The sequence below is a fragment of the Paroedura picta genome, chromosome 7, assembly GCF_049243985.1.
Source record: "Paroedura picta isolate Pp20150507F chromosome 7, Ppicta_v3.0, whole genome shotgun sequence".
NCBI lineage: Eukaryota > Metazoa > Chordata > Lepidosauria > Squamata > Gekkonidae > Paroedura > Paroedura picta.
The window spans coordinates 26,143,280-26,605,884 of record NC_135375.1 but is presented as its reverse complement, the minus strand read 5'-3'; the positions used below and the strand labels follow the sequence as shown (position 1 = coordinate 26,605,884).

At 44.6% G+C, this 462,605-nt stretch overlaps 14 protein-coding genes and 1 long non-coding RNA gene across 32 annotated transcripts; 10 read left to right on the top strand and 5 right to left on the bottom strand.

The window, feature by feature from the left end:
• Positions 1 to 6,708: 6,708 nt before the first annotated feature.
• SLC38A9 (solute carrier family 38 member 9) lies at positions 6,709 to 68,663 on the top strand. Of its 10 annotated transcripts, none has more exons than XM_077347132.1 (18): positions 6,709 to 6,898; positions 13,513 to 13,562; positions 14,997 to 15,075; positions 17,877 to 18,147; positions 18,270 to 18,417; positions 25,620 to 25,752; positions 29,789 to 29,910; positions 30,065 to 30,128; positions 30,224 to 30,317; positions 31,927 to 32,097; positions 34,815 to 34,874; positions 38,411 to 38,608; positions 39,408 to 39,515; positions 48,341 to 48,447; positions 55,625 to 55,738; positions 56,329 to 56,477; positions 63,096 to 63,185; positions 67,126 to 68,663. In XM_077347132.1, the coding sequence occupies exons 5-18, from the start codon at positions 18,314 to 18,316 to the stop codon at positions 67,289 to 67,291; spliced, it is 1,680 nt and encodes a 559-aa protein (XP_077203247.1). In that variant the 5' UTR covers positions 6,709 to 6,898; positions 13,513 to 13,562; positions 14,997 to 15,075; positions 17,877 to 18,147; positions 18,270 to 18,313; the 3' UTR covers positions 67,292 to 68,663. The 10 variants fall into 10 exon arrangements, with proteins under 10 accessions (XP_077203247.1, XP_077203248.1, XP_077203249.1 ...); XM_077347133.1 differs by having other exon boundaries at positions 14,997 to 15,106; XM_077347134.1 differs by having other exon boundaries at positions 6,709 to 6,946.
• Positions 68,664 to 92,962: 24,299 nt separating this feature from the next.
• Positions 92,963 to 193,513, top strand: PLPP1 (phospholipid phosphatase 1). 3 transcript variants are annotated; one of them, XM_077347128.1, is made up of 6 exons: positions 92,963 to 93,354; positions 124,129 to 124,283; positions 142,920 to 143,200; positions 173,090 to 173,147; positions 189,858 to 190,034; positions 190,614 to 193,513. In XM_077347128.1, the coding sequence occupies exons 1-6, from the start codon at positions 93,297 to 93,299 to the stop codon at positions 190,743 to 190,745; spliced, it is 861 nt and encodes a 286-aa protein (XP_077203243.1). In that variant the 5' UTR covers positions 92,963 to 93,296; the 3' UTR covers positions 190,746 to 193,513. The 3 variants fall into 3 exon arrangements, with proteins under 3 accessions (XP_077203243.1, XP_077203245.1, XP_077203246.1); XM_077347130.1 differs by lacking the exon at positions 124,129 to 124,283 and adding an exon at positions 136,756 to 136,907 and having other exon boundaries at positions 92,966 to 93,354; XM_077347131.1 differs by lacking the exons at positions 92,963 to 93,354; positions 124,129 to 124,283 and adding an exon at positions 93,431 to 93,613.
• On the bottom strand, positions 190,985 to 251,177 carry MTREX (Mtr4 exosome RNA helicase). The gene is made up of 27 exons (XM_077347127.1): positions 250,999 to 251,177; positions 249,805 to 249,939; positions 248,079 to 248,145; positions 239,964 to 240,026; positions 237,904 to 238,016; positions 235,268 to 235,442; positions 234,949 to 235,039; positions 234,407 to 234,531; positions 232,826 to 232,924; positions 231,055 to 231,157; positions 230,820 to 230,951; positions 229,183 to 229,262; positions 228,003 to 228,113; positions 226,315 to 226,416; positions 225,048 to 225,173; positions 214,457 to 214,607; positions 212,483 to 212,655; positions 211,816 to 211,884; positions 207,101 to 207,229; positions 202,997 to 203,107; positions 201,438 to 201,626; positions 200,160 to 200,323; positions 198,436 to 198,541; positions 196,399 to 196,455; positions 195,514 to 195,676; positions 191,752 to 191,856; positions 190,985 to 191,303 (listed from the first exon to the last, which is right to left on the bottom strand). Exons 1-27 carry the CDS (start codon positions 251,118 to 251,120, stop codon positions 191,251 to 191,253), a joined length of 3,114 nt encoding a protein of 1,037 aa, XP_077203242.1. The 5' UTR covers positions 251,121 to 251,177; the 3' UTR covers positions 190,985 to 191,250.
• Positions 251,178 to 252,178: 1,001 nt separating this feature from the next.
• On the top strand, positions 252,179 to 286,034 carry DHX29 (DExH-box helicase 29). 2 transcript variants are annotated; one of them, XM_077347126.1, is made up of 27 exons: positions 252,179 to 252,498; positions 253,357 to 253,430; positions 253,699 to 253,812; positions 255,037 to 255,166; positions 256,881 to 257,020; positions 257,580 to 257,705; positions 259,507 to 259,633; positions 261,493 to 261,651; positions 263,159 to 263,324; positions 264,628 to 264,751; positions 265,811 to 266,413; positions 269,399 to 269,542; positions 270,010 to 270,186; positions 270,580 to 270,720; positions 272,521 to 272,665; positions 272,842 to 272,962; positions 274,737 to 274,821; positions 275,530 to 275,618; positions 275,744 to 275,872; positions 276,224 to 276,299; positions 277,103 to 277,327; positions 279,065 to 279,201; positions 280,845 to 280,938; positions 282,175 to 282,462; positions 282,688 to 282,819; positions 283,248 to 283,344; positions 284,876 to 286,034. In XM_077347126.1, the coding sequence occupies exons 1-27, from the start codon at positions 252,306 to 252,308 to the stop codon at positions 284,929 to 284,931; spliced, it is 4,092 nt and encodes a 1,363-aa protein (XP_077203241.1). In that variant the 5' UTR covers positions 252,179 to 252,305; the 3' UTR covers positions 284,932 to 286,034. The 2 variants fall into 2 exon arrangements, with proteins under 2 accessions (XP_077203241.1, XP_077203240.1); XM_077347125.1 differs by having other exon boundaries at positions 257,550 to 257,705.
• Positions 286,035 to 290,945: 4,911 nt separating this feature from the next.
• CCNO (cyclin O) lies at positions 290,946 to 295,759 on the top strand. Its single transcript, XM_077347124.1, has 3 exons — positions 290,946 to 291,368; positions 294,497 to 294,682; positions 294,859 to 295,759. Exons 1-3 carry the CDS (start codon positions 291,084 to 291,086, stop codon positions 295,336 to 295,338), a joined length of 951 nt encoding a protein of 316 aa, XP_077203239.1. The 5' UTR covers positions 290,946 to 291,083; the 3' UTR covers positions 295,339 to 295,759.
• A 4,202-nt stretch (positions 295,760 to 299,961) lies between these two features.
• MCIDAS (multiciliate differentiation and DNA synthesis associated cell cycle protein) lies at positions 299,962 to 310,092 on the top strand. Its single transcript, XM_077346406.1, has 7 exons — positions 299,962 to 300,136; positions 300,796 to 300,871; positions 301,255 to 301,343; positions 303,307 to 303,379; positions 304,607 to 304,824; positions 306,802 to 306,912; positions 308,446 to 310,092. Exons 1-7 carry the CDS (start codon positions 300,023 to 300,025, stop codon positions 308,866 to 308,868), a joined length of 1,104 nt encoding a protein of 367 aa, XP_077202521.1. The 5' UTR covers positions 299,962 to 300,022; the 3' UTR covers positions 308,869 to 310,092.
• Positions 310,093 to 338,774: 28,682 nt separating this feature from the next.
• Positions 338,775 to 346,845, top strand: LOC143842242 (uncharacterized). Its single transcript, XR_013233033.1, has 3 exons — positions 338,775 to 338,932; positions 339,849 to 339,920; positions 346,696 to 346,845. It is a non-coding gene; the product is annotated as an uncharacterized LOC143842242 (long non-coding RNA).
• Positions 343,299 to 350,620, bottom strand: GPX8 (glutathione peroxidase 8 (putative)). Of its 2 annotated transcripts, XM_077347122.1 has the most exons (4): positions 350,355 to 350,620; positions 349,373 to 349,634; positions 346,779 to 346,835; positions 343,299 to 343,609 (listed from the first exon to the last, which is right to left on the bottom strand). In XM_077347122.1, exons 1-4 carry the CDS (start codon positions 350,568 to 350,570, stop codon positions 343,440 to 343,442), a joined length of 705 nt encoding a protein of 234 aa, XP_077203237.1. In that variant the 5' UTR covers positions 350,571 to 350,620; the 3' UTR covers positions 343,299 to 343,439. The 2 variants fall into 2 exon arrangements, with proteins under 2 accessions (XP_077203237.1, XP_077203238.1); XM_077347123.1 differs by lacking the exon at positions 343,299 to 343,609 and having other exon boundaries at positions 345,735 to 346,835; positions 350,355 to 350,618.
• A 1,736-nt stretch (positions 350,621 to 352,356) lies between these two features.
• Positions 352,357 to 370,618, top strand: CDC20B (cell division cycle 20B). Of its 2 annotated transcripts, XM_077346404.1 has the most exons (10): positions 352,357 to 352,552; positions 353,171 to 353,265; positions 353,871 to 353,970; positions 359,084 to 359,203; positions 360,524 to 360,723; positions 362,172 to 362,266; positions 363,418 to 363,646; positions 364,425 to 364,550; positions 366,065 to 366,182; positions 368,648 to 370,618. In XM_077346404.1, exons 1-10 carry the CDS (start codon positions 352,453 to 352,455, stop codon positions 368,794 to 368,796), a joined length of 1,332 nt encoding a protein of 443 aa, XP_077202519.1. In that variant the 5' UTR covers positions 352,357 to 352,452; the 3' UTR covers positions 368,797 to 370,618. The 2 variants fall into 2 exon arrangements, with proteins under 2 accessions (XP_077202519.1, XP_077202520.1); XM_077346405.1 differs by lacking the exon at positions 353,171 to 353,265 and having other exon boundaries at positions 352,478 to 352,552.
• Positions 370,619 to 373,600: 2,982 nt separating this feature from the next.
• On the bottom strand, positions 373,601 to 384,183 carry LOC143842240 (granzyme A-like). The gene is made up of 5 exons (XM_077347121.1): positions 384,065 to 384,183; positions 378,860 to 379,004; positions 377,631 to 377,772; positions 376,203 to 376,469; positions 373,601 to 374,003 (listed from the first exon to the last, which is right to left on the bottom strand). Exons 1-5 carry the CDS (start codon positions 384,120 to 384,122, stop codon positions 373,839 to 373,841), a joined length of 777 nt encoding a protein of 258 aa, XP_077203236.1. The 5' UTR covers positions 384,123 to 384,183; the 3' UTR covers positions 373,601 to 373,838.
• A 2,882-nt stretch (positions 384,184 to 387,065) lies between these two features.
• On the bottom strand, positions 387,066 to 401,702 carry LOC143842239 (granzyme A-like). Of its 4 annotated transcripts, XM_077347116.1 has the most exons (6): positions 401,564 to 401,702; positions 398,866 to 399,090; positions 397,844 to 397,988; positions 390,243 to 390,384; positions 388,500 to 388,772; positions 387,066 to 387,492 (listed from the first exon to the last, which is right to left on the bottom strand). In XM_077347116.1, exons 2-6 carry the CDS (start codon positions 398,924 to 398,926, stop codon positions 387,337 to 387,339), a joined length of 777 nt encoding a protein of 258 aa, XP_077203231.1. In that variant the 5' UTR covers positions 398,927 to 399,090; positions 401,564 to 401,702; the 3' UTR covers positions 387,066 to 387,336. The 4 variants fall into 4 exon arrangements, with proteins under 4 accessions (XP_077203231.1, XP_077203233.1, XP_077203235.1 ...); XM_077347118.1 differs by lacking the exon at positions 401,564 to 401,702 and having other exon boundaries at positions 398,866 to 399,146; XM_077347120.1 differs by lacking the exons at positions 398,866 to 399,090; positions 401,564 to 401,702 and adding an exon at positions 398,416 to 398,470.
• Positions 401,703 to 402,002: 300 nt separating this feature from the next.
• Positions 402,003 to 407,282, top strand: LOC143842238 (uncharacterized). Its single transcript, XM_077347115.1, has 2 exons — positions 402,003 to 402,733; positions 404,975 to 407,282. The coding sequence occupies exons 1-2, from the start codon at positions 402,367 to 402,369 to the stop codon at positions 405,598 to 405,600; spliced, it is 993 nt and encodes a 330-aa protein (XP_077203230.1). The 5' UTR covers positions 402,003 to 402,366; the 3' UTR covers positions 405,601 to 407,282.
• Positions 407,283 to 410,490: 3,208 nt separating this feature from the next.
• Positions 410,491 to 413,266, top strand: LOC143842236 (uncharacterized). The gene is made up of 2 exons (XM_077347113.1): positions 410,491 to 411,193; positions 412,383 to 413,266. Exons 1-2 carry the CDS (start codon positions 410,866 to 410,868, stop codon positions 412,967 to 412,969), a joined length of 915 nt encoding a protein of 304 aa, XP_077203228.1. The 5' UTR covers positions 410,491 to 410,865; the 3' UTR covers positions 412,970 to 413,266.
• A 659-nt stretch (positions 413,267 to 413,925) lies between these two features.
• Positions 413,926 to 421,903, bottom strand: LOC143842237 (granzyme A-like). The gene is made up of 5 exons (XM_077347114.1): positions 421,690 to 421,903; positions 419,574 to 419,712; positions 417,854 to 417,995; positions 416,141 to 416,413; positions 413,926 to 414,084 (listed from the first exon to the last, which is right to left on the bottom strand). Exons 1-5 carry the CDS (start codon positions 421,802 to 421,804, stop codon positions 413,926 to 413,928), a joined length of 828 nt encoding a protein of 275 aa, XP_077203229.1. The 5' UTR covers positions 421,805 to 421,903.
• Positions 421,904 to 439,717: 17,814 nt separating this feature from the next.
• On the top strand, positions 439,718 to 448,161 carry ESM1 (endothelial cell specific molecule 1). The gene is made up of 3 exons (XM_077347112.1): positions 439,718 to 440,367; positions 444,943 to 445,098; positions 447,795 to 448,161. The coding sequence occupies exons 1-3, from the start codon at positions 440,067 to 440,069 to the stop codon at positions 447,893 to 447,895; spliced, it is 558 nt and encodes a 185-aa protein (XP_077203227.1). The 5' UTR covers positions 439,718 to 440,066; the 3' UTR covers positions 447,896 to 448,161.
• The last annotated feature ends 14,444 nt before the right edge of the window (positions 448,162 to 462,605 follow it).

Here is a 462,605-nt window from a genome sequence, read left to right as displayed (position 1 = left end):
GCCTAGGTACTGGCAAAGTCTTGTGTAGGCCTGGAGCAAGCCATTTAAATTAGTATCTTCTCAAGTGGACTTCATTAACTTACAAAATATTAATGGACTTCATACCAGTCCATATGTGGTATGAAGAGATCCTGATACAGGTTGGTGGGAGGATTACCAGGTTCTATACCACCCCCACCAGCAAGTATGGGGGTGGGGAGTAGGGTTGCCTGACATAGATTGGGAAGCTCCTGGAGATTTGGGGATGGAGCCTGGGGGGGGGGCAGGGGGGTACAATGCCATAGAGTCCACCCACCAAAGTATCCATTTTCTTGGTAGTCCCACCTGGATTATTTTCCCAGCCATTACCTCCACTATCTCATTCTTACATTCTCCCAGTTTATTCTCATGGCCACTCTGCTCAGTGTTCATGTTTTGTGGGAAAGTGAACTCAGTTTCAATGGCAGTGCACCAATTGGTGGTAGGATGTGGTCAAAATAGACACCAGCCAGAACCTTGTGCAGCTGAGGGAAGCCATGTGGGACCGGGATCATTGTGATGGCAGCTGTGCCATGCAACCAGGATCATTGTGATGGCAGCTGTGCCATGCAATGGGATCATTGTGATGGCAGCTATGCCATGCAATCACCAAGAATCAGATACGACTGAAAGGCTGACAACAGCCACCACAATTTTAGTGGACAGTTGTAAGCTGCTCTCCCTGAACCTTGGTTTGGCAACCACACACATTGCAGAAATATACAGTTTCCATCTCAGAGCCTCCTCCCCTGAAATACAGAAATAGCACTGGACTTCCCTGCTCCAAATCCTGCAGGCTCCTGACCGCTCCCAAAGTATTTATCAACCTAGAGCTGGGAACCCCCATTCCATTCAGTATACAGGGTTTCACCCAATGTACAAACAAGCAATTAGGGTTTTTAAAGCTCTCTTTCCTGCCAAAATAAAACAAAATACCTTTTGCTTGAAAGATTTTCAAGGAACATAATGTTTTACTTTTTTTCCCCCATAAAGTGACAAAATAATTTTTTGTTCCCAGATTACAACTAAAATAAACATCTCCTGGAGTGCTCCTTTGTTTTCTATAAATGACTCTTATTTAATATTAATCTAACAAGAAAGCAAGATAGTAGGTAGTAGCTTAACCTAAAAAGTTTAAAAAGTGCTTTTAAAATAATAGGTATATAAGTTATAGCACATTAAGTTTTTCCATCTTAAAATAGTATGTGTGTGGGGAGGGAAATCAGGGTCCTGTGCCTTTAATAACTATATAACATCAGATATTCAGTAGCAGATAATTAACCTGTTCAATCAATCAATATTTATTTATGGTCATTCAGACCAAAATTACACCTGTTCAATGTTTCCAGTTATTTACCTGTTAAAGATACAGGAATCACATCAGAAAACCAGGCCTTAATTAGCTTTAAATGCCATGGGCCTTGTTTATGGCTGGGGAAACAGAATTATGATGCATTTTCTCTCTCATTTAGGGCAGTGGTCCCCAACCTTTTTATCACCGGGGACCACTCAATGCTTGACAATTATACTGAGGCCCTGTGGGGGGGGGGTAGTTTACTCCTCTACTCTCAACCACTGCCCTAAGGCTCTCTGATCGCTATGGTAATGTTTAAACATCCCTTCAAAATAAGATACAGACACGCCACAACAATGAACATAAGGAACATTTTATTTTCATGGAAATTTTAACTCATGACAATGACAACTCAATGGGAACCCTGAGCTTGTTTCTCTGCAACGAGATAGTCCCATCTGGGAGTGATGGGAGACAATGACACCCAAAGTGTGTTGTAAAGGGGGGGGGAAGAGGTGTCCTTCACGGCCCACTTCCAATTAGTCAACGGACCACATGTGGTCCGTGGCCCACAGGTTGGGGATTGCTAATTTAGGGGACTTTCTATGCTATAAAACTAGGTAAAGAGAATTAGTAAGGTGTAGCCTACAAACTGAACAAATTATTTTTGTAAATAGTGAAAGAGGCTAATCCTGTAAAATTTAGATTCCGGTGATATTATGTGATGGGTTTTCTTACGCTGGAACAAATTTTGTTAATCTTGAAAGTGCCAGTGGACTTCTGTTTTTGGCTGCCCTTTTGGAATCATTGCTAATGATGATAGTTTCATTAAGGAGCACAGCGGTACTACACAGTGTTGCTAACTTCCTGAATACATAGAAGCTTAATGGCATGTTATTCACCAGATGTTAGCTTCAGTGGCTCTTTTCTACACATTCAGCTTCTATTAAAGGAACATTTTTCTCGAGGCCTGTTGGTAACCCAACCTACAAAGCTCATGCCTTATCCTAATTCAGGGCACACCCAATCCTCTTTGATAAGAACTAGTGGGTGTTACCATAAAATGGCTGCTATGGAAAGCAGAATCAATCACAAAATGGCTGCTGAGGAGATTCAAGGCCAGATGAGACTAGTGGTTTCTGAATGGATGTTTTCTGCAGACCCAAAAGTTATGTCTTTGGAAGGATTTTGTGCTCTACCAGAATCATAGAGTTGGAAGGGGCCTTTTGGGTCATCTAGTCCAACCCCCACGCACTATGCAGGACACTCAGAACCCTAAGGTAGAGGAAAATGAGGAGTTGCTCTTTGCTTTGGAGAAACAGCCGGTGGACAACAGAGAGCACATCAGTAGTTATTATAACACCCACAGTCACCATACTGGGGATTGCTGACTTCTTATGAAGTCATGCTGCACACTCACTATAAATTTCCTAATGAATTTCAGAATCCAGAGCAAATACTGGCTTCTCAAATACCCTGGCCTGAAAATACTTGGTTGAAGTATGGTCCAGGACACAGCGACAAAAGGGAGAGACATATTTCCATCTTACCATATATACTCGTGTATAAGCCAAGTTTTTCAGCACGGTATTCACACTGAAAAAGGGCTACTTGGCTTATACATGGGTATATATGGTAATTGAAATAACAGCCTGCTCCCAGCCAGCCAATGGTTACATTGCTTCTGCAAGCTGAAGCTTGCTTGCTGTGGCTGCTTGTAGGACACCAACGGTTTGGGACTCTGATCTTTTCTTTCCTTTTGCCTTCACTTCTTCCAAACTATTCTTTTGGTTTCTGTGGGTGGGGTGGGTTTTGGGGGTGCTTTGGTATTTACTGTTTCTCCTAATGTTTATTTCTTTTTTTTCTGAGGGGCTGCAGTTTGCCTTTTCTTCTTGGGGTTGTTTCTTTTAAAAGTTGATTTTTACAGTTCTTTATTTCAGTGTTGAGTTTTTTAGTTCTATATTTCTGTGTTTTGTTCTGGGGGGGGTGGACACTGTAGCTGCAGTTAGAGTAGTCCATTTTCCCAGTTTGGTAGCTGTTGTACTTCTTGTAATAGGTTGCCAACTTCGTTTTTTTTCTTTGAAATAAGTATTCAAAAACATTTAACCTACTGGTGCCTCAAGTAATGTACATTTACCAGTAACTGCTGCATTTTCCACCCTCAGCTTATATGAGAGTCAATAAATTTGCCCAGATTTTTGTGGTAAAAATTATATACGGTAATTTCTTTATCTCTAAAGCAGGGCCCAATATACCAAAATCACCTCTACTTCTACCATTAGAACATAGGCCTCTGCTTACTCCTCCCTTCCCAATATTTGGGTAACAGGCTTTTGGACTACTCTATACTCAGCAGTCTAAATGTAAAATGAAGATATTTATTTAAAGGAGGGACTAGGTAGTAGCATAATTTTGTCACCTTTGGGCAGCTTTTTTCTTCTATCACATGTGCTCCTCTCATATATCCTTAAACATGGGCACAAATGCTAGGAGGATGAAGATGCACCATGCCTGAGGCAGACTATGAGATAATCAGACAAAGTCAAGAAGAAGTAATTAAGCTCACCTGGCTGCATAGGCCCTTTTCCCCAGCTGTGCTCAGCTGGCTGGGAGAAGATTTATCTAAAGAAAGGGACACACTGGAAGTGACATCACACACATGCCAGGTAATGCTCTGGTATTTGGGCAAAACCTCTATGGTAGAAGCGGGTTTTACTGGTGTAATGATGTCATTTCCTGTATGATGCTGGTGACAAGGCCTGGGCCTTCTCTTTCTCCAGAGCAGTCTACCTATTCCTGACTCGTTGCCAGGAGGGACCTGCTAAGCTCATAGCTGTTTTAATAGGAATTAGACTTTATGCTCAGAAAGACTTGCAGTTGCTGATGAAACTACATTGGTGTTATGTTTTTACAAACCACTGTGGGGATGGATGCCCCATCAGTGAATCAATCTACTGGCCAAGGTTTGGGCTGCCCCTTATAATAGCATATGAGGAGTCTTAACTTCACCTTCTCCAAAGAAAGGCATTGCTAACTCCTAAAATGGATGCCAAGGTGAATTTAGCCAGGATGGAGTCAAGGCAAAGCACACATCTAGAGAGTCCTTGGTAACATTCTCTGTACCCACAGCTAAAATAAAATAGATTTGGGTCCATTTCTTTGTCTAAGGGAGGGCCCACCAGCACACTATAATATTGCAACTATTATTATCCCATCTGCAAAGGCAAACCATAACTCTCTTACTTTAGAATTTGTGTTGCATGTTATAGGAAATATATTCTTTCATCTCTGTTATTTCTTTATGGACACTGAAGGTTTCTTTGCCCTCTTATCTTTCCTGCATTGTGCAGGAGATTGGACTAGATGACCCTGGGGTCATCTATGATTCTATGAAATAAAACCTATGCCTCCCATGAACTTACTAAGCTACTACAAAATTAAACACGACTGACTGAACTTGACAACCTGATAACTTGAGCAGCTTCATAAGGCTACCATGGGTTGGGGGGATTGCCCCCTGCCAGGAAATACCAGAGGGGGGTTGAGCCATGCTCCCCTCAACATGTTTATGTCCCTGCTGTAATAGTATCACTATTACTATGCCCACATTGACAATTAGAAGTATTTCTGTATAATCATTTTTGCACTTAAGATATGATCTGAGATTGGAAAGATGCTTCCATTTCTCTAATAAAAGCTTTAATATATGTAATATTTTCATTCTTCATTGATGAAATGAAACATAACTGATAAAGAATCCCACTGCAATATTAACAATGTACAAATACATAGAATATATTGGCATTGCAAGCCAAGTAAGAAGAGGTCTGAATTACCTTGAAGATTTAATACATGGCACAGTTTTCTAAACTAAAGATTAGACTCAAAGCTACAAAGATCACAATATTTATTCATTAAATTTACATACTGCCCCTCACTATGACGTCTTGGGGTGGTAAGGGTAGGTTAAAAAACTATTGCAACACAGGCCCAAGTGACAGGGCCACATTGAGACATATGTCAAGCCAGTAATTTCATGTCAGTTTTCCTGTGACAGAGAGGAGGCTGTCCCACCCCTGAAAGGAAAAACATCCATTGAGATGAAAAAGTGTAGTTGTAGGGAAGAGATCTGCTTCAGAGAGGGACTGGTACTAGCTCAGGTCTTGCTCAGCCATTGACAGTTTGAGGGGTAGGTCTGCTTGGCAGTGTGGGAAAGTGGTTTAGAATGCTCTGCCTCTGGGAAGAGAACAAGAGTACCAGATTGTTAGGTATTGAGCAGATCTTGTTCCATTTAGTTTTACTCTATGTATTGTTTATAAGTTTAATGTAAACCGCCCTGAGCCTCCGGGGAGGGCGGTATAGAAATATAATAAATAAATAAATGTAAATACTCTTGGTGAAAGAACAGGATGCTGTGGGTGGAATCCTGCGTGGAGGGGAAAAGAATTCAGCCTAGTGGCTGGTCAGTAAAAGCCTGTTTGAACCTGAAAGCATAAGAATATACACACACACTCATATCAAATCACACTCAGACACCATAACACTTATCGAAACCAGAGATCAGATCAAAATGCACTTCACGCTCCCAAATGCAAAAGTGAGTGGAGGGGGGTGGAGATATTGCGACACAGGCTTGAATGACAGGGTCACATTATGACATGCTATGCCAAAATAAAATTTCCAAAACTAGGAATTTAATTCTGAGCTCCCTCATTATATGATCCCCTAAATTGCGGTTTACTTAGCGTTAGTATAAATCCAATCCTACTTGAAAGACATACAATGTAAAGGGCAGGGGAAAAAATGAGTATCAATAGCGTCCATAGGTCTAAAATAACTAAAACATTTCAACAAAACAAAATCAGTCCAGTGCTTGCACTCAAAAGCTCACACCTTGAATAAGTCTTTGTTGGTCTTAAAGGTGCCACTGGACTCTGATTTTGTTTAGTTGTGCTGCTTCAGACCAACACGGCTACCCACTTGAATAAAACATTTCAGTTATATTTATATACAAGCAAGACACTATTTAATCTCAGGCAGCTTTATTGCAGTGTTTATTGTATGCATTGTACTGTTTACCTTGACCCGTGTTCTTTACAAATGTTCTTACACGCTATTTATGTGTTTGGGGTTTTTTTTTTAACTAATGAGTGCGGAACCCAAACCTTCGCACTTTGTTTTCCTATTATCCCAGTTCCAAATGTCAATCTCGGCATTCTATGTCGAATCAACGCAACTGCAGCCACAAAACACGCACACAAACACTCAGCGGGATTCCTCCAAGTCAGCACTCTCGCGGTGCGAAAATGTGTAAAAAAAAAAAAAAAAATCAAACCGGAAGTCACGGGTGGCTTGAGACGCTCCGCCTCCTGCTCTCTCTATGGTGCCTGTCCTAGTTACTTTCCGTTAAATGCTGGAGTGGAACACCACTTCAATGGCAGACCGGAAGTGCTGAACTGTGAGCTCAGTGCCGCCTCTATGCTTAGAGCGGCAACAATTTTTCCTGTTTATCGGCTGCGGGTCGGAGCTCTTCAGCCGACGGGGCTGCGAATGTGTGTGCACGAGAATCAGCGGAAGGCGTTCCAGGTAGAGAATCTGCCCTTGGTTTCATTGGGCTTGGACATCACTCATTGGGTATGGGTTGTCTTGTGCCTTGGGTTGTCATTCTGTACGCATGTATGTGCAAGTAGGACCCGGTGGGCTCGTGCAATTCCCAGCCAGCGCCTGCGTTAGAAGGAACCGCATTAAGGGTAACCGTTTTTAACTGTAGACCTTCACCGTTCTTTAAAAAATAAACTGAAAATCAGGGTGAGAGTCGAACTTTGGCAGCTGGAGTGTCATCTTTAAGCACTTATACCCTTCAAACTCTGCAGACCCCAGTGGCTTTCGAAGTGAGCGAACGCTTTAGGACACCGCAGAAATTGATTTGGGTTTTTAAATGAAAAGGAATAAAGTACAAATTGGTGGGAACTTGCATTGGTCATTTCATTTTCAGTGGAACAGATGTTCCAATTAATGGTGATCTTGTCATGCTTTTCACGGTGAGACCTACATGGAGAACTTGAAAAGAAATTGAAGGCAGTGGTTGCTCTCTAGCTAAAAGTAAAGCAGTTTTGATCCCAATTAATTTTAGCAGAAGAAAATTAAACTGTTTTTAACTGTCTAACTCAATTTTTTTATGTAAGTGCTTCATTTCTCTTAGGAATTAGTCTATTATTAAGACTTTCTTATTTGTATTGAATAAGAAATTGAAAAAAAATCAAAACTTATGTTTACCAGAAAGTATTTATTTAATACTTATATGTAGTTTAACAGTTAATATGTTGGACTAGGTATAAATGCCACCTCTAACATGGAAGGTTACTGTGGCCAGTCATACACACTCAGTCTAATCTCACTGGGTTATTGTTGAGAGGATAAAATGGAAGAGAGAAGAATGAATCTGTAAAATGCTTTGGGCCCCTGTTGGAGAAGAAATCAGAGTATAAATAAATTGCTTATTGTTTATTTTGTAAAATTACATATTGCCTTTCTAGACATCTGTTTGAAGCAGCTTGAAACTAATATAAAACATTCAAAATAAAACTAAAAGCCATTAAACAAACCACTAAAATGGGCTCATGCTAGCACAATTAACAAATAAATAAGCTGATATTGGTAAAACAAGCCAAGATATATCAGTGGCTTACAATACACATAAAACAGCCTAAAATGATGTAGGTAAAATGTTCCTTAGGCCAAAAATATGCTGTAAAATGTCTACCAAATCCCTTAGTTAAACATGGGTAAAAAGGAATAGTTTCGCCTGGCCCTAAAAGAAAGGTAGGCACAAGGCAAACACACAAAGCAAGGTGTTCCACAGGGGAGGTGTCTCCTGCTGAAAAAAAAAACATCACCAGCTGCCTCAGTTCTCAAGGCAGGGGAACTGAGAGCAGGGCTCCAGAGGAGGCTCTCAGCTGTTGGACTGAACATTATGAATGGAAGTAGTCCTTCAAGGACTTTGACCTCCAGCCAAAGAGCTTGTCCTAAGCGCCTTGAATTGTTCCTGTAAACAAAATCCAGTTCAGGCCTTTCAGTAGATGAGTAATAAGAAAAACAATGATGTTTAATGGAGGGGGAAGTATTGTTTTATAGTGGGGATCTTACTTGTAACCTGACATGAGCCAGCCAACCTGGGAGTAGCAGGTAATAAATCAAATAATAGATAAATAACATTTAAAAATCCATACAAATGTATGTGCCCAAAGCTGTTCATAAAAGTGTTAAATAACACCCACAAAATAACTTAAAAGTGACAGTTAAGCCTGAAAAACAGGGATAAAATAATTGTTCTAAGGGCTCCTGGAATAGATTGAGTGTTCCTTTACAATAGCCACAAGCCCTGGCCTAGCTGATCTCGGGAACATTCAAAACCTCTGTGGTTAATGTATTATTGAAATCTGCGTCTGAGTTATTCGTGGTGTAAATAAAATGCTTTGCAAACTGGTTAAGGCAAGCCACCATTTGGCCCCAGTGCATTTGGTTTATCGTTTGGCCCCTTACTGCTCAGAACTTAACTTGCTTGGACAACACCGTGAATGCACTGGAGGCAGTAAGTTTTTGTGGCTGTGAGAAAGCAGGTGTACCCAGAAGCAGGAAGAGTCTCCTCAGGATGTCATTCTGAAGTAAATTACTGTACAATGAACTGGAACTTTGCTGTCTTAATATGTATGAGGTTCAAGTGAATATTTTTAAAGCTTTTTTAGGATCTATGTAATGGTTACGTACTTAATAGGAAGAAAATAATTCCTTGCACTCAAGATGCATTTGGAATGTTTGTATTCAAGGATCTTCAAATATTTTGTTTTAATGCATGACCTGTGTCCTTCAGAAATGGAAGGAACCATGACTTGTTTATCACAATTGTTCTTTGACTATTCTACAAAACAGTTTAGGATAAGTCCCATTGAAGCCCAGAGAACTTTCCCAAATAGGATGACAACTTTTAGACAATAGTTTGTAGACATAGATGTAAGTAACTGTGATGGACTGGACTGAAATTTCAAAAGCTAGAAATGCTGTGTAAGCAGGTCAAGGACTGTGAGTGGTTAATTTTACACTAAACCTTAAGTGACAGGCTGTTCAGTCACGAAACGAAAAGAAAAACAGAAAATCTTGTCTCTAAGGAAGAGAAGTAACCTACATCATAGTAACCTATATTTTGGCAGCAGAGGTTAGGACCAGCAGTAATGGGTTTAAATCAGTGGTCCCCAACCCGCGGGCCGCGGCCTGGCGCCGGGCCGCGAAGGCCTCGGTGCCAGGCCGCGGCCCCTTCTTCCCTCCCCCCCGAAGCGAGAAGCTCGCCAGGACGCGAGCAAATCGGCCGCCAAAGCGGAGCGGCAAGCTTCTCGCTTCAGGAGGGGAGGGAAGAGAAGCTTGCCCGATCCGCAAGCTAATCGACCACTTTAGCAGCCGATTTGCTCGCGGCCCGGAGGGGTCGGGAGGGGAAGCCACGGCCGCCGGCATGGCGGCGGCGCAAACGAACATGCGCGGACTACTGAGCACGCATGCTTGCACCCCTGCTGGGCACAAATGCGCGTGCGCGGCAGTCCGCGCATGCGCGTTTGGGCTGGGGCTGCCGCGCGTGCACGGGCCCCCGGGCTGCCCTCTCCGCAGCAAGCGGAAGCTTGCGGACTGCTGGTTTAAATTACGTGAAGAACAATATTGGCTAGATATCAGGGGCAGAAATTCAGTCAGAGTAATTCAGCAGTGGAATCTGCTGCCTAAGGTGATGGTGAGCTCCTACTCACTGGTGGACTTTAAGCAGCGGCTGGATAGATACTTATCCTGGATTAGATTAGATGGCCTGTATGGCTCCTTCCAACTCTTTGATGCTATGAGTCTGTTCTAGGATTGTATAGTTTTTAAAAAGTTGACATAAAAACTAGGGGAAAGTTTATTCAGTGATATCACAAATTGCTCTGAATCAGGATTGAACCAAACTGAGTCAGGGTGAAAAATATATGAATTACTTTAAATAATAACATCCCAAGCCTTGAATAATTTGCCTCAATTCAACAAAGAGCTCCAGAATGGGACAAATTATGCTAATGTGATTCGGGGACTACAGGCTTGAATTGTTTAAAAAAACAATAAAATCAGAGTCCAGTAGCACCTTTAAGACCAACAAAGATTTATTCAAGGCATGAGCTTTCAAGTGCAAGTACCCTTCTGACAAGGGTAAATCACTGTTGGTCTTAAAGGTGCTACTGAACTCTGATTTTATTGTGCTACTTCAGACCAACACGGCTACTCATTTGAATCTATCCTTAAAAAAACAAGGTATAGTTCCCCTGAGAAGAGTGTAACTTCACTTAGGATTGCTCTTGAAAACAAGAGGCAGTGTTATAACAATAAAAAACAAGGGAGAAATAGGTTTTTCAAAAAGTACCAATTGGACTCAAATAAAAAATGAGATCCAGCTTTTCACTTGTCTCTATATACCAATATAAATAAAGCTGCCTCGTCAAGAGCTCTGTATTCACATCATAATTTTTGTTACCTGTGGCATGGAAACCATCTGGAACCGCTCAGTGAGTGGTATCATATTTGGTTAAGGGGTAAGTGGGTGGAGAGTGGGCGGGGCCCCTCACCCCGTCAGACAAGAGTTCTAACCAGTCAGCCTTGCCCAATCGCAAGGCACGAAGCCATATCCCCCCCCCCAATCACAGATCCTGGCAAGTCTCCAGCACTACCATCTACCACTCAGCCCACAGCAGCTGCTAACACCTTTGGCTGCTTTGTCCAGGCCCACAGTAGTTCTCAGGATTCTCTGCTTCCATTTGGGTTGGTTGTAGCTGCCAGCAACCACCATGGCCATATCAAGGCCCAGAGTGATGGCCAGCATCCTTCTCTGCAGGGGCTGCAGAGGCTGCCGGGGTCCTCCTTCACACCCATGGTCACAGTGGTTGCCAATGTCTGTGTGCAGCTGAAGTAGTTTCCTAACTGCAACATTCTGTGCATGCACAAACACAATTCCATTTCGAGGAGATTTAAACTCCCCTTTAACATTTTTTAATTTCAGATTTTTCTATAGACTTGGGGATCTGCTTAGTGTCCATGTGGCCATGATTCACAGATTTAGTTATCTGCAGATGGGGGCCATGCATCACTGTGAGCATATAGATACTTGGTGGCTGGTAGATTAAAGGTTAAGAACTGCTTATCTAAGCAGTCTACTTCAGCTCAGGAAGTAAAATTGCAGCCCTAAGCTTGTTTGTTCCGAAGTTCCAGTGAAATCCAAAATAAAAATCCATTATGCAACTGTAGCTTATGAGTGAGACAAAACAGGAACTGTTCGTTTGTTTAAAATATTTCTAGGCCAGCATTTCTTCTGGACTTCAATTTTGTTCTGTTGCTTCAGGCCAGCATGGCTACCTACCTGAATCCTCCTTACTTCTCTCAGGCAGTTTTCCAAAAGAGTGGCTTCCAACACAGATTGTGTTTTTTTTTCAGTGATGACAGTGTTTTTTTTTCCTGGGATGACAGAAGATATGAATGACTCGCAACCCCTGCCTGCTGTATAGGCCTGGCTATATCCAGAATGCAGCAAGACCCTTGAGAGAGCACACATTTGAACTGCGGTGTTCCAGCTGCCCTGGTCCCAGATTGAAGACCGGATCAGATTCAGGGTTCTGGTTATGACCCAGCCCCCCTAAATGGTCTGGGAACGTCATACCTGTGGGACTGCCCGCCACCCTGACATTGCCCAAAGGAGTTTAAAATCGAATAATCGGAACCTGCTCAAGATCCCCAGCCCCAAGAATGTCAAACTAGCCCTAGCCCCAGCCTGGTGAAATACTCTCCCTGGTCCCTTTGGGACAGTTCTGCAGGGCCCATAAAACAGCTATTCTGCCAGGCCTATGATTGAGGCCAGAAGTGACACCAAAATTCTAGCTTCCCACACCCAAAACATCAGCCAAACTTTCACCATAGTTGACATCTGCATTGCCTTCTCCCCACTGGGGAATTAAAGGCAGTTTTAAATCTGGTTGTAGAATGTTTTAATATGACAACTACTTTTATATCTGTTGTTTTTATATCTGTTGTAACCTGCCATAAGCAGGTCACTCTGAAGTACGGGTCTTCTATTTATGTGAGACTCCGTAATACCTGAAAGATGAACAAGATTTCCAGGAGAACAAGGTTTGAGTTCAACGGCACTCTTAAGACCAATAAAGTTTTATTCAGGGAGGAAGTATCTTGAGGAAGTGTGTGTGCACACAAAAGCTTATACCTTAAATAAAACTTTGTTGGTCTTAAAAGTGCCACTGAGCTCAAATTTTGTTCGGCTGCCTCAGACCAAAATGGCTTCCCACTTGAAGATTTCCAGGATAAGCTTTTGAGAGTCAAATCTCCCTTCATCCTGCTCTTCCACTGCAAACCAACACATGTAGCCAATGGAAACTTTAATAAATAAATATGTGGTGGTTGAGATAGAATTCTAGCTAAATTCCATCCCCTTCCCTTGCTATAAAAACCAACCAGAAGAAGAAGGCCTACTAAATCGGGTCGTTGTTCACAGGGATTACAAAAATGTCTTGTTTCTGTAGCAGCAGCAAACAGAGCTGAAATAAATACAAAGTCAAGTAGCTCATTTCTTATGTTCAAAATCCTTACCGCGTTAAGTAAATACAAGAGGAACTTTTAAGCAACTTTACAGTCCTGGTTCAGTGACTTTACAACACTCTGATGACTTCAATCAGCCACCAATATTTGTGCTGTTAATCTTTAACTTTCTAGGGCTGAGTTTTCCTAAATCAATACAGCTGATTGATATGTTTTTTCATCTCCATAAAAAATTATCGTAAATTTGCTGACTTGACAAGTCGCTTCATTCCTCTCATGTAGACATTCCTCCCATGAAAACTTGTGCTGAAATAAATCTGTTAATCTTTAAGGTGTCTCAGGGTTCTCTCAAGGTTCTCTTACGTTTTTGCTGTAGCAAACCAACCGATGGCTAAGCCATTGAAAACTGTGTTTTGTTTATCTTATAAATCAGATATTTAGACATCCACTCTCCTGGCAATGATCATTTTCCAATGGAGTGATAACACTGTTCAGTCTTCTTTCCCTTGCTGTGACTTATTTGCCCTGTGAAAAATTTAATACTGAACATTTGGATTGAAAGAATATCAGCCTTTTAAATTTTTGTTACACAGAGCAGAAGGAACAAGTCATTCTGGAAGCAGCCTGCAGAACATTCTAACTGGTAATTAACTTAATTGTTTCAAATCATTATAATACCAACCATGGATGTAATGAATCTGTATCCATGTGGAACCATAAAATGCATACACAAAGCCAAAAATCTGTTTTACAGGAGAAATTAGGGTTGTCACCATTTTCTTTCCCAGAGAGCCAGTTTGGTGTAGTGCTTAGGAGTGCGGACTTCTAATCTGGCATGCCGGGTTCGATTCTGCGCTCCCCCACATGCATCCAGCTGGGTGACCTTGGGCTTGCCACGGCAGTGATAAAATTGTTCTGACCGAGCAGTGATATCAGCGCTCTCTCAGCCTCACCCACCCCACAGGGTGTCTGTTGTGGGGAGAGGAATGGGAAGGAGACTGTAAGCCGCTTTGAGCCTCCTTCGGGTAGGGAAAAGCGGCATATAAGAACCAACTCTTCTTCTTCTTCAGATTGAGAATGGGTATTTCACAGCCGGATTCCAACAGGCAGGAATTCAATGTGCAGATTTTTCTGGTATTCAGAAACACTGGCTGAAGAAACAGCATAATTTACCTGTCACTTGAAAGTACAGTTGCTTCTGGAGCTCAGTAACCCCTGGAGCTCAGTTGTAATTCTGGGAGACCTCCAAGCATCATATGGAGGCTGACCACCCTACTTTGAATACCGAAGTGCTGTAATGATAATATGCGAAGGAAAAAACCAGGAATATTTATTTATTTATTCTATTTCCATACAACCCTCCCATGAGGTTCCGGGTGGTTTACATAAAACGTGGGGATATAAATCTAATAATAGCAATAATAACAATGACAACCGTTAACAGTGGGTTCCAAGTTGAACAATGGAGTTATAACTATATTAGAACAATAACTTCTATAATTTGTAACATGAACTCATAGGGAGGTCAAATTATGTTCAGATCGTGTAGGGGGTGTTTGGGGGACCAGTGGATGTTATTGGGTCGGTCAGCCCTCAACCAAATGCCTGGTGGAGAAGCTCCTTTTTACAGGCCCTGCAAAATTATGGGGGTCCAGGAATGGCCCTGATCTCTTAAAGGAACTCGTTCCGCCAGGTGGGGGCCAGGAGAAAGCTCTGGCTCTGGTCTGGCATGTTTCTTTGGGGCCAGAGATCATCAGCCAGTTGGTGATGGTGGAGTGTAGGGCTTCCTTGCTTGGACCCTTCTTGCCCAGCCACAGGACCTCCGTCTTGGAAGAGTTGAACTTCAGACTACTCTGCTTGAAGCACCTCATCACCGCCTCCAAGCATATGGCTAAGGATTCAGGGGGAGAATTAGGATGGCCATCAGAAGGAAGTGTTGGTTGTCATCTGCACATAGATGACATCCCCGCCCAAGCAAGAGGGCGCATGAAGATGTTAAATAGGATTGGAGAGAGGTCTGCTCCCTGTGGAACTCCACATGTGAGCTGGTGGCAACTAGATGTTCTCTCTCCTGTAGCTACCCTCTGTCCGCGACCTGGAGAAAAGAGATCAGCTGTCCCCTGTATCCCGACACTAGCGAAGCGGTGAGCTAAATGGTGAGCAGCTGGGATTAAATCTAGCTCTTGGGTATGTGAACTCTTAATTCATGCAAATCTGGAAACTACAGAAAAATATGTCTGGCTTCTAGAATATTCCCCAGTTCCAAAAATTGTCCAAGTCAATGTATAACAGCCTTTCTCTTGGCAAGCTAAGGGATAGTCAAATAGTGCTTACAGTGCATTCTTGAGACCAATGTGGTATATTGGTTAAGAGCAATGGCCTCTAATCTGGAGAACCTGATTTCCCACTCATCTATTGCAGCCAGTCACAGTTTTCCCTGAGCTTTCTCAGCCCACCTACCTAACTGTGTATATATTGTGGGGAAAGGAGTGGTATGCAATTGTAAGCCACTTTGAGATTCTTCAGGCAGTAAAAAGGGGGGTATAAAAACCCCAGGTCTTCTTAAGAATAATCTCCTGGCAGCAATCCCCAGTGAATAGCCCTGATAGGATTGTTCTTTCAAAACAGAAACAGGGGCTTTGATCCTCCCTTGCTTCTAATTTATTTATATGTGTATTTATTCATTTGACCCTCCTTTCCTCCCCAACGGGAATCCAAAGTGATTTACAATATTTTATACTTGAGAGGTAAGTTAGGCTGAGAGTTTTACTGGGTCCAAGGTCACCCAACAAGCTTCCGTGGCAAAGCAGAATTCAAACCTGGCTCTCCCAGGCCCTAGTCTATACACAACAGCAAAGGACTATTCATAATCTGTACCTTCCTCTGTCTGTTTTTCCAGAGTAAAGACCAGTGGGAGTGAACAACTAAGTGAACTTCTGTCCTAAGTACCCGAAATTAAGGTTGCTAGCTGAGTGGAGGAAAACAAAATGTCCTGTCTCCTTAACAGGCTTAGTGGAATGCTATTTACCTCCATGCCACAAAAACTGCACATTTTCATGCATTAGTCCTCTATTAAAGGGACAGAACTTGTTTCTCCAAACTTGTTAGCTCCAAGTAGGGCAACCCAGCAAGTAGGGCAACCCAAAGAATTCAGTAGGATTCCTGCTAAGGGCCAATTGTAATATATAAAAACCTCATCAAACTCTTTAGATGTGCCTGATAGTAAAGTTGAAAAACTACTTTATTTTGTTAAAAAAAAGTGGTGGTGATTTTAATGTGTTTTTTTTAACTTTTGTATTTGACTTAATGATTAAACTAGAGGCAAAGCCCATTGCACCCAAGAATACAATGGGTGCTAGCTAGCACATATACGTGCACTATGACCTTCCTGGGCTCTGGCCCTCCCCCTCCTCCCCCTGCTCCTTGCTAGATCTTGAGATCTAGTGTAGTGAAGTGGTTAAACAGTAGCAAACTCTAATCTCAAGAGCTGGGTTTGATTCCTGACTCCAACTCCATATGCAACCAGCTGGGTAGGCAAATTCCAGGTGGGAGCCTAGAAACCTTCAGGAAGATGAAAGAGCAAGGATGAAAGAGAGGAGGGAAGGAAGGCATCAGTTCTTCTGGAGAAAACAGCTGCTTTGGAGGGGCACTGGCCCTACTACCCCCACCCCCAGACATCGGTGTCTACACAGGTCACCACTGTACCCACATCATACAAAGGCCAGGCTGGGCAGGCCATGGAGTGGGCTACCACCTTCCCATCCCCCACATCTTCCAAAAACTGGGCTGGGAAGGCCATGAGGGGGGCTGCCACCTTCCTGGCCCCCCTATCTCTCAAAGGCCAGGCTGGGTGGGGAAAACCATAGGGCAAGGATGGTCAACTTCCGGTCAGCGGCCCGATACCGGGCCGCTGGCAGCCGTACCTGCCTCTCCCCCCCCCCTGCAGCGAGAAGCTTGCCAGGCCCCGAGTGAAGCAGCCGCTTCACTCACGGCCCGGCTAGCTTCTTGTTGTGAGGGGGGGGGAGAGGCAGGCGCGGCCTCCGGCACGCCAGCGGACGCAAACGCGCATGCGCGTTAGCCCCCCTGCTGGCGAAAACGTGCATGCATGGCGCCCGGGCCAGCAACTCTCCCCCACCCCCGGAGGCGGTCCTCAACCGGAAAAAGGTTGGGGACCGCTACCATAGCGGATTGGCTGCCTCCTTCCCACCCGTCTCCATCTCCCAATGGGCAGGTCGGGCAGGAAAGTCTGTGGGAGGGGGGTGCCTCCTTCCAGCCTCCCCACAGCTCCCAAAGACTGGACTAGGCCAGGTAGGGAAGACTATGGGGGGTGGGCTGCCTCCTTCCCACCTCCCACATCTCCCAAAGGACAGGCTGGGTGGAGAAGATTGCTGGATCCCCCCAGCCCCTCTGAGCCTCAGAAGGATGGGAGAAAGCAAAGAGCACTCCGATGGCCAGCTGCAGGGCCATGTGGAGGTGTTGTGAGCCCAAATCCTGTTAGGGAGGACTTCTTGGAGGAAAAGCCTTGCCAGGAGCTCCCAGCTTCACCTGAGCCTCAGCTGGATGAGAGCTTAGCCCATCCAGAGAGCTCTGACCAGCAAGAGGGAATGGAGCTGCAGACAAACCAGGGCTGTTACAGGAGCTCCTCATTCCTCTGCTCAGCCTCCAGCTGCAGCTCCCTGCCTTGTCAGCTCACCTGACTCACCTGAGCCAATTAAGCAATGCCAGCTATGTGCTTGAAAGAGGGTTCCAGTCTGAAAGGCACTTCATTATGTTAGCAAGAAAGTTGCTGACCACAGAAGACTGAGTCATCATAGAGTGATGCCCCTGGCCTGCCTGAATGAACCCTTGACTCACTGGACTGAGTTAAGACATTCATTGCATTCTGTCTGTCCCTTGGCTTTCTGTTTTTGAAATACTGATTCTCTCTGTCTTCCTTGTCTGTGCTTTCTTCCATCAGACAGCTGAAACCTGAGATCAACAGAGGAAGCAAAGGAAGCAGCTGGCTTCCCTCCCTTGCCTGGGGAGATGGAGGGTGGGAAGAGGCTGAGGATGGGGTAACTTACCAGCAGCTGGGCCTTTCAGAGAGGCCATCACCTCTTCCACTGGGCAAGCAACAGATAAGCCCCACAATTGGACCTCATTGGCAGAGTGCCGTTTGAACTGATTGACCCTCATTGGCAGAGTTTTCTCTCCCTATTGGCAGCACACCCCCAGGGAAGGCCAATCAGGTAGGAAGTTGTCTGCACACAACTTCAAGTGAATAATGTTTAGTGATTAGTGATAGTAATACATAACTTGCATGGTATACCTTATAAATAATTAATTACAGCTCTGGTTTCTCTTGTTTAAGGTTAAAATAATTTTACTGCAATTGAAGAAGAGAGTTCTTCAGAAATGGAGGAGGATATTAAACCTCTCCTGGTCCCTGTTGGAGGTGATGAAGATGATGCTGGAGTCCTCAATATTCAGTTTAGTCCAGAAGACTTTAAGTACAAAAGGTAGGGACATTCATTTAATTTTGTGCATTGACAATAACATGAATGATTTGAATCATAGAGTTGGAAGCGGCCATACAGTCTAACCTCCGGTTCAATGCAGGATCAACCTAAAGCATTCACTGCCAGTACCAGGGAGCTCTCCACCTCCTTAGACAGCTGATTCTACTGCTGAACTGTGAAAAGTTTTACCTTATATCTAGTAGGTACCATTCTCCATGTAGTTTAAAGCCATTACTGGGAGTCCTATCCTTTGTGTCGTGGTTCGGTCCTTGGTGGCTTGGGAACGGGACCGAACCCCGCCATCAGAGGCGCCCGCGATCACGGAGGTAGGGCATGGTGATCATAGGCAAGCCGGCAGCTGGGCGCCCCACCCGATCGTTGAGGTGGCAATGGCCGCTAAAGAACCTCAATGTCCCCCTCCACCTTTTGACAAGGGCCCGGAGATGGCCCTTTGTTCCAGGAAAATGGGCCATCAGGAACCCCGGAAAACCTCGCATATGTGCATGAGTCATGATTGTATCAGCATGTTCCCTCCGCAAGTACTGGGTGGGGCAATACAGCCTAAGGAGGTGGGTTTTGTATAAAAGGGAGCTTCCACCTGGAGTTCGGTGGAAGCTCTTATTCCATACCAGCGGACTCCACGTTGCTGAAATAAAGCTTGTTCCTGTTGTATCGTTCACCAGGCCTGGAGTGACGTTTTCTTCAAAGGGGCACCCTGTTTTTTCAGTTAGCAAGCGGGTCCCCGACATCGTAAGAGCTTCCCACCGAACTCCAGGGTCGGCATCGCATCCGAGCGCTTATCGGGACGGATCCAGAGATGGCGTTTTCAAGCAACGGGGCGGTCTCGACCCCCACGAACCCCGGGAACATGAGTTTAATGTCCCCGGGAGATTTCCTCCGAAAATCGGGGGGCCAGGAGCAGCTGTCCGGGACCCCGAGACCCTCGGCAGCGGCGGCCAAGGGAAGGCGCCGGGCCATGGGGTTCCCAAGCACGGCGGGGAGCGCGCCGAGGTCTGGGGGGTTGGCCCCAACCTGGGACACCCAGCTGAGGCAGGCGCTTCGCCCGGTAGGACCTGAGGAATCCCTAGAGGACCTGCGGCGGGCCATGGCGGACTTGGCCAGGCGCTTGCAGGCAGCTGAAGCCCGTGAGCAAGCTCGGGCCGGGCCCGGAGGGACTGGTAATACAACGGCGGAGGGGATCGCGTCGAGTGAGGACGTCTCCAGCGACGAGGACGAGCCCGGCACTGGTGAGCGGGCCCCGGACCCCGACCCGGAGCAGTTTTCAGTCCCGAGTAGGCGAGACGGCCAGCGGAGAGGCGAGACAGCAGAGGATCTCGGGGGAGCGGGTGAGCCGACGGGGCGGCGAGAGCCGGACCAACGCAGGAGCGACGTGCAAGGCAGGGAGCGGCACGGCGTCGTTGGGCAAGTTGGTAGCCGGTGGAGCGGAGCAGGACGAGACGGCGGACGCCGAGAATCCCGGATCCGGAGGGGGTCGGACTACTCTCCAAAACGTTCCCCCCCAGAGCTTAAGGCGCGTTTCGACGGGACGCCGGACGACCTCCCGCAGTTCCTCCTCCACGCGCTGACGCATGCCCGGAGGTATGGAGACCGGTATGAGGACTCCGAGGACTTGGTCTGGGGGGTGGCCTCGTGTCTCCAGGGCAAGGCGGGTCAGTGGTACCTAGGGTTGGCCGAGCGCGGCGACCCGGCAACTCGGGACCTGCAGGACTTCGTGGTCGCGCTCCGCCGACGATTCCAGGACCCCCAGGCTGAGGACAAGGCAAAGAGTCGGATCAAGGGACTTCGACAGGGTACTAGGGGGGTTATGGACTATATAGACATTTTCCGGAGGGAAGCAGGCAAGGTGTTCTCCTGGAACGAGGAGACCCAAATCGAGTACTTCCGGGAGGGCCTTAACCCGAAGCTCAGGGAATGGGCCGTGATCAAGGGGACGGAAGAAGATCTGTCTACACTGGAGGGGTGGTGTTTTGTGGTCGCCAAGCTGGAAGCCAGCCTGGGTTGGGCCGCCGCACCCCCCCGGGAGGCCAAAGGCGGGTCAGCCGAGGCGCCGAGACCGGGCCCCGACAACTCTCGCCCCAAACGACCCCCGAACCCCGAGCGGGAAAGGAGACGCCGGGAAGGTCTGTGCCTGAAATGCGGGGGGTCAGGACATTTCGCAGCAGCGTGCCAACGGCAAGGGGGGGAGGACCGCGGGCTCTCCCAGGGGGGAGGTGCGACACGCCCCCAGCAGGCACGCCGGGCGGAGGACCTCCGCAACGAACCGGGAAGCGCCCAGGCGACGGGAAACGGCCAGGACCTGCTGTAGACGGCGCCGGGCAGCAGGTCCCGCGGTGCGAGGGAAAACCCCTACAGCATGAGGCGCGACCTCCGAACGTGGTAATTTTAGAGCTCCGGAACCCGGAGAACGGACTAAGTTGGGTGGGGGAGGCTCTTTTGGACTCTGGATGCGACCACAGCATGGTCCACCCCCAGATAGCCCGGGCTTTGGGGCTACCGAAGCGCATTCGGAAGGTTCCCCTGGTTTTCGTCCAGATGGACGGCAGCCCGATTCAGGGGGGACCTTTCGGGGAGGAGGTGGGTCCTATCGCCATCCACATAGGGGACCACCAAGAGCTGCGGTGGCTGATCCAGGTCCCCGTAGCGGGATATCGGGCGGTGTTGGGCCTGGATTGGCTGAAGGAACACAACCCCGTGGTGGACTGGCGGGCGGGGACCCTGAAGTTCGACTTGACGGTGGGTGCACGGCATCGGGTCCCCCACGAGAATTCCAGCCACAAGAGGACGGCGGCGCGTCCCAGGGGAGCGGCGGCGGCGCAGCAGGAGATACCAGAGCCCGAGGTCCCGCCAGAGTACCGAGACCTCGCAGCCGTTTTCAGCGAGCGGGAAGCGGACGAGCTACCCCCACACCGCCGCACGGACTGCGCTATCAACATCCCAGAGGGGGCGGTACTACCCAAAGGGCGCATCTACAAGATGAGTGAGGGTGAGCTCAAGGACCTCCGGGAGTTTTTGGGTAAAAATCTGGCCCGAGGTTTCATCCGGCCCGCTTCCAGTCCCATGGGAGCTCCAGTCTTGTTCGTCCGGAAAAAGGATGGGTCCCGACGGCTGTGCCAGGACTACCGGGGCCTCAACGCCATCGCAGCGGGGAACGCTTACCCCCTCCCGCTGATCCCGGATTTGCTGGCCCGGCTGGGCAAAGGGACTCTGTTCACTAAGCTGGACCTAAGGGAGGCGTACTACCGGGTACGCATCCGGGAGGGGGATGAGTGGAAAACAGCGTTTAACTGTCAATTGGGACAATTCGAATTTAAAGTGATGCCGTTCGGTTTAAGCGGGGCACCCGGGGTTTTCATGAGTCTAATTAATGAGGTGTTGCAGGACCTTCTGTTTCAGGGGGTGGTTGTTTATTTGGATGACGTCCTGATCTACAGCCAAGATCCCCAAGAGCACGTGACCCTGGTGAGGGAGGTGTTAAAGCGCCTGCTGGCAAACCACCTATACGTGAAGCTGGCTAAGTGCGAATTCCACCGTCCCTCCCTGGACTATTTGGGCTACCGCATCTCAGCCCAGGGCATAGCTATGGACCCCGAGAAGGTGCAGGCGGTGCTGGCCTGGGAAAGGCCCCGCACCCGGAAACAGCTACAAAGCTTCCTGGGGTTTGCTAACTTTTTTAGAGGCTTCATCCCCAGATACTCCTCCGTAGTGGCTCCCCTCACGGACTTGCTAGGTACCAAGGGGAGAGGTCCTCGCGCCACGCGGCCCAGCGCAGCGCTCGGCTGGAATGAGAAATCGGAGGCAGCGTTCCTGGCCCTCAAGCAAGCTTTCGCGTCTGAGCCCACGCTACTGCACGTCGACCCAACCCAGCCGATGGTGGTACAAGTCGACGCCAGCGACGCAGCAGCCGGGGCGGTTCTCCTGCAGCGAGACAAGGCGGGACAGCTGAGGCCGGCGGCCTACCTCTCACGAAAATTCGCCGAAACGGAGCGGAACTGGTCTACCTGGGAGAAGGAGGCGTTTGCGATTAAGTTCGCCCTCACCGAATGGCGGCATTGGCTGGAGGAAACAGAGGAGCCGTTCGAGGTCTGGACAGATCACAAGAATCTGGAGGCGCTCCGGCAACCGCGATCCCTGAACGCCAAGCAGATGAGGTGGGCGGAGTTCTTTTCGCGGTACAATTTCAAGCTTGGTCACATCCCCGGCAAAGAGAATTTCCTCGCGGACGCCCTCTCCCGTCTGCCGCATTATGGGGAGGGGTACGCTCCCTGCACCAGGTCCGTGTTTGGTGAGGAGCAGCTGGGACGGGGGGTCGTCACTAGGCGTCGGGCCAGGGAGGAATGGGAGCCCGACCCGGCGACCGCCCCGCTCCGAGACCGCCTAGTGGCAGCCTACGGGACAGACGAGGAGCTGGCTGAGCTCCGGGACTCTTTGATTTTGGACTCCGGTCTCTGGCGGAGGGGGGAGGCTGTCTACGTCCCGGAAGGGCTACGACGGGAAGCCCTCAGCCTCTGCCACGATGCTAAGACCGCCGGGCACTTCGGTTTCGTAAAATCCTGGAAGTTGGCCCGGCGGCGGTTTTGGTGGCCCAGTCTGCGGCGGGACACAAAAGCTTACGTCAGTGGTTGTCCTGTCTGCCTGACCTGCAAGCCGGGGGTTGGCAAGCCGAAAGGTCTGCTGCACCCGCTCGAGGTCCCGACCCGGCCGTGGTCAGTGATCTCCATGGACTTTATAACAGACTTGCCTCCCAGCAAGGGGAAAACGGTGATCTGGGTGGTGGTAGATCTATTTTCCAAACAGGCCCATTTCATTCCTTGCGCCAGTGTCCCCAGTGCTTCACAGTTGGCTCGGATGTTCCTGGATCACGTGTTCCGACTGCACGGGCTGCCGGACAAGGTGATTTCCGATCGGGGCTCACAATTCGTGTCCCGGTTTTGGCAAGCTTTCCTGCGCCTGTTAGACATCGAGCAAGGGCTGAGCTCCGCTTACCACCCCCAGACGGACGGGCAGACCGAGCGGGTTAATCAAGTACTGGAGCAGTACTTGCGGTGTTTCGGTTCCTATCATCAAGACACCTGGGTGCCCCTGCTCCCCCTGGCCGAGTTCGCGTACAACAACGCAGACCACAGCAGCACGGAGATGTCGCCTTTTGCCGTCGTCTACGGGACAGACCTGAGACACTTCCCGGAGCTTGGAGAGGTCCCCGCCCGGGAATCGGCCGACCTTCGCGAGTGGGGGAAGCGTGCCGGGAGCTGCTGGAAGTCGCTGCAGGAGCAGCTCCACAAAGTCAAGGCAGCGCAGAAAGAGGACGCCGACCGGAAGAGACGACCAGCTGAGGAGATCCGACCGGGGGATCGAGTTTACCTTTCCACCCGGAACCTACGGTTGAATTTGCCCAGCAAGAAGCTAGGCCCTCGGTTTTTGGGGCCTTTCGAGGTCTTGGCCCCGATCAACGAAGTTTCGGTCAAGCTCAAGCTCCCCAAGAACCTCCGGCACATCCATCCCGTCTTTCACGTGAGCCTTCTAAAAAAAACTCCGGACGGTGACGTTTGGCACCCCGTGTTTTCCCCGCCAGCGCCCGAGGTCCTGCCGGGGGGGGAGCACCACGAGGTGGCGGATATCCTGGACTCTAGACTCCACAGGGGGAAGTTGCAGTACCTCGTGGAATGGAAGGACTTCGCTTTGGGGGACCGGGAATGGGTCTGGGCAGCGGACGTCCTTGCGCCCCGACTCACTGAACGTTTCCACAAGCGGTATCCTGGCCGTCCCGGGGGGTTGGAGAATGGACCTTTGGGGGGGCAGAATGTCGTGGTTCGGTCCTTGGTGGCTTGGGAACGGGACCGAACCCCGCCATCAGAGGCGCCCGCGATCACGGAGGTAGGGCATGGTGATCATAGGCAAGCCGGCAGCTGGGCGCCCCACCCGATCGTTGAGGTGGCAATGGCCGCTAAAGAACCTCAATGTCCCCCTCCACCTTTTGACAAGGGCCCGGAGATGGCCCTTTGTTCCAGGAAAATGGGCCATCAGGAACCCCGGAAAACCTCGCATATGTGCATGAGTCATGATTGTATCAGCATGTTCCCTCCGCAAGTACTGGGTGGGGCAATACAGCCTAAGGAGGTGGGTTTTGTATAAAAGGGAGCTTCCACCTGGAGTTCGGTGGAAGCTCTTATTCCATACCAGCGGACTCCACGTTGCTGAAATAAAGCTTGTTCCTGTTGTATCGTTCACCAGGCCTGGAGTGACGTTTTCTTCAAAGGGGCACCCTGTTTTTTCAGTTAGCAAGCGGGTCCCCGACACCTTTGGTGCCAACAGGAACCACTCCCTGCCGTCCTCCAAGTGACAACCTTTCAGATACTTAGAGAGCCATCATGTCCCCCTCTCAACCTCCTCTTCTCCAGGCTGGACACTCCCATGTCCCTTAGACTTTCCTCATAGGGCTTGGCCCTCATACCCTGCATGATCCTCCTCACTCTCCACATCTTTTTTGAAATGATGTCTCCAGAACTTCACATAGTGCTCCAGGTGTGGTCTGCCCAATGCGTTACACATTATGGGATTATGACATCTTGTGATTTTGATGTAATGCCTCTGTTGATACAGCCCAAGCCTGCAGTTGCCGTCTTTACCATCAGATCACGTTGTCTCCTCATTTTTAGCTTAAAGTATCCCAAGGTCTCGTTCACACACACTGCTACCAAGAACTGTCTCCCATCCATTATGCCTGCTTCTCATTTTTGTGACCCAGATGTAGAACTCTGCACTTCTCTTTATTGAATTGCATCTTGTTCTCCTTTGCTCACTTTTCCAGCAAGTTCAGATCTCATTGAACTCTATCAGCTGGGGTGTTTGCTATGCCTGCAAATTTAATGAGTAGTCCCTCCACCCCTTCATCCAGATCATTAAAAAATATTGAAAAGTATCTGACCCAGTACCAGGCCCTGTAGCACCTCCCCCCATTCTATTGAAACACCATTGACAACTACTCTTTGGGCATGGTTTCCTAAGGTTTGATTATTCAGCTTTCCTAATTAATAACGATGTTTAGCTTGTCTCTGTTCACTTAATTTTCCCAATTCACAAGACTTCTGAATTGAAATGCTCCAAATAGGAAGAAGAGAAGAGCAGACTTTCCGGGTTAGCTCTTGAACGTTCCTTAGAATAGTCCATTTTTGCTTCCTTTGCAGACCATTCCACGTAGAACCCACGAATATTGTTAGCATGAACGATGACATGCAGAGAGTTTCCGACGGAGCTTCAGCAATGAATAAGCGGATTCACTACTATAGCAGGCTCTCTTCGCCTTCAGACAGAGCCCTGGTAAGACAAAAAAGATGGGCTGATGTAAAACCTCAATACAAAGCCAAAAAAGGGAAACCAAAACCCAACCTAACCGGAAAAGTTAGGAACCCAAAGGTTGAGTGGCAAAAATAATTTAAAAAATTTTGCAAATATTTATTACATAAAGTGCACTAATTTAAAAATTTTAAAACATCTATAAATCAGAGTCATTGTAATTTAAACAAATCACAATTCTAACTACACATGGACATACCGACATAGAATGGCGTTTTTAGTCCTGGCCCCAATCTGTTGGAATGAGCTCCTGGAAGAGCTGAGGGCCCTGCAGGAGTTTTCTGCATTCCGCAGGGCCTATAAAACAGAGCCCTTCCGCCGGGTTTATGGCTGAGGCCATGGCATAGAAGATTATATGTCCCTCCAGGAGAGAGACACCAGGCGAGTATACATTAGGCCAGATCATCGCGGGAACAAACCATCATCTGTGATGCCGCCATGATATGCAACATGAGGGGATTGGTTGTGGGGTGGGAAGATAGCTTTTTTCGCTGCCAGGGTGTGTGTTATATCTTAATGGAGTTATAATAATTGTATTATGTGGAGTTTTATTCTGTAACACACCGCAAGACGGTTCGCCAATAGCAGCAGGTAACAAATCCAATTTAAAATAATAATAATAACAATAAACCAAGAGGTCTTCCTCAGTGGTCAAATTGTTATGAGAAATGCACTCATGCCTAAAATCAAAGGGCTTTCTGGGTGGCAAAGAAAAATCTTGTTTGGTGCTGCTTCAATTAGTCTTTCTAATATAAAAATATCTGATTTGGAGCCCACAATTAAAATATATACTTCCAGAGGCCACCACTCTCTGCTTTTGCCCAGCATCTCAGCCTGAAGGTTCAGATCCCCTGTCAGTTAAAACAGCTTTGGGGGGGGGGGAAGCACGGCCACCGGCGCAAACGTGCATGCGCAGCAGGTCCGCGCATGCGCTTTGCACCATGCGCGGCCGCAAACGCGCATGCGCGGCAGTTTCTGATCGCCCCCCCCCCCCCATCACCGGTCCGCAGCCTTCAAAAGGTTGCGGACCACTGAGTTAGAACACACTGAAATCCTATGATGCCTTATAGCTAGCTGACTCACTCAGCAGCAGTTGCATTCTGATGAATTCTGAAGAGGGTGATGATTTGAGTGCCACTCCATCTGTATTAATTTACAAGCAAGGGGAAATGGAAAGAAAGGTGGCTGAGGTGAATGGAGATAAATGGTGACCATGGAGCAGGGCTTAATTCGAGTTCGTGTTTAAGCCCGAAAGGCTGTGTTTGATATTTGGCCTTTGAATACGCATAGTAAATTTGTTGCTGGGCCCACCCATCAGGCCGGCCACACCCTCGACCTGATCTTTGGGGCAGGGATAGAGGTGGTTCTGGATACAGCTTTGGCCGTACCATGGTCAGACCATTATGCCCTGCGGGCTCGGATCAAGACCCCACCCCCTCCCCAGTTGGGCGGCGGGCGCATTTTTGCCCGCCCAAGGAGACTCATGGATCCAATTGGTTTCCAGAATGCTCTGCGGGACCCGAAACCTCCCGGCATCTCGTTAGCGGCCATGGTGGAGGACTGGCAGTCCCGCCTGTCGGCTGCCATAGACGAGATTGCTCCTAGACGTCTTCTCTGCCCTCGACTCAAACGGGCACCCTGGTATACTGGGGAGCTCCGGGAGAAGAAGAGGGAATTGAGACGACTAGAGCGAGTGTGGCGGAAGGCCCGTGACGAGGCTACAAGAACATCTCATCGCACGTTTATGAGGGCGTATGAGATGGCAGTGAAAGCGGCTAAACGTGAATTCTTTGCCGCGGAAATTGCATCCGCTAGCTCTTGCCCAGCTCAACTATTTAGGGTTGTTAGATCTCTTACCGCCCTGGAAGATGGGCGCCAAAATAGTAGGAATTTGACCATCAGCTGTGAGGCATTTGCGAGCCATTTCGCGGATAAAGTCTTGTCGCTCCGCCACTCCCTTCCAGCTACAGTTAATACAGTTAATGAACTAGAGGCCCGTTGGCCGCCTTTGGAGGTAACGTTTGATGGCTTCAGGCGGCTCTCTTTATCCGAAGTGGACGGGTTGCTGGGGAGGATGAGGGCAACCACCTGCCCCCTTGATCCCTGTCCGTCTTGGCTCCTTAAGGGGAGGGATGGACGGATAGGTGAGCAGCTCAGGGATATTGTTAACTGCTCTCTCCAGTTGGGGGAGTTTCCTGAGGTGCTGAAGGAGGCGATGGTGTGCCCTCTCCTCAAGAAGCCATCCCTGGACCCACATGACCCTGCAAGCTACCGCCCAGTAGCGCATCTAGCGTTCCTGGGTAAGGTGGTGGAAAGGGCTGCGGCGGACCAGCTCCTAGCGTTCCTGGAAGATACTTCGGCACTCGATCCATACCAGTCTGGCTTCCGCCCTGGTCATGGGGTGGAGACTGTGTTGGTCTCCTTGTTGGATGACCTTCGTCGCCAGCTTGACCGAGGTGGCTCTGCTGTGCTAGTTCTTTTAGATCTGTCGGCCGCGTTTGACGTGGTCGATCACGAGCTGCTAGCGAGCCGCCTTGCCGGTACGGGGATAAGGGGTACAGCGTTACGCTGGATACGCTCCTTCCTCCAAAACCGGACACAGAGGGTAGCCGTGGGAGAGGAAGTATCGGGCCCTTACCGGCTCCCTTGTGGGGTCCCACAGGGCTCGGTGCTCTCTCCTACATTATTTAACATCTTTATGCACCCTCTGGCTCAACTGGTACGGAGCTATGGGCTGGGTTGCCACCAGTACGCTGATGACACCCAGCTCTTTCTCCTCATGGATGGCCACCCGGACTCCCCCCCAGATCCATTTGCCAGATGTTTGGAAGCCGTAGCTGGATGGCTCAAGCAGAGTCGCCTGAAACTCAACCCCTCCAAGACGGAGGTTCTGTGGTTGGGCCGTAGGGGGGCAGATCAGGAAGCGCGCTTACCCTTTCTGGCCGGGACGCAACTTAATATCGCATCTCAGGCCAGGAATTTAGGGGTGACCATCGATGCCTCACTAACACTCGAGGCACAGGTTAAACAGGTAGCTAGCCGGGCATTTTTCCATCTTCGCCAGGCTCGGCTACTAGCGCCCTATCTGTCCTCTGAACACCTGGCCACAGTGATCCATGCGACGGTCACCTCTAGACTAGATTTCTGTAACTCGCTCTACACCGGCCTGCCTCTGGGCTTGATCCGGAAACTGCAACTCGTCCAAAATGCGGCTGCTAGAGTCCTCACAGCTACACCATGGAGGGCTCACATCCAGCCAGTTCTGAGGCAGCTGCATTGGTTACCGGTCGCCTTCCGGATCAGGTTCAAGGTTTTGGTTTTGACCTTCAAGGCCATCCGTGGTCTAGGCCCAGCATATATGAGGGACCGCCTTTTGCCCTATATCCCCCGCAGGGCTTTACGCTCTGCGGGGGCTAACCTACTGGTCGTTCCCGGCCCCAAGGAAGCCCGCCTGGCCTCAACTAGGGCCAGGGCCTTTTCGGTCCTGGCCCCAACCTGGTGGAATGAGCTCCCGGAAGAGCTGAGGGCCCTGCGGGAATTACCAGCATTCCGCAGGGCCTGTAAGACGGAGCTCTTCCGCCAGGCTTATAACTGAGGCCGGGTGGAAAGAAGATCAGCCCCCCCCTCACAAACTGGTGGTAGAGAGCGTCACCCCCCACCGTAGATGAGGATGCGGAGAGCAAATGAGTAGGCTACGCCATCGCTGTTACAATTATTGTAAATCATTGGTTTTTATTGTCATTTTATGGTTTTAGGGGACGGGTTTATGTAAGCCGCCTCGAGCCTTCGGGGGGAGGCGGGGTATAAATATAAATATAATAATAATAATAATAATAAAGCTAAAAGAGAGGATGCCTCTGAACTTGGCACCATCTCTTCTGTGACTAAGCCTCCCGCACGCAGTTATGAAGGTCCTCCTAGTAAAAGGTCAGATAACAAGCACAACGTTGGGACGCTTGAAGACTCGTAGCTGATGCTTTGTGGGTTCTCTTTTGTTTAGGTGGCCCCTGATCATGTGGTTCCTGGTCCTGAAGAAATCTATGTGTACAGTCCTTCAGGAACTGCTTTTAAAATAGACAGCTGTACCGACGGTTATGGCAAAAACTCAAGCATGGTAACGATGTATGTGAATAGTTTTGCATGCAGGGGGGGATGTTGTACATTATTTTGCAAATCGGCCCTGTTTGTAAGTTCACAATGCTCAGTATAAAAAAGAAAAAAACCATGGCAGCAATTCATGCAGTTCTCTTAATGACATTTCCTTGTGTCTTACCAGTTTCATGATCTGGAACACAATGATGGGTACATCTATACTAAGTATTCCCTGGGGAATAAAACAGGTGAGGTAACATTCTTATTTTTAGGAAAATAATAATTGTACCATAATGAAGAAGTAGTTGGTGCTGAGTAATGTTCTTCTTTTTTAAAACAACAGGCAGGATTTACAACTGGGATTGTTATTATTTTATTAATGGGCCTCTTGACCCTTTACTGCTGCTACAGAGTTCTGAAATCGAGGACAACGATACGTAAGTATGTGTTTCGGCACTATGTCCTTGTTGATGATTCTTCAAGGAACCCCTATGCATTGTAAAAGATTCATAGGCCTGTTTGAAAATGTGCTGTCAATTCAAGGGGCATAGACCTGTCGAGCTTTACTGTCACTGTCATGTGAACTAACAGTAGGGACTCAGAGACTGGCCAGTGACCCTGCTGTCAAGGGCTATGGTTTAGTGGTAGAGCCCCTATTTGGCATGCAGAAGGTCTCCGGTTCAATCTCCAGTTAAAAGGATCAGGCAGTAAATGATATGAAAGCTTCTTGTCTCTGAAGATCCACTGTCCACCTGAGTAGTTAATACTGACCTTGATGGACCAATGGTGTAATTTTGTATAAGGCAGCTTCATGTGATCGGTCTTTGGGTATTCTTGCATGATCATAATTAACTCCTTCAAAACAGAAACAAACCAATGAGTACAATTTTTGAATAATCCCTCTCTTGCTGTCATGTATATATGAAAGTTAGCTTAAGTTTTATAGGGTGAGTTAACCATAATTAAAGTATTCCGTGGATATCTAAGATTCTTCATTTTCACTGAGTCAACTTTCCAAGTTTTAACCACTTAAATGAGGTTTATGATTGGAACAGTGTCTCTAGCAGTCTTCATGAAACACCGGAAGGCCATTTTATTGAACGAGTCTTTTAATGTGGTGTTGGCTGCTGGCATTTTTAGGGAAGATGATATTTGGGAGCCCTTATTGTATATCTTAAATTTGAGTTTGTATATGGGCTGAGTGACTATGCTTATGTGGTTCCTCAGGAACCGTTCCTAACTACCCTCTTCACAACCCACATCTATCCCCCCCCCCACCTCTATGGAGTTCTGTTCGGGGGGGGGGGGGGCGGTTAGGCTGCCAATCTTTTGTGATTGTAGGAGGCTTTAGAGCCCTGGCTATAATGGGTTTTATATGGGGATTTTATATTGTATGCTGCTGCGAGTCTTCGGAAAGTGGCAGGATATAAGCCTAATAAATATTTTTAAATATATATATGACATCTATTCTATATTCCATCTATGTGTGAGGTCCACTTTAGTGTTGCTCATGGCTGGCCTTTCCTGTTTTAGCACCATGATTGTGGATTTCTATCAATGTTAGCTTTTAAGATACAAGCAAAAGCATTTTTCTGTATCTTCAAGTTTTCTGTTAACTACAAGTGGTAGTTATTTTTTTCATTGGGTGTCAGTCATTTAAAGAAATCATTAGCACAAAGTACACAGGAATCAGTTTTATAAACTACTTAAACTTATCTAATCACACTGATCTAATCACACTGCAGCAAATTGGATTGAACTGACTTAAATTTAATTATTTGCTTCAGGATGTTTGCCATACACACAGGCATTCCAATTTTGATTACATGCAAATCTATTAAGTGTTTGCTGCTTTAATTTGTGCCACTTGCCATACTAAAATATGTTATCTCTTGTGCATTATGGGGAAATGGTTAATCATGCATTGCTATCTTGAGGCTTATACCTACTGAGAAGATGTATTACCCTTTGAAATTAGCATAGGATTAGATTAATTGGGTATTAACTCTCTGCTTGATGGATGCTATTCAAGTATTATTGTTTTAGCTTCAACAGATACTTCAGCGTGGGAGTTTCCAGATGTTTGCCAGTATTATTTTGGATCCTTTGGTCAGTGGTCCAGTCTTTTATTTTCATTGGTGTCTCTTATTGGAGCCATGGTGGTTTACTGGGTGCTCATGTCCAATTTCCTCTTCAACACAGGACAGTTTATTTACAGTAAGTATAATTTTGTAAAATACTTTATTGATAAGGAGCCTTGGCTTTTGTACTTGTCAAAAGACCATCATATGGAGCTTGTTTTATTTCAGGAAGATGTTGCAAAAGGTAGAACTTAGTGGTCACATATATATGATGCAGGTGTGGCAGAGTGTTGAAAATCCCAGCAAACTTAATTGAGTAGAACAGACGTGCCTTAAATTGTATGAATTAATAAAGAGATCACTTTCAGCACGAAGTACTGAAAGCAGAAGATAAAGTTACTGCATATTCTATAGCATTGGGACACACACACACACAGAATTGTCTATTTGGCATTCCAAAAATGTTTAAAAGATGGTGTTAAATTCTCCAACAAAGGATTTTTTTTAATGTGGCATCTGTTCAGTATATTTGGAAGCAAGAAATGAAAAAATGCTGATCCCAGTCCATGGCAAAGCAATCAAGGGGCATATAATTCTTCGTTATTTCTATGTCAGTTTCTATGTCAGAGTCTGTGTTTTATTGCATCATCATTGCTTCCTCTCCTTGGGAAAGAACTCCTGATCATTAGTGTCTGACTATAATGTAGTAATATTTATACTGATATCAAGATTGTCTCCTTCAGCTTGGTGTGGTAGTGTAGAGCCAGCTTGGTGTAGTGGTTAGGAGTGCGGGGTTTGATTCCCTGCTCCTCCTCCACATGCAGCCAGCTGGGTGACATTGGGCTCTCCACAGCACCGATAAAACTATTCTGACAGAGCAGTAATATCAGGGGCTCTCTCAGCCTCACCTCCCTCACAGGGTGTCTATTGTGGGGAGAGGAAAGGGAAGATGAATGTAAGCCGCTTTGAGACTCCTTCTGGTAGAGAAAAGTGGCATATAAGAATCAACTCTTCTTCAGCAAGTCTTTAAACGATGTCAAAGGAACTTTTAAAGTTTTTTCTCATAGTATTAAACTCCGAACAGTTGACTTCACAAACTATTAGTTTCCTGTGTTATTTTGTGCCTTCGAACCTCTGCTTAAACAGTGACTTAAAATGAGTAAGAGTATTTTAGATCAGCATTACTCAGAAGCATTGTAATTAATTCAGGGGATGTGTATTAAAATATGTTGATTTCATATAGAAATAGCAAAGATGATCTCTTACTAAGATTGGTAGTGGGTTATGACCAAGAGGGAAGCTTATTTGGGTAGTTTGCTTACAAATGATCTTTTCCTGACTGTTTTTGCCATGTAGAAGGCCCGTTATAAAACAGGCGCTTTAGTTGTAGCCTCTGCATCTGTTTATTCAATTAACCATCTTTAAAATAAATTAGTAACATATACTAAGGAACAATGACTTGGATACAGACTAGCTGTTTTGCGAGCTCAAGGATTTCTACTCACAGTGTGTGAGTTTTCTGTGTGTCCCCCAACACATACACACATGGCAACATGAAGCACCCCCTGAAACCCATTCCTCGGGGACAAGACATCCTCCCCTTCAAAACAGAGCTGCCGTGGGGGCAGGGAATCATACCCCCTCAGTGAAAACCTTTGCGCTTGCAGAAATGCTAGTGTAGACCTAAGCCATAGATCCTAGGAATACTCCAGAATGTGGTAATGACTTGGAAGTGATTTAAATATTGCAAAAACATATGCCGGTTGCTTACTTATATTCTTAGTAAAAACAGTCCTTAAAGGACAACTGCATATTAGATTCTTTCAGTATTTACCCAATGCAGAAATTACACTGGTTTCTCTTTTTATTATCCTGTATTCAACCATAATTCTGGAAATAATTAATTGTTAGTTTGATTAAACAGGTAATTGCAGGCATTTTAGAATGATTTTCTAAGCTCCATAGACCAGTTTAGTTGGAATGGGTTTTAGAATGATTAAATAAGTCTCATGTGTTTTTGGTAGATATTGCTTCCAGTTAGTTGTAATTAGAACTCTGAAACAGATTACACCATTAGATTGTGGTAGCAATGAGGAAACTTATTTGTTTTAAGCCATTTATCCAGCAGATGGCAATGCAATTCATTGCAAGAAGGAAAGAAAGTTAGAGAGGACTGTTGCCTTTGCTTAAGCCCTGGAGTATTTTTGGAGGGTCCATTGAGCTTTTATTTCTAAATTTATTGAAATATCACAGATCACATTATAGAAAGAGAAGGATTTTGCCTCTTAATAGACACAGATACATCTGATCGTGTAGTGGCAAAACAAATGTATCGTGTAGTGACAAAACAAATGTACCCAGAGACAGGATTAGAAACAAGGGTATGAAAGACTCACTGAACCATTGACAGAATTCCCAGTGAGATGGGTGAGCCAGTGGGGTAGAGCTGCTGGCACTGGGCAAGGACTGTGGAGACTGTGGATCAACTCCCTGTTCACTAGGGTTGCCAAACTCCAGAATTGTCATGGTCATTCTACATGGGCTCCATCCCCAAAATCCTCAGGAATTTCCAACCTGTAGTTGTCAACTGTGTTCTCACCCATGAACCTTCACTGACTATCTCTGCAGTGGCCACCACCTACTATTCCACCCTGGTGCAGTCTATCACTTTTGAGTATAATTTTGCTTTCACTTCCTAAGGTTTGGGAAAGTTATCTCCGATAGTTCCACCCTAGCAGCCGTGGAAACAGTCACCATGTTGTATGTTGGCATGTATTGTGTTTGTTTCAGAAGTTTACATTTGAGGAAGACGGAAGCATCCTGAAGACATTTCTTTTTCTTTCTCTTTTTTAGATTACGTTCATCATATTAATGTTACAGATATTGTTCCTGGGACAAATGGGACAAATAAAGGTAAGGAAAACACAAAAATTATGTTTCTTATCTTTGAAACGTTCTGATACAATTGTCAATAAGTCTTCCTGAGAGCCAGCTTGGTGTAGTGGTTAGGAGTGCGAACTTCTAATCTGGCGAGGCGGGTTTGATTCTGCGATCCCCCACATGCAACCAGCTGGGTGACCTTGGGCTCGCTACAGCACTGACAAAGCTGTTCTGACTGAGCAGTAATATCAGGGCTCTCTCAGCCTCACCTCCCTCACAGAGTGCGTGTTGAGGGGAGAGGAAGGGAAGGCAATTGTGAGCCGCTTTGAGACTCCGGGTAGAGAAAAGCGGCATATAAGAACCAACTCTTCTTCTTCTAAACCTTAAAAAAAATTGGACACCCCTTTTCCATTAATGAGCTTATGTTTAATTAACATTTAAATTAGAATGAAGAAGACAATTTTTTTAAAAATTAATAAGAGTTGGTTTTTATAACCCGCTTTTTGCTATCTAAAGGAATCTCCGTTTACAATCACCTAATTCCTCTTCCTCTCCCCACAACAGACACCCTGTGACAGTGGTTCCCAACCACTGGGCGGGCCGCAGCTCCCTCTCTCCGACCCCTGCAGTAAGAAACTTCCCAGGCTGCAAGCTTGCAGCCCAGCAAGCTTCTTACTGTGGGAGGGGGGGAATGGGAAGCAGGGCCGCGCATCGGCACATGTGCCATGCGTGGCTGAAAACATGCATGCGTATGCACGTTTTCGGCCGCACATCCATGCCTGGGCAATCGCCCTCCCTGCTGCCGCCGGTCCCCAGCCTGAAAAAGGTTGGGGACCACTGCCCTGTGAGATAGGTGGGGGTGAAAGAGCCCTGACAAAACTGCTCTGTGAGAACAGCTCAAACAGGATTGTGAGTAGCCCAAGATTACCCAGCTGGTTGCGTGTGGAGGACTGGGAAATCAAACCTGGCTCCCTAGATTAGAGGCCACCACTCTTAACCACTACACCAAGTTGGAATGGAAGGTTGGCACAAACAGTGGTGGGGAATATAATTAGACACTAGTGGTCCTCCTGTGCCTTCTTTTTGACTCTGTGGCCAGCTGCCTGACCTGGAAGACCAACAAGCAGGGCATAGAGGCGAAGTCCTCCCTCTGAAATTGTATTTAGAGGTTCACTACCTCACATGTGTCGGTTCTTAGAAGTTATAATGGGTAGCAGCCATCAATGGACCTGCCCTCCATAAGTCTGTCTCTTCTCCTTTTAATGCCTTCTATGTTAATGGCCATCACGGCATCCACAGGCAGCAAATTTCACAATTCACTCATTGAGTAAAGAAGTTTTGTTTGTTTTTTCTCTCTCTGGAATCTTTTCCCCAACAAACTGATTGGGTGCCCCTGAGTTTCTAGCATCATGAGAGAAGGTGTGCTTTGAGTGCTTGTCAGAAAAGCAGGTATATAAATATTTTAACTAAACAAAAGGAGAAAAGATTTTCCCTGTCTACTTTCCGCGCATAAGTGGCCGATGGTGAGTGGAGGTGGCTGGGGGCCGCGAGCCCCGTCATGGAGAGGGGTGGTATAGAAACCTAATTGTAAATAAATAATTGCATTCCCCTTCCTTTCACCTCCTAGACCAGGGGTAGTCAAACTGCGGCCCTCCAGATGTCCATGGACTACAATTCCCAGAAGCCCCTGCCAGCAAATGCTAGCAGGGGCTTCTGGGAATTGTAGTCCATGGACATCTGGAGGGCCGCAGTTTGGTTACCCCTGTCCTAGACTGTTGCTGTGTGTGCATAACAACATGGGTCCTACACTTCAGAATAAAGATACAGTTGCCTGCATTGGGAGTCTGATTTCTGTGGGCTCTGGGAAATCGTACTGACTTCCAGTGATGTCACTGTACATCATTTGTATAGTCCTCAATTCAGGTTTGCACCAGACTGCTTTGGGTAGGAGTATAACTGCTCCCCCAATGCGGGAAAGAGTCCCATGTGCCTTTTCAGAAGCATTATCATCTGTCTTTCAAATTACTCCTGTTGTGCAGACAATGGGGAACAAACAGACTGGCAAAACTAATGCTGGTGGCTGAGTCACAGCCATTGACCTTTCAGAGACACAAGCAACTGCTGTGTGAAGCTTTGTATCTCAGGGCATTGTAACTGGGTGGGCACTCCGCCAGCGTGGGATGAAAAGAGTGGCATAGGGCACATTCCATGGGAGACATAGCTAGGCCATGCTCTGCAAATCAATCATGCCTGTTTACTGCAGACAGCTGCTTGAACCAGATTTAAACTGAGAAAGGAAGGGGGAGGGTGACTTTGTAGCACTGAGGTCAATGACTAAGGCTCAGGCTGTGATAGCAGCAGTTCTGAATGCTTCAACTGGGACATAAGAGCATGTGTGGTGTTGGGGGAAGCATCCTATTTAATGAACAAAATTGGTGTGTGGGACCTCGTTCACACCTGCTCCTTAGCTCTGAATCATATAGACTCATAGAGTTGTAAGGTCCCGCCAGGGTCATCTAGTCCAACCCCCTGCAGAATGCAGGGGAGCCTTTAGGAAGCTGGTTCCAAAACCTTCGGGCTGCTGTCTCCTTGGTTCCCTAGGCCACATCCCTAGTGCTTCCACACATACATGCATACAAACACACACCTCTTTCCTGGTGTTAGATCTGCTGCAAATTCAAAATGCACTGTACTTCCTACCCTCATTTTATTATTTATACTTCATTCTCTTGGTGCAGCTGTCTTGGGGCAGTTGACAGTATAGACAATAAACAATGGTAAAAACAGTTAATAACAATGAAAACCGTTAAAATGAACCAATACACTGTGGTTGTCAAATCTGCTGACTGAATAGCTGTATTCCCTTCACAGTCCAGGGTGGGAAAGGGTTACGGAGGAGGGCCCAACTGATGGTATCCTAACTTCTGGTTGTTGTGCAGTGGCCATATTTTAGTCTGGAAAAAAATAGATAAATTCTTTGTAAAAATCATTTGTAAAAGCCATTTTAGGCCCTCTTGGGAAGAGACAGAGAGAGAAAGAGAAGCAAGCCATGAAAAATCCCATGGCCAAGAGCAAGATGAAGAAGGCTTTTCCAGCCTCACAAAGATGGAGACATTTGAGGAAGGGTTGCCAACCCTGAATTTAAAAAATCCCGGAGATCTGGGATGAAGCTTGGGAAAGACAGAGGAGGGGGACAGGAATATGATTCTATCCAGTCTGCCTTCTGAAGCTGTCGTCTTCTTCAAGAAACTAAGCAGGGTTGGCCCTGGTCAGTCGTAGGCTGGGAGACCACCAAGAAAGTTCAGGGTCACCACTATCCAGAGGCCTACAGCCTTAAAATTCCTAACTCCCCCCCCCATCCTTCTACTGCTCCCGGGGGGGGGGGGCATACTGCTCACTTAGGAAACCCTTACTTTAGGAGATAAGTGAAAACTATTCTGTCCAGAATCTCATTGTCAAGGTCTTTTGCCTCTGCCTCTGTACTGCCGCGATTATGTTCCTCTGGTTTCCCCCCTCCCCTTTTCTTGTGTTCCTGGAACTACCTTTCTGCTTTCTTTTTGATTTTACAGTAATCTGTCCAGGTGACCCTGGACATGATGTACCAGGAAACAAAACTTTGATGTTTCTTTCTGCCAGTGAATCGGGATTTGAGGCATTTGAAACGTGGTGGAGCAAGTCAAGAACTGTCCCGCTTTACTTGATTGCCGTTCTTCTGCCTCTATTGAATTTTAAGTCTCCATCTTTCTTTGCAAAGTTTAACATCTTAGGTAGGCAACCTTCTTAAAGATTACCTTACTCTCCAGTGGGAGGGGGGAGTGTAACAGTCACCATGAAAACAAATTTCCTATTGGATTTCTGCAGTTTTGGTTTCATCAAGAACCTAAAAAAGGTCAAAAGAAGGGAAATAATGTTAAGCCTCTGTAGGGTAGAACACAATTTTAAAATTTAGTACTAATATTTCTTAAACGCCCAAGGCTTATAACATAGCCTCAATAAAATCACGGCATACATGCATACCAATGCCTCCACTGACCAGATGCGTTTCAGCATTCCTGCCTTTATCAGGCATAAAATAAAAACAGCATAGATAAAATACAAGAAATACAGTAATTGTTACATACATTTAGCTCCTTTACATTAAATGATATTATATACTCTGGACCAGGAGTAGTCAAACTGTGGCCCTCCAGATGTCCATGGACTACAATTCCCAGAAGCCCCTGCCAGTGAATGCTGGCAGGGGCTTCTGGGAATTGTAGTCCATGGACATCTGGAGGGCCACAGTTTGACTACCCCTGCTCTGGACACTATGGACCTTAGTCAGTTTCGTGGACAAGAAGGCCAGATAAAACAAATTGAGGCATGTTTCAAAAGCAGGCCCTGGTCAAAAGAAACACTTTCAGCGTCCTGTAAGTGTCCTGTAGGAGCCAATTGTCATCCAAAGTATGCTGCAGGTTATATGTGTGTGTTGATATTAGCCCCTGTCTGTTTTTTAGTGGTCAAAGCAATTTTTTGCCACCACTTGCCCTAACTGCATCTTTTAAAATATAATTTTCCTCACTGCAGGTACAATTTCAGTCGTCTATCTTGTTTTCCTTGTTACTCTGAAAGCTGCACGTTTGGGATTTCATTTACAGTTCCACTGGATTGAAGAGAGCACATATTTTGTGCCAGGTAAAATATTTACCATTTTTTAAAAAACAAACAACTGGCTCTTTAAAAGGTGAACTTTTTTGGTCATTCAATAGGAGTTTTGCGTATTACATTAGGAGTGTACGTTATTTTGTTCTCCTATTTTTCATTTTCCTGTTCCTAGAATCTTAGCTTTTGTTACTTCAGGGATGTTACTTTTAAAGTAATGACAATAGATAACCTTTAGCATATGTGACAAGTCAGGTTTCCTTGGAGCAGTGGGGGAAATGTCCATTGAATATGCAGCTATTAGGGCAGGTGACCAGTGAAGCAAATGCTTAATCATGTTGTTCAGCAGGGGCAGGCAAACTGTGGCCCTCCAGATGGCCATGGACTACAATTCCCAAGAGCCCCTGCCTTGTAGTCTATGGACATCTGGAGGGCCATAGTTTGCCTACCCTTGTTGTACAGTCACCTTCCTTGGGCATTTCAAAGGAAGCCATTTAAAATGGAGGTTTATGTCTACAGAAGCAAGCAATATTTCTGTGTTGAGAATATCCTGCTAATTCAAGAATTGAAGCCAGATTACCCCACTGCAAACCTTCCACACTCCAGCCCTATGCCTATTTAAGCGCTCTGATATGAATAGGCTTAGGTTGGTATATGGAAGGTTTGTGGTGGGGTAATCTGCTTTCAATTCTTGAATTAGCTCTGCATAGGAATGCACCATGAGTGAGTGAAGCTAAAGGAAGGTAGAAACTGGCTGCAAATAGAGAGAATGATTCTGCAAAAAAAGAAAAATCACTTGGTTGAAATCTACATAGTATTGTGACTTCTTGCATGGCATATTCCTGACTGTTCCTCTTTTTAACTGCCGTGTCTAGGGTTAGATTGATCAAATTGGCAATTACACAAACTGTTTTACATATCTAGGAAATAGTACAATCATAGAGTTGGAAGGGACCTGCAGACTAGTTAAAGCCAGGGTGGTGTAGAGGTTAAGAGCGATGGCTTCTAATCTTGCAAGCCGGGTTTGATTCCCTGCTCCTCCACATGCAGCTAGCTGGATGACCTTGGGCTTGTCACAGCCCTGACAGTGCTTGTCTCACAGACCAGTCCTGTCAGAGTTCTCTCAGCCTCGCAGGGTGTCTGTTGAGGGAAGAGGAAAGAGAAGCTGATTGTAAGCCACTTTGAGACTCTTTCATGCAGTGAAAAGCAGGGTATAAAAAACAACTCTTCTTAAAGAGCAAACAGTTAACAATATTTCCCTAATATGATCGATTCCAACTAGGAACAGGCTGGTGGGTAGTTCAGATCTCAACTCAGCCATGAGTATGCCAGTTAGCCTTTGATAAGCTGCTGTCTTTCAACCCTGGACCACCTTTTCTTATCTGCTATATATACAGGCTACATTGTGGCGGTCTTACCATTGCAAGAAGATAGTCTGTATGAACATATTGAAAACGTTTACTCCTCCCCCAAAGACCACAAAATTATCATAAATCAACGTAACCATCAGCAGAATTTTAAAATCCAAGTTGAAATGATTCTCACACCAAGCTGCCAAGTTTATAAGAAAAAGCTCTCTTAAAGGAAAGTGCTGCCAAGAGGGAGGGACAAATTTCTCAGGGCCTTGATCACTCTGCAGGTTCATGGAACTGGGAAAGTCACATGAGTTGCTTTACTGTTGTGCCCCAGTGTCATGAGGAGGGCAGAAAGGATCTTTGAAGGCCCATGGAGCCATGCACAGGACATTTCACATATATTGTTCCAGCAGTCCCGACAACAATCTGGTAAGCTGAGCTAGGATAATTTGTGGGGCAGTATTTTGAGGCCATTCAATGACTTCGAAGTTGAGCGAATATTTTTCAGCTTCCCATTGTAGGACTTATGATCTTATCCACTGTGCCCTAAGGCTCTGTGCCATGCACATTGACAAGACCTCCTTGCACCCCGCCCAATCCTTGTACTCCATGCATTGGCAAGTGTGCCTCTGCTGTGTCCCACCTTACATACATGGCCCCCACAACGGAAGAGAGTCTGGTGTTCGATTTATTTACAATATTTGTATCCTGCGTTTCTTCCCCAAAGAGGCTCATAACGACAACAAAAAGTACAATATACATAATCCAACAAAGAAATAAACAACAACTTCTATGGCTAGTCTAGGATTCTATGGCTGGTTTTCTAGCAGAGGTGCCAACTCAAAGCTGTGAGCTATGAGCCAAAGAGCCATGAAATGTTGCCCTCAACCATTGGCCATCGCCAGTTTTATAGGTACTTGCAGCAGGAAGGACAAATGTTATGCAGTCTGTTAGATGTTCCCCCAGCAATTCTTCTTGTGGAAGAATTTCTCCCGATGTGAAGACATTTTCCAGTAGGACAAAGTACCAGGTTTAACAGGCCCCAAATGGCTGCAGGGTTGGGTAGAATTTGGATTCTCTGCCTTGTTTGTGCCTTGTTTGACTGAATGACTCTTCCTCAGGGCTAGCACCGGGGGCTTGCATTGGCACCACCAGAACACTTTTAAGAAGGCTCTTTGTTTTTCTTCCTGAGAGAGCCTCCATAACAAGGCATCAGGGACAGCTTCTTCCACCCCTACCAGGAATGGCATTGTGCTGCTAAAAGGGCTCTGCTGTTTCATCTGAGCCCTGATTAGATTACCCTTTTCGACTTCCTCTGCTTCTTGGGGAATCAGCCACTAATTTTTTTAATATGAAGCTGAGGGACTTGGTACAATTTTCCCCAAGCGGCTTTCGCAATTCCTTCCCAGTAGTACATGTCACATAAGCCAAAACAGTCTTGCAGGTCTCAAAGCCATTAAACTTTGCCATAAATGTGAAGGGGGCTGCCTAGGGCCTAGTTCTGGTCTAATTTTTTCCTCTGTAGAACTATGCAGTGTGGGAAATATTCTGCCGTGAGAAACCCATGTTGGGCGTTCTGTTCTAGAATTGCCACGTAGCCTTGCTAAAAGCTACTCTGGATCACATTTCTGGAGGAATGCTTTAAAAAGCACACCAGTTGAAAACCAGCCTTTGTAGGTAGCTCTGGGATGGATTTTGTCTGCCTCAAAAGACTTAAATCAGAATGATCCCAGCCCAAAGAATATGTTTGGATTCTGCTGACAGATTGGTACAGATGGAAAGGGTTCTTGTTCCCATGCTGCTTGATTCCTTTTCTTAAGCACTCCAGTTATCATTATGGAGAAGGAAATAGTGTTTGGTCTTGCCCTGCTGTGATCAGGTCCTAAGTAGCACAGAGATGGCATCATATGAACCAGGAGTGTCACTCCCACCCCCAAAATGAGACATTGTGAGTAAGAGCAAGAACTCTGTGCTTGTATACCATGGCCATCCCAACTCCTTCCAGTATTCTAGTTAAATTTAGACCCTAACCAGGAAAGGGCAAAGGGAGAGCCAGCTTGGCATAGTAGTTAGGAGCGCGGACTTCTAATCTAGCAAGCTGGGTTTGATTCTGCGCTCCCCCACATGCAACCAGCTGGGTGACCTTGGGCTCACCACGGCACTGATAAAGCTGTTCTGAATGAGCAGTAATATCAGGACTCCCTCAGCCTCACCCACCTCACAGGGTGTCTGTTGTGGGGAGAGGAAAGGGAAGGCGACTGTAAGCCGCTTTGAGACTCCTTCGGGTAGAGAATAAGTGGCATATAAGAACCAACTCTTCTTCTAAATTACTGTACCCACAGCATGTCATAGAGCAGTGGTCCCCAACCTGCGGGCCATGGCACCGGGCCGCGGCTCCCTCTCCCCGCCCCCGCCCCGCAAGCTTGCGGCCCGGGAAGCTTCTTACTGTGGGAGGGCGGGGGGAGGGAATCAAGGCCGGGCCGCACCCGTGCGGGCTGCGCCGCGGGTGTGTGGCCGTGGCCCGCGCGGGTGTGGCTCGATGCCTTGCCGGTCCCCAGCCCCAGAAAGGTTGGGGACCACTGTCATAGAGTACATGCTCTGTTTACTGGAATGGCTGGCTAGGACAGAAGCCATCCTGACCATTTCCTAAAGTGAATTTGGGGCAACTGAAGTGGCAACTGCTGTTAAAGGGAAGAGACATACCCACCGAACCTTCCGACAGGCTTCTTTCATAATACAGCATACACATGTGACCCAGAACTGGACTCTTTCTCTAACCAGTTGTTCTGTATCTTCTGTTTCTTGCAAATTGGGATAGAGTCAAAGGAGGCCCTTTTAATGCATGCAAATTGTGGCATGGCACAGCTGTTTGCATGATGCAGTTCTCAGTGTACGTCTGGCAGCTGCCTCCCCACTCGTACAATGTGGCTTACTGAGATTTGTAAATGATGCTGAATTGTTGTGGGCCAGCCAAAATAGTTTGCGGGTCACAGTAATCTGATGCTGTTTCCTTATAAAAGCTGGAGAGAAGACCTAAAGTAGGTCTCCACCGAATCGTGCTCATGTCTGTTCAGTGAGGCCGAATACCAGGGACACTTTCTTAGGATTGCAATACAGATGAGAGCGTCAAAAATACGTTAATAAGATTTATTTGTATATGGCTAGAGTGTGGTAGGGGCGTATGAGCTGGGAAACTGCAGTTCAAATCACTATGCATTTTCTTGTTGGCTTTTGGCTACTCACTTTCTCAGCCTTGCAGTTTAGAGGGTGAAACCTCCATTTTGTGTAAATACACCTTATGTTACACGGGAGGTGGAAGGAGCTGAGATAATAATTTCTGACCTGTGTGTATTTGTTGCAGAATTGGACTTGTGTTTCCTGTGAAATAATAGATCAGGGATTCCCAACCAGGCGCTCGTGGACCCCCCGGGGTCCCTGGGGGCTCTGGAGAGGGGTCCGCCTTAATGGACTCAGCCACAAGCTAGTGAACCAACCACTTCCATTGCTCCCTCTCCCAAATGTGAGATCTCTTGTGGTTCATGCACTGGCATGCCTCCTCCCTCCTTAAACCGCTTCCTGTCTCTCCCCCACTCAGTCATCTTGACCCTGCCCATTAACACGGGTGGTGATGTCACTTCCGGGGGGGGGGGGAATAGCAGGGAGGCGTGGCCAGCTGACATAACTTCCAGGGCTCTTTGAAACCTGAAAAATTATCTCAGGGGTTCCTCCACAGTAAAAAGGTTGACAAAGGCTGCAGTAGATGGAATGATGATGAGAAACAGGCATGCTCCAAAAACATCCCAGCATCGTTTGCCCATCGTATCACCTAATGATGTGTGCTTGGATCTTAACCGTGTACAGGCAGTAAGGCTTTAGTACTGGTTGCTAGAGGTCGAGGATATTCATAAACAAAGGGCATTTTGATTAAAAGACAGAGGGTTGCTATTTGCAATAATGAAAAACTCATGTAACTTGGAAGAGGTCCGCATCAAGGTTTAGGAGTTGTGGTTTGGAAGAAACATTTTCCCCTCCTTTCCTAACCACTACAACAATGTAATTAACAGCGTGGAAGTAAAAAAAAAAGATTTTAAATCAATGGCTGATTTTTGTGGTAAGCATTGTTTCCCATCTGTACGATGATACAGAACAGTTTAAGCTTGGCATGTCAGGACGGGGGGGGGGGGGGCTCTAGTTCAATGAACGTGAATGGTGCACACTCTCCGTAGCCAAGCAGCAAGGATGGATGGGGTCTGAAACAGACGTGGCATTGTCCCCAGGTGAAGCAATGGCTTGTGCATCCCAGATCGCCAGTAGTTGGCATCCTTACTGTGCACAACTGGAACGGCTCATAGTAAAAGCCTGCTTATTTGTGATGGAGTGCGTGTGGAATGCTTGCAAGGGTTTTTATTCGTGGCAGCTGTAACATCTGTTTCGGATCTCTCTCAGCTGATCTAAGAAGAGAAGAGCTCCATAATGCTGTTGCATGACAGGCCTCCGGATGGCCTTTGTCAGAAAGCACTATTCCTATTTTATTGTTTACTGACACACTTAATCTGTGAGTGTTTATAAGTCTACATGGTTATCCAAAAGAGGGGGAATTATGCAATTTTGATGAATTGTTAGTGAATGTGAAGCCAACAACCGCATCTTGGTGGATTTAGATTTAACTTGTACAAGACCAGAGCTTGGGAAATTCAGCCTTGGCATGCTTTTAATTTATGGGTGGGCAGTTGGCTTCATGTTCTAGAGCCATTGTTGAATGAAGCAGGATACTGCCCCATATTTACCTATTTTTAAAATAATACATTTAGCATAATCTTCATGACCATTATGGGGACCTGAGGGAGAGAGTAGTGGGGGGTGTTTGCGTGTTCTTGATTTCTGAGCTTTGTCAGATACACTTTTTCCACTTAGCCTAAGTCTAGCTCAGTTTTTAAATCTGGCCGGTGTGTGGAGAGTAAACTGCTGTATATAAGTTTCCAGGTATTCTACTGTCAAGGAGTTCCTGGCAGAACCCCATGGGTACCCGGAGTAAGAGTGTGCTAATAACCAGATGTTCTTTAAATATATGAGCAGATGTGAAGCCAACAACTGCAAACATAGGGAAATTCAGCCTTGGCATGCTTTTATATTGTGGGTTGACTGTCTGTTCAAGAGCCATTGTTGGGAGTATTGAGACATCAGAACACGTATTACTCCAATGTGGGTTATACGAGTAAATCGGGAGAGAACTTACTTTGCCATCCCCACAGAATAGGTCCAACTCGGAGGCAATTAAACACATGTTGTCTGATAAACGCCCTGAAATAACTTCTGTTGTCGCCAGATTTCATGGAGGGCAATCAAAACAAGGAAGAGCTGGGTGAATATGGAGCAATTTAGATAGAGATAGAGATAGTCTCAATTGCTTCAGATAATGTTTGTGAATTTTAAAATGTAATGTGATTCTTTTAGCTGGAATGTTTTAAATTTTATACTATTTTAATCACCAATGAATACTTTATGTACATTGTAATTTGATAACTGGTCTAGCACCGTAATAAAGACTATGTATATGCAACTGCCTAGAGCCATTTTGAATTAAACAAGATATTGCCCTGTGTTTACTTATATTACACCTATATATGCATGTGTGTATGTGTTTGTGTATGAATCTTATTAGAAATAATTTAGAAACATTCATTTAACAAATACAGTAAGTACAGCACTCTAAAACCAGCAACTCAAAAAATAATGACAGCTAGCTTATGGCGTAATCAGGTCAGCATAAGGAGGCACATTCTTATGTTCTTGTGGATGCAGGCCACAATTTGAGCATTCTTCCTGTGTAGCTTCTGCAATTCATAGATGCAGGCCTCTAGAAATCCAAACTAGCCTAATTTTCCTCAAGCCAGATATAATGTTTGCTGCACCGGGGTCAGGTGATGACTATGAGCCAGTTAGAACCCATCTTCATTGGAATCCTCTAGAAAATTGCACCATCCCTCTAACTCTCCCCCTCCCATCCTGAGACACCATGTTTCTCACCTAACCAATTATCCCCCTGGCAAGACTCCCTTCTTGAGGGTGATAAGGGAACCAGAGCTAATTAGGAACCAACTAAGCATAACCCATATTAACCCTTGAGAGTGGGGACTAGGGTTACTTTACCTGAAATCTCCATTATAAATTTGCAAGAAATGTGCTAGAGAGGACACAGTCTTTAAAAATCAAACTCTTAACAGTCCCACCATTTTGCGAGTACCTTAAAAACAACAACACCTGAGTTTGCCACTTTATCACGCTGCCTGGTTGAGTGTTCCCTAGGCTTGAATAGAAGAACATGAGTGTGGTCATTTTCCTGTTCATAAGCAGAACATAATAGTCCAAACATAATTAAATGCTTCTCCTCTTTTTGGAAGCAGGGGATAGGGTTGCCAGGTCCCTTCTGGCCACTGGATTGGGCTGAGGGCGGAGGAAATAGCACTGCTAGAACCAGGTTGGGAATCCCCTGGAGATTTAGGGCTGGAGTCTGAGCCACAATAAAACCCTATTAAAATTCCATTCATACAAAAGCCCAAAATTGCGACATGGTGGTATCAATACCAACCTTCCCCATCAAACGCAACTACCAGCAGGGGTGGTGAGAGGATCCCATAACTGATGGCCACCATGATGTTCAAAGGGGGTCATATCTACTTCTTAATTGGGGGGGGGTTCAAATGGCATGTCACACCCACAAAGAAGTTGAAAGAGTAGGAGATGGTCAGTTCACAAGTGCCGGGTGAAACAGATTTACAGAAGCTTTTAAAAATGTTTTTAACAGTTCAGTGTGCATGGGTATATAGGAGTGAGTAAAAATCCTTTGAAGTTCTGTAAGCCTGTTCCATCTTGTATAACAGTTTTGTTTCCCCCTTTTGTAATAAAATGCTTCCGTTATTTGTCACCAGCCCCAGAGATATTCCTCATTACGTCCACCTGGGGATTGGTTACATTTTCCCAATACGCAAAATGATTATGTGAGATAAAGGGAGAGAGCGAATGAATGCTAGATTCTTGCCTTTCCCTTTTATATATATTACCTGCCTTGGGCTTCCCTGCTTGGGGAAGGCGGGAGAAGAAAAATTATGCACACAAAATAAATGTTAAAGGATAACTTATAAAATGTCACTTAAACTTCATTATTCTGATACTTGTGAATACAAAATGTTATTCTGCATTTTTTTAAAAATGTCACAGCACTGTCATTCATTATTCTGCTGTTCTTTTTGAATTCTATTTCCAAGCTGGACCTCAATAATTTCTTAGTACAAACATTTGAATCATAACACAGCTTTGTTTGGTAGGATTGCAGTTGAGGCTGCCCTCCTTCCATCCTGCTCCATTTGGTCCACCAGGTGACTGAGGAAACCTCCCTCAGGATTTAGAACAGGCAGTCACAGAACTGATGGAGTAGGGCAACAATGGAACTGATTGCAGTGGGAGCCATTTTGATTACTTCAATTTGACTTTTTGTTTCCCCAGAATTCAGGATTCTATTTCCTCAGCTTACAGGGGTGCTGACTCTGGCTTTCTTTATTCATAATTGTGTCATTACACTGCTTAAGAACAACAAGAATCAGGAGAACAATGTAAGTAACGGCATAAGAAAGTTGTGACTGCAGATGATAAATGCTTCTTGTCTGCTTTTTGAGACTAAGTATGACGTGTGCTCAGACCTAAGAGGACTCACATTTCTGCCTATCCCGCCTTAAGATTTCTCCCCACATTGTCCTATGTTGGCCGACCAGGCTCATATGTTTAAGGGGTCAAGGTACAATGAAATCCCTCAAGTAAAAACTGTGTACGTGTGCCCTGAGGGAAATGAAATCCTATGTGGTGTAGTGATCAAAAGTAGGACTGGGGAGATCCAAGTTCACATTTTCACTTGACTGTGAAAATCACTGGCTGACCTTGAGCTTAACCGTGCATTTTTCAGCCAAACCTCCCTCAAAGCTGGCTGTGTGGATACAGTGAAGGAGAGAAGAAGCATGTGCTTCCAAGTTCCTTGAAGGAAGAGAGGGATAAAGATGTAGGTAGATATGTTAAAAGGTTTCAGATGTAATCCTTAGAGAAGAAAAATGTTTCACATTTTGCCTCAGCTTGACAGTGTTACAGCCCACCAAAGGAAATATGAGAGACACACACCTAAGAAACAAACACTGGAAAGTTTAGAATTGCAGGGAATTATTTATACAGGCAGCCTTTTAAACATGAACAATACTAGAAACTGATCTAGACAGTTAATTTTATATTTTGCAAATAATTAATCATGTTTGCCACTCCTTTTTAGTGAACATGCCAGATGGCTAATCTCTAGTGATATAATGCATGGAAAATCAACTCATTCTGAAATTATTGTCTTCAAAGACAGTGAAATTTTAATATTGTTATTTAAAAAATCCTTCTAACTGTAGATGCTAAGGACTGATCCTGGCACCTGCTGCATGCAAAGCTTAACTGATCCTCAGTGCTCCCCTTCCTCTGGTGAATTGTATGCCAAAGAAGCAAGTTAATGTGAACAATGTCATTCATATAACTTAGATATTCAAAAACAAAGCACAAAACCTAAACATTCAGCATTCATTATATATGGCTTTTCCAGCCATTTGGCATGTTTGCCATTAAACACCCAGTCTTACCTCCCCGGCCATGGGTTATAAGAGATTCTTGAGGAAAGGGACAGTGAATGTGTTATCCAAGGAAAACCCAGGTTACAAACATTGCCTGTCTGGATTTATATCAACTCCGCCAGGAGCAACAATTGGCACCCTATTTGTTGACATCCAATCTAGCCACCGTGATCCATGCAATGGTCAACTCTAGGCTAGATTATGGCAACTCGCTGTATGCAAGGCTACCTTTGAAGCTGCTCCAGGAATTTCAAGTGGTTCAGAATGCAGCAGCAAGGGTCCTCACTGGGACCCAATGTTTGTTTGTTCGTTTATTCATTTATATTTGTATACCACTCTTCCATACAGCTCTGGCTGGTTTACATAAAATGTTTTGGAACATTTACATAGAACACTACCAATATCAATATAACAATATAACAACATACCAACTAGAACAGTATTTCAACAATAACTTTGACACTCCCTTGGTAGGTTCGGTCTCTCAGTAGGTTCGGCCTCTCAGTCTAGGGGCGGGGACCTGTAGATGTTATGGGTCAGTCGGCCTCAAGCGAATGCCTGGTATAAGAGCTCCCTTTTGCAGGCCCTGCAGAATTGTGGGAGTTCCGACAGGGCCCTGATCTCTTCGGGGAGCATATAAAGAGCATATATATATATGTCAGATAAAGCTGTTCTGACCGAGCAGTGATATCAGGGCTCTCTCAGCCTCATCCACCTCACAGGGTGTCTGTTGTGGGGAGAGGAAAGGGAAAGAAATACTTCCTTTGGCCTGCCCATTGAATGTCCCACCCTTCGGCTTCAGTGGATGATCCCAGGTTTCCCCCTACCCACTCAGTCCATGCCGTGCATAATTGTATAAAAGGTCTCACCATAGATTTGCATAAGGGCAGTATAGCAACAGTTTTATTGTCTGTTCCTATCTTAATTATAGCCAGCATGGACTTTGCCTTTTTTACAGCAGACGCACAATGGGTTGACATTTTTATCAAGCTCTCTGCCACCATCCCAAGTTCCCTATCTTGGACTGTTGCTCCCAGCTCAGTTCCTATCAGTGTATATGTGTCCACATGTAACCAGTTCTAATGAAACTCTGTGCCAGCCCTGTTTTTCATACCTCTACCTCTTCAGACTGCATGTGGAAAATCACCTGATAGAAACCTTGTAATACTCCACATCAAAAACTAACATATTTGGGAGGGGAACTAGTTTATAATCTTCACGCATGATCTGCTACCTTTCTATATGCAAAGCCTTCTCTCTGAAGTAGTATGTTTCAAGAATGGGTGTGTTGCTTCATTTTTTGTTTGTGATATCAAAGCTTTCACATGTTTTCACATGTTTTCTCACTTGGGCTTTAGATTTGAGAAGCAGGTTATCTGTATATATCATGTGTACTAAGTGGAGGAACACACAAAGCTGCCTTATCCTGAATCAGATCCTTGATCCATCCATGTCAGTCCTGTCTACTCAGACTGTCAGCAGTTCTCTGGGATCTCAGGTTGAGGTCTTTCACATCACCAGCTACCTGATCCTTTTAACTGGGTCTTATTCAGCAGGCCTTTTACATTCTTATCTATTTAACTGGACCTTGGACCTCTGCACGCCAAGCAGATGCTCTACCACTGAGCCAAAGCCTCTCCCCCAAAGATTGACATGACATCCTGGTATGTAGTCTTCCTACTGCCTAATCCATTTACTGGAGATGCCAAGGATAGACCCTGGGACCTTCTTCCTGCATTTAAAAGAAGTGTTCTGCCACTGAACCTCAGTTCTTCTTCTCGTGAATTGTGTGCCAAATAGGCAAATCAATGCAGTTGACAACTGAAAGAACATCCCATGTTAACATGTTTGAGATTTATTCACTGATTGCACTGTGCTTGTTTCGAGTTTGTACTTCAGAGTTGCATTGTTCCCAACTATGAATGCATTTTAGTGGATTTTTACAAGGAATAGTTTTCCTGTACACAGGTGACATCTTAATGCCCCTTGAGGGCTGGATCTGAAAAAGGATTGAGCAGAGCAAGTCATCAGGAGTATGAAATGCTTAGAAAAGAAATTTATAAGGCAGCCTTTCTCAACTTTTTTACCGCCGAACCCTCCCTGAAACATTCTTTAGGAAACCCCAGAAGTGGCATGATCATGTAGAATATGGTTGGGTAGCAGAGCTGCGTATGTGCCCACCCGGGACCCTTCCCTTCCCACCCCCTCCAGGCCCATCATCGGCCATTTTGGAAGGTGGGGTGGGTGGGTCGACAAGATCATATATGGTCATATCACCTGATACATTTTTTAACAAATTTTAAAAATAAATTAAAAATTAACTCCTACCCCATTGGTGAAAACCTCTCAGAGCCATCAAGAAATCCCAGGGTTTCATGATATCCTGGTTGAAAAAGCCTGGTCTCAGGGCATAATAGAAGTATGTGATATCACAAATGACTTGGAGCAAATAAATGGAGAGCACTTGCTGTTTCGTGTTGCATCTAATCAATGAAAGGCCTCTAACAAGATTCACATAGGGTGTAAAGGAAAGAACAGAAAATACTTAAACTGAGCCATAGATGGAACACACCACCCCAAGCACTCTCTTTGTATCACTGTTTGCAATTTTGCAAAACATTTTGTTCTCTTCTTTCTCTTGCTGGCCCTGTTGGGTAGGTTTGCTGCTGTGAGAATGACTGGGCTGAAGCCACGCAGTCACTATAGAGAAGCTACGTGTACAGGCAGCTGTTGATCTTGACTGTTTCCAGGGTGGTACCTGTAGAAAGTCCCTGCTCAGATGACCTCAGTTGTCACAGCAGGATATAGGTGGAGAGGCAGTCCTGCCGATACGAGGATCCAAGGACTTTTCATGGGATATTTAATATGTTGAATAGAGCCAATGAGTTGCCTGCAGAAAGGGAGTAATATGAATGTTCCACTTGGAATGCTCCTAGTAATAACCAAACTGCAGCTTTCAGCACCAGCTGGAGTCTGAGCTGACTCTGCGGGGAGGCCTACCTAGATTACATTGCAGTAGTCTAGTCTCTATGTTGCCATGGCATTGATCCAAGAGTAAGTTCAATGAGACTTTTGTATGTGTGGTGAAAGTAGATTGAACAATTTGTATTTGCTTCACCCTCAGCCATTTGGTTTCAGGAGAGAAGCATGTTTAAGCCACTTTTCGGCACACTTTAAAAATGTCTCCCTTCCTCTGTAACTTGTGATTGGTAACTGCAGTGAAGCTCAGTCTTACAGTGCCATAGTTTTCCCATTGTGCTCCCTTTCTCCCCGAGGCCATTGTACAAAATGTTGGAATGGTTTGTGCTTATTTCTTGGCCTATCATTGTGAAGTTTTTTTCCCCTAGTGTCAGGTGAGAGTGCTCTGGGGAATAGCTATGACTCACCCTGCTTCTCTCAGTTATAGCAGCTGAGACTATAAGCAGCTATGCTCAGTCCTTTGAAAGCCACTTACTGTTGCCCTCGACTACAGCTTCTGTGGACTCCGTAGTTATGGGTTTCATAGTTATCACAGAGCTCTTGTGGAGAGTCCTGAGTGTGAGGTTTCTCATCAAATCTCCTCCCCCCCTTCCCTTTTTTCAATGGTTTGATCCTTTAAAAATTCCACTTCCATGTAATGCTTACACAATGTCTTGGACCAGAGCCATTGTTTTATGATGTGTTTGTATAGCTCTTTTGCATGGTGGGCTGCTGATCTGCATCTAGAAGAAGAATAATAAGAAGTTGGTTCTTATATGCCGCTTTTCCCTACCCGAAGGATGCTCAAAGCGGCTTACAGTCGCCTTCCCATTCCTATAACATTCAAGACAGTGACACAATGCGTTTCAATAATGGCCGTCCAAAGTTGGATCGGTCAGCGAGTTGACTCCTGTTCCCCGCATCATGTTTTTCTTCAGAAGGGAGTCCGGAAGCCTGTGATTAACCGGCGACCTGGGGCGAAGGATGACTGGCCTCAGGTGACCAAACAAGGCACTTGCTTCCCTCGCGTCATCCTCCTTTCCTTTCCAACTGCTCCTGCTTCCTCTACTACCTAGCGTGCTAGCCATGTAGGTCTAAAGCAGCAGAAAAAAGTTTGAGTCTACTTACTGTTTGAGTCCACTTACTGTCTATGACCAACAAAGAATAAAATGAAAGTGTGTTGGCCTTAAAGGTGCCATTTAAGACCCCAGAGAAGCACGTCAGTCCTCAACAAGGGCCAGAACCTTCTCGGTCCTGGCCCTCACCTGGTGGAACGAGCTCCCTGAGGAGATCCGAGCCCTGTCCAAACTTCCACAGTTCCACAGGGCCTGCAAGAGGGAGCTCTTCCACCAGGCATTTGCTTGAGGCCGACCGACTTAGAACCCCTGCTGAGCCCCCCAGACTGAAAGAACCAACCCCCCAATGTTACTGTTAATTGTTATTTATATATTACAAATGTGGTTTTGTAATCTTTTGATGCCTTATTTGAAAGTTGTTGATGTTGTTGTTACAGTCTATATGTCGTTCCATGTAAGTTATATAATGTTCAATGTAAACCTCCCAGAGCTGCAAAGAAATGGGTGGTATAGAAATCTTTAAAAATAAATAAATAATAAATTGGACTCAAACTTTGTTCTGCATTAGCACAGATACAGTTTTCCGAGCTGGAAAGCCATGGCAGAAGGGAGGTTACCAGCCCCCACAGCTGCTGTGTGTTGGAGGAGGAGCAGAAGCAGAAAGAATTGATCCCTTCCCCAAATGCTGGGTGGATCAGTGTTCTCTTGGTGCTGTCAAAGGGTAGCGTTGGTAGTCTCCTTTGCAGGGTTTTTTTGTTTTTGTTTTCGGTGATCAAATTCTTATATAGTTTACAGTAGGCTGAATTCCAAGTAAGAATTCTTAGGATCACAGTTCTTTCTTTGCCTAATGCTAAGTCTTTATAAAACTTTGGGGTGAGGGATGAGAACACTATATATAATCTATCTTGATTGTTGAGATTCTAATTGTATTTGTTTAAAAATTTAGCATGTATAGCTATGGAAGGGGGAATCCTGCTCTGTTGCACATGCATAAAGCATTACTTGTAGGTATACTTTCACTTGCAGCTCTCAAGGTTGTCTTGACATTGGCTTAAAGTGGGCTGCCTCATAGGGATAGTTCTCCATGAAGCTTGAGAGACTATCATAATCTTGGAATGATCAATTTTGAGTCCAATGGCACCTTTAAGACCAACACAATTTGGACTCAAAATCTGCTCTGCTACGCACCGACATGTCTACCTACTTGAAATAATTCTGGGAGTTTTTCAATCTGCTGTCCAGAATGATGGACAGTAGAACATAGATGTTGAAGGCCCTTGTTGAGATTGCAGCTGTCAGGATTCTATAAAAGTCTGAGCTGCCTTTTGGTGATGTGGGAAACAACCCATTTGCCCCTCACTACCCCAGCAAGTTTATCCAGTTCTTGTGCTGTTTTGCGTGTATTAAATCAAAAGGGATAGCCATATATATCAGATGCCTCCATATTACTTAAGCATAGCTATTTGCGGAGTAGGTTTGTAAAGGTCTAAAGCTTGAAGATCCTCACCAATAGATATTATTTTAGCAAGAGTTTTCCTAGCAGTTGTGCTTGTCTCAGTGCTGTTTATTCCAAGCGTGGCTAAATTAAAAAGTATTCGTTCAAGAACAATACTTAATGGTATGGTTGCTATAGACTGTTTTTGTAGCAGAAGGAAGTTTGTATTACCACCCCCATCCCCTTTTTTGTGTGTTCTACTCTAAACTAAAAACCATTAACATTTTTGGGGGAGAACTTCAGAGCTTAATTAACTTTTGTCGTGTAATAAACTAAGATTAATGCTTTGTCAAAACTGTCAGAGTAAGTTGCTTTTTTGTGGAGTTACATTAATACTGCACATTACCATAAAATGTGCTTTTTTCCGAGAAATCAACTGTATCCACTTAGTAGATGCACCCTGTCCACAATTTCTTTTTTTACTAGTTAGAGACATTTAGGCCCTTTGACATGTGGCTCTATTTACATGGAGAAGCAGGAACAGCAAATTGAAACAAGGAGAATCGCATAGTCAAGTTCAGAAGAACCGAGTTTTTGTCATGTACTTCATGATTGACATCCTAATTGTGCTGACTTCCTTTTTCCTTTGTTTGTTACTTAACTGTAGATGAGAGACCTTTCCATCGCCTATTTTCTGGTGGGTTTGACATACATCTATGTTGGGGTGTTAATTTTTGCTGCCTTTCCATCTCCACCATTGGCCAAAGAATGCATAGAACAGGTAGGTGAGAAACTTATAGCTCGCTATCTTTCATTATGCTTGTAATTTAATGCTGCCACATTCATTCGTCTTCCATTCTTTTGGAATGGATACTAAGAACATTAGAAGATCCCTGCTGGATCAGATCAGTTATCCAAATCTAGCATCCTGTCACACACGTGAACCAGAGAGCCAGCAACATTGCATACAGGCCGAGGCCTTCCCTTGGTATTGCCTCCTAGCTCTGGGATTCAGAGGTTTAGTATTTCTGAATGTAGAGGTTCTCTTCAGTCACCATGGCTAGCAGCCATTGATAGTCATATTCTCATTTTAATCTACCCTTTAGGAAGATCAAGTGCTAATTTTCTCTTTTTATAGGCACAGATGTATTTTAAAGATGTAAATATTGTGTGCCAGTATAGATAATCTCTCACTGGGTTCCCTGTGCTCATGTGAGAACTGAAACATATACTAGTGTTGACAGTATGCCTGTGGGTTAATGATAACTATAGTGGGGTCAGAACTACTCCTTGGGTATTCTATTTGCAGATAAAAATGCATAGCATAACAATCTGTCATTTTTTTTGTCTCATTAGCCTTTCCTCTGTTAGAATTTTTTAGATAATTTCCCCAGTGATGACATCTTCTCGTTTTTTGGACGAATATTCCTGCTGTTCCAGATGATGACTGTGTACCCTCTGCTTGGTTACTTGGCACGAGTTCAGCTTCTAGGACATGTTTTTGGGAATGTTTACCCAAGGTAAGGGCGACTTGTGTCTCTATACTGTACCACCTAATGCTTACCCACTTCTCCTCGCCCTGAACTCAATACATTGCTTGTTCTCCTTTACCAAGATGGCCCTTTTAATAGTGAGGAATGATGGCTTCCACTACTAGCACTCATTTTTGCAGACCAGGAACTGCACAGTGTTTTGAAGAAGACTTCAGGAGGTGAAGGTTACTATTGTCAAATGGGCTGATAGTATCCAGATTGAAACTTTTCCACAAATGGCATGCTTCATACCAGGCTTCTAACTCTGAGCACTGGCGCCCTAATTCTCGTTTCCAAAAGAAAGAATCCCTTTAGTAGTAAAGAGTCTCATACTTGGCTAGAAAGCCATAGAATCATCGAGCTGGAAGGGCCATCCAGGCCATCTAGTTCAACCCCCTGTGCAATGCAGGATCAGCTGCTGCTTGAATACTGCCAGAGAGGGAAAGCTCACCACCACCTTAGGCAGTCAATTCCACTGCTGAACTACTCTGACTGTGAAAAAGGTTTTCCTGATATCTAGCCGATATAGTTCTCCACATAGTTTAAACTTATTACTGCAGATCCTATCCTCTGTGCCTGCAGGTCCTTATGGGCCACCTGGTGCAACAAAACCTTTGTGTAAGTCTTGTCCATTGACCTAAGAAAGTTTCTTAAGGAGTCATTACCAGTCCTGTTATAGATTCCCTTTAGCCCATTATTTTAGCCCTCAGGTAGGCAAGTAATAGGAAAACATTTCCATGAGAATCCTAAAGTTTTCTCTTTTGATAATGCCTTTAGGAAGGGTTTTTTGACATAGACTGCTAATGTGAAACAACTCCCTATGTTTTTGGTCATCAGACGCAAATAAAATGGTCATGGAGCAGATGGAGAGAAGTAAATATAATTTGAAAACCATATCTCTGTCTAGCAATGCCAGCTACAGCTTTCCAGTTGCCAGCTAGAGTTGTTTGTTAGTTCACATTTTTCTTATTTTTCTTAGTTCACTCATCAATGCATAGCTATGTTGTTCATTTGTACCAATTTGTAACCAGGTATATGTTCTACAAGATCACTCAATAGCCTGTGGGTATATATATAATCCAGTCTTTGTTGGCTAGATCTCTGAATAATAAGTGTGAAGCTTTTTAGTGGACCTTGTTCGGACTGTGTTATTCCCTAAAGAAAGGATAAGTGGGAATCCCACATCTGTAGAACAATAAAGCCTGAAAGCAATAGGTTACGTTTCAATCCTAAACAAATTTTGCATCTTTAAGTCCATTGGTTACAGTGAGGGACTAGGAGTCCAGTGGCACAGCATCAGCTTTGCATGTAGAAAGCCCTAGATTCAATCCTGAGCATCTCCATCTAAAGGGATCTGGTAGTAGTTAATGTGAAAGATCTCTGAGACCCTGGAGAGCTATTATCAGCTAGATACTGACCTTGGCAGACCAATGATCTCACATAGTATAAAATGCAAGATTGTATTGTCACTTTGTTGGATCCCTTCTGTTCAAGGAAAGGCTCCTTAAGATCTAATGCAATGTGTTAGTTCCTGCTATTTGTCTTGAAGACTGACTTTTCTGGTTTGTAGTTCTGAAGAAATGGAGACATGGAAGGGTGGTTCTGAAAATACTTGAAAACAGTCTTATGCCCCTGTCGTCAAACTTGCCTACATTGCTTCACCTGCTGAGATCTATAGAATAATTGACTGTCTTTAAACTCCATTTTGCTTCTTATGGTCTGCCGTGAACCTCATAATTCTGAAAGACCCAAAACATGAAGATGTGAAAATTACTGTCTTATGGTTACTGGCAGTAAAATTTTAAGGAAAAAAATCAGATAAAACTAGATAACTTTATTGGAAGAAAAATGTGGTCTAATCAACACATTTTGGCAGCATGCTGGAACCCATTTCAACATTAAGGAAGGATTAAGGAATTTGTCCCCTGCCAAACACCACTTTTCTGAGCTTGTTTTGCTGACAAATACATTGTTTCTCTTGTTTTTCTAAGTACGTTCCTGTCCAGAAGTTTAAATTAGATGCCAATATTAGAATCTACTTTTTGGTGTAGCAGGACTATGGGAATGTGTTGCACCCATGTTCTTGCACACATATTTGCTGTTGTCTATTTTGAAATCCATTATGTGGATGAAACTGCTCACATCTGCCACGACTTAGATGCCATGTTGGTTCAGTTCACTTGTATAATGTTATTGTAGTACAACTTAGTCCTAGTTGCATGCGTGATTTTCATTTGTTGAAGCCTGATAAAGTCAATGAGTTATTCAGAAGCGTGTGTGCCACCATGGCCCATTATGCACGGCCGCCGAAACGGCGATTTCGGGTCACATGGAAAACGCGGAGGGGGAAGACGCAACGCATACCGGTTATGCACGGGGCGGGGCGCGACGGCGGCAAAACCCAGAGTAACCGATTATGCACGCGCCGATCCGGGCGCCGCTTCTGGTTGCGCCCCGCTCACCCGGAAGCTGCGCTTTCTTCCGCGTTTCACTGACGCGGCTTTTTCGGCGGCATGCACCGAAGCTGCAGCCGGTTGCAGCCGGCTCCGTGCGTTATCTGTGATTTTAGTCGCCGCCATTCCACCCCGAATGTGCGCTAAAACCCCCGTGCATAATGGGTCCATATCTATAATTTAAAGGAATGGGGGGTGCTTACCCAATATTGCTATTAAACCTCCATTTATATTGACGGAGTCTTCCTGCATTATTTCCTTATTTACTGCAAACTCTCCTACTGCCATTCATCAGGTAATTATTTTTCAGAATATAGTTGATTCCCAGCATTCAAACAAGAATATCCTATTGCTAAGAAAATGTGATTCTTCTCCAGATTAGCTCAGCCACTGAGATTTATCATGAATGAATACAATTGTTTTTGTTCCATGAACTCTTATCAAACAGTGTGCCGAGACCTCATGATGAGCAGTGGAGCTCTTCTCCATCCCTAATATCTGGACCACAATATGGCGTTCTACTATAGAAGCTGCAGAGCAGCCACCTGGACTTTGAAGAAGAGACCATATTAGTTTCTTCTGCTTCATACACATATGAGTCTTGGTTAGTTTTCTCTAACCTTGACTGAAATACAGGTTTTGATTTTTAAAGGCTTTTTAAAAGGCAGTAGTACTGCTATCCACGCTGGGGTGGCCAAACTGTGGCTCTCCATATGTCTGTGGACTACAATTCCCATAAGTGCCTGTTAGCATGGTGCTGGCAGGGGCTCATGGGGATTGTAGTCCATAAATGACTAGAGAGCCGTGGTTTGGCCATCTCTGCACTACAGGTTTGGTTCATTCTTGCTATTAGTATGGAAGAACTACAGAGAATTATGGGGTGTTGTGAGGCAAAGCATCCTGTTTCCTCTAAGGTAGCGATCCCCAATCTGTGGGCTGTGGACCACATGTGGTCCTTCGACTAATTGGTGAGCCCCGAAGGATGCCTTCTCCCCCCCCCCCGGCCTTTTACTTCATCCCCCCCAGCCCTTTACAACATGCTTCATTGTTGTGGCGTGTCTGTATCTTATTTTGAAGGGATGTTTAAACATTACCATAGTGATCAGAGAGCATTAGGGCAGTGGTTGAGAGTAGAGGAGTAAACTCCCCCCCCACCAGGCCTCAGTAAAAGGAGTTGAGTGGTCCCCGGTGATAAAAAGGTTGGGGACCACTGCTCTAAGGGCTAATGTGAATATTAGTAGACTTAACTCCATCTTTGCAGGTGCCTGTAATTAGTCCATCTTATCCACAGGCTCTCAAAGAATTTGGCAATTAGTTCTTTCTGAAAGCTGAAGTCTATAAGGTGGGAGAAGGGAGCAGGAGAGATACTGCAGTCATAATTCCCGTGAATGTGGGCCCTGATTTAATTTGGAGCATCACCTGATGCCAGAGAGCCAAAAGGCATAATTGAGCTAGAGCTCAAGGAAAAGGGGCTGCTGACTTGGTGATTTTACATAACAGAGTTGCGGGCTATACTGAACTGTAGAAGGATTAAACCTCCGTTTTGGGTTCTGAAATTCTCTAACTCTGCCATCTAATGTCAGGTATTAATGGGTTAGACAGAAAAGTCAGCCTTTATTGTTTTGTGCTATTTAATTATGTTGTCCAATAGTATTCCTTGTTTCCCTTTTTTGTTGTTGTTGTTATAATAATATTGTTTTATTTTTATATACTGCCCTTCTCTTGTCAGCTCAGGGAAAGTAACATCAGGGTTTAAAAACATTAAGATATCCCCTGTGCAAGCACCGGGTCATGTCTGACCCTTGGGGTGATGCCCTCTAGCGTTTTCATGGCAGCCTCAATACGGGGTGGTTTGCCAGTGCCTTCCCCAGTCATTACCGTTTACCCCCCAGCAAGCTGGGTACTCATTTCACCGACCTCGGAAGGATGGAAGGCTGAGTCAACCTTGAGCCGGCTGCTGGGATTGAACTCCCAGCCTCATGGGCAAAGCTTTCAGACGGCTGCCTTACCACTCTGCGCCACAAGAGGCTCTTTAAAAACATTAAAAAGGTAAAGGTAAAGGTATCCCCTGTGCAAGCACCGAGTCATGTCTGACCCTTGGGGTGACGCCCTCTAGCGTTTTCATGGCAGACTCAATACGGGGTGGTTTGCCAGTGCCTTCCCCAGTCATGACCGTTTACCCCCCAGCAAGCTGGGTACTCATTTTACCGACCTCGGAAGGATGGAAGGCTGAGTCAACCTTGAGCCGGCTGCTGGGATTGAACTCCCAGCCTTATGGGCAAAGCTTTCAGACGGCTGCCTTACCACTCTGCGCCACAAGAGGCTCTTTAAAAACATTAAATTACAAATAAACTACCAGTATAAAATGAAACACTAATCATCTAATAACAGCTTCAGGCACCCACAGGTCTGAACAGTGCTGGCCTGTCAGAGGGGCAGTATGTTTCATTTCTAGACCTTGCCTAAACGGTAATCAACTGGAAAGATGTCAATGAGCAATTGTGGGTGGCTGCCCATCCACCTGAGCAGATGTTCTTGTTATCTGTTGTGTGTCCCCCCTCCCAAAAAAAAATCCTAGCAATCTCTAATCCAGTGCTTGCTTATTTTTGTGGTGCCGTAAAGGTCTTTGTATATTTGCTGCCCTTGTGGTACATTTCTTTTAGTACAGTTGCTGGTATGTCTTTACCATTCATCATTTTTATGTCTTGGAGCAGTTCACTTTCACCAAGCATTAGTGGTGTACCCTTATTTCGCTAATTTCCTTAATTCCATTCCAGCTAACTGTGTCTCATTTCCTAGGCCATAAATAAAAAAGGACGCTAAAAGAGAGCCTCTAAGCAACATGGTTAGGCGCTTAGATTTTCAGCCATTAAATTATGCGTTTTTTTGCCATTGAGAAAGAATCATAGACCCAGAAACAAGCCTTGTATTTTAAGAAGGTGGATACTTCAATGAGTTTTGACATGTTGCTGCCTGGAAAAAAAAATGGAACAAGCCCGGTAGATGAAAAATGCTTATGCTTGTCCTTGAATTTGCTCATCTTCCCTGATAATGGTGCTACATATCCAGACACTTTCTACATATAGTTCTTCCCTTCCGTTTTTTAAAACATTTTATTAATTGCCTTTCATCCTTTTGGATCTCAAGGGAGCTTACAACATAAATAAAATGTATAAAGTCAGATATATATTAAAAGCATACAGGCCAGAATTTTAAATCATGCCTCAGAGTCCTGAGTCCTAGTGAACAAATGCATTACCAAATAAAAAACATCTTCAACTGCCTTCTAAAGACTGAAAGATGCCAGGCACACCTTCCTGGGGAAGTTTATCCATAGTTATGGGGCTACCACTGAAAAGGCCCTCTTTCATGTACCCACCCAATAGTCTTCTTTGATGGGACAGTCATGACGGCCTTTCCCGATCTTAATTCCAGAGCAGGAACATTTTTGATACAAACCTTTTCTAAGCAGATGCCCTCCCAGGTGTCTCAAGCCAGAATTTTATTTTTTTCCCCCATCTGGCACTTGAATTGGTATTTAAACAAACAATGTTTGGTTTGCATCAAGAGATGGGACCTGTTTAGAACTTGAACATTCTCTGAAGTCCTCCCCCCAGTTAGAAAATTCATAGTAATACAATAGTCTTCCTGTTTATATCTCCAGAAATCTAATTTTAATGAGAATGGTTTCTAGGCATGAGTCTTGCAAACCTAAATGTTCCTTTAATCTCTCTGAATGCTTCAGACTTGATTGTGCATGTATTTAGTCTCACGCTTTCCAGTATCTTCAAGAGCTGTCTGCTGGTATTCATTAATCTGTTAGCTCATCTCAGATAATTTCCTGGATTCAACATGCTGCTTTATTCAGTTGGGAAGTGAGCTCTAGAGCTTCGGTGGGGTGGAGAGGTGGTTGGCATGCAGACATCAATCTGGAAAACATGTAGCATGCTTGTACTAGTTCCTACAGACGCCATCTTGATATTAGCCGAGAGTTTTCACTTTCAAGAAAACTTACTGGGAATGGGTGCTTAGAAGGCACATGTAGTAAATACAGAAATGGAAACTTTTTCACTAGCTTTCCGAAGGCAATAAAGAGAGCTGGCCTTGTAGCAATGTACATGGTAGACAACTGACTTTATTTTCTCTTTTGCAGTATTTTCCACGTTTTGGTTTTGAACATGGCAATTGTTGGCGTTGGCGTCGCCATGGCTGTGTTTTTCCCAAACATAGGTGGAATCATAAGGTACTCTTACATATTGAATGCTGCTGGTTCACCATTAAAGAAGTACTTGACCAATACAGTTTGTGTTGTTGAAATGTTTAATAGTTGGAGCAATAGTTGGAGCCAAGGCTGGTCTTCATTTAGAGTAACCATTTTCCCTTATCTTCATAAACAGCGTTTCTCCTTCAGCCTCTGCTACACTGTCTCCCCATCCCACCACCCCCCAGGCCTGCGCTGAAGTTCTTTTTCAGTGCTATACTCTTGACTGAGATGCCCATCCATTAAAGCTTTGAGGAACAGGGTCAACAATTTTTAGCCAAGTTTCCTGACTTGAGTGTCTGGGAGAAGATTTCCTCAGAACTTGATTTAAAATTAGGTCTCCTGTTCAATCCTGAGGAGACAGCATGGGAGAGAAGTTTCCCAGTGGTTTTGTGTGGGGGATATATGATGGTATATAAATAATCGTACTAAGATCCCTCTATTCTCATACTGCAGATCAGTGCCAAAAGAATGGTTTTCCAACATCTTTTTTTCTTCAGAGCAAGTCTGATTTTGGTTAGAGATGTTGAGGGAGTGGGGTTTAATCTCGTTTTCCTTTCTCATCACACTTTATCTCATTCCCAAAGCTGTAGTTCACTGGGGGATGGAGATATATTTCTTTTTCTCTCGTACGGTTAATAGAAGCAGCAAGATGTCATGCAGTTTAGAACTGGGGGGGGGGGGAATTTAAATATTCTTCATTGTGGTGATCAAAATTACAGCACCACCTTCCCATGGTTAGTTTGAAGTGGAGAAAGAGGTTGTACAATTCAGAAGAAAATTTGAGTCCAGCGGCATCTTTAAGACCAACAAAGTTTTATTCAAAGTATGAGGGCCGTTCCGCATTCGTCCAAAATAGCACAATGGTTACAAATTGAAATCGCTACAGTTTTGCCGTTATGCACAACGTCGTTGACAATCTGCAACACTCCTGAAACCGATCCGCAAAAAGCGCTTCGTTGTAGCGCTTTCAGGGAAATCCCAAAAAGTGGATTCACACTCCGGAAAGCGCTACACTCCTGCAACCAATCTGCAACACTAGCAGGAAAGTTCTGTGCGTTACCATTGTTGCGGTTTCTGCAAAGTCCCTCCCCCTGGCTCTCTCCTCTGATCTTCCGGCGAAGCGATCGCCATTTTTTTTTCTCCGAGCGAGCGGAGATCAATGCACCAGCAAGCCTTCGTTTACCCAGTGAGGCTTCCCCGGCTGCAGTCCCTCTGTTTAAAGTCACCAAGCACAAGCATCGCAGAGGCCCGTTTGCTGGTTTATTTTCACTTTATTTTTCACACTGTTTTTGGCTGAAAATCGCACCCGTGGGGGGGGGGGATTTTTTTTTTCACTCGGGGGGAGCGTGGCAACGATGAAACGGCAGCTCAAACATCACCTGCTAGCTGGATGGGTCTCTCCGTTGCAACGGGTGTGTGTGTTTTTCTTAAAAACCTTCCTTAAAGGGAAAGGGGCTGTTTGGGAGCATGATAACGGCCGCCCATTGGCTGGTTGATGGCCAGGGGCGGGACACAGCTCAGCAATAGCGCTTCTTTTCTAGCGATTTTTGCCGAGACCGGAACCCTGTGGGAAACGATAGAAACGCAACTGGATTCCACTACAAAGGCAGGTATGCATAACGACGAATTCCACTATTTAAAATGGCGATTTTTCGTTCAGCAAACAATTTGCTACATGGATCCCGGTGTGGAATGGCCCTGAGTTTTCACATCTGACAGAGTATGCATGTTGGTCTTAAAGGTGCCATTGGACTCAAATTTTGTTCTGAATTGTACAACTTCTTCAGACCAACACGGCTACCCATTTGAATATATGGTGCAGTTCAGTCATAGGTCTTCTGTATGGCATCCATGCTCCACCCCAACCACCCTGGGCCCTAGGAAGCTTGACAGATAGTTCACCTGACCCGAATAGGTCAGAATCAAATTGCTACATTGAACTTAGGACATGGTAAGCCAGACTGTTTGAATGTAGATGAATTCCTTTCTCAGAATTCAGTCCTACCATAATCTGAACTCTATTTGGTGTACTGCTCAACTTGGCTCCAGCTGTTTCTGGGGAATAGTGCTGCCAAAGAGCTCATTAACTAACAGAAGGGAACGATTGCTTGACATTGTTGTAAATTCATGTTTTGTTTCAGCTTTTTGGAAGTGCTTCATGAAGGAGGGAGGCGGGGGGAGTCCATGTTTGTCTCCTTGAGGGGTTAAAATCATGTGGTTGGTTACATGAGTTGCACTGCTCGGTCTGGCCCTCTAATGACAAGCAGGCAGATTTCCAAAGTAAGATTAAAATGCATCAATCATCTGCAGTGGGATTCAGAGGGATGAAATGAAAGGTAGGAAATCTGCTTATGGAAGCATCTGAATATGTAGATCAGGGGTAGTCAAACTGCGGCCCTCGAGATGTCCACGGACTACAATTCCCTATACTTGTGGGAATTGTAGTCCGTGGACATCTCGAGGGCCGCAGTTTGACTATCCCTGATGTAGATGGAATAGCCCAAGCTTCCGGGAATGTCAATAATATTTGTTTACTTTATTTATTTTCCCTTTTGTATGCTGCCCTGCCTCAGGGGTTTCAGGTTGGCTCACAACAATTCTAAATTGCATAAGATCATACAAAATCATCAGTCATAAAAATTATTAATATCAAAAGCAAGTCTCACAACTTCAGACAACGCAGCCTCTTTATCATAACAACAACAATTTTATTTTTACAGCCTCCGTTCCATATCACTGGAGGTCGAGGTTTACCTGTAGGATGGGAACTTTAAGCAGGAAGGCCAGAATTTTAACGTTATTTCTTGGCCTTAGCCATAGGCCTGGTGGAATAGCTCTGTCTTACAGGCCCCGCGGAACTATTTAAGGTCCCGCAGGGCCCTGATCTCATTCAGCAGAGCGTTCCACCAGGTCGAATTATTCTGGAAATAAACACTTCCAGCCTGCCAGGGTGAGTCCATGTTTGCAATAAGTCATGCAGCAATTAGATTTTTTTTTTGTTTCCCTTAACTCCTGCTAACTCTACTTGTAGTAAGTCAGGTAAAACTTTAGGCGTGCAAAGAATTTTAACCTTTTTTTTAAAGGGTGGGTAGCTAGATACTCTCCTATAGGAGAAAAGGGAAGCATGTCATCCTTTTAAAATTTCTTTTTGTAAAAAAAAAAGAGAGAGCTGTTAGTGTGATGGCCAAGAGCTCATGGAGGCCATGGACTTTCAGCTCTCCCATCTGTATTAGAGGCATAATAATACTGCCTACTCTACAGGGGTATTGTAAGGATTGCTGAGGCAATGTATGCAGAATATGCTGAGGCACAAGAGAAATGCTGTCTATTATTTCACTTACTATTGTTCTTTAAAATATCGTTGCATGATTGAACTGCACACCGCTTCACTGGAGAGAATAAATATTGCAATTAGGACTGGGTGGTGGCAGAATTGGTGACCTAATCTGAGCAAAAGTGTTTAGGAATCAGGGATGGTTTTTCCCCAAACTGGACTGGCAACATCCAGAGAGCTGTTTTGGGCACACCTAAGAGCTTGCATGTACACGGGGGCATTTCTGGTTCTGACCTGCTTGGGAATATCTTTGTTTTCTAAAAGCCGCTTCCTTGGGTGGCACAGAGAGCAGCTGTTCAACAAATGCAACTTCAGGCCGAACTAATTTGAGTCTTTGATGCAGTTCAAGTCTCGGCAAATGGCTCTCAGTGTGGCTTGAGTAAGCGCAGCAAGCGTAGAAATCTTCATCATATTCCTGACAGAAGGAAGAGGCAGCTGATAACAGCTGTATTTTGGCATAGCAGCAAGTAAACATTTCGCCAGGCTGCTAAGAGGTGTGAATGTTACTGGGGGATTCTTTTCTGCTATAAAATTTCTGAGGAGCTAAGATTAACGTCTCTCTCTCTCCCCCCCCCCTTCCCCCAGGTATTCTGGAGCAACATGTGGTCTGGCCTTTGTGTTCGTTTACCCATCCCTCATCTACGTTATCTCTTTGCATCGAGAAGGAAAACTGACATGGTTGACACTAGTTGTTCACGTCTTGATCATTCTCCTAGGAGTGGCTAACCTGATTGCACAGTTTCTAATGTGAATGCGGAACAAATTTTGGATCCGTTTTTTTCTATTTGGGGGGTGAACGCGTGAGAAGTTACATTGAGTAACAGGATTGAAGAAGCTGAAGGACTTCCTATCTATGAACTACTTTTTTGTTTACAAAGGAAAACTCTGCTTTCTTTTTTTTTTTTTAAGTGTGTCTACGAAATGAACAATGTATTTTGGGATCTGCTTCAGTGTGGCAAACTGAACCATCCAAGGGAAATAATGATGCAGTTACGCTGATACCCAGGAAAACTTTGTTCCAGAGATATTCTGTTTTTAAATTCTTGTTTCGGTAAATGTGTATCTTTCCCCCACATACAGAAAAGGCCATCCAAGCAGGATTTTTAATTTTTTAAAAAAATAGAACGCTTTCAGATCTGCTGTAGATTACATGACATCCTTGCATAACAGAATAAACAGACCTGACCAATTATTAAAATTCGGTACTCTGGTGACATAGCTATCTAATACTCAGAGAGCCTAAAATTGGTTGGGATATTTATTGGTGAAATGTAGCATGGATCAAATGATAGCACAGTCGTTGCTTTTTAAAAAAGTTTTATCTCTGTTCCGTTGCCTTTTTTAAAAATGTAGAAAATACACCTTATATTTAGGAAAAGTATTTCTGCTATCATGCACCAGTATCTGAGTTGTCTGGAAGTGGCTGAGTAATTAAGGTAGAAGGTAACAATTCTTACTCAAGTGAGGATCCTAGATCTTCCTTACCTGTTGCCTGTCTTTGAAAGGACTCCACTGGCAGAGGCTTTGTTAGTTTGGACCGACCTTGGACAGACAACTAGTGTAATGCTTTGAGTGTGAACATGCCTATCCTTAAAACCGAACATGAATTTCATAATGTCACAAGAACTTGGCTTTAAGTTTTGTGGTATGTGTGCATCTTGGTTGCTTATTGCAACACAGCAACAGAATTCCTGCATATCCCCTGCGTGTTCCTGTCAGATTTCTCAATCTAGAAAAAACCCAAATTGAGAAATAGTACTTGCCACTGTTTATCTAGGCACTATGTTTATACATATCTAGAATCCAGGTTTTCGTAGAAGGACACCAGTGACAGAGTTGTGAAGATTTTAGGTCGTCAGACCTAATTCACCGTCATTGATCTCTTGTTCAAATACCACCTTCTCTGCTGTTCTACTTTCAAGAGGCAGATGAGTATGTGGCTTTGTACAATCCCTGCTCTATTTCACGATTAGGTTGCAGGACCAGCAAAGGGAAACTCTGTCTGCTACTATTAGCCTTTTGGGACCTCTCCTAGTAAATGTCTTGATGTGAATTAGAAATGTGGGAAGCTGAAAGCAGGAGGGAAAAAATAAATTGGTGCTACTTTAAACTTCTTTTTAAAACAGGACTTAATTTTTTTTTGCTTGCAACGATACAGCCATGCATATTCGACTTTCTCAAGTGTAAAAGGACCTGACCTGCCTGTTCATTTGTACAGTACAGTTTTTGGAATGCATTTTTTGCCATGCCTGTTCTCTTAAAACCTGGCTTCCCTGAACTACAGGAAATAATAACGAGGCCCCAATTGCCATGGACTCCACTGAACCAGCAAACCCCGATTAAAGATATGGAGTGTGAAGCAGGCTCTTTCCTTAAGTACATGGCAATCCCTTGAGTGACTTCAGAGGGCAAAAAAAATCTTCCCCTTAATCTTTCTTGTTTCTCTTCCCCTCTCTGATTCCTTCCCCAGTATCGGTAATTAGGTTCTCTCCAGATGCATGATGGTTAGGGATGCCAACGCCAGCTTGGGAAATTCTTGGAGATCTGGAGGTGGAACCTGAGCAGGGTGGGTTTGAGGAAGGATCTTAATATAATGCCATGGATTGGGGTGGCCAAACTGTGACTCTCCACGAGGCTCTGCTGCTGGCAAGGTCTCATGGGAGTTGCAATCCATTAACATCTGGAGAGGCACAGTTTGGCCATCCCTGGCAAAGACTCTACCCTTCAAAGCAGGCTTTTTTCTCCTGGGGACGTGATCTATAAAATCTAGACAGATCTCTCCCATCCCCACTTGGAGGTTAGCAACTTTAATTATGGTCCTCCTGTTGCAGCTTCTTTCTGAGGAAGCTAAAGAAGAAGAGAGCTGGAGTTTTCTACCCCACTTTTTACCACCCAGAGGAGTCTTGAAGTAGCTTACAATTGCCTTCCCTTCTTCTCCCCACAACAGGCGCTCTGTGAGCTAGATGGGGCTGAGAGAGCTCAGAGAGCAAAGACCAGCCCAAGGTCACCCAGCAGGCTTCATGTGGAAGAGGAGTGGGGAATCAAACCTGGTTTTCTAGATTAGAAGCCACTGCTCTTAACCACTATACCACACCAGTTCTTATTCCCCATGATTGTTTAACGTCAAAGAGGAGAACATCAAGCCAGTGCTGCTTCCAGTAGCACATGATATTCAGTTTTCCTCCTCCTCACTTCTGAGTAAATCTAGTCAAGCAACTCCGGACCATTCTGAATTATCTTGCCTGCTCAAAGGCTGGACCGGGACCTTTAATTTCACTGACAAGGTTCTTAATTTAAGCATAATTTTGTTTAAATCTGATCTGAATGCGTTTTTGTATCCTTCAGTCTGGCCATCTGACAGATTGGTTGGTTTGTTCTTCCAGGTGTTTTGCCATCCATCAGTCCTAAGCAGCTGGATTTGAGCCCAGTCGCAGCTTAGAGGCTGACAAGATTTTTAGGGTATGATCTTTCAAGAGTCAGAGCTCCCTTGGTCAGATACGGGCTCTTGAAAGCTCATAGCCACAAAATGTCATTATATCACTACTAGCTGTTCATCTTGGTCACTTCTGTATCTTCCCACATGTGTGCCTATGCAGAAAACCACTCGATGAACAACAGTTACTGGGAAGTGCAGCCCCATATTCTATTGAAGAAGAAGAAGAGTTGGTTCTTATCTGCCACTTTACCAGAAGGAGTCTCAAAGTGGCTTACAGTTGCATTCCTCTCCCCACAACAGACACCCTGTGAGGTAGGTGAGGCTGAGAGGGCCCTGATATCACTGCTCAGTCAGAACAGCTTTATCAGTGCTGTGGCAAGCCCAAGGTCACCCAGTTGGCTGCATGTGGAAGAGGAGTGGGGAATCACACTAGCTCGTCAGAGTAGAAGTCCCCACTCCTAACCACTACACCAAGCTGGCCAAAGTGGCTACCCTCTGAAGCAGGGGTAGTCAACCTGTGGTCCTCCAGATGTCCATGGGCTACAATTCCCATTAGCCCCTACCAGCGTTTGCTACCCCTGTTCTGAAGCATCAATCCCGAGTAGTCATTTGGCTCACCAAAGTTTCTGCTTTGCTAGCTGAAAGTGCCCTCACACAGCGATAAATAGAATCCTACAGCTTTCAGATACTGAGGAATTAAACTGCCCATCTTTTTGTTGCAACATTTAAAGTGGGCAAAAAGGACAATGTGGTGGAAGCAGACCCATTAGTAAGATGCAGATTTGAGCCTGGTTTGGAGTACCAGCTTTGCAGCCATCTTTCTATCACACATGATGCATATTGCACACCTCAGGGTGCCTTATACCGGGTCAGACAATTGGTACATCAAGTTTTGAATCGTCCAATTGGCAGCAGCTGTCCAGGGTCTCCGGCAGTGGTCTTCCACATCACCTATTATCTGATCCTTTGACCCGGAGATGCCAATGATTGAACCTTCTGACTTTCTACATGTCAATCAGATGCTCTACCACTGAACTGCAGCCACCTTCCCCATAATACGTGTGTTCATACTGATAAGTGCTTCAGATCTGTTGTACAGAAATTTGGGGGAGCACCTTATCCTTTGCCCCCCTTTGAAACGTCAGAGTAAGGGAGATGTTTTTAAGCAATGAGCATTTTCTGTGCATATTTTTCTTGACTAAAGCAAGTTGCTTAGGCCTTTAACAAAGGCAGAACAAGAACAGGCCTGCTCAAGACTTGGTGACCTTTCACAACAAGCATTTTTTTCTCTCTCTCTTTTTTTGTGCATAATAAAATGATGGATGCTTTCTTGGCAAAGTTTCTGCCCTTTTAAAAAACAGTTTAAAATTTACTATTCTTCGGTTGTTCAGAATGTTAAAGCATAAAAGCCTAATTTGGTGTAATAAAAATCAATAACAGACCATTCAGCTCAGTTTTAAAAATCCTTGAGGTAGCTGGTGTCACCAGGACATCTCAGGAATATTGGTAAATATCTTCCAGTTCTTCAGCCTAGAAATGTATGGAAATTAAAAATGAAAAAAAATGGGGAAAGCAATTTATTGACTTATCTCCCTTGGTACAAATCTCTGTTCTTTTGTTGTTTGCTATCAGGTCCCCCTTCAAGGATCGCTGCCTTGTTGTGGCAAGGGGGCTTGTGTAGTTCAGTGAAGCTATGAGCTATACCGTGCAGGGCCACCCAAGACGGACAGGTCATAGCTGAGAGCTCTGACAAAAGGTGATCCACTGGAGAAGGAAATGGCAAACCACTCCAGTATCTTTGCCATGAAAACTCTATGGACAGTTCCAATAGGCATAACGATATGACGCTGGAAGATGAGCCCCTCAGGTCGGAAGGTGTCCAATATGCTACTGGGGATGAGCAGACGGCTAGTACGAGTAGTGCAAGAATGAATGAAGCGACTGGGCCAAAGCCGAAAGGACGCTCAGTTGTGGAAGTAACTGGTGGCGAAAAGACAGTCCGATGCTGTAAAGATTTTTATTCCATAGGAACCTGGAACGTCAGATCCATGAATCAAGGTAAGCTGGACGTGGTCAAACAAGAAATGACAAGACTGAACATTGACATTTTAGGAATCAGTGAACTAAAATGGACAGGAATGGGTGAATTTAATTCAGATGACCATCAGGTATACTACTGTGGACAAGAATCTCGCAGAAGAAATGGAGTAGCCTTCATAATCAATAAGAGAGTAGGAAAAGCAGTCTTGGGATACAATCCCCAAAATGACAGAATGATCTCAGTTCGAATCCAAGGCAAACCATTCAACATCACAGTGATCCAGGTCTATGCCCCAACCACTGCTGCTGAAGAGGATGAAGTTGATCAGTTCTATGAAGCCCTACAACACCTTCTAGAAGCAACGCCAAAAAATGATGTGCTTATCATCATGGGGGATTGGAATGCTAAAGTAGGAAGCCAAAAAATAACCGGGATAACAGGCAGGTTTGGCCTTGGAGTACAAAATGAAGCAGGGCACAGGCTGGTAGAATTTTGTCAAGAGAATACAATGGTCATAGCAAACACTCTTTTCCAACAACCCAAGAGACGACTCTACACATGGACATCACCAGACGGTCAACACAGAAATCAGATTGACTATGTGCTCTGCAGCCAAAGATGGAGAAGTTCTATCCAGTCAATAAAAACAAGACCAGGAGCTGATTGTGGTTCAGATCATGAGCTTCTTGTTGCAAAATTTAGGCTTAAATTGAAGAAAGTAGGGAAAAGCACTAGGCCACTCAGGTATGAACTAAATCATATCCCCAATGAATACACAGTAGAGGTGACAAATAGATTTAAGGAATTAGATCTGATAGACAGAGTGCCTGAAGAACTATGGACGGAGGTTTGCAACATTGTACAAGAGGTAGCAACTAAAACCATCCCAAAGAAAAAGAAATGCAAGAAATCAAAATGGCTGTCTGAGGAAGCTTTACAAATAGCTAAGGAGAGAAGGGAAGTGAAAGGCAAGGGAGAAAGAGAAAGATACACCCAACTGAATGCAGAATTCCAGAGAAAAGCTAGAAGAGATAAGAATGCCTTCTTAAATGAACAGTGCAAACAAATAGAAGAAAACAATAGAATGGGGAGGACCAGAGATCTTTTCAAGAAAATTGGAGATATGAAGAGAACATTTCATGCAAAGTTGGGTATGATAAGGGACCAAAATGGTAGGGACCTCACAGAAGCAGAAGAGATTAAACAAAGGTGGCAAAATTATACAGAACAACTATACAAGAGCGAGCTTAACATCCCTGATGACCACAGTGGGGTAGTTACTGACTTGGAGCCAGACATCCTGGAATGTGAAGTCAAATGGGCCTTAGGAAGTCTGAGCAACAATAAAGCTAGTGGTGGTGACAGCATTCCAGTTGAACTATTCAAAATCTTAAAGGACGATGCAGTAAAAGTGCTACACTCAATATGCCAGCAAATTTGGAAAACTCAACAATGGCCACAGGATTGGAAAAGGTCAGTTTACATTCCAATCCCAAAGAAGGGCAATGCCAAAGAATGTTCAAACTATCGCACTATTGCACTAATTTCTCATGCTAGCAAAGTTATGCTCAAAATCCTACAAGCTAGGCTCCAGCAATATGTGGACCGAGAACTTCCAGAAGTACAGGCAGGATTTCGAAGAGGCAGAGGAACTAGAGATCAAATTGCCAACATACGCTGGATCATGGAGAAAGCTAGGGAGTACCAGAAGAACGTCTACTTCTGCTTCATTGACTATGCTAAAGCCTTTGATTGTGTGGAGCACAACAAATTGTGGCAAGTTCTTAAAGAGATGGGAATACCAGAGCATCTTATTTGTCTCTTGAGAAATTTATATGCAGGTCAAGAAGCAACAGTGAGAACTGAACATGGAATCACTGACTGGTTCAAAATTGAGAAAGGAGTTCGGCAAGGCTGTATACTGTCGCCTTGCCTATTTAACTTGTATGCAGAGCACATCATGAGAAATGCGGGATTAGAGGAGTCACAAATTGGGATCAAGATTGCAGGGAGAAATATCAACAACCTCAGATATGCAGATGATACCACTCTAATGGCAGAAAGTGAAGAGGAACTAAAGAGCCTGTTGATGCGGGTGAAGGAGGAGAGTGCAAAAGTTGGCTTGAAACTCAACATCAAGAAAACAAAGATCATGGCATCCGGCCATCTCAATTCCTGGCAAATAGATGGGGAAGAAATGGAGATAGTGACAGATTTTATTTTCCTGGGCTCCAAGATCACTGCAGATGGGGACTGCAGCAAAGAAATTAAAAGACGCTTGCTCCTGGGGAGGAAAGCTATGGCAAATCTAGACAGCATCCTGAAAAGCAGAGACATCACCCTGACAACAAAAGTGCGTTTAGTCAAGGCTATGGTATTCCCAGTTGCAATGTATGGCTGCGAGAGTTGGACCATAAGGAAGGCCGAGCGTCAAAGAATTGAGGCTTTTGAACTCTGGTGCTGGAGAAGACTCTTGCGAGTCCCTTGGACTGCAAGGCGAACAAACCGGTCAGTCCTAGAGGAGATCAACCCTGACTGCTCTTTAGAAGGCCAGATCCTGAAGATGAAACTCAAATACTTTGGCCACCTCATGAGAAGGAAGGACTCCCTGGAAAAGAGCCTAATGCTGGGAGCGATCGAGGGCAAAAGAAGAAGGGGACGACAGAGAATGAGGTGGCTGGATGGAGTCACTGAAGCAGTAGGTGCAAACTTAAATGGACTTCGGGGTATGGTAGAGGACAGGAAGGCCTGGAGGATCATTGTCCATGGGGTCGCGATGGGTCGGACACGACTTCGCACATAACAACAACAAATCAGGTCACAGGTAACCTATGGTAGCCCTGTAGGTTTTCCAACATATGTTCAGAGTTGGTTTCCCAGGGCCTGACTTTATGTCACAGCCCTGTTATTCCTTGAAGGCCTCCCATCCGAATACTAACCAGGATCAACCCTGCTTAACTTCCGAGATCTGATGGAATAGGACTAGCTTGGGCTGTCTCGCTCAAGGCTATGTTTTGTTTTGAGTTCTGCAGAATTCTGTGTCACTGCACTGTTTGCACATTGACCTTCATAGAGTTGTAGAGATGCTATGATAGTCAGGCTTGTTATGACATGGGATTTGCTTTACTATTGCGGATAATTTTGTCAAACCTTTCCAGTCTGTTTCTATCCAGTCTTATCTTTCAAGGAGGCAGGGAAAAAAATCTGCAACTGGAGGCTTAAACTCGCCTTCAATGCCCCCCCTTCAATTCTCGACTATTTTATACTTTGCTCTACATTCTGTTCCTCACGAATCTTAGTTTAACTAAAAATTCCAGAATTAGAACATGTGCTGTTTGTCAATATTTTTTGGTTTGTACCTTTTGCTCTGTAAGCTACTGAGTAGCCTGGATAAATCCCTGTATAACGTGGTGCATCAGTATTCACTTTGGGTGGTGGCTCACCACTGTGCCAACGTGGAGTTGTGTGGTCAACTGTTCTTCTGTTGCAAGAAAGACTTGCCTATCTGGAACAAGACTAGTCTAGAATTCTCCCTGTCTTGCCGGCATTTCACAAGCTTTTAAACTTTTTGATATGAGATGGAAGCCGCGTCAACGACTTGTATGGCCTGTTAAGAAAACAAAGGCACAACATGAAAGCACAGGCAAGAGAAGGAAACAAATGCAAGTTAGCTCAACGGTCCCTTGTCTTAGTATTTATGTAATTAGCAAAGAATGGGGCATAATGCTTAGGTTACCATATTAACAGAGGATGCGATCCTATAATTAGCAAGATGTCGTCGTTCCCCCCCCCTCCCCCAAGCACAGACAAGTCGGTCTCCAGGCTAGCTCCAAGAAGGAAATAAGATCCTATTGGTTAAAGACTTTTTCAAAGAAGAGAGGAAAACATGAGTCAGCTGTTGCTTTTTTAAAGGCATAATTGAGAGACACTTAATGCTACAGTTTCTAATTTCAACTGTACAATGAGCTGACTAGTGTAAATGAAATATCGACTGTCAAGAGATTTAGGCTTGAATCCCAGAACAGTTTACTATGGGACTTGTGAGTGGCACCCACAGAGCATAGCTTTCTCTCCTCCCCTCTCCCTTTGCAAACCAAAACATCCCCTGAAATGAAGATGAAGAGTTGGTTCTTATATGCCGCTTTTTTCTACCTGAAGGAGTCTCAAAGTGGCTTACAATTGCCTCCCCCTTTCTCTCCCACAACAGGCAACCTGTGAGGTAGGTGGGGCTGAGAGAGCCCAGATATTACTGCTCAGTCGGAACAACTCTATCGGTGCTGTGGCAAGCTCAAGCTCACCCAGCTGGCTGCATGTGGAGGAGGAGCAGGGAATCAAACCTGGTTTACCAGATTAGAAGTCAGCACTAGTCCTAATCACTACACCAATCTGGCTTTGGGGGACGGTGGGTCTCCTGAACAGCATGAAGGAGGGCTACTGCAGGATGGGGAAAATTGGTGAAAATAACTTGATTGAATCTGTTCAAGAAGGTCCAACTCAGAAAGTGGAGTAAAATTTACTGTCTATGTAACAGGACACTAGAGTGTCCATCTCTTCAGAGACAGCTTAAGATTAAGGTGACCAGATTGTCCCACTTTTGGAGGGACATCTGGGGGCACCTGGCAAATTGTACTTACGTTGAAATTTTAAAAATGTATATTACAATACTATTTTTGTGTTATGTGCATTCTATGAAACTTTTTGTTGCTTGGTATAGACCAAATTTTAAATCAAGACCCCCCCCCCCCAGTCAATGGTATCCCACTTTACCAATGTTAAAATTTGGTCACCTTAGATAAGATCCAACTGTACATGTACAAAGCAAACAAAAACAAGGTATAGGATCCAAGTTGGATTTTTAAAATTGTCCTAATATAGAAGATTATTTGAAAATGGTCACACAATAAAGAAAAAGTATATTTTTGCACAGAAAGCTGGACATTTCCCCCATCACCTTAACTAAGTAGATTGAACAAACCTAATTTTCTATAATTAGTACAAACATGCATTTTTCACAGAGCAACCCTGGGTCCTGTGTTATTCAACATATTCATTATTGATTTGTATGAAGGAATAGAGGGGGTGCTTATTACATTTGCAGATGATACTAAACTGGGAGGGGTAGCAAACACGTCAGAAGACAGAATCAGGATACAACATAATCTTGATAGGCTGGGGAAATGGGCTAAATGAATTAAATGAATTTTAATAGCAAAAAAAAATTTAGGCTTGAATCCCAGAACAGTTTATGTGAAATTCTGCATTTAGGTAGGAAAAATCAAATTCATCACAATAGGATGGGTGAGATTTGTCTTGGCAGTAGTACGTGTAAAAAGGATCTGGGGGTTTTAGTAAGCCACACACTGACCATGAGTCAGCAGTGTGACTTGGTAGCTAAAAAGGCAAATGGAATATGGGGCTGTATTAAAAGAAGCACAATATTTAGATCATATAAGGTGATATTACCACTTTGCTTTGCTTAGATCTCACTTGGATTACTGTGTTCAGCCTTGGACACCACAAATGAAGAAAGATGTAGAGAAACTAGAGCATGTCCAGAGGAGGGCTACAAAGATGGTGAGGGGTTTGGAGACCAAGACGTATAAGGGATGTTGAGGGAACTTAGTCTGTTTACCCAGGAGACAAGACAACTAAGAGGTAATATGATAACCATCTTCAAATACTTGAAGGGCTGTCATAGAAGATGGAGAAGAGTTGTTTTTTGTTGCCCCAGAGGAATGGATCAGAACCAATGGATTGAAATTAATTCAAAAGAATTTTTGGCTAAACATCCGGAAGAAGTTCCTTACGATTAGAGTGGTTCATCAGTGGAATAGGCTTCCTTGGGAGGTGGTGAGTTCTTCTTTGGAAGTTTTTAAGCAGATACTAGACAGAAATGCTGTTTTTATGAACTTAGGCAAATTGTTAGTGGGTGGACAGGAAGGGATGTAGCAGGGTTTGTCTTTTGTGGCGCTTCCTTGTATACCCAGGGAATTGCTAATTACTGCTGTGGGATGGTAGGCAAATTTCCTCCCAGCCAGGCTGGATGCTGGAGATCATTTGTGCATGAAATTGTGGCCACTGTGGGAAGGCAGGTAGTTGTGGGTTCCTGCATTGTGCAGGAGGTTGGACTAGATGACCTTGGAGGTCCCTTCCAATTCCATGATTCTAACCCTATAAAGTTAATGTACATAGTAAAGGTAAAGGTATCCCCTGTGCAAGCACTGAGTCATGTCTGACCCTTGGGGTGACGCCCTCTAGTGTTTTCATGGCAGACTAAATACGGGGTGGTTTGCCAGTGCCTTCCCCAGTCATTACCGTTTAACCACCAGCAAGCTGGGTACTCATTTTACCAACCTTGGAAGGATGGAAGGCTGAGTCAACCTTGAGCCGGCTGCTGGGATCGAACTCCCAGCCTCATGGTCAGAGTCAGACAGCATGTCACTGCCTTACCACTCTGCGCCACAAGAGGCTCTGTTAATGCACATATTTTAATGCTTTTCAATCATGCTGTTCATCAAATAGGCTTATCCTCTTTTGGAATCCAAATAGCATAATTTCAGAGTTCTAAATCAGGCAAGAAAACAACTGTGTTGTGTTTTACTCAACTTCTGAGGACAGCTAGTTCTTCTTTCATTTGAAGATTAATATATTGCAAAGCCTGCTTAGAAGAATTAAACATTCCTGTTATAAATACAAGTGATGGGCCATCGTCAGCATGTAGCAACTTTGGTTTACAGATATCTGGGAAGTTTATCATAGCTAAAATAATCTGGCTAGTTGGTTCAAGACATTGTGGCTTGAAGACACAAACAATCAGGGAATGAGCAGGAGACCAGTAATATTAGACAAACAAGATCTTAGTCCAACATAAACTTTCCTCAAGTCATAGAGAATGCCCTCACTAGGCGGACATTTAGAGAAAGAATTTCAGGGTATTGTTACAGGCCGACTCATTTGCATCATCTGACCAGGGTATTTACACACATTTCCATGTGACGTAAGGTTTGGCCTAAGAGTGATGAGGATTGGAAACCAAACTGGGCTGAGGTTGCAGTCAGCCAGATCAGTCAAGATTAGGCCTGTCTCCTACAAGGATCAGCAGTGCCCAGTTCAGTAAAAGTAACTGGAGCGTTGTCTTGATTGACAGAATTATCTGTTCTCGTAGAGTAGAAGGAAGCAAGGCCAAGATGGTGATGCAAAGTTTGTGAGGTATTAAGCCAGTAGCATGATTCATTTTCTCTTTGTCAAGGCAGAGGCCTATAAATCAGTCTCAGAGTACAAAGGTACGAGACAGATAAAAAGGTCTTGGAGCAAACCCTATTTCCACACAGTTATGCACTCTTTCTGGTCCAAGCTTTGTTTCCATTACCAGTTCACCATCCTTGAAGGGAGGCACACCAGAAACCAACCACTGGACTATGGAGCCTGTAGTAGTGTGGGCGCAGGTGGAGGTAGCAGGAGTACCTGCCCTAGACAATATATGTATGGAATGCACAATAAACTTCTTTAAACTAAGTCAGATCATTGATTTCTCAGGGTCACCATTGACTTCTCTGGCTGACAGTGACTCTTCAGGGTCTCAGACAGAGCCCTTCCCTATCACCTGCTGTTTGATCCTGTCAGGTGGACATGCCAGCAACTGAACCTGGGATCTTCTGGGTACAACGCAGATGATCTGCCACTGAACTACAGCTCCCACACTTAACAACTGTTCACTTATGCAATTGACTCTGACTCCCAAAAGTTCATACCACAAAAATCTTATTGGCCTCTAAACTGCTATCAAACACAACTCTAGCTCTTCTACCGCCAACCTATATGATACTCTCTGAAATAATGTCCAGGTGAATGTCCTCTTTATTAAATTTATCACATATGCCAACCTCTCTAATAATAATAATGGTGCCCTGCCAAGTCACAACTGACCCATGGAAACCGCTGGGCCATTGGGTTTTTAAAGCAATGGATTTACAGATGTGGTTTGCCATTGGCTTCCTTTGCAAGGCAACCCCAAGTCTTCCTTGGTGGCTCCCCATCCCAAAGGCTATCTGATAGCAAGCTGAAATAGCACCATCGTAATCTCTACGATATGTACCCAATTATATAATATATATATAGGATAGGAAGTCATATTTTTAAACCTTTCTGTAATGTCTATTCTAGCCTGATGAAGAGTTCTGGAGACCTTGAAAGCTTGCATGCTGGGCTGTGTCATTTTGGTTAGTCCTAATAAAAAGGAATTACATGGATTTTGTTCTTGCGTGTGGATTTGAGACAGTCTCCATTTTAAATTTGGACACCAGAGCAAAAGAGAGTGAGATGACTTCAATCAATTTGTCTTGACTGCACTTTTGTCTTGGAATAGAGGCACGGGTTACATTCTCACTGGTTCCTCCCCCAGTTCATCGGCTAGCCCATTTTGCTGTATCAGACGTCAAAAAAGAGGTGGTGTCTGAAACCAGGGACATCCATCTTGCTTTATAGGAGTAGGATGCTGGGGAGAAAACAGACATCTCCACAATGAAGGCTATGAAGCCAATGTAAGCAGAAAGTGATTTATACTGTTGAACTATTGATAATTTCTGCTATGATGTCCCTGAATTCAAAAGGTCATCCCACGGTTACGTTTTTAAAATCACTTTACAGCTTAAAGATGAACAAAGAGTTCTGCGATTCTTGATCGTTACGCCAGTGGATTATCAACACAACTGGCTTGCAAATTAGACGGAAGATGCTACATCCTTTATGATTATCATCAAACCAGTGTAACAGAGTTCAGAGAGAAGCAAATGCTGGCAGGGGCTCATGGGAATTGTAGTCCATGCACATCTGGAGGACCACAGGTTGACTACCCCTGCCGTAGACAATACAAGGAAAAACCCTAAAATACACTCATAAGAGAAACGTAGCAGGGGCTATTTTGCTCTTAGCCCAGGGGTGCATCTTCCTTTGTGCCTGCAACTTCAACTCTGGACTCAATTAATCTTTCTGCCTTGTCATTTAACCACACAGCCTCTGTAGGGAGCCAGGGCTTTTGCAATCGCCTTCATAGCACATTCTAGACACTCTTCCCTCCTGGCCATGATTGCAGGCTGGCATTGGAGAGCCTCTTCAGCCAGAAATTGTACCTTTCATATTAGCCTAGCTGTGATTGCCTTCTGGTGGGCATAAAGATTGGGAGAAGACCAGAAATTGCCAGAAATTGCCAGCCTCCTCTGAAGGCTCAGGGTGAGGAGCTTAGTCAGTCATTTTTCCTGGCACCTTAGACTTTGGCCTCAGGCTGGTCTGATTTTTTACCCTAAGATCTCACCCTGGTGCAAGAATGATTGATGTCAGGTGTTGGTAACCTTAGAGGACTGGCTGGCAGAGACTATGAACTTCAGCATTACTGGATGTCGCTTTTGTATGTGGATGTGACGTTGCAGCATTACACAATGTTGATTTCCCCCTTATTTTGCACCTCTTGCTCGGTTGAACAAAACAGGCAACCTGGCCCCCCAGGCTGGCTCCAAATAGATGGTAATCTTCACTGATTAACTTTTCTTTGTGCATCAGACCCCCCACTCCTCGTGGTGAGAAAAATCCCCTTTTTCACATGAGGTTTCGAAAAGATTCCTCAAGGGCCTGAACAAATTGTATCTACTCAGGGCTCCCCTTGTGCTGCAGTGGGCGCTGTCATTCATTTTGACACACCTAATTAAACCTCCCTTAGAATCACTGGCCACTTGCTCTCTGGAGCATCTCTCTTTCAAAGTTTCCTTCCTGGTAGCCATTACATTTGCAAGGTGAGCAGGAAAAATACAGCAGAGAACAATGGTAACTTTCTGCCAGTGCACGCTATTGGTCAGTTTCACTTTGAACTGATTTGCTCCAGCAGTTGGGATCCAGCTGTGCACTGGCCAACCGCAACTGCAGGATTACAATCCTGCCTCAGGCTTCATGCTCAAGTCCTCGGCAGGTCTACATACATGGCAGGCTGCATAGCATTATACTCCAGTGAGGTCCCTCCCTGCGCCATATTCTGCCCACTCCAAGCTAGCCATCCCAAAGTCTCCAGGTCTTTTCCAACCTAGAACTGGCAACCATAGATGGCTGACTTGTGTGCCTGCACAGTGTTGGCACAGTTTAAATTTGCAAATTTGCAAATAGTTTTACTAAGAAGAAAAACTTTGTCTAGAAGGAGGAGAGAGAAGTCCTAACAGTCTAACTATTTTGTTCCACATTCATTCTGTCTATTCAGGAGGCAAGCAGAGAAGAAGTGTGATCAAAGGATCAGGAAGTATCTATTGAGCCAATCAGGATACAGGAGGAGATTAAATGAAAAATACCCGGACGTTCCTGATCCAACTATGTTAACTACACATCTCCTCTGATGCCCCCTTTAGGCTCTTCTTCATATGTTTCTGAATCATGCGCACTACAGATCTTCCTTGCACACTGACAACTCGATGAGTGACGGGTACAGGTAACTGCAACACTGCGTCTCTCTTTTGCAGGCAGAGAAAATAAAACAGGTGATTTGATTGCTCTGCACACCATGTGGCTTCTGTCCCCTGAAGCCGCATCGTCTTGCAGTTAGCAAAAAGCACTGTGAGCCTTGGAAGGGAGCTTAGGAGGCCAAGGAGCATGTGGACGTTGAGCAGTTTCTGCCTCAAAGAAAGAACCCCAGATGTGCAGCCTGGTAGGCAGATGGATGGGGATGGGTTGTTGAACACTTATCTCCTCACACAAATGTCCTGAGGCAATATACACATTTGGTAATGTTATGAGGATTTGGAAGGAAAATTGCTGGAATAGTTGGATGGCCTGAGGGGACACACACACACACACACACACACACACACACACACACACCAGTTAGTCTGTCAGTGACGCATACAATGCTGCTGCAAACGTTCCAGGACAAACATTTGGCTTCGCAGGGAATCAGCCCTGCTGAGCCAAAATTCCTCCTACATCCACTACTTCAGCGGCTCGCATATACCAATGTGTCAGCACGCTCACATCTTTAATGGTCCCGCGGCATGTGTACTCGCTGTGTACACAATACAACAGAAAAGGAGTATACAGTACTGACATGCACACACAGTGCTTTTGGGAAGCTCTTACTTTGTGAATAACCACATCCTCATGAGTGGCCGTCAGGAACGTGGAACAGGGGTGCGGTTCTTTGCAACGGAACAAGGCCAAATGGCAGAAGGTGGGGCAGGGAAGCCTCTGCAGGGATGCTGGTTTTGGCTGTATCCCTGTGGCAAGCCTAATGTTCACACCACTTCTGTGTCCCAGTGAACTCAGTAAGACTTACTTGCGAGAAAACACATGTTAGATCAGGCTATAATTTCCTAAACTGAAGCTTGCCAAGACCTTTTTATGACTGGGTTCCACCAGATATAAGATTTCTACTTCTCCCTTCCTTGCAATGCGACTCAGTTCTACTCTTTCGCTTTCTCAAATAGTAACACCATCATAACTTTTGCTCGTAGAGGGAGAAAAAGAGTATATCTCGAACAATCAGATATAAGATTTCTACTTCTCCTTTTCTGCCAATGTAACTCAGTTCTACACTTTTGCTTTCTCAAATAGTAGCACGATCGTAACCTTTTCCCATAGAGGGAGGGGGAAGGTTCCTATTGTAGAACTCTCTAGTGTTCCAAGAAAATGGTTCTGCCTTTTTATTTTCTCTGCAAGGTAGTTCCCATCATGTGATCATCAGCTCCTTCAGAACTGTCAGGATGAGAAGACTCTTAGTGGAATTGTCTTTTTGTGGAAATTTACAGGTATTAAGCATCAGAATGTGTGAATACTTTTTCCTGGGGTCCAGATTTTCTCGCCAGAGGATGATGATGATGAAGAAGAAGAAGATGAAGAAGAAGAAGAGTTGGTTCTTATATGCCACTTTTCTCTACCGGAAGAAGTCTCAAAGCGGCTTACAATCGCTTTCCCTTTCCTCTCCCCACAACAGACACCCTGTGAGGTGGGTGAGCCTGAGAGAGCCCTGATATCAGAACAGTTTTATCAGTGCCGTGACAAGCCCAAGGTCTCCCACCTGGCTGCATGTGGGATAGTGCAGAATTGAACCTGGCGTGCTAGATTAGAAGTCCGCACTCCTAAACACTACACCAAACTGGCCACATTTTTCTAAAAGCTATTTATGTGGACAACAGTGCAATAAAATCTGCTATTTTAATAATGAAAACTGAGGTCCACACCACTGACCTTCCCATCAAACATACTTGTAGAATAAGGGTCAGGAATGTATTCAAATCCCCAAGTCAGCTGTGGAATTTATACCTTGGGTGTGTCCTTCTTTCTACTCTCACTTCACAGGGTGATTGTGAGGTTAAAATAGAAGACCACTATGTTTTCTGTCCTGAGTTTCTTGGAGTCAGAAGCATCAGATAGATTCTGGATTGTGTGACCAGTCTGCAAAACTGAAACTCTAGCAAAGAGATTTTATTTAAGCAACAGTGCAAAGCAATGGAAATTTCCAACCTTCTGATACAGCAGCAGAACACCATGGAAAGCAAGGGGGACTCCTTTTGCTCTAGAAAGGTGGCACTTGATTTGGTAGAGCGGAAGTGAGACAAAGAATGCTTTAAAATAGTGTTAGGGTTTCCATCTTTTTCTGGCAAGGTTCCTGTGCTTGAACCGCTAACTGAATGATGAGCAGGAATTCAACAAGCAGAATTTTACTCCCCACCACCATCACCACCAGCTCTGGGCAGACAGTAATGAGTAAAACCTAAATCAATGCATTTGGGTACTGGTGCAAAGAACACAGGAGCCCAGTTGTGCCCTAACTTGTCACTGAACTGCTGCAAGTAGCATTGTCTGCCAACACACAATTTGTGACAATTGTCTACATCTTTCTTCTGAATTTGCAAGAGTCTCCAACACACATACAAGTTTTCCTTACGGTTGTAAAACAGTAGACTGTCCTGAGCTGGTGCACTTACCTGAGCTTGTGAAAGTTTTGGAGACAAGCAGGACCCCAGTTAATATGTGGATGACAGACCACCAAAGAAGAGCAAGGTTGCTATGCAGAGGCTGGCAACGGCAAACCACCATTGCTCCTCTCTTGCCAAGTTGGCTCCAACTTGATGGCACATTATTATTATTTTACATGCGAAACCATCGTACTGTTTATTTAGGGCTATTGTAGGCCACTTTTCTCCCTTCAGTGGCCTACAGTGACTCACAGTAAAATACCAAACTCAGTGTCAAAGTCAAAATATTCAATAATAAATAATAGAAACCAACAAAACAGACATACCCCGGGTTGTTCACAGATGGAGCCTCACAAGAGTTCTTGCCTGCAAGCTTTAAGGCTAAAACCAGAGGCTGAAAGCCCTTTGATTTGAGTCCTTCAGAGCAGGGGTAGTCAACCTGTGGTCCTCCAGATGTCCATGGACTACAATTCTCATGAGCCCCTGCATTTGCTGTCAGGGGCTCATGGGAATTGTAGTCCATGGACATCTGGAGGACCACAGGTTGACTACCCCTGCTTCAGAGCACATCATCTATTGATTCATCTAGCTCTATCAGTTTGGGTGTGTGCCACCACTGTTACTGCTCCTCCTGAATGTGCCCGCCAATTTATATACGATTTATATACAATCATGAACAATGGATCTTTACGCTATTGGTCAGTTTCAGTTTAATTTCTGTGAAAGAACACTTCATTTTATGGTTGGGCGTCACCACAACATGAGGAACTGTATTAAAGGGTTGTGGCATTAGGAAGGTTGAGAACCACTATGTTAACTGGTGATGCCAGGGATTAAATTCTGAGATATTTTGCATATAAAACATGTGCTCTGCCACTAAACTACAGACTCTTTCCTATAGAGATGGGAAATATGCAAGAATTCTGAAAGAACTCCAATGTGAACTTGAGGATAGCCTAACAAAAATATGCAATTTGTCACTAAATCTGCCTTCATTCCTGAAGACTGGAAGATAGCCATTTTAACCACCATCTTCCAAAAATTTTCCAGAGAAGATCTGGAAAATTACAGGCCAGCCAGTCTAACGTCAATACTGGGTAAATTGATGGAATCTATTATTAAAGATAGAATTAATAGGCCTAGGCATATAGATGAATAAAAGCTATTGAGGAAGATTTTCTCCTACTAACTTTTCAGAGTTCTTTGAGGGGTTGAACAAACATTTGGACAAAGGTGACACAGTCACAAATCACCAAGAGTGGAAACATATTAGAAACAAGGCAAAAAAATCCAGCAGCACCTACAGTAGCGTGTTGGCTGAGAGGACAACCTGCTTCACCAATAGCCAGCTAAGGGATAAAATTCCCATGAGCCCTTGCCAGCGTTCCATGGACATCTGGAGAGCCGCAGTTTGACTACCCCTGAGTTAAATGCTCCATGGCATTAAGCAAATTGTTAGCTAACAGGCTAACGGCTAAACCATGTGAACGAGGATTCATAACATGGGGCAACCGAAAATATATTGCAGAACGGAAAAAATTTCCCCCAATTAGTGACTCAGTAAAAATGTGGCAAAACAATGTGGAATGTTTCCTTTCAAAGATGAAACTTCATTTTCATGACATGCACTCATGATTCTGTGTCACAGGGGCCTCTTGAGTCAGAGTGCTCTGTTTCAGAAAAATAAAGACTCCCCTGAGGTGCATATTTTGACGGATGCATGTTGACATATGGAGCAGTGGCTCTTTGCCAGAATATAAACATGGATAATTTAGAACTGTATACTGACATTTTAAGTTTGCTGAGAATATGGCAAAGCCTTGTCTGGCCTTCCCCAGTTCTTCCCTCTAAAAGGCTATTATGAAATACACGCCTATGCTTGCAGACTTCTTGGTTGCAATTCCAGAAAAGCTGGACTCTGCGTTCTCAGACTGCAATCCTAAAGGCACGTTCCTGGAAGTGAACTGTCCATTTCATTGAATAACATTAAACTGAATTACTTCTGTGTACTTGGGAGCCTCGACACCTGCACATATGTACGTATGTACTATTGAGTTGTAACTAACTTATGGCAACTCCAATAAGAGGCTTTAGAAGCAATCAAGAAGCAGAGGTGGCTTGCCATTGACTTCCTCTGCAGAGCCATCCTGGGTGATCTCCCATCCACGTACCTCTACACCTACATATACATAGGAACATTCCATCAATAAGGGAGTCTCTACTGCTACGTATGTATGCTCCATCAAGTTATAACTGACCTATGGCAACAACCCCAGCAAGGGGATTTTAAGGGTGTTTTGACATTGACTTCCTCTGCAGAATCATCCTGGGTGGTCTCCCATCAAAGGACTAACCCAGCTTAGCTACTGAGATTTTACAAGATTAGGCTATACCATGCTGCTTCCTCTGCGCACACTCCGTAGTAAATTGCAACCTCAAACAATAGCTGATGATCTCACTGGAGTGCATGAGACAAAATACCACTTGGAGCCTGGAGAAAGTGAAAGTCTGGCTGAGGAAGGTGGCCAGAAAGACAGAAAAGGGAGTAATGTCTGCCTGAAAGAGGGCAGTGAAGCATTGGAACCCTTGGCAAAGCTACTCTCCAGGCATCTCCTGCATGTTGGAGTACTTATTTGCTTCCAATATTTTCTACTTTATTTGTTATTGGATTTCTTTACCCCCCTCCGCCCATAAGGGCTCAGGGCGGTTTGTACATTTCTAAATGAAGTTCATATTACGAAGTTTTCATCCATTTCTAGTGCTCTTTTATCCAAAGGAAACTAAACCTTATAGCTCTACCCTGTGGCTTTTTCATTACTCCAAGAAGTGCAGAGCATGCAGCAATAAAATTTATCAGTGCCTGTTATGAGACTGTGCATTTAAAATGGATTGGTTCATGTGATTAGGTTCCTTTTCGCTGTTTGCACCAGCAGGTTCTCAGGAACAAAGCTGCTATAATTAAGTAAGCCTGGGATTCCAGATAGTACAGCTCAGCCCTGAGAGGCTCTGGTCACATGTTAATGTGGAAGTTCCCCAAGATCCATATCCATGATAAAAAAAATCAAGGTGGAAAATGCCCTGGGAACCATACCTTACCCCTGTCTCCTATGCCACCAAGAGCAAGGACGTTGCATGAAGATGCTCAAAGAGTAAGCCACATCAGATCACCAAACAAGTGACATGGCTCAATAGAAGACAAAACAATGCCACAGTATCACTGGTTGGGTTGTCATGCAGGATTTTGGATTTTATCCCAAATGTCACAGGACTGTCCAGTGAAACCGTGCTCTGCAGGTTTCAAACTTCACCTGCTTTCAAGAGAACTTCTCTTATGCTCTGCAGCTAAGGAGCACAGAATTCTGTTCACAGTTACAAACAAAATCCAGCCCAGCAGAACAAACTCTATCTGTACCAGAGCTGCATGTCTATGCAAAACATGTGTGTTGCTCCTGTCCAGGCAACATGATAACTGCATGTATCAGGATAATTGGGGGCAGCCTCTGCTCCTATTTTATATGGTTGTTATGATCCCCATAGATGTGGACTGATGGTGTGGTATATTTATAAATAAATAAATAAATAGGTAGGTAGGTAGGTAGGTAGGTAGGTAGGCAGGGATGTAATGGAACAGTCTGTTCCTCACCTAATATCCATATGATTTAGTTTGGTCCTATTGGGTGGAGCTCTTGTGTCAGTTTCCAGATTTGTATGTTAGCTGAAGTTGGGGGTTGTTTGAATTTGTCTTCTTGGAAAAAAAGGGCTGATGTTTTGAACCAGCTGGTCTCTGCTGAGTCTCTGGGAGCCTGAGCTAGTACCATAACCCAGAACCCACAGCCAAAGGGGCTTTACAGATCGTGATGCCGGATGATCTAATGCTTTAATCACCAGCTATATATTTAGATAGCTTTAAAACAGGTAAGCAGCATATCCTGACATACTGCACATTATGACATTCCAAGGAACATTATGACATTCCAAGGAACATGTAGTTACATTTGTCTGATTATTCAGTGGCCCTCTTATTATATAAACAGTTTGGCATGCAAGCCTCCAAGCACAGTTGTCAAAAAAGACACACCAATTCATCCAGCTGGGAAATAATGTCCATGGATCAGTCGCTACCAGGCCATGGCTCCTCCTCGTCCTCCTCCCTGGCTGCTGCCTCAGGGGCTGCCCTGCCACTCTGCCACAAGCTCACCTTTGGTGCTGTCTGGCGGCCGCCATGGCTGGGGCTCCCCCTCAGCAAGGCACTGCACAGCTGCTGCTGGCAGCGCCCCCCCTCCTTCAGGGGTGCCAGCGGGAAAGCAAGTGGAGCAGGGGCTCAGGCCGTGGCGACGTCCCTTGGCAAAAGACTACTCCCCCCCGGCCTCATTAAAATTGTCAAGTGTTCATTGGTCCCCGATGATAAAAAGGTTGGAGACCACTGCTTTAGAGTATGTACTAAATAAATATAAATGAGAGAAAATAAGGGAAGTCTCTTTTAAGAAAATATTGGGCTCCTGTGGATCTATATCTAATGGAATTAATAACTTTTCAAACACCTGGTGTCCAATTAATCCTGGATGTTGAAGGTTAAAAAGGGATAAGTAAGTACCAGAGAAGGTGCAGAAAGGAGCAACCAAGCTGATCAATAGGTTGGAACTCCTTTTGTACAAGGAAAGGCTAAAGGGTTGGGAGATTTTTCATTTCAAGAAAAGCCTAACTGGGGACTACATGATAGAGATGTAGATGATTGTTTAATAAAGTGAAGAAAGTGGGCAGGAATATCATTTTGTGCCTCTGCAATAACGCTATTACTAAGGGCACCCAATGAAGGCAATGAGCAATACTTTCAGCCCAGACAGAAGGAAAATGCTCATTGAGGAATTAATTTGTAGATTTGCTGCCAAAGTGTGTAGTTATTAGTTTAGCTGGCTTTAAAAGATTAGAAAAATGCATTATGGATAGGTCCATTGATAGCTATTAGCCACAGTGACTGAATAGAACCTCCCTGTTCAGATTAAATAGTTCTTTTAACGTGTGTTAGAAGGATGTCAGTGGAATGCTTTCCCCTCCTTGCTTGTTCGACTTCTGGGGAAATCTGTTTGGCCACTGAGTGAATTAGGATGCTGATTCAGTGGACCATTTGGTTGGTCGAGTACAGTTGTTCTTATAGCCTCCTATGCAATCCCAAAGTAATAAAAAATATGGATACATTTGAAAACATGAAACTGCCTTATACTGAATTAATCCACTGATCTACCAGAGGTATTTTTCAGAAAGGGGGGATTACTTAGGGACAAGCTGTGAGGACCGAAATAAATACATAAACACTTGCAATTTTTTTAAAATAACAAAATATATGCATTTAAATGCTCTTGTAATGCTTAGACAGCTATCTATGACACATTCTCATTAGCAGTAACAAAGGCAGGATAACATTTACCTGGTGAGGAAATATTGGTTTTAAGTCCTCGGAAAATGTGATATCCTTGCGAAAGAATCACTTAACTGAGGAAAAACAACTAGATCTCACGATACTGCCATGAAATGGCTCTTTGTTGAGTGACAATGCAATCTATTTGATGTAAAATGTTAGGTAATAGGAGAACAGGGAGCAAATAATTGATTCTCTCTTCCTTGTGACCAACTGGTATAATTGGATTCTACCAAGTCATTTAGAAGCATGAATGTTAAACATTTTAGTAAATAGTTCATTAAAAAAATGCTCAGTGAGTTGAAGACTGACATCTGAAAGATAGTCCTTGGGATTATACTTTCAAAAATCTCAGGAAAACAAAGTCTTTTAAAAACTGTTAGGTAAAGCTGGTTGGGAATTAAGAAAATTGAAGGGTTAGCCCTTAAACTCCAGAACCAAATCTGCATGGGGAATCTTCCTCTGGTTGTTGGCGGGTTTTTGAGCTTTCTCCACATGTTGTTGTCTACCTCCTGAGGCTGTCCAAGGGCTGGCTTCAGTTTTGGTCAGATTTGCCTTGAGATTAGGGAAATCACCAAAATTGGATTTGCCACTTGCTGTCTTGCTTCTCATCAGGGAGCAACCAGGGGCAAGCCTGTGTAGAGGGGAAAATGTGCAACTGTCCCTGCAACATTTTGTCCGCCTTCATACCCGCCTTCCCCTCTCCATTTCCTTCTTGAGATTTTTTTTAATGGTGTGGTCTGTGTTGCACAGGACCGCAAAGCTACTTTGCATAAGTTAACATAAAATGTCCCCTAATGCAGTGATCCCCAATCTTCATCTGGTCTGGGACCGCCTCCGGGGGTGGGGGAGAGCCAGCAGCCCGGCTGCCGCAGTTGCTCATAAACGCGCATGTGCGTTTTGGCCACCAGGTGGTGTTAACACGCATGCACAGAGTTGCCGCGCATGCGCTTTTTGGCCACCAGGGGCGCAAACGTGCATGTGCAGCAGTTCCGCGCGTGCGCGTTAGCGTTGCTGGTGCGCCGGCTGCCGTGCCGGCCTCTTTCCCTCCTCTCGCTGCAGGGGGGGAGGCAGGCGCGGCCGGTGGCGGCCCGGTCCGATGGCCTTTGCGGCCCGGTACCGGGCCGCAGACCGGGGGTTGAGGACCCCTGCCCTAATGTGTCTTTTGGGGATCGGGCAGGCAAATCACAGTCCCATTTGTTTTTTCTGGAGGAGGTGAATGAACGGGGAGTCGGGGGGAGGCATGATGAGGCAGCCCTCTCCCTATCAGCTAGGCACCCATACTCTACTGTTTAGAGTATGTTTAAGCCCCCAAGATAAATGCTGTTCTTTGATTGGTGGCTTGCTGTGTTTGACAAACCGAGAACTGGGGGGGGGGGGGGGAATTCAACTTGTTTTCCCTTGCTGCCTCATTAGGAGGCAAAACGCAGCAACGAGGCAGTGAGAAAATGCAGGAGGGCTGTCCCTTAAGGAGGCTTGCAAACGTGCAACTTACAACAGCGTGTTTGCAAGCAGGAGGCAGCACGAGTATTGCACCTCTGTGCGGAATCAGTCCAGAACAATAAAAGAACTGAAATAAATCTTCCTCCCAGGTGCAGCTTTTGCTGTTCAATATGTGCATAAAGTACATAGCTAACATAAGCAGTTATATTAGGAAAGACTTATATTTTTATTTTTTATTTTCTGAAAACTATGTTTAATTTAGCATTACTTTTGCTTTAAACAGTAACTTTATAAAGCATTGGGGCCTAAAACAGTATCAAAATCCTGTCTCCCTGTTCAATGCACCAGCCAAATTTGCATCAGTATCTGAAATTCTGATCTGGACCAACCTTCCTACCATAAGGAGGAGGTGGTTATGGAATTAATTAAAGGATCTATTGTGGATTTTAAGGTTGTTTTATTGCTTTAAAATATTGCTTCCTGCACTGAGCCGCTGGGCAGGGGCAGGCTGAAAATATATTTTTATTTATTTATTATTTTAGCAGTTTGGAACGCTGCCAAAAGTGACTTGAGTAATGTGTCACACATGTTAATGCTATAAAATCAGAGTCCAGTAGCATCTTAAGACCAACAAAGATTTATTCAAGGCATGAGCTTTCGAGTGCAAGCACTCTTCCTCAGACTTTGAATAAATCTTTGTCGGTCTTAAAGGTGCTACTGGACTCTTGATTTTATTGTGCGACTTCAGACCAACACGGCTACTCATTTCAATCTACGTGTTAATGCTGTGCTTGCGGGGGGAATCACACTGTCTCCTTAAACCACGTGCCCAGCTCCAGCAAATAACGAAGTTTGAGTCCAGGCGCACCTTTAAGACCAGCAACGTTTTATCCAAGCTCGCTACAAGCCTCCGTCCGCGTGCGCATGCGCACCCCTTCAGACACCTGAGGTGGTCCTGCGTACTGGCACGCGCACTAATATTGACACAGTCGGGCTGGGGCGAGAGGCAGGGAAGCGCTCGGGACGCCAAGGCACGCGAGGAGGAGAGAGCCGATTGGCTGCGGGTATCCCACAGAAAAGCCAGAAAGGGAGAGAGTGGGCGGGGCCAGCTGGACGGCGAGCGCGCGCTGACAGAGGGGAATCGACGTTGGGAGGCCGAGGGCGCGCGTACGGCTACCCTCCCTCCCGCGCGAGCGCGCCCTCGCGCGCACGCACGCCGGAGCCGGGAGCCGGGCGGAGCCAATTCATCGCCTCTGGCCCCTCCCCCCTTAAAGAAGCCGCCCGTCCTGCCCGCGGGCCTCACTGGTGGCGGCGCCTCGCGGGTCCGGCGGCGGTGCGGCTTGGTCTCCTCGGCTCCTCCCTCCCTCCCTCGGCCGGCCCTGCCCCTGGATGCGGCCGGGCTCGCAGGCAGCCCTCCTCCGCTTCGCCCTCGCGCCGCCGCCAGCCTAGCCGGAGTCCCCGGGCGGCGCTACGATGTTTGACAAGACGCGGCTGCCCTTTGTGCTGCTGGATGTGATCTGTGTCATGTTGGGTACGTCCCGCCTGGCGGGGAAGGCAGCGCTGGGGAGGAGGAGGAGGAGGGCTGTGGGCTATAGGCTATGCCGCGGATGCTTCCCTCGCTGCGCCGCTTCGCTTCGCTCCCGCTTTCCCCTTGCCATGCGGGCTGCTGCGGACACTTTGCCCAAATCGGATGATGCAGGGAGTGCAGTAATCGCATCAGTGTGTGTGTGTGTGTGAATTACACGGCGTGACTGTGCCTGAGTTATTCTAGCGCAAGGTCCATGCCCGAGGTATGTGCGTGTGCATGCATGTGTCACCCCTTCGTGTCGTGTGCATCCGTGTATATATATATATGTATATATATATATGTTTATATATATGTTTATATATATGCTCACACCTTACACAAATGTTACCTATGGCGATGTGTTGGCCTGTCGCAGTGTCACGGCGTGTGTTGTGCAGCCTGATTAAATCGCTTTCTGTATTTCGGTAAGCCTCGCAGAGCGGGGCCGGCTACAAGTGAAAAGAATCAATAAGGCAAAACACAAGCACGGGGTGATCGTTTTATAGCTAAGATTTGTGCACAGGGTGAGCATAGATAGACATATGCCTATGCAGGTTATGCGCTGTAGGCACACCTCTTTAGTCATAGATCTGTGTGAAATGTTCAAAACATACTCTGTGCATGTGTACCTTCATATGCACAGCCGTATGTGGGAGTAATCCTAAAGGGATAGCTGTATTAGTTAGCTGCTGTCAAAATCAATGTGAAGTTTGTGAAGTGTGTGTGTGTGTGTGTTGCAGCTTTGCCTCTGTAGCCTCTTGATCAGTTAATCTTTGACTCCTCCTATTGCCCAGGCTACTATCACTATCTCCTTTTCTTCTCTCCCCAATTATGATTGCTTTTGTTCTGCCTGTCCTGCCTTCTGTCCCTTCTGACTCTGTTTTTCTTTCTGGACAACTCACGGTTTGTGAGCTCACCTGGTAATTGGCCCCTTCTTCCCAATTGCACCTGGAGAAACTTGGTCACTGTTATTCTTCTGTTTTGCACTACAACAATGTGGGGCTAACAAAACATAGGCATTGACTTGCACCCATCGCCATGCTCCATGCACCAGTACCAGATGGCAAGGTGTTGGAAGGATTTATTGTCATGAAGCTGACATCAAAGGGAAAGGGTTGATGATTCCTGTGATGGAATCCTGTGTTAAGACTTGGAAAGAACAGATGGCCAGGTTGGATTTTGGTGTCCCAAGTGATGGACCCCCCCCCCCAGTTTTCTGTCTGTTGCTTGAGTTTGTTGTCTGTTCAGGCAGTTGAAAAATTGGGTTTTGGATTGCAAGGCATGGCAAGCTTTATTTTCTGAATGCTGTTTTTTTCTGTCTGTTTTGTCTCATGTTCAGGCTAAGTGGATAACAGTATATGTTCTCAGTGTAGCATATGGGTTTGAAGAAGGATTAGATTTGGTTGCCTGTAGCTTTTCGACAAGCTTTGGGAAATCCTTGCTGTGATGCAGCATCTGGCTCTGAGAGTGGCTCGTTCCTGTAGTTAAAACCGTGCATAATGTGGGGCTACGGGGGTGTCACTTCTCTGCACTTAACTGTTTCCAGCTGATGAATGGTGGCTTGTAGAACGTGATCCAGTATGCTGTGATAGGGGACATCTGTCAGTTATAGGAATTAATGGAGATCTGAACTTTTTAACTACACTTTTTAACTACACATGCTCTCGGTTTAATAATTGGGAATGAAGTTTGATACCACTGGTCGATGGTTACTGGCAGTTAATAAATAAGCACGTTAAATTTGGAAATGTTACGTTCTGCAAGGGACCGAGAACACTTTTTCCCATGGCAATTTTGGCACGAATCTCAGGAAGAAGAATGAAGTATGGCATAAGGCGATTGAACATTGAGGTGATAGAACGAATCACACCAATGCAGTCTGCACGTGTAGGGTCATGGAATCCATGTTTTGAAGTGCTCCACTCTTTCTTCTCAAAATAGAAGATCATAGAAGGAAGCTAAGAGAGGGCAGGGGGGCTTCCCCCCTGCTGTGTTAATTTTCTGTTCCTATAAACTTTTTCATTTGAATGAACACTCTAAAGCTGGAATCTATCCCATGCAATCTGAAGTAGTGTATTCCATTCTGTCATTTCAATGTTCATTTTCTGGCATGTGTCAACCATGCCTTAGGGACCTAGTCTGAGATAATTTCCTGTTCAAAGATAACATAAGATCGTAACTGTGCAGTCCTAAACTGAGTTACCCCATACACTGAAAGTGAGTTTAGACTGCAAGGGATTACACTGTAAGCTTCTTTTGGATATTTTTCTTACCTCCTACTGGCATTCTCTGATTTTGGCGCATTGAAAATAGAAAGGAAGTAGGGTAATTTCTTTATAACATTGTTCTTGCATGGTTGAAAGTGTGTGGGGAAAGATTACCTTGGAATGAAAAACCTTTTTTTTTAATGGCTGCTGTCTTGGGAGGAAAAAATAAGCAGTGTGAATCCTATTTGCAGATCACTGTTTTGCTACATGAGCTGCAAGAATTGGTTAATGGCTAAGACTGAGGCATTAATTGGCAAGTCACATGTTAAAATCTTGCCTTTATCTTGCCTACTTTCAATAGATGCTTTTGGACAAGCCACTGTCTCCCAGCATCCCTCCCAGTTGGGAATTATGATCACATAGAAACTTGCTGGGTTGTTGTATAGAATAGTATGTGAAGTACAGTGAATGCATGCAAACTTATACCCAGAATTAAACTTTGTTGGTCTTTAAGGTGCCAGTGGACTCAAAGCTTTGTTCTGCTGCTTCACACCAACATGGCTACCCACGTGAATCTACCCAAAATACTATACAACTTTTTCTGCGTTATTACTGTTATTATGCTTTTTCTTTGAAGAGTTGTTAGAAATGGTTTGGCATTAGCAATAGGGGAGGCTTGGGAGGTAGACAGTTGGTACTCAGAGGAAATGGGGAGGTAGACAGGTTGTGCACAGAGGAAATTGGGAAAGATCTCCTAGGACAGAGACTAAGCAAGTCCTATTCTGTATTTAGACTCTGTTCCCCTACCCCTTTCATTTAGTTTTTAGAATTTTGGGTGCTCCCCTTCAACACTGGGATATAAATAATTAAATAGAAGGAAAAAAAAGTGTTATTTTTTGTACCTCACTTTTCACTACCTGATGGTAGTGAAGCTTCCCTTCCTCTCCCTACATCAGACCCCCTGTGAGACAGATGGGGCTGTGAGAGATCTGAGAACTGTGATTAGCCCAAGATCACCCCGCTGGCTACATGTGGAGGAGGAGTGGGGAATCAAACCCGCTGCTCTTAACCACTACACCACACTGTATAACTTTGAGGACAATCTTACATCCGTTCCAAAAGGTTTATAAAAGAGAGATCAAGAAATAGCTTCCCGAGCATGGGAGTCAAGACTACTGCATGTTGCTTGGCATCTCTATGAATATTTTATCAACCGGTCATTCAGGTTTTAATAGGCACTGTAGTCAGGTGGCGTTATTAAAATGGTACTGCTTCTCTCTCAAACTAAAGTTTTGGACCGATTCCTAAAACAGAAACAGTCAACTGAGTTGTCATAACCACCATAGTCCCATAAATAGATTTTGATCTAATGTCTGACCTGTTCTTATATGTTATTCTTGAATATGAAGTGCATGATGGGTATTTCTGCATACCTCACAATATTATGAAATTGTTTTGTTGCAAATTAGTTTTAGAGGGTAGCCATGCTGGTCTGCACTATAAGAGCTAGATTTGAGTCCAGCATGTTAGAGACCTGGAACAGTTCCAAGGTATAAGCCAGGCTTGCTTAATCAGGGTTTCTTGATGGCCCTGGAAGGGTTTCTTTAATGGGTGGGAGTTAATTACAATTTTAATATATTTTTTAAAAATTGTTAAACACTTATCAGATGATATGATCATATATGGTCATGTTGACCCGCCCTCCCTCCCAAAATAGCCAATTATGGACCTGGAAGTGGTGGTTAAGGGGAGGGGCCCCAAGTGGGGCGTGTACACAGCTATGCTTGCCAACCATATTCTGCACAATCGTGCCACTTCTGGGGTTTTTCGAAGCCTGAAGAACGTTCCAGGGGTTTCTTAATGGTATGAAAGTTGAGAAAGGCTGGGATAAGCTTTGAGAGTCAAAAGCTCTCTAACAAACACCCTGAAACTCTTGTTTGGTCTTTAAGGTGCTAGTGGGCTCAAAGCTAACCAATTTAATGCAAGGGTTTTTCCCAGGTGGAACTCAGTTGTGAGAGGGAGCTCTCCAGGCGTTTACATCTTATTGTGCTAACATAGTACTAGAGCAATTCAGGTGGGTAGGCCTGTTGGTCTGAAGCAGCAGAACAAAGTTTGAGTCCAGTGGCATATTCATGATATTAGCTTTCATGTGCAAGCACACTTTTTCAGGTACAGTACCTTGAATAATACTTGGTTGATCTTAAAAATGCCACTGGATTCATAGTACTAGAGCAGAATTTCCTTCAAAGAACTTCCTTCAGGAATCTAAGCACTTGAACCAATACTTACATGGAGTATATTTTTCCTGAGCTTGCTTGTTTTCTGTAGCATAGTTCTGTACTTTTGTGTGGTTGAATAATGAAATCTAACTTTCTCTGCTAGCTACGCTCTTTTTTTTCCTTCCCCTTTTTGGCCATGCTGTACCGAAACTTGGCCATACACTGTGGATTAGATAGACTTTTGTGTTTGAAAGAACATTTCTCCCCTCTAGAAATTTGGCATCGGCCTGAACACCATATGCTCTTGGGTGTCTAGATTAATGGAAACTTTTAATGCTTCTTTTTCATGTGCTAGATTGAAGCCCAAACTGGTTTGCCCCTGCAGAAGATCTGACTTGTGAATGATTACTCTGCCTTCAGGCCAAGTTTCCTATATTTTGGTTGTTGCTAATGGAACACTCTAATAGGCTGTGTATATGTTATGCATATTGTATAATCTACCTTTCAAAATATGTTCATAGCAGCTTTACTTTGTATATGCCGAAGAGATCTAGGACAAGAATATATAAATGGGAGAATCACAAGGGCATGGTTATATTACTGAACTGTTGCACGGTTCTAAACTATATTGTTGGGATGTGAACTGAGTGCTTCCTGGTGTACTGTTGCCATCCAGCTCATGAAGAAGAATGCTTTGCTTCTTAAGAATCTGTTTACATATCTTTAAGTTGTTCGAGCTCATTGCCATTCACCCTATTTCATGCGATGCTGACTATCCAAATGATCTAATGTTCCCGGTGTTTTATACAGTTGAGAAGCTTCTGTTCTCCTGTTGAGATACTCTCAAGATGGGATAAATAAGCAACTAATATATAAATTGTAGGGGTGCGAGGTCTTAGTATTAAAAAATTGTGTCTGTGAACATGGCTGTACTTTCTCACCTATCTCCTGCCAGCCTGTGGGAGGTCCCTGGCCTTAAGGAAGTATGCCTGGCCACCACATGGGCCAGGGCCTTTTCGGTCTGGGCCCTGACCTGGTGGCATGAGCTCCCGGGAGAGCTGAGGGCCCTGATGGAGCTGTCAAAGTACTGCAAGGCCTGCAAAATGAAGCTCTTCCACCAGGTCTTTGGGTGAGGTCAGGGCTAGGAACAACAGGGGCCCCTCCTTGGGCTATGCTGTAACATCATGCAAACTCCATACCCTGTGGTGGTCAGTTGGATGGGGGTTGGATAGGGGGGATATTATGCCGCCTATCTTATGTTTGTTTTATAAGGGGTTGATTGGTTTTATTGGGGGGGGGTTATGTACATGTGTAGCCCACCACGAGTCTTTGGAGAGTGGTGGGCTAAAACATTTGTTGTTGTTGTTGTTGATGATAATAATAATAAATAATAGCTGTTACCATTGTACCAGCTCAGGATGAGAAAATAGCCACAGCAGCACACTGCTGACATCCTAGCAAGTTCACCTGTACAGGCTTACCTTCTTCCCTTTCACACAAATACATTTGTTCAGGATGTGAGACCATTTGCTTTCTCACCTTGAGCAAGAAAGCAGGTCTAGTGGTGGAGTTGCCTGGGGCAGGCAAGGTTTCTTCTGCCCTCATTAATTGAGCTATGGCTGCTGAGAATGGCCTCAAGATGACAGAACAAAAATTCCTGTACAACTCCATAGGCTTGTGCATCACCATTTTCTATGCTTCCTCCTGGCCTTGTGTTTCCCCATCAGTGTTTATTACTGCCATTACCAGCTCTTGCAGCTGAGGTTTGGGACTGGTCATTTTTGCAGGTTCTGGTTTGTCAGGAGAAGACTCCATTACCATGATTTGGGAAACTGTGGATGAATTCAAAAGTGGCTGAGAAGTTGGGTGGTCCTCAGAGGGTTCCCTTGCCCAGTAAAGCCAGTGTTTGAAGGGAAAATTAGCCCCACATACACGTATTCATTCTTGGGTTCTTTCCTACATAGAATCATAGAATTGGAAGGGGCTGTACAGGCCATCTGCTCCAATCCCTTCCTTAGTGCTAGATCAGCATAAAGTATCCATGCCAAGTATCGGTTCAGCCTCAAGAGAAATATGCAAAGACCTGCACATTTGGATATTAAATCATGAATGAATGCACTTGTTGTGATGGGTACGGCAGTTAACAGAGTGTGCTAGATAAATACTAATGATTAAATTGGTATTGATATAAAACAGTATTTGCTCCTCATACTGATTCACTTAATCATCAGTTTCAATAAAACTAGTACTTCATTTTGATAATTTATGGTATGCCTGGCTTGGCACAATTATGTGTTGCCTTGTATAGGGAACATCATATTAATTTGCATACAAAGTCTGTAACTTGAGTTCCGTATTCATTAAGGAAGATATGAACTGAAGACTTCAAAAGAGACAACTCTAGAAACATCAGGTAAATATGTTTAAAATACCTGGAGAGAATCTCTCACCTAGCTGTTGTGGTCATAGTGCTGTCCTGGGGATCATTCATTTACAGGGACAATAGGTATGGGAATTTAAAAAAAATTATTTTTCCTTCTAAGTCTCTAAATTATTACTTTCCTAATACAGCTGTGGAAACACTTATGACACTGGATTAACATTTGACTTTAATTATGATGCTTGTTTCCAAAGCTGTGAGTAATTTACGGTAAGTTCTGCTACAGTTCAGGTTGATTGCTGCTTCCTGTAGGACTTCTATAGAGTGATTAAAACAGTACAGAGGCCCAAAATATGTACTGTTTGTAAGTGGATATATTGGTAGTCCATTGAGACTATGTAAATGAGGAAGAGACACTTCCGATGGAGGGAAGCTGGTAGGGGAAGGCGTCACAGAATCCTGTTCTTTGTCAAGTGTCCCTTCTCCAGATACTGCCCCCCCCCCGTGACTTTCCTTTCATGGGTCGAAGTGCCTTTGAAAGCCAGATTGGGGCAGTGGTTAGGAGCACGGACTTCTAATCTGGCAAGCTGGGTTTGATTCCATGCTCCCCCACATGCAGCCAGCTGGGTGACCTTGGGCTCGCCACGGCACTGATAAAGCTGTTCTGACCAAGCAGTAATATCAGGGATCTCTCAGCCTCACCTCCTTCACAGGGTGTCTGTTGTGGGGAGAGGAAAGGGAACTGTAAGCCACTTTGAGACTCCTTCTGGTAGAGAAAAGCGGCATATAAGAACCAACTCTTCTTCTTCAGTAATGTCAGGGCTCTTTTAGCCTTACCTACCTCACAAGGGTGTCTGTTATGGAGAGGAAAGGGAGGGCGACTGTAAGCCGCTTTGAGCCTCCTTCGGGTAGGGAAAAGCGGCATATAAGAACCAACTCTTCTTCAGTAATATCAGGGCTTTTTTAGCCTCACCTACCTCACAGGGTGTCTGATGTGGGGAGAGGAAGGGAAGGTGATTGTAAGTCACTTTGAGACTCCTTCTGGTAGAGAAAAGCGGCATATAAGAACCAACTCTTCTTCTTCTGGGTGAAAAGCTTTACGTGGAGCGGGGAATGGTTGGTGGGGAGAGGATTTGGTGCACCCTTTCCCAAGGCTTCTTTGCTTCCTGTTGTCTCCATCAGAAGGCGGCTCGTCTTTAACCAACTAGGCCCATGGGCTCCTGTCACGCTTTTATTTTTAAATCTGTGCTTTGGTTCACATACCAGATAGATGCTCTGGAATGCCAATAAAGGTAGCGAACAAACATACCAGATAGCAGGAGCTATCTCAGATAGTCTCTCTTGGGCAGTGGGGGCTCACCCCCTTGTCTAAGTAGAATGCAAAGGAACAATTAAAACATGTAAAGGATTTACTTGTACGCTTAAACTATAACCTGCGTTGTTAAAAGTCCTTAGACAATCACTCGAAAAACACTGAATGCTGCATCGAGTATTGAATTGTGTTAGGTGTGTGCTCACTTTCCCCATGCTTGGAATGATGCTTTCCTTGTGTTGGCTTTCTTGGTTTGCGATACATGGTGCTCTGTGGTTCCTAGGACTTAAATCGATATCCCATCTGAATCAAATTCCGGAGACTAAAGGCATGCTTCTGTGAAACTAATTTCATCGAAATAAATATGATAGGCATTCTGGATAAAGAGTTGGATCCAGACTGTGTTTTCCAATAGTGGAGTGGAATTTTTTCCCCTTCCTCGTCTTGCAAAATCTTATTGATTTGCATGGAATGTAGCTACTAGGGCATATTGATGACTAGTGCGTTATTTTTGAAATATTGATGACATGCATTATTTTTAGGATCGAGGGGTGATCTTTGGAGAAGCTTGCTACGGTACAGTTAAAAGTTGTAAACGTTACTAAACAAAAGCCGGTTTACATTCTCAAACAGGTTTATAGAATCAGTTATGAAAGGCCTAAATTGCAACCCATCTTCCCTTTGTTGACGGGATGTAATTTCTCACTGCTTGTCTGTGCATGGCAATATGGTCCCTTGGCCAAGAACAGCACTAAGAAGCATGTGCTTGGTGTAGCATGAAAGTGATCTTCCCCGCCCCACCCCGAGGCACTCACCTCCATCATAATGCTCCTTTTGAGACAACAGCAGCAGTGTTCTTTGGTTTTAGTAGGTTGCAGGTTAACCAGTTTAGTTTTAAGTCTGTCTGGTTGGCTTCTCAGTAGCACAAGGCGGGCTTTGGTTATTATCTCATGTTCACCTATTACAACAGTGTTTCAGGAAAAGGCTGCATGTTTTGGCTAATTTTTCCGAGAGTTTGTTGTGGTTCTCATTTTCAGCTCTCACCGGCACATTAAATTTTCAGGACTCGTAACTGGGCTCCTGTTCCTGGCATGCTGTTTAGAGGCAAGGTCAGGCAGTCAAGTTGCTATGTAAATACATGTGCCCCTCTTCTGTACAGATAATTCATAGGGGAGAGGGTGGGAGGGGGGAGGCTGCTAAAACAGGTTCCCAGAGCAATTAATGAGTCCTCTACAGCTGAATAAAGAGCACTTTTCAGCAGGCCGAAGTATGGGTTAGTTTTGTTTCTAGTTCAGTTTTGTGTGCTCTACTGCATTGGTATGTAAAGGTAAAAGTATCTTTGGTGCAAGCACCGGGTCATGTCTGACCCTTGGGGTGACGCCCTCTAGCATTTTCTCAATACAGGATGGTTTGCCAGTGCCTTCCCCAGTCATGACCGTTTACCCCCCAGCAAGCTGGGTACTCATTTTACCGACCTCGGAAGGATGGAAGGCTGAGTCAACCTTGAGTCAGCTGCTGGGGCTGAACTCCCAGCCTCATGGTCAGAGCTTCAGACAGCATGTCGACTGCCTTACCACCCTGAGCCACATTGGTATGTAGGCTGGCGCTTTCCCCTTGCCAGCATATCTTTCAGTTTACTGTCTAAAAAGGCTTATCTACTAAAACAGAGTATAAACTGACAAATTGTTGACAAAAAAAGAGCTAATCTCTCCCTCCTCTTCCTTGTGAATGTCTGCCAAATGTGGTCGATGAATTCTGCCAAAACATATTGATGGAATAAACATTAAATGCGCACTAGAGGACTTCAGATGCTGGCTTATGAATTCTGTATGGGTTTTACGTCAAGCTAACTACATTTTTGGGTTCCTTTTGTTTTGTTTTTTGCCTTGTGGGACAATTGAAGCAATGGTCATCAAGTGGTATCCTGTACTATCTTCCGATAAACTGATGCATATGTTTGACAAGTGGGCTACAATAGCTGTGCTTTGTTACACTGGCAGATTTGATTGTGTGAGTGAGTCTACTTGATACGCTGTTACACGTTATATACTCAGTTTCCTAGCTGGCATTCTTAAATATACCTACAGAATAATGAAACTGGCCTAGTAATTCAGAGCGTAGTGATGTCAATGCAATTGTGAACCCTTCATGAAGCGGCATTAATTGTAACCTTTACTGTCAGTGAGCATTGGGTTTTATGAATGAGGAAAAGGTGGTATCAGTGTGACCAGTGAAACTCCAGAATGTACACGGCAGCAATGAATTGACTTCAATTTTGTGGGTGATAGGCAGAAAAGGTATAATTTACTTGCTGTGTCATAAACCTCATAAATATAATGTGAATTGCTTCCATATTCAGTGTGCTAGATATTTTGATGGCAGAACTGTAACTGTTTTGTATTTAAAAATCCTGTGTATGACAGCATTCTGTGACAAAGGAACAGAAATCCATAAACATTTAAGAATTGCAGAATTGATTGTACTTCTGCGAAAAAAGGAGGAAGGTCAGCGCAGAATGCACATCTATGAAGCAGTCCCCACCCAGAGAAGTGGGATCCTGCTTTAATGTCTATCCTCTTCATCCCCTCAGTCCCCACATATGCTCTAGATCAGGGGCAGTCAATCTGTGGTCCTCCAGATGTCCATGGACGACAATTCCCATGAGCCTCTGCCAGCGAATGCTGGCAGGGGCTCATGGGAATTGTCGTCCATGGACATCTGGAGGACCACAGGTTGACTACCACATGCTCTAGATCATTGTTTTGGTATGGTGACTCAGAGGTCCAGAGTTACTTGGCATAGTGACCCATTCAAGTCTGGCCCAAGGATTTTTAGAGCCCTGGGCATACTATGATCTTGGCACTGATCTAGTTAAGCCTTCTGTTTTCTACAGTGGCTAACCTCATGTTTTTGAGAACACAATACAAACGGTGAAGTGCCCCCATTATGAACCCCAAGCAAGTGGCATTCTGACATATACAGCCTTTGCATATGGTGGTTACATCCCAGCCTTTGACCTCTCTCTCGTGAAGAAGAAGAAGAGCTGGTTTTTATACCCCGCTTTTCTCTACCCGAAGGAGTCTCAAAGCGGCTTACAATCGCCTTCCCATTCCTCTCCCCACAGCAGACACCCTGTGAGGTGGGTGAGGCTGAGAGAGCCCTGATATTACTGCTCGGTCAGAACAGTTTTATCAGTGCTGTGGCAAGCCCAAGGTCACCCAGCTGGCTGCTTGTGGAGGAGCGGGGAATCAAACCCAGCTCGCCAGATTAGAAGCTGCCACTCTGAACCACTACACCATGCTGGCTTGTTTGCTTTTACTGTCCCATAGCCTTCCTAAGATTCTCACTTATTCTAGTGACCCTCAAGACATGCAGTGAAGAAGAAGAAAGAAGAAGAAGACATAGTTTCCGGAATCAGATCTTGGTTTTCAGGATACAAAAGAGCATAATGGAAAGTCGTCAGGGAGGGCTGTCCTGCAACCCACACGCAGAGGTTTTTGCAACACGCTTTTGAGTCCCGAGATACAGGTTGGGAAACATGGCTGTCTTGACTGAAGACTCATGAAGGATTGAAAAGGACATATGTGGGTCTTTCGAAATGATGATAAGGGTGTGGTGTTCTGTGATCTATTCTGCTACTTATGCTTGCAGGGTCTTGACTGATCATATCATAGAGTTGTTGAATGCACACATTCCTGAAATAGCTTTTAGGTGAACATGTGTGTTTGTGTGTTTTGGAGGAGAGAGATTGTGTTCTGACAGACAACCAAGTTTTAGCAGTTCTACAATAAATTTTAAGCCCATCATCCAATGCGATGAAGTGGATTGGGGAAAGGAGCTCCTACTTGCTGGGAGTCCTCAACCTAGTTATTTTCTCAACCTGACATGCCTCACTTTGTTGTGGTAAGGATAAGATGGAAGGGTGAATCATACAGTACCCTGAGTTCTTGTGCAGGAAGGGTACAGGAATCACGATAGATTTCAAATATAGGAGATCCTTTGTTTCTGGGGAAGACTGATCTTCCACCTTCAAAGTGCTTGGCATTTATCTTGGCCGGATGCCCAAGACATTAATTTTACCATTTAATGTCTTAAACAGTGATGGAAAAGGTGAAGCATGATTCTTTTACCCAGTAATGCTCCCCTCCTCCCAAAGGCTTCCTGTCTATTATTTCTAGGATGCCTAATGCTATTAGAACCTCATTTTTTTGTATATAGTAGACAATGTACCTAGGTATTGTCTGTTAAAATACATTACCGCTTAAAGCATGCTCTGCAAATATTCCAAAATGTAATAATGACACACTTTTAAAGACAGAGCTTGCAAGATCTGGAACTGTATCCAGTCCTGCGTGCTATGGAAACTCTACTGTGCCAAATGGAGGGATGGTTCTGATTACATTCTGTACTTTGTTTCATTGCATTATGGATGCTGTACTTTCAGAAAAAAATAGTGTCGGTTCTGGCTGCTTATCTTTTTCCCACTTAGCCTCCTTTGTGTGTGTAATTTAAAGGTGATTCACTCCAAATTGCATCTGTTCATGCAGTGCGTACATATCACCTAATAATGGGGAGAGGTTTTAAATAACTGGGTGAGTTCACAGGCTTTGTTTGTTTGTTTATCACTTTTGTATACTGCCCTCCTCTGAGGCTCAGGATGGTTCACATGACAGGTAAAGGAACTATGCATCAAAGCTAGTTTTTTACATGAAGAGAAACAACGGCAATGGGAATGACAATAACAACAACAGAAGAATGCAAAATGCCTTTTGCATTTGAGAAAGAGTACTGAACGTTTGTTGTCAAGGTAATGTTTGTCTCACGACTGCAGCCAGAGGGTGGCCATCTAGGTTGCCAGTTACCTAGACAAAACCCCTTTCCTTTTCATAGGAGCTTAATGGGATGTTATTTACCTCTATGCTAGGAAAAGCTTCAGCTGTCCATTTCCAGATATTAAGACTCAGTTAAAGGGAGAATGCATTTTTTCCTGTTCTTCTGGCAAGCCTAGGCCCATACTGTGCATTCATGTGGATCTTTGATTTGCCCCAGCTAAGAAAACAGATGCACTTAATTAATGGAAGGAAGATGTTCTAAGTAGATAAAAATTGTAGACTTGACTCTTGATAATTCCGTTTATAAGATGTTGGGGTTAACTGTTTACCAACATTAAAATATGCTCTTGGACTAAGCATTAAAATTCTGTGAGTTATGAGAAAGTTACTGAACAAATTTTGAATCCTGTGGTACCTTTAAGACCAACAGAGCTTTATTCAGGGCATGAGGTTTTATGTGCATGCACACTTCCTCAGATACAATGTCATAGAATGGAAGTAATCAGTCCACATTTATTGGCGAAGTGTAAGAGTAAATCTTTTGGGGGGAAGGCACTGGCAAACCACCCCATATTGAGTCTGCCATGAAAACGCTAGAGGGCGTCACCCCAAGGGTCAGACATGACCCAGTGCTTGCACAGGGGGGATACCTTTACCTTTACTTTTTTAAGAGTAAATTTACATACAGCATAATGAAAATGGCTAACAAATTCCAGAGATAAAAATAGGAAAAACCAGTAATTTGGATTTGTTTGCATTCACTTGACATGGTGCACAATAAAGATATCCACATTAAGAGAATAATGAGCAAATATATAATCAGTTGCTGACAGAAGTTAGCTGAGATCTTGCCCTTATGCCTCCTTCACTGGTCTTCCATTTATTTCTTTGAAGCCTCACTTGAAAGTGTGACCATCCCATTTGTGAAAAAAAAAGCTGATCACGGACCTGAAAGGCATCACAGTTAGCTGTATCGGCAAAGTTTCCAGGCTGAAGAGTAAAATGAAGATGTTTAGCATGAACTGAATTTGTAGTTTTTTAAGCAATTAGAAACTTCAGTTATGATGCACGCAAACAAGAGGAATTCTTGAAATGCATCAGTGAACTCCTCCTTAAAGGGACCTGCCTTTCCTATTGACAGGAAGTAATTTCCTTATGTACATCTTTGATAACTTGTCGTTGATCTTAGATTGCTTTTTTCTGTTGTAGATTCTGCTATGGAGGCCGGAGACATACTCCCGCTTTCAAAAGAGCTGATCTCTCCACTCACAAACTAGGGAAGCAGCCTTTCTAGTTCCTTCTGCAACTTATCAGCACCACCCTTCCCTTTTATCGATATCATTGTTTTATTGCACAGTCAGTAAGGATTAAATAATGGTGAACGCTTAGGTAAACAGTTGAATTGAGGTTTTATTTCAAGTAAACAGACTTGTGACAAGCCTGGAGACCAGGTACTATGTACAAGGCTATGGTTCAGTGGTGGAACCCATGCATGACTTGCGTTGAGTTTCCAGTTTCATTCCCTAGTATCGCTGGTTAAAGGGTCTTAGCAAAAACCTGCCAGTGACTTTGGAGACCACTCCCCTAGGTGGTCTGCTGTTACTGATCTAGATAAACTAATGGCCTGACATACTGTACAGCAGCACTTGATAGCCTCACAGTTTTGAAAGGACAACTTGGTCCCTTGGCATTAGAGCAGAAGTTGGCTGGCAGCTCTTTTTCCATTTTGTAAACATTTCTCCTCCTCTGTGGAAGTGCAGAAGGGACAAACTTTAGAGGGTTACTAATAGCATTGCAGCCCACCCCATAGTCTTTTCCCTGTAGCAAAGCTGGCAGTTGTTCTTGTGTGGTTCAGGTTCTGGAACAGAGGAACACAGCCACAGTACTGCTTAGTATTAAGTTTGTTTAACAGCAAAAGTGACAAGAGTTTGGTATTTTTGGTCTTAGATTACTAGTTAATTTGGCTCCTGCAAATACAAGCTGCAATTTGTCTCTCATCAGATTAAAGCTGATTTATTCATTGTTGAGGGTTGAGGTATTTGGCCCACTGATTTAAAAGTGTTGATGGAACTCAAGAGTAGGCTTGGTACCTGAGATGTCTTTTGTTTGTACTTTAGCTTTGAGCGCTTGGAGAAGATCTGGAAGAACACAGAAACAAAGGGAAGCTGTTTTTCTCCTTGAATTCTAAATTGAATTTCAGGGCCACTTCAAACAAACCTGATTTCCTGAATAGGAAGCAGTTCTGCACAGAAAGAAGTGTGCAGACCATATGTAGGGTGTAGATGTAGAGTCAATATGATGTAGAAGTTATAATTTCAGGAACAAGGAGATTGTGTTTCAGATCTCCACTCAGCTCACTGGGGGTTCAAACCGGATAAGACACCATGAGTTCTGTGATCTGGACATTCTCTTGATCTAAAATGGTGTTGTGTAGATGCCATTTGTCTCATTGGAGTAAACATGTTCCCCAGCTCAACAAACAGTGGCTCTTTGGGGGTCATTTTGGGTCAGAGGAATATGGTATGAAGTGAAAGCTTCAGCCAGCTTGGTGTAGTGGTAAAGAGCGGCAACTTCTAATCTAGTGAACAGGGTTTGATTTCCCGCTCCTCCACATGCAGCCAGCTGGGTGACCTTGGGCTCACAGTCCTGTTAGTACTCATAGAGCAGTAATGTCAGGGCTCTCTCAGCCCCACGTACTTCACAGAGTGCCTGCTATGGGGAGAAGAAGGCAAGATGATTGTAAGCTTCTTTGAGACACCTCCAGGCAGTGAAAAGCAGGGCATAAAAACCAACTCTTCTTCTTATTTATTTATTTATTTAAATTTATATACCGCCCTCCCCGAAGGCTCTATGATCTTGATCCAAATTGGACCATTGCATGAAATATGTCTCTGATTATGGAACTCCCATGTCTTGTCTGTTTTAGCTATGAATGAACTTTGGCTGGTCATTTTCCATTCTCAACCTAATCTTTCTTCACATGATGACAATAAAATGGAGAAGGTTGAGAAACATGAATATTGCCCTGAACTCTTTGCTAGAAAAAAAATTGTAAACAGATGCAAGACTAGATGGCCTTTATGGCCCAATTCTAAGATTCTACTTTAAAAACCTGAGGCGAGAAAGCAGGTCATGAACCAGTACGATGAGCTATTCTGCTGAGCTTGAAAGCTTACACAGTGTTTTGGATCATGGGGGTTCAAAGTGCTGCCTTTAAGTGACTGTAATCTTTCCTGTGGCGCAGAGTGGTAAGGCAGCAGACATGCAGTCTGAAAGCTTTGCTCATGAGGCTGGGAGTTCAATCCCGACAGCCGGCTCAGGGTTGACTCAGCCTTCCATCCTTCTGAGGTCGGTAAAATGAGTACCCAGCTTGCTGGGGGGTAAACGGTCATGACTGGGGAAGGGACTGGCAAACCACCCCGTATTGAGTCTGCCATGAAAATGCTGGAGGGTGTCACCCCAAGGGTCAGACATGACTTGGTGCTTGCACAGGGGATACCTTTACCTTTACTAATCTTTCCTCCAAGGTGGAGGACAGAGGGTGAAGTTAGGAGAGAGAGTCTCCCTGCGACAATATCCTAATACATTGGTTCTCAGCCTTCCTAATGCCGCAACCCTTTAATACAGTTCCTCATGTTGTGGTGACCCCCAACAATAAAATGCAAATGTTCTTTCACAGAAATTAAACCAAAACTGACCAATGGCGTGAAGATCCATTGTTCATGAGTGTATATAAATTGGTAGGCACCTTCAGGAGGAGCGGCAACAGTGGTGGTGCCCTCCCCCCACCGGCCAAGCTGCTCACCCTGCTGTGTTCCCTGTGAAAGGGCTGTTCAACCCCCAAAAGGGTCCCAACCCCCTGGTTGAGATCCACTGCCCTAATATGCGAGGTCCTGCAAGGAGCTATTCTCTCCCCGATATTATTTAACATCTATAAGCATCCCCTTGCCCAACTGATTCACAGCTTTGGGCTGGGTTGCCATCAATATGCTGATACCCAGCTATATCTGCTGATAGGCAGCCATCCACCCATAACCCTGGACTTTCTAGCCAGATGTCTGGAGGCCATGGTGGACTGACTTAAGTGGAGTTGGCTGAAGCTAAATCCAGCTAAGACAGAGGCCCTCTGGCTAGGCCGGCATGCCCCGGACGTACTCTTGACAGAGTCCAATTAATAACTTTGGAAACCATCAAGAGTCTGGTGTAATTCTGGATGCCTCTTTATCTGTGGGGCCCAAATCATAAATATTGCTTGCCAGGCATTTCATTACCTTCTCCAGGCCTGACAATTAGTGCCCTCTTTGTTGCTAATCTGTTGGCACCCGATTTAGCTGCAGTGATACATGCAAGTCACCTCCAGGCTGGATTACTGTAACTTGCTCTATGTAGGGCTGCCCTTGAAACTGTTCTGAGCAACGTCGGTGGGGCTCTATATCGTTCTTGCCACGAATGAGCTCTGTGAAATGGCAAATGATACCAACTCTTTTGCTGTACCTACAAGAAATTCTCTTCGAAGCTCTCCACGCAAATGTTAATAGGGATTTAGTCTCAGTCCTTTGTGTGTTACCCTGGCTAATAGAGGAAATGTAAATTTGTTCCATCCATAAGAAACTGAAATGGTTAATAATGAATGGCCTTTTAAAAACTGTAGCTATCACACAGCAGCCTGGCTTCAGGTTCTACACTGTACTCCCTGCATATGTAAGAAATTACTGAGGAAGAGGGACCACTTGTTTTTCTTAACAAGGAACATTTAGTTATGTATATAGCGTGCCTGATTTTTTGCTTGTTTCAGGGCTTAAGATCTTACTTTTAACTGGAATATTTTCCTAATGTAAACAGGTTCAGATTAATGAGAAACCTAACCAATTTTTGCCAAGGGAAGCACATTTCTCACCTCTGTGGATAACATGTTGGCACTCCTTTTCCTTTCGACTTGACTTTCTAAACTAAGGATTTCCTCTGGATTCCCCCTCCCTGCCTTGTACTTCCTCCTTTTCCTTCCTTGAAGGCTCTTATGCCAATTGGTGTGGTGTGCCTGTAATCTTGGATCAAAACCAAAGCCCTTTTTTGTTTTGGTGAACGACTGTAGTGATTGCCCAGATGGAACGTCTCCTGTGTTCAAGTAATTCTTCTGTTATGCGAGGCACAGGCAGGCTTACTCTGTTCGTGCCTACTCTGAAAGAAGTTGCATTCTCTCAGTCTTTAGGTAGCAGATTCATTGCTGAGGTAATAAATGTGGTGCTCAGATTTTTCCATCAGAGTCTTCAGTTCTGGTTGAGATTGAACTATGTAATTTGGCTGTGTCATCATAAGGGAGTGCCTGTTCAGTTGCTGGCAAGAAAGGTGATCCCTCCCTCCACAACTGTATGTCCACACAATATTTCAAGTTCACTTGGTGATACTTTATTAATAGATTTCCATGGGGAGAGCTTCCTACTGTATGGACATAGTCCTAAAAAAAGGACTGTGAGTGAGCCTGATTGCTCTCGGCAGCAATGACCTTTCATTGGCAAAGCCTCATTTGATCTTTACGGCTTTTATTGGTTCGAAATAGTTGCTCGGCCGCGTTCCCCCCTCATATTGCTGAAACATTTTGAGTGCTAGTATACAGCCTGAGGGAACATGCAGCAGCTGTGCTCAAGACAGTTGTAGCCAATTCTTGCTACTTCCAGTTATGTGTCATGGAAAGTGAACATGATTCAGTTTCTGATGTCTTTCTCTCCAAAGTCTTTTCACATTGCTTGGCTTGTATGGCCCTTCCCTCGTAGTCCGGATTTATGTGTCACTTTAGAATTGTAATTCCTTTCCCTCTCAGGTGCCTTTAGATCAGTGGTCCCGAACCTTTTTATCACCGGGGACCAGTCAGCGCTTGACAATTTTACTGAGGCCCGGGGGGGGGGGGGAGTCTTTTGCCAAGGGAAGTCGCCACCAACTGAGCTCCTGCTCCACTTGCTTTCCAGCTGGTGCCCCTGATTTCCCGCTGCCCATTGGGGGGCACTGCCAGCAGCAGCTGCGCAGTGCTATGCTGAGGGGGAGCCCCAGCCATGGCAGCCGCTGGAGAGCACCAAAGGTGAGTCAGCGGCAGAATGGCAGGGCAGCCCCCGAAGCAGCAGCCCGGGAGGAGAACAAGGAGGAGCGGCGGACCAGTACCGGTCCCTGGACCGGGGGTTGGTGACCACTGCTATAGATCTCCAGCAGCTGAGGTACAGTCTGTTTTCCTGCCTCAGTACCAATAAACGGCTACCAGATCACATTGAACCGTCACTCGTTTAAAAAACATTGTTTTGGTAATAAAGACTGACCAGCCTATTAGCCCTGAAACCATTAATACCTGAAGTGTGGAGGACACATTATTTATAAGGAAATAAACCTTTATGGCACATATAGAATTAAGAATATCCTGCCACTTGTCTCAGCATTTAGACAAAGAAGAGTTGGTTTTTATGCCCTGCTTTTCACTGCCCAAAAGAGTCTCAAAGCAGCTTACAATTGCCTTCCCTTCCTCTACCCACAGTAGACACCCTGTGAGATAGGTGAGGCTGAGAGAGCTCTGAGAGAATTGCGACTGGCCCAAGGTCACCCAGCTGGCTGCATGTGGCGGAGTGGAGAATCAAACCCGGCTTGCCAAGTTAGAAGTCGCCCCTCTTAACCACTACACCAGTCAAGAGAATATTTAAAAAGACACAAGAAGTCTAATCCTTTCTAACCCTTCTTCACAAATTGCTGCTTATCTAGCCTAGCTCTTCCCATGATGATCTTGTTTTCTACAATTCATGCCCTTTTCCCTCAGACTCTCCACTATATTCCCTTTCAGCCACATCCTCTCATCCAGTCAAAACCCTTCACTCATCCTTTGCCAGAAGAGTCCAGTAGCACCTTGAAGACTAAAATATGTGGCAGGGTATGAGCTTTTGGAAATGACTGTATCTCAGAAAGAGAGAGACTCAGAAACCGTTTATTGGCATAAAGGAAGAAGTGAGTAATGCCACAAATTTGGTTAGTATTTAATGAGCCCTTGATGGTTTCTCCTACTGCAAACAGATCCTTTCCCAGCAAAACTACTTGCCACCTGTCAAGAAGTTTGTACACAGTCCACAGCATTCTAGGGCATTATTTACAGACTAGATTTAAAGCCCATTTCACATGCAAATGAAATGGGCGCTAGATGGCCTGGGAGAAGGCCTACTCCCCACCCGTGGCTCTCTGGCAGAATGCTGCCTGGGCCACCTCCCACCTGAGGCTCTCTCGAGCCTTCTCCCGGCCAGCGGAGCGGCCTCGCCGCGTCTCTGACGCGGCGAGGCCGCTCCGCCGGCCGGGAGAAGGCTGCCCGGCCCACCCCCCACCCAAGGCTCTCTCGAGCCTTCTCCCAGAGAAGGCAGCGCAGCCCACCCCTCACCCGTGGCTGTCTGGAGCAGCCGGGCAGATTCCCTGGGCGGGTGAAGCAGCCAATGGGGAGCCGCGCTTTGCGTGGCTCCCCATTGGCTGCTTGGGGCGGGATGGACACTCAGAGGGGCCAATCAGGAGCCGCTTTGCGGCTCCTGATTGGCCCCTCCGAGTTTTTATCCTGGACAGGGCCCGCCCTAACTCCTCCCACACAGCCCTTACTGCTTTATTCAGTCCGTGGTGCTCCGCGCCACGGGGCTGTTTAAAGATTGTATATGCATTGCATCACATTTTCTATCTGGTTTTGGCCTATGACTTACACCAGGTCGGGTAGTGAATTTGTTGATAAACTGCGATTGTCTGTTATTGTCTGCTGGGTTATATTAGTTTTTATGGTACAGATCTCTGAATGAAAACATTTTGCTCCTTTTTTAGATGTTTGTGTAATTCTTTTAATTGTTAAAGGGATGGTTAGAAAAAAATGGATACAGTTATAGAGCAGGAAAGACATTTAAATTATTTCATTGAAGACAGATTTAACATGTGCGGCTTAAACCACTTTTGAGGCTCTTCCTCTTCTGTTGGTAAGCATATTTGAGAAAGAGAAGTTCAGTTTTCCCAGGCACTTGCCTTTGAATATGCCAGATGGTTCATTTTCAATGCAACAAATGCAAAGTCCAGTTGCACCTTTAAGACCAACAAATTTTTATCAAGCTATGAGCCTTCATGTGCATGCATGCTACAGTATGATGAAATGAACGTAATCAGTTCATACATACAGGCAAGCATGTTGGTACATTAACATATAGCATAATGAAAATGGTTAACAGATACCAGACATAAATGGAACAAAACAGCAATTTGGATTTGTTTGTGTTCATTTGAGATTGAATTGCATGAGAAACATCTTGGGTTCAATCGCTATGTCTCCATTAAGCAATTGATTATCTAGATGCCCATTATTTTAAGGGTGACATGTATTTTGTGCATTCTGGTCATGTTTTTGTGTGCATGCACATGAAAGCTTGTACCCAGAATAAAACTTTGTTGGTCTTAAAGGTGCCATTGGATTCAAATTTTGTTCTGTTGCTTCAGGCCAACATGGCTACCCACCTGAATACTACAGTTTTATATATAAAGTTTGAATGTTAAAGCAGTAAAACCAATGTAGACCTGATTGCAAATCTATTTCAGGTTTCCTCCAAATTTAATTTTTTATGACTTCAAGATTGCTGGAAGCTTTTTTCCTCTCTAAGTTGTAGCCCTATATTTGCTATTAGTCTGCAGTGATATTGCCAGTGTTCATAACTGCTTGTTTCAGGACACAGGTGTTCAGATCATGATGTTTGGCTGTTTTACAAATTGAGCATCACTTTCCCCAAGTGTTCTTCTCTAGCTTGGTATGTAAAATGAGGTTTTGTGTACATGCAGTTTAACTGGCTGGTTGCAAAAAGGATGTTGTTTTATAAGTCTGTTTGCAAAAAGTTCTTAATGTCAACTCCTGCCAGACGCAAATGTGCATGCGCGGCAAGTCCGTACATGTGCGTTTGCGCTGGGGCTGCCGCACGTGCACGGAGCCCCGGGCTGCCCTCTCCCCTTATGGCGCAGCAGTGGGCTGTGGCAGCCAGAAGGTTGCCGACCGCTGGAGTAGACCATCTGACCAAACAACCTTTTGTTTGGTGAATATCTCTCAGTTCCTGAATCCTGTTTCTTATCAGTGTGTTATGTAGCTAATGTCTACCATTCAGATTGAAACGCTTCTCTTGTTCCTGGGCTTGTTTGTTTTTGGGGAGTGAGCAGGTGGTTGAATTTTCAATTGTCTGCCATAGCTGGTGATGGGAACTATAATTCCCTATTAATATGAAGAGCTGAAATATGAAGAGCATGAACATGATATCCTTGGCAGAATGCTTTCGACTGCTGAAGTGGTTCTGAAGGAGTTCTCCCATCTTGGTACCTCCAGTTTCCAAGTGCTTCTATTTTATTATTTTCTTTAAAACATGTCATTGCTTGGCTAATAATAACTAAAAACAAAACCTATCAAGATACTAAAGAGGTAGAATTTAGAAGAGCGTTTGGCACTTGAGATGTCCATGGACTGGTGCTGGCAAGGGCTCATGGGAATTGTAGTCCATGGACATCTGGAGAGCCACAGTTTGGTCCCTCCTGTCATAGAGAGTAGGTTTATGGAAAGGACATCTCCTGTAGTAGCTGAAGGATTTTCATTTCAAGCAGGAAAATGTTGTAAATGGTAAGGAGGCTCAGGAATGAAGCAAGTTAAGTTTAAAGCACTTTGTAGTCCAAGACACTCATTCCTCATAGGCATCTGACCTTCCTGCTGTTAAAAAATCTAAAGACATTTCCATATCCACAGGAGTGGCCAAACTATGGCTCTCCAGATGTTCATGGACTACAGTTCCCATGAGCCCCTGCCAGCAGCATGCTAGCTGAGACTCATGGGAATTGTAGTCCAAGGACATTTGGAAAGCGACAATTTGGCCACCCTTGCTCTGTAGGAAGATTATTCTACTGGAGAATTTGAGGGTCCTTCCCCATCTAATGTTTTAATTCTAGTTCCCGGAATGACTGGGAAGCTGGGAAGCAGTCTATAAATACTGTAGTTCTTGGCAGGATCAAATAAAGCCAGAAAGACATGATGAAGTTTCCTCATCTTTCTCAGTATATAAAAGGAAATAGCTACAGATGCACTGGGGATTGGGGCCCCATGAGATGGTTAGAGGGAATTTATATCTTGAAGTCACATTCCATTTCAGTAATCAAAACTGGGCTCCTTATGCTGCCGCCAGCAGCTTTAAAGAGAAATGATACAGCCTTTCAAATCCTGTCTTTAAAAAAAAATGCTGAAAACCCTAAATTAAAATATATGCTTGGAGGGATCTGAGGGTAACTCAGGAAAGAGGTTAGCTCAGTGAAAATGCTGATGAGTGAAAAAAAGACAAATTCAAACTAGGAATGTTTAGGATAGAGATTTAAAACAAAATGGGCAAGAATATAGTTTCCTTGTATGTGTTGGCTGCATTTGTAATACTGCATATTGTTCTGGCTGCCATAACTTGAAAAGGTTAAGAAAATAGTGACCAAAGTATTCTCAAGGGGTTGGAGGACCTTGTGGATGAGGAAAAGCTGAAGAATTTGGGTCTTTGGCATGCAGAGAAAAGATAAGGGACCTGGTATAAGTGTATAAAATTGTTGATAAGGTGGAGAAAGTAGGGTCTTTCTCTGTCTTGCATACTAGATCTTGTGGGCACTCGTCAAACGGTACTAGTACTTTCAGTAAGTGCGCAACTTGTTACATTCCCTGCTACATGGATGACCTTTAGTTCTGTCAGCTTTAAAAGGGGATTAGACAATTACTGGAGAATAGGTCCCCCAGTTAGTCATACTGATGAAATGGGTCATTTTGAATTGGGAGGCAACAACAGCAGAAGACTTTGGTCTTCTTGCCCTGGACGTGGACTCTCCAGGAACAACGGGTTGTGTGAAAAAGGATGATGGACCAAGTGGACCATTGATCTGATCCTCCATAGTTGGTTTATCAGCAGACCCAGCATGGATAAATTGAGCAGTATGAATATATATGAACAGTGGGCACAGTGGAGGAAAAAGACCAGAAGAAAAATCACCTGAAATCCCAACAACATAAGACCCTCTTTCACTTTATGCTTAAAACTCTACAAACTAAGGAATGATTCACATATTACCAAGTCCATGTGGTAGAATGTAGACTATCAGCATGGATGGACCTAGGGCTCCATACTGAGATCTCAGTTCCCAGGCACGCGGGCCCCTTTATTAGGATCAGGATTGCGGTGTTTGAAGTATAGCCCTCAGACTGCTTTCTTAACCTTAAGCTGCCTCTGCGACTTACTTTTTGCCTCAGTGGGGAAACTTGTGTATAGCCATTTACATAGGGCTTCCCAGGGCCCTAATCTGAGTCAGACAGAAACTTGCCTACTTGGCACTTGCGTTGCTGATGTGGAACTCCAGGACACACCTAACCCAAGGTCCTTTTGAATTTGTAACAAGTGAGTCTCCATGGGAGGGAATTTCATCACTGCATGGAAAGATGGACTCCTTATCTCTGAAATGTTGGGTTCATGGAGGAGTGTTTAGTTAATAGACTGGTGTAGTGATTAAGAGCGACGAGATGGGCTTGATTCCCCGCTCCTCCACATGTAGCCAGTTGGTGACCTTGGGCTAGTCCCAGTCCTGATAGTTCTGTTCTCACAGGATGTCTGTTGTGGGGAAAGGAAGGGAAGGTGGTTATAAGCCGCTTTGAGACTCCGTCTGGAAGTGAAAAGCAGGGTATAAAAACCATCCCTTCTTTTACGAATGAATTGTTGATCCTGAAACAGAAGTAGCTAATCAGTGACGTTCTTCGTATTGGTAAAATGTGATTTCTCCCCATGTCCAAGGATGGCCAAACTAGGGCTCTCCAGATGTCCATGGTGGCAGGGGATCATGGTAATTGTAGTCCATGGACATCTGGAGATGTCCTTTTGCTGCCTCTGCATTAGACGGTGGTTATGCTGCCATGCTTCATGCTAGATAAGAAAAAAATAGTACCTGTAGAATTTTGATTTTAAAAATCACATTTTTCTCTTGCTCACTCTCCAGTTATCTCAAGACAGCACACATAATTCTCCTTTCTCTCCCTTTTGTACTCACAGCAGCCCTATGACAGTCTTTGGATCCCCCAGGGCGTTTGATGGAAGAATGGAAATTTTAAACCAGTTTCTCTGATTCTAATCTTACACTATGACCAGATTGGGATTAACATTAATCTAATCTGAAGTGAAAACATAAATTGGAATTTATAAGTATCCCAGAGTACAACCGTTGTTCTGTTTAGACTTGAAAATGTGTGTTGATCTTGTTAGCCATATGCCTTCCCTTTGTTGTTGTGTCATCTTGGCACAGTTTCTCTTTTGAATTGCATTAGAGGATCAACATATCTTCTGTATCTAATTTTATGGACTCCTGTCACGAAACTGTCAGGTCTGGTTAATGGAAAACAGACATCCCATTGCATAGTTCTGTTTCTGCCATCCAAGTGATGTGGGGGAATGGGAGGGGGGAGCTGCCTTTGGGAAAATGTGATAAGTTTGCCTGTGGTGGCATGGCAAGGATTATATAGACTTCATCTAAGAAAACTTTGAATTAGCTGGTAGTTTAAGGGTATTAAGTGGTACTTCAGTGTGTGGCGTGTCAGAGACAACTGGTATAGCGAAGGTTGCATGGAGAGCGACTTCCTTTACCACATCATCTTCTTTGTCTGGATGTGTTTATACTTTGTGTGTGTGATGATTAAGTATCAAATCCAGAGTATTTTACTTTGTTCTGATAAAGACCATTGGCATATTGACAGCCTTATCTGTTACGCATACTAAAGTGAAGTATTTGTGTACAAGTCACCAGCAGTCAGTGGCATGCATGTAGTCTTGGGGCAAATGACAAGAATGTAGTATTCTAGGAATTTAGGGTGCATTCTGATACTCACCTGGGCATGAGGCACATTTAAACAGATCTTACTTTTGGAGACCCCTCTAGGATCAGATTTGAAATTTCATAGAGTGGTTCAATCGAAACAGTGTTTAAATCTTAAGCATTTCAGTTAAACGGCCTTGTGGATCACACTGCTGGTTCCTGTGCTCCCAGGGTGATTATAGTTTGGTTGAGTAGGTCTGAAAAGATTTAAGGGATGTACATGGCCTTTTGAGTTTGGATGATCTATTCTGGAATTGCTATAACCATAAATCAGTGGTTCTCAACCTGGGGGTCGGGACCCCCTTGGGGGTCGAACGACCCTTTCACAGGGGTTGTGGCAAGACGAACAGCTTGGGCGGGTGAGGGGGGTTGCGCTACTGAAGGTGCCCACCAATTTATATACAAATGACAATGGATCTTCATGCCATTGGTCAGTTTCGGTTTAATTTCTGTGAAAGAACACTTGCATAATTTTATGTTTTGGGGTCACCACAACATGAGGAACTGTATTAAAGGGTCGCGGCATTAGGAAGGTCGAGAACCGCTGCCATAAATTGTAGTCAAATCCGTAAAACAAAGTGGAGTGATAGGTACATGTTTGCGCCAAATTATTAAAACTTTTTGGCTTTTTAGATATTCCTAAAGAACCTTGTTAATTGCTTGATGCAAACAGGCTTCAGTGTAAATTAGATTCTAAGACATTCCTTTTGATGCCATCTTCATGTTGCTCTTTTCTTAAAATCCTGGTTTCTTATCTTTATCTGTGTGTTTCATCTAAACTGCTCACATTTTATTATTCCCTGAGTTTTCTTTCTACTTTACAACACTTTGGCATTTACCTCTGTTCTCAGGAATATCTTCCTGTTTATCTTTCCAGTTCTTCTTATACTACAGATTCTCTGGTAATGAGTCTGTGTTTTGATATAAAAGTGCTGGCAATTACTTTATGGAAAATATGTTTATAGTGCCTGAATAAAAATAGTGCAGAAGCCTGGGATACAATAGTTATCACGCTGTGTTTCAGGGAATCCTGCAGTGCCTTCAAAGCTTATCAGGAATTTTCCACTGGAAAGATTTAAAGGTGAATTAGATTCCATTAAAGTCAGCCTGCACACTACTTCCATTCTTTCCCTCCAGTGTGGCACAGGAGGAATGTTGAGCATGCTCTATCATGTTGAGCACATTCTCAGTTCTCACTAAACTGAGGCACAGTATTTCTCTCTAATGTCTTGTGGGAGCTGAGTGTATTTGTTAAAATGTGCATTAGAATTTTCTACAGTGCACCAAGTTCCATGGCCAACATGTTGAGGTTCCTTGGCGCACAAGTCCCTGTACATAGAAACAATTCATTGGAGAGCTTTAAAGACCATTGCTCTAAAGAGTGATTCATTTCCTTTTTTGCTTTGAAGAGCTGAGCAGTCATGTTCATATGCCCATTTGACTCACCAGCCCAAGACTGGCGCTTGTAACACACAGAGTCTTCCAAGGAGCTGATAAACTATCTGTATGGTGTGTGAACAAGGAATCACATTGAGCCAGATAACATAGTTGCGCATGTGAAAAGCCTGTGGAATTCATAGGCCCTTCAATATAACTTTAAGCTAGGAGAACCGCCCCAGCCCCACAGAGCTGCTGTAGAGCCCTCTGCATCTCACTCCGCTGCTGCCGCCTACTCGTGCCCAGTACCCCGCTGCGCAGAGACCTTCTCCTGGCAAGCAGCTGCTGCGGCTGCGCTGCCTGTTGTCCGCCTCCCACCACCACCCACCTCCGCCCACCACAGTCACCCACCGCCACTGCCGTGGTGACCACCAACCTGGCAACCCCAAGAAAAGTGCCATGTGGTCCCAATTTGGGTCCTGACCCCAAGGTTGAGAACCACTGCTCTAAAGGGTTTTCCTTTTTACCGTGGACAGCCTACATCCGGCCTGTGCTCCAATAGCTGCACTGGTTACGGGTTGAATCCCAGATCCGGTTAAATGTCTTGGTAATTACCTTAAAGGCTATACGCAGTCTGGGCCCAGTATACCTGAGGGATCTCCTCTCTGCCTATGCCCCTCAAAGACCACTATGCTCAGTCAACTCCAATTGGCTGGTGATCCCTGGCCCCAAGGAAACATGTCTGACCTCAAGCAAGGCCAGGTCGTTCTCTGTGTTGCCCCTCACTTGATGGAATGAGCGCCCAGAGGAAATCTAGGTCCTGCCAGTGTTTGCTCAGTTCCACAGGGCCTGCAAAGGGGAACTCTTCCACCCAGCATTTGGTTGGCGCCAGTGAGCTAACAACATCTATTGGGCCCTCCAAAACCCTCTTCTATCAGATATGCCCACTGGACACATTGTGGGGTAATTTTGTGGAACCAATCTGCTGTGGTCAAAAAGTGAAATGGTTTAAATAGTCAATGATTAAATGTTTAGTTTTGTTGATGTGGTTACTGACTTTGGTTTGTTTCTGTCATATTGGATTCGTGTTCTCTGAACCACCGAGCTGCAAGGGAGGGCAGTATAAAAATATAATAAATAAATAAAAATAAGTGTTGGTGGATTATTTTTCTTGTCTTTGAATATATCAGCTAAATTGAGATTAATTCACACATTCACCACTTAATTCAGCACTATTGAGACTTGCATTTAGATTAATCCTCACAGATCTAAATGTGAAAGGCAGCACTTTCATTTTCTCAAAAGTGTTTTTTTCTCTCAGTCTAGCAAGTTTGAAAATTTACTTACAAAGGCTAAGGTGTCAAGAAGACATAGAGCAGGAGTAGCCAAACTGTGGCTCTCTGGATGTCCATGGGCTACAATTCCCAGCATAGAGCTCTGCCAGCATAGAGATGTGTAGAAGTATGGTTAGAGGGAAGCACATTCCCAGTGACTTGATGGCACTGAATACACAGAGCAGGGCAGCACCTGCATATGGATGGATTTTGTAGTGGTTATTGGCAACAGGATTAGCCGGTCCCCACAGTAAAGTCCATTTGCAAATTATTGCCATTGTACAATAACCAACAATATGTAGATGTCATCTAGGTAAGGTTTCTCCTGTGCCTTACCACTGCAACAGTACAGAAAGCTACATTTTATGGAACATTTCTCTCTGATAGTCTGAACTCTAAATGGGCAGTGAGGACCAAACACCCTGGTGGTAGGTAGGACCAGTTTCCCAGACTAAGATGAGCAATCTGCCATGGAGGGAAAAGACATAAGGCAAGCACAGGATTTGGAAAGTGGTCTGGGTTGCAATGTGCAGAGCTGCTTTTAAGGTGGTGTTGGGGGCCTGGGCAAAGAATAAAGTGGTACGCCCCACTGCATATGCTTGCTTCAAGAAAATGCTATATATCCTACCCCCCCCCCCCCCCCGGCTTATTCACTGCCCTCTAAGGTCTGGCTGCATTCTCTTCTCCCTGCCTTCAAAACTTTCAGTAGAGATTAGGAAGGGCTCGAACTGCGTGGAAGAAATCTGACAAAGGGTGGAACTCATCTTGGGACAAACTCCCTTTTATACTCCGTTGCAGGAGCTGCTGGTCCTGAGCGTCTGAGCAAGCCAAGCTCAATCTTAGCAGCACAGGAATAGAGTCACTTCTGCTGCCATAGAGTCAGAGCTGACCAAGCAGAAGGAGGAAAGTGGGGACATTATTATAGGTCTCTCAGTGCAGGGGTAGTCAACCTGTGGTCCTCCAGATGTTTGTGGACTACAATTCCCACGAGCCTCTGCGAGCAAACGCTGGCAGGGGCTTGTGGGAATTGTAGTCCATGGACATCTGGAGGGCCACAGGTTGACTGGAAAGCAGTGGTGCTAACACCAGTTGTTGTCTTGTTTTCTACTGTAGCAGTGGCCACTCTACCTTCTGACAGTCAGATGCTGTCACTGCAGAGAAACAGGAGGAAACTGAGAAGGTATCCAGTCACCTTGAAGGCGAACTGATGTTCCCATTGTTCATAATCTGAGGAAGAGTGCTTGCACTGGAAAGCTCACGCCTTGAATAAACCTTTGATGGTCTTAAAGGACTGGACTTTGATTTTATTGTGAGACCTTTGTAACTGTAGGCCTCTTACGCCTCTTGTTGAGTCAGACTTATAGGTCTGGAAATATCCAGAAGATGAATTTACATCTTCCACCTCAAAGACCCGATCTTGTCTGTTTTAAACTTGCCCTACATAATTCGGACTACATCCTGTCAGAATAGCTTTATGGACAAGAAAATATAAAGTCGGTAGAACAGCTTAAAGTAAATGGGGCTAATTGATCCATCCAGCTCAGCATTCTCTGCTCTCAGTGGCTAATCAATAGTCAAATTTGTGGTTAAGAATCTTAATTGCTGGGAAGGAAACAAATCTAATTAGCTTAGGCTCCCACATTTGAATGTCGGGCCTAACTGGGACTTCTTGAAGGCTCCAGTCTGGGGGAGGAGTGGAGGGAAGAGCATGCATCATTTTAAAACCCATCACTGTCAAATTGAGGCTTGGCATCTGAATGCAGTCCATGTTTCAAAGCAGGGGTAGTCAAACTGCGGCCCTCCAGATGTCCATGGACTACAATTCCCACGAGCCCCTGCCAGCGAATGACGGCAGGGGCTCGTGGGAATTGTAGTCCATGGACATCTGGAGGGCCGCAGTTTGACTACCCCTGTTTCAAAGCCTTGCCAGCATCTAAATAATTCAGTCAGATGTTGGGAGCATCATTTGCTATCTGGGAACTCTGCAGTAAAACCTTCCTAATTTCTGCTGTTTGTGGACAGGATTGGCAACAGGTACCTCTGTGATCCCCATGTGCATTGCATGATATTTAACACCCAGCCCTGACTTGGAGAAACCCTTTCAGTTTTGCATGCTGCGCAGCAGTTTTCTCCTTTCTTGGTAAAATATGTATGTAACCGTATTTTTTCCCTTCCCCCAACAGCTGGCTTACCTCTTGCTGTTCTAAACTTGGCAAAAATAAAGCCTTATCAGAGAGGCTTTTTCTGTCGTGATGACAGCATCAAGTATCCGTTCCATGACAGTACCATCACATCCACTGTCCTCTACACAGTGGGGTTCACCTTGCCCATTTGTTCTGTAAGTAGCTTAATGCAAGAAACAACCTCTGTGTAAAATATATATTAAATAATGGGGTCACCTGTCTAAAATAGCTAGTTTGTATCCATGAGTTTATTGAAATTTCCACATTGTAAAATGAAACGACTTCGTTTTACAAAATCTGCAGGTTAGCATGCTCAAGCAATTGATGAAATGGGAAAATTAGGTTGCATTTGTATAAAGTTTCAGAACATGGCTTTGTTTTTATTCCAAGTTAGTAGAAGGTACTGTTAAAATATAAGTGGGAGGAGAAATAAAATTGATGCGGGTAGGGATCAATAATGGGGAAGGGCAGTCTCATTTTACCCCTTTGCTGTCTTTTCTCCACTTTCCTGCGCCCTTCTCTTCTGCCTTCTCTTTTTCCTTCACTGCCCTCACATGGCTGATTTTGCTCCCTTCTTTCTCATACTTCCAGTTGCAATTTTCATTCCCTTCTCCTTCACAGTGGCTCTATTAGATGCTGATCTAGTCTGACTGCCCCCTGTGGTGATGGAGTTGCTAGGCAATTCTCTAATGCTGTGTTATTGTGAGATTTTAGAATCAGAATCATAGAACCATAGAGTTGGGACATGCAGGCCATCTAGTTCAACCCCCTGCTCAACGCAGGATCAGACCAAAGCATCCTAAAGCATTCAAGAAAAGAAAATTTTGTACAATCTTAAAATGCATTTTCTATTACGAAACATTTTTTAAAAAGTTTTTTCCCTTCAAACACTGGGATTCTCCTGGGCCTGCAGAAATATCTCCCCTGTCTGTACCTAGCCCTTTTGTGCAGAGTTTTTGATCCTCATGCCAGAGACGAGGTTCAGCATTAGAAATAAGACACGAGTATGGCAGTGTGGTTCATTATAATGGGAGAATGTTCCTCTTTTCTTTTGGAAGTTAAACCTATTGATTACGACAGCCTTTCTCAGAGCACATCAAAAATTCTCCTGAACTTGCACCGTGGTGAGTCCATGATCAAAAATGTGAAATGGCTGGATGTCAGTAACACATAACTGAACAAATTGTGGCTTGGATAATTTGATCATACTGGGTATTAGCTGGCTTATTTAAACTTTTTCCCCCAGTTAAGTTTGTTTCTAAGATGCCACAATGCCTTTTAACTCATCATTAACAGCTGGCTATTCTTCTTCCTTCAATATTAATTGCCTATTTCAGGTCTGATGCAGTCTTATTTGAATCAGAGTTGATTGGTTAAGCTGATTGGTCTCAGAGTTGTAAACTTTGAATTAGTTTTTAAGACCCTTTTCCTGTACTATCATTATCATTATTTGGATTTATTACTACTCAAAGTACTACTCAAACAAAAGAATTTAAATAGGCACTCATTGTTTAAATATAAAGTCATGGATTTCAGTGGAGATTAGTACCTTTTTATCTGAAATTGGTGAGAATGAAGTCTGTCTTTAAAGTGGTTTGCTTTCACAAAATGGTGTATCTGCAGTTTGGTGGTAAACTGCTCCTAGATAGGTCTGTGTGTCAGGGGTTGAATACTTCAGCACTTTTCCGTATTCAAATTCATGGTAGATATCAGGGAGATGATTTTTTGCCTAACCCCCCACCCTTTTGGCTTGGGTTGTATGTGTGTGGAAAACTTCTTTGAAGACATATTCGACCATGTGACCTAACCACTTGCAGTCCAACCCAGTTAAAATTTGTTTGAATTTTAACCAGCGTGGTGTACTGGTTAATAGTGGGGGCTTCTAAGCTGGCGAGCTGGTTTGATTTCCTGCTCCTCCACATGCAGCCAGCTGGGTGACCTTGGGCTTGCCACAGCACTGATAAAGATGTTCTGACCGAGCAGTGATATCAGGGCTCTCTCAGCCTCACCCACCCCACAGGGTGTCTGTTGTGGGGAGAGGAAAGAGAAGGCAGATGTAATCTGCTTTGAGACTCCTGGTAGAGAAAAGCAGCATATAAAAATCAGCTCTTCTTCTAGAATGAAGCCTTATCCTCCAGCTCATGATACGTTATCTTAGGTGGTCTAGGATGCTAAATTATCTTAGGTGGTCTAGGAGTCATCACCCATAGGATTAAGTTGTCATTTGGTGTGCTGCTTGCAAAAATAAAGTCATGAAGAATCAGTTTACAAGAGATTTTTCCTGTAATTTTCAGAGGTTCATTTGATACTGTTAGATCTCTTATTGTTTTGCCTATGTGGGATACATAAATATGTTTATTTATACCTCACTTTTATGCTCAATGAGAAATAAAATGACATGCAAACATGGTTCTGCCCTTTTCTTTTTTATGCTTATAATAACCTCCCTGAGAGCAGATTAGACTGATGAGTGATTGGCCCAAGGTTATTCAGTGAGCTTCTATGGCAGACAATGCAAAACTGGGTGTAGCAAGTTCTACTGTTTATCGGTTCATCACAGTAATAATTGTTTTCTTTACAGTATTTTTTGTGGGCTGCCATGAAGTTTAATGCTTGCTTTATTTGTCAGATATTGTGACAAACGGGTGCCTTTGAAAGATGTTATGGGATACAGACATTTGAATAAATCTAGACCTTTTTCTGAGCATCATGATCTTCAGAGGAGGCCTTGTTCTGGGTACAGTCCAAAGTTTGGCCAAGAGACAGGGTAGGGGCCTATTTTTGTGGAAGTCCTTGCCCAGTGATGCTTGGCTGGATAACTTCTTCCTCATTGTTGGAGTGATAACGAAGACATCTCTTTAGCTCTGAGTATCGTGTAGCTTCCCACCTATTTGTGTCAGACTTGAATGTTTTACTGTAGTAAGGGGGATTGTTTTGTGTTTTATGCCATTTTAGTTGTGTTGATTTTATAAGGAAGTTCCTTTTTGGGTAGGGAGGTGTTCAGAAACAGGAGAAGTAAATAAACAACGGATGGTTGTTTGCGGGAAATAATGGGCACATGGAATTCCTTAGCCAGATTTCATTTTTGAACTTAATTGGTTATAGTTCTTCCTTCCTTGCCAAACAGTCCCACTCACGTTACGACCAAGAAAATACACAGGGTTTGATACGACGACAAGTAAAGCTTTGTCTTAATTGGTGCATTATGGCAGCCAATTAAAACTACTGTTTATATGTAGGAACAGCTACTGGGTGAGTGAATGTCAGTGGGCTACAACAGTACTGTCATGTAAAGTTGGGAAAATGCATTCAGTGCTGAGATGAGTAAGTAGGCTTTTCTTTGCACCAAAAGACATACGGAATTAAAGTATCATTTGAACAGCCGGTTGTATATTAATGTAAATATAAGATATGCAACTTGGTCTTATCACATTTGTTTGAACACGCTCTACCTAATTCTGTGGTGCTACTTCACAAGTAGAGCGGTTTCTCAATGGAACAGGCTTCCTCGGGAGGTGGTGGGTTCTCCATCTTTGGAGATTCTTAAACAAAGGCCGGACAGCCATCTGACAGAGAGGCTGACTTTGTGAAGGTTCAGGGAGCTGGCAGGTTACAGTGGATGAGCGATAGGTTTGTGAGTGTCCTGCACAGTGCAGGGAGTTGTACTATATGTCTGAGGAGGTCCCTTCCAACTCTATTATTCCATGATTCTAAATGTGCCGGGAACTGCAAGAATTATTAGGGAATGCTTGATCTGAAAAGGTAGCATGTAGATAATATATACATCTAATCTTTTTTTCTTGATTACAACCAGTTATCCTGATATACTGGGCAGCATTTGTAGAGAAGGTCCTTGTGGGATCTTGCAATGCAGTGAAATTCTCTAGCACAGTACTTTTGTGACCTTGTTGTTAAAATAAAACTATGGCTTATCTGTAAACCGCTCCATTGGAGCGGTAAAAATAAAGCAGTAGGGGGTAAGTGGGCGGAGAAAGGGGTGGGATGAGTCTGGGATAAAAACTTGAAGGGGCCAAGGGGCCAATCGGGAGCCATGCAGTGAGTGGCTCCCGATTGGTCCCTTGGCCTGTCCCGGATTTGGGGGGAGGGGGGCAGCCGTGGGAGGTTTCAGCGTGGGGCTCGGAGCAGGCCCGCTGCGGACCTGCTCCAAGCCCCACGCTGAAGCCGGGGACTCGGGGGGGGGGGTGGTGGAGACGGCTGGGCATGGAATGCCGGGGGGGACCTCCCGCACTCACCCACTGCCCGTTAGCGCCTGCTGCATTTTGCCTACAGCGGGCTTAAATTCTAATATTGAAATACTTTTTTTGCATTTGAAAGAAGTCGAATGCCTTCCGTTCCATTATAGTAAACCGCTCCTTGCAGTCATATTTCATTTTCAGTCCGCATTGCCCAAAGTCAATAGTGTTCATATGTTTGCTCTTTACTTCACACACAACATTAGAGTGTGAATACTCCAGATCTTGGTAAGAGCAAACATGAATGTTTACTCTTAAGACGCACATACAAGCCTAACACTTAATGCCCACCTAATTATGTCAGCTACGAAAATGTTTAGGTAGAGAAGAGTCATTTGCTTTTTGGCCTCCTAGGAAGGAAGCAATGGATGCAAAGCACGTGTCACCACCATGGTTACACATACAGTGCTGCTTTGTCATGAGTAAAGTTGGACAATAGAAAACTTGATTGGCAAGGGCATAAATAAGTTATATAGCAGATTGCTGTTTCAGGCAGTTTGTGACATGGATGAAAAAAGACCAGTAGCGGGAGTGGTGGAATCTTCTTTGTTTATATAAAAAGTGAGCGCTTTTTAGGACTTTAAAGCAGCTCACTTCTTGAAAACAGGCTATGAGAGGTTTATATTGACTGTATATACGTGCTCAGAAATGGTGAAAGGAAAAATAGTATAGTCTCCTGGGCTGACTGCTTACCAGGAAAAAAATTCTTTCCAAGGATACACGTATCACTTAAAAAACAACACGTGTGTTAGGATTTTTTGGGAGGGTTAAAAAAAGGGGGGATGACCCAATGTCCTGGATAGGACTAGAAAACAACAGCGGCAAACTAAAAAGCTAAAATTAGACTTTGTTTTAATCCAGGAATTAGCCCTCCGCTGACGAAGCCGGTCGTGGTGACCTGCCTTTTTATTCTGCCAGCTTTGGTGTATCCATGGCCAGGATATGCTCAATGGGGAACATTAAGGAAAGGGCTTAATGATGGTTCTGTCAGTATACTTTGAAGCTCCAGTACATGATTAGTGTGCATTGCATATGGAACCATGCTCAAAGGGAAGGGAATGGATCAGTCAGTTCCCTGGGACTGCCCTTCTGTTCACTCTTGTACGATATAAAACGAACCATTTGGCCATTATTCGTTAAGGGTTTGAGCAGCTGAAAGCATCTGTTTAAAGTTCATGAGCACAAAGTATTGGATTGCATGCTGTGAGCCAGCGTCACTGCTGGTCGGTTTAAGTACAGCAGAGCACGTATCTTCCTCCTGCATGCACTAACTTTTGTAGTCTGAAGTGTACATTGTGAGGAGTAAATAAATAAATGTTAACATTGGTCCTGTATCTGCATCTGAAAGAATAACCCTAGCTGTTTAATTTTCGGTCATGTTTACCCCTTGGTGCGTTCTATGAGCAGCAAATTTTTAAAATAAATTTCTGCTTGCATGCTGCTTTTCGTACGAGTTCTAACCATTTGTTTTTCACCATGTTGACCATTCTGTATTATCAGTCTGAGCCCGCTGTGAAGTCTGCTTTCAGGAACAGCACAATCAAGATGCATTTCTGTCCTAGGACTTGTTTTGCGTTGTGAACTTTTATCGTTGTATATAAAGCTTTTTCGAAAAAGCGAACGTGCATTGCACAGAACTCCGTTGCACAGCGCCTTTTCCTGAGGAATCTGGGCAATGAATTTGAAACCTGTTTCGGGGCTGTGCCAGGGTGTAAACATTACGGCAAGTGGAACTGGGAGCTGGTTTCATGGGAGCAGAAGCAGGTTTCGTGGGAGTGGTAAAAGCAGGATTCATATAGAACACTGGCCTCTCTTCTGTCTGACTTGGTGGCATGCCCATACTCTAAAAATATTTTTACTACTTGTGTTTTCTGTCCCTGCTATTCCATTCTCCTAACAAAATGGGGCTGCAGCAGCCACTAGGTAAAGCAATAGCTTGGAAGAAGCAGGTTCCAGATTCCTACATAGGATTATACTTTTCTGAGTGCATTGAAGTCATCTCTGTTTAGGATGGCACTTCTCATGAGCTGTATCCTTAATGAATTCTCCTGTAGCATCTGTCTTGGATTGTCTCTTTCATTTCACTTTCTCTCTTCTCTCTGCTTCCCCAACTCATGTACACTGGGAATTAAACTGGTAAATTAATTTACAGAATTAAGGTAGATAAGATAAATTTACTGCTACAGTCATTTGTACCAGATTGCACATAGTAAAAAACACAAACCCATATAATAATAATAATAAGTATAATCATCATCATAAGTATAATAATAAAACACAATAAAGTTAAATCAAATTAAAACTGTCTTGCTAAAAAACTATGTATTTAAATGGCAGTGGCACAAAACTTGGCAACTTGTATTGTTACCCGACTGCTGTCCTGTAGTTGTGAATTTCCTGCATTCTGCAGGGGACTTGATGACCCTGAAGATCGATCGTTCAATCTGTCTATCGATCTCAACACTCCCACACAGTAGCTCATGACGGGTAGCATCTGTCCTCACAATAAAATCCCATTAAAAAAGTCTAAGACTCCATTAAAACCATCCTAGAGGGCAGACTCCTAAAAAATGCCTTGGAAGGAAAAACACAGGGTAGCTAGATGGAATGAATGGCTCAACCAAATATCTGGCCTCAACCAAATGTCTGGTTGAAGAGCCCCATCTTGCAAGCACTGTAGAACTGAGCCAGCTTCGTCAGGGCCCTCAGCTCTCCCGGGAGCTCATTCTACCAAGTTGGGGCCAGGATGAAAAAGGCCCAGCCCTGGTCGAGGCCAGGCAAACCTCTTGTGGGCCTGGGACCTCCCACAGATTCGCACCCACAGAATGAAGTGCCCTGCAGGGGGCATAAGGACACAGGCTGACCTGCAGATATGTGGGGCCCAGGCCGCAAATGGCCTTAAAGGTTAACACCAGATCCTTGAACCTGATCCAGGCTACAACTGGTGATCAATGCAGCTGCCTCAGCACAGGCTGGATATGGGTCCTCCAGGCTGTTCCTGTGAGGACCCTAGCAGCTGCATTCTGCCCCAGCTGCAGTTTCCTGGTCAAGAACAAGGGTTGGCCCGCATAACGTGAGTTACACAACTCCCCTTTGGAGGTGACTGTTGCATGGATGACTGGAGTTGGAGATCCCTTCCTACTCTGTGATTCTTTGGTTCATCACTTAATAACCTCATTATCTGATCCGTAGCCAAGCATCCTGGGAACCTTTCAATGGTACAGAATTAAGTATACTTAATATATTATTCTTTTAGCGGTGTGTCTGAACACATACTCATACCCCCCAAAAATGTGAAGAGTGAATGCAATAAATAGGTGCTTGCAAACGTATATATTTACACACGTATATAAATACACACACACACACACATTGTTGCCAGCCATCCAGTTGTGTCCGACTCTTTTGCTGTCCTTGGAAACCACAGAAACCTCCAACACCGGAGTTCAAATGAATGAATATATTCAGAGATCCTGGACTGGCTGTAATTCCAGATTAAGCAACAAGTCTGAAAAGCCTGAAAAACTTAAAAGTAATTGGTTGGTGCGGGAAAAGTAATTGGTGCAGGGGAGCGGGAAATAAAACTTGAAAAGTTTCTTAGATAACCAGTGTGGCTGGAAGAATAGCATGGTGCAACTTTTAATACTTAGGTTTGGATGTGGAACTTTTGGTTTCAGCCTCCTACGCACCTTTTACCTTCAGGCAGCTAGCTCACTGTCTCTCAGCGTAGCCCACGTCATAGGGCTGTTTATGAAGCTAAAACCCTAGGCGGAACCTCTGCTTCTACGAAGGGAAGGATGCAAATACGTTAAATAACATCACTGGTTTTTCCTGTCAAAACATATCTTTACTAGATTTAGAGCCCATTTTATTTCTAAATAAAATGGGTGCTAGATGGCAGTGGCCTCCCCCACCGCGGACTGGCGCAGGCTTCCCCCTACGGCTGGATGGCATGGTGTGGGTGAGGAGGCTGGGGGCGGCATCCGTGGGGCGGCAGAAAGGGAGCGTGGGAGGTCTTACCGCGGCTGCTGGCGGATCCAGGGTAATCGGCGCAGCGTTCGGCAGCGGCGGCGGCTCCTGAGGGTCGGCGAGGCGCAGGCCCGGCGTTTAGCGGGCGTTGGTGAGGCGTGCCTGTGGGGGGGGGGGTCGAAGGCGGCAGGAAGCGTGGAGGCGGCGTGGGTGTCGGCGCGGCGCTTCGGGAGGTAGCGGCGCCATTTGCAATCGCCGTCTTCTCTCTGGGCGGGGGCCGCAAAATGGCGGCACTCCCGAAGATTTTTAAAGGGGAGTCCCTGCCAGCGGCGCGCAGGCCGGCTGGCGGGGGCTCCCTGCCCGGCGGTCTGTCGCAGCGAGAGGCGCTTTCCCGCTGGCAGGGACTCCCTCGGGCGGCGGCTTGATGGGCGGCGGCTTGACGGGCAACGGCTTGACGCGCGGCTTGACGGGCGGCTTGACCTGCGGCGGTTTGATGTGCGGCTTGACGGGCAGGGAGCCCCCGGCAGCCGCGCTCCGCGCGACTGCCGGGGGCTCCCTCGTGGGGCGGCCTGACGCGGCGAGAGGCGCTTTGCGCCTCTCACCGCGTCAGGCCGCCGGGCAGAGAGCCCCTGGCAGTCGCGCTTCGCGCAACTGACAGGGGCTCCCTCGGGCGGCGGACTGACGCGGCGAGAGGCGCTTCGCGCCTCTCACCGCAGGCCGGGAGCAACTGCGAGCCGCGCACAGCGCGGCTCGCAGTTGCTGCGCCTGGGAATCGGAGGGACCAATCGGCAGGCGCTTTGCGCCTGCCGATTGGTCCCTCCGATTGTCTGTCATGAGGAAGGGTCCAATCCGGACCCTTCCTCATCCCGGACACAGCCCGCCCCAGGAGGGCTTACTGTTTTATTTAGTCCGTGGCGCCCGTGGCGCCACGGGCGGTGTACAGATTAAGGAATGGAAACTTATGCAAACAGACATTAGCCTGCGGATGCAACAAAACATTGATGTTTGAATGGGAAATTAGTTTTAAAGAGGCTGGGAAATAAGGCCGCAAAACTGGGTTAAATAGTCTAGTAGTCCCAGGGAATTAGGGGCCTTCAGTCTTTGTTGCATGCCTGGTCATTTCTGAATTAACTAATTTACTTTGATCCGACGTACATTCTCCCCACCTTTAGGGCACTCAGTTCTAAGAACTTCCCCCGTATGTTAAGGCTTTGCCAAGCACAGATTCAGAATCTGACATCCTGATAATCTAACTTAAAAAAATAAAAACAAGTTAAAAATGGGTTTGAAATCTGCAAGCAAATCGGGTGCCAATTTGAGTGGTAGTAAGGAGGCACAACAGAATTCCTGGTGCTCACATGGTGAGACTGTACATTGCGTAACATCTTGTTTCTACCTATGACTACAGGAAGCGGAGTAATTGTTGAGCCGTCTACGCTTGAGCCCCACGCTATGCTTTAAAAAAGCACTGGAAAATAAGGGTTGCAATTATAGTCCAGAAAATCATGCAATTACATCTACACATATAGTAACACCCAAAGGTCCTTGCAACGCCACCTCTCTCTTGCATCGCAAGCTGCTTTAGAGGATGCAAAGGAGTTTGCAGTGTGGAAGGGCTGTAGGTGTTGTGCATTGTTTTTGTCAGGAATGTTTCAGGGCAAAAATAGGCAATATTGAGTGATCCAGGCCTTGTTTGCCACATATTCTTTCTGCCCCATCTTTATACGTGAAATTTAAGGCTACCAATACTGTGATGTGCTTTAGCTGTGTGTTGTTCAGCCCACATAAATCACATTTTTGGCTGTTGCATTCAAGGCTTTGTACATCCATGGAAAAGTCTTGTCATGCATGAGGAAGAGTGAGAAAGGGATAGTGGTGGTGGCTTTCACTGTCTCTTCTGTCACAAAGGCTTCCTGAATCATGGCTGTTGGGAATAATTCAATAAGTTTAAATTCTGGGTGGTTCTTTTGTCTTCCATCTTCCAGTCTTGCTGATAGAGACTTGTGTTATTTGGCCTGAGAGAATCTCATAGAATCATAGAGTTGGAAGGGACCTCCAGAGGCATTTAGCCAAAATCCCTGCAATATACAACAGTTTGTGAAGGATTTTATGCCAAGTTTGGATACTTCAGTAGTAATTTAGAAGTAGTGTTCACTCTTTCCTTAAACCGATTAAAATGGCACTGAGTGTGATGTTGAGAAGCAGAAGTATTTTAAGTGCAAGAGAAGTTTAGGCGGAATTGCTGAAATTATGAGATGAAATCCGGTTGAAAGGTGAACAGCAAAAAGGGCAGCGGATTCTTTGATTGACAGGCCCTATAAAGTCATCAAAATACAGGAAGATGCTTAACATTAAAGAAAATTTCCTATTGCCAGGACTTATAAAAGGGACTTGAGATATGGTTATGCTTGGGCCCCTTCTAACCTCTGCCCCATCTCTCGGGCCAATAGGGTGGAGGCCAAGGTAAAGAACCCACCTCCAACACTGATGCTTTGCAACACCAGGTCAATTAACAACAAAGCCTCCACTCTGCAAGCATACTTTGCAGAACATTCAGTGGACCTGGTGTGTGTGACGGAAACCTGGACCAGGTATGGGGAAACTTGCCTTCAAAGAACTAGCCCCTGCTGGGTTCTCCATCCACCATCAGTCATGAACTGCGGGGCGGGGAGGGGAGGGGCGGGGCGGGGTGAGGGGTAGCAATCCCAATCCATGAGGATTTCTCCTCCAGGGCACTCCCTGCACTGTCAGTTCCAGGAACTGAATGTGTTGGCCTCGGGTGGGTGATCTGAGCCATGTTGACCTCTCACGGGTTCATGTTAAAAGTTGAGAGTTGTTGTCACACTGTGTTCTAGCATTTTGTTATAATTTGTTACGTTCAGTTTTGGAGCCACTGTTATGTTACTGTCACTAGGTTTCTATGTATATTCATGACGTTTTATGTAAATCGCCCTGAGCCTTATGGGAAGGTGGTATAGAAATTAAATGAATGAATGAATAGAATCTGGTTTTCCAACAAGATGCTTTTCTGAGAGGTTCTTTTTTGCTTTGTAAAGTTTTTCTCATTTTCAGTCGGTGGACGGTGTTTACAGAAGCCAGTTATGCTTTGTATTTTATTATTCTGCTAGGCTTTTTTTAGATTCAGGTGTGTCGCCATGTTGCTTTGAAGCAGCTGAACAAAGTTGGAGTCCAATGGCACCTTTAAGGCCAACAAAGTTTTATTCAAGGTGTGTGCACACTTCCTCAGATACAGTGCTAGACTTTGTTGTTTGCCTTTTACAGAATACCTGCTCTTTCTTTTGTAAAGAACAAAACAAAAAAAAAAACTTTACATATACCTACCACTTTTGAAATCTATTTCATCCTTCCTTATGACATCAGTAAGAGCCTCTTGTGGCGCAGAGTGGTAAGGCAGCCGTCTGAAAGCTTTGCCCATGAGGCTGGGAGTTCAATCCCAGCAGCCGGCTCAAGGTTGACTCAGCCTTCCATCCTTCCGAGGTCGGTAAAATGAGTACCCAGCTTGCTGGGGGGTAAACGGTAATGACTGGGGAAGGCACTGGCAAACCACCCCGTATTGAGTCTGCCATGAAAACGCTGGAGGGCGTCACCCCAAGGGTCAGACATGACTAGGTGCTTGCACAGGGAATACCTTTACCTTTACTTATGACATCAGAATTCTTTCCAGAAATAGCTTGGAAATTTAGATGTACACAAATGGCTGTGTGAGTTTACCTTCTGATCTCAACTAGATGTAGTAAAAACGGCAGCTAGTTCAAGCTTTGAAATCTGGGTATGGTGTTCAGCAAACATTTGGAAGTTAAAGTCACAATTTTGATGAAGTTGCTTTCACGTAGGACCTGTGCGTTGGAAGCAGGGGAGTCAGGATTAATATTGGATGCTTTACAGAACAAGCAGTGACCAAGTTTTCCCGTGTTCCTCGGCATGGCTTCTTCTCCTTTTCCTTTCCTGCTTTTGTGGTACGTGTCTGATTGTGTGGAATGAAGTCTGATGTCTCAGGGTAGCAGAAGTTGACTTGTATGGAAAGCACAATGTTGGTTTGGTTGAAGATAATAAGTAGATATTATAGAGGACAACCGGAAATGTCATAAATATGCATTTTTTAAGGAAATGATTTGCGCAAATGGAACATTCAGCATAGTTGAGGGAGTGGAAATAAATCCTGAAAAACTCTTCTTGTTTCCTTTGAATCTTTTTCAACTGAAAACCTCTAAGCTTACCCTGAACAGCATTTTTGGGAAAGAAGCGAAAGTGCTCTAATTTTCTGCTTGCGTCCTTTGTGCTCTTGCTTATTGCTCTGGATGGAAAGTGCTGGGGGGGGGGGTGGGGGTGGTAAAGCTTTTTTAACATGCCCTGTGTAACATAATTATCTTATTCTTTTTGCTAGCTGGCTTGCCTTTCGCAATTCTGACTGCAAGTCATACTCCTGTCAAACGAGGAGTGTTCTGTAGTGATGAATCCATCCAGTACCCTTACAAAGAGGACACCATTTCATATCAATTATTAGCGGGAATAATTGTTCCTCTCGTTATAATCGTTGTAAGTTCACGTCTCATTTTCCTCCATTGCATTGCATTGTAGAAAATGTCATATTTTGTTGGCTGTCAGACAGCAACAGAAAGCATTTTTGCTGTCAGAAGGGGGGAAAACCCACACTCCTTGGAGAATCGTTGCCTTATTGGGAAGGGTTTGTGTGCCTTTTTAAAGCACTATAGCACAGTGTTTCCTGGCTTTAAAAAAGATGGCTCATTTGTACTCCATTCTAAAAGCCCGGAGTACCCAATAACTCATTTTAAGACAGACATTTAAAATCCTGCAGGTTTGGAATCTAGGTAGGGAAAGAACAATATGGAGTCAATTAATGCTACTGTTAGCTTTTATAGTAGCCTTCAGCAACCAGCCTGAATAGAAAGATCTTGCAGTACTTTGCGGGGGGGGGGGGGGGGGGAATTCATTCTTGAATGTCCCAGTTGGGGAGAGAATTCTGAAATCTTGGCCACTCACTAACAAAGCAGTCTCCTGGTGAAGCATATTACAGGAATCCAGCCTTAAGGTTGTAGAAACATGAGATTACTAACAGGTCTGATTGTAAAGAACTATAGCCTCTGAGCAGATATGTTCTTTGACCGGGCTAAAGTCTGGAATACCCCTTTGCAGAGATGAATCCATCCTAAAGTTCTAAACCATGTGGCTATTGCATGTTGGCATTGAAATCTTACATTTTCAACTTGTGCAGATTTTAGCTACGGATTCTTGAGAAAAGGTATTTTTAGTGATGATACAAGGTAGTTGCGATCTGGATAGCTTCTCCTTTTGATCTAACTATTGTTTGTTACCTAACCTTGAATGATGGGGATGGAAAGAGCCATCAAATCACAGGTGACTTATGGTGATCCCATAGGGTTTTCCAGGCAAGAGACAAACAGCTATGGGTGATTTTTCATTGCCTCCCTCCATATGACAACCCCAGACTTCCTTGGTAGTCTCACATCCACGGCCAACCCTGCTTAGCTTCTGAGATCTGACAAGGTTAGGCTACCCTCAGCCATCCTTGAGTAAACGTGAGCTTGAAATCTAGAGCAGTTTCTGCTCTGTACGTATATTGCCTTGCTAGCTTATGCCGTGATTGCAGGATACGCTGCGCAATCCTTCAGTAGACTTCTGCTTTGGATTGCACTGACTGTCAGCAGGTGCTGTCTGAGTTTGCATCGCCTCCAAGAGGATTTCAGGAGGGAGGTGTCAAATATGACCAGGGCCTTTACAATTCGAAGCATACTGTAAGGCACAGTGTAAAAAAAATGCCGGTCAAGTGCAGTTTAATTTTTTATAGACAAAAAAACAACTGTACTGCTGTATTCTGAACAAGATGCAAGCAGTCGAGAAACGCTGCAAGAGGACCATGGAATATAGGGTTGTAGAAACTGAACATAAGGACAGCCATGTTGGATCAGTCCAGTGGTCCATCTAGTTCAATATCCTTTTCCATACAGTAGTCAGCCAACAAACAGGGCATATAGGTCAATTTCTAATGTTGCACACCACTGCTGGTATTCAGAGGTTTATTATGACTGAATGTGGAGGTTCACTTTAGTCATCATGGTTATGTTTGGACCTGTCCTCCTGGAATAAAATCCCCTTTAAAGCCATCTGTGCCCATGACTGTTACTGTGTCCACAGGCACTGAATTCTATAGTTTAATTAATAGTTCAGTAAAGTTGTAAATGTTTTGGTTCTTCAGCTATTGACTATCAATTCAGGTGCCCCCAAGTTCTGATGTGGGAGATGGAAGAAAAAGTATCCCCTTTGTCCATCCTGTACATAATTTTATAAACCTCCATTATTCCCCCTCCCTGGGTCACATTTTTCCGGAACTGGAAAGCCCCTGATTCATAATCACCTTGGTTTTACCTCTTGTGTGCACTTTTTCCAGCTCTGCAATATCTTTTTGAGATACAGCAACCAGCACTGTACACATTATTCCAAAGGAGGCTACATCACACATCTATATAAGGTCATCACAAAGTCCATTTCTTGATAATCTCCGATATTCTTGCTAGAGCTGCTATTAGTGAGCTATGTGTGGGTTACAAATACGCTTCACTTCCGTATAAAGGAGACAGCTGAAATGAACAAATTCACATTGTTGAATACTAAGAGCACATGGTTGCAAACTTTAATGGACTTGGAGGAATGGTAGAGGACAGGAAGGCCTGGAGGATCATTGTCCATGGGGTCGCAATGGGTCAGACATGACTTCGCACCTAACAACAACGACAACAAGAGCACATGGAAAAGGGATATTAAACAGCTCTTTCTTTATTGGTACTGTCTACCACCTCAACCTGTAATCTTTCAATAAATGAAGATATTTTTTGTTGATTACCTTTCTGTATTGACGTTGTTCTCATCTTGCCTAGATTGATTATCAAAAATTTCTGATTCAGTTGTGTGTATTTTTCTGGAAATGATTAGGTCTTATGAGGCAAGAGAGGCATAGTCTGAGTATCATCAGCACACTGATGGTATTGTTTTTCTTGTTTGTTCATATTGAGCAACATTAAGGGACGCAACCTCTTAAGTCTTTCATGGATGAACACTTCATCTCAAGTAAACTCCGATATTGTAGGTCCAGTTGAACCCACTTTTGCATGGTCTGTTGTATCAAGTGCTATATAGCTAGATTGGCCAGCTGTCCTACCTTCTCTTAGTAACTGGGTGAGGATTGAGCCTTCTGCACAGAAAGGCTTGAAGGCCTGAATCCAGACTGCTGTTGGAGATGTTACGTCAGTGATGAGGAATCATCAGCAGAGTATTTCAGCTTTTCAAATCAAAAAATCATCACACACTTCTGTGCTAAATGATTTCTCTAGAAGGGGTGGGTCTTGCTGCATGCTGGGCAACTCTTCCTGTTTAAAGAAGTTGTGCCAATAAACGTATCACTATCCTAGTGCAGGTGTGCAATAAGTACACATATACTAGTGGAACATGAGAATCTCCCTCTAAGCTTAAGCTTTCTTATCTCCACTCAACAGCTGGCTTGGTGTTAAGAGCAGTGGCGGCCTCTAATTTGGACCTGCAGCCAGCTGGTTGACCTCATAGAATCATAGAATCATAGAGTTGGAAGGGGCCATACAGGCCATCTAGTCCAACCCCCTGCTCAACGCAGGATTAGCCCTAAGCATCCTAAAGCATCCAAGAAAAGTGTGTATCCAACCTTTGCTTGAAGACCTCGGGCCAGTCTCATTTCTCAGAGCTCTCTCAGCCTCACCTCCCTCACAGGGTGCCTACTCTGGGGAGAGGAAGGGAAGGGGATTGTAAGCCGCTTTGAGACTCCTCCGTGCAGTAAAAAAGCGGGCTACAAAATCCCAGTTCTTCTTTTCCTTCTTGAGCAGCTGCAGCCCAGTGCTGCTGCCATTTAGTGGTAAAAACTAGCCTTCTGTAAGGAACCAAAATGTCAAAAGCTTCCTATGATCACTGTTTGCAATTGTGTGTGAGAAACACATTCAGGCTTTCAGCATGAGCCTGCTGAACTCCATAAGATTGAGCTGTCATTGTGTGCCGAATAATAGGTTGTTTGTGGTGATGACATCTGAGTAGGTTGGCACCCACCCTGAAACTCACAGTTTGGAAATCAGGTAACGAAACAAGTACAACCAAATGAAACCTTCTTCAGAGGCACAGCCTTATCCTCTTCTCCGTCGTTTGTGAGAAATCCAGTGAGGATATTCTATCTAGGATGCCGTAGGTTAGCTGTGAGGAGCCCTTTCTTGTAAATTCATAGACATTTCCCAGGACAAAGCATTCAAACAAACACTCATGAACTCTATGCTGGATTCCTCATTATCAGAAGGTCTTGCATAGTAATAATGGGACATCTGCTGTATTTGGAAGATCACATCTCCAAATTATTAGACCATTTGTATATTGTATGCAGTACAAAAGAAAGAAGTGTCCTACAACCTACGCCAGGGGTAGTCAAACTGCGTCCCTTCAGATGTCCATGGACTACAATTCCCAGGAGCCCTTGCCAGCATTCGCCAGTGAGTGCTGGCAAGGGCTCCTGGGAATTGTAGTCCATGGACATCTGGAGGGCTGCAGTTTGACTACCCCTGACCTACGCTATTGTGTCATAAATTTCCAGGCCGTCTGATAGTGATACAGTCAAAGCTGGGCTTATCTAACCAGGATTATCTAACCAGGGCCCATTCTGCACACATAGGATAATGCACTTTCAATGTTCTTTGGCAGCTGGATTTTCCTGTGCAGAACAGGAAAATCTACTTCTAAAGTGCATTATCTATTGTATGCAGAATAGGCCCAGGTCTTGGTATTGTAAGCCATATCTTTGCTTATGTAGGACCACCTCTCCCAATTCTCCTCCAGAAGAGCACTCAGGTCATCAAGTGCCAATATGCTGTCAAACCTGGTGCAAAAGAAGTACGGCTAGCTGTGACCTGGTGGAATACACTGCCAGTGGAGATCTGGGCCCCGATGGAAGTATCAAAGTTCTGCAGGGCCTGCAAAACAGCACTGTTCCACCAGGCCAAGGGTTGGGGCCAGAGCAAACAACAAAGTCAGTGGGTCTCCCCCTCCCTGTTGGAACACATCCCTTGGATCACACTAGCATAATTGGTCATTGAACCATTTTATCTATTGATCTATCAATCTATTATATTTATATACCGTCCTCCCCTGAGGCTCAGGGCGGTTTACATGAGAAAAAAAACCCAGTACAGATAACATAATAAATTGAACAGTAATGATACAGGAGAACAATAAAATAATGGAACAAACATGGTAAGAACATCCATTTAACTGTAACATATTGACAGCCCCGTGGGATGAACATGTCGGTGGTGGCTTTCATGGGAGGGGGGGCTCAGGAGCCAATGGGAAGTGATTGAATAGGGAGAATAGTGGGGAATTTAGAATGACAATTTTAAATGCTTTTTATGTATATGATCTTTATTGGAATTGTTTCATGTCAATTTTTAACATGTTCTGCACTGCTCCAAGCCTTTGTAGGGAGGGATGGTTTATAAATCTCAAGTAATGATCACATTTTGAGAAATATATATTTTGTTAAGTATAAGTATGTTCTGCATTTATTTAATGATATTCAGTCTAGAATAAAAACTATGAATAAAAAAAGAATGAAAAAATGCCCACTCTTGCACTTCTGTATCTTTTCTTATGAAATGCCTACTGTTAAAAGTGATGTGTCATTCTCTCCTTCTGACCCCTAGCTTGTATCTTGCATTGTCAAGAATAAGGAATGAAATAAGCGAAGAAAGTAAAATAATTTTCAATTATGAACGTGAAACATCAAAAAGCATTGGTGCATCTTTTATTGGGTTACCAAAATGCAAACAAAACAAGCACCTCCCCATAACACTCCAATTTCTATCCTTCAGCTTCAAAGCTGTATTTCCCCATTGTTACAGCTTTTAACTTCCAGCATTTTTAATTATTATTTCAGCAAAGCTTCACTTTTTGGAGGATGCTTAAAAAAAAAAACAAATTCCATTTTGCTGAAGTATCTCTGGCAACAGCATTCTTGTTTAGCCCTTCTAACCGGGTTCCTGACTTGGCTGATCATCATGTTCTTGGCAAAGAAACATGCAGAATGTTGAGAGTGCATGTAAAGGAAGTAGAACTGAAATGTCCTGCATATTGAGAATGCTACCTCTGGGCCTCCTGTGACTTGATGTGGGAAAGGTTGTGATTTCTGGAGAAAAGGTGAAGGTTTCCGATGCTTGAACTTTGAGTTCATTAAACCTTCACCTTGTCATCAGATGGAAAAAGAACAGAGGTTCCTGTTTACTTCTTCAGTGTGTTTTGGCACAGCCAGTTCAACCGGACATTGAAATGGGTTCCAGAAATTGTTCAGTCTTTATCGTAGCTTAATTATCACATTGTTAATTCAAAGACAGATTTAGAAACCCCAAAGTTGCTTCACCAATACAATATGAGATCCTTCATCTCCTCTGTGGATCCACGTGTGGTTCTTTAACTTGTGCCTTTCTTGTGCTTGTTTTTCTTTCTTCCCAGATCATCGTGGGAGAAGCCCTTTCTGTGTATTACAACCGTTTGCACTCCAACTCCTTTGTCCGAAACAACTATATTGCCACTATTTACAAAGCCATTGGGACATTCATTTTTGGCGCAGCTATTAGCCAGTCTCTGACAGACATTGCCAAATACTCAGTAGGCAGACTGAGACCTCACTTTGTGGATATATGTAAACCAGACTGGGCAAACATCAACTGCACTTCCGGTTACGTTGAGAACTTTCACTGCCTTGGAGACAAAGTCAAGGTTAATGAGGGACGGTGAGTATGCTAACTTAATATCTTTGACTGAAGATTTTAATCTTTTTTTCTGATGACACTTTCTGGAGAAAGTGGAAATACCATCAACTTTATAAGTGGTATTAGGATGCCAGCAACTTGGTGTTTATCCAAGCATGAACTTGAAGTTTTCCTCCATTAGCAAATAGAATGTATTGCATATACTGGAAGGAATGTGATTTGTGAATGCAGCTGTCGCTTTCCAGCATTATGTTGATTAAGATTAAATGATTGTTGAAAAGGTTATTTGCTGCAATTTTGTACTGCTTTCCCTTGTTGCTCAGAACAGTTTCCAATAAAACAGGCAGATGAAAGCAGACCATTGCCTCTCACATTAGAAAAACATCAACTCAATTAAATGCCTTTAAAACAAAATCAGGAAAAGGCCCTTGTAAACTAGGGATGGGCACAAAATGAACGATGAAGTAAAATTTATGATAAATTTTGCCCTTTTCATGGTTCAGGTCTACTGTCACAGACTTCTACGAATTCTTAAGACAGTGTATGGGGATCATGGTGGTTTCTGGCCAGAGCAGAAAGCCACAAAAACAGCTGAGTGGCTGGGGCTCCCTGACATTCAGCTGTTTTGGGCTTGCTGGTGCAGTCCCTTTAAAGTTTAAACTGCTGTGCATGGCTCAGCTGTTTAAAGGGGCTTTCTTTGGTGACCAGCCTCTAACTTGCTACTGAAGAAATCTCCTTTAAACAGCTGAGTGGCATGGAGCAAACTGCACAGGGGCTGGCTGCCAATGAAAACCCCTGTAAACAGCTGAACCACATAGAGGAGATTTGTTCTACATGGCTCGGCTATTCAAAGGGACCCTGGGACTGGCTGCAAAAGAAAGCCCCTTTAAAGACCTGAGAGCCTCTGGAGCTAGCTGCCCAAGAAATTTCCTTGTCTGGGTCCCCGCAGACTTCACTAAGCCACCCCAGGCCACCCCACACTTTCATAGCTCATGCAGGGGGGATAGCCTCCCCAACTCACCCAACAATGGCAGGGACTGCTGCTCAACCTCCCTTCAGCCTGACAAGGGAGAAGACCCTGACTTGGGTGCAGCACCCTGCCACTCCACCCAAGCTACAGCCGAGCAAGACACTATCAGCAGAGCCAGCATCTCATGCCAGCAAAGAAGCTAGGGGTGGGATGGCAAACTCCCCAAGGACCACACATAGCCCCCCACACCTGGAGCAGGCAAGGGGTCATCAAGCCCATGACTGGCCCACCAGCAGCATACCCCCCAGGGAAAGGCTGGCCTGTGCAGGTGGGCAAACCCTGACGCCACACATTTTCTCCCTGCAGCAGATGCCCAGACAGGGCAAGCAAGGCCATGGCCGTGCACCAATCTGGGGGAAGCATAGGCCAGCTGGGCATCAGGGGAGGAGGAACGAGGAAGGATGCAGGTGCAGGTGGACTTAATGAGACCTCAGGCGTGTGAACTTGTGAGGTGGAATTGGGCAGGTAAGAGGATACAAAGGAGGTTGAGGGAAGTGGGGCTGGGTGCAAGAGAGTGAGGAGGGCATACTGGATGAAAGAGAGAGTGGTAGAGAAAGAAGAGAAGGAGCGGAAGGCCAAAGGAGGATCTGAGGAAGGGAAGTACAGACCAGCAGGGGCCCTGGATCCTCAGAGGGCCCTGAGATCCTCCATACTCCCTTAAACATCCCCAACTTAAACCAAAGGTAAAATAATGCCCCCCCCCCCCAGTACTCCCTCTTCTCCCCTTCAAAGATGCCTTCCAATTCAGACCTCCTCCAAAGCCCTGACCAACAGGCAGGCCTTGTAGTGCCTCTTGAGAATCTGCAAGGAGGCAGCACCTTGAATTGAACTCAGAAACCAACTGGCAGCCAATAAAGCTGTTTCAGATGGGGCAAAATATGGTCCCAGCAAATAGATCCCTCAGAATTGGATTCCTTGAACTGCACTCTGTGTGGGGCTGTCTTTGAAGACAACCTGGGAACAGCTCTGGAATGCATTCTGCACCAGTTGTAGTTTTTAGATTATCTTCAGGGGATGCCTCATGTAGAGTGCATTGCAATAATCCAGTTGTGAGGTCAGAGAAGCATGGCTCAGTGTGACTGTCTCCGCATAGGCCTGCAAATGGGGCTTTGAGAGGTGGTTTATATGATTTATTCAGAGTCTTCTGCCATTGACACTCAGTCATCTTCTGGTCTGCCTCAAGGTGCCAACCTAACTGGTTGCTCCCAGTGCATGTTGTTGTTGTTAGGTGCGAAGTCATGTCCGACCCATCACGGCCCCATGGACAATGATCCTCCAGGCCTTCCTGTCCTCTCCCATTCCCCGGAGTCCATTTAGTGCATGTTAAAGGGCCCCCAAGAGCAACTGGTTTTGGTCCCAGCTAGCCTATCTGTCTGTGCAGCTGCAAGGGCCTCCACCAAGTTGCTAGAAAGGTTTTCAGAATCTCCCAGAGCCACCTGAAAACCAGTTGGGTCCTAAAATTCTGAGGGTGGACCATCAAAATCAGTCCACTGCCCCTGCAGAGAAGAGGCAAGCTCAACTGGGCCTTCAGAAGATAGTATTCTGATAATGACATGGGGCTGAACTCCAACTCCCTAATCAGATCACTGGCAAACTGCTCCACACAAAGAAGGTCCAACATATGTTCTTTTTCAGGTGAGATGGACCTGTGATTGTCATAATGGTTATGAATTCTTGAGCCTGACCCGACAAGCAGTCCTGGCACGTGTTGAAATCCCCAAGGACAGGATTCTCACTACCACTGTCAGTTCAGCTAGAGATCCTGCTGGGAAGCTAGGTGGTCAGGATGCCAGCAAGATCCTTGGTGCTCAACACAAGTTGCATGCAGTCAAAGCTGCCTTCTGTCTGCCCTGGGTGCCTAATGATGGAGAAATGTTCATAGGAAATAAATGCTGCCCCACCCACCCTCCCTTTCAAGCTTGGTGTAGGGCTTTATCCTTAGCCAGCCTGAGATGTGTCAAAGTAACCACATCAATATCATCTAGCCACGTTTCAGTCAAGCCAGCCAGGTCAACCTGTTCCTCATGCAAAAGGTCAGACAGCGTTGAGCTCTTGTTTTTCACAGGCCTGGCATTCTGAAACAGCAAAATCAAAGTGGAGTCACGTCACAGAACCTCCCCACCCTCATTTTAGGCTGTGGAATCTCCTCCTAGGAGGCCCAGGCTTTCCAACCAACATAAATCCATCGTATGTGACTTTAACTTCAGCTCATTCATCTTAGCCATTGGACCACTGCCGTAAGACAGTTGCCAAGAATGGAAAGAGCAATTTCTAGAAGCTTAGACAGATATTTCACATATAGTGGGTTTATAGAGAAGCATGGCTATAAAGCATAGGGCAGGATAAGCTATCCTTATCAAGGACAATAAAGAATCGTACAGCTGCCATGAGGGCCTTTTGAGTTACGTTTCTAGAACAGCCAATTTTATTAAGCGGGTTTGCTTTTGAAACGGGGAGGAGACCCTGCTGCAGTTTCAGATATGGCCCAGAGGAACAAAAGTTTATGTGTGCAGTAAAAGGTATCTTTGGATTGCATCTCTTGGAATCCAGTTGGTAGCAGCACTTACTGTGATCTGAATTTTTTCTTTTTTTAAGGCCTGATTAAGTCTGCAAGGAAGTTTTAGATTATATTTTTCAAATGCATGGGAACCTCTTTTGAAAACAGATCTGAATTTCAAAAGCAGGATATTAAATGCTATGGAATATATTGGGGTGGGGGGAGCCTGTCGTTCAAAGGAACCTGTTTGTTCCCCTTGGGTGAGCAGAACAGCAGTTCTGTGAGGGTGGGAAACTGTAGCTGATGTGCACTTCAGCCCTTCACTCAGCATCCATACAAACCTCGTGAGCGACTCTTTGGGGACCCAGTGATCTGCAGACTGAAGTATGAGGTGACAAAGCTCTGATTTGCAACGGGAGTTCAGCTTCTGGTTTTGGTTCCCTTGTGCCCAAAGTTATTCTTTGAGTGCCAGTAGTCAGCTGTGGGGCATCTGATCTTCAGTCTCCACCCTCCATTAATGGGATGCCAAAGATTGTAATAGTTGCCTTGTCATGGAACATCTCAGTTCATTTGTAACTTTAATTACTCACAGAAGACTAGTCTGTCTTCAGTAGAGCCAGCTCAGGGCATCAAGAAACATACTTTATTCGTCTGCTTCAAGTAGTCAACTTTTTAAAAGGAACAGATGATTGCTGAAGAAGGAACCGCTGCATATCCTGTTCCAGTAAGTGGCAAAAAAGCAATAAAACTGCTCTCAAAGGTTTTTTGAACTGTGGCAGCTTTTCATAACGGAAGAGAACTAGTAGCTTCGTTAAATAAAATACCTAATACAAACCAGAGGAATCTTTTTGTAGGACGGCACACTGTGAAATTATGATGGCGAAACATGTTACATTTCGGATATTCTAAAGGGAAAGCAAGGAGTGGGAACCAACATCTTTCTGTGTAAATGGGAAACTTCTTCTCATTCTCCAACTTGTCTGGAGAAAAATGACCTATATCTTTAATAGGGCCTTAACTGCATGTTATTTACCCCCATGTTGTTGTTTACCTTCCTAGGAACCTGAAAGGTTGAGCAGCAGCATAATATATTAAATATCTAAATACAAATATTTATTTTAATTCATGTGCACATATAAAATTTTAACGCATCAACATCCAAAGCATGTTGACACATGGGTGAGTGACAAAAAACCAAACGTGTTTCAGCCCCTCTCTGGGTCTTCTTCAGTGGCCTAATATTTAAATACACTCATGTGATAATGGGGGACAGTAAGGTGGTAAAAAGATATGAATAAAGAGGTTCCCGCACTTATAAAATGTGTCCATATATAGAGCCTCTTGGAGCCCCCCCCCAATTAAGATATTTATTCTTCAGAGTTCTACCCTTATTGAAGCCCTCTCTCAGCCTGTATCTCATAGAATGTAGCATGTTTACCTTCCTACTATGAAAAATATCAACTGCCTTGTCCAATTCCACACATTAAACCTCTATTAAAAGGATTTTTTTTTGTTTTCTCTCTTTCTTTCAAAAAATATACAGAAAAGAAAAAAGGGAAGAAACTTAAAATGCGAGACAAAATTAAAACAGTGGTAGTGAATCTACCCTTATGTTTCTTTAAATTATTTCCAAATATCTACAATTAGGTCCATATACAATTGCTGTCTATATGCCATGAATTCAAATTTTGATAGAGTCCTAAGGTCCCTGATCCATTGATTTACTGCAGGTTGGCTTTTGTCTTTTCAGTGTTGTAATATGAATCTTTTAGTAATAGTAAGGGCATGGTGAGTCGGTTTCCACTGACCATCAGTTAGCCTCTAAGACAGGGGTAGTCAAACTGCGGCCCTCCAGATGTCCATGGACTACAATTCCCAGGAGCCCCTGCCAGCTGGCAGGAGCTCCTGGGAATTGTAGTCCATGGACATCTGGAGGGCCGCAGTTTGACTACCCCTGCTCTAAGAGATTGGCAGATGGTTCATAAGAATCATAAAAAATAATGAACATTCTAATACAGAATAGATATGTTATAATGGATTCCCAGAAAAAAACCTTGATTAAAAGGATAAGAGTATAGTTTTCTCCAAGCCAGCTGGCAACCCAGTGAAGTTTCCCCCTGACTTCTGCCAACGCCCTGCATCTGGCTGCAGTCTCCTATTTCCCTGACTCTCAGGATCAACTATTGATTTAAAGTATTTATATCCCGCCCTTATCACCTCACTCAAGGCTTCACTCACTCTAACAGTGCAGCGACAAATTGCAAGGACCTGCAAACAGCATTGTCCATGTTTCAGGGAGTTAACAGGAGGATGTAGCAAAGCCCAGTTCCGTAGAATTTTGGTTGCAGTTTTTAGAATTCATAGTGCATAGCCCCTAGTTTAATTACTATTTTGGAAATGTTGACAGCAGTGCTTGGAGCATCATCTGCGTCATAGCAGCTTTGGCTCAAACGCAGACACTTACTGTTAGGATGAGTATGCCCTTTGACACTATGAGTCAGCAAAATTTAACAGTGGCGCAGATGTTCAGTTTTTGACCATTTCATGACCGTTTTTTGCTTACAAACCTTTAAAACTGTAGGATGTGAACAACAGCAGTCGACTTTGTAGCCTCAGAAATATCTTGAGACTCCTTGGAGCAGTGAAAAGCGGGGTATAAAAACTGAATTCTTTGTCGGCTGCAGGTTATACGCAGCTTAGCTTGCCATGATGCTAGCGGGAGTATATTTGCATAATTACTGTACAATTATAATTTTTGGTTTCTTCCCCTCTCCCTGCCTCCTAATAGTAAAAGGAATCACAGGAGACTTGAGAAACTGGAATAAAAATCCGAAATTGACATCATATGCATGGGCCAGAATGCCCGCGCTGGCAGTGGTAGAGCATCGGGGAAAATCCCCGATTATGCAAGCCGCCAGTGCAGGCGTGGCCCGGCACAGGGCTACGGAAGGCCTGCGTTATAGAAACGTGGGAACTTCCCCAGCTTCCTGGATGCTGTGGGCACCTGCAGGGTCTGAGGCAGGCTGGCACTGTGGATAATTGCCACTGCGGGCCTTTTGGCCCGCCCAGCCCCGACTTACGGTGTCCCTGTAGGGGGACACCGCATGCCTGTGCGGGCTCCGCGGAGCCGGCTGGGGCATCCCCTTGCCCCCGCCACTCCCCCAGCCCCTCCCCATCTCCCCCCCCCTGGCCGCTGCTGCTTACCCTGCTGGGCCTGGTGCAAAGCACATGTGTGTGTGTGTGTCCTATGCCTGGGCAGCCCCGCACGCCCCGCCCCGTGTGTTCACAGGGAACGGCGGGGCATCTTGCCCCGGTGCAATGGCATGACGGCAGTGTGGAGTAGCTGCCACCGTGCATAAAGGGTCTTCTAGGATTTAATGAAGGCTGAAGAATATTTGGGGGCTTCTCAATAGTATAAATGTTGAGAAAGGGTGATTTAGATAATCTTAAAGGTAAAGGTAAAGGTATCCCCTGTGCAAGCACCGAGTCATGTCTGACCCTTGGGGTGACGCCCTCTAGCGTTTTCATGGCAGACTCAATACGGGGTGGTTTGCCAGTGCCTTCCCCAGTCATTACCGTTTACCCCCCAGCAAGCTGGGTACTCATTTTACCGACCTCGGAAGGATGGAAGGCTGAGTCAACCTTGAGCCGGCTGCTGGGATCGAACTCCCAGCCTCATGGGCAAAGCTTTCAGGCGGCTGCCTTACCACTCTGCGCCACAAGATAATCTTAGCCGTCTATTAATTCTGAAATAGTAATATTCAAATATGCCTGGGCCTACTGTCCAGTTTCAGTCCTGCATAGTTTCAGTTCACCTGATACCATTACCAGGACCTGGGTCACTTCTGACACCCATGGGATGGCATGGCTTAGGCCTCTGATTGGCTAGCTGAGTAGCTATGGGAGCCCTGTGTCACTGCTGACCAACTGTGGGGGCATGAAGGTAGTGGAAGAAACACCAGCTAGCTAGAGGTGAGGGACTAGCTAGAGGTGGGTGAGAGGAATACCAAGCAAACTTGGAAGTTGACCTGTTTAAGTTGAGGAAGTGGCCCGGCACAGGTGAGGCCTGTTGGCTGGAGGAAAATCTTTGGGCCAGCCCATGGGCTAACAGAGATGAAAAGGAAGCCAGAAGTCCTGGCAAGGGAGGAGCAGGTAGAGTGTTGTGAGGCTGAGCCGGTGTTTCTTGGGAGGCGTTCCCCCCTTCCCTCCCAATTTTGAAGTCTTAGTGGGGGAGGGCAGGTAGTTTTACTGCTACTAAAAATCACTGTGGGTGGGCAGGTAGTTGTGAATTTCCTGCAAACTTGTCCACCCACAGATGGAGGTCCTTTCCAACACTATGATACTTTGAATCCAAGTCTCTTTGCTGATGCTCAGCAATCACATTCATAAGAACTCTGTCAGAAAGCACAGACTGATTGGCTGCCCATCAAGAATAGCTGTAGGTAGTATTGGTGTTGGATTTTAAAATAGCACAGTACATAGAGCTTTTCCTGACCTGGTTGGAATGAGCTCCTGGGAGAGCTGAGGACCCTAATGGAGCTATCAGAGTTCCATCGGACCTGTAAAACGGAGCTCTTCTGCCAGGTGGTTGAGGTCAGAGCCACGAACAACAGGGGACCCTCTTTGGGTTACACAATAATATCCAGCGTACCCCACCCTGGGGAGTGGATGGCTGCAGGGATGGGGGGAGGGATTACACCGCCAATCTTGTTTTATCCTCTCTTATCTTTGTTATGGGATGGGGTTTTATCATGTCTTATGGGGGGGGGGGTTTATATTGTACCCTGCCATGAGTCCCCAGAGACTTGTGGGCTAAAAATCTAAGAAACAAACATATTATTAATGCTGATGAAATGATGGAGGACTGGATTGGGTGGAGGTATTTTACATTGGTATATGGAAACAGTTCAATTTTAAGTTACTTTTTAGTTGCAACTGCATATGAAGTATAGTTTCATGAGGCTGGTTATTCACCTTAGACAGGCCTTTGCCTACATTCACAGGGATTTATACCCTTTATAAGTGTGCACTGTCTAGTTTGTTAGATTTTTTTTTCATATTTTGTAATCTGCCTTAAGTTTCAACGAGAAAGGTGAGTTAGAAATGTAGTGGTAGTAAAGTTCTCATTGGAATTGGGAAGTAAAAGTGAGTAGTTTTATTTAGGACTGGGACTGTTTTAGAAGCGGCCTTAGAAGCATGTTGGCGGGCCAGAAAACGTCAGGATGGTTTGGTAAAAACAGAGATGCTTTTTCTATGTCCACAAAGTTTGAACGTTGGTGTCAGCTCCGTTGTACTCAAATCGTGATTGGTCTGTATTTTTTTTTAAGTATATGCTTTAACGTGAGCTGTCCTGCTCCTGTTAGCATACGACTTTAAACCTTGCTGAAAGCACCGTTCCCACAGCTTCTATGTAAATAAATAGACACATCTAATTTTAAAATGGCTTTGTTTGGCCTGCGGAAGGGACATTCGGTATTTTTAAAATGAAAGAACAAAAACAGAAGCTGAAAAGCCAAACAAGGGCATTCTCCTAAAGAAAGGGAATCTACTTTTAAATAAAACAGCCTTACGGTTATGTGACTTTTTTCTAATGTTTGTAGAGCTGCTAACCTCATTTTCGGAGCTAACTGGCAGGATGGATTCATGTGTGTGTGTGCAGGTTCTTGGATATTTATGTATTTAAAACATTCTTCCTTTGGGAGCTCAAGGCAGCTTACAATATAGCCACAAGATATAAAATACCATAAAAAATCAGATTTTAAAATGACAGTGTCGGACTGCTAGTAACTTAATGAAATGCGGCCCTAAATAAAATTATCTTCAACGGAAAGTGAGGGGGCCAGACAGACCTCCCTGGGGGGAGGCTATGCCATAATGATGGAGCTACCATTGAAAGGCCCTCATGGGCCCACCAAATGGGCTCCTTTGATCAATGGGACAGGCAGGAGGGCCTCTCCTTGTAATCTTATTACTCTGGCGGGAACTAGGAGCTGCATATTACTTAAGTGAAAACATGTTCCCAAACCCTTGAATGTGAGGATAGGAGGACACATACAGCATGAGAACAGTGCTAAACTTTTCCATAGCTGTCAGTTCTCATTTTTAAATCCCCACCCATTTCCTGGCCATTTTTCTCTGATAGGCTTGCTTGCTTATTTATTTAGTTGAGTCATTTTGAGCTGTTCTTTCTCTTTTGGAATTGAAGTGGCATTACTCAGAGCCAGCGTTGAGCAGTGGTTCAGAGTGGCGGCTTCTAATCTGGCGAGCTGGGTTTGATTCCCCGCTCCTCCACATGTAGTCAGCTCGGTGACCTTGGGCTTGTCACAGCCCTGATAGTGCTGTTCTGACCGAGCATTCCTGTCAGCCTCACCCACCTCACAGAGTGTCTGTTGTGGGGAGAGGAAAGGAAGGTGATTGTAAGCCGGGCGGTGAAAAACAGGGTATAAAACTCAGCTTTTCTTCTTTAGATACCTGCTGGGTAAAAATTTTGGGAAGGGAGACTTACTGGATAACATTTCACCCCAGGAGGGCATTTTTTAGCATCCCACCATGTCTTCCCCATTCCCTGTATTTGCCTTACAACAGTGGTCCCCAACCTTTTTATCACCGGGGACCAGTCAACGCTTGACAATTTTGCTGAGGCCAGGGGGGGGGGGGTGTAGTCTTTTGCCGAGGGACATTGCTGCCACCGCCTGAGCGGTGCTCCACTTGCTTTCCTGCTGGTGCCCCTGACTTCCCACCACCCGCTGGGGGGCGCTGCCATCAGCAGCTGTGTAGTGCCACGCCGAGGGGAAGCCCTAGCCATGGCAGCTGCTGGACAGCACCAAAGGTGATCCAGCAGCAGAGTGGCAGGGCAACCCCCGAGGCAGCAGCCAGGGAGGAAGACGAGGAGGAGCCGTGGCCTGGTACTGACTGATCCACGGACCAGTCCTCGGACTTCGGACCGGGGGTTGGGGACCACTGCCTTACAAGGTTATTAAGCATTTAGGAGCACCATGTGTCTTTGGCTTTGAGACGGAAGAAACTGAGAAAGAAGAGCCCATGCTGTTAGAAAATCGGAATGGGCTCTGTTTTTGTAAATGAGTTGTAGTGAGAAAGATTGACGATGCAAATGAAGGAAGTGGTAACTTTCAATTGAGCTTGAGAGGAACAAGTAAATGATAAGTAGCTTGCATCTGATCTTCTACCAAGTCTTTTGGGTGAGGCTGTTTTACAGTCTTTTTTATCCCCCAAAGGCTCAGGTTGAGTGCTTAGTTTTAAAACTAGAGAATCCCAATGCTAAAATGGAGGCTGGAAGAAGTGTTGCATGTGATATAAACAAGTGACAATAGTGTTGTGCTGGCAGTTTTATTTATTTTCATGCTGGAAAGGGATTGCCACAGTTCTTCTGTACAAAGGGCAGATATACTGAGACAAGCTCTCCTCTGCTGGCTATTCCAGTTTCTCTGCATGATGAATAAGACACTGAAGACAAGCACAGATGCCACCTGCCTTGCCCTTATTTACTTGCTTTAATCCTGCTTTTAGCCACAAAAGAGCCTCTTGTGGCGCAGAGTGGTAAAGCAGCCAAAATGCTGTTTGAAGCTCTGCCCATGAGGCTGGGAGTTCAATCCCAGCAGCCGGCTCAAGGCTGACTCAGCCTTCCATCCTTCCGAGGTCGGTAAAATGAGTACCCAGCTTGCTGGGGGGTAAACGGTAATGACTGGGGAAGGCACTGGCAAACTACCCCGTATTGAGTCTGCCATGAAAACGCTGGAGGGCGTCACCCCAAGGGTCAGACATGCTTGCACGGGGGATACCTTTACCTTTACCTTTTATCCTGATTTACTTGGTCATTTTGCAGAATCATAGAGTTGGAAGGGCCCATACAGGCCATCTAGTCCAACCCCCTGCTCAACGCAGGATCCGCCCAAAGCATCCAAGAAAAGTGTGTATCCAACCTTTGCTTGAAGACTGCCAGTGAGGGGAGCTCACCACCTCCTTAGGCAGCCTATTCCACTGCTGAACTACTCTGACTGTGAATTTTTTTTTCCTGATATCTAGCCTATATCGTTGTACTTGTAGTTTAAACCCATTACTGCGCGTCCTCTCCTCTGCAGCCAATGGGAACAGCATCCTGCCCTCCTCCAAGTGACAACCTTTCAAATACTTAAAGAGGGCTACCATGTCCCCCTCAACCTCCTTTTCTCCAGATATAGAGTGTATGCATCGGTGCTCGGTGTTATTGCATTGTTCTGCAAATGACTGTTGCTTTTAAATTGGGGAGGGTGTTTGTTTAATTGATAACAACCTCTGAGTAAGCATTTTAACGCTTTCTTGGTGTATCTTTGATCCTTAGTTACAACATAAGTTACAACAATGTTTACTTTATAATCACAACAGTTCAAGGAGTTCTTATTGACCTAGGCTTCAGGTGGTTGGATGCTGGCCAGACAATTTTATTTGACAAGTCTAGTTGGATAAATATATTTATGCTAGTTTGAGAGATTCATTACCCTATCAATAATTAAAGTACATTGCTTTTGGTAGTGTGGCAAACAATTTGTCCGTCCATTTGTAGAGATGTGTACGAAATATTTCTGGAAACTATGAAACAAACGGAGATCTTCATTTAAAATCGCTACGACACCTCAGCCTGTGGTACCAGATGTTTTGGGCAGACATTGGAGGATTGGTGTTGCACTCTTACCTTCTTACCTTCTGAGGGTTCTCTCTGCACCCTGCCCAGGCCCGTGTGTGGAATTAAAGAGCTGGTAAGCGTCTCTCCCTGCCTCCTTCGCCCTTGTGCCACTCCTCAAGGCCGCAGAGCATCTTCTCCCTACACTCTGACAGGACGGCGCGCCGAATATTCAAAAGCTTCCTGGCGAGCAGGGGTTGCTCTGGAGGGTTTCAAACATTCAGCACGTTGTCAGAAGAACCCGATGTTTATTATAAAATAGCTTTTTTTCTGACGCACATGAGATACACTCTCAGCACAGAATTATATTATAGCGAAGAGTGGTGAGCTTAGGCATATGCCATAGGAGGTGGTCTCCAAAAAGTCTAAAATTTACATATATTGGTTGGAGCCATAATTTACAGATCCCATTCAACCACTCAGCTACACTTTATAATGAGTTTAGATACTTTATATAGAGTGTGTTGACACAGTTCCGACCACCGAGGAAGACCCAGTAGGGTCGAAACGCGTTTGTTCTTATGTGCTGTTAGTTCTGTATAGTTTTTATGTAGTTTTTATTCTGTTTTTAATTGTACAGCTCAGCTTCTGAGTTCCTACCTGTAAAGGTTGGGTTGTGTTCCTTTTTTGGTTTTGGTTTTGTATTATAAGATACGATCATTTATAATTTATTCCTTGCTCATTGAGTTGGCACATGGATTCTAACATGTCCAGCAATTACTGATCCCTTGGCCTTAAGATATTCACCGTGTAAAAGTATTTCTGTTCATATGGATAGCTCAGGCTAGCCTGGTATCCTTCTGCCCTGGAAGCTAAGCAGGGTTGCCCCTGGTGGGTCTTTGAATGGGAGGCCACCAAGGAATTCCAGGGGCATCACTCAGAGGCAGGCAATGGCAAAGCATCTCTGAATGACTCTTGCCTTGGAAGCCCCATGGGGTCACCAGAGGTTGGCATCGGCTTGGTTGGATGGCCCTTTCCACCACCACCATTACAATAGTTTGTTTGTTTGTTTGAAACAACAACAAAACAGTATTTTAAAGATTAGGTCTGTGCTGTTGTGGCTCCAAGGCAAAGGGTTAATTGGCAGTGGGATTTTTTCCCCTTCTGACTCCCTTAAGTCTGTGATTTAGAGCTTCCAGAATTGCCACATCTTAAGAAAATGTTCTGGGATTTATTTATTTTGTCACATTTTCCATGGGATCAGATGACATGCCTGGGAAGGGGACCATAGATCATCCTGAGCACCAAAGCTTATGTATGGCCCTTTGACTTCAGGCAAGTTTCCTTCTCCATTTTTCCTACCAACTGTTCCTCAGTGTTTGCTGTTAAGTTCTTAGAAGTAGGTGGAATTCTGACAAGACCCATTTTTGCTGAATCTGTTTATTGTCTAAGGCAGGGTAGTCAACCTGTGGTCCTCCAGATGTCCATAGACTACAATTCCCATAAGCGTTTTCTGGCAGGGGCTCATGGGAATTGAAGTCCATGGACATCTGGAGGACGACAGGTTGACTACCCCTGGTCTAAGGGGAATGGAGGGAGAAGGAATCAGATTCACAGTAATGCAGATATGCTTATTTTATACTGCAAATAAAAAATAAATTCTCACAATAGTTTCAGGGGGTAGTTGTAATGGTCTGTGTAGAAAAGCTAGATTTGAGTCCAGTAACACCTTAACAGACCAACAAGATTTTTGAGTATGAGCTTTCAAGAGTCAAAGTTTTTTCCTTGGAGGAAGGGAGCTTTGACTCACAGAATCTCATACTCTGAAAATCGTGTTGATCATTTTGAGGGAGGAGCTATGGCTCAGATGCAGAGCATCTGCTTAGCATGCAGAAGGTCCCAGATTCAATCCTCAGCATCTCCATTTAAAAGCATCGGGCACTAAGTGATGTGAAAGACCTTGACGTGAGATCCTGAAGAGTTGTTGCCAGTCTGAGTAGGCAGCATTGACCCTGATAGACCAAAGGTCTGATTCCTTATTAGGCAGGTTCAAGGGTTCCAGGTGCTATTGGACTCACACAATTTGAATTCTTCATTGAATGTCATTTGCACTACAAATAGAAGAGGGTAATTAGCATTGGGAAGAACTAAACATAAATGAGCTTTTTTAGAAGAAGAAGAAGAGGAAGAGGAGTACTACTACTACTACTACTACTACTACTACTACTACTACTAGTAGTAGTAGTAGTAGTAGTAGTGTTGGTTCTTATTTGCCGCTTTTCTCTACCCAAAGGAGTCTCAAAGAGGCTTCCAGTCGCCTTCCCTTTCCTCTCCCCACAACAGACACCCCGTGAGGTGGGTGAGGCTGAGAGAGTCAGTCATAACAGCTTTATCAGTGCCATGGCGAGCCCAAGTTCAGCCAGCTGGCTGCATGTGGGGGAGTGCAGAATTGAACCTGGAATGCCAGATTAGAAGTACATACTCCTAATTGCTACACCAAACTGGCTCTTTAGAGGACATTCTGTGGGCAAGAGGAAGAACCGTTCCATGCGGAAAAGAAGAATGAAAGAAAGAATGAAGAGGGGGATTGGGATCCCTCAAGGAGAAAAAATGAGGAAGAATGAAGACATTTCAAAGGGTCATAACTTGAGGAAGAAAGAACTGGGAGCAAGATTAAGAGCGCTGAAATCGCGGATTAGCATTTCCTTAATTCCACACATTTGGGATCTCTGATCATCTGTAATTTCTGAAGCAAACGTGAGAGAGAAAAGCTACTGTGCATGGACAGGACCCTATTAGACTAGGAAGCCAGATGGCCCTTTAGAGCCCAGGACCTGTGTAGGGAAGGCTGGAGGCCAGCGTTTAGCAGGCAGCGGGAGAGTCAGCCAGAAGTTTCATAGCTCAGCTGTGCTCTCTGGCAGTGGGGCAGGGGGAACAGAGCCAGTCTCCACAGTGAGTTTTGCTCATGTTCTATTATTATTCTCCCATGTGCTCCAACGCTGCAGTTTGGTTCCATCTCAGAACCACTTTCAGGGCTTTTTCAGAGCTGCTTTGCTACTGAACTGCACGGTTGGATTGTTCTGATCCAACTCGTCTGCGCAGAGAGAGAGATAAACCGCAATCCTTGTCTAAATGTCATTTCTGAATTTACAGTCGGAGATAATCCAGGGGAAAAAGGGAAGTTGATTTCCTTACTGATCCCTGTTTGGAGTTACCTCCTAAGGAAATCTTTCCAGATGCCTCTTTGTATAGCATGTGGAGGATGATAAACTCAAGGCATCCTTTAAAACTCGTTCTTACTCTTCCCTATTACCATTTCCCCCTTGTTAGATTGCCCTTGAAAGTATTTAGTGCATTCTCACTTTGAATCATTGCACTGGTCAAAAATTAAGAGGCCATCTGGAGAGCTGCAAGTGGAAGCTGAGGTCTGTCAAAGTCCTAATGAGAATGAGCCAGCTGTTTCGTTCTCCAGGATCAAGAATTACTGGTAGAGGGGGCAGACAGATATTTGGTGCTGTTTCGTTCTCCAGGATCAAGAATTACTGGTAGAGGGGGCAGACAGATAATTGGTGTCTGGTCCTTGTTCCCACTCCTGTCTCATCCAGTGAAGCCTTGATAGCCAGGTTCGAATGCCATTGATCGTTGAATGCTGTTTCTGAAAATCAGGTCCCGACTGCACAAGGCTGGATAAGAAGGGTGACCTAATGTGAATCACTGAGACCGTGTCGGGTGGTAAAGGGAATACATCTTTCACAGATAATCTCACCCAGGTTTCTCAGTGCACCAGCAGTTCGATTGGGCTGCTAGTGCTGAATTTAAAAAACCTTCAGGTCCTTTAGGGCAGGGGTAGTCAACCTGTGGTCCTCCAGATGTCCATGGACTACAATTCCCATGAGCCCCTGCCAGCAAATGCTGGCAGGGGCTCATGGGAATTGTAGTCCATGGACATCTGGAGGACCACAGGTTGACAACCCCTGCTTTAGGGCTCTTCTCAGATTCCTGGGCCCACTCATCAAACAAGGATACAATACAACACAGACAGAAAATCATTTATCACGGAACAGCAAGAAAACTCGAACTTTCCGAAGTATCGGAAAAACTTTTTAAAAGACTGTATGAAATTAAATGTCTGTCAGGCTTAATGTGATCCTTGAGCTTGGTGCCTGTGCGGTGAGTCAAGCTAAAAAAGGCCTAATCTAAGATTGAACTGACTAGACATCCCTTGACTTATATATATGTGAGACAGTTTTCTAGAGCATTTGACTAAGAAAAGCATGTGTGTTAATTTTTTTCCCCTTGAATGCATTAGTTCAAGCACACATGAAGGAATGGATTACATGATTTCTTTTTCTTTCCCTCAATGAAGGTCAAACTTTCTAGCAGTTGTTGACATCATATGTCATTGGTTCAGTCCCCATTAACCCTTTCAGCTCCCCTCCTCACATTATTCAGTAGGACCTCCTTCAAGTATTTAAAAGGGTGCCATATGGAGGATGGAATTGTTCTCTCTTGCCCCTGAGGGACAGACCAGAACGAATGGGATGAGATTAATTCAAAAGAGATTCCATCTAAACATCCGGAAGAAGTTCCTGACAGTCAGAGCGGTTTCTCAGTGGAACAGGCTTCCTGGGAGGTGGTGGGTTCTCCATCTTTGGAAATTTTTAAACAGAGGCTAGAGAGCCATCTGACAGAGAGGCTGATTCTGTGAAGGCAAAGGGGTGGCAGGTTGCAGTAGATTAGCAATAGGGTTGTGAGTGTCCTGCATACTATATGACCCATGAGGTACCTTCCAACTCTATGATTCTATGAAATGTGCCAGTTCCTCCCCCCCAGAGGCGGGGGCACGTGGCTCCCATTGAGAATGGTTGCCTTAAGGAATTCCAGCATTCATGCAGAGGTCCCTTAGTAGGACTTAATGGCAGCCATTGGGGCTGTTGCAGAACATTGCATTTCTTTTTTTCGTGAATAAATATCTTCCACAAAATGGCCAGTAAACTGCGAATTGGTTTGCTCATGAGAATGAGAGGCCAGCCCATCAAGGAGAAGGTTGGTTTCCCGTGACAGTGCAGGTTCAAAGCCTTGGGTTCTTGATCTGGGTCTTCAGATGGAGCCCCATCTCTCCTCACTGATCTGAGCTGCCTTAGCACCAGCCACAGCCCTTCCTGATGAAACGTGATCTGGCCATTGTCAATGATGCTCTAATCATACCCTAACTGGATTACTACACTGCCCTTTCTATATAGGGCTACTTTTGAAGAATGTTTGGAACCTTCAGAAGAAGAAGCAGTGTTGTTTTTTATACTCCGCTTTTCATTGCCCAAAGGAATCTCAAAGCAACTTACAATCGCCTTCCCTTCCTCTCCTCACAACAGACGTCCTGTGAGGTAGGTGAGGCTGAGAGAGCTCTTGACAGGACAGCTGGGTCAAAACAGCACTATTAGAGCTGTGATGAGCCCAAGGTCACCCAGCTGGCTGCAGGTGGAGGAGCAAGGAATCAAACCCGGTTTGCCAGATTAGAAGCCGCTGCTCTTAACTACTACACCTCACTGGCACTCGTAGTACCGACTGCTGCTGCAAGGTTTCGTGCTGGTTTGGCCTCCCCCAGTCAAATAAAAGGAAAGCACTATTGGGTGAAGTTAAAACTGACAGTATGGCTTAAGCTGATTTAACTCTTACAACATGGTAGAAAAACGGGTCAGGCTTTGAGTCTTGAAGCGAAATGTGTCAGATGACAGCTGTGGAAATCACCTCTGTTGTATGCATTTGTAGTAGGGTTTTGGTCAAATTAATGGGTGCTTTCTGTCGACTGTAATGTAATGTCAGGCAAAAGGTTATCTCTTAGCTTTAAGTACGGCTTTATCAAAGTAATCCCATCTCAAGATCTCCAGCTGCTCAGTGAATTAGGTGACGTCTTGAATGAGAGAGATCCCATGCCAATTATTTGTCAGAAACTGTATGTGTCATTGCAGAAGAACAAAGGAAAACCTTGACTCTTCAGAAATCAGACTGGGGGGAATGGCTGGAGTACATTTGCATACGCTTAAAGTTCTGTTTGAACCTGTGAAATTTTTCCCACTCCTACCTAATCACTTTGATTTGTGGTAGAATGTTGTGCATAGGAGCCTGAGGTGAGAGATAGATGTGTATATATCATAGATATAGTTTCTGTAGGATATAATTTCACCGTATACAATAGAGGGGAGCTCTGTCTTTCTCATCAAATGAACCCTGCAAGAGCTTTGCTACTGAGGTAATACTCCTCTCTATTCTGGAAACCATTTCTGGCACAAGCCTGAAGTGGGATAAAGTTTCACTTTAGGCCAAAATTGGATCTTCAGATGCTTTCAAATTAAATGTCTTTTAGTAGGTGCGCAGATTTTAGATTTCAAGTTGTGCATGGTCAAAGGCCAAATAATCTTAGGTAGCAAGAGACTTGATTAATTGATTTGAGGTTTCTGTGTTTGATGTGATTGAGTCAACAGCTGGCAGAGGTGCATAAAAATAGAGTTTACAATAATGATCCAGTCTGACAGTCTCTTAATTGCAGGTGTCAAAAAAATGGCTCTAGAGATAGCTCTGCAGAGTTGTTTAACCAGATGTGCCTGTCACTTTTGACTAGGAAGATGAATTGGTGCATAGCTCACGACATTTCTGTGAATATTTCAATTTGATAAAAGGTTTGCTCGTAACCCCAGAAGGATTGCTGCTTAGGAAACAATGCCCCCAGAAGCATAAAAAGGTGGTTTTCTTGTAGCCCTCTTGCCATCAGAAATGGGCAGTTAATCTTTAAAACACACACCTAGACACAAGCTATGGCGTTTAGGAGAGGAAAGGTCAAAGCGGTAGGAACTCGAATGACTGGTGGTTAGTATTTGTTGCCTTGAGTCTCACGTACAGAATATGGAATGGTCCACAGTAACATTACTCCAGATGTTACTGCCAGTGGCAAAAATGGGAATTAATGCTTCACCCTGGTGCAATTCCTTCCACTTATCCCCCCTCCCCTTGATTCCTAGACTGCATATCCGAAGATGGAAGTGGCATTAAAAAGGGATCTAGCATGCTACAGAATGTTGTAATGGTCACTGCTGTCATTCAGGCTTTAAGGCCATATTTGGTTTGGGTCCAGTGTACCTAAGAGATGGTCTCTCTGCCTATAGTCCCCAAAGAGTGCTATGCTCAGCCAATACTAACCGGCTAGTGATCCCTGGCCCCAAGGATGCATACCTGGCCCTCGACCAGGGACAGGCTGTTCTCTATCCTGGCCCCCATTTGGTGGAACAAGCTCCCAGAGGAGATCTAGGCCCTGTCTGAGCTATCACAGTTCTGCAGGACCTGCAAAATAGAGCTCTTCTTCCAGGCATTTGGTCAACATCTACTGGGCCCTCAGAACTCTCTCCTATCTAGATATATACACTATGATATTTCAGATTGTTATTTTAATTGTTGAAGATATTAAGATTGCTGTTACGGTTAACTGAACATACTATATTTATTACATTTATATACCGCCCTCCCCTGAGGCTCAGGGCAGTTCACAGTGGAATTTATGATATAACACAAAGAACGGCACCATTTCATTAGATCGTATAATAATTGAGAACTTGTAAGATTTCTAACAGCAAAGCTCGTAACAACAAAATGTTTAACATTTAACATTTAATGTTTAATTATAGCTTTTTGATTTTGCAGCTTGTTATTTTGTGTTTTCCAGCGCTGTGGTTTGACACCATGTCCGCAAGATGTAGTTGGTGGTGGGAGGGGTCTGTAGGCTCTGCTTGGTGTGTTGCTTCATTGGCCTCAACCGAAAGCCTGGTGGAAGAGCTCTGTTTTGCAGGCCCCATGGAACTGTGTGAGCTCCAGCAGGGCTCTGATCTCTTCTGGGAGCTCATTCCACCAGGTGGGGGCCAGGACAGAGAAGGCCCTGGACCTGGTTGAGGCCAGGTGAGCCTCCCTGGAGTCAGAGATCAGCAGTGCTCTTTGGGGAGGATAGGTGGAGAGGCGGTCCCTCAAGTACTCAGGGGTCAGACCATGTATGGCCTTGAAGATGATAGAACCTTAAGCTCAGTATTCAACTGGTAACCGGTGCAAATGTCGGGGCTGGATGTGGGCCCTTCAAGGTTTTCTTGTAAGAACCCTGGCTGCTGCATTCTGGACCAGTTGTAGTTTCTGGGTCATGAATAAGGTTAGACCCGCATAGAGCAAGTTACAGAAATTCATCCTAGAGGTGACCGCCGCCTGGATCACTGTGGCTAGATGTTCTGGGTCCAGGTATGATGCTAGTAGCTTAGCTTGGTGCATGTGGAAGAATGCCAACCTTGCTTCTCATGTGACCTTCAACTCCATGGAGAAGTTCCTGGCTAAATGTGCAGCTGATAGTTGCACCTCCTCCAGGTACGGCAAGCACGCTTCCTCACCTGGGTCTTTCCTGCCAAATCACAGGACCTCCATCTTTGAGGGATTAAGCTTCAGACAACTCTACTTGAGCCAGTCCATCCCAGCTTCCAAACATCTGGCTAATGAGTCTGGGGGCGAGCCAGGGTGGCCGACTATCATGAGGAAAAGCTGGGTATCATCTGCATATTGGTGACATCCCAGTCTGAACCTCCTTATCAGCTGGGCAAGAGGGCTCACAAAGATAATGAATAGGATTTGGAAGAGGACTGCTTCTTGCAGCACCCTGCATGGGAGTTGCCAACAATGGGATTGGGTCTGTCCAGTTGCCACCCTCTATTTGTGACGACTTTTGTCATGATTGTTGATTATGTTAAAATGTTGACACAGCTACCAAATTTATCCTGTACTGGTATTCACCTAACGTTTCTATAAACCGTTCTGAGCCACGAGAGAGAGCGGTATAGAAATGCAAATAAATAAATAAAGTAAAAGTTAATCTAGTTTTTTTTTTTAAAGCTTCCTCTGCCAGAGATGGTGGCTGGACTACACTTTTAATCTGTGGCCTTACCCACATTACTAATTACGAGGAGTGAGTAGATTTAGAACGATTAGCTCTTTTAACAACAAAAGATTGTTCTCTTAGGGCAGTTTACTGAGCCGGTGCCGTTCTTTCGTTGCCCAGGCTTGCATGGGTTGCCCTTAAGACAATTTGGAAACTCCAGTTAGCGCAAGATGTGATGGTCTGTTGGTCAGCATGAATGCATTGCACCTTTGTTTAAAACAGCATCGCTGGTTGCCAATTTGTTTTGGCGCTCGATCCAAATCACTGGTTCTTACCGTTTAAAGTTGCTCCCTGTCCAGAGCCACGTGCCATCTGTGTTCTGCTAGTCAACTACTTTTTGACATTTCTCATCCCTGACCAGGGCCTGCCCTGTACCTTTTCTGCTATGTGGCCTGTCCTGCAGATCAGTGATAAGAACGTCCACTCCTTTGCAGGGGTTTAGGAAAAGATGCAAGTCTGTTTTGTTTCCTATGACTTTCAGTAATGTAGAGCAGGGGTAGTCAACCTGTGGCCCTCCAGATGTTCATGGATTACAATTCCCACGAGCCCCTGCCAGCGTTTGCTGGCAGGGGCTCATGGGAATTGTAGTCCATGAACATCTGGAGGACCACAGGTTGACTACCCCTGATGTAGAGGTCCTTTTTCAGAGACATGTTACTGGATATATTTTCAGTGGGTTTGTTAGTTTGCGTTGTTGTTTCATTTTGTTCCTAACATTGCTGTGTGAGTACCACAGAGTTTTCTAATTGTAAGCAGATGAGCCCATTTGGGGAAAAGGTTTAATACTTTTAAAGTTTTCATGATTTGGAGTTACATGATAGATCTAAGGTTGGATCTGCATGTCTACTGTGAATTTCATGTATTCTCTCTTAATTTATAAGGCCTATGCTTGTTTCTTTGCATGTTGTATTGCTAAACCCTATGAAAATGGGTTCCATGTGAGTCCTTGCGGAGTGGAAATGTTGTTAGATAAATAAATACAATTAATATAAACCTGGAAAAGAACACATGCTACTGCTCTTATTAATATACATCACTTGATAAGCCAGAGCATTTCCATTTTAGTGTAGCTGCTGATGGCAAAACTGCAGAAACACGTGCATGATACAGACGAATTATAAACCCCTTGGGTTCTTATAAACACCAGTTAATCTTTTGCCGGGAGAAAAAAATCCATGTGAAAATAGCTTTTTGCTATGCTTAGCGGGTTAGCACATTATTGGGAAAATTAGCATGAGCAGACAGACTCCTGGCAACTGTCTGAAAACAGCTTCTGGATGCACTTGATGGAGGAACCCCCCCCGGGACCTCACTGGGGCTTGTATTTGCTAAAAAAATTCCTTAAAAGCAGGTGCTTGCTCACCACCAAAGAGAAATAGGAAATTCTTTTAAGCAGTTGCTGTAACTGCATCTTGCTTTAAAATGAAATCCCTGTTCTGAAATGTTGTGGTTGAAAAACTGACCTTGCTTTTAGTCAGACTGTACATTGCTTATGGTGTTTTACGACACTGATCCAAAACCAGTTCCCCTGCAATTGTGAAATGTTAGTCTGTTTTCTTCTGGATCCCCTTACTTTTATTTGGGAGCTGTAGGGCAGAAGCAGCACCCTGTTAGAAAGCCCATTACAGTCCCTACTGGATTTATATTTGCCCTGTTACGTCCTTGGGCAAGTAACTGAACCTCTTTTTGGTCTCTAAATAGGCAGAGCACATGCAAAAATAAAATAGATGAAGGTTACTTAAAGGTGCATGCCAAGCTGGATTTACTGTCCCTCTCTGCTTGCAGATAGTTTTGTAAAGTTTACTTTGTCTGCAACAAACCTTGTTGGATCACTCAGTTACCTTCCTACGTGAATTCTAATTCTGGCTTGCTTCCAGATTTCTAATTTTTGCATCAACTCACAGCTGATCTATGGCAACTCTGTGCGGGTTTCTAGACAAGAGAGGTGGTTTACCTACATGTCACATCACTAGTATTCCTTGGTGGTCTCCCATCCATATACTAACCAAGGCTGAGCTTGCTTATCTTCTAAGATAGGGGTAGTCAACCCGTGGTCCTCCAGATGTTCATGGACTACAATTCCCAGGAGCCCCTGCCAGCAAACGCTGGCAGGGGGCTCATGGGAATTGTAGTCCATGAACATCTGGAGGACCACAGGTTGACTACCCCTGTTCTAAGACCTGATGAGATCCGCCTAGCCTGGGCTATCCAGGTCAGGTCTTGTGCATAAGAAGCAACATCAAGTCTCCTCCTCTCCCCCTATGCTGCCTTTATTTGGCAGTAGTTTCTCCGAGCATCTTGCTGTTTTGTTTTGTGAAATGTGACTATATTAGGAGATAGAGGGAAGTTGGCTTGTTTGCTCTTCATTTAGTTTAGAATATAAATATTCAGCTACAGAGAAAGGATTTGTTTTTTGTGCACAAGGGGCATTTCCTTGGATCTGAGTGTCCCTAAAACATTACAAGGAGTTCAAGCCCTGGAAAGAGACAGAACATTAATTGAGAATGGATGCTATGGTGTTTCTAAGAGTTCTGGTGTATGACTGTACAAATCATCTTACGATCCGAGCACTAGTGCTCTAGGAAGAGAATATACTGTGCAGTTTGTTCTTGTGCAGAATGCTCAACTTGTTAAGGCATGCTGTGAGCTGTGAAACATGAAGAATAACAAATGCACGGCTGTCTTCTTTATCTTTCATGCTTGGCTTAAAAAAGAATTACCATCTTAACTGTATTAAGCAAAGTTGGCTTCTCTTTGGACTCTCCGGGAGGCAGCATGTTGCAGAACTGGCACCCAATCTTTCCCAGTATAAAGACCTGCTTTATTTCAGAAGACATACAAATAATAAACAGTGTGTAAAACTCTTGTAGTTAGGAACGGACACCGTTTAACCTGTATGGCTCAAGACCCATCTGTACCATAAGGATAAACAGATTCTGTTGTCTGGAAATGGAAATCTCTATTTTGTAAATTCAGTATACAGTTCAAAGGACAGGAGGGAAAGAAGCCTTGAAGGGAGAAGCTGGTCAAGTTTGTAGTGTTGACGTTCCCTAGACCATGAGGAAATCTTTCAAATTTATTATTATTGTTGTTGTTATTATTATTATTACTATTATTACTATTACTATTATTACTATTATTATTATTATTATTATTATTATTATTCAATTTATTTCCTGCCACTCCCTTGCAACTTGTGGGGGGTTATAGTGTCTTAAAACCCCATTAAAAGACATAAAAATACCCCCACGGAAAAATAATAAAAGATCCCAACTCCCACCTCCACTTCTAGCGGGGTGGAGAAGGAGGTCCCGACGATATTCGCTTGAAAACCCCGGGGGGGGGGGGGCGGTAGATCTGTCTTGCCAACCCCAGCCTCAACCATATACTTGGAGGAAGAGCTCCGTTTTACAGGCCCTGCAGAACGTTGAAAGATCCCACAGCTCTCCCGGGAGCTCATTCCACCAGGTTGGGGCCAGGACCGAAAAGGCCCTGGCCCTGGTCAAGGCCAGGCACCCTTCCCTGTATATTTAATCGGTTATTAATGAAGGAAATGTGGCTCAGTAGTATCGCTTTTTTTTGCCTTGAAAATTGCATGCAAGAAAAATTCAAAATTTCAAACCCTGAAGCCTCGAGTCAATGATCTCAGTAGGGATCGGCAGAAACCGGAACTAAAGGAGATGCACTGGTGAAGATATTTTATTTCATTAATTGATTGCCTACTGCAGGCTTTCTCAACCAGGGTTTATAGATAACACTGGAAAGGTTTCCCAAATGGTTGGGAATTAATTAATTTTAATACATTTTTTTATTGGTGATGTGACCATATATGGTCATGTCAACCCCCTCCCAAAATGGCCAGTGATGGGCCTGGAGGGAGTGGGAAGGGGAGGGGCCCTGGGTAGGCGTGTACACAGCTATGTTTCCGAACCATATTCTACATGATCACTTCTCTTCTAGGGTTTCTCAAATCCTGAATAATGTTTCAGGGGTTTCTCAACAGTAAAACAGTTCGGAAAGGCTGCCCTACTGTAATGTCCAGTTTACCTTGAAGATTGGTATTATCTTCATACCATAAGAGATGTATCCATTTTCTATGATTAGACTGGTTTGGATTGTTTCTGCAACAGAAGACAAAAAGAAATGGCCATTGCTGTTGTGGGAGGAAGAAACTGCAGCTGTGACTGTGGGAATGATTCCCTCTTCATTTCCAGAACTTTATCAATATATCCTGTTACTATATCATTGCCTTTTGACACTAGTATTCCTAATAACAAAAAAGTTTTAGTGGGGATGTGACAACCAGCTATGCCCTCCCCCCCCCCCGGATTTTCTTACTTTCTAGCCCCTATAATGTCTTCTCCCATTTATTATTATTATTATTATTATTATTATTATTATTATTATTATTATTATTATTATTATTATTATTATTATTATTATTTAATTTTTAGACCGCCCTTCTCCAAATAGGTCTCAGGGTGGTTTACAACATAAACAGTTAAAACACAATAAAATCCCCATAAAAACCCCAATTAACATTTATGTGTGTATGTCTCTATTTACTACCTTTATATCCCTTCTTTTTCCCCAGTGGGGACACAAAGCAGCTTACATCATTCTCCTCTGTCTTTTATTTACATCTGGGGCAAAGCCCATTTTGAAAACAGGCCAAAGAAAGGAAGAGAGACCAGCTAGCAAGGTGAGCCGGTTGGGTTGGCACAGCAGAGAATGCCCAGCTGGCCCCTCTCGCCTTCCCAGCAGCCAGGAAGGTGGGGAACACCATGTGCTGGGGTGGAGCATACTCAGCCAGCCTCTCTCACCTTCCCAGCAGCCAGGAAGGTGGGGAACACCATGTGTTGGGGTGGAGCACACTCAGCCAGCCTCTCTTGCCTTCCCAGCAGCCAGGGAGTGGTGCACACCATAGCAGAGCATGCCCAGCCAGCTTCCCGCACCTTCTTGGCAGCCAGGAAGATGAGGAAGGGCATGTGGCAGAACGGGGCACAGTGGAGTTACCCAGGCAGTTTCTGTTGCCTTCCTGTAGTGTGTGCATAGCCCGCTTCTTTCACCTTCCTGATAGCCAGGAAGGCGAGAAATGCCACATGCTTCCCCCTATCCAGGACAGTGTGAAGTGTGGCAGGGATGTGGTGGAGGGGGACGGTGGGCTCATAGATGGCTGCCTAGAGCCCTGCAGCTTGATTTCTGCCTGTTCTTCGCCCTCCTGAGAAATGCCAAGAGGAGGAGGAGGAGGAGGAGGACAGGGTCAGGAAGAAGCTGCAATTGGTCCTTCTGATGCCTGGCTCTCACCCTATTGGGGGAATGCTCCCCAGTGAGAGCCAATCAGAGGTGTACATCGTCAGAAGGACCATGTCCCTTTTATGTATAAAGATAGAGGATAGATAGCTCTGTTAGGTAGGTTAAGCTGACTACGTGTAAGAGGCCTATAGACTGTAATCCAACAACTACACTACGCTGGCTCTCATTCTCCCTGCCTTACTAACCCTTCTCCTTTCTCAGTTGTAAGAAATGCAAGGCTTGTAGTAACAAGCTGAAACAACTTAACATAATTGGGTCATGTTATTACTGTCAAAGTCCTGATTCAAGAAACCTGAAGCTTGTGACATTTTGTGGTGCCACCATTTTATGGCTTAGTGAAAACTTAAGCCTTCTTCAGAGAGTATAGCCCTCTTTTGTACCTGTAACCATAGTTCATCTGTATAAAAGTTCATCCATATCTGGCTAACTCGATCAAAAAGCATTAGTGGGCTCGTTTCCCTCTGTCTTGACAGTGCATTCTACATTGAAGAAGAAGAAGAGTTGGTTCTTATATGCCGCTTTTCCTTACCTGAAGGAGGCTCAAAGCGGCTTACAGTCGCCTTCCCATTCCTCTCCCCACAACAGACACCCTGTGGGGTGGGTGAGGCTGAGAGAGCCCTGATATCACTGCCCGGTCAGAACAGTTTTATCAGTGCCGTGGTGAGCCCAAGGTCACCCAGCTGGCTGCATGTGGGGGAGTGCAGAATCGAACCCAGCATGCCAGATTAGAAGTCCCCACTCCTGACCACTACGCCAAACTGGCTCTCAGTTTGGTGATGATGGATGCCATCAATCCAAGCTAGGTGGATTGAGCCTGTTTCCCCCATAAAAAGTCTTGGGTGCTAGGGATTCTTTCACAAATTAAGTGGTTTGTTCTTAAAAAAGAAGAAGTTAGTGCCAACATTCAGCTTGGTAGCCACAGTGAGAAACTGACAACAATCCCAGAAACGCCCATTTATCAGACTTGCTGAAATAAACCTTTCCAAGAGGAAAGAAAATACATGAAGCCGGTATGTAACAATAATATACAGTCAGGGTTCTGCAGCCTGATATATGAACTGCCACCAGATGGAATTGAGATCTTTTGAAAGAATATACAGGGGGCAAAGCAAAACAAAGGGGCTTGATGTTTCCAGAGACAGGGGGCACTTTCACTTTGGCCAAAGCTTATTTGTTTGGGTAGGAAAGGCGGGAAGGAGGAGGGCAAGTTTTCGCATCTGCTGGCGTAGCCCTGGCCTCCGGGAGGCTCACGTCGGTGGCTGGCAGGGGAGACGGAATGTTCCGAAAGAGCTTCCTTCGGAGGAAGGGCCTCGCTGCGGGTGGAGGAATGTTCGGCAGGCCATTGATGCTATTGTCTCTCTTCCTCCGCCTGTATTACTGTTTAAAATATTAAAAGAAAGGCAGGGGAGGGGGAGAGAAGGCACACAGATGCGTGCGTCCGCTGACAGGTTCAACAAAGGGCAGAGCACATTTCCAGGTGGAACTCTTGACACCCTCAGCGACTCTGCTCAAATTAGAAGTTCTGGCTTCTCTTTGCCAGGAGGATTCCGAAGCATAGGGGGAAAAATAGAGGCTGTGAAATACAGTCAGTGGCGTGGAACCTGCTCCTGCCCTGCCGTTCCATGAAGCGAAGGATGAAGGCTTCTTCCGAAGGAAAAGTCACTTCAGCCGGAGGAAGGTTCCTTAAGCTGAAACTTGGTTTTCAGACTCTGACAGGATAGGGATGTGGGATCCACCCCGTGTGTCAATCCCCCCTCCAGCAGGTACACGGTTTCCAAGTTGAAGACCGTCAATATTATCTGTGTCTTGTGGCAAAGCTGTGAAATCTTTCTACCATTGTCGTAAATGTTTCTGGTTCAGATCTGGCCCTGCTGTCATTGTCAGAGGAAGGAGGCATTATCTTGTCGCATCCTGTATAAACTTTACGGGACTGCGATAGCAGCTGATCTGCTGTTATCGAACTACTCTGAGGTTGAGAGGGACTGTGAAGTGCTTTGAACGCACAATACGGCATGAGAAGCAAAGCAAGTCTGGGTTTTGTTAGCGCTGGAATGGGAAATGTAGGAACCCTGTATACCAGGGGTAGTCAAACTGTGGCCCTCCAGATGTCCATGGAACCCTGTATACCAGGGGTAGTCAAACTGTGGCCCTCCAGATGTCCATGGAACCCTGTATACCAGGGGTAGTCAAACTGTGGCCCTCCAGATGTCCATGGACTACAATTCCCACGAGCCCCTGCCAGAGAATGCTGGCAGGGGCTCATGGGAATTGTAGTCCATGGACATCTGGAGGGCCGCAGTTTGACTACCGCTGCTGTATACAATAATGACAACAGAGTAAAAAGTCCAGACTGTGGAAACACTAATAATGAGAAGGCAAGTTATTATGTGGCTCTTTAATGCTGTAGCTTCAGAATTCAATATGATAAGTGTAACTTCAGAATTCGGTATGAGAGTAACTTCAAAATTTAATTCAATCCAATACCCTATATATACCATGGAGGTCCTATTCTGGGCTTCTGCACCATCAGAAGATAGGTGGCAGTCTGAGACAGGGCCTCCTCAGTCATGGCACCAAAACTTTGGAATTCCCTGCAGGTAGGCCTATCTGCCTGTATGTACGGAAGCCATGTCAGACAGTGTTCTGAAGAATCTCCCTATTCCTCAGGTGCATTCCTTGTCAAAAGGACCTCAAAGAGATCAGCTTTATGGATGAACAGGGGTAGCATTTTTTTAAAAACTGGAACAGACTTTTCCCTTGCAGTGTTCAGCAGAACAGGGCCTTTCTCAACTTTTTTACCATGGAGAAACCTCTGAAATATCTTCAGGCTTCAAGAAACCCCAGAAGTGACGCAATCATGAAGAATATGGTTGGGAAGCATAGCTGTGTACATGTCTCCCATGGGCCCCCACTCCTTCACACCCCTTCCAGCCCCATCATTGGCAATTTGGGAGGGGGGTATATATCACCATATCACCCCATATATGTTAAACAAATTTGAAAGATCTATAAAAAATCAATCCTCTTTCATCCTTTTGGGAAACCCTTCCGGAGCCATCAAGAAACCCCAGGGTTTCAGAAACCCCCTGATTGAGTCTGCCGAGGCCTGTGGCCAAGCCAGCAGACCAGTATGAGACATACGGAGAGTCCATGTTGAAAGATTGTACACCAGAGTCCCCTGGAGCACACAAGATACCCTAGCAGAGGCCTTTCTCACTAGATAAGCGATGGAAAAAATTCCTGGCAGACAGACCACTTAGAGATTATTTCTTTGTGAAATACATCCCATAAAGCAGTACTTTTTTCCATAGTTGTCGTCCTAAGTCCACGCTTGGTGACTGAGAATTTTCCTTTGGAGTTAGAATAGGATCGTGCTTTGAGTAGAAACGTATTTTCAACTGTTCTGTTGTTAAAGCTGACCTTGTTTGGATGTAATGTTTGATGTGCAGACCAAAAAGCAATCAACACCTGCCTGCCCTCTTGTTTTACAGACTGTCATTTTACTCTGGACATTCTTCGTTCTCCATGTACTGCATGCTGTTCCTCGCAGTAAGTATATTCTTCAGCTGCCAATTATAGGGGTGTGTGCTTTTAAAAAGTTTTGTTCACATTACTTAAAAATTTCCTTGGAGGGTTTGTTCAAGAGAAGCATGAAAATGAAAAAAACAGTATGGGTATGCATGGACTAAGCATGCTCTGAGACAGGTTAACTCAAGGTTGGTATGTTTTGGCCAGTAGTTCTAGGTGAGCTCATTCAGAATCATGCCAGCTTGCTGGCAGCTGGGCACACGTGGAGTCAAGAGGGAATGGAGATGTCTAGCTAGTATTTTGCCTTTCTATATGTTCCATGTCTGGTAACAAGGTGTTTGGAGGATATGTTGGTAACAAGAAATGGATAACCAAGTTGGTGCCTATGTAGACTGCTACTTCGGTTTCTTGAATGTTGTAACTTGGTGGTCTTAATTCTTGAGCTGGTGTGGAAGAAGTAAGGTGGCCAGCTCAAGGTTCTTCGGGCACCTTGAATGCACTGGAGTGATCTGTAAGGTGTTGGAAGGTGATGGGTCAGTGTGGGGAGATGGCTGTCCCCATAGAAATGGAGCCTGTGCTCAGAAAAGCTTCTGTTTTGGAAAGGCATGTGTTGAATTGCCAAGATAGGCTGCTGCCTTTGTGGCTTGGCCAGACCGGAGAAGAAAAGTATTCATGGTCATGCAGTATAGAATCATAGAGTTGGAAGGAGCCATACAGGCCATTTAGTCCACCACCTGCTCAGTGCAGGAACAGCCTAAAGCATCCAGGATAAGTATTTGTCCAGCTGCTGCTCAAAGACTGCCAGTGAGGGGGAGCTCACCATATTCTTAGGCAGTTGATTCCACTGCTGAACTACTCTGGCTGCGAACCTTCCCTTCCCCTTCCCCTTCCCTTCACTCACCACTCCCCGGTGAGTTACAAAGATCAGCCCCACAATAAAATAATAAAACACACTCCATTAAAACAGTCCTCATCCCCTCTGGTCAACAGCCTCCCCAAAGAGCCTCAGAGAAGATGTCGTGGGGAGCCAGTTGATGTGGCTAAGCTGGGAAGGAGCTTCTGATCTCACTTGTCTGGCCTCAACCAAATGCCTGGTGGAAAAGCTCTGTCTTGCAGGCCCTGTGGAACTTTGAGGGCACTCACAGGTCTCCTGGGAGCTTGTTCCTCCAGGTTGGGGCCAGGACTGAAAAGGGCCTGACTCTGGTCAAGGCTAGTCGTGCCTGTCATGAGCCAGAGACGACCGACAGATGGGACTGTTCTCCGTGTAGTTTAAAGCCCTTGCTGGGGATCCTATCCTCGGCTGCCAACAGGAACTGCCCTCTGCCCTCCTCTAAGTGACAATCTTTCAAATGCCTAAAGAGAGCCATCCTGTCTCCTCTCCACCTCCTCTTCTCCAGGCTGAACAGTCCCAAGTCCCTCAACCTTTCCTCACAGGGCTTGGTCCCCAGGCCCCGGATTATCCTTGTCGCCCTCCTCTGCACCCTCCCAATTTTGTCCATGCGCTTTTTGAAGTGAAGCCCTCAGCACTGCACACTGTATCCCAGGTGCTCTGTGACCAATGCAATGCTATTAGGCTCCTTTCCCCCCCTGACATCACAGCCAAATTTACCAGGAGCCGCAGCACGTCTGAACATTGCAACAGAGCTGATCCAAACGGGTGTGGGCAGACAGAGGGGTCGTCCAGCCCTGAGCCATTTCTGCCTTTACTTGCCCACCTCTAAGTATGAGGGGAAGTGAGGAGCTTTCCCAGCATCCTGCGTCTTCCAGGCTAAACTCGAGGCTGTGGCCAAGTGGCTTAAGAGACCTGCTTCCGCCGTAAGGAAACAATGGGAGGGGACATGCTCCATCGGATGCTGGTAATAAAGTTAACATAAATAACATTTTGTTGTTGTTCTGGCGTCCCAAGGATAAGCTGAGGCATGCTCTGCTGATTCTTCTGCCTGTTTACTTCTTACAAAATACTTTTCTTCTATTATCCTTGTGTTGCTGAGTTCCATTGACTTATGTAGAGAACTATTTTCATAATCAGACAAACGCATCCCTTGATCACTTCAGTGATGGCTTAGTAAATAAGTAGAAGATTAAGATAGTCCACTGTCTTCGGTCTCCCCCTCCCCCAATCCCAATGGCTTTAAACCGGGAAAGCTGGAAAATGCCATAATTTCCATGGGCCTGTGCGTCAAACCTTCAAGGCAAAGTTTTGAGCAGTATCAAAGGGCTTGTTTCTTTCTGCCTGTTGTCGCCACTTGCTGCTTGCGCAGTGGAGGCAGTTGCATCCCCGTGTTGACATTTGAGGACTCCAAACTTTCCCACGTGGCAGACCACTGGCCCCGCTTCACGTCTGGTGCGCCTGATAACCTGTTTCCAATGTACTTTCCGACTGGCTTCATCTCACTGCTTGCACGCTCGGCTCCAGCTGTACTTCTGCACTGCTTGCGGACTCTCCGCTCCTTAACATGTGGCATTACTCACGGCTTCGAGTTAATCAGGGCCAGACTTCTTGAAATGTCAGCCTCCTGAGGGCTGGAGGAATCTGATGCATGATACTATGACTGACTGCATGCACAAACACACACACACACTCACACACAAGCCCTCCTACCCAGCTCCAAAAAAATAACGTAGTTATGAGCCACGCTGACAAGTAAATTAGGGGCTGTGCAGGATTTGGGAAACCAGTGGAGCCTCAGTCTCCCCCTCAGTTCTTTTCGGAGCTTGCTTCAAACTGTTTCCCCCCTTAACTTTCTCCAGATTGTTTGCTTCAGAGGAAGTGTTTGTTCTGGCGTATCAGGCAGATGCCATAGTTCGTCAGCCTCTTTCAAGAAACTTGCTGAACCAGGAACTTGGGATGGTTGTCAGGGTGTTTCCCTCCTCCCCAGTGGCCCTAGGAAAGTGCACCAGTAGACTTATGCTGTGGTTGCAGCAGAAGCGTGTGCGTATTCGCTGATTTTGCTTCACGTTGCTTAGATCTAATTTCAGGGAGGGGGTAACATAAGCTAAGGAGACAGGAATGGTAGTCTGTTCTGCTTCTAGTGTAAGGCTAGGGAAAGAAGAGACCTCCTCTAGTTTAAGGTGGCCAGATTGTCCCACTTTTGGAGGGACTTCTGGGGGTACCTGGCAAATTGTACCTACGTTAAAATTAATATATATATATATATATTACAATAGTATTTTTGCATTCTATGCGTTCTATGAAACTTTTTGTTGCTCCATATAGACCAAATTTTTAATCAAGACCCCCCCACCCCCCGGTCAATTGTGTCCCGCTTTACCAATGTTAAAATCTGGTCACCTTACTCTAGCCGGGACTGGAGTTATCCCTGGTCTCGGGGGCAATCAGATTCTCTGGGGTGAAGAAAAATCTCTTTCTCCTAACCGTGAAACAGGGTAGTATAAATAATGCCTCTAAACCTGTGCTTGGCATTTCAGATTGGTTTGATTATTCACACACGATATATAGGCGGATTACAGCAGTGGTTTCCAGGCTTTTAAATTACGGTCCTCCACATGGGAGTTGTTGCACTGTTAGAATTCGTTGATTGAGAAAATGCATGATGCCAAAAATTTACTATGAATTCAGTTATGCTTTTAAAAGAATTTTTATTTTATTAATCACAATAGCCTCTACATACATTTGAAAAATAATAATGTGTGTGTGTGTGTGATGTATTATTTATTTGGCCTAGGGAAGTTATGTTTGCTTATTTCTTATACTGATACTGAGGCTTTTGGAGACTAGACATTGCATTGATAGTACAGATCAATGACTTTATGCATCATAAGAAAGCTTTATCTGTTTGCACAGTCTGCGGGTAGCTGCCTAGAATGACCCCTTTGCTGACACAGCTAGCACAACGTGTCCTCATGGGAATTCACTTGGGTATCCAGTGAGCTTATTTAGAACTTAGCTCAACTTTTTGGTGGTACGTTGGCTCCCAAAGGATCAGAATCTAACTCATAGTGATTAAAGTACAAAATGTTCCTTGGGAAGGCATTCTCCATTGTGCTGGATCCAGGCATGCTCAAGCCCCTCCTCCCCAGGGTGCCCCTCCTCATGGCCTTAGCAAATGGCACTTCAGTTAGAGGAAGGGGGAACCTCATCTCCAGAATGCACTGTCAGACCTCTGGACATGCGCAGAGTTCCAAGTCTGATAATGTAGCGATTCCTAATCTAGGTGGCAATAAAGGGGAAGTCTAGGAGCTTGATTGAGTCAGGGACTTTATTGAGTCAGAGTTCGCGTCAGATGTCTGAGCTACCTGGGAGATGGCCCCTGGAGATGGAGGTGGGCGGTGGGATCCAGGATGCCCCACCCAAGCCTTTCATGATAAGAGGTCTCCTCTTGAGTAGACTGTGCTGGTGCATGCTTCAGGGCCCTCTAACTAAGGACGGTTTGCCCTCCTGGATAGGGACTCAGAGCAGAGGCACACAGTGGGGGAGACACGGTTGCACTGCTGTGAGGCAGCTGATGGGCAAAACCCAACTGGTAGCCGGACAGGCACAGAGGTGGGAGGGCAAGGCCACGGAGGTGAGCCAGGGTGGGGGAAGGTGCTGGTGAGGGGAGGTGGAAACCTGGCCATGATGGATGGATTTGCAGACTCTTTTCATTAACTACTCAGCATCCCCATCTCTGGTCCCTGTCCCACAGGTTGCCAAAGTGGCCGAAGCACACCGAAGCGCCCAACCCTACTTGGGAGCTACTGGCTTAGAGTACCCCTTACAACTGTGGGGTGATCCTTGTGTCATGTCTGTCATAACCTCTTGCCGGCTAGGGCATTTTCTTGGGGGAATTGACACGATACGGGTGAAGACTGGAGATTCTGGCAGTGTTAGGACAGGAGCCTTCTTGGAGTTTCGAGGTGCACCTGTGCTGTAGGGAAGAAGCTAGCCTGGCTGTGGGGTATTGACTAGAAGGGAAGTTCTTTCCAGGAAGGAGAAGAGTAGCAAACGTTGCTGGGTTGTAATGCTCATTGTTAGCAGTGTGCAGAAGGTGTTTGAACTGGGTGAGGCAACAATAGTTACCTCCGCCCACCTTTTCCCCTTCCCTTCTGACGGCAAGAGGTCTGCATCTGTTTCCTGGTGTTCTGAATAAAGGGAGTGATTCATACTCACGCACTTTCCTTGTGGGCAGTTGAGGGGGCATGTTGTCTATCATTTGGCTGGCATAAAAGGAGCAATGACTTGGCATGGGGGGCGGGAACAGAAAAAGACTTTTGGGAAGACTCCCCCTCCCCCCACATCCAGCTTTTAAAAAATTGCCTAAAGGAAAACTAATTTTAGAAATAAAACCTAAGGTGCGTAAAATATGTTTTCTAAAGATGCTGTTTCTTGGAATCTATATTCTGGTTAGAAGAAGAAGAAGAAGAGTTGGTTCTTATATGCCGCTTTTCCCTACCCAAAGGAGGCTCAAGCGGCTTACAGTTGCCTTCCCTTTCCTCTCCCCACAACAGAGGGAGGGAGGTGAGGCTGAGAGAGTGCTATGAGGGAGGTGAGGCTGAGAGAGCCCTGAGATTACTGCTTGGTCAGAACAGCTTTATCAGTGCCGTGGCGAGCCCAAGGTCATCCAGCTGGTTGCATGTGGGGGAGCGCAGAATCGAACCTGGCATGCCAGATTAGAAGTCCGCACTCCAAACCACTACACCAAACTGGCTATTAGCTGAGAAGCTGTCCTCAGGAATGGAAAGATTTACCTGAACATGGAAACTGGGCATGTCCCTGCTTATTCAGGTGCAGCTGTCCTCTTTTCTTTAGCATTTGCATTCATTGATTGCCATAAGCGTCTCCCACCCTCATCCCGACAAGATGGAAAAATGAAGACGAGTTGGTTTTTATGCCCCGCTATTCTCTGCCCAAAGGAATCTCAAAGTGGCTTGCAATCAGCGCCTTTTGTGCCGCTGTGCCATTTTATAGGTCCTGTTGAGGGATTGCCTTTTTCTTTATCGCTTTACTCAAATGCAGCCATTTGGCTGAAGTCAGCAGTACTGAGACTTGTGTGCTTGACCTCCTGCCCAGGTCCTTTTCTGACACTAAACAGGCTATCAGGGATATTCAGGGAAGTGGAACAACTAAAATTCCATGCAAATCCAGTGCTCTGAAAACAACAGCAGAGAGATCGTCTCCCTCCTCTCACCAGATGGTCACCGGGAGATTAAAATTAATCACATACACCAAAAAGGCAAGGTATACATTTTGTTAATGATTATTAAAGTGATTATTTAAATAGCAGTAGCAAACAAGGGGTTACCAGAGAAGAATAAGGGATACAATTGGGTATTAAAAGTTAATTCAGTTATCTAAATTATCCTGGTTAAGTCTAGAGCAGGGGTAGTCAACCTGTGGTCTTCCAGATGTCCATGGAGTACAATTCCCATGAGCGTTTGCTGGCAGGGGCTCATGGGAATTGTACTCCATGGACATCTGGAGGACCACAGGTTGACTACCCATGGTCTAGAGGGTAAATTCCTGTGGAAACCTGGAGAAGATGTCATACAACCATCTTCTGAAGGTACCATTTTCTCTATGAGGACTGAACTCTGTAGCCTGGAGAGCAATTGTAATTTTGGAAGGTAGAAAGGCAAACAAACATCTTTATTATTGTGTTGTTTTTTTGTAGCCTGTTCCTCCCATAAAGCTCAGGGTAGGTAACCTCTGTCAGTAATAACCTTAAACTTTAAATCATATTTTACTTTACATTTTTGAAAACACATTTCACTACCTCCAAGCCCCGCCTGACAGCTCTCTTATTCAGTGTAGCTCTCCTGGCCTACCTTGCTTGTCTCCCAACAAGGGCTGACCCTGTTTAGTCTCAGATCTGGCCAGACTGGGCTTTGCAGAGTTCCTCCAGTCTAAATCCATTGGTTTCACTGGATTTAGACTGGAGTAAGTGGAGTAAATTGGACTAAAAATATAAAAAGTCAAAAATATACATGAGTTTGTTGTGTAACAGGTACTTTCCTCCTTCCCCTTCACTTGTTGCATGGAGGACTGCAGTTAAAAACTTCCTGAAGAGGTTTACTGTGTGGGAAGAAGGCATGCGAATGACCAGAGTTCTTCTCTCCCCAGAGAGCCAGCGTGGTTTCATGCTTAAGAGCGGCGGCCTCTAATCTGGAGAACTGGATTTTGATTCCCCATCCACGTGCAGCCAGCTGGGTGACCTAGGGCCAGCCACAGTTCTTTCAGAGCTCTTTCAGTGCTACATACCTCACAGGGGTGTCTTGTGGGAAGGGGAAGGGAAGGCAATTTAAGCCGCTTTGAGACTCCTTTGGGCAATGAAATGCGGGGTACAAAAAAAAACAGCTCTTCTCTACCAAAAAGAAAAAAAAGCTCTAAAATGAGAATCTGAAGGTCCAAAGATCCAGACAGCATCCTTCCCCCCTGTTCTTCTCCAGTTTTGTAAACAGATCATATTCAGTAGGGCTTTACCCAGTAGGTTGTTCAGGGAGGCCAGGTTCCAGTTGAGCTCTGTAGCTTGCCTGGAATTACAGCTCATCTCCAGACTGCAGAGATGACTTCCCCTGGAGAAAATGGATGCTTTGGAGGGTGGACCACTGGGGATCCTGCTCTCCCCAGGCTCCAAGCCCTGATGTCTAGCTATTTTTCAGCCTGGAGCTGGCAACCATTGAGGACCTGGCAAGCCCATATTCAGGTTTAGTGGTCTGCTGGGAGAGGGAAGCGTGAGCCATAGAGGCAGAGGTGAAGCGATTGTTGACAGGAGCTATTAGTTTGATTAATGGTAAAAAAAAAAAACGTGGACCAGATTGTGAGATTCCTGGATATGGCAAGCCTGCATTTAATCTTCTCCTCACTGGACTTGGACATATTAACCAGGAAGGGGAGGGGGAGACTCAGACTGGCCCAAGGAAGACTGAAAATCCTCTGGAAAGGATGTTGGGAACTGCCGTGTTCATTAAGGGGGTGGGGCTGATCTCATTTTTATCTCGCCATTCTTGGGAGGGACTGGGTTCTTTCGTCCACATTATCCTCACAATGACCTGAAAAGTAGGCTGCCCTGTAGAGAACTCTGTGAGCTTCATGGAAATTTGAACACAGTCCTGGCTGGTCCTAGCCCGAATTCATACCGTAATATTACCCAGGCTCAGATCTGCCTGTCTGAGTTTATAAAAGCCCAGAAAATATATATTTTTTGAATTGAAAGATTAAAATTTTCTACTAAATGTTCCACTTCTGTGATTCCATCTTGAGTTGGGAGAGAAGATAACCTTTTTCTGCTGGTTGGGGAGACCCTCTCAGACTACCGTCTGTATTGAATTTTAGCTGAATGGGTTGGGCTTCCCCGCTGAGAACGACTGATCAGATTGTCTATTAACACAAAGGAGACAGGCAGCCATTTATTCCCGAACTCTGTAGCAGCCTTTCTCAACCTTTTTAGCTTCGAGAAACCCCAGAAGTGATTTCAGCAGACCACATTTCCCTGTCATGCTCCCGGAAATCACATCACCAGAAGTCACATCACAGAAATATATGGTTACTAGATTTAAAGCATGTTGTACTTTTAAAGGGGGAGAGGGGGGGAAGGAGGCCTTTTGGGCCCGGGGGAAGGCCTCCTTCTGTATTCACACCGTGGCACCGCTTTCCCGTCGCTTTCTGGACTGTCCTGGTGAGGGCCCAATCGGAATGCGCGATCCAGACCTGCCCTGCCCACTCTCCGCCAACTTAGGCCTTAGCCTTTTATTTAACAGCGACCCACTGTTAAAGATATCACCCAATAATTTTTATATTTTAAATATATATATAATTAACTCACACCCAACCCATAACAGCCTTCTGGGGCTTTTGCGAAACCTTGCTCTACAGGTTAAAGAAGGCTATAGCAGCTCTTGGCTTTCCCATTCTCTTTAGGCCCCTGCGATGAACTGAATATTTGTTTTCATATACTGAGTGAAACTCAGATCTGTATCTGTTTCCCCTTCAGCCTTTGTTTTGGGTGATGAATTGTTACCTAGCAAAGACGATAAAACTAAGAGTTCTGAGTTGCATTTGAAGCCCTTGGCGTTGCTTATGCCATAACGGATGTTTTCGGCTGGCTTGTTGGTTCAAGGCCACTGAGGAACCCAAGATCTCGTTGATGTTTTCTTCAGTGTGCGGTAACTGCTCCTGCTGCGTGTTGTGTGGTCCCTGCAAAAGCACTTTGGTATGATACGAAAGCAGCGCATAAATTGCTGTGCATGTAACAGCACGTGTGGACTTCTTGCTTACATGTACAGTTTATCTCAATAGTAGGGGGAAAGGCACTAGTGTGTCTGTTTGGGGCGGTGTCACATGGGACATTTTGCACCACGCTTTCCTTTGTTTCCTAGATGTCTGTGCTTTCCTACCCCAGTATAAAGCTGCCCTACATTGTGTGGAAGGACGTCTCTCGCCACACTTTCCCTTTTGTGAGCATCTCCTGTACTATTTTATTTCTCTGTTGGAATTGCCATATTTGCATGAGGTGGGGCCTCACAAACAGGAAACTGTTGTTCTAGACTGCTAGGCAAGAGTATCAGCTGCTTGTGTGTCTCTGGAAACGCCTGGATGATGGGATGCAACAGTGCACAGTCTATGGAGACAGCAGACTTGAAGACTGCTACTTCTAAATGTTTATCTTGGGCTGTTTGGTAGGGGCTACATAATTGAAGTAGGCAGCACAGGACTTAATACTGGAGTAGATCATGGGGGCGGGAGGGGGAATTTGGATTCACATCTGAATCAAAGCGGTGCCTGTATTCCTTTCACTGTTCCCCCTACCTCAGTATCTCCATTTCTGTAAATATGCTCTTTAATGCTTGAAACCACAGTTAATTAGTCTTTTTCTTGAGTCAGCAAAAGCAGGACTCAATGCCCATTGGGGGGGGGGTTGTTTTTATTATTATTAATTAGACTTATCCTGCCGCTTTCCGAAGACTCGCAGCGGCTTACAACATAACCCCCCCCCCCTTATAAAATCCCCATATAAAACCCATCTCTTCTTGTTCAGTTTCAAGGGTACCCTGGCTGTTGGAGAGGCTGCTTGGGTCCCTGGAATTAGACCAGAGGGATGAGCACATCTAAGTTCTGGGGGTGATCGAAGAATGGAAGACACAATGTATTCATGTATTGTTCTTATGCTATTATGTAAACTGCGCTGAGCCCCCGGGGAGGGCGGTATATAAATATAACAAATAAACAAATAAACAAATAAACAAAAGAGACAGTGTTAATGAATGAGGTTTTTTATACTCTGCTTTTCACTACCTGAAAAGAATGGTTTCTTATATGCCGCTTTTCTGTACTGGAGACTCAAAGCGGCTTACAATCGCCTTCCCTATGAGGTAGGGAAGGTTGAAAGAGCCCTGATATTCCTGCTCGGTCAGAACAGCTTTAGCAGTGCTGTGGCAAGCCCAAGGTCACCCAGCTGGCTGCATGTGGGGGAGCAGGGAATCAAACCTGGCTCCCCAGAGTAGAAGTCCGCACTCCTAACCACTTCATCAAGCTGGCTCTCAAAGTGGTTTACAATCGCCTTCCCTTCCTCTCCCCACAACAGACACCCTGCAAGGCAGGTGGGGCTGTTCTACAAAAACTGAGATTAGCCCAAGCACATGAAAGAGTAGGTAATCAGTCTCAGTTCTCCAGATTGGAACCTGGAGCCACTACATCACAGTAGCTCTCAGCAAGAGGGTTTTCTACTGTCTTAAACGGACCAATCTCTGCTCAGATTGCAGCAGGCCAAGGGAGGTGAGCAGTTTGGTATGAAATTTGAATCCTGGTCTCTCTAGCTCTATTCTTTAACCATCTTACCATTCTGGCTCTTTGGCCAGTGAAGTCGTGTATTTTCCTTGATTGCTTGAGAAAATTATATTTTAGGCTGCTCTGTCTGCACAACAACCTAATTAAAAAGTGTGTGGCGCCAGCTAACTGACTTTGGCTGTTGTGGTACCACAACAAAATATTAAAGCAAAACAATGTGATTGGCTGTAAAAGCTGACAAACAAGACATGCTGCATATAAGTGTTGCAGGAGAACATGGATCTAGTGAACGGAGAAGTATTACATTGCCTGCTTGTCATTTGACTCCTTACCCATCTTTTGTTTGGTGCCACTATTAGGTTTTGCAGAGGGGTGGCGGGAGATGTTCACCTCGCCATTGGCATAGTATGTAAGCAGTTACAGGTTGTTACCTTTATTCAGCCACACGGCCAAAACAAGCCTTTGCCATGAAAGTTGAAGACTGGCAGTATGAGGCTGAGCTGGTCAGAAGGAAATCGTGTAAGGCAGGGATAGTCAACCTGTGGTGCTCCCGATGTTCATGGACTACAATTCCCATGAGCCCCTGCCAGCGTTTGCTGGCAGGGGCTCATGGGAATGGTAGTCCATGAACATCTGGAGGACCACAGGTTGACTACCCCTGATGTAAGGGGCATGTTTAAGAGAGAAGTGGCCTCGTTGAAGGGACCCTGCTGTGACGTGTCCACCACTGGCAGTTCAACTAAGCAGAGAAGCATTTAGCTGCTGTTCTTGCGCAGTGTGAGACCTCACTCTTGTCTCCTCCCAGCTCTGGGCCAGTGTGGTTTAGTGGTGAAGAGCAGTGGACTCTAATCTGAAGAACTGGTTTGAGCCAATTTGGTGTAGTGGTTAGGAGTGCGGACTTCTAATCTGGCATGCCAGGTTCAATTCTGCGCTCCCCCACATGCAACCAGCTGGATGACCTTGGGCTCACCACGGCACTGATAAAGCTGTTCTGACCGAGCAGTGATATCAGGGCTCTCTCAGCCTCACCCACCTCCCAGGGTGTCTGTTGTGGGGAGAGGAATGGGAAGGCGACTGTAAGCCACTTTGAGCCTCCTTCGGGCAGGGAAAAGCGGCATATAAGAACCAACTCTTCTTCCTCCTCTCCTCCTCCACATGAAGCCTTGCTGGGTGACCTTGGGTCAGTCACAGCTCTCTGAACTCTCAGCCCCACCTGCTTTCCAAGGTAACTGTTGTTGGGAAAGGAGGAGGAGAGGATTATAAGCTGCTTTTGAGACTCTTTAGGATAGAGAAAGGTGGAGTATAAAAGACAACCCTCCTCCTCCTCCTTCTTCCTCCACTTAGCTTGCTTTTCCTTCAAAAGATCCCAAATAGCCACCCTTATCCTAAGAAGTGGCTGGATGCGAATAACCAAAACCAGCTTTTGGGAGGTAGAAGGGAATTCTTAAGCGTGCGACTTTCTAGAGTGGCATGGGCCTTTCTTTCAGACATCATTATCAACCAAGCAGTACTAGAGTCAACGGAGGCAGGCAGTGGCAAACCACCTCTGAACCACTCTTGCATAGAAAACCCTGCAGGGTTGCTACTAGTCAGCTGGGACTTGATCGGGCCCCCTCATTAGTTCCTGTTCATGTCCTCAAAATGGGGTACCCCATGCACCCCATGACCTGCATACGATGCTGCACTTGCTCTGAATGGGATGTCCCAGCCTGTCAACTTCCACTTATACAAAAACTTTGGCTGAGTGGGATTTGTCAGAGCCCAAGATGTACCGATGTAATTCTCCCCATGGTAAGAGCAGGGATTTCTGGGGCTCCAGAGATGTGGGTGTCCAAAGGGACACCGATCTAATGCACCAGACTTGAAAACCATTGCAAAATAATATATTTACAAACCCCCAAACCGGAATTGACCAATAATACTGAAACAAATATGATTTTGCAACCTGGCTGCAGAGACCTTGATCCAGCCCTCTGTTATGAAGCTCACTGGGTGGGCAAAGTATTAATCCTTTCTATATGGCTTTACATGGTGGTTTGTGAGGATAAAATTATGGCACCATTCCTCAAATGAACAATAGGCTATAGTCATACAAAAACACACACATCCTAGACTTCACCTGACCCCAGGCCCTGGTATGTATGTAGTTTCCCTACAGCTTCGCCTCTCTTTCAGTAGTCCCTGTCTGATGCAGGAAGCACGTTTTAATAGAATACTCTTAAGGTTAGACTGGAAGGGGTCTCCGATTTTGCAAGCAGAGACTATAAAGTTCCTTGTTACTTTTTAGTAAAGATGGGTTACACACTCCCTGGGCAAAAGAAGAAGGGGACGACAGAGAATGAGGTGGTTGGATGGAGTCACTGAAGCAGTAGGTGCAAACTTAAATGGACTCCGGGGAATGGTAGAGGACAGGAAGGATCATTGTCCATGGGGTCGCGATGGGTCGGACACGACTTCGCACCTAACAACAACTACACCCTCCCCATCAGACCATCATTCAGTTGAAGAGCTGACTTGGGATTCTTACATGGGTCAACTTGGATAAGAATACGCCAGGTGAATGGAAGTGTGATGGCAGAATGTATTTTCTGTTAATGAGAGAATGTTCTACATCTTCTTTCCCATTGCATCTAGATACTGCATGGCAGATAAGGTCGTTTTGAAGATAGCAGAGTTTGCAGAGATGTTGCTTTAAAACCAGCATTGCATCACATCTCTAGTAATAATTTTAAAAAGCTAAGCTCTTCTCCGCCCCCATCGCATCCCAATGGCTAATAAAACCTGTGCACAGCTCTTCCTTTTTTGGTCAGGTCTTCTGAAGATTTCTGAAGCAAGAGTTGAGGGGACTTTTTTTTTTTTTTTGGAAACGCTTCTAGTTTTACAAGAGCAAATCTCTCTGTGCTTGAAAAGATGTTTCCAGTTCTGTCTTGTGGCTTCTTTTGAAGGGGCCACATGTTGAACTTTCAATGGGAGAAATGAAGCATTAGACCAGAGAAGGGGAGGAACATGGTACGCAGGAGGGATGTGGTGAAGAGAATGTGTTTTAGTAACGGCTGAGACTTTAACCACTTTCCATAAACAGCATCTCGATGGGAGCTGTGGCATATTTCAGTTTAATAAATGCACTTTTTTTTTTTAAAAAAAAAGGGGGGACCACCAAAGACATAGATTTTTGATAGCTTCAAGGTAAACTACTGCTTATAGAGCAAAAAGTGAGCCGGAGAAATTCCCTTTCGCCAACATTGTCCATCCGTGTCCCTTGCATGAATCAGCATCCCGGTTGTCTCTGCTCACCACCTGTCATGTGTTTGCCACCCCTGCCTGGCCTTAAGCAGCCTAGAAATTTGGGCCGTCTCCCTAATTTAATGGAGTGGAGCAAGAGCAATTAAATAATATGATGGGAAGGTAGAAAGCTGTGGTAGCTGTAATGCAAGCGGCACGAACTGAAGTGCTCACCACTTAACGGGTACGGGCTCAGGGTAAAGCAACAGGTTATGGGCCTGTTGCTCACGTTGGCAAGATACACTCAGCCTGGGTTACACACAATGGCAGCTAAAACCCTTTGCAAAATTGAAGCTGTCAGATCACTGATAAAGGATACAGGCACTGCTCCTCTGAGAACTAAATTTTGAAGTGGCCACATGTAGGTGGATTATTTCTTCTGTGATTGCTTGGAGGCAACTGTGCCCAAACTCTTTAATGCTGTTTGAGTTATTTTGGGAGAGTGGGGGGGAAGAGATAACTCAGACTGCTAAGTCTAAATTCCGAGTAGAAAATTGCCAACATACTTCGAGGACCCTTACCTATCCACTAGCTGCCTAGGCATGTAAAATCATAGCTTAAATGTGCAGAAGAAGAGTTGGCTTTTTGCCCCACTTTTTACTGCCAGGAGTCTCAAAGCGGCTTATGATCGCCTTCCATTTGCCTTCCCACTGTGGAAACTTGTGTGAGGTAGGTGAGGGCTGAGAGACACTGCTCTATGAGAACAGAACTATCAGGACTGTGACTAGCCCAAGGTCCCCCAGCCAGCTGCACTTGGGAGGAGCTGGGAATCAAATCCAGCTTGCCAGATTAGAAGCCGCACTTCTTAACCACTGCACAAGCTGGCTAAGCTGCACAACAGCCAGGTGCAGCTGCTGCTTGTTTGAACAGGGAAGTTGTTTGGGGTCTGGAGGGCAGTAAACTTGCTAGTCCCTATTGAGGTGTCTAGACATTGCTTGTGATTGACAGATCCGTGCCTTGGGCACTCAGTGAGCCTGGCAGCCACCTATCCGCTCTGGTATGGCAAAACAGGTACCTGTCTCCGTATCTTAAAACAGAGGGGGCTAAGTAGCTGGCCTCCTAACATTGGAGAAAAAGTCACGAGTAAATATTAAACCTGAGTTTCCTGTTTTGCTGTCTTAGCTGCGTCGAGCCCACTCAGAGCCGTGAATAATTTTGCTTCAGGGAGGTTCAGACGCAGCACGTTAATGACTACTTCAGTTTTTGACAGGCTGGCAGCAGGCATGAAATCTTACCACCCTGGAGCTCCGTTCCAGGCACTCAGGCCCCTTCTGCCTCCGACCGCAGTCTTCTGAAGGGCCGCCGCTCCCACTCATCCCACCTTTCTTCCAGCTTGTGCTGCGGCCTGCCAACTGCAGAAACTGCTCGTACGTGGGGGGGGGGGCATTAAGCAAAGCCGTGCCTTTTCCAGAGGGATTCCTAAGCGGGGAAGGAGGGAGCAGGCTGGCTCTGTGTTGCCAGCGTGCTCTCTTTAGACCACCAGCACGATTCCTGTCGCTGGTTTGTACGGAGGCTTAGCGATGTCTGTGGGGTGAGAGTCGTCATAAACAAGCCTTGAGAAAACGCTGCATGTAGAGCTGCACACCGTGCAGTTATAGCAGTGGGCCCCACTGCAGCACATCCTGGCGGTTGACCCTGGCGCATCTTTCACACGTGCCTATTGAGGATTTGAATAGTTGCTGGGACCGAACCGTAACAAACCCTACCAGGTGTGCGGCTTCCGTGGGGCCAAACCGTCTTCGATCAGGATTCTAAGGAATTGCTTTGTACGGAATTAAACTTTGGGGCAGACTTTTTATAGGCGGCTAAAAGAGCTGGATGCCAAAACTATGATGTAATGGCTTCTTTGAAAAGAAAAAAAAAAAAAACACAACCGCTTAAGCATTCCTTAAATATTTAACTTTGGAAAGTGGCACCTACTGTCCACAGAGCATGCTCTGTTTGCCCTTTTACACAAACCAAACGTTCCAGCAGGTACATGGGGCTTTTGAAGTTGTCTGCGAAAGCCTCGACCACAACTGGCCCCCCCTTCGAGTGTAGCTGTTGACACTTCTGATTTGACAGGATTATGAGTTCAGTTCAGCTTTGAGAGTACCTGCTCCAGAATGCCAATGTGTTAAGCAAGACACTCGCTCCTAGCAGCGCCCTCTAGGGTTGGGTGCTCTGATGCACTTCGGCGATCACTGAAGCCCAAAGCGGCCAGCGTTGCAGCATAGAGGGGAGGGACAGTGCAACAGTGGCGCACCAGCCAGTACTCACACACAGGCACAGAGGTGGCGCGCCGCTGGCACCCTGTCCCTCCCCTCTGCATGGCAGCACTGGCTACTTTTGGCTTCAGTGATCGCCAAAGCGCCCCGGAGTGCACAACCCTGGCGGCCACTGAAGTAACCAAGTGTTCAAGACTGTAGCCGCTCAGGTGAGCATGCCACAGACTTCACCCCCCCTCCATGTACTGTGAAAATCTACAAGGCATCTTAGAGCCCACAAAGTCTGGCTAGCTGTGTCCCTTGCAATAGGCTGGCTGTTCCTGTGCCACTGAATTCATGAAGCGGTAATCAGTTTACCATTTCTACAGTTCCAGTTAATTGAAAGTTTCCATAGATTTCTACCTACATGGGTTGAGTTAGGTGGGTCGGGTTTTTATTTTGTTCATTTGTTTAATGCCAACTGATTTCTAAAGGCCAGCCACTCTGTACTCCTGCTCAGTGTGTCTCCTTTGGCTTCAGCTTTATCTCCAGGCCAGGATGAAAGGGGACTGGGCAAGACTTCTGCGTCCTACAGTCCAATTCGGCCTCATCGCAGCCTCGATCTACGTGGGTCTCTCCCGTGTTTCCGACTACAAGCATCATTGGAGCGATGTACTGACGGGGCTTATCCAGGGAGCCCTGGTCGCCATTCTTATCGTAAGTCCAGAGGCTGTGTTACTTTGCCAACAAGTACTGCCGATGCCTTCCTTGGGTTTGCATCCCAGTAGGCTGCTGCTGAGCAGTGCCTGTATGCCTTTTCTCAGAAGCAAAGGCCTCGGGGCTCAATGGCATTCACTGCCTAAGTGTATGTGGAGTGTGAGCAGGAACGTGAATAATTCACTTAGGCTTCTTCAATGGGAGATCTGCCACTTCTGTGAAAGAGTGAGGGAAAGGGAGAAGGGCTAATCTATGTCAAGGTAGTGCCACAGGCTTGTGGTGCAATCCTAAACAGAGTTACACTCTTAAGTCGTGTTCCACTAACAGTGGAATCCTTAGCAGAGTTCTGCCCTTCTACAGCCACGGAGGGGCAACGATTTCCATTTTGCCACCGAGACCCAAATTGCAGGGGGATTAACCTAAAGACAGTTGGAGGCACCGTCCTGTGGGTGTCTGCATGTGCTCCTGAGCTTGTTTTGGACTCTCCCTTTGCCGTTCTCACCGCAGAAGCATCACTCATTGAAGGGTGGCTTCTACTACCCTTGGCTCTATATAACGCTTCCCAATGTGTTCATCCAGGTGGCCTTCGTATCGGATTTCTTCAAAGTGAGAGGCCGCACTTTTAAAGAGAAAAAGGAAGAAGATTCGCACACGACTTTACACGAGACGCCCACCAATGGAAATCACTACGGCAGCAACCACCAGCCGTGACCGGCTCAAGAGCGGCTACCCCTGTGGAAATTTCCTGCTCTCCGAAAGGAAAGTTTTTGCAAGTCTTCCTGGCCTCTGTAAAAAACAAATTAAGTAAATTAAAAATGCCTTTTGAAGGGACTGCTGCTGCTATACCTCCTGGATGCTCACTTTACATGTATATAGTAACGTTTAAGACCTATGTACCTAAAAAAACTTCCACTTCTGTCGGTTCAGGCTCGTGCTTTAAAGACGCGTCATTTAGGGTATTCTTTTTTTAATTAAAATAATGTGGTAACATTTATGTACAAACGGCAAATCGTGTATGTTATACGCTCTGATGGCCTGTTGCTAACGGTGAATACATGCAACACATTGAGAACACTTTAGAGCATCTGTCTTGCTGGGGAACTGGGAAGGAGCGGCAGCCTTCGAAGTTAACTCTTAGAGTTCCAGGGGAGCCTTTGGCGGAGTCTTCGCAGATGAACGGATGGGCAGTGCCTGTTCCACAGCATCCCTGGGCTGGTTATAGGTAAAGACTTGCAGCGAACACAATGTCTCTCTTGATTTTAGTAATACCTGTTAAAGAGAAAGGGGCGGGGGGGGAATATCAGTATTAAACCAAACAGGCAAGCTACACCTGGCTATTGCCACTGGTAGAAAAACAACGTGCATTTAGAGGGCATGTGTCTTTAAAAACAACAACGCACACAAATCAATCTTTGAATGTGGCTACTGTGCTCCAGGTTTCCGACCAAGTCTCCCCGCTGCTCATTTTATTTTCCCAGTTCTTAATTCGAAATTGCTTTGGCGGGGCTTTAAAGACGTTAATGGCCCCTTTGGTGATCCACTACACTATTCCCTCTACAGCGGAGGGCAGATAGGCTACAAAGCTTAAGGGTCGGAAAGGATAGCTAAGCACTCGTCGACAAGCGGTATAAAATGGCTTTAACACTTTTATGTTTGAAGACACACATATATATTTATAAGATATTACGTATGTGTATATATATATATACAGGCATACCTTCTGCAAATTTGTTTTCCAGCTCTGTGTTTCCAATGGCCTTTGCTGCTTGGCACATCTGTCGAAGCAATTCTTCTAGCCGCCGCATACAGCGAATGATGCTCCCTAGTGTTTTTTTAATTAAAAAGAAAAAGGCTTAGAGTTTAAGCCTTCAATTGTTATTAGCATATCTGAAACACAAAGTCATAAGACAACCACACCTCTACCCGATTACAGTTTACACAAGGGATACACAAGCCCACATACCCCTCCATCTACATCACCACCTCACTGTATTTACGGGCATCGCTCTTCCATATTTAAGATGCCGACTCTGACTCATTCCCTGCAGCCTACACTTCAGCTGTGGTGCCGGCCCTATACTCTTGGGGGTAGCCGTGCTGCAGAGAGCCCTTATGCAAAGAAAAGGGAGAAGGGGCTGTCCCTATCCCACTGTTGACAGCCTTAACTGAGCATCAGGAAGCAGCTTACTGCATCCTGGTCTTGTCCAGAAAACGAGGCTATGCAAAGCTAGCATCACGTGGGCCAACGAAGCCTACCGGTGGCCGGAGGCTGGAAGATTACTTAGTTAATGAAATTAGTATCAGCCAGGCCTTGGAACGGCTAGGGCCCGGCAAAGCGGCTCCCACCCCAGGCGGTGACATGTCTTGTCATGTCGCTGTCCTTAAACTGTGCTGCTGCTGCAGGAGGGTAATGAGGAATGCTTGTCCGGTCAGGTTTTAGCCTGCGTCCCCAGCAGATGCCGCAAACAGGAAGCGGGTCGTATGAGCCCTGAAGTCGCTGCTGAGTCGCTAAAGTGAGCGAAGGCAGTGACATTCGCTTTGCTCAGCCAGTGTCAGTTTTAAATTAAATTTCATCTTTGTATGCTGGATCCAGCAGCTTGTTAAAAACCACCTGGAGTCAATTACCAAAAAGACATAAGTCTGAGCCAAAAGAAGCTGGAGCGTGTCCTCCAAATATAGGCCATCCTGTACTCTGAGCAGGCAAAAGCTATGGGGAGCCCTGCTGCCCTCTGCACGCAGGGTTCATTATGAGAACGGAATCCAAGCAACACACATGCACACACGCATGCACACACACACACACAGCACCTTTAATCTAAGGCTAAAGGCATGCCTCCTTGCATGCATACTGGGACACTAAACACTGCAAATGCCTACAGATTGTATCCGCTTTTGCAAAGCTAAAACCTGTTCTCCTTTCCAGTCTCCCTCCGGCATGCTCCCCCCCCCCCCAGCTGCATCCATTGGAATCTCAGTGAAATGCTCTTTAAAAGCATGGGATTTAGAAGTGCCTTCCGGTCACCAAGTCTCCTCGCTGCTTCCAGAAGCAGTGTCCAAAGCAGCTGCTTATCTGCCACAGGGACACAAGGACGTGCCATTTACACACAGCTAGCAAAAATGGGTTCGGTGGTGGTTTGGGGTTACGCTACCATGGTCAGTGCCTTGTCTGCGTGTAACATAATTTCTACCCTGGCAGCTGAAATTGCTACTGTGGGCAGCTTACAGAGCTCAATTATCCCACCCTGCCTCTTGCCCAGTGTAAAAAAAAAAAAGAAGAAGCCAGTATGGTGAGCCAAGGAGCAGCCAAGAGTTCAGTCACTGGGCAAGACACCTATTTCTACCCACTTTTCTTGGGCGGGCGGGGGGGGAGGGGTGGGTGGAAGGGAGGATGGGACAACCTTGATACAGTATTTGCAAATGCAATTATCAACTGAATTGATTTCCTGCTTCACTGCAACCAATAAACTGTAAGTGACGAATGCCGCCTCAAAGCTTTTCTTGTTGTTCAATCCACAGTTCCTGTTATTGTTCTCTAGGTGGTTTATAGCAGTGGTTCCAAAAGGTTTTCGGGCTACCGCACCCTTGACTCCCAGGCCACAACCCTTTGGCACCCCCCCTCCCTCCCACGAACACACATCTCTTTCTTGGTGTTAAGTTTACTGCAAATTCAAAGCTGTAGCAGGAAGAATCAGATTGCTGCCCTCTTACTGCCCCGAAATTCCTTCCAGCACCCCCTGGGGGGGTTCCACCCACTTTATCCCTTTAAAGGGATAAAGACGCTGGGCTTACCCCTAGCAGAGAAGGATATAAGCTGCTTTGGGTCCACACTGGGGAGAAAGGTGGGCTATAAAGTAGAGTAAATAATTTAGGGCAACTCTCTCTCTCTGACAATGCAGTCGTAGCTGAAAGGGGTAAGGGGTACATGGAGATGACTTTATTGAGCTGTGCCTCCAGTTCTTAACCAACATGCAACAGCTTCATTGTCACAATTTCCCCCTGGACTCTTATTGACAATATATCCACTAGTCATTTAGCTGCTGCAAGATTTGATTTTGTTGCTACAATAACACAGATACTGCTCTCCAATGATCCAGTGGGCATATAATTAGATAATTCAGACCAACCACAAGGAATCACAGGATTCCTAGTCAGGATATTATGAGTCACTGGATGAGATACTTTTAAAGCTACAAGGCAGCCGCAGAGGGTCCTGGATTGGGTCAGGGCTGCGACACTAGGAAAGGTTTTTAAAAATCCTTTCTGCACAGGTGTCTGCCCCTAGCACAAAAAGTCCTGCTCCCGCTCTGTGGAAGCTGCCCTTTGGAGGGCGGGGGAGTCAGTCCTGTCCTCCACTTTGAAAAGGCACACGAAAACGGTGCAGACGGTGCTTTTTAATGCAAAAGAGAACTTTGGGAGATCTGTTCAGGGCCTCCCTGGTATCAGACAGTTTGTCCCGCAGCATCTCTTGTGCTGGCTTTTAGTTTCCCTTTCAATATCAACCCTGCATGCCTGGCTCTCAAAAATGCAAGTAAAAGCACCATACAGTGCTATTACCTGCAGCCAAGACTCAATGGTTTTTTTGTTAGAAGGGAATGCTGGAACTCAGCCATCAGGAGCTATCTATTGCTGCCAGTTAAGACATACAACAAAATATAAGTTTTCCCCCTCCCCGCCCGAGCTAAACCATTTGTTTCTCAATTCCCATTTTTGGGATTTGGGCTTTTTGCAAGCAAATAAAATTTATAAATGCCAGATGATAAAATGTCAAGCTTCTCCTCCTCCAATATGCACATTGCCCATTTTGAAGGCGGTTAATCATATTTAATGATGTCGTCGTATGCCTGTGGAATTAAGGTCTCACTACCAACAGTGCTTGGGAAGAAAGGAACAGTGTTGTGTAGAGCGGGGGTAGTCAACCTGTGGTCCTCCAGATGTCCATGGACTACAATTCCCATGAGCCCCTGCCAGCAAATGCTGGCAGGAGCTCATGGGGATTGTAGTCTATGGACATCTGGAGGACCACAGGTTGACTACCCCTGGTGTAGAGAATCTTCATTACTAACTGGTCCTGTACACATCTGCACAGAAGTAAGCCCCACTGAGTGTACTGATGCTCCTTGTGCAACCATGAACAGAATTATTTTTACCCATATTGTTTCCTCTCTAGGAAGGAAACCATGACTCAGTGACTGCAGCAGTGCCCTGGCTGAGCATTCACCTGCAACTTACTCTGATGGCAGCTGTTCTCAAGCCAAGGTGGCTGCTGCCACAGCAAGTGACAAAAAGCGGAAGATCAGTGGTTGGGAAGGGTGGGGGCGGGGAACACGTTAAAATAATCGGATGGCTAGATTCCAAGGAGATTCCTGCCAATCTCTAAAAGGAACCCGTCAACCACAATGTAACAGAATATAAGTTATCTTCTCTCTGAATTGTCAACTTTCATGCACTTGAGCTACTCGGGCATGGTGCCCATGCATACCTTCAAAGACATCTGTCATTTTGCATATGTGAGCAAAAGTAGCTCCATTGGCCCAGGTATGTACCACGTCCATCAAGTTCGGTCTGAAGGAATTGAGGTAATTTTCTTCATCAATCTCCAATTTAGCTTCTGCTGACACTTTAGCAATCCTTTTTGCACATTCCTTTAAACAGAGAACTTGTTATTTTAAATATATATATATATACTCTCTCTCTACACACACACACACACGCAACTCTTCCTAAAACAGGCATCTCACTAAAAAGATGGCCAGTGCTGATAATCTAATGAGTGTAAGGGAGATTGAATATAAATGATGCCTCACTTTTTTACACTCCAAACTAGCCGATAAGAGTTTATCAAAAGCACTTATATTGGGGGGGGGGCAGCAGGGGGCTACATCTTCAGTGGGAAATCCGTAGAAATTAAAGACTTGGACCCTGCATGAGGGTAAGTGCCTTTGGAGCCAGCTCACTCTCTTATCTTTCAAATGAGGCAGAATCTTCCAGATGGTCACTCCTCTGTCCCCTACTTAAGTGGATTCATATTTGAAGTCCAACTTTAAAAGATAAGACGACTGCTTCAAAGACCATTAGATGAAATCACACCCCTGCATTAAGCGCTTAGTGTGGACATAACAAGATCCAAGTCATCACCATGCTACATACGTTGCAATCAAAAACACATGCTGGAACACACGTTTATAGCATGACACAATAAAGATAACTTTCTAAAACTGGATTTTAATACTGCGTACAGAAAATGCATTGCCCATGGCATTAAAATTACAGTGAATTTTGCCAAAATCTGAAATACGCCTCACTCAATTCCGTACAAGACCTGTGTTTAAATTCAACAAATTTAGTGATGAAAGCACCTGTTTACCTGCATTTGGCGGAGGGGGCCTGCCAGTTGTTCTGTTAGTTTGGGCATTTCACTAGACTGGAAAGAAGGAGAAGAGAATGTCCAAGACTTCTATTATCCTTTTGGAACTAAAATTCTGTCACAAGTGGCAAACCGATCTACAAGGCCAGAATGAAACGAGCAAAAAGCCTAAAATGTTTTCTGGATCATGCTCAATGATTCTTTACTGGTCTTATCTTTGAAAGGAAGGATGCCAATAAAATGATAAAATCCAGTGAAAGTGCTTGAGTCCTTTCCCTCTCAGTGAAATTTTATTCTCTAACCCGGCCTTTTCCAACTTTTTGATCATGGAAGAGCCCTGGAAGTGGGCCGGAAATTATGTCAGTTGGCCGCATCTCCCTGCCCCACCCGAGGAGGACTGGGGAGGGGGGAGAGGTGGTCTGAGGCAGGAGCAGATGTCCAGGTTTCATCCCCTTTCCCAGTTGCGGTGACCACATGAGAACATAACCCATGCACCAATGGAAGTGGCTGGTTCTCTACTTTACTGGAATAGCTTGTGGCCGAGTCCATTAAAACAGGATACAGAGAAAGACTGGGGAGGTCTCAAGGAGCCCCAGGGCACCCTGGTTATGAGTCCCTAGTTTCAAACAGCCAGTATATTATAACAAATCAATTACTAAACCATTAGGCTACTATTGCATAACATAATTAACAACACTTTCTAGATATTATACAGTCAATGGCTATAAATAAAGCTCGCCACCAAGTCTACGTTTTGGCCATAAGTTCTTGGAAAGAGAAAAAAGAACAGAAAAATATCAGCAAGCTATTTTTCCATCTATTGAATAAAGGCTGCACACAATTGTCTGCAGACACACTGTGGTTCTTCCAGGCCCTGCTTCCTACACTACAGTCTCTCATCCCAACTGAAGAGCTGTTTTCAAAGGCAGGAGAACCTAACTTAGACGACAGGATAAAAATAATGTCCACAGTAGCAATAAAAGAAGCTATTCTGAAGCGGGAGCTATTTTGACTATCATGAGCCTCATCCATTTGTTTGTACTACCAGCTTCTATATAGTCTGCTTCCCAAGCTGTCATGCCTTTAGGGCCTCCTCAGGTAAGGATGTAAGTGGACCAACTAGTCCAGTATCCTGACCCATCCATTAACTAAACCAGGCTTTCTCAACCAGGGTTGCATAAAACCTAGGGGCTTCCTGACGGCCCTGGGAGGATTTCCCAAATGGGTCGTGATTAATTTTTAATATATTTTTTAAAATGTGTTAAGCATTTATCAAGTTATGTGACTGTATATGGTCATGTTGAGCCCCCCCCTCACAAAATGGCCGATGGGCCTGGAGGGGTGGGAAGGGGAGGGGCCCTGGATGGGCATGTGCACAGCTACACTTCCCAGCCATATTTTGCATGACTGCACCACTTCTGGTGTTTCTAAAAGCCTGAAGAATGTTTCAGGGGGTTCTCAATGGTAGGAAACTTGAGAAAGGCTGAAATAGTTATTCTGGAAGGCCAACAAATAAGTCACAGAGACCAAATTCTCCCTCCTGTAGCCCTCTAGAAAGGTGATACTCCTGCATGTGAAGGCTCCCTTAGTCATCATTACTAACAGTCCCAGATGGGTCTATCTTTCACAACATTATCTACGCTCTTTTAATATCTGTGGTAGTGGCCGTAACTACATCTACAGGGAGTGAATTCCTCAATTTAACTACTCTTAGCTCACACTCTTGGATTACCTTGACCCTTCAACCTATGCATCTGAGAAGCAAAAGGAAAAATTTTGCAAGTGAGAAAACAGATGAATATTTCTCTATAGCAAGAATATATAGGGCTGGAACAGATGCCCCCCTCCCCATCTTCATAGATGTAGTAAAAGGTATCTTGGCTGTGACATGTTTATCTGGGATGCGATAAGGTCAAGGATTGAATTAATTCACAGTATTATTTTAACTAAATTGGCCTCTCTGGCTTGGAAATAAGCACAAAATAAAAATCTAATGGCTCAATTTTAGGATTCCCCAGTTGTACACAATGAACTCACATTTTCTTGGAATACAAAGCAGCTTAGCAAAGCTGTAGCTTGCTCAGCAGATAAGTCGTTGAAAAGGCCATTGAACATCATTTCTGTCAGCAAGAGCTCATCTGCACTGTAAGAGGAGAAAAATTAAAGAAGCGGTAGCATTAGAAATCTCTGGAAGGCTCTCTAGTTTTAAAATCAGCTTTCAAGAATAAGTGAGTAGGTTTTTTGTGGAACACAGTATTATTTGAATAATACATCATTTGAACATTTTACTACCTTATCAACTGGAAATTTAGAGAAAGTAAAGTGAAAATATCTAATCTAGTCTAGATACTGTCATAATTCTCATTCACAGGATACCAGAAGATTGAAGAGGTCCTGAGAAACAAAGTCAGGAAAGCAGGAGTCAAGACAGATTAAAGGTAAAGGTATCCCCTGTGCAAGCACCGAGTCATGTCTGACCCTTGGGGTGACGCCCTCTAGCGTTTTCATGGCAGACTCAATATGGGGTGGTTTGCCAGTGCCTTCCCCAGTCATTACCGTTTACCCCCCAGCAAGCTGGGTACTCATTTTACCGACCTCGGAAGGATGGAAGGCTGAGTCAACCTTGAGCCGGCTGCTGGGATTGAACTCCCAGCCTCATGGGCAAAGCTTTCAGACGGCTGCCTTACCACTCTGCGCCACAAGAGGCTCTAGATTAGATTAGCTTGCAATAAAGTGTTGAAAAATTGGAGGCGATTTAACTAAAAAAGGACAGGATCTACAAATTTCAGTAAACTAAAGCCAATAAACAAGCTTAGCTGAGTTCATGTATTGGGAAATAAAACAAGGTGTCGTTATGTCACACAAAGGGCCATATTAATCTTCCAAGCTACCATGTGGACATCTCTGATGTTTGCCATATATTTCATATATTGCTTACTCTACAGGCTAAACAAAGGTGGGGATGTGAATTGGTATAGTATAGCCAATTCTTGTCAGATCTTGGAAGTTAAGCTGGGTCAGGATGCAGAGAAAAACTTTGCAGAGGAAAACAATGGCAAACCACTTCTGCTTAATAGATAACCCTGTGTGGTTGTTGTAAGTTGGCCGCAACCTGACAACACTTTACACGCACACAAAGATGGCCCTGAACTGGATGGGGGCCCAGGCTAGCCTGATCTCATCAGATCTCAGATGTTCACTCTGGTTAGTCCTTAGGTGAAAAGCCACCATCAGGTAATGGCCGTAAGGAGCCATCATCACAAAACCTCCCATGGCTCACAGAAACAGTTGTGTGGTTCTGTCTGGATACTAGACTTCAACATGCATCTGACAAAACAGGCTCAGATTTAATAAAGTGAAAGCACAGTCTTCAGGAAATTGTGCTTTCCCCTCCTGCAACAGTTTAACACTAGTCCTCCTAGGATTCAGCATTCGTACATTTTCCTATAATTTAAACCGTGTTCTGTTTTGCTTTCAGGCTACAAGGGGTGATCCCTTGAGTCGGATGTGACTGAAATGAAACAGTTCTTGCGTGTCCAACAACATGAGCCAAAGAAGCACAGAAAAAAATGATCATGCAGTGGGAAAAGAAATTCATGTTTCACTCAAAGATCTTCGGGTGAAATACAATTAAATTTCGGCTTCCACTGCACCTTCCTTGATTCTGTAGAAAGCGGGAAAGTGCCTATAAACATAGGAAACCCTGCAAAATATCTGAATGCTTATTTGTCTTTTTCTACAAGAGCCACACCGTCTGTTACCTGCTGATTTCACAAGCGACTCGCCCTTTCATCTCAATGACATCAGAAGAGGTGGCAAAGCCCAACCTTCGCAGAACCCTTTTACGACATTTGAGTTCATCCATCTGTAGAACTGTCCTGGCTTTCTTCAGTTCCCGCTTAGCCGCTTTAATATCCACTGCAATCTAAAGATAGAAAGACACAGGGGTTCTTGTGTATGTGGTGTCAGACACGGGGATGGTGGAGACCCCCTTGCTTTCTGAAAAAGCAGCCATACAAGGCATACAATGAAGCAGGTGAACAAAATAAATTAGAAACAAGCTGTATGTGATCAGCTGACCTGCCTCTCAATAATCATAAGGGGTGTACAAGTTTTTTTTTAATTGTATTTTTTAGGTCAGGCCTTTTGCCCCCCCCCCCCCCCCTCCAATTTGGTATTTCCAAAAAATCCTGGATCCCAATAAGGGTTCTGGACCCAGATCCAGGCTCTAATAAATCCAAGAAGAAAAATAGACGATTAAAAAGAAAAAAAAGGCTGGCTTGGATTTTCCTACAGCCTGCTTTAAACCATGCTACAGGTGAAGCCATCTCCAGGACCTCAAGGCCTCGGATCCTGGATCTGGCTCCTTCTGCAGTGTAGTTTAAATCAGGCTGCATGAGAAGTGAGCTTCTGGATTTGTGTGCTGTGGGGAGATCATTCCCCGAGGTATGCAGATCCTGGCTGGGACAACTTCTCTGCATGAGAAGACAGCTCCCAGCCAAATCAGCAGGAACACCCCAGCATAGCCAGTCCTGATCCTCAGGCTGTCTACTGCAGAAGCCCAACAAACAGCTGAGGGGTGGAAGCAATCTGCTTCTGCCTCCACTCTGTTTTCAGATTTACCAGTAATTCTGGGGTTTGAGTGGGGAAGGGATTTCCCCGATAAAACCAGGTACATTTGAGATGCCAAAGTATGCCCCCCCAAATACCAATAAGATGTTTTTTAAAATCTATTTTCAGCTCCAGTAGACCCAAACGCAGACCCCTAATAATCATCTGAAGATTTTCTAACTGGCCGCTGTACATTCCAAAGTGCACAGCCAAATGAACCAGAATCTGCTAAACAAATTCTGGAGAGAGAAAAAGACTGTGGGAAAGTATCCAGAGGAATGACGCTCTGGGCTGGATCCTACAACTCCCTTCTGCTACGCAAACTGGCTCCTCTGGAGGAAAGCCTCTCACTTAGGAGAAGGGAGCTGCAGGATTCAACCTCCGGTTAACTACTATTACATTAAGCACCTGAAATGGCCATTTCTTACCTGTGCTTTTCGTTCACAAAGCTTGTACACAGTTTCCAAATTAGGATCGTTGTGAAGCGGGTGAGAATACATACGGTGCTCAAAGGCTTCTATCTTCTGGATTACTTTTTTCAGACCCGGATCTTTGATGCCCATGTCATCAATGGGATCCAGCAATGGAACTCCATCAGGAAAGCGTTTTTGGACTTCCTTAAGAAAAAGTTAAACATTTTGTTAAAAAAAAAGCAGCTTGCCTGTCACAAGGACAGGGTTGCAAAGTAAAAAAACTCCTGGATGCGACTCTTGTAAAAAGAAAGGTAGGATCCAATGCCTCATCTGTTTCTGGAGCAGATAATGCCCCACCACTCCCATTATTTGAGAGAAAAACTATCTTAAGGTTTGCACAGAGTTAAAATATTGGATTTTACATGGCTGAGAAAAAAGCTCTGTGTTACGGGCCTCTTAAATACTCAAAAGTTTAAAAGCCTTTTTGCAAGAAAGGCCCTCAAAGTGTTCCCCAACCCCTGGTCGACGGACCGGTACTGGGCCGTGGAGCCCTCGGTACCAGGCCTCAGCGGGGAGGGGGGAGGCGCCGGCGCTAGCACACTGGCGGGCGCAAACATACAGGCACGGCAGCTCTGTTCCTGTGTGTTTGCACGCGCCGGTGTGCTGGCGCCTGTGCCTCCCCCCCTAATGATGAATGTATCAAAACAATGTATAACTTACTTTTGAAAGTAGACATGGAAAACGAACAGGTCAAAGAATGTATGGTTAAAGGGCATCAACACTTTGGTTATAATATACAATTAGAGAAATGGGAAAATATGTGGAAAAGAGGGATCAAATTTACTCTGAAAGAAAACTTCTACAAGATGATGTACAGATGGCATTTAACGCCTGTGACTTTAAGTAAAATCCATAAGGGAATGGCAAATGCTTGCTGGGAGTGTAAAGAAATTCCAGGCACTTTTTTCCATCTTTGGTGACTTATGGCAAAGGTAAAAGATTTTGGGTACAGATATATGATGGAATAAATTCCAGTTTAAACCAGAGGCACTCTTGCTAGGATTAACAGACAAAGAAATGGATAAGCGATAATACAGGGTAAGAATACAGGGTAAGAACAGCAAGGATTGTTTTTGCTAAGAAATTGTAAGATCCACAAATACTGAGGATAAAAGACTGGCTATTTAGACTAAGAGAGCTTGCGGAGATGGCAAAACTAACTACTTTATTGAAAGAAAACTCAGGAACTCTCTTCACACAACACTGGAAGCCCCTGCTGGGATTTCTGCGACAGAGAGACAAAAAATGAATTACTAACTGAACGCTTTGAAAACTAAGTTTAATAGATTTAATAAGAGAATATAAATGCACTAAAGGATTGAACTTCTAGGAGACAGAGGAGAAAATAGAAAACAATTATGGTATAATGCTCTTGCAGGAAATGGTACTGTTAACATTATTATTTTGTCTGGTGCTTTGTTTGGGTTTTTTTGTTGTTCTTCTCTCTTCTTCTAAGACTTTATTTCGCTGTGCTATCTTTTATTTTTACTAAAAATAACTTCAAAACAGTTTACCTGGATTGACTTCAATACGCTCTGCCTGTTGTCAAGAGGCCTCAGGTCTTTGGGTATGTAAAGTCGAACACTGCTGATTGCAGACAGAAGATGCACGAGAACAGGAACAACCTATTAAAACAGACATTGATGAGCAAGTTAAAAGCATCCCTACTATCTTGAGGCTGCTATGTGGCTATGACTATTTCCGGAAAGAATGCACTTAGAAGTACTCTGTTGTGTTAGAGATGTTCTAAGACAGGGGTAATCAACCTACAGTCCTCCAGATGTTCATGGACTACAATTCCCATGAACCCCTGCCAGCAAACGTTGGCAGGGGCTCTTGGGAATTGTAGTCTATGGACATCTGGAGGACCACAGGCTGACAACCCCTGTTCTAAGAGACAAGAAACAGGGTTTCCCCCCCTTAATTCCTGACCAAGGACAACAAAACTTCCCGTCTTTAACAGAAACCTAAGCATTTCTAAAGGCATGAGGGTTATGCACTGACCCTGTCAAGTGACTGTTCTATGGTTACAAAAGCAAGGCCACTTACCAACCCATTTTGTCATAACTGACTGGTGTTGCAAAGAGCTGTCCCCCAAAGTCAACCTTCAGTGCAGAAAGTTTTCAGCGATCAACTTTAACTTCAGCTAGTTGGCACACTATTTTGTGGGAGACCAAGGTGTGAATCCCTGGGCTGCCACGCAGGCTCCCTGGAAGGCTGTGGACCAACCATTCCCTCTCAGCCAAGCCTACTTCACAGAAGTACACGTGTGGTTTGCATCTCACAAAGAACCAACTCCTATCACTCTCTTGAGGAGGTGCCTGGCACAGGCCACCAACTGCCTGTGCTAGGTCTCTGGACCCTACTATCTACATTCCCAAACATCTACCCTGGAGCCTGTCAAAAGTTCATTCTTAAAAGCCAGCAGGCGTTTCTGCCACAGGCTCTCTAGAGCCCCTTTGACACACCCACGCTCTACAGCTGATAGGAATCTGCAACACAGAGGAATTGGAATGAGTTTAGCAAAGCAATCTGCCCATCAGGAATTAAAATTATTTAAGGGGGAAGGCTGCCTTTCTCCAGTGCGAGGGAATGTTTGCTGCTGGATTGCTCAATCCCAATTCCTGCTAAACTCATTTCCTACTGATTTACTAAATACGTTCGAAGGGAATGAAGACCTTCCAAGAGGACAACACGCTATGTAGCCCCTCCCCACCCCGAAACAAAAATACTCACTGTTCTTTTCTTACCCCAATATACAAAGCAGGTCTAATGCCCACTATGCATTTGCACAAGTGAACAAAAAAAGGCTTTAAATGATCATAAACCAAAACCATTACCGCGAAGAGACTCTTCAGAAGGGCAGCTGGGTGGGTCTGCAACAAAAGAACGCTTTGGCTCTAAGGCGCTCCTGGTTTCGAGTCTAAAATCACTGTGTCGTTTTCTGGAAGTCAGACTCTTCCTCAGAGTAACCTACCTCAAAGGAGTATCATGAAAGTAACTGCAATAGCCTGATGAGCGCTACCTAGCTTTCCTTGGAGAAAAAAGGGGCAGGGTACAAATACGACAGGCAAGTCCATTCAGTTGAAGGTATTTTAAATACATGAGGCCCCTTCGAGAACCACTTATAATATTTATAACTTGGCATTTATAACTTGGCATGACGAAAGTCTCTGGGGGGCTCAAACTCAGCTACTGCCCCAATCCGGTCTTCCAGTAACGCTCAGGGACAGAATGTGCCTCACATATGGCAAACTGGAATAGTTTAGTTATGGCCAAAAAAAAAAAACAACCAAAAAAAAAAAAAACCCAGACCACTTTTTTAGAAAAGGACTCAGAAGAAGCTGTCAGCTCTATACTGGAATGAAGAGAAAGGATAACATCTTTAATATTTAATGGCTGAAAGGGGATTGGGGGGGAATAAGGATTTTTTTCTGGTTAAGTCAAGAAACAGTTTAACAGACTCTCACAGGCTGCCTGAAAATGGGGTAAGCACAATTGTTGAAGGCTGATCTGGGATTTAACAATGAATCCTGCTCTAAGCTTGAATAATCTCGAGGAAATTTTTCCGAAAGGAAGCTACAGCCTAAAAGTCCTAAATCACTTTGTTTATACATTATGCACTTTCGGAAAGGGCAAACCCCGCCCCAGTAATGACTAGAACAGGAGCCGCCAAACGGTGGCAGATGTCCAGGGACTACAATTACCATGAGCTCCTGTCAGCAGTTGCCAGTCAATTGGCCCTTCCCTGCTCTTCCTTCTTTTCTTCTGCTTCGTGTCTTAACATTGGCATTCAATTTAATAAAATAAAACAGGATACTGACTTGAGCTAACTTAGACAGCAACATTTCTGAGCCTTATGGGACGGCGGTATAGAAATTCAATCAATCAATAAATTCACCTGAAACTCAACCAAACTTGTTCTATATTATATGAAACAGCAAGTGGAACAAACACTTCTATGTTTTATTCTCTTTGCATTTTCCTGTATACTGCTTTGCGGGCTCTTTAAAGAAGGCTCTATGAAGGGCAGACTAGTCATTTTTAGAACTCACCCCCCATGTGCATGGCAGGGTTTATAACTAACTAGGGACAAAGCCCGTTGCATTTAGGAGCACAACGGGCGCTAGATTGGGGGGTGGGGGGAAGAACTCTGCAGCTGGCTGGTTTATTTACAGATTGTTTTCCATGAACGTAGTAGCAGCACAGGACTCCAGATAGACAAGAGAAAGCTGGCTGAAAGACATCAAGGTAGAGCAGGGATTCCCAACTAGAGTTCTGGGGAACCCTGAGATTATGAGAGAGCTCCCCAGGGGTTACACGGCCTTTCCTAGAAGTTGGGATAGCTATGACATCGCTGGAGCCCATTTCCCCTGTTGCTTTACAGGCCTAGTCACTTCCTCCACAGGGGAAATGGTAAATGATTGATTGGCTGGCTGGGAGGCTCTTGCATCTTCCTTCCACATCCACTTTTCTAAAGGGGCTTCTCAGCACTTCCGGGGTTCATCAAACTCTCAAAAATACTTCAGGGGTTCCTCCATGGTCAAAAAGTGGAAAAAGGCTGATTTCGAGAGTAGTTTCCGTTTTCTTTATTAATACTTTCAAGCACAAACAGGCTTTTATCGATTAGCCACTAGGCTGGATCCTAACACAAACACACCAGCCTGGCCCCTCCCACGAATCAGGCTAATTGGCACAAGGTTTGCGCGTTGCCAGAGACAGGCCTAACAATGGGGTACTCTATTCTCTCTCAGAAGTAGAGCCAAACCATATCGCCAAGCTGCCAAGCAGAGCTACCCTCCACACTGTCTGCTCTTTCCCTGATCCAGACCTGAGCTGTCCTTGCTCCCTCTCTGAGCCAGAACTCCTGCTGTGTTTCCCTCCAGCCTTCCATCCCCTTCTCAAAGGTGACTGGTTGGTAGAGCAGCACTCCCACAGGCTCAAGTGACTGGCTGCTCTCCCCATTCAGGGGCAGGACAGCTTTCTGGCTGTCACAGTGATCCCAGTACTCTTCTGTCTATCCAGCTGCTATTCTGCTCCTACTGCAAAACCAGCAATGATGACTGGGGGACAGTTTGATTCTCCTGCTCCTCAGGCCCAATCTCAAATCACTATGCCTACCTCAGGTCTACTTAGCACAGTGTGTGGCTGTCCTGCTCCCAACCTTCCTCGTGACTTTTACTACTGAAACCAGACAAGCAAGAGGTCTCAAAGCACTCATTCTCCCCTCATCCGCTGAAACTGATCCTGCAGAATGCCCCTCCTTATAGGGACTCCCCTGAAAGAGGGGGAGAAATACATTCAGTGGACTCACAGACTGGCCTTCTCAGCCACAAGAGCTCTAAACACTTTCCAGACCACTTAACTCTGCCATAAATTAGCTTTACAAATCATTTGTCTATGAAAAGAACCCGCCCGCCCTTGAGATGAAAAGTCCCAGCTGCCCAAGACTACGTTGACTATACTCCATTCACTTATCTGCCTCCACATCCTTAAGAAAACTAGAAAGCCACACTTCTGCCAAGACATTAAAAATGTTTATACTGTCACATGAGTGAGATCAGCTCTTTCAAAAACAATTAAATTGGGTGGGGCGGGGTGGGGCGGGAGATATTTACCTGCATCTCTCCTTTCTCATTGGGCTTTGCAGGCTTGGCGGCCTCAGTAGCAGAATTTTTCAAGCTTTCTTTGCTACAGTGTAGGAGGACTTCGACAACGTACAGAGGGTCCAGGTCACCAGAATTAGGCTGCAGTGGTAGCACAAAGACAAAACAAAAATACAGTCCCCCAAACAGGTCAGTAAGAGCCATTCTTCAAAGAAGTGAGAAGCATGAAACCTGAACCCTTGCATTCGCCTCTTTCTTTCCTAGGAAAAACTGAAAACATTTAATGCAAATCCTGATTGCTTCTTCAGATAGCCGATAGATACCTCATTCTATGGAACCATTTTGACATCCCAGGCCAACTTTGTGTGTGACCAGAACAGGCTGGGATGAAAGTCCTTGGGGTTGCATGCTTGTTCCCCTGCTGCCAAGCAGAATTTGTTATGACACCCAAATCAGGGGAAAATAAGGTCACTTCTCTTGCTGACAAACCAAGATTCTAAACTCCATCTTAATCCTGGTTTACAATTCACTCGAGCAGGACATAACCAATGTGTTGCTCCAAACCAGGAAATGTTTAATCTCTGCCCTGTATACACAACACAGGAGGAGAGAATGAGGATGACTTTGCCTCATTCTTATGAATGGATACCAGTTTTATGCAACATCTGAATACTTGGCTCCTTATGACTTTCGCTGTGCCAGAGGGTGGTGGAAACGGTAAACACAATTCTTAACTTGGGATTCCCCCAGTATAACCCTAGTGTGCCTCCTTGGAAGTAAGTCCCTTCTCCGGTGGGCGGGGCTTACTCCCAAGCTCGGTGTGCATTCAGCTGGAGCCTTATGGTATCGCTATGCAGACTGAGCTGTTTGCACTCCTCCCTCCCTCCTCACTGCCAGAGGATGGGCTCTCATTCCAAGACTGCCTGTAAGACTCCTTCACAGATCAAGAAATCTCTGTGGCACTCCATTCTCTTTTAATCTTCTCGCTTCTAGCCACTATCCCATAAACATGCAGCTCTTACCACCCTAGGAGAGGAAGGACCGAAGCCGGTGAAGCAGGCTGTTGGCAGCCTTCATGTTCTGATGTAACGTAGCAAAAAAGCGAATTAGGAGGGGGGGGCACACCGCTGGAAACTTGGATGTTTGCTTTGTTTTTGGCAAGTTTCCCCTTGATATAAATGATCAGATTTTTTTTTTTTTTTTTAGATCGAAGACAGACAGAGAGGGAACTGGAAAAAGAAAACAGGCAAGGCAGAACTTGGCTGTTTTTCCCTACAATGATCCAACAGCGATCCACGTTGCTTGGTTGGCCTCAGTAGCCAGCGATTATTTATGGTTGTCCCTCCCTCCTGAATCCATTGACATGAGCAGAAATCTCAGCAGGTTAGTCATACTCTGACTTCATGCCAAGCTTCGGAGGCACTCAAACAATGAGATTCTCCTTCCTGATTCTGAGGGTCAAAGAGACTGCTGTGTGTCTGTCCACATGTCTTGATTACACACGTGTCCTACCCATTCACATCTCAACTGGAGGAAGACAGGGGATTGTAGTTGTTAACAACAACAAAAGGCATGCCCCAGAGGAGAACTAAACTCTGTGCTCGCCCCCCTCCCTTTATTTTGTTGTGCTCTCCCTCCTCTTCTTCCCCTACCTTTCTTCCAAGCTCTTACAGAACCTAAAGAGAAGAACAGAATCTGGCACTAACATCCAGCAAAGTGAAAGGAATATTCAGGGGGAATGATCTCACATTTTGTGCTGCATGATGGGGTGGGTGGGTGGGTGGGGGTACCGGAAAGATCTGTGGTTACCACTAGCAACTTGGAGATCATATCTGCCGAGCTCTGAAGTGATCCATGACGTCACTTCTGATGACCAGGAGGATGGAACAAGAGCTCTGTGATGGGCCCAAATTTAAAAGGCCAGCATCAGAATCATATCATGAAATAGCATCATTTTAGGCAGTTTGTGGCCTACTTTGTTTTGATACAGGAGAAGATGGCTACACCAAAGGCAGAGAGATTCCACCCTTAAAAAAGCAGTGGTATAGGAGAAGAAAATTTTTATTCAGTTAGATTGCCCCTATGCATCCTGCATTTACTTCCTTAGGGGGAAACCTATAAAACTGCATATCTGAAACAGTTCCCACAGCAGCAGACCTGCAGATTGTGGAAACTGCTTTGGCTATACAGCTTTACAGAGCCCTCCCATGAAGAAGCATATGCTGGACGTGTAGGGACAATATAACTGAATTTTGTTCTGGTTTTTTGCCTAGTACACCAATGCTTTGGACGGTTTTGCCCTTATATTTTCCTTTGAAACAAAACAGAACACAGGGCTGGAAGCAGAATACTGAAGACACTGCAAAAATTTGACACCGTATCAGATATTTTAAAGATGCCTAGTTGTAAACAGAAACACATGGCTTGGCCTTTGTTAGATTACCCAATAATCAAAGTATTTATTCATGAAACACAGTTGCAAGTAATACTGTCTTATACCGTACAAAAATATATATATTTACAGCAGCTGTTTTAATTTAGGCTTACAGATTTCTGTTTACTTGTGTCATATGAACTGCATTTGAAAATGCAATCCATATGTGGGAAAGCAGCTTTAAGCCAACATTGAAAAACATGTGCTGTTTACTCAAACCTGGAACGGGCTGACATACGCATAAAGTACTCTAAAGGGACACAAAACAAGTTGAATTGCATTACATCATCTACACCGGTCACATTTTGCAACAGGTAGCCGGGAAGCATCAGTCAGAAAATTCCCGACTCCATGCTATATTACAGGCTTTGGGTTTCTTGACAATGCTGAAGGGTTTCCCAAATGGGTGGGGGTTAATTGATTTTTCACATTTAAAAAAGAAATTGCTAACTTTTATCGGGTTATATGACCATATAGGGCCATGGTCATGTCAACCTGACCCCCAAAATGGCCAATGACAAGCCTGGAGGAGTTGGGAAGAGGAGGGTCCCCGGGTGGGTGTGTACACAGTTATGCTTCCCAACCATATTCTGCAAGATCATGACACTTTTGGGGTTTCTTGAAGTCAGAAGAAAGTTTCAGGGGTTTCTCAATGGTAAAAAAATTGAGAAAGCCTGCTCAATTGACAACAATGAAACAGCCTGTAGGGTTAAAATTCAGAATGTGTACTTTTATGTTGCTGCTGTGGAAACAAGGGCCTGCAGGGTATTTTCACCTTGATCTTTGGCAGCCCAGCTAGATTCCCCAAAGCTAGGTCTAAGGGCCACAAAAATGATGGTCTGCCATGACTCTCCTATTCACTGTCAAAGCATAGACATCTTAATCTTATCGCAGTTCCCTTATAAAGATGAAAAATCAGTGATCTGAGCAGAAATGTTAAGAATAAGAGGGCAGAATGGAGGATCAAGCCCCACAGTAGAAAGTAAAATGCAAACCCGGATTTTAAAAACAAACAATGATTCAACATTAGGTATCAAAAGAAGTTCAATCTCCTGGGTAACAGGGATGCCAGAATGAGTGCTCTAAAACTCTATGGCAGAGATAGCCAAAAGTTGTTCTCCACATGTCTGTGGACTACAATTACCATGAGCCCCTGCCATCAGCATGCTGGTTTATGATTTCTTTTGTCAAATTCCAGTCATCGCAAAGAAGTTCAAAGCCCAAAATGACATGACCTGCTGCAGCTAACTGTACACTGTGGGCATTGAGAGGCCAACTTTCTATACAAAGAGAAAACTGAACTTGCTCAGGAGATTGGGATCCTGTCTTTTCACTGACAAATGCTGCAGGATTCCCTTGTTCAAGAAGCAACAAATAGTTGACAAAGTCCTCAACAGAGCTGTAAGAGGAAGGACTATAAAAAAAAGTCAGCCAGCAAAAGGTAAAAGCATGAATGAGGTCATGTCTACCCTGCGGAAAGGAATTAGTGTGCAGTAACAGGATTTGTATTAAAATATAAGTGGAGCGGGACTCGGAGACAGCCAGAATTCACTATATTTGACAACATGCAACAGATCATCTTTCTGGCTAGACAGCACACAAAAGACATTTTGGTGCACTCCTTGTAAAGGAGTTTTTTAGGGGAAGGGAAGATCAAGAGATAGAGATGGTTAGGTTAAGTTGTTTGCATAAAACCTAAAGCAGTGCCTACTGTAAACGAAACCAAAATATGGAAATGAACATCTTTTTGCCATCCTTGGAACAAAGTAACCCACTAGACTCGGTGGGACTGACTTTCTAGACCAGGCAGCATTCCTTGGATTATATATATGAGATTACATCCCATTATGATGAACCTCTTGTGACGCAGAGTGGTAAGGCAGCAGACATGCAGTCTGAAGCTCTGCCCATGAGGCTGGGAGTTCGATCCCAGTAGCTGGCTCAAGGTTGACTCAGCCTTCCATCCATCCGAGGTCGGTAAAATGAGTACCCAGCTTGCTTGCTGGGGGGGGGTAAACAGTAATGACTGGGGAAGGCACTGGCAAACCACCCCGTATTGAGTCTGCCATGAAAACGCTAGAGGGCGTCACCCCAAGGGTCAGACAAGACCCGGTGCTTGCACAGGGGATACCTTTACCATTATCTTTACCCATTAAGAAGCAAAGACTGCAGTATACTAGCGTGAGGGGCCATCTAAGAAAGAACAAGAATGTGAGTATAAATTATCACTTTGGAACAAAGTTCATGTATATGTTTATGTCCCTGTGGAAAGGCCATTGGGTATTTCTTTTACCTTAACGTTGGATTTCTTGGAGAAGTTGACCACCACGCCCCAGCCAAAATAATCATCTTCATTTTTCACCTTATAAAAACAAAACAGAACATGACACTCAAGTATAACAGTGCTGTGCCTGTAGTAAAGTCTGACCTAAGGGATTTTAAAGAATTACAAGTAGAGATCAGAAAATTGTAGGGAAGAAAGCAGCAAATACCATGATGACTTATATGCGGCATTAGAACAAACCCGGTACTTATAGTTCAAGGAAATTTGAAATTCTTTCTTGCCCCAAAACTTTATAAAACCAGTCCTAAATCAAGTGGAAATGCTTCTTACTGACCACTACAATTACATTTATATATTATATACGCAATTAAATAAGCTATGTGCAAAAGTGTCAATCAAATAAGGGACATTTATTTAGAGACAATCCACCACTCATTGACTAAGAAGAAACACAAATGGGTCCACAAAAGCACATATTCTGAAGCAGGATATGTACAGCAGCAGAGAATTTTTTTAAGGATAGCGTTTCAAAATAAAACAGCTAAGTAATCCTGGTAAATGTTGTTAATATGTATATGTTAAAATCACAGGCTCCAAGCTTAAATAAAAAGCTTCTGTTCTACATTACCTAAATATAGATTTGAAACACAAAGCTGCTAAAAAGAGAGTTACTTACTTTTACCAGCCTGCCTGGTTGTAAAAATGGCAAGCAGTACTTTGGCTTGTGAATATACTCTTCAATTTCCTTCCCCAGTTTAGCAAGTTGTTGCCTGATTTTATAGTAGATGACCACGCTTTCCTCATTTGGAATTTCAATCTCGTTGTACTGCTGCTCTAACTTGTTTATCTCTGCAAACAAATATTTCAAGATAAACTGATTATATCCAAGTCTGCGATGTACGGCACTCCCCTTGTCTCAATAAAGTACACGGCCTGCAAGAAGAGAAATTGCCAGGGGCACAACAAAACCCTGGTTCCCTATACCAGGCTGTTAAGAGAAATAACCGCAGCACAGGGCCTGCACAGGGCCCAAAAGGCAGAGGAAAGGAAGAACTCTTTTGTGCCTTATTGCAATTCTTCTGGGTACTAGACCCATATGTGGAACACTCATGCACTAATGCTTGAAGAGTAATTTGGCTGATGAATATGACCACATAAGAAGACCCCTGATGGATCAGGCCACTGGTCCATCTATTTCACCTATTCTAGGATCCTGTTTTACACAGTGCCCAACAAGACTTGTTCTGACTCTACTCTGAAGAATAAATTTCTGTTTGATTTGTCTTCAATCAGCTTGGTCATGTTTCTTCTTACACGGTGGCCAGCCAGTTCCTCTGGACAGCCAACAACAGGTCACAGAGGTCAAGAATTTCCACTGATGTTACCTCATGGTTCTGCACTGCAGAGGCTTACTGCATTTGAATGTTGAAGGTACCTCTCAGTTAGTATGACTAATAGCCACTGATAGACCTCTCCTCCATGAATCTGTCTAATTCCCTTTTAATAGCTGTTTATTCACAGATAACATTTATATATTTAATTTATTTATTTATATATGTATGTGAAGACAATGGTCTTCAATTGAAAAGGTTGGACTGAGGAGCCCTACCTGCTGGGTCACAAAACCTATACAGACGTCATTTTGACTCCTCTTTCAAAGTAAAATCCTAGAACTATAGAGTTGGAAGGTACCTCCAAGGTAATCCAGTCCAACCCCTGCACAATGCAGGAACTCGCAACTACCTGCCCACTCACAGTGACCCCAATTTCATTGAAGACCACTGCACTTAGGATCTGCTGCAGTCCCACCTGCAGAAGACACCTGGTACTATATTCAGGTCTGCTTACTGTGCAAAATGGCTGAGAATTTCAACTTTGAAGGAAACAGAGAGAGAATTTCAGTTGAAATTTCCTTCAAAGTAACACAAATAAACCCATCCTCAGTTTTGTGCAAAGCCTGGGATTCCAAAGCTTTTCTTTAAGAGTCCGATCCCATGAGCTTCTGCAGTACCCAGTCGGCCATGGGATACAGTACAAAGGACCTAACAAGACAACACCTTATTCCTTGCGGAAGCAGGACTCCCCCCCCCCCACTGCTCATAAGAAAGGAAGCAAAATTCCTGCCAATCCCTACAAAAAATCCATCTGAAGAATCCCGACTTGCACTACACTTAGGGGAGAAACTATGAGGAGGACCAAGCTGCATAGTTCTCCCCCACTGACCACTGCTTTGAGTGCCAGTTCAATTGCTGCAGAACAGGTTGGAAGTTGGCAGCAAAAGCGATGAAGAACTGCTTCTGAAAACTTACTGTGGCGGGGATCCCAAGAACTGTCCAGCTAGGGGGTTTTTGCTTGTATTCTTTCAAGAGAAGCCCATCTCTGTACCACAAAGCAAGCCACTTTTGAAAGTCTGCTCACTTTCAAGAGCAATTTGTGGTTTGGCAGGAAAATCTGATGATCAAAGGGGAAAAAAGACCTGCTGCACCCACCCTATTTGGGTCCCGGCTCCTGCCACTGATCATGGTTCTTGCCAACTAAGTGGTCATTATTAGCTAGTCACAGGTTAACCAGCTTCGTGGAGAATACTATGCCCTTGGGAAAAGCATTGGGGCATGCCACCAAATGCTTAGGCATTGCACGTAATACTTACTTTCAACCACTCCTGGAATTGCTCTGTAATGCTGGAACTGATAAAATGATTTTTCTAACATATATTCAGGATTAATTTCTTCAACACGCAGCAAATTCAGTACCATGTTGTATGTCAAATGGAACGCACTGTTCAGAGGGTCAGCAGATCCCTAAAACAGACAAACAGACTCTGCAAGATTAGGAAAAGGAGCATCACCTTCTGAAATAATTAAAATTTGGAGCCTAAATGGAACTGGCATCCTATCTCCCAAATTTATATATTCATAATGGACTGCTCTGTTTGAACTGGAGAGGGACAGCCATGTTAATCTCTGGTAGCAAGAATTTTTAAAAGGCCTTTGGCACTCTAAAAACTAGCATTTTAGTGCAAGCTATCATGAGTCAGGGCTTAGTCCAACACAAAAAAACTCTGAATTCTCTACTCCTCCGCCCTCTTCAGCAATTTTCCGGGTACAGATTCAAAAAATGTTTTTTTGTTGACATATCTGGAGAAGTCCGTTCTAAATCACGAAAGCTCATACTGAAATAAATTTTAGTTTTTAAAGTACCACTGGCCTTGTTTCATTTTAATGAGCTCAGAGTTTTGTTAAAAGAAAAAAATATTCCAGGATGTTAATAATAATAATAATAATAATAATAATAATAATAATAATAATAATAATAATGATGATGATGATGATAATGATAATGATAGCATTTATTTCCCGCCACTCTCGGCGAAGCCAGCTCGTGGTAGGTTACAAGCTAAAAATAAAATACAAGTCCCCTAAAAACCCCACTAAAAACACAACAATGAGCAAAATACAAAAACTAGCAACAAACAAAGCGGCAAACCAACCCCCCACCTACCCCCGCTGGGGACTAGGGGAGAACTGCTGGCCACCACTGCTAAAAAGTGGTGCAATATCTTCCCTTCTTTGGGGAGGCCCACAGATCTTCTCTCCGCACTGGCCTCAACCAGAATTAAAAAAAAGAATTCTGCATACATTGAAGATTCCCACTGCCTGCATGAGAATTCTCCAGACAGGGACGCTCCTTTCTACTGACAATAATGATTAGTTGGAAAGGACATACAGGGTCATCTAATCCATGCCCTTGTATAATGCAGGAACTCTCAGGTGACCCCAATTTCATGGCCAAGTGATCCCCTACCCACCAAAAATGTCCAGAATCCAGCCTGGCCTGGAAGAAATTCACCTACCACCCCACAGTGATGACCACCATGCAAGGAAGGGCCACAAGAGACAAACACTGGCACATTCCTTCCTGCCCACCCACTCACTATCTGCCTAAGTTCATAAAATCAGCATTTTATTTTATTTATATTCATATTTATTAACCACCGTCTCTGGACCCAGCCGGCTCATGCCGGTTTACATAAAAATCTTAAAAACCCCACATAAAACAAGTCCAAGATAACCCAAGATGGTGGCAAAGTCTCTATCTGTGGAATATCTCTTTTCTCTCCTTCCCCCCACCCCCCATTTGCAACAGTTTGGTGAGAGCCAGTTTGGTGTAGTGGTTAGGAGTGCGGACCTCTAATCTGGCATGCCAGGTTCGATTCTGCACTCCCCCACATGCAGCCAGCTGGGTGATCTTGGGCTCACCACGGCACTGATAAAACTGTTCTGACCGAGCAGTGATATCAGGGCTCTCTCAGCCTCACCCACCCCACAGGGTGTCTGTTGTGGGGAGAGGAATGGGAAGGCGACTGTAAGCCGCTTTGTGCCTCCTTCGGGTAGGGAAAAGCGGCATATAAGAACCAACTCTTCTTCTTCAACAGCTGTCTCCCCCCCCCCCCGTTGGGGAGGGCAGTTTCAAGTGATGTCTGGCAAGCAAGTCTTTTACAGGGAGGGAGCCAATCTTCCTAGCCCGGCCTTAACCAAACACCTAGCAGAAGAGCTCCATCTTGCAGGCCATCAGGGCCCTTAGCTCTTCCAGCAGCTCATTCCACCAAGTTGGGGCCAGGACTGAAAATACAACTTTTGCACCTCTCAGGTCTTGAGATTTTGCTTCAATATCTACCATACTGATGCAAAGCTTAATATTCTCCTAAATGAAAACAGTCATTGATAACTGCATGCTGTGCACCAACAGCTTTCAAACTTTGTGCCTTATGGGAACCCTTTCCAGCCTGACCTGTTTGACAAGAAGCCCAAACCTTGAGGATGTTCCAAGGGTGCCCGGGTGGCCCAGAACCATGTTAATTCCCCCCCCTCTAATAGAACAAGCATTCCTCTAGAACTGCAGTGAGTGGTTTTCTCAGGCTGCAAGTTGTCTGCTATTACTCAGTCTCATATTTTAACAGGTGGAATAAGCGGCTCAATTCAAGCAGCTGTCAGACAGGTTCAAAGCAAGTGCCTTGTTTATTTTTATTCTTTGAAATATTTGTTCTCTGTCCAACCAAATAGCTCCCTGGCCGGTTTATATAAAATTTTGAGACAAACATAACAAAGTGTAAATAATTTCAACTGCTTAAAAAGGCAAAATTTGGCAACCCAATGGACCCAATACCTTATGGTGGGATGAAGATGGATATTTCAGGGACTTTCAAATGAAAAGAGTACGATTATTTCTTACTGCCTGATTCCTGCCAATTAAAGCATGAAGGTGGTATTCTAAACAGGAACACAGATGCCCTCAGCTTTCCAATTCCTTTAAATTATTTTCTTTAATTAGTCAACTTAAGTATAGCAGAAAAAAAATCACTGTGGGGGTAACACAGTGGCTGACTGGGATCTGGAAGGCCCAGGTTCAAATCTCCACTCTGCCAAGGCATGACCCCGGGCCAGTCACACAAACTCAGCATAGCCTACTTCACAGGGTTGTTGTGAGGATAAAATGGAAGAGAAACAAGTAAGCCACTTTGCGTCTCCTTTTGGAAGGAAAGGGGAGTATAGACAATGTCAATAAATATGACCATAGAATGTTTCCCTCAGGATCCCTATCGTCTTGGATGGGCAGCCCCCTTTCTTCGTTTTTCTTCTTGAGCCGCCCAGTTGTTTAAGCATACATAGATACAAGCTGACCCAGTCTATGAAACTGAAGGAACAACTTTCACCTTTGTCTGATAAAGGCACAAGAGAGGCTGATGGTAATCCAAAATAAACAAACCTTGAATTACAAGGAGTAATGGCCAGGTAGGTACCTAGTATAGGACTTGGAGCTATTTCCCTCAGACTGGATAAGGGTCGCCCCCTTTTTTCTAGAAACTATTTCCTCAGGTTACAGAGAGATCCTTCTTGATCCTCTCACTCCCTCAGCCTCCCTTCCCAGTCAACTCTTAATTCTTAACTGCCATTTTAGCTTTCCTTCCCAGTCAAGTCTCAGTTCTTAATGTGAATTCTAACTGTTACGCCTAACTGCTTCTCTCAACTGCAGAATTCCATTTGAATCCCCTGTTGCTCAAGGCTCTGAGACTGGGTTAAAGCATCAACCATTTTCGGTCCATCACAGATCAATCACTATTTTTTCCAGTAGAGGGATTTGTGCAAAATCTAGACTGCATGAAACTAATTTTATTTCATTCTAATACTACTCCACATTAATTCTGGAGCAACATGAGCGGTTCATCCAGTTTTGCTCTACATCAGCATTCCGAACTATGTATCATGGGTGCTTCATCTGCAAATTAAAACTGCAGTCCTAAGCATGCTTTCAGAGAAGTACAGAGACTCCTGAAACCCAGCGTGACGCATTTTCACATAATTCTCTATTTTCTATTATAGCCTATTTCGGAACATAAACGGATCGTTTTGCTTTCTGCCAAACTCACTCTGGGGGGAAAAAAATCTTTAAATGATACAGTCTGTCTGAAATGGACAATTAAATACGTTAAATGAATAGAGGCCCTTTCATTCCACTCTGCATTCCACAAGATCCTCTTTGATAGCAAACCGCCACCTCAGTGGTCTTTGAAAAAGTCAACACCGCAAAAAGCATTTTGCTGTTGCTGATTTGTCATGCAAACAAATAGCATATTTTGCCTGCTTAAAAAAAGGGAAAAAAAAGAAAAAGCCCCACTGAGAATAACTTCAGCAAAATACCATTCTAACCAGACACGGAGGAGACTGCGTTCCAACTCCCAGCACTGAGGCTAATATTCAAAACTGCAAATATTTTGTTTGGATTAAACGGAGATTCAAAACATTTGAGTAACTGCGTCTCAGGGGAGAGCGGCATATAAACATAATAAATAAATTAATACATTAATTAAACTAAGAAGAGTTTAGGAATGAAAAGGGATATATTGACGAGTAACTTGTCTCGCGAAAAGAAAGAGAGGTGAATTTTTGGGACAACCTCTGAGACAATACGAAAAAATCTGCAGCGCTGGCGCTTTTTCCACTAGATAAGAACAGCGCAGCTTCAACTTCAAGTGAAAAAAGAGAAGGAATGCAGCTTCACAAATCAAACAGGATTTCAGAAACTAGCAAATCAGCAGCAGCATTGGCTACTACTGCTATTATAGATCAAACCGCCTGGAAAGGCTGATGTTGTAGCTATTACATGGCTGTCAGCACTAGGGTCCTGTACTGCCCTTGACCCAAGAGCTCACATACAGGCTGTAATAGCAGATCTGAAAGAGATGTCAAACTGAGGCATAAGGAGAGCAGATGTCCCTAGTCAGCTTCTTACTACAGCAGGAGGCACAGAGCAACCTAAGGAAATGTGGGAGGACCAGAATTTGTGGCTCTGCCCTCCAATTATTTCTCCTATGCACCTAGACAAAGATGTATCCGACAAAGGGACCTTTGACTCCCAAAAGCTCATACCCCAACATCTTGTTGGTTTCTAAGGTACTTTTGGACTTGAATCTAGTTCTTCTACTACATACAGTAGTAGAGTCCCCATGGTGCATCAGCCTTTAGAGGTGAAACAATGGCTGTAACTATAGTTTGTCAACCCAAGTCAGTCACTCAGTCACCTTTTATTGGCATAAAGTTTGTCAACCCATATAACCCAACTAATAGAAAAAAAAAACACAGAGTTGTATGATCAGCCAGACTCCCAGCACCTACGCTTGGTTGCTTTTAGGCTGGTGCTCGAATTGAACTAGCACAAGATAACTCACAGGGGTTCTTCAATGCAACACAAGGGTCATATCATCATAATCATAGCTGATAAAAGCTGTTATGACATGACCACTCCAGGTGGGTATGATTAAAAGTCTACTGCAACATGCAAGCATACAAAGCCAGGTGACTGACTGACCTGAAGCAAGCGTTTGGTGACGTGAAGAATGAGACCCAGAATGTGCTTTATTCACTTTGCAGAGTTCACAACAGGCCTAACAGAGGCAACAACTTCCTATGCATTTCCCCCCCTCCCTTTCCTCACACACTTCTTTTATGACTGTAATGGCTAAAATAATAAACATTCGACTAACACTTTTAAAACTGTTTTTTTGCACGAAACTGAAAGGCACTCAATTGAGCCACTAATGACAGGTTTCATCATAAAATACTTCACTGTGACCAGTTTGGCAAACAAGATGCAATTCCCAAGAAATTCCGTTTGGGCAGTAAGCCATCTAGCCCCTGCAGAGTGGGCAAAGGAAAAAAGGAAAGAAAAAGAAAAACACCAATAAGCTCTACATGCTCCCAACATAAGAAGCAAAGTCAGGTGTTGCCATCTAAGTCACATACTGTGTGACAGAGACAAACTAGAATTACCCTTGCATGGTCCCCACTATTTGTCTTTTCCAGATTCCACCAACCTATTTCAAATGGGTTTATTTATACCCCCTTTCCTCCCAAACTAACTTATAAAATGGCTCTCCTCACCTGCATTTTAGCTTTACAACATCAAGAAGATGAAGAGATCTTACAATCTGCTTTGTAAGATGGTTCTTCCTGTTCTTCCTCTCCCCACAACAGACACCCTGTGAGGTAGGTGGGGCTGTGGGAACAGCTCTAACAGGACTGTGACTAGCCCAAGCTCACCCAGTTGGCTGCTTGTGGAGGAGGGAGAAATCTCCAGATTGGAGGCCACCACTCTTAACCATGACACCAAACTGGCTCTCTTCAATCCTGTGAGGTAGGGGAAGCCCAGAGAGCCAACTAGCCCAACCTCACCCAGGCTTGAACCCAGGCCTCCCAGATCCAAGTCTGATGCTTTCACCACTCAATCATCAATGGAAGAGTAAATGCTCAGAATTCTGCAACATTGTCTCATCTGTGTTAAATGAGTCTTCTACTTGCACTGACCATGCCAGCTCAATCCAAGGTGGACCAGCACAAATGAAGAGCGGTTCATCTTCTTCCCGGCCTGCTACCCTGTGCCAAACACCAGACCTGTTAAACTAACCACATAACATGTCCCAATTAGTTCTGCTTTATTCTTCGAAATTCAGCAACGGTCATCTAATTTATGCTTGGCCCCAGAAAACAGCCTCGGATGTAAACAGACTCTTGGCCCAGTCAACACTTGGGTGGAACGCTGCCTTGGTATGCTGCTTTGAGAAACCCGAAACAAGGGTGAGATGCAAATCTAAGAAGTAATGTTCAGAAATATGTTTTCTCTAAAAGTACTATGCTTAATAATTGTAGCCTTTCTCCTTAATGAACTTCTCGGGGAAAAGTTAATAATCTGTTCCACTTAATATTTCTGGTAAGGCCTTAGAGGAGGAGCGTGTCTCATGGCTTAAGTGCCACTGAACACCCATTCAGGGCAGCTGTCCTGTCCCCGAGTGCCTCCTTCTCCAACTGGCTTGCCTGTCTGCCCAGTGGCCAGCCAGTCGCCTTCCATCCCCCACCCAACCACCCCCTCCTCCTTCCACTTCCCTCTGAGGCTCGGAGGCTACAGATCCCTGCCCCTTGAGAGATGCCCATGCCAGTGCATTCCCAACAGCTGCCCGCAGCCTTTCCAGGTCCTGGGGGGAGGGAGAGGCCATCTCAGAGTTCTTCCACCACCACCCCTCTTAATCTAGCGCCGCTTGTATTCCTGAATGCAACGGGCTTGGCCCCTAGTCTGTAATAATTAAGAATGAAAGACCTGACTAGGTTAAGAGTGACCTATTTGCAGGTTTAAGAAGATGCACATACACCTTCCCAAACTGGAGCTTTGAAAATTCATCAGGCAGAATTTTAGGTGAAATTAGTCTCTCTGGAATATTTTTATTTCTAACTGAGGCTTCTCTAGTTGTACAGCTCTGAGCAGGACCAGAATCCTGACTGTTAGCTGACTTCTCTGTGGGCGCTCCTTCCTTGACCTCTATGCCATGCTCTGGCTGCCAGGTCAAGCCCTTTAACAAACAGATGGTCTATTAAGTTTTCCAAAACCTGCCCACACATGTGGATGCTTGGAAAGGCATCTGAATGAGCTTGATGTGAAACCAGACAACAAGCCTGCAATTAAGTCGCTGCGTTCAGCTGATGTTTATACATGGCCTCCGAGCAGCTGAATGAATTCCATTCCAGCAGCCTGCTTGAAGGGTTGTCTCTCTGCCCGGATATAAACAGTGAGGTCACAGGATGGCTTTCAATGAGAAATTAGCTTGAGGGGTAAATAATGTGAAAGTACAGGTTTTCTTTCTAGGGGAAAAAGAAAAAAAAAAGACAGAAGAAAGGCCAGCCACAGCAAAACGAAAACGGAATGGGAAGCCAGCGAGGTTGCTTTCATCGCAAAGTGCTCACAGGCATTCTGCACAAAACAGAGCGGCTGCTGCAAGACCCCCGATTGCAGAAAAAAAGCCTCTCCATGTTGAGGGATTACAGGTACCAGAGACAAGCAAGAATGTTCTACTTGAGACCTTGGGAAGGATGATGCCAGTTAAAGTAGACTACTCTGAGCTAGGATTACTCTGATGATCAAGTGAAAGTGGGGGGGGGGAGGGTTGGCTGTCAATCACAGCTGACTTATGGTGACCTCATAAGGTTTTCAAGGCCAGAGATGTTCGGAGGTGGGTTGCCACTACCTGCCTCTGAGCTGCAACCCTGGTATTCCTTGACAGTCCCCCATCTAAATACTGATAAGGGCCAAACCTGCTTAACTTCTGAGATCTGAGGAGATCAGGTAGCCCTGGAGGTCCAGGTGAGGACAAGATAGATTCATGTTGTTGTTAGGTGCAAAGTTGTGTCTGACCCATCGCGACCCCATGGACAATGATCTTCCAGGCCTTCCTGTCCTCTACCATTCCCCGGAGTCCATTTAAGTTTGCACCGACTGCTACAGTGACTCCATCCAGTCACCTCATTCTCTGTCGTCCCCTTCTTCTTTTGCCCTCCATCGCTCCTAGCATTAGGCTCTTCTCCACCTTCCTTCTCATGAGGTGGCCAAAGTATTTGAGCTTCATCTTCAGGATCTGGCCTTCTAAGGAACAGGCAAGGCTGATCTCCTCTAGGACTGACCGGTTTGTTCCCCCCAGAGAAACAGATTCGTATGCTGGGCCAGTTATTTAACTTGAGGGATACTGTCTTATATGTCATAGAAGATACATGGCAAATCACCATAAAATCACTAAAGGTGCGCTAATTTGTCCCTCTCCCATAAGCTTCAGTGGGTTAATACCAAAACAGCATCCAAATTCCAGCCTAAATAATTTCATTCACCTAAGTGTTTTTTTTTAATAATGAAGTTACTGCAAAAGGAAGTCTGGGGGAAAAAAATCACTGAAAGGTTTACAGATTACCACTGGGATCCAGAGAGCTTTGCACAGTGCAGTCAACCTTGACAGGCTCCCTTTTCCTGCCTCCCACCCTCGTGGCCCCCGGAGCGCCACTCTTGATGGTTGGGAGACTTTCCACGTGATGCAAAGAGCGGCGGCCACCATGAAAAATAGGCCCCCTCACACTCACAGACTCTCCCTATGGAAACACGATGCCTCTCTGGATGCCAGCCTATAAAAGGAGTAATGGAGAACTGCAGCCATGTTATTTTTTTCAGTTTTGCCAACATTTTTACAGCACGCAGCTTAAAACCTAACAACGCTCCAGCACTACAAATTAAACTTTCCAGATGGCTTCTCTCCCTTGAAATATAGTCTGTTAATTAAAGAAAGATAGTACTGTCCAGCGTCTTGGATCTGGAGTATGTTAACCTCAACTCAGATTTACGATGAACTGTTTGTTATGCTACGAGATAAAGTCCTGGCACTTAATACTGTTTGCTAGCTAATCCTGCAAATGCAAGAACCCACTTAACACCATTTGACTTACCCTACTGTAATTAAAATGTGAAGCTGCCACCCATTGTCAAACTTTGCATCGCTGAATGTTTATGATTAGAGTACGTTTCACAAGTCTGCAATTAAAGGGTAAGGGGGAAAGCTTTCCACTAATAATAAAAACAGACGGATTTTAAGTTCCAATAGGTGGCCTGCATGTAGGGAGGACAAACTAACTGGCACGTTATTTGGAACACAAGTCATTGAAAGCATTGATCCCTTACTGGCATGTCTCCATGATAGCGGTCAGACTCCGCCAGTATATACAAGAGCCATTTTGGTGAAGTGGTTAGGAGCGGCGGCCTCTAATCTGGAGAGCCTGGTTTGTTTCCCCACTCCTCCACATGCAGCCAGCTGTGTGACGTTGGACTAGTGAGTTCTGTTAAAGCTGTTCTTACAGTTCGGTCAGAGCTCTGACAGCTCCACCTCCCTCACAGGGTGTCTGTTGTGGGGAGAGGAAGGGAAAGCGATTGCAAACTGCTTTGAGACTCCTTCGGGGAGTGAAAAGCGGGGTATAAACCCACTCGTCTTCTTCTATTACATTTCCATCCCTTTTTTCTACCAAGAGTTCAAAAGTCTCCCTCCACAACCCTATGTGGTATATTAACCTAAAAGGAAGCGATGAGTCCAAGATCATCCAATGAGCTTCATATCATTCTGACTTCACTTTCAGAGGCATTGGTGGAAACCCAAAAGTATTTGACTGCTTATTTTCTTATCACTCGTCTTAATTGCGTGGTACGGGAGGTATCATAAAAGACTGAGATCACAAAGAACTTGCAAATATCAATACTCTCTCTCTCTCCCCCCCCCCCACCCCCAGCACCCTATGCAACTCCCCCAAGGTGATGCTAAGGAGAATATCTCTTTGGAAAAAAAACAGGGGGTGAGGGCCAGCAGAACAATTGGGGAGAATTTCATCTCCTTACTGCAGCTCCCTTGTGCCACATGACATTGTGTCCAGTAAGGTCAGGGGACAGAAGTCAACTTCATCCTTCCGCACTTCACAGGGAGAAGAAGATACTGTGAGTCACTTACATAGGCTCCTTGCACTCACAGTTCATGAGGGGAAACATTATAGTTCTTTCATGCCTACTCAGCGAATGAACACACACAACTCAATGCTCTTAATTACTATAGCACTGTGCATAAAAACCATGAGCTGCAGCAGAATTCTTTGCACCAAACCTACTACCTTGCAGTAACTAAAAGCATAAATCCAACCCTCAACCTGCATTTAGCTAAGAGGAAACAAACCTCCCATGTTTTTGTTACTCATCTATGGCCCACCCAAAACAGGGAAAAAATTAAAAGGGGAGGTGATACCATTACAGCAATTACTGTTTGCATGCTCAAGCCAAAGTTGGTACTAATGTGCACTAATTCATATTATGTGGAATATATATTTTAGACACCAAGCTACCTTTAGAAGCTGTTTTCCCACTGTTGGGCTCATCTTCTCATCCACCATCAGAATTACTATGCCCCTGTCATCCATGCCGCGACGTCCAGCTCGACCAGACATTTGAATGTATTCACCTGAGGAGATCTGAATGGATAATGAAACAGAACAGTACATACTATTTATCTACTTTCTACAGCTAAGTGCTGGCTGATATGCGTTAACTAATTAGACAAGGAATATTCAGAAAGCAACTGATACACATAACTGGAGGGCTCAGAATTAAAATGAAGCCATCACCAATACCTAAAGGTAATGAACCATGCCTTAAGTCAGGGGTAGTCAACCTGTGGTCCTCCAGATGTCCGGGGACTACAATTCCCATGAGCCCCTGCCAGCGTTTGGAATTGTAGTCCATGGACATCTGGAGGACCACAGGTTGATTACCCCTGCCTTAAGTTAACAGCAAATTGTGGCTACAATCCAAACTAGCCTTTCTTACACTTTTTACCATGGAGAAACCCTTAAAACATTCTTCAGGCTTGAAGAAACCCCGGACATGGCATGATTGTGCAGAATATGGTCAGGAAGCATAGCTGTGTACATGAAAACATGGGGCCCCTCCCCTTCCCACCCCCTACAGGCCCATCATTGGCCATTTCGTGAGGGGGGGGGGTCAACATGACCATATGTGGTTGTACCACAAATAAAGGTTTGAACATTTAAAGGATTGAACATTTTAAAAATGTAAAAAATTAATTAACTCTAATTTCCCATGAGGGAAAACCTTCCAGGGTCTTCAAGAAACCCCCGGGTTTTCCCTGTTTGAGAAAGCCTGCTCCAAATATAAGGTAAATACATTGGGACCCAAGATTTTCTACAGGGAATTAAATTGAACTCGTTCAACTGTATTATCAATAGCTTCTATCCAAAGGGGCACACCAAATAATTATTGAACTCCAGTATTTGCATTGAAAGCTTTTAGGGCAGAGGGTACATATTGGTTGCTTCTATCAGAGAAATAGAATTGAGATACTGCAGCAGTACTTATTTTGGCTGCATTAATTGCCACCTTCCAGCGACAGGTCCATGAAATATTAAAGTGGAAACAGACACCGAAATATTTACAGTGCCTAACCTGTTCGAAGTTATGACCATTCATATACTAATCATATAGCTTCTAAGAGCTTTTTGTGGTTAAACCACTGGCAATATGCAGAAACATCTGTATGCTTTCCATTATATTACCAGGTTGGGTATTACACACAGTATGTTGTAGTTTGCTTACCCATCGAAAATCCTTCCCATCAAATTTCCGGGCACTTGTGAACAGCACCGTCCGTGCCGGCATGTTAATTCCCATAGCAAAAGTCTCCGTTGCAAATAAGGCCTAAATAAACACAGCAATGAATTAAAGAACAGAAGAAACCTGTTATGTACCACCAAAATAATATGTCTGGTTATTTCCACTGTATTTTCCTTTAAAATCTACTTAAAATCTCACTTTGAAGCAAAGACTGCAGGGCGCAGGGTTCCAATTTGGATTCCTAGAGGCGTAACATCTGGCCTGCAATATAATTTCTGAATCCAAAGACATGTCCTATTATTGTTATCTGGTTCTTCCACCCAAGTCTAGTAATAGGAACAAGAGCTCTTGGGGCTAGAGTGAAGACAAGGCCTTGGACAGAGTTAGTATAAAGAAGCTTGGTTTACAAGGGAGAAAGTGGTTAAAGGGAACTGCTCTGCCGAAGCCTCTGTTGCTTCCCCACATTGACCGTTTATGCACTGGAGGTCTCATGCCAGGCTGCAGGCTGGAGTTTTAGCTCTGGCAGGTTGCCCCACCTCTTCCTGCACCCACATGGGGGGGCATTTGGCCTGGTGTGCCTCATCCACCCCCGATTTGTGCTCCTGCACAGGAGCTGGGGCAGTGCGTAAACGGTCATTGAGAACACGGTTATTAAAAAGAGGCCTTTGCCAGAATCTTGATTATGATGGAAGTGAACTGGAAGAGCCCATGTTGTGCCTCAATTCCGATTGTAGTGCCTGCTGAAAAGTTGCTACAAGTCAGGACTCTTCTGTATTATCCATATGAAACATACACTGGGATGGGAAGGGTACAAAAAAAAATAAACATAAATATATCAGAACATTCCACCCACCTGAATATATCCTAAAAGAAGCATGCCTGGCCTCGACCTGGGCCAGGGCCAGGGCCTTTTCGGTAATGGCCCCGATCTGGTGGAATGCGCTCCCAGGAGAGCTGAGGGCCCTAACGGAGCTATCAAAGTTCCACAGGGTCTGCAAAACAGAGCTCTTCCACAAGGTCAGAGCCAGGAACAACAGGGGACCCTCCTCAGGTTACACAATAACATCCAGTGTACCCCACCCTGGGGGTAGACAGCTGCAGGTTTGGGGGGAGGGATTATACCACCAATCTTGTTTTATCCTCTCTTATCTTTGTTTTGTTCTTTGTTATGGAATGGGGTTTTATCGTGTTTTATGGGAGGTTTTATATTGTATCCTGCCACGGGCTAAACATCTAAGAATGAATGAATGAATGAATGAAACAAGCTAGCCATTGTTATATTATATATAAGGTCCCATAAAGCTGCTTAAAATGTTGTTGTTAAAAATTATTGAATGTTAATAACTTGATGTCCAACCATGCAGCATATGGTAAGGAGTGCCTCACATTATGTATCTAAGTAATGAAAACCTGATGGTTTAGGGAGAATTACAAAGAGAAGGGACTGGATTGTATTGTTCAGCTTTCCAGTGGTGCAAGAAAGAGGACGGGCTATCTTGCCCCAATTCCTTTCTCCCGGATGCCCTAACCACACAGCCTTTTGGGCCAAGCAGATTGCATGACCTTCGACATAGCCTTTTTGGAGGTCAGGGAGGGCTCCTCACATCAGCCAAAAACCTGCTAGGATCCAACCCAAAGCCAATGACCAGTATATGCCAAATGTTACACACCTTTATTAGCCCTTCAGAGAAAAGGATCTCTATTGTTTCCTTTAAAATAGGAAGCAGTCCACCATGATGGATTCCAATGCCTCGCTTCAGAAGTGGAAGCACATGTTCAACCTGTGAAAACAAGCAGGGAAATATATTTGTCACCATATGAATTTCTGGAGCTATGGGGGCACAGGCTGAGGAGGGACCTCAGTGAGATGAAAAGCCCTCGAGCCCACCCTCCAGAGCGTCCATTTCCCCCAGGGGAGCTGATCTCTGTAGTCCGGAGATGAGCTGTAATTCTGGGAGATCACTAGGCTTTTCAGTCCTCATTCATGAACGGGTCTGCAGCAAGCAAGAATTCTGTCTGTGCCATCAAGCAGAAGAGCTTACAAAAACTGGGTTGTTTTTGTTTACTTCCATCTATTATAGTTATGTGTGGGCAAGTAAACCAGTGAAAAATTGTGGTTCTGCTTTCAAGGCTGACTTCAACCAACCAGTGAACAACGAAAGGGCCAGCTGTTACGTCTGCTGAACATGTCATAACTTCTCCTTCAAAGGGCAACAGAGTTCTGCCTACCTTGATGGAGGACTCACGCTCATAATATTAAGCGCTGTGAAGAGCATTTTTTAGCCACTGAACATTACTTAGAATTGATGACTCCTCTCAAAAGGCATGGGGATGTCTAATTTATTTCTCTTCTCAGAAGATACAAAAGCCAGTGTTTACAAGACAATGAATGTTTAAAAGCCAAGCTTTACATCATAATGACATGGAAGTTCTTGTTACTGTTCGAGTATTAGATGAACAGCAGAAGAGCTGTTTTTTTTACCCCGCCTTTTACTAACCTGAAGGAGTCTCAAAGCAGCTCACAATCGCCTTCCCTTCCTCTCTCCACATCAGACACATTGTGAGGTAGGTGAGGCCGAGCCCTGAGAGAACTGTGACTGGATCACAGTCACCCAGCTGGCTGCATGTGGAGGAGGAATGAGGACTCAAACCCAGTTCTCCAGAGTGGAGGCTGCCGCTCTTCACCATTACACCAAGCTACGCCAGTCTTTGAACCAAAGTTAGTGCTCAGCCCAATTTTCATAGTGTGAGATGACAACTGATGCACTGTGATTACATCATCATTGAGAGAGTAAAGTGTGTGACATTGCGACGTGTCAACAAGCTCTATTTCATAGCACAAATACTCACTTGAGGGAGTTTTTTGTCTTCATCGGACAAACAGTCAATTGCATTATTAAATACTTCTTCAACCATTCTTTTTTCTTCATCTAAAAAAACAAACAAAAACATGTGTTTTCCTCTGCAAAAATTAACTTGCTTTTCATCATTGTGCCACAATGAAAGGATTTTACTGCCGGGTTTACATTTCATTATTGTAGTGATAGTCCTTTGATTTTGTCTAAAGCCTTAAACCACTGAAAATTAGGATATGCAGATTTACAAATACAAAGGGTAAAGCCCTATCAGCTATACTGCTGAGTAAGGGAGGAGAGGAAATATTGCCTGCTTCCCTTCCTCATTTCAACCAGTCTGGACCTGTGTGTCTTTTTGTCCATGCAGGTCTCCTGGTCCCCAGCATAGCTTTGTCAGAGGTCAAATTGGCTCCCCCCATGTCAGCGGAAAAGCCGGCAGGACCCAGCCCGGAATAAATTAATACAGAAGCAGGAGTGTGAGACAGGCTAATAGGACGCCTTTCAATCCACAGGCAGCTTCAGAGCTGGGATCACCTCATTACAGAATCACAGAACAGACAAAATAAATCAAGTTCTGGCATTAATAAAACATTAATTCTACGCAATGACCAATATAAAATTCTGATGCCAGTAAGTTTTTTCTGCCATTACAAAATGAAATATTAGAAAAAATCTCTGAAACATTTGGCTTATTCTCTTCTTAAGTGGTGTATGTTTTAGGAATAGAGCATTTCTGGAGGCATCAAAATTAAAACCGCTGTACTATGGGAAGGGAAGCTCAACAATCTAATGCTTTGGAGATGAGTGAACTATTTACACTCCCATAAACTGGTATTTGCTTATTTGGATAATGGTGTAAAATGCACAAAATTAAAAGATCTTTTACAGTGCAAAAAGGGTGATGATGAAAAAATAAAGGACAGCCAATCCAGGAGGAGAACTTTAATCTATTTAAACATCCACATAGAGTAATGGGAGTGGGGGAAAGATTAGGGTTGGCAGAGTGATGGGATTTAACCCTTTCCCCCCTTTCTTTATGATACCCTGGGGATGCTATTTGCCCCAACAGGGGAGGAGGAGCAAAAACAGCACACTTTAAAGAAGCTGGTCGGGATTTTAAAAAGCAACAACATGAAACTCATCCTGTGAGTTGGAGGGACCTTTAGGCCTGTTTTCTTCAAACAGCTGTTCCCTGCGCTGTTTTGGAAACTGATTTGGAAACCGAAGGATGCTGCAAAAGCAGTTTATGATACTTTGTGAGAACTCAGGAACTCCACTGGCCTTAGTACAGGCCCCTTCAATGACCTGAAGCAGCTTTTCAGATCTTGCCCTGGGCCTTCTGTGGGTGCCACCCCCCCAGTGGCCAAAAGCAGCAACTGCATTCTCCATTGTGGCCCCCACCTTATGCAATCGCTTGTCTCATGAAGTTAGGTTAGGAAGGCTCCCACTCTCCTGGCTTTCTGCAAACTATGCTCAACTGGATTATTCCCAAAGGCTTTTGTACACAAGAGAGGGCTGCACTGCAACAACATGCTTCAAAAAGAAGCTTGGGGTAAAGGATCAGACTCAGTGAGAAAGGCAGAATATCAGTCAGGGAAATGAACAAGCCATCTGCCCATGATGAACACAGACCTGTGTTGAAGTCCAGTTTTGTCATCTGAAGAGCATATGCTTCACAGTCTTTCTTGCTGAAACTGAATATGATCACAGGCTGGAAGTTCCTCTCCATGATCATCTTGACAATCTTAAACACATTGGAAGGACCTGTAAAGACAACAAAGTCGTTGAGAAGTGTTTGCCTAATGTCGCAATAAGAAGGCATGATTTACGTCACAGCATATAAAAACATGAAAAAGTTAGCATATACCTTTTGTTCCGCCTTTTCTGCCTTTCTGGTCCCCTTTAGCTAAGTCGCCTGCATCTCGAAGTACCTGCATAGCTGTATTAAAATTGTCTTCTCTAAAATCACCCTGGGGAGGGGACGAAAAAGCATTAACATTCACATATTTAACCTGCATGGTTTTTTGTTTTGTTTTTTTACTTCAGACATCATTCCTCAAACTAACTTAACTTGGGACTTTTCAAACTGATTTGCTCTGTTGTTGACCAAAGGAGGAGGACAAGTGAGGGCGACAAGTGAGGCCCTGCGACTGAGGCAGCACATTCTAAACAATGGAAGATCCATCCAACTACTGTATTCAAAAGCACCTCAACAGAAACATCCTTATGTCTTCATAATTTGCCTCAGTAAAACCATGAGGATTAGGGATTTAGGCAGTAGGGAGAGAGAGAAGAGCAGACATCTAATTCTTAAGATGCCATGGAAAGGAACTAACTCAGTCTTTTGCAGTTAGTGCAGCCTTTCTCAAACTTTTTACCGCTGAGAAACCCCTGAAACATTCTTCAGGCTTCAAGAAACTCCAGAAGTGGCGCAATCATGCAGAATATGGTTAGGGAGCAGGGTTGTGTGCATGCCCACATAGGGCTCCTCCTCTTCCCACCTCCTCCAGGCCCATCATTGGCCGAGGGGCAGATGGATTGACATGATCATATATGGTAGCGATCCCCAACCTGTGGGCCGTGGACCACATGTGGTCCTTCGACTAATTGGAGGTGGGCCCCGAAGGTCGCCTTCTCCCCCCCGGCCCTTTACAACACACTTCGGTTGTCTCCCATCACTCCCAGATGGGACTATCTCGTTGCAAAGAGAAACAAGCTCAGGGTTCCCATTGATTTGTCATTGTCATGAGTTAAAATTTCCATGAAAATAAAATGTTCCTTATGTTCATTGTTGTGGCGTGTCTGTATCTTATTTTGAAGGGATGTTTAAACATTACCATAGCGATCAGAGAGCATTAGGGCAGTGGTTGAGAGTAGAGGAGTAAAATACCCCCCCACCGGGCCTCAGTAAAAGGCATTGAGTGGTCCCCGGCGTTGAGTGGTCCCCGGTGATAAAAAGGTTGGGGACCACTGATATATGGTCATATCTCCTGATAAATGTTGAGCTAATTTTAAAAATATATAAAAAATTAACTCCTACCCATTCAGGAAACCCTTCCAGGACCATCAAGAAACCCCATGGTTTCACAAAACCCTAATTGAGAAACCCTTAGTGTACAACACCAGCTATTTAAATCCCTCGAGCAGGTCTGTTAAGGATGCATCACAGTTTAAAATAGTACAATTTTTAAAAACATGACAATGTAATGAGCAGGAAAAGTATCCAGTATTTTAGAAGACTGTATAGCAGAGTCCTTTCCAACAACTGAACAATCCAAGATCAAAACAGATCATGGCTCTGTCATGTCAGAATAAACCATTTCAGCCAAAGAAGCAACTGTCTTGACTTGGATCTGAAATGCTACTAACAAGGAAGATTTGCACTTTCCCCCAGCAGCACCCCCCTTGATGATCCATGGGCATCAGCTTTTGCAACAGAAGAGATTTAAGCAGCAGCTTATAATGTGGCTTGCTTGTTCAAAGCAAAGTAAATTAACCATCCCATCTGACACACCAGACCCTGGATCCACCTAAACTGGTTATCTGGATCCTGGCCCTTATTTTTCAAACCCATATAGCATGTTGTACTATATATCGCAATTATATCGCCCATTCAAACCCAGCTAAAAATCCCTTACGTTTTCATCAACCACAAGGTGAAGTCCATCTCCCCCTGCTGGGAAAATGTAATGCTGCAGAGGAGTGGGCCGATAATCTGTGTAAATCACATGGCAAGGCTGGAAGATACAGAGACATGCACACCGTTACTTATAGCATCTTTAGTGTCATCCCCACATAATGCACAGTCTTTACAAGTCTGAACTCATTGCTTTATCATTCTTGGAAGCCTAAACCCTGCTGCCTGGAATCAGTTAAATTTTAAAAGTCAAGATATTACATTACATTAATACGCCTTGGCATATTAAGGCTGCAATCTTATGTGCAACCTATTTGAAGTCATTGAGACTTATAATAATGCTATATAAATGCACATAGGTTCTGGGTGCACTGCAGCCCTGGCAATGTGTGTTCTCATTTCCAACAACCATTGCACTACTTCATATATCACATAATGAAAAGGAGCAGCGTTGTTTGGGGATCAGGTAGCCGAACTGATCTGCCCTTCAGTCTCGAAACATGGTCCACGCATAATGAGAGTTAAACTGCTTCTTTGTGGACAGAAGACACTGCAACCAACCAACCTAGTTGTTAACAAGCAACCCTTTGAGTTTATCTGACTCATCTTAAGGAGCAACTGTGTGTTCAACGTCTGGGATAATAGCAAAACTGCATTAATATGAAAATGCACATGCATAAGAGAAGCAGGGCAGGTGAATGACCGGTCAAGCCTAGTGCTGCCTGGCTTGCCAAGGATCTCACATCCCACATTTTCCAGCTCTGCTTTCACTAATTACTGAGAGTTAAACCAGGGACATTTTGAAGTGTACCAGTGGCCTATGGCCTTTCCCAAGCCTCCAGCTCAGAGTCATTCCAGGACATTGCACTATCAAGCATAATGGGCTGGCTCTACCAGGAATCATCAAAAAGTCCCACCCATATTAGAAGCACACAAACTTGTAAGCACTGAGTTAACGTAACTTCGGATCCATTATTTCTAAGTCCTAAACAGTACAAAAAGGTCAACGAGGACCTGGTGCCGGTCAAAACATCTTTGGTACTTCAGTGAGCAAGGCAGCAGTTGCAAGGCACATACAATATTTCACCAAGCATTTCCCTTTAGCAGTGCAGGAATGGATCAGGGAGAAAGTATGGAAACATAATTTTGCCAATTTCTCTTCTTGCAGTCAATTTGACCTCACTATCCATTAAGGAAAAGGGCAGCAACTGATCGCTTGAGAGCCAAATGTGGCTCATTACAGAAACAACTATGATTCCTTCAAAACAAAACAACCTTTTAAGTGAAAGTATATTGGAGGGATAGATGGAATGCTAACCAATGCATAAGGGGAAAGGACTAATTGGCTTCTTAGAGAAGCTTTACAGGAAGAGAAATGACAGCAAGGAATCACTACTGGTCATCCAAGTGGGGACCATGCACAGATATGGGCCAGCGCACTAAAGCAATTGTGCAGGTTATACCAGAGTATATTTATTATTTCATGTGTGACTTCATGCATGCTACTTCTTAATACAGATGCTGTAACAAACAGTGTTTGGGCGGCAGAAACTGGACAGATTATTAATCAACACAACTCTACCTGTTTGTGAAGATGGCATATCCATTCAGCAAACTGGCGAGCGTTTGGAATAGTGGCAGAAAGAAACACATAGTGAACGTTGTCTGGGAGCAAAATAATGGTTTCTTCCCATACCACACCACGTTCTAGAAACAGAAAATCCACACAGCAAGCTAAAAAAGGCAGCGTCACACTATTTTTCCCCCCTGGCAACTGAGTGCTGATGGAGTACTTTCCCAGAACTTCCTACATTTCCTTTTTGAGGGGAAGCTTACGCACATTATGCAGAACTTGAAGAACAAACAGTGCACTGGAAGTGCAAAAACAGCATTGGTTATCTGTCCACCAAGCACAGATCAGCAAGCAATAGTACTTAACGTTATTCTCAGCAGCATTCAGCCTCCCAAATTCTAGCTGCATTTTCTAGCACAGAACAAACATCCTGTTGCATATTTCTACCACTGGATTATTTATGATATTTATATCTTATTCTCCCCTTTGCTCAAAGCTCCAAGGTAAAGTTCTGCAGAAACTTAAATACAGACATAACAAAAACACGATACCTGAGTCTCTCATATAGTGGATTTCATCAAACACAACCCAAGCAACTTCCCGCATGACTTCAGAGCCTCTGTAAAGCATGCTTCTTAAAATCTAAAAGGAAAAGAAAGCATGTAAATGATGCATCTAGCTGTTAAACTTGATGTTAGGCAAGAGTCTTTCAGAAACAGGCTCCTTCTTTTGTTATTTGCCCTGAGCCCAGAGAAGAAAGCAGGCCCTGTTGCGGCCTAAACTATGTCCAATTCAGAATATTTTGTTCTGCCACCCACAACAAAGGCAGAGAATTAGAGCCAGGGCTGGCTAGCCAAATGCCCAACTTACCTCCGTTGTCATTACAAGACAAGATGCTGTAGGGTTGATGGTGACATCCCCAGTCATCAAGCCAACGTCCTGAAATTCTTCGTACATCTCACGGTACTTCTGGTTACTCAGAGCTTTAATAGGACTGGTAAAAATCACACGCTGTTTTTCCCTCAAAGCCAAGGCGATTGCATACCTAGAAAAGACGTATAATTGCATATGCATCCTCATAATTAAAAATATTTGTAATGTTTTGCATTTCTACACTATCTGTCAAGATATATGTCCTAGAGTTATAGTTTCCATATGGAGCTGTCTTTAAGGACTACTCAGGGCTTTCAACTAATACCATGATCTCCCTGTTGCTAGTTGTGGAATAAAATGAATCACAGTCAACTAGTTTCGTGTCAGCTGCACTAGTCACCAGTTGGCTTCTGGTTCAATAAAGGTGCTGGTATCAGCTGGTATTATACTTTAAAGCCCTTTACAGCCTAGGACATATGAACCTTGAAGGACTGCCTCTTCACAACTCATCCCCCCAGAATTACAGATGATCTCCAGATTACAGAATTCAGTCCCCCTGGAGAAAACAGATGTGTTGGAAGGTGGAATGTTTGGTATTGTATACCACTGTGGTTCCAGTCATACTCAAGCTCCATCCCCAGATCTTCAAGAGTTTCCCTACCTAGATCTGGTAACCCTGCACCCAAGCCCCTAAACTCAGCATACACAGCAACTAGGCTCTAGCCAACATGCTCTGGAGCCACTGGACTCAAACTTCCTTCTCACACCTGTTCTTAACTCTTGCATTTGTATGCTCATTTACAGATCTTAACTATGGCCTAAATCCAATCTCAGCTATAACTGCCCAGTTATTTAGGCTTTGAACTCTGAACTAGCTCTTCCTGGCAATTAAATACCCCCCTCCCCACCTATACGTAATGGTTGAGGAAATTGTTTCATTGTCTCTAAAGAAGTGTGCTTGTACACAACAGCTTCTACCCTGAAAAAAGTTTGTTGGTCGTACAGGTACCACAGGATTCAAACTTGAATCTATTAACAATATCTAGATCAGTGATCCCCAACCCCCGGTCCGGGGACTGGTACCGGTCTGTGGATAAGTCGGTACCGGGCTGCAGTTCCTCCTCCTCCCCAGATGCTGCCTTGGGGGCTGGCCTGCCACTCTGCCGCCGGCTGACCTTTGGTGCTCTACAGCAGCCGCCTTGGCTGGGGCTCCCCCTCAGTGTGGCACTGCGCAGCTGCTGCTGGCAGCACCCCCCATTGGACAGCAGGAAGTCAGGGGCGCCAGTGGGAAAGCAAGTGGAGCAGGGGCTCAGACGGCGGCGACATCCCTCGGCAAAAGACTACACCCCCCCCCCGGGCCCCAGTAAAATTGTCAAGTGTTGACCGGCCCCCGGTAGGGGACCACTGATCTAGATGACCCGACCACCTGCATTCTCTGAGAATAAGGTAGATCATAAATATCCCAGTAAATACACAGAACTGTTTGATCAGAAACTTCCAACCATTCCAGTTCCACTGATTTCCATTCAGGGGTACAAACTGGAAATCTGCTGCATAAAGCAGCCCCTCATTGCATCCAAAGAGCTATTTCTGCTTGTGCTAGCTAGTGCACAACCGTAGAAAGACGGAGCTCTTCCACCAGGGGGGGGGGGGGGATTGGGATTGGAATCGTGACCATTGCCGCTTGTATGTATGATATATGATGTATGATGTATGATGTAAGTTGGGGATGTTTTATTGGGGATTTTATTGTATTTTAATGTTTTATGTTGTGAACCGCCGTGAGACCAAATTGGGGAACGGTGGTCTATAAATCAAATGAGTGCACAACCGTAGAAAGACGGAGCTCTTCCACCAGGGGGGGGGGATTGGGATTGGAATCGTGACCATTGCCGCTTGTATGTATGATATATGATGTATGATGTATGATGTAAGTTGGGGATGTTTTATTGGGGATTTTATTGTATTTTAATGTTTTATGTTGTGAACCGCCGTGAGACCAAATTGGGGAACGGTGGTCTATAAATCAAATGATAAAAATAAACAAATAAATAAAATAGCACTGGAATGCTGGTCTAAATGTATGCTTGCAATAATGGAATGTCCTTGCTACTAAAATGAGTAAGCAAGAAATAGTAAATGCTCACAACAGTCTTTGCCTGAACAAAACTCAACTTAGTTGGAGATAAACTCTGCTGCTGTTTTGCTGAACAAGTGCCATGCTCCTCCTCTGGGACAGGGAGAAAGATTTATTTATTAATTTACATTATTTCTAGTCTGCTTTTCTCACTGGGAGTCAAGATGGAGAACTGAGTATGTCAACATAATCAACAAGATGGGACAATTAAATGGGATTTGAGTTATGGAATCAGCTAGACGTCTGGGAAACAGAACTGAAGGACAGCATGGTGGAATGGTCAAAAGCGGTGGCTTCTAAACTGGCAAGTTGGGTTTGATTCCCCGCTCCTCCACATGCAGCTTGCCGGCCTTGGGTTTGTCCCAGCCCTGATAGTGCTGTTCTCACAAAGCAGACTCTCCATGGGCGAGCACGAGTGTTTGTTATACTGATGTTTGCAAAACTAAAACCAGGAGGGCACTGAATTTAATTTTTAAGCTCTAGCAAAATGACTTACTCAGCACAAACCGTCTTCCCAGCTGATGTATGAGCAGACACTAAAACTGATTGATTATTATCCACGCACAGAATAGCTTCTCTCTGGAAAGCATCAAGGATGAATGGATATTCCTGGGCAGGGAAAAGCACCACACTGTCAGTGGATGGTTTAATTTCTGTGCAGAACACCAATACAGAATTTCAGCTTTAAGAAGTATAACTGCAATCTTTCCCAATATATAAAAAAGGACACTCAACAAGGTAAATCAAAACCTAAAACAAAGTAAATCAGACTGTCCAAAGCCAGACGATTAACTTCAGGACTTCCTCATGTATGGATCCCAACTGAGTTCAACCTATCAAAAGTATTTTGTTGTTGTTGTTAGGTGCGAAGTCGTGTCCAACCCATCGCGACCCCATGGACAATGATCCTCCAGGCCTTCCTGTCCTCTACCATTCCCCAGAGTCCATTTAAAGGTAAAGGTAAAGGTAGCCCCTGTGCAAGCACCGAGTCATGTCTGACCCTTGGGGTGACGCCCTCGAGCGTTTTCATGGCAGACTCAATACGGGGTGGTTTGCCAGTGCCTTCCCCAGTCATTACCGTTTACCCCCCAGCAAGCTGGGTACTCATTTTACCGACCTCGGAAGGATGGAAGGCTGAGTCAACCTTGAGCCGGCTGCTGGGATTGAACTCCCAGCCTCATAGGCAGTTTTCAGACGGCTGTCTTACCACTCTGCGCCACAAGAGGCTCTAGAGTCCATTTAGATCACTTTAAATAAAGAACTATGGAACTTCCAAGCAAAGAGCCCTGGACAAATTCTAACACACTTCTCCCAGGGGCTCATTTCACATGCAAACAGAGTCAAGCATTTCCTGCTGCCACCTTCTTGAAGAATCTGCAAAGCCCATTTCCTTAATGATATTTATGAAGGGATACAAATCATTTTATTTTTGAGGGCTTTTGCCAACTGTTGATGTTTTATCTGCTGGATGAGAATCAGTTATTGGCAAAAAAACTTTGTAGTTACTCATTAAACTGCTTAGATTCAAATGAGCAGCCGTGTTGGTCTGAAGTAGCACAATCAAATCAGAGTCCAGGAGCACCTTTAAGACCAACAAAGATTTATTCAAGGCGTGAGCTGTCGAGGAAGACTAAGGACTTGATCTGAGGAAGAGTGCTTGAAAGCTCACGCCTTGAATAAATCTTTGTTGGTCTTAAAGATGCTACTGGACTCTGATTTGATTTTATTAAACTGCTGTAATTTTTATATTGTACTGTTGTATATTTCTTATATATTTATAAATTGACTTATAGCCCACCACTCCTGTTGCTGGCTCGTGGTGGGTAACAAAATTTTGCATCCCCAAAAAACATGAAAACCCTTACAACCATACACGAAGGCAGCAGAACTCCGTTCAACAGAGGGTGTAAAATCACCTCAGGGGGCTAATAGGGAGCAATGGGGTGACCTTGTTGGCTTGGGGAGGGGCCCAGATTGCAACTGCCCTACCCCTGGCCTCAACCAAAGTGATAAATACTGCAAGCCACCTTAAGAAGAAATTAGGCAAGCATGGTATGTTTTAAGGAAAATGTGTTTTTTACAAAATCGTGAGAGACAGCTTGGTGTAGTGGTTAGGAATGCGGATTTCTAATCTGGCCAGCCGGGTTTGATTCCCCACTCCCCCGCCTGCAGCCAGCTGGGGGACCTTGGGGACCTCAGCTGTGATAAAAGCTGTTCTGACAGAGCAGTAAAATATATCAGTTCTCTGTTAGCCTCACCTCCCTCACAGGGTGTCTGTTGTGGGGAGAGGAAAGGGAAGGCGAATGTAAGCTGCTTTGAGACTCCTTTGGGTAGAGAAAAGCAGCACATAAGAAACAACTCTTCTTAATATTAAGGAAGATTCCTTGGTAGCCTTCAAATCATGTCAAGATCTATGATGTCCAAAGACTGTGATCAAATCGCATTTCTAAAAATTTACTACCTTTGACTACTTTCTGTTCACTACACCTAGACCATCCCTTGTATTCATTTACATGCATTCCAGAACTTAAAGGATAAAACTTCCAAATTACCAACCTTTGCGGCTTTTCCAGTTCTTGGTTTTAGAGCTATGAAGTCATCATCTGCAGGAAGAGCAACCTAATAAAAAAAACATTTTGCTTTAATTTTTAGGTTTCTTTCATGGACAAAGGGGGGGGATATCAACGTATTACCAACCACCATTATATGTGCTTCAACCATCTCCCTATATAACTTCCTGCGTTCTGTCACATCTGAGCATAGTCAAGAAACAGAAGGTAGGATGTACAGATGCTGGAACAGGGTTGATCTAATCATCAAATCGGGAGGAAAACAGAGTTGCAAACGGCTGCATCCTAGGCTATCACAGTACATGTGTCTAACTTATGCCAGCTGACAGGCAGGAAGACAAAGTGGAAGGCAGAAAACAAATTCAGTAGTAAACCAAAGGAAGCATATTATTGTTTGCCCAGTTCCAAAGAGGGAGAAATAAGAGATGGTGAAGCTAATCCCACAAGTATATATATGACAGAATTATGCTGAGTTAATAACATTGGCTACAACTTTATTAGTTACAGCTGAAAGAGCCTTGGAGCATCATGGGGCAAACAGATACAGGACAGTGGCCAATCCGCCTTGCCGGCGGATGAAAAGCCCGCCCACCCCTCACCTGTCTGCTGGGGGATTCCGTGGTGTGGCAGTATTCTGGGATTCCATTTGGGCAGAAGCCACTGTGTGGTCTCCCCTGCCACTTGAAATTAAGGGCATCTTTATGGTCCCCAAAGCTGGGCATGTCTCTGCAAGCCATCACCCCAAAATCCGTTAAGGGGATCCCCAAATGGGCATGCAGGTTGATTTTCCCCGAAAGGGATCTGCCAATACAGTTGTAATGAAGAAAACAATAAGACAATGTGAAAACAGGAAGGCTGGGGGAGTGAATGTGGAGCAGAACCCACTATAACCCAGCCTGCTAGCTGTCCCACTGCCACATCAGACCTCACTCTACTGGCCAGGCTGGGGGGAGGCGGATGCAGCAGCCTCCTGAAACTGCTGCATACTGATGCGTTGCACACTACCCCCCCTCAGTGGTCCCACAAACCAGATCCTGGGTAAATCTGGGACCCAAGCCTGCAAGCTCAGTTCAAGGGGGAGAAGCAGGGGATGGTGAGGGTAAGTCCAAGTATGTAAGACAGAGTTACATTGCGTTAAAACTAGCCACAACTGTATTGTTTATAGCTGAAAGAGCATTGGCACAGCATGGGGCAAATGGATCCAGGGCACTGGCTAGCCTTCCTGCCAGCTGATGAACAGTCTGCTTGTCCCCCCAGCCCAGCTGAGGGATACTGTGGGAGGGCAATGCTTTGGTATTCCACTTGAGCAGAAGCCACTGCATGGTCGCCTCTGCCACTTGAACATGACGAGCCTTTGTCAGCTCCTGAGCTGGGCATGTCCCTTGCAAGACCACACCCCAACATTCCTTAAGGGGATCCCAAAAGATAGGGGGAAATAAGCACTCTTGCCGATATCCTATGAAATGTCTCTGCCCTCATGCTGACTCTGCTAAAAGAGGAGGACGAGATCACGAGGAACTGCTCGCCTCCTGCCAACGCTCCTCCAGCTGCAACTACGCTTGGAGGACATGACAAATGCCATGAAGCCAGACGTCATGCCTCCATTCAGAGAGGTCTACTCCATCTGGTCTGAACAGAACGTCTGATGAAAGGAAATGTCAGGGTGGTGAATTATACGTCCCTCTCCCCCACCACCAGACCCTGCATCTGACTACATCCACCTTTGGGGGGCACCTGGTCCAATGCCAGGACTGCCTCTCCAGTAGACCTGACCAAAACAGAGTAGTGCTCTGCAGCTGAGAGAACAAGGTCCATAAGCCTTCCATTGCCAACTGAGCCAGGTAACAGCCCTTTCGAGCACACAGGTCATTCTCCCGAAGTTGAATGATCATTGTGTTCAGGGTCTAGGGAGAAGAAACTGGCACAGAATAGTGGGTAACAGTGATTCTAAGCATATCTCATATGAAGTTCAGAAAAACTCCTAATGGATAATGCTATGCCCATAAATCCACATTGACTTCCTGCTCCGAGCTATGTTATGAGAAGAAAACATTATATGTCTGCCACCCTCAGATGTAGGCAAATGTATGTTTTGTATGTAGATCATCAACTCCCATCTGCTGATGGCCCGTATGCTGGATAGAGGAAGCCCCAAGCTGGCTGCGGTGGTGACCTCCATGATCCTAAAACAGTGAGTACCAAATTCCCTGGGAGGGAGACCCAGAGCTGCCAGGTCAGCCCTCAGTAAACTGGCTATGATCCGACATTATGGACGAAGAGGTGACCCTTATGGCAAGGCTGTATGGCCAGAAAAACAACCAAAGCTGCAGCAGCCAAGAGTAGTGCAGCCCATAGAGCCCTGCACCTTGCCTCTTCTGTTCTGTTTTGGACCACCTCGCTTCAGGTCAACTTTGGAGCTACCAGTGGTTACATCCTGAAACCTCAGTGCACAGTTGGAGCAATCCCCCCAGACCTAATGACCAGTTTGCCCACTCTGAACAATTTTGCCTCTTAGGCGGATCAACACTGCTTGCAGAGGGGCTGAACTAGCCAGGCTGAAATGGTGATGGGTATGTGAGCATCTGGTGCTGTGCGGGCAGGTCTTTGCCAACCTTTGACAGCCCTATAGGAGGCACAAGGGCTCCAGTGGCCATAAGCCTTGCTAAAATAGGGAATGACTGCCAGATGGCCAGCCACTGTCCTGGGGGCAAAGCCCTGATCCCTCATGGAGGCCAGATGTCATAGGACAGCACTTTCCAAAACCAGCCAGCTGCTGGGTCCTCGCAAACCAGCAGGGAAAGGACTCGGTGGCTCTGGAACACATGCAGAGCCTGGATGGGGCAACTGAATTGAAGACTTCCTGCATTATAGCATGTTCCCAAGATCCCAGAGATCTGTGGGGAAGCTCCAGGTAATGATTTGTGCAGGGAACCAGACTGTGGAACCTCTTCTCCTGAAGGCAAAATAAAGCATCAGTGATGTTGTTATCCATTGCTGCAACATGTTGTGCTGGGGACATGGTTAGCCAACAAACAAGCTAAATCAAACTTGGTGTGGAAGACTAGGAAATTTTCCATTTAACACATGCTTTAAATGTACATTTAGCTTTGTATGTAAGATAGTTAAGGTAGTGCTTGCTTGCAGGAACATTCTGTTCCCATGTAGGTTATATGCAACTGTAGAACGGTCTTGTGCTACAGCTAGTGAATGCTCTTAATAGGATCCAGACTCAGTCAGGTTGTCTAGTTCTATTTCTTTGGCTTCCGAACAGTTTTTTAGAGTCCTGCTCTCTCTCTCTCTCTCTCCCTCCCCCCTTTTTTGGAAAAACACACACATTTCATGATTGCATTTGTAGCAACTGTTAAAAGTCCAGACACAGTCCAGTGATATTACAGTGCCAAGTCTGAAGTCTCCTTTACAGAAATACTTCCATTAGCTTCAGGCTAAGTGGCCTACAAGAAACATGCTTAGATACAATGCTCAATGAACTGGAAATTATTGCTTTCTTGAACATCATGGAAAACAAGCATGATACTTTTCTTCTGGACTATCTCAGTCGCCTTCTTTATATAAAAGGAATGTCTAATGCTTGTTCCTTAACAGAAATGCTATAATTTCCTTTGTAAAGAAGTAGAGAAGCAAGGCCTCTATGCTAAAGGGTATATTATAACATGCCTAAATTATTATTTACAAAATTGACATTTTCAAAGAGTCTCTTGTATTATGTCTGATTCCTAAAGCAATTTATTGCTGAAAGTAGCATTGTGACATGCTTAGACTTTATAGTTGGTTAGAAGGAACAGAGTATTATTTGCTAACTTGTAAAAATATTCTCATCTTCAAATAAACTGCAATGGATTCCATTTTGTTTAAATATTTAAAAAATCCCTGCAAGAAGCGAGTCAGCTTCTCCATAAAAATAATGCTAGCTCTTACAAGATCTTTTTGCTCTGCTTTATTGTTAACAACCATCAACCATCAACATTTTCAACATCATATAATCAAATTATGTAATACGTGGGCATCACCATATTACACTTATATTCTGCCACTCCTCTACATCAACTGCCAAGTTCAGACCTCTCTCTTGTAGCAGCATTTCAAAAGGGTGTCAATCAGATTTTCTCTAACTTTCCTGGATTAATTTCCATTGTCTTTACTTTCGAGAAAATGGCCACCCCGCAGCTTTCCGGGGAAAGTGGGGGCTGACAAAAGAAACACGGAAACCCTGTGAGGAACCTTCTCCAACTTATTCTGCAGCACACCTGAGTAGGTAATGAGAGAGAAGTGAGTGTAGGGGCTCAAGATGGACCAGGAAGTAGGCCAAACCCCGTACCAAGCCAGGGCAGTCACCTTCTGGTGGCAAGAGACCTACTAGACCAGGGGTAGTCAAACTGCGGCCCTCCAGATGTCCGTGGACTACAATTCCCAGGAGCCCCTGCCAGCATTCGCTGGCAGGGGCTCCTGGAAATTGTAGTCCACGGACATCTGGAGGGCCGCAGTTTGACTACCCCTGTACTAGACCCTCCCCTCCAGATGCCTAGAGTTAGGGGTGGGGTCAATGGCCTGGAAATGGCTACTGGCTGCAGGTACTGTCTGGGCAGGAAAGCCTGGGGTGTGGATCAAGACACTGATCACAAGCATGTTCAAATTTGCATCTGGTCCGCTGGCATCTGCCCTGATTATAATCCCAACAGACCCGCTGAAAGAGGTCCTGCCTGACCCTCTCCAGACGGCTTCTTGTGTCGGGGAGAACTAAGGTCATCCAAAGATCCCTGCTCAGAAGATCCCACCTGGCATTCACATTGCGGGACGCTGTTTCGCGAAACGCCTCGTCATACGCTATAGCAGCGTCGTCCCCCGCCTGGACGCGGGCCCTCAGGACGTTCCCGAGGTGATTGGTGAGATGCCAACCACGGTCTGGGTAAGCAGACTGAACCAACCCCATGAAGACTGTGTATCCTGACATCCAATTCGTGAACGTGCGCTCATCCCCCTCGTTTCTATGTTTGGTCTGATCTTTTATTGAGGCATAGGCACTCCAGCCCTCCTCAGTTCCATACTCCAGCAAGGAGAAAACATCTACATAACACCCATCCAGTATCCGCTCCCTGATCTTAGGGGTGAGATGGAGCCCAGGAGGGTTCTCATTATCAGTAAAATTTGATGGGATAGGGGGGATCGAGGGGGCCTGCGCACCCCCCCTTACTGAATTGGGTCCCACCATGACCCCCCTTGGGACTGCCCTCCTCTGGAGGATCCAAGTAGGAAGTCCTGGAATGTGGGCAGAGGCTTGCCAGTAGCCCTTGGATGGACCCTCCCCCTCCTCATCAGAGGACGACACCTCATCAGAGGACGACACCCTGCTGTCTGACTCCTCATAGCAGTGATAAGCCTTCTTCCTCTTTGACCGATATCTGTGTTTCTTCTTCCTAGCCGGTTCCCATCTGCTCCCGGAGGCACTGTCAGACCTGCTACACTCAATGGATGGCATGCTTGTCCTTCTCCTCCTCCGAGTTGAAGGCTCAGCCCCAGCCTGCTTCCCAGTGGCCTGGGAGTTGACTTGGGCCCTAGGGAGGTCTTCTGCTTTGCAGGGGGCCTGTGAGAGGGTGGCACATTGCTCCACCCACTCAGACGGCTCTCCTAAACCCTGATAGAGACCCTGCAGGGTGGTCCTGGCCTCCTGGCTGCCCCTTCTTGGCTGGTTAGCGGTTGGGCCTGCAGTTGACCTTGGACCCTTTCGTTGTGTAGGTCCCAGAGACTCAGAAGCCGCCAGACCTGCACTCCGGCCCCGCCTGAGGGGGGAAGAAGCCGCTGGACTGCGGGCTTGCTTGGTTGACCTGGCTACTTTCTTAGGAGGCATCACTACCTGTAAATAGAATTGAGGTAAAAGAGAGTGGTGAGGTGTGGCCTCTCAGTAGAGCTGGAGGGCTGGAAAGGACTGCCCTATGTGGGACAAAAAGAGGCATACAAGTGCTATGCAAAGATCTGAAGACTTGGTTTGCCACTGCCAGTCTCCGTGCAACAACCTGGACCTGCCTGAAGAGGTCTGACAACTGACTAAGAACCCCGCAATACCACCCCCTCTTTCAAAGGTCACTGTTCAACCTTCGCTTCAGCAATGCTCTCTACCTGAGCCCTTCCCTGGCATTGCTTTGCTATTCCCACTCACATTCCCTTGAATTGGCTATTTGTCATGAACCCCGATTCATGCTGGTTTCGTTTCTCACAGCCTGGCAAGGCCAGACATTGTAAAACTGTAAATCTGTCCGCTGGCTCCATGACTCCCCTGCTTTCTCAGCCGGGCATTGCTATCTGCTTCCCTTATCGACTGCTCCTACGACCTTGCAGAGACAGTGCAGTCTCAACAGAAATGTAACTGTTGGGATCAAAGCTGAGCCATATGGTTCGGCTGGGAATTCTTGCACCTTAGGTGCCCTGTGCTCTCCCTCTGAAATGCCCTGTGCCCTCTCCCCTATTGACTGTGATCTATAATAACCCTGAGGTGTCTATTGCACCTTTGTAACTGCCAAGAACTTTGATCCAGAGATCTTGGCTTCTTTTCAACTGCCTGTTGGATCTGAAATGTCTCTTTATCTCGGACTCTACTAGCAGGGCTCAGCTTGATTCCTGACACTATTGCATTGCTTTGCTATCGCCTTTGTGTTTATGTGTGAAACGCCTCCTCAAGCTTTATGGCCCTGCCAGGGAACCCAAGCTGCCCTGAGCACCTGGCCCACAGAATGAAAGGTAGAGGTGGGAATGAAAGGTAGTGGTGGGAATGAAAGGTAGTGGTGGCATGCACACACCCAACAGCCAAAGAAGTAGCAGTGTTAGGGACAGAGCATGCATGCTGAGCATCTTCCTGTGGTTTATGATCCTGTCGGGGAAGCAGAGCCACTCTACTGCATCAGCGCATGTCAACAGACATCCTCTGAACAAAACAGAAAGAAGCTGCAAATGGAGTGGATGAACAGCATGGTGGGACCTACTATATCCTGGCCTGTCCCATTCTGGCAGGTCCTCAAAGAGGACCTGAGTAGGTCCAGGATCCAAGCTTTGAACACACTCCCAGTTTCACAACAGGTAGAACTGCCAGCATTTTTTAGATATTATCCCAAACTTTATAACATTGAAAATACTGGGCTCATTAATAAACAAATTAGGTAAAGGTATCCCCTGTGCAAGCACTGGGTCATGTCTAACCCTTGGGGTGACGCCCTCTAGCGTTTTCATGGCAGACTCAATACAGGGTGGTTTGCCAGTGCCTTCCCCAGTCATTACCGTTTACCCCCCAGCAAGCTGGGTACTCATTTTACCGACCTCGGAAGGATGGAAGGCTGAGTCAACCTTGAGCCGGCTGCTGGGATTGAACTCCCAGCCTCATGGGCAGACAGCTTCAAACAGCTTTTCTGCTGCCTTACCACCCTGCGCCACAAGAGGCTCTAATAAACAAATTACATCATGTTAATTGTTGGAAAATTTATATTTAAACAAAAAAGTCATGAAAATATTATGCAGGTGTACATTTATTTTACTCACTGTTCCCCTGAATTTTTCCATAGGAGGGAAAAATTGAGAATGTCCTCAGTTTTATATGCTGTACATTTGAAATGAGTCATTTTTTGTTTCAAGAAAAGGTTTTTCTCACTGGGAAAAATTAATAGGGAGTGGATTTTATTCCAGTGACGCCCCTAATTGCTAATTTTTTCCCATTAAAAAAAACTGTAAAAGTCCTCAAACTTTTACGTGAAATACATTTGGAATATGAAAAGTGTGTCTTAAGAAGTGTGTCTTAAAAATGCTTCATGGGAATTTTTCTCCCAGTGCTAGCCCGCCCTCAGAATCAGAATAATTTCCTCTCAAAAATATTTTCCTTCCCACCCCCCATGTCTCTAAGCAGGGACAGATTCACCACAGCCACCAGCTTAGTGACACTGCATGCTCCTACAGGGTAAAGAACAACACTTCAATCTAGAACTTGGTATCTCCAGCATAATGAAACCTTACTTACAGCAAAGTTTTAAATCTCTTATAAAAGACAGGAAATCCATTTGAGTAGTAACATACACAACTAGATACTGATGCTCACAGTACTCACCTCATGTGTACAACCTTCAACAGTTTCAACAGATTGCACCTTTATTTTTGGCATCAGGTCAGCCAAACTGAAAACAAAAATGTAATTGAATGCTAGCAAAGAGTAATGATTTACCAGTTAATTACAATGACACTCTGACCAAGGACTACAAACCAGTTACGCTTACCAATACTTCAACCAAGCATGATCATTATAAAACACAGTATGTAATTTCTAAACTTCAAGAGGCAGCTTTTCAAATCCTAAAGCACTATATGATGTACCATTTATTGCCCTCATGGTAAATAAAGATTACCCTAAGTTGCCTATTCTCTGTCACTGCTGTGCAAGCTCAAATATCTGTTAGCTATTACAAAATGAGGAAGGCATTATAGAGAACTCCATCTTGCAGCACAAGGCTATGGAGACTGCAGGTTTCTTAGGGTTAAAGGATCAGGGATGTGGTCCATGGTAGCTCCAGCTGGGAATGTCTGGTAGAAGGTACCAATTGGCTGTGGGAGAAGACAGAATGCCAGCAGAAAAAGGATGCAAGCAAGTGTTCACTGAAAGATCACTATAATAGTCAAGTAACTACTTCTCATCAAAATAACAGAGATCCATAAGGGATTCATTTATAGGTAAGACTGGGGTCTACACTTACTTAGAAAAGCATTACACTGTAAATGGGAGAAAATGGCTTGATGAGGACTAAATATGCTCTGAAGGGAAGGCATGTTGAGAGCAGCTGAGTGTCAGTTAAAGGAGAAAAAGAGGGAGAATTAATTTCACAGTTCACAGGACCCCTGCCTTCTTCCTTCTTATAGCAAACTTGATGACCCTGTGACCAGAAATAACACAGCAACATGGACAAAGGTTTTTTATATAGTTTGAGGATTTGACCAGTCTGCAGAACTCTTCCAGATGGTCAGTGTTCTACTGGTTCCTGGACTATGGGAAGATTGTTCTGCAGCCTGCTGAAAATCATTTTGCTCAACACTTTGCAAAATCTCTCAAACATGTTCTGACTTGGGCTTATAACTAGCAGTGACTGGACTGTATGGTTCCAGGGTGCCAAACTGTCAAGTCATGTGGGCTACTTTTCAGATTGTTCCATTTGAGGATCAGGAAATCTAAGATATACCTTGTTTGCACACACTTTGGACCTCCTGGCTACTTAAATCTGCCAGGGGAGGAAGGGCTGGTAGACTGGGACCAGGAGACAGTTAAATATGTCCCTGGCAGAGGATTTTATCACCTACCTTGAAGCAGGCAGTGGTGCATCCACTCCTTAAGAAACCCGCTTTGTGGTACCCTTCTGGACTGCCTTCAGGGTTGCGAATGGGACACACAGTGGTGATTTCTGTCCTACTGTGAAATTAGACTTCAAAGCATGGTGCTGGGGCTGCTGCCCAGCCACCTGCCTTGGCCTGTAGGGTAACACAAGGTTCCACTTTGTCATTTTCAATATCTATGTGAAGCTACTGGGAGAGATTTGGGTTACATTGCCACCAATTTCTTAGTTTTAAAGGATCACGGACATGGTCCATTGTCTACTTCTATCCACTTCAAGTAGGTCTAAATAAAGATCCTTCCTACTGGACTGGGCAGTCACCATACATCATATATCGGGCGGTATAGAAATATATAATAAATAAATAAATAAATTGAGGGGGATGCTTCCAATTTATGAAGACCCTATGACTATTCTCAGATACCAAGCAACTGTGGTCTCCCCCCCAACCCTTACTTGAGATCATCTGTAGCATCGTCCAGCTTGGCCTTCTTCCCCAGAACTGTAATATCCATATTCTCTGTTTCTGCATCTCTCTTTGTTTTTGTGGGGATTTTAGTGGATGATGGAGATTTGCCATCTGATCGTTTCCTGAAAGAGAAAAAATATCAGATGGGGTTAATACCTGTGAGTTCCGGAATAAAGCTAATCACGCCAGACTCACTCTGTCGTAAGTCTGACGAATAACACTGAGATAACTGCATCGCTTCTAAGAAAGAACATCAGCAAAAGAAGATCAACAGCACCAAGTCTGGATACAAATTATGTGAAACTGGTTTTCCTCCAGTTTCACACTCTCTATCACACCCCTTCTGTTGTATGCCCTGACTTTTTAAGCCTGGGGACAGGGCTGATTTTCTTTACTAATGCAAACTATTAAACAGCACCTCAAGTAGGATTACAGCAGCATACATTCCCTTCGATGAACTCTGATGCTATGTATGCCACGCTTACGATTTTTAAAGATATTAGCAATCTTAAAACAGCTGGGGCTAGTTATAAACTCCTTTGGACAGACACTGATGTAAAATGCCATAGGCAAGTCAGGAAAGACAAATAAATAGGAAGCTGCCCTTCCCTCTAGCTTTCCTCTCTGGCATACTGCACATTTTTAATTCCTGAGAAGTAGCTATATTACTTTGCTAAATTACTTTTCCGAAAGCTTTAATATATAATATTAAATATTTTAATATATAATTTTATAAAATATTTAATATATTAAATTATAGTAAAATAGGCTAAATGTGAATAAAATCATAAATTGAAATACAGGCTTTTAAAATCATTTTAGATCTCCAAAGACGAAAGAAACTAAAGGTATGCCTCGGAGCAACCCACCGGCCAGAGAAGCCAGTATGCCCCTCGCTCCACAAACCCCTCGGAGAAACCCCTGAAGATCCAAGAAAAGACCCCCAACAGCCATCAACGGATCCCCAACCGACCCCAGAAAGAACCCCCAATCTCCCTCAACGACCCCAGATAGGACGCTCAATCGATCCCAGAAAGGACGCTTAACCAATACCCGACAGACCCCAGAAAAGACCCCAACCGACCCCAGGGAGAACCCTCTGCAGACCCCAGGAAGGACCCGGATCTGAGCCATCTCCGCAGCCCCCTTTCCCGGCCGGGCCAGGCGTCTCAGATCCTCACCCAGCTTTGCCTGCAGCGGCGGGGGTCGCGCCAGCCCCCTTCGTTTTCTTCGAGTCGGACGCGGCGGCAGCGGCATCTTCCTCGAACACGCTGAAAAGCTCGTCGCCGAAAGCGTCCGCCATCTTCCCGCGCGCCGGCCGCTCCCACAATGCACCGCGCACAGCCCGCTTGCCTCGGAGGCTCACGAGGCCGTGACGAAAGCGAGCGGCGGAGCGCGGCTCGTCTGGACCCTCCTGCCAAGAGGACAAGCCTTTCCCGCAACCCCAACTTCCGGTTCCGGACCCTCCATTTGCCAGGGCAAACAGGGGGTAGATGTTACAGAGCCATGGGTTGATAGGACAGAAGTGGCAGCAGAGGGAGAAAGGAGGGTTGAGGAAAAACATAGATAGGTCGGCTATGCAGAGATGACCGAAACAGAAGCCAAGAGCACAGGGAGGACAAGGTAGATGCGTATTATTGTTTCTAGACTAGACTAGATGCTTATTGACGTTCATGCCACAGCAGCACATTGACTCAGGATTACTGTCACGTCAAATTCCCTCCCCAAAACTGCAAATTCGAAAGCAGAGTTCACCTTTTTGAACGGCATCTGGCCACTTGTGAGACTTTGAACCGTGAAGCGGTGCCCTCCCCAAAACTGCAATTCAGACTTTTGCGTGTCGAAACCAGGGGGCAAAAATCACGCACGCAAACAACAACAAAACGAAACGCCCCTTCATCATCACCGCTCCCAGTCTAGGGAATTCATTATTTGCATATGGAGTTGGCCCAGAGCTCGGGGATCGTGTGTGGGGGAAGCCTAACTTCTTCCCAACAGTTTGGATCAGGGGTAGTCAAACTGCGGCCCTCCAGATGTCCATGGACTACAATTCCCATGAGCCCCTGCCAGCATTCGCTGGCAGGGGCTCCTGGGAATTGTAGTCCATGGACATCTGGAGGGCCGCAGTTTGACTACCCCTGGTTTGGATAAACACTAATTGTGGAGGGAGCCTCTCTCCCCCTACTTGCTTCACTGACACTTTCACAGCCGTTCCTCTGCATTGGCACTTCTCTTGCCCTCCACGCATTGAGGGCCACGATCGGCAACCGAAAGTCGTGAACAGTCTACTATTAGACCGCAGCCTTTTGTATGGAGGGGGCGGGGGAAACAAGCGGAAGCTCATGGACGGCGCGAGCGAAATGCCCTTCCGGGCGGAAGTGCCTGTCCACGGGCGGCGGTGCTGGATTGGCCCCTTCCCTGCCGCCGCGGAAGCCCGGATGTGAGGCGCCGGCGCGAGGCCGGCGGGGCTGTGTGGGGAGCCTCTGCCATGGGCGGCAAGAACAAGAAGCACAAGGGCGCCGCGGGGGCCGGCGGGGTCCATCCCTCGGCCGTGGCTGCAGCGCGGGCCAAGACGGTGGCCGCCTCCCCGGCCGAGCCCGGAGCCGCCGGCGAAGCGGCGGGCAAGAAGCCTCCGGCGCCTCGGCCGAGCCCCGCCGTCAAAGACCCGCGCCTGAAGCAAGGTACCGAGGTTCCTACCGGGGAGTAAAGCCCTGGGCCCAGTGGGGCTCCTCTCTGCGGAGATCGGTCCAGAGTTGGTTGGTGGCGCCTTCTCGCCTCCCGTTGTTGAGGGCCGGACCCTGCCGAGCATCCTCTGCCTGCTACGAGGTTATATGAGGGCGCATTGGTAGGGAGCGGGTCACTTTCGGACCCATGCGCAGTAAAGGGGCACATGATGGCATTCGTTACCTTGGTCTTTCCCACACAATCTTTTGTGCCTCTTTAATGGCTACCCTTCCCAGTCTCAGTCCCCTTCTCAGTTCTTTGACACAGTCTCCCTTTTGGTTATGACTGAGCCAAGAAATTGGAATTGTTGAAATATTTTCTGTTTTACAGGTGTTCGTAAAATAAGGTGACCAGATTGTCCCACTTTTGGAGGGACATCTGGGGGTACTTGGCAAATTGTACTTATGTTGAAATTAAGAAATACATATTGCAATACTATTTTTGCATTCTGTGCGTTCTATGAAACTTTGTTGCTCTATATAGACCAAATTTTTAATCAAGAACCCACCCGGTCAATGGTGTCCCGCTTTACCAATGTTAAAATCTGGTCAACTTATTGTAAAAGGAGATGAGACTGACACATGGAGGGTTGTTCCAAGTGGGTAGTTGGTACGGGATTCCATGCTCTGTCATGCCACCTTTCCTGTATAGTTTTGTTAACATTTTGAGGCTATGTTGTTTCATGAAAAACACTAATGGTTCCATCCTGTGCAAGTTTGCTGCAGTCTTAAGAGATTGATTTTGGCTGTTTTATATGATAGAAGATAGGGCTCAAGTAGTATTGATCAAGTACTTCTTCTTTTTCAAATATGCAGGTCCAAAAACCTACAGCTTTGGTTCTGTAGTTGACTCCGGTGCATCTGCAAATGCAGATAAATCCATTCTTAAGGTAGGTGTGTCTATAAATAAAAATAAATATAAGAATTTTTAATTGGAAATGTTCTATAGGGAGAGTATTGAGTTCCATGTTTGTGAGGGGAATCAATCAAAATCCCACTGCTTTCCTTATGCACAATATATAGCATATGATTCTTTTCTTGTAAAAATGTGAGATTGATCATGCTTGCCCCCATTGGGCTGTGCCTTTGTTCATATGTTAAAGTATCTGGCAATTTATAACAACTAGACCTGATTGTAACTAATTTTTGCTATTACAGGTAATGATTAACAGTAACTTGGAAAAAAGAATTATTGATGTGATCAATGAGCATAAAAAACAAACTGGTGAAAAGGGAATGATTTCTAGAAGACTGACTGCTAAGAAATTACAGGTGAAGTATAAAAATTTACCTCACTTGTGTAATAATAGGTAATTCACAAAAATGTCCCAGTAGTAATATAGATGGGGAAAGGAGAGTTGTCCCTTCAAAATGCTCTTATGTATCAGGTTTACTTTTACAGTTTAGGGGGATTTCAAAATAAAACTGGTTTCACTAAATTTGGGGATAGGAATTTACACATTTGACGTTAGCTTTTTTGAGTGTTTCGCAATATTTGATTGTATTGATTGTTTGCGATCCATAATAAGTAATAATAATTTCAGTGTTAGTTGCACTGGATGAACACACTAAATTTGGTATTTTTGAAGCCATGAAGTACAAATGTATTTGTGACTGAAGTAAGATGAGTTTTCTGAATCTTTGGAATGATTCTCTATTTTATTAAGACCAAGTTTTCTTTTCTGTATCAACCTTAACTGGGCAAAATGTCAGTCGGGTCATCTTACCCAGAGACTAATCTCAGTTAGCATATCTTGTTAGCATAAATCTGGCTGCTGATATAACTTTAATCCTTGTGAAGTGGGATGAGTTTTGGTTAAGCGGTTGCAGGAATAGATATGATTCCACAATGAATCCTATATGGTTAACCATGATTAAGGGATTTGTCTCCTTTGTATGCCTTGTATCTATTCTTTTTGATGGTTGTATCTGGTTAATAGAGCCTCTTGTGGCGCAGAGTGGTAAGGCAGCCGTCTGAAAGCTTTGCCCATGAGGCTGGGAGTTCAATCCTAGCAGCCGGCTCAAGGTTGACTCAGCCTTCCATCCTTCCGAGGTCGGTAAAATGAGTACCCAGCTTGCTGGGGGGTAAACGGTAATGACTGGGGAAGGCACTGGCAAACCACCCCGTATTGAGTCTGTCATGAAAACGCTAGAGGGGGTCAGACATGACCCGGTGCTTGCACAGGGGATACCTTTACCTATCTGGTTAATACCCTGGTCTCTCCGAAATGATAGTATACAAACTTGTCTTATGGGCTTTGTAATTGATCCAAAGTTCTATTATTTTTGCGATGCAGAGTGAGCTCCTGGTGATGGTAGATTTCCCTGTTTGCCTGCAAAATTGGGGCTGGTTCTGCAGTTGAAATGGATTAGAAACAGTTATTTTTACACAGTAGCGAATAGTGATTGCTCTGAGTTCTCAGGTTTAGAAATAGCCTCTGGACTGGCGCGAGAATTTCTTCTATATCTTAGCTCGTATTTTGCTGTTCCTTATAGGATGTCTACATGGCTTTGCAAGGATTTTCTTTTAAGACTGAAGATATTGAAGAAGCTATGAAAAATACTATTTTGTATGGTGGTGATCTACATTCGGCGCTTGACTGGTTATGCTTAAACCTTTCAGATGGTAAATACAAAGGAGAACTGACTCTGGAGTTCAGGAAAGGGACTTTGAGCAGCAACTGCCCCTTTCCAAATTTTCTTTTTCTACCATTCCTTTGTATGGTTAGTCTTAGCTTAAAAGCCCATATGACTCTGTGTTCAAGCTAGTCCCTTGCTAACTACTTGAAATTAGTATCCCGACCACTGCAAGCTGGTATTTCACACTTGTGTGTCTATAAAGTGTCATTAAGTTGCAGCCAACTTAAACCTATTGGGTAATCAAGGCAAGAGGTGGAATTCTGCTTCTATGTAGCTACTCTGGACTTCCTTGGTGGTCTCCCATCGAAATACTAACAAGGGCTGACCCTACTTAGCTTCTGGATCTGTTGAGATCGAGCTAGCCTGGACCGCCCAAACAGGATTTTACCCGTGTACAGCGGTAATTCTTCCATAATTAAAAATAAATTATAGAATGAATTTGCCTATTTAAAATGTTTGGGCACCTCAAATAAGAATACTTGTGACAATTGTTGATATTGTCAATGTGGAAAGTATGGAAAAAGTGCATGGACTTTCTTAGCATGAAATTAACAGAAGACACAAAATAGGAGCTAATTAGAATACTGATTAAAGATTGTAAATGATGGCAAAATGATAGGGTCGGAGCTAATGAGGAAATAATTTAAAAGCACTTATACATTAGAGATTATGGTATAAAAATATTGCAATTTCAGGAACAAAGATAGTTTATAGTGACTTATCAGGGCTGTACAAGTTTGCATAGACCAATTTACATTAAAACTATATTGTAGGTTAGTTGGGTACTTGTGATTATTTATATAGATAATATTTAAATATAAGATACAGAAATATAAACTTAAAGGAGACTTATAAATGCATATTTGAATCCTCCAATCTTTCAGTGACTCGGGATCCACGGTACCATTCTAGACAGAGAGATACCCTCCTAAGATAATTGAAGGCAATTTTGCTTAAAACGGCACAGTGCTAATGCCAAGCTGGTGGTCAAGAGAGGAGATCTAGATAGTAGACCGATATGATTGGCTTCTTACAGCCTGTGCAAGGGCGTTGATTTTTCCTCCTTTTTGAAGACCCTTCCTGCTTCAGAACCAAAATATATTAAGAAATAAAGTAAACCAATAAGTCCTGATCAGGGCAGCCTAGCTAACCATTATATACAGTATTTGCTAGCGTATAAGACTACTTTTCCCTCCTGAAAAACATGCCTCCAAGTGGGATGGTTGTCCTATACGCAGGGTGCACTTCAGTTGGGATAGACATAGCTGCCCATAGTGGCCCATAGTACTGTAATGTAATGTAACAAACTCTATATTTTCAGTGGAAATGTTGGGGGGTCGTCTTATAGGCCCAGTCGTCTTATACGCTGGCAAATACGGTAAGTGCTTGTCTTAGTGAGGTACAAATACTGGTACAAATAAGGATCTCCATTTTCATAGATCTTGTGTTGATCTTTCTGTGTGGATTTTATTTTACCTGTTACTTTATGTCTTGTGTCTTGGCATAAGATGACACTCTCCCAATATATTGTTACAGTCAGACTTAAGACATTTCTGTATTGTATTCATTCTATTTGTATACCTCTGCTCACTATGATGTCTCAGGTTGGTATACAAATTGAATGAATGAACATATAAGACATTTAATCAATTGAGGTCTGATACATGCTTTGAACTGTGTTGTGGCTTTGTTTTAAAAAGATGCACTGCCTGAAGGTTTCAGTCAGCAATTTGATGAAGAGCAACAGAAAACTAGAGCAAAATTTTATTCTCCTGCTCCACCATGTGAAATGCCTCAGGTGCCAAATAACAAAAAGAAAGAAGATGGCTCTGAAAAAAAGGTAATTTTAAAGCCAGTGTTTCAGACAGAAAGGACAGCGGTTATAACTCTCAAGGGCCCAGGTTGTTTATATCTTTTGCGTTTTCTTTGGACAATGAGGTAAAGTATAAACTTACCATAAGAACATAAGAGAAGCCATGTTGGATCAGGCTAATGGCCCATCCAGTTCAACACTCTGTCTCACACCCTGTTCTCAGAGAGTGAAAACATGGGAATAGGAATAGTGGTGGCTCTTCAAAGGACAAATACCTTTATACCAGGACCATTTATTTGCATAATCAGTGGGTTGGGTTCAGGCTACATCTTAATATGATGTATTTCTAGCCCTCATATATAGCAGGATTACATTTAGAAAGCAAATTTACCGAGCATAATATACTCAAGTTGAGAATATGTGACTATGTTGGGAACATTTTTCTGTGTTCTAAGTAAAGAAGGCACAGATACATCTTACTGAAGCATCTAACATATTTGTGCGTTTGTATTTTAATCTAATGGTCATTTTTTAAAAGACGTATTGATATTTACAGTCACCTGAATGTTCTTGCAATATCCAAAAGGCAAACGCAGGAATAAAGAAAGATATCAGCATGAAGGAATGGATCTTGCAGTATGCTGAGCAACAGAGTGATGAAGAAAAAATTGAATCACTGAAAAATTCAGAAGATGAGGAAAAATTTGACCCAGTAAGTTTGTAACTTTGCTGCAGATCTTGGTACACTTGAAATTATAATGAGGTTTTAACAGGCTTCGTCTAAGGTTTCACTTTTATCATTTCAGTTGGTTCAATGCCATAATGCTTGTTTACAAAGAGGTCCTCTCATTGGAAGGAGTTCTTTCATCAGTTACAACAGCTCCTATCCATCAAGCAGCTTGTTACATTATCCCAGATCGGTGGAATAGCATTGTGGGGTTTTTTGTTTGTTTTAGGCCCAGTAACGTATGTTAAAATAGCATCTTTTTGAAATAAATATACTAGGAAGTCATTATCCTTTACCCACCATTTCTATGATAGCTAAGCTCTTCATTTAACTCAGAACAGCTTTTCTAAACACAAGAGTGTGTAAAATAAAATCACAGGTAAACATGTCTTATTATGGGGAGAGGACTTGTGCCGTTACACATGTCCTTGATAAGAGTGCACGTGGACGCTCTGAACTCTGTTCCAAAATAAAATTGTGCATCCACAATGGCTTCAGTTCTGCAGCTTCTGGGAATTATGCCAAGGAACGGCCATCTCTCTGTCTTGCATGTTATCAGTAGGTATTTCAGTAAATATTGGCCATGTGTGTCATTCCTGCTTTTGCAGGAGTCATGGATAATAACTTGGCTTCTAAAAAGGTGCTCGTGAAACTAAATTCTACACCCAGTGACATCCGACACAAACCCTACGTACAGAGGAAAGATACGCTTCATAATAATTGGAAATATCCTGTGTTATTCCCAGATGCTTTTATTTAAAGTCAAGTGAAACCATGCAGAAGAGTCAGGATTTTACTTCTGCATAGATGATGTTGACCAGAAGTACCTTCTGGTGGTTTCAGAACCATCTTTGAGCACTGGGCTGGATTTTCTCTCTTCCTCCTTAAAAATGTCTGTCTGGACATCTTAGCATTTGAGAGTGGACCCTGTTGCCTACAATGGTGGACCTCATCTGTCTTTGTCAACAGACAATTGGCAATTGCTTCCCCACCTCCTTTAAAGAGGTCCCTTACAGTTTGATTTTGTACAGTCCTTCAATAAGCGAAACTTTGTGCTAGTACGAACACTAAGGAAGAGAAAGGTCAAAACCTGTTGGTGGATGCTAGGCAGGAATCTAATCTCTTAAGAGTCAAAGAAATCAAGAAAATTCTGTCTCCCGCTAAGTAAATGTGTCATATGTTGCTGTCATTGCTACTGCTACCTGAATGTTTCACCATCTGAATTATTATTTTAAATTCCTAGCTTATTCAGAGGCTGGAAAATCAGGATATACCTTTTGTAAATAATATATAAATGCACAGTGCAATGCTGGGAAAACCACATCACCTCCTGTGAGAGGTACAAACAAAGCTCCTTTACTTTCTTAAGAAAAGTAATCATCATTCATAACATAGCAAAACTGGTGCCTCTTTTGATGTGTTAAGTAAAGTAGGACTGTTATTGGGACATCACTAAGCAGTGCTGGCTATTGGGGTATCTTGTCCCATTTTTATCCTGCCCTTTATCCAAGGAACATTGGATGGGGGTGGTCATACATGGGTCCTCCTTCCTCTTGCTCCCACAACAAGCCTGTGATATAGATTAGATGGAGAGAAAGTTCAAGATCACCTTTGCTGATGAGAAGAGCTGACATTGTGTCCCAAGAGCCCTAAGGTGGGATTGATTCACCCCCTCCAAAAAAAAAATGCTACTAGGGAGATCCTCAAACTATCTTGATAGCACCATGTCTAAAATACATGATTTACATTAACTAAGTATACTAACAAATTACTTGATCTGGAACAGAATGAAAGATATTTACACCTAGCTGCCAAACTTGCAGAAGCCAAAGAACAGGCGAGTGCTTCCAAGCAAGACAAAAACAAGCAAGGCCAGAGGGCGGCACAAGAAAAAATAAGGCACATCCAGCAAGGTAGGAAGAGCACTGCCATTGTTCTTATCTCTGGAAATCCTAATGAAGCCAATGCTACTGACATGCAGCATATGCCGTGTGCCCTAATGTGATTTAAAAAACAACAAACCACCATTGTATAATTGATATAGTTAAGTGCCAGGGACACAGTTCCCACAGTTCATTTTGTACATTTTCGTGCACAGTTCTCCCAAATTCACTCTCCATGGTCAGGTGCTTTGCACAAGCCAAGCAGATCTGACTCTGTTCAGTAGCTGCCTGAGAAACCTCTTGACCACTCCACGTGTGTTGCCTGGAGTTCCGTCCTAGAATGTAAATGAAGGGAAGTGTCACATGACAAAACAGGTAAGGCATGCTCTGCTGTGAAGTTCCCGGAGGCTGGCAAGATTCTGCCTTCAGCCATGTCACATGCTTGAAAATTAAGACAAAATCCACCCAAGACAGCAGGCTGCTTCCTTGTCATGCCCCCCAGAACAGAAATTTGAACCAATTGTGGAGCTCTGGTGCAATGTATAGCCCTCTTTTCCTACTAATGAAATCCTCCATGGTGTTATTTTACTCTAATCATACTAATTCAATTGCTTTGATGGGAGAAAGTGCCATCAGGTCATGGCTGACTTATGGTAGGGTTAAAGGCAAAAGGCATTTGGAGGTGGTTTGCCATTGCCTGCCATCATAACCCTGGGATTCCTTGGAGGTCTCCCATCCAAATACTAGCCAGGGTCGACCTTGACCATTTCCGCACGAGTAATTTGCACGTGCCCTGCCTCTAATGTTCACGGGTTTTAATGCTGCTTCCTCATGACATCGGCAGCAATCTCATGACATCAGCAGCTCTCCAGGGGTTGGCGCCCCATGATAACGGAAAGTGGGATAATCTCCTTCCCATTTCGTGTTGTGGTGTATGAGGTGAAAACTGGGGCATGCCTGTCTGAAAGAAGAAACGCATGACAGTCTTGGTAGCATTTGGCCTGCCCTCCCCTTTCCATTTCTGGATTGCAGATTTTTAAAAAAATTGTGCAGTCCACATTGCAATGTGACCAACATGACCATGTATCAGTGGGAAAAATGTACAATTATGTTTTCTTCAAAGTGCACAGTAATATATTGGCAGCAGCCAGCAACTCGATCTAAAACACATTCATGCTTTTGTTTTCTGGTGGTAGGGCATGAATGGGGAAAGAAGTGGGGGGGGGGCGTGTTATGAAGCAGACCTCTCCCTATTAGAATGGCATCCGTATTCTGTATTTTTATTCTGTATTATTATGAACACACAATCCTCAGGGCCTAATCACCATGGCCAGTGTAAGTCCATCAGAAACATACCCAAACATAAATTGAGACCATCATAAAAAGAGTCTCGGAAAGAAATCAAGGAGAATGTTTTATTGTTGTGGTGTGCTCCCGTAGCAACACGGAAGTTTCCTTTTAAAAAATTAATAATTTCGGGACTCGGGGAGGGGGGAGTTTGAGTCCCCAAAAGCCCTGCTGAGAGGGGATTGGTGTCTTACGTTGACTGACAAGCCAAAAAGCAGGGGGAAACCTACGGGTTGTCCACACTTCTGGATCCTCCGCCACCTTGTCAGGAAGGGAAAAGCCAGAATGAGGTGGCGGGATAACACAGGAGGGGTTTCCTGTCAGGAAGCAGCCAAACACACAGTTTACAGTCACACTTTTACAAGCAGGAAGCAGTGCACATTGTCCATGTCCGTGCGGAAATGATCCTTGCTTAGCTTCCGAGAGCTGACAGGATCAATGTAGCCTGGGCCATCCAGATCATTATTCTGGAGTAGTTCTACATGTAACGTAAGAACCCATCAGAATCCTTGAATAACTAATAATATTTTTCCTCTTGGCAGAGATGTCAGTATTGGAAGAACACCCTGTGTTCAATCCTGCTATAAAAATTTCGAACCAACCAAATGAAAAGAAAAAGGTTCCCGTGCCCCTTGACACTGATGGTGCCTTGAATCTGAACGTGCTTGAAAAACCTCAAGCAGCTCCTGAGGAACAAAAAGGTATGGCAGAACTTGCTTAGATGATTAAAAACCTTTGACAGCTCTAGCATACTTAGTAAATCCATTAACAAGATGTGAGGGTGATCTGGCTGCAACATCTGTCACCCCATTGATCGCCAGGGTTGATTTGGCTGATCTGGCTGGCTAGGTGGGTGTCCCTACCACCCTCATCACTCCATGTGCATCCCTCCTGGAGCTGCGTGCTCGGTGGGAGAGGACGACCATCCCAGATAGAAGGAAGGTACCATTCTTTGGCCAAGGGTATATGATAGCTGCCCTCCCCTGCTAGAACCTCCAAACAAGATCAGAAATATATCTGAAGAAGAAGCGTGCATGCACATGGAAGTTTATACCCTGAATAGAACTTTGTTGGTCTTAAAGATGCCATTGGACTTAAACGTCGTTCCAGTTTCTGCTGTTAATTTAAAAGTAGTTCATATTCCGTCCTTGGTAGAAAACTTTAATCTGGAGACACATTAGATATGCACCATCTCCCATTTGTACCCCTAAAAGACAAAACAGCCCTGAGACAATTTAATCCAGCCTTTTAAAATGTTTTAACCATGGAGGAACCCCTGAAATAATTTTATCGGGCTTCTAGGAGCCCCAGAAGTTGTGTCAGCTGGTCACACTTCCCTGCCATGCCCCTGGAAGTGACATGTCACATGAAGTGACATCGCCACCTGTGTTAATAGGCAGCCTTGAGAAGGACTGAGAGAGGAGAGCCAGGAGGCTATCTAAAGTGGGAGTAGGCATGCTGGCTCCGCCCCCTCCCAGTAACAGAAACCATGAAAGAACTCATGCATGCTTGGGAGGTGAGGAGGGACAGCAATGGAAGTGGCTGGTTCCCTAGCTTGGGACATTAGGCAGGAGGGGAAAGGCTGGGGACCTCCTCCGGAGCTACTGCAGAACCCTGGGGGCCCACAGACCCCTGCTTGGGAATCCCTGATTTAATCTCTCTTAGTCTTGTCTGTATACTTTTATGGAAGGGCAGTATAAAAATCTAAATAAAATAAATAAATGTTGCTCTTTGCCTTTAGTGTGAATGTGCAAATTCATTTTAAAGGAGTAGCTGACACACATAATGGATTTTTACTTCCAATGACTGGGAAGACTCTCAATCCAGTATTTTATTTATTTTCCCATGTCAGCTGACATTGTTAGACTAAGCTTCATTAACTCCTCTAGGGGAAACATTGAACGTTTTTACCTTTATTGTAGTGTTGCCTTTACTTGTAAGTTTTCCCACATAAGTTGATGGAAGCTTCTTTCTGAGTAAAGACCCACAAGACTGATGTGCATGCATTTCTCAGCATCTGGCTCTCCTAACAGTCCCATAAGTGATAAATGTGACAGTTTTATGACTCTTACTCATCTGAATTTTGCACATAGCCACCAGCATCTCTTGCTGATCATAACATGATTTCCAGACAGTATTTCAGTTTTCCCTGTGTGGTTGTTTTTCTTCCATTCTAAAACAGTACAAATGTTTCTTTACAAACCTTAGTGAGAAAGAGAGAACCTCCAGATGTGAGGAATTTTGATTATACTGCTAGAAGCTGGACTGGCAAATCTCCCAAACAGTTTTTGATAGATTGGTGCCGAAAACATTATCCTAAGTCTCCAAATCCTTCATTTGAAAAAGTTCCAGTGGGGAGGTATTGGAAATGTAGGTATGTATTACTAGTCAAGTTTAATTTTTTGTCTTGATTTGGAATAATATTTTTTCCATAACCTTTTAATATAATTCTGAATGAACATATTCTTTAAGGCAGTGGTCCCCAACCCCCAGTCCGGGGACCGGTACTGGTCCATGAATTAGTTGGTACCGGGCCGCGGCTCCTCCTCCTCCTCCCCGGCTGCTGCCTCGGGGGCTGCCACTCTGCCACCGGCTCACCTTTGGTGCTCTCCAGCGGCCGCCATGGCTGGGGCTCCCCCTTGGCGTGGCACTGCGCAGCTGCTGCTGGCAGCGCCCCCCAGTGGGCGGTGGGAAGTCAGGGGTGCCGGTGAGAAAGCATGTGGAGCAGGGGCTCAGGTGGTGGCGACGTCCCTCGGCAAAAGACTACCCCCCCCCCCGGGCCTCAGTAAAATTGTCAAGAGTTGACCGGTCCTCGGTGATAAAAAGGTTGGGGACAACTGCTTTAAGGAACATTTGGGTCTGCAGTTTCTGGTGGCATTCGCCTTTACAGTCAAGCTTTTGAACTGCCTTGTTTTCCCCAGGTTTACAGTTGGGGAATTGAGACGGATAAAATGACCTGCTCAAAGTTAGTGTGAATCCATGACAGAGCTAGGCCCCTTCCTCCCCAGTCACCCGCTTATGAGGGTCAACCCGAGTACTTTACCCAATGTCTTGCGTTCCAAGGCAGATAGAAGTCATATGAGATTGTTTCTTTTTAATACTTATTATTATTTCCCTTAATTTCACTAATGCTGGAACAAAATGGTGCAGAGAGCAGAAATAGCACCCTTTTATCTCATTATACTGGTCTGTTGAACTTTTAAAATTAATGTCCATAATGCAAATGAAAGTGTAATTTTACTCTAGAGCTTCAGGCTGCATGTTTGCTGCCTTACCACTCTGCGCCACAAGAGGCTCATGATTTTAATAGTAGCATCATTTTAAAGTGGCTGTGCTGTTAAATAGTATTGTGTTTTTACCATGACTTAATGAAGCCCTTAACATTGAAACAAACAGACAATTTGCAGACTTTGTAAGACCGCATGGCATGGTATGAGGGTGATTATACTATTTTTGTTTATTTATTTATTTATATTTTTATACCGCCCTCCCCTACGGCTCTGGGCAGTTTACATAAAACATTTTGGAACATTCACATAGAACAGTTGTTGTCAGTTATGATCCCAAGGACTTGGGGGGGGGGAATGTGTAGACAAAAGCTGTACTTTTCTATTTAATAGAAATGACAACTCTATAGGTGACGGTACTTTTATAAATCTACTGTAACTTTTTGTTAGGGCAAGAGTGATCAAATCAGCTGACGACACCATGACAGTGTGTCCGACAATCGTCACGGAAGACAGCATGCAGGCCCAACATCTGGCTGCTACACTAGCACTCTATAATTTAACAAAAGGACAGGTGAGATTTAATATACAGTTGAACTCCAAAACCTCTTCCCAGGTGAAAGCATCTGTGCATTGTTTCAGTAGTTCACAGCTAGCAGAGAACCACATTTGCAGTTGCCATCAGCCCAAAGAGTTGCATTTACTTCCATTCCTGGTATAAGGTCTGCAGCTCAGGGAAGATCAGAGCTTACCTATTCCTCTGGCAGCTGCTTCAAGGTGGGAATCACCTGTCAGCCACAAACCAACTGGGCATGGGCCTTGCCACTCTTCTGAGACATGGGGTAGGTGCCCTATCAGGGAATAGGGCTCCCAGACCACTAAGTATCACTGTAGTAAGTGCTTATTTGTATGTGTACTTGGTGTAGTGCTCAGGAGCGCTGACTTCTAATCTGGTGAGCCAGGCTTGATTCCCAGCTCTTCCTCCAAGTGCAATCAGCTGGGGGCCTTGGGCTCACCACAGCACTAATAAAGCTGTTCTGACCAAGCAGTGATATCAGGGCTCTCTCAGTGTCACCTCCCTCCCAGGGTGTCTGTTGTGGGGAGAGGAAAGGGAAGGCGATTGTAAGCAGCTCTGAGACTCCTTTGGGTAGAGAAAAACGGCATGTAAGAACCAACTCTTCTTCTAATCACTTGGAGAATCACATATGTCAGCTTGTATGTGTGAATGTCAGTGCCTTGGCAAGTTGAAGAGCCTAATCAAATCAGTTCGGGGGGTTCTTCTTTCATTTTCAACAGTTCATTTGGTACCATGATTGAACTTTGAAGCACAGGTGCTTACATGGTTGTCTGTAAGTTCCTATTGCTTGGGTTAGATTCCAGACAGCATCTTGGTACAGCTGTAAATTTTGGCAGTGAAACCTCAAGGGCTACAACTAGAGTTAAGGTGGAAAAAGAATGAATTCAATTGGACATTGGATAATAAGCCTTAACATAGCCCATAAATACAGCTTAGTCCCTGGCAGTGATAGCGACAAAAGCGACTTTACTTCTCTTAACTAGCGTGTTTTCCCAGGGCCATCTAGTTGCCCCTCTCTTCTGTGCTATTGATGTTGTGCATTTTTCTCTCCTGCAGTCAGTCCATCAGCTACTTCCTCCCACCTACAGAGACGTGTGGCTAGAATGGAGTGACAGCGAAAAGAAAAGGGCAGAAGAAAACAAGATGGAGAGCAACAAACCCCGCGACCAGTTCATCGCCAAACTGTTGAACAAGCTTAAGCAGCAGCAGCCTCAACAGCAGCTCGAAAGCAAGTCCAAAGTGGCCGAGGATGCTGAGGACTCTTGGGAGAACTTGCTTTCAGAAGAGGAGTACAGCGGGCATTCTGTTGAGAGCCCCGTCACGGATGAGTTGGAGCCTGCCAGAGCCCTCTTTAAAAAACTGCAGAGCTCGCCCAGGTATCAGAGGCTTTTGAAGGAGAGGGAGCAGCTCCCTGTCTTCAAGCACAGATATTCCATTGTTGAAACTCTTAAAAAACACCGTGTTGTCGTCGTGGCTGGCGAGACAGGCAGCGGCAAAAGCACCCAAGTCCCACACTTTTTGCTGGAGGACTTGCTGTCCAACGAGCGAAATTCGAGTAAATGCAATATCGTCTGCACCCAGCCTCGGCGGATCTCGGCAGTGAGTTTGGCAACTAGGGTGTGTGAAGAGCTGGGCTGCGAAAATGGGCCTGGAGGAAGAGTAAGGCTTTTAATATTTTCTTTTTAATCATGTGTTAGCACCAAGTGTGCCTTTTAAAGAATGTAATGGGTGCCATGAGACTTCTAACAATTTTCAGTACATAAGGAAACACATTTTCAGTTGCTATTAATGGAGACTTCTGGTTTAATCAAGCTTAATTTGCTACGGCATCCTAATTCAGTCATTACTGAGTCTTTAGGAAGGGGGTTAAGTATGTCATAGAGGAGGGTATACAGAACCTCCATATTTAGAGGCACTGATCCTCTGAATCCCAGAGCCAGGAAGCAGCATCAAGGGAAGGCCGCAGCCTCTAGGCCCTCTTGTTGGCACTTCAGAGGAACTGGTTGGCCAATGTTGAGACAGGGTGATAAGAAGAGTTAGTTTTTATACCTCACTTTTTACTACCCGAAGGAGTCCAAAAGTGGTTTACAATTGCCTTCCCTTTGTGAATATTCTGCATTCTTCAAGGGGCTGGATTAGATGCTGATGGTCACTATGGGATGGTAGCTGCATTTCCTCTAGGCCAGGCTAGGTTCCAGAGATTTTTGGTGAGGAGGGATCACTTGGGCATGAAGTTGGGGTCACTGTGGGTGAGCAGGTAGTTATGAGTTCCTGCCTTGTGCAGAGGGTTGGACTAGATCAGTGGTCCCCAACCTGCGGGCCGCGGCCCAGTGCCGGGCCGCGAAGGCCATGGCACCGGGCCGCAGCTCCCTCTCCCCGCCCCCGCAGTAAAAAACTTCCCAGGCCGCAAGCTTGCGGCCCGGGAAGCTACTTACTGCGGGAGGGCGGGGAGAAGGAATCGGGGCCGGGCTGCGTCCGTGCAGGCCGCGCCCGTGCGGCCCGATCCGCGGGCGTGGCTCGTGGGCGCGGCCCGATCCGCAGGCGTGGCTTCCGGGTGCGGCCAGATCCGCGGGCGCGGCCGGGCGTGGCTCGATGCGCGGGCGCGGCCAGAAGCGTGGGCGTGGCCCGCGCGGGCGCGGCCCGATGCCCTGCCGGTCCCCAGCCTAATAAAGGTTGGGGACCACTGGACTAGATGACCCTAGTGGTACATTCCAACTCTATGATTCTGATGCCTCTCCCCTGCGAGGTACGTGGGGCTGAGAGCCCTTTCACAGAACGGCTCTGTGAGAACAGCTCAAACAGGAGCTGCCCAAGGTCACCCAGCTTGCCTGCATGTAGAGGAGCAGGGGTTCAAACTCTGCTTGCCACATTAGAAGCTTCCGCTCCTAACCACTACGCCAAGGACGAGATGGATCACTTGGACCATCAAATAGGTCGTGCCAGGGGATCAAGGGACATGTGTTGATAATTACCATGTGAAAAAGGGTTGTAATGAGGGGAATACGCTAAGATTAAGCCAAAAAACTGACTGGCTCCATCCCATGATTTTAACTTTTTAATTTGCTATGCATATTTTTACACCAGAAATTCACAATTTTCTATTTAAAAACACTTTCTAAAACCCGTATTGCCTTCAGTCATTATTAAATGATGAGGATATGTAATGTTGGTCTTTTTGGAGTCTGTTACATGATTTGCATGGTGAGAATTTCTGGAAATATATTTTAACTAGATCTAAAGCCCATTTTAATCAAAAATAAAATGGGCGCTAGATGGCCTCGGACTCCCCCCCCCCCGACTCCCAAAGTCTTCTGCGTAGCCATGGATGTGGTCCGTGTAGCCGCAGAAGCCTTTCTCCACCTCCACCCAGTGGACCACAGAAGGCTGAAGCGTGGCCGAGGCTGGATTTGGGGGAAGCGGCCTACCTGTCTTCAGGGCCATCGGTTTCCTTAGTGGCCGGGAGCTGCGGGGACGCTGGTTCCGGGCAGGCCTGAGGCAGGCGACCACGTGGCGCGGCATGGGGGTGGCGGCCCAGCGGCGGTGGCGGTGGCATTCCAGCCACGGCGCAGACACCCCCCCACCCTCCCCAAATGGCGAACGGCGTTCTCTCGCCCTCCGGAGCGCCCTCGCTGCAGCGAGGGCGCTCCGGAGGGCGAGAAAAGGCCAGCTCCTCCCCCCGTCCCAAAATGGCGAACGGCGTTCTCTCGCCCTCCGGAGCGCCCTCGCTGCAGCGAGGGCGCTCCGGAGGGCAAGAAAAGGCCGGCTCCCACCCCCCCGCCCCCGAGGCTCTCTCGAGCCGTCTCTCGGCCGGCGGAGCGGCCTCGCTGCGTCTACGACGCGGCGAGGCCGCCCCGCCGCCCGGGAGAAGGCTTCCAGGGCTCCCCGACCCCCGAGGCTCTCTCGAGCCGTCTCTCGGCCGCTCCGCCGCCCGGGAGAAGGCGGCGCGGCCCACCACTCACCCGTGGCTGTCTGTGCGGGTGAAGCAGGGAATGGGGAGCCGCGCTTCGCGAGGCTCCCCATTGCCTGTTAGGGCCGGGATGGACACTTGGAGGGGCCTATCAGGAGCCGCTTCGCGGCTCCTGATTGGCCCCTCCGAGTTTTTATTCCAGACCGGGCCCGCCCTAACTCCTCCCCACCACCCCTTACTCCTTTATATAGTCCGTGGCGCCCGCGGTGCCACGGGCGGTGTACAGATTTTGAGTTACACTGTTTTGTATATATGTTCAATGCTGGGTTTGCTAATACTGAATCAAGTCTCATATGGTGGTTACCTCTGAGTTTTTCATACATGTCAGTTCCTTACTAGAGGGATTAGCTCTGCGTTGCTCTTAAGAAAGTATCAACTAGATAGGAACCTAGCTCGTCTTTTGGCCAAACAGGCTGGACCTAAAATGGGTCCTTGCTGTAATTGTTTCTACTGGCTGTGTTGTGCTGAGGCCAATTTGGAAGGAAATAGAGGATATTTTTTGCAATAACAGGAGTAGACAAAACTGTAATTTTTAATTTTAACCCACTCAAACTCCCCAGGAATAAGTATTTCCATTTTAAATACAGAATGAAGAAAACCTAAGTAATTTAAATCCTAATGTACCTTTTTATTACTAATTTCTCTCCTCTCCCCCCCCCCCCCAATGTTACATTTAGAATTCCTTGTGTGGCTATCAAATCCGTATGGAGTCCCGAGCAGGCGAGGCCACTAGACTGCTTTACTGCACAACTGGAGTTCTTCTTCGGAAGCTGCAAGAAGATGTTCTTCTTTCCAATGTGTCTCACGTTATAGTAGATGAGGTTAGCAATGTTTTCACAGGTGTCGGGGGAGGTAAGAGTTGCATAAACAATGTATTTTATAAACTGGCTCAGGTGCGTAGCTGTGTGAATCTGTAGTAGCACAACAAAATTCTACTACAGTAGCATGTTAGAGACCAGTAAAATTTTCCAAGGTATTAGATATCAGGAATCAAAAGCTCATTTGGTCAGATTGAGCCTTGACTCAAAAAAGCTTAGATTCAAGTCGGTAGCTGTGTTGTTCTGAAGTAGCATGACAAAAATAGAGTCCAATAGCATAAGACCAACAATGATTTATTTGATAAATCTTTGTTGGACTTAAAGGTGCTATTGGACTCTATTTTTGTTGTCCCAAAAGCTTGTAACTGGAAAATCCGTGCTACTGGACTTGTGTTTGGTAAATGACTCTTTATTTCTCTTTAACTCGTTTTCTGTGTTTCCCCCCTGTCCCCTCACACCCCCCCCCCCAGGTTCATGAAAGAAGCGTCCAATCAGACTTCTTGCTAATTATCCTGCGGGAAATCTTGCACAAGCGTTCAGATCTGCATCTCATTCTAATGAGTGCCACTGTAGACAGCGAGAAATTCTCCAGCTATTTCACTCACTGTCCCATACTAAGAATTTCTGGAAGGAGCTATCCAGTCGATGTAAGTATGCAATTGTATTAGTGTAGTTGAACTGCTGTTTGAAATTACTTAAGGACAGAATTGCAAGACTGGACACATGGATGTTATTTGATCTTGAATTTTTAGTCAAACGAATATGCAATCTTTTTTTAATACGAAGGTGAACTCTTATGATTCTGTGGCTGCCTTCAGACCTCATGGACAGTTGACATTTGGGGTAGAGAAACGCTGCTGAGAGGTCTAGTAATATCAGTAGTGCTGATTTTTGCAGTCTAATGTGAAAAAGAGCCTCCTGTATTGAGATCAGAGTTTCAGCTGAGCCTTACAAATATATTTCTCTGTCGCCAAGTTCATTCTTCTTTCCTCAAAAGTAAAAAATGGTATCTGAAGTTTCATTCATTTTGCACATATTAGGTTTTCCATGTTGAAGATGTCATAGAGGAAACTGGTTTTGTTTTGGAAAAAGATTCTGAATATTGCCAGAAATTCTTGGAAGAAGAGGAGGAAGTAACGATTAATGTTACCAACAAAGGGGGAGGAGTGACAAAATACCGGGTGAGACATTTTTATCCACAAATGATACAGGATATTAATGAAACAAAATCAGCTATTGTTTGAAAGTTCATTTAATGTCCTTTTAAAAGATTCTTGTTCTAAATGGTTTATCAGGTGAAAGAAGTATATGGGAGCCCTTCTAATAACTAAAATTTATTACACTTCTGCTTCATCTTTCCTCAAAGATGGTTTAGTTTTCTCTTTTTTATTCTTATTATTTCACTATATTTAGATATTTATACCCTGCTTCTTTGCTCAATGGGGATCCAAAAGAGCTGAACAATATTGTTCTCCCCTCTATTTTATACTCATTACAACCACCCTATAAGGAACTTGACAGAGAGAGTGACTGGTCCGAGGTCACCCAGGAGGGTTCGGTGGTAATGTGGGAATTGAAACCAGGGTCTCCTAAAGCCTAGTCCAACACTCTAGCTGCGGTACTCTGCTGGCTGTCTGTAACCCTATGCTGGGATAGGATAAGATGAAATAACTAAATCTAATTAACAAAAATATAAAGACTATATACTGGTTTTTATAAATCAGTTAACATCTGTTCAGAAACCAGTGGGACAAACATTTTAATCTGCCTGTGCATTCTTCTGCTGGTCTAAAATTTACTGGTTCTCCTACAAAAAATCCCTTTAAACAGAATTCAACAAGAAAGGGCTGAGGCTATGTTGTCTGCCTTCTCCCAGTCCCCAAAATTCAAGACAAGCCATACAAGTTTAGCACTCGGTTGTTTCCTAAAAATAAAAATTCAGCAACTCCATTAAGCATTTTGACTGTTAACTAAATTGTAATGGTTATTAAAGGTAAAGGTAAAGGTATCCCCTGTGTAAGCACCGGGTCATGTCTGACCCTTGGGGTGACGCCCTCTAGCGTTTTCATGGCAGACTCGATACGGGGTTGTTTGCCAGTACCTTCCCCAGTCATTACTGTTTTACCCCCCAGCAAGCTGGGTACTCATTTTACCAACCTCGGAAGGATGGAAGGCTGAGTCAACCTTGAGCCGGCTGCTGGGATCGAACTCCCAGCCTCACGGGCAGAGCTTCAGACTGCATGTTTGCTGCCTTACCACTCTGCGCCACAAGAGGCTCATGATTTTAATAGTAGCATCATTTTAAAGTGGCTGTGCTATTAAATAATATTGTGTTTTTACCATGACTTAATGAAGCCCTTAACATTGAAACAAACAGACAATTTGCAGACTTTGTAAGACCACATGGCATGGAATTTTGAAAGACCACATGGTGTGGACCACATGGCATTTCTGCTGCCTTACCACTCTGCGCCACAAGAGGCTCATGGTTACCTAATGGTTATTAGGTAATCGCTATTGAGCCAAGCCGATTGATTTCAATAAAGTTTGAATCTAGTGGTACCTTTAAGACCAACAAGTTTAATTCTGGGTATAAGCTTTCATTTGCATGCAGATTATAGACAATTCCCACTGCTTAGCTGTATGGATGAATGAGACAAGCCTTACTGGTACAGCAGAATTTCTGTATCATGTCATTTTTAAGTTTGTCCTTGAGGACATCAGTATCTAAATTTGTAATAGAGTCCAGTTCTTCAGATACATTAAAACAGACTTCCTCGTGCATTATATATAAGTAGGGAGTTTCTGCGACATTTATTTCATTTTATAGTTGTAGCTTAGTACTTGCAGTGTTTTTCATACAATACATAATTTTTGAGGCAATTACGTGAAAATGAAATGACATATATCCCAGTTTCATCCTCTTCATAAGTCACAGTTCTCTCCCCCCGCCCCTCTTTTTTTCTTATCCTTTTTTTTAGGAAACTGTCTCTGCTCAGGTTTCCTCAGGTATTGATTTAGGTCCCTACTATCAAAAATTCAGCAGTCGAACTCAGCAGGCCATCTTCTACATGAATCCCTATAAGATCAACTTTGATCTCATCTTGGAGTTGCTCGCATATTTGGGTAAAAAAAATTCTCTAATATATTTTTTGTTTCATTATTAATTGTTGCTTGGTTTTCAATTAGGAACTTACTGCTGCTTTTCTTTTACAAAAATGTTGTGGTCGGTTTACATGACACTTTACAGTCCTCTTGTAAATTGCTTTCTTTTATCCTTTTATTCTTCTATCCTTTTACAGATAGAAGTCCCCAGTTCAAAAACATGGAAGGAGCTGTCTTAATTTTTCTGCCAGGACTTGCTCACATTCAGCAATTGTATGACCTCATTTCAACTGACCGAAGATTTAATCTAAGGGAGAGGTAAATAATAACTATATGTGGATGACTCTGGGAAATGTTGTTTTTAAATGTTATTTATTTATTGGATTCGTTGCCCGCCACTCCCAGGCAAGCTGGCTCATGATGGGATACAGAATAAATCATAAAACCTCACAGTAAAACCCCATCTTAAAACAATTAAATTACATTCATAAAACATTTTGTGTGTACAGAATTTTGCACAAGATTAAAAGCGACTAATGGGCTTGCCTATCCTGACTTGGATGGTCCAAGCTACTCCAATACCGTCAGATCTCCGAACCTAAGTAGAGTCAGTCCTGTTTACTCTTTGGATGGGAGACCACCAAGGATTCCATGGAGACAATGGCAAACCACCTCCTGTAGGCCTTGAAAACCCTACAGGAGTTGCCATAAGTCATTTGCAAATTGATGGCACTTTCTACCACCAACGGCCTTACATATAGAACAGGATTTCTCAACCAGGGTTTCATGAAACCCTGTGATTTCTTGGCAGCCCTGGAAGGATTTCCTGAATGGGTGGGAGTTAATATTTTGTATTTTTTAATGTGTTAAACATTTATCGTGTGATATGACCATATATGGTCATGTCAGCCTGCCCCCCCCTTCCCAAAATGGCCAATGATGGGCTTGGAGGAGGTGGGAAGGGGAAGGGGCCCTGGGTGGGCATCTACACAACTATGTTTCCCAACCATAGTCTGCACTATTGTGCCACTTCAGGGGTTTCTTGAAGTCAGGAATGTTTCAGGAGTTTATCAACAGTAAAAAAAAGTTGAGAAAGGCTGCTGTAGAAGCACACCTTTCTATTGGTGTGATTGTAAAGGATGAGGGAAATTAGTACTGCCCTTTTTACCTGGAAACAAGATGATCCTCCATCCCAGGATTGGACATCAGTCTGGACTTCTAGTGCTGGGTATCTTCGCAGTACCATTGCTAAGGTGGCAACTGAGGGTAGAGCTTAATAATGACATCAGAAGGCATTATCTCTCTGGAGTATCATTGAGGATGGGACTGTGGCCTTTAGGGACTCTCTATATGTGTTTTACCCTGACCTGGATAGCCCAGCCTAGCCTGATCTCATCAGATCTCTGACACTAAGCAAGGTCAGCCCTAGTTAGTACTTGGATGGGAAATAGCCAAGGAAATCCAGGGTTACTACATAAAGACAGGCAATGGCAAACCACTGCTGAACGTCTTTTGCCTTGAAAACCTCACAGTGTTACCATAAGTCAGCTGTGACCTGAGAGCCCCCCCCCCCCGAAAAAACAAACAAACATGTTTCGGGTTATATGGTCAATTTGTCTGCCTTTACCATACTATTCATGTGTGCCATTAAGGCTTTTGTTGAGAGTGAATGGGAGAGATGGAACTTCTTGCTGTTCTGATATCTTGTTGGGTCCCTACTCATTACAAAGGGAGCTTTGTATTTGTAGGAACTATTGAGTTTAGAAGACAATCAGTGAGATATGGTTAAGTTTGCTGAAAAAGACATCTGCAAGATCTAGAGAGGCAGTACTCTGCTACTGGATTGCTGGCTGTTCTTCTGCAGACCAACACTGGCTACTCTTTGACCCTACCATTCATGCTGGGGAATTTTTACTGCTTAACAATCCAGGGACTGGGGGATGGAGAGATATTCAGTGCCGTCACAAATGTAATTTTGCCTGTAAAATGCAACCTGTCATAGCAGTAAATTCCCAATAAATTAATATTGTTTATGCACACAAAAAAGTGAATTCCCGTGAGTATGAAACTGTATCCTATTTGTTTCTTTCAGGCACCGGTTAATTGCACTCCACTCTGTTCTCTCTACCCAAGATCAAGGAGCTGCATTTACAGTGCCTCCTCTTGGCGTTAGGAAGGTATAAATATCTCTCTTTGTTGTCTGCAGCTTGCCTCTCCCTGATTAATGCTTCATGTTGATCTTACTTTTTTATATCCTGCTTTACCAGTGTGATCCTTTCAGATCCCTTAAAATATGTTGTGATTGCTGCTCTGGAACTGCACTCTTAAACATCTCAGATTTGCTCCCTTCACTCATTTCTTGTCTCTGCTTTTTTAAAATTCTCATTCCTCTTCCCAGATCTGCCTGAATCCTTTTGAATATGCCAGAGGATGTGTCTGAGGTCTTGTAGTGAACATTGGTGTAAAAATAGTGGTTGAGTAGTTTTCCCCACTCACAATTAATGTGGAAAGGCAGCTTAAAGAGGAACAACAATATTTGTGGGAGTGTGTTCAAATCATGTCCACACTATATTTTGAGACCTGTTGACAGGTAAAAGTGAAATGTTATTCTCAGCCCTGCCTGGTGATACAGAAGGATACAATGGCCAGTGTTACCATAGGTAGCTAAAAGCGTGAGGAGAATCAACACTGTCTCACTCCCCCCATCTTTCTTCAAACATTACCCATCCAAGAGGTTGGCTGAGGTGGTTTCAATTCCAAAAAGATCTGGAAGTTCTTAGAGATGTTTTGCCAACAATGCTTAATTAGCCTTGCTCCAAAATGGAATTTTGGAGATTGACTGATAACATTTTTGCATTTAAAAAGTGTTTTTGATTCTTTGATAGATCGTTTTGGCCACCAATATTGCTGAGACAGGCATCACCATACCTGATGTTGTCTTTGTAATTGACACTGGGAGAACAAAGGAGAACAGGTAATACTCAGTTGCTATGATCTCTGCTTTCTGAGTTGGTTTGAAAGGCTTTTTGCACTTTGGCGGTGTCCAAATAATGCTGTGGTTAATTTTCCAAACTTTCTGTTTAAATACCTTTTCCCCAGGTACCATGAAAGCAGTCAGATGAGCTCACTGGAGGAGACTTTTGTGAGCAAAGCAAGCGCATTACAACGTCAAGGGAGAGCTGGGCGTGTCAGGGATGGATTCTGCTTTCGAATGTACACCAGAGACAGGTGGGACAGCATGAATCATCAGGATTTTGGAGGCTAAGTAGATGCTATGACACTTGCAGGCATCTCTTCTGGTAGTTCGTTTAAATGTTAAATTACATATTACCTCTCCAGTAATATTTCCTTTCCTAGTTCGAGTGGAAAGCATAAGGCTTCAGGAAGAATTAACAGAACCAGTTTCCTCAATCATATTTCTGTATTTCTTAGCTTCTGTGGCTGTTTTCAGTAGCATTAATCTAAGAAACTGCTTCTTGTTCACTCCACAAAGAGCTTGGTTCCCCATTTGGTTGTGTACTTGAGGGACCTTAGGAGCATGAACTAGGCTTCAGTTTGACTTTATTGTGCTCTTTACAGATTTGAAAGTTTCTTAGAATACTCGGTTCCAGAAATACTGCGAGTGCCCTTGGAAGAACTGTGCCTTCACATAATGGTAAGATTTTTTTTTTAATCACTCAGACTTTGGGCTTGCCAGGATGAAATGAGGAGCTGGCTAGTATGTGGTCTCTGCATCTCTGGGGGCTTGCAGAAAGGTCTAGCTTCTTAGCTGGAGTTGCAAAGAGAGCATTGTTCGTATCTTTTAAGTGTGGGGTGTTTGTTTCTGATTCTGGAAGCAAGGTATATATTATGTAATTGAGGAAGGTATATATACTGTTGGTGAAATTAGTATTAGCAAAATGCCGGCCTACTTACCTGAGAGCCATTCATCCAAAATAAAATACACCCAAACACCAACTTAGACTTATGATACAGCTTTTAATATAATTGTAATAACTTAAACTGAATTTGTAGTTGATAATGTAGTATACATGTAATTTGTTTGTACACAAATGTTGTTAAACCGTGATGGTTACCCTCCCTGAGCTGACTAGGGCAAGGGTGGGATATTTTTTAAAAATAGTAATAAAAATAATAAAGAACAAGCAGTCTAATGGCTGAGCTCTTTTCAAAAGCAGGGACACCAGGGTGAAACAGTCAGAACTACAAGAGAAATGGCTTCTTATAGCTAAGGTGACGTGATCAGCACCTGAGGTTGGCTTTTATAGAAATGACCCCAAAACTCAGAAAATCAGGTTTAATTTAGGAGTTTCAAATCACCTGCTAGAATGCTACTTAGCTAAAGTAGGAGAGATGTTTATGGTGAAGAAATGTATCTTCCACATAATTTATTGCTTGCATATCTTGGTAATGTTTGCTTACCATATTTATCTGTTCCTTATCTTGGCTCATGTGCAGAAATGTAATCTTGGCTCTCCTGAAGATTTCCTCTCCAAAGCGCTGGACCCGCCACAGCCTCAAGTAGTTAGCAATGCCATGAATCTTCTAAGGAAAATCGGGGCTTGTGAACTGAGCGAGCCCAAACTGACTCCTCTAGGCCAGCACCTCGCAGCATTGCCAGTCAATGTGAAGATTGGTAAAATGCTTATATTTGGTGCCATTTTTGGCTGCTTGGATCCAGTGGTGAGTTAACAACTGTCACATAGGCCATTTGAACTGCCTTGTCTTAAGGCATTATGAAAGAGACTAGAGACTTGTCTCCTTATGCCCCCCACAGGGCACTTTGCTTTGTGGGTGATACTGTTGGAGGGCCCTGGCTCTAGGGAAGTACGCTTGACCTCAACCAGGGCCAGTGCCTTTTCGGTCCTGGCCCCAACTTGGTGGAATGATCTCTCAGGAGAACTGAGGGTCCTGTCGGAGCTGTCACAGTTTGGCAGGGCCTACAAAAGGGAGCTCTCCTGCCAGGTCTTTGGTTGAGGCTAGTGCTAAGAACAACATGGTCCCTGCTCAGGTTTGGTTTGAATTACATCTACAACCCCACCTCTAGATAGGTCTGCTTGGGGGACTAGGGAATTTTGCCCGCCAAACTTGTGACTTGTAGGGGGTCTTATGGTCTGAGGGCTAAATGGGGTTTTTATATAGGGGTTTTTATATAGGAGTTTTATGTATGTAAACCACTGTGTGTTTTTGGAAAGCGGTGGGATAGAAGTTCAATAAATGATAATGATGGAGAGCTAGCTTGGTGTTGTGGTTAAGAGTGGCAGCCTCTAATCTGGAGACCTGGGTTTGATTCCCCGCTCCTCCTCCCCATGCTACTAGCCTTGGGTCAGTCCCAGTTCACTCAGAGCTCTCTCTGCCTCACCTACCTCACAGGGTGTCCGTTGTGGGGAGAGGAAGGGAAGGCGATTGTAAACCGCTTTGAGGCTCCTTCAGGTAGTGAAAAGCCAAATACAGAAAATCAGTTCTTCTTCTCTTCAGAAGGAACATTTGGCCTGGCTCTCAAGTTCAACAGGGGCCTAATAATTATCTGAATTATATTCTTTTTTTTGGGGGGGGTCCATTTTATTGGGGGGGGTGTCAGAATTTGTAAATGTTTATTTATAGCTAGGAGCCTCAAAAGCTGAAAGTGCCTTGAGCTCCTCTGGGCCACTGAGAGTTCCTGGCAAGGCTGATATTTATGAAGTGACTTTTTTAAAAAATTGAGGGGCTGTAGCAGGGTAATGGGCAAAGTAAGAACTTCTTAAAACGCTAATGTGATGCAAATTGATTTGCATTATAGGAGCGGAGACTCTTCTGAGGCTTAGACCTTGTGCTGTTTATTTGCTCTGGGTTTTTTACTGTTGGGAAGTGAGGGGGTTTTTTGCTTGCTTCCTTACAGCATCGCAGTGCATTTGTGCATGTTCCCTGGTTTTTCTTTGCTGCAAATTTTTGGGAAGGATCTCCATAAACTGTGGATGGCTGCCATGTAGCAGGGAAAATTCAGATTTTTCTGGTCTTCCTCCTGTGGCCACCCTCCCCGACTGCTGAGGAGCTGTTCTGGAGTTGTTTTTTTTCAATCAGCAAGTCAATATTCTTATGTTATTATCTATTCTGTCAGGTTTTCCGAATCCACAGCTTTTATTTAAGACATAAGTCTCTTACACCTTTTATTGTGTTTATTATCTGTCTCTTACACCTTTTATTGTGTTTGTTATCTGCAACAAAAAGGGCTAGGCCAACAAAGGCACTTACCTTTAAAAAAAAAAATTAAAGCTGGGAATTCAGAAAACCTGATAACACAATTATTAAAATAACCAGTTGCTGATTTTAAATTAAAATCTGAAAACACATCTGAGCTTGTATGTACCTTATAACTTTTTTATTGTAAAGTAAACCTTGTCTTCAGACTTAATATATTATATGTCCCTTAATCTATCTTAGGCCACTCTTGCTGCTGTGATGACAGAAAAATCTCCCTTCACTACACCCATTGGGAGAAAAGATGAAGCAGACCTTGCCAAATCTTCCCTGGCGCTGGCCAACTCTGACCACTTGACAATCTACAAGGCATATCTAGGGTAATGGAAATATTTACTTTCATTTATGACGTTTCTTTCTCAGTAAATCAAGTAAGACTTTTATTTATGCTTTTTATTATTTATTTCTGGGCCATTCAGTTTGCCCTTGTCCGAGATGAACTTCAGTAGATGTCTCTTCCCTTGCTGTCCTCTGTGCTGTGCTCTCATTGGTCACGTCAAGTGTAATGCTCTAGGGCAGTGGTCCCCAACCCCCGATCCGGAAACCGGTACCGGTCGGTGGATCAGTCGGTACTGGGCCACAGTTCCTCCTCATCCTCCTCCCCGGCTGCTGCCTTGGGGGCTGCCCTGCCACTCTGCTGCCAGCTCACCTTTGGTGCTCTCCAGCGGCTGCCATGGCTGGGGCTCCCCCTCAGCGTGGAACTGCGCGGCTGCTGCTGGCAGTGTCCCCCAGCAGGCGGCGGGAAGTCAAGGCGCCGGCAGGAAAGCAAGTGGAGCAGGGGCTCAGGTGGCGGCAATGTCCCTCGGCCAAAGACTACCCCCCCCCCGAGGCCTCAGTAAAATTGTCAAGCATTTACCCGGTCCCCGGTGATAAAAAGATTGGGGACCACTGCTCTAGGGGCTCTGCACACTTGACTCTCTGTCTTCTGGCCTTTAAACTTTTAGTAGGAGTGAGGGAGTGAAAGAAGGGTGAAGGATACAAATGGTTATGCCACTTCCTTGGGGCATGGCAGCGAGGCGTGGCCAGCTGACATCACTTTCGGTGTTCTTCAAAGCCTGAACATTTATTTCTGTGGCACCTCCACAGTCAAAAGGTTGAAAAAGGCTGTTATAGGCCTTGTATAGGTTGTTGATGTGAAAATATCTATGTGATGTGGCAACCATAAGGAAAATCTTTAAGATATGGCACAAAAAATGCAACAGAAATCTGAGAGCCAGTTTGGTGTAGTGGTTAGGAGTGCGGACGTCTAATCTGGCTTGCCGGGTTAGATTCTGCGGTCCCACACATGCAGCCAGCTGGGTGACCTTGGGTTCGCCATGGCACTGATAAAACTGTTCTGACCGGGCAGTGATATCAGGGCTCTCTCAGCCTCACCCACCCCACAGGGTGTCTGTTGCGGGGAGAGGAAAGGGAAGGCGACTGTAAGCCGCTTTGAGCCTCCTTTGGGTAGGGAAAAGCGGCATATAAGAACCAACTCTTCTTCTTCTTCTGTTATTGTTGAAGTAATTGTTAACTGGCAAAATTTAAAGGATATGGAGACAAATGAGCTGTAAGCATCCAGGAGGCCGGGCATGTGATATGTGCTTCAGTGGTGAGCCGTATTCCATACGGTATGGTCACGGGCATTGCATTGCAATATTTCTGTTATTTTTGGGATAATTTCAGAAATTTAAAACCCAACAATTTCGTCTCGTTGAAATCTTTCATTTGACATAAAATTAATTGACATTAAAAAAATAGCAAAATCTTAAGAACAAAAATTTTCAAAATATGGCCTTTTAATGTTTGTTGTTTTCACATATATCTTACACCACAATCTGATTCTCGCAACTTTTTTCAATACTGACATTCCTGTTCTGCCTGTTTGTCAGCTGGCCCCTGCAGAATCTCTTAATTCTTCACTCTGTGTTTCTCAGTAGTTATCCATGTGAGTTCTTGTTATAACAAAGTATTGTTTTTCTAGGTGGAAGAAAGCCCATCAGGAAGGAGGGTACCGTACTGAAATGACTTACTGCAGGAGAAATTTTCTCAATAGGACATCACTATTAACCCTGGAGGTACTAGCAACAATTTACATTATTTTTGGGTGCAGGAAAAAATTTCCTGACTTAGTTTTTTGTATTGAATGAACCTTTACTTGCTTTCTTGTTTTGACTTTGAAATCAAATATAGTTGGACGGTTGATCTTATTTCATGATACTGTTTCCAAAGTAACAAAGTCCTATGAAGAAAATGGAAAGTGTATGTTGTGCTTGTGGGATTCTAAGCTCCATGCATATGTAGGGCTGCAGATTGCCTCCTGTGTGATAGAAAGGTGGTGTTTTTTTGCCTAGTAGCAAGGACCTCATAGAGTCTGTACATCCTTATTGTCTGTATATCTTTATTGCCTGCAGTTGTGTTTTGTTATCGTGATGTAGAGGGTTCTAGATGGCTCAGATCTAGGGTTGCTAGTTCCTTCTTGGGAAATTCCTGGAGATTTGGGTGTGAAGTCTGGGGAGGGCAGGGTTTGGGAAGGGAAGGGACCACAGCAAGGGATAATGGCATAGAGTTCACCCTCCAAAGTAGCCCTTTTCTCCAGAATGGCTGATTTCTGTTCTCTACATTTGGGAGATCTCCAGGCCCCACCTAGAGGTTAAAAAACAGACCTGATTCTGGTATTGGCATGCACTTAAGGAGCCCTAAATATCTAGTTAGCTTTCCTAAGTCTGATAATTTAATGTCTGGGAAGAGGCCCACCTCAATAGTCCTGCCATTTTCAGATACTTCTGTACCTGGCCTTCAACACATAATACTCATTGATATGGGCAAGTGGTTTTTAATCTACAAAAGGTTTCAAGGTGTTTCTATTCTTGGTCTCAAAAACCCTTTTTGGCATATCTAGCTGAGATGCTAGGTCATCTCTGTTTCTTGTGTGTGGAAGCATCATCCTTCTTCTTCTTCTTTTTTTGCCAACTCCAGTGACTGTTCCTCTGTATTCCTGACCATATTCATGACAAGGAGAATGAAAAACATAGATGCAACATATCATGAAACTGACCCCTAGAAGTGTTTAGGCTTTTGGGGGGTTTTCCTCTGAAACCTTGCTTGTAAGAGCTGTTACTTCATATTTGAAGTTAGTTTCCAAGGATTTTGCATCCTTTAGTAAATGAGCATGTGTGATTCAGAAAGCAAAGAAGTAGAGTTGTAATACCATGTTTCTTGAGTCTAACCTGGACTAGTGGAATTTCTTTCTTTTTTTTAATCTTTATTTAAATGTGAATAATTAAAATGCAAACCACATACATCTATTCCAGGATGTGAAACAAGAGCTAATCAGAGTGGTGCGGGCTGCAGGATTTGCAGCGCCCTCCAGTTACCATGGAGATGCGCACTCCCTTTCCGTTCAAGAAACAGCCCTTCTTAAAGCTGTGCTGACTGCAGGGCTGTATGACAATGTGGGGAAGATAATGTACACCAAGTCTGTGGATATTACAGAGAAATTGGCTTGCATGGTGGAGACTGCTCAGGGTAAAGCCCAAGTGCACCCTTCTTCTGTGAACAGAGACCTGCAGACTTATGGTTGGCTGCTATATCAAGAAAAGGTAAGAGACTGCAGTACAAAGTTAGACATATTAAAACCCTGTTTAAGGCCCAAATTTACCTACTTGGCTTAAGTGGATCTGCGTTATGACACTAAGTGTGTTGTTGTTCACTGTATTTACCAAGAAGAGAACAAGGAGGATGGGGGTGGAAAAATATGGTGTTCCATAAAAACTAGCAGTTTGGTAATGTAATTTCATGAATTTGTCTTTGTGTTTTGCATGCAGGTTAGGTACGCCAGGGTGTACTTGAAGGAGTCTACTTTAATTTCCCCCTTTCCAATTTTACTTTTTGGAGGTGACATAGAAGTTTTGCATCGTGAACGCCTCTTGTCTGTTGATGGCTGGATCCATTTTCAGGTATATCTAGGTTCTGGTGGCTTTTCACGGGCTATAAAGTCACATAGGGGTGAGCCTTTAGGGGTGACCATTGATGCCTCTCTTTCCATGGGGGCTCAGGTCCCGAAGGTTAGCCAAGCTGGCATTTTTCGAAGTGCTAAAATGCAAAGGATTATACATAATGTTTCCATTATGTCTTTAGTTATTTATTTTTATTTAGTTATTTATAATTGTCAATCATTGATCTTCCATCCATCTAGTGAACCTGGTTTTAAAATTAGAGTTATACATAATGTTTTCATTATGCCTTTATTTAATTATTTATAAGGTTTTTTTGTGGAATGTGGTTCTTGATTAGCCAAACTTCAGTAGCAAATTGCTTGGTGGGGGGAGGGGGAGAATAAAGGTTTTATATTTTTGTAAAGTTTTATATGTATTTACTTTTGCAGGCCCCTGTAAAAATTGCAGTCATTTTCAAGCAGCTGAGAGCTCTAATCGAGTCAGTTTTAAAGCAAAAGCTTGAAAACCCTAAAATGTCACTTGAAGGTAATGTTTGGAACTTCACCATCACCATGCTGTGTAGAAAACATACAAGTTTTGGAGTAACAAAATTCTTGCATCCTTATCTCAATGTGGAATGGAGATAACTGATATATTGAGAAACACAAGTGAATTTGCTTTGCCCTTAATTAATTGTAATAAGCACTTTGACAGCACATAGTTATTTAAGTTGGTATCTATAAAAGCAAAGCTTATAGTGTTGCCTGCATTGTTAGCGGAGTCTATTTCATTTGTATTTATCCCCCTCCCCAATCTGTTAAGAGCTCCAGTGTGTTCACATGGAGGGTCTTGTAGACATGAGAAGAATACCTCCTGCAGTCGCTTAGTTAAGAAGTGAGGCATAAACCACCATGAGCCAGGTTCCATTGAGAGCTTATGTCCTGATATTTTGCTAATGCTGCTGAAGAAAGCAATGAAACAGGCTTTGTTTGTACCGGAATCCTGTTCAGTGCACATTATTGAGATTTTTCCTTTGGCTTTCCACAGATTGGATATTAAACAGGACTCATAATTCTTGACTTACAATTTATTGTGTGTGTGTGTATATAAAGACATCCATGTATTTTCAGCATAGATAGAATATTCTTCTACGGCTCAACTACCCAAATAAAGTACACGTATGTCAATTGACTTTTCTTGCTGTGAAACTATGCAGGCTTTCACATCATGCACAATTCTTAGTTAACCAGATGAGAAAGATTAGTTTATAAATATGTTTGTGCTGGTACAGATACCAGCCTAAGTTTCAGACAATAAGACATTGACCTGTATTGGTCAAGACATTGACCTGTATTGCTTTAGAAAACAAAGAGCTCTTTTCATTTCTTTGCTGTTTGTATTCAACATGGCAATGAATGCAAATGATTTGGCATGTTTTCTAAAACTTACCCATTTCCTTTTAGGCCAAGGACTGAAAGGGAAATCAGACTTCTTTTTAAGCACTTAAATAGCCATAGCTAACACCTGATGATCTGAAATGTAGTATCATTCACCACAGACCATATTTCATACAAGTTTGAGCAAATATTTCAACCTGTGAAGCAAAAGCTGTGCAAGTTTTTTGTGGGATATAGAGACCCTCTTAAGCAATAAATACTGAGCTGAATGTATGAACTCTCCTTTAGAGATCACTGCTCAAATTTTCTGGCGTATTTTGCTTGTAGTTTCAGACATATATATGACTGACAGTGACATTTGTGGATCATCTAACCATAATATTGGGAGCAGCCTCAGTAACACCGGCTCAGATTTTTCAGCTGTGTTTCCAAATGTTATGTGGAGAAATATCTGTAAAAATGCACTGAATGTGCTTATCTGTCCTAACCTTTGGGGAGTTGAAGTTAACTTGCTGCTGGTTTCTAGCTTCACAATTATACTTGCTGCTTTTAGCAGATAAAGGGGAATACGACCATGCAATGCAATGTATTAAAGTTTTGTGTGAAATTCTAAGAGTCACGGCTTTGGGATATACTGGAAGGATGCATCTGTATGACATGATTGTCATCTTCTCTTTCAGATGATAAGATTTTGAATATTATCAAAGAACTGATAAAAACAGAAAACGTCATTTGAAACACAAATTTGGCAGCATCTACAGAGCCACCATAACTGGAAGGAGAAAATTATACATAGAGAATGTCCTGTTTAAAGAGGGTGTGACACCAGCCATCATGTGGGAACTGCCTGAATTGGGATATAAATACATTTTCTGTTGCGATGGGGGAAGTGTATAGTAAAATTTTACAATAAATTTTGGTGCCATATGCTGAAATGTTCTAAGTGACAGTAGTTCAAGGGTTTGGGATATAAAATAATCATTGTACAGTGCATGAGTTTTCATACCTTAAACGTTTTCAGGATCAGAATGTGAATCTGCATGGAATTATTTTGAGCTGTCTTCTTGAAGACATGATTGGTGAGCAGGAATTATAGAGGGTTTTTTACTTGCCAAAATATTTTTTTTACAGTATTAATCCTGTACGAGATGGATTTTATCTTCATTGTAATTTTAAGAAATTGCATTTTAAGAAACTAAGATTTTTTTAATGAATACTAAAATTACCCATGCGACGAGCTGAAAACAGGAACTACAAATTAGCAAAGGCTAATTAGTTTCACAGCTCCATTAAAACTTTTGCTCCATCATCCTAAGAACTGCACACTAAGAAAATGCATACTAAGCCTTGGCAAAGGTGTAACATGAATTCTTGAAATAAATATTTAACACTAAAAAACAAGAAGGTACAGCTATTTTCTCCTCTGGAAGTAAGACTGCAGTAGACAAAAATGGGATTCTAAAAAATGTGAATGTATAAAATATTCGGGTGTGTAACTAAGCATTCTTTAAGCATTCATTATTTCTCTAATTGAAGTGTTACAAATCATCTTACAAAAATACCAATATATGTGTAATCCCTGTACAAGGATATCTAAAACATAATCACAGAGTATGTGTTAGGATGTTGGATTGGAGATAACAGTTTGAATCCCTGCTGGGGCCATGTATCATGCACATGTGCTATCTCTTTCTTTCTGAATCTAAGCGGCTTCTAAGCTGAGTGGGAGAAATGGGATAACCACATAGATGTAAGCCTTTTTCAGTTCTATGGAGGAAGAAACCCTTTGGTAATAAGGAATTAGTGACGCCAAATAAACAAGATATTGTGTGAAGCTAATTTCTCATTGTTTGACTAATTGATTAAAATGTCCCAGGCCCCATTCTAGAAGTCCTGAAGATACATAGACATGCTTACATACATACAAGAGAGCTGCTTTCCCTTCTGTCTCATGTCCTTAGCAGCAGGTGTTTGTGTATCTTTGTACCTACATATATGATAGGCTTTTGAAACTCCCAAGCAGCAGTAAGGGCTTATACTAAACTTAGGCTTGTTAGCCATAGAGAACTTGAGGCAGCCAACCCTGCCAGCTGGATGAGACATTGCTCTTAATCCTGAAATGATGAATCAACCCTCAGAAGAATAGGTTGGATGCTGGCTGTGAGGCTTGAGCTGAGCAAACAGTTCAAAATGTTTGACTTGTACAACCACAGCTCTCGGGTTTCAGTTGTTCTTCCCAATCTGTTTGTTTTAAATTTTTCCACCCTGCCTTTCCTAACAGTCCAAGGTGGCTTAGAATTCCAGACATTTAAAACCCACCATACCATACCTGAAACAAGAGAGGTTATTAACAATCACATCCTTTCCTTAAGATACTACCTGCCTGCAAGGGGGAAATCAACAACATAGAAGCGTGGTTATCGTAAATAAGGGCAGAGGAGATTCCTTGGCCGTAGTGGGACAGCTCTGGAGGCTTGAAACTGAACAGGTGGGGGAAGGAAGAGCAGCAGTGTGGTAGGTCCTTGGAGTGAGGAGGGGAGGCCAACTGTGGAGATGGGGTAACTGGATGGGCCCAAAGCCAGCTAAAAAAGGGGCTTAGGGGTAACTTTATACACCTTTGCTAACAATGTGTGTGTTGCAGGGAATGTAGGCAGTGAGATGTGAGAATAACAAAAATTCAATCTTTCAGGAGATTGGCTGTCTAAAAATATTTGGCGGGTGGACAGTCTGAAAAGAAACTCCTTGTTTGTATTGTAAAGGGGTCTTGTCTCCTTTTGTGTTAGAAGGAATCCCTTTAGGAGAATTTGAAGTTATCAATGTTAGTTTGTGATGGCTAGGTATGCAGCGTAATTAACAAAAGGCAGACATTTTTCCAGTCCAATCGTTAAGATATGGTGGAAATTGCTGGATCGGTCCCATTTCTTACTATATTGGATATCTGAATTGTTCATTAAAGCCAAATTATTAGGGGAGGATGCTCCTAGGCCACTGGGAAAAGCAGCTCTCTGATGGGCTTGCAGTTTAGAATGGCCTTTGCTTGATTGATGGAGGAGTTAGCCTGCATTCTTCTACACAAGTTGCATGACTCGTTGCCATTTAATACTAGCATGATGCAAACTTTAACATTAATTTCTAGGCCCATGCTGAGACATACATGTGGGCCAGTGACCATCAAAGTGGAGGTCAGGGGGGTCCCAAGGTCATCAACCAGACAAATGACTATCAAGCTTAATGGTTGTACAGATCTAAGGAAAGGAACAGGAAAAACCTTCTCAGTAAGATAAACTGAATGATATGGAAGGTTTACCTCTGACATCCCTCCCCAAATTTCTGTGGAACAATGCAGATCCTGACCTCTACTTGCTCCATGCAAGGGGTGCCTATAAATTTGTTTTCTTTTGGTGGTGTAGTTTAGTGTTTGAGTACATACTGTAGCATCATTCTGTCTGCCCAAAACTTGCACAGGAATGTATGTACTGTCAAGTCCACTGACTTATGGTGACCCAAGCAGGGGGCTTTCAAGGCAAGTGAGAAGCAGAGGTGAGTTGCAATTGCCTTCCTCTGCAGAGTCTTCCTTGATGGTCTCCCATGCAGGTACTTAGGTCTCCAGCTCTGATGAGATCGGACTATTTCATGCTGCCCTCCGCCCTCCCATGCTGCTTAATGCACAGAACGAATCTAAATCTGTTTCTCTGATCCAGCAGAGGGAGCAGTTTGCTGGATCACCACTTATGGAAATGAAGCAGAAATGGTCACATCACCAGCAAGACTCAAATTTTCCTTCTGAACCGGACTAAAGCATGGTTCAGTTTAAATGGCTGGTTTTCCTTACATTTTTATGGTTTTGCAATATTAAGTTCATGTGATGCCTCATCTTTCATGTATTTCCTCATGGAGGAAGCGATTTCATACTTCTGTACCAACTGGATCTCCATCCCTTTGCAATATTTTGTGCAGGAACGAATTTCCTTCTCTTAGATCTTTTGTTCATCCTACCGCTTTTGATATTTTACTTTTTGGAAGGAAGTTTTGGCTGTTGACATTTCCTATAACTGGAGAGAAAACAACAATGGTGCAGAATGTAAGATATCAGTGGTGCAGTCCTATGCAGTTTCTCCGGTCTAAGCCCATTGAAATGGGTGGGTTCAAACTGGAGAACATCTGTGTAAGGTTGTATTGCAGGTGAGATCGTTGGGCCATCTGGCTCAGTATTGTCCATTGTGACTAACAGCAGCTGAGGTTGGGGCTTTCTGTAAGCAACATTTCTGCTCCACCAGCCAGCAGAATCATCCATCTGTCTTCTGTATAGAAACACTATCTCATTTCCATATGATCAAGAAAAAACAAAATTAGATGGTAAGACAAAGAGTTCTTCCATGTATCTTCAGCTCTTAATATTGGCAGGGACTTTAGAAGAGTTGGTTGTTACATGCCGCTTTTCTCTACATTCGCCTTCCCTTTCCGCTCCCCACAACTGACACCCGTGAGAGGTAGATGAGGCTGAGAGAGCGCTGATATCACTGCTCGGTCAGAACAGCTTTATCAGTGCTGTGGCAAGCCCAAGGTCACCCAGCTAGCTGCATGTGGGGGAGTGCAGAATCAAACCTGGCTCGCCAGAGTAGAAGTCTGCACTCCTAACCACTACATCAAGCTGGTTCTTTACCACTACCTAAATACAAAAAAGGTAAACCCAACATTCTAGCATGTTCAAGAAACAGAATCCTAGATGTGTAGCCTTGCCTCTTGTCAATTAGGCTAATTTAGACAGCCAGCACTGTATAGGTTCAAAATCCCCACTTTGTCACAGAAACTCACTGAGTAACTGATCCAGTCATTCTCTCTGTCTCTCTCTCCCTGACCTTTTCGACAGGCTTGTTATTATGAGAATTAAATGATAGGGGGAAAATGTAAGCTGCCTTGGATTCCTATTGGCAATAAAATTGGTGGTAAATAAAACCCCTTTTAATCATGAGGGGATGACTTCAACAGTAATATCTAATATACTGTTTGTTTTCAGTGTCTGTGGTCATCTGGCCATTCTAGTAATGTCCTCGAACGTTTCTCATAAGCATTAGACTGCTGCCATTAATTTCTCTAGAGAAAAGTAAAGTGATGTATAAAATGTAAAGCAAGTGAAAGGATGGGCATAGAATATTGGGAAGAAGGAGAAAGTGGGGGAAAGTGGGGATCAGATGAAGGACTTGAGGAGGACGAGAGATTTCTGAAAGTCAGCAAGTGGAGGAAAAACTGGTATGTAGAGAGAAGTCTTGATAGATTATGGCTGAAAGAAAGCTTTGCAAACAACCTTTCAAGCAATGTGCCTTCTGCATGGAGTGATTTGGGAACTGAACATTTCTTTTTCCTTATTCATTGCTATAATTGTTACTACATGGTAACTGATATGAGCAGCTAAGGGAGTTTAAAATCACTGGGGAAATATGGTTATTCACAAATTTAAGACTGAGAGCAAGTATGCATCTCCCTCTATAATTGATTAGTAATGTTAATTGCCACAGGCAGAGTAGGTATATTATTCACATTCAGCAGTAACTTCCCTGGCTGCCTATCAGTAACCAGGCTAAATTTAAAGTATTGGCTCACACAAACAAAGCCCTTCACAGCCTGGGTTCCTCATCATCTCTTCTGCTATGTGGCACTACCACAGCTTGAGTCCTCTAAGCAAGGCCTGCAGATGCCACACCACAAAGGGGCAAAATCAACATCTGCCTACATACACACATACTCCATTGCAGTAAAGAGATAGGAATTGTGAACCGTAGTACTGCATATATAGCATATATTGTCTGTTGCAGTAAGCATCCTCCTACTGTGTAATGCTTATGGACTGTTTCAGTTTTATTAGAGATTTCTGCTTGTTTCAGATATTTGCAATCCAAACCTGTTTACTGGGTGTCCCATCCCAGTGATGTAATCCATTTTAAGTCTTGGTTAGAAAGGTAGGCTACAAGTAACATAAAAGCTTGCCCTGTATTCCTCACGCTGAGTGGTCCAGATTCCATGTTTTATTTCTTGGTGACTTCTCTGAAGTCCGCAAGATGATTTCTTTATACAGTACCTTTCTATGGTTTTTTCTCTCTGACAGTATTAGATGCTACACAGTGGACCCTGGCACGAACTCCTTAAGAACCAATACCAAGGTGTAATGTTTATTTCTTGGAATACAGTAAGGTGACTTTTTTGAAATCCATGAGATTTCTTCATATTTCTTCACCTTTCCCTGACTTTTCCCCAATGCCTCTATAGTCGGGAAGCATTCAGTCGCAGCAGTTTTGAAAAACTAAGCTGGCCAGAAGAAACCAGGACTTTAAAAGAAATTGGAATACGGCTGGTAGGAATATGGAGTGCTTTATTCTCTTTGTAGCTGTACTCTGATGATTCCCATTTCATCGCCTGAGGAACTGCATCGCACTGCACCATGGGTTCTCTGAGAGGACAATCGCCAAAACTCCCTTACAAAAAGTCAGACATCAAAAGAGGCCGAATGAACAAGAAACGATCAAAGAGAAGGAAAACTGGCTCGATAACTTTGCCCCTGGACTCTTCCCAGTTTTCTTCCCAGGCGCAGAAAGGCAGCCCAAAATGGCAGGCCTTCCCGCCCGCCCCCCGTGCCTGGTCCTGGCGAGGGGGCTGTTTTGTGTTTGTGAGGCGGCTCCAGGCCGGGCCCAGCTTTTCCGCCCCAGTTGCTGGGGGGACGGGGGCGGGGGCCCATGAGGAGGAGGAGAAGCCCAGCCCCAGCGGCCGAAGCGGTTCTTTGGCCGGGAAAGCGGCGTCCCCGGCAGGCGGGCCCAGGGGCGGAGCCGCCCGGGCGGACATATAGGCGGTCCCGCGCGCCGCTGTCGGCGCTGCCCGGGAGGCGGCGGAGGCGACATGGTGACCACGAGCCCCGCGGAGGCGCCGGCCAAGCGGCCGCGGGTCGAGGACGTGACCCCCGAGGAGCGGGCGGAGCTCCAGGGCAGCGCCCAGCCGGGCCTCCGGCTCCGCGCGCCGGTGAAGAAGAGCAAGGCCCCCCCGGTGGGCCGCGCCGCCGCCTTCCCGCCTCTGCGCCCGCTGGAGCGGCAGGTCTTCCGCGACTACGGCCGCAGCTGGTACCGCTTCCGAAAGGAGAGGGAGGGCAAGTTCCACCCGCTCGCCCCGCTCGCCCGCCAGCCGCAAGTAAGGGCGCCCCGCGAAGCTGCCTCGCGGGCATGGAGCACGACTGCTTTCCAGGCTTTGTGGCAAGAAAAGTTCTCAGAAACCGGCCCCAACTATATTTCTTGCAGGACTCCGGGGCGGGGGGCTAGCAAATGTCACCCCGCATAAGTTTTCTTCGAGTGACTGGGGTGATGCTTTTAGGATCGCAAGAGGATGGAGGATTGGGGGGGGGGGAGATTAGTGCAGTGGTTCTCAGCCTTCCTAATGCCGCGACCCTTTAATCCAGTTCCTCATGCTGTGGTGACCCTCAACCATAAAATCATGCAAGTGTTCTTTCACAGAAATTAAACCAAAACTGACCAATGGCATGAAGATCCATTGTTCATGAGTGTATATAAATTGTTTTTTTTCTGGGGGGGTCAGTTATGCTCTGCCTCTTGTCCCACCATGCCGATCTCGCTCTTTTCAGCTGGTCCAGACAGGCAAACGCACTATCTCGATCTACCCCCCAAGGCTGTTGTGTAGTTGGTGCCCCCCTCCAAGCTGCTTGCCCTGCCGTGACCCCTGTGAAAGGGTCATTCAACCCCCAAAGGGATCCCGACCCCCGGGTTGAGAACCACTGGATTAGAGAGAGCTGCTGACAGAAAAGCTCTAATGGAAATATTTAGGCATCCACTGACTAGATTTGCATTCTGTGCATCTGCTGAAGTGAGCTCTAACTCACAAAGTTGATGCCAGAATAGATGTTTAAGATGCTGCTGGATTTTGTCTCTATTTTACTGCAGCAGACAAATGCTCATCTGGAGGTAATCTCAGGAGAAGAAGGTACTGCAGATATTACAGAAACCTTCTTGAGCTTGTAGCTCTCTAAAGCTTTTGCCACAGTGTTAGTCTTTCCGGTGCTGCAGGACTCTTTTTGCCTTTCAGTAGCAGACTGACATGGTTAACCGTGTGGAATAGGTTTATCTCATGAGGTGAAGAGCTGACCTGTGTAGTTTTATATTCTTGTTTTCTTTGGGGCCACTTGCTCAGAGTTGTTCTGTGGCTAGGGTGCCTAACAGGAGCAGTATTTCTTTCTGAGCTTCCTCACACCATTGTGGTCTATCGTCTTTCCTTGTTGTCCTGCCATTCTTTCTCAAAATCTGATCAAAGGTGGTTTTGACAGAGCCCGGAGGAATGATAAAACCACAGAAAGGCACCAGATAAGCAATTATGTTATGATGAAGCTCGGAGTAGAACCAGTGCAGTTCAGTACGCAAGTTTACCTACACATAAATTTATTCAGTCCTGACTATGTCCAATTTAGAGATGTTAGGCAGTTAGATTTATAGGCACTATATGAAATGATACACAGAGGAGGGGGAAAGCCCCATTGAACCTCCAGTGCTGCAGTTACAGACAAATCCAGAGCAACAGGAAAAGAAGAACTGAGACTTTGAAAAGGGAATGAACAACAGCTTTTAAAGTGCGTTCATAACAGTCATGCTCCATCCAGGACACAAAGAACATTTGGGAGTTATGGTTAGAGGAGCCAGTTCTAATTCTGAAATTGCCCTTAGAACTGCAGCTATAACATCACTGACATGTGATGTTGAATCCTTTTGATGGGTGGAATCTAAGCCTCTGAAGGGGTCTGGGGATGAACATTGCCATTCCAGGCAGAGCAACCCCTTTCTAAGACCAGGGAAGTAAATGGGTTTCACATGTTGCAAGTCTGCGTATGATGGAACAGAGACACCCCCCCCCCCCCGGTTATGTGATCTGTTTGTGTGTAAATACTAAGATCCAGGAATTCTTTCTCTTCTTTGTTACTTGCCTCATTTACACTTGCCTCATAGTTTTGTGCATGCTTTTGCTGAGCTTTTGTCATTTGTCCGCTTTATATTTGTACTAGGGACCAAGCCCATTGCATTCAGGAATACAACGGGTGATAAATTGGGGGTGGGGTGGAAGAACTCTGCGGGTGGCCTTCCCCTCCCCCAGTACCTGGAAAGGCTGCAGGCAGCTGTTAGGGAACTAACCGGCAGGGGCAGTTCTCCCACAGCTGGGATCTGCAGCCTCCGAGCATCGGAGGGAAGTGGAAGGAGGGAAGTGGAAGGAGGAGGGGTGGTCAGGGGTTGGGAACAGAAGGCGATTGGCTGGCCGCTGGACAAACAGGCAAGCCGGTTGGTTGAGGAGGCACTCAGGGGCGGGGCGGCCACCCTGAGTGGGTGTTAAGTGCTGAGTGGCACTTAAGCCATGAGACATGCTCCTCCTCCAAGAGCTTACCAGAAATATTAAGTGGAACAGATATAACATCACACACATCTCTCGCACTATGTGCGTTTTGCTGCATGCTGCATTTGGTAGCTGCTGTAGCAAAATAGACTTTCACACACTGGTAGAGATGCATATGGGATGGCCTATAGAATTAGGATCCAATATACACCAAGTGCCCTGACTTGGATAACACAGGCTAGCCTGAACTTATTTGACACTAAGCAAGGTCAGCTCTAGTTGGCACTTGGATAGGAGCCCAAGGAAATCCAGGGTCACCATATAGAGACAGGCAACGACAAACCACCTCTGAACATCTCTTCCCTTTAAAATCCCATTGGGGTCAACATAAGTCAACTGCAAAGTGGCAACAAAATATATAGCTGTGCGCGTACACACATACAGGGTAGAATTGGATGCTGTCGGTATTTCTATGGCAGTGTACATTCAGGTTGTAGCTCACCACCATGAACATTCAGGTCAGAGGAATACAGTTTTGTTCATATCTGACTGGCTTTGTAAATTCAACTTCTTGTTGCTGTGAACAGACGACTTTCATCTATCTACAAGGTGAAGATGCAGTGTCTTGTTCCACTGACTTGAAGCTTCACCAACTTCTCTTGGGATGGGAAGACACCAAGACAGGCTGCATAAGGAAAATATTTCGAAGCACAAGGAGTGGGTGTGCATAGTTATATTCCTCCTTTGTTTTAATCATTCCTCAAAGTGCTTTGTATAAATCACAGTAATTGTGACATTGCCAGGGGTAATTACCAGAGTTTCTTGAAGTGCTTATGTGTTAACATTTTTATGCATAGTGCTGCAAATGGCTGCCTGCAAGTTTTGCTAAAGCCTCTTTTGCTTCCTAACCTCTTGTTTCCCCTGCTTCCTAGGTAACTGCAGAAGCCCGGTGCAAACTGATCAGCTGGCTAATACCAGTACATAAACATTTTGGCTTTTCTTTCGAATCCTTATGCCTGGCAGTAAACACTCTAGACCGCTTTCTCACCACAACCCCAGTGGCTGCTGACTGTTTCCAACTCCTAGGGGTCACCACCCTCTTCATTGCTTGCAAACAGGTACGGGGACCAACACAGTGGGTAATCAGATCCTGAGAAATATGTTACTATTAGGAGTATATCTACAGTACCCCTTTGGGTCTTGCGATACTTTTGGAAATACACCTTGACAACGCTTTCCAGACACATCTTGTGTTTATAACGTGCCTTGCTGTCTGTACGTGTGTTTCTTTCAGGTAGAAGTGCACCCACCAAAGGTGAAACAGCTCCTGGCTCTTTGTTGTGACACTTTCTCACACCAGCAGCTCTGCAATCTGGAGTGCATCATCCTGAACAAGCTCCGCTTCAACTTGGCAGCCCCCACTATCAACTTCTTCCTCGAGTATTTCACGTACGTGCGGATGGAGGCCTGTGAGGCTGATGCGTGGGAGGCCAACAACGCCAAAGCCCTGGCCAAAGGTGTAGCTGAACTCAGCCTGGCCGACTATGCTTTTAACAAATACTTGCCTTCTTTGCTGGCCATTTGCTGCTTGGGGCTGGCTGACCAGATGTTACACCATCAGAAACCACTGAACCTGCGCTTGAGCGACTATTCCGAAGAGATTTTACAGGATTGCCTGGACAAGCTGCATTTATTAGTGTCTTTGAACGAAGACTCTTTGCCCCTTGTGCTCCCCCCCGAGATTTCAGAACAGTGCCTGCATGTGGATAAATGAGATGAGTTAGAGGAGGGGGAAGAGCTATACTTGAAGCCCGCTTTGTGGCCGTGCATTTGGAAACTTGTCATTTCCCCCGTCACTGCATGTAAAGAAAGATCACTGATGGTTTTAATACCTCTAAAATGACAGTATTCATTTTGTCCTTTTTCTTAGAAGATTTTTTTTATCAGTGATTTTACATGGTATTTATATTTATTTGTAGTGGAATCTACTACGTTACCTTAGAATACAGTCTGTTTAGCAATGGTGCTGCTAATCATTTTAAAATGCAGTTTTCAAATTTTGTTTTGCACATTAAACTTGTCATACGTTGCACTGACATTATTCTAAATAACTAATTGAAGTTGTAAATAGTGTACATTATCTGTGTACTTATTTATTGAGGATGTAGTTTAGTACTAAGCCATAGAAAAGACAACAGTACTATAAATACTTCCATATAATAAAACTTTTATCAGTAACTATCTGTAATGGCATCTTTTTCATTTTTTCTGTTCTTAAGAGTTATGCATAGGAAAGCATTTAGAAAAGAAGCAATTTAGCATAGTGTACTTAACTATACTTTGCAATAACAGACCATGTGTGTGCACGCACACCAACATTTCAACAGACGGTCCGTCTACTTTCCCTTCTTACAACCTCTTTCCACAGTATAGTCTGCCTTCTCTCAAGCTTATTTCTGGTCTAAGCTTGGGTGAAAGAAAAACATCTAGGATGAGGGAAGGGAAAGAAGCAGCTAGGTTCAGTGCCCCTCCATTTCTCCAGGTATTGGTTTTCTGCACAGCTGTTAACACACGTGTACTTGCTTATCTTAGTATTTCCCACTATGAGATGTGAGTAGCTGTGTCTTAAATTTAAAAATGTTCTACAATCAAAGTAAAATATACAGGTCTGTTGAGATGGGGTTCACCTAAGCCAGGGGTAATCAAACTGTGGCTCTCCAGATGTCCATGGACTACAATTTCCATGAGCCCTTGCCAGCATTTGCTGCAGTTTGACTACCTCTGACCTAAGCTATCCAGATCAGGACTTTGCATATTTAAGTACAAGTAATAGAACAAAAACTTTGCACTCAACTACCCGAAATGCAGATGGACTACTTGCCATGCATAGAAGGATGAGAAATGCTGTCTCATAACCTCAGTATATTTTTAAGAGGACAGGTTTGTTTAGAGATTCAGCTGGGTAGCTGGGTTGGTCTGAAGCAGCAGAGTCCAGCAGCACTTTTAAGAACAACAAAGTTTTATTCTTCAGAAGATACCAGGTTTGTTTACATTCAGTGGTCCTGTCAAAATACTAGTGACTATGTGAGGTTTCGGTATGTTAAAATAATTAATAAAGGCACAAGTTACTTAGTTGAAATACAAGCAGAAAAGGTTCCTGTAGAATGAAAGGTGGTATATTCCTTACAAGCACAGGAGAGCAATAAAACAAAAAGGGAAATATCCAGATGTGCTACAAAGGATTATTTGTTTAGGGAAATATACTTAGGGAAGGAAATAAAATAATTAGACAAAATAAATGTCTTTACTCGTCTTCAAATCCTATTGGAGATTATAGGATCTGAGTGTTAGCAGAGAGGGGGAGGAGTTAGGATGGTGCCAAAATCCCACATTAATTGTCACCAAAGAACAAGTGAAAGATGACATAACGGGAAATATGGTAAATCTCACAACTCTCATACGCATTATGTAAATTTCACCTCAGAGAATCCTATGGCTTTAATTTATAAAACTGCAAGCTACTTTTTAAAAGTTTATATTTGTTAGACAAGGTTCTGTTTGACCTAGATGGCCACTTTTGTGATACCCATTTCTTGTGATACCCTGGCACAAAGTGGAGGACTTGCTTCCTTTGTTTCTCATCACAATACACCAAAAGATGTAACAGGGCTGGTTCCACATTTTGCGAGGTCCTGGGCAAAGAGTTCCTAGGGGTCCCCTTTCCACCCCCTTACCCACATATCTCACAGCCGGCCTGTGCACCCCACCCTGCCTTGCTCACCAGCCTTTTCACTGCCCATGCTCACAGCTGTCTGGACTGCCCACAGCTCTTTCCCTGAGCGGGATGCATGGGCCCCAAAGTACTCCCCAGTGAACAGACAGGACAAGGCTGACAGTAGCAGGCCCCACCAGCAGCTCTGGGTCCCAGCAGCTGCCCCACGTGAGGGTATGCTGATGCCAGCCATGGTTTATAAAATGTTGAGGTAGGTAGCCTGTTGTGAAACTCTCCGGGCATTACTCTCTGCAGTTGCTGCTAATATTTTAGACAACTGGGTAAGGACATGCATGGTTGGCTTTCTCCATGAGCCACCAGCTTGCTTCTTCTTTAAAGTATCTTCAGCACTCCATCAGACACTAATCATACAATATCAGATGTTAAAATACATTTGAAGTGCAACCTCCGATCTGGTCTCAGTTTATCTGGCTTTGGTTTCTCAGCCAGGGGCTGGCTTAGGTTTCTCAGTGGCAAGGGAAAGGTGCTCTGATTAAGCTCAGAGACATGCTAGGTTAAGTTGTCACACAGTTTGGTTGGATTGCCTACCCTCTCTGCTTAATTAAAAAAAATATTATTATTAAAAATTATTATTATTTAAAAATAAATTATTATAGTTGTTGTGACCCACCTCGAGCCTATCGGGAGAGGCGGGAAATAAATCTAATAATAATAATATTATTATTATTATTATTATTATTATTATTATTATTATTATTATTATTATTATAATTTTTAGACCGCCCTTCTCCAAATAGGTCTCAGGGCGGCTTACAACATAAATAGTTAAAACACAATAAAATCCCCATAAAAACCCCAATTAACATTAACATTAAATTAACATTAAAATGAAAGTCATAGGAAGGGAGGGGAGGCTTCAGGTCACCCAGGGAATGTATTTCTCACCAGTGGGATCTTAAAGGGATGCCTATTATTCTCCCCCTTTTTGTCACAACAGCCCTGTGAGGTAGGCTGGACACAGTGTGTGTGATTGGGCCAAGGTCATCTAGCCATAGCCATCTAGCATTTGAATGCGTCGTAACAGACCAGCACCTTACACAGGCCTGCTCTACACAAGTAGCAAAATAAGGTGGGGACAAAGAGAGATCAGTTTTAGGCTGATCCTGCATTGAGCAGGGGGATGGCCTGTATGGCCCCTTCCAATTCTATTATTCTAGAAAAGTTTGTGACACTAGAAAATTAGCACAGAAAGATGCAAGCTATGACAGGGTTTTGTTTTGTTTTGCTTGTGGGGAACTTTTGATGAAGGAAACATTAAAGCTGCCACCTCTGAGCTGCAATGGCACGGTCCACACAGGATTCTACTGCTTTGTGTGAGGACTGTGCCATAGAATTTTCAAGTGGAGAAAAAGCAAGGACGGCTGGATCTCCGCATTTCTTTTCATCTTCACAGCAGCTTGTTGAAGTTGGTTAGGTTGAGATAGAGTAACTGGCGGGACTCACTCCATAAACTTCCTGGATAAGAAGAAGAGCTGGTTCTTATATGCCGCTTCTCTCTACCCGAAGGAGTTTCAAAGCAGCTTATAGTCGCCTTCCCTTCCTCTCCCCACAGCAGACACCCTGTGAGGTGGGTGAGGCTGAGAAAGCCCTGATATCACTGCTTGGTCAGAACAGCTTTATAAGTGCCGTGGTGAGCCCAAGGTCACCCAGCTGGCTGCATGTGGAGGAGGAGTGGGGAATCAAACCCTGCATGCCAGATTAGAAGTCCACACTCCTAACCACTACACCAAACTGGCTCTTTGTCCCTGGAATATGTCCCTGTTTCCAGTCTGATGCTTCACCTGACGTGCATCATCTGAACCAGTCCCTAGTTTAGGATCATTTGTCATTTCTCGGGGCCCTGCATGAACTTCGGACTTCCACCTCTTTCCTCTCGCTGACCCCTTCTGATAGCCACATGAATCAGGAAAGAGAGATTCTCTTCTCCTTTGTAAATGGCTAATATCTCACAGGGAGTCCCTTGCAGGGAGAAGAAGAGAAGGCAAATGTAAGCTGCGTTAAGATTTCTAAAGGCAGTGAAAGGTGGGTTATAAAACCCAACTCTCAGGTTGATTTCCCTTGCACCCCTGCTGGAGCATTTCCCTCTCCCCAAACCCGACAGCCTCCCTGCCCCAGACAGACCCCAAAATATTTCCAAGCCTTCAAGTCAAGTCACTTTTTTTTGGGGGGGGGAGGGTGGGTATTTCCAAATAAACATACAAAGAATTGGATGGTGAAGGAAAAGCCTTCTGCACATGTTCAGAGGCAACCTGGCAGCCAGGATCCCGGGCTGACTGCCGCTCTGGGACCGGCGCTGAACAAATCCCGCTCCCCCTCGAAAGGGAACAATGAAAGCCGAGGCCGCTCTCCCCGTCGGTTGGCGGCGGCGCCAAGGGCCTGCGAAAGGGCGCAATTTGGCGCTTGGGCTCGGCGCAGTCCCGGGGGAGAGGGCTGGCGAGGCGAGGCGAGGCGGGGCCGGGCGGCCTCCCTTGTTTCCAGGCTGCTGCTGCTGCGTGCCAAGGCGAAGGCGCCACCTCTGGCGCTCAATCGGCCGCCGGCCCGCCTTCCCTCGGCTCGCTCTCCTCCCCAGAGAGGCCGCCGCGCTCCCCGCCGCGAAGCCAGACGGCCAAGCGAGCGACCGGCGCGCCGCAGCCTCGGCAGCCAGCGAGGCCGGCCAGACAGCGCCATGCAAAACCGCGGCGGCGGCGGCGGCCGGCGAGCCTTTGGCACCCTCTGCCCCAACAGGGTGCAGGATCTGGCCGAGCGGCTGGCCAAAAAGCCGGTCAAAGTGGAGAAGAAGGTGCGTGCGCGGAGCCGGAGCAGCACCTCGCGCCGTCCAGCCGGGATGCTTACCGAGGAGGGAAGGAAGGAGGGAGCGGCTGGAAAGCAGGGGGGCATTGGGAATGCCAGGGCTCAGCTCTCGGGCCTCTGAGCGCGTGCAAAGTTCTTCCCTGACTAGCGCTCACTAAGGGCTCCCAAATGTCTGCGGAAGGTCCCAAGTTCAGTCTCCAGCATTTCCAGTTACAAGGATCAGGCCGCCGGTGAGGGGAAAGAGAGCCCGGAGAGATGCTGCCAGTCAGAGCGGGCAATACTGACCTTGATCGCCTGACTCAGTATGAGGCCACTTAATGGGCTCGTCTGGGAGTCCGGAATGGAATTCCCGGGGAAAAGAAAGTGATTCTCAGCAAAATCTGAGCCCCGATAAACTGAGCCGCAGTCTTCCCCGGTCATTCTTAACCACAAACGAGGGATGCCAGGCGCAGCATCCAGATTCCCGAACCTAAGCAAGTCCCGCCGAATTCAGCTTACTTTACTCCCGAGGAAAGGTGCAAAGGCGAGCAGGCTGACAATGCACTTTCCTGACAGTAAGCCCCAGTGGGTAGACTTTAGGATGCCGAGCTGACCTGCTTAGGATCGCCCTGTCGCCCTGTTCCTAACCACTGCCCTGTTCGCCGGCAGGTACCACGGAAGATCCACCCAAGAAGCAACCCGGTAGCCATTTATCACGACCCGACGCCAGATCCTGTAGCCGTAGGTGAGTTCGGTTTGGGATCCGGAGCACGGACGGTGTGGGGCGCGCATGCGTAGCCACGCAAGCCCAAAAGAGCCCACAAGCACTAGAGACCAAGTCGACTGATTGTGTGAGCGGTCGGTGGGCACGCGTGGAATGGGAGGGTGATAGTTGCTCCGGAGCACTTAGTCCGGAGTAAAACAGTGTATTGCCTTTAGGATAATTCCCCCACGCGTATTGCTTCCCCGCCATGTGCTCGCGTCCAGGACGCCGCGTTTCATTTCCGCGCAGTGCAATCCTACGCATGCTTGCTCCCACGCCTCCCAACGCCCTCGGCGTCTCTCTCTCCCGCAGCCTTAAGGCGGCTGGACGCGCGGGCTTAACGACGGGTTTTCTCCCCCCTGCAGCCTTCGCGACCATCGACTGGCAGGACCTCGGCGACTGCAGCTCGCTCTTGCCTCAGGAGCCCTCGAGAGCCGCCGGCCCGACCCAGCCGGTAACTGAGCGCCGCCTTTCCGCCTGTAGGGGGCGCCACCGGCCGCCTCCTCCGTCCACTCGAGGGAAGGCGAATCTCCGCAAAGCCCCTCGGGCGACGCCGGTGCAGTCCTTGGGGTGCCTGCTCAGAGGCGCGGCTCATGCAGGGGCCTTGCCAACCTCCCGGCGGGGGCTGGGCATCTCCTGGAACCACGGCTGCTCTCCAATGTACAAAATTCACTTATGTATTTAAATGCTCTGGAAGGTGGGCTGCATGGTGGTGCTTCTCTAGACCCTTCCCTGCCCCCGCCATCAAATCTCCAGGTATTTCTGAACCCAGAGTTGGCAACCCTAACAAGCGGGGGGGGGCGCGGGGACATTAAAAGAAAAAAAGATACCGCAGCCCCTCTTTTCTCTCCAGTGGAGACCCCCGCCCAAACGAATTGCAGTATCATTTCCCTCCGTTTTATCCTCACAAAAACAACCCTGCAAGGTGGGTTATACTCTGAGAGAGGAGCTTCCTCTTTCAACAATGCTCTTTCAATACGATTTCAATGCACAGTGCATGCGATTTAACCTCTGGGCACAGTCCCCCTCCCCTTTAAGCAAGTGACGATAACACCTCTGGGGCTAATGGATCATAAATACCCCCTCAGGGGCACATTCTCAGCTGACTGCAGCGGATCTCAGCCTGGCCTACCTCACAGGGGTATTGTGAAGACAACAGGCGACTGTATAACAGCCTGAGATCCGTAATTAGAAGTCAGATCTCCAGGAAAGAGGGCCCTTATCCCGCCCTTCCCTTTTGACCCACGTGGATTTAAAGGCAGGACCGCGATTCTGTGGCTCATTGACTTTCCGTGGATAATTCGGAGGCGGGGGACTTTGCAGTCACATCAACAAGTATCAAGTCTGGGTCTGGAAATACCTGGAGACTTTGGGGGTGGGCAAGATTTGGGACAAGCGGGATCTCATCATACCACAGAGTCCGCCCTCCAAAGCAGCCACTTTCTCCCGGGGAACTGATCTCTGTTGCCTGGAGAGGAACTGTAATTCTGAGAGATCCCCAGATCCCACCTGGGCACTGGCCTCCTTAGACCCAGTCCCAGGGTTCGACAGCGCTTACTCCCAGGGAAGCGTACATCGGATCCATATCAAACCAAAGAGTAACGCCCCTTGCACTTTGTTTCCGAGTAAACAGCCTTAGGCTCGCTTTGCACGCCCCCCAAATGGGCTAGGTGAGCAGAAATAGCTATTTCTATCTCCAGCAAGATCGCTGTAACCATTTGAGGGGCTCAAAGCTCTTGCCGTCGAGACCCGTCCCCACCAGGACACCATCGACGTCGGTCTCTTTCCTCGACGACGGGGGTTTGCTAGTTCATGGCTTAGAATGATCAGGGGTAGTCAACCTGCGGCCCTCCAGATGTCCATGGACTACAATTCCCATGAGCTCCTGCTGGCAGGGGCTCATGGGAATTGTAGTCCATGGACATCTGGAGGGCCGCAGGTTGACTACCCCTGGCTTAGATTCACGATCTTGCCCATTGCCAGGTTGGAGACGACTGGCTCGAGTTAACGTTTTCTCGAAGCAATGCCCATGTGGGGGAAATGTCATTGGTCCCTGCGCTAAGCCAATCAGGCCGCTTAGGGAAAACGGCCTAAGCCAATCAGACCGCGTGAGGGAATCTGTCCGCGGAGCGTTAAAAGGAGGCGGTGATGGCTCCAGCAGCCCTTTTGCCTCCGGGGAGCGCCCGCGTTGGACGCTTCATGTAGTGGCTGGCTTATTAGCGCCCCCTGCTGAATTGCGTCCGTCATGGCAGTGCAAGCTTACTCTCGCCAGTATCCCGCCTGGCCAGTGGATTTCCAGGTGTGTGAACCTGCATCAAGTTAACACGGGAAAAAGCTTAGTTTGGATAGGTGCAATGACGGGATCGGGGAACAGAATTTTTTTTAAAACCTAGTGATCTCGCTTCGGTGTCTTTCAGAGTCCGTGCTTTCAAGGGGAGCCTGATTTTGATTTCCAGGAATTTCGCGATGCTGTTGATAGCTTCATATCAGGCAAGTACCTTCAGAGGGCAGGGTCGCGTTTTGCTAAAAGCCCAAGTGCCCCCCCCCGCTACAGTGGTTGTGCTGAATTACTTGAAAGCAGATCCCCTTGAGAATTTAGTTGGAAGTATGTGTGGACAAGAGGTCTGAGGCTGTTCTTTTGGGATAGAGGTGGTTAGCTTCTTAAGTGGTTGCTTATGCATATGCTGATATTTGCCTAAACTACCCTAAGTTCTGTAAAGGGAAAAGAGTCCCTTCCTTCCTTTTAGCCAATTACTGGATGGGGTGGAACAGGATTGTCTAAGAGAAAGTGTTCCTTCTACCTGTGAGCACAAAGGGAAGGGAGGATCTTCTAAAGTGACACATGCCCTCTGTGGGCTTTTGAATTATATATATTAAACAACTTAGGTTTTTTATTTGCAGTTCATTAATAATAGTTGCCATTTTAATAAACCAAAATATCTCTAATTGCCTCATTTTATAATTTCAGCATTCAGGCATGATGGTTTGGTTATTTATCTGCTTGCATCTTTGCCTCCTTATCAGACTTTTAAATGCTTTCACATTAAAAATCACTTAGTGAGATTCAGTCCTGTTGCTGTCAAAGGAAGCTGCTTCTCAACACCTGGGTCAACATGTAACTGCGAACTGGTGTACAGCTTATTTAACAAAAAGGTGTGTGGAAAGCAGTTAGACTTAATGAGCAAATGTGTGTGTACATACATTTTGTGCACAGACATGTACCAGGTGCCTGTCATGGCTGAACAACAATCAGGTATTCAACAGGTGCAGCGTCTTCCTCTGTGCCTGGAGAAAGCTGATCTTGGTGCCTTTATGCAGTTTTTACAAACAAAGCCTCTTTAGAAAAATGTTTTGATTGTGTGGAAGCATAACACTATGGATAAAATCTAGATCTGAGCGTTGCAGATAATTGTGCGGCTACTGCTACACTTCCTTGAGAATAAGAATAAGGAGAGTTGGTTTTTATATGTCGCTTTTCTCTATCTGAAGGAGTCTCAAAACGGCTTACAGTCACCTTCCCTTTCCTCTCCCCACAGCAGACACCCTGTGAGGTGGGTGCTGAGAGAGCCCTGATATCACTGCTCGGTCAGAACAGCTTTATCAGCGTCTTGGCGAGCCCAAGGTCACCCAGCTGGCTGCATGTGGGGGAGCGCAGAATCGAACCCAAATAAGAGCTTCAGCTGTCCAATTTCATTCTTATTAATCACTCTCTCCTAGATCCATCATCTCTAATGCCTCCTCTGCTGGACCCGGCTGATTTCTCTTTCCCTGTGGATGATGGAAGACCCTTCAGCCCCTGCATCCCTCTACCTGTCCAAGAGGATCCTCTGTCTCAGATGAATGTAGAGACCGTCTCTTCTTCTGAGCAGTATTGGAAAGACCTGGCCGATCATAATCAGAAAGCCCTGGGGGATGCGCTTGTGGAAAACAATCAGGTACAAAAAAGACCGTGCCTGTGTGCATACCCAAATCATTCCAAGTAGTTACTTCACTAGAAGTCATGTGAGACACGAATATCAACACCTGCCTGTCCATGTGCATTCTCTGCTGTGGCTCCTGCCTTGCAGGACAGCTTACTTGTGGAAGTTCAGATGGCTCCCACACTTCTGTCTTTCCGCAAACTTTATAAACCGAATTATTCAGGAAGGCAGGAGCAGTCTCTGCACATTTACCAGAAGCAAGTGGCATTTGTTTCAGTGGTACTCATCTGCCATTAATATGAAGAATTATTCAAATTATGCAAACACATTTAAATATGAGAAGTTAGGCTCTGGGCTAAGCTCCGTGCAGTTGTAAAACTGTGTTGGATTAGCCATACAATAAGATTTCAGTCTTGGCAAAAAAGATCTATTCAGCTGCCTCTGAACAGACATGGCTAACAGTGAGTTGTAAGTGGTCCATTTAAGTACAGGCTAAGGAGCTGGAATTCTGTTGCCTTTCACTGAGATGAGACTCAAACTTAAGCCACTCTTTTTGGAAAGACTTTTAATTACGGCAAAAAGAAGAAAGCCCCATCAGGTCACAACATATATCTGGGCCTTCCAAGCAGGAGACAAACAGAGTTGGCTTTGGTCAAGTATTGGCTGTGGTCAACCCAGCTTCCAAACTCTGACAAGTTGGGTTGTGCTGGGCTATTTGGGCTGAGGCTTAGGCCTAGCAAGCCCTAGTGAGCTGGTGTGCAGATTACTTTGGCTGTTGATGTGAGTAGGGTTTTCATGTTTAGGAATAAATCATATCTAACAGAATAATAATGATATCTTATCCATCCAAAGAAAAGGAGTTGTGCTTCCTTTCACTTTGGCATGTCTTCTCTAGAGCTCTAAAAATGTTCTTTCACTGGACTTGAATTGGAAGGGCACAGCTGTTTAAGATTGCACTGTTTTGTAAAGGTAAAGGTATCCCCTGTGCAAGCACCGAGTCATGTCTGACCCTTGGGGTGATGCCTTCCGGCGTTTTCATGGCAGACTCAATACGGGGTGGTTTGCCAGTGCCTTCCCCAGTCATGACCGTTTACCCCCCAGCAAGCTGGGTACTCATTTTACTGACCTCAGAAGGATGGAAGGCTGATTCAACCTTGAGCCGGCTGCTGGGATTGAACTCCCAGCCTCATGGGAGTTCAATGCATTTCTGCTGCATTTCTGCTGCCTTACCACTCTGCACCACAAGAGGCCCATGCACTGTTTTGTAGGGCTTGCTAAAATAGCTGACCAATGACACCTTCGTGATCCGAAGCAGAAAAGCTTGTTCAAGATTCAGTGAGGCAGGAGGCTCCCTAGACCAGTGGTCTCCAACCTGCGGTCCGCGGCCCGGTGCCGGGCCACGAAGGCCAGGGCACCAGGCCGAGGTTCCCTCTCCCCGCCCCCCCCCCCGCAGTAAAAAACTTCCCCGGGCCGCAAGCTTGCGGTCTGGGAAGCTTCTTACTGCGGGAGGGGGGGAGAGGGAATCAGGGCTGCACCGCGCATGCGCGATGCGTGGCCAAAATCACACATGCGTGGCACTTTCGTGCATGCACAAAAGTGCCGCGCATGCGCGATTTCCGCCATGCATCGCGCATGCAAGCTGCGCGGGCGGGGCAGTTGCCCCGCCGGTCCCCAGCCGGAAAAAGGTTGGGGACCACTGCCCTAGACAAACACGGGCCATTCAGATGTTCATCTGGTGCAGACTGACATCGCTTCTGACCATCCCAGTTGAATGTTAACCACTAATCATGGATGACTGCTTAGGAGGAGTTTGTTAAATCTCTTCTCCTTGATGTTTGTCTGCAACTGTAAACAGTGGCTTGTTGAGCATCTGTCAAGTAGTTGGCTGCATATTAACTCCTTACAAATGGACGAATCGCAGATGGTTCAGGCCTGCTTTGATGCCTTCCTCCTCAGACTCTGGAACTGCAAACTCTATTTATCTCCCAACAGCTCCAAGTGACACTTACTCAGAAGCAAGAAGAGATTGCGTCTCTAAGGGAAAGAAATATCCAGCTCAAGGAATTGGCCAGCCAAGCAAAGCAGCTAGCATCTGTGCTGGATGTAAGTATCATACTATGTTTCTTAGTGATTAACACCTTTATTTTTGCTTTAAGATTAGAAGGTACTGCTTCCAGACACTTGAAATCAGCTGGGGTAGTGGTTAAGAGCAGCAGCCTCTAATCTGGAGAACTGACTGTGATTCCTCTCTCCTCCACATGCGGCCAGTTGGGTGACTGGGTCTGTCACAGGTCTCTCAGAGCTTTCTTGGCTTCTCTTCCCTCACTGGGTGCCTGTTGTGGGGAGAGGAAGGGTAGGTGGCTATAAGTTGCTTTGAGACTCCTTTGGATTGTAACAAACAGGGTGCAAAAGCCCAGCTCTTCTTTTTCTTCTTAAATCTTCTTAAATTTGCTTATGTTGCAAATTAGTGATAGAAATCCACTCTGTTTTTCCTGTGAGGCATTCTCTATATAAGAATGGATTCTAATGAGCATGGCCATGACATAAATGCCTGTGCACAGTCCAATAATCCTCTAGGTTCTAGAAACAAGAAGCTAACCATGGAAGATCCAATGTGTTGGAAACATGAAATCTTTTAACAGCTTGTTCTGCAGGCTGATTTCTCACTTCCGAAACATGTCCTTTATTAAGCTCTGGATCCTCAAGCTGACCCATGAACCAAATGCCTGTTGTGTGTTTTAAACAAAAATTGCACATGCTTTGTGAAGTACAGGAAGATGGGACTGTAAATCAGCTTTTCCAGCCTTTTCTTAAGTGTTGGAAAAATTGAAAGGGCAAGCAGTTCTAAATCTATATGTCGGCCAGGATTGTGGTTAGAGTGTTAGGCTGAGATCTGAGAAACCTAGGTCTGGATGAAACTCTGCCATGGAAATTTGTTTGGGCTACTTAACACATGCTCAATTTAACCTCCTTCACAGGGTGGCTGGGAGGATAAAATGGAGAAGAGTAAGATATAAGTCTCTTTGAGTCCCTATTGAGGAGAAAGATAACGTGTAAATGAAAAAAAAGAGAGAGATGCAAAATGTGCTGGTACAGTGGAAGGGTTCCTGGCATTCTAGCCCTGCTGGTGGACTTCCTGATGGCATCTGAGTTTTGACCACTGTGTGACACAATGTTGGACTGGATGGGCCATTGGCCTGATCCAACATGGCTTCTCTTAAGTTCTTAAAGCTGCTAGTGGATTTCCTGATGGCATCTGATTTTTGACTACTGTGTGACAATGTTGGACTGGATGGGCCATTGGCCTGATCCAACATGGCTTCTCTTAAGTTCTTAAAGCTGCTAGTGGATTTCCTGATGGCATCTGATTTTTGACTACTGTGTGACAATGTTGGACTGGATGGGCCATTGGCCTGATCCAACATGGCTTCTCTTATGTTCTTATGCTGGTTTCTGAATGGATTGCAGGTTTGTAGAGGAAGAATGAGTTTCAGTTGTATCCCAACTTTTTTTTTGCATGTGTATTTCAGTCCCACTTTAGTTTTTTGTTTTTTTTAAATACATGCACACCAGCAGGAGGAGAGCAGCTGAAATGCACTTCAAAACTTACAGGTCTTGTGTGTGCTTCTTTTCTAGAAACTGATTATTCCTCACGGTAAAGACAGCACAGACATTTCTGTCGCCAACGGCCCAAACAAGAGAAGCCTTCTTCAGATGACCGACAACGAGCCAGAGGACGACACAGAAGTGAACGAAATCTTGCGGGAAATATCCGACAAATGCAACCTAGCCTTGCAGTCCATTGATGAAAACAGAGGCCCCAAACGTCCCCGTGGAGAGAGTGAGACAGTCCACATGTACGGCGCTTTCCGTGGGCTACAGACACGTAACAGCTGCAGCTCTCTGGATATGAGCAGCAGTGACCTAGAAGAAGGGGTCTCCTTCAGGACCTCAATCCAAGAGCACTGTAACATCCGGACCCTGGCTTTCCCTCAAGGCAATGCGTTTACTTTCAGGACTGCCACTGGGGGCTTTAAGTTTAGGTGGGTCCCCAGTTGATTGAAGAGAACAATCAGCTAACTACACTCTCCTCGGCTTCCAAGCACACTGCCTGGGCTCAGACTTAAGCACTGTTCCTTCCTGTCATGCTGGGACATCAAATGAACTGCTACTGAGAAATGCTGGCCAAGTTTGCAACCACTTGGCTGGAGGTTAGCAATTCTGTGAAGAAAACCCACTGCTTTTCCTTTCAACAAAATCCAAGGTGTGAAAACCCTTTTGGGATCCACTGCTCACTTGAATGGCTGAACTAGGCCAATATCAGCTGCTTTGTTATAATCACAGTCTGGTTAACTGTGTGAGTCTCTCGGTCGGTAGAAGTGATGCTTTGGCATGGGTATCTTAGTGACCAATCAGTGCTTGAGGTCCCCTGCTGATCCTTTCTCCAAATGACAGCCAGCCATCCTGGAGCAATGGCCTCATGTTTTCAAAGCAGTACAGACGTTAAAAGACCTAAGCAATTTGTATTGTCCTTTCAGACCTATGCTTGTCAGCCAGAGGGCAAACAGCGGCTTCTGTCTGTTAATTGCTACAGACAGAGCACTTGTATAGAAATCTGAAAACATCTAGTTTCTGCTCTTCTGGTTTGCCCTTGCAGGAAAGAGCAGAGTTCTAGAAACTCGATGGCAGACTGGTAAATATTAGCTGTCCATGAAGTTGAGATTTTGGTGCTGTTTATCCCCTGATCTCCTGGTGTACGAAAAATGGCTTCCATTGGTATGTGTAGGTAGTCTGGGCTAGTCCATTTTAGGAATTACATAGTACATGGTTAGTCTTTTTCTTCTCTTATCATTTATCAGTTGCTATCAAAGTGGTTTGCCTTGCATTACGAAACCAACATTATATACACCCATTTTCTTCAAAGTGTGCTTTCTTAGTGTCCCTGCCTTCTGTCCAAGGACTGATTCACATCTTGAAGTCATGAGGGCAGTCACAAAGTCTTGGTATCAGGCAGGTGAATGAAGTTTTGTGCCTGATGGACCCAATTCTCCACGTGCCCTGTAGTATCATTCAGTTGGTGCTTCAGTCTTCTCCCTCATATGTTGTGTTTGGCCTTTCCTGAAACTGTCTGTGATTTCTCCATAAAAGAGCTTATACGGGTGCTTATAATTTGTGCAGGGGAGCAATTAGCAACTCCCCAAAGCAGTTTCAGAACATGAAAATAAGATTTTTTTATTTATCATACAGCAGGTACAGTGTAGCCAGAAGACCCAAGGATATGCCATTTCCTGCCTCTACATCAGGGGTAGTCAAACTGCGGCCCTCCAGATGTCTATGGACTACAATTCCCAGGAGCCCCTGCCAGCATTCGCTGGCAGGGGCTCCTGGGAATTGTAGTCTATGGACATCTGGAGGGCCACGGTTTGACTACCCCTGCTCTACATCATGACCCCTAGTGTTCCTTGGAGGAACAACCACCCCAAGCCCCTGGACATCTCCCATCCAAGGACTAGCCAGGGCTGTTCTTACTTAGCTTCTGAGATCTGATAGGATTAGGCTTGTTTGGGATATCCACGTAGCTAACCATAAGTAGCTGAAAAGTGTATGGAGGAGGAATAGAAGTTGCTTCTACTCATACACTGTGCTCACAATTAGTACTGGGCCTGCACATGCCTAGGAGATGCACCAAATTGTATGTTTGATACGAAGTTCTTATGACATGCAGTTCTCCCTAAGAAGGCAATATGAGGCATTCAGTTTTCTCTTCCGATGTGAAGGATTATAATACTGCTATAGTTTTGTGCTGCTTTATGGATGGAGGTAGGGAGCGTGTATCCTCCGGGGCAGGGGTAGTCAACCTGTGGTCCTCCAGATGTCCATGGACTATAATTCCCAGGAGCCCCTGCCAGCATTCACTGGCAGGGGCTCATGGGAATTGTAGTCCATGAACATCTGGAGGACCACAGGTTGACTACCCCTACCCTGGGGAATCTTTTATTAAGTGGAAGGAAGAATGCAAGAGGCACAGTGGATTTGTCTAATCAGCACTTTCACTTTAGAAGAAGAAGAAGAAGAGTTGGTTCTTATATGCCGATTTTCCCTACCTGAAGGAGGCTCAAAGCGGCTTACAGTCGCCTTCCCATTCCTCTCCCCACAACAGACACCCTGTGGGGTGGGTGAGGCTGAGAGAGCGCTGATATCATTGCTCGGTCAGAACAGTTTTATCAGTGCCGTGGCGAGCCCAAGGTCACCCAGCTGGCTGCATGCGGGGGAGCGCAGAATCGAACCTGGCATGCCAGAGTAGAAGTCCGCACTCCTAACCACTACACCAAACTGGCTCACCAAACATATTCTTTTTTTACAAGCAGGGTCCTCTAAAACCTGAGTAGGTATAGTTTGTGTGACACCCATTTACTTTGCTATCCATCGGTATATACTGAAAAAGCATCCTCAAAAGAGGGGAGCATAGGTGCAGTCATTCTGAGGCCATAAATAACAATGTTAACAGTACCCAAAAGTTTACAAATCATGCTGTTACACATTTGTATATATAGTTCTGTCCAGTTATGTTTAGATTGTTTGTGTATGGTGTGATTATGTTTTTATTTTAGGTTTTATAAACTGCTGGCATCTGATCGGGAAGGAGAAGCTATTTTTTAGGGATCAAATCAATGGGATTGCCCTGGTCACAGGGGTGCAATCATTGTAACGGAGGGATTTATTTTCTGCTGGAACTCGGTAAAATGAAGGCAACAGTGAAGTGGGACGGAATGCAATAGGGCTGTCCATATCGAGCCTTGAATTCTGAAGGTTCTCATTTATGATTCTGCTATGATTTGTTGTGAAGCACGATGAATGTCAACAGCACTTTACAGTTACAGATACATAATGACAATATGGAAGGCTGATTCCCCCCTTTCTTATGAAAATGTCTTCAATAAAGGTTGTACTATGAATGATTTATTTCCCTGTGCATTTGTTTGTGGCTATAGTGGGCAGTCTCTTATTACTCCTTGCACAGAACATGGAGTTTTTCTTCAGTGCACTATTCCAGCAGCCCCCGGGAAAGATTCTTGCCAGGGCTGCAGAGGAATAGCTGGGTTGAGGGAGGGCGTTGGACCCAAGGAAGGAGAAGGGGCCAAGATCCATCCATCCCTCCTTCCCTCCACATTTGCAGAAAAGGAGTTTATTTCATAGAATCATAGAATCATAGAATCATAGAATCATAGAGTTGGAAGGGGCCATACAGGCCATCTAGTCCAACCCCCTGCTTAACGCAGGATTAGCCCTAAGCATCCTAAAGCATCCAAGAAAAGTGTGTATCCAACCTTTGCTTGAAGACTTCCAGTGAGGGGGCGCTCACCACCTCCTTAGGCAGCCTATTCCACTGCTGAACGACTCTGACTGAGAAAAACTTTTTCCTGATATCTAGCCTATATCGTTGTACTTGAAGTTTAAACCCATTACTGCGTGTCCTTTCCTCTGCAGCCAGCAGAAACAGCATCCTGCCCTCCTCCAAGTGACAACCTTTCAAATACTTAAAGAGGGCTATCATGTCCCCTCTCAACCTCCTTTTCTCCAGGCTGAACATTCCCAAGTCCCTCAACCTATCTTCATAGGGCTTGGTCCCTTGGCCCCAGATCATCATTTCTTGAGACTGGAAAGGGCTGTAGGAACAGAGAGGAATGTGGGAAACCATCTGTGTATTGATCTGCCTCCTAACCAGTTTCCTTCTCTTGGGGTCTGATGCTTCATGGGGTCGCTGTTAGATTGCATGGTGGAGGAGAGGCGCCAACGTCCCCTTGCTTCCCCCTTGGCAATCCAAGCCACAGCTGCCTCGTGCAGTGCAGGCTTGGACTGGGGAGGGGAAGCAAGGGGACCTCCATGCCTCTCCTCCCCATGCAATCTGACAGCTGCCCTGAGCAGTGTCATGAAGGTGCACACAGATTTCTCTACGCCTGCTTTCCCCCCTATCCTTCAGAAGCCCGCTGCCTTCGCCAGTCCTCCAGGTACAAAAAAGCACTCTTGCTTGTTACGTCATTGCAGTGTTGTAATGTGGTAACCTTTAAAAAACACCTGCAGGGAAGAGGAGAGGCAAGGGAATGTGGAATGAAGGGGCACAGTTGAATGAAATGTGCAAGCAGGCACCATTTTTCAAAAAACCCAACCCACCCTTTGGGGAAAGGAACAAAGCATTATGGGAGGCTGCCTCATTCCGACCCCAATGTGGAAAACATATGATGAATTACGGCCTGGAAAAAGAGGGGTGGGAAGCCCAAATGCGGAAAGCAGAGTGTCAACTTGCATCATCCAATTGAAGTCCAAAGCCAGGCTAAAAAGACACACTAGGTCACAAAACCTCACTTCCCCATACTCATTTACCCTAATTAAGCAGTACTTAATGCTATTCACCAAGCCTGGTAGCTTTTCCCAATCAGCACTCACTGGGTCTTAGTCACCCGTAGATAGACCCATCAAGATCATTGTCCACCTTCAGAGAACTAATTAAGTGACTGGTTTGGGGGTTAATACATCAGCTGGATACTCTTTACCAGCACTGGCTGATGGCCAGTTTTCTTGGAGTTGTGGTAGTTTAACACAATGTAGACAGAACTCAAGACTTTAATCAGAGCTGTTGACTTTTATGATGTTGGCATCGATCCCCTACGAGTGCATGAGGGAAAAACCCAGTTTTTATTAGACCAAGAACGTGTCACTGATCTAGTCTTCTAGAAGAAATAAAATGTTATCTTACTGTGAGGGAATGTCTTTTGACACAATAAGATCACCTTACAAGTTTGGAACTACAAGTGTTTGTGAGACATCAGAATACATCTTATGATACTTAACAGATCACCAGAACAATGCCCAATCCCTAGAGAAATAAAAGAGCTTCTTGCTGAATGTCCAGATTTAGGATTGTCCCCTGCTGAAATTAGCACATATTCTTTTTTATCTTGGGGCATACATTCTCTGTGTAGCTTGGCTTGCTTTTATTTTGGGGGTGGAGAGAGAAAGATAAACTAACTGGCCTTGTTTTCTTCTGCTGCCATTAACACACAGGTATCCAAGTGTACAACTCTGAAACACAACTTTGGCCATTAGATTGTGTAAGTTGTAGCTAGTGTTTGCCTTTATGAGTTCTACATAAAGCTGCAATTTAAAGTGAAATTGTTGTCTTTGCCTTGAACTGATTGTAAATAAGTGGCATCTTACTGGTTTTTCTGTTTCCACAGTAATTTCTTACTTGTTTCCTGCCAATAAAGTCCCAGAACTGCTTATAACATCTTCACCTTCTCCATTTTGGTCTTGCAATAACCCAGTGGTAGGTTAGGCTGAGATGGTGTGTTTGGGCCAGAGTCATCCAGGATGTTTTCATGGAAGGTTGGGGGCCATTCTGCACCTATTAAAAATAGCATGAACCTTATCTTTTGCAAACGCTATATTATTGTCATTTCACATGACATTGTCCGCATCCCACCTCCTTACAGCAAAACTCTTGCTACATCCACTTATTTGCAGCGAGAGTTGGGGAATCAAAAAAAGTGGATTCCCTGAAAATAAAATGTTAGCAACCTGCTCGCCACCAGCCAAAGAAGGGTATGGAGGTGAAGTAGCGTGATATCCTCTTCAGAAATGTCCCACCCTTGCTCCTGCCTCCCTTATTTCCAGGGATGGAATTTCTTTTTCTTTTTAAAAATGGTGAACAGCCTGGAGCAACGAATAGCCATTCACATGGCTTGGCAAGGTGCAAAATGGTGAAGTTCTCCTGTGATTGACCTGAATTGTGCCTGGGTCTTCCAAATCTTCGACTATTTCTCTAACCAGTATGGTACATGGATTCTCTCTCTGTCTCTCTCCTCCCCCCTCTCTAATGTATATTTAAAAAGCACAGTGTATTGCTGCCAATTATGAAGAAAAGGCAAACCATCTTGAGGTGATTTTATGTGACCGAAGGAGCTCTTCTCCCTGCTGCTAAACATTGACTTACTGCTGATCATTTGCAGCCATTTACATTTTGCATTCTTAACAGATGCCCAAAGCGAGTGGGGTCATGAAGAGAAGGAGTCGACTGTGACATTGCCATTTACAGGTGTACTAGAACTGCCATCCAGCCTTCCATGTACCAAGCACCTGTTCAAACTCTCCTCGCTAATGCCTACTTATTCCCCGATACTTACTTCATGCCCTTAAATGAAATCTTTGAGGAAATCTGGATTTGTAAATACCTTCAAGTTTATTCACACAGCTGGGTATTTCAGGAAACAGTCAGTATTGATGTATGCATAAAATGCCATCCAGTTTATTTTGATTATTTATTTATATTTATACCCTTCCCTCCCTGAGGGCTCACACGCCCCTTTGCTGCCAGGGTGGTTCCCCAAACAGCTTATCATTCAAAACCACAGAAATACATAATTCAAATTTTGAAGCAATTGTCATTGTTGAAACAACTAGCCAAGGGTATACTGTTTGAGAACGTGAGCGCTCTGTTTTTTAACCAGACTAAATAGCCATTGATAGATTCATGGAGGATATCTATTTAGTCGTTTTTATGAAGCCATCTGAACTAATGAACACCACAGCATAAGATGGTAATGAATTCTGAAAGCCATGGAAGCATTTCATGACCTGCTTGTTTTTCTGTTCTGAATCTATACCAATTTCTTCAAATAACACAAAGACTTTAAAAACGGAGAAAGAAAACATTTTCTCTGCCGTTCTGTCAATATTTTTTATAATTTTGTAATCTGCAGCGATCACTTTTCCTGTCAAATGGTGACAAGGACACCTTTATCTGCCTTTCTTGGTCTGGAAGAGGCTCTGCTTGTTCTGTTTAGTTGTTTGTAGAGAGCCATTCCTCCCCTTTCAGTTTGCAATTTACAATATTTACTTAGTGTCAGATTATCATAACACAAATCCCTTTAACAGCCCTGTTTATAAGGACAAGAACAATAATTCCTGGCAAAAACTCAGAAGAAAAACTAGACATTTAGTCCAGTCGAGGTCAAGTGCTTGGGAATTCCACTGATTTCTGCTGGGTTCAAATATAGAATAAAATATCTCCCTTGGACTTCAAAGTACTTACCTATTACTGAACTGTGCTTCGCTGTTAACGAACAGAATCCTCATGGGTGCAAAAATATATATGGGTGTGCTCGGGTATTTTGGGATCAACTGCTAAAACCCTTCCTTACTGGTCTTTGAATGAGTGGAAGTATATGAGAGATAAATGTGCTCATTTTCAGAACAGGAAAACTGTAAGATAAATTGTTTATACGCTGAGGCTATGCGTACAGGATTTTGTTCAATCCTCCAGGCTACAGATCAATTGAATATATAACAGGTACATGAAAGGTCACCGCTGGTTACCTCCTCCTGATCACCTTTGTCAATGTAGCTTTGCTATGCCAGAGATTAAAGTGAATACACAGAGCAGAAAATTGAAGTGAGGGGGAGAATTTTGTCTTTCTAGAAAGGAGCTCTGGTTCATCAAAGGGACATTCTGTTCCAAGACTGAGGTGAAGATCTCAGGAGTGTCATTAGGGAGCCCAAAAGTAGTGGCCTCCTTTCCCAAGTCCCCCTGGCTTCAGATCTCGGGACACCATTGCTCAGCAGACCCTTTATTTCTGATTATTACAACCCCAACCCCAACCCCCACAACTAAAGGCTTCTAAAATACACTTTCTCTCTTCCTACACCTTCAGTTGAATCTTTAATAATCAGAAAGGGATGAAAGATCTAATGTTACCAGTAACAATATTTATTAGGATGTATATTTATTTGGATACCATTGACAACAGCTTTGAAAAACAATGTTATCTGTTAGATTCAAGTGGGTAGCCGTGTTGGTCTGAAGCAGCACGACAAAACAAAATCTAGTCTGAGGGAAAGTGCCTGCCCTCGAAAGCTCACGCCTTGAATAAATCTTTGTTGGTTTTAAAGATGCCACTGGACTCTGATTTTGTTGTGTAATGTTATCTGTTATTAACACTTAGTAGTGTCAGTGGGAACGAGACTAGCAAAAACTGGGAAACCATGTATTCCACCTAAAATGGAAATTAAAGCTATGGTGGATTATATTCATGGGTGAAATATCTGTTAAAATACAAACTATCAAAGAACACACAGGGTCAAATCACTCCCAATGATGAGTTCTTTCTTCTCTGCCAGTATCACGTTCAAACCAGTCCTAACGTGAGGGGCACGTGCAAAGCAGAAAAACACCATCAGAGTGTCTAACTGTAATATTACTTTTAGTTCTTCGAGTGCTGTTCTGCCGTCTTCTGTAAGGTCTACGAAGAATGCCCTTCAAAGTTCTTCACATAATGCACACACATGCACACAACACACACACACAAACATCTTTTAAGTTATAAATATACCACACAGCAGGTGTGTTCTCAAAATCAGGACCAGCCAGTCAAGTATTTATTTTACATTAAATATTTGCTAATAAGTAGATCTTTGGTTGACCAATGGATTTACAGTCCTTCAAAATGTAACACTTTACCACCATCTCCTTCTGGGCTTCTGGGTCGAAGCCAAAGTAAGCCCAGGGACAAGCACAGTGGAGGTGCTGAAGGAGGTATTTACAAATACTATGCTGCTATTTTTAGGGTTTAACTCTTTTGAGCATAGCAGTGCAGCATCCAAAGCAGCCATGTCGTAATGAACAGAGACACAATCTAACCAAAGTGAGGCAATTTAAAGCCTTATTGGTTTTCTTTGGAAGGCAAAGCATGCGCTGAAATATTTTCCATGAAAATAGATGGGATTGCAAATGTTTCATTTGGCCAGGCTTATCCTCTGTATTTTTGCATATACCTAAAACTGCAGGGTTGTTGTTTGGAAAATGAATATGATTCTTAGGATGGAAGTTCTCTTAGCCAGGGATGGCCAAACTGTGTCTCTCCAAATGTCAATGGACTACAGTTCCCATGAGCCCCTGCCAATTGGCTATGTCATCATAGGCTCATGGGAATTGTAGTTCATGGACATCTGGAGAGACATAGTTTGGCCACGCCTGCCTTAGACTAAAATGGAAGTTGCTTCCACAGCATCAAGCTTTAAAGCTCCCTAGTTTTTTGTATGCACTACTTTCCTTGGCAAAATTAAAGCAAAGGTAATAATTTTTAATGTGTGTATACATTCAGGTGAGTTCTAAGTTATCTGAATGTTAATAAAATAAACCTAGAGTCCAGAACCTCTAGTTTCATAATTTTTACTAGGATGACACCCAGCAATATGCTTTTTTTCTATGAGAGAAATGTATAATTGTGCATCTAGGCTAGACTTTTTCACACTTTTGACAATTGAGGAACCCCTGAAATATTTTCCAGGCTTTGAGGAGCCCCGAAAGTGGTGCCCCTTCAGAGAAGTGGGTGCAGAAGTAAGATGTGGGAGCCAGCCAATCAATCAAATGATCCTTTACCACTTCCATTTTTGGCCTATGGAGCAGGGGTAGTCAACCTGTGGTCCTCCGGATGTCCATGGACTACAATTCCCATGAGCTCCTGCCAGCAAAGTCCATGGACATCTGGAGGACCTGCTATAGAGCAATAGGGCAAGGGGGCTCCAGTGTCATCTAATGATCTCAGTGACCATCCGAACATCTGAGAAAGACTGCATAACTTATGGGGAGCTTTTGCATAACCCCAGGGTTCCCTAGCGCCCTGTTTGGGAATCCCTGATCTAGGCTGTTGTGCACCTAGTTATCTCTTTCGGCGACAGAAGCTCTCTAATGTACAAAATAAGTTGTCTTGCATATATGGTTTGCCCCCTTAATTTCAGTGATGGTGTTGCAACGTAGGAAAAATGAATAGAGACTCTCCCCCATCATATGACTGGATCTATCATATTCTCTTTTACAGATATGAACTTCCTCAGCAGCTCACTACTGAGTGAGGGTCAAGGTTTTGACAAAGAGACTGTCCTTGCTGACTGGTACCATCTCTCTGGGCTCTCAGGCAGAGGCTTTCCCAAGGTCTAAACTGGTTATCAGTGACTGATCCTGTATCCATGTATCACAGCCTTTTCCAGGTATTTTTACCGTTGAGAAACCCCTGAAACATTTGTCAGGCTTCGAGAAACCCCAGAATTAGTGCGATCATGCAGAATCTGGTTAGGAAGCAGAGTTTTTGTACATGCCCACCTGGGGCCCCTCCCCCTCCCATCCCCTCTAGGCCCATCTTTTTGGGAGAGGGAGATATGGTCATATCATGATAAATATTTAACACTTTTATGGGTCTTTTATGGTATTAGGGGACCTCTGATTATTTTATTACGATTTTTAATCTGTTTCCATGTAACCCTTGACGAGTCTATGGAGAGTATCGGGATATCAATCAAAGTAATAAATAAATAGTTTTAATTAATTAATTAAAATACATAAACAATTAACTCTCACCTATTCGGGGAACCCTTCCAGGACTGTCAAGAAACCCCAGGGTTTCATTAAAACCTGGTTGAGAAAGCCTGATATACTGTACCAGAAAAGAACAAACAGCACCTCACGTTCAATTGTGTGAACTTATTCTCTGAACTTTTAAAACCAAATCCAACTATAGAAATAGCTACCTGTAGAAGCCCCATAGAGAATGCGGAGGGCTTCCCTTCTGTCACTTTTCCTGATGAAATTGGTCTCCACAAATTGCTTTTCCACGATGGGGGAGAAGGATTCAGAAGTGTACCCCATTCCCTTGCAGGTGTACTGAGGAAGGGGACTTTTGGGACTGCTCTTTGGGTTGCCAGCCTCCAGGTGGTTAGAGATCTCCTGGAATTGATCTTCAGTTTACCTAAAGAATATAGCTAACCTGGAGAACAGATAGACTCTATACCCTACTGAGATCACTCCATTCCCCAAATTCTGCCTTCCCCAGCATCTACCCCCAAATCTCCAGGACTTTCCCCACACAAAATTGGCAACCATAAAAGGAGGGGCGAATGATGTTGTAAGCTGCTTTGGGTCTCCATTGGGGAAAGCGTCAGGGAAAAAAAACGAGATACAAGTGAGCATCAAGTTTAGTTTGTCCCCCAGCTATTGCCCCCCATCTGTGTGCATTCGGGTTCCATGCGGCTGTCCCAGCGATCTTCTTCACGACAGCGATTTTGTGCAACAACGTGGTAACTGTGTGGTGCGAGGTCAATAGTTATGTAAAGTATAATCCTTTGTGGCGATTGTAGGTTTAGCCTGCTCACAGAAAGTGTTGTGGCGAAAAAAGGCTTTTCAGGTTCTTAAACAATATACAGCTGTTTAAATAAAGAATGACAAAAAAAAAAGAAGCCAGGTTACAGCCCTAAAACTGAGATTCAGCCAAGATTAACTTGTTTACTGTACCCGAGACTCTCCTATGTGGGGTTGTTACACTTTTTTCAGCCAGCAGTTACCACATAAGCCCAGAAGGTTTATGAATGCATTTCCAACAATGGGTGTACACTTAATCAAAGCACTGAAGTTTAAATTGCAACCTCTGGTATGCATGCAGTTACTAAATAAAAAGCAAAGTTCATTTCATTTTTTATTTACCTTTCCTCCAGGATATAACAGCAACGTTTATAAAGCACACAAAGGGAAAATGGAATTGGATCTTAATATCAGAATTGGACTGTATATATCTGTGGATGCCATTTGGAATCTGGTATTCCTCAAACACAGAAGTAATATGGACAAGAATGAGATTTATCCGGACTTATGGAACTGAGGAAAGCAACGCATTTTGGAAAAATTGCATCTTTCAAAACAGTTGATATTGGCAGTCTCTCTCTTTTCTCAATACTACACTTAACTGCAAAACTGTCATTGTATAACAGCTGCGACTCATTTTGCATCACCCGTGTGTCAGAACATGGGTGCCTGACAGGACTTGTAGTCAGTGTTAGAGCAAGGGAAATGCTTTGCAAACATGAAAAATATCTTTGTCGCCCTGCACAGCACCAAATGCTCTGAGCTGTGTGTGTGAGCAGCTGCTCATTAAAACAGGAAGCTCCACTCAGCAGCAATCTGGAGCCGCACTGGGTCTTGGCATTGCCCATTGCCCACTTTAAGATCACAGCAGTTCTACTCTGCTCAGGTTGTGAACTACTCCACTTGACAGCAGGGAGGGGGGGAGGAATGAGAAAGAACATTAGAAGGAAGGATTTCACACTTCCCTCCCGTGCCATTTTTGCCAGTGAAAACAGCCACAGGGGGGGGGGGGGGGGCTACTTGCCCTTTCTTCTAGATCCTCATGACCATTCACAGGCTATGTGGAGCCAGAGGAAAGGGAAAACAGGCTAGCTTGTGGCCATTTCCACGGGCAAAAACAGCATGGGAAGAAAGCATGACACTCTTCCTTCCCCATTTGCAATGGCAGAAGAAGAAGAGTTGGTTCTTATATGCTGCTTTTCTCTACCTGAAGGAGTCTCAAAGTGGCTTACAGTCACCTTCCCTTTCCTCTCCCCACAACAGACACCCTTTGAGGTGGGTGAGGCTGAGAGAGCACTGATATTACTGATCAGTCAGAACAGCTTTATCAGTGCTGTGGCAAGCCCAAGGCCACCCAGCTGGCTGCATGTGGAGGAGGATCAGGGAATCAAACCCAGCTCGCCAGATTAGGAGTCCTCTCTTCTAACCACTACACCAAACTGAAGTTATGCAGGTTAAGGGGCTGTCAAGCACCTGTGACCTGACATGTGTTGAACATGTTTAGTCCTAATAAGAGAGTTCATACAATGAGGGATTCATAAGCATGTCCATTCAGATCTTAGGAACTTGAAGTTCACAGTCCTTGCCTGGAACAAACAGATGTTGTCCACTCAAATCACCATTTGCAATGCCGTATGCAAGTTATGGCTATAAGGAAGAAGAGGTTGTTCTTCATAACCTTCTGGTGCTCAGAAGAATGGTGGGCATATATTTATGCATGTTATTTATGTATGTTGTAAATATTTTTCAAAAAGAGGTCATACAGACCTGCAGAATTAGCCTTATTGTGCTATAATGTTTTTTAGCATTTATTCTCCATGTTTGCTGATATAGGGTAACCCTGTGGCAATGCTATTTCTTCAATGGAAGGAACTATATGTATTTGTGTGTCTATGTGATAGAAAGATCCAAAAATAACAATCTAGATCAATCCTCATTCATCTGGGGATATGTTTCACTGAACAGTAAGAGGACTTACTTATGAGTAAATATGCACATTAATGGTCCACACACCACTGAAAGAGAATTAAGTTTAGATACAAAAAAATTATTCAGGCTGGAAGAACTTTTATATGATTGAAATCTTTGAAAAATTCATTCTTTTCTTCATACATACACTAAACCTCCTCCGTGCATATTATAGTTTCAACATATAATTCGTTTAATATATCTTTATTGGAATTCTGTTGTTTCAGAAAGATCTAAAACATTAAAGGCATGATGCAAGCAAAGTGGAAGTACTTAGAAATGCTGCTGATTTTTAATAGTAGAAAATTAAGGTTGTTTTTGGTAAGACTTAATTCAATGGCAGAAGAACTTTGGGTCAAAAATAAAATTGTATATTAGTGAACTGGATCCAGCCAACATCTCTTCTGCTGAAAAAGGTCAGCACCTATTTATTCCTCTTTGTAGAAGAACTCCCAAGTGTCTAAACTCCTTCTTGAACAATCCAGAAAGCTACACTAGGGATCATGGGACCTTTGAGAACAAAAGCCTTGTGGTGCAGGGAGACTGGGTGAAATGGAGTGAAAAACTTGGTTGGCTCCAATCAATCCATGTCACTTCTGAAAGAAAAATTGCAATTGTAATAGAAATTACAGTATTAATACTTCCTATATTGTCAGTACAAATGAGTAAACAATGCTGTTATGCACAGCCTTGTTAAGATGGTATGATTGCCCAGGGTCAAGCATGATGATGATGAAACTTTACAAATACAATATGTACAAAACACATTGGGGAACTCAAACAAACCACTGGAACATTTGCGACCTGGAAATCCCCATGTCTACAAACGTGTTCTTGTCTACATTTCATCATATTCTTATGGGGTTAAAGCTAACAGTATTCACAAGATAATTTTAATTACAGGATGGACTCATATTTATCAAGGCTAGTAGCATGAACTGGCCGTAGATTTTTTAATACACGTCCAGAATGCTTCCATTTTGTAAGCCAACACTGAGGAATGGATGGCTAACCTTCCATATTTTTCAAAGCAGCTCCCAGCACTTCTTCAGACTCTTTTTTATGTTTAGTGAACAAACTAATCTGCAACCAGACAAGGCTACATTATTTTTAGAGCCCAGTTTTGACATCTCAGCATAAACCTTGGGAACTAGTGTAATGTAGAAGAGTAGTCTTACCTCTGCCCAGATTCTCCTGCTTTCTTCCTGTGCTTCTTTGTCTGCCAGAATTGGGAAAATATCGCCAGCCTGATTTGGTGGACATTATAAGGATTTTTGAGAGAATGTACATAACAAAAAAGAAGCATCTGAACTCTTGAAAGCAGGATAATTATACAAAGCCACCCATGTTGGAACAGTTCGCAGATCACCACAAAGCATTGTGCAGACAAAAGACTGTTCTGTGGTATTTTTTCACTGACATTTTGGAATCTGGGCATCAACAAAGAACAGATATAACATCCTCAGCTTTCTGCTGGCTTTCTGTTGAGGAGGAACAATAATAATGATGACGACAACAACAACAACATGAACATTGGTGGCATTATGGAGATACCAGTCAAATGACCGAGCGGTAATGGGAAAAGCTTGGCTAATCAAAACCCCACATTTCGTGCTGTATTGTTAGTAGAAGAATCATGCCCAGTGGCAGATCTAGTCTATTCAGTGTCCGGAGCAGGTGGATGGGTGGGGCTTGGTGACGCGGGGCCGCCAGGCTCAGTGGTGCCCACCATCAAGTGGTGCTGTGGACATACAACACTGGGCCTGCCACAGAAGAGAAAGCAGCAGAGAAGGCGACTTGTCAGACTTGCAGCGAGCAAACAATCAAGGAAGCTGACAAATGGGCTGCACCAGTAAAGTCAATAAGCGAAGTCCTCTTTTATTCCAAAAATACAGTAGGACAGAAGGCCGACTGGTTATTAAGCATTTTCAAACATATTTTGAAATATGTTTGTGAGTTATTGTTCTATGGGGGTTTTAATGGGGAATTTTAATGGTTTGAATGTATGGATTTGTACCTGAAATACTGTAAACCGATGCGAGCCGGTTCTCTGAGAGAGGCGGTAATACAAATCTAATAAATAATAATAATAACAACAATAATAATATTTTCTTCAGTGGCAAATCAACTAAAATATTACAAATAATTTTTTTTCCAATCAGGACTGTTATTAATAATAATCATAGCTCAAAAGAAAATTCTTCAAAAATTATTTATACACACAATACAATACAAATACAAAACAATATAATACAGTCTTATTCCAGGTAGTTTGGGGCAGCAGACTACTAATCACCCAAACCCTCTATACTTTTGGTCTCTTCCAAAGATAGGAGGAAGGTTTGCCTTTTGCCCATTCTAAATGTCATTTCAGTCTTCCCCTGCTACAGACCCCTCCCCACTGCTTACTCTTGTTTCTTCGTCTTACAGTCAACCTTCATCTAGTGCCTCAAGACACTTAAGATGGAGTATTTACCCTTATAGCTCAGAATCAGTCGCTCCTTCCAGTGCTCCTAAATGCAAACATGTCTTGCTTTATTTCAAGGGCAAAGCAAGGAACCAGTGTGTTCCTCCTTTGCTATTTCTTGCAACCACCTGCAAGTTCTTAAATATGCTTTACTATGTATGTTTATCATGGCAGTCTCAAGCATCGTCATTTGGAGGTGACAGTTCAGGAAAAAAAAAGGAGAGAAACAGAGATGTGAACGGTTGACTTTTAACAGGCCTCCCCACAACCCCCTCCCAAATGCAGCTCATCTATAGCACTTCTAGGTGCGTTTATTAAAAAAGTAATAACAAAACCTCCAGACTGTGCTATATGGTTTAAAAATATTCATTGGGCAAAAACGAGAAGGTGGTTGTATTGCAATAAGAGTCAGCCTGCCTTAAGTTTTCTTCTTCCTTCGGTTGGCTAAGCATCTACATTTCAAAAAACTTGGCAATGTTTGGGGATGTTATCCTTTAGGGATGGAGAAACACCACAAGCATTGAGCTTCCCACTCAAACACTTTGGTGTTTTTCACATATTCCACATGTGCCAACAACTTTAAACTCAAAAGTTGGGTTTAATTAAAAGCAGAGGACTTTAGGAATTCAGTTCCCATTAGACCCCAAATTTAAGCTAAGTGTTTTTCCTGTTAATTTACCTGTGCATGCCAGGGAAGAGCCAGCTTTGTGTAGTGGTTAGGAGTGCAGACTTCTAATCTTCTAATCTGGTGAGCTGGGATTGATTCCCTGCTCCCCCACATGCAACCAGCTGGGTGACTTCGGGCTTGCCACAGCACTGATAAAGCTGTTCTGACCGAGCAGTGATATCAGTGCTCTCTCAGCCTCACCCACCTCACAGGGTGTCTGTTGGGGGGAGAGGAAAGGGAAGGTGATTGTAAGCTGCTTTGAGACTCCTTCAGGTAGAGAAAAGCGGCATATAAGAACCAACTTCTTCTTCTACCCTTCCTTGGTTTTAATGGTGGCTATTTTAGAAAAACTGAACCTTCGGCAGAACTGGATATTCTCCATCATCTTTTTGCCAAAGGTTACCATGTCAGAATCAGAGTTTTCCAAATCTGCTTTCAGTATATTGCAAATGAATGACATTCTATTTCCATCTTCTTCTGCAAAGATTTTGCTGCCTGATAAAGTCCTCAAGGGCTGGAAGTCCATGGAAGGAGGCCTACTTTTTTCTCTCTCTCTGCCTCTATAGTGCAGTTGGCCACTGATATTTTTGCAATACAATATGTGTATAAGGGAAGATAGGTGGATGATGTGCAACAAATGAACAGAGAATACATGCATAAAACCTGAATACATGCATAAAACATGCATAAAACCCGCAAGGGAGTGGCGGGATATAAATCTAATAATAATAATAATAATTATTATTATTATTATTTGGAAATAACCTGCTTGATTTTACCTAATAAAGCTACCATTGGAATGTTTGGGACATTACTACTGGATTCTTAGGAGCTCAAATTCCCCCTGCATTTTAAGAACAGTTTAATCATTAATTTGAATATTTAAGTCCATGGCAGTCATGCCTGGATAGGTTTAGGAGGCCCCTTGTGGGAGGACCCAGAAACAAATGGGAGGCAGTTAGTATGATCCAACACAAAAGGGAAAGTCTGATCCGCTTTGAATCCTATTAAGTCCATTTGTTTTCATTTCCTGTTGATCAACAGCAGATACGTCAGCATAGGCTATCAAGAGAAGAGGAATGAATGACTGAAGGTATAATAAAGAATTATTGCCTAAAACAATAAGTAACAGAGTAATCCTAAAAAGAGTTAACCTCCTACAGTGAATAAGATATAACAGAGGAAAACAGAAAATGAACACCACTGTATTAAAACCCCTTGAATCTGTGCCTTCGTCTCCATGCTAAACCTTGTTGGGTTACCTTTTTATGGTTTGTAAAGGTGTGTTTTCCCAGAAGTGGAATATGATTTTATGGATTTAAGAATGTTTAATGTTTAATTGTATTGTGTTAAAGCTGCGCTATTGCATTTCTTCCAGTTATTTCCTCTCCTCTAGCCAAGTGAACAAATAATAAAGATATTTTCATTGGCCCTGTTTCCTTAAATGACCAGGCAGCTCTTGAATAGGCACAGGGCACAGTTTGGTTGGTGTCACCTGGGCACACATGAATAATTGCCTAATAACAAGAGCACACAGTTAAAAGAAATACTCCCCTTCAAAGGTGAAAGATTAATGTTAACGCTGTTAATCTATAAGTCACACTACCCTCTTCCCCCCTTTTCTAAATTGATCATGTTGTAGATTTCTATCATGATGTATTGTAAAAATAGTTATCAGACTTCATAGTATGTTTGCTTATGTGTAATTAATCAACAGGCATTCAATAATACATGGACAAATAAAGAAAAACCTACTCCAGACTATATTTCGTTCAAGCCTGTTAGTGTTAAATCAGCAAATCAGTTTCAATTTATCAGTGCTGCTGAATTGGGTTTAAGTGTCAATTTGATACCTTTCCTATCAGATTCAATAGGGACCAACGATCACCAAGGAAATTTTTGTAGCTCACTACGGAAATAATTTCTTTTCTCAAGTTTTTGCACCCTATTCAGATTCTTCCTCATCTGCTAATACTTTAAAATTTGATGTGGTTTGCTTTGGTATGATCATTTCTTATTTGACTGGATCTTCTTGTCCTCTGTGAACTATAATGCAATGCACCTATATCCTTGGAAACTGTGCCTTTTAGCCTCTCTTGATACTAATTACATCCAACATTCTTCTCTGCTGTTTGATGGGGGAAGAATCTACCTACCTACCATCCATCCATCCATCCATCTTCTTCGTCTTCATTGTCATCCTCATCTTCATCTTCTTCTTCTTCTCCATGTCTGCCACTGCTAAATGAACATAATACTTCATGCATCTGACAAAATGGGCTCTGGGTCATTTATATTTATTTTTGCAGCTGTATATCACTTCTCCAAACAAGCTGCACCAGATGGTCCACAGCAGACATGGTGCATAACCTGTCAACTCTCATGCATTCAATTCCAGACAGGCAGGGGTTACCAAGCCCTGTTCTCTCAGTATGTGCCCAGCTGGATTAATATTATGCTAAACAAGAAGCCTGGCTACACTTCTCACAGAAAGTGCAACAGCATAGGGTGGCCAACTCTGGGTTGGGAAATATCCGGATATTACGATAAAGTTAGCCCATAATGGAAGGGTGCCTCACACAGAGACAGCTTCATGCACAGAAGCCCATGATTGGACTCTGAGCAGGTTGGTACATGGAGAAACCAGCCTGGCAGAGAATGACTATAGAGCGAGTAGGAACTCCCAATAAACCTAGGAGGCCAGGCCGGGTCTCCGTCTTGTTTTGGCTTCACTAGATTTCTTTCTCTTGCCTAGAAAAGCCAGGCCAGATTTCCATCTGGTCTGAACTGGACTAGAACCTTATGTTCTACTTTCTGCTTGTCCAACTGACTGAGCTAAATGTGAACATTATTGAAATCTCTCCCTCCCAACCAAAGACCATTAGACTATCACTAGGAAAGGTATATTCCCCCAGGTACTAACTGCAACTTCTTTTGTCTCTCGAGTCCTTCCTGATTAAACAATACAGGGCCATTAGCAACACATTAAACCTAGCCAAAGTATTGTTCCACTTGATGAGCTTACTCCATACCTCCTACTCTAGTGACCTCATATGCCAACCACCCTATCAGATTCATCCATAGCTCACAACCAATCATCAATTGCTTACCTCATTGTGGCAGTCACTGGAGCTGGCCCAGGAATGTCAAATTCTATATCAAGCCTGGCACATAAACACCCCCAAAGTGTGTATGTGTTGTTTTGATTCTTCCACACCCAGCATACTTTCCACCCCTGATGTCATCAACCCCATTTCTTTGCTGCTTGGACCCAAGACAGGTACAGTATTTCCCTAACCCTTTCCCCTTGTAGAATGTATGTTTTTGCTTGTGTGTGTTTTGAATATACCCCGATATTTTCCCCAAACAAATCCCCTTGAGTGTAAGCTTAATTGTCATCTTTATTTAAGAAGGGTTTCTCCTAGGGAACTGACTCTGTAAAAATTGATAGAAAAGATATTGTGTTACCCAGACTCTTGCTATATTCATGATTCCCCAGCATTTCTAGTAATTTCTAGTAACACGGAGTCTTTGGGGATGAAGCCAGAAGTGGGCGGAGTGGGGGAGAGGGACCTCAATAAAGTCTAATGCTATGGCGTACGTTCTCCAAAGCAGCCATTTTCTCCAGGGGAACTGATTTCTGTCACCTGGAGATGTGCTATAATTCCAGGGGATCCCCAGGTCCCACTGCACCACTTATCTGCAAAGTCCTAGTGAGCAAGGTAATTACATTCTTTTTAAGTAAGGTCTGCATGATGGGGCCCTCGGAATGCAACTAGATCATTCTAAAAGAGGAGTGAAAAGCTATCCCACTAAAGACAATAGTTGAGTATATTGTAAAGTTTATGAACATACACAGTAGTTTAAATATGACAAATTCATTAATGTCTTACAGGTGTGTACATGGGAGGGAATAGGCCATATCTGAGTTGGAAATCTCCTGGATTTACAAATGATCTCCAGATGGCAGAAATCAAAGTTTTCTCCAGGGAAGCTGGAGGGTAGATTCTATGGTACTGAACTCTACTGAGGTCTACTCCCCTCCCCTCGCAGATCTCCAGGGTTTTCCCAAATAGGTGCTGGCGACCCTAAGTTTATGCTCACACAGTGCATTCGGTGTAAATGTTTGTGCGTGTGCCTAAAACAAGAACCGAGAATAACAGAGCAAAATCAAAATAGCTGCAGTAAGAAGAATCAATAACGCAATGCGGAAAAAAAGCCAAATCCCATAAGAAGTCGAAACTTGGAACGCTATAAAAAGAAATAGGTGAGGTAAGCTTGTCATAAAAGCCCCAAATTTGTTAACTGCACTACAAGTTTCTGTTTGCATATTGACAGACCTAGTGAAGAACAGCACACTCCCATTGGCATGCGACACAAAGGGGATTCAAGTATAAGGAACGGAACATTCAATATTCGATGTTGAGTATTCCGGCTATGATGTTAAAAAGCTCCATTTGGGAACAAAGGGCACGCATCACTGCCATTCGCAAAACACAGAATGAACAATGGAAAGTACATTTGGCTCTCAAGTGACCATGGAAGACATTCATGTCTAAGCCGTATCTTTTCATTTGCTGTTATTTGCTAAGCACTATATAAAATTAGGCAGAGTGGGGGAAATTGATTACACGCTATCAGCCAATATTCCTTATGGTCTATTTGGCTTAGATGTAACCATTAAGTTGCATTTAATTAGTCCTACATTTAGGATTATTAATGTTTTCAGACTCTAGAACAGTAGCCATGGTTAAAGGCCAAGATGAAAAGGGGGTGGTGCTTCTATATATTCTTATCCAATAGCAGGAATCATCATTCAAGACATACAAAGGAATGGATTATATGATTTATTTTACTTTCTCTCGACAAAAGTTGAACTTTCTAGCAATTAATGATGTCAAACCTGACAAAAAGGGTATTTCTTCAGTTCAGTTACTGGGGCTCCCCATAAACCCTTTGGGCTCCCCTTCTCACATTTTCTAGCCTGTGGCCCCCTTCAAATGTGTCAGGGCCACCCAGGGGGCCATATAGCCCCCACTGAGAAGGGCTGTTCTAGGTAATAATAATTTGGTATGTAAATACTGAAGCAACTTGTTCTATTATTTTCCCGCTGCTTTACTTTTCTTTTCACTGCAGTTTTGAACAAATAAAACTCCATTTACACAGCACAGAGTGACAACTGATACAAATGCCGTCCTTTGCCAAAGTACTCCTTAGCCTATTAGACTCCCTTTGCTTAATCCACCAGACGTATCTGTCAGATGAAGAGCAGGCCGATTAACTGATGTTACAAGTGTTTTCCAAAAAAATGACAAAACTCTGAAGAAAGCTTCATCTGCTTGTGCTTATTTGTACCCGGTTAATGTAACATATGTACTTAAGAGATATGTCTCCTTAAAATAGCCTTTTCCAACCTTTTGACCGGTAATGGAATGCTGGTGAAAGGGACAGCTGAGAACAGCAGTTCATTTAGCAGAGTGAAGTTGTGGCAGAGCCATTTAATACTGACTGGGAAAAGGGCACTAGGGAGGTATGGCACTGGGAGAAGGAGTATGGTAAGAAGCAGCCAGAGATATAGAAATGCTCGGATTCCTCCTAACCTTTGGCCCATCCTGAGAGATGCAGGAGGTGAGGCTAAGGGCGATAACCTGGCTCTGATACTGAGGGTGTGCAATGCCAGTTCTATCAACAGTTCTATGACCTTCACTCTGCCTGCCTAGTTTGCATATCACAAAGTAGGTCGGGCATGCATGACCGAGACCTGGGTGAAGGAGGGTGAGGCTGTTGCCTTGAAAGAGCTTCCCCCACCAGGTTTCTCGGTACTCCATCAGTTGTGGACCTCATGTTGGGGGTGGTGTTGCTATGTTGATTTGGGAGTCATTCTCCTACAGGGCACTCCCAGTGCCAGTGATTGAATGTGGGACTCAGTCAAGAATTTGGCCATCTGGATATCTAATGCACCAGCAGATGCCTTGCCAGGTCTACTGGAGGCAGGCACCACTTGGGCACTGCAATACCCCAGGGTGCTTATCCTGAGTGGTTTTAATGTTCATGCAGATGAGTCTACCTCCAACTAGAACCCTGACCTGGTGTCTTCCATAGCAGCATTGGGATCTATGCAGTTTGTTACTGGTCCTACCCATCAAGCAGGACACATTCTGGATTTGAGCTCTGGTGCTGGGTTAGACGTGGATCTGATAGCTATAAATAGCATGCCATAGTCAGAGCACCTTGCCCTGAAGGCCCAGCTCTACATACCATCCCTACTAATCCTACATACCAACCCTACCCAACCTATGCCCATGTACAGTGACTTATGGATCCAATTAGTTTCTTGAATGTTCTGTGGGACTCAAAGCCTCTCGGTGATTCGGTCAGTGAGCTGGTTGATGATTGGCAACAATTACTGTCAGCCACCAGCAACCAGGTTGCACCCCAACATCCTCTCTGCCCCTGTCTAAAGCTAGCACCTTGGTATACTGGAGGGCTACTTGAAAGGAATTGGGAGTTGAGACATTTGGAGGTAGTCTGGAGGAAGGCTTGCGACAAAGCATAAAGAACATCTTATAGGATGCTTATGAGGGACTATGAGATGGTAGTGAAAGCCACAAAAAGAGAATATTTCATGGCTTCCATGTGCACTAGCTCATGCCTGGCTCAATTATCTAAAATAATTGAGTCACTTACAGCCCTGGACAAAGGGCATTCAAATGATTCCCAATGGGCTTTTAGCTGTGAGGCTTTTGCAAACTTTTTTGCAGATAAAATATTGGCACTTTGATACAGTGAATGAGCACCTTGGCCATCTCCAGGGCAGACTTTGGCAGCTCTAGGGGATTCATTCAAACTGATGTAGCTAGGAGCTGGCTTCAGTAAGACCAACCACTTGCCCTGATATCTCTGTCCCTTGCGGCTTTTTAAAGTTGGAGACAAGAGGATCAGGAAGCTCCTCTGGGAAATTGTAAATCTTTCCCTATCTTCAGGGATCGTTCCAGAGGTTCTAAAAAGGAAGCAGCGGTGTGATCCCTGCCGAAAAAAACATTAGTTGATCTGTGGGACCCTGCCAACTACCATCCAGTCTTGCACAACATAAATAAACAAAAAAAAAATGTTCAATGTTCATTGCTGTGTCATCTTAACAAATTCTGATGTAATTTGCATTTGCTATCAGGAAGGGCAATGGGAGTTCTACTCATTTTATACTAAAATTTGTTGGAGCAAAAAAAAAAAAAAAAAAAAAGAGGAAACTGCACTTGCAACCAGTGTTCTTGACGGTTCCCTTTAGAGGTTCTATTATGTATCCTCATGACTCACGAAGAATCAGCACCACCTAGTGCCAGTACAGCCACATGTAGAGTTAATTTAGCATGACGCTCTTCACCTGCAGTAGTAAGAAGAGTCAATGCAATTGAGACTTGTAGGTAAGACCACATTTTATCTACAAAAGAGTGCTTAAGCTAGATAGTTCCTTCTTGTAGAGTAAAACAGTTTTGAGAGGGGATGATTTAAAGCAAAGAAGCAAAAGAGTTCTGGGAATAGATCACAAGCACAGAGTTTGGATTCTATCCCTTGATGGAGAGCCACGGAAATGTAGAAGATGTTGACAGAATTAAGCACTGCCTTCCTTGATAGTTCTGTATTCTTAGGGAGCAATCGTAAGCAGTTATACTTGGAAGTAAATCTGGTTTTAGACAGTTGACTAAATTAGGGCTTTTAGCCCTGGCTAATCTGTTCTTGTCATATCTCAGAAGCAAAGCTGGATCGGCTCTGGTTAGTGCTTGGATGGGATACCATTAAGGGAGTCCAGGTTTGCTGCACAGAGATAAGCAATAGCCAACCACCTCTGTTAAACTCTTCCTTTGAAAACCTATGGAACTGCCATAAATTGGCTGCAACTTGATGGCGCTTTCCATCACCCAGTTAGGGCTTAGGTCTAGGAATATTTCCTTAGGCTCATCTCCTTCTGGAAGCTGCTTTCCATTACAAGAAGTAGTGTAGTATGGATGTGACAGAGAGTTCAGTTCTCATGCCCTTGATCCAGAAATCTGACATGGGCATGAGAAGGTCACTGTATGTGTGGAGCTTCTGGACTTTTTGTAGGGATGTTCACAGCTGCATCACCTTTAAACTGAGCAGAGGATTCCTATGTGGATGACAGCAGTGGTGGGTCTTCCAGATGGAAACATTTTTGACTGGATCTAGCACATCAGAGAACAACATGCTACACAGTGCACATATTATCTAATTCGATCAGCAGGCTGGAGAGTAACGGGATCTAAAGAAGGTGCCGCTCTAGGACACTTCCACCCTAATGTCTGATCTCTCCCTATCTGGTCAATTTTGTAGGGGTTGCCTTATCTAGATCATGTTCAGGGGCAAAAGGGCATTGATGGCAAGTGATGGAGATATTGGATGTCATGGCAGTCAGTTTTCCTTTCTAAACCTGAGGCTGGCAGAATATAAAAAACAGCATAGGAACCACCCTTGACAAATGCTGGAGACAACTTTACTGCCTTGATAGCTGATATCCTAAGCATATGGACTGATTTTGGATGGAGAAGCACCGAACTCCCATAGCATACATTGTCTTTCTTTGGAGTAAGTTCTACCAGAAGGAGAGGATAAACAAAACCAGTGATAGGAGGGGCCATATCAGTTTTACCCAATCAGAGCTTTGTCTCTTGGGGAAACAAGAAGAGGCTCTGCAGAATTAGCCTGACTCACCTTGAATGGTGAAGGGAGTTTGCAGGCAGCAAGTAGACGGGGTCCAGTAGTTGCTCTTGGATCTTGATACACACCCACACCTAGCAGGAAAGTATATGTCGAAAAGAACAGCCATCCCATAGCACGGCATTCATGGTTAGCGAGGGCCAGGGGCATGGACTGTTCCCCCGTGTGCAGTTGTTTAATTCTTGCCGTTTAACCACATTCTCCTATTCTCCAAACCTCAAACTGTCACCACTTTGTTCCAAAAACCGGTTAAGGTTCCTCAGAGACCAGGTTAAACTTAGGTGTCACATCATTTTACAAAGAGCCAAGTACTTAAAACACGGAAACGAGAACCCAAGGGGCATAATAAACTGTACACTGCCCACATAATAAACAATCGTCATTCTTTTAAGAACAAAGAAATGCATATTTCATCGCAGTGCAAGAAACCCAGCATGGCTATTCCTGTCTTTATATCATTATTTGGGAGCAGTGTTGAGTCAACTATTACAGATTAATCTGTGGGGCTTTAATACGATCAAGATAACCTTGTCCATTAAAATAATTGCAGGTGTGGCTTTTTATAGATTTTCCTGTTATTTGGCTAGAGGCCAAATCTTATTTTCCACGCCTCATCAACGGCAGAAGTACAATATAGGGCACCTTATTGCTCTTCTCCGCCCACCCTATCAGCAGGTATAAAGCAAATACATTATTTCAAAACTGGCATGTCTATCGGCATATCGTGTCTTACCTTCTACCAGTATCTACTTTTTGGTCAAGTTGTCTGCAATATCCTATAAGGGAAAAAAAGAACTTCATACAACTCAAAAGCTGCCAATTGTTCATCACTAGAAAATATGATAAATACTTCTACATTTAATGCCACACACAGGGGGAAGCAACAAGCCTGGCTTTTGAGGGTTGCCAAACCCAGATTGGAAAATTCCTAGAGATTTGGGAGTGGAGCCTGTTGAGGGTGGGATTTGGAGAGGGGAGGGAACCAAATGAGGTCTAGCACCACAGGTGTCACCCCAGGAGATCTTCTTGCCCCACCTGGAGGATGGCAAACCTACCTTTTTGGCATGCAGTTTGTGTCCCTCTTGCAGCCTGGGTTGCCTCCTTGTGGTTTGCCCTAAATCAGGGGTAGTCAACTTGTGGTCCTCCAGATGTTCATGGACTACAATTCCCATGAGCTCGTGGGAATTGTAGTCCGTGAACATCTGGAGGACCACAGGTTGACTACCCCTGCCCTAAATGACCTGTAGACTTGAGTTGTCTGGTCTGCTGCTATGGTTCACATCTTACCAAGTTCATGTGCTCCTCACACATCTGCTGGGAATTCTGTTTGGAACTTAGTCCGATCAGGAATGCTGGGCACAGGGAAAGGTGGTGGTGGTGGTTAAGCTGTCTTCCCTGTACTCAGGAGCTGCTATGTGCTCCAATGAGAAAAATGTAAATGTACATGTTGCCTGATTAGGGTTTGCAGGTCCCTCCTAGACACTGGTGGGTGGGTGTGTGTGTGTTGGGGGGGGGGGAGAGGTTGTTAGATCCAGGTTGAGAAATTCCTGGAAATGTGAGGATGGAGATTGGGAAGGGCAGGGATCTCAGTGGGGTGCCATGACATAGACTCAACCCTCCAAACCATCCCTTTTTCTCCAGGGAAACTGATCTCTGTAGTCTGGAGAGGAGCTGTGATGTCCCAGGTCCCACTTGGAGGCTAGCCTCCCTAAGCCCCATTAGTTCATGAAAGGTTCTCCAGCAGAGCAAATAAGAGCTCTCTGGGGTTGTTCAGTGGTACAAAGCAGTGAGGGAGGGGCTTACATCTTCTCTCTATGCGCTAGGGTCACTAATTCTGACTTGTGAAATTGCTAGAGGTCTGGAGGCGGTACCAGGAAAGTGACTTCCATTTCTCCTAGCTCTATGGTATACCATAGAGTCTGCCCTCAGAAGCTGCTATTTTCTCTGTCATCTGGAGATCAGCTGTAATTCCAGGAGAACTTTACCCCCTCCAGAGATTGGTAGCCCTAGCTACTGTCTCAGTCTCATAGATCTTGTACACATCTGTGAATTAAATTCCACAGAATCCCCCAGTGCATGTCTGAAAGGACCGTGGCAGACATGAGGACACTGAAATATACAAACGGATTGTCAGTCTCACCTCTGCTCTCTGAGGCAGTTAGATCATGGGATACACCCCCCTCCCCAGTCCTGTGCTATTAAACACAGCACATATGCACAAATACAGTCTTCACCTTCACATCAGAGAGGCATAGTTATAACAGCCAGGGTGGTGTAGTGGTTAGAGCAGGGATTCCTAACCACGGTACTAAGGTACCATACGATATGAAGGATGTTCAATGGCACCATGTGTTGGGGGTTTCAAAGTGGCAGTTGAGAGAGCCCTTCCACACTGTGAAAGAAAAAGGGTTTTTAATTTTTTAAAAAAGAATTGTACCCTTATTTGAACCGGTTGACCCACCTGCTCCTAAAGTGGCCAACGATGGGCCTGGAGGGGGTAGGAAGGGAAGGGACCCTGGCCATTCAAACCTATGCTACCTGAGGCTTTTCTTATTTCTGGGGGTTGGGGGAGATGGCAGGCATGTGTGGCCAGCTGATATCATGTCCAGGTACCTTGAAGCCTGAAAAATATTTCAGCGATACGTCCATGGTCCAAAGGTTGAAAAGGGCTGGGTTCGAGTGTCAGACTGGAATCCGAGAGATCCAAGTTCGCATTCCTGCTCTGTCATGGAAGCTTGTTGGTGGCCTGGGGCCAATCACACACTGTCAGCTTAACTTACCTCACAAGGTTGTTGTGAGGTAAAATGGAGAACAATGTAAGCTGCTTTGGTTCCATACAAATATGTTATAAATTAAATAAGTACTAGTTTAAACAGATTCTGTTCCTGGGAAAAGGTGAACTGGCTTTCCTTGTATGCCTGGCTTTTCTGCAGATCATCAGAGAATTGGTAGACCAAATTCTTCCGGTTATTTTCAGTCATCTCTGCTTGTATAATGATATAGGCTAGATATCAGGAAAAAATTTTTCACAGTCAGAGTAGTTCAGCAGTGGAATAGGCTTCCTAAGGAGGTGGTGAGCTCCCCCTCACTGGCAGTCTTCAAGCAAAGGTTGGATACACACTTTCTTGGATGCTTTAGGATGCTTAGGGCTGATCCTGCATTGAGCAGGGGGTTGGACTAGATGGCCTGTATAGGCCCTTCCAACTATGATTCTGTTATTCTATATAGGAAAGAGAAATAAAGAATGGAGTACAATTCATGTGAAAATCTATACAGAGGCCAGTTTTCACATAGGTGTCTGGGAGGTACCACTTCAGCCTTTGGAAGGACTTCATGATTGCTCACTGTTCATTCACAAAGCAATTTCTGTCCACATTAATAACTACAGGTTAATGAGAATTTAGAGCCCCCCTCCACAATTGTTTAGAGGCTGCAAAATTCTTAGCTAATCAGCTAATTCCAGCTAATCTGTCTGTCTGTCTGATCAAGCAGATTAAATACATAAAAAGAGCCCTGCTGAATCAGTCTAGCACCTTGTCTTAAATAGTGGCCAACCAGTTCCTCTGGGGAGCCAACAATAGGGCAGAGATGCTGAGGCCATTCCCTGATGCTGCCTCCTAGTGCTGGTAGTTAGAGGTTTACTGCCTCTGAGCAGGTTAGTTTCGATTTGCCCTGGTTGATACTTGAATGGGTTAGGGTAGCTAGACAGAGGAAAGCAATGGTGACCCACCTCTGCTCGTCTCTTGCCTTAGAGCCCCCATGAAAAGGTGGACCTGCAGGGGGCAGCTGCGAGTTGGTTGCGACTCGATGGCACAGTTGAATTTACCTTTATGCCTATTAATTCATGGCTACTATTACACATGAACTGGATCTGTGCGCTAACAAGACTGACCAAGAACTCTGGAACACCTGAGGGTGGAAAATCTAAACACCCTGCCCTGCAGCAAGCTTTAATTACGAGGAGCCAGGAAATTGCTCCTTGAAGAGGTGGGTTGGCCCTCCATGCCAGGTCCATGGTCAAAGCTTACGTCCCCGTTCCTGCAATTAATCCCACGCACCTGCCTCTTTAGCGGTTGCTGGGGGCCTTGACTTTATCTTTTAGAACTTTAAAACTTAAAAGATGGTTGTACATTTCTAATTTTTGTTATGTTTAAATGGTATGCTTTATTTATTTACTTGGATTTCCATGATCCCCCCTCCTGATGGCCCCTGCCCTAAGTCTCCAGGGAAGGATGGACTATAAATATAATAAAATGAATAAATAAAGATATGACAGGAGACGAGAACAGGCAGGCAGCAACCCCATCCATTTCACTTTAAAACGCTGCTAAAAGCAACAAGGCCCATTATGCGCACGTTGGATAGTGCACTTTCAATGGGCTCCTGCAGCTGGACAGCAAAGATTAAAAGCCTCCAAGGTATCCTGTCCTTTTTGAATCTCTCTCTCTCTCCCTCCATCCCTCCCCCCCATTGGAATGCACCAGCGAGCTCTCCAAAAGAACTGTCTCCTGGATCCAAGGGGGTAGCCGAGTGGGTCCAACGGAGAGTCCAGGGGCATCTTTAAAGCCAACCAAGTTCTGTTCAAGGCATGAGCTTCCCTGTGCATGACACGGTCTCTGAGGAAGTGCGGGCGGCCCCGCAAGCCCATGCCTTGACCCAAACGTCGTTGGCCTCCAAGGTGCCCCTGCACTCCCCATGTGGCCCCCTGGGTCCGCTCTTCCCCGCTCCTGCGCCCGCCCTGGCGCTCTTTGGCGCTGTTAGCGCCCGCTCGGCCCGCCTCGCCTGGCCGCCAAAGCGCGGCTTTGCCCGGGAGCTCCAGAAGGCCCCGCCCCGCCGTCCCAGGAAGGGAACCTCCTCGCGTCACACGGCCGGCCAGCCAATGGGAGGCCCGGAGCCGGGATTCCCGCGCCTCTTGCCGCTGGCGCTGTCTCTTTAAACGGGGCAGGGACGGGCTGCAGAAGAGGCGCCTTCGGTAGCGCAAGGAGGGGAGCCGCTCCGGGCCCTCCAGGGAGGGCGAGACCGGGGAGGAGGAGAGGCGCCTGGCCATGGAGTGGAAGCTGCCAAGAGCTGCCGGGCGCCGGGTGCAGACGGACGAAGAGGCGCTGTGGGTAAATGCGGGAGCCTTCGGGCTCAGCCCAAGTTGGCCGCCGGTGGAGAAAGTCAGCTGGGCTCCTTCCCAGGCAATGCGGTCAGCCGCCGCTGCATTGCATCGGAGCTAGCCCCGGCCGCCGCTCCCTGCGCTGGAGGCGCTGCTGCCGGGAGCGAACTGGGCTCGTCTGTCCGCCGGGGGCTCCCAGGAAGCGAGGGGGAGAGGGAGGGACGAGACCCTCCGGGCCGATCAGTTTGGGGCGGGGTGCGAATGGGTCGGTTTCTTCAGGAGCGAGGCCCTCCTGTCATTTAAGAGGCACGCGCTGACTTTCATGCCTGCTATCCTGGCACCTAAAAGGAATTACTTCTCTCTCTCTCCCTTCAAGTTACCGGGTGACCCTAAACGTGTTTATTCAGAAGGAAACCTCAGTGAGACTCTAGTAACTGCAGGGTATTAAAAAAAAGGGGTTCAGCTTAAGTAGAAGGTGTAAGATCTGATGCAAAATCATTCTATTTTGGGGATTCCTACTTGTAGGTTGCAGTTTAAAGGGGGGGAAACTATTTCACAGATAGATTCAAATGGGTAGCCGTGTTGGTCTGAAGTAGCACAATAGAATCAGAGTCTATTTCACAGATATACACCTGTACTTATCATCTGGATAAGTACAGATGATGGTCACTGTGGGTGGCAGGTAGCTGTAAGTTCCTGCGTTTGGCGGGGGTTGGACTAGATGACCCTGGAGGTCCCTTCCAACCCTTTGATTCTATGATTTGGTTAGATGGAACAGGATTGGCAACCTCTAGATTAGGATCAATTTAAAAATCTGATTCATCACAGCAAGTTGTGAAGGAAATCCACTGATGTGTTTTTATGTTGCTGAGATCCAAGGCCTAAAAAGTAAACAACAACTTTCTCCATCCTTTGTTTGCAGGGGAAAATAATGAAGGCTCTTGGGACGGACCTCAGACAGATCAGAAACCAAGGTTCCCAAGTGCTAGCCAAGGTGAGTGTTCATGAGTTTCCACGAGATTGCATCCCCTTTTTCTGCCAAAACTTGGCGCTTGCAAAGAGCCCAGTGAGCAAGAAAAAAGAACAGTGTGTTCCACGGTGGCTTTCACCTCTCTTGTAGGTCAGGGGTAGTCAGCCTGTGGTCCTCCAGATGTCCATGGACTACAATTCCCATGAGCCCCTGCCAGCAAATGCTGGCAGGGGCTCATGGGAATTGTAGTCCATGAACATCTGGAGGACCACAGGCTGACTACCCCTGTTGTAGGTGATGTGATCAACAGCACAATCCTAAAATGAGTTCCACTCTTCCAAATCCACTGAGGGCTTTGAATGGTGTAACTCTGTTTAGGATTGCACTTCAGGCCTGCAACCTGGTGCTATTAACAGTGGGCTAAACCAGGTTTGTGCAGAAGGCTGAGCTAAGGTGTGTGAAGCAGTCACCTGTCTGCCAGCTGTCCCGTTATCTGTGCTTTTAACTGATGCTTGATCTGCAAGAGTCGAGCCTGCTAGTTTATTTCTATAGAAAACCCAAATTTCATTTGCTGATTTCCACATTAACCATGCATTAAAGGCACAAAACCAAGACAGCCTCTCCCACAACCCCCTGCATCTCTACTGTGAAAGTCTTTGAACGCTCAAAAGTGGGTCATATGGTTGTGAATCCATTTGTGGCAGAGCCTTCCTTCTGCTCAAGGGACTGTCCACCTCTCATGAACACACACAAAGCTGCCTTAGACTGAATCAAACCTTTGGTCCATCCTTATCACTACTGTCTAGTCATACCAGTAGCGGCTTTTCGGAGTTTCACATAATCTACTCCCAGATCCTCTAACTGGATATGCCAAGGACTGAACTTTGGATCTTCTGCATGCCAAGCAGATGCTCAGTGACAGAGACACAGCCCATCTCCCAAAAACTGTATCCAGTAGGATACATTTCTGCCATTATCCAGAGAATATAACAGGATACAGCCCTGTATCATTACAGTCCAAGCAATTATCATGGCACAACCAGCTCGGAAGTTGTTTTCTTTGTTATTTTGTCCTGACAAATGCAATTCATAGTCATGACCGACTATGAATTTGGAGTCAGACTGGCTTTACCCTTTGCATCACAGAGTGACGGGGCCTGGCGGCTATCCAAAAGGCATGTTGTGAACAATCCTGGGTGCAAATATAGAGAGGCAACATCTTTGAGTGAATAAAAACACATTTCCAAATAGAATATTTTGTGGCAGGCTGAGCAGCTAGCTGCGCATGGGCCAATACGTTCAATCGATGCGCAGAGGCAGAAATTTCAATGAGCGGATGCATGGCATCATTCGTGACCATGTGTCCGGTCATGCACAAGGTACATTTGACCATCAGGTGCTTTCACTGCCCAAATCACTTTCCCCTCCCAGTGCTCTCCAGATTTCTTTCCCAAAGACTCTGGGCCAGCATTCAACCAAGCAGGCTAATGGAAGATAGAGACACTGAGTGCCAGCAGGTTGGTTTATTGATGACTGCTGAACGACACTGTTGGGAAGGCTCGCTTCTGAAAAGTGCCCCGGTGGACGTCTGCCTACCCTGCCAAGGGAGAGGGAACGAGTGTTGAAAGCGATCCCAGAAATGCGTCACTTTGGCAGTACAGAACTAGCTGGCTGTTTGGACAGAACAGTCGCTAGCTGCACTGCACAGTGTTGCATTCCACAGGGCCCCAAAAGTAATGGAAGATCGCCCCCTTGTGAACAGTACTGGCCCAGCAGCCTAGCAAATAGTCCATACGGATCGGTCACCGCCAAAGCAAGAAGAACCTTGTGTCGCTTTATCTGACAAAGGATGACCTGATGAAGGGAACTTTGATTCTTGAATGCTCATAGACCAAAAATTATGTTGTCTGTAAAGTGCTAGTGGGCTCTTGTGTTACTTTAAAGGCTTACACATGTACTGCGGTGCATGTTTTTTGTTAAGTTGGACCCTGCTTGTGTCTGACAAAGTTGGCTTTGGCTCCTGGAAGCTTATTCTCCAATAAATGTTTGTCTGTCCCCTCCCATCATTTAATCAAGAAGAAGAAGAGCTGGTTCTTATATGCTGCTTTTCTCTTCCCGAAGGAGTCTCAAAGCGGCTTACAGTCGCCTTCCCTTTTCTCTCCCCACAACAGACACCCTGTGGGGTGGGTGAGGCTGAGAGAGCCCTGATATCACTGCTCAGTCAGAACAGCTTTATCAGTGCTATGGTGAGCCCAAGGCCACCCAGTTGGCTGCATGTGGGGGAGTGCAGAATCGAACCCGGTTCACCAGATTAGAAGTCCACACTCCTAACCACTACACCAAACCGGCTCTCAAGAAAACATTTACTTTTCAAAGTTCCAATGAATGGCTTGGATTTTGTCCTTTCACTGCCTGTGTCTGGTAGGCAGTGTAGAATTAGCTGGCTGCTTGGCTTAGACAACAGCAGTCGCTACTGCACTGTTACTTGCTGCAGGAGAGAAAAACAGCGGCCCTCCTTGGATCAACCCAACGATGCCTTCAGTGCTGTGCAAGTGTCTGAACAAGAAGGCCGTGAAGCTGTGCCTTTGTGTGTTTGTGTGTGGTGGGATGGCAGTGTATTGTTAGCTGGCTGCACATTGGAAGGACACCAGCTGACACTTGGCTGCCAGCCTATGGCACATATTTTAATCACCCTTCAGACCATCTTGGAGCCTTGTATATAATGAGACAGTCAAACACTTTCTGGGGTTATTTGAGGAGGCCTCTTACCAGGCTGTTTCTTTGTCCCCTGCTATTGTGTTGCAGGCTTCTGACCTTCACAAGATTCTTCTTTGGGGATAGGTGATGAAAGCAATAGCAAAAAGAAAGGGTTTAAGTTTGGCTTCCTCCGCTTTGCTTCTGTCTTTCCCAAATTTGGTTTTTAGACAACCTTTTTTGTCACGGATGTGAATGCAAGTTGGAACAGTGCTGTGTGTTATAATAAAGCCATGGCAGAGAACAGACAACATTACACTTCTGGGATTGTAATGGAATTCCCATTTGCTAAGTTAACTCTTCATGGTGGTATGGAAAGAACTGTCAAGTTACAGCTGACCTATGGCAACCCTATAGGGTTTTCAAGGCAGGAGACTTTCTGAAGTGGTTTGCCACTATCTTCCTCTGTGAAGAAACCCTGGACTTTGGTGGTCTCCCATTCAAATACTAACCAGAGTCAACCCTGCCTTGCTTCCAAGACCTGGTGCAATTGAGATAGCCTGGGCCACCCTGTCCTTTCTTTTTGTTATACACCTGATCATATAGCTCTTACTTGCAGTTATTTGACTGAGATGTAATTTAAACGCACTGGAAAACAATGTTTCATGCAGGGGGAAAAATGAAATCAAGAGAAAAAATACTCTAGCTTCTCAGACTGTCTATTTATGTTCAAACAAAACTTCGGTTCCTGTGGATTTCCCCCTCCCCCTTCTTATGCACTTTTTTGGGGTGAATAGAGCTTCAAAGGACCATCTGTGTTGTCTTGTGGGATGGTTTGGCAGTGTACTGTTAGTTAGCTGTTATCCATATTCCAGCAACTAAATACACTTCCACATTATCACATGATTTGGCATCATGGTTGGCGAAATGCACTGGACTTGTCACGGTGGGAGAGAATAACAGCAGCCCTCCTTGGGTCAACCCAACGATGTCTTCAGTGCTGGTCATTTGTTCTTTATCTACAATAGAGTATTTGGAAGCATTTAATAATATAAACTATGGCGCCAAGTAGGTTCAGTGGCTGTGCAGACAGACTGGGCAGTCATTGAGCCCAATTTAGGAGGGTGGTATGTAAGTCTAAGAAATAATAATAATAATACATACTAATATCTAAGTTTTCAATCTTGGTGCGAGTGTGTACAAGGTAGTTGTTTCATTTCTGTTCAGACACAGCCATTTTACACCTAGTTCAAGCATCTCAGTTTTGTCTATGTGCTGGGTCTGGCTTCTCGAAAATAATTTGTCTGCTCAAGTTAATTGATTGCAGAGAGTGAGGGGGAAGAGGAAGTGTTTTTTTATACCCCTCTTTTCACTACCCAGAGGCGGCCCAAAGTGGCTTACAAGCACCTTTCCCTTCGTCTCCCCACAACAGACACCCTGTGAGGCAGGAGAGCTGAGAAAGTTCTAGGAGAATTACTTTGTGAGAACAGTCCAGTGGCTGGCCTAAGATCACCTAGCTGGCTGCCTGTGGAGGAGTGAGCAATCAAACCAGATTAGAATCTGCTGCTTTTAACCACTACCATCTCAGAAAGAAACAATAGTAACTTCAGGCTATGGGAATCTCATGGTCATATTGCTAGCTGGCCCAGGAATGGGCAGCTGCAGGTACCCTTTGGGCTTGTTGAGATTCTCTGGTATGAAGGTCAGACATAACGCTAGTGGAAGAAGGCCACCTAGACTGGCTCTGCCTGTTGCCAATGTGGTCGTAAACCATGATTTCAGAAGAGTGGCATCTCTGCTTCTCCAGTTCTGTAATATCGAAAATGTTGATTTGTAGTAATGGCGAACACATGAGATCCACTCTGGATTCAGACGCTGAAGAGGTTGACTCTTCTGCAACTTCTGCTCCTTCCAGATTGCTCTTACACTAGCAGAACCCAATTTTATAACACTGAAGTTGACCTACATATTTCACGTCATTATAATGCGGGTTGACTCAGTATTCTCATCTGTAGTTTTAAAGTCTGTTTTGTGCCCCATCTTGGGCTGTATGAAAGGCACTTCTGCCAATGATACCTTAAGCTGTTTAAATCAGTCGATGTGCCAAGTTTAAAGACTGATCCTGGTAAAAATGTGCATTCAGTTGGCCTTCTGCATAAGAGAGGCCCAACACTATGTTGGAACACCCTTAACAGATGGTTTCTTCAAGTGTGTTTTTGGAATTCAAACTTGGAGAGTGCAGAATAGGGACAAACTTTGGGGTTGGAACATGCTATCAAGTTGCAGTTGAGGCAGGATTAAACTACGGTTCTCCAGATGACCGTGGTCTATAATTCCCATGAGCCTCTGCTGGCAGGAGCTCATGGAATTGTAATCCATGGACATCTGGAAAGCCACTGTTTGGTCACCCCTGCCGCTGTAGGGTTTTCATGGCAAGAGACATTCAGAGGTAGTTTGCCATTACCTGCCTCTGCATAACAGCCCAACACCTCCTTGGTGGTTGCCCATCCAAATGCCGAAGCCAACCTCGCTTAGCTTTCAAGAGCTGATGAGATCAGACCAGCCTGGGTCATCCTGGTCAGACAAACCGTATCCCAACCTCATTGCCCCATGCATTAGGCAATATGTCTGCAGAGGAATACCTAAGAAACCAAAAGCTCCATTAAATTTATTTCCACAGGGCCATTCGGAAATGAAGCTGCCTAATGGACACACTTTGCCTGTGGAGAATCGAGCATTTCAGGTAACTGAGGTACAGAAAAAAGGGGATCTTTTGTATTGTGCACACAACAGTGTGGATTGTGAGCCCCCAGCCCACTTCAGCTTGGTGTAGTGGTTAGCAGCGATGGACTGGGTTTGACTCCCCACTCCTCTTTCACATGAAGCCTGCTTGTAATCTGGGACCAGTCACAGTTCTTTCAGAGCAATCTCACCTGCCTCATTAAGTTTCTGTTGTGGGGAGGGGAAGGGAAGGTGATTATAAGCTGCTTTGAGACTCCTTTGGGTAAGGAAAATCCGGGTATAAAAAAGAATTATTCTTCTTTTACATGAAATAAAATGGAGAATTACTATTTTATGCATTGGGTGATGGGGGTCTTGGAATGTACTATTCAATGGGAACCTATGGTAGATATGAAAAATAGACACATAACAGACTTGGATTTGCCTTCTCCATTTTAAAATAAAGCATCTGAATAACAATATTTACATTTTAAGGTGTTGTTTTTCACCCTGCACCCATTTCCTGCTGTTGATGTCAAGCTGGTATCTTGAGGAGTTGAAAATTTTAAACAGAGAAATCAGCTGGAAAATACTTCTGATGGCTTTAGGTTAGGCAGCTGGCAGCCTCAGGACTCAATATGGAACCCAACATCTGGTCCTCTGCATTGTCTTTGCACCAAGGGGCCCTTCCTGATGCACCTCAACTGCTTCCTTGTTTTGTGAGCCAAGATGTGGGCAAAGCACTTTTCATTCTTTCTCCCCACTCAGAACACAATGGGTGCTTGAGCAGAGCTAGGATTGCCATCCCTGTGCTTGCAATCACAAGGAATTTTTTGGTGGGGAGAGTGAGCACCTGATAATGACATAACAGTAACAGCTCCAGTCTCTATGGTAAAAACCACAAAGCTTGGAGCAATTCCACTGAGAAAGCATAGCAAATGGAACTCAGGGGCATGGATCTCAAATAGCACAGTAAACTTGCTGCCCAGGTAATTTTCATTAAAAACAGGCCAGATCTCTACAAGTCTGAAAGCATTTCTTCTAATGTAGGCGTCTGGAATTTATTTTGCAGATCACAGCTACTGACTTGAGGAAGCACCAGGAATGATTACTGTTCTGTTCCTAGTAGAGCTATTATCTTTTTCAAATGTGCTAGTGCCATGTCCTGGGCTCAGTTCTTGCACAGCAGAACTAATTGCAGCTGGTCCTAAAAAGAAGAGTAATCAGTCCAAGGTGGCATTGAAACTTCTTTGCCAGAAAAGTTCCAGATACTCTAGATTTTTACCATTATTTACCAGCAAGGAACTGAGCCATGTAGAGACAGAGGGATAGAGAAATCACCAGGCAGCATGCTGGCCCTTCACAGGTCTTCTCTCTTTTTCAGAATGATGTGCCTAATCATAGCGGCTATATCTGGCTTGATGTTTTGTATGGGCTCTTCAGGTCTCCAGAATTTCACAACTTTACCTTCAGGGCTGATGAGATACTTCCAGAAATTCCACCTGGGCTCTCTCTTGGAGGACTCTGAAAGAATGACAGAAAACACTACTTTATTTAAAAGTAATTTACATGATGCACCATAAAATGTATTTCTTGGGTGTACAAAATATCAAAATTCAATAAAATCTGTACAAGCAAGACAGCAGAATTTTAGGTCACTACATTTGTCCACGTTCCACTGAAATCAACAGAAATTCACTCCCTAATCCCATTTGTTTCTGGAGTGCCTTTAGATGAATTAACATGAACCCAGATGCCTACAAATAAAGGTAATTTCAAATAAAGCTGAATTTCAGTTGTCTCTGAAGCTGCCCAACTGTTTCCTCATTTCCCAAAGTTTCTTTCTAAGAAGATACTTTCCAGAAGGTAGCCATGCTGGTCTGCAATGGAAGAACTTGATTTGAGGCCAGTAGCACCTTAGCGACACAAGATTTTGGGGGTAAGCTTTCAAGAGTCAAAGCTCCCTTCAGCCATACCTGAAGAAGGGCAGCTATATGATGATGAAGAAGTTGGTTCTTATATGCCGCTTTTCTCTACCTGAAGGAGTCTCAAAGCGGCTTACAATCGCCTTCCTGTACTCTCCCCACAACAGACACCCTGTGAGGTGGGTGAGGCTGAGAGAGCCCTGATATTACTGCTTGATCAGAACAGCTTCATCAGTGCTGTGGCGAGACCAAGGTCACCCAGCAGGCTGCATGTGGAGGAGCGGGGAATCAAACTCGGCTCGCCAGGTTAGAAGTCTGTGCTCCTAAACCACTACACCAAGCTGACTCTCGAAGGTAGTCTCGAAGGTCCTCTTGGACTCAAATTTAGCTCGCCTTATCAAGCTCCCCCCCCTCTTCTTTTCCTTGCTGCAGACAACTCTGTTTTCTTGTCTTGCATCCCTAGCCCTGGCCTGCTTCCTCTCCCTTCCCTAGACACCCTTTTCCCCTCCCTTAAAGACATCTGCCAGTCATGTTACACTCTGGGATGTGAGCTAACAATTAAAATAAGCATGACATTAAAAACTAGCACTAAAATACATATATAGGCCACAAGACAGCAAACGGTAAAAACAAGCTGAAGCGGAGAATGTTTTTCTGTTCCTGAGTTAAAAATTATTCTGAAGCCGGTTCAGGTGTTCAAAACAGGTATGCAACATGCATGAAGGTAAGTAGGATTGTTTCCTCTAGTCCAGTGGTTCTCAACGTTTTCTTCGACATGGCCCCAGGGAAGGGGGGCAAGCTGGTGACCCCAGGGGAGGGGCCAGGCGACCCAAAATGGGGTCCTGACCCCAAGGTTGACTACCACTGCTCTAGTCCCATCCCTAGACACCTGCAAGCCCAAGCATGTGATTACAGGGAGCCCTATGTGATTACAGGTGAACGAGGTGTTGCAGAAGTTATTCTGACTTTGCTTTTCACAGCCCAGGTGCATACACTCAAACCTACATAGATTATCCTGCAGATGTCCTTTTATCTGCACAGATGTTCAAAACTGGGGTCAGTAGCTATAATATGACTCAACACCACACACAATTCTTCACTTTTTGACTAACTAAAGAGGACTCTGGTCAAACCTGAATCAGTTTTTGAAAAAACCATGCGACTTAACAACTCTGAGAATAGAACTACATTATCCTCCTGTTCATTTATGGGCACAGGAACTCCGGGGGATTCTACTTGTTATAGTTTTCATTTTAATGTCAAACTTATCTCTGCACATATAATACATTTGATAGTGTCTTTTGAAAGATGAATGCTCACATTCAGAAGATCCCAAGTAAATTCCACGGAATACCCAAAAGTACCTGAAGACCTTCTTGATTCCTGCTTTGATGGCTTATGTGTTAGCTAGTATAAAAGAAGGGAAAATTAAAATTGTTCACCCAGATAACTCAAGTTATGAACCAAAGGGATGAATTCTGCAGCAGGCAGAAATTGAGAAATTTGTACAAATGTTCATAAGATGTGCATTACTATTTACTCTTCTTCATTCCTGCTTACGATTATTAAACAATTTAAATGTACCCCCATCTTTAGAGCCTCTTGTGGCGCAGAGTGGTAAGGCAGCAGACATGCAGTCTGAAAGCTCTGCCCATGAGGCTGGGAGTTCAATCCCAGCAGCCGGCTCAAGGTTGACTCAGCCTTCCATCCTTCCGAGGTTGGTAAAATGAGTACCCAGCTTGCTGGGGGGTAAACGGTGATGACTGGGGAAGGCACTGGCAAACCACCCCGTATTGAGTCTGCCATGAAAACACTAGAGGGCGTCACCCCAAGGGTCAGACATGACCCGGTGCTTGCACAGGGGATACCTTTACCTTTACCCCCATCTTTTATGTTGGTCTTAGAGGAGGAAATAGGACTTTATAGCGCCACCTTCAACACAGAATCTCATTTAGTTTCTGGGATTTCAGTAGGCCCTGCATTTTATCATATTTTTGCATTCTTAAAGGTTAGAAATTTATTTAAGTGAAAGTTGAGTGGAAAATTTACCATGCAATTCAAAGCAGAATTACAGAATTCTAAGCTTGCTTACTTCAGTGGATAAGAGATAAGAATAAGAGAACGGAACATGCTTACCTATTACAAATTTAAATGCTGGCAATCCTTCCGTTCCCAGAATCTTTATTTTGCTGAAAATGGGGAAAGTTACTCCATAATTTGTTTTGGCAAATGCACTGATCTCTTGGTTTGTGCCAGGCTCTGACTCCCCAAATTGATTGCACGGGAAGGCCAGCACCGTGAAGTGAAGGGACCCAAATTCTCTGTGCAGTTCCTGCAGCATGATGTAATTTTTGTCTGTATGCTGGCAGTGGCTAGCCACGTTTACAACTAGAGAGGCCTTCAGAGAGATGGAAGAGAGAGTCAGTGGAAAGAACGGGTTAGTTGCGGCTCATTTTGATAGCAGCATAAGAACCCCCCCCAATGCTGTTCATCTCAGTGGTTTGAATGGAACCCCCTCCCCCTAAATATCTGTTCAGTTTCGGCATATAGCCATGTCTTCCTCAGTGAATTAAATATGACTTAAAATTGTTTAATGTTGGCTGGATCATAGTAACCATCTCCAATTTCTGGCGTCTGCCATTGCACAAATGTGGTTTGTGGCAAATAGTCAAAAAATCCAGTGCATTAAGCAGGCACATTTCACAACAGAGATCTATTAGATCACACAACCTTCTCTTGCATCTGTCAATAAATCGAAGAATAATTAGCATAAAGAATGACTATGGACTTGGCCGTTGGACCAAGCCAAAGGTCATCTAACAGTGAGATGCTTCTGGCAGCCTCACTAATAACCCCTGGTTATCCCCAGCTTTGAACACTCACAGACATCCTGCTGTTGAGTGGCTGTTTTGTCAAAAAACTTTCAGTTTAGCAAAGATTATGGCATAAAACTTGTGAGTCTCCATCCCCTTCCAACACCCCCCAAAGGCAAATTGCCCATGTGCATAGTAGAACTATTGTACAACTCTCTCTCCCTGCCCCACAATAGATAGGACATTAGCATGCTATAACGGGAACCGCGGCCTAAAGGATTTCAGAAACAACAGATGCTACTTACTTTGCCTCGGTACTTCTCCAAGGAAATGGTTCTCCCCTTCAGATCCTTCACTTCGAAAGAGTAAAAATCTTTGACTTTGCCTTTCAAGAATTTCAGCTGCAGCAGCCCCAGCATGGTTGTGAACAAAACCATCGAGAGGAAAACGATTAAAATCCGAGGTTTTATCACGGAGCTTTTGAAAGAGTACGTTGCCGTGTGAGGTAGAGGCAGCTCCATTTTGGAGATTTTTAGGGGAAGCAGGCCTGGAATGTGAGGAGGAGCTGAAACTCGAAACTCACAGCAACCCAGATTTAAAAAAAAAAATTCTGGTTTTTCCCCTCCCCTCCAGGCCCATGGTTTGCTCAGTGTTCTCTAGAGGACTCTTAGTAGATACTTTTTATTTTAAAAGGAGAAAGAACAGACAAATGAAAACAAGAGATTAAATATATTAAGGATTACTATAGATTGGGAGAGTAAGCATTATGGACAAGACATTTACAGTCTGTTCTGAATTTACTGAGGCTGTTTTCAAACTGCCTTTGCATTCGATTTTAATAACTGGTTGCCAATGGATTTTTTTGGTCATTTCAGATAGACCCATTTTAGTAACCAGTTGGGTGCTTTGGCAGCTGAAGTGGCCGTTCGTGCCCGAATCAGCCAGCGCCACACAGTGCTGTGTGATGCTGGCTACTTCAGGCGCGAACGGCCACTTTGGACACCAAAGTGCCCAACCCTAGTTGCTAGTTGAATTTTTTAACCTATTCATATAAACCCGCTTGTGTTGGGTTAACAAAGCATGATTGAGCTGCTTTCAAGGGAAACTGTTTTCTCCATTTTCTACCCTTTTGTTGTGCTTCTGAATTGCTGCAGTGTGCTGTCAAAATGCCCCTAGATGCTGCTTCCTCCCTGCTCTTTTTCAGGGAGCTGAAATGCTGCTTCCTCCCTGCTACAATGCTGCTTCCTCCCTGCTCTTTTTCGCTGCACAAATTCCCCCGGACTTTTTTTGAACCTTCTAAATTTACTATAGTGCTAAGCCAATGTAGCACTTTAGTGCTACAGTGGCACTGCTGATATACCTTGACACCAATGGGAATAGAAATAAACAAAGGGATTACACCATCGAAGAGGCTACAAACAGACATAAACTGTGCAATAGGCAAAATTTGCAGAATATTTACAATAAAAAACTATTTACAGACAAAAAACATCTTGCATTTTTTTTCAAAAAGGAAATTCATTGCTTGTAGAGGGATCTGAAAAGAATTGTAGAATTAACAAAGGAAGACATTTCAACCCAAAATCAATCTTTTTCAATTCACAATAGCCTATGGTTCACCGGAACCTCAAAGATTCTCAGATATGGTGTGATACGTTTCTTGTAGTTCAATAGAATCATAAAATCATAGAGTTTGGAGGAGCTATGCAGGCCATCTAGTCCAACCCCCTGGTCAACGCAGGATCAGCCCAAAGACCTCAATGAGAGATCACATCTTCAGTTTTGGTGTGTTAATATCAGGGATCACCAGCCAGTTGGAGGTGGAGGAGCTTAATGCTCTTTTGGGGGTATAGGCAGGAAGCGGTCTCTCAGGTACACTGGGCCCAGAATACGTATGGCCTTGAAGGTAAGTACCAAAATCTTAAGCCTAATCCGGAATTCAATTGGGAGCCATCTGAGTTGTTAGAGTACAGGCCGGATGTCAGATCTCTAAGTGTATTAGTGAGAATCCTGGCTGGAGCGTTCTGTACCAGTTGTAGTTTCTGGATTAACGATAAGGGTAGGCCTGCGTAGAGCGAGTTGCAGATGTCCAGTCTATCTGTCTAACCATAATAATTTCATATTATGTCTGAAACAGTATTTGGTATTGGCTTGCTAATAAAGATTTTGTTAGAAACATATTTGCCTCCACCAGTAGTTTGTAGTGTGTTTTAAGAATATGAGAATCATTGAAGTCTTAAATACCATGACAAAAAAAATGTATTTCCCCCCTTAAAACAGACACCGGGCAAGACCTCATACTCACAATTTAAAAGCTGCATTCGCAAGAAACTGGCATCCCAAATTCCTTTTGCCAGTAGCCCAATTGCCACAAGGTGGCAGCAGGAGCGCACCAGAAACCAGATGGGGCAACCTTTGGCAGAAGGGGGTCCAACTGAATTCTCCAGCTTAGAGGGCGGATCTGATTTTACGGAGTCATTTGGGAAGATCACAGCAATTCCAGGTAAGTGAACAATGGTGGCTGGTGAATCCTAAGCAAGTAACTTGTCAACACCTTTAAATTAACAAATTTAACAAATCCCCCCACTTTTTTGCACTTTGATAACTGTTGAATTTGATAACTGTTGCTTTGACATGGGGGGTTTGCTCCAGTTTGGCATCCAAATTGCCATGGTTTGTTTTCCTCCCTATTTGTCTGTTTTGTGTAATTTCTCCTGTTTTGCTGCAATCTTTCTCAAACCTGCTCTACAACAAGGACTAGAACCTTTTAAAAATGAAAGCTTGGGATTCAGAATTCGCAAGATGGTGGCAAGAGATATAACAATCTGTTTATTTTTTAAGCCCCAAGAAGCCTTCTAGTGCCACAGGGATGGGGCGATGAAAATGTTGGGAAACCTGCTTTGTGGGTAGAAGAAGAGTTGGTTCTTATATGTCACTTTTCTCTACCTGAAGGATTCTCAAAGTGGCTTATATTTGCCTTCCACCAAGACACCCTGTGAGGCAGGTGAGGCTGAGAGAGCCCTGATATTACTGCTCAGTCAGAACAGCTTTATCAGTGCTGTGGCGAGCCCAAGGTCACCCATCTAAGAGGATATTTGTCAATTCAATATCTGTCTTCCAGTGTCTTCTACGAGGTTTACTGAAACCACTATTGGTGAACCCGTTATATTTACTGATACCACTCCTGTGAATGAAGGAGGTGAAACAAAGGCACAGGTATGTAAGGAAACATTCCAATGAGAATTAAACTCCCTTTCAGATAAGGATGGATCCCCAGTTTCTCCTCCCAAAAAGAATTAGGAGGTTTTAAGGTCCTGCTGCTTGAAGCGACAGCAAGAAGGAATTCTCTGTTTTATATCTAATTGTGTAAGTTACAGATACCATTGTTGTTAAATTACCCCTGTAACCTTTCATGCCCTTACTTGGATAGGCCAATCCTACCAGATCTTGGAAGCTAAACAGGGCTGACCCTGGCTAGTATTTGGAGGGGAGACCTCCAAGGAATAAGAGGGTCGTGACAGAGAGTAAGGCAGTAGCAAACCATTGCATACCTTCTCTTGTCTTGTAGCTTTGTGGCAAAACAATCATTTATCCAGCTGAAGCAGAGGCGATTGGAAGGGAGATTTTCATCTTTTCCCCACTTGAATGCCTTTCTGTGGACTCACATTGGCTCTGAATCAGCACACCAGTCAGTCACCTCTTAAATCACAACATTAGGAGGAAAGGCCTATGTGTGGAAACCACTCTAGCTACACCGGAATGGGATGGCAGAAAAAATTCTATAACCCCCAAGTAATATTTTCATATCTACTTCTTTACAGCACTGTCTCCACCAGACAATGACCGCCAGAGAGAACAAGCACGTCCTGTCGGAAAAAGAGGGCTTAAGGATTTGTGAGAAACCTAAGTGCCTTTGGAAAGGTATGGTTAGGGATGTGCACTTGAAAACGACAACAGCATGTGCCTTTCCTAACCTGTGGTATACATTTTATCTGAGCTTCTAGGATTGTAGTTTTAAATAGTCCTCAAGCCTCTTGAAGGGATTTAACCCTCTTTACCTTATGTTGCAGTTTCTTCTTCAAAAGCCACCTCGCTTGAGAGAAGTGACCCTTTCTACAGTTAAATGTGATTGTGTTGGTCTTTTGAGGAAGTTCCTTACTTACATAAGGATCTCGGTTCCCCCTCTGGTCAGTTCAGTAACTATCTGCTCCATGGCATGGTCATCAAGAATATCTAGAAAACTAACTGCTTTCTCGAACACATATTGGCCCAATTGATGTGTGGCTAGTTAAAATCATGACACATGTCTAGGTGCTTTCCTGAATTCCTTTGCTATTTTAAAATCATCTTCTGACCTGTGATCTGGTGGGCAATAACAAACTCCCAGAGTTAAGCTTCCTTTTTTGCATACAATTTCCACGCATAACATTTCTGTAAGTGAATCTATTTTTCTTATATTCTTAATCTTACTGTATACCCTCTCTGACATCTGAAACCACTCCACTTATGACCCTTCCTTCCCTGCCCTTTCTATCCTGGATAATTTATATCCAGGAATATAAGGAGAGGCTGATTTTGTGAAGACAAAGGGGTGGCAGGTTACAGCAGATGAGTGATTGGGATGTGAGTGTCCTGAATAATGCAGGGGGTTGGACTAGATAACCCATGAGATCCCTTCCAACTCTATGATTCTAAGATACTATGATTCTATAATTTATATCCAGAAATCACTGTATCCCACAGATTATCCTCATCCCACCAAGTTTCTGAAACATCCACATCATCTATGTTCTCTGACATCTTATCTCAGAAACTTCTAGCATTTGAATATAAACACCTATAGTTTTCTAGACATGTTAGGCCTGCAACCCTTCTCTGGTGGCCTCTAGGCCTTGTCAGACAGTCAATAATGTTTGTCACCCTCTCAGTGGCCAGTTTCATTTTTCTCTAGAACAGTAACAGTTACCCTTCATCTCTTAGAAATGAGCTATCCCAAACCAGAGACATTTAATCTCCTGTCAGCTTTCCCCCAGGATTTACTTTAAAAACTGTTCTGCCACCTTTTTGATTGTAAATGCCCTCAGCCTGGTTCCTTCTTGGGGCAAACTTCTTAGAAGGCTGCCTTGGCCTTGAGTTTCCTGCCTAGCAGCCTAAATTTTTCCTCCAGGACCACACAACTACATTTCCCCACCTCATTGGTGCCAACATGTGTCATGACATTTGGCTCCTCCTCAGTATTGTCTACCAGCCTATCCAGACCACATGTAATGTCTTCTACCTTCACACCAAGCAAACAAGTCATTACGCAGTCAATATGAGGGTTCACAACTCATCTTAACTACATGCCTAAGGGCTGAATCACCAACTACCACCCCTTCTGCTCGGTATAAAAGAATATATGTTCACCAACTGAAGAAGCAGTCCCTTCTGAGGGAACATTCCCCTTTTCATCAGTACAGGTTCCTGTTTCCCCTTGACCCTCATTCTCTCTGTCATTCTCAGAGTGGGACACATCCAACAAGTCCCTGAGAGTCTTATCCATGTGCCCGACTGTCTTTGCTTCTCCAGATCAACTATCTTGACCTTAAGGGTGTGAACTTCTTCCCTGAGAACCAGAAACCCATGACTTCCGTCCAGTTGGCAGATAGTCATACATGTCACATTCAGTGCAATCCTCTGGATGGCTCCCTTTGGTTAGGATCCAAAGAACTGTGAATCTAGTTCCAAAACACTGAGATTATGTTAGGTCTATTTTTTCCAATTAACTACTCCAAGGTAGACTGTTCTGCTTGCTGTTCCTTGGTCATATGTCATATTTTTCCAGTTAGTCACGCTGTTATCTTCATAGGTGGGTGTGTTGCGGGAAGCCATTTCCTGGGGTTTTGCTTTTAGGAGGGCTGTTTGATGAGAACTAAAACCAACGGCTGCATCTGCTTAACATCTTGTGTGGTTTTGAGGCTCCAGAGAACTCTCAAGAAACCTCATGAGAGTACAAGCCTGCTGAAAGATATTGAACCAAATGAAACGAGAAGCAAACTGTCAAGCCATTTCATGGCTTGTGAAAATGCAAAATGGGACACAGTTCCTGGATTTTATTGTTTAACAGATATGTACAAAATGAAGACAGCTGAAAGTTTACCGACTGTGGTCTCAAAACCTGAGCTTTGAGTTTGCATTAAAAATTAAGCTTTGGTGTCCGTACAATGGCATGAGAAATCATTTCACTCTCTGAACTCAGAAGAAGAGCTGGTTTTTCATACCCTGCTTTTCACTACCCAAAGGAGTCCCAAAATGTCTTGCAAACATCTTTCCCTTCTTCTACCCACTGTGAGGTAGTGGGGCTGAGAGAACTTTAAGAGAACAGTCCTAAGAGTCCAGGTTTATCCAGCTGGTTTCATTTGGAGAAGGGGGGAATCAAACCTGGTTCTCCAAATTAGAGTTTGCCACTCTTAACTGCTACACCATGTTGGCTCTAAATGAGGTGCAGAAAAGCAACACCATCATTTTAATGGCTTGGCTTCCGTGCTAATGGGATGTCTGTTGACAAAATAAATTCTCATGAGTGAAATGGGAGGTTCTCAGGTCCCCTCTCTGACTGCAGCTCAAAGTGATCCCTGAAATGTTTCTCCTGGAGGAGAAGGGACAGGAGCAACTTGGGGGGGGGGGAATGTAGTTTGAGGTGTACAGCGGGAACACAAACTTTTATTTTTATAGTATTTGCCTCTTCATCATGGTCTTTTCATGTATCTATGTTTTAATCTGATTGCTGCCTTGAGTACTTATTTTAGAAAGGTAGAATATTAATGCAGCAAGTAGATAACTAATCAGGTATGGGACCAGTACTATTTCTGGAACTGTTCTGATGCTGGAGGGGTAACTGCAGCAGCAATCAGCCTGTCTGTCAGATGGCCTCTGTTTAAAAATTTCCAAAGATGGAGAATCCACCACCTCCCGAGGAAGCATGTTCCACTGAGAAACCGCTCTGTCAGGAACTTCTTACGGATGTTTAGATGAAATTTCTTTGAATTAATTTCATCCCATTGGTTCTGGTCCGTCCCTCCAGGACAAGAAAGAACATCTCTGCTCCATCCTCTATACGGCAGCCTTTTAAATACTTGAAGATGGTTATTAAATCAATCGTCTCCTCTCCAGGCATAACAGACCCAGCTCCCCCAACCTTTCCTCATAAGTCTTGGTCTCCAAACCCCTCACCATCTTTGTAGCCCTCCTCTGGACACGTTCTAGCTTGTCAACATCCCTCTTCAACTATGGTGCCCAAAACTGAACACAGGAATCCAAGTGAGGCCGAACCAGAGCAGAGTAAAGTGGTACCACCATCTCCCATGATCTGGACACGATACTCTGTTTGACAATCAATGTATGGTCTACTAAGACTCCTAGATCCTTTTCGCATATACTAGTGCCTAGACAAGTCTCTCCCATCCTATATTGGTGTATTTGGTTTTTCCTACCTAAATGCAGAACTTTACAGTTGTCCCTATTGAATTTCATTTTATTCAGTTTGATTAATATATTTTCATTTTTGATAAACTCTTGCTCTTGTGGCTTCACAACCCAAGCTGCTTTCTTCACACAGCCATGCTCTGCAACCTGTCCACCATTTTTTGTATAATAATTCAATCAATCAATTTATTTATTTATTACAATAGATATACCCTGTGTGTACATTTAAATGTAAATATCCACATTAAAGAGTTAAAACCAAACTGGTGGTGTTACCAGCACTGGGGAATAGGTATGGGCGCAAACCAATTCAAGAGCCAAAATTTCAGCAGGAGGTTGGCTGAGTTCAGAGCCCCTGAACTGATGTTTGAGGAAGATTCCTTTTCCGGAAATTTCCGGAACTTTTTATCTGGTTCAGCTGTTCGGGACAATTAAGCATAACAGCTGAGCAGCACAGGTCTGCAGTGGACAGGGGTGTGTGTGTGTGTGTGTGTGGGGGGGGGGAAGTAAAGGCCTAACAGCTGCCTCCTTGGGCCACTGAAGAGCTGTCCCTACTGTCAAGGACATTTGTCATTCATACCCATATCTTATTGATTGTTGAGCCTCTTGTGGCGCAGAGTGGTAAGGCAGCAGAAATGCTGTCTGTCCATGAGGTTGGGAGTTTGATCCCAGCAGCCAGCTCAAGGTTGACTCAGCCTTCCATCCTTCTGAGGTTGGTAAAATGAATACCCAGCTTGCTGGGGGGTAAACGGTAATGACTGGGGAAGGCACTGGCAAACCACCCCGTATTGAGTCTGCCATGAAAACGCTGGAGGGCGTCACCCCAAGGGTCAGACATGACCCAGTGCTTGCACAGGGGATACCTTTACCTTTAACAATCTTGAGTTCTTTGGGGTAATTTTTGTTCTGCAAGATGTGACTTTTTGTCGTGTCTCATTTTAAAAAAAAATTAACAATGAATGCTAATAGGCTTGCTGATAGGTTTACTACTGCCTGTACATTTTGGTGCTTACTGCTCTAATGTTCTGTCTTTCACAAATATCATTTATTGGGGGGGGGGGGGATGACATGTCTTCTTTCCTCAAAAAAAAAAAAGACTGGATGCTTAGAAATCTGGCATATGGCCATTGTTTTTCATGCTGAAAAGAATAATTTGTATAAATATTTTGAGCGTTGCTGTTGTTGCTTAGAAGCCACCCTGAGATGATTCCAGGGGCTCCTCATGGTGGCTACCACATTCAAACACATACATCCCTTTTGTTTGGAAAGCATACAGGTGCATCTTCCTTTCTAAAGGACAGGTAACTGCAGCTTCTCAGAGTCTTATATGGAATGCCACAGCAAAAATTTCCTTGTCATTGTGTGGGCTCTGAAGAGGAATTTTTAGAAGGGGATTCTTGGGCTTTTATGTTTCTACATTTCAGGGGTGGTGATCACCTTGTCTTTTCCTTTAAACATGGGCTTCCCTTCGACCTTGCAGGAGATTGTAAATATGCATTTCAAGAGTATAGGATTGTTCTTTATGCCATTGGAGCAGATGAATTTTTATCCTCTTTATCAATATTTTCAGGTTGTCAGGATGGAACCAAGGAGAAACATGATGCTGATAGCATTTCAGAGGGCACAGAAAATCTGCTGCCCCTGGAGCCAGAAATGAGGTTTCATATCAGAGGTTTACGCAATGACTATTGTAAGTTTGGTTTTGCTTGTTGACATCAGAAACTGCATTAGGATATGAAAACGGACATTTAAAACCTTTTTGTTTTTCAAAACTGGCATGTATAAAGTATAGGTTCTATCTAGCAAGATGCTACATTAAATTCCCAGACTTATTTCCCTACCGCTAGAAAGAATTGTGTAAATTAGGACCCTTTTTTCTGATTACTTAAGATGCTGTTGTTAGCCAGTTGGAGACCACATGGCAGTGAGAGGTGACATATAAATGTATTATTATTATTAACAACAACAATAGCAACAACGATATGGCCAGCAGAAAGCAAAAAAAGAGCCACAGCAGTCCTGATAATAAATAACCAACCTCTCCTCCCAGTTATAACAATCCAGATTGAAAATTAAGTAACTCATACTTAGTTTTATGAATTGCACGTTTGAGGCAATTTAAAATAAATAAATAAATGCAAGGCAGTTGGTTAGTAGTGGTGACAGTGAGTTAGAATGCCGGTCACTGTAAAGGTCATCATGGTCCTCTCCTGTTAATTCAGGACATCTGCTTATTAATAATGTGGGAGGGACAGGAAGGCTGAAATGTCAGGGTAAGCCCATCTTCTTGAAAGCACCGCCACATGCTTAAGAACTGGTTTCCTGTACATTCAGAACTGGTATTTGGTTCAGTATCAAACCACACAAGCTGAAAATCCATTATTGGACTGTCAGATGTGAATTTTAGCTGCAAAAAACAATTCTCTCTCTCTCTCTCTCTCTCTCTCTCTCTCTCTCTCTCTCTCTCTCTCTCTCTCTCTGTGTATAATATGAATTGGGGCCGTGGTGCTGGGGATGACAGAGCTTAATTCTTCCCCACACCCATGCTGTTTCCTGAATCAGACCCCCTCATCTATTTTAAGCTCCAGAGCTTCCTTTTTGCAGCTAAAATATACATCTGGGAGTCCAGTTGTGGTTTAGAGAATGAAATGAAGGTATGTACAAAGCTCAAACTGACCTATGAAGGGCCTCAATGAGAAATTGACTTGAAATGCTAAATAAAAGCTATTTTGTGTTCCCTCAAAGAAGAGAGGGTTTTGAGTGAAATAAATAAAATCGTTGAACATTTCCCTGCAGTCTACAGCAAGATACTGTTGTCGCTAGATACAAGTAATTCATTGTGAGGAATATAATATTATATTTAATATATTACTTTTGAAATAGTCATTTTGCTGTGCTTTAGCCTATATTAATTCATATGATTATGAATATTGTTATGAAGAGAACATCTATTGAAATGATTTCTTGCATTGTTTAACTCAAACATTAATTTTGAGTCAATTTTCTCTAGATCTAAATCTGTTGGACTGGAGCCACAAGAATCTTCTTGCTCTTGCACTAGGGTCTGTTGTACACATTTGGAATGGGGAAAACCATCAAAATGTCAAAAACATTGACTTGTGTTCCAGTTGCAACTATTATGTTGCCTCCATAGCATGGATGAGAGAGAATTCTTGGCTTGCTTTTGCAACGAGTGACGGAGAAGTGCAAGTACTGAATGATGCTTATTTCCATATTATTTATTTCTATAAAGCTCCAATAATAGTAAAAAATAATGCATTGAGCAGGGGGTTGGACTAGATGGCTGTATGGCCCCTTCCAACTCTATGATTCTATTCTATTCTATTCTATTCTATTCTATTCTATTCTATTCTATTCTATTCTATTCAAGTTAACTAGAGGGTATGAATATATGAAGCTGCCTTGTACTGGATCAAACCATAGTTTCATCAAGGTCAGTGTTGTCCATTTAAACCTGCAATGGCTGTCTATGTCTTAGACAGAGAGCTAACTTACCATATGATCTTTAACTGGGTCTTAGACAGAGGTATTTTGTATCCCTTCTGACCTGATATTTTTAAGTGGAGATGCTGGGATTTCAATCTGAGGTCTTCTGCATGCTCTGCCACTGAAACCCAAACCCAGTTATAGCTGCATGAAACAAAGTTGATGTGTGGAGCTAGTCATCTGAGAAAATTCATTGGAAAGCATATTTGCATTATCATCACAACATAAGTAGAAATGAGCAAGCACATCTGTCCTTGGCTGTATGGATGGGGATTGTATCACATGCTTTGTGTGGAGTGTCATGAGGCATACAGTTCCTATCCAGCAAGGCAATCCCATAGCTGGGGTGTTATACTATGAACATCCTAACAAGTAGGTTCATACTGTTATAAAGGTAAAGGTATCCCCTGTGCAAGCACTGGATCATGTCTGACCCTTGGGGTGACGCCCTCTAGCATTTTCATGGCAGACTCAATACGGGGTGGTTTGCCAGTGCCTTCCCCAGTCATTACCGTTTACCCCCCAGCAAGCTGGGTACTCATTTTACCGACCTTGGAAGGATGGAAGGCTGAGTCAACCTTGAGCCGGCTGCTGGGATCGAACTCCCAACCTCATGGACAGACAGCTTCAGACTGCATTTCTGCTGCCTTACCACTCTGCGCCACAAGAGGTTTTTTATCATACTGTTATAAACAGTATCTATTTGTGAGTAAATATGTAGGAATGAAAGGATGTGACTTTCAGTAGGTGGAATTGTTCTGAAAATGTGAATATTCTTTTTAAAATTGGTAACATGCTATACTAGAGGCAGGCAATGGCAAATCACCTCTGTTCAACTCTTGCCTTTAAAGCCCCAAGTGATTTACGGCAATTCCATAGGGCAGAGGTGGCCAAACAGAGGTGGCTCATGTTAATGGTTGTCCATGGACATCTAGGTAGCCAAGGCTTGACCACCTATGGGATTGTGATAAGTCACTTGCAACTTGCTGGTACTTTCTACCACCAATGTGCTATATTGTTTTAGTATTTTTATTACTCATGAACCTCAATGACAGATGTTGACAAATTATTAGCGCAAAAACATAAATTTCAGAACTTGATGTGTCAGTGAGGACTACTTCATAAATTCTTTTGTTTTGTTTTTTTGTCAGCTGTGGGACGTTGAAATCCAAAAGAAGCTGAGAACTATGTTCGGTCACCTGTCTGTAGTTGGAGCGCTCAGTTGGAATGGTCACATACTTAGCAGGTGAGCAGCAGTTAAACAACACCTTGTGTTGCCTTGTTTAAAATCCTGTGGGATTTAGTAGATCATGTTGTATCTGTGGACACGTGTGGAAAAATAGATATGCTGTGTGTGAGGATGTTCCAAAGATCTGAGTCCACTGGTTTGCTCCCTTAGGCCCTCACCTCAATGAAGGAAAGCATTCCACCTGAAGAAAAGCAGACAGCAAGGAACTGTGACAAGTCTGAATTATCCTATCAGAACTTCAGATCAGGAGGGGAGGGGTTAATATGGGCCTATGTCTTCCTACTCCTGGCACACTAGAGACTTAGGCAAGGGTTAGGGATGCCAAACTCAACATGGGGCTTGGAAATCTCCTGGTATTCCAACTGATCTCCATTCTGGAGAGACCAGTTCCCCTGGAAAAAACAGCTGCTTTGGAGGTGGACTCTATGGCATAATAGCCTGCTGAGGTCCTTCCCCTCCTGAAACTCTGCCTCCCCAGTGTCCACCCTGAAAATCTCCAGGTATTTTCCAAACCAGAGCTGGCTACGCAGTTCAGGTAGACTCCATTTCATTGTTGGTAGCTCATAAGACTAGTCCTCTGTCCAAGAGACATGAGTAGTTTCTTGGGATACCATGGTGGGATACTCCCTAGAGCAGGGGTAGTCAACCTGTGGTCCTCCAGATGTTCATGGACTACAATTCTCATGAGCCCCTGCCAGAAAATGCTGGCAGGGGCTCATGGGAATTGTAGTCCATGGCCATCTGGAGGACCACAGGTTGACTACACCTGCCCTAGAGCAAGGGCAGCTGTTCTTCTCCTTGTTTCTCTTCTTTTTTGCTAACAAAAGGAAGGATTATGTACACATAGTTCAATTCATTGATAAAGTATCACCATCGATATATACCTTCGCCATTCCCTGTATTCTTTTAAAAATGTAAGTTTGTTTTTCAAGTGGCTGAGAGTTGGTAATGGGGAGGGCAGAAGCAGAAGGATGGAGGGTTTTTCCCTTATAAATTGTCATTCGATGTTCATGGAAAGGCCCTCTGTACTTGCTCAATGGGGCTTTTTGTTCCTGGAGCTCATGCTTACCTGTGACATGACTACAAAACGTGTGCCCATTTCTGACATTATTTCACATTGAATAGTACTGCCATTCTTTTGTCCACAGTGCTTCGAGGCTGGGCTATATTCACCATCATGATATCCGAGCAGCTCCGCATCATATTGGAGTGGTTCGGCAAAGCAAGCAGAGCGTGTGTAGCCTCCAGTGGTCCCCAGACCACAAACACTTGGCCAGTGGTTCTAGTGATGGTCTGTTGAATATTTGGCCCAATGATCCAGGTGCGACAAGAGAATGTAGGCCGCTGACCTCCATATCTCATGCCTCAGCTGTGAAGGTAAGATGGGGAAAGAACCTCTATTTTAAATTGTAAATGTATGAAGAAGACGACAAGTTTGTTCTTAAATGCCACTTTTCTCTACCCAAAGGGGTCTCAAAGTGGCTAACAATCACCTTCCCTTTCCTCTCACCACAACAGACACCCTGTGAGGTACAATAAAATCAGAGTCAACTAGCATCTTTAAGACCAAAAAGATTTGAATCTACCCTGTGAGGCAGGTGAGGCTGAGAGAGCCCTGATATCACTGCCCGGTCAGAACAGCTTTATCAGTGCTGAGGTGAGCCCAAGGCCACCCAGCTGGTTGCATGTGGAGGAGGAGCGGGGAATCAAACCCAACTCTCCAGATTAGAAGTCCAGGCTCATAGCCTCACCAAGCTGGCTCTTAGAAGAATAGTTTCAGAGGGTAGCTGTGTCCATCTGCAGTAGATCCGAGTCCTGTAGGACCCTAGAGGTCAATAAGATTTTGGGATATAAGCTTTTGAGAGCAAAAGCTCCCTTTGTCAGATACAAAGATCATTTTGTATGATGAATATTTCAGAAAAGAGGCTGATGGCATGGGGGGATGGGCAACTGGAAATTGTCTGTCGTTCAACTGGAAATTGTCTGTGGTTCAAAGCAGAAAAGCAAATTACTCATTTTTCTCTCTAACTTTTCTTCCTTTCATGTCTATTTCATCAGTAATGCCCCAAGCACCAAATTGTTAGTTGTCTGTTGCAATTGCCTGGTACCAGGAAACTGTGATTTTAAAATTCATGATGCTCCTGTTTCTCATTAGGCAATGATGTGGTGCCCATGGCAATCGGATGTAATTGCCACAGGAGGTGGAATAAAGGACAGAAAGTTGCACATCTGGAATATTAGCAGTGTGAAAAGCCTTGAAATGACAGATACGAGATCTCAGGTACATCATAACAAAGACGGCATTCTTTAGATGGTGCTCCTCTCAATGTTTCCTGATGGTGGTGCTGTGGGACTATGTCTTAGCCCCATGGTGGTTATGATGTGAGGTTCTGCAGGTTGTCTCCCAGGTTGTCTTTGTTGCTAGTATTCAACATACTAGCCACAAAGCCCATTGTATCTAACAATACATCAAGCGTCAGGCCCTCCCTCCCAGCTCCAGCTGGCTGCCTACCTTACCAGGAACTGGCACTGGCCATCAAGGATGGGGCAGCTAGGACAGCCTACCTGATTGGTGGGTGATGAGTCCCAAGTCCTTTCAGCACCCTCTTACCGTTTTATTTAGAGGTTCAGATTCAGATACATTCAGCTGTCAGGGGAAGTCATCTGGTGATTTTTAAAAAATTACCCATGCATCTGAAAGGCTTTAGTATTTACTATTGTTCTTGGGCAGTGTAGAAGAAAATTGATTTGCATTCCATATAGAACAGTGGTCTTCAATTCATGGGTTGGAACCCTTGAGTAAATCCCAGAGTCCCCCTGTAGGATCATGAGCCTCTTAAGAGCTGCTTCTGGCTAGGATATGTGGCTGGTGTGCATGCATAAAGAGAAGGGGCACTCTGCCTCCTGCCTCTCTCTTTGGTGCTCATTGACAGAAAAAGAAAAAGAGATTGTTTTTTGTAAACCCTGCTTTTCACTACCCAAAGGAGTCCCAAAGCTGCTTACAAACACCTTCCCCTTCCTCGCCCTGCAACAGATACCATGTAAGGTAGATGGGGCTGAGAGAGCTGAGAGAACTCTGTGAGAACAGCTCTAAGAGAACTGACTAGCCCAACATTACCCAGCTGGCAGCATGTGGAGGAGTGGAGAATCAAACCTGGTTCTCCAGATTAGAGTTTGCTGCTCTTAACCACTACACCATGCTGGTTCTCAAGCAGAAGTAGCCAGATTGTAAGGTGATGTTAGTGCTGATTTGGGTGAGTGTAGAGGTGGGCAAGGTCTCCAATTCCCTGAAGGGAAATGGGAACCCTACGTGACTTCCTTGACATGTGCATGCAGCTCAGTGAGTTGTGTGCTACCATTTGAGAATCAAAGATGGATCCCAGGTCTAGAAATGTTGGAGACCCCAGTTTCAGTGCAAATCAATAACTTTTATTGACAGTACAGCCTGATTATATTTACATGTTGGCTTGTAGAAAATAAAAGAGTATTCGCCATTTGAAATATGTTTTCTTTTGTGTGTTTTAAATCTGTTAGCCACCTTGATCAGAATACAAAGGTGAGCTATAAATTTTGCATCTCAAATCACAGAATCCGAAGCTGCTGCATATATACCATAATAACTTTTTATAAATCTAGGACAAATTATGTCTTATGTTCACTTTGTTATACTATTCCACTGTGTTTCAGCTATCAATGCACATGATTTAATTTTTAATTTTATTTTGGTCCCAAATCAGTCAAAATATATTTTTAATTCTACAAAATTGAAACCAGCTTCTGAAAAAATTATTCCAGATATGTTCCTTGCTCTGGTTACCCAGCACCAGAGAATTAATTGCTGGAGAAGGCTATCCTTGGAATAAGATGACTCTCTGGAGATATCCCATGCTTTCAAATTCAGCGGAACTTTGTGGTAAGCACACTGATAGCCACAAACAGTTTTCTCAGTGTATCCGTCATAGGTGTGGTGAGTATATTTTCAGTTTTAGTTCTAGGTATTCTAGCAGCTGAATGGCCTCTTTCATTTACCACAGAAGTGACAAGTCTAATGTTTCATTGATTGTCAGAGGAGGGGGGGGGGGAAAGAGCAATAAGATATTTTTGCTTCACTCCTAAACCGCCGGGAGCTTAAGATTATTGAACAATATCAGCATGTACATTTAACACTTGCTAAAAGGAAAAGAATTTACTTTCCATTGTGTGCGTTTGTCATATAGGATATTACAATTACAGCAGGACACAAGAAAATTCTTAATAGTACAACCCTAAAGAGGGTTACACCTTTCTAACTATATCGAAATTCTATGCCAATAAAAGTCTTCTGATTTTGATATTGAAATGAATGGGCTTAGCAGAGTATAACTCTGTTTAGGAATTCCAGTGAGTAACCACTGAGTCCAGTGGCACCTTTAAGACCTACAACGTTTAATACTCACTATAAACTTTGGTGTACATACACACTTCTGAAGAAGTGTACATGCTCATGAAAGCTTATACAGAATTAAACGTTGTAGGTATTAAATGTGTTACTGGACTCAAACTTTGTTCTGTTGCTTCAGACCAACATGGTTACCCAATGGAACCTGTTACATCCATTGTTACAACTGTACATCACTATAAAGAGATTCTAATGATGATAATTTTTCTTTTACACCCTGGTAGAGGAAATGGCTGCCAAAGGACGGGATCTGGCAAAACAGCTGCTATGTAGGCAGACAAATCCAAATTCCCCATCTCACACGGCAGCCCGCTAGGATGTACTAAATTCATTCTCCAAACTTAAGAGGGAAGCAGGTTTGAGAAAAACCAAGGAAAATCTTGGAGGTGCAGAAATTACCACAATGTTGTGGGGGAAGCTAGGGGGAAAAAAATCTGCATCCCAACAGCATTGAACCCAGGTGGATAACCCATATAAAAACAGCCTTTCAGTGTCATTTTATGGTAGTGCCATTTGGTATATAATGATTGTATGATTGCCCAGCTTGTGCGTTCATTGCAATGAAGTAGCAAATAATGAAGGATGAAGATTTTTCCAGATTCTACTAGATATTGTGAAGGTGCGTGGGATACATGTTCATTTTAATACTGTCCTGTTAAATAGATCCTTGCACATGGGGGAGAGGAGTAAGTATATTCAGGAAATGGTCAGGATGAATTCCTCATGTTGGCATGCCAGTTTTTCTATTTGTAACTACATTTTTGCATCCAAATGTGTTTTCCTCCCCCAATAGTCTAAAATTGTTACATTTAAAAAAGATTTATTACGTGATTTAGCTAACGGCGTGAATTGAACCAGGTCACTGCTTCATGTATGAGAAAAACAGAGGTGTGAAACAGTCAGTGAACATGAAACCTACATTTTCTTGATTTGTTTTAAAAGGGCATCTTCTCAAAGGTCATGGGAAAAGATAAAGAACCACAATTTGCTTTTGTGGAAAGAAAGTCCGTTACAGTTGTAGAGTTGAGGGAGGAAATATCAGTGGTAGTGGTCATGATTCAAGGGGTCATGTATGAGTCAAACTCCCTAAGTTCCCAAATCAGCTGCTTACATAGATTGACAAGCTACTCCAGAAATTCAGAGGATCTTTGAGAAAATCCTCCAATTGGAGGCTATATAGGACATATAGGACTATGAGCAGAGAGTTCAGTTCTGGACAAAGCCTTTGCCAGTGGAGAGGTTCATGGAGAGGTTACCAAAATGCCTTTATCTGTAGTAGCTCTCCTGAGGACACCTCAATACAGGGCACCCCAACCTTTTTAAAGCCTGGAACCTCTTTGGAATTCTGACAAGTGTTGGGCACAAAATGGCTGTCACAAAATGGCTGCCATAGGATTTGCAGTCCTATGTCACAAAATGGCTGCCATGGTTTACCTTCAGTCACACAGAGAAGAGCCTTGGGTTGTGTTGGTAATTGTTACCAAAGTAAAATTTTTCATAATCAAATCTCCAATGGCAAATTAAATATCTTGCTGAACAAAAGCCCTACCCATGTCCCAAAAATTCTTGGTGGGCACCAGTGTTTGGATGGGAAGCTGCCAAGAAATTCCAGGGTTGCTCTAGAGGGGCAGGCAAAGGCAAATCACCTTAGTTTATCTCTTACATTGATACACCTACATAGTGGCCATAGTCAGCTGTGGCTTGTCAGCAGGTGCCATGGCTCTCACAAGCACCATGTTGAGAACCCAAGCCTTAGTTGACAGGTCTGGAAGGATGCTTATGAAATCCAGGAATATCAGCTTGTTATGCTCCAGACATATACTGTACTGTATTTATAGCTGACTAGGCCTTAATGAACACAAGCTTTGGAAATGGCAGCTTTTTGCTTTTTATTTACACCATGTTTGATATTTCATATGGATATCTTCCTTTAAATGTAGGTCACAAAGGAAGAGTTTTGCATATGTCACTGAGTCCAGAAGGGAATAGGATTTTTTCTGCTGGAGCTGATGACACAGCATATGTGTGGAAATACAGAAGGATGAAGCCAAACTCAACACACTTCCAGGAAGATATTTATTTCAATTAATGAGGATGTTTCCTCACTATTTGCTCTTAAGTCAAGTTCAGGTACAATCACATTTGGGAAACCCAGGTTAATGTTTCCCCTTGACCAGTTTGGTCCAGGCTAGACTGATCCAGTTGTGATTTTCCTGCATTCTTTAGGGAGTTGGACTAGATAACCCTCTAGGTTCCTTCCAACTCTATGATTCTATGATTTCCTCAGGTCTCAAAAGCTAAACAGAGTCAGCCCTGGTTAGTGTTTGGATGGGAAGCTGCCAAGAAATTCCAGGGTTGCTCTAGAGGGGCAGGCAAAGGCAAATCACCTTAGTTTATCTCTTACATTGATACACCTACATAGTGGCCATAGTCAGCTGTGGCTTGACAGTGCTTTTCACCACCATAATAGCTGCTGCTCCTGTTCTCTCCCAAATACCATGGAGAGCCTGTATTAACCCAATCCTCCAGCAGCTGTACTGCCTACTAATTGATTACCAGATCAGGTTTAAGGTGCTGGTGCTTACCTTCAAGGCCATATGCAGTCAAGGTCCTGCGCACCCCAAGGACCATCTGCTTGTCTATACTCCTCAAAGAGCAATTCACTCTATACATTCCAACAACCTGGTAATCTCTGGCCCCAAAGAAACCCACCCAGTCTTGACCAGAGCCAGACCTTTTTCATCTGTAGCCCCAACCTGGTGGAATGAGCTCCCCAATGAGATCAAGGCCCTATTGGGACTGAAAACAGTTCTCTAGGGCCTGCAATATGGAGCTCTTCTGTCAGACTTTTGGATAAGATGAGTGACAAGGACCCCCAAAATTATCCGATTATTACAGGAAACTGTAACACCCATGCCCACTACATCCCTCTCATGTCTTAAGCTGTTCTTTACTATTAATTATCTATGGCTGTTATATTGCCTCATTTTAAAAGGTTGCAAATGTTTAATGTATTTTCCTGTTTCTCTGTTCTGTGTGCACCACCCCAAGATGTCACAGTGAGGGGCAGTATATAAAATGAATGGATAAACAAACAAATAAGCAGACAAGCAGAGCTTGATCTGTTTAGTCTGGTGAGAAGACGATGATGTGGTGACGGGTTCTCCTTCTTTGGAAGTTTTCAAGCAGAGACTAGATAGCTACCTCACAGAAATGCTCATTCGGTGAGCTTAGGCAGATTCTAAATGGGTGGGCAGAAGGGATTGTGTCCATGCTTGGCTTTTGCATGGCCAGGGAAATGCCGATCGGTACTTTGGGGTCAGTAGGCTAATTTGCATGCCAGACTGACCAGGGATTCTGATTATTGGGGGGGGGGATCATCTGGGCATGGAATTGGGGTCACCATGGGTGGGCAGGTAGTTGTGAATTTCCCACGTCCTGCAGGGGGTTGGACTAGATGAAGAAGAAGAAGAAGAAGAGTTGGTTCTTATATGCCGCTTTTCCCTACCCGAAGGAGGCTCAAAGCGGCTTACAGTCGCCTTCCCATTCCTCTCCCCACAACAGACACCCTGTGGGGTAGGTGAGGCTGAGAGAGCACTGATATCACTCCCCGGTCAGAACAGCTTTATCAGTGCTGTGGCGAGCCCAAGGTCACCCAGCTGGCTGCATGTGGGGGAGTGCAGAATCGAACCCAGCATGCCAGATTAGAAGTCCGCACTCCTAACCACTACACCAAACTGGCTCTCAGATAACCCTAGAGGTCCCTTCCAACTCTATGATTCTATGAAATAAAGGATTAGTATTTGCTTGATTGTGTCTTTCTGATTGGCGCACCTCACAGGGCTGTGGTGAGGCTGAAAACACCTCAGAATTTAATAAATAGTGAGCATTTTGTTCTTGTTTGCTTATAGGTAGCCTGGTATAAGTTTTTAACCAATAAACAATGTTTAAAAAAAAAGATTTCAGTCCTTAAACTTGAATGTGTTTTGATTTCAGTGAAATTGGGATTTCACTCCTAATCCTCCTCAGATGGTGTTCTGAATTCTGTACTGTTTAGCATTGTAAGTTACTGAAAGGCTCGGGCACATGATAAAAAGAAATATGATTTTCTTTGCCAGGATAGCATCAGGGCATCCTTCTAGGGAAGTAGATAGATGCCGTAGCATTTTCCATTGACCAGATTGCACGTGCCTAGTTTGACAGCATGTTTGATATCGCATCTCATGTTGGTGTGGTGATAACACCTGAGACTAGAAAGGTTGGTTTATGGGTTTCCTTTGTGGTTCTCATTCAAAGTGGATTAAAAAAATCCCAAAGGGCTTTGATGATGAGTACCAAAATAAGACACGAAAGAAGCTGACATCTAAGAGGAGGAAGTTTCTCGTTCGGTTTCTATTCTGATAATGAGTGTGCAGTTTGTTAGAACACCATTTTGTCATGATAAAATTCTCAAATAAAGCCACATTCGTTAGTGCATGAGAGTAGAGTTTACAAGATTACAACAGGGAGGGTGCTCTCTTGGCTTTAACTATTCAAGAAATATACCACAGTGCCATCAAAAGACTAAAGCTTAAGAGGCTTCAAAAGTCTGAAATCCACAGTTGTTATGTAGGCAAATGATTGTGGACAGTATAGAAATGTACAGACAAACTTGCAGGTCACTGCATTCATCCAAAGCAAATACAGAAACAAAAGCCATGTAATAATTTTATTAGGATGTGCTCCAAGTAAACAAAGTAAGTTTAAGGTCTCCAGAATTCTTCTATATCAGGCAACCTGAATGTTAAAAACAGAGAAGGTAGGGCAGAGGGGGCAGGGAAACCTTTATCTTATCAGGCCTTTATCTTAAAGTTTCTTGTCTGTATCTTACATAGAATGCCTCGCAGGCTTGTGCAGATAAAATGGTGCCAGGTCGACCTATTGTCAGTGTACACATAGAGCCTCCAGGAAGAAGGGAGAAATTGCAGCTTCCAGCGGAAACTATACAAACCAGTAGTTGAGCATGTGTCTCTGTACAATCAAATGGACCCTGAAAAGCTGAGAGCAGCGGGAAACAATCAGTATATTAATACAACTGGAGATGAGTTTTAGACAAATTTCTATGTGATTAAGCAGTGATCTCTAACCAGACTCATAGCCACGGGAGAGCTGACAGGAGCAGTGCCCCTCCTCAGATTTGCCCAGCCCCCATAGCACCTGCCTGGTGCCCACTAGCAATGTAGACAGAACACTTGAACATGGACTTAGGCAGATTGTGAGTGAGTGGGCAGGAAGGGATGAGTCAGGGGCTTTTTGCACGCCTTCAAAATAGCACAATGGTTGCCAATTGAAAACGCTACTGATTTGCTGTTTTGTACAACGTCGTCGACAATCTGCAACACTCCTGAAACCAATCTGCAAAAAGCGCTTCCTTGTAGCGCTTTCAGGGAAATCCCCAAAAGTGGATTCACCCTCCGGAAAGCGATACACTCCTGCAACCAATTTGCAACACTAGCGAAAAAGACCTGTGCGTTAACATTGTTGTGGTTTCTACAAAGTCCCTCCCCCTGGCTCTCTTCTCTGAGCTTCCGGCGAAGCGATCGCCATTTTTTTTTCTCCGAGCGAGCGGGGATAAACGCACCAGCGAGCCTCTTTCAGTTTAGAGGCTTCCCCGGCTTCAGTCCCTCCCCTTCAGTCACTAAGCACAAACCACAGAAAAGCCCGTTTGCTGAAGTATTTTCCCTTTATTTTTTACACATTCATGCAGCCGAAAATCGGGCCCGTGAGAGGGGGGGGGGATTTTTTTTTTCACTCGGAGGGAGCGTGCCAACGATCAAACGATCAAACGACAGGTCAAACACACTAGGCAGCTGGATGGGTCTCTCCGTTGCAATGAATCTACCCAGATTCGTTACAATGGGTCTGTTTTTTTTTTTTTTTTTTTTAAAACCTTCCTTAAAGGGAAAGGGGCTGTTTGGGAGCATGCTAATGGCTGCCCGTTGGCTGCTTGACGGCCAGGGGCGGGACGAGCTTGGCAATAGCGCTTCCTTTCTAGCGATTTCTGCCGAGACCGGAAGCCTGTGGGAAACGCTACAAAACGCAACTGATTCCACTACAAAGGCAGGTATGCATAACGACGAATTCCACTATTTTAAATGGCGATTTTTCATTCAGTGACCAATTTGCAACAAAGATCCTGGTGCGTAAAGCCCCTCAGTGTTTGCCTCTTGTGGCCCTTCCTTGCATACCCAAGGAATTGCTGATCACCACTGTGAGATGATAGGCGAATTTCCTCCAGGCCAGGCTGGATTCTGGAGAGTTTTTGTGGGGGGAGGGGGAGGGGATCACTTGGGCATGAAATTGGGGTCACTGTGGGTAGGCAGGTAGTTGTGAGTGTCCTGCATTGTGCAGTAGGTTGGACTAGATCAGGGGTAATCAAACTGCGGCCCTCCAGATGTCCATGGACTACAATTCCCATGAGCCCCTGCCAGCAAATGGACACCTGGAGGGCCGCAGTTTGACTACCCCTGGACTAGATGATCCTAGATATCCCTTCCAGCTCTATGATTCTATGAGCCATGGCCTGCAGTTGCAAGTACATTTGTGCTGCCTAATGCAATCCTTAATGTATTAGGCAGTAAGCCAGCTGCTTTATGTGTTGCTTGTTTTAAAGTTTTGTGCTATACCTAATGCATTTTGCTAAATTGATATTTTTAAAATCCTTCTAATAAATTACATATATATTTTTTTACAAAGTGTATGATGATCTGCACACTCTTGCCCTGGGGACCCACAAAGTTCAGTCTGGAACTCAGTGACAAACAGAATTCTTGAAGACTTTTAAGGAAAAGTCTTCGAGGTCTTGATTGGATTTCATTTGGGGCAAGTTATGAAAGAAAGGAAAAGGCACAAGGTTTTCATAGGTGAAGGTGGAATTTTATAGCCTCCCCAAAATTTGAATGCTGGATGTTGATATACCTTGTTGAGACTTCCTCTGGCCTTTTCTCCTGTGCATCTATGAAAATGGAATATTGTCATGGGGTCTGGCACAAAGATGAATAATATGAGCATAAATCAATGAATAAGCTTTTGTGTGTGTGTTTTTAAACTAAATCAGCAAGTATCAAGAGAGGAAACATAAGAATCCAGTGCTCAGTCTAGATTTCCACCCAAAATTTTGTTAATCCATTGGAGATAGTCCTTTGTGAGACGAGTATAGACACCTGGGTACTTTGGATCACCACATCTTCCATTTTGACCAAACGAAGTGATGCCTCTTTGAATTCCTTCACAGATTAAAGGGCCACCAGAGTCACCCTGGGAAAAGAAAGAGGCATGCTTGACATTAAAGGTAAAGGTAAAGGTATCCCCTGTGCAAGCACCGAGTCATGTCTGACCCTTGGGATGACGCCCTCTAGCGTTTTCATGGCAGACTCAATATGGGGTGGTTTGCCAGTGCCTTCCCCAGTCATTAGCATTTTACCCCGCAGCAAGCTGGGTACTCATTTTACCGACCTCGGAAGGATGGAAGGCTGAGTCAACCTTGAACCGGCTGCTGGGATCGAACTCCCAGCCTCATGGCCAGAGCTTCAGACAGCAGGTCGGCTGCCTTACCACCCTGTGCCACAAGGCTTGACATTAACTTCCAGCAAAACTAAACTATGCCCTTGTCTGGTCAGACGGTAACAAACGATAAGGAGCTTTAGGAGAAATAAAACTCCTGCATTGAATAATTTCCTGAAATCTTCTTACAAAAGCAGTACATGAAACCAACTCTATGATTCTGTGATTCTATGTTTGTTACAGCTTAAAATCTTAAGGGCACTTTCCTGCCAGTAAGCCCCACTGAACAACTTGTGACACTGCTGAGTGCTGGATTTCCCCTAGAAGTGATACTCAGATGTTGGCACTTTGCAGATAGATTCAAGTGGATAGCTGTGTTGGTCTGAAGTAGCACAACAAAATTTGAGTCCAAAGATTTATTCAAGACGTGAGCTTTCATGTCCATTGTCTGAAGAAATGTGCATGCACATGAAAGCTCATGGCTTGGATAAATCTTTGTTGGTATCAAAGGTGGCATTGGACTAAAATTTTACCTTTGAGGATTGTTTCTTCATATACTCAGGGGTGTGAGTGTGCATTAGTGGGCAGAAGACATGTGGAAAGCCAGGCAGGTGGCAAGTTGACAATAGGGGGAGGGGATGGAGGCAAGAGCTTACCAATGATGTGTGGGAAATAAGTGGGCACTGCACTGACCGTGGGTAGGGAGTGAAGCAGCAAAATGTGGAGTTAAGAGGACAGATCTCAAACAAGGGAGGAGTGAACAAAGGGGATGGGAGGCAGCCTCGACTTTGGCCGTGCAGGATGCTGGGTGGCCTAGGCAGGCTGGGCCCCTGAGTCTGTAGCTGTCCGAGGCACTGGAGCCAGCTAAGCCAGGGTTGCCAACACCTGACTGGGAGATTCCAGGAGATTTGGGAGTGGATCCTCAAAAGGGTATCATGTCCCTGAGTCCCCCCCTCCAAAGCAGCCATTTTCTCCAGGGGAACTGATCTCTGTTGCCTGGAGATGACCTGAATTCAGGGAATTCTTAGGTCTCCTGGAAGCTAGCATCCCTAAACTTCAGTGGGGTACAATGCCATGGAGTCTCCCCTCCAAAGGAGTCATTTTCACCTGGGGAGCTGATCTTTATAATCTGGAGATGGGCTGTAATTCTGAGGGATCTCTAGGCCCCACCTGGAGGTTGGCAACACTCGGGTTGGAAATATTCCTTGAGATTTGGAGGTGGAGTCTCGAGGTGTACAATGCCTCAGAGTCCCCTGTCCAAAGCAGCCATTTGTGCCTCTTTACGATCAGCCCATTCCACACATGTTGGATAATGCACTTCCAATGCAGTTTTGCAGCTGGATTTTCCTGTGCAGAACAGGAAAATTTACTTCTAAAGTGCCTCGAAAGTGTATCTTCCAACATGTGCAGAATGGCCAAGTGCTGGGAGTCAAACAGTGATGACAGTGGCAAAGGGCAACTTGTAGGAAGAAGAAGAAGAAGAAGAGTTGGTTCTTATATGTCTCTTTTCTCTACCCAAACAAATCTCAAAGCGGCTTACAATCTCCTTCCCATTCCTCTCCCCACACCGTCTGAGGTAGGCGAGGCTGAGAGACCCCTGATATCACTGCTCAGTAAGAACAGTTCTATCAGTGCCGTGGCGAGCCCAAGGTCACCCAGATGGCTGCATGTGGGGGAATGCAGAATTGAACCCGGCGTGCCAGATTAGATCAGCACTCCTGACCACTGCACCAAGCTGGCTCTGGAACAAAGTGGTGTGGTTGTGTCCCACCTGGGTGAGGGGCTCTGGCATCTCTTCACCCCAGCTGCTACCTAGAGCCCACTGTATTTTGCACACAATTGGCTTTAAGGCTTGTTTATGGTTAAAGTAACTGAGGATATTGCTGCTGTACAAAGTAATAAAATCCGTCTCAATCTCATTTTCCCCTTTGATCTGCTAATAAATGTTCTTACCTGACATGTATCTTTCCTTGCTTTTTTTGTACCACCAGCACACACCATGTTTGGGGTCACATTATGTTTGGAATTATACAGCTTCTTGCAGATGTCTCGGTCTATGACTGTGACGTTAACTTCACGCAGTGTATCAGATATCTTCCCTTTGTTTGCAGTAAGTCCCCATCCAGTGACCAGACACTGAGTTCCTGCTTTGATATCCTTACAAGTTCCAGGCATCGTGATGACTTTTACGGCTCGAGTAATCTTTGCTTTTCTGTCAAGCTGGAGGAATAACAAAAAACAACGATGGTTTCAGATATTCCTCAAAAGGAAAGCACACCCACATTCACAGACTCCCTTGCATTGGGAACACCTCCCTTGCCTCAGTCAGGCTGTTAGAAGCTTCCTTCACAGCAGGTCCACAGCAGGGTGGGAGTGCCGAATCCTGAGCCAGAGCAGCAATTGGCCCTGAGTAGGGGAGGTTCCACCAATAGGAGGCTTTGGAACTTTCAGCATGTTGTCGGAAGTACATGACACATTTTATTACATTAGATACTATATTATATTAGATACTATTAAAGGTAAAGGTATCCCCTGTGCAAGCACCGAGTCATGTCTGACCCTTGGGGTGACGCCCTCCAGTGTTTTCATGGCAGACTCAATACGGGGTGGTTAGATACTATTAGATATTATATTAGATATATTAGATCAAAGCCTATTGGAACAATGTGCTCTAGAACGTTGGGGTACACACACATGCAGGAAAGTTAGGGAGTGAAAGGAGGGGGATGCACTGGCTCTAGCAGGCACATACACACACACACACATACACAAATGAAAGTCAGAGGATGAAGCAGGGGGTGCTGGTGGTTGCACGCACATACACAGAGAAAGGTCAGGAATCCTATGTTTGTGCAGTCTTGGCACAATCCTGAAGACTGGGGCTCTTGAGAAAAGAGCACTCACATGTTGCAAAACAACAGCAGCAGCAAAATACCAGAAGTTCATTTTTAGAAGGGGGAAGTTCTCTGCAGGCAATCGAGGGAGGGAGGGGAGGATTCCACCAGATTCTTCTCCCTTACTGAGCCTCTCTATGCTGTTTGGCATTTTGTTGAAGAAGCACAGACCATACAGGGATAACAGGTAGTTGCCACGCAAAGGGCAAAGTGAGGAAATATGTTCCGGTTATTTTGTTATGCTTGTAGTATTTAACCCCATTATAATAAAGTTAACTATCACCACAACCTTTTAGGTAGAAAAGCACCCTGTCCTGTCCTGTCCTGTCCTGTCCTGTCCTGTCCTGTCCTGTCCTGTCCTGTCCTGTCCTGTCCTGTCCTGTCCTGTCCATCACTTACATAAAAAGAAAAATGCTTGTAAAAATAAATACAACATTCATCCCTCCCCCAACTTTATAGGACATTCAAGTTCAGTTTTAAAATGTACCTTCAAAAGCATAATGTCGTTTTCACTTGATTTCCTGTTATATTTCGGGTGGGCAAACACTTTGGTAATTTGAAAAATCTGCTTTTCTGTCTCTTTTTTGGATAGTGAATGAGCACCAAGAACAACTGTTGTTCTATTCGTTCTGGAAAGATAAGAAATGCATTTAAAAAGTTAATATTGTTTGTATTAATTTAGTATATTTGTATCCAGATTTTCTCCTAAAGAGGAATCCAAATGACTTACTTACAAAAAGGACACACATAAATGTATTAACCAAAGCTCATTTCTAATCTTCATTGATGTATAATCAATTCTCCACACTGATACTTTGCCTTAAGCAACTTGAATTTTGCCTTTGCATGTTCTTTTGTCTGAGTTTTCTTTCCTTCAGTACTCTCGACATAAACTTATTTAGAATGGCACATATATGATACAACTAGTTGCCCCCCCCCCACCCTCAGCTCCTAGCTCCTGCCGCCACTCAGAGAGGCTGTGGGAGGAAGGGGGGAATGCTGCAGAGCCAATGGCATGATACCACTTTTGTGGAAAAACAATTTCCCCAGAAGTGAATGGCTTGACCCTCTAGCCATTTTACCATAGTTTCATAAAGAGTTTCTGGTGATTTCTGGAGACGGGTGACTTCATTTTCAGGTTTTCTTTGGTTTTCCAGCTGTTGCCAACTACTGTCCCACATCACCCCCATGTCTGAGGTTGTGCAGAGAGAAAGTGTAGCCAGATCTAGCCAGCTGATTGAAACTGCCTCCACCATACTTCCACAGTGCTGGAGCTCAGGGTAGGGGGGGAAGGAAGACAGCTGCAGGGCAGTAGGGGGCCATAGTGGGGCTAGACTGCTACACAATAAGGTAGATCTAATAAGGGAGCCCACTGCCACTCAGCTGCTTGTTGTGTAGAGGAGAAAGTGGGATTTTAAATGGCTCTGGGCCATCTAAACCCCTGCTTTCTGCTCTTCACGAACTGCCCCAAACTGTATCAAAATGTATGGAAGTTTGTGGCGGCTCTTCAGTTCACAAACATCACTTCTCAAACTGGGAACAAGCCAAAGTTTGTAATGAACTTTAGTTCATCAGCCAATTTGAGCCCATCCCTAGTAGTGATTTAGCTAGTTGTTTTCACTCATAAATATCTAAAACAACATTGCTCCAAATCCTTTGAGAAGCAACTTCAGGTATATAAAAATGTATAAAAATGAAATATTTCGCTAAACTTACACAGGACAATGAGCTGCAGTTAGCACCCAGTTTCCTTGGATCAGAGTTCCTCCGCACAATAAATCCTTCTTTTCCATTAAGACAGCCATATAAGGTCTTGAATGTGGAGCTGATTCTTTCCCTCCAATGATACTTGCACAATGACCTAAGGAGAAAGAAGCCAAGATAATCCAGCTACTTTGTACACATTGTCATATAGATTCATCAACTAGTTCCAGTACTGGAAACTCTTAAGCATCAAAGTAATTTTATAAACCTCTAATGTCCCCCCTTAGTTGTCCCTTTCTAAATTGAAAAGTCCCAAATTTTTCAGCCTTTCCTCCTAGGGGAGGTGCTCCAATTCCCGAATCATCTTGGTTGCCCTTCTCTGTACTGTTTCCAGTTCTGCAATGTCTTTTTGAAGATGCACTGACCAGTCCTGTATACAGTATTCTAAATGAGGCCACACCATAGATCTATACAGGGGCACTACAACACTGGCCATTTTGTACTCAATCCCTTTCTTAATAATCCCTAACACAGAGTTTGAATTTTTCACCACTGCAACACACTAGGCTGACACTGAGCTATCCACTATGACCCCAAGATCTTTTTCCTGTGCAGTCTCAGTAAGTTCAGACCCTATTAACCTATTTTTGAAGTTGGGAATTACCTTATACTTTCCAACAATGAATTTCATTTGCCACATTGTCATCCCTCACGCAATTTGTGGAGGTCCTCTGGGTGCTCTTCACAATCAGCTTTGGTTTTCACCATCCTGAATAATTTTGTGTCATCTGCAAACTTGGCCACTACACTATTTATCCCTAGCTCCAGATAATTTATGAATCAATTAAATAGTATTGGCCCCAATACATATCCTTGTGGGATCCCACTGCTTATTTCCCTCCACTCTGAGAACTGTGAATTTATTCCATCTCTTTGCTTCCTGTCATTTAACCAGTGTTTAAGCCATAAGAGAATCAACCAACCAACCAACCAACCAACCAACCAACCAACCAACCAACCAGCCAACCAACCTACCTATCATTCATTCATTCATTCATTCATTCATTCATTCATTCATTCATTCATTCATTCATTCATTCATTCATTCATTCATTCATTCATTCATTCAATTTATAGCTTGCCTTATTCTGAAGCTCAAGGCAGGTTACAAGAGAGTCATACCCCCAATATAAAAACCCCTCCTCTAAAATCAACACCCCAATAAAACATCAAGATCGCAAAAATTCCCGTCTCCTCTCTACAGACAACTACTGGGGGTCTGCTTGATGATCTAGCGGATCCTAAAGTGGACCCAGTGATCTTAAGAACCCGGCCTCAACCAAGAGCCTAGTGGAAGAACTCTGTTTTACAGGCCCTGCAGAATGCTGATAGCTCCGTCAGGGCGCTCAGATCTCCTGGGAGCTCATTCCAACAGGTTGGGGCCGGGGCTGAAAAGGCCCTGGCCTGGATTGAAGCCAGGCATATTTCTCTTGAGTCAGGGACCCGCAACAGATTGGTACCCACAGAGAGAAGAGCACTGCAGGGGGTGTAAGGATACAAGCGGTCCCTCAGATAGGTAGGGCCCAAGCCACAGATGGCCTTAAGGATTAAAACCAAAACCTGACTGCTAAGTTTACTCAGAAGTCTTTGGTGAAGTACCTTGTCAAAAACCTTTGAAAAGTCTGTGTATATAATGTCTACGGGGTCACCATTGACTACATGTACTTTGTCAGAGAACACTAAAAGGTTGGTGATGCAGAACTTTCCTTTCCTGAAGCCATGCTGATTTCCCTTCAGCTGGCTTTGTCCTTCTATGTACCTACCAATTCTGTCTTTGATTACAGTTTCTACTAATTTGCCTGGGACAATTGGCTGATGGGGAACTGCATGTCTGCAATAAATATTGTAACTTGAGTGGAGGGAACATGTGGTATTCTAGTTAGAAATTCTACCCTAGCTGAGCAGAAGACACCTGAGTCTCTGTAGATGACTGAAAACATGCAAAAGGGGAGGCGGAGCCATGGCACTTGGATAGCTCGATTACTTCGAGCTCCTGTTCCACTGAGGGTCAATCACTGCTGTGATTGACAGAATCGGGTTTTGGGTACGCTAACCCAACCATAAATCTTCTCAGGAATTCCTTGTGAATCTCTGGGGCCTCTCTGTTCCGCAGGGAAATTAATCTCCCACTGGAACGTAAGCTCAGTGTGCACAGGGTCCAGCAAGCGCCGTCCGCCATCTTAAAATCTTTTTTCCTTTTCTTCTTTTTTCAACTCTGCAATCTACAAAGCTTATTTTAATCTTCCAAGATAATTGGACACCTCCCAGCAAGACCTTCAACTCACCACAACTCCGGAGCGAAAACATCTGGCAGACATCAGATCGAGCCTACAAACAGTGAGTGGGGTTTCCCTCGGCACCTTCTTCCCTGGAATGAACTCTCGGCGTGGAGAGTTGCTCTCGCTAATCCAAACAAGCCAGAGTGACAGGATTTATTACCACTGAGGGGGTGAAGCAGCCAAATTCCAAGATATTGAGTCATTAATCAACGCAGAGATGCAAGTGCTTTTCCGCTTCTCCGTCTCTACTCTTCCCCCCGTTTCTGGCTCTGCTTGATGCCACCTCATCATGAGGCAGGCTAATTTTCTTTTCTAAGCGAAGAAGGACTTAAATCAACTTAAACTAATAAGTATTATATCTGTTTTTGGTCTTCGAAGATAAGAGAGATTAGAGCCGTGGAATCTCGCGAGAACTAAGCTCTAGAAACATTCCTTTAATTCAAAACAGACTGTTGCTTTCGTTAGGACTCTGTAGGACCTCTACTGGCTATCTGCAAAATTGCAAATATATTTTGGAAACAACATATGCATAATTGATTAACAAAATTCCAAACCTGGAACATGTTTTCGTTTAAAAAATTTGCATATCTTCTAGATAAACAAACACAAGACCTGAAAGAATCTCTAAATGGTTCACTTAAAAATATGCTCATGGAGTTTAAAGGCATTAAGGAAGAAGTCTCTAACAGGAATGATGAACCAATGGTAGTGGCTGATGATTGCTTTAAACAAGATGGAAAATTACCAGCAGAAGAGGAATCTGAAATTATGGAGATGGAAAAGGGGATGTCAGAGTCTTGCAGCTCAGATAAGGACACCCTACCTGAGAAGATATATAGCCACTCCAAAGCAACAATACACAAGAAAGACATATGGATCTGCGGTGAAAGCAATCGATTGAAAGGAGCTTCATGGAAAAACATCTGTACTGATATTGGAGTCCAGGAGGTACAACTGCTTCAAGATTTATCGATGTATACTTCGAGGGAAAGACTACAACTGTACTTTCCCAGCCAAAGACCAATAGGACAGAACATTAGTCAACGGGAGCTACAAGACGTAATAAGCCTCGAAATGAGACCTCCTTAAGAAGCTTGGGGAATGGAAATGCAACACAGTGGTCGAAATTCCTTTCCTCTTTTACCTCCTGTATGCAGCCATATAGGCAATATAACTAGTTAAGAAGTTAATCTGGGGTCTAAGATCTTTTAAGTAAGCTGAATCTGTATTATTAAACCTAATTTCGCACTGCCTACTAGCTCAAAATCAAAGCATAACTAAAAGGAGACACCTAATGGAATGGGCTTATATTATAGTGTGGGGTTCTAGATTTCCTATGATAGCTGAATTTGAATTATCTAGCATATCTCTGTAGTGACTTTCAGCCTAAACTTAATGCATAACTAAAAGAAGGTTTTTAACTGAGGAGGTGTAAATATAACTAACGAAAAATCTATTCTATTAATTAATGAAGACTCCATTTTATTATTTCTGGTATTAACAATGTATACCTATACATATTTGTTTCTCTTCTTTCTGTACAATTAAGCAGGCTTATTCTTTTTTTTCCTTTTTCCCTTTTTCTAGTGAAAATGTGGAGGGCTCTAGGACTACGTTAAGTATAAACTGTTTATGATTGTTAAAACTATCAGAAACTATGCAAACAAATGTTGAAATGATGGTAACAAGGTAGACTTCTCTTTTTAAATGTGGTGCAAACGTGAAAAAGTCTATAAAAAGTCTATAAGCTTTGGGTAAAAGTCCATAATATTGTAGCCAGTTTATAATCTTAAATGGAGAGAAGAGGGTTTTTAAGATTGAAACAGGGAACCAAAATGTTTTTCCACAGTGCTTCCTAACCCACATACAGAGCTTCTTCTTCCATGTGACGACGGCAGAAAAACTAGAATTGGCCAAGAAATGGAAAACGTAAGAACTACCCTCGACAGAAGACTGGGTGAATAAACTAGCTGATCTTACCAAGATAGTCAAACTGACACTAAGAGGTCTTTCAAGAACAATGGGGCCCTTACCTAAACTATTTACAAAAGGGATTAAAAATGGGGAACCAAGTGTATCAAATGAAGAGTATAGCTCTCCTTCTCTGTATTAACAATGTAGATTGCATGTATCTTACTGTCTTCAATTCTTCAATTCTGGAAAATAAAATAAAAACTTTCTATAAAAAAAAAAAAAAAAAGAAAACATGCAAAAGGACAAGCATCTGGAAGAGCAAAGCAATGAATCACATCTGCTTATATCCCTCCTGCGTTTTCTTGAGGAAAGCAAAACTACAGCAAATTTCAAAATCCCTTACACTGTCCCTTGTTCTGCATATATGTAAATTAAATACACACCCACATGTAGAGATTAATGTAGAGATTAATGTATACATTTTCTATAATGCAATTCCAGAATGGTGGCATGTGTGAGATAAATAGACAGATAGAAATTCACACAGACAGACAGGTAGAGAGAAAGATACTGCCAGCCAAATACTGTTGTGCTATTATTAAAAATTCAATTATCTAATTTTAAACTGTTTTCTTTGAACCATTTCCCTGATGCTTTTTGATGCATTTTCAGTCTTTCTAATTGCCCTACTTTAAATTTGCTCCTGAAGAATTTATTGCTTTCATATTTTTTGTGTAAACCTTGTAACGCACATACACATGCGCATGCACACACGCACACACACACACGAAAGACAGCATAACAGAGTCATTATATTACTGTAGTTTGGCAAGAGGTTCAAATCACCATCTATAAAAAAAACACCAGGACATCGGATAACTTCATTGTATCACATTGCACGCTACACAGTAAAGCTATGGGGCCCAACTATGAGAAAATAAATTAATATCATGCAGCCACTTACCTCTGTGCATTGGGGTGGAAAGAACGGCAACAAAGAACACAAACCAAAGGCCCATCATTGCTGATCTGTGTTCCCCCAGTGAAGTATCAACTATATACGGCGAATACAGAGGAAGTGGTCTTCGGTTTTGATGTCTTTAGAGGCATCATTTTCGCATGAAAAAAGCCACCAATTGTTCCCTGGGCTTTCTGAGAACAGGCATCATTTCTGATCAGAGTGTCTGTCATATAATTAACCAGACTGAACAAGTGAGAGGGAGAGAAGACAGAGAGACCTGACATGCATTCTCAAGGCTGACGCTTCTTCGCTTTCTGCATGGTTTGGAAGAAGTAACACTATTTGATGTAACATCTCTCGGAGTCTCCTCATTCATTGCAGTGCAGAGAAAGGCAGCCATAAAGTGCATAGGGTGTGCTATGTCCAAGGAAAAACAGTTCAATAACTTTCAAGCATCAACATTTTTCCTTCCTGTTCATCTCAGTTTATACAAGTTCAGCCGATGTATTTATTGTCTATCTGGTTGTTTTTCATATGAAATTTTGTGGAGTAGTAGATGCTAATAAGAGCCTCTTGTGGCGCAGAGTGGTAAGGCAGCCGACATGCTGTCTGAAGCTCTGACCTTGAGGCTGGGAGTTCGATCCCAGCAGCCGGCTCATGGTTGACTCAGCCTTCCATCCTTCCGAGGTCGGTAAAATGAGTACCCAGCTTGCTGGGGGGTAAACGGTAATGACTGGGGAAGGCACTGGCAAGGTCACCCTGTATTGACTCTGCCAAGAAAATGCTGGAGGGCGTCACCCCAAGGGTCAGACATGACTCAGTGCTTGCACAGCGGATACCTTTACCTTTAGATGCTAATAGCTCTGGTCCAGATGGCCAAGGCTAGCTCCATCTCATCATATCTTGGAAACTAAGCGGGATTGACCCTGGCTGGTATCTGGAAGGGAGACCACCAAGGAATACCAGGTCCATTATGCGGAGGCAGGCAATGGCAAGCCACCTCTGAACATCTCCATGGAGTGGCCATAAGTCTGCTGTGACTTGACAGCTAAAAAGAAGAAGGTGCTAATGGCAGCCCACATTGACCTATAACTTTGGCTGGAAAAAAGTAAACTGGCCCCAGGCTTGATTTACTGATCACTGCAATCTATCCTCAGCTTCACTCAGGGAGAAGTCTTAGCCATCTGGAACAGTTGCCCTGGCCTTGAGCTCAGCAAGCCCCTGATCACACAATCCACTCTGCATTGAGGGGAAAGAAGCAGTTGGGCACGGTGCACTCATCCCTTTGCCTGAGGCAGCAGCTGGCCAGCTCAGCTACCCCCTTGGGGGCTTATGTATCTTCGGACTGGTTTGGCAGCTGTTTGCCCACCAGGGCTTGGGCAATGGCTGGCAGCCAAAAGCACCCATCTGCTCACTCAGTGGCTCGGTCAGTGACTGTCTGACTTGGTGGTGGCATCATGCATGCGTTCACACCTTCATGGGTTCAGGCAGCAGCCTGTCCACCTTGTTTCAGGGTGGGATGACCCAGGTGGTGGGGTAGCCAGCCACCAGGCGAGACCTGGAGATCTCCAGGAATTCCAACTGATCTCCAGCCAACAGGGATGCATTTCCCTGGAGAAAATGGCAGCCTGGTTGGGTGGTCTCTATGGCATTATGCCCTCAAAACATCCAAGATTCTCCCAACTTAGAGCTGGTAATCCTATGTATCTAGTGGGGTGCTGGGGTAGGCCTAGATGTGTGTGGGATGGTGGCATTAATTCTGGGCCTATTCTGGACATTTGCCCAAATCCCCAGATTCACTAAGGATTCCCCTAGCCTGAAATTCAAATAGTATAACTTTGCTGTCATGGTTTGCGGTAGTGAAATAAAGAGTTTTCACAACAAAGCGAAAAACAGCAATTAAGCCCTCCTCTCTTGGCGAACTAGAACTGACAAAGGCTCAATCTAGCTCTGCTGAAGAGTCCATTCAGAGCCAGTTTAGGAATTCTCAGACCGTCACCCATGAATGGGAAGAGCTCATTGCTAAAGAAGGAAGAGAGATGGGGTGATCACCTCTTTCCATGCTCAGTGGCCTTTCTTTTCAGAACCCCCGCCTACCCTCAGCATTTTATTTTATTTGGAATAACAAGGAGGAAGGAAAATAACAGGGAGGAAGGAAAATGTGGGGAGATCTGCCCTGGAATCTTCTTGCCCTCACAGCTTGCAGAATTCATCTGTGGTAAACTGGATTTCACTCTCATTGTGGAAAAGCATACCGCTTACCTTACAAGAAAAATACTCTTAGCTTCACCTACCTTCTTGGGCAGGGGTAGTCAAACTGTGGCCCTCCAGTTGCCCATGAACTACAATTCCCATGCTGGCAGGGGCTCGTGGGAATTGTAGTCCATGGACATCTGGAGGACCACAGGTTGACTACCCCTGTATTCCCCACATATAGAGTCCATAATTCACTGAAGCAATATACAAAGCGGCAACAATAGACCTGTGGCTTAGCTTGTTCTTCTCCGCAGCCATTATTTTCCTCAGAACGCACTGAAGTAAATGTTGCATTGTTAATTTACTTTTCTCACTTTGTGGGATTTGTGTGTAGAGCAGGGATCCTCAACCTGTGGTCCTCCAGATGTTCATGGACTACAATTTCCATGAGCCCCTGCCAGCATTTGCTGGCAGGGGCTCATGGGAATTGTAGTCCATGAACATCTGGAGGACCACAGGTTGAAGATCCCTGGTGTAGAGAACAATGAGATACAATGAAATGATTCACCAACTATCTGAACACCCACTTCAGTTTCACAGGCTAACAGGGATTAGAATACGTTGCCAAGCTACAATAAACTATCCGCTATGGTTATCTATTTCTTAACTGAATTAACTTGAGTCTGTCCACGTAATACTGGATCATCATCTCATGGGCGATTGGCATTTATCGATCTGAGGCAACCGGTTTTAGTGCGTGCAACTTAAAACACCATTGAAATGAGAGACAAAAAAAGCTGATGCAGCATTAAGACTAGAATTTCCAGTTTAATCTTGAGTACATAAGTATCCATGATTGAATACTTGCAAGGATTCTAGATTTTAATGAGACACACTCTCTTGCACATATTTCCTTGGGCACCGATGAACGCAGAATGCAGTTGTGACATCTGAAACAGTGATTAATGCAAAGAACATAAATCACTGAACAAACTTTTAAAGAAGGAGTACATCAATCGAGATTTGGAGAGCAAAGCGTTAATGGATATAGTGAGAGCCAATCCAGTAACCCGCTGCGATCACCAGTATACGATTTTCTTAATCCAGTCAATATTGTCCTTTGTGAGACGAGTATAAACACCTGGGAACTGGGGATCGCCACACCTTCCCTCTCGACCAAAGGAAGTGATGCCTCTTTGTATTCCCCCGCATATCAAAGGGCCACCAGAGTCGCCCTGGAGAAAGAGAGACACTTGAGATGAAACGCAGCCTCCTTTGGACAGACTGGTACAAGGAAAGTTAGGAAAAAAAGAAATTCTAAGCGCTGTAGTGATGCACACTTGGGTAGCTGGAAAGGTTCTGACACAAGCAAAAGTTATATCTGTTACCTCCTTCCACAATGCCAGGCCAAGCCAATTTGGTGCCCCCAGTGGCTGCTTGGGAGCACCACCCTCTCCATTAGCACATGCACATGCACAAGCAACAATGCCCTTAAATGTCGCTATCACTTGACTGCATAAACTAGCATTGATGGTTGATACTGATATGAAGAAGAAGAAGAAGAAGAGTTGGTTCTTATATGCCGCTTTTCCCTACCCGAAGGAGGCTCAAAGCGGCTTACAGTCGCCTTCCCATTCCTCCCCCCACAACAGACACCCTGTGGGGGTGGGTGAGGCTGAGAGAGCCCTGATATCACTGCCCGGTCAGAACAGTTTTATCAGTGCCGTGGCGAGCCCAAGGTCACCCAGCTGGCTGCATGTGGGGGAGCACAGAATCGAACCTGGCATGCCAGATTACAAGTCCGCACTCCTAACCACTACACCAAACTGGCTCTCCATATGCATGGATGTCCCAGACTAGCCCAATCTCATCAGCTCTAGGAAGCTAAGCAGCATCAGCCCTGGTTAGCAGGTGGATGAGAAAACACCAAGGAAGTCCAGGGGAGGCTACACAGAGGCAGGCACTGGTCTCTTGCTTTGAAAACCCCACTGTGACTTGATGGTACTTTCCACCACCACTAATACCCAGGTCTTGATGCAGACCTGGCAAGTCAACAAAAGCCCAAATGGAAATTTTACCACCAATCAGGAATTTATGAATGAAGAAGTTGCTGCAAGTATTGCTAGTCTACAAAATAATACCTTCCGTCTTAACCAGTGTTTCCCCCCTTGGTTTTAAACTTAAATCAGTGCACTTTTAGCACACCTATGGGAAAAGAGAATTGGTAAACAAATGCTCTTACATTACAGGTATCGTTCCTTTGGTTGTTGACACCACCCGCACACACCATGTCCTTGGTCACAACAGGTTGGGAGTTATAGTGGTGTCCGTCATTGCAGATGTGTCTGTCCACGACAGCGACGTTAACTTCACCCAGTATATCAGATATCTGCCCAGCATTTTCATTAATTCCCCATCCGGTCACCAGACACTGTGTGTTTGCTCTGAGGTCTTCATAAGTGCTAGGAAGCTTAATGGTCTGCACATATTGATTAAGCTCTGCTTCTCTGTCAAGCTGAAGAAATGATCAAGAATAAAAGTGTTTGTTTGCAAACAAAGGTCAGTTCCAGCTATGGTTGCTTCTACTATAGGTGAATTTCCTCCAGGACAGACTGGATTCTGGAGGTTTTTGGTGGGGGGATCGCTAGTGCATGAAATTGGGGTCACTGTGTGAGTGGGCAGGGAGTTGTGAGTTCCTGCATTGCGCAGGAGTTGGACTAGATGACCCTGAAATCCCTTCCAACTCTATGATTCTATACAATGTAGCAGGCTTTCTGGAATGGACCTCATTCATCAATACAGTTTTTACTGTCAAAGCAGTATTGAGGCTTTATCAGAGGTCTTGCTTCTTTAAATTTTGCTTCTTCCCTCTTGCTGTTGTATACTAGCTTCTCGAGTACAGCTGGATTGGTTATGTGATGTTGATTTACACTGGACATGTTATTTCCCCAACTTTTTTGAGTTCTTTGAGAAAATGAACAAACAGTGACTTCATAGACATTATAGAGTTAGGTTTTCCAGAGATTTTTGACAAGGTACCTAACCAAGGACTATCACAGTTCCGCAGGGCCTGTAAGACAGCAATCTTCAACTAGGCCTATGGTTGAGGTCAAAGTGATTAAAAAACGGGCCTCCCTTTGTTTTCCTTTCAAGTTCCTCCCTCCCTCCCCTCTAGTCCCCCTGCTACCTGCTATAGACACTGGGCGGGTAAACTCTAATGACTGGTCACTCAAATGATTAAGGGATCAGAGCACTTTTCCTGCGAGAAACGGCTGGAACTTTTCATTTTAGAAAAGAGATGACTAAGGTGGGCATGATAGAGTTTTATAAAATTAATCACAATGTAGAAAGAGGGGACAGAGTGATCTTTTCCTCCTTCTCCCCAAATACTAGAACTTGAGTGCATCCAATGTAGTTGAAAAGAAGAAGATTCAGGACAGACCAAAGGAAATACTTTTCCTACCCAGGTGATTAAAATGTGAAATTTGCTTCCAGAGGATGTAGTGATGGCCACAGGCAAAGATAGCTTTAAAGGGCATTCAATTAATGGGGAATGGGTCTGTTGATGGCTAGTAGTTACGGTGACTAAAGGAACTGAATTCCATAGAGTCAATTAGCAGTCACTTTAGGAATATCGAAGCCACCACAAATGAATGGGAATAGCTCTCTTTTAGTGAAGGAAGACCAAGGGGGTGATTTGAACATATTCTCCCTCCTTATTGTATACTTTTATGCTATGTGAAATTTCTTTGACTATCTTCTGAGTCTCCATATTGTTTTTGTTGGGAATAACAGGGAACTGCTGGAATGTGTCGGGGGTGGGGTGGGGGAGGAAAATGGGAGGAAATCCACTTCTTTCATTCATGGTTCGTATTAATCACCCTCATTTTAATAGTGTTCATTCACAACCATTTTATTGAGAAAGCATCTTACACAACTGAGAAAAAAATCCCTCATAAATACAATATTTCATTGTTTGGCTTACCTGCAAAACCATGATGTCATTTTCCTTGGTTATCTGATTATATTTTGGATGAACATACACGTTAGTAATCTCGAAGTTTTGTTTTTGTCTCCCAGGTTTCGACAGTGAATGCACACCAAGGGCAACTTCGTCTCCCCTACCTCTGGAAAGATAAAAATTGGATACATCTGAATATGTATTAAGCAACGTTCATTTCCAGCCAGGTTTGGTATTGTGTGGGTGACAAACTCCCCACACTGGTAGTTGACTTTGGAGCTGGTTGATAAAACAACTGCATCAGCTTTGACATAAAAAATGCACAGCCCAGCAAATTCACCTAAGGGCTTTATAGTGCAATTCTATGCAGACTGATCCCTGTGTAAACCCACTGAATTCAAGGGGCTTAGAATGGAGTAATTCTCCAAAGGATCGCAATGTTCATCAGTTCAATACATCAAAGCAAGGCACAATGCCCTTGCATCCTTCACATGCCACATTCCTGCTTCAATAAAGCTCAGCACCTCAGGCCTGCAACATATAGCACTGACTTCCATGTGTGCAAGTGTCGGGAACCCGCTTGCTAACTGAAAAAACAGGGTGCCCCTTGAAGAAAACGTCACGCCAGGCCGGGTGGACGATACAACAGGAACAAGCTTTATTTCAGCAACGTGGAGTCCGCTGGTATGGAGTAAGAGCTTCCACCGAACTCCAGGTGGAAGCTCTCTTTTATACAAAACCCACCTCCTTTGGCTGTATTGCCCCACCCAGTACTTCCGGAGGGAACATGCTGATACAATCATGACTCATGCACATATGCGAGGTTTTCCGGGGTTCCCGATGGCCCATTTTCCTGGAACAAAGGGCCATCTCCGGGCCCTTGTCAAAAGGTGGAGGGGGACATTGAGGTTCTTTAGCGGCCATTGCCACCTCAACGATCGGGTGGGGCGCCCAGCTGCCGGCTTGCCTGTGATCACCATGCCCTACCTCCGTGATCGCGGGCGCCTCTGATGGCGGGGTTCGGTCTGGTTCCCAAGCCACCAAGGACCGAACCACGACATTCTGCCCCCCCAAAGGTCCATTCTCCAACCCCCCGGGACGGCCAGGATACCGCTTGTGGAAACGTTCAGTGAGTCGGGGCGCAAGGACGTCCGCTGCCCAGACCCATTCCCGGTCCCCCAAAGCGAAGTCCTTCCATTCCACGAGGTACTGCAACTTCCCCCTGTGGAGTCTAGAGTCCAGGATATCCGCCACCTCGTGGTGCTCCCCCCCCGGCAGGACCTCGGGCGCTGGCGGGGAAAACACGGGGTGCCAAACGTCACCGTCCGGAGTTTTTTTTAGAAGGCTCACGTGAAAGACGGGATGGATGTGCCGGAGGTTCTTGGGGAGCTTGAGCTTGACCGAAACTTCGTTGATCGGGGCCAAGACCTCGAAAGGCCCCAAAAACCGAGGGCCTAGCTTCTTGCTGGGCAAATTCAACCGGAGGTTCCGGGTGGAAAGGTAAACTCGATCCCCCGGTCGGATCTCCTCAGCTGGTCGTCTCTTCCGGTCGGCGTCCTCTTTCTGCGCTGCCTTGACTTTGTGGAGCTGCTCCTGCAGCGACTTCCAGCAGCTCCCGGCACGCTTCCCCCACTCGCGAAGGTCGGCCGATTTCCGGGCGGGGACCTCTCCAAGCTCCGGGAAGTGTCTCAGGTCTGTCCCGTAGACGACGGCAAAAGGCGACATCTCCGTGCTGCTGTGGTCTGCGTTGTTGTACGCGAACTCGGCCAGGGGGAGCAGGGGCACCCAGGTGTCTTGATGATAGGAACCGAAACACCGCAAGTACTGCTCCAGTACTTGATTAACCCGCTCGGTCTGCCCGTCCGTCTGGGGGTGGTAAGCGGAGCTCAGCCCTTGCTCGATGTCTAACAGGCGCAGGAAAGCTTGCCAAAACCGGGACACGAATTGTGAGCCCCGATCGGAAATCACCTTGTCCGGCAGCCCGTGCAGTCGGAACACGTGATCCAGGAACATCCGAGCCAACTGTGAAGCACTGGGGACACTGGCGCAAGGAATGAAGTGGGCCTGTTTGGAAAATAGATCTACCACCACCCAGATCACCGTTTTCCCCTTGCTGGGAGGCAAGTCTGTTATAAAGTCCATGGAGATCACTGACCACGGCCGGGTCGGGACCTCGAGCGGGTGCAGCAGCCCTTTCGGCTTGCCAACCCCCGGCTTGCAGGTCAGGCAGACAGGACAACCACTGACGTAAGCTTTTGTGTCCCGCCGCAGACTGGGCCACCAAAACCGCCGCCGGGCCAACTTCCAGGATTTTACGAAACCGAAGTGCCCGGCGGTCTTAGCATCGTGGCAGAGGCTGAGGGCTTCCCGTCGTAGCCCTTCCGGGACGTAGACAGCCTCCCCCCTCCGCCAGAGACCGGAGTCCAAAATCAAAGAGTCCCGGAGCTCAGCCAGCTCCTCGTCTGTCCCGTAGGCTGCCACTAGGCGGTCTCGGAGCGGGGCGGTCGCCGGGTCGGGCTCCCATTCCCCCCGGGCCCGACGCCTAGTGACGACCCCCCGTCCCAGCTGCTCCTCACCGAACACAGACCTGGTGCAGGGAGCGTACCCCTCCCCATGATGCGGCAGCCGGGAGAGGGCGTCCGCGAGGAAATTCTCTTTGCCGGGGATGTGACCCTGCTTGAAATTGTACCGCGAAAAGAACTCCGCCCACCTCATCTGCTTGGCGTTCAGGGATCGCGGTTGCCGGAGCGCCTCCAGATTCTTGTGATCTGTCCAGACCTCGAACGGCTCCTCTGTTTCCTCCAGCCAATGCCGCCATTCGGTGAGGGCGAACTTAATCGCAAACGCCTCCTTCTCCCAGGTAGACCAGTTCCGCTCCGTTTCGGCGAATTTTCGTGAGAGGTAGGCCGCCGGCCTCAGCTGTCCCGCCTGGTCTCGCTGCAGGAGAACCGCCCCGGCTGCTGCGTCGCTGGCGTCGACTTGTACCACCATCGGCTGGGTTGGGTCGACGTGCAGTAGCGTGGGCTCAGACGCGAAAGCTTGCTTGAGGGCCAGGAACGCTGCCTCCGATTTCTCATTCCAGCCGAGCGCTGCGCTGGGCCGCGTGGCGCGAGGACCTCTCCCCTTGGTACCTAGCAAGTCCGTGAGGGGAGCCACTACGGAGGAGTATCTGGGGATGAAGCCTCTAAAAAAATTAGCAAACCCCAGGAAGCTTTGTAGCTGTTTCCGGGTGCGGGGCCTTTCCCAGTCCAGCACCGCCTGCACCTTCTCGGGGTCCATAGCTATGCCCTGGGCTGAGATGCGGTAGCCCAAATAGTCCAGGGAGGGACGGTGGAATTCGCACTTAGCCAGCTTCACGTATAGGTGGTTTGCCAGCAGGCGCTTTAACACCTCCCTCACCAGGGTCACGTGCTCTTGGGGATCTTGGCTGTAGATCAGGACGTCATCCAAATAAACAACCACCCCCTGAAACAGAAGGTCCTGCAACACCTCATTAATTAGACTCATGAAAACCCCAGGTGCCCCGCTTAAACCGAACGGCATCACTTTAAATTCGAATTGTCCCAATTGACAGTTAAACGCCGTTTTCCACTCATCCCCCTCCCGGATGCGTACCCGGTAGTACGCCTCCCTTAGGTCCAGCTTAGTGAACAGAGTCCCTTTGCCCAGCCGGGCCAGCAAATCCGGGATCAGCGGGAGGGGGTAAGCGTTCCCCGCTGCGATGGCGTTGAGGCCCCGGTAGTCCTGGCACAGCCGTCGGGACCCATCCTTTTTCCGGACGAACAAGACTGGAGCTCCCATGGGACTGGAAGCAGGCCGGATGAAACCTCGGGCCAGATTTTTTTCCAAAAACTCCCGGAGGTCCTTGAGCTCACCCTCACTCATTTTGTAGATGCGCCCTTTGGGCAGTACCGCCCCCTCTGGGATGTTGATAGCGCAGTCCGTGCGGCGGTGTGGGGGTAGCTCGTCCGCTTCCCGCTCGCTGAAAACGGCTGCGAGGTCTCGGTACTCTGGCGGGACCTCGGGCTCTGGTTTCTCCTGCTGCGCCGCCGCCGCTCCCCTGGGACGCGCCGCCGTCCTCTTGTGGCTGGAATTCTCGCGGGGGACCCGATGCCGTGCACCCACCGTCAAGTCGAACTTCAGGGTCCCCGCCCGCCAGTCCACCACGGGGTTGTGTTCCTTCAGCCAATCCAGGCCCAACACCGCCCGATATCCCGCTACGGGGACCTGGATCAGCCACCGCAGCTCTTGGTGGTCCCCTATGTGGATGGCGATAGGACCCACCTCCTCCCCGAAAGGTCCCCCCTGAATCGGGCTGCCGTCCATCTGGACGAAAACCAGGGGAACCTTCCGAATGCGCTTCGGTAGCCCCAAAGCCCGGGCTATCTGGGGGTGGACCATGCTGTGGTCGCATCCAGAGTCCAAAAGAGCCTCCCCCACCCAACTTAGTCCGTTCTCCGGGTTCCGGAGCTCTAAAATTACCACGTTCGGAGGTCGCGCCTCATGCTGTAGGGGTTTTCCCTCGCACCGCGGGACCTGCTGCCCGGCGCCGTCTACAGCAGGTCCTGGCCGTTTCCCGTCGCCTGGACGCTTCCCGGTTCGTTGCGGAGGTCCTCCGCCCGGCGTGCCTGCTGGGGGCGTGTCGCACCTCCCCCCTGGGAGAGCCCGCGGTCCTCCCCCCCTTGCCGTTGGCACGCTGCTGCGAAATGTCCTGACCCCCCGCATTTCAGGCACAGTCCTTCCCGGCGTCTCCTTTCCCGCTCGGGGTTCGGGGGTCGTTTGGGGCGAGAGTTGTCGGGGCCCGGTCTTGGCGCCTCGGCTGACCCGCCTTTGGCCTCCCGGGGGGGTGCGGCGGCCCAACCCAGGCTGGCTTCCAGCTTGGCGACCACGAAACACCACCCCTCCAGTGTAGACAGATCTTCTTCCGTCCCCTTGATCACGGCCCATTCCCTGAGCTTCGGGTTAAGGCCCTCCCGGAAGTACTCGATTTGGGTCTCCTCGTTCCAGGAGAACACCTTGCCTGCTTCCCTCCGGAAAATGTCTATATAGTCCATAACCCCCCTAGTACCCTGTCGAAGTCCCTTGATCCGACTCTTTGCCTTGTCCTCAGCCTGGGGGTCCTGGAATCGTCGGCGGAGCGCGACCACGAAGTCCTGCAGGTCCTGAGTTGCCGGGTCGCCGCGCTCGGCCAACCCCAGGTACCACTGACCCGCCTTGCCCTGGAGACACGAGGCCACCCCCCAGACCAAGTCCTCGGAGTCCTCATACCGGTCTCCATATCTCCGGGCATGCGTCAGCGCGTGGAGGAGGAACTGCGGGAGGTCGTCCGGCGTCCCGTCGAAACGCGCCTTAAGCTCTGGGGGGGAACGTTTTGGAGAGTAGTCCGACCCCCTCCGGATCCGGGATTCTCGGCGTCCGCCGTCTCGTCCTGCTCCGCTCCACCGGCTACCAACTTGCCCAACGACGCCGTGCCGCTCCCTGCCTTGCACGTCGCTCCTGCGTTGGTCCGGCTCTCGCCGCCCCGTCGGCTCACCTGCTCCCCCGAGATCCTCTGCTGTCTCGCCTCTCCGCTGGCCGTCTCGCCTACTCGGGACTGAAAACTGCTCCGGGTCGGGGTCCGGGGCCCGCTCACCAGTGCCGGGCTCGTCCTCGTCGCTGGAGGCGTCCTCACTCGACGCGATCCCCTCCGCCGTTGTATTACCAGTCCCTCCGGTCCCGGCCCGAGCTTGCTCACGGGCTTCAGCTGCCTGCAAGCGCCTGGCCAAGTCCGCCATGGCCCGCCGCAGGTCCTCTAGGGATTCCTCAGGTCTTACCGGGCGAAGCGCCTGCCTCAGCTGGGTGTCCCAGGTTGGGGCCAACCCCCCAGACCTCGGCGCGCTCCCCGCCGTGCTTGGGAACCCCATGGCCCGGCGCCTTCCCTTGGCCGCCGCTGCCGAGGGTCTCGGGGTCCCGGACAGCTGGTCCTGGCCCCCCGATTTTCGGAGGAAATCTCCCGGGGACATTAAACCCATGTTCCCGGGGTTCGTGGGGGTCGAGACCGCCTCGTTGCTTGAAAACGCCATCTCTGGATCCGTCCCGATAAGCGCTCGGATGCGATGCCGACCCTGGAGTTCGGGGGGAAGCTCTTACGATGTCGGGAACCCGCTTGCTAACTGAAAAAACAGGGTGCCCCTTGAAGAAAACGTCACGCCAGGCCGGGTGGACGATACAACAGGAACAAGCTTTATTTCAGCAACGTGGAGTCCGCTGGTATGGAGTAAGAGCTTCCACCGAACTCCAGGTGGAAGCTCTCTTTTATACAAAACCCACCTCCTTTGGCTGTATTGCCCCACCCAGTACTTCCGGAGGGAACATGCTGATACAATCATGACTCATGCACATATGCGAGGTTTTCCGGGGTTCCCGATGGCCCATTTTCCTGGAACAAAGGGCCATCTCCGGGCCCTTGTCAAAAGGTGGAGGGGGACATTGAGGTTCTTTAGCGGCCATTGCCACCTCAACGATCGGGTGGGGCGCCCAGCTGCCGGCTTGCCTGTGATCACCATGCCCTACCTCCGTGATCGCGGGCGCCTCTGATGGCGGGGTTCGGTCTGGTTCCCAAGCCACCAAGGACCGAACCACGACAGCAAGAACCTTCAAAATTGGGTGGGTGCAGAGTGAGATTTTGGATGCACCAGCGAGTTCTGGTGCTCTTGATGGCTGCCTGCCTGGCCTCTGTTACTGGGCAGCTTCCAGTAAAGATCTGTATAGTGCATGCCCATGAAGATTCTCTGGCCTGCGTATGGAGACCAGTTGTAATTCCAGGAGATGTCAAGCCCACCCCTGGAGGTTAGCAAGCCTACTTGTCTGTATTAAGTTTCTATTTATTTCCCTACATCCACCCCAAAGCAGCCTTCAGGACCAGAGTCCGGTTTTTACAGCCCCCCTGGGATCTGCTGGAAGTATGAAATAGAGCTGAGAGTCAGCTGCATATTGATGGCAGCCCAGCCCAAATCTCTGGATGACCTCACCCATCAATGTCAGAAATGCTGAAAAGCACAGGTGATAAGTTGCCAATTCCGGGTCCAGAAAAGTTTAGATATTTGAAGGTAGAGCCTGGAAAGGTGGGCTACAAGGTAGAACAGGACTTCAGTAGCGTCTAATGCCATACAGTCCTTCTTCTGAAGCAGCAATTAAAGTGGAAGTGGAATAAATATTTTAAATAAATAAGTAAATAAGCTATCTATGCAGTCTGGAGACCAGCTGTAATTCCGCAGGATCTTCCATCCTCACCCAGAGGTTGGCAACCCTAAGTGAGGGGGAAAGATGGAGCCATGGTGTTCATATTCCTCACTGCAAGGAATAAATGTGCCAGGACAAGGTCTGGATTGCCTAAGTGTCTTGAAATGTGAATCAACAACGCCAACTTCCAAATGGGGCCTGGAATTCTCCTGGAACCACCACTGGTCTCCAGCCGACAGAGATCAGATCCCCTGGAGAAAATGAATGTTTTCGAAGGTGGGCTCTATGGTACCACTATGGCCCTTTCCTAGGTTCCGCCCTCCCATCTCAGCAATTTTCCAAGACTGGGGTTGGCAACCCTAGTCTGAACTTTGTACAAAGAAGGAACATCTCCCCAAACTTACACATTGCAGTGACCTGCCGTCAGCACCCAGTTTCTCTTGATCAAAGTTCCTCCACATTTGAAACGCTCTCCTCCAATTAAGGCAGCCATAAAGGGTCTTGAGTGCCGAGCTGAATGTCCTCCTCCAATGATATCTGCACAGTGACCTAAGTAGACAAATGGCTTCATATGCACTGTGATGCAGATTAATCAGCCAGCTCCAGTACAGGAACTGTAATTGGGCAAGGAGAACAGTTGGTTTTTATACCCCACTTTTCTCTACCCTAAGGAATCTCAAAGCAGTTTATAATTTCCTTCCCTCCTTCTCCCCATAATTTACACTTTGTGAGGTGTGTGGGTGGGGGGCTTGGAAAATTCAGAGAGAACTGGCCCAAGGTCACCCAGCTGACATTATATACTTTATTTCTTTTGCAACATGTCTTCTTCGCCTCACCTACTTACCCCTTTAAGGGGCACCAGGGCAGCTAACAAATTAAAACATACTTTATAAAACCACATCTAAAAACTATTAGAACCAAACAAAAACACATCATCTGAACAATTAAAACTAAAGTTAAAATACACATGCAAAACCTTGCAAACAAAATACTGAGCAGGAAGAGGGATCACTGAGGGATTGCCACACAAAACACCTTCACCTGCTGGCAGAAAAAAGGAACAGATTAATCTCCCTGGAGAGAGAGTGCCTAAGTTTTGATGACATTACTGAGAAGGTCTACTCCTGATTTGCCATCCACATTGGGGTAGCTGAAGCAGAGCCTCCAAAGATGACAAATGATCAGTTAGGCTCATGGGAGTAAGCAATAATTTAGATATTCTGGTCCCAAGTCACCCAAGCCTTTAAAGTTCAGCACCAACATCTTGAATTGTGCCTGGAAACAGAATCAGCATAGATAGGCAAAGACTAGAATGATGTAGTCCCTATGTCCCACTCTAGTCAACATCCTGGCTGCAGCATTCTGCAGCTCTGAGGTTTTCATATAAATTTCCAGGAAAGCCCTATTAGCATAATTTCTCACTTACCTCCATGCATTCCAAGGAAGAGAATGGCAGTGGAGAAGGACAAGACAAAGAGAAGGCCCATTGTTGCGGCTTTGTGTTTGTACCCTCAATGAAGTTCCCCATATAGTAGGGGACACAGAGGAAGTAGTCTTAGGTCACAAAGGAAATGGCTTTGAGATCCAAAGGAAGTGATCTTTGGTTTATTCCTTTTAGGGGCATTGTTTTCACATGAAACACTCTGATTACCTGAGAATATATATAATTTCTGATTATAGAATGTCCTCCACTTTGTGTGTGGTTTGGTAGAAGTTAAATAAAACCTTATATCATTGGTTTATTTGAGATTGTGGTAAAATATCCACCTGTCCATCCATCCATCCAACTTCCAGACCACTACTCTGGCTTGTGGCGGTTTATAATAAAGATATAAAACCGTGCAAATCCCACTACATAATAACAAAACATTGATGGCAGCAACAAATGATAACATATTCATTCCCACGAAGCTTCGACTCTGCTGCTTGTAGTCTGTCCACCATAGATGGTCCAAAGAGATGTCAGCCTGATCACAAGATGACAGACTTTCCAACTTCCTGGGGGGGGGGGGGCAGAGATTCCCCAGAATTACAACTGATCTCTGAACTGCAAAGATCACACCCTGCAGTATTATACTTTAATACTGCCTTGTCTGGGTCTCATCATTTAATATATTTAACTCTGCTACTTTTATATACAAAATAAACCAACAATATACTCCTCAGTAGAGCATTATGCTATGGAGTCCACCCTCTAAGGTAGCCATTTTCTCCAGAGGAACTGATCTCTGTCATCTGGAGATGAGCTATAATTCCAGGGGATCCCTAGGTCCCACCTGGGGATTAGCATCTCTAGGAAGGTAGCTTCCACAACATCTCCAGATTCCAGGGTGCCCAAAATCCTACTCTACAACTGTTGTGTGCTAAATGCTTCTCCTTGGGCCACTCGCCATCATCTTGCCAGTGCCACCTGCAGTTGTACCACATCTACAAGAGAGGGATTGGGGGGGGGGGAGCCCAAGGATTAGCCAGACTAGTAGGGTTTGACCATCATCACAGGAAGAAGGTGAGGAAGATGGCCAGCAGACAATATGAGCTAAGTCAGCAGCATGCTGCTTTCTCTACATCAGGAAGGTCCTAGACTGAGAACCAGATCCAGGCCAACCAATTGGCACTCATAAATGTACCAGCAATCTAAACCAGCAATTTAAAAATCCCCTCCCTACCAACCCCCCCTCCCCGTCTCCCTTACACTGGCCACAACTTAACCCCCAACCGTATTCCCAGGGTGCTGGAAAATGGCATAACAAAGGAGGGGCTAGATCTTCCTATTCTTCTCACCCTGTCTTAAACCAAATGTGAGAATCTTGAGTCAAAAATAAAAGCAAACTTTTCTTAAGGGAAAAGTTTCATTTATTAGACTAAGTAAGTATACTCATCATAGGCATAGTTAGACATAAGGTTTCAAGCTACAGGGCAAAAAATATAAGTCCCTCTCAGCCTCTCCCCCATGGGAACCCTCACCAAATGCTGCACATTTTACAGCCATAACATATGATAAGAACCCAGGGTGAATAGCAGGAAAATTAAGGGGATGGCACGGAAAGGAGGGGGAGGAATGGATGAAGAATGTTAGGGGCATCTGGTATCATGATAAGAACTACTACAAAGCAGGTTGTCCTGGCATGGACAGGCCGAATTGTGAAACTAAAGCACTACATCAATTCTACATCATTCATGGCAGAAAAAAAGGGGAGGAGTTCTGACATCAAAGGCCTGGCGGAAGAGGTTGCTAAGTTCCAGTGCCTGTAAGACGGACCTCTTCCGGGAGCTCATTTCACCAAGTCGGGGCCAAGGCCAAAAAAAACCTTGGCCCTGGTCGAGGCCAGGAAAACTTTGTGTGGCCCAGGGATCTCCAGTCTATTTGCCACTCCTTAATGCAACAACCTACACAGGGCATAAAGAGTTAGACGGTCCCTCAGGTATACAGGGCCTGCATAGGGCCTTAAAGGTCCAAACCAGTACCTTGAACCTGATCCAGTACTCAACTGGCAACCAATGCAGCTGCCTCAGCACAGGCTGGATGTGGGCCCTCCAAGGTGCCCTCGTGAGGACCCTAGGGATGGGATAGGAGGCCCAGCAGAATTTCAATAGATTCAAGTGGGTAGCCATGTTGGTCTGAAGCAGCACAGCAAAACAAAATCAGAGTTCAGTGGCACCTTTAAGACCAACAAAGATTTAATCAAGGCGTGAGGAAGAGTGCTTGCACTCGAAAGCTCACGCCTTGAATAAATCTTTGTTGGTCTAAAAGATACCACTGGACTCTGATTTGGTTTTGCTGTGCAGAATTTCAATGTTCAACATGCTTACGCAAACCGATGACTTAGAAGGAATCAATTCTCTTTTTCTCTATGGTACATTTCAACTACCAACTTAATATTAGTCTCTACTAACGGGTGTGAAAGGCAGAGGCCGAAGGTACCGAACTTCCTTCCTGTTAGTTAACTGTAACAAAACAGCCCCTTACAGACTTAGCAGCGTCTATTACACCATGAGCTCTCGGGACTCTGGGGCCCACTTCCTCTGATGCAATGTAAAGAAAGGAAATCATCCCCCTCCTTTTAACACAGGACGTTACAGAATATGCAGACGGGGAGGGGGGAAGGGAGCAGTGGAGCTACCACCTCCTGCGCCTAAACACCTGAGCCAGGACTGCAGTTCTGCACCTCCTGCTTTGGCTATGGTTGTACAGCCCCTCTCCGTCCATCATGTTAAGCAGGGGTGGTCAAACTGCGGCCCTCAAGATGTCCATGGACTACAATACCCATGAGCCCCTGCCAGCAAATGCTGGCAAGGGCTCATGGGAATTATAGTCCATGGACATCTGGAGGGCCGCAGTTTGGCTACCCCTGATGTTAAGGATGAAACAGGGCGAAAATACAGCAAAACACTCTTTGCATTGACCCCCTACTCAACGAAACACGCGTGTTATTGCGCACGCGCTGTTTTCTAAAAAAAATCTTGGTTGTCGAGCAAGGGTCTTCTTGCGCATGTGCATGAAGGAGAATCTTGGAAGTGCCCGGATGATAGGAGGGCGAAATGAGACGAGCGTTCGTGAACGTCTTCCTAGTTACGCATGCGCGTTCCCCTCTACGACCCGGAAGGAGATATGTTTGCGTGGCTCCCGTCTGGGTTTGGAGCGCGCCGGTGATTGTTCTCTCCCTCTCATACTCCCTTCCCCCCGGGGTTTGGCGGGCAGGCCTCGCAGTTTGAAACGGAGGACGCGCCGTGAGAGGCGTCTCAGGCCCCTTCGCTCAAGCGGCCCCTCAAGCCCCTTTGCCGCGAGCAGGCGCTGCGGCTGCGGCAGCCGGTCTCTCCCGGCGCAGGGGAACCGCCGCCCCTCTGCCCTAGGGCTGTTCCCCAGCCAGGCCCTCAGCGACGCGGCCGTCTCCCAAGCCCAGCTCGGTAGTGTCGGAAAGAGCGAAACATGCGGCCCAGCAAGAGAACGAACACCAACAGCAACCTCATCGTTTGTGGGGCTCCAGACAAGAAGGTGCCCAAGGCGCCCGTTCCTAAGCAGGACTCCAGCAAGCCGGCCCTCTGGAAAGCCTTCGAGGCCGTTGTAGCAGCTGGACGCCGGGGCTTGCTTGGTCCAGCAGCCATGGCAGCGGTGGAGGCCATGCCAGACACGGAGCTGGGATGTTGCGATGGGGAGATTGCCCAAGAAACCCCAAGTTCTACCCTACTGATGGAAGAGAAGGCAGAAGAAAAGGTAGAAGAGGAGGGAAAAAAGGAAGAAAAGTCTGAGAAGATAAAGTGTAATACTGTTGTAACTGCCAGACCTTCATTGATGGGTAAGCTGCAGGTTGCCAAATCTAGTACATTCAGGGCACATTCTCATGCAGATGCTTTTATTTTTTAAATATTTATTTATTTTATTAGATTTTTATACTTCCCTTTCCATATGGCCCAGGGCGGTTTACATGGAACATATTAGGAACATTATATTATATAAAAGTCATAACACAGTGATCCATGCGACGGTCACCTTTAGGCTGGACTTCTGGAACTCACTCTCCACTGGCCTACCCTTATCCTTTATTCGGAAACTGCAACTAGTCCAGAATGTGGCTGCCAGGGTCCTCACAGCAATACCTTGGAGGTTCCACATCCGGCCCATCCTCCAGCAGCTGCACTGGCTCCCGGTTGAATTCCGGATCAGGCTTAAGGTGTTGGTCCACCTACACTCCTCGGAGAGCCTTGCACTCTACTACATCCAACCTCCTGGTGGTCCCTGGCCCCAAGGAAGCCCGCTTGACCTCAACCAGGGCCAGAGCTTTCTCCATTCTGGCCCCCACCTGGTGGAATGAGCTCCTAGAGGAGATCAGGGCTCTGACAGAACCTAAACAGTTCCACAGGGCCTGCAAAAAGGAACTCTTCCGCCAGGCATTTGGTTGAGGTCGACCAAACCACCGCTTTCAGTTGGCCCTCAAGCTTCCCCCCTCTACGACCAACATTAATCGGTTGCCCACAGGGTCCAGTAAGAGTTGAGCAAGAGGGTGCATGAAGATGTTAAATAAGATCGGAGAGAGGACTGCTCCTTGTGGGACTCCACGTGTGAGCAGGTGGCAATTAGATATTCTCTCTCCTATTTCTACCCTCTGTCTGCCACTCCAGAGGAAGGAGATCAGCCATTTGAGGGCTGTCCCCTGTATCCCGTTGTTGGTGAGGCAGTGAGCTAAGAGCTCATGATCAACTGTCTCTAATGCTGCTGATAGATCTAATAGAACAAGCAGCGCTGACCTGCCTTGGTCCAACTGGCAGTGGAGGTTGTCCATCAGGGCAACTAGTGTTGTCTCTACCCCATGGCCAGGTCGGAAACCTGACTTGAAATGGGTCAAGGGCTGAAGTTTCTTTCAGGAATGTTTGTTTATTAAAATGAACAAATGTATTTATTTATTTAAACAAACATATTTAGGGACTGCCCTAAATAGCGAGGCTAAGGCAATTTTAAGAGTATGCATTTCCAGTACAGAGAGTTGTGTACTCATACATAAGTGTGCAGGTTTTATGAACTTTGCTTTCAACAGAGCAAGCCAAATTATAAAGAGGGCATAAAATATTGGTATTTAATCATTAAATGTGGGGACAAAGTTCTGCAGATGGAATCTGAAATAGCGGCCTATAAAATGAGTAATAAAAGTGATTATAGATTTGCTGTTGAAAATGTTCTGTTTCACTTAGCACATACCTGAACTCAAGAATACTTTGTTGCAAACTGTGGAGATGGCTACTTTTACAATTTAAGTTATTTGGTATGGTATTGAAGCAATGAATACGGAGGATGCCCTTCCTTTCCCTGAAGATGGAAGCAAATAGTGAAGGAAGTCTTTTTCAAGCAGTGGGTTCTGTTCTAAACTGGTGAATGGATGACCACTGATTTGACCCATTGGGACGATTCTTGGAATAATATAGGCCCATGTTCCCCAACCCTTGGTTGCAGCCCGGTACCGAGCTGTGGAAGGGGGGGGGGAGGGAGGCACGAACGCACCAGTGGGCGCACCTCTCCCCTGCAGTGCAGCCCGCACCACGGGCGGGGGGGGGAGGAGGTGCGGGCGCAAACACATAGGTGGTGTTCGCCAGCGGGCCCAAACGCGTAGGCACGGAACGTGTAGGCCGAAAAAGGCTGGGGACCACTGATATAGGCCAATCCATTGCTTTCCTTATGGTCTGGATGGAACAGTATGACTCTTCTTTCATTCCCCCCCCCCCCCCCCCGCAACCAAAGGAATTCTTGTGTCTTCACTCCTCCTACCTTCACCATCTGACATAAATTCCTCCCATCCCACAGCCTAACTTGCTCTCCTCATTGTTTCTTGTCAGTCTTCTGAGAGTATTTTATTCTAGTGCATATTAATAAATTTCAAGTTTCTAAACTCCAGTTGATTTCTATCTTTTTAAACTTTAGTTTTGTATAGATCTTGACCGCAATCTTCTAGTATTGTTTAGATTTAAATTTCTGATCCTTTTAAGAGTTGAGCTTTTCCAAGGAGTGCAAATTGAAGTATCAAAATAATGTGGCATTTTACTTGTAGGTAGTAGAAGATGGAAATTTACCCAAAAGGAAATCTGGATATGTGGAAATTATGTGATTTCATCAACAAGGAGGAGAGCCCAGTCTGTCTGTTATGGACCCCGATTGGGTTTGCCGCATTCCACTGCCACTATATCTTGGCACGGTGTCCCTAGAATGATGTGGAATGATCTTTTACCTATTCTGCATCACATATATCATAGCCGCAGTTTTCCATATATTATAGTAATACACGTTGGGGAGTCTGATTTGTTGACTGACAGTAGCTCTTCACTTGTTACCAAGATGCAAAATGACTTGAGTATCCTTCGTACAGCTTTTCCAAAAGTTGCAATAATTTGGTCTTCGCTACTACCGAAACACTTTTGGAAGCCATCTGAGGACTCGCAAGTTGTGGAATCTGAACGTAATAAGGTCAACTGCAAAATGGAAGAATATTGCAATGAAACTGGCATATGCTATTTATCCCATCCATTGATTACCGGTGATAATGAATGTTTGTTTTTGCCTGATAACACACTGTCCTATGCAGGAGCTGATATCTTTATAATTGACCTGAGAAAAGTCTTAAATACCTGTCTGGTGTTTAATCAACGCAATAATGCCCCTCTGTGGAAATTGTTTTGAAGACTGTTTCATTACATTCCAGTTCCATATGCACACTGGAGGGCTGAGTTACAGTGGAAAGACATATTGAAGATTTCTGCTTGTGGCTGTCTGGAAGGATAGTTTTGTTGCCTGTCCATCATATTATACCTTGCCAGAGCACTGGCAAGTAGTTTCCACATGTTAAACTTTATATGAAGATGTCTGATGAAAAAGAAGGTCAAGGCTACAATGAAATTTATTTCAGCATTTGATTTGATATCATCAAAAGGTAAAGCCGGGCTCACAAGAATTGTCTTTTTACATACGTGCAACCGCCATGTATTTATTTATTTATTTATTTATTTATTTGCAGTCAAAGGCTGTGAACTGCAGTTTGGTTTCTGTCACATGCTAGCAGAATTGTGATGTTATTGCTAGAGATCACCTGGAGAAATATGACTTCAGGAGTAACTCTTCGGTGTATTCGTTATAGGTAGAAAACAGTGTATACCTCTTTCTGGTGGCCTTGCCTTTGCCTCAAGTTACCACTTGTATTTCCATTATAAGTTTGTCTGTTTAACTATAGGTACTGGGATAATCAACATTAGTGCTTATTTGGGGAGCTTCCCCCCCCTCCCAAATGTATTTTACAATGCTCAGTCTCACCTTATGATGGTAGTACCTCAACAACAGTTTGCCCATTAGGAAAAATTCAAATAAGAAAAGTTATCTTGCTGGCAAGGGCCAAGGAAACTTGTCCTCATGCTGTATGAAGAACAAAGAATAGAAGAGAGGAAGGAGAGAAGTTTATTGTTGGCAAAGAAGGTATTGTTGTAGTGCCATATTTGCAAGGTGTGACAGTCTTCAAGTGGTGAGAGCTCCACTGCTGAGCAAGCTGCAAAAGATTCATCCAAAGAAAATAAGTAACAAAGCCTTTTTAGGACAAAGAATCAATGACTGCTTTACTTTAGAAAAATGAAGAAGCTATAATTCGGCATCTTTAACATATGCAGACAGGGTGTTGTCTCGTTCTTTACCAGCAATATTTGTGTCCCTGTTTCCTTTATTCCCTATTTTTCTTTCAAACTTGAGAAAGAGGACCGTGATACTCTCTTGTTTTCAACTGTTTTCAACTGTTCCGTAAAGTATTATTGCTATTGCTGCTTCCATAATTGTTTTTGGAACAGAATAGCAAGCAATTTTATTGTGCGTTCATTTTTCAAAATAATCAGAAGCATGATTGGGTTTTACTCTTTTGGCAGCACAATATGACAACTGTTTAGAGCAGGGGTAGTCAACCTGTGGTCCTCCAGATGTCCATGGACTACAATTCCCATGAGCCCCTGCGAGCAAATGCTGGCAGGGGCTCATGGAAATTGTAGTCCATGGACATCTGGAGGACCACAGGTTGGCTACCCCTGGTTTAGAGGAGTCAGGTTCATGTTAATTGTGTAATGATGATAGCTTGAGGATGAGCCCCTCTTCAGAAACCAAACTCCTGGAGAAAGATGAATTTCCACGGACATTGAACAAGTAGTATTGCGTAAGCCGTCAACATGCATTACAGACATTTGTGGACCTCCATTTTTCAGGATGATGTTTTGGCTGTCATGGAATTATCTACATCTGGAAAAGTAATGGACAACTTTGCCTACATCAAATTCTATTAGAAATTTTGTTATTGGAGCGCAATTGTACTATAATAAATTTTTTTTGAGTTAGTGTTCTTCCAATTATTTAGTGTTCAATGCTGCAGAAAACTTTGTGGTGCCTGAGCTGCAGCTTTTGTGGATGAAAGCAGAAGAATTGATGTTGCTGTTTGTGTCTCAGTTTGTGTTCAAAGATGTTTATTCCCTAACTTCATGTGTATGAAGATAATCCTTCTTTACAGACTACATGGAACAGTGGACTGGGTTGGCCCATCAAAGGGGTTACTCTTGGAATCTTCTCTCACACTGTTGACCTCTGATCCATGATTTATTCAGGAGCTGGGGGTGATATGAAGCAGAGTGGGAGATGACTAGAGCACCACTGTCAGAAGACTTGGGGTGAATCAGAGCATGCAGTGGAGCCCATTCACAGGCCTTCAGGATGGTAGAGAAGAGGGGGTTTTCTCCACCATATTACACCTGCTGTTAACGTGGTTCTCTTTAGAACAGCGGTCCGCAACCTTTTGGCTGCCGCGGACCGCTGCTCCGGAGTGGGGGGAGAGGGCGGCCCGGGGGCCCGTGCATGCACGGCAGCCCCAGCGCACGCGCATTTGCGCCCAGCAGGGGTGCAAACGTGCGTGCGTGGCAGTCCGCGCATGCGCATTTGCGCCGCCACCATGCCTGCAGCTGCAGCTCCCCCTCCCGGCCCCTCCGGGCCGCCAGCAAATCGGCCGCCAAAGCGGCCGATTAGCTTGCGGCTCAGCAAGCTTCTCTTCCCCCCCCCTCCCGAAACAAGAAGCTTGCTTTGGCGGCCGATTTGCTCGCGGCCCGGCGAGCTTCTCGCTTCAAGAGGAGGGAGGGAAGAAGGAGCCGCGGCCCGGCACCAAGGCCTTCACGGCCCGGCACCGGGCCGTGGCCCATGGGTTGGGGACTACTGCTTTAGAACATTTGAAGGGTTTGGTATAAATTGGTTACAGGTGATGTCAGCAGTTATAAGTTGGTCTCCAGTTTACTTTTTCTGGGGAAGGTGATAGTGTGTGTGTGGGTGGGAAGAGCAGATCTAATAGTCCTTCAGTGGAACCTTGGCTCTTCGCCATGTATATGGCTGAGGCCAGTACAGGGAGACAATCGGATGGGCCCCCCAAGGTAGATACGCCATCAGATTTTGGAACATCATTGGTGGCGGTCAGCGACCACCAACAGCTTTTGGCAGGGCCTCTAAGGCGGAGCTCTTCCACCAGGCGTATGGTTGAGGCCAGGGCAGACACCCCCCCCCCCCGTTTCTACCAAAGACCCCTTCCCAAGGTCTATTAAACCTGCACCCACTCACTCCTAGAGTTGACAGAATCATATATGTTTTGGAAGTACCTTGCAATTGTTACAACTGCATAGGAACCTTTTCCCCCATGAAGTCAACCAATGGTAGTGCTGTATCCTAAGCAAGGCTACATAAGAAAGCATTATGTAAAAGCTAATCATTATTACAGTGATGGTACTTAGCAAATTATTGAGCACATTATCAGAAAAGGGTCAGTAGGAAGGACAACAATGCTAGGAAAAATTGAAGGCAGCTGGAAAAGAGGAAGAACCCTACATGTGACGAATCTCCTCAATTAAGGAAGCTTCAGTTTGCAAAACCAGAGCAAGGCTGTTAACAGAAGGATGTTCTGGAGATAATTCATAATTTGTATGGTCCCCATAAGGTGGGTGCAATTTGACTGCACCTAACACTCACACCCTTTGGCACACCAAGATAATGTTTAGTGGTTTATTGATTTATGAAACTTCTACCCTGCTTTCTTTCACAGAATATGCACCCAAAGCTGCTTTGTTGTTGTTAGTTGTGAAGTCGTGTCCAACCCATCGTGACCCCATGGACAATGATCCTCCAGGCCTTCCTGTCCTCTACCATTCCCTGGAGTCCATTTAAGCTCGCACCGACTGCTTCAATGACTCCATCCAGCCACCTCATTTTCTGTCATCCCCTTCTTCTTTTGCCCTCAATCACTCCCAGCATTAGGCTCTTCTCCAGGGAGTCCTTCCTTCTCCTTCTCATGAGGTGGCCAAAGTATTTGAGTTTCATCTTCAGGATCTAGCCTTCTTAAGAGCAGTAAAGGCTGATCTCTAGGACAGACCGGTTTGTTCGCCTTGTAGTCCAAGGGACCTGCAAGAGTCTTCTCTTTTGTGTGTCTTTTTTTGTATATTATAAGCTGCTTACAATATACAAAAAGAACACACAAAAGAGAACCAACTTTCACAATTACTACTTGCCATCAACAAACTAATTAGCAAGTCAACAACAGCTCTGCTCTTGATAAAGTCTCTCCTAATGCAGGCAGGCACTCACTTCCACATATTTCACATTTGTAACCTTCACAACAGTCCTATGAGGTAGGCCAGCATAATTCTTCCATTGCAAATGGGGGGAAAGTTAACTTTGAACCTGGGTCCATTCAGATACTTGTGCATGCTCTTAGGTGCTACACTGCACCAGTTGCACATGATGGACATTGCAGAAATATTTTCCCAAGCTCCTTATCTTGCCATTCCTCCTAGCACTGTAGCCTTCTTAAAGGATCTATGTGAGAAGCAGCAGGCGTTCCTCTCACTTTAATCTGACACTGACTGGATGACTCATGCACAAGACAGGCTGCAGAATGAAGTACCCCACTTCAGAAAGGGGAGGGTATCCGATTCCCCTCAACTCGAAACTCCATGCAAGTACAGCCCCAGCAGACCATCCAAAGACGCGGTGCAGCGTCTTTCTCCTTGCGGTGCTAGTTTTCCGGAAGAAGCTGGAACCCACCCGTTTCCTGCAACCTCAAAGACTTAGCAACCACCTCCCACGCTACAACACTTGAACCAGGACTGCAGTCCTGCAACACCTGCTTCGGCTATTGTGCCACAGCCCCGCCTCCGTACGTCATGCTAAGGATGAAACACGGCAAGATATGGTGCACCGAAAGCCCAGGGGTGGCCAGACTGTGGCTCTCCAGATTTCCATGGACTACAACTCCCATTAGCCCCTGCCATCATGTGTGGCCACGGCATCATGGGAATTGTAGTCCTCCGAATCACTCCGACCCTCACTAAGCAAGCGCGGGGGGGGCCTTTATCGGACAAGCGGTGTTCTCCGCCGTTTTTTTTTTCCTTCTTTTCATGTTGATTGTCGAGTGACACAAGAAAGTTCTAGGGTCTTCATGCGCATGTGCGTGAGAGAATCTTTGAAGTGCCCGGATGGTATGAGGGCGACTGAGACGAGCGTTCGCGAACTTTTCCTAGTTACGCACGCGCGTTCCCCTCTACGACCCGGAAGGAGATATGTTGGCATGGCGTCCGTCTGGGTTTGGAACGCGTCGTCGGTTATTATTTCTCCCTCTCATACTCCCTTCCCCCCGGAGTTTGGCGGGCAGGCCTCGCGATTTGAAACGGAGGACGCGCCGTGAGAGGCGTCTCAGGCCCCTTCGCTCAAGCGGGCCGCGTCACGTGGCCTTCGCCCCGAGCAGGCGCTGCGGCTGCGGCAGCCGGTCTCTCCCGGCGCAGGGGAGCCGCCGCCCCTCTGCCCGAGGGCTGTTCCCCATCCAGGCCCTCAGCGTCGCGGCCGTCTCCCAAGCCCAGCTGCCGAGCTCGGTAGTGCCGGGGGAAAGAGCGAAACATGCGGCCCAGCAAGAGAACGAACACCAACAGCAACCTCATCGTTTGTGGGGCTCCAGCCAAGAAGGTGCCCAAGGCGCCCGTTCCTAAGCAGGACTCCAGCAAGCCGGCCCTCTGGAAAGCCTTCGAGGCCGTTGTAGCAGCTGGACGCCGGGGCTTGCTTGGTCCAGCAGCCATGGCAGCGGTGGAGGCCATGCCAGACTCGGAGCTGGGATGTTGCGATGGGGAGATTGCCCAAGAAACCCCGAGTTCTGCTCCACTGGTGGAAGAGAAGAAGACTGAGAACAAGGAGTGTAATGCTGCTGTTATGGTCACAAGACCAGGGAACGGTAAGTGGTGGGTTGCAAGCTCCGGTTTGCTGAGGGCACGTTCTCAAACAGATGCCTTTATTCCCTCTTTATATATTTAAACGTATTTGCAGGTTGCCTTTTCCCCACATAGTGAGGCTAAGAGAGTTTCAAGAATATGCATTCTCAGTGCAGAAAGTTGATCACCCATATGTAGGTGTGAAAATTTTGTTCACTGTGAAGTCACGTGGGGAAGCCAAGTTAAAAAGTAGGATAAATAGAGGGCATAAAGGATTGGTATTTGATCATTAACTGTGGGGACTGAAAGACTGCAGAGGGTTTCTGAAACTCACCTATAAAATTATAAAATGCTTAATAAAAGTGATTATAGATTTGCTGTTGGTGTGTTGCTGCTTGTGAAATGTTCTGTTTTACATGGCACATACCTAAGTGAGGTGAACTTTCCCCTTACTGGTGACAGAAAAAAAAAAGCTGCTAAACATCCTTCTAGCTTGTAGGCAAAATTTTCGCCTCCCAAAGAAACATGTACTGTATTCAACCAGCATCCTCGACTCTCCCAAGTGCCCACATGTCTGGTTGTACCATGGATCCTTTGATTTTTTCCCTCCAGCAATGAAAATATAGCTATTTTTCTTAACATCCTTCTAGTTTGCAGAGAGTTCTTGCTGCCCAGTCTAATTTTCATGAGTTTATATTTAATGGTCATATTTTGCAAATATTGCTTTCACAAAACATAATCCTAAACTCTTCACTGTTTGTGGGAGGGAAGAGGATGGGGCTACCGTACCCTCGTTCTCAAACATTTCTCTATGTCAAACACTGTTCAGAGCTTCCATATTTTGGTCTCGCTGAACTTCTGGTCTGGCCTAGTGATGGGCATGCTGGGCTGCTTCCACTCTTAGCTCTCTGGGGTGACCTTTCTGTGACAAGAGATACTACTCCAGACAGTGCAGGAGCTCAATTATGGAGCTGTCTAGGTGGGAGAAGAAACTATTGTACCCCCTCCATTGACTTGCTGTAATCATGTACACACTGATCTTGAGATGGCTGGTTGAAAGAATCCTCTTCTACAGCCTACCTTATTTTCCTGCTGTGTTGATGAATGATGTTGCCTAATGAAGGAACAGGCTAATGTGGCTGACCAACCCCCTGCTTTCCTTATGGTTCTACAAACTGAAGTAATCAATTTCATGTGGCATTTTACTTTTAGGTACTGGAAGTGGGCAACTTACGAGAAAGGAAATCTGGATATGTGGAGATTCTGTCATCTCGTTATCGAGGATGAGAGTCCAGTTCAGCCGTCATGGGCCTTCTTTGGGCTTCCCACCTTCCGCTGCATCCGTGTATTGGCAAGATGTCCCTACAATGATGTGGGATGATCTATTACCCGCTCTGCATCACATATATCATATCCGCGATTTCCCATCTATTATAGTAATACACGGAGAACATGATCTGTTGAGCGACCGTAGCTTTTCACTTGCTACGAGGATACAAAGTGATTTGGCTTTCCTTCAAAGAGCATTGCCAGATGTTGTGATCATTTGGTCTTCGCTGTTACCAAAACATGCTTGGCTTCCTGACAATTCAAAAGATGTGGAATCTGAACGTAATAAGATCAACTGCAAAATGGAAGAATATTGTAATGAAACTGGCATATATTATTTAACACATCCATTGATTACCGGTGAAAATAAAAGTCTATTCTTGCCCAGTAACACACTGTCTCATGCTGGAGCTGATGTTTTTATAACTGACCTGATCCAAGTCTTAAATGTGGTCCATAATAAAACCTGAAATTATCTTCCTTGGTGGAGGAAAGGTTTTTGAAGGTTGTTTCATTACATCCCCGTTCTATATGCACACTGGAATGCTGGAGGTTACAGTGGGTGGGAAATAGAAGTTATCTGCTTGTAGCGGTCCAGAAAGCCAGCTTTGTTGCCTGTCCATCGTATATACCTTGCCTGGGTATAATACCTTGGTAAAAATACCCTGGCAAGTATTTTTCGTGTGTTAAACTTTATATGAAAATGTATAAAGAAAAAACGGTTAAGGTACAGTGGAATATATTTCAATAAGCAGGGATTGCAGGACTACATGTTAAAGGACAATCAGGTGACACTTGGTGGAACACATGTACAATGTCATTTATATTTTGGCTCCTTGTGTGGAAAACCCCAAACTCTGCTCTCCAGTGAGATGAAGTTGGTTCTTTTTTTACCACTGTCCTAGAAGCCAGTCCAGTAAACACACCCCAGAACTCATTCTACCTGACAGAATTCAAAGAAGGAAGGGAGAAGAAAAGGACAGAGGACAAATGACTGGGAAAGGAAGGAAGCAAGGAAGGAAGGACAAACAGTAGTAAGAGATATGGTAGTAACTTTCATTTTCTACTTCTCAATTGTACCCCATGAGACCAAGATATTTTATTAAATATTTAAAAGCTGAGGAAGACACCCTCACTTAGGAGAGACCTTCATTCTACTCTTAACAAATCATCTGAGGTGATTACAGTAAGATGTATTCATGCATAATCATTAACTCACACTTACAGTTTTACTATTATGCAATAATATTCATGAATTGTTTGATTAGAGCTTATATAATATTTTATTAATTGGGAAAGATCCATATTACCAATATTAATGATGTACTGTTGAATGAATGGGAATTATAAACAACTGGTAAACCTTAAAGGCCTGCTGCATTGATAATGATCAGGGAAGGGAATCACAACATTTATGTTCAGTCATTCAGTCACCCCCTGTGACTTTACGTATCCACAAGAGATGGGTCTTTGTAAGCCGAGTGTAGACGCCAGGGTATTGGGCGCTGCCACATTTTGATAGTCTACCAAAGGATGTGATGCCTCTTTGTTCCTCCTTGCATATCAAAGGACCACCAGAGTCACCCTGGCAAAAGAAGTAAGAAGTTTAATATTAACATTTGGATAAGCTGGCAAATGCCACAGCATTTTAAAGATTTGGCAATTGTAGTTCTCTCTCTTGAGTACAAATTCTTTTGCATGCCTTGCCACTCTTATTTGGGGGACATATGTTGGTTAGAGAAAATCTAGACATCTTATTTGACTTGGTTTTGATGACATTGCATTATCATTGTGTCCAGACCTGGTTGACAGAGCAGCAGGAATCTTTGATGTCTCTGTTGTCTTTCTACTGAAAATTGGACAGTGGATTGAGTGTCATCAAGTTCCAACTTGTGGCAACCCTATTGATTAACATTCTCCACAATATCCTGTTGTTAACAGTTTTGCTAAAGTCTTGCAAATTGAGGATTATGGCTTCCTTGAGTGAGTGAATTAATCTTATGGTGGGTGTTCCTCTTTTCCTCCTGCCTTCAAGTTTCCCTAGCACTGTCTTTTCCAGTGACTCTTGCCTTGGACTACATAACAGGATTGTACTATGTTCCTTGCAAATAATTTCTTTGCTCTGATTGTGATTACTCTTACAACTAGGAAATCCATGAGTAGGAAACTCTGCAGACATTGTAGTTAGAGATCACTTGAATTGGGGGAGCCCCACATATCTGCAAGCCTGCCTGTCTCATGTCCCCCGCAGGGCCCTTCACACTCTGAGTGCAAATCTGTTGGAGGTTCCTGGCCTGAGGGAAATTTGTCTGGCCTTAGCCAAGACCAGGGCCTTTTTGGTCCTGGCCCCAACCTGGTGGAATGAGCTCCCGGGAGAACTGAGGATGCTGACAGAACTTTCCCATATAAGAACCAACTCTTCTTCTTCTTCTTCCCAGTTCTCCAGGGCCTACAAGATGGTGTTCTTCTACCAGGTCATCAGCTGCTGAGGTGTGCTCTCCTGGAGGCTACTCTTGTAGTCTGTGAGTGGGTAGGTTTGGGGGTTGTCACCATCAAGGATAGGTTTAATGTTTTTTGTTTTTGTTTTAGGATTATTGTTACCCACCAGAAGCCAATATGTGGGAGTGGTGGGATATAAGTATAATTATAAATAAATAAAATAACTCCCCACCATACTCATGGTGCCCATTTATACTCTATATATAGTTCTATCAAGGTCAATATTGTCTACACTGACTGACAGCATCTCTCCAGGATCTCACATGATCCTTTTTACCGAAGTTGCTTGCGACAAATTGAACGTGGAACTTTCTGCAGATGCTGAGTCATGGCCCTCTGCCTGTAGTGACTCTGATCCAAACTGAGGCCACCTGTGGCTGCAGTTACATGCTTAAGAGACCCATTCAAGCTGCTCCTGGTCTGGTCTCAAATCATCACAAACTGATTACAACTGCTATTATTACCATTTAAAATGGATAAGAGAATAGCAGTTTTCATGGCGGAGACTGATTGATGTAGCATTTTTAGTTGGACCTTGCAAGGTCTTTGCATGCAGTACAACTTGGCAGCTCATTGAACATTGAAACAACAACTGTTTACACTCTTTATGTGTCTATTGGGCTGCCCAACTTTGGAAAATAAATGTTTCCATTAAAATCTGCTTGGTATGGCACTAATATCCACATATAATACCCACATATGCCAATTCTCCTTTTTCTACAAAAAGAATAGAAAAATTGCTGTAGGCACTGGTGGTGTTTTGGACCTCTTATATATCCCATAATAAGGAACTGAAACTGACAAGAAACTAAAGTTATCAAATCATTATACATTTGAAGTACTGCCCAAAATTGCGGCTTGAGGGAAAATACGTGGGTACAAATTGCTGGTTTCTTATTACCACAAATTAAACTCCAGATGCTGTATATTGTTAAATCCCAAGTGTTCTTATTGATCCCTTTAAAAGAATAAGTTGCCAAAATGTACTAGAAATACTTATCAATGTAGGAGAAAAATAGGGCCAAATGCTGCTTTCTGAGTCTGCCCACAGAGATTACAGGGGCAGAAACCTTATAAATAAGATGATGAGAGCAGTGTACTATGGAGTGAGCCCCTAGTTAGTAAATCATTCCCTTTCTTACCTTACATGTATCTCTCTTTCCTTTCTTGTCACCGGCACATACCATGTTCATTGTGATCACAGGCTTGGAATTGTAGTGTTTCTTGTCATTGCAGAGGCTTCTCGCAAAGACTGTGACACTAGCTTCACGCAATGTATCGGAGGGCTTTTTGTCTTTGTTATGAGTAATGCCCCATCCTGCTACTAGGCACTGGGTGCCTGGTTTGAGATCTGTGTAAGTATTAGGAAGCTTAATGGTCTTCACGTATTGGTTGAGTTTTGCTGTTCCTTTGAGCTAAAGGAATAATAAATCCCAGAAGTGATAAAGTAGTTCGTAAGATTTTGCTATATTTCTTGTTGTTTGTCACCCCATCCCCCCAGAAAAACAGAAGAAAATGGCAGACTACCCAGATAAATATCAATGGATTTATCAATTGATATCTATATCAATGGAAGGTGCTGGCAGTTGTGGTTCTTTCCCCAGTGGTCATTAACCTGGAGGAACCTTCTTGTGTGTAGGCACATGTGGATTAACATCCATGCAAGTCAGGGGGACTACACTGAGGAGGTGGCAAAATCACACTCCTGCCTATTGCATGCTAGGAGTGGGAGCTTGCAGAAATGGGAGGAGACAGTTTTGCTGTCCTCCCCCCCCTTCCCCATCCAAACGGCAATCCCAGGAATCAACTTTCCCAGTACTGAAAATCCCAGGAATCAACTTTCCCAGTACTTACACCTTACACCAAGGCTACCATATGAATGACAACAATGAGTTCATAAACTGCATCTTATAATTTAGAGAAGAAGAAGAAGAAGAAGAAGAGTTGGTTCTTATATGCCGCTTTTCCCTACCCGAAGGAGGCTCAAAGCGGCTTACAGCCGCCTTCCTATTCCTCTCCCCACAACAGACACCCTGTGGGGTGGGTGAGGCTGAGAGAGCCCTGATATCACTGCTCGGTCAGAACAGTTTTATCAGTGCCGTGGCGAGCCCAAGGTCACCCAGCTGGATGCATGTGGGGGAGCGCAGAATCGAACCTGGCATGCCAGATTAGAAGTCCGCACTCCTAACCACTACACCAAACTGGCTCTCCTTTATTCTTTATTACACTTCCCGGTGGTGTGCATAGAATAATCTATAGTCAACTTTATGAAAACAATACTGAAAACTTGTCAACTGAACCTGGGAGCTGGGGCACCTACTGATACTGCATTTGCTAGTAATATAATTGTAAAACTGAACACTAATTTTCATTTGAGTGAATGCTTCCGTTTCAGATAATTGCATTTGATGGTAAAATATAGAATCATAGAGTTGGAAGGGGCCATACAGGCCATCTAGTCCAACCCCCTGCTCAACGCAGGATCAGCCCAAAGCATCCAAGAAAAGTGTGTATCCAACCTTTGCTTGAAGACTGCCAGTAAGGGGGAGCTCACCACCTTCTTAGGCAGCCTATTCCACTGCTGAACTACTGTGAAATTTTTTTTCCTGATATCTAGCCTATATTGTTGTACTTGTAGTTTAAACCCATTACTGTCTCCTTTCCTCTGCAGCCAATGGGAACAGCATCCTGCCCTCCTCCAAGTGACAACCTTTCAAATTCTTAAAGAGGGCTGTCATGGTTTCTTATTACCACAAATTAATTCTGAAATTCTGTATAAACATAAGGTAACACAATATAAAGTGTGTTTTCCGTTAGCGTTTCTTGTAAATGGGTGTGTTGTTTTTAAAATGTACCTGCAGAAGCATAAGGTCGTTGTCACGGGACTCCAATTCATAGCATGGGTAAATTATCGACTGAGCCATTTTAAAAACCTGCTGGCTTTCTTCTTGCTTAGTTAACGAATGAGCTCCAAGAATGATTTCAGGATTGCTGCCCCTGAAAAGATAATTTACAGACACTGATAACTTAAAGGGTGACCAAAGTTTCATCTCTCACCAGCATTGTACAAGTACTTCCCTTCTGATAAATTCTTCTTTTGTTCACTACCTGAATCAGTCCCTGCCCTCTCCACTTATGTGATCTCATATATTGGGAAAGACTTCCTTTTTTTGGCTGAGATCTTGGCAAGATGATGTCATAGTACATACTGAGCTAGATAGACCAATTAAGGTCCACAAATATAAGGCAATTTCAGTGCCTATATGCTCATCGGTCATTATGTATTTCTGAAAGGCTGACCTCTAGTGTAGTTAGTGAAATTAACACAAGCTCTGATTTTACCTTGGGCCAATATTACTAGATGTCATACTTGCGCTTTAACTTCTCCCAGTTTCAAATAGTATAAAACACCAGTTTTAATCAATGACACACAAGTCAGCAACAAGAATCTTTTGACTGGTGATAAAGAGTTATTCCAAGACTTGAGTAAAGAAACATACAGAAAGCTAATTTGGAAATAAATATCAGAAATGAGGATTGTTAAAAGAGAATCTATAATGCAAATAGGCAGATTGGCACAAGTGGACAAGATAATGATTTCAACCCTTAAGTATCAGTAAGGTGTTCATTCAAATGGAAGTCTCAGAAGGAGAGACTGAGGGACCCACTAGATCAGTGGTCCCCAACCTTTCTGAAGCTGGGGACCGGCAGGGCAGTGGGCCGGGCCCGCGCATGCGCGGCCTGCGCCCATGAACTGCGCATGCGCGAGTGCGTGATGCGTGGCCAAAATCGCTCGTGCGCAGCACTTTCTCGCATGCGCGCATGAGCAAAAGTGCCGCGCATGCGTGATTTCGACTGCGCATGCGCGATGCGCGGGCGCGGCCCTGATTTCCTCTCCCCGCCTTCCCGCAGTAAGAAGCTTCCTGGGCCGCAAGCTTGCGGCCTGGGAAGTTTTTTACTGCGGGGGGAGCAGGGAGAGGGAGCCGCGGCCCGGCCCACAGGTTGGGGACCACTGCACTAGATCATACCACGTCCCTGTGGTGGACTCAGGGAGACAGTTGTGATGGAGAGGAGAATATTCCACTTTTTTTCTTTCCCCGGACCAGTCAGAAACTCTGAATGGAGTGCTGAAGAGAATGTTTTAAACCCTAGGCAACATCCAACTACCGACTGGGTGGGGGAGGTTTTTTCCAGGGAGAAGGGATAGAAGATAATTCTGAGATAGGCAGGGAGTCCAACAGGGACGTTTTAGAGTATTGATTTAGACAGGTAGAGCTTGGGCCCTGTTCTTGGAAAAAAGTAAAGAGTTAATGCTTGTCTGTATTGTTTCCAAGTTTAGGCTTAGCAAACATTCAAGGTAACCATCAAGCATGAATCTCCTTCCAGGCCTGAGAACTTGTACCAGCTAACGGAATGGGAAGGGAATAAGGGTCACACAAGGTCACTAAAACTAGAGTGTGTTATATCTGACCCCAGTGCCTTTATACACCACAGCAGTGCTCTAGGGTCTTGCTCATTGACAAATTATGTCCAGCAAACAACAACAACAACAACAAAATAGAAATCCAGACTTACAGTTTACAATGAGCGGCTGTTAAAACCCAGCTTTGCTTGACCAAAGTTCCTCCACATAACTCTTCTCCTTTGATCAGGGCCATGAAAGGTCTTGAATGTGGGGATGATTCTTTCCCTCCAATTATGCCAGCACATTGACCTGAGCAAAAACAAACAAGACCAATCACGCTGGGTTCCATAGGTTAATCTGCTGATAACTCTGCAAAGTCATATAATAATGGAAAGGAAGCCCGTGCAACCCATGACTGAGAACTGCCCACCGGTTTTGTGTTCATAACTCCATTGTTGCAATTAAGGTTGTGTGCTTCAGCTTGGTTCGCCCACCTTGGAGATCACTGAAGCCCGAGGGGGCCTGCATCACAGAGGAGGGGTGGTGGTGGCGTGCCAGATGGTGGCCGCCGGTGATCACTGAGGCGGCTGAACCAAGCCAAAGCGTACAACCCTAGTTGCAATCCCATGCAGGCAACAAAAATGGGTTTATTGGTTTCTTGACTGGCTGCTGCCCATGGCTGATGGGGCTGATTTGGCTTTTTGGGCCTCACGTTAATTGGGGTTAACCTGAATTACCACTGATTCGCCAAATAACAGAGATCAAATCCCCTGGAGGGAATGGCTGCTTCAGAGAGTGGCCTCTATGGTATTATGCCACAGTGCCTTCCCTCCCCAAACCCCAACCTCCCCGGGCTCCATTGCCAAAATCTCCAGGGATTTCCCAATCCGGAGCTGGCAATCCAGTCATTGCAGTTTTATATACAGTCACTCCAATCTAAGACCATTGACTGCAGTAGGTATAGACCAAGTAATTTTGTGTAGGACTGCATTTATAGGGAAAAATTATATTACTGGATTTCTCACTTGGAATCAGCATGATGTCAAAAGGCAGAACACAGCACACATCAAACATTCTGGTTTTGGTCTGTTTGCTACTAAATATGTCTGTTCGCGGGGTGGGGGTGGTGGAAACCGCATGTGACTGAAAGCGTTTCTAAGAGTATCAAATGAATGTAACACATTTTGCATCTGACTAAATGGGCTCTAGTTTACAAACTTTTGTGCCAGAATAAAATTTTAAGGTGCCACAAGACTCTTTTGTTTTTTGTATGCAGCAGACTAACGTGGTTGGAATTCTGTGGCCACCGCAGAAAAATAGACCATTCTAGTTGGGCCTGAGCATTTCAGTACAATTCTGACCGTCAGTGCAATTCTGGGGAAGTTGAGAAGAGCAAAGACGCAGGATTTAAATAATATCGAATCATGCTTATCACAATTCTATCAAGTCCTGAGTTTATTATTTTATTTAACTTATCTGAACATTTTTACGCCAGCTTTCTACCCAACATAAAGTCTCAAATGCAGCAGCCAAAATTTTGAAACAACTTATAGAACAAAAACAATGAGATAAAACACACAAATGAGAAGGAGGATCAGTGAGAGAACACTGGTGAAAGAAAATGCTTGAGGGGAACAAATGAATCTTGGGAAGAAAATGCCCTCATTTTAGTGCCATGGCCAAAAATGTGCTTTCTCAAGGTGCCACCAATTTAGTCCTAGCTGGTAGGGCACCTAAAGCAGGACCTCTGCTGATAGCCATAGTGGTTGGGTAGGTACGGAGCAGCCCTTAAAGTATGCTAGCCCCAAGCCATATTGGGCTTTAAAGGTAGAATGATCTGGCAGTAGGTAATGTGAAAGACCTCTGCCTGAGACCATGGAGGGCCACTGCCAATCTGTGTAGACAACTGACCTTGATGGACCAAGGGTCCCATTCAGGATAATCGATTTCATGTACTCATGTGAACCTCAGATAAAGGGGCACTTGCTGGGGTCCAGGAAACTGGTGTGGAAGGACGGCTGAACTCCCTTCTCCAGACATGACATGGTCCTGATCAGAATTTGGCACCATGTGCAAGGGAACTAAGAATAACCTGCAATTCATGTCTGACTGTTGCATCTGATGCAGAGCAGGGAGAACCCTAAACCCAACCCAGCACTCCAAAATATCAGCACTTTTCTAGATACTGTGCCGAGCGTAGAAAGTACAGACCGATTTTGGAAGGTTACAATAGGCAGTTCAGACATGGGAGGGGTGAAAGTTGAGATATAACATGATAGCACTTACCTTTGGAAATCTCCATAAACAAAATGGTAGCAGAGAAATACAAGACAAAGAAAACCTCCATCGTTGCTGCGTTATGTTTCTTCCCAATCAAGTATCTAATATATATTGCGAACATAAAGGAAGTGGGCTTCGTTCTTTTTGTTGCTATGAGTGTTCTTTCAGAATCGGAAATATGAAACACCCCCAATGTGGTATTTGGCCTTTCTAGAGCAAGGACTCATAGAGTGACTGCTAAAACTGACTAGCATGACTAGTAAATTCTCTTTGCTGTGTACGTGCAATATATGAATATTTCCTGTAACATCTGTATATTCGATGTTGCTGCAAAAATCTGAGGTGACAAGTATCAGAGGAAGGAAAATGTTGGGTGGGTGATAATTTCCTGCTGAGTCAGAATTAAATGGATGGGGAAGGGGGTGTAGGTAGAGACCTATGGAAAGAAGGGTGTAATGGTTAAGAGCAGTGGCTTCTGATCTGGAAAACCAGGTTTAATTCCCCAATCCTCTTCCACATGCAGCCAGCTCGGTGACTGGGGCTACTCACAGTTCTCTTAGGGAAGTTCTCTCAGCAGTTCTGTTGGAGCTCTCCAACCCCACCTACCTCACAGGGTGTCTGTTGTGGGGAGAGGAAGGGAAAGGTGTTTGTAAGCTGCTCTGAGATGCCTTTGGGTAGTGAAAAGGGGGAGGAATAAAACACCAGCTCTAAAAAGAACAACTCTTCTTCATAACTAGAGACATGGGTCTAGGGGATAGACCAGCCTTTCTCAATTGTTTTACCATTGAGAAACCCCTGAAACATTCTTCATGCTTCGAGAGACCCCAGAAGTGGTGCTATTGTGCAGAATAAGGTTGGGAAGCAGAGCTGTGGGCATGCCCACCCAGACCCCTCCCCTTCCCACCCCCTCCAGCCCCAGCATTGGCTGTTTTGGAAAGGGTCGGGTCGACATAACATATGGTCATGAATGTTTAACAGATTAAAATATATATATACAAATTAATTAACTCCCACCTCTTTGGGAATCCTCTCCAGGCTGTCAAGAAATCCCAAGGTTTCATGAAACCCTGGTTAAGAAAGCCTGGGGTAGACACGAGACATGTGTATGGGGTGACAGTTTAGGCAATAACATTTTTTGCTGTGTTGTGGCTCAACAACACATACAAATGGGATGTGTATTTCCTTAGGAGGAGATGTCAGGGTGCACATGTGGAACCATGATTGGCTGGAGGAAGGTTTTCTGATTTGATTTGGGAAATCCATTGGTCTCTGCCTGATGTGTTGCTGTTAGATGTAGGGGACCACTGCAGGACCTTCTCCCAGTCTTAATGATCTTGCCTTGAGAGAGGCACATTATTTTATATTCTGCAGAAGTATGAGTCTTACAAAAGCAAAGCGATTCAGATTTCCCGGTGTGTCAAGGAAGCAATTAGCAACACAATGTATGGCGAAGTTTGTGGCTTGCTTGAGGAAGCTGTTGATACCTTGTGAGGTTGCAGATACTTCAGAGGAAACTAGCAGAACAAGTAGATTTGAGGCCTCAAGTGATGACTTTTTTTTTCAGCCAGCCACACGAATGAACTATCTTGGCCCCAAACCACAAATGCTGAGGAACTGTTTGAAGCGGTTATGGTCAGTCACTCAAGTCTGCTCCTTTGAAACCCGGAGGCCTTCTCTAAATGTCATCACAGAAGACAGATCACACCCAACGAGTACTTGTAAATGGTTCATCCTCTTCTTGGAGAGGAGTGACAAGTGGAGTGCCCCAGGGATCTGTTCTGGGCCCTGTATTGTTCAACATATTCGTAAATGATTTGGATGAAGGAGTAGAGGGGGTGCCTATTAAATTTGCAGATGATACTAAACTGGGAGGGGTAGCAAACACACCAGAAGGCAGAATCAGGAGACAGGATGATCTTGACAGGCTGGAAAACTGGGCTAAAATGAATACAATGAATTTCAGAAGTGAAGTTCTGCATTTTGGTAAGAACATATTTTGGAAGATCCGGTTATGACTCCAAATGATTGTCAAGGGAAACAGCCCTTTCTCTGGAAGGGTCTTTGGCTTTCCCCCTCATCTGGAACAGACCTGCTGACGGGGGGATTAGATTTCCTCTCCCTATTGAGGCTTTTGTCTCTCTGCAGTGTCCCCCACTTTCCAAGCAGCTAGAGGAAGTATTGTTGAAACCAAACCTGTACATTTAGCTACTCAGGCCAGGCAGCCCAGTCTAGCAAGGAAGGTATTTCATGCACGTAATCGACAGACCAATGCTCAAGGAGGGCTTGAAAAATGGATCCCTAATCTTTCCCTCTAGTGCTGCAGCCCCCATCGAGGTCCATTCAAAGCACAGTACAGTCCGGCGTGGTTGGTGCTCTCCTTTACCTAAATTGCAAAGATGTTTTCACAAAAGGATCACTGTCACTATCACATTGTAGCATAGTTGCAACCGCCACACTCTGTGGAATTCAGCACCAGTATGCAAGGGAAGATATGGTAGGAACCACTGAAATGAGTTGTGAGTTCCTGCATTGTGCAGGGGGTTGGACTAGAGCAGGGGTAGTCAACCTGTGGTCCTCCAGATGTTCATGGACTACAATTCCCATGAGCCCCTGCCAGCAAATGTTGGCAGGGGCTCATGGGAATTGTAGTCCATGAACATCTGGAGGACCACAGGTTGGCTACCCCTGGACTAGAGGACCTTGGACATCCCTCTCTATGATTCTATGATAATGGTTTGAACAACTACCTTCTTTCTTCTGTCCCCTCACCCTCTTTTCATGCTTTCCTTTCCCAGCAGGTGAATTACCAAAGTGTGTTTATTTAGGGCACAATTAAATGTTATGACATCCCTGGGAATGCCGTCACTATTTTAATGCCAAATGGGAGATTAAAAAAAAAAATTTTTTTTGAGCCCACAGCGTGGTAGGATCAGGCACTCTTGTTTCCCTCCCCTGCATCTTTTCAAGTGCTAAAATGGAATCTGGATTGGGCCCTTGTGGCTTTTTATAATCTCCTGTTAGGCACTAAAATGGTAGCTGTGTCCCTGTGGACAACATCTTGTCTAGGTAGGTAGTGAGGTCAGATTGGTTTGATGATGGGCAAGTGGGACTATAACATGTGGATCAATAATATCAATAATACCCATGCAGAGGATGCTTTAGGATGCTTAGGGCTGATCCTGCGTTGAGCAGGGGGTTGGACTAGATGGCCTGTATGGCCCCTTCCAACTCTATGATTCTATGATTCTAGAGTGGAAAGCCTAGGCAGGCTAGGCAGGCCACCGGAAAAACTACAAAACAATTGGAAATATTTTTGGATTGGAAATATTTTCCTATCCACTAGAGGGCTCTTGGATTCACACATTCTGCTACTTTATTCTCTGTTCAGCCATGCCTTTCAGAAGGGAGGGTTCGAGGGATGTAGGATTTCACTCCCTTCCCACGGGAAAAAGCTCCTAAAGAATGGAGGGTAAGAATGCCTCAGTGCCTCTTAATAATACAGGTATTTGGTCTTGCAGGACATCCTATTTCTTACAGCTGTTTAGAAAGAGCCATTGTATTGCATCATTTACTCAAGGACAGGAAGACCTGGGTTCAAATCTTCACTTTTCCATGAAGCTTAAACCAGTCATCCTCTCTTGGGATAACTTTCTTTACAGGGTTGTTGTGACGATAAAACAGAGAAGTGGAGAGGCAGGCATGATAGTCTGTCTCCTCAGGGGAAGGGTAAAGATTCCAAAGCACGTTATCAATGACTAATTTTTAAAAACCAAGAGTCTTCATAATAAATAGTACATAAAATAAATGCACACAATAAGAAAAAAATTGAAAATCTGCAATTTTAAAATAATAACAATAATAACAATAACAACAACAACAACAACAATTTAGATTTTATTTCCTGCCACTCCTGGAATCAGCTGCTGGCGGGTTACAAATAGTCCATGACTAAACCCCCATTAAAATATCAGTGCAAGGATATAAAAACTGCATGAGAGTAAAAAACATGGTGGTATAACTCAACTATATAACTCCCCAGTAGCAATATTAAGTACAGGAAGTGGTAAGAGGTAACCATAACCCAATGCCATAGAGCAGTGGTCCCCAACCTTTTTATCACCGGGGACCACTCAACGCTTGACAATTTTACTGAGGCCCGGTGGGGGGAGGGTTAGTTTACTCCTCTACTCTCAACCACTGCCCTAACGCTCTCTGATCACTATGGTAATGTTTAAACATCCCTTCAAAATAAGATACAGACACACCACAACAATGAACATAAGGAACATTTTATTTTCATGGAAATTTTAACTCATGACAATGGCAAATCAATGGGAACCCTGAGCTTGTTTCTCTGCAATGAGAAAGTCCCATCTGGGAGTGATGGGAGACAATGACACCCAAAGTGTGTTGTAAAGGACCGGGGGGGGGGGGGAAGGCGTCCTTCGTGGCCCACCTCCAATTAGTCGACAGACCACATGTGGTTCGAGGTCCACAGGTTGGGGATCGCTCCCATAGATGACACATGGCATAACTGCTGCTAAGCACCGATGTGTATATGGGGGGGGGGGACGGACGATCCAATCTGATTTTCTTCGCCGCCCAAGCCTCAACCATAAACCTGGCGGAAGAGCTCCATATTGCAGGCCCTGCGGGACACAGAAAGATCCCAAAGGGCCTGCGGCTCTTCCAGTTCATTCCACCAGCCTCAGCCAATCAACCATGGAAAAGAAATTGAGACCATAAGCCTCAGCCAATCAACACTGAGACAGGAAGTGAGATCACAAGCATCAGCCAATCAACAATGAGGCAGGAAGTGAGACCACAAGACTCCGCCAATCAATACTGAGACAGTTTTAGTCTGCCTGATTGAAGTGGCAAAGAGTGACTAAAATGTGGAATTCACTACCAGAGTATGTACCACAGGAAAAAGAACCCACAGCTTTAAAGGGAGATAAGATAGATTCCTAAATAAAGTCTGGTTCAGAGGGTCTGGAGTTTCTCGCACAAGTCTATTAATGGCTATGAGCAATGGTGGCTGAGGGGAACGTCCACATTCAGAGGCACTAAACCTCTGAATAAAAGAGCAAGGTCGCAACATCAGCAAAAGGCCTTGGCCTCTATGCCATATAAGAATCATAGAATAATAGAGTTGGAAGGGACCTCATGGGTCATCTAGTCCAACCCCCTGCACTATGCAGGACACTCACATCCCAATCGCTCATCTACTGTAACCTGCCATCTACTGTAACCTGCCACCCCTTTGCCTTCACAGAATCAGCCTCTCCATCTGATGGCTATCCAGTCTCTGTGTAAAAATTTCCAAAGATGGAGAATCCACCACCTCCCGAGGAAGCCTGTTCCACTGAGAAACCGCTCTGTCAGGAACTTCTTCCGGATGTTTAGATGGAATTTCTTTTGAATTAATTTCATCCAATTCATTCTGGTCTGTCCCTCTGGGGCAAGAGAGAACAATTCTGCTCCATCCTCCATATGGTACCCCTTTTAAATACAGTATTTGCTGGCATATAAGACTACTTTCCCCCCCTGAAAAACATGACTCCAAGTGGGGGGGGGGGGGGTCGTCCTATACGCCGGGTGCACTTCAGTTGGGATAGACATAGCTGCCCATAGTGGCCCATAGTACTGTAATGTAATGTAACAAACTCTATATTTTGAGTGGAAATGTTGGGAGGTCGTCGTATTTTGAGTGGAAATGTTGGGAGGTCGCCCAATCGTCTTATACGCCAGCAAATACGGTACTTGAAGATGGTTATCAGATCCTCTCAGTCGTCTCATCTCCAGGCTAAACAGACCAAGCTCCCCCAACCTTTCCTCATATGTCTTGGTCTCCAAACCCCTCACCATCTTTGTTGTCCTCCTCTGGACACACTCCAGTTTGTCAACATCCCTCTTCAACTGGGGTGCCCAAAACAAAACACAGTACTCCAAGTGAGGCCGAATATTGTTGGACCTCCAGAGGAACTGGTCAGCCACTCTGTGAGACAGGAGGTGGAACGAGATGGACCATTGGTCTGACCCAGCAGGGCTCGTCTTATGCTCTTATGAAGTGACACGTTGCTAACAGACATTCATGTCACATGAACACACATGAAGGCGACTCATACTGCACCCGACTTTCAGTCTGCCAGTGGCTCTCCAGGCCAGGATATTGGTCAGAAGCCTTTCACGTCATTTGCTACTTGTTGCTTTCAGCTGTAAAAGCCAGGGACTGAACCTGGGACCTTTGGCATGTAAAGCAGATTCTCTGCCACTTGGCCACAGCATCTCCCCTGGTCCTGTTTTAACTGGGCTGATCTTCCTTTTCCAGTACTGTTGCCTATCAGCCCTTGGTGAAGCCTTCTGGCTAGTGAAGAAGTCAATGACCTTTTTCTGTAATAATAAATAAATTAAATAACCGGGAGTTGCAGCTGAATTCTTCTTGGCAATGGGTAGGGACTCTCTGCAACTGCTCATTCTCTTGGCCGTAAATATGCATTGAAAATAAGCTCTAAAGCGGGGGCACATCAATCAGTTGCTACGAGTCCAATTCATAATCCCTTTTTTGATGTGGTGTAAGAAGTAATCAGAAGGTTAGTTGACCTTGTTAAGTTTTGCGACCTTGATATTTCTAATGGCAGCGACCCCCCCTTGTGGTGACAGCTGGTATTTACCTGTCAAGAAAACCTGCTTAATTATGAAACCTTTTTCCCATGCCGTGGTGAAGCCCAGTTGATGCCACGGCGGCGTACAGTATTAAGACTCTTCAGCGTGTGAATGTGAGAAAGGAAGCCTACCCTTTGATCCCATTTGTCACTTTGGCTGCAATCCTGCACACAGGCTATTAAATTACATTAATTGCAAGGGAATTTAAGCAGTCTTAATTGAGCACAGGATTGCAGTTCCCAGAGAAAGTTAATCTTCCAGTGACCTTGCCAGCCCAAAAAGGAATGCGAGGATCTGGACTCATGGAAATGTGGACGTTAAAGGTTATATCTCATACCTTGGACATAAGAAAGAGTCCAGGTGGTGTAGTGGTTAGAGTGAGGCATCTGGGAAAGTAATGTTCAGATCCCCATTCTGCCATTCAAGCTTGCTGGGCAATTTTGGGCCAGTCACACACGCTCAGCCTGGCCTACCTCACAGGGTTGTTGTCAAAGTAAAATGAAGACGGGCAGAATGTTGCTGGCAGCCTTTAGTCCCTATTGGGGAGAAAGTGAGGTGTGAATAGATAAAATGGAATAGATAAAATGGAAATAAATATTATTGTGACTTATTTTGCCTCTTCATAAGAGCCTATACATTTCATGTAGAATTCTCTCTCTCTCTTTCTTTCTTTCTTTCTTTCTTTCTTTCTTTCTTTCTTTCTTTCTTTCTTTCTTTCTTTCTTTCTTTCTTTCTTTCTTTCTTTCTTTCTTTCTTTCTTTCTTTCTTTCTTTCTTTCTTTCTTTCTTTCTTTCTTTCTCCCCCTCTCCTCCCCTTTCTTGTTGCTGAAAGTTCACTGCTGGCTCTCAAGTACACAGTTTAGAGATAAAGCCACTGTTGCTTCCTGGAAGTGCAGTGTTTTGGAAATGGATCCTGTCCACAACTGCTGGGATAAGTCACCAGTTTATCTCCGAAACAAGGCTCATTTGTCTGTGCAAAAGTGCTGTCAAAGGATGCTTCCTCTTGGGAACTCGATCTGAGGGCAGCAAGAGATGTTTACAGAGCTGCCTTTCAAGAACAGACCGGACTAATATTTCTAGACAGACTGCCTGAGACTCCCCAAAGGGAGTTTGAATAGATACTTTTACTGGCCACAGAACCAACACAAATAAAAGGCTGGAATGTTAGTTTGACCACTCTGTGTTTTCCACTGCTTCTCCAACAGGGTTAACCTGACATACCAACACACCAGCCTTCTTATGTCTTGCCACGCAACGTATACCAGCTGATGAACACTTTACTTTTGTCCTCTTCATGAGCAAGAGCCAGCGGTAGGTAAACGTTGCTGTGGAGTAAAAACTGGGTGAGCCAGAAGTTCATAATCAGCAATGATCCCTTGACTTTAGCAGCTGGAAAGAACACTGGCATAAGCACAAATTTATATTGAAATGACGCTCCATTGACACTCAGGCTGATTCACTCATTACTGAGTAGGTAGCTTTGATTCGGATTCCGTACTTTGTGTCCTGTAGAACAGTCACATGTGACTTGCAGCATTATTTATGAATTAATTGCCTTGCATACTTTTATGTCATCTGTTTAGAGTCCTGCTCTGACGTAAAGAACAATATAAAACAACAAGCCATTAAAAACAAACCTTTGGACATAAACAACATAAATATTATCCATAAAGGAGAGCTCAGACCTGAAGCAGACCATTCAGAATGCTGCTCAGATAAACCCCCTAAGCATAAACATGGCACTTAAAGGGCAGTAAAGTACCAGATGAGGACAAAAGTAAACATGAGATCTTGTATTTGATTCCTCCCATGTGTAGCCTCCAAGAAATTCCATACAAAGAGCAAACTAACCTGTCAGAGAGTAGAAATTTATTTATTTATTTATATTTATATACTGCTGCTCACAAATGTCTCATGATGGTTTACAAAAACCCATTAATACAATAATTTGAATCTGTCAGGGTAGTCTGCTTTGAAATCCTATAGCAGGCATGGCCAAACTGTAGCTTGCCAGATATCCATGGACTACAATTGCCATGAGTCCCTGTCAGCGTGCCTCTCTATCTGGCTCTGTGTGTGGAACTAGCAGCAGTTCTGAGGATGCTACCTTTGAGGTCCTGGACTTTAACTTCCTGTCTAGTAACTTACATTTGTCCTCCAGGACCACACAACTATGTTTCCCAATGTCATTGGTGCACCAGGATGGCTGACTCCGCCCCAGCCCTATCAGCTTATCTAGACATCACGTGATGTCCACAGCCTTCACACGGGGCAGGAAAGTCACCTTGCTGTCAAAACGCCTGTCACGGACCACACTCTCTATATTCCTACTAACCGAATCACTCAGAGCCAGAAACCCACAGACTCCGTGATCCCTCACCGACCATCTAGAAGAGAAGAACAAGAGTTGGGTTTTATACCCTGCTTTTTCTTATCCAAAGGAGTCTCAAAGCAGCTTACAATCACCTTCCCTTCTTCTCTCCACAACAGACACCCTGTGAGGCAGGTGGGACTGAGAAAGCCCTGATGTTACTGCTCTGTGATAATACCACTATCAGGGCTGTGACTAGCCTAAAGTCACCCAGCTGACTGCATGTGGAGGAGCGGGGAATCAGACCCAACTCACCAGGTTAGAAGCCACCACTCTTAACCACTACACCAAGCTGGATGAAGAAAACATTATTTTCCCAGTAGTATCATCTATTTTTAGACCCCTTCGAGTGGAGCCAGAGTGTTACATGAAACAGAGCACGAAGACACAAGGGGGACAATAATGCAAAAGTTTGTGTGTTGGACTTTCCTGGATCCTTTTGGCTTTGCATTGCTGGTGTCTCATTTTGAACTTCACAGCTTGGCTTCCTTTTGTAGCTTCCCTTTGACCCTTGCTTCTTATATATAGTATTGAATGTACGGCTTTGTGTAAAAGACGATGCAGGAAGGGTTAGCTTGTTCTGGAATGCGAAGAATGGTTTATTCAAATACATCTAAGTTTAGGGCCCAACTATTATAGTTTTCAGATGTCTAAAGAGATGTATGTGGTGTTATATAGAGTCATAGAATAATAGAGTTGGAAGATACCTCCTGGGTCATCTAGTCCAGGGGTAGTCAACCTGTGGTCCTCCAGATGTTCATGGACTACAATTCCCAAATGCAAATGCTGGCAGGGGCTCATGGGAATTGTAGTCCACGAACATCTGGAGGACCACAGGTTGACTACCCCTGATCTAGTCCACTCCCTGCACTATACAGGTCACCCACCACCCTATTGCTCATCCTCTGTAACCTGCCACCTCCTTGAATCTTCACAGAATCAGCCTCTCTGTCAAATGGCTATCCAGTCTTTGTTTAAAAATTTCCAAAGATGGAGAACCCACCACCTCCTAAGGAAGCCTGTTTTACACCCGTGATCAGCTCACTTAATGACATCAAAAATAATAACTGATGAAATAAGGTAACTGAAACTCAAATACTGCAAAAATAAACAAATGTAATAAGAATTAAGTCCCCGATGAGCCAATGGGCTTTATTTCTGAGTAAACATTCATATCTGCAAGATTTAAAAAATTAATTTATACCTTACTTTCTCCCAAATAGGAACTCAAAGCAGCCCATATTCTTCTTCTTTTCTGTAGTTTATCCTCACAATAATTGTGTAAAGCCCATCAGTCTGAGTGGCTTCCATGGCAGAATGGGGATTTAAACTTGGGGCTCCCAAATTTCAAACTGACAATCTAACTCTTCTTACAGTGTAAAATAGCAAAGGCATAAGGTTGCTTTATAAAGATAACTTAATAATATAAATAATGTATGGTCTGTGATTTAGTTTTTGCTACATTTCATTCCTTTGCTGAAATTCTGGTTCTCTTCTCTGGCATCTGTGTGTTGTCATCAAGGGACATAGGTGCATATGAAAAATGGAAAAAAATTCCCCCTGAAGCATTTTAAAGGGGTCTGCTGAGTGGGGGATGGTCTATTGGAGTTTGAAGATTGCAACTGTCTTGGAGTGGTGACCTACAAATTGAAAAAAAAAATTCATGATGAGCAGTGTATTTGTTTTGTAATCTACCTGGAAACATGTAATATGGAGAGTATTCAGATCCAAATCGTTTTGGATCCATTCCCGATGAGTTTGCTGTCGGAGTTTTTTTTTTTTTTTAATCTCATTTTTAAACCACATCTGTGTTAGCATTTCAGTTTTATCACCTCGTAAAGATAGTTTCCTCAAGGAAATTGAAAAGTACCAGAAATCTCTTTCATCCCGTCAGATATTGTTTGGCATTTTGCACAATGAGTACTTCCTAAATATATTTACAGAAGAGGCCTTGAACAGCCCAAAGAGTGTTCTTTTCCTCATATAATTGCCATTCTATATGCTGACCTTTTAGACTTCTTTCTCTGGCTCTTTACAAATGCTGGCTCACATTTGCTGGCAGCCCCCTCCCCCAAGTGGGCACCTCCAACACAGTTTCCAAGCTCCAGGTGGTGGGAGGAGATCTTTTGGAATTACAATTGATCTCCAGGCAACAGAGATCAGTTTACCTGGAGAAAATGGCCTCTTTAGAAAGTAGATTCAATGACCGTTTACGTACTGGGAACTTCACTGCCCCAGCTCCCATGCAGGAGCACAAATCGGGAGTGAATGAGGTGCACCGGGCCAAATGCTCCACTGTGTGGGTGCAGGAAGAGGTAGGGCAATCTGCCATGACTAAAACTCCAGCCTGCAGCCTGGCATGAAACTTCCAGTGCATAAACGGTCTTTGGCAGGCTTTCTCAATCAGGGTTTCATGAAACTCTGGGATTTCTTGATGGCCCTGTAAGGGTTTCCTGTAAGGGTAGGAGAAGGCAAAGGAGCAGAAATGAAAACCAAGCCAGCTGGGGGGGGGGGGGGAGGAAGAGGAAGAGAAGGAAGAAGAAGCCAGAAAAGGAGTAGAATTTTCTCAGGGAGGTTCCTAGGCAAAAAGTCAGGTTGCAATATAATGGCCTTTTCCCTCTGTAACCCTGAGGCAGGTGAAGATAACCACACCTTTGTTGTTGTTAGGTGTGAAGTTGAGTGCGACCCATCGCGACCCCATGGACAATGATCCTCCAGGCCTTCCTGTCCTCTACCATTCTCCGGAGTCCATTTAAGTTCACACCCACTGCTTCAGTGACTCCATCCAGCCACCACATTCTCTGTCGTCCCCTTCTTCTTTTGCCCTCAATTGCTCCCAACATTAGGCTCTTCTCCAGGGAGTCCTTCCTTCTCATGAGGTGGCCAAAGTATTTGCGTTTCATCTTCAGGATCTGGCATTCTAAGGAGTAGTGAGGGCTGGTCTCCTCTAGGACTGACTTGTTTGTTCGCCTTGCAGTCCAAGGTGAACAAACTTTAAGCCACACCTTAAGGCATCCTTTTTCAAACCTTTGACCATGGAGGAGCTCCCTGAAATAATTTTTCAGGCTTCTAGGGGCCCTGGAAGTGATGCCAGCTGGCTACAACTCCCTGCCACAACCCCTGGAAGTGACCTGCATTAACAGGCAGTCTTGAGGAGGACTCAGGGGGGGAAGACAAGAGACAGTTTAAGGTGGGAGTAGGCATGCAGGCACCACCTCCTCCCAGACACAGAAACCATGAGACAACTCATGCCCTGGAAGGGGGGAGGAATGGAGGCAGCTGGTTCCCTAGCTTACGGCTGAGTCCATTAAAGCAGGACAGGAAATGCCACAGACTCCCTCCAGACCACCCGTGGACCCCCTGGGGGTCCACAGACCCCTGGTTGGGAATCTCTGCCTTAAGGTGTCTAGAACTGTCAACTGAAAATAAAGACAATTCATGCAAGGATGCAGTGACTGGGCTGGTGCTTTCAAGACTCCATGGATCCGAGTACAATGTTCCCTTGCCTCCAGAGGGCATCACGATAGAGTTGCCAGCACTCAGTTGGGAAATATCAGGAGTTTCTGGGAATGGAGCCTTAGGGCAGGCTTTGGAAAGGGGAGGGACTTCAGTGGGGTAGAATGCCATAGAGCAGGGGTAGTCAACCTGTGGTCCTCCAGATGTCCATGGACTACAATTCCCATGAGCCCCTGCCAGCGTTTGCTGGCAGGGGCTCATGGGAATTGTAGTCCGTGGACATCTGGAGGACCACAGGTTGACTACTCCTGCCATAGAGTTCACCTTCCAAAGCGGCTATTTTCTCTAGGTGAACTGATCTCTGTTGCCTGGAGAGCTGTCATAATCTCAGAGGATATCCAGCCATCACCTGGAGCCATCTATGGTATTGTAACATCTATGTTTCATTTCTACATTTTATGTGAACCGCTCTGAGCTCAGGAGAGGGCAGTATATAAATATAAATAAATAAATACATAGATATGTCCTTGTCAGTATTGGTATGTAGGAATTTCTTCCAGACCATTGAAGATTAGAATCCTTGAGAATGTGTCCCATCCTAGACATGGATTGCCTGTTTTGGCCAGACTTTCTTTTGTATAAACATATGGAAAAGACTTCAAATGAATAGATTAAATGTATCTGTACTGAAAATACAACATGTTGATTTTTTTTTCTGTTGCTTTCTCATCACCTGGAGTCTAACAGGCAAGGAGAGGCCAGAGGGTGCAAGTTGTAGTGAGAGAGAAAAAACGTCTGAGGTAAAATAAATCTAATGCAAAAATGTCTCTTTCTGCTTCTTCTCCCCCCCATCCAAAGACTGGTGTAGAAAAATCAATAAATCACAGTCAGACACAGTAAAATCGGCTTCTGGTAATAGCCATTTTCAAAACATCTCCTTCAGGACTGACGTCCAAAATTAATATCCATGTCTAAAAGGCTTCTTTTGTAGGCAAACGCTTTACTCTGAGCTACAGATGTTTTTCCGCTCACTACCACCTGTCTGGCAACCCTAATTATGTACCTCATATAACATAAACCATCTAGAAGTGGCAGTCAGTACAAATGGTCCCTCCCCATGACTCTGGATCAACTATAACTATATAGACAGTACGACACAGTTCTGAGTTGCTCAGGGAGGGGCATAAACAATCATGTGCTATCTTCAGCCCTTTGAGAAGTGATGTGCACGACCATTACCCAGTTTTGTAGCTGTGGACAGATTTGGTGGGGAATTTTGATCAATGGTTAGGTTTTTAATCTAATCAATGAATGGGCTAAATCTTGTGACCCTAGTTGACATAATTAGTTTCCATGATGCTAATTATTTTTCAGTATATCTTGGAAGTTTTTGGTGAGGAGCACCATGGCAGAGAAGAGGAAAAGGAGAGGTATGTGGGGGCAAGGCTGGAGAATGACTGACAAATGAGAGGATAATGAGGGTTTCTGAAGGTCAAAATAGATGTGGCAGAGGTCACTGACCTCCACCAGTTCACCTTTGCAATTAGTGTGGGGTCCAGGTAGGAAGGGAAGAGAGGACTTGACCCTTTAATCCATGTTTGGTTTTGCTTACGGAAACTGGGTCCACCATGCTGTTCTTTGCAATTCTGCTGGGGGGGGGGGGAGGGACATGTTGTTTTATTACCTGTTTTTTCCGTAAAAGAACAATAGCATGGTTAGCCGAATTTTAATGAGTGAAACTGAGCAGAGGTTAAAGGTTAACCGCCCTCTTCCATTCTTGATTTGAATGGGACTGCAATTTATGTTTCACAGTTTCTGACCCGGTCTGTTTTGTCCTTGAGTCGTTGTGGTTGTGGTTGTTGTTGTCGTCTTTGTCATTGTTATCGTCACCATCATTAAGGTTCCAACATACTTTGAAGCATTTTTTCTCATGCACCTGTATCTACGATTGATGATAATCCACTCTTTCAAAAATTAATGCTGTGTATTCATCTCATGCCTTTCTCCTTGCAAGACACACCTGGAATATTCAAAGAGTGGCCTTATTACAACCCTTAAAATTCCTTGAAATGTTTCATATTTGGAGTGTTGCCATAAGCCAGGGGTCCCCTCTCTTTTGGGGGCTGGGGACACCTTTGGAAACCTGACACAAAATGGCGGGCACAACCACAAATAGCTGCCACCCGGAGGCAGAGCCAGCCACCGTGAGGGTTGGCAGTAACTGTTCAGGACTTCAGGCAGAAGCTCTGCTTAAGAAGAAGCCTTTTTAAATTAACATATCACTTAAAACATTTTCTTGTATAGATTTTCTTTCATAGATTCATCTTCTGTGATCTTGCAGTGAAGATCCTTGTACTATGGTGGCAGCTACAGATCTGCACAGCTTATCAGATCCCTGTGACTAATCAGAAGGGTGAAATCATCACCTGGCTTCACCAGGGAGCTTGACAGAAATGCTTGACAGAAACCAAGGAAGGTGTTTTCTGGCGCCACAGTTGGCACAAGCACCATGTTGGAAAGAACCTCTCATGTCTATCCCCCCCACACACACCAGAACTTATTGATTTCCTCCCTCAAATTTCTCGGTAATTCGGAATGGCACAGTCAAGAATCCCTGCTGCTTATTTTCTTATTGTCTGGCATTGAGTTTTGTTATCTTTTCATCTATTTTGTCTTTTTGTTTGGTGCATTCAGTCCCTTCATAATTACATTCAATTCCCCCCAGACATCTTTGTATAAAGGATTGAAGAAGTATTTGTCTGTGTCCCTTAGCCTACATTAACTACCTCTTCTGGGGTTGCTTATGCTGGGCTTCAGCAACAAGCATCTCCTTGAAAAAAATTGGCAGTTGGAAGGATACACTCTGTATCTTGTTTTGTCCTGTCTTTACTACAAGGAGCTCAAGGCAAGGTATGCATATCTCCTTCCTTCCAACCCTGAGGCTGGCTAGCATCAGAATAGTGACTGGTGAGTGGTTACCCACAGGGCTCCCAAGAGCCACCACGGGCCTCTGGACAAAGTTTCTATCTGCCCCTCATGTGACCCTGATTCAAAACAAATACCATAATGAAGAAGAAGAAGAAGAAGAAGAAGAAGAAGAAGAAGAAGAAGAAGAAGAAGAAGAAGAAGAAGAAGAAGAAGAAGAAGAAGAAGAGTTGGTTCTTATATGCCTCTTCTCTACCCGAAGGAGTCTCGAAGCGGCTTACATTCGCCTTCCCTTTCCTCTCCCAACAACAGACACCCTGTGAGGGAGGTGAGGCTGAGATTACTGCTTGGGCAGAACAGCTTTATCAGTGCTGTGGCAAGCCCAAGGTCACCCAGCTGGCTGCATGTGGGGGAACGCAGATTCAAACCTGGCTCGCCAGATTAGAAGTCCTCACTCCAAGCTGATAAACTGTAAAACAAATCGCTTGGCTTCCTTGTACAATTAACAGAATAATAATTGTTCATTAGATAAGAAACAGTAAAAGAAAAGGGACAGAGTTATGAAATAATAGATTTTACTGAACTTATGATTTACACTGTGAAAACTGCAATAGGATATGTTGCAAAAATAAGAAGAAGCAAGCAAGATCAGAAAGATGCCCCAGCCAAGGGATCTAGCTGGAATACCGAAGTGCACTATAAATTAACTAAAGATGGAACACATACGACTTGTTGGGGAAAGCCTCAATTGAAGCAACACATTGGCCTCTCTCAAAAATAACTCATTTTTAAAACAAATTACTTTTGACTTATATCCTGCCTTTTCCCCCCCCTTGGGGACACAGAGAGGCTCACAACATTCCCCTTTCCTCCTTATTATCCTCACAACAACCTTGATGTAGGATAGGCTGAGAGTGTGCAACTGGCCCAAGGTCACCCAGCACAAGTAAGGATTCAAACCTGAATTTCCCAGATGCTAATCCAACACTGGGGATAAGAGCATTCCATCCTGAGAGCTGGAGAAGGCACGTCAAAGAATGAGTCAGCCATGCATCTGGAAGCTGCTCTGAGACTGGCTGCTGGTAAAGGAGAGTAAGCAAGCGTTTCATGGGTCTTATGCTTGACATTGTACCAAATAACACTTCCGGATTTCCTTCCACAGGGAGATGCACAAAAGATGAGAGGAAGAATGATGGGGGCATAAAGGTTCACATATTTCTTTCCCCACATTATTGTGGTTGTTCTCAGAAGAACTGAACAATCCCACATTATTGTTATTCTAGGAGGAACTGAATGATTGGAAACCATAAGAGTTTTCTCCTTCAGAGATTTTCTTTCAAGCACTGTGTGTTATAAGATGCACTTCTGAAATTCTGATTTGAATACATCCCATTAGTTAACTGTGCAAAGATAAGTAATATTAATGAAATTACATGTAGATTCAAATGAACTGAGGTAGATCTGACTGTTTTTCTGTTGGCGGCAAGCAGTCTCTGACTACACTCTGCTTCCTACTTCCATTTTTCTGACAGGCACACTTCCAACCAGAAGGCTTAGCCTATGCTCACACCATGCATTGTTGTGCCTGGCTGGCATTTCCGTATGCAGTCTTCCCTCTAGTCACAGTGCTGGCTTGCTGGATCATTCTACATGAGCAGGTTGATTCTTTGCCTACACGATTCCAGCTATCTGGAATATGTGATCGATAGAAGTTAACATCGTGAGCATTTAAAACAACCTAGATTATGAGAATTAGGGGGTTACAGGCAAATTGAACTTATTAAACCAAAAGCTTCCATTCAAACAAAATAATGAATTAATAAAGTGAAATGAACCTGAGGCCAAACAAATTGTTTGTATAAGCCTACTTTTTGTCAGCTAGATTGTATCTTTTTGTCTCTGGTCTCCCAACTTTGATTGAGCTTTGCTTCCTCTCTTGAAATGACTCTGAAAACTTGACACATTGACCAGTCAACTGACTGCTATAAACTGGAGACTCAGTTACTGAGGTGGGAAGGTGGAAATACTTTTGCCCTTCAGTGAAGCCAAAGGGGTCTAGAGAAGGTGCAGAAAAGACCCGTGGATCTCTTGAACCTTAGGGAAAGAAAAACAGCTACAGCTGGATATTTATGTCCGGAGACTGCAGGCCGACTGGGGGAAAAAAATTAAACTGCCAATTACCTAAGGCTCTGAAGATGAAACCACAAGGCCCTAGCATCTGTTTACTCTGTTGTCTCTGTCCTTTGAATGCAATGCCCAGTTATCTATCTAACTAAATATTGACAGGATAATTCTTTTGTTCCCAAGAATAAGTACTTTCCTTTAACTTTAAAAGATGCCTTGTCAATTTCTAAGGCAGTAGTCTCTTCTCTTATAACCAAAGGATTGGAGGTTCGGCAAATGAGATTAGCACAAGAACCATGCCGTTAGATATATGATCTTTCCCACTGCCTTCAAGGAAGGACTCTCGTAAGAGAAAGGTCTTATTTGTCAAGGGATAGACCCGGAGCTAAAACAATTCCTGTCCTGGAGGGAGGTATGTAACCTACGACTGCTCACCCCCCCCCCCACCAAGCACTTTTATGGCAGACGTCCTTGAGCATTTGAGACGGATGTGAGAGAATTTTCAGTCCTCATTGCAAAACAACCCAACTAAACATAACAGATTACATCAGCTCAGGCTTTTCAATTCCTGGATGGCAGCAGCGTGCTAATCCAGCCTTCATCCTGGATTTCGCAAAGTAAAACAAGGGAGCTGGCAGGACGACAGAACTGCCAGATTGAGGAAACTGACGGGGACGGGCCCTGGTGGGCAATACGGCTGTATAAAGCTTTGAAGCTTTATACAGTAAGCTGATCTTCAGCTACTACTCCTGGTTCTTCACCATCGTGCCTCTCAGCAGAAGACCTCCGCACGGAATCCTCAACCTGCTTGTGAAGGAACTGGATTTCCGTCCCCTAAAGAGATGAAGAATTCCCTAGTCTTCCTTCTGCTACTGGCCCCCATGCACGTTGGATCTACGTGGAGCGGGAAGTACGCGGTAGACTGCCCCGAGCCTTGTGAGAGCACTGAATGCAAGAGCCCTCTGCACTGTAAGCGGACAGTCCTGGACGACTGTGGATGCTGCAGGGTATGCGCCGCAGCCTTGGGGGAAACCTGCTACCGGACCGTCTCGGGGATGGATGGAGTCAAGTGTGGCCCCGGTCTGAAATGCCAGTTTTATTCGGAAGAAGACGACTTTGGTGACGAATTTGGTATCTGCAAAGGTAAAGAATGGGCCCTGGAGATGGTTGTCATGGCGATGATGGAAAGGCTCCGTGTAGAGAGGTTGGGAAAGGCGCACAGAAAATGTGCAATTAGGACTTAAGATAGAAAAACAGCTGCGGTGTGCGCATTGCCTTGGCACGGCGAAAACGCCTCTGCAAACTTAACTGATAATTCATTCCTATGCAGCTCACTTAACTCTTACAACCGTTCTGCCAGGTAGGTCCCCTTTTCTGTTTTCATAGGGAGAATTGAGGCTGAGGGGCAATGATTTGCCTAACCAATCTGGGACTTGACTCCCTCAAAATTCAGCCAGCCTTTCCCCCTGGGAGACCCTGCTGGCCTTATGGACGGGGCAAAGGACCCATCTGTCTGCTGACTGGGAGCTACAGGAAGGATGGGTGATCTCAGAGCAGGACCGTAAAAAGAGCACAATAACTTTGACACTGATCTGTGCCTGGGACTGAGCAGATGAGCAAGGGGTTTTCTACAACGGCCAGATTTGTGTAGTAAGGAGAACTCCCGCATCCACTTCAGTAGGGATGGGGTTGTTGCACCAGGTGAACAATTCCTCACTCTTTCCTATCCCAGCATTCTTAGATAGTTGCTGTAAAACTTCAAATTCATGCAGGTGCTTTCCCCTTCTCCCTTCCTGAACATCCAACAGGTGTTTGGCACAGCCAGAGATATCCACCCTGGTTGGCTCGAGCATCACATGTTCAGGATGAAATGGGTACATCTACGTTATACCACCTCAAATTGTTGGGAGCTGCATGAATCATACTTTTTTTTTTTAGGGATCCCCCTGCATCTAGTAAATCAGCATACTACGGAGAAGGCTTCATTAAATCTTTTTCTCCAATGCCTTTAAAATATATATATTTTTAAATTCCTTGGAGGAGCACAGCCTCCTCCTTCAACTGCAAGTGATACAATCCGTAATTCTACTATTTCTCTCTATCACTCTGTTTCAAGAAAAGTGTAGACTGACTCTTTGGTTCCTCAAGTATGATACCGTTCATGCAGCCTTCTTCGGTTCTTACAGTACCTGCTTTATTGCAGGGAGGAGAGCGGGTCTTCAGAGACCCCGAGAGTCCCATTGATAAAACTGCCGTACTTCTGATGGAGAAGAACAGCATTATGGTTATCAATGGGACTCTGGTGGGTGAGGGGAGTTCTTTGTACTTTCTCTCCCAAGGAACTCAAAGCAGAAAATGGGAGCTTCCACTTTGGGTGCTTTCCTTACTGATACCCTGATCTACGTTGGCTCACCCCTGATTTGGATGGCCCCATGAAGTTAAACTGATGCTAACAAACTTCCACATTATCTCACACAGGAAATTACCTTTGTCTGGACTGATCAGACAATAGCTGCTTGCTGCTTCATCTTCTTAGGTCATAGAATGCTTCTGTCTAAATATCATTTTTCCAGCTTTCAGTTTACATTGTATAAGCATTGTAGCAATACCTTTATTAACGTTTTTGAAACGTTAAAGCTCTTTTATAATATATATATTATATGTCAGGGGTAGTCAAACTGCGGCCCTCCAGATGTCCATGGACTACAATTCCCAGGAGCCCCCTGCCAGCGAATGCTGGCAGGGGGCTCCTGGGAATTGTAGTCCATGGACATCTGGAGGGCCGCAGTTTGACTACCCCTGTTATATGTGGTGGCTAACCAAGGAACCATGGCTAATCTTAGCTCCTTGGTGTATATGTACCTATGCAATACATACATTTGTAGTATAACTATATGATTATTTATTAGGGTGTTTCTACACTATTTTTCTCCCAAAATGGACCTAAAGTAGCTTACAAAAATTTCCAATACTATATAATTTGAATAAACAAGTTGTAGAAAAGAAACGCATCCTGCTCAGGTGTTCATCCGCTGGGCTGTCTATCGACTGTCCCAGGCTGTGACTCACAGGCTAAGAGTAAAGGCCAAAGGTCCTTTGGATTTTGGCCTGTGTGTCATGCTCAAGGGCTCATGTCTTTGGCCATATCCAGGTTTAAGCACCTGCAAAGAGAGGAGGAAACAGACTTAGCCAAGTTACGGATAGCAAGCTAACAAGCTGTTCCCAACCCCCCCTCCAAAAACAATTAAATTACATTGTTATGCACACATTTTAAACAGAATGTAATGTGTGAAACTGCCTTCCGAAAGCAATGGTGGCAGGTAACGGTGCATAACGAATTCTTATTGTACAAAGCAACAAAGTTTGTGGGGCTTGCTTTAATAATTAGCCAATCAGTAATACATTTGGTTCACACTGCCTCAAAGTCTAGATATATTTCCTGGAAAGTGAGTTCCACATCAAGTTAGCAGCACCTTCTCCCACATAAAGGAAACCTGAGGGATTACCTGCACTTTTCCTAGTCTATAAAGGAGTAGTACCTTGGCTGTCAAAAGAGCCTTATACCAGTCATAAACACCTTCTGACTTCCATCAAATTGACCTCTAGGGTACTGTGCATAAGTCTCTATGTTTAGATTCCAATCCAAGAATGTATCTGTGCAGTTTTGGTGCTACATGTGTGTAGTCCTATAAATCAAGATGCAATCCTGCCAGTTAGCTGTTTTGTGGGGAGGGAAGCCGACTAAATTCAGCCCCATATCCACTGCCAAATTTCTTAGTGGATCCATTGCAGTAAATAAATAAACTGAGCAGGACCATATGTGCAAAGTCCAAGAACCATCAGGGGAGTCACACAACACCTGCTCACAAGTGTGGTCCCCCATCCAGCGTAGCATCTGTACAAGGAAGTTTGCAGAACAGGGGTTAGAGTGCTTAATTGTTTTTCAGTCTGGTTATGTGAAGAGGGCTTTTGTCATTCAATGAACATTTTGACCAGTGCATTAAAAAAAACAAAACATTTGCATCACAATCCTAGGTATGCTTTAACTGAAAGACACCCCCCCAAAATGCTTTGCACAGCTACACTGCAGCCAATGTTTTTAAATAGGGCTGAAAATTGGGTTGTATGATCTAAATGAGTTTGCATATTACCAAAGCCTCTTTTGAGATCTTGAGGGAAGTCCGAGACAAATTACAGTTTCATAAAGAGAAGCTTCCATTTGGGATTCGAAGGAAAAGACTTGATTAATATTTCCTTTTTCAGTTCCTATTACAGTCACACCCTGGAACCAAAATAGTCTCTGAAAATAAACAAGTGTGCCTGTAATAAAAATAAAAGTGTGCCTTTCTGACTGGTCTCCCACCTATCAATCAACTGAGCCTTTAATGTATTCATTAAACTCTGCAGCCTAGCTTACCAAAGAGGGGCCAAGCCATGCACTTCTGCTGTACCCGTCATTCTAAATTCCCCAGTGCTTCTTGACCATATAAAATTAAAACCCTGAGGAAAGTTATAAAGGAAGATATTTTTTTTTAAAAAAGGGCTTGGGCAACTGTTTCTCACTGTGGTGGCAAGAGAGGCTAGCAAGTTGCTGCAAGACACATAAAATCCAGCTTGCAGCTTATCAGCATGTGTGCAGCTCCCATAGAGTTGCACATCAACAGGGGATGGGAAAGTAGGACTGCCAGTTCAAGTTTGGGGATGGAGCATGGGCAGGACATGGGGTACAATGCTGCAGAGTCTGCCCTTCAAAGCATGCCAAGGACTTCTATGGGGTATGATGCCACGGAGCATCTATTTTTCCCTGGGGGATTGATCTCTGTAGCCTGGAGATTAACTGTCATTTGGGGGGATTCCCCAGGTCCCATCTGGAGGCTGGTATCTCTCAGCCCCATACAGCAGTGGTCCCTATCACCGGGGACCAGTCAACGCTTGACAATTTTACTGAGGCCCGGGGGGGGGGTAAGCTTTTGCCGAGGGACGTTGCTGCTGCCTGAGCCCCTGCTCCACTTGCTTTCTTGCCAGTGCCCCTGACTTCCCGCTGCCCACTGGGGGGCGCTGCCAGCCATAGTGGCCGCCAGAGAGCACCAAAGGTAAGCCGGTGGCAGAGTGGCAGGGCAGCCCCAAGGCTGGGGAGGAGAAAGAGGAGGAGCTGCGGCCCTTTACCAACTGATCCACGGACCGGGACCGGTCCCCGGACCGGAGGGTTGGGGACCACTGCCATACAGGGCTAGTACCACCCTGGGCCATTTCTGATGAGGACAATGGCACAGAGGGGAGGCTGAAGGCCCTTATAAGCAAGCATAGCATAACCATGCTTGTGTTTCACTTCAATGGTAATGCTATGCTTGCTTATTTGGCATTAAAGTTAATTGAGCGCAGAAGGAATCATGTTTGAATAAACTTGCACAATATTGACCTGTTAAAGAGTCAAGAAGTTTATTGATGCTTGTTAACCATTATGTTTAAATATGTGCAAATAAATACAGTTCAGTGCACACAAAGCTAGTTCCTTATATTTTTAAGCAAGCAAAGATTACAATTCTTTTACTATTTGCAAAGGTACTTATCAATTTAAATAGTACATGGACAGGTCTGTTTTTTCTTAAAAACCTCAACAGTTGGTACTTGATTTCAATAATTTGCATTATTCATAAATACATTTCTGACAGTGTTTCAAATAGTTCACCTGTTGATGTTTCATTTGTTTTCTTCCAGAATGTCCTTATGGCACCTATGGACAAGAATGCAGGCGGACATGCAATTGTCAGTCTGGAATATGCGATCGAGTAACTGGGAAGTGTTTAAAGTTTTCATTTTTCCAACTGGCGTCATCGAAACCTCCTAACAGACGAAAACTAATTTCACATCCAGGTAAACTCATATGCTATTGATTTTCTTACTGGAACAAGCTCCTGCTGCAGGAACACTGAAAGGGAACCGCAAGGCACCATTGTTGTGTTCTTGTACTCTTGTAAACTTTTTTTTTTTTTTTTTACAATTACTAGCCATCCAGACTGGCTACCAGGATTTTGGGGGGGGGGGGGGCTTCCTATGCTGGCACTTCTTTTCCTGCCCACCCACTCTCATACCCCCTCAAGCCTGTTCCCCTCTCTGCTTGCAAGCCCTCCCACCACCTATGCTCAGTCACCTGCATCACCAGCAGCCCTTTCCTTGACAGTGCAAGGCAGTGCATTCAGATGCAAGCACCACCTCCATGGCTTCCAGAAGCACTTTCACCACCATGTATCACCTGTATGCCTTTCTTGGTGTCACTGGGCAATATGTTCAGCTTCGAGTACAGTTGGCCCCGGCAGAGCATTTGCAAGTAGAGCGGGGAGGGGAGGGTGTATGTGGGTGGGTAGGAATGGAGGAATGTGAGTGGGTGAAGTCTGTGGCCATGGCCCTACCAAAATCCTTGGGCCCCAGCAGGTGCTGCACCTCAGGTTATGCTGATACCAGCCCCGTAGCCATCTGATGTCAGCGAAAACACATGCACAACTTTTGAAAAATCTTATTGTTGATAGGTATATTTTCTTGCAGTTAGAAATATAGTTTTCTATATAGTTTTCTTGCAGTTATAAATATGTGGATATCTGCCTGTGCTTCTACTGCACGTGTGATGGAGTTTTCTGAATCGCTATCTTCATATGAAGTCCTCCAAGGCCTGTTAAATGGAGCTGTTCCGTCAGGCCTAGGGGTGAGGCCTAGAAATAACTTTTCAAATGCCGGCCTCCCTGCTTGAAAGTCTACAGCTAAACAAATTCTCTAAAAACTTATATGCCCCCCACCCCGTAAGTTCAGCAACCAACTAAGATCCTCCTAAAGAGGTTGCAGCTGTAGGTTGAAAAAATGGAGTTGAATTTTAACATTTTAAAACCTAATCTAATGATTCCAGTCCCATCCAATCCAAATCCTTTATTGACACAGACAGTTGTCTCACAGTTAAAATTGGCATAAGTAGGCATAAGAACAAAATAAAATAAAATAAAAATAAGAACACAGAAAAAAGAATTAGTAAATATACAACAAATTGTGCTTAACAACGGTCCTGACGCAACTCAGTAGCCTAATTTAATGATGGTTAGGTATTTAAATTTATTGTAAGCCGCCCTGAATCTCTGGGGAACCGCAGGGTAATAAATGTAAAAACAAATAAGTAAAAGATGAATAAGGTTTGAGGTCTGGGTTCCTGTTTCTGTGTTGATCCTGAACTCTTGAGGCCTCTGATGTTGACCCTTCTATCTTGATCCTGTCAGTGTTGATCCTTTTATCTTGATCCTGAACTCTACAGGCCTCTGAAGCCCATTTATTAGAAAGTGATCCTTGCATAGCATAACCAAATCTCTGTGCACAATGCAGCATCAGCATGCCTACAGCACATGCTAGGCTGAGGTGCTGAAAATAATATGATATTATGGCCATCAGAGGAAAAGAATATGGAGATGGGCCCAAATAGCTATTTCTATGAAGATTTTAGATTATTGGGCGTGATTGAATCGTGCTGTGGAATGAAGTAAAAGACAGCTGAGAGGTGGACTAGACTATACCACTTAGGACTGCAGGTAGAGGACCATATCTGGGGAATTCCTTTCAGTCCGTGGGTGTCTCTGGTGGATCCAACCCACTGAGGCACAATAAGAAAGTATTTTCATAAGGCTGAAATTGTCTATCCATGAGGTACAGAACACTCTTCATGATTTTGAACAGTTGGATTTTCAAGGCGGCATGATATTTGTTGAGTTAATTAATTTAGCGGATCTATAGCCACAAAGTGTTCTGACATTAAAATAGAACACAAGGCGTCTGACAAAAATTAAAACTCTAAATTCAAGTCTAAAATAGCAGCAGACAAAAAGATTGCATCCAAATTAGCTGCTGTATCAGCCCAAGTAAAAGCATCAATAAAATAGCAGTAAAAATGTGTTTGAATATCAATATATGAATCAAAACAGCAACAAAATACAATCCAAGAACAACTACTGCGGAGTCATTGTAATGTAATCCATATCAACTGGTCTTACTTGGAGAATATAACAAGAAATTAATTTGCTCAAGATCAGTTAGGAGAACTCTTAACAGAAATGAGAAATGAAACAGTATGGCTACCAGCTGGCAGACTGGCAAGCATAATGCTGAACAACTTCCTAATATGGGGCACAATTCACCCTCTTCCCCAGGGAGCTAAGCCTGCAGAAGTAAATCTTAAAGAGTCTCAGTGAATTTCCTCCCTCTTTCATGCGTCTACTTGACTGCCTTCAAACGAGCGCCAGTCCTAGCAACACATACCAGTTGCCTCCTCATATCAGAGATTTGTGTGCATCTGCCACCACCTAGCCGGAGTTACATTTCCAAGTTCATTGAAATCTATGGGTTTAGAAGGGTGTAACTCTGTATACCATTACAGTATAAGTACTATTACATTGTAAGTACAATTTATATTTTTTTAAAAAATTAGATCAATTCCATTTTTTTCTAAATGTCTTTACCAAATGTAATTTTTTTTTGGGGGGGGGAGTGATTTGTCAAATTTATTTATTTGTTTGTTTGTTTATTTATTTGACTTTCAGAGAATGACATGGCATCTGGAGATGGAAATTCAGTAAAAGAGGACATTGCCAAAGAGAAAGCCATTCGCTCTCCAATAATGAAATGGTTAAATCCTCGCTGATATCAGGCTATCTGTGCGGGACTTTCAGACTGTTCCTTTCTTCAGAACTGTTGGATGTTCACAGCCCACTTTAAGAAAGATAGATCGCCAGCAAAGGAAATATGTAAAAAGCTAATATGTTCAGGAAAAAAAAAAAGTAAACTTGCAACATAGACTGTGTATAGTGTATATGATGTTTAGGATATGTTCTGACAAGCATTGGAATAGTAAACTGTATTATGAACTTTTGAATGTAAAGTATTATGAAAACTGAAGAAAACCCTTAACCAGGTCAAGCTTCTCAATTGTGCAAACCCCACATAGTATTCCTTATGTTCGTTTAAAATTGACATCCTTGCACAGAAATGGTGAAACATTTGAAGCTAATACTTCCTGCATTTCTGACCTTTTACCCTCACCACTTCTTTCCTTTCCTTCTGCTGTGTATATATTGGGTTGGATCCAGACAGCTTTCCTGCTGCTGCAAAAAACATTGACCACTAAAGAAGGCTATGGGATCATGGAGCCTGCATGTACAAAAGCCACATGGGACAAGGGAGGTAGCATGGCAGTAGACTGGGCGAGACGGATTAAAAAAACTGACACGATCCAACTAGGGATGCCATCCTCCAGGCGGGACCTGGGGATTCTCTGGAACTATAGCTCTGGAATCTCCAGACTAAAGAGATCAGTTCCCCCGGAGAAAATGGTTGCTTTGCAGGGTGGATTACAGCATTATAATCCACTCCTTGCCCTAAATCCTGCCCACTCCTGATTCCACCCCCAAAGTCTCCAGGTATTTCCAAACCCAGAGCTGGCAACCCTAAATCCAAGTCTGGCTGCGAATCAATTTCAATGTGTGAGATATATGATACAAGATTTTGTGTGTTTTGATACACAGGTTTGACTTGTATGCCCATCATCCAGTTGAAAAGATCAGTGGATATAAAAACACTTAATTTTGTACTGTGGCCTTAGGTTATAATCCTGTACTCATAGCAGGTGGTAAAATTCAATGAAATTGAATAGGATTTCATCCAGGAGTTTGCTCCCTTAGACTTTATCTATTTGACAACTAATAGGTCAAAAGTGCATCCTTTATATTAAAAAAAATTACTTTGCAAAGTATGCAATAGTCATTTCTAATTTGCCAAACAGAGAGCAAGCTATGATAATTTTTAGGGAATATTTCTTGTGCAAGTAAATTATGCAGGCTATTGATGATAAATAATAATTATGGCCGTTCTATCAACAACAATTAAAAAGAACATTTACTTTAAAAAAGCAAACTTCTCTTTGATTTTAATAGCTCCTCATAGTCCCCATTTGCAGATAGCTAAATCTGTGGATCAGGTCCACAGGTCAAGAGATTTTTCTATGCACTTGGGAAACTCCCTAAGTGTGCAGAAAAATCTGATAAAAAAACCACACACACCGGGGGGGGGGGTAAATCCCTTGAAACATAAAGTAGTATTCTCTGTGCATGCACTGAATAAAACACCTACTTCCAGTGGTCTTTCTTAGCTCCCAGGAGTCATGCTGTGCATAATCATGGCAGCAGCTGTGCCCTGAAGCCTCACTAGACCTGGCAGTACTCCCTGGGAGCCTAGCTGCACTTAGCAAGGTGGCCACACAGCCCAAGCCCAAGCCCAAGCCCATGCCCTGCCCATGAGTGTTGCAGGCCCACATAGAGAGCAGGGGGAGTCTCTGCAGTTTGCTTCAAGCAGCTCCGGGTCAGCCAGCACAGTCTCCCCCCTAGTTCTTCAGTGAACCACAGAAACCTGGAAGGGGGAGGGGGAGGACTTTACTGACCCCAGGCAAGCCTCAGAGACTGGCACTGGGGGGAAGAGTCTCAGTGAGTCTCTTGGCGAGACAGTGCCCACCCCCCACCCCCGCCACTGAGTCTTGTGAGCTCCCTTAGTCAGCTAAATGAGGATAATTAAATCCAATGACTGGAGCTGTGAATGGGAAAGAAAGATCTTTCTACAAACTTGAAAGGGGCCTCAGGTTTTTGGGGAAAATGTGAATTCTAAACAAAAACTAAAAACCCAGGGGAAGGGGAGTAGGGTTTAAAATGTTAAAATGAGTGTCTGTGGCTTTAACACATGGATTCCCTCCGTGGCTGTTGCTAGGCAGCAGTATTCCAGGCTGGGTTTCTGTGTGTATAAAGGCAGGGAGAGGGGGCCGTGTTCTTTTCAGGCCTATTTTGGCCTTTGGAGGACCCATTTGGGCCAGCTCCAGGTTGGGAAATTCCTGGTGATTTTGTGGTGGTGTCTGAGAAGGGCAGGGTTTGGGGATAGAAGAAGACTCTGCTGAATGTACTGCCATATAGTCCACCCTCCAAAGGATGGGGACAGGTCTCTTTGTCAGGAAACTAGTTGTGATTACAGATCTCCAGGTCTCACCTAAAGGTTGGCAACCCTAAGGGGAGAATAACACAGGAAAAGGATAAAGGCTTTGGGAGTTTTCCGGAAAGGGAAAGAGGAAATAGTGGAGGAGGAGGGAAATTAGATGCTTCCAGCAAGTCTTTGAGGGTTTTTGCTTGTTATATCTAATACGCAGCCTATGCCCCTACTGTGCAATTTCCCAGGTAACAAGACCAGGAATAAATGTACTGCACAATTCAATCAGACTCAGTCCCTTCTAAGACTTGCTGAGTTCCATGGAAGGGTTACCTTTTTAAATGCCTCCCACTAGAATAAATGTCAATGAAAAGGAATTAATTTTGTCCAACAAAATGTCATTTCAAACACTGCAAATGTTCTAACGTTTACTTTTATGCAAATAGAGAAACCCAGATGGCCTTATTTTAATGGGTTGAATCAATGAACTGCAAGCCCAAGATTTTCCCAGCCCACTCCATCTCAGCATTTCCTGGAGATCTCCTGAAAAGTTGTGCTGGCTGTTCTTGGACGGAGAAGCATACCACAAAAGGGGATGCGTTGTGAAGAACTCAAGTGAAATTGCCCTTTCCTTGCTTCTTGCTTTGATCAAACAAACCCGAGTATGGAAATCACACTTCCTCTCCCCCTGTATTTGTTGGTGCTAAACCAACTGAATCATCTTTCAATAGCCCCAAATGTAGACGATGTTGAATTTGTATGGCTGAATTCAGGATCTGAATAGCAGAGCTTATGAAGAAGGAGCCAACACAACCAAAATTACAGACGTGCAAACATTCCCTCCGTCAGAAAAATGGATCATTAGGAAGAAACGGCAAGTTAAAATCTGATGCTTCTCCAGGAAATTTTTGAGCAGAAGCAAGAGAAGCAAGACCCTTGTCTGGTATGACGGATATGAGAGAGTTTATTTAAATAGTGCTGTGAATATTGACATGAATTTAACTCTTTCGTGGTTCTTGGCCCAATACAGATGACTATTTTGGCTCCTCAAATGCACATGTAATAAGCAAACATTTTGTAAATGTGCATCTTTTATTGTTCAATAAAACATAAAACAGATGGTTGTTTTTCATTGCTGCACAGACAACAAATTAAAAAACGTTAAGCAGAGGGTCTCCTGAAGCAAACATACAATTTGTACATCAGGGCTTCTAGTTTCCTCCTTATATTTCAGCTCCTAAATTACAACCAGTTCTATTTCTGTGCAATTGGATGATTACTCCAGAAGACTGTTCCTGGGTATCTGCTGGAGACCCTACATGGTGTGATAATTACATTCCATGAGACACATGAGAATATACTCAGGCACAGAGAGAGCTTCTACACGGGTGGCATTTTGAAGAATATATATTTTGATTGGAGGGGTCCACAAGATATATTTGGATACTTTTCATTAGTGTGGGAGCCTCTCCATTCATCTTGTTTACCACCTTATAGTCCCCATTACATCACATGAATGCATTTAAATATTAGACCAATGAAGAAGACCCCAAGGCGGGTTGAAACGCGTTTGGTTATTTGGTCATTTAACCATGGGTCAAAATGTTTTGGATTTGTTTATTACACATCCATGTTTTTAAGTTATAAGCGTCAAACTAGCATTCTCAGAACTGCTACCTATTTCGCGAGCAGGTTCAACTAGAAAAGCACAGGTTAGGGGTCTCAACATGTGGATGAGAATGTACTGCTGAGCAGAACAGTTTAGATTTGTTAGATACTAGGGAACTTTCTGGGATGTCTAACCTCTACAAAAGAGACAGAGTTCACTTGAAACAAAGGGGAAACCATGTTGCTGGCGCTTAATATCAAAAAGGTGGCAGAGCAGCTTTTAAACTTATCCTGGGGGAAAGGCCAACATGAGCCAGTCTGGGATAACTCGATCCAAAGTGATGCTAGTGTAAACACTCAGGAACACAACAGAATTTGGGAGTGAGAGTTGGATGTCAAAAGAAGGCCATGTGCAAAGACAGAGGCCATTGGCTATTGGGAGAAGAAGGAAACACTTTTCTTATGGCAGCGTCATAAGCCTCTGGGGCCAAAATAGGGGAGCTGGAATGCTGGATGCCAAGTGACAATTTAGATATGGAAGGTATAGCAGAAATACAGTGAAATTGGGTAAATCAATGGGATAAGGTCATCCATGGGTCAGGACAGAGAAGGATGTGTTGGGTGAGGTCAAATAAACTAGAAATCATTAGAACAGCCTTTCTCAATGTTTTTATTATTGAGAAACCCCTGAAACATTTTTTCAGACTTTGAGAAACCCCAGAAGTAGCATGATTATGCAAAATATGGTTGGGAAGCATAGCTGGGGCCCCTCCTCACCCCCTCCAGGCCCATCAATGACCATTTTGAGAGGAGGGAATGGGTAAACATCATCATATATGGTCATATCATCTGATAAATGTTTAACAAATTTGAAAGATCTATAAAAATTAATTAACTCCCTCCCATTCGAGAAACCCTTCCAGGGCCATCAAGAAACCCCAGGGTTTCACAAATTCCTGCTTGAAAAAGCCTGCATTAGGCTTCTTTTAAACAGTAGAGGAACTGCCCCCATGAACTGAACAGAAGGGAACATGGGGGCTGACAAAAGAAGTGTAAGTTAATAATTATGCAAGCAAAAAGACAACTTGAGGATTGTTAAAAGCATCAGGTTAAACAATAAGCATTTCTTAAAATATATTCAGAGGAAGAAACCAGCAAGAGACACAGCGGGGCCTTTGGATGACCAAGGAATAATTACTAAAGGAGAATCAGGAGATGGCAGACAAGCAAAATGGGTGGATCCTGCATTGAGCAGGGGGTTGGACTAGATGGCCTGTGTGGCCCCTTCCAACTCTATGATTCTACGATTCTAATTCTTTGCATATGTATTCTGCAGAAAGTGTAGGGGTCGGAGCAGCCACTTTCAGGAACAGTGTCAGGAATGTTCAAACTGAGGTGACCAAAGCTGAAATTCTGTATTGATCACACACAACTGAACAACCCAACAGCCACCACCTGAACTGATATACAGTTGAGGGGTTCCTGCCAAAGCCTGTGATTGGCTCTAAGTAGAGTCCCCTGATTGGACAGAAATAAGAACCAATAGCCAGCTGGATCCTAAGGGCTGGCCAATGGCAATCATGTGTCTCTGAAACCAAAACTGAGATCCATGCTCCTGGTCTCTGCTAGACCACATACACAACACCTCTCCCCCCCTTACATAAGTTTCTACCAGGAGCATGAGTCGGGGCCTTAGTAGCCACAGCTGGCTCCACAGGTTCTGGGGGAATTGTGTTCAAGTCAACAGGTTAGGGGGTTGGCATTACTGGTTCTGGGGTGTCTGGGTCAAGAGTTACTTCAGTTGACGGGTTTGCATCTTTGGTGCCAAGCACGTACAACTGCATCTGATCCACATGACGCTGTAAGGTGTGGCTGTCCAGGGACTATACCTGGTAGGATACTGGTCCCGTGGCCTGAGTAACCACCACCAGGATGCAGTTGGGGCTGCTCACATAGTTCAGTCCTCTCAGAATTCAGTTCCTTTTCTTCATCTAAATCAGTGGTCCCCAACCTTTTTATCACCGGGGACCACTCAATGCCAGGGACTACTCACCGGGGACCACTCAATGGGGGGGGGGTAGTTTACTCCTCTACTCTCAACCACTGCCTTAACGCTCTCTGATCGCTATAGTAATGTTTAAACATCCCTTCAAAATAAGATACAGACACGCCACAACAATGTAGTGTATTGTAAAGTGCTGGGGGGGGGGATGAAGTAAAGGGCCAGGGGGGGGGGAGGGGAGAAGGCGTCCTTCGGGGCCCACCTCCAATTAGTTGAAGGACCACATGTGGTCCACAGCCCACAGGTTGAGGATCGCTAATCTAAATGACTATAACATTCCAAAAAAGAATCTAGTATCTCCTTCGTTTTATTAATTAGCTTCCCATCGGAAATTTTAATTAATGTGATCCACCTCTTTTTCTGATATCCTTTAATCCTATCTGCCAATGATGTTGCACATTTTCCTTCTAATTCATGATTTCATGTTTCATAGACCATCATTTTAAGTTTGATTAATATCTAATATCTTCAATTCTTCTATTTTTAATCTAATTGTATCCCTTATGGTTGTTTTATCCCGGTTATTTTGTATATTTCTGTCAAGTTACTAATTTTTGATTCATTATTTTTAATTTGCTAATTTTCTTGTTTATTATTGATACATTTTTAATACATGCACTCCTAATTACAACTTTCATTGCTTTCCATATTGTTGAATTAGATATAGACCTATTCACACAGCTCACACATTTGGGTTTACACTCTCAGTTTATTCTAATAGGATCCAAGCGCATCTTCCCTATCCTGCAGAAAGATTAATCCCAGAACAAGTTCTGTTGTAGAATGTATTAATAATTAAAATGAGAATTGATATAATGCTGCCTCGCATCATAAATGTGATATTTCTTCATTCAGAAAAAACTCTCCTTTTATGAGTCATGTAGTTATAAGTTACACAAAGCTTAGTAAAAATGCATGTAAGCCAATGGAAATATCCCCTACAGTTTTCCAGTTGTTTGACCAATGCAAAGCCAAATCTCCTGAAGACATTACTGGAAATCTTTCTTAGAATCAGTTCTTACATTGGTGCAACATTATTAGCTCTTCTACATAGTTATATCCTGTACATAAAATAAATGGATGAGGTGGTTGATTCTAACATCATTGCTTTTATCCACATGATTCTAACAATATTTTTGCTGTACAATAGCAATATTACTTGAATCTGATCAGACATAGTTTGACATTCTTAAATAGAAACATGAAAGAATATCTTTCATTCAATGATCAGTATGAATTACATAAAGAATGTAGTTTTATTCAGTCCAGCATATATTTTGAATACAAATGCACTTATTAACACCTGGGCACAACTTTGCATCTTTTTACATGATACAGTTTGGTCACTACAATGGTTTGAAAGTATTTCCTGACACCTGGGAATTTGGTAAATATTTCCTGTGTTTATTGTCTCTGCAGAAAACAGGAACATCCCGAGTTGAAACCAGTTCCCTGGCAGACTCCTGGATGACCTGCAATTGGATATTTATTACTATTTTTGTCACTGGATGTCAAAATAATCAAATCACCTATTTGGAGGAATTCACAAATTAATTATGATTATAACAAGATATGAATTAAATTAAATTAAAGAAAACAATTTTGTCATAATTTAAAAAATACACAGAGATTTATGAAAATTCACAAATCCATGATTATTCACCTTGGGTTGGACCCAACCAACTTTTCTACTGGTGAAAAAGGATGCTTGGGGTCTGTTTTGTCTATCAGTAAGTCTATGAGGGATCATGGGGTGTGCATTGACAGAAATATACCCTTTCACAAGTATTCCACCACATGCCTAAATTGACCGTTCATATACCACCATTCACACACACACAACACCCTTATCACTTCACATCTGTCATTCACACACCATCATCACTTTTTCTCTCTCTAGCTGGATAAACGCCATGCATAATGTTGAAGTGTATTGTTGTCTGCGTGCCCTTGAAAAGCTAGGAAGTAACAAATTCTTAGACTTATACACTAAGATTTTAATTCTTATCACACATATTTGAATGAAGCCCTACTGAAACCAAATCAGCTTACTTCAATGGAAACATATTTAGGATTAGAATTTAATACTTCTTACCTTGATCATGCTTATTTGAAAGTAATTTCTGTGGAAAGTAAAAGCATTCATTTCAAATTGAGCAAGCATAATCTAGAGGGGAAATCTAGCATAAAAAATGCCATTCCCTAATATGATGTAATTCCTCTGCAGGATCTGTGACAAATCTTTCAGTCATTCCCATTCATAATTTTTGTAGCACCGGATTTTATTTGTTCTCATAATTAGTCTGAAAAGAAAATTAGGTTGAGACAAATGACTTGTCCAGTCACATTCTTTCACTGCCAAGTGAGAGAAAGAGGTGAGATGCCCCCTCCAAGCCCTCGAGGGGTTCCCTGTTGTGTACCTAGGTCTTGCCTAACCTCGACCCTGAATGAACTACCCCTAAAACCAAATAAACTAGAACAAAGAGTTCATTCATTTATGCTGGGAAACTCAGGTTGATGTGCAATCAGCACATGTGACTATTTATATGTAATCAGAATACCATTTGTTACTCATCATATCACATGACAACTGCTATATAACACTCATTGGGAAATTCCCATTGTGTTTGCTAGCTAATAATGTAGCTAATAACCATTGGCCCTATGATGACTGTGCGTAATGTCACTTCCTGGGCAATCAGCCATAGAAAGACTATTGTGATACTGAATTCCAATTTCCTTTGTGTTCTTAAAATGATGGAGTGTGCATATTACACCTATTCTGCAGTTGCTTCATTGGTTAACAATTAGATCAGGCTTTCTCAACCAGGGTTTCATGAAATCCTGGGGTTTCTTGACAGCTGTGGAAGGTTTTCCTGAATGGGTGGGAGTTAATTTTTTTATCGGGTTATATCACCATAGATGGTCACGTTGACCCAAAATGGCCAATGATGGGCCTGGAGGGGGTCAGAAGGGGAGGGCCCGAGGTGGGGATATACACAGCTATACGTCCCAACCATATTCTCCACAATCGCACCACTTCTGGGCTTTCTCAAAGCCTGAAGAACGTTTCAGGGTTTCTCAACAGTAAAAAAGCCGAAAAAGGCTGAATTAGATTCTTATTTTAATTCAAAATTTTGGTTATTACGTATAAAGTACTTCATGGCCACTGGCACCCACACATACATAGGGACACCTCTCCTGATATTTAGAAGGGCATTTTTATATTTAGTTACATTTAGACTGTTTTTGCCACCTCAAGGCAGCTTACAATTAAAACCACAATACTTTATAAAAACAAGCCATTAGGCATAAGGAGCATAAAAACTATCCATACAATAGATGAAGACCATTACAAAGCTGACAAGATAAAAACCCCAGAGAGGGATTCAATTGAATTGCTTTAGGATGCTTTAGGCTGATCCTGCGTTGAGCAGGGGGTTGGACTAGATGGCCTGTATGGCCCCTTCCAACTCTAGGATTCTATGATTCTATGATATTAGAGGATTTACAACTGGGAGCAGAAGTGGTGAGGTGTTGAGGGTTTGGTTGCTGCCATTTACGTTGTAGTTGGCTAGATGGTCTAGTCGTATGAGATATATCCTTGTTTTTTAACTGTATTGTGCATTTTTTCAAACGGTTAAGTTTTATTGTGAACCGCCTTGAGCCGGCTGGTCTGGGAGGGGTGGTATGTAAACTTAATAAATAAAAATAATTCTTCTATGAATTTGCTTGTAGAAAGACCCAACTTTCATCCCTGACATCTCCAGTTAAAAGGATGAGGCAAGAGGCGATGTGAAAAGAGGGTTAATACTGTTGCAGTTTCCATGACTGTGGAGATAGTCTAGATAATTTTTAATTGTATTTATTGGGCTTTTTATTGCATGCATATTTTTAAATGTATGGTTTGTTTTTCATTTTTGTAAACTCCCTTGAGGCTTTCCTAGAAAGATGGGCTGTAAATGAAGCAAGCAAGCAAGCAAATTCAGACTTACAGGAAATGCACTCACAAAATGGACAAATGGACCAAAAACTAATATCAAAGCATTCCATACCCTCCTATGAGAAAGAACTATTTTTGAAGAACAAAAAAAACAAACAAACTGGAAAACTATTGAAATCCAAAAACAATATTAACATGTTCCTGAAGTACAATGAAAAGGAGAATGCAAGAGGCTCCTAGCAGCTGTGCCACATTTTCCTCCTGGTTATTTTTAGTTTTCTATTTCTGATTTTTATTTTGAATTTCATGTGGCTTCCCCTTACTCTTTCATTATATATTGCATGTCAGTTTTCCCCCTTGTCCTCCAGCGGAAACCCAAGCACTGTTTGCCAACTTTAGGAGTACACCGGTATGTTTATATTGGCAAAGGTAAAATTCTTAGTCAATTCTATTTAGGAATTCTGTTTACATTGTTCAGCTTTCTAATATTTCATGGCTTCATAGGTATAAAAGAGGCATAGAACAGAAAAGACAATTAAAGCCTGAAATATATAGCTCATCTATTATTCCAGTTGGGAAAAAAAATCCCACAGGAATCTGAGGTTGGTTTCCAGTACCAGCAAAATGCATGGCAAATGGAACAAGCACCGTAACAATCCTGCTACAATTCTATTTTAGAAAGATTTCCAGGCTAAAGTACATTAGAACTCCTCTATTGCTGCTTCTTAGGATAGGCTATACATCTTGTCCATCATTAAGATACTCCTTGCTTAAATCCCTATAAAATTAATGGGCCAGCTGCTACAAAAGAAAAACCTTCTATTTCTCTTGGTACGGACACTCTAACATTTTGAGGGAAAGCTACTCTCTAATCACAACATATTCTTTTCATGTTGTTTCCTGCTGTATTGTAATTGCTGTAGTTTATTCTACTGTTGCTGGTTAGAGGTTTGTCCCACTAGATGTGTGATATGGGCCTGTAAGTAAGTAAACACACAAGAACTAGTTTGTTTTCTCTCAGGGGAAACCTCATTTGAGTTTTGTGTTTAGTGTTGAGGATGAAGGATGAAGTCTCTCAATGTGCCTGCAAGATGGAGCTCTTCCACCAGGCTTTTGGTTGAGGCCAGGCTACGACCGGGGAAATACAATTGGGTCCTCCCCTGTCCTCATTTATCTAGTAACATCGCCCCCAGGGCTGACATCGGCCCCTGGGTTAACATTGCCCAGCGATAGTTCAGCAGTGGAATAGGCTGCCTAAGGAGGTGGTGAACTCCCCCTCACTGGCAGTCTTCAAGCAAAGGTTGGATACACACTTGTCTTGGATGCTTTAGGATGCTTAGGGCTGATCCTGCGTTGAGCAGGGGGTTGGACTAGATGGCCTGTATGGCCCCTTCCAACTCTATGATTCTATGATTCTATGATATTAGAGGACTTACAACTGGGAGCAGAAGTGGTGAGGTGTTGAGGGTTTGGTTGCTGCCATCTACGTTGTAGTTGGATAGATGGTCTAGTCGTGCCAGCTGTATGAGATATAATCTTGTTTTTTAACTCCATTGTGTATTTTTTCAAACGGATATGTTTTATTGTGAACCGCCTTGAGCCGGCTGGTCTGGGAGGGGTGGTATACAAACTTAATAAATAAAAATAAAAGATAGACAACAGATCATCAAATGTTTTCTATTTAATTTGCAGGAAACAAAGTGGCTCATTACAGTCACAAAAATAACAAAACCATGTCACTCACAGACAAGCCTGCGTTTTCTTTGGGGATCCATTTAAGCAGACAAATTAATGAAAAGAAGAAAATCCCCCTAAACGTTAAGATGCATGGACTATTCAGGGCAGCAGCAAATTAAAAGGAAAATTGTGGGGAAGGGAATTTGATAATTATAAAATTCTGGAGGCTGGGAGTCTTCCAAATTGTTCCCCTCTCCCAATTCCTGGCAGGTGCTCAGCTTGTTTCCTAGAACTCAGCAGGTCTACTTGGCCATTTTATTCAATGAGACTTACTCCCAGGAAAGTATTCTTTGGATTTTGGCCCAAGTATGAGTGCATATGTATCTTGATGTTATAATAATAGCAAGGAGAACAACCCAATTGACAAATATTCAGTTCTAAGCCTCGGAAAACCATAACATGACAACGTTCCATGGCCTATGGCAAATGCTGGCAGGGGCTTCTGGGAATTGTAATCCATGGACATCTGGAGGTCCGCAGTTTGACTACCCCTGATATAGATTTATCGAACCCTCTTTGTAGCCAATGTTATGTGATATATCAACAATGTTATGTTAGGTGAGGCCCTTAATTTTTTTAAGCGTGGTCCTCAGGAAAAGCATGACTGACCCACAATAGGTGTAAACAATGTGACCTTCGGATAGAATAGATCCCCCGGTCCTATAAATAGCTTCCCTAGAAAGGAAGAGGACAAAACACCAAATAGGAAAGTAAACAAATAAGCTATAATCCTGATAACGTTTTTGCAGTAATACTGAGAGCCATCTATTTGGGGAATCATTTTCTTCAGCCTGGCACTTTAAACCCTAAAGAGCACCAGGACACAGGGGAAAATAAAAACCCACCCATGGAAATTGATTGTGGAAAAAGATTTAAAATGCTGCTAATACACTTCTGTTTTAAAAAGCAAGTTACAAACTACCCATTCATACTGCGAGCACAAATCTTACATGACATGAAGACAGGTGAATATGAAAAACTAGAATAAAAAAATATTTTTGAACGCTGTTCTAAAATGGAAAAACCCAATCAAAAGACCATAAATAATTCACTTTGAATTAGTTTTACAATAAGAGATTAAGCCTGGTGTTTTAGGCATTTTGCAGACCTTCTGCTGTGATGCCATTTTGTGACAAACAGAAAGGCTACTCTGAATGGACTTGCAATGGGTTTCAGTATAAACCAACCAATCATGCCGACATATCAATTAACAGACACATTGTAACTGATTTCCTGGATTTGGGTTGGATGGGATTAGATAGGATTGTTACTAACTTTTAATACCAGAGGACCATAATGCTACACTGGTAGGGGGAAAAAGTTACCTTGCCACAGCAATATCCTTACAACAGCAGGACTCTTCTTGTATAATGTGGAAAACTGGGTAGAGATGGGGCTGGGTCCATGGCACGGAGGAAGAAGCGGTTTAACTCTTCCACCCATGCACAGATTCCTGGGAAGCAGAAAAGGTAGGCAAAGTTGTGCTTATTTCATTTTGGGGATGACAATAGGGTAGGAGTAGGATTGACAATGCTAGTTTGGGAAATACCTGGAGATCTTGGTGGAGTTTGAAGAGGGTAGGGTTTGGGTAGGACTTCTACGAGGCATAATACCATGGAGTCAACCTTTCACAGCTGCCATTTTCTCCAGGTGAATTGATCTCTGTCACCTGAAGATCAGTTGTAATAGCAGATCTCCAGTTACCACCTGGAGTTTGGTGACTCTAGTTAGGGGTGAAGTGGGTAGATGGCCAAAACTGGAAGGAGAAACCCTTCTACATATCACATTTGTGTTTCCTGTTGCCAATTTTGGTACGGGAAGTTCCTGGAGATTTGTGATGGTTACTAGGGAAGGACTTCAGTTTCTCCTAGACTAAGGTAGACCATAAAGTCAAAACTGCTATTTGTTGTCTGGAGATCAGGTGTGATTCTTGGATAACTCCAGACCCCACCTGGAGGTTGGAAACCTTAACTCCATACCTCCTTCAAGGAAATTAAGATGGTACACATGGTTGTGCCTGCCTCCATTTTACCTTCACAACAGACTTCTATGATGACAACCCATACCAAGATCACAAGGAGAGTAATCATATGATACAGTGGGATTTACACCCAGGAAAGTGTTTTCAGGATTTCATTGCAAGTGGGCTACATGCCAGAGTGTGGATTCCAACCCAACTTTTTGAGTTCCTGGTAACATTTTAACCACTTCATCATACTGGATCTTCTAGTCCCGTGTTACATTCTGAAATGGAGCCTATATATCTGCTCTTTCCCTATAACTTCAGCCTCAGTATGGAATTCCAAACTCACAGCCTTTTTCTGAGCGTGCCAAAAACTCTTCCAGGTTATGTGACTTGAAAGAAATTGTGAACTAAATACTTGTTGTAAAAAACAAAAGCAAAAAAAAAAAAATCTGGCTAGTATATTTTTAAACCTGATACAACAATGTGAGGAATCCAGAGTCCAGAATTAAAGCTGTTTTGTTAGACACCCAAGTATGGTCTCCATTATTGTGATTCATGGAATGTGCTTATTTTTCCCTTGAGACTCTAAAAGGCTAAAAAAAAGATTACAACTAAACAAAAGCATATCAATAACAGGAAGCTGTTGGTGAGAAATATGCCGATCTTCCTGTAAATTCACGTCACCACACTCCTCTGGGACAAAGGTGCACGAACAGCATGGTAAATAATTATGATTTAATATGGGCCTTGCAGTGCTGTTTACTGTGCAACAACAAAAAAGGAATTGTTTCTCAAGGCGCAAAAATAAGGGAGCAAATAATAGAAAGCTCTATCAGTCTAATCAGGAAATTATGATGTTATGTCTGGGTCAGCTGGTGAAAACAGACTGCAACCCATCAGGGTATCACCTAGATAGCTACAGGCTAACAGAAAGATCAGTGGCAGGAGGTCATACTGTTCTCTATATTAAGAAAAGGGAAAAACCTTTTTTCTCCCGTCTTGGCAGATATTAATCTGCACACAAACTTGAGTGGTACAGAACAATTACCATACTGTTTCGCAAGACATTAACC

Excerpts from the sequence above, each read along its gene's own strand:
- SLC38A9 (XM_077347142.1), top strand. The coding sequence starts at position 18,314 with ATGGAGGAGGATATTAAACCTCTCCTGGTCCCTGTTGGAGGTGATGAA. Across the intron at positions 18,418-25,619 it reads GAAGACTTTAAGTACAAAAG|ACCATTCCACGTAGAACCCA; the intron begins GTAGGGACATTC and ends CTTCCTTTGCAG. Across the intron at positions 63,186-67,125 it reads AACATAGGTGGAATCATAAG|GTATTCTGGAGCAACATGTG; the intron begins GTACTCTTACAT and ends CCCTTCCCCCAG.
- PLPP1 (XM_077347128.1), top strand. The coding sequence starts at position 93,297 with ATGTTTGACAAGACGCGGCTGCCCTTTGTGCTGCTGGATGTGATCTGT. Across the intron at positions 143,201-173,089 it reads GTCAAGGTTAATGAGGGACG|ACTGTCATTTTACTCTGGAC; the intron begins GTGAGTATGCTA and ends CTTGTTTTACAG. Across the intron at positions 173,148-189,857 it reads ACTGCATGCTGTTCCTCGCA|CTTTATCTCCAGGCCAGGAT; the intron begins GTAAGTATATTC and ends CTTTGGCTTCAG.
- MTREX (XM_077347127.1), bottom strand. The coding sequence starts at position 251,120 with ATGGCGGACGCTTTCGGCGACGAGCTTTTCAGCGTGTTCGAGGAAGAT. Across the intron at positions 230,952-231,054 it reads CAGAAAAGGCGGAACAAAAG|GTCCTTCCAATGTGTTTAAG; the intron begins GTATATGCTAAC and ends TTGTCTTTACAG. Across the intron at positions 211,885-212,482 it reads AACCAGGCAGGCTGGTAAAA|GTGAAAAATGAAGATGATTA; the intron begins GTAAGTAACTCT and ends TGTTTTTATAAG.
- DHX29 (XM_077347125.1), top strand. The coding sequence starts at position 252,306 with ATGGGCGGCAAGAACAAGAAGCACAAGGGCGCCGCGGGGGCCGGCGGG. Across the intron at positions 255,167-256,880 it reads ATGCTTAAACCTTTCAGATG|ATGCACTGCCTGAAGGTTTC; the intron begins GTAAATACAAAG and ends TGTTTTAAAAAG. Across the intron at positions 272,666-272,841 it reads GGAGTTGCTCGCATATTTGG|ATAGAAGTCCCCAGTTCAAA; the intron begins GTAAAAAAAATT and ends ATCCTTTTACAG.
- CCNO (XM_077347124.1), top strand. The coding sequence starts at position 291,084 with ATGGTGACCACGAGCCCCGCGGAGGCGCCGGCCAAGCGGCCGCGGGTC. Across the intron at positions 291,369-294,496 it reads CGCTCGCCCGCCAGCCGCAA|GTAACTGCAGAAGCCCGGTG; the intron begins GTAAGGGCGCCC and ends CCTGCTTCCTAG. Across the intron at positions 294,683-294,858 it reads TCTTCATTGCTTGCAAACAG|GTAGAAGTGCACCCACCAAA; the intron begins GTACGGGGACCA and ends TGTTTCTTTCAG.
- MCIDAS (XM_077346406.1), top strand. The coding sequence starts at position 300,023 with ATGCAAAACCGCGGCGGCGGCGGCGGCCGGCGAGCCTTTGGCACCCTC. Across the intron at positions 300,872-301,254 it reads GCCAGATCCTGTAGCCGTAG|CCTTCGCGACCATCGACTGG; the intron begins GTGAGTTCGGTT and ends TCCCCCCTGCAG. Across the intron at positions 306,913-308,445 it reads AGCTAGCATCTGTGCTGGAT|AAACTGATTATTCCTCACGG; the intron begins GTAAGTATCATA and ends CTTCTTTTCTAG.
- GPX8 (XM_077347122.1), bottom strand. The coding sequence starts at position 350,570 with ATGGAGCTGCCTCTACCTCACACGGCAACGTACTCTTTCAAAAGCTCC. Across the intron at positions 346,836-349,372 it reads AGCATTTAAATTTGTAATAG|AGTCCTCCAAGAGAGAGCCC; the intron begins GTAAGCATGTTC and ends TCATTCTTTCAG. Across the intron at positions 343,610-346,778 it reads GTATCTCATCAGCCCTGAAG|ATAAAGAACAAATGACCAGC; the intron begins GTAAAGTTGTGA and ends ACTCTATTGTAG.
- CDC20B (XM_077346404.1), top strand. The coding sequence starts at position 352,453 with ATGGGGCAACCTTTGGCAGAAGGGGGTCCAACTGAATTCTCCAGCTTA. Across the intron at positions 359,204-360,523 it reads AGGTTTACGCAATGACTATT|ATCTAAATCTGTTGGACTGG; the intron begins GTAAGTTTGGTT and ends AATTTTCTCTAG. Across the intron at positions 362,267-363,417 it reads AATGGTCACATACTTAGCAG|TGCTTCGAGGCTGGGCTATA; the intron begins GTGAGCAGCAGT and ends TTTTGTCCACAG.
- LOC143842240 (XM_077347121.1), bottom strand. The coding sequence starts at position 384,122 with ATGATGGGCCTTTGGTTTGTGTTCTTTGTTGCCGTTCTTTCCACCCCA. Across the intron at positions 377,773-378,859 it reads ACTGCAGCTCATTGTCCTGT|AACGAATAGAACAACAGTTG; the intron begins GTAAGTTTAGCG and ends TTATCTTTCCAG. Across the intron at positions 376,470-377,630 it reads ACGACATTATGCTTTTGAAG|CTTGACAGAAAAGCAAAGAT; the intron begins GTACATTTTAAA and ends TTATTCCTCCAG.
- LOC143842239 (XM_077347116.1), bottom strand. The coding sequence starts at position 398,926 with ATGGGCCTTCTCTTTGTCTTGTCCTTCTCCACTGCCATTCTCTTCCTT. Across the intron at positions 390,385-397,843 it reads ACGGCAGGTCACTGCAATGT|AGGTAGGGGAGACGAAGTTG; the intron begins GTAAGTTTGGGG and ends TTATCTTTCCAG. Across the intron at positions 387,493-388,499 it reads AAAGGAACGATACCTGTAAT|GGCGACTCTGGTGGCCCTTT; the intron begins GTAAGAGCATTT and ends CTCTTTCTCCAG.
- LOC143842238 (XM_077347115.1), top strand. The coding sequence starts at position 402,367 with ATGCGGCCCAGCAAGAGAACGAACACCAACAGCAACCTCATCGTTTGT. Across the intron at positions 402,734-404,974 it reads TGCCAGACCTTCATTGATGG|GTAGTAGAAGATGGAAATTT; the intron begins GTAAGCTGCAGG and ends TTTTACTTGTAG.
- LOC143842236 (XM_077347113.1), top strand. The coding sequence starts at position 410,866 with ATGCGGCCCAGCAAGAGAACGAACACCAACAGCAACCTCATCGTTTGT. Across the intron at positions 411,194-412,382 it reads GGTCACAAGACCAGGGAACG|GTACTGGAAGTGGGCAACTT; the intron begins GTAAGTGGTGGG and ends TTTTACTTTTAG.
- LOC143842237 (XM_077347114.1), bottom strand. The coding sequence starts at position 421,804 with ATGTTCGCAATATATATTAGATACTTGATTGGGAAGAAACATAACGCA. Across the intron at positions 419,713-421,689 it reads GTTTATGGAGATTTCCAAAG|GTCAATGTGCTGGCATAATT; the intron begins GTAAGTGCTATC and ends GTTTTTGCTCAG. Across the intron at positions 416,414-417,853 it reads ACGACCTTATGCTTCTGCAG|CTCAAAGGAACAGCAAAACT; the intron begins GTACATTTTAAA and ends TTATTCCTTTAG.
- ESM1 (XM_077347112.1), top strand. The coding sequence starts at position 440,067 with ATGAAGAATTCCCTAGTCTTCCTTCTGCTACTGGCCCCCATGCACGTT. Across the intron at positions 440,368-444,942 it reads CGAATTTGGTATCTGCAAAG|AATGTCCTTATGGCACCTAT; the intron begins GTAAAGAATGGG and ends GTTTTCTTCCAG. Across the intron at positions 445,099-447,794 it reads AAAACTAATTTCACATCCAG|AGAATGACATGGCATCTGGA; the intron begins GTAAACTCATAT and ends TTTGACTTTCAG.